Below are 576,716 nucleotides of genomic sequence, written 5' to 3' on the forward strand. Positions count from 1 at the left end.
GCTAAAATTTCCCCCCTAGATCCACAGGTGTTGGCAACATTCTGTTCCCTCTTTTCAGAGGCCTAGATAATGTGTTCAGCAGGCCATTTGACTGTGAGGTTATCCAGTGCCCACAAGCACACTCATTCTAGAAGTGGTGAATGGGTGGCAATCAGTAGTAGGCATCTCTTTTGATCTTTCTCCTCCTGGAGTTCAAAAATCCCCCTCTTACTTCTCCTAGCTGTGACCAACTAAGTCTGTATAGGGCTGAGCCTGGGATCTCTCTGCCCTCTGTGGCTCAGCAACACACTAAGCAACAAATCTACTACTGAGTGAAAGGGGAGCTCTAAATAGGTTACCTTCAACAGATTCCTAAGAGGAAACAAAGGATGCAAGTTGGGCAATGTATTTGTGCGTCTAGGAACTGGACTGTAAACCACTATTGAACATATAATGTGCACTTTGCAGAGATTAGCATGTGATGTTACATTGATCCTTTTACATAACTCGTGCACGGTGCAGCCTCCCATTCTCATCTACACACATTAAAAAGTGACTTCTCACCAATAGAATATTTCTTTTGCCTCTGTGCTAATGAGGACCATTGGATTTTCTTACCAGTTGTTTAGTAGAAACTGGTATTGCCCACAAACGAGATGATATACAGCAGATGTTATATTTGAAATTTAGCAAAAAAAAACTCTTTCATCACTGTGAATTGAAGGTGAAGTTTCAACATAGACCATCGATCTAAGCTCCACAATTCTCCAAAATGACTGTAATTCAGAACTTCTATGTGTCAGAATAGTTACAAAGTACTTCATTGTTTCAGTAAAAGAAATCTACAGGACAAACTAGCATACAATTATTGTAAATATTCAATATATAGTACATTTTGGCATGCTTTAATAAATGAATAACGAGAAAATACTATTTATTCATTCTAACTTAAATGATATACACATTCTCATAGTTACCAAAGTTTACCCCGCTTGAATCATGTACCTCTTGTAATGTGCAATTCCATCACTTTCTGCAATGAAACCATTCGTCCCCTTCCCTTTAGTGTGGTTTGTTTCACCACTTGTCACTACATAGTTCTTTCTGGCAAGAAAACACTTAAAGCAACAACATTTATATTCTAATTTTAAAGTAAAATTTAAATTATTTTTATATTATTTTGGATATGCTGCAGTCTTATGATTGTAAAAGCTATATGTTCTTTACCAATGAATGAAGATGTTCATACTTGTCCATGTTATAACCCACAGCGTTTTTGTTTCCTCTGACCCTCAATGCTGTGATGTACAACACAACAGCAAAGTTCGACAAGGTAGAATTTCTATGGGCGGTTCTCCCGATGTCACTTTGGTGGAAATTCCGGTAGAGTGGGAGATCAGGAGGACCACCCCCCCAAACCCTGCACAGAAATTCGGCCCCCTACATTTTCCTTATTTTCTCACTTCCAGAGTGTTGTAGAATCAGCAGCTGAAACTTGTGCAGAGTAGTTTCTGTAACAAGGTGAAGGTGGCCCTCAAAGGGCCAAACTAGTTCATTAAAAAACGTTTGATGAAAACTGAATCTTGATACGATTTAAGTAACTCAGCATTGTACCAACAGGCATTTCGCTTTCCACTCCTATAGAGTAGGCTCAAATCCCAGCAGTGTCTGACACTCAACCATTTGTGTAATGAGTTTCATCCTATTGCAGTGGGACCACGAGATAACATGACCTGTTGGATCATAATTGACAATTTTAACAAGAACTTAAAAGTTCGGATTTCACTGCTCCAGATCACAGGTATATATTTTGATGAATGGCTGGCTGAAGGGCAGGTCATTGAGTCTCAAGTGCTGTGCCACTTTATGTGCCAGCGCTGGTGGGAAGGTGGGGCCAATGTCTCCACACACCACTTGTGCCAGATATTAAACATTTCAAAACACAATGGAATGTAAGGTGGCCCATTAGGGTGGCCAACCTTCCATGATTGGAGTCAATAGGTCATGTGATGAAACCTCTAAGAATACATCCAATCAGAGATGGCAACCCTACTACCCATATAGAATATCCTCACTAGGTCCACAAGGCAAGAAAGTACAAGCTAATAGCTTGTTAACTTTACTTAAGGAGGCCACCTAGTTGGCAGGTAGAGAAGTAACTGAACACAGTCACACAATAATGATCAAGTTTAAGACAGCCCCTACTGAAGCTGGCACCAAATTACTTACCACAGCAGTGCAGCAGAAACCTCTGAACTATCCTGCTGGGACACAGACTATAATCTTGGGCAAGTTCAAATATTGAGCTGAGTTAATCTAATAGAAGAGCGGATTGCACCATCAAAACTAGGATGTTAATGGTTGTGGTCCTGTGATGAAATCATCAATGAAAATCATGACATGCCAAGTACCTTGAGTAGCTTGAGGCTGATGGAAGCTCGGGAATAATGACAGTAGCATAAGCGGCAGAGACAGGCTTCCATTTGCATCATGGGGGTCATTTTGACTTTGTGCGATAATGTGAAACAGGTGATAACGAATTGGCAGCTTGCTTTACATCTACCTCTATTTTTATTTCCATTGAGGTCAATGGATATTAAAAATTGGGAGAGATGGAACAAAAGGCTGCCAACTGGCTCACATACTATCGCACAAAGTCAAAATCTACCTCCACTGTGTGCCACTTGCTACAAGTTTGTATAGCTCCCATTTATAGCGGAGCTACAAATTGATACAACTGTGAATTTGTGACTGATGACAACCAATAATAAACGATTGAAGTATTTAATCTGTGGACTGATTTAGTCTGATTAACACTGATGGAGTTAAAATTCTTACCATTGATCTCCAGGTTGACCTGGGTTGCATAACAGAGATTGAAACCAGATTGGTGTGATTAGCTGATGTAAAATCAAGTGTGGGCTCTCAGTATACTGTGTTAGTGCCCAGCCTGAATTTGAGTAATGCTCAGCAACAGACCTTGGGAGATAGGATTCAGGTCAGTCCATGCTGATTCTAGCCACATAGGACCTCATTGGTGGCTGCAGTATAAATGGACCATACAAACATGTCTTCAGTCCTGCTTAGTCTGAAATTATTCTCACCCCTTAAAAAATAGAATACTAACAAACATATAATGTATGCATCGGGTTTCACAAGGAAATATAATTTCTCTCCCAGCAGACTGTGCATGTCTCGATATATTACTATGACTTGTTGACTGAATTAATTAAGTCTTGTAGAAAGCAAAATGTCTTTCTGTGTGTAATCATTTTCAGAACATACTGATAGACCTATTTGTTGTTTGGATTGACCTGCTGGGCATGCCAACAATTATACTGTACAAATCTGTAAAACAAAATTGTTTATGCATTTGTTCATTTTTTTCATTTTTAATAATATTTCTCAGGGTTTTGTCAAATTATTTATGTTAATAAAATATTCAGAAGCTCAATTAGTGTTTAAGATCGTTTGAAATTATTAAATCACTTTGCACACACAAGTAAACTATTTTTTTCTTTTGGAGAGTTTTGTAAATGTTATTCCAACTGTGTGTGTGTGGCCAATTTTCCTGTGCGCCTTAATAGTGACTGTCAACAGGTTATCCAGTTATGATTGGCATTACAGATGACCCCAATCTTACCCTCATCTGTTGACAATAGACAAAGATTTTTGTGTGTTTGTTGTGCTGAGGCAACTTGTATCATGCCTACCATCGCTCTGGTCAATATCAGTCAACTCAGCACACACCTGGAAGTGGTACCTGAGATCTTATTGTACTGCATGGCTCCCCAGATCATTGGAGAAACTCACTGAGCCATCGAGGGTATATTTTTGTTTTTATTTATTTATTGATACAGCACTGAAACAGGCCCTTCGAGTTTGTGCCGACCAAGAACCACCCATTTATACTAACCCTACAGTAATCCCATATTCCCTACCACCTACCTACACTAGGGGCAATTTATAATGACCAATTTACCCATCACCTGCAAGTCTTTGGCAGTGGGAGGAAACCGGAGCACCTGGCAAAAACCCACAGTCACAGGGAGAACTTGCAAACTCCACACAGGCAGTAGTACCCAGAATTGAACCCGGGTCCCTGGAGCTGTGAGGCTGCGGTGCTAACCACTGCACCACTTTGCCGCCCACTACTATTTTGTGTTTTCATGGTGACTTAGCCTGTTAGGAATTGGGTAGCGATTGAGTGATCTAAAATGTGCTTCACTGTTGGGAGTAAGGATTTATCTACTTCTATATGTTAGAACAGCCTTTGGTGACATTTCTGTGTGAAAACAAGGCACCCAGACCGTTTATAATACTCTTCTGGAAATGGAGCATAATTCCCTCTGCCTTAAACCTGGGAACCAGGTGAACAAAGCTGAGGGAAAAGGGGTGGAGAACATGATGGCAAGTTTCTACTGCTTTTATATTGCCCAGGCATTTCCTGGTCTTCCCACCAGGATGAAGAGGAGACCTGGTGACCAGAGCAGATGCAAGAAGGAGCAGCTATTTTCTTGCAGGTATGCTGGCCAATAGGAAGGGTGTTTAAGAAGAAGTTGAAGGTACTGGAGGATCTGAGGGAGGTCGGCCAAGAAAGCCACGGAATTTGAAAAAGGTGGTAAGTGGCACTTCTTTGCTTGCACTTTCCCAGAGATCTTTGAGCTTGGGCAGCAGCCAGAAGGCCCCAAAGCCTGTGGGCTGCTGCAGATCTCCCCATCCTGACCCTGAAGCTTATTTAACATTTCCTTCCTCCTCAGCAATGGATCACTTTCTATCTCCATGTTCTATTCCAACAGTTGTTCAAATTGCCATCGTGGTAGTTAGGCTATTGCCAAGTCCCACCTCGGCCTCTGATCTTACTGCAGCACCTGCTCCTCTGAACACTTCAATTTCTTTCACCTCAGCCTCACTTCAACTCCATCAACTTTGAAAATAATCATTTTTTTATCTTGGGTAATTTCAGCTTCTAAACTTCCTATAGCTCCTGTCCTGTGACTTTTCTGTCCTCATTCAATTTCATCCTTCACATAAACTCTCACAACCATGTTTATAACCACTTCGCCATCCCTTGCAGCCTTTCTACCTCCAAGAGCTTGTTAGCCTCTTCTGGTGCAGGCATGGGGACAGAAGAAAGGGAAATGTGTCCATTAAGCAGGCACTCTCCCTCCAACAGCGGCATCAGTAGGCTTTAGGCTGCTGCACCAGCACACACCATCACATTTCGGCTGTTGGTACTTAGGTCAGTGGTACATCAACTAGCAATCAGAGAAATCAGCTAGATTCCTTAATTTCACTTCCCACCATCATTTAAATGGGGCAGGCGGTCTGGATTCGGGTGGCTGAGTTTCCTGCTGGGATACAAGTGGAAAATTTGGAGCAGTGGGTTCAGGGACGAGAATTTGGAAGTAGGCCTCCCCTGCCCTATTTCCCCTACTCCTCTGTTGTAATTTTGGGGGCTATGTGGGGAAAATTCAGGTGCTATACAGTACAGCTAATATACTTTCTATAATACAGAGAGAGATCCCATAGCAATCAGGATTTTTATGAATCATTGAACTTAAATAACACAGACATGAAGTAGTCACAGCATACTGTGTCTGTCAAGTCCACAAGATACTGGAATTACTGGCAGTGAAAGTGGTGAGAATGTGCTTTAGTTATAGACAGGTTTTGGCTTTGTTAGAATATTACTGGTTTGGGAGTTCATTTTAACTTAGCTACCTCTTCCATGTTGATGGAGCCACTGCTGACAAAACTTTGTGATATGACCTGAGAGTCTATGGCAAATTGCTTCAATTTATTTAGTTCTGTAAAACACGGAACCATGAACATTATTACCTACCTAAGCAAAAGAACTTCATAAGGGGGCCTTTTCATGTCATGTGGATAAGTCGCCTGGTCCAGGTGGCTTGCATCCAAGGTTGCTAAAGGAATTGGTTTTAGCGATAGTTAAAGGGCTTACCATAATCTTCCAGTCTTCCCTAGATGGGGTGGCGGGGGTGGGGGGGGGGGGGGGGGGGGGAGATGGGGGAGGGTGGGTGGGGTGAGGTGCCAGACTATTGAAGAGTGGCAAATGTGACACCCTATTTCAAGAAATGGTGTAAGGACAGTCCTAGTAACTACGGGCCAGTCAGTCAGTTTAACATTAGTGGTGGGTAAAGGTTTTAGAAACAATAATCAGGGGTTACGATCACCTGGTTCATGGCTTGTGTTAAGTTTCTAGAGGTAATTTGTAATTTGGGAATTGATATGAAGGGCAAGAGGGGCAACTCTGACCCCCTCTCCACCTTGGTTGTAGCAATGGGTTTTTTTCAGACTGGAGGATGGTAGACAGTGATGTTCCCAAAGGGTCAGTGATAGATACTGGAATAGAGAGTAACATTTCAAAATTTGCCGATGATATCAAACTTGGAGGAGTGGCAAACAGTCAGGATGGGCTGAATTTTATTTGTAGGCCACAGGTCCCAACATGGAGACCGGGTAGAAGTACAGCATCTGTTGGGGCAATCAGCAGTCGGCCAAACGTGATTAAGCAATGGCCAGCCAATTAAGGATCGGGATTCACTGTGCCACGGAAGCTCCAGGCACCATATTTACAGGGTTGCCAGCCCTGCCTAACTGCTGCCTGGCACTCCTGACTGCAGGGGCTGTATTGATGGAAGCAGCAGTTAGGCAGGACTGGCAGCCTTGCATGTAAGGTGCCTGGAGCTTCCTTGTGGTCACCTGACACCTCCTTCACTGCCTCCGCTGTTGCCTCCATCATGTCCCTGTGCGAACACTGATGGAGGAGGCAGCCATGGAACTGGTAGGGTAACCAGGAGGCTATCCCATAGCTGATGGAGAGATGGGGTGCCCACCCAAGAGAGTACTTGTGCGTCTCCTGGGGCACAAGGGAGTAGCTGGTGGCGAAGAGCCATGTAGCGCATGTGATCCCCATTGCATCAATGGAGAGGCACATTTGGCGTGGGAGGGTGGGGGAGAATGTAACGCTGGGCAGACCCTAATACTTCTATGTCTATGATTTCTCGTCCAGGTCAAGGTGACTGAGAAGAGAGAGGTGCTCAAGAGACTGGGAGACAATCAGCCACCTTTGAGGAGGTGGAGGCAGCTTCCGAGGGTGCAGCATTACATCATTACCCCTCACCCTCCACCAGCGCAGATACTTTCACATCGGTGCGTAGTCGCAAACAACCTGATGAGCACAGCACTGATGCGCCAGGGCAACTGATGGAGGCTGTGACAGCCCAAGTCACTGGCAGTCAGGGGACTGTGGGAGGCAAGGCCCATGCTGAGCCCCAGGCTCATGACGTGCTTCTGGTGTTGGCGGCAACATGGAAAATGCTGCGGCTGCAGCAAGAGGTCAGGCAACATCTGGCAGAGGTGCCTGAGGCTCTATGACCACAAGCATGGACGTTGGAGGAGTCTATCCAGGCCTTGGATGCAGCACTGTCTTTGCTGATTGCGCATCTGGCTTCCTCCATTGAGAGACTGGCGACTCTGATGGAGAGCCAGATCCAGAAGACCAATTAGTGGCTGCTGGAGATGCGTGCAGACCTGCTCACCATCGCTTTGTCCGTGAGCTCCATGCAGCAATGGCAAGGCCAGAGAAAGACAAGGTACCTAGAGTCTCTACCAGGGCCACGTCCTTCTCAGGTCAGCAGGGAGGTACAAGTGTGTCTTATAAGCGGGGAGGAGCGGTTGCCGTCTGCATCTGGGGACTCCCCTCAGGGTGCTCCTGGTGTGGACAGTGACTTCAAAGCCCCTCTGCCAGTGACGCTAGTGCCTCCATCATCTCTGCCGACTGCGGTTGTATCTGCACCTTTGCCAAAGGCCCTCAGTGTGCTGTGGCTCTCCAGGGCCTTAGGGAGCCAGAGGACAGCCACCAAGGTCCCAAGACATGGGACAGCAAGGTGCGCAGCCTGCCGCCATCTCAGCTGACAGCTCAGACGGAGCACCACGTAGGAGTACCCAGAAAAGACGTAAGAAGAGCGCTTGGATGCACTTCGAGGATCATGGGTGAAAATGCTGTGGAAAAGGAAATTGTTGCGATGATTGTCATGCGTAATAAAATTATGTTGTTCACTCACCATGTCTCCCTTCTGTTGTTGATTCCCTTTGGGAGTTTCTTTGAAAGCTTCCTCCCAAGGGCTGGAAGCAAGGGAGCAATCCCCGAGTACTCAAAGCTTCAGCCTTGCCACTGTGCCACATGCACCTGGGTGCTGCATTTCAGAAGGAAGGAGGCGACAACAGGGCTGCTTAAGAGTAAAGCTTTATTATTGCGGTTCCAGAAGGTGGTAAGGGTCAAAGGAAACATGAATGTATTAGGACGTCTTGTACCTCCCTTGCATGCAACTCTTGGTGCCTTTTGTGCTATGCCTGTGGCCCTTCCTCTGGCAGTGCTTGGGCAGCATCCTCCTCCGCATCCTCATCATTGGAGGAGACTTTGCGCTCCACAATATCCTCACAAGTCAAAGCCTCACCCCTCTGTAGTGCCGGTTGTGCAGTGCACAGCAGACCACCACAATATGCGAGACCTCACTGGAGCATACTGAAGAGCTCCACCGGATTGATCTAGGCACCTAAATCTCAGCTTCAGGAGACCAATGACCTGCTTGATGGTCACTCGGGTTGACCTGTGGAAGGTGTTGTACCTCTCCTCTGCATCCATGCATGGGTTCCTCACAGGTGTCAGTAGCCATGTTCTCAGTGGGTAGTCGTTGTCTGCAAGGATCCATCCCTGAAGGTGCTCAGGGACACAGAAGAGGTCTGGCACCTGGGACTGCCTTAGTATGCATGCTGATTTCCAAGAACCATGCACATTCCTGTAAGGTCTGTTTGTGTGGTCGCAGACCATTTGTACATTGAGGGAGTAGAAGCTCTTCCAGTTGATGAAGGCAACAGGCTGGTCCGTGGGAGCCTCAATGGCCCCCTGCACATGGGGGAAATCCAGCGATGACCCTGAATCCTATAGCCTTGCCTGTTTGGATTGCTGTGGATGCGCACATAGTCGCCGGTCCTCCTGAACAGGGCATTGGTGACCTCCTTGATGCACTAATGTGCTGCAAACTGGCAGATTCCACACATATCTCCTGTGGATCCCTCAAGTGATCTGGTGGCGTAGCTATTCAGTGCAATGGTGACCTTCAGCACCACTGGTATCAGGTGCCCACCAAGTCCCATGGACCTCAGATCATGGCGCATAGATCATTGACGGCCTCCCTGGAGAGGCACAGTCTTCGGAAACACTGCCACTCGGACATCTGCAGGTAGTTGAAACCTGGCCTGCGCCCAAGGATGGCCCTCCTGTGGGCCCCAAAATTGCTGCTGTTCCCTTGCCTGTGCCTGAAGCTCCCTTTTTCTCTGCTGCTCCTCCTCCTCCACAGGGGCCTTGAAGCCAGGGTGACTGAGGCCTATAAAAGGATGCTGCACCCTGAGTGCAAGGCCTTCAGGGCAAACAAACCTTCTCCAACCCCCTCCTTACTTGTGACCTTCAATGTGGTGGCACTGCCCCAATGCCACCTTGGTGTGGCTGTCCCACAGTGCTGGCACCTTGGCGCCCCCCCCCCCCCCACTCCCTCCAATCCTGACAGCGATTCTTGATGCCCTTCCTCCTCCACACTCGCTGCTAAGTGCTGCTGCCTCACCTGATGGCTTCCCAGCGAAGCCAACACTGAGCTCCAGCCTTCTAGTCACCTCCTTTTACCAGGTGAGGCCCTGAAGCCCCTTGGTTATCATGCTTCATCAGGAAAATTCAAAACCGAGAACAAAATTATTGTCAATTGGGTTCTTAAATATCTGAATTTACTTCCTGCCTCGTGAATGTGCAAAGCCCAACCTCCATGTTGGATGTTGAGTGGAAGAACCAGAAGCGCCGTCCCAAATTTAGGCCCCCCCCCCCACCTCTGTTGCCATCTCAAATGACCCCATTGCATTCAGCACGATGATACCATCGACTGCAACAGGTCATAGATAGACTACCAGAACGGGCAGACAAGTGGCAGATGGAATTCAATACAGTGAAGTGTGAGCTGATGCATTTTGGCAGAAGAGATTGGACACGGCAATATTGACGAAATTTCAAGAATGAAAAAAGAAATCTGGGCAGGGTTAGATCATGCCAAGAAGGATCTGAGCCCATGTGGCTTTCTGGACTTGAGGGGAGACAGATTGGGGTCTTACAATTCATAGAAACATAGAAAATAGGAGCAGGAGTAGGCCATTTGGCCCTTCGAGCCTGCTACGCCATTCATTATGATCATGGCTGATCATCCAACTCAGTAACCTGTTCCAGCATTCGCCCCTTACCCTTTGATCCCTTTAGACCCAAGAGCTATATCTAACTCCTTTTTGAAAACATACTATGTTTTGGCCTCAATTGCTTTCGGTGGTAGCGAATTCCACAGGTTTACCACTCTCTGGGTGAAGAAAGTTCTCCTCATCTCAGTCCTGAAAGGTTTACCCCGTACCCTTAGACTATGACCCCTGGTTCTGGACTCCCCCACCATCGGGAACATCCTTCCTGCATCTGCTCTGTCAAGTCCTGTTAGAATTTAATAGGTTTCTATGAGATTCTCCCCTCACTCTTCTAAACTCTAGCTGAAATCCTAACCGACTCAATCTCTCTTCATACGTCAGTCCCACCAGCCCAGGAATCAGTCTGGTAAACCTTCGCTGCACTCCCTCTATAGCAAGAACATCCTTCCTCAGATAAGGAGACCAAAACTGCACACAATATTCCAGGTGTAGCCTCACCAAGGCCCTGGATAATTGCAGCAAGACATCCCTGCTTCTGTACTTTAATCCTCTCGCTATGAAGGCCAACATACCATTTGCCCTTTTTACCGCCTGTTGCACCTGCATACATACCTTCAGTGACTGGTGTATGAGAACACCCAGGTCTCGCTGCATATTCCCCTCTCTCAGTTTATAGCCATTCAGATAATAATCTGCCTTCCTGTTTTTGCTACCAAGGTGGATAACCTCACATTTATCCACATTATACTGCATCTGCCATGCATTAGCCCACTCACTCAACTTGTCCAAATCACCCTGAAGCCTCTCTGCATCCTCCTCACAACTCACCCTCCCACCAGTTTTGTGTCATCTGCAAATTTGGAGATATTACATTTAGTTCCCTCATCTAAATCATTAATATATATTGTGAATAGCTGGGGTCCTAGCACCGATCCCTGCGGTACCGTTCTCGTCACTGCCTGCCATTCGGAAAAACACCCATTTATCCCCACTCTTTGTTTCCTGTCTGCCAACCAATTTTCTGTCCATCGCAATACACTACCCCCAATCCCATGCTCTTTAATTTTACATGCTAATCTCTTTTGTGGGACTTTGTCGAAAGCCTTCTGAAAGTCCAAATAAACCACATTCACTGGCTCCCCCTCATCAACTCTACTAGTTATATCCTCTAAGAATTCCTGTAGATTTTTCAAGCATGATTTCCTTTTCGTAAATCCATGCTGACTCTGTCCGATTCTACCACTGTTCTCTAAGTGCCCTGCTATAAAATCTTTGATAATGGACTCTAGAATTTTCCCCGCTCCCAACATCAGGCTGACTGGTTCATAATTCCCTGCTTTCTCTCTACCTCCCTTTTTAAATAGTGGGGTCACAGAAGCTACTCTCCAATCTGTAGGAACTGTTCCAGAGTCGATAGAATCTTGGAAGATGACCACCAATACATCCACTATTTCTAAGGCCACTTCCTTAAGTACTCTGGGATGCATACCATCAGACCCTGGGGATTTCATTAACCTTTCACCTGCTTTATTAGTGTTTAGAACAGCTTGAATACTGTTTTCATGCTCAGGATCAAAAGGCGAAATCTCACCCCCAATGATCCTATTCTTTTATTAAACACACAGCCCTTTGTCTAATTCAAAGAAATGTTGGTCTGATTTTCTGATACTCCGATGCCTGGGCTGCCCGTGCATGGGTTGTAGGATCGCCCATGTGATCTGGGTGGTAGATGTCACTGTTACTGGTAGCTGCCAGCTTGTCTCGTGTCTCTAAGTCAAGATTGTGGTTTCAAGACCCACTTTCAGCACATAAACTAAGCTGGCACTTTTCGGACAGTACTGAGGGAGTACAGCACTGTCAAGGTTGCCCTATTTCGAATGAAATGTTAAACAAAAGAATAAAAACAGAAAATGCTGGAAGTACTCAGCAGGCCTGGCAGCATCTGTGAAGAGAGAAACAGAGTTGATGACCTGAAATGCCAGCAGCAACGGGAAGAGGCCCTTAAGTGGCCATTTATGAGCTTTAATTGACCCAAAGGCAGGTGGACCACCTGACACCTCCCCCACCGCTGATAAAATACAGCGGGGATGGGTAAGCGACAGGCACGTCATGCCCCGCCATACCATCCACGTTTCCCAGCCCACTCCTGGAGGCAGCGTAAAATGCTAGCTAAAGTGGGCAGATCGGGCAGGGTTTCACTGAGAACTAATTTGCCTGCTGTGTATATAGTCCACGGTTTCCAATAAACAGGTATACCATCGTATTAACTTTGATTAATGCTGAATGAGAAATATGTGGCCATTAAAATTAAAGGAAAGTGTTTCCACATTCATGATATCACTGCAATTTATATGAAGCAAGGACAAGGACATTGGAGTGTAACACCACAAAATTGCACATTTAGCTAAATGACATTGATATTACAGTTCAATTTATGTTACTGGAGTAACAAGCATTATGTTGTATTTGCGGATTAATAGCCAATTTATTTGATTAGATTTTTAAGAGAATCTCAGTTATGTTTCAGAAAAATGTTCCAGGTTAATAGATTGTCTAATTGTCGTGGCCAGCAATGCATTACATATGAATTGCATAGTGTGTAATAAAACACCAACATTTAATTATTATGTGGAGCAGCTCAGTTATCTGCATCCTGAGTAAATGAACAGGAGTTAGGTGTGTAGTCAAAATCTCTAGGTATAATCGACAATCATTGTATGGAATAATAAACACAATAATCCAATATTTTGCCTAACTGAGCATTTTTCATGTGCAGGGAGTGTTGTCAATCTATCCGACAATGGAGGGCATCATAGTTGAGCCTCACTTTCACTTGAAAAATGCCCACATCTCAACTGAAGGCACACAGGAAAGGAGACTCTGTTTAATTTCCCCCTTTCAATCTCAAGGAGACAGTAAATGCAACTTTAGAGATCTGAGCTGGGATCCACCTGCACACAGACCAGAGATTGAACCCGGAACCTTCTTGATATGTATAGATCAATGCTGCAGATACTCAATGAAACATTGGATTGTCGATTCAATTTTTCAAGACATTTTTTGCTTATAAACTTAGACCCCAAACATTTTGAGGCAAAATTATTAACTTTGACCACCATGAGAATGAAACACATATGGTTGGAACAGAAGAAAGGGAGTAGGTCATTTAGCTCCTTGAGCCTGATCTGCCATTCAATGAGATCATTGCTGATCTCTACTCTAACTCCATACACTATGCAATGCTCTCATTTGAAGAAGAAAATTGAGCATGTACCCTCATTAGAATGGACTCTAACCATACCTTCTATATTTGGGATTTTAGTTTCCTGCATTACCAATGATGCCATTTGAGTCCTAACTTTCCATGGTCCCGCTAGTAGCAGAGTGGGTCTCACTGATGGAAAGATCAGACTGGGAAGTGAGACCTCTGACCGCACATTCTTACTGGGCTCAATTTTTGAGCAGGAAAAGAAGGCCAGATACAGCAAACAAAACTTGTCAAAATTATTTGGATGAGGCCTTAAGCCTAATTCACATCCCAGTTCTCACCTACGCCAAGAGGAAACTTCTCAGGGAGACAGGCCTGTCTTGTTTATACAGGTTCCTAAAGTAGCAAGGTTTCTAAAACGAGATTGTATTTGATTTTTAATTGAAGATTTTGGGTAGTTTATGGGTACTGGGCATTTCTGTGTTACTGTATTATGCATCTTGCATATTTGTGGAAGCCTCTATTTTGGTCCAGTTTGCTGTAGCCTACATTTTACCAACCATCAATTACCTCTAACTTTGACCATCAATGCTGCTGCAGGAGGTGCAGGGAAAACAAAGCAGATGGATGGGAAGCTATTAGAATGTAGCATTGAATTATAGAATTGGGCTATGGGAGAACAAGACAGCTGCAAATTTACTAAAAGAATCACTGTAGCCTGAACTTACTAAATAGCTTCTACTCTCTAATACCTACTACACCATCGATGCCCATCAGATACCTACTGTTGTTCCAGTCCTAATTGTCCATCTTCAAACTATTCCCTTCCCCAAACACCCATTATCCACTAATATATACTATGCATCGTCTAAACTTTTCACTCTCATCTCTACTTCACAGGTTACTCAGTACTCGCTACCCATCCATCTCTTTCAGGTGAGACATTAAACCAAGGCTCTGTCATGTGGACGTAAAAGATCCCATGGCATTATTTTGAAGAGCAGGTGAGTTCTCCCCAGTATCCTGGCCAACACTTAAAACTTCAATCAACATCACAAAAACAGATTATCTGGTCATTATCTCATTGCTGTTTGTGGGAACTTTCTGTGCAAAAATTGGCTACTGTCTTTCCTACATTATAACAGTGACTACACTTCAATTTTTTTTTATTCATTCATGGGATGTGGGCGTCACTGGCCAGGCCAGCATTTATTGCCCATCCCTAATTGCCCTTGAGAAGGTGGTGGTGAGCTGCCTTCTTGAACCGCTGCAGCCCATGTGGGGTAGGTACACCCACAGTGCTGTTCGGAAGGAAGTTCCAGGATTTTGACCCAGCAACAGTGAAGGAACGGCGATATAGTTCCAAGTCAGGATGGTGTGTGACTTGGAGGGGACCTTGCAGATGGTGGTGTTCCCATGTATTTGCTGCCCTTGTCCTTCTAGTTGGTAGAGGTCGCGTGTTTGGAAGGTGTTGTCTGAGGAGCCTTGGTGCATTTCTGCAGTGCATCTTGTAGATGGTACACACTGCTGCCACTGTGCGTCGGTGGTGGAGGGAGTGAATGTTTGTAAACGGGGTGCCAATCAAGCGGGCTGCTTTGTCCTGGATGGTGTCGAGCTTCTTGAGTGTTGTTGGAGCTGCACCCATCCAGGCAAGTGGAGAGTATTCCATCACACTCCTGACTTGTGCCTTGTAGATGGTGGACAGGCTTTGGGGAGTCAGGAGGGGAGTTACTCGCCTCAGGATTCCTAGCCTCTGACCTGCTCTTGTAGCCACGGTATTTATATGGCTACTCCAGTTCAGTTTCTGGTCAATGGTAGCCCCTAGGATGTTGTTAGTGGGGGATTCAGCGATGGTAATGCCATTGAATGTCAGGAGGAGATGGTTAGATTCTCTCTTGTTGGAGATTGTCATTGCCTGGCACTTGTGTGGTGCGAATGTTACTTGCCACTTATCAGCCCAAGCCTGGATATTGTCCAGGTCTTGCTGCATTTCTACACAGACTGCTTCAGTATCTGAGGAGTCACGAATGGTGCTGAACATTGTGCAATCATCAGCGAACATCCCCACTTCTGACCTTATGATTGAAGGAAGGTCATTGATGAAGCAGCTGAAGATGGTTGGGCCTAGGACACTACCCTGAGGAACTCCTGCAGTGATGTCCTGGAGCTCAGATGATTGACCTCCAACAACCACAACCATCTTCCTTTGTGCTAGGTATGACTCCAGCCAGCGGAGGGTTTTCCCAGATTCCCACTGACCTTAGTTTTGCTAGGGCTCCTTGATGCCATACTCGGTCAAATGCTGCTTTGATGTCAAGGGCAGTCACTCTTGCCTCACCTCTTGAGTTCAGCTCTTTTGTCCATGTTTGAACCAAGGCTGTAATGAGGTCAGGAGCTGAGTGGCCCTGGCGGAACCCAAACTGAGCGTCACTGAGCAGGTTGTTGCTAAGCAAGTGCCGTTTGATGGCACTGTTGATGAGTGGCCCTGGCGGAACCCAAACTGAGCGTCACTGAGCAGGTTATTGCTAAGCAAGTGCCGTTTGATGGCACTGTTGATGACACCTTCCATCGCTTTACTGATGATTGAGAGTAGGCTAATGGGGCGGTAGTTGGCCGGGTTGGATTTGTCCTGCTTTTGTGTACAGGACATACCTGGGCAATTTTCCACATTGCAGGGTAGATGCCAGTGTTGCAGCTGTACTGGAACAGCTTGGCTAGGGGCGCGGCAAGTTCTGGAGCACAGGTCTTCAGTAGTACTATTGCCGGAATATTGTCAGGGCCCGTAGCTTTTGCAGTATCCAGTGCCTTCAGTCGTTTCTGGGTATCACGTGGAGTGAATCGAATTGGCTGAAGTCTGGCATCTGTGATGCTGGGGACTTCAGGAGGAGGCCGAGATGGATCATCAACTCGGCACTTCTGGCTGAAGATTGTTGCAAATGCTTCAGCCTTATCTTTCACACTGATGTGCTGGGCTCCCCCATCATTGAGGATGGGGATATTTGTGGAGCCACCTCCTCCAGTTAGTTGTTTAATTGTCCACCACCATTCACGGCTGGATGTGGCAGGACTGCAGAGCTTAGATCTGATCCGTTGGTTATGGGATCGCTTAGCTCTGTCTATCGCATGCTGCTTACGCAGTTTGGCATGCAAGTAGTTCTGGGTTGTAGCTTCACCAGGTTGACACCACATTTTGAGGTATGCCTGATGCTGCTCCTGGCATGCCCTCCTGCACTCTTCATTGAACCAGGGTTCGTCTCCTGGCTTGATGGTAATGGTAATGGTAGAGTGGGGGATATGCCAGGCCATGAAGTTACAGATTGTGGTTGAGTACAATTCTGCTGCTGCTGATGGCCCACAGCGCCTCATGGATGCCCAGTTTTGCATTGCTCGATCTGTTCGAAACCTATCTCATTCAGCACGGTGATAGTGCCACACAACACGATGGACGGTATCCTCAATGTGAAGGCGGGACCGTCTCCACAAGGACTGTGCGGTGGTCACTCCTACCAATACAGTCATGGACAGATGCATCTGCGGCAGGCAGATTGGTGAGGACGAGGTCAAGTATGTTCTTCCCTCCAAGTTGTGTTCAACATGGAGGAGTACTGAGTCATCAGCTGAGGGAGGGGGTTGGTGGTAATCAGTAGGAGGTTACCTTGCCCATGTTTGACCTGATGCCATGAGACTTCATGGGGTCCGGAGTCGATGTTGAGGAGTCCCAGGGCAACTCCCTCCCTACTGTATACCACTGTGCCACCACCTCTGCTGGATCTGTCCTGCCGGTGGGACAGGACGTACCCGGGGATGGTGATGGTGGTGTCTGGGACATTGTTTGTAAGGTATGATTCTGTGAGAATGACTGTCAGGCTGTTGCTTGACTAGTCTGTGGGAAAGCTCTCCCAACTTTGGCACAAGCCCCCAGATGTTAGTAAGGAGGACTTTGCAGGGTTGACAGGGCTGGGTTTGCTGTTGTCGTTTCCGGTGCCTAGGTCGATGCCGGGTGGTCCGTCCAGTTTCATTCCTTTTTATAGACTTTGTCGTGGTTAGTTACAACTTCGTGGCTTGCTAGGCCATTTCAGAGGGCATGTAAGAGTCAACCACATTGCTGTGGGTCTGGAGTCACATGTAGGCCAGACCAGGTAAGGACAGCAGATTTCCTTCCCTAAAGGACATTGGTGAACCAGATGGGTTTTTACAACAATCGACAATGGTTTCATGGCCATCATTAGACTAGTTTTAATTCCAGATTTATTAATTAAATTCAAATTCCACCTTCTGCTGTGGTATTTTGGGATATCCAGTAGTAATTAAAAGGAGCTATATAAATGCAGGTCTTTGCACCTCAACTATTCATTACCCTCATGTCCACTACCATTTCATTTACAATAACTCAATTTCCCAAATTCATTCTTATTAGCCATAACACCCACATTGATTTCTCAATATCCAATCTGCCAAATGCTATCCACAGTAATCCCTATCTTCTGAACTGCTCACTACACCTCTCTACCACTTCACTGTTCACCTCAACTGCCTCAGCCACTTTTCTCTGCCAACTACTCACTATTCTTCACAGACTACTCACTACCCATACTACGCCTCATTTCCGAATCCCTTAGTCTGCTTTTATCCCACTGCCTGAAGTGTCACAAAACAATCACCCTTCGCAAACACATTGGTCCTGATTTGAAACCCTCCCTGCCCTGCTCCCGCGGACAGAGGTCGGGTGATGGGATAAAATTTGAAAATTATAGCTCTCGACTCCAATCTGTCATGTTAATGATGGTGACTCATGGCAATGACAATATTCCCATTACAGACAGGTCCACTTAACACTCAAAATTCATGGCCTGTTGATGTCACTGGCACCACAGCATAATCGTAACTTAAAGCTGGGAAGTCTGCAGCCCAGCAGCAGAACCACAGCCACAGGAACTGATTGGCCAGCAGAGGGCAAGATAAGTAAAAAAAGTTAATTTCCTGCTGTCTCAGGAGAAGCAGGAGTGTTTTCCCCATGTCCCGCAAAGATTCCTTGCGGCTCCCAAACCTCTGTTCCCTCCATTTAAGTGAGCCCCCGTGCGAAATATCACAGGTGCTCAGCGACGGCGGATCAGTGCAGGCAGGCCGCTGAGATTAGAGCGCGCGCCGCAATTTAAATTCAGCCCATTATATCTTGCCAACCAGAAAATGGCCAATTTATGCCTACTCTCTATTTCCTGTTACCTAGCCAATCTTCCATTCATGCCAATATGTTACCTCTTATACCATGAGGTTTTATTTTCCGCAATAACCTTTGATATAGCACCTTATCAAATGCCTTCAGGAAATCCAAGTACCGTACATCCACCAGTTCCCCTTTATGCACAGCACATGTTACTTCTTCAAAGAACTCCAATAAATTGGTTAAACATGATTTCCCTTTCACAAAACATGTTGACTCTGCTTGATTACCGTGAATTTTTCTAAGTGCCCTGCTATAATGTCTTTAATAATAGCTTTGAACATTTTCCCGATGATAGATGTGAATCTAACTGGCCTGTAGTTTCCTGCTTTCTGTCTCCCTCCCTTTGAATAAATGTGCGCACTTCTGGTCCAGAAACCTTACTTCCTCCGCCAGAATTTTGAGTCACACTCTTCGGACAGGATTTTCATTCCGGGGTTGGAACAATGATGTTGCAGTCACTTTCGGGTCCCGATACAATGCGATGCGATTTTAATATGGAAAATAGTTAATTTGCCCAGAGTCAAATTTGTTGTCCAATTAACAGTGGCGGACGCAGGAAGGAGGCGGGGCACAGGTAGCAGTGGGCCTGATTTAAAAGACTAGCGGCAGCCATTGCTGAGGTTGCCGTTTCCAAAGAATGGAAGAAGGAGCAGAGCAGAAGACTGTGGGAAGGGAGGGCCCCTGTGCCAGGGCAGGCGCTTCTCCCTCCTCAACCACCACAATGCACAAGACCCTTAAAGGAGTGTACTGGAGGGTGCCACCTGACCCATGACAGCACATGAACCTCATCTTCAGGAGGCCAATGGACTGCTCAGTGATGACCCTTGTGCTCAGGTGGCATCGGTTGTTGTGTCTCAGCCTGCATGGCAAGGTGCTGCATCGGAGTCATCAGCCATCTGTACAAGGGGTAAGCGTTATCCACCAACAGCTATGCATGGATCTCCAATGGCTTCATGAAGAGCTGCAGCATTTGTGGCTGCTGGATTATAAGGCGTAATGACAGCTTCCATGAAAGCATGCACACCTGCATAATGGACTTCCTGTAATCGAATGGCAGCTTGACGTTTAGGAAGTGGAACTCCTTCCTCTTGAGGAATCTGGCTGGTCAGTTGGTACCTCGATGGCCACATGGGTGTCATCAATGATCTCCCGCACCTGAGGACATCCAGCCAGGGAGGCAAATCCCACTGCCCTTTGAACTTGAGTGCCGCTATCCACCTTAAACCCAATGTAACCCCCTGCTCTCTCGAACAGAGCATCCAACACCTCGGTGATGCAGTAATGTGCTGCTGCATAAGAGAAGCCACCAATGTCTGTTGATGCTCCTTGGAAGGAGCCAGTTGCGGGAAAGTGCAAGGCCACTGTGACTCTTAGAGTCATGAGAAGGCCATGGTGGTGGTTCCTGCTAACCCTTGGATGACCCTCAACAAGGGCATTCAGGTCAGTAACCATCTGCCTGGATAGGCACAGCATTCTGTGGTGCTGAGGCTCCTGGCAGCTTTACCTTTGGCGGTGGAGCCTATGCTGAGGGCGTCACCTCCATTGCCTTCCTGCCCCTTGTTCCTCAACCCTGCGTCCCAGTTGTCCAGAGGCCTGCATCTGCGCCTCCAGATGCTACTCAACACAGCTTAATCTCTTCTCCTCTTAACGTCCTTCCTTTCCATTGGAATGTGGAGTCTTCCTGAAACATGCACCCCCTGTCTTGAACCCTAGAAACCTGTAAGAAGGACTTGTCCGACCACCTCCCCACTTGCCACCAGAGCCAGCCCCTTCAGAAAATGCCCTTTTTAAGAGTGCAGAGAAATGAGAGATAATTCCTCTCATTGAGCAGAACTTGTTACCTGTGAATGAGGGCCTTCTCCGAACCTTCCCTCTTCAATGATGCCTCTTGCTGCTGTCTTGCTCTCCCAGCTCACTCCCCACTGTGTCATCACCATCACCACCATCATCACCACCACCACCACCACCACCACCACCACCTCCTCCTCCTCCTCCTCCTCCTCCTCCTCCCTGTTGTGATTGGTACCCTGCATGGATCCCGCACCTTAAAAAGAAGATTCAATACTAAACCTTAACGAGTGCACAACAACCTTGTTAAGAGGCATAACTGGCCATTTAGTGATGTCGGGTGGGTTGCCTCTAACAGCTTCCGTCGCAGCCTTTTAAACTTGGAGCGTGCCGGTTTCACGTCTAGAAACCTGCATGCCGACCCTCGGGGTGGGTTTAAACGTCCGCCTGCCCCCGACCCCACCCTCGCAATCAAATAAAAATCCCGCCCAATATGTCATGAATGCATTTAGAATGGAAAAATTGCTTGCAAATATTGGCAGGGTGAGAAGATCCTCTTTCACTGATGGCAAGAGTAAGCGGGGAAAATCCAAAGCAATATAGGCGTGTACAGGATCGGAAAAGACCGTTCAAGTCCATCTGGTTGGTCCCAGTGTAGCTTAATGTGCACCACTTATTCCTGTTCAAAAGCATATCGGAGTTTGAGATGGTGCAGCTATGATTCAATCTGGATATCATAATGGTGAATTTCTAATTCCAGAGTTCTTTTCGTGTACAAATGCACTTCAGTTGGTGTTGACAAGACCCTGAAGTGAATATGAGAAACTGGTATGTAAGTGTTACCATAGTGATATGACTTAACCATTTCCCATGCTGTCCCACCACGTTGATCTGAACTTGCGAAGTACCATAGAACCATGGACCCTAGACACTTTACTTGTATAAATGAATCTGATAAGCATTAAAATGATCTTCTGTCTTAAAGTCACCTATCAAGCAAACTGATAGAAATCCCTTTCCTAATCAATCCGCATACATGGGATTCTTAGCTATGTTGTAATCATCTTGCTATCCCCATTTGTTAGAACCTGGGATTAATGATGAGGTGATTCTGATTGCTGTTTCTGCCTGGCTGCTTCAACTGTAAGTTAATTAAATGTTCCATCACCCATGAAAGAAATTTCTGAAATGTCCTGGAGTATCTGCCAAGGAGCAAATCATAAGGTTTGTGACGTTCCAGAGCATAAATTGAGGCTGGGTTAATGACAAGGAACCAACAATTGGATTCACATTATCTTGGAGAATCAATTGGCAGTGGGTTAATCAACAGCATCAATGGTTATTTCCAAAGAGATTTCAACACCTTAATTATCCAGGAGAAGTGGAGTAGGCTTCTGTGAGTTTCTAATTGCAGATGAGCTGAGATATCAGGAGCCAGGTTTCGTAGTGGAGAAGTGGGAAAAAGAAACTTCCGTCTGCCCTTGTGAACCATGCGATGGGGTATTTTTGACACTTGGGCTGGTGGCACACACCTGTAATGTGGAATGTGGCACCCACTCCCAAAGCGGGTGTAAGAATTGGAGCAGCCATTCGAATGGCAGGTCAGAGGTCCTGGAAGGGCCAAAGAACAGGTCTCAAATTTTAGATAAAAACACTGGTAGAAAGGTAAATGGATTGCAGACGAGATCCGAAAGGGATTGGTTACATTTGGGTGTTTAGGAGGCCATGAACAGATCTCTCATCGGCATTAGACTTGCCTGCTCTTATATGAGTGGTCCTTGTGAGACAGGAACTTTTTCTTTCTTTTTCAATTAATTCATCAATAAAATATTAGCAATTTTGATTGCTGACTGCATGCCAGGTGTGGCTAAGAGGTAAGCACTCTTGTTTTTGAGTTATAAGGCTGTGGGTTCAAGTCCTGCTCCAGGAATTTACTATGTTAAAGATGCTATATAAATACAAGTTGTTATTGTATTTTTTTCTGTGATGTAACAATGGTTACCCTTCTATTTCATCCAGCACTTTTCATCTCTTTTCAGGCTTTAAAAAAAAACATCTATTCACAAGTTATTGAATTTATTAGCTGCCTTTATGTAACAATAATTAGCATTTCTACATTCTTCTCCTTTATCTGCTAATACTCCATCCCCCTCTTTATTTCAGTCAGTTCTTGAAAGATCATTTTCTCCTTGTGGGATAGTGACAATCCAAAACATTAACCTGTCTTCTCTTTTGAGATGCTGACACACTTGCTGTGTATTTCCAGTCCTGAAACCTTCTGAGATGTAAAACAAGTTTTCCTTAGACTAAAGATACATGAAGAAGAAGACACATGATATGAAATCCAACAAGGTGTATCACTCGAGTGTTTTAGTTATTGTTGCTGAGCTGAATTGTAGATGTGCCGCTCTTGTGCTATCAGCAGAGCTCCTGAACAGAAATGACATGACCTCTGTAGAGCCAAGGACAATACTTTAGACATCACATTCCCAAAATAAGCTGTAATGGAAAATAGCCTGAATATTTGTCAGGTAACGTTTTCTTTTTCTAGTTCTGAAAGGTTGTCCACCCCTGCTCTATCTGATTAACTATAGAGATTCTTCAGTAATGTTCTCCTTCTCAAATTAATACTGGAAAATTAACATCTGAAGCTGCCAATTTCAATGACAAAGATGACTTACTGTATTTATTCTCCTTGTTGAGGGCACTACAATGTTTTTAATCCTTGTAAAATTAAACATCAATTCACCCAATTATTTTCACTGTTGTAAACCATTGCTTTAAATCAGAGTTATCGACCTTGATATTTACTAAGCTCAGAATAGTAAAGATAGCCATGTACTTGCAGTGTAATAATTGCAGGCTCATCTTCCTTAGCAAAATAGCTTCTATGATCCTTGTAAATGTGAACCTAATCTCTCTAGAAACTGTACTTGCCTTTGTGACTTCCAGACTCAATTACCCCAACACCAACTTTTGCTGGCCTTCCTTTCTCCTTCCTGCATAACTCTAATTATCCAAAACACTGCAACTTGTCCTGCACAAAGACCCATTTGTCCATCATCCCAGTCCTCACACCTTTTTCATCTCTTTTCCTCCATTGTATTGCATTTAAAATTCTCATTCTTCTCTATACATCCCTCCATGACCTTGCCCTACCGTAGTTCTGCAAGTTCTTCCAATCTTATAACCCCTACTGAATGCTCTGTTTCTCTGATTGCAGCATCCTATCCCTCCTTCCTTCCTTTGTCCTACCATTGGTGGTGGACCCTTTGGCTATCTCAGTCAGACATTCTGAACTCTCTGCCTAAACTTTTCCATCACTGCACCTTTCTCTTCATCTTTTAAAAACCTCTCCCTTCTGCCATGTTTCTATCACATCTGCTCACCTCTCTTGTCTCAGCTTGATGTCCATTTCACTTCCAATACTCATATGTAAAGTGTCTTGGGTTTTTTGATGGTCTGTTAGGGTGTTATATAAATTCAAGTTGCTGTTGTATAGAAAATGAGCATAATGTCCAAACTGGTCTTGTCCAGCTTGGAGCCCAAATGCAGTTTCCCCCATATTATCTGGCTGTCTTTTAAACCTTAGTTTTAGTTTTTAGTTTTAGAGATACAGCACTGAAACAGGCACTTCGGCCCACCGAGTCTGTGCCGACCATCAACCACCCATTTATACTAATCCTACACTAATTCCATATTCCTAACACATCTCCACCTGTCCCTATATTTCCCTACCACCTACCTATACTAGGGGCAATTGCTAATGGCCAATTTACCTATCAACCTGCAAGTCTTTGGCATGTGGGAGGAAACCGGAGCACCCGGAGGAAACCCACACAGACACAGGGAGAACTTGCAAACTCCACACAGGCAGTACCCAGAATTGAACCCGGGTCGCTGGAGCTGTGAGGCTGCGGTGCTAACCACTGCGCCACCTGTTGACATTGTCAGCTGTAATGTTCCTTGAGATTTCATAGGGAATGTCATACTAATCCGAAAAGACCTGTAAATTTAAAAATAAATTGTTTCCAGTGTTTATTCATAGAATTGGAAATTCCTGGGTTAGCAAGAGCAGTTTGCTCATAGCTTTACATAAAAAATGTTCCTGTCGTCTTCAAACCCTGCTACAAACTCCATATTCCCTTCACCAATTCAATCCCCTTTATTGGCTGCTGTCTGAGGCTGAGCCAGACTGTTTGCAACCTTTGTACCATATTTGACCCTCAGCTGAGTTTCAAACCCCACATCCTTTGCATTCTCTATCCCAGAGAACTGTGAACGCTCATATTCAAGACTGAGATCAATAGATTTTTGGCCATAAAAGGATGTGGGGATAGGACAGTTATCTCTACACTTGACTATTCAAGATTTTAGTGGCCTGCCTCCCCATCCTTCGCCCTCTGTAAACATCAGCCCATTCAAAACTCTGCTGCTCTACACCAAGACCCAGTTGTCCATCTGCTCTCTCTGACCTACATTGGCCTCTGATGTTCCCCAAAATTTCATATCTTCATCCTCATGTTTAAATTTCTCCATGGTTTCACCCCTTTTTATCATGTTAACATCCGTCAGCCCTACAATCCCACCTTCCAAACTCACCCTTTCCTGACTCTGGCCTCTTGTGAAATCACCTCCTTTTCCCTCACAATTAGTGGGTGTGCCTTCAGTCCCTTACAATCCATGCACTGGAATTCCCCCTCTACACCCTTCAGTCTCTCCACCTCCCACAAGCACCATAGAATAGTTTTCTATTTTAAAGATAATGCATTCATGCAAGTTTTTTGCTGTTGTTTAAACAAATTGAGTTAAAATGAACCGTTGTGTGGAAGGGGCAGGAGAGGAGCAGGGGGATTAAAATTTCAAAAATCAGATATACACCATCAACCTTTCTACCTCTGGTTTTAACGAAGACAACTCCCACACCCCCTCTTAGTGCTTCCATTCCCTCCCCACCTACCTTACATCCACAATCTCACCCCCAACCTTACATCCACAATCTCACCCCCAACCTCACATCCACAATCTCACCCCCAACCTTACATCCACAATCTCAACCCCCACCTCACATCCACAATCTCACCCCCAACCTTACATCCACAATCTCACCCCCAACCTTACATCCACAATCTCATCCCCCACCTCACATCCACAATCTCACCCCCCACCTCACATCCACAATCTCACCCCTGACCTTACATCCACAATCTCACCCCCAACCTTACATCCACAATCTCACCCCCCACCTCACATCCACAATCTCACCCCCCACCTCACATCCACAATCTCACCCCTGACCTTACATCCACAATCTCACCCCCCACCTCACATCCACAATCTCACCCCCCACCTCACATCCACAATCTCACCCCTGACCTTACATCCACAATCTCACCCCCAACCTTACATCCACAATCTCACCCCCCACCTCACATCCACAATCTCACCCCCCACCTCACATCCACAATCTCACCCCTGACCTTACATCCACAATCTCAACCCCCACCTCACATCCACAATCTCACCCCTGACCTTACATCCACAATCTCACCCCCAACCTTGCATTCACAATCTCACCCCTGACCTTACATTCACAATCTCACCCCCCACCTCACATCCACAATCTCACCCCCCAACTCACATCCACAATCTCACCCCTGACCTCACATCCACAATCTCACCCCCCACCTCACATCCACAATCTCACCCCTGACCTTACATCCACAATCTCAACCCCCACCTCACATCCACAATCTCACCCCTGACCTTACATCCACAATCTCACCCCCAACCTTGCATTCACAATCTCACCCCTGACCTTACATTCACAATCTCACCCCCCACCTCACATCCACAATCTCACCCCCCACCTCACATCCACAATCTCACCCCCAACCTCACATCCACAATCTCACCCCTGACCTTACATTCACAATCTCACCCCTGACCTTACATCCACAATCTCACCCCCAACCTTGCATTCACAATCTCACCCCTGACACATTCACAATCTCACCCCTGACCTTACATCCACAATCTCACCCCCAACCTTACATCCACAACCTCACCCCCAACCTTACATCCACAATCTCACCCCCAACCTTACATCCACAATCTCACCCCCAACCTTACATCCACAACCTGACCCCCAACCTTACATCCACAACCTGACCCCCAACCTTACATCCACAACCTCACCCCCAACCTTACATCCACAATCTCACCCCCAACCTTACATTCACAATCTCACCCCCAACCTTACATCCACAATCTCACCCCCAACCTTACATTCACAATCTCACCCATGACCTTACATCCACAACCTCCCCAAGGCCCAGGTCTCCAGAACCTCTCCCTTCTCTCCGCTCCTGGGCTACCAGTGCAGGCCTTCCTGCACGGCAGTGAGCCAGCCTCTTAAGCTGGCTGCTGGCATGGAAACAAGAGAATTTTTTTTTAAATGAGGTCCTGCCAAATAACCCGCATTACATGGTTTCCCAGCTGTTATGATCCTCCAGTGCAGTGCCTCCCTCTCCGCTAACCTGTAAATAATGGGGCCATTCTGTCACAAAAATATTATAACACTATTTGCAGCTAAGCGGGATATGTTTAAGGGTCTATTCTCCTAGTGGGGTGCCTCAGATGCTGGAACTGCATATTGGAATGTGAGTGTGTTCACTCTGCCAGGAGGGCTTCTTTCTTTTTGGGTCTCCTTATCTCGAGAGACAACGGATACGCGCCTGGAGGTGGTCAGTGGTTTGTGAAGCAGCGCCTGGAGTGGCTATAAAGGCCAATTCTAGAGTGACAGGCTCTTCCACAGGTGCTGCAGAGAAATTTGTTTGTTGGGGCTGTTGCACAGTTGGCTCTCCCCTTGCGCCTCTGTCTTTTTTCCTGCCAACTACTAAGTCTCTTCGACTCGCCACATTTTAGCCCTGTCTTTATGGCTGCCCGCCAGCTCTGGTGATCGCTGGCAACTGACTCCCACGACTTGTGATCAATGTCACAGGATTTCATGTCGCATTTGCAGACGTCTTTAAAGCGGAGACATGGACGGCTGGTGGGTCTGATACCAGTGGCGAGCTCGCCGTACAATGTGTCTTTGGGGATCCTGCCATCTTCCATGCGGCTCACATGGCCAAGCCATCTCAAGCGCCGCTGACTCAGTAGTGTGTACAAGCTGGGGATGTTGGCCGCCTCGAGGACTTCTGTGTTGGAGATACGGTCCTGCCACCTGATGCCAAGTATTCTCCGGAGGCAGCGAAGATGGAATGAATTGAGACGTCGCTCTTGGCTGACATATGTTGTCCAGGCCTCGCTGTCATCGAGCAAGGTACTGAGGACACAGGCTTGATACACTCGGACTTTTGTGTTCAGGAGGCTACAGTCTGACATTTCAGATCAAGTGCAGGCTGCTGCTGCCCAGCTTACTCTGCTACTTCAGATTCCAGGATTTGAGATGGTTCTAGAGCTCCATCTGCTGACACCTTGGTCTGAGAGACACTGCTGCCTGGTGTTGTAGTCACAGTTGTCATTTAAACTGCTTGCTGTAACTCTTGTTAATTCTGTTGGTGTAACCTAACCTTCTGAAATGATGGGTAACATTGCCCAAGGTTTGATCTGGCGAGGTTATCCACCATTCTTTATGAGGAGAAAAAAAATTGACTGGAGTCGTTACAGTAGTAAATTTCCTTTCTCATTCTGAAATGAACAGTTTACAATGTTGTCGCATTTTTGATATGAATTTAAAAATCTGTGATTTTTATGAAAATGGATCAATATTAACAGGCCTAACCCTGGCCTGGAAGCCCCCGCCCCCAACCCAAAGAGGAACATTTACACTCTTCTGTGTGTTTGTATACCTTATCGCATTGGGCGCATCAATGTCTTTACTGTGTATCTGCGTCCTGGGTTATTTCCCCGGCCTGCAACTGGAGTACGGCATTTTTCGAGCCCCAATGTCCTAAATAAGGGCTATAATTTTAAAAAATCAAACGATTTGAGAGTAATATGATGAATATTGTTGTGGCTTTTGTATCATTTAATGTCTCCAAGAAGTTTTAATTAAAATTAATTAAATTAGTTAAAAGGCTTCAGCCTCTTCCAAAAGCTGTACTGATGGAACATTTTACTTTATTATCTCCCAATTTGTGTTCAGTTGCTTTTCAAGACTATTTGAATAAAAGCTAGGGGGCAAATTTCAAAAACTGTATTCAGGTAAAGTTTATGTTAAGTGGTTTTTAATACAGAGAAAGATTAATATTGAGTTCAGACAGACTTTGGGTGGGGCCAGAAGAATAGGCCAGAGGACCAAGTCATCTTGATGGTCAGGCTGTATTCATTAATGCCATCAAGCTATGAGTGCTGAATCAGCTCTCACAAGCTGCTTGTGGGATGGGGGGAAGAGAACAGAAAATCCCCTATGATGTTTGTTTAAGATGTGTACACAGTGACATTTGCCTTGAAAGAATGCAATACTTTGCGAAAGAACATGACGCTGAGACTATGGCCGGGATTTTGTGAGGCCCCTTGAGGCAGGATAGGAGGTGGGGCGGGAGGGAGACACGGAGAATCGCACTGGGTGTTTGGGGGGGGGGGGGGGCGGTGTTGCGGTGGGATGTCACCAAGCTATCTTCCCGGGGGCAGGATCGGCCGACAACGGCCTTCCCCAGAGGTCAATTGAGCACTTAATTGGCCTATTAATACCCAATTAAGGGCCTCTTCACACCGCTGCTGCAGTTGGGGTGGGGGGGGGGGGGTGCGGGTCTCCACCACGTGGGTGGATGCCTTGTAAATGAGGGGCCCTCCCTGTGTGCTTGGGTAGGGTCCCTCCTTCGTGGCAATTTGTGGCCCATGGAGGACCCCCACCAGGAACAACTTTACGCCCGGGACACTCCTCCCCCTGGACTGAATGATCACCCCCCCACATCCCCCTCACCGGGGCCTTCTGGACTGGCCCGGCCACCTTGTCTTGGGTCTGGGGTTCCAGCGCTGGGCCTGGGTCCGAGGCCTCTTCAGTACTGACAGTGGTCACCGCTCCCAGTGATTTGGTCAGCAGCTCTTGGAGGCGGGATTCCACCTCCTAAAACTTTGATTCAAAAAGACTGAAGGATTGCTCCAGGGAGCACAAAAAGGCAGAGGCACGGTTTCCCCCCGCCTTTTTGGTCCAGTGCTGGGAGCCCCACCTCTGGTACAAAATCCCGTCCTATGTATAATGATCCTTGCCTAGCATTTACCAACCTTCCGTTGCCACCTCACCTCCAACCTTATCATATCCTACATTTTTTTCTGTCCGTCTGCCTGAGGCCTGAGTCTAAGTCCTCCTCTTCCTGCAGATTCAGCATTTTGAGTGATGGTGCTCCTTCCCCTAGTAGTTTTCAGTGAGTTTTAGCTTTAGAGGAAAAGACGAGATGTTAAATGCATGTGAGTGACATGACTATTAGCTCCATTGATATTTTATGTCAGCTCTTGGGATGTTAGTGTCATTTGCAAAGCCTGAATTTATTGTCATCCCTAGCTGCTCTTTAGAAAGTTATTCTTGAACTGCTCACGACTATGTGGTGAAGGTACCCCACAGTGCTGCTCGGGAGGGAGTTCCAGGAGTTTGACGCAGTGATAATGAAAGAAGGGGGATATATTTCCAAGTCAAGATTGTGTGTCACTTGAAAGGGAACTCGGAGGCGATGATGTTCTGCTGCTGCTTTTGTCTTTTAGGTGGTGGAGGTAGCGGGTTTCGAAAGTGCTCTCTAAGAAGCCTCGGCAATTAACTGAAGTGCATCCTCTGGATAGTACGTACTCCAGTCACAGTACCTGGGAAGCTCCTGCCCACAATGTTACTCTAGTTCAGTAGAAAACTTTATAAATGTTATAAACTCAGTGTCAAAAACAAATTTCTGACTTCCTGTCTACCTAAACCACTCAGCAATTGAAACGCAAGGTTGCTAAGCAGAACATAGAGTTTATTTGCTTGCTCTTAGCACATGCCCTGTGGCCAGTGGAAATGAATGAAATGCAAGCATTAGTGATGTCACTTGAATGTCTTTTAAATGTAATTTGAATTCGAATGGCTGTTTCAGGTGCACTGATTCAGGCCCTGACTGACCCATGACTAGAAGGGTGCATGAGGTGCAAATGAGATGGAAATCACGGGCAAGAGTTTCTGCCTGTTTCACCTCTGTATTATGCCCTGGAAATAGGTGGATATGGGATGTAATGCAGAGAAAAAAAAACCTCCAATAACACTGCTTCGGGGCATAATTTTTTCCGCACTTGGAGGCGAGGGCCGGGTTGGGGTGTGGGGGGGGCAAACAAAATGGCAGGGGGCACCATTCCTGACTGTGCCTTGGCCTCCTGCCATTTTGTCTGGGGTGGGGAAGGCCAAGGACAGCCTTCCCACAAAAGGCCAATTGAGGCCCAATTCATGGGGAGATGCCATCAGGTAAAGCCTGGAGACCTTCTGGAGGGGTTGGGTGTTGGGTCCCACCTTTGGGGGAAATCCAGGGCCACTGGAGAGACCCAGGTGGCGATTGCCGCTCCCCCAAGGAAGACACCCCACCCAATCCTCACCAATCGCCCCCACTAATCCTGTGATGGGGGCCCGCCTCTCTGGCCCCTGTGACCCTGAGCCTACTTACCTGTCCCAGGGTCTTCTTTCTCCTTGATGTTGCAGGGGCTACTGAGGTACCAGCAGTCACCACTGCTCACCGTGGCGTTGCCAGTACTACAAAGCTACTGGCCCTTCGATTGGCCAGCTGCATTGCAGGCTGGAGTTTGTCCCTTACAGCGACAGTATCCCCGACAGTAGGCAGTTAATTGACTACCCGCAGTGAAAAGGCTTCGGGGGTCGGAGGGAGGGCCGAGGTGGGGTTATCCCCCCTGCTCCCAGCCCACTACTGGGACCCCATTGCCATAATAAAATGCAGCCCTTGGTGTCGGTGATACTGTATACCTGTAGTGGTGTTTTGCAAACATCTGCAGGACTTTTCAGTCAATCCTTTCCAACTGTTTTGTATCTTTTAGTGGCTCTGCCACATCTTTATTTCACTTTTACAACAACATTCACGACAGTAAATGGAATATTGATACAAGCAAACTCCTGACAATGCTATTTGGAAATTTGTACCAAGTTCTAGTTTGCTGTTGACAAAGTCAATCTTATTGTGTGCAATGATTCTGTCCCTTTTGATCGATGCCATACTGGATTCCATTTCATTCAATTCTGTTTTATTGTTCCATTCTTACCATTTTCTCTTTTGCAAAGTGATACTGGTATTAAAGCTCTATGGTATCCAAACAGGTTTTCATCATTAGTTCTGTTTTAAATCTGTATGTGTTTATTAAGGTGAGAAACAGTGATACTGTGAGACAGTGAGAACTTTGAGAGCAGATTTAGCACAGCTGGATACAGTGCAGAACTTTCTGCTCCTGCATTGACCCAGCAATGTACTGTAACCCCAATTATAGATCACTCTGTAATGTATCAATGCGATATTTCCATTCAATACTCCTTATGGCATTTCTAGTTGATGTATATCGTACCAGTACTTGATGACTAACTAGTGTCAAATGTTAAGGCAGTTTAGCGCTTATGGATTCATGCAGATCAGGATGAAAATGGCCAAGCTCACATCACACAACCTTCAAGAGGCTGTGTACCAACATAAAACCCAAAATGAAACAGAAAATGACAAATGATTGTCGAGAGGTAATAGCAGTGCTTACTTCATTTAGCTCCACGTATTGATGGTTAGCTTTGACCAAAGCACTTTACAATGTGTACTATTCAATTTTTAAACACAGATTTATAATTTATTGTACAGATATCTCCCACCAGACCTTTTTCATTTGATAATATATAACATTCAATAAAATTGTATTCATTTTTAAAATCACAAAATAAAAATGAAATAAAATTCCTGGCCTGAAGACACAATCCAGTTTGGATTTTCATTAATCACCCGGAAGATTTTAGAGGCTTGAGACGATTCCCATGTCCAAGCCTGTAAGAATAGTGTTTTAAAGTTTCTATTGTATTGCAGTACATAGAAATCCAGCTTCCTTTGGATCATCTTGGCCCACGACTAGGTTGCTTGCTTTAAGACATTTTTAATTGTCCATTTTTGTCCTGAGCATTGCTGTAAAACCAGTTCCATTCCAAAGTCAGTCTTTTTGCCATTTTCCACCTCCAAGCAACGGCCAGTTTCCAGGTTAAAAATTGATCCATTCTGAGGAGACACAAGATGAGCTCAACTATCAATATTGACAGTTACAATAAAGCCCAAGTTATTTTTTATGAATAATGTCTACTCAACTGAATCCAACCTCTGGATTAGATCTCACCCTCACTGAAAAGGTTTGAATTTATTAATTTTTCACCATATCCGGCCTTATGATTTTCTGAGACTATAGAGTTAAATTATAAGTTTGTTTTTATACTGTGGGATTTTGCTCTTTATAACATAGTTTGTAACTGACAAAACTCATTTCACTTGAGACCTCTGTGGCTATCGGGGAGAATGGACTTTCATCCCGTCAACAGCACTGCCAATGTCCGCAGAAATTCTGATGCTGCATGGTGTGAGAATACCAATGAAGTGTCTGGCAAGAGCCAAGGAGTCAGAATGGCTCCTGTACATTGGAGAGCAGATTGGGTGACCACTTTGTGGAGCAACTCCATTCAGTTCGTAAGCATGACCCTGAACTTCCAGTTGCCTATCATTGGAATTCTCTGCTCCACTCCCGCTCTGACCTCTCTGTCCTTGGCCTCCTACATTGTTTCAGTGAAGCTCAACCTAAGCTCGAGGAACAACACCTCATATTTTGATTAGGCACTTTAGAGCCTTCTGGACTCAACGGTGAGTTCAACAATTACAGATCAAAACCTCTGCTCCCTTTTTTTTGTTTTGTTTTTGGATAGCTGCTGTTGGTAATGATTCTGCATTTTCCCATAAATAACTCCTCTAGATGCATCTTTTATTTCTTTACTTGTCCCATTACCATCCCCTCTTGCCTTGCACCATCATCTCTTTTGTCATTTAAACTCTCCTGTCTTCCAACCTATCACAGATCTTCTCTTTAGTTCTTTCCCCACCCTCGCCATTCCCTGCCTCTGTACTTGCTTAAAACCTGTTACATCTCTAACTTTTTCCAGTTCTGATGAAAGGTCATCGACCTGAAATTTTAACTCTGTTTCTCTCTCCACAGATGCTGCCAGACCTGCTGAATATTTCCAGCATTTTCTGTTTTATCTTCCAGACTTCCAGCATCTGCAGTAGTTTGCTTTGTATTAGTGTTTAATTCACTGCCACGTCTCTTCCAGGAATGTCCACCTTGAAGTTCTGCTCCTCTCTCCAATGGAATTTCAATTTGGTTCTTCTACCTTGCTCGCCCTCATTGCTTTCTATTTCCCTTCTTATGCTTGATCAGGTATCTATGAAAACTTGCTTTCACTGCCAGATCTGTGTCTTCACAAACCATTTACTGCTCCAACTTAGATCACATGGGTTCCAGCTGAAATTCCACCCATTGTATTTTGGATCCACCCATGATTACAGATATCTCCAAGGCATTCGACAGTCATCAAACTACTGCTTTTGCCACATTCTGAGATCCACGCTCAACGCCATGTGCCACCACATACACACTCTCGACCTCTCTCTTCAGCACCGCCGACTCACTATCTCAAAGCTGTCCTGCTCCACAGTTTCATTTCATTCTTCACCTCATTCGGTGCTTTAACAAAAAAAATTTTTCTCTTCCTTTCAGGTTGAAGGATCGCAAGCTTCAACAACTCATGGGTACTAATGCCCTTTGAATCCTTCTTCCCCTTCACTTTCCTCTGACCCATCCCTTCTTCCAATTTCACCCTTGCTGTGTTTACATGATCCCCTCTAACTTCCCCTCTCTGACCCTGAATGGTCTGTCCTCAGCTAGGATCTCAGCCTCATCCCCTTACATCCACCCGCCCCACCTCAATGAATTTCGAACTTGGTATGATATTGAGCTCTTCTCCAATGCCTTTGTCTCCGCACCCACTTCTTTGGCCAGGAGTCCTTCCCCTGCACACTGGACCACTTTATTCATCTCCAGTACTCTCCCTCCACCCGGACCCCTCCCCTCTGGCCTCTTAACATCTCTAGACCTTTTCATTGAGAAGTACCAGTGTGACATTGGACATCTCAACGTCTCCGCTCCTCTCACTCACCCTAACCTACCGCCCTCTGAATTTTCAGCACTCTGTTCTCTCAGGTCCAACTCTAACCTGGTCATCAAACCTGCTGACAAGGGTGGTGCTGTTGCTGTTTGGTGAACTGACCTGTGCTTAGCTGAGGCTGAGCGCTGACTCTCTGACACCTCCTCCTACCTCCCCACTTGACCACAAACCCACCACCATCAAGGCATTGTTTCCAGGACTTTCACTGACCTCATCTCCTCTGGAAACTTCCCTCCATGGCCTCCAACTTCATAGTTCCCCAATTCCGTACAACCCGCTTCTACCTCCTTCCCAAGATCCACAAACAGGACTGCCCTCGTAGACCCATCGCTCCTATTTCAACTCTATTTTTTCTCCCCTTGCCAACAGATAAGATTAGAGGTTGTGAACTAACAGAGTGGGGTGAGGGTTCGGGAGAGGTGAGATGTAGAAATCCAGAGAGAAAGGCCAAGACATTGGAACAGTATAGCGTTGTGGGTAAAGACAAGCAGAATGGGACAGGAAGGGACAGAGAGTTTAACAGAAATTGTACATCAGCAAATAAGGTCATTGAAAGGAATAGAAGCAAAAAATTGAAAATAAAGGTTCTATATCTGAATGCCTGAAGCATCTGCAATAAGGTAGATGGATTAGAGGTATGTGATTTAGATCTAATCAGCATCACAGAGACATAGTTACATGGTGATCAAGGTTGGGAAATAACTATTCCAGGGTACACAATGTTTCGGATATAGAGACAGAATGGCAAAGGAGGTGGGGCAGCACTGGCGGTAAAGGATGACATAAGGGCATTAGTGAGGAAGGATCTGACCTCAGAAGATCATGAAGTAGAATCTGTATGGGTGAAAATAAGGAATAGCAAGAATCAGAAAATACTTGTGGGAGTAGTTTATAGGCCCCCTAACAGCAGTTATACCATTGGACAGAGCATTAAACAAGAAATTATTGGACCAAAAACAAGAAATGCTGGATTCACTCAGCAGGTCTGGCAGCATCTGTGGAAAGAGAAGCAGAGTTAACGTTTCGGGTCAGTGACCCTTCTTCGGAACTCCAGGTTCCGAAGAAGGGTCACTGACCCGAAACGTTAACTCTGCTTCTCTTTCCACAGATGCTGCCAGACCTGCTGAGTGAATCCAGCATTTCTTGTTTTTGTTTCAGATTTCCAGCATCCGCAGTATTTTGCTTTTATTTAAGAAATTATTGGAACTTGTAGCAAAGGCAATGTAATAATTGTGGGGAATTTTAACCTTCATATAGACTGGGACAATGACATTTGCAGGAGTGGTCTAGAGGCTGAGTTTGTAGAATGCTTTCGGGACAGTTTCTTGGAGAAATACGTTGTGGAGCCAACTAGGGAGAAAGCTATCTTAGATCTAGTATTGTGTAATGAAGCAGGGTTAATTAGTAATGTCATTGTAAAAGATCCACTGCGATCATAATAGCACTGAATTCCAAGTTAAGTTTGAATGTGACATGTCCAATCACAAACAAGAATCTTAAACTTAAATAAAGCCAATTACATAGGCATGAGGGGAGAACAGGCTAAGGTAAATTGGGTAAACAGACTGAAAAGTATGGCGGTAAATGAACAATTTCAAGAAACAATTCAAAATGTTCAACAAAAATACATACCTTTTAAAAACAAAATCTCAGCCAGAAAGACCCATCCATGGCTCACTCAGGAAATTAAGGATAGTATTAGATTAAAAGAAGAGGCTTACAATGTTGCAAAAAAAGAGTCTGAGGATTGGGAGTGTTTTAGAAACCAGCAAAAGGCCACCAAAAAGTTGATAAAAAAGGAAAAAAATAGAATATGATTGTAAACTAGCCAGTATCATAAAAACAGATTGTAAGAGCTTTTATAGGTATATCAAAAGAAAGAGAATAGCTCAAGTAAATGTTAGTCCCTTGGAAACAGAGACAAGAGAAATTATCATGGGGAATGAGGAAATGGCAGAGGCATTGAACAAATATTTTGTATCTGTCTTCACAGTAGAAGACACAAGTTCCATACCAGAAATAGGCAGTAACCTAGGGGCTAAAAAGAGGAAATTAAGGAAATTTATATCAGCGGAGAAAAAGTTTTGGAGAAACTTAAGGGACTAAAATCTGACATCTCCAGGACCTGACGGCCTACATTCTAGGGTTCTAAAAGAGATAGCTGCAGATATAGTGGATGTACTGGTTATAATTTCCCAAAATTCCCTAGATTCTAAAACAGTCCCAACGGATTGGAAGTTGGCAATTGTAGCACTGCTATTTAAGAAAGGAGGGAGAGAGAAAACAGTGAACTACAGGCCAGTAAGTCTAACATCAGTCGTTAGAAAAATGCTGGAATCTCTTATTAAGGAAGTCTTAACAAAGTACTTAGAAAAGCACGGTATGTTTAGAACAAGTCAACACGGTTTTACTGAAGGAAAATCCTGTTTGACCAATTTATTAGAGTTTTTTGAGGATGTAACTAGTAGGATAGATAAAGAGGAACCAGTAGATGTAGTATACCTGGATTTCCAAAAGGCATTTGATTAGGTGCCACACAAAAGGTTATTTGGCAAGATAAGGGCTCATGGATTTAGGGGTACTATATTAGTATGGATAGACGATTGGTTAACAGACAGGAAGCAACGAGTGGGCATAAACGGCTTTTCAAATTGGCAGGCAGTAAATAGTGGGATGCCGCAAAGATCAGTGCTGGGGCCTCAGCTATTTACAATCTATATCAATGACATAGATGAGGAGACAGAGCTTGCTAATGATACAAAGGTAGGTGGAAAGGTAAGCTGTGGAGAGGACACAGAGAGGCTGCGAAGAGATATAGACAGGTTAAGTGAGTGGGCAGAAGGAGTATAATGTAGCTAAGTGTGAAGTTACGTGCTTTGGTCGTAAGAATAGAAAAGCAGAATATTTTTTAAAAGATGCGAGACTTGTAAGTGTCGATGTTCAAAAGAGACTTGGGTGTGCTTGTACAAGGAACGCAGAAAGTAAACTTGCAGGTATAGCAAGCAATCAGTAGGGAAAATAGCATGTTGGCCTTTATTGCAAGGGAATTGGAGTACAGGAATAAGTAAGTATTGCTGCAATTGTACAGGGTTTTGCTGAGAACACATCTGATATACTGTGTGCAGTTTTGGTCTCCACATTTAAAAAAGGATATAATTGCATTAGACGCAGTGCAGCAAAAGTTCACTAGATTGGTCCCTGGGATGAGGGGGCTGTCCTATGATGAGAGACTAGGTAAATTGGGCCTGTATTCTCTGGAATTTAGAGGAATGGGAGGTAATCTCATTGAAACATACAACATTCTAAAGGGGCTGGATATGGTAGACACTGAGATATTATTTTCGCTGGTCGGCTATTCTAAAACCTGGGCGCACAGTATCAGGATAAGGAGCCGATCATTTAGGACTGAGATGAGGAGAAATTACTTCACTCAAAGGGTTGTGAATCTTTGGAATTCTCGATCACCAGTGGTTGTGGAATACATTTAAGGCTGGGATAGACAGATTTTTGGTCTCTTGGGGAATCAAGGGGGATGGAGAGCAGGCGGGAAAGTGGAGTTGAATCCTAAGATCAGCCATGATCGTTTTGAATGGCAGAGCAGGCTCGATGGGCCATATGGTTTACTCCTGCTTCTATTTCCTGTTCTTGTGTCTTTTCTTCCCACTATATCTGTGACTCTTCAGACATCCTCCACCACTTTAAAAGCTTTCAGTTTCCAGGCCCTAACTATTTTTCACAATGGACGTCCAATCCCTCTAACACCTCTATTCCACACCAGAATAGTCTGAGGGCTCTCCATTTCTTCCTTGAAAGGAGGCCCAACCTGTCCCCATTGACCATCACCCTAATCTGCCTGGCTGAAGTTGTTCTCCCATTGAAATGTGTCTCCTTTAACTCTATTCACTTCCTCCCAAAAAAGATATTACGGTGGGAACCCGTATGGTTCTTAGGTATGCTTGCTTTTCCATGGGATATATGGAACATTGTTAGTTCCAGTCCGACTCAGGCTCCCTCCCTCACTTTTCTTTTCAGTACATTGATTACTGTATCGGTTCCATTTCCTGCTCTCGCCATGAACTTGAAGATTTCATCAACTTTGCTTCCAATTTCCACCCCGTTTTCACATGGTCCATCTCCAACTCTTCCCTTCCCTTCCTTGACTTCTCTGTCTCCTGTTCTGGGGTAACCTAGCAATCAATATCCACTATAAAGTCACAGACTCCTACAGCTACCTCAACTACACTCCCCTTCATCCGCTCCTGCAAGGGCTCTCTTTGATTCTCTAAGTTTTTCCATCTCTGTCACATCTGTTTGGACAATGTAACCTTCCATACTAGCATGTCCGATATGCCTTCCTTTTACCTGAAGCGAGCATTCCCCACCACAGTGGTTGACTGTGTCCTTGACTGTATCCATCCATTTCCTGCACTTCTGCTCTCACCCCTTCTCCCCCTCCCAGAATGACGATAGTGTTCCCCTTGTCTTCACCTTTCACCCCAACACCCTCCACATTATCCTCCACCATTTCTGCCACCTTCAGCATGATGCCACCACCATAAACATCTTCCCCTCTTCTTTCATCATTCCAAAGAAACCAGTCCCTCCGTGACACCCTGATCCACTTCTCCATCTCCCCCAAAACCTGCTTCCCTACCCAGGCACCTTCCCAAGCAAGCACAGTGGATGCTACATCAGAAATAAAAACAGAAAATGCTGGAAATAGTCAGCAAGTGTAACAGTCTCTGTGGAGAGAGAAACCGAGTTAGCAGGCTGAATTTTAAGGCACTGTTTCAAATGGGAAGGGAGGCGGGGAGGGAGCATAAAATAGGGATGGAAGACATTGGACAGGAAGCCCAACATCATGATGTTTCTTCCGGATTTTTCTGTCAACGGTTGACATGGAGAGTGAACTTCACACATTCACAAGGTGGGAAGCCAATTCAGGTATTTAAGATAAAAGCAAAATACTGCAGATGCTGGAAATCTGAAATAAAAACAAGAAATGCTGGAAATACTCAGCAGGTCTGGCAGCATCTATGGAGAGAGAAGCAGAGTTAACGTTTCAGGTCAGAGACCCTTCCGCACAACTGGCAAATATTAGAAATGTAAAAGGTTTTAAGCAAGTAAAGCAGGGGTGGGGTAAGAGATAACAAAGGTGAAGGTGTTGATAGGACAAGGTCACAGAGAATAACTGACCAGAAGGTCATGGAACAAAGGAGAACGGTATGTTAATGGTGTGCTGAAAGACAAAATGTTAGTACACATAGGGTGTCAATGACTGTAAAGCACAGAGCACTCCAAGCACAAACATTAAAAAACACATTAAAAAAAACAAAACAGTGGGTAAGCACAGTGGAAACAAACTAAACAAACTGAAAAACCTAAAATAAAATACCCAAATAAAAAAGGAAAACAAAAAAAAGAAAAAATAACTAAAAAGGGGATCCGTCATGCTCTGAAATTATTGAACTCCATGTTCAATCTGGCAGGCTGTAGTGTGCCTAATCAGTAAATGAGATGCTGTTCCTCGAGCTTGCATTGATGTTCACTGGAACACTGCAGCAATCCCAGGACAGAGATGTGAGCATGAGAGCAGGGGGGAGTGTTGAAATGACCAACAATCGGAAGCTCGGGGTCATGCTTACGGACTGAGCGGAGGTGTTCTGCAAAGCGGTCACCCACTCTGCGTTTGGTCTCCTCAATGTAGAGCAGACCATATTGTGAGCAGCGAATACAGTATACTACATTGAAGGAAGTACAAGTAAATCGCTGCTTCACCTGAAAGGAGTATTTGCGGCCTTGGATAGTGAGGAGAGAGGAGGTAAATGGGCAGGTATTACACCTCATGCGATTGCAGGGGAAGGTGCTGTGGGAAGGGGACGAGGTGGTGGGTGTAATGGAGGGGTGGACGAGGGTGTCACAGAGGGAACGATCCCTTCGGAATGCTGACAGGAAGGGGAAAATGTGTTTGGTAGTGGCATCACGCTGGATGTGGCGGAAGTGGCGGAGGATGATCCTTTGGATCTGGAGGCTGGTAGGGTGGAAAGTGAGGACAAGGGGAACCCTGTCGTGGTTCTGGGAGGGAGGGGAAGGGGTGGGGGTAGAGGTGCGGGAAATGGGCCAGACACGGTTGAGGGCCCTGTCAACCACAGTGGGGGGGAATCCTTGGTTGAGGAAAAAGGAAGACATATCGGAAGCACTGTCATGGAAGGTAGCATCATCAGAGCAGATGCATCGGAGACGGAGAAACTGGGAGAATGGAATGGAGTCCTTACTGGAGGCAGGGTGTGAAGAAATGTAGTCGAGTTAGCTATGGGAGTTGGTGTGCTTATAATGAATATTCGTAGACAGCCTATCCCCAGAGATGGAAACAGAGAAGTCGAGGAAGGGAAGGGAAGTCTCAGAGATGGATCATGTAAAGGTGAGAGAAGGGTGGAAATTTGAAGCAAAGTTAATAAAGTTTTCTAGTTCCGAGCGGGAGCAGGAAATGGCACCGATAAAGTCATCAATGTACCCGAAAAAGAGTTGGGGGAGGGGGCCTGAGTAGGACTGGAACAAGGAATATTCGACATATCCCGCAAAAAGACAGGCATAACTGAGACCCATGCTGTACCCATAGCAACACCTTTTACTTGGAGGAAGTGAGTGGAGTTGAAGGAGAAGAACTGTTACACTGTTCCTCTCTCCACAGATGCTGCCAGACCTGCTGAGTACTTCCAGCATTTTCTGTTTTTATCTACTAGCCCCTATGTACCATAACATCTCGCTTCTGTATTTTTTCAGTCAACACTATTTACATTTTCCCTCATTCTAATTATGCTCTGTTTGCCGATTCCCCTGTCTTATTAGATCAATATTCAGGATAGGTTCAAAAAAAACAACAGGGGCAGATGCTACAGGTGTACCAGAAATCAATTTTTTGTAACTTGCTAATGTTCAAATGGATTCTGATGGGTGAAACCACAGAGCCAGATTTCTAACTGAGCACTTTTAGCAATACGCCTTTCCCACCAAGAACGCGTATCATTAGGAAATGTGCACCCGACATGTGGACAGATGATGGTGGGATTGATTCCATGATTTCCCAATGTACAATCCCAGGTGCGTTTCCACACTTCGAAGTGAGCATTTAGCCCTTGTAGTGTTAAACGCCTCTTCTGAAAAAACATAGATGATGCGATACTAATTGTGAGGTTTTTATTTTTGCAATATGTCAGTAATTAAGGGAGAAAATCCCAATGTAGGGGTGCTTCTACCCAAACACTAACCTGCACAAAGCTCCAGGACTTCTGGTAAACATTCTTCACTTTTTCACAATCAAGAAGCTGAGGAAATCGGCTTTTCTTGTTGTCTACTAGGCAGCGTGTATCTGGCAGTAGAACAGTAGACCCCAGGGATCCGAGGTACAGATATCTCTCTTTCGTATACCTCACCAGCTAAAAAAAGAAGCACATAACAACTGCTCATGTCAGTAGGAAAAGGAGACTGCAATATTACCATTGCTTATTAGCAATGTAGATTTCATTTTGAATGTACCTAAAACACAAAACTCCCCCATTGCTCAGTGAGACGACCCTGTGGTTTGCTGAGCCAAATAAAGCAGGCAGGTCTGTCAAGTAAGCTGATCACAGCAGGGCCAGTATGCAGGAACACTGCAATTGACCTCAATTTAAGCTGCTGGAATAGGGAGAGAAAAATTAACCACGTTCCAACTTTTGATTGCTATCCAACGACCCCTGCTGAATTGCACATGTTGATTAAGGAAAGGATCAAGCTAACCCTATGTTAACCCGGTATTGAATAGTCTGCCAATGCTCACTGTCAAATGTTCTCAGGTGAAGAACGGTCACAGCCAAGGTACTGGAGGTGGTTCAGTGCCTGTGCTGGTCCTTATTTTCTGGTTCATAAGATGACAACAAGATGGCTAACATCATTGACTCAGCTTAGTTCATTCATGATGAAATAAACCTATGGGGTTAACCCACAACCGTTCGTTTGCACCTGAAAAACAGGTGGTCAGGAGTTAAAAACGAGGTTTGCATCTCAGCTGCCATATTGATGCCTGAGGCCCAGCTAATGCCATATTCTTGTGGGCCTGAAAAAGGGCAAGTGGCCTGCTCGCCTGAAACAAGCATGAAGCTTCTTTACAATGGAAATCTGGGTCCTACTCTGGTTGTAGGTTCCCTGATGCAAGATTCTGGTACAAATGGGTAGAGTTTGCTCCATACAAGCTCTGCCTGGTTGTATCAGGTCTTGAATGGCCGAATCAGTAGTTCTTAAACTGATCACTGGAGGCTGCTCAAAATACAAGCCACAAAACATTTTTCAATACTGGGTGTCACTGCCAGCTTCTTCCCTCTTGGCTTGCCTTCCCCCCCACACCACCCTCCACCCCCTCCAAGACCTACTTGTGGGCCGGCTTTATGTTGCAGCCATCCAGAGTTGGCCAGGCCCTGGACATTTCATTTTGAATGCACCTGAAACAACAAAACTCCCCCATTGCTCAGTCAGATTATTTACTAGCTTTATCTGGCCAAGCTGCTTTGGCCTTTTAAAACTCAGATAGCCTATTGCCTGCTGGCTACAAAATTCACACATACTCCGACTACTGCTTTGTTCTTCTGTGTGCTGCTAAAATTAATCTGTAAGATGAAAGTCTCTGCCCTGGAGCTGTCAACCAGAGAGGACCTTGTCCATTTTTCAAAGGTCTCAGAAATGACTGAGAATCAAAGTCTACCCCCAGGTATCCTACAGTGTTTGCTCACGGGGCTCCCAGAGGTCTGGCTGGTCGCATGCCGTGCCGTATGAATTGAACAGTAAAAAACATCTTAAACAGCAAAGGGTACTTCAATGGGAAAACAGGGCCAATGACAATAGCATAACATGTTTGGGATTGTAAATAATATCCCGCCAGGATGATTAATCACTGAAATTAAAGTTAAAATTGAAGTTAAAATCTAGCGCATGAAAAATCCATTGTGCCACAATGCTTAACACTGAAACAACATGAGCTACACTCAGTTAACCTTTCATTACCACACATACAATAATTTTCAGAATTTATCAGTTGATCTCTGCAGTGTACATAATTTGGCATTAGAGGGCAGCAATGGAGCATATTACACAGAGGTAACAAAACTTCTGCCCTCTAAGTTTCATGCTAATACATTCTTTACCTCAAGAATTATATCTTGCTACCTGATAAATAAGTTACATTGAAACCGTAAATGTGCATCATGTGGAGGTAGACATATAACTGTCATTGGCTTTTTAACCCTTGATGATCATTTTCAAATGTCCAAATTGGGTGCAGTAGCATTTTCCTCCATCTGCATTGCAACAAAAAGTTGCTGTAAAGTGAGGCATTTGAGAATGGTAGAGATGTAAGAAATAAGACAACACCTCCAACTTATGTACATATCAGGCATCACTATACAAGAGGCTTACATTGATCTGATGCTATAATGGTACAGGCAGCTCTGCACATGAGGCACTCCGAGGAATATTAAGGGGGTGAAATTCAACTTTGGTCGGAGCGCAGAATGGGCAGCTGTTATACACCCGGCCTGATTTTCCTTCCCATTGACTTAAATAGAAAGGAAGATCGACTGGGGTACATTACTGGCTGCCTATCCACTACCAATCATTTGATCAAATGGCATTTTCCACTACTGACCTCCTCTTGGCATGCCATAACAAGAACTCGCATTTCTATAGCATCCCTCATGCATTAATTTACCCGAAAAAACTACAATTCTGATTTTCCAACACTTCTTTTTGCATATGCCTTTTCAAGAAATTCTCATAAAAGTGAGAGGCAGATTAGCCACTGAATGGACTATCTCCTTTTGCAACAGTTACAGCATGAAGTAGCAGTCCCTCAAATGCAAATCATCTTTATTGCTCCTGAACGATACACCTTCAGTTGCACCTCAGAAGAGCAGCCATTGCCCAACACTGAAGGTAGGTGATGTTTCCATCCTGTATCCCATTCAGCTCTATACACTGGCCTTCTCCCCCTTGTCCTGGAAAATATTTATCCCTCAAATGGAATTATCTATCATTAGGCAAGCTATCCAGCCCTTTAATTATTTAATACACCTCTATCAGGTCAGCTATATTTCTACGCTGCTCCGAAGTAAATAGATCAAGGTCTTTGAGCCTATCTGTGCAACTGCAGCTCTTTATCGAGGAATCATTCTTGTAATTCTCCGCTGGACCTGTTTCAAGGCCACTCTTTCACCCATCATATGGGGGAAAGAAAACTGTGTACAGTACTCCAGGTGCAGTCTGACCAACGATTAGTATAGAATGGTCTCCTTCATTTCCTATGTTACATCAGCAATTACACTTGAACAGCACTTCGTTGGCTATAAAGTGTTTTGGGCATCCTAAGATTGTGAAAGGCGCGATATAAATACAAGTTCGTTCTTTATCTTCTTATAGTTTTTCTGTGTGAGATAAATAAATCAATGCCAATTGGGCCTGCTGTGAATTGAGAAACCTTAATTAATTTACACGAGACTTTTATAATGATAGGATCATCCACAAGTAAAATCAATGTTGAGGAAGGTCAGCCAATGTTTTATGGAATATCTGTGGTATAAATAAACGACAATAAAAATCAAACAGCTCCAATCCTGTGCTTTTATGAAGCTTTTCAGTGATTGCTCTGTTCCAAGTTTACAGCAACAATGATATAAGGCGAGCAATTGTTATTGGCCGAATGTGCTTGTATGTCATTGCCTGGGTCTTAACTCATTTCAAATAAAGTGGCTGTGCTAGAACAGCAAGCAAAGCAATGGCACAGGATTGTGTAAGTGCTTGTCCGCTGATATAATCAACTTCATTTTGAAGTTTGAGGCCCAAAAATTCACAAGGCTATTCAAGTCATTGGTGCATACTTGAGCTGCACCCTGTGTCCAATGATCCTTTCCAGCACAGAATATCTCATTAATCAATTAAAAAGAATAAGTTTTGCATCTTCCAACTGTGTAACTGAGGAATGGATAATACTGTTTAGCTTGACGTGTCTGTAGATATGGTGCTCATTAATTATACCCAGTTAGGGAGTCAGTGCTTTCAAGATAAGAGGGAAGATGAAGGAGGGTGGGAAGAGGGTCGTGTGGAGTATAAACACCAGCATAGACCTCTTAGGCCAAATGGCCTGTTCCTGTGCTGTAAATGCTATGTAACTATACACCTATATATGTAATTTGTGGGGTCAGCATATTTAGCACAATTCCTGTGTAACGTGGCAGCAGTGTGCAGCAATGCCTTGCAAATTGGGAATGCAGCTTTTAAAAAGCTGAGACCGGTGGAAGTTTTCAGTAGCAAGCTGGGGAAACAAGGCAAGGAAAGTCTTTGGCATAGTAACTTGACCCTCTACTTTCTCCAGAAGATACTCACTGCTTCTGGGGTAATGTTCCAACACTGTTAGAAGCCCTCCAGTACCAAACATAAGTGTCCTGTATTCATATGTGAACTTAGAAAACAAATGTTGACTGGCTATTCCACTGAAGGGGCATCAGAGCCAAACATGCCTGTGTCCTCACTAAACATCCACACTTTCGACTCAGCACATAATTATTTAGAGCAGTAGCAATGTGGACATTGCAGCACTTCAGGAGACACGCCTCCCTGCGAGCGGATCTCTAAGAGAGCAAGACTACACCTTCTTCTAGCAGGGTAGGGATCCTGTAGAACCAAGACAGCATGGAGTGGGCTTCGCCATCAGAAACTCTTTGCTCAGCATGGTAGAGCCACCCTCAAATGGCTCGGAACGCATATTGTCCATCCAACTGCTCACCGCCTCTGGTCCAGTACACCTACTCAGCATCTATGTTCCAACACTCTGCTCCCCACCTGAAGCTAAAGACCAGTTCTACGAGGAACTCCATAATATCATTAGTAGCAACCCCAACACCGAACACCTGTTCCTGCTGGGGGACTTTAATGCCAGGGTTGGGGCCGACCATGACTCATTGCCCCCCTGCCTTGGGCGCTATGGCATTGGTAGGATGAATGAGAATGGACAGAGACTGCTTGAGTTGTGTACCTATCATAACCTCTGCATCGCCAACTCATTCTTTCACACAAAATCCTGTCACCAGGTTTCTTGGAGGCACCCAAGATCACATCGTTGCCACCAGCTGGACCTCATCGTCACAAGGCGAGCCTCTTTAAACAGCGTTCAAATCACACGTAGCTTCCACAGTGCGGACAGCGACACCGACCACTCCCTGGTGTGCAGCAAGGTTAGCCTCAAACCAAAGAAGCTGTATCACTCCAAGCAGAAGGGCTGCCCGCGCATCAACACTAGCAGAATTTCTCATCCACAGTTGTTACCTAAGTTTCTAAATTCACTTGAAAAAGCCCTTCAAAACACTCCCACAGGGAATGCAGAGACCAAGTGGGCCCACATCAGAGACGCCATCTATGACTCAGCAATGACCACCTATGGCAATCGTGTGAAGCGGAATGCAGACTGGTTTCAATCTCACTTTGAAGAGCTGGAACCTGTCATAGCCACTAAGCGCATTGCACTGCTGAACTACAAGAAAGCCCCCAGCGGGTTAACATCCGTAGCTCTTAAAGCTGCCAGAAGCACTGCACAAAGAACAGCCAGGCGCTGCGCAAATGACTACTGGCAACACCTATGCAGTCATATTCAGCTGGCCTCTGACACCGGAAATATCAGAGGAAAGCATTAAGAGAGCTTTTGGGCCAACCATCAAGAAGATTGCCCCCCTCAAATCTAAATCAGGGGACACAATCACTGACCAACGCAAGCAAATGGACCTCTGGGTGGAGCACTACCTAGAACTGTACTCCAGGGAAAAAGTTGTCACTGAGACCGCCATCAATGCAGCCCAGTCTCTGCCAGTCATGGATGAGCTGGACGAACAGCCAACAAAATCGGAACTCAGTGATGCCATTGATTCTCTAGCCAGTGGAAAAGACCCTGGGAAGGACGGCATTACCTGATGAAATCATCAAGAGTGCCAAGCCTACTATACTTTCAGCACTGTACAAACTGCTTTGCCTGTGCTGGGACGAGGGAGCGGTACCACAGGACATGCGCGATGCCAATATCATCATCCTCTATAAGAACAAGGGTGACTGCAACAACTACCGTGGAATTTCACTGCTCAGCATAGTGGGGAAAGTCTTCACTCGAGTCACTTTAAACAGGCTCCAGAAGCTGGCTGAGCGTGTCTACCCTGAGGCACAGTGTGGCTTTCGTGCAGAGAGATCCACCATTGACATGCTGTTCTCCCTTCGCCAGCTACAGGAGAAATGCCGTGAACAACAGATGCCCCTCTACATTGCTTTCATTGATCTCACCAAAGCCTTTGACCTCGTCAGCAGACGTGGTCTCTTCAGACTACTAGAAAATATTGGATGCCCACCAAAGCTACTAAGTATCATCACCTCATTCCATGACAATATGAAAGGCACAATTCAGCATAGCAGCGCCTCATCAGACCCCTTTCCTATCCTGAGTGGCGTGAAACAGGGCTGTGTTCTCGCACCCACACTGTTTGGGATCTTCTTCTCACTGCTTCTCTCACATGCGTTCAAGTCTTCAGAAGAAGGAATTTTCCTCCACACAAGATCAGGTGGCAGGTTGTTCAACCTTGTCCGTCTAAGAGCGAAGACCAAAGTTCGGAAAGTCCTCATCAGGGAACTCCTCTTTGCTGACGATACTGCATTAACATCTCACACTGAAGAATGTCTGCAGAGACTCATCCACAGGATTGCGGCTGCCTGCACCAAATTTGGCCTAACCATCAGCCTCAAGAAAACGAACATCATGGGACAGGGACGTCAGAAATGCCCCATCCATAAATATCGGCGACCACACTCGAAGTGGTTCAAGAGTTCACCTGCCTAGGTTCAACTATCACCAGTAACCTGTCTCTCGATGCATAATTCAACAAACGCATGGGGAAGGCTTCCTCTGCTATGTCCAGACTGGCCAAGAGAGTGTGGGAAAATGGCGCTCTGACACAGAACACAAAAGTCCAAGTGTATCAAGCCTGTGTCCTCAATACCTTGCTCTATGGCAGCGAAGCCTGGACAACGTACGTCAGCCAAGAGCGACGTCTCAATTCATTCCATCTTGGCTGCCTCCGGACAATCCTTGGCATCAGGTGGCAGGACGGTATCTCCAACGCAGAAGTCCTTGAGACGGCCAACATCCCCAGCATATACACCCTACTAAGCCAGCGGCGCCTGAGATGGCTTGGCCATGTGAGCCGCATGGAAGATGGCAGGATCCCCAAGGACACATTGTGCAGCGAGCTCGTCACTGGTATAAGGAACAAGTGAGTAGCTTTTTTTTCAGTAAGCTTTATTTTAACTAGTGAACTGTATAGATTTTTAGTAGGATTTATTATTAGCTTCAAAAGTAAAGGTAAGGACTTTAGATTGTAGTGGGTAGTGTTTGGAGTAGAACAAAGCCCCTAGCATAATTAGTATTTTTTAATTAAAGGGAGTAACTAAGTAATCTAAAGGTAAGTCATGGCAGGAGAGCTTGCACCCGTGATATGCTCCTCCTGCGCTATGTGGGAAATTAGGGACGCTTCCAGTGTCCCTGACGACCATGTGTGCAGGAAGTATATCCATCTGCAGCTACCCACACTGTGGAGCATCCGCGATCCTGAAATTGTCATGGATAGCACGTTTAGCGAGGTGGTCACACCGCAGGCAAATGCTGCAAAGGCAGAAAGGGAATGGGTGACCACCAGGCAGACTGGAGGAAGGCAGGTAGTGCAGGAGTCCCCTGTGGCCATCCCCCTCTCTAACAGATATAGAGTTTTGGATACTGTTGGGGGAGATGGCTCAGGGGAAAGCAGTAAGTGCCAAGTTCATGGCACCATGGGTGGCTCTGCTGCACAGAAGGGGAGGAAGAAGAACGGCAGGGCTATAATGATAGGGAATTCAATCATAAGGGGAACAGACAGGCGTTTCTGTGGCCACTAAAGAGACTCCAGGATGGTATGTTGCCTCCCTCGTGCTAGGGTCAAGGATGTCTCTGCGCAGCTGCAGGGCATTCTGAGGCGGGAGGGCGAGCAGCCAGTTGTCGTGGTACATATCGGTACCAACGACATAGGTAAAATAAGGGATGAGATTCTACAAGCTGAATATAGGGAGTTAGGACGTAAATTAAAAAGTAGGACCTCAAAGGTAGTAATCTCAGGATTACTACCAGTGCCAACGCTAGTGAGAGCAGAAATAGCAGGATATACCAGATGAATACGTGGCTGGAGAAATGGTGTAGCGGGGAGGGATTCAGATTCCTGGGACATTGGGACCAGTTCTGGGGAAGGTGGGACCAGTACAGGCTGGACTGGTTGCATCTGGGCAGGACCGGGACCAATTTTCTCGAGGAGGTGTTTGCTAGTGCTGTCAGGGAAGGTTTAAACTAGAATGGCAGAGGGATCGGAATCTGATCAGAGAGACAGAGGAGGGGGAAACAAGGATAGAAATGAAAGACTGAAAGGTAAGGAACAAAAGTGGAAGGCAGAGAAAACAAGGGTGAGAAACAAATGGGGCCATACTGCAAAATAAAGCTAAGGTGACTAACAAAGTTAAAAAGACAAATCTAAAGGCATTGTGTCTTAATGCGTGGAGCATTCGCAATAAGGTAGATGAATTAACAGCACAAATAGATATAAACAGTTATGATATAGTTGCGATTATGGAGACATGGCTGCAGGGTGACCAAGGATGGGAACTGAACATCCAGGGGTATTCAATATTTAGGAAGGACAGGTAAAAAGGGAAAGGAGGTGGGGTAGTGTTAGTAAAGGAGGAAATCAATGCAATAGTGAGGAAGGGTATTGGCTCGGAAAATCATGATGTGGAGTCTTTATGGGTGGAGCTAGGAAACACCAAGGGGCAGTAAACGTTGGTGGGGGGTTGTCTATAGGTCTCCAAACAGTAGTGGAGATGTAAGGGATGGCATTACACAGGAAATTAGAGATCATGTAATAAAGGTACAACTGCAATCATGGGTGAATTTAATCTACATATAGATTGGTCAAACCAAATTAGCAATAATACTGTGGAGGAGGATTTCCTGGAGTGTGTATGTGACGGTTTTTTTGACCAATACATTGATGAACCAACTAGAGAACAGGCTATCCTAGACTGGGTATTGTGCAATGAGAAAGGATTAATTAACAATCTTGTTGTGCGGGGTCCCTTGGGGAGGAGCAAACATGACATGACACAATTCTTCATTAAGATGGGGAGTGAAGTAGTTGAATCTGAAACTAGGGTCCTGAATCTAAATAAAGGAAACTACGAAGGTATGAGGCGCGAGTTGATTATGCTAGATTGGGGAACTTTACTAAAAGGGTTGACGGTGGATTGGCAATGGATAATATTTAAAGAACGTGTGCATGAATTACAACAATTATTCATTCCTGTCTGGCACAAAAATAAAACCGGAAAGGTGGCTCAACTGTGGCTTACAAGAGAAATTAGGGATAGTATTAGATCCAAAGAGGAGGCATTTAAAATTGCCAGAAAAAGCAGCAATTCTCAGGATTGGGAGCAGTTTCGAATTCAGCAAAGGAGGACAAAGAGGTTGATTAAGCGGGGGAAAATAGAGGATGAGAGTAAACTTGTGGGGAACATAAAAACTGACTGTAAAAACTTCTAAAAATGTGAAAAGAAAAAGATTAGTGAAGACAAATGTAGATCCCTTACAGTCAGAAATGGGGGAAATTATAATGGGGAACAAAGAAATGGCAGAACAATTAAACACATACTTTAGTTCTGACTTCACAAAAGGAGGACACAAATAACCTCCCAGAAATGTTAGGGAACCAAGGGTCTAATGAGAGGGAGGAACTGAAGGAAATCAGTACTGGTAAAAAAAAAATAGTGCTAGGGAAATTAATGAAGTTAAAGGCTGACAAATCCCCAGGGCCTGATAATCTATATCTCAGAGTACTAAAGGAAGTAGCCCTGGAAATAGTGGATGCATTGATGGTCATCTTCCAAAATTCTATAGATTCTGGAGCAGTTCCTACAGATTGGAGGGTGACAAATGTAACCCCATTATTTAACAAAGGAGGGAGAGAAAAAACACAGAATTACAGACCAGTTAGCCTTACATTAGTAGTGGGGAAAATGCTAGAGTCTATTATAAAGGATGTGAAACCACAAACGGGATTGGACAAAGTCAGCATGGGTTTACGAAAGGGAAATCATACTTAACAAATCTACTGGAGTTTTTTGAGGATGCAACTAGTAGGATAGATAAGGGAGAACCAGTGGATGGTGTATTTGGATTTTCAGAAGGCTTTTGATAAGGTCCCACATAAGAGGTTAGTGTGCAAAATTAAAGCACATGGGATTGGAGGTAATATACTGGCATGGATTGAGAATTGGTTGACAGACAAGAAACAGAGAGTAGGAATAAGCGGATCTTTTTCCGGGTGGCAGGCAGTGACTAGTGGGGTACCACAGGGATCAGTGCTTGGGCCCCAGCTATTCACAATATATATTAATGACTTGGCTAAGGGAACTAAATGTAATATTTCCAAGTTTGCAGACGACACAAAGCTGGGGTGGGGTGGGGTGGGGGGCGGGGGTGGTGGCGGTTGCGAAATGTAAGTTGTGAGGAGAATGCAAAGAGGCTCCAATGTGATTTGGACAAGTTGGGGGAGTGGGCAAATGCATGGCAGATGCAGTATAATGCAGGATAGATGTGAGGTTATCCACTTTGGTTGTAAAAACAGAAAGGCAGATTATCTGAATGGGGATAGATTGGGAAAGGGGAAGGTCCTTGTACACCAGTCACTGAAAGCAAGCATTCAGGTACAGCAAGCAGTTAGGAAGGCGAATGGTGTGTTGGCCTTCACTGCAAGAGGATTTGAGTACAGGAGCAAGGATGTCTTACTGAAGTTATACAGGGCCTTGGTGAGACCACATCTGGAGTATTGTGTGCAGTTTTTGTCTCCTTATCTGAGGAAGGATGTTTTTGCCAGGGAGGGAGTGCAAAAAAGATTTACTAGGCTGATTCCTGGGATGGCAGGATTGACGTATGAGGGGGGATTGGGTCGAGTGGGCTTATATTCACTAGAGTTTAGAAGAATGAGAGGGAATCTCATGGAAACCTATAAAATTCTAACAGGACTAGACAGGCTAGATGCAGGGAGGATGTTCCTGATGGCTGGGGAGTCCAGAACCAAGGGTCACAGTCCAGGACACGGGGTACGCCATTTAGAACCGAGATGAGGAGAAATTTCTTCACTCAGAGTGTGGTGACCTTGTGGAATTCTCTACCGCAGAAAGCAGTGGAGGCCATGTCATTTAATATATTCAAAGGGATCCAAGGATATGGGGAGAAAGCGGGAACAGGGTACTGAATTAGACGATCAGCCATGATCTTTTTGAATGGTGGAGCAGGCCCGAAGGGCCTAATGGCCTACTCCTGCTCCTATTTTCTATGTTTCTAGTAAGCCCATCCTTTCCAGCAGGACTTGTGGACCCAGCCATGATGCAGCAACTGATGGCCAATGTCTCAGCTTCCACTGCAGCACAAGCTTCTGGGTGCCACATTGGAAACTCAGACTGAAGGCATGCAAGCTCAGGTTGTGAAAGTCGAAGACACATATTACACACCAGAAATAGAGGGTAAGCAAGGGGCCGACAGGAATGAGGAACTTAAGTTAATTAATATCAGCAGGGATAAAGTATTGAAGAAACTTAAGGGACTAAAATCCAACATATTCCCAGGACTGGATGGCCTACATGTAGGGTTCGAAAAGATGTAGATGCAGAGATAGTGGTTATAATTTTCCAAAATTCCCTGGATTCTAGAATGGTCCCAGTGGATTGTAAGTTAACAATTGTAACACTGCTATTCAAGAAAGGAGGGAGAGAGAAAAGAGGGAACAACAGGCCAGTTAGCTTGACATCATTCATTGGGAAATGCTGGAATCTATTATTAAGGAAGTTTTAACAATAGACTTAGAAAATCATAGTATGATCAGACAAAGTCAACATCGTTTTACAAAAGGGAAATCGTGTTTGACAAACTTATTAGAGTTTTTGAGGATGTAACTAGTAGGGTGGATAAAGGGGAACCTGTGGATGTAGTATACTTGGTTTTCCAAAAGGCATTTGATAAGGCGTCATACAAAAGGTTAATACACAAGATAAGGGCTCATGGAGTTAGGGGTAATATATTAATATGGATAGAGGATTGCTGAAAATAGAGACATGTTGTCAAAACTTTTCATCTTGCACTCATCAGGACAATCCACAAGAATAACCAATGTAAGGGAAAACAACAACTTATACTGCATGAGAAGAGTTTGCTGATTGGTTGGCAAGTGAACTCTGATTGGTAGAGGTACTGCCATGGAGAATGCACCAGTTTACGGTGACTGACAGTTAACTGCCAAGCTTTGTTTGAAATTTAAACCAGGTAGCTTGACTCTGATTGGCCAAGGCATTGCCCTGAGGAATGAACCAGCGAATGGCTGTCACTTATTTTGTTCAGTTGAAACAGGCGCAATGTTTGTACATATTCTTTCTGTCTGCAAAGAACAGGGCCCTGTGCATTAATATATGTAGCTTCCAGTACATGCAAATGCGCCACACTGCGAGCCCTACTGACAATCTTAAATTGGTTGTCTGCGTAATCCTTAGCACACTGTGGATTATTTAGCAAATGTTGTCCAATTGCGGAATCACATCTCATGTTGGACACTGTGTTTTGCGTTTTGCAAGCAAGGGCTGGTTGGGTACGGTCTGCACCTTTCCCGTTGCGAACAGCAGAAGGGACATGTTTGATACGATCGCCAGTCTTTGGGAAGTACGGCCTATATACCTAGAATCACACTGGCATTGAAATTCATATATCACATTACTCATTTGTGTGATAGGCAGGACGTCTTTCTGGTTTGATGGCAGCATCCTGTTAGTGGATGACACCACACGTGTTGCTACCCAACCAGCCCGTGCTTGCAAAACTCAAAACACGGTGTCCAACATTAGATTTGATTCTGCAGGGGGAATGTAAGCTGTGAGGAGGACACAAAGAGGCTGCAAAAAGATATATTCAGGCTAAGTGAGTGGCCAACAAGGTGTCAGATGGAGTATAATGTGGAGAAGTGTGAGAAGTGAATACACTTTGGTAGAGAATAATAAAGCAGAATATTTTTTACAAGGCATGAAATATAAATGTTGATGTTCAGAGGGATTTGGGTGTACTCGTACAAGGAACATTGGAAGTTAGCATGCAGGTACAAAAAGCAATTAGGAAGGCAAATGGCATGTTGACCTTTATTGCAAGGGGATTGGAGGACAAGAATAAGGAAATCTTGTTACAATTGTACAGAGCTTTGGTGAGACCATGCCTGCAATACTGTGTGCAATTTTGGTCTCCATATTTAAGGAAGGGTGTACTTGCAATGGAGGCGGTACAGTGAAGGTTCACTAAAGTGGTTCCTACGATGAGAGGGTTGTCCTATATTGAGAGGCTGAGTAAATTGGGTCTATACTGTCTGGAGTTTATAAGAATGAGAGGTGATCTCATTGAAACATTCGAGATTCTGAAGGGGCTTGATAGTGTAGACACTGAGAATTTGTTTCCCCTGCCTGGGGAATCTAGAACAGAAGGACACAGTCTCAGGATAAGGGGCCGATCATTTAGGACTGAAATGAGCAGAAACTTCTTCATTCAAAGGGTTGTGAATCTTTGGAATTCTATACCAAAGGTTTGTGGATTCTCCATTGTTCAATATATTTAAGGCTGAGTTAGAGAGAGGTTTGGTCTCTCAGGGGATCAAGGGATAGGGGGAGCAAACAGGAAAGTGGAGTTGAGGTCAAGGATCAGCCATAATCGTATTGAATGGTGGAATAGGCTCGAGGGGATCCTATTTCTTATGTTCTTATATTCTTAAATTACTGGTGAAAATAAAGTACTGGTACTGATCACCTTCATGTTGTAATTCTCGTGGATGAAGTATTAAGAAAATCATTTTGAAAATAAACTATGCAGGCTGTAAAAGCCATTTCACTTCCTGTCTCACATCCATTTAATTGTTACATAGTTCATTAAATGAGCAGTATCATTGCTATACAGTGCAGTCTCTGAGAGCTTTCAGTGTGTGTGTGGCTACTGATTTATTTTCATTTCTACATCTGGGAACCATCAGTTTTTAAACAGCATGAGCTCCTGCAGCTTCACATGTACTAAAAGCTGCTATATGACTAGCCGATGCCAACTGATCCACCAGATTTTCATAAGATTTTTTTAAATGAATTACTCGACCTATAGCACCTTCCAAACCCGCGACCTCTACGACCTAGAAGGACAAGAGCAGCAGATGCATGGGAACACCACCATCTGCAAGTTCCCTTCCAAGCCACACACCATCCTGACTTGGAACTATATCGCCGTTCCTTCACTGTCGCTGGGTCAAAATCCTGGAACTCCCTTCCTTACAGCACTGTGGGTGTACCTACCCCACATGGACTGCAGCGGTTCAAGAAGGCAGCTCCCCACCACCTTCTCAAGGGCAATTAGGGATGGGCAATAAATGCTGGCCTAGCCAGCGACACCCGCATCCCTTGAACGAATAAAAAAATAACGTGTATAAGGAAGAAAAGGCTGAAGTATAATGAAGAGAAGTTAGATTTCCATTGCAGTGTGCCAATCTTAAAGGCACCTAATGGCCTGAAATGATGCTCCCATGTACTGGATTGGTGGATGCAGAAAGCTGAGGGCAGAGGTCTTGTTTTGGATTTGCTCTTCCACAGGTTTTTCAATGGGTTTGCACTGGGAAACAGGAGGTTTGTCCTACTTCACAGAGCAAGCCTCATTAGGACCACTAGTTTTAGGGCTTCACCAGCTTCTCTGGAGCAGCTGCATGCCCTGTCAATCCACCAACAGTTATTTAGTTTTCTGAAAAACTGGGAGACTCCCAGTACAAGAATTCCTGTTCCAAGCTCCCTATGATTGGCACACCAAGCTCACATAACCTGATCACCTCTTCTTTACCTTACCCACTATGAATGCACCTCTACTCATATACATAACTGAAGGGGGTCAATGACATAAACAAACACTCAAGACTAAGTTAAGGTGTAAATTTAAATGTACAAATTTATTGATGAAAAATAAGTGCTCCTTGTCTAGTCTAATTTTCTTCTCCTGGTACTTTCGCTTGATGATAATGCATGGTGAAAGCCAGTTAATCATTACCCTAGTGCTTCCTACAGGTGCGACTGGAGCAGGAGCAGGCAATGAAATAACTTTTTGCTGTGAGTCCATTATCAAAAGACTTAACGAATTGAGAGTAAAAAGGGATCTGCAAATATCGTTGATGTCGGAGTTTCAAATTTATTCCAGATGTGGTACAAGACCAGAAGAAATCCAGATTCCTTCCTTAAAGTCCAATGCACATAACTGAGCAATTGAAGATGCCACTGCAGCAATGTGATAACATTGCTGTTTATGCTGCGTTGTCATAGTGTCTTTTGTGACGTCAGGATGCTTTACAGCCAATGAAGTACTTTTGAAATGTAGTCACTGTTGTGATATAGGAATCTCAATAGCCAATTTTCACACAGCAAGCTCCCATGCACAGCAATGACCAGATAATCTGTTTTAGTGATATTGGTTGATGAATATATGTTGGACAGGGTGAACTTCCCTACTCTTCTTCCAATAGGGTCATGAGATCTTTTACGTCCATCTGAGAACCTCGGTTTAATGTCTCATTCAATAAACGGCACTTCTAACACTGCTGCACTCACTCAGTACTGCACTGAAGTGTCAGCTTGAGTTATGTGCTCAAGTCTCTGGATTGGGACTTCAACCCACAACATTTTGACTCGAGATGAGAGTGCTACCAACTGAGCCAAAGCTGACATCTTGTAAGTGAATATGTGTAAGTGAAGTGCACTGGAGTCATAGAGCAGCTACACTTTGTCTTTGGAACTGGAATCTTAGAATGTACCCAGGTTATGTACAGCTCTGTAGTCTCACTCAGAAGAAGGTACTACTTCCTTTGCTAATCAAGCTATTAAAAAGCTCATGGGAGTCTCAGCTAAGTTGCAATCATCTTGCTATCCCCATTTGTCAGAGCCTGACATTAATGATGAGGTGATTCTGATTGCAGTTTCTGCCTGGCTGCTTTAACTGTAATTGAGATACAACAAGTTAATTAAGTGTTCCATCACCCATGAAGGAAATTTCTGAAATGTCCCGGTGCATCTGCCAAGGAACAAATCGGTATCATTCACGAGCATAAATTGAGGCTCAGTTAACAAGGAGCTGACAGTTGGATTCACACCATCGTGATTACTTCACAATACGTTTCAACACCTATATTATTCAATAAATTGTATCTTTAGATTTGGCCTTAGCTAGAACTTAAAGAGATAGGTATCAGTATTAAATATACATGTCTTATTCTGGATAGCTATGTGGAAGCCACTTCTAGAAAACTTGATCCAAGAGCTAAATCACTTCCTTGTGGCATTCTAAAAAATACAAACACAATCCAGAATATCAAGGAGTTCATTCTGTGAAAGCTTACATGTATTACAGCGATTAAACTCACAGTAGCCCCAGGCAACCAAAACATGAGTTGATTAACTGTCCACCAGAGACAAGGATGAGAATGGCTATTTTAAAGCTAAAGTCCTGAAACAGTTCTTCAAAACAAAAATGCCTTAATTGGTCTTTAAATTCCACAAATGCTTACAATACACAAACTAATTGCTGATATTTGAAGGAAATGTTAAACCAAACCAAATACATTATTATTTTAAAAGGGCAAATGGGTTCTAGGCTTTACACATAGGGCAATGAATGTAAAAGCAATAAACTGATGTGTAATTTGTACAAGACATTAGTTAGGCCACAGTTGGACGCTTTCCATTATAAGAAGGATATTAAAGCCTTGGGATGGATACAATGAATATTCACTAGAATAATACCATGAGTGAAGGTTTGCAGCTACTCGGAAAGGCTATACAATCCCAATGTGACTTTCTTCTACTGGAACAGTGAAAATTAGAAGGGAATCTATTAGATGTTTTTAAGATGATGAAATGTTTATAATAGTGAATCAGAGCAGGATAGAGGTGAGATTTCTGTAAAAAAGAGTTTGCTCCTAAATTGATGCCAGTAGAGCAAGGACTGGAACTGGGAGCGGAGTCAGGAAGAGGGGATGGGGCAGGAGTAGGAATAGGGGACTTTTCATAAATACCCACCTTGACCTTGGCTGAACCTGTCCATATTTCCAGGTTCAGCTATTTTAAATATGTTGGGTGAAGTCTGTAGCAGTGCAAACATGAGAGCAAATTTATGCTATAGTAAAAACAGAAAGTGCTGGAAATACTCAGCAGGTCAGGCAGCATCTGAGGAGAAAGAAGCAGAGTTAATGTTTCAGGTCAGTGACCCTTCAGCAGAACTGGCAAAGACTAGAAAAGACTTAGGTTTTAAGCAAGTGAAGAGGGGTGGTGGTGGGGGGGGGCGGGGGCGGCGGTTATGTGGGGAAAAGAACAAAAGGGAAGGTGTGTGATAGGGCAGAGGGCAGGAGAAATTAAATAACAAAGCTGTCATGGGACAAAGGCAAAGAGCGTGTTAATGCTTATGGTGAAAGACAATGCATTAGTCCAGAGAGACAGTTAATGGCAGAATAATGAGCAGCTCCGTCCACATGGAAAACAAGGACATGGTTAAAAAATAGAATAAAATAATTTTAAAAAGGTATAAAAAAAAGGCCAGACATGCTCTGAAATTGTTGAACTCAAGGTTGAGTTCGCAAGGCTGTAGAATGCCTAATCAAAAGATCAGGTGCTGCTCGTTGAGCGTGTGTTGATATTCACCAGAACATTGCCATAGGCCAAGGACAGAAATGTGGGCATGAGAGCAGGGTGATGTTTTGAAATGGCAAGCATCTGGAAATTTGAGGTAAACTTTCCGAAAGTATGACCCCGAGCTTCCGGTTGCTTGTCATTTCAACACACCCCCCTTATCTCATGCCCACATTTCTGTCCTTGGCCTACTGCAGTTGAACATCAATGCAATCTTTCGATTAGACACTCTACAGCCTTGTGGACTCAACCTTGATTTCAATAATTTCAGAGCATGACTGTTTTTTTTATATTTTTCTGTTTTTATAATTTTATTTTATTCTTTAATCACGTGCCTGTTTTTTCATGTGGATAGAGCTACTCATTATTCTGTCATTAACACTCTCTCTGGACTAATGCTTTGTCTTTCACCACAAGCATTAACACGTTCTTTATTTTTGTCCCATAACAGCTTTGTTATTTAATTTCTCCTGCACTATCACACACCTTCCCTGTTATTCTTTTCCCCACCAAACCCCGCCCCCCACCAATTGCTTAAAACCTAATTCTTTTCTAACCTTTGCCAGTTCTGATAAAAGGTCACCGATCTGAAGCGTTAACTCTTCTTGTCTCCACAGATGCTGCCTGACCTGCTGAGTACTTCCAGCACTTTCTGTTTTTATTTAATATTTCCAGCATGTGCAGTATTTTGCTTTCATTTTAGCAAATTTATGCTTGTTGGCTACTGCCAGAAACAGCAGCCAATTGGCCCTGTTACATCTAAACATTACAAAGAAACCTATCTGCATTGGGAGGGTGTTGCTGGCTGCACTGCTGCAGATCCTCTGATATAAGGGGGTAGGCCTGCAACCTCAATGTCCATTTTGCTTGTGTGTCCTTTGAAACTGATATCTGCATGGCTGATTCCCAGGAACATTTTGCCGGGGGCATTATGATGCCGCTCCTACATCATTTGCATTCAATTTAAATTCTCCAGCCTGCTTCACGTGAGTGCTCACATTGGTGATACCTCAGGAAATGTGTGGCAAGCCTCAACCACTGAACTCATAGGAGGCATTCAGCTCATGTCGGCTGTGTCTACTCTTTGCTAGAACAATCCAAAAATAATTGCAATACACTGCTCTCTCCTCTCCTCCCCAATTAGTGGCTCCAAGCATCTGCAGGAGGTGGGAGCTGCCTCCAGAGTGCGAGTGGCAAGGCTGAGGCTTGCCGATGAGAGCAGGCAGCTCCATGGAGGGCCAGCAGAATAAATAGGTGAGGCAGCACTTCCAGAATGAAAAAAAATGTCCTGCGCTTGGCCCAGTGCAAAATCCCTGTGGGCCCAAAACATTTCATCCTACAGCAATAAAGTGCACCAGACTGGTCAGGCACACCAGAATCACCATTGAAAATTGCAGTGCTGACCATCATCCTCCCCGCCCCCACTCTGGCCCCTTCACGAGCTCCTTAATGGGCTTAATGTGCCCTTAATTGGAGGCGAGCACCTTCCCTATTCCTGCAGCCCCCACCCCACCCCACCCCACCCCACACCCACCCTCCATCTTCACATTGAAAATTGCAGACTGTCCTGGTGGCGTCGGGGTCTGGAAATGAGATCCGGCACCGCAATTTTCAAATCATGTCTGCACCAGGTCCCGACCCTGCAGCCTTTTGAAAATCTGCTCAATGGTGTCAGCTGTGGCTCAGTGGTAGAATGCTGACCACTGAGTCAGAAGGTTGTGGATTCAGTGCCTTGAGCATATAATTTAGGCTGAAAGTTTAGTGTAGTACTGAGGGAGTGTTGCATTGTTGGAGGTGCCAGCTTTCAAATGTCACCTCAAACCGAGGCCCATCAGTCCCTCAGGCTGACATAAACGATTCCATGGTATTATTTTGAAGATGAGCTGGGGAGTTATTCTTGGTGTCCTGCCCAATATACATCCCTCAACCAACATCACTGAAACCGATGACTTGGTCATTATCACATTGCTGTTTGTGGGACGTTGCTATGCACAAATTGGTTGCTGCATTTCCTACACTATGACGATGACCATGCTATATAAATGTGAGCTCGTTCTTTAGTTCTCATGCAGCAGCATCTCCCTCTCGACAGACTTAGTTTTGCAGATCTCTGATCCTATTTCCAATCCCTAAAGCCCAAGGAACTCAGGCACAGAGGAAATTAGGCAGAGAAAAATAGTTTCTACAATAGGAGTTGATAAGGATGAAGAACAGGAACAAACACTTGGAAAATACAAGAGATAGCAGCAGAAGCTTCACGTCTATAAAATCTAATTATTTTGTCAAGAACATCTTTGACATCAATTCCCAATTATTTTGTGCTTGTTTTATAGTGCTCTTGCAAAATGGCAAATTTCTTATCTTGTTGCTGAATCTGATTAAGACTTGATGTCCCTCCTGGGAAACAGGAACAAGATTACAAAATACAATGACTGCTCCATTGCATTCCCAGCCAATTCCAACAGTCCCTCAGGTGAATGTATTTGATGTGGAGAAGCGTTATTAAATTTCAACAAAAACAGCACCACTCAATGTAATATATTTTCTTTAAATGTAATCAAATAGATGCAAACTTTTTTTCCATTTAATTCGCTCAGGTCAATCAAAAAGTTCACGGTGTTTTACATAGAATTGCATAGATTTTATCACACAGAAGCAGGCCATTTGTCCCAACAGATCTATGCCGGTGTCTCTGCTCCACATGAACCTCCCCCAAACTTACTTCATCTTATCCTAACACCATATCCTTCCATTCCTTTTTCCTTCATATTATTTAGATTCCCCTTAAATGCTTCTGTGCTACTCACTTCAACTACTTCATGTGGTAGCAAGTTCCATGTTCTCACAACTCCTTAACTAAGGAAGCTTCTCCTGAATTTCTTATTGGATTTATTAGTGACTCTCTTATATTTATGATCCCTAGTTTTGGTCTCCCCCTCAAGTGCAAATATCTTCTCTATCTTTACCCTATCAAACCCCTTCATAATTGACTAGAACTCTACTGGGTCACCTCTCAGTCTTCTCTTTTCTAGAGAAAATAGCCCCAGCCTGTTCAGTCTTCCCTGATAGTTGTGCCCTCTCAGTTCTAAATTTACATTTTTAAGATAGTAAAAATAACACATACTATACCATTCTAATGAATGCAATCAAGCTCCTGAAGTTAATCTGATTAAACAGTGTGCATGTGCCACCATAGTGGTAGGATTTTACCGTTTCCCATGCTGTTCCACCACGTGGATCAGAACTTGTACTGCACAACAGAGCCATGCACCCTAGGCACTTGTATGAATGACTCTGATAAGTACTAAAATTAGTTTCTCTTTTAAAGTCTCATAGCAAGAAAAATATATAGAAATCTCTTTCCTAATCAAGGAAACAGCAACAATGAAACATTTAATAAAGCACATAAGTCCCTCTCCAGTAAATCACAAACTGAAACTGCATCAGAAATTCTCTTGCGATTTGATTTTTTTTGTCAACGTGTACCTATAATTGTGTGCATGTCTAATATACATTTAGTTAATTTAAAAGTCCTGATGTATTTGTCTTGCTACCTTACAGTATCATAACTGCAATGTGACCTTTCATCAGAACCTGGAAAAGTTAGAAGTGTGGTAGGTTTTGAAAGGGGGGAGGGTAGGAAGAAGAACAAAAGGGAAGGGGAGAGATTAAATGACAAAGTTCTGATTACCTCTCTGGGGTAAAGAATTTCAAATATTCTCAACTCTATGAGTGAAGAAATTTCTTCTCATCTCAGTTCTAAATAGCTAACTGCTTGTTCTAAGACTGTGACCCTGTCTTCTAGATTCCCCAGACAGGGGAAACAATTTTTCAGCACTTACTCTGTCAAGCCCCTTAAGAATTTTATATATTTCAAATAGATCACCTCTCATTCTTCTAAACTCCAGGAAATATAGGCCTAGTCTGCTCAATTTCCCCTCCTAAGACAATCCCAAAAGACATTTCAGGAACCAATCTCGTGAATCTTTGTTGCACTCCCTTTGGGGCAAGTATGTCCTCTCCTAGATAAGGAGAGTAAAACTGCAAGCGGTACTTCTGGTGTGGCCTCCCCAAAGCCCTGCACAATTGTGGTAAGACTTCTTTATGCTTATACTTTAATCCCTTTGTAATAAAAGCTACCATACCATTTGCCTTCCTAATTGCTTGCTGTACCTGCAAGTTAATTTTCTGCTTAGAACTAAAGTGTTACATACAGTAGTTTAAATGTAATGAATCCTTTTCACCACTTGCTTAGTTTAGCTGACAGTGTACATTCAATGCGATATGAAGTCCTGTGACATCGACTACAAGTCAGTTGCCAGTGATCGCCAGAGCTGGCAGACAGCCATAAAGGCGCCTGAGATGGCTTGGCCATGTGAGCCGCATGGAAGATGGCAGGATCCCCAAGGACACATTGTACAGCGAGCTCGTCACTGGTATCAGACCCACCGGCCGTCCTTGTCTCCGCTTTAAAGACGTCTGCAAACGCGACATGAAGTCCTGTGACATTGATCACAAGTCGTGGGAGTCAGTCGCCAGCGATCGCCAGAGCTGGCGGGCAGTCATAAAGGCGGGGCTAAAGAGTGGCGAGTCGAAGAAACTTAGCAGTTGGCAGGAAAAAAGACAGAAGTGCAAAGAGAGCCAACTGTGTAACAGCCTCGACAGCCAATTTTATCTGCAGCGCCTGTGGAAGAGTCTGTCACTCTAGAATTGGCCTTTATAGCCACTCAAGGCGCTGCTTCACAAACCACTGACCACCTGTAGGTGCTTACCCATTGTCTCTCGAGACAAGGAGGCCAAAGAAGAAGGAGAAGAAGAGTACATTCACAGCCACAAAGTTACTGTACATGATGATTGCAGTGCTTGTGGAAGAGTTGCATTGGTACAGCCAGGCATAAGTGTGCTTACCTGACAGAATCACAGAATCGTTACAGTGCAGAAGGAAGCTATTCAGCCCATTGTGTCCGCACTGGCTCTCTGAAAGAGCAAATCCCTCAGTTCCATTCCCCTGCTTTGTCCCCATAGCCCTACACTAGTAGAAACGCAGGTCAGGGGATTGAGGCAACATGGAAGGTCGTGGTTTCTGGGGATTAATTAGCCCTGTGATGGGATGGGGAAGGTCTAGCATACTCGTGAACATTTCAGTTGGATAGTGCCCTTCATGGCCATTGGGTAGATTGCTACACTAGGCCTGGCAGTTTGTGATGAGTTAGCCTCCAGGAATGGGCTCCAGACTGTTTCTCCAGTTGCAGACAGAGACCGTACCTTAACACAAAAGCAAAATACTGCGGTTGCTGGAAATCTGAAACAAAAACAGAAAATGCTGGAAATACTCAGCAGGTCAGGCAACATCTGTGAAGAGAGAAACAGAGTTAACATCTCAAGTCGATGACCTTTCATCAGATTGTCCATACTTTCAACCATTCTGAATGTGCCCTAGAGGATTCTGATGACACCTTACATCACTTGTTCTAATTGGGATGGGTCCCAAATGTGCTTCAGTCACATGTTTATGATGGGAAGACTTTTATTTCACCAAAGAGGGTCAGTGTTGCCCTGCTTGCAGCTAGTTTGCTCATTGTAAGTTAAGACAGGTCGTAGGCTCCTGGACTGCCATGCAGAATGGTTGAATATGTGGATCTTGCTAGAATATGTGTGGAGGCTGTCCTTCTAGACACAGCCTTTCCAACAATTTCTGCTTCTCTTCCCACAGATGCTGCCAGACCTGCTGAGTGGTTCCAGCATTTCTTGTTTTTATTTCTTTCCAACAATTGTCTGATGTGGAGAAAAAAAATACCTGTTGTTTGTGGTGCAATATGTGTAATGTGTGATCTTGAGTTGGCTTGTGTATTTATGGAAAGTATATCTGAGGGACGTGGTAGATGCTTTTTCTATGGATCTCCAGACAGCAATTGTTAAAATACTGTATAAGATTAATGCTTCAATTGTATAGAACCTTGGTTAGACCACACTTTGGAGTGCTGTGTGCAGTTTTGGTCCCCTTATTTTAGGAAGGATATTATTGTCAGAGAGGGAGTGCAAAGAAGGTTCACCAGACTTGTTCCTGGGATGGCAGGACTGTCCTATGAAGAGAGACAGGGGAAACTGGGCCTGTATTCTCTAGAGTTTCAAAGAATGAGAGCTGATCTCATTGAAACCTACAAAATACTTAAAGGGTAGATGCAGGTAAGATGTTTCCCCTGGTTGGGGAGTGTAGAACCAGGGGACACAATTTCAAAATAAGGGGGAAGCCATTTAGGACAGAGATGAGGAGAAATTTCTTTACTCAGAGGCTTGTGAATCTTTGGAAGTTTGTACCCCCGATGGCTGTGGAAACTCAGTCATTGAGTATGTTTAAAGCAGAGATTGACAGATTTCTAAATACAAGTGACATTAGGGATATGAGGATAGTGTGGGAAAAAGGCATTGAAGTGGATGATCAGTCATGATCATATTGAATGGCAGAGCAGGCGCGATGGGTTGAATGGCCTACTCCTCCTATGTTCCTATGTATAAGAGAGAAAATGGAGGTATAGGTATGGTTGAAATGCAAACGGAAAAAGTTCCAGCAAAAGATGTTCCCCAGACAGCCATTCTATGGGTAGAGGTGCCCTTCACGTCAGTGATTGGAGTACTGGGGGAGATTTTAACCCTATCTGCCCATCAAAATCAGGATAATTTGGGTGGTTAAAATTGCTCAGCTTACTTATCTGTTGCCAAGGTCTCACTGTCCACAATTTTAACCTGCTCCTCTTAGCAGGGGGCAAGGATACCTGCCCAATGTTGGCAGGTACCTTCTTTAGATCCCTAAGTCAGGTCCCAATGATGTTATGAAGGCTCAATTGCAATTTTAACTCAGGCCTGAGGGGGGCTTTTCTGCCAGGTTGAACCAAGTAGGACATTGATCAACCCCAGTAGAGGCTGAAAATGTAAGTGTGTTTCTTTCCTTTGTGAGACCAGGAGGAATAGAATTGTTCCTCTGGGCTCCAAAATGAAAGCTTATGCCTCCCCTATCCCAGACTGACAATTCCACCCTGAATACATGAATGCTTGGCAAGTGGACTGGCAACACATTTCTGCAGCAACACCTCTAAACCTACCAGTGCAAAATCTGCCTGGAGTTAAAATCAAGGCCCCAATGTTTTGCAAATAAATAAATGATCAAGACTTAGACAGAAAGGATGAATACCAAAATTAACTGATGATACCAAACTGGGAGGAGTAACAAGCTGACAGAAACATTGCATAAGACTACAGGAAGGCATAAACATGTCAGCATATTAAGGGGCAGATGCAATTTATTGCAGAAAAATGTAAATTAATATATTTTGGGAATAGAAATTTAAAAATGGAATTATATTTTAAATAGTAAATTCCTCAATGCAGCAGAGAAGCAAAAGGATCTAGTTGCGCAGAAGCATGAATCCTGAGAAGTGGCAGGAGAGAGTTAAAAAAGCCATTAAGAAGGTAAATTCATTTTTGGAATTTAATGACTATATTAATAACGAATTTGTACAAATCTACAGTTAGGCCATATCTGGTTTACTGTGGTTAATTTTTAACTTCCACCAGGAACCCGTATCATGAAGCTGTGCACCTGGTCTGTGATTTGCCAAGAGTGCAGCAGCAGAAATTTTACCTACTTGCGTTCCGATTTGGACTCCTGACTACAGGAGGGATGGGCTAGCCCTGTAGAAAGTGCAATGTAGATATACTAGATGATGGTGGGGTCGAGGGGTCTGAATTATAAGTAAAGGTACCAGAAATTATGGCTGTATTCTCTCAAACTGAGAAGATTAAAAGGGAATATGGTCAAAATGATAAAATGAATATGAAAGGAAAACATGGACCTTTCGTTTGGTAAGAAAATTAAAGGTAAGAGTCATGATCTCAAGCTAGTCACTCAATACATAAAGGGGGAGAATAGAATAAACCTTTTCATGTGAAGAGTTATTGAAAAGTGAAATGCTTTGCCACAAATGGTGATCAATACTAAATCTATTATGACATTCAAAAATATTCTGGGTATTCACTGAAAGAAAATGAAAATTAAAAAGACATAACAGTAAAATGGGAATCTGTCCCCAAGAGAGATCTAAATTCAGCACAGATGACTTGGTTGAATATCCTCTTGTGCTAAACTTTATATCTTAAAAAAGTTGGCATAAGAAGTTATCTTGTGCATAAGAGGAGGAAATAATTAGGGAACGACAAAATAGATTTCAATTGCAAACACTTCTGGTGTACCAATTACACTACATGTTAATTTATCTTCCAAATTAACTCACAGAGCATTTACTTAGCAGTTTTAATTGATATTAGTAGCTTTTTTCAGTCCCATTCCAGCAACGGAACTTCAGGTTATTCTTGATTGCTCACCTCAAAAATATAGCCTGGAGATACAATGTAGGAAGCTGTGAACATCATGCGTGCATTCCAAACACACATATGCACATACTTAAAACAATGCCAGCGCTCAATTTTTTTTTTTTTGGCCTGATAAACCGTTGAGGACATTGATACATACCATTTACTGGCACGATAAAAGTAATACTTATATGGCTAGATTCTTCTGTCTGGAAGTATGTCTGGACTAGACTTTTGACCACTGCTGGCTGGAGGGACAGGAAACATTTGTCCTCAGGTCAGGGGCCCAAGTTGTCTGAATTGAAAAAGTCACTACCCACACCTGTGGCAGCATGTTGGATGTGTGTATAGCCACATGCGGTCAATCGTATAGTTCAACAAACAAGGCTCTCTCGTAGTTGGTAGAAATATCAAAACCATAGATATTACTACACCTCAGCTGGAGACGTTAGTGGAAATGCTCAGTATTCAGTACATTATCCATTCCTCAATTTCCTTTTAACTTGCTTTGTAACTCCTAACAACAAGTTGCTTGTTGGTAATGCCAGTTTGGAAGTTAAACCAGTTAAGATTTCTTCAAAATGAAAGGTAATTCCATGATCCTGTGCTTGCTGTAGGGTACAAGGGTGAGAACATTTGGGCTAATACCATAGCCCTGTCTCTGCCAAACTTCTCTCGAGAGTGTCTTTCCTGTTGGGAGATGGCAGAATTATCTCCATATTGTTTTGTTTTAACCATTACATGACTGCTGTTGATCACTTTTAATTCTTGTCCTTCCTTGACTATCTACATTTCACTGGCAATTTGCTCACTCAGCAATAGAAAGTGTAGCCATCCATTGGCATCATTAACACTGGATCAATAGAATTACTCTGCCTACCTGAGGAGACATCCCATGACATGGATATATAATGGCTGTGTGGTTGTCTGGTGGACCCTGATCGAGACAAAAATCTTTTGCCTTGTTGTTATGAACCTATGAGGAATAGAATATTCCAATGAAACAGAAACTAGGAAAAAGTATTCAGTACTATTGCAAAGTTTAGTTTAAATGCAGCATACACAGCAAGACTTTGCCTGAAGCAGAGGCTATACTCTAAATTTAAAGCTCTGCCATTTTAATAGTTAAAACTTCCTAGAAATGTCTAAACTTCAATGTTATGGTCTTAGCAAAACTCATTCATAACATACCGAGCCAACTACATGCAATTACCATAAACTCCCAGCACGTGTTTTGCTTTGTGTCAGCAGCTAACTGGATTGGGCTTTTGGAAAACCTGGCTAGCAGCTCAAATTTAAAGGCATGTTCCCACTTAAAATTAAGTGCCTACATGTGAGGGCAAATACTGTTTCAGCCTTTATAAAGATTAAAATTGGGTTTTGAATATTTGTCGGCTTTTGCCATTGATGTCAGGGAAAGAGAGAGGAAAAAGAAGAAGTGCCAGGCAAAACTGAAATGAAAGGACACTCACAGAATAGAATCTGTTGAAAGTGATATAATGGTGTTTTAGCCTATGGTTGATGGGTAGTAAAGTTGTTGTGTTGCTGTATGAGGTTGGTATGAGGAAGAGGCATTGTTTGGCAATCCAGGGCCTGCTCTCCAGAAACAGAAGTACATATTGACCATCAGAAAATGGGAAAAATTGGAATGGTTCCTATTGACTAGGCCATTGAATTGCAGGAAACATAGTTGGAGCATGAACTCTACCCTTGTGCATCTGGGAATCGCAATAAGGATCCTAACTTCATCATAACACCCCTATTTGCAAAATGTAGAGGCCTACTACCTGAAACAGGTGGGCGCTCCTGCCACTAAGGTCCCTTTAAATATGGCGGCAGCTGAATCTTTGGCATTATTGGGGATGGCAAGTCTACCAACTCCATTTTGAAGCCATTGGCACCTGGCTAACACTGATTTGGCTGGGTAAAAATTGGCCCCAGTGAGGCTATCCAGCTGTCACTATGTTCAGGAATGTGTAAGATTAGTTTTCCTACACCAAACTGCAGAAAATGTGGAACAATTGTATTGCTAGAGTACTTTTCTTCAGTAAAACTACAATTATACAAGTTGTTACCTATTTAACAACAAGAGAAAGTTTACAAAAGGGGCAGTCAGGAAGCCACAAACAAAATATATTGAAAGCTTCACCCGTTTATAAGTGCATTTACATTTGTTTAAAGGAAGAGGAGTAAGCACTTGTAAAGGAACAACAGGAAAATAAATATTCTATTTAATAGGAAGCAACCATGTAAACCAAGGGAGTTTGGAATGGAGCAGGTGGCAGGATTATAGCTTACAAATTCCACTGAACAGAGAGAGACAGGAAATGGATGAAAATTAGATGAAACCCATTCTTGCCAAGATTTTGTCCCTTGCATGCTCCCACATGGATTTTGAAAGATGGGTGTTAATGTTTTTTTCTGTTTGTTCTCCTCTTTCCTGACACCATTCTTGGTGGATGAGGTGGGGTGTGGTGGGGTGGGGTGGGGAGGGGAGGGGGGCTTGTTATCTGACAGGATTCCACTCTCCTCCAGAAATCTCACCACATATGCCTCCTGTCTGACCATAAGTATGCCTTCAAGAAGCAAGGATACTGGCAATGTGGGGCTGTACGTGTGCCCAACAATACCATATTCACACAATAATCAACCAGCGACCAAGAGTCAGAAAAGTAGCTTGGAGTTCAGCTCTTTGGCCAGATGACCCCTTGGCCCCCATGTGCTGCCCCACACCCCTCACCTTGACAGATGGCCAAAGTTAACCTGAAATCCTGCTGGGCCAGTGTCCCATTAGATTGCTGCTAATATTTAAATAACCCATCCTCAGGATTTGGGGTGGGATCACAGCGAGACCTGATGGAAGCCTACTCTGTTGGAATTTCTCTGTACTATGATCTGTTCTAAATGGATGAATGATGAGGGGATAAACACAGGAGGAGGCACTTGTTCCCTAAGCAAAACCTTTGATTTCAAGAAAAAGTAAACCTTTTTTAAAAGTTATTACCTCACCGTAGGCCACTGTATTATTATATCTTCTCATCTCTGGATACACGTTGTCCAGGTACCACTGGAAGTTCTTACATTTAAGATGTTTTCTCAATGCTATTCTTTCAGAAATATCCCCGATGTCGATCCCTGGATTCTGAAAGAAAAAGAAGCTTTAGAAAACGCATTTATTCTTTGTTTCTTCTAAACAATGGAACTCATATTTGCAAGAAAGTGAATGCATCAGAGGAACAAAGTTCACTATTCATAAACCTGCAGCATCCTGATTAGTGCATCTGCTGTAAATGATGCTCATAAAAAGCTGTTAGTGACATTTTAATAGGACAGTATCGACTGAGAACAACTTTAACATCATAGTGGAACCCAAATTTCACCATTTGATACTAATCCATAGAAGAAATATTAGATAAAGCGTATCTGCCCAGACTGGTTTGGAAGAGTTCAGTCATGAAGTGCCAACTTTTACATGAATATCATGTGGGCATATTTTTAAAATTGTTTTCAGTTGGTATTTTTTGTTTTATTAAAGCATTACTACAGATAAACTGCTATAAATTGGTTTTTTGGTGGGTATAGAAGAATACATGGTATTGGAGTTGTTCAGAGCAGTTACAGTAATAATGTACATCTTAGGCTGAATTTAGTGTGGAGCAGGACTTGAGGCTTGGGTGGATGGAGAATTGTGTTGGAAGCGTCCGCCTGGAAATTCAGTTTCATGACGTTGGTTCCGGATTTAGTTAGTGGGGGGAAAGCACCAAGGCAGCATCGCTGCCCCGACACAACGGGAATGTAATTTAAATTGGAGAGCACTTACTTTGAATATATTTGCACTTAATTTATCACGATTCAATGGGGGGCTTGGGATTAAGTGGACGGTGAGCGACCCTCAAGTGTCTTCAGATTCCTGACCATTAAAAGCTGGTGGCACCGAGGCAAGGCCTCATTGCCGCGATGGCTAGGCAGCCATGACCAGCACTCAATAGGGGAAGAGGGGCTGCAGAGGCCATTATTGGCCTACAGTGCTGTGCTCTCTGCAAGGGTGGTCAGGTCTTGGATGCTCTGTAAGGGGGGTTGGGTTCTTGGGTGCTCTGCAAGGGGGGCTCGGGCTCTTGGGAGGGAATGCCAGCTGAGCAGTGTCTCGGGTGGTCTGCAAGGGGTGGGGGCTTGAGTTTGGGTGGCTGTAGCGTGTGATCAAACTGTTGGGCAAGATGATTGGTTGCTCATATTGCTGGATGAGAGGATCAGCTATCAGCAAAAGTGGGCACTGAAGGCCATCAGGGAGTCTCCTGAGAGAAGTAGCAAAAGTTCAGTTGCCAAGACAGGGTTATCTCTGAACTGACAGCGCTCTGTTGGCCTACTGGTCACGTGGCATGGGTCTTATACACCCTGTCTTTTTGGACCTTCATGGCCTGATACGGCGCCTCCAACGGAAGGAGGCCCAGGAGGCATCTGCACCTGCCTGTGAAGCTCCACAACGAGAGCAGCAGCAGCTGGCCTTGCCAAGAAGGGCCCACCTGCACTAGAGAGCATACCGCACCTACTTACTTTGACAGTTCCAGATGTCACAGCTTTTCAGGCCCCCCACTCACCTTCAAGGATGGATTCTCGAGGGCAAGAGCTACCCATTGAAGACATGGCTACTGATGCCTGTGGGCAATGCAGCGGAGGAGAGGTACATCACTTGCCATGGGTCAATGGGCTGCTAAAGATGATATTCTGGTGCCTGGATCAATCCATGAAGCCCCGTAATATGTCCCAGCGTAGGTTTTGCGTATTGTTGAGGTCTGTTGTGCTCTGCACAATCCAGCACTGCAGAGAGGGGGTGGGTGGGGAGGCCCTGCACTGATGAAGAGAATGCAGAGCAAGCAGCACTGGATGTTGAAGCCCTTGCACTGGAGACCAGGCAGGTTGAGTGATGGGCCAAAGAGGCAAGAGACAGTCTCATACTTTGTTGCTTTCGTTCACCCTTATGGTCACTCAGAGAAAAAGCAATAAAAAGTCACATCAATGCATGCAGTCTGTTACATCCTTTCTATTTGTGTTCCGTGCCTAGCGCCCAGCTGAACCACATGCTATGGCCCATGGGGGATAATTTCCAAATGAGGGCTGTGCCTGCATTGGCATTCCTCTGAGGGGGAAACGTGAATTCGGCAGCTCACTGTAAATGTATGAAAGAATAATCACTTTCACACAATGAAGGTTAATCGCTTAAACAAAAGAACTTGATATGATGCAGAAGATGTCAAATTACAAATACTCGTGAACCCCCAGTGTGTCTATGTGGTTTTCCTTATATGTTTACGAGTGCTTGTAAGAGGTATGACCCCTGCGCTAGCAGCTGGGCTGGAGGCAGGCTGCAGATCAGGCTGTCCCTTGGCCTGTGATGACTTCAGTGATCGTCCTCTGGCTGCCTAAGGCCTGGAGGACCCTGACTGCCTGAGGGTTTCCTGTACTGGTGCAGGTCTCTCCTTAGGCGTCATGGCTGCTGGAGGTGGGCTCACCGGCAGAGGGGTTCAGGAGCTGGTGTCCATTCAGAGCGCCCTGAGGGGAGCCCCCAGTTGTGGAGGTCAGCCTCTCCTCCTCCCTTTCAAGGCTCACTTGAACCTCCTTGCTCACCAGAGAAGGACAAGGAGCTGGAGAAGACTCCAGGTGCCTCGCTTTTCTCTCACCTTGCCACTGAGGCTCATGGCCAAGGTGATGGTGTGCAGGTCTGCACGCATTTGTAGGATCTGGCTCTCCATGAGGGTCACCAACCTCTCGATGGAGGAAGCCATGCGCTCACATGCCTGAGACATGGCAGCATTCATGGCATGGATGGACTCCACCATCATCTGCTCATGGTTGTGCATGGTCTCTGGCATCTCCACCAGATGTTGCCTTACCCCTCCCTGCAACTCCAACATGCCCTGTGTTGTTGACACCAGAGGATCAGCAGCAGCCTGGAGCTTAGCATGGGCCTGGCCACCCAGAGTCCTCCAACTGTCAGAGGGCTCGGCTGTCTCAAGCCTCAGCCAGCTGCTTAGGTACACGTGCGCTGCTTTCACCAGCTTGTGACCCTGATTCTACAGCCGAGCGGAAACCCACCGAAGTGAAAGTATCTGCGCTGGTGGAAGGTGCAGGAGAATCATAGGAAGATGCTTCCTTTGACTGCAGTACTTCCTCAGAAGTTGACAGCTGTCCCTCTTCTGCAGGAGTCCCTGCGGCCAGTGACCTGCTTGAAGGAACACAAAGGTGTGGGTTAGGCTGCGCAGATCTCATCATTCAAAACATACGTGATGTGGGTCACCAGATGTGAACTGTATGTCGATGGAAGCAAATCCTCACTCTCTTGGAGACTCCAGCCTCTCCATCTGATATGGAGTGACTGCCCTAGATCCCTGCCAATTCCAATGCCTCTTCCTCTGGTCTATTGAGAGGCCAAAGATCTTGGATGCCTCCGCCAGTCCAGGCTGTCTCCCTCCTGTTATGGGCCTTCTTGTCCTGCAGGTGGAAAGAGGGAGATAGTCATACTTCACAGAAAGATCAACATAACAGTTCTGCTAGTGTCAGCCCCTTGTCCCCTGCTGAGGAATCACATATAGCTTATCCTCCCGTCCACTCTCGAATTAATGGGGGTGAGCTGCGAAAAAGGTAGCCTGTGGCTGAGGTGCAGCCATGCATCTGTCAGGATGAGGTGATGCCTAACCCCCTGTGCCATTGCCGTTGCAGTGCCTCCCTCCCCATGTCCCGCTTCCTCCTGTGTAGCCAATTCCAATCCCTAAAAAGGAATGAGGTGTGGAGCACTCACCTTGGCAGAACAAAGGAGGTCGTTGACCCTCTCGTGGCACTGTGCCCATATCCAGGGGGTGACCCCACGGTTGCCAACCTCCTCAGCAATCTCTATCCAGGCTTGCTTGGTTAGGCGGGAGGACCTCTTCTTGCCTTTGCTGGGGAAGAGGTCTCTCCGCCTTTCCCTAGTAGCCTGGAGGAGAATCTCGAGGGAGGCATCACTAAACTGCGGGACCACCTTATGTCTTGCCTCTGCCATCCTGCAGGGTCCACCTCAGGTGGGTGGGGGGAAGGGGGTCAAAAGTCACTGCAACTTGGGTCTCAGTTGTGAAGAGGTAGTCGCAATGCAAGCAGGGCTGGCAGGTCTTTAAATACGGCACCAGCACCTGCCCTGGAGTCATCTGACGCTGTATTTGGCATCTCGCATCCCACCCCACTCCGTAATTGGCCAGGCCCCGCACCTCCATTATACAAAGTGGCCGCCCACCGAGTTAGGCCAGCTGTCCACTTGTCTAGCAGGAACGGCGCACACTTTCAGGTCCATGCCGGTGGGCTCACTAAATTCAACCTATGTGTGCAAGCAAATGGTAATTGTCTTCTGTATAAATTCTAATGCTATGTACTTTGTTACGTTTCATAGATCGATAGCTGATGGATTATTGCTAACACGTGTTACCTCACATTTTTATATAAACTGCATCTTGTTATTGTAGCCTGGTCATGTCTTTCTGTAGGTCTCCTGTATTCTTCCTAAAAGTCTGCTACCATATATCTATGCCATTGGCATTCCCCCTCCCCCCCCCCACCCTTCTCTGCCTGGGACCCAAATGCTGGGCGATGCCCGTCAAGGCATTGGAAATGAGAGAGATGCCTCTGGAGGCATGTCAGACATTTACAGCTCACTTAAAGTATTCACACGAGAGCCGAGGTTCAGCTAAGATGCTTCAAAAGCATCTATTCATCAAGCTTGCTGTTCAATTACATTGAGTTGACAAGAAAATGAGCTGACAAAAGTTAGGTCCTCACCAATGGTGAAGTAATCTCGAAACACCTATCAGAGTTAAAGTGTTGACAGATGTGCCAGCAGGTGTGATGTGCACATTATACCTCCTGGCACTGCATTTGACACAACTTCAGCAATGAAATAGGTTCCCACAGATTGTACTGAAATGACAAGGATTGATTGATGTTGTGTTCTGTAAACTCCAGATGTTAGACTGGTGGGAGACACATTAATCCACTGTCAAACCACTATCTTTGTTGGTTTTCAGTAGAGATGGTGCAGTTCGACAGTTGTGTCCGAAGATTTTGTACAACATTTATGCAGCTTCAAGCATACATTTAGTATAAAAATTCAAAGCTCTTTTTATATTGGATACTCATGTTGCTGACACGGGAACTGTGAGCCTTGCTCACTTGTTAACAACCCCAAAATAAACTTGTAGGATTCACAAGGACTGGATAGACTCAATTTTTTAAAACCATGTCTACCTCATATAAGCAAGCCTGCAGAGTTTACTTTGGGATTGACACTGTCTGTGCCAGACCTGCACATCAGGAGCACTCATGTGATGTTGCAACAATGCAAATGCAGCTTTCATTTTGGAAGGCAATCAGAAAGTCTAATCACTCATAATGCCTGCTTGGCATATTAGTGTGGTATGGTGGCACAGTGTACTGCAGCTTCAATGCAGTATTGCATTGAAGAGTAGGGTTTTTGGTAGCAATTCTGCACCTGATTTGATAGTTTTATCCAGGCCATTTTGGGAATGTGCCAATGAGAAGGCAAGCACTTTCTCTCACAGATGATGGTAAATAAATCAGTGGGGAAGCCATCTTGGGCTATGTTTGTACAGTGCTGATGGCATTGTCAGATAACATGCTGTCCTCACAGCTTGACAACAGGAAACCAAAAGAAAAGGGAAAAAATATAATAAACAGAAAAAGAAGAAATTTCATCAAAAAAAGAAATCCTATTTATGAGACACACAATTCACCTCTTGCAGTTTCTAACGGTTCCAGATAATGTATCAATAACATTTTGGATTGTCTAACACTTCCTGTTCTCACACTTACTTCCTGTCACTTACTGTCACATCTATGTGACAGTAACACCTGAGGAAAGTCTGATTGTCCTGGCCAATAATAATCCCTTAACATCAACAAAACAGATTACCTGGTTATTATCTCAATGCTGTCTGTGGGACCTTGCTGTGCACAAATTGACTGCCACATTCCCTCCATTACAACAGTGGCTATACTTCAAAAGTACTTAATTGGCTGTAAAGTGGTTTGGGACATCCTGAGGTCATTAAAGGCGCTATATAAATGCAAGTCTGTTTTTTATATTCCTTTTAATGGGCATTTCAGTGATGGGTATCATCTGTTTGTGCTATTTTTTCTGTGCCACAAGTTCCCCGTTGAAGCTATTTTCTATGCAGGCCCTGATTTAAAATTCATTGAAAATTGAATCAAAGAATCATAATTGCTAGCTGCTCTTCTGCATTACAAAATCAACTATTTGATCACTCTTTGAGTTTTTTTATCTGCTTCTCCCTTTCTTTTTCTCTTATCTTATGCTTCTCTTCTTTTTGTTACTTTCACTGCTTTTTCTTCTTTCCTCTCAGTTTGTGTGTGGCAGAAAGAAACCACTAAGAATAAAGGGTGCATGTTCTGTTGTGGATTGCAGGGAAAATATGGCCTGCAGCCCTCAACAGCTCCTCACCTAGCTTCTTCTTTCATCACGCATGTTTCTCTCACCACCTCCCTGCTTCCAAGTCCTTCATCAGTCCTACCAACCCCTTACTCCCATTGTTCCCCTCATTCATTCACATCATCACTCTCCCAAACTCTTCCCTTTTGAACCACCTGCACTACCCTTATATGCTCCCCTTCTCCTTGCTCTACTGTCACTTCTCACATCTTTAACCCTTCATCCATTCCCCCCTTATTCTTAATCTCTCCCCACCGCCCCCCTCTCTCCCCCCCCCCCCCCCCCCCCCCACCAATCACCATTCCCTCAGAACACATGGCAAGAAGCTGCAGGTCTATTTATCCTCTTCCCCTATTCATACCTCTTGTTTCTATTTGCTTTCAAATTTCAACGTGTTCATTTGCTTAAAAAAAACCTCAAATTAAGTGGAGGAAAGGAATGCTTTCCGTCTGCCTCTCTGTCTCTGTCTGTGCTCTCCAGGAGTAATTTTAACCTTTGATCGAATTCAATGGAAAATAAAATGGTATGAAATATAAAATCGGTAACTCATTCGGTAATATCATAAGAACACAAGATCAGGAGTAGGTCATTTAGCCTCTCAAGCTTGCTCTACCATTCAATGAGATACTGGATGATTGGCAACCTATCTCTAGCCTTTGCCCCATATACCTTAATACTGGTTAAAATAAATACTATCAATTTTAAATTTTAAAATAACAATTGACCAAGCATCAATTGCTGTTTGCAGGAGAGTTTGAAACTTCTACCACCCTTTGCATGTATAAGTGTTTCTTAACATTACTCCTGGTCTAATTTTTAGTCTAGATCTCCTAGTCCTAGACTCCCCAACCAGCGTAAATAGTCTCTCTCTATCAGTTCTGCTTACTATCTTAAAAACTTTGATCAAATCATCTTGCAATCTTTTAAATTCGAAGGAATACGACCTTAGTACGTGTAATCTCTCCTTGTAATTTGACCTTTGAAGTTCAGGCATTCATTCTAGTAAATCTGCACGGCAAACCCTCCAAGGTCAATATGCCCTTCTTAAGGTGTGGTGCCCAAAACTGAACACGCTACTCCAAGTGTGGTCTAATTAGTGCTTCGTATAGCTGTAGCACAACTTCTAATTCCCTGTATTCTAATCCTTTGTTCGATTAGACTTTTAGGTTTTTTTTTGTACCTGACATTTTAATGATCTATGTACATGGGCTCCCTAAGTTTCTTTGGATATTTTCTACTTTTAGATTTTCATCATTTAGAAAGTACTCTGATCTTTCCTTTTTAAGTCCAAAGTGGACAACTTCAGACTTGCCTATATTAAAATCCATTTGCCCATTCACTTAACCTATTAATATCTCATTGTAATTTTATACTTCTATTTACACTGCTTACAACGCTGCATATCTTTGTGTTATCGATTAAAATGAACATGTGGCTCTCTATCCCATCATTTAATCCCCTAACCAGGCCAATATTTTGCCTGCAATGTCATGGGTTTCAACTTTAGCTAACAGTCTGTCTTGAGAAACTTTATCAAATACTTCCTGGAAGTGCATATAAATAAAATCCGTAGACATTCCCCTTTCCACTACTTTAATTACTTCTTCAAAAATCCATTCAGGTTCATCTGGCATGACCTATCCTTTACAAATCCATGCTGGCTGTCTCAGAGCAGCTGAGCATTTTCTAGATGTTTCATCACTCTATCCTTAATTATAGTCTCTAGTAATTTCCCAACAACAGATGTTAGGCCAACTGGTTTACAATTCTCTGGTTTCTGTCTTTCATCTTTCTTCGACAGTGGAGTAACACATGCAATTTTCCAATCTAATGGAACGATTCCTGAATCAAGAGAACTTTGGAAGATGATTAATATGTTACGACTGACTGCTCAAGACAAAGTCCCCAATCAAAATATATGATTCTGATTGCAGCGGGAGAAATGCACTGTCGATTCAGTCCTGTCCCTTCACAGATCACCTAACATATCACTTTAAACTTTCTGAATTAAAGAAAGCCACAGCCAAATTGAACCATCTATTAACCCCCGAATGAGGCGAACCAAATCAGGTGTCTTTAGACCAACAAATTAACCGTTTAATTAGAAAAAACTAAATTCTTAAACACTACTAGGATATAAACAACATTTTTAAAAAAGCAAATATAATAAAGTCCATGCAGATTTACACTCCTGCCAAAGTGGAATCTTCCAATGTGGAATAGTCCAAGTTTGCTTGAAGTCCTCACAGCCATCCGATGGGAATAAAACAATGTCCAACATCCGAAGCTTCAACTCCTCATTCATCCAGTGATGACCAGCAATTACAGTTCAGTTAAGAAATTAATCTGGTTTGAATTTTCAGAAATCTGAGAGTATAATAAATAGGGTTTAAACAGAGAGAGGGACAGCACTCTCTTATTTTCTTCAGTATATGCTGGCAGACAGTCTGTGTGTCTGAACAAACCAGTTAGCCAGTTTTTCAAAAGGCAATCGGCAACATTGTATCAGTGTCCTTGGTCTCTGAATGATTGTTGCCGGGTAATAAAAAATGCACTAGTTGAAATAATGGATGCGCTGAGGATCATCTTCAAATCCTCACTAGATACAGGCAAGGTATCAGATGACTGGAGGTCTGCAAACATTGTATCATTATTTAAAAGGGTGTGAGGGATAAACTAAATAATTATAGGTCAGTCAGTCTGACCTCGGTGGTAGGTAAATTGTTAGAATCAATTCTGAGGGATAGGATTCAGCCTTTTAAAAAAAAAAATAATGTTTGTGCTTGGAGTGCTTTGTGCTTTACAGTCTATACACACCCTCTCTGTACTAAGAGAGAAAGAGAGGGGCTGGGAGAGAGAGAAGGGTGGGAGAGAGAGAGAGAGAGAAAGCGGGGTGGGAGAGAGAGAGAGAGGGTGGGAGAGAGGGTGGCGAGGGAGGTTGAGGAGGGGGGAGGGGGGAGAGAAGGGGGAGAGGGGGGAGAGAAGGGGGAAGAGAGGGGTGGAGAGAGGGGTGGAGAGAGGGGGGGAGTGGGGGTCGAGACAGGGGAGAGGGGGAGGGGGAGGAGAGAGAGGGGGGGAGAGAGAGGGGGGAGGGGGGAGAGAGAGGGGGAGAGAGAGGGGGGAGAGAGAGGGGTGGAGAGAGGGGTGGAGAGAGGGGTGGAGAGGGGTGGAGGGAGGGGTGGAGAGAGGGGGGAGTGGGGGGCGAGACAGGGGGGAGGGGGAGAGAAGAGAGAGGGGCGAGAGACAGGGGGAGAAAGAGGGGGGAGAGAGGGGGGGAGAGAGAGGGGGAGAGAGAGGGGGGTGGGAGGGGGGTGGGAGAGGGTGGAGGGAGAGGGTGGAGGGAGAGAGAGGGGAGGGAGAGAGAGGGGAGGGAGGGGGAGGGAGGAGGGAGGAGACAGGGAGGGGGAGACAGCGAGGGGGAGACAGAGGGGGGGAGACAGAGGGGGGGAGACAGAGGGTGGGGCAGAGGGGGGGGAGACAGAGTGGGGGAGGAGACAGAGAGGAGGGAGGGAGAGAAGGGAAAGAGAGGGGGAGAGGGATGGACACAGAGAGGGGATAGGGACTGACACAGAGAGGGAGAGAGCGAGCAAGAGGGGAGAGAAAGAGATCAAGATCCCTCCGGACAGATGGACATCCATCCGAATTTTCTACAGCGCTACATCAAGTGTGCAGCAGACATTGACTACTTGTGCAAGTAAAAACAATGCCAGATATCTCACTAAATAGGACAAATTGAGTTTTGAATTGGACTGCCTTTTGAGGGCATTAGGATGGCTTTATATTCAGATTAATTGCCCCATGTCTGTGGCAGAGTAAATAATTTTGTCAAATGTCCATGGTGCAGCATGGTGGTGCCTATCCCCGTTGGTGACCAGCATGCAGTCCATTCTCAGCTTCAAAAATAAAATAATGGATTACAATTACATTAATATGTAAAAGATTATGTATACATAAATAGAATCTATCATTCACGCATATAGGATTAATCAAAGTCATTGATTAGTTTTCACAAGATAATAGCAGTTGTGGAATTCAGTCCTCAAAACTCCAATAAAAATTCCACAGCACTGTAATAAAAGCAGAATGTGACTTATTTAGCCAACATACATCATGGTCCTTACAGTGCAGTGTTATAAAATGGTGCATCCCTCAGCTCTCCATGATCAACACCCCTGGAGATCGGCTCGTTGTTAAGAAACATTAGTGTGATCAATTGAATGTGGGTGACGACTGCATGAAGTCTTCAAATTGTTACTGAGAGATCTTCATATAGACAACTTCTCAAATGGATGTTTATCTTTCACCATAGACTTGTCACGATGAGGCGGGCAGGGAAGAATCTGTCTAAGGCCCGGGCAACAAAAAGCTCTCTGAACAACAAGGCAACTTTAGTGCTAACATGTAGTTAGGTAATCGATGAGTTCAATATTAGTAAGACAGGGTCTGATTTCATTGTGTAAAAAGCTGGGGGTAGGATTTGAGAATCACTAGCAGCAGTAATACAGAAAATTAAACAATTTAACAAACGTTGCCATAAAATGTATTTAAGTGGCTAGCTTAGGAAGATAGGAACAGGAGTTAGCCATTCAGCTGCTTGAGCTCAACTAAATCACGGCTGATCTATAGCTCAATTCCATTTGTTCCGTGTCCTTAATAGAAATCTATCTATCTCAGTCTTGAAAATTTCAACTGGCCCAGCATCTACAGTTTTTGGGGGAAGGGAGTTCCAAATTTCCATTACCTTTTGGGTGAACAAGTGTTTCCTGATTTCACTCCTAAATGGTCTAGCTCTAATTTTAAGTTTATGCCCCTTGTTCTGAATACCCCAATAAGAGGATATAACTTCTCCATATCCACCCTATCAAATCCCTCTATCGCTTTGAAGACATTGATTAGATCAGCCCTCAACCTTCTAAACTCATGTGAACAAGCCATTTTTATGCAACCTGTCCTCGTAATATAGCTATTTACACCCTGGTATTGTTGTGGTGAATCTGAGCTGCACCTCTTCCAAGGCAAATATATCTTTTATGAGGGAAATAGGGTGAAAGTGGAAGGGAGGGGAAGGAGAAAATCTGTTTGGTGGTGGCATCACGCTGGAGGTCGTGGAAATGGTGGAGCCTGCTGGGGTGAAAGGTGAGGACAAGGGAAACCCAATCATGTTTCTAGCAGTGGGGGGAAGCAGGTGAGAGCAGAAATGCGAGCAATGGATCAGGCAGGGTCAAGGACCCTGTTAACCATATTGGGAAGGGCTGGGTGGGTGGAGAAGGAGGGATGGTGGTGAATCCTTGCTTAGGGATGTAAGGTCATTGCCCTGAAACATTGGGCTGGATTTTAAGGAGCCCCTGACGTTGGGATCCGTGGCGGGGATGGTCTGAAGATGGCCCCAGATGAGGCCTGCCACGGATTTCGATCCCGGCAGGGCCCTACCCGATCCTCCCGGCGGTGGTGAGGCACCATGACGGCCTCCCCACCACTGGGCGATGGGACCATAATTTGAATATTGAAATCAATTAAAATAATTAATTTAAATAAACTTACGTCACCCCCGGTGTCCCGCTGTGATCTTCGGCCCAGCAGCCAGCAAACCCGCACCTTCAGGTCCCCATCCAGGGAAACGAGGTGTAACACTGGTGGGGAGGGGGGAGGAGGCAAGTTTCTCAGTGCGGGAAGTGGAGGGGGGGGCGGAAACTGGGTCAAATAAACCTCATGAGTATAGGGGATGGTGGGAAGGGTTGTAGCTTAAGGTTTGTGCAGTTTGGGGTGGGGGGAGGTCAGATGGTGAAGGTAAGTGTTTTGAGGGGGGGGAGGGAAAATAATTAATTTAATTGTTATTGGGGAGGTGGGAGAGGGGCAAAAGAAATGTATTTTTTTAATGTAATTAAATCAATCTTTAAATATTTAAATATGCTGATAGGGCTAACAGCCCTTAAAAAATGGCCTCAGCGCCTGCACACAGGGAGCTGGCGCCAATGCCGGGGACGGACAGCCCATCCCCTCCACGTGATTGGGGGCGCGGGCCGCACTGGCCTTTTAAATGAGCTTCCGCGCTTGGAACCGCGGCGGCTATTTGGCGTGCGGCCCACGCGGACGGCCTGCCGTTTTTGAAGCTCGCCACCGAAGTCGGCAGCGAGCTGATAACAGCCAGCCCATTAACTCTGTTTCTCTCTCCACGGATGCTGCCAGACCTAGTGAGCATTTCCAACATTTTCTGTTTTTGTATTCCTCATGACGTTCAGTACCCAAAACTGAATGCAGTACTCCAGATAGGGTCTGACCAAGTTTCTATACAGCTGAAACATCACTTCCACCCCTTTGTATTCCAATCCCCTTGAGTTAAGGTCAATATTCAGTTAGTCTTTTTGATTACTTTTTGTACCTATGCACGAGCTTTTGGTGATTTGCATACATGGACACCTAAATCCCTTTGCTCCTCTACAGCTCCTGGTCTCTCACAATTAAAAAATATTCTTATTTGTCTGCCTTGGATCCAAAGTGGATCACCTCATACTTCCCTACATTGAACTGCATCTGCTAGAGTTACTTATTCTGCATATATAAGATTGCAACTTCTTACCTCCATCTACACAACTTACGATGCCTCCTAACTTATATATAATTCTCTATTTCTTCATCTAAGTCATTGACTTTTATCGTTTAAAGCTGAAGCCCCAGTATAGATCCCTCGGGAACACCACTTGTCACATCCCCTGCTCTCCTTTAAATAGTGCAATGGGATCTTTTATGCCCACCTGAGAGGGAAGATGGAGGCTCGGTTTAACATGCATCACACAACACCTCTGCTTAATCTTTTAGTTTATTAATATATTTGCAGAGACTAAATTCATGGCTGCATGCCAAAATTTAATCAAAAACTGCTGGAAACTTTACAATGTGCACATCCTTGAAAAATCACTAATACAATGAGTTCTGTCTGCAGTGAAACTAAACCCTTGCACTGTACTTCAAAGCAAGGAACAATTCAGCATCAGAGTTTTGATCATTTGCAATGGCTTTCCTCTTGTGATTTGTGGTCAGAATCCTCTAATATGTTGCAGCCTTTCAAAATACACTCAAAGTCAACCATAACCAAAGACCTGACCTGAAGTAACTCACATTTAGCTTTGTAACTATTCCTGCATCCTATTTTGTGGTGTCTACTTACATCCATGGGGATATTCCATGCAATATAAACATGGGATTTGTAATCATCCATCCATACTTCAGCCACCCGGAGTGAATTTCTCTTTGTGTAGAACCCAATGTCATTGTTGTACGGTTTTTTCATGCGTTCTATGTGAGCTACCCTCGAGCAAGGGAGCACTTCCATACTTCCACCACACAGCCAGACCTAAAATATTAAATAAGGAAAAAGGAGGTGAGTCAGAAATTCATAATCATTTCTTGTAGTTATTACAAGAATTTGCTGGATATTGTCAAACATAAAGTGGATCATTTCAAATGATGTAAATAAGCTCAGAAGCCGTCAAAGTAGTTATTCTGATGCTAACGTCCGGACAATGTGGGAATTTTGACTCTTCCCCCTCTCCATCTAAGGGGGAACAGAGCAGGCGAGTAGTTAAAATGGAGGAATCCGATTTTACCACCATTGGTTTCGGCAGAGGATGAGGCATCTACTGGACTCAGGTGGGAGCTTCTTGCATAATTGCAAATCAGGATCCTATGGAGTTTGCACCCAGATGATATTTTGACTGGGGCATGGGTTGGTTTCCTGCCAGGCTCAAGCAGGTCAGCCGTGGAAAGGCTGAAGAATAGTAAAAAGTGAATGAAAAAAAATTCCTTCATGCGGCCAGAGGGAGCAGGAACACTCTTGCAAGCCCTATGAGGCAAGTAGTGGCCTCCCCCTGCTCTGGACTCCCCCTGCCCTGCCTCTCATTTGGAAGCTGGTTGGGGACAAGGACCACCTGATCTTTACCTGTTTGCAGCTGCTCTGCATTCTCTTCATGTCTGGAAAGGGAAGAACGTGGACCCATGGAATTTAAGTGAGGCCTATGAGTTAAAGTTATTGTAAAAGCAAAATACTGCAGATGCTGGAAGATGTTCCGAAGAAGGGTCACTGACCCAAAGCGTTAACTCTGCTTCTCTTTCCACAGATGCTGCCAGACCTGCTGAGTGGTTCCAGCACTTCTTGTTTTTATTTTATATTAGTTAAAGTTATTGACCTGGCTAGAAAATTGCCTCAATTGCAGGAGACTGGGAGTAAAGATAAATGGGCTGGTCCACTCATTGTCAGCATGTGACCAGTGGTGTCCTGCAATGACCTGTGGGCCCCAACTATTTATTGCATTCATTAACAACTTAAATGATGGAATCAAAAGCCACATATCCAAGTTTGCTGATGATACAAAGATAGGTGGCATTGTGTAGATGGAAGCATAAAACCGCAAAGAGATATTAATAGATTGAATGAATGGGCAAAACAGTGGCAAAGGGACTTCAATATGGGCAAGTGTGAGGTCATCCACTTTGGACCTAAAAAGGAGAGATCAGAGTACTTTCTAATTGGGGAAAAGTTAGAGACAGTGGAGTTTCAAAAAGACTTAGGGATCCATATATATAGATCTATATTTTATATATATATATTTTTATGGTGTCAAAAAGGCAATGGAATGCTGGCTTTATATCTAGAGCAACAGAACAGGGGGATAGAAGTTATGTTACAGCTATACAAAGCCCTGGTTGGACCACACCTGGAGTACTGTGTCCGTTCCAGGCACCACAGCTTAGAAAGGGTACATTGGTCCGGGAAGGAATGCTGCATAAATTTACCAGAATGAGCTCCAAGGGTTAAATTTCAAAGAGAGATTAGACAAAGTAGGGCGGTATTCCCTGGAATTTAGAAGGATATGGGGATATTTGATCAAGGTTTTCAAGATAGTAAAAGGAATGGACAGTATAGATAGAGAGAAAATATTCCCGCTGGTTGGGCATTCTTGAACTAGGGGGCATTGTCTAAAAACTAGAACATTCAGCAATGAAATTAGGAAGCATTTCTACACACAAAGGATGGTAGAAGTTTGGTACTCTCTTCATCAAATGGTAATTGATGCTAGATCAATTATTAATTTTAAATCTGAGATTGATAGATTTTTGTTAACCAAAGCTACTAAGGGCAAAGGTGGGAATATGGAGTTAGGCCCCAGATCAGCCGTGATCTCATTGAATGGAGGAAGAGGCTCAAAGGGGTAAATGGCCTATTCCTGTTCCTATGCTCCTGAAACTTAGACCAGTGAGTATGAAACACTCACCCACTCCTGCCAAATCAAAACCTGCTCCTGGTTAAAATCTGCCCAAAGCGTGAGAACTGTTTTCTGATAACATCAGTTCTGTTTTGTGGAATACAAAGGAAAACTGTAACAATTAATGATATCTTGGAGTAAAGTATCATACATTTTCTGAGGAGAATTAATTTTGTCTATTTTCTACTGAGTTCTCCCTTGCACACTTTGGGATAGATTCCAACTGTGCATATCTATAGATTCAATGTGCTACTGAACTTCATTTGTGGCAAGATCAATTGTTATAACTGAGTGGATCAAAACTGACATTGGCACTTAAGTATAAACAGTGGGTTGCGTTTTATAAGTTCGCTGTCATTCAAAATGACGGGCTGCCCGTGTGAACTGCACGTCGCGGAACCGCTGCGATATTAAACGCGGCGGCTCATTTAAATAGCCGGGGTGGACCGCCCTCTCCACCCCTCTCCCCCACCGTGACATGGAGGGAACAGGTGGTCCATCCCGGCAATGGTGTCAGCAGCCTTTGCACAGGTGCTGACGCCAATTTTAAAGACTTCGAGCCTTTCCATTTAATTTAAATTTTTAAAGAGAGACATTGGGAAACAATTTTGAAAACATTTAATTTGCTCCTCTCCTCCCTCTCCCCAATAACCATGTAATTAACTACTTGCCCTCTCCCCACAAAAAACACTTCCCCTGCCCACCTGACCTTCCCTCCACAAAGTTCATAAACTTTAGTCTTTACCACTTCCCACCATCCCCTAAACTAATGATATTAGCTTTACCGTGCTCCCTCCTCCACCTCGCACTGAAAATCTTACCTACTCCCCCTTCCCCACCAGTGTCATGCCCCGGACGGGGACCCGAAGGCACGGGATTGCCAGCCACCTGCACCAATATCGCTCAGGACTGGATGACGGGAGCGGGTAGGTTATTATTCATTAATTTACATTTTTTAAAAATATGCAGATTTGGCTCCTGTCACTGAGCGGCGGGGGCGCTGCCACGAGGCTTTGTCACACTGGCAATATCTGGCTGGGCCTTACCGGCGTTGTGGCCCGTAGCGGGCCTCTGCCGGAGGCATTTTCCAGCACCCTCACCACCTCTGCCATGTTCCCTGACATCAGGGGTGGTGGGGGGGTGGGGGGGGGTGCTGCTGTAAAATCCAGCCCAGTAGTTCCTATTAAAGAGAATTGCTATCACCCAATGAAATTTTCATCATGTTGAGCTTCATTCACAAGTCATATCACTGTTGATCTATATAGTCATTTACTATCACAATAGGTACTGGATCTATAACTTACTTACCATTCTGTTTTTCAACTGGAAAATAACTCTTCTATAACATATCCATTATTTCATTGCTGTTGGGTCAAAATTCTGGAGTCCCCTATCTAACAGCATCATCATCTAAAGGACTAGAGCAGTTCAAAGGGAAGACTCACCATCAGCTTTTCAGAACAACTAGGGATGGGGATTACATGAAGCATTGGTTGCCTTCCCTGCACCCCAAACATAAGTTAGAAACAACCCAAATGGTGTGCATGGTTTTTCATGTAGTTCAGGAAAAAGACTTGTGTTTTCTCCGCAGCTTGCCAAACCAAGCCCACGATGTTCCATCACTGGGCAGAGGTAGGTCTTGAAGAGCATTGATATTGCTGATGGTGACAAGCTTCCTTGGCAACTTCCAATCTTCTATCAACTTTTCCACAACTCCACCATTTGCTTGCCCTAACTCAAGTCAGGTCTGATTAATGGACCGAGGAAGTGAATGATTGCAACTGCAGAGATGTCTATCTCAGATGGCAAATTAGTTACCCAATGGAGTGTGGTATAATCAGTGTCAAGGTCCATAGTTTTTTTTCCCGGGAATATGCGTTTTGCCTTTAAGGCTTGCAAAGGATCAGTATTGCTTTAAAAACCAGCAAGCCTCAGGAATTATAGGAAGGAGCATTTTTGTGGCTTAGAAACAGCCATTTGGAGACTGCGATTCAAAGGGTGCATTCTCATTATCATAGATACAGTCACTGGGAGTGAGTATTAAGCGATACATTTGTTACAATTCAATTTTGAACTGGCTTTTTAGTTGAAGACAGTTTGTTCTAACAGAACACAAACACAGAGGACACACGGATAGACAGCTGTGGTATTTAGCACCTGAAAAAAGAGCTCTCAACCATTTAAACTGAAGGAAAAGGATTTTAGTCTGTTTAATTATTATCTCTCAAAATTCTAAAAAAGTCAAGCCAAAACAGAGATCTCTGGTAATTTAAACTGAAGGAAGGGAAGTTAGACTGTGACAATCTTTTATCCCTCAAAAACTCTAAAGTCAGATTGATTCTATTGAAAGTGTTTGTAAGTCGTTATTTGTTGAAATTCGCTGGAGAAGGAAAGCATCACCTACTGCTGGAATTAGACTACGGACTATTCTACTGTGGAAGAATTTTTTTGGCATTGGACGGCTGTGAGGACTTTGAACAACATCATGTGAGTACTTCAAGCAACATTGGACTGTAAATTTGCAAGGACTCTAATTTTTTCTATTTTAAATGTTGTTTATATCTTCATAGTGTTTAAGAATTTAGTTCTTCTAATTAAAGAGTTAATTTGTTGATTTAAAGACAACTGGTTTGGTTAGCCTCATTCAGGGGTTAATAGATGGTACAATTTGGCTGGGTCTTTCCTTAATTTGCAAAGTTTTAAATGATATGTTAGGCGATGTGTGGAGCGACGGGATTGAATTAACAGTGCGTTTCTCCCACCACAATCAGAATCGTATATTTTGATTGGGGGCTTTGACTGGAGTGGTCGGTCGTAACATCAGCATAAAAAAAACTGAACATCACCATCGTTGGTAGCTCACACTAGTTTGTGAAAATGAGAAACAGAATGAAGCCAAGCATGGCTCCCTGGATTATGGGTAGTAGAAACATTCTATTGCAGGCAGGGGATGCTGTTTTGAGAAAGAAAGGAGGATAGAGTAGATGGAGATTACTACTGCATTGCGCCCTCTATACCCGATCCTGGAGTATCGGATACTGATGTTGTGTGATTGCCTTTAAGAGTGATGTCCCTTTAAGATCTTAGTATGCTAATCAGATAAGCACCAAGATGTATTCATGTGACTACTTGCCAGATGCTCTCTGCTACTGTAATGCCTAGAGGCAAGTCATGTAAATAGTTAGCTCTGCACTGTATATACTTGTTAGTTGTTAATAAACCTCTTTGAGATCTTCAGCAACCTGGACTCCATGCATCTCATTTATGTTGCATCAGACAACATAAAAAGCTTCTCATTACAACTGACTGAATGCTTAAAATGGAAAAGCATTCTATTCTCATTACAGAGAAATATCACCCAAATAAACACAAAAATCACCAATAAATAATAATGTAACATTCTTGCCAAATTAACATGAAAGTCATCAAAGCTTGAAGTGTATTGAAGCATTTATATAGAGTCAATCATCAGGACCTCCTTCCTGCTGATTTTTAGGTAAACACAACAGCCAACTTGTGAACAGCAAGGGCTCTCAAACATCATGAGATGAATAACCACATAATTTGTTAATGGCTGAGGGATGATTGTTGGCCAGGACATTGGGAGAACTCCCTCTTTTTCAATAAAGTGCCGAGGGATCATCTATGGTCACCTGAGTTTTAAGACAGGGCTTCAATGTAGTGTCGCAACCTGAAGGATGGCACCTCCAAAAATGCAGCACTTCACTGAAGTGCCACCCTAGAAAAGTGCTCAAATCTGCAGTGAAGCTGCACTATCTTCTGACTCTTACACAAAACATAAACTTGAGCGAGCATCTAGGACTGTGACCAGGAGTTCCCCAAGTCAGCTCCAATATATTTTACACTTATGGATAGGAGGGGGAAATCGCAGGGCCTGAAGCAATGATAACAACGATGACTTTAAAAGGAATTGACTTTAAGAGCACCAGATATTGCAGAATATGAAACATACCTTCAAAATATTTGGATTGGATAAACAGAGCCTGTGGGACACAGGAATTAATTAAATTTGCTACAGATCAGTGTAAATTATTGAATTAGGTTATAGATTCACTCATCACAGCAGTAGAAACTGATTGTGTTTTATGAAACTAGAGTGCAGGAATCAGGTCAATATTGCCACAGCTTTCTGATGCTATTCATGTAAAACACATATTGTCTGATCCAGAGTATTTAATTCAGATCACACAGCTGACAGTCATATTCATGACTCTAGGGCAAGATTAAAATGAGCTCTTCCTCCCTTTATGCTCCTTGAACTGAACTTCGTTCTTAGGTGGTGACAGCAGGACACCATCTTCCTTGGATTTCTCTGTGGACTCTGTCACTTTAATCAGACAATTGAAACGAACATTTTATGCTAAATATTTCAACGTCACGCAGCAAAACTGATCTTTGCCAGTTCAGGCTCTCTTATTTCTTTTAAAATGAAGCCTGTTGCTTTGTTAATGGAATCCAAATGTTACTTATCAAGACAAAAATCTACTGGAGTCAAGCCAACATCAATTCTTGCCTTTTGTAACTAGTTCCTAATTTGATGTACGTGGGTCAGCCTAAATTGCACTTAACTAAACTAAATATCGAAGAGCTTTCCACTTGAATCATTCCCATCAGATAATGAGCTTTGCAGAGAACTTAATCCACAATCTCACAGCAGCTACTTCAGTAACAAGAGCTTTCATTAAGAACCAGTGAAATGGTCCAAAGAGGGTGTGCCCAAAAGTAAGGCATAAACCAGAGTTCTATACAGTGTCCTTAAAAGACATGACCTGGTTTTTCCATTGTGTCATTTAGGAACTGAAATGAGAAGCAATTACTTCCCACAAAGGGTTGTGAATCTTTTGAATTCTCCACCCTAGAGGGTTGTGGATGCTCCATCATGGAATATATTTAAAGCTGGGATAGACGGATTTTTGGTCTCTCAGGGAATCAAGGGATACGGCGAGCGGGCAGGAAAGTGGAATTGAATCCTAAGATCAGCCATGATCATTTTGAATGGCGGTGCAGACTTGATGGGCCATATGGTCGACTGCTCCTATTTCTTGTGTCGTTCTGTTTGAAGACCTGAAGGGCCTGTGCTAGTGTGAGAATCAGAGCTCAAATGGAAGCTTCCCATTTGGATAGTCATTGTTATAGCTTTCTAACAGAGCTTATCACCACCTAATGTGGCAATGTAATTAATGTAACTGACACTGTAATGACCTAACCTCTGCCAGAAAGTATTTCAGTGCAATGTAAAAAGATACACAGCTCTTTTCGTCTCAAAACTAGAGTGGGGGTCAGGGTGGCGGGGTCTTGTGGGGGGGGGGGCGGTGGTGGTGGTGGGGGAGGTGCAGGTAGCCAGATTATTGTCCTGCTACCAACCTGACTTTTGGTGTCAACAGGGCGATAGTAGGATAATCTTTTCTTTAAATCTAGTGCTGAAAAAGTGCTTGAGGTCAACTTAACTTGATCTTCAAACAAATCACAAAATGGGTGGCCAGTGATCCTGTCCAAAATAGGCAGATTTATTTGAACCGGGATTCTACACTAGTTGTTGTACAGAACCTCACCAAATTCCTTCTGGAAGTTCATATATACAACATCCATAGGCACACCCCTATCTACCACACTTGTGACCTCCTCAAAAAAATTGCAGCGAGATTAGTCAGACATGGCCTATCCTTCACAAATTCATATTGACTCTCTGATCAGCTTGTAACTGTCCAAATGCTCAATCACCCTGGCTTGGATATAAATGGGGGTTGTGTGGGGCTGGGGCGGGGAGGGGGGCCGTGCAGAGTGTTGGACAGGAAACATGGAAATCCAGGTTTCCCTTCATGCTGTGAAGTTTTATCTCCACAGCCTGTGTATTTTCTTCTTGACATGTTCTCTGCCCAGAGGTCAGGTGGGGAAGACTCTAGAAGAGGCTGCAGGAGCAGGTAGGCCCAATCCCAGACCCCAGTGTGGGATTGGGGTCCAATCCTAGGAAGGGAGTGGGAGGGTTGAATTCTGGGTGGGGGGGGGGGGGTGGGGGGGGGTGGTGGTGGGGTGGGGGAGAGAGGGTGGTGTATGGTCTGATCCCTGACTCAGGGGAATTGGTGTAGTGTGTTGACTCTGATAAGATGTGAGCTTGGGGGGCTCAGAGGAAGCACTCCTACTTCTCTTGGCTCACAAGCAGTGCTGTTCCTACTGTCCTTGCCTCCCTTCAGCTGCTGGGTTTCCTGAGGCCTGGGAAACCTGGTCAACTACTGTTAAGCCTGTTAAACTGGTTTAATCTGAGGCTGCCAGCCTTATTAAATTATTTAAGTTCTCAACCCACCCCTTGGGAGTGGGTTGGCTTACTGCCCCTTGCCCTGCCTCTGTTAAACCCAGATGTCAGCAGGTTGGAGGTAAATTGGGGGTCAGGTTTGAGATTTTTAAATTTTAACCTCTGACCTGACACCAATCCACCCATTTTCGGGGTTAAAATTCACCCTTCTCTCTCTCCCTGATGATAGATTTCCAGTAACCTCCCCACAATTGATGTTGAATTATCTGTTTTCTCCCTCCCTCTCTTTTTAAATAATGGACTGACATTTACAATTTTCCAATCCAAAGGCACAATTATTGAATTGGAAGAGTTTTGGAAAATTACGACTAATGGATCTTCAATTTCCTGACCTTTGTTTTAATTCTCTGGGTTGGAAACCATCAGTTGCAGGAGATCTGTCTGTCTTAAGCACCATTATTTTCTCACTGTATTTTAGCCCTTTCTTCCACAGTGAAAATGGATACAAACTACTCATTTAGCATTTCTGCCATTTCCTTATTGCCCATTATAGTTTCACCTGCATCTGTCTTCCATGGGGTCTTAGATTGGATAGAAGGACTCTTCATCGTCCATATTATCACTTCTGCTCAAGACTTGAATATGTTTGGTCAAATAGCAGTTGGTTTACTCTATTTTTTTTAAGATCCAGTAAATAAAGTTAACATTTAACCACTTTTCAGGAAATGAATCATAAAATAACTGGAAAGAACGGTGTCTGCTTTGTACCTTATGGTTCTGTTTGCAAAATGATCGAAAACTAAAAAAAAAAATCTGACTGCATCTGTGCACAATGTCATGCTCGGCCCCCACCAGCCAAGAATGAGGCATATTAAGTTGGTCATGAACGTTGATTTTAAACTGTGACTGCAGTGAAGAAGACATGTTAAACAGATCAGCCATGGCTAGAAAAACATTTGCATATTAACAGACAGTGTTTGGAAGGACAAAGCAGCCACTCCCTGACTTTCAACCCACAATGGACTTTTGATCACCAGACACTGAAGGTGGGGGAGCTCGCATTCCAGATGACTGCTAAGATGCCTAAATACACAAACAGACATGCTCAAACCAGCCAGTCACATGACTAACCTGCTGGGTAACTTGAGTTTTTTGAATTTGTACAAACAGTTGGGACTAAGAAGATCTCTCCTGTCTGCTCACATCTCTTTCTCACAAGCCTCTGAATCCACTGAGGATACATGAACCCCAAGAGAGAAAAGTCTCCTACAGTGAACATGGTTTAACAAGAATACTAGGCCCCAACGAAAAGCAAAACCTACAATCAAGGACTCTACAGTGAGCTCGAAGAACCGTAACAACAACTCTTCAGATATTGCCTCAAACATTTCCACTTTATTTTCCTTGTTCTTTTCTGTCTCTTGCATGTGTGTATCGCATATGCATGCTAGCGTGGGTGCATCGTGTATCTGTAGGCGTCAACCAAATTAGAGTTTAAGTTTAATAAATTTAAACTTTTCTTCTTTAAACCTAGGAAAGGTTGTTTGTGCTGGTTTCTTTGCCTTATAATTGGAAAGTGGTGAACAAGGATTCACCAAAGGGGAGCTAAAAAAGTGTTTTAAAAATTAAACCCTGTTACGGTAAGACTGAGAGGGACCCCTAGACACCTTTCTCACCTGGTCATAACAACAATTATATCAACTGACAATAACTACACAATGTAATAGCTCCCATGACATGCATTTCAATGCTAAAATTCCACATTTGAACAGTATCTAATATTCTGAGAGAAGTATTTGGAACTATAGTTCAACTTTGTTAGAAGCTCCTCAGCACTTTCTTATCTTGATCAGAGTTCCCTCTACATAACTGAGTGTTTTCCTGTATAACTTCCTATTTCAGCATTTTCTTTCACATGGTTGCTTTGAAGAGCATGGGAAATAAAACCTTTAAAAGACACAGGAATATTTTATAATTGTATTTCTCTCCTTTTGCAGTTGCACTTGCTTTTCTTTGCATATTGGTGATAATTCAACTGAACCTGTATTTTAGATGTAAAATAAACGACAGCAGGATGAATTTCTGGTCTTGATTTCCGGCGCATGGCCATTTGGCTACAAGCTCAATTTCTCCTCCATTATTTTTTTGTCAGCTTCTGTTTCCTCTTCGATTTTCCTGCTGCACATCTTTGCTTTCTCTCCACTGTTTACGCTGCCTCTTCTGCTTTATCTATTTCTCATCTGTGATTTCCTGTCAACTCTCTTTGCTTCTCTTCCATTCCAATTTTCTGCCCTTTACTTCCATTTTCCGACTGCAGTCTCTTTCACACCCAACTCACGATGGGATGCAGCAGGACATTGCATAATGATGCTTCCCGATGTTCCAAGAAATACAAGTCAGGAGTGTGATGGAATACTCTCCACTTGCCTGGATGGGTGCAGCTCTAACAACACTCAAGAAGCTCGCCAACATCCAGAACAAAGCAGCCCACTTGATCGGCACCCCATGCACAAACATTCACTCCCTCCAACAACGAAGCACATTGGCAGCAGTGTGTAACATCTACAAGATGCACTGCAGCAATGCACCAAGGCTCCTTAGAGAGCACCTACCACCTAGAAAGTCAAGGGCAGCAGATACATGGGAACACCACCCCCTGCAAGTTCCCCTCCAAGCCACACACCATCCTGACTTGGAACTATATCGCCGTTCCTTCACTGCCGATGGGTCAAAATCCTGGAACTCCCTTCCTAACAGCACTGTGGGTGTACCTACCTCACATGGACTGTAGCGGTTCAAGAAGGCAACTCACCACCACCTTCTCAAGGGCAATTAGGGATGGGCAATAAATGCTGGCCTAGCCAGTGATGCTCACATCCCAGGAACGAATAAAAAAAACATAGGATTGGGAAGCCATTGTGGTAATTTGGAAGTTTACTAGAAGGTTCATAGAAGCAGGCAGCGGTAAGAATTCCTTCTTATATCCATATAATGTTATGGATTCCCATAAAATAACAATTTCAGTTTGCCTTTTTCAGATGGCTACAGCAATTATAGAGATAGTATACTGACTATTTAAGAGCTTGGAGATAACAGAACAGTACAGCTTGAGAACTATATATACTGAGGAGGGTTTAGGGGAGAAAATGTCAGATGGTGAGTTCGCCTGGGCTGGCCTTGTATTCTATTAGCCTGAGAATGGTCTGTGGTGGTGGGGTAGGGAGAAAACCTGAAGAGAAAAATAAATAAAAGAACGGAAATATGTATGAAAACTCTTCACTGAAACAACTCTCCTCCTCAAAACAAAACATCAGTTCCAGCAACTGCAGGGAGCAGAGTATTAGTGTTCAGATGCTTTGTTGTATTTGGTCTTATTTTGTAACTGAAAACCCGACACTGGGGGGCATAAGACATCAAACTATTCCATTCTGTCCTCATTATTCAACTATACATGGGTAGTCACCCATTGTACTCTGTATGAGTGGTTGCCCAACATTCCAATGAGGGCACAGCCACACCACTTGATTCTTCAGAACAGTAATTACTACCCGGCTGTAGTTTAATGATCTGGTGCTGACACTGTCACTGCAGGAGTGAAACATCAACTGGTCTGCAGCAGCTACAAGAGCTATTCTTGTACTTATAAATAAAAGCTGCTCCTGCAATACCACTGGAATTGTGAAGGATCAGTTTTTGGGCATGAAAAGTGTTTAAACCATTTAGAAATTTGCCATTGAAAAAATGTCAGGTGAAGTTTGGTAATAAAACTGCCCTCATCCGAACCAGGAGTAGATATTCAGCTGAACAGTTCAACAACTGAAGTTTGCTGACACATTCTCAAGCAAATGAAAGGACAATGCAGTCTACAAATTATTATTGTTGTGTCATGGGAGTGTTGTTCTTTTCTGTTAAAAACTAAGGGGGTCTGTTTGCCTTTAAGATTGAAAGGAGTTTGTTTTCTCTCTCTCTCTGGGAACAGTGAGTGCGAGCTGCAAGCCTGTTTCTAGGCAGCTGCAAGAGAGATGAGGTCACATGCTGTATGGTAGCACTTTGACTGTGAGTAAACCTGGCTGGAACCGGTTTGTTCTGGTAGTCCAGAAGAGTTTATCTCCCTGAAGGAAGATTTGTCCCTCTCATCAGAAAATCTATATTGGCTGACAGGCTGTGCTTCACCTAACTAAAACTAAAACTAAAACTAAAGAGGAAAAAGACCCGTGGAAAGGAATCTTTGCATTATTGGAGGTAGTAAATTCCTTTTTACTTCCAGTCTCTGAGAAGTCTCTGCCTCAGGAGTGACTTTCTGTTTCCTGTTGTTTTTCTGGGAGTTATGGAATTCTCAGGAAAGTTTCCACTGTTAGACTGCTAATTCAAAATCCAAATAGACCTGTTGCTATACTATTTGTCAAAAAAGTAAGTGACGCCCGCTGTAGCCAAATTGCCTCAAACCATTACAGACTGTTCTTCAAATTTGCCTGGAGACATCGAGTGGCATCTGACTATTTGCCTCTGCAACACCTCACCAATCCAGGGAAAACAACCCACCAGGAGTTACAACCCAATTATTTTATTATTGCTAAGAGACAGCTCTAATTTAAAACATTTTTTTTTAAACGGTTAACCTTTGGTTTTTGAATGTATGTGTGCATGCATGAGGATTAGGAGAAATAAGAAGTTATAAAGTCCTTTCAGACATAGATTTATCTCAATATTGTTTAAGATTTAGTTTTTTAATGAATAGTTAATTTGTTGTTGTTTTTAAAAAACCTGGTTTGGTGTGTTTCATTCTGGTGATTAATAAAGTGTTTAAGTTGGCTAATTTCTGGTAGGTGGGAAACTTTACTAATATGCGATGACCTGTGGAGTGGTGGGACTGAATTAACAGGGCATTACTCACGCCTCGGTCATAACAGTTGATAGTAGCGACAAACGCTTAACACATTTGGATGCTATTTTATTGTCCACTATCTTGATATAACCAAGAACCCATAGCTAAAACAGCAAATAAAGGAGTATCATATGAATCTGTTTAAGCAAATATCCACTAATATTGAGGCTTATGCTTGTAACATTTTTAAATAATTATTGTCTTGATACAACAACACTGTGATAGATTCCAGTTACTCACTCATCAATATACAACCATTCATCTATCTACCTCACCATCTAACTATCTTCAAATACCAGTTACACTGCAGATGTAAAGCAATTTTCGGTTTCACATTTACCAAATTTAGAATCATAATTTACAGCACAGAAAGAAGTCATTCAGCCCATCATTCCTCTTCAACTGCTGTCTCTCTAACTTGCAATTCATCCCATCTTAATTCAACTTTCTTCCACTAAATTGGATCACATACATATATATGCATTAATTATAACTAAAATAGAACTCAAATTTCTTTCACTGGACTGGTTGATACATAAATTTACTAATTGCAATTCAAATTTATTCATTTTAATTTGGTCACATGCAAATTTTGTTAAAAAGGTGAACCAAATGAAGTAATCAAATTGCTCAAACATTTTATGAACTGTTTTTCAAATGGAAAGATTTTTAACTTCCCTTACTGTGGAGCATTGAGGAGCTGTAGTGCACCTCTTAACTCCAAAACACTCGGCCATACTCAGCTCACCTGCATCTCCTCTATTTACTGGAGCTTGTGATGGTCCCAGAGTGCAGCAGAAATCCTCAGTCTCCGTCTCCGTCCCCTTGTTCCCCATTTGCCCATCAGTGGTCAATCTTTCACTGTTTACCCACAGTAAATTAAAAGCTCACGAGATCCAAGGGCAAGTGGCAAGTTGGATCCAAAATTGGCAGGTGGCAAAGGGTTATGGTCAACGGGTGTTTTTGTGACTGGAAGGCTGTTTCCAGTAGTGTTCTGCAGGGCTCAGTATTGGGTCTCTTGTTGTCCGTGGTATATATCAATCATTTAGACTTAAATGTAGTGGGCATGATGAAGAGGTTTTCAGATCGTACAAACATTGGCTGTGTAGTCGATAGCGAGGAAGAAAGCTGTTGGCTTTCTTGTTAGGTGGGCAGAAAAGTGGCAAATGGAATTCAATCCGGAAAAGTGTGAAGTAATACATTTAGGGAGGACAAAAAAAGGCAAGGGAATATACAATAAATGGTAGGATCCTGAGAAGTATAGAAGAGTAGAGGGACCTCGGAGTGCATGTCTACAGATCTCTGAAGGTAACAGGACTAGTAGATAAGGTGGTCAAGAAGATAAACAGGATACTTTCCTTTATTGGCTGAGGCCCAGATTATAAAAGCATGCAGGTTATGCTAGACTGTATAAAACACTAACTCGCCTGCAGCTAAAAGTACTGCGTACAGTTCTGGTCACCACATTACAGGGAAGGATGTGATCACACTAGCTAGGGTAGAGAAGAGATTTACAAGAATGTTGCCAGGAATGCATAATTTTAGCTGTGAGGAAAACTTGGATAGGCTGTGGATGTTTTCTTTAGAACAGAGGATGCCAATGCAGGGATTTAATTGAGGTGTATAAAATTTTGAGGGGCCTAGATAGAGTGGATAGGAAGGATCCATTTCCATTAGCAGAGAAGTCAATAAGTAGGAGCCATAAATTTAAAATAATTGGTGGAAAGATTAGAGAGGAGTTGAGTAGTTTTTCATCCAGAGGGTGGTGGGGGTCTAAAACTCAGATAGTGATGGTAGCAACCCTCGTTTAAAAAGCACTTGGATATGCACATGAGGTGCCAAAACCTGCAAGTCTATGGACCAAGGGCTGGAAGGTGGGTTTAGGCTGGATAGCTCTTTCTTGGCCAGCACAGACACGATGGGCCAAAAGGCCTCCTTATGTGCCGTATATCTTTCGATGTTTCTAAGGTGCCCTTTAGTGACTGCTATTCTCTCAGTGCTGCTCCCAATCACCACACTGCTGCTGTTTTTGACTCTGCAGGAGATGCTGGGCCCCATGCCCGCCCCGCCCCGCGCCACTCTTCTCCCACCTTTGCCCAAGTTCCAATCCCCCCCAAATCCCTGGTCTCCTCCTCTCCCCACCCCCAGCACCCAGGTTTTAATCCATAGTCTCCCTCTTTGCTCTCGCCATCTGAGCACCAATCTCTTGACCCTATGGCATAGTTTGCTTCTCTCCCCTGAGCCCACATTCCTGGTGCCCCTTCCTCCCCCAAGCCATCTCCTGCCCTAAACCTCTGTCTTCTTACCCTCCCTGTCCTCACCCCATCCAGATCCTAATCTAAGCCTCCCAACAACTCCCCACCCTGCCAGACTCCCAAACTCAGTGTCCCCTGACCTTTACCTCCATGTCCCTTCTTTGTCTCTTTCCTCTTCACCTTCTAAGTGAGTGCTGGCTATCTGTGCCTGAGAAGGAGAGGTTGGATGAAGCCAAGGAAGGGGAAGTAGAGGTCATTGAGTGAGAAGAAATGACACCGAGTTGAGAGGAGGGGGCAGGCGATGTAATTGAGTGGGAGCTGATGTCGTGGAATTGTGGGAGTGATGTCACAGAGGGGTTGGGGTGATGTCACAGATCAATGGAGTGGGGGATTGATGTGCCACACATAAGTGTGCAGTTTTGGTTTCCTTAACTGAGGAAGGATGTTCCTGCTGTGGAGGGAGTGCAGCGAAGGTTCACCAGACTGATTCCTGGATTGGCAGGACTGACGTATGAAGAGAGATTGGGTCGATTAGGCTTGTATTCGCTAGTGTTTAGATGAATGAGAGGGGATCTCATAGAAACCTACAAAATTCTAACAGGACTGGACAGACTAGATGCAGGAGGGATGTTGGTGGGAGTGTCCAGGACCAGGGGTCACAGTCTAGGGATAAGGGGTAAGCCACTGAGACGAGGAAAGATTTCTTCACCTAGAGAGTGGTGAACCTGTGGAATTCTCTACCATGGAAAGTAGTTGAGGCCAAATCATTAAATATATTCAAGAAAGAGTTAGATATAGTTCTTCGGGCTAAAGGGATCAAGGGATGTGGGGAGAAAGCAGGAACGGGGTACTGAGTTTGGATGATCAGCCATGATCGTATTGAATGGCGGAGCAGGCTTGAAGGGCCGAATGGCCTGCTCCTGCTCCTATTTTTCTATGTTTTTTCTATGTTTCTATAACCATAGCTGGAATACTGCAGCAGCCGATGCTGCTCAATGGATCATCCAACAGTACAACAGCAGAGGGAGCCCTGTATCAGTTTACAGCAAACGACACACACCATGCATTTGTGCTAAAAATATAACTGAAATAGGAAATGCAGCTCTGCTGCAGGCACCCGCTGGGCTCAGTTCAGGGGTTTTCCTGTCGCGTTGTAATGTTGCCATACTGCTAACATCTGCATATTTATGCTGATGAGATGGATCCAGTCAGAGGCACAATGCAAGTCCAAATGGTCAGTGAATACCGACATCTTGGGTGCTGCACTGGGGTAAAACATTTTGGTAAATCAGAAAAGGATTTCACTGAAACTACTTGGCGACGGAATGTGAAAATAAGCTTTCCCTACCCTTACAGGAGTGCCACCACCATGTTTCCACCAGTGACACCTGTCTGAATCGACCATAAAGAAACTGAGCAGAACAAATATTAAGAAACCAGAGAACTAGAATCAGTCTACAAGGTACTAATATACTGTTTTGGAATGGTGTTTCCTATTCTCTCTGACAAGAAACAAGTGCCGTGAAATTCAATAAGCCCTGAAAACGGGCGAGGGTCTGGCCATGAGCAATTAACACGTGCCTGCTCCTTCCGATGCAGGCAGCACACAAACTTTGTGCTGCCTTCCCATTACCCTGAAGCCAAGCGCACTGCTGGGTGACTGCACGCCTGAGCAAGGGTGCAATGTTGTGAGAGGCTCGCACGAGTTAAAGCGAGATGGCACTACTTAAAGCTACCCTGCACTTATTAAAGGGGAGGTGCATTTTGACTGGAGAAGAGTGTCCCAGTAGGAACAGCACTACAAAATGGCATTATATGGCAGAGAGTGAGCTCCAAGGTTCTCCGATGCAGCACTGGAGGCCTTGGTGCTGGTGGTAGACAGGAGGAGAGAAGTTTTTTTTATCTACAGGGGACCAGGAGGACCTCCAGACAGAGACTGTGAAGGCAGTGGGAGCAGATAGCCATGGTCAATGCCAGCAGTGTAGCCAACAGGACTTGGATGCAGTGCCGCAAGAAGTTCAATGACTTCACAAAAGTGGTCAAGGTCAGTGAATGCATCTTCAAATGACATATCCTTACAAATGAACCACTGGCCTCAGACACAGCCCAATTCACCACACCCCCTTCGCTCATCTACCAACAATCTCTAGCAACCACGACTCATACCTCACATTTATAGTTTAATTTCACCCCCACACACTTAGCAATGCTGCAGGCCTCACCACCAGATCTCACAGCTTGCACACACTGCCAGCTATTCAACCATGACAGGGACATCACCCAAACGTATTCCACCACACTCATTGGCACACTTTCCTCTGTCTTACAGGACAAGATGGTGCACAACCACAGGCAGCAGCCCCTAACTGGCGAGGGACAGGCATGGCTGCATGTCCTCATGGTGATGGAGAAGCCACTCGCAGCCACTAGCTCAGATACTGACACTGTGCATACTTTAGAGAGTAGCTTAGGTGGCAAGATCTGCATGTGGTGAGAGACCTGGCATGCGTCGCCTTCAGCCAAGGCAGGGGGAAAGGGTAGAGATGGTGCCAGTTTGCTGGAGGGTGTGAGGTCACACACAAGTTCTGCTGCAGATGGCTTAGTTGAGGACTTCAATGGGGTGGCATACAGAAGAAGGCTGATGGGTATGCACACAGAAATGCAGGTCTGCCAAAAAGCCTGCGATCACTGCAAAGGACCATAGAGGAGTCCATTTCCAACGTGGCACAGAGCTGAGAGGCCATACTTTCCAGCATGGAAGTGGTGGCCAACTCCATTACCACACTTGTGAACCCAACTACGATGCAGCAACTGATGGCTGATGTCTCAGCTTCCATTGCAGCACAAGCAGAAGCCATCTGACTTCTTAGAGCTGCAGTGGAAGCCCCGACTGAAGTCGTGCAAGTTTAGCCTGTTGTCATGCAAGCGCAGGTTGTTTCCCTGCACGCTCAGACTACTGCCATTATGGCTGCAGATACCAGTGTTCAAGGGGGCTTGCAGGGTCTCACAGCAATCTGTCCTCCAACACGTTGTTAGGATTTCTGAGCCGCCATACTGGGGGAGTGGCAGTGGTACTGTGGAGCACGAACCTGCTCTCCTCTCTCAGGATAACAGTATTCGTCTTCTTACTACCACCGTTCCACTGGCAACCTTGTCTGTCAGCTAGCCAGCCCTGATTCTGCTGCCCATGCCGAGATGGTGCAGTCCAAAGCTGGGCCTTCTTGGGCCTGCAGTCTGTCCCACTGGAAGTCAGCAGCCTTTCACCAGCCATGCTGCAGCCACTGGGTCAGCACTGCATAGGAGCACTCAGGCAGCAAAGGCACATGGAAGACAGAAATGAAGGGAATGCACAAATGTGATTAGTTGACATTTGTATGGAATATTGGAAGGTTTGATTGATAAAGTTAGTTTGGAATGTTTGTTTTGCGGTGGCTTTTATTTCAGCATTATGGCCAAGAGGACACTGTGATGATCAGTAAGTGAGTGAAGGTAAGGTGTGGGATTGTTGGTGACTGGGGATTTAGGGTTACAATCACTGTTACCACAGCTGAATGAGATGATCACGCACAGCCCAGCCGGAAAGGGGATATGTTGGTTGCCTCCTTCCTTCCTTCCCTTCCACTTCCTCCTACTCCTCAGCTGTTCGATGTGTACCTGGTGGCAAGGGCTGTGTCCTCATGATGGTGAGGCTGTACAGGATGCATGTACTCAGTCAACAGCACACTGTACCATGGGGAAGCCTGCTATCCTGGTGAAGCCGCATGCTTGCTCCACCTGCTTTTCTCTGGAAAGGGAAAATGCGGTGTATTCTCTCTTTGCATACCGAGGGCTGAATTAAATGTGGCCATTTGGAGCGGGAATGGTGGGGTGGGGGGGGCGGGAGGAGTGCGTCGGTGCGTCTGATGCGTCCGCCTGGAAATCCGATGTCGTGAAATTGTTTCCAGATTTAGTCAGCAGCGGAAAAGCACCAAGGTGGCCTCGTCATCATGACTCGACAGGAATGCAATTTAAATTGCTGAACACTTAGTTTAAATACATTAGCATCTAATTCATCATGATTCAATGGGGGATTTGGAATTAGGTGGACAATGGGCTGCCCTCATGTGCCTTTGGATTCCCAGCCACTGAGAGCTGGCGGCACTGAGGCGATGTTGGAGTTGGCGCCTGCTCCAGCCTGGAAGGAACCTGATGCAAAGACGTTAATGGCCATGGTCACTTTTACAGCCATTGGCAATACTGTCCTTGCTCTGCTCTGAAGCTGCAGCAGATGGCAGATTTCAGTAAGCATCTTCTTTATGAAACAGAGACGTTGCACACACTGTTCCTCATTGAAGTTGAGATCTGCTCTCTGGACCCAGGGTGGATATGGTCTTCTGCTGAGAGCACTTCTTCCCCTCTTCCTCCTCCCACTTCCAGCAGCTAGACCTCCTCTGTGTTACCTCTAATCATTCTTCCAGTCATGCTGCAGGCCAAGGAAGATAGAAACTACAGCACTCATGACTGGGAGCAAGTGGTCTGAGCAAAACTCCTGAAGTAAGAACCAAGGCCTTCACCAAATGTCACACCACACCCTGTCGACTTCACCAACTTTAAGTGGCAGCACAAATCTCCAAACATTTCTACTAACTCAGCAACAGCCAGTAGAAATCAATCAGCAGCTAACCAGGAAGTGGTTGCTGATCTCTTTAAACAGTGCTGATGGGGTTGGTGGGATGGTAGGGGATTGTTCCTGCTGCTAAACGCATGTTCTGCTGTGCGAGTTTAAGAGAAGGCATTAGCTGAAACATTAAGATTGAAAATGGCAGCACTAGAGTCAAGTCAGCGTTGTACACAGACTGACATCAGGATCTGCCTACTCTGCACTCTTCCAGCACATGCCCCCAGCTCTGCACTAACAACCTTACCCGAAATGTCATCAGCACAGCCCACACGGACACCATTTGGGACCAAAACAGCACCCGCAGTGCCGAAAATACAGGCGCTTTGCAACCAAATTTTGCAGCAAGATATTTTTGAAGTAACAGTTGGGAGTTTGGTTTCTTTTGTAGACTTGCAGGATGAGATGCCGCATGTAACAAAGTGAGTTTCTGTTTGTTCATGGAGTTTGGACATTTTACCGGAACAAAAGATGACAGGAGAGTCCTATAGTTCTTATTCAGCCCAGGAGCTTCTAAAAGCTGAGTTATAAAAAGAGAAAGGCTTGCATTTATATCGTGATTTTCATGACCACCGGACATCTCAAAGCACTTTACAGCCAATGAAATACTTTTGAAGTGTAGTCACTGTTGTTATGTAGGAAACATGACAGCCAATTTGCACACAGCAAGCTCCCACAAACAGCAATGTGATAATGACCAGATAATCTTGTTTTTGTGATGTTGATTGAGGGACAAATATTGGCCAGGACACTGGGGATAACTCCCTTGCTCTTCTTCGAAGTAGTGCCATGGGATTTTTTACATCTACTTGAGAGGGCAGACGGGGCCACGGTTTAATTTTTCATCTGAAAGACGGCACCTCCAATCATTTCAGCGCTCCCTCAGCTTTGTGCTCAGGTCCTGGAGTAGGACTTGAACCCGGAACCTTGTCATGATCAAAGACACACCATGGAGAGACAGTTGTGTAGAATGCGAATGAGCAAGTACTTATGTTTTGTCTAGACTCTGAGCAGCCTGTTAATGCTCTGACAGTTTACATCTTAATTTACAGCTAAGGCCTTTTACCTTTACTAACTTGCAAATCATTTCATGTTGACTTTCCCATAGGCCAAGGGTATCCAACCTGTGGCCTCTGGGCCCAGGAGATCTAGCCCTCAAAGCCCAAGGAATTCATGGGTAGTTGCACTTATACGTCTTATTCTCTGGTTTGTCTTGTTTGAATTTCATGCGTATGAAGATTTGTAAAGGGCTGCTTTTGGCAGTGCTGTCTCACTGGTGGAGAAATCCAAAGCTGATTTGTTAGTATCCGCAACTTCAGATTATTCAACAAATTAGCAGGAATGTTGATTTAAATTTAATATGTGGCCCCTGAGGTTCCGCGGTAGCAACTGTGCAGCCTGTGAAGGTAAAAGCTTGCTGTAGACAACCTGTCTTCTGTTTTTGAACCTTAGTGAGTTCCATTTCAATTCCAGCTATTTCAAAAAATCTTTGAAACAAACAGATGCTGTGAAACTGGTAGTTTGCTGTGATCAGCTCATCCACGACTGCTGCACATATCCCATTCCACACAACTTGCTCGTTGCCCTGTTCTCATTACCCCACATGGGATTATGACCCTTCTTCCCCCAGCACTGTGGCGGCCTCCTCGCCGCTGGGTGACGGGACCACAATTTGAATATTTAAATCAATTAAATTACTTAATTTAAATATAATTACGCCTCCTCTTGATGGCCCGCCGCGATTTTCCGTCTGGCAGCCGGCACTCCCACGCCTTCAGATCCCCGTCCGGGGAAACAAGGCACAACACTGGTCGGGAGGGGGGAGGCGGTAAGTTTCTCAGTGCGGGGCAAGGGTGGGGGGAATGGGGTCAAATTAATGTCATGGGTGTAGGGGATGATGGGAAGGGTAGTACTTTAAAGTTTGTGCAGTTTTGCAGGGGGGGGTGGATGTCAGATGGTAAAGGTAAGTGTTTTGTGGGGGGAGAGGGCAAATAATTAATTTAATTGTTATTGGGAGGTGGGAGAGCGGCAAAAGAGGTGTATTTATTTAATTTGATTCAATCTATCTTTAAATATTTACATAGCCCGGTAGGGCTGACAGCCCTTTAAAAGTGGCGTCAGTGTCTGCACACAGGCAGCTGACGCCATTGCCGGGAACAGACATGATCGGTGGGGGTGGGGGTGGGGGTTGACCCACCCCAGCTATTTAAATGAGATGCTGTGCTTGAGGTCACGGCGACTCTTTGGCTTGTGGCCCGCTCGGGCGAGGTGCCATTTTTGATGCTCTTCTAAACCCAAACCCTTCTGACTTGGAAGCAAGCGAGGTACAACTGAGCCAAACTAATGTGTACAAAAATTAGTAAGAGATGGTGTCAAACTTCGAGAATATTAAATTATCGATTAATATGTTAAAATGTGGGCTGAATTTTATGGGAACGGATTTTACCGATGCTGGCAAAGATGAAGGGCGGAGTCCTGACGGTGATGTGAGCAGGTAATTAAAATAATTAAGAGTCCAATTGAAAGTCATTTTCTGGTTGAAACTGCATTTTATAAATAGTGCGTGGGTTTCACGGGCCTCAGAGGCTCACATCCTTCAAGGAGGCGGGGGAGCATGGCTGGCTGCTAGGGGAGGCCATCGGTAGAGCAAACATCGACTGCCTGGCAGAGTGATGAAGGGAGGGCATTGCGCATTGTGTGAGGGGAAGGGTGTCTGAGCTGCAGGGGGTCCATAGCAAGAGGGGCAACAGGCAAGTGCTAGCTCAGCAAAGCTCAAAAGTGGGGGCAAGAAGGGGGGTGGGCTTTGCTGGCAGTGAAGTACTTGCATTCGGGGAGAGGTGACCTATTGTGGGCCTCATTCATCCAGGCTTGGGGGACCCCATTGAAGAGGAGGCACAACTGGGTGGGAGGGAGGACCAGGCATCTGCAGCAGCATCGCAATGAACTGTGAGCACACAGGTGGGCCAGATGGTGGAGAAAGGCGCAGAGGAGAAAGAGAGGGGTCTCCCCCATGCAGAGGGAGGTACCCTCCAGAGAGGGTCTACAGGTCAAGGCTCAACTACCTGAAGATGTCTGAGAGGCTGTGCCAATGAAGACTCAGCCTCTCCAGGGAGGCCATCAGTGACCTCTGCGCTACGATGCAGGATGAGCTGTGCCCCAGGGGACTTGGTGGAAATCCAGTGCCAATGGCCCTGTAGGTCACTGTGTCACTGAACTTCTACACCTCTGAATCACGGCACGGATCAATCGGGGACATGTGTGGCAGCCCCCATCCTCTGCATGTAGTGGTGGTCCCCAGGGGTCAGTGTTGGGACCCTTGCTTTTTGTGATATATATCCCTTGCTTTTCGTGATATATATTAATGACCTAGACCTTGGTGCACAGGGCACAATTTTAAAGTTTGCAGATGATATGAAACTTGGAAGCATTGTGAACTGTGAGGAGGATAGTGTAGAACTTCAAAAGCACAGAGACAAGTTGGTGGAATGGGCAGACAGGTGGCAGATGCAGTTCAAAGCAGAAAAATATGAAGTGATTAATTTATGTAGGAAGAACATGGAGAGACATTATAGAATAAAGAGTACAATTCTAAAGGGGGTGCAGGAGCAGAGGGACCTGAGTGTATATGTGCATAAGTCATTGAAGGTGGCAGGTCAGGTTGAGAGAGCAGTTAATAAAGCATACCGTATCCTGGGCTTGATTAATAGGGGCATAGAGTACAAGAGCAAGGAGGTTATGCTGAACTTGTATAAAACACTAGTTTGGTCTCAGCTGGAGTATTGTGCCCAGTTCTGAGCACTGCACTTTAGGAAGGATGCAAAAAAGATTCACAAGAATGATTCCAGGGATTAGGAACTTCAGTTATGAAGATAGATTGGCGAAGTTGGGATGGTTCTCCTTGGAGAAGGCTAAGAGGAGGTTTGATAAAGGTATTCAAAATCATGAGGGGTCTGGACAGAGTAGATAGAGAGAAACTGTTCCCACTTATGAAAGGATCGTGAATGAGAGGGCACAGATTTACAGTAATTGGTAAAAGAAGCAAAAGCGACATGAGGAAAAACTTTTTCATGCAGTTAGTGGTTAGGATCTGGAATGCTATGCCTGAGAGTGTGGTAGCGACAGGTTCAATTGAAGCATTCAAAAGGGAATTAGACTGCTCATGAGAAGGAATAATGTGCAGGGTTTCGAGGAGAAGTGGCACTAGGTGAATTGCTCATTCGGAAAGCCGGTGCAGACACAATGGACCAAATGACCTCCTTCTGCAATGTAACAGGCCGCTGACTGTGAGATCCCAGAACTATCGGTGCATCAAGGAGATCACCAATGCTCTTTTCCGGAAGGCCAGTGAATATGTGCAATTCTGCGCGGATCCCAACTCTCAAGTTGAGGGGGCCACTGGGTTCGGGGTGCCATCGGTGGGTGTTTTTTTTTTCATATTCGTTTCATGGGGTGTGGGCATCACTGGCTAAGCCAGCATTTATTGCCCATCCCGAATTGCGCATGAGAAGATGGTGGTGAGCTGTCTTCTTGAACCGCTGCAGTCCGTGGGTTGTATGTACACCAACAGTGCTATTAGGAAGGGAGTTCCAGGATTTGACCCAGCGACAGTGAAGGATTGGCGATATAGTTCCAAGTTAGGATGGCGTGTGACTTGGAGGGGAGCTTGCAGGTGGTGGCATTCCCATGCATCTGCTGCCCTTGTCCTTCTAGATATTAGAGGTCGTGGGTTTGGAAGGTGCTGCCTGAGTAGCCTTAGTGCGTTGCTGCACTTGTAGATGGTACACACTGCTGATACTATGCATTGTGGTGAAGGGAGTGAATATTTGTGGACGGGGTGCCAATCAAACGGGCTGCTTTATCCTGGATTGTGTTGAGCTTCTTGAGTGTTGCAGCTGTACCCAGCCAGGCAAAGACAGAGTATTCCATCACACTTCTGCCTTGTGCCTTGTAGATGGTGGACAGGCTTTGGGAAGTCAGGAGTGAGTTACTTGCTGCAGGATTCCCAGTCTCTGACCTGCTCTTAGCCACGATATTTCTCTGGCTACTCCAGTTCAGGTTTTGGTCAATGGTAGCCCCTAGGATGTTGTTAGTGGGGGATTCAGTGATCATTCAGTGAATGTCAAGGGGAGATGGTTAGATTCTCTCTTGTTGGAGATGGTCATTGCCTGGCACTTGTGTGGCGTGAATGTTACTTGCCACTTATCAGCTGAAGCCTGGATATTGTCCAGGTCTTGCTGCATTTCTACACGGACTGCTTCAGTATCTGAGGAGTCGCGAATGGTGCTGAACGTTGTGTACTCATCAGCGAACGTCCCCACTTCTGACCTTATGATTGAAGGAAGGTCATTGATGAAGCAGCTGAAGATGGTTGGTCCTTGGACACTCCCCTGAGGAACTCCTGCAGTGATGTCCCGGGGCTGAGATGATTGACCTCCAAAAATCACAACCATTTTCCTTTGTGTTAGGTACGATTTCAACCGGTGGAGAGTTTTCCCTCGATTCCCATTGACTCCAGTTTTTCTCGGGCTCCTTGATGCCATACTCGGTCAAATGCTGCCTTGATGTCAAGGGCAGTCACTCTCATCTCACCTGTTGAGTTCAACTCTTTTGTCCATGTTTGAACCAAGGCTGTAATGAGGTCAGGAGCTGAATGGCCCTGGCGGAACCCAAACTGTGCATCACTGAGCAGGTTATTGCTAAGCAAGTGCCGCTTGATGGCACTGATGATTGAGAGCAGGCTGATGGAACGGTAATTAGAAAGGTTGGACTTATTCTGCTTTTTGTGGACAGGACATACCTGGGCAATTCTTCACATTGCTGGGTAGATGCCAGTGTTGTAGCTGTCATTGACTGCATGCATGTGGCCATCAAGGCTCCTGAACACTAGCCAGCAACCTTCATCAACAGGAAGGGCTTCCACTCCCTCAGTATACAACTGGTCTGCAACCATCGTAAATGGATCTTACAGGTCTGTGCACGCTTCCTGGGATGTTGCCACAACGCTTACATTTTGAGGCAGTTCCACGTGCCAGAACATTTCCGCCCTCCCGAATGCCTTCAGGATGGGCCCTTGGAGACATGGCTACTGAAGCCTATGAGGAACCCATACACAGATGCAGAAAAGAGGTACAACACCTGCCACAGAACAACACAAAAGACCATAGAGCAGGTCATTGGTTTGCTCAGGAAGAGATTCAGGTGCCTAGATTGGTTCGGTGGAGCCCTTCAGTAAGTCCCAGTGAGGCTCTCATGTACTGTGGTAATCTGCTGTGCACTGCACAAATTGGCGCTGCAGATGGGGGGAGCCAATGAATAACGAGGAAAGCAAGGAGCAAACTGCCTGCTTGGACAATGAGGATGCAGAGTTGGAAGATGGGCAAGCCTTGCCAGATGAAGGACCCCAGGGACAACAGGAGAGTGGCCACAAGATACATGCAAGGGAGGCTCGCAATGCCCTAATACATTCATGTTTCATTTGATCCTTACTTTCAGTTGTATCTTGATCAATAAAAACTTACCTTTATCCAGCCATGTTGTCACCTTCCTTCAAGATGCCAGGTGCCGCAGTGATTAGCACCACAGCCTCACAGCTCCTGTGACCCGGGTTTGATTCTGGGTACTGCCTGTGCGGAGTTTGCAAGTTCTCCCTGTGACTGTGTGGGTTTCCGCCAGGTGCTCCGGTTTCCTCCCACAGCCAAAGACTTGCAGGTTGATAGGTAAATTGGCCATTGTAAATTGCCCCTAGTGTAGGTAGGTGATAGGAGAATGGTGGGGATGTAGTAGGGATTAATATAGGATTAGTATAAATGAGTGGTTGTTGGTCAGCACAGACTCGGTGGGCCAAAGGGCCTGTTTCAGTGCTGTATCGCTAAATAAAATAAAAGATGCATTCGCACAGCAAAGAGCTGGCCAGGCTCCAGAGTTGACCACTCGCAGCATGTTGTTTCATCTCCAGCCTCTGCTGGGTTGCAGCGAAGGGCCAAAGGCCTGATGGAAGAGAAAGGGAGGTCATCTATGCTTACCAGAAATGATTTATTCATATTTACAACTGACCCTACCCTGTGCATGTAAAAGACACAATCACCCTGATAACCCCATGATTCTATATGCACTTCTTTATCCTCTTTCGTGAACTCCTACAAGGTGCAGAATGCAGAGTTCACTGTAGGGCTGGCAACCCTTTAAAAATGGCATCAGCATCTGCCGAGGGGTCAACTGACACTGCACTCCCCACCTCCGGGCCCGACTCCGACCACACAATAGGTCAGATGTCATGCCTCATTAAGCTTAATTGGCTGGCCATCACTGGATCGCATATCTTGCAGCCATTTCTGGTCCTGAAGCCAGGCCCAATCTCTTACAGGTAAAATTCATCTCAATGTTTCTTGTTCAGCAGAATTCTGTTAGGACTGTCGCTAAGTGTTAAATACTATGTCCCAACATGCCCCACCCCTCCTCTTTTTGAAATATCGCTTATGCAGACAAGGTGAGACTACCACGAGTTCTCTTCATAGCTGCTGACCTCATTCACCTGAGCCTGCCCTGAGATGATGTTTTCCAACCACAGAATAGGTAACCCCTTACCCTGTCCTCGGCCATATACCTGCTACATGCCACCAAAAATAGAAGGGATAGTGTCAAACTGGTGTCATCTTCCTATTTCCCAGCCACCATCCTTCATCCCCACCATTCTTTACCCTGTTCCTTCATCTGCTGGTTGGGAACACCACAATGCTCTCTGTACCAGCTCCCTCCAAGCACATGTCACCAGCCATGGCACAGCAGGATTGGCACCTTTTGCCCCCTCATGAAGATCACTGTCAATTCAGAGTTTCTGGCACACAAAAAATTAAAAATTTATCACAAGTCCTCTGAAGGTGTCCAGATACAAAATCCTCACCTATTTCCTGCAAAAAAGCAAATATTGACTTCCCCCATTGGGTCTTAACTGTACCTATCCCTTTCATGGTGCTGCTGCCTTTAAGGATCTTTCTGTTCCTGTACCCAATTTTGCACCTCCAACAGTGTTCGATGTCCACCATTTCCATGGTAATGAGGGCCAGAGGAAATTAATTGTAAAATAGAAATAACTTTCATGTATAAAGAACATCACATCCTCAGGATGTTCCAAAATGCTTTACCACTAAAGGATTTTTCTTAGTACAATCACCATTGATATGTAGGCAAAGTCGGCAGCCAATTTTCACACAGCAAGGTTTCACAAACAGCAAGTGAATGAACAAGCAGTTAATCTGTTTCTGGTGATGCTGGTTGAGGGCATAATATTTGTCAGGCCCTCAAGAGAACTCCCTGGTTCTTCATCAAATAATGCTATGGGACCTTCTAAACCCAAAACATAACTTGAGATTTAATTTACTGCGGGTTCCTGTTCTACTTCTACACAAAATCTAGGCTGACATTCCACTGCAGTACTGAGGGAGCACTGCATTGTTGGTGGCGCCATCTTTCGGATGAGATATTAAACCGCTTGCTGTCTCAGGTGGACATAAAAGATCCTATGACTACTCAAAGAAGAGTAGAGGAGTTCTCTCCGGTGTCCTGGCCAATATTTATCCCTCAACCAACATCACTAAAAATAGGTCATCTAGTCATTAATCACATTACAGTTTATGGGACCTTGCTGTGTGAAAATTGGTTGCCACGTTTTAATAGATTACAGGCGAATACACTTCATAAAGTACTTAATTGGCTGCAAAGTGCTTTGGGATGGTCGGGGGTTGTGAAAGGTGCTCCATAGATACAAATCTTTCTTTCTTTTCTTCCAAAATTTACATTCCTTAAAGGACAGAAGTCCTGAAAGAATAACCATCACATTTATGACCAGGTGCTCTAGTTATGCTGCACATAATAGCCTGTGCTGCACTGTGAGTTGGGGGTTATGCTCAAGGAGAATGCATCGAGGGAGAGTGTAGGTGCCTGTGACTTTCTCCATTCACTTAAATGATAGCATATATGGACACTGGCACACCTGTCATTTCACCGAGAAAGTGAGCCGAAATCGGTCTCGTAATTGTCTAATTCATTTTCTTGTTATCTTTTTAGAGATTCCCTTCTGTTTCACAGGTTCTGTTATTTCAAAATCACTATAAATTACTGATGAGCAAAACAACTTGAAAGCAACAGACTGTATCTATCACAAGATAACAAGAGCTTAGCAAATGTTAAAATTTGTTTTAGCTTCCAAATTAGCTCAGATAATTGGGGCATAAATAATACAAACTAACAAAATATATTATTTGACATTAACAACATGCCAGTTATAATTTATTTAGATGTATTTAGAACATGTTCAGCAGTTACTGCTGAGAGTTTAATAATTGAAACGACAACTAAATTATTTAATTTCAGCAGACGGGGAATATTTGTGTAGCTGACATGTTGCAATATTTTTCGGTCTGTTTGCTGTTTTATCCATGCAATTTCTTGCCAATAAGTGTACATTGATCAGCAGTTTAGCAGGTGAACATGCAGTACTGTCCCTCCACCACCTCCCCACTTCTCTCTCCACAGATGCTGCCAGACTTACTGAGTTTTTCTAGCACTTTCTGTTTTTATTACCCCAGGAATCTCATGGGTTAAGCTGTCTACCTCCTATTTCTCACACCATTGTTGTATCTACTGAAAATGTACTTTCATAAGTCCAGATTACAATTTTGTACGTGCACACCAGGAATTTCACACATTTGCAGGCCCCTGGAGTATGAATGATACACCACGCTGAAAATAGAGGTTCTATTATATGGGAATCACCAGCTGTAGCCCCTATCTGTAGCCCCTATGTTTACATACAAGAAACATCTTCAATACATTTCTGGAGGTGAAAATCAGAAGGGGCAATGCTTGAATCAGAAGCCCACAAGCATTTAATCTTTAAGAAACCTCCCTGGGGCTTTCCCAAAGAAGCTGTAAGATACACAAACAGCTCAAAAATACTGACTTGGGGCTGAATTTTACACCGTCCCAGCGGGTCGGATGGTGGCATGGGGGTGGCGTAAAATCGAGCGGGAGGCTCCGGGAGGCCTTCCCGCCCCGCTTCCGCCTCCGGCCAACTTTACAGCAGTTGGGCGGGGGTCAGGGGGTGGGAGGAGAACATTCCACCTGCCTGAGGTCAAGCAAGGCCCTTAAATGGAAACTTAAGGTCCCTTGCCTGCCTCCACGGGTATTTTACCCATGGCAAGCGGGCATGCTGGGGACGTGAAAGGCCGCCCACAATAGCTGCCGGCCTTTCCACGTGGTGGGGGGGTTGCCATGGTAGTCGGGCATAGGGTGCCCAATTGAGGGTCGCCCCCGCCTCCCAACCCACCCCAGGACCCAAGATGCCACTCCCCCATCCCCCAAACGACCACCCTTGCCTCGCTGCCACGACCGATTACCCTCTTGGCGAGGCAAGCCCAACTTACCTGCAGTCCCAGCTCCATGCATCCTCCTCGGTCAGCTGGGCTGCAGTCCCAGCAGTGGCCACTGCTCCCGGTGGCGCTGCTGGGACTAAGAGCTGCTGGCCTGATGATTGACTGGCAGCTCACTGAGGCGGGACTTCCTCCCTCAAGCTTTTACGTCCCTCAAGGCGAAATCCCATATGCCTAAGGTAAAATTCACCCCTTGGTATTCTTTTTCGAAATAAAGTCCTAGGATTCAGCAATAACAGTGTACCACAGGGATCTGTGCTGGGTCCCCTATTGTTTGTCATTTATATAAACGACATAGATGACTATGTGGGGGTAGGATTAGTAAGTTCGCGGATGACACAAAGATTGGCCGAGTGGTTAACAGCGAGGTGGAGTGTCTTAGGTTACAGGAAGATATAGACGGAATGGTCAAATGGGCAGAAAAGTGGCAGATGGAATTTAACGCTGAAAAGTGTGAGGTGATGCACTTTGGAAGGAGTAATGTGACACGGAAGTATTCAATGAATGGCCTGACACTGGGAAGTTCCGAGGAACAAAGGGATCTTGGCGTGTTTGTCCATAGATCTCTGAAGGCAGAAGGGCAGGTTAAAAGGGTGGTGAAAAAGGCATATGGGACACTTACCTTTATCAATCGAGGCATAGATTACAAAAGCAGGGAGGTCATGTTGGAGTTGTACAGAATTTTGGTATGGCCACAGCTGGAGTACTGTGTGCAATTCTGGTCGCCACATTATAGGAAGGATGTGATTGCATTGGAGGGGGTGCAGAGGCGATTCACCAGGATGTTGCCTGGGATGGAACATTTAAGCTATGAAGAGAGGTTGGATAGGCTTGGGTTGTTTTCGCTGGAGCAGAGAAGTCTGAGGGGTGACCTGATTGAGCTGTACAAGATTATGAGGGGCATGGACAGGGTGGATAGGGAGCAGCTGTTCCCCTTAGTTGAAGGGTCAGTTACGAGGGGTCACAAGTTTAAGGTGAGGGGCGGGAGGTTTAAGGGGGACTTGAGGAAGAACTTTTTTACCCAGAGGGTGGTGAGGGTCTGGAATGCCCTGCCTGGGAGGGTGGTAGATGCAGGTTGCCTCACATCCTTTAAAAAGTACCTGGATGAGCACTTGGCACGTCATAACATTCAACGCTATGGGCCAAGTGCTGGCAAACGGGATTAGGTAGATAGGTCAGGTGTTTTAATGCATCTGTGCAGACTCGATGGGCCTCTTCTGCACTGTATTATTCTGTGATTCTGTGAATAACAGGCTATGAGCGTGCGCTGTGACACATCCAAATTGTTTTTCATGTTCGGCAGATCAGTGGTGGAACAAGGACTATATGCCATGGAAGGAATGAACTGTTATCCACCCTCCCAAGCAGCTGAGTTGAGAACAACACTGCTGCTTACAGATCTGCCACTGCTGATCTCACCAATTTTCCACATGGCTCCAACTCAACAATGTTAACTGAATTAATGGGCATATTAATAATTCTTTAAAGTCTGAAACAGGTTGTCTTTAGAAAAGGTAGATTGCCTGTATATCATTTTTGGTAGCTGAAACTCACAGACAAATAAGATCCTGGCCTTGATGTTGTGCTCACAACAAAGGCTGTGCTGGGAATAGCTGTTTGCCAGAACAAAGCTAACCCTCAGCACATGCAACTGATAACGGGACATAATTTTTGTTAGGTCAGGTTATTTGAGTAATTTTCAGCATAACTTTGGCTTTGTGCTAGTTGCTAGCCTAATAGGGCAGGCAGAAAATCAGGCTAATTACATCAGTTTAAAGGGACATGCCTCATTTAAAGGTAAGAGGCTGCATATGGGGGGAACAAATACTATTTCAGGCTTTTCAAAGAGTCAAATATTTGCCAGCCTTTTCTGAGTGTAGATGTGGGGATGGGATAAAAGATGTGACTTCTTCACTGACAGGAGCTGTCCCTGAGGTACAATTTGCCTGCAGCTCAGCCACCAAGAAAAAAAAATTGCATTTATATAGTGCCTGTCATGACCTCAAAGCACTTTACAGCCAATGAAGTACAGTCACTGTTGTAATGTAGTAAACATGGCAACCAATCTGCAATGACCAGATAATCTATTTCTTAGCCATGTTGGTTGAGAGCGAAATATTGGCCAGAACACTGGCAGAACTCCCCTGCTCTTCAAAATAGTGCTATAGAATCTTTTACATCCACCAGAGAGGCTAGACAGAGCCTTGGTTTGACATCTCATCTGAAAATCGACTCCTCTGACAATGCAGCACTCTCTCTGTAAGCATTGGAACATCAGCTTAGATTTGGTGCTGAAGTTTCTAGAGTGCGACCTGAACCCACAATCTTTTGAATGCTACCACCGAAGCACAGCTGACACCTGAAATGGCAGAACTGTGCAGCCAGTCGCCTTTGGGAAGCAGAGGAGCCGACGACAGTTCTCTTCAACATGTTTAGGAAGGAGCATTTGGATGGTAATGTACATAGCCATCCTGCCCCACTTTGGTTGCTGCAAAGGAATGCAGATGGTTGTAAGAAACGGTGTTTGAAAGGAATGGTAACATTTCCAATTGCTCACTTCCGGCATGGAGCCCAAACATCAGAGCATCTGCGACCAGTTCGAACTGGCCTCGGGAGCCAAAGTTAACCACGGCAAGAGTGAGGCCATGTTCTTTGGGAACTGGGCTGACCGATCCTTTGTCCCCTTCACCGTCAGGTCAGATTACCTGAAGGTGCTGGGGATATGGTTTGGAAGGGCTGGGGCGTGCACCAAAACCTGGGAGGAGCGAGTAGCCAAGGTACAACAAAAGTTGAGCATGTGGGGGCAGCGATCTCTCTCCATTGTGGGTAAGAACCTGGTCATCAGGTGCGAGGCGCTCACGTTGTTGCTGTACGTGGCGCAGGTCTGGCCCATACCCCACTCCTGCGCTGTGGCGGTCACCCGAGCCATTTTCCGCTTCATCTGGGGATCTAAAATGGACCGGGTCCGGAGGGACACGATGTTCAAATCTCTGGATAAGGGCGGAAAAAATGTACCCAACGTGGCCCTCATCCTGATGACCACCTTCGTGTGCGGCTGCATCAAGCTGTGTGTAGACCTCCAGTACGCAAACTCCAAGTGTCACTACGTGCTGAGGTTCTATCTGTCCCCGGTGTTGCGAAGGATGGGCCTGGTCACATTGCCGCGGAACGCTCCATGCAGTTGGACCGTGCCGTACCACCTATCCTTCGTGGAGCAGTTTCTGCGGGAAAACACCTTTGACCACCGGTCCATCAGGCAGTGGTCTGCACGGAATGTCCTCAAGGCCCTACGGGAAAAGGAGACGGTGGATCCTGTCGGATGGTTCCCCGAGCAGACCGTCAAAGTCATTTGGCGGAATGCCTCATCACCAGAACTTTCAAACAAGCACCAAGATGCAGCTTGGCTGGTAGTGAGAAGGGCCCTCCCCGTCAGATCCTTCATGCACACCCGAAGTCTCGCCCCCTCCGCGCAATGCCCCCGCGGTGGCTGTAGTGGGGAAGAGACGGTTGCCCACCTCCTCCTGGAATGTGTCTTTGCAAAGCAGGTGTGGAAAGAGATGCAGTGGTTTTTGTCGAGGTTCATCCCAAGCAGCTCTAACACAGGAGTCTGTGGTCTACGGGCTGTTCCCAGGGACGCACACCGAGACAAACATCAACTGCTGCTGGAGGACTATCAATTCGGTGAAAGAAGCCCTTTGGTCTGCCTGAAACCTGCTGGTCTTCCAACGCAGAGAGTTGTCCACGACCGAATGTTGCAGACTGGCACATTCCAAGGTCCAGGACTACGTGCTGAGGGACGCACTAAAGCTTGGGGCAGCCGCACTAAAGGCTCAATGGGGAAAGACTTCAGTGTAAGGTCCCCCCACCAAGCTGAACTGAGGGGCTGGATCCATGGGAAACCCCTCGAATTGTATCGGGAAAATTTTGTGTGCTGTAAATGTAAAAATGTATATGGCATGACAATGAAACGGAAGGGTTGTGAGGCAACTCATGACTGTACAGAAGGAAACTGATCACCTTTGCACTGTTTGTATTTTTTGACTTGATGCTGTTTTAAACTGTTTGGGAATGTAAGATTTACAGATTTTTATGAATAAAGTATATTTTGGGAAACAAAACATCAGGAACACATATCAGCAAATTGTACAGATGCAGCCCATGATTTCCTGACCACTAGGACAGTTCCACATGCTGCCACACGTGCGTCCCTTTAAGCTTAACTGAGTAGGACAATTCCATGTATCAATTGTTTTGTTGCTTTATTTCAGAGCAGGTGAACATACAGAGCAATAATTGTGATTGGACTCACTGGGAGCAATTCTAACTTTGTGGAATAGGGTGATGCCAGACCAGCTGACTGGTCTATACCTTTCCCAATTTTATTCTACAGCGAAGTCAGTTTAGCACGAAATTGGGTGGAGCCTAAAATGTATGTCTGGTGCAAATCCACTAGACAGATAGATTCAAATCCAGGATCTGGGATGTAGACATTGCAGATTCTGATTGAATTTGTTGGTTATTTTTGTCCATTTACCTGCAGCACTACCACCAGCTCTAGGTAATCCATTTGAGGCATATCTATATGACTGAATCACTCTCCAGCACCGCACACTGTTAAATACAATGCCATGCATCTCCAGTCCCTAACACTTCAAACTCCAACTTCTCAGCTTTCATGGAAAATCATCAAAAGACCCAAGCTGTTCTTAATCTCAGTTACAACAATAAAAACCTACGAGTGGACTCACAATATGTACAATGTAAAGATACATTTATTGAATCTCCTTCCTGACATCCTGCCCCTTCTCCTTGCAGAGTATACATTTGTTCCTTGGCCCTGCCAGTCTGGGCCACATCAGAACCTTGAAAGAGCTTGGGATGTAAAAGAACACAATTTGTTTGAGGGCAAGTACAAGATTATGTTGCAAACTTTTGCTCCTAATATTGAAAATCCCAGTGATACAATTAAAAAGATCTTTTGTGCCAATGACTATCCATGTTTCTCTCTTCCCCAGTATTACTTGGTTTATCTCACCCTTCAATCTGCAGGAGTTAATAGTTATATATTTTAATTCCCTGGTGAGCCCCACAGTTTGAGAAGCACTGCTGTACAACACAAGAAAAACAGAAGAATGCATATCCACAAACACAGCTGGAAAACATTACAGAATCTTTGCATGGTGAATAACGATTGAAATGTATATTTATGTATACATCTGGTGAAGAATGGACAAACGTATATGTATGCGTGCAGCTAAAGTATACTTGCAATAAAAAATCTTAGCACATCTTCTTTAAATTTAACGTATTGAGAATAATTTAAGAGTTAATATAGAAGTGCTGACCAAAAATAATCAGTTACATGAGTTCAAAGGGCTCACGGAGTATTATGTGGTTTGTTCCCTGCTGGATAAAGAGAATTTAATAAACATGCTGTAAAGTCTCATTTGCAATATATCCTGGGAAGATTAAATAAAAATTATGTTTCATAACTTAACAACTGAGGTTGATGTAAGTCCTTTTCAAAGCAGTGATTAGGCTGATTTTTGCTTCTCTATCCCAGGCACACTGAGGTTAATCAACTAATTCAGCACAGGCTGAGGTTGAAGCTGGGATTTTTCTGCTCTAAATAGCTCAGTTGCACAGACTGCCTGGTAAAGTTACCAACCAAACCATTGTGGGAAATGTGGAAAATATTTTTAAGTATTATTCATGCTTACCTTCTCTTGAACTAATTATCTTTGCATCTTTATGCTACTGTATGCATCAAGAGCCATATTCAGAGACATGCGGGTCGAATTTAACCCTACCCTTCTCAACGCAAACTGGGCAAGGAGGAAATTAGAAACAAGGGTGTAGAGTTTCTACTTTGGGTGCAATCGGCAACCTGGATACAAACTGTGTCTGAAATGACGCCGTTTTTCTGAAGTGAAGTTATGGTTCAGGTTTCTGCTCCACTTCATTTGCATAATGATAAAATCTTCCATGAACCAGCACAATCATGGAGCGTATTAGATGGCAATTGTTTTTTACCCTTGCATCAAACAGTATTCATTAACATATTTAAGAGTGGTAACCTGGTGCAGTTTTATTGATACAGCTGAAAATGGGTATATCACAGACATAAGCATTTTACTAGCCCATCATCTATAAGTAACCGAAGTTCCGAAGAAGGTCACTGACCCGAAACGTTAACTCTGCTTCTTTTTTTTTAAGAGATACAGCACTGAAACAGGCCCTTCGGCCCACCGAGTCTGTGCCGACCATCAACGACCCATTTATACTAATCCTATACTAATTCCATATTCCTACCACGTCCCCACCAGTCCCTATATTTCCCTACCACCTACCTATCCTAGGGGTAATTTATAATGGCCAATTTACCTATCAACCTGCAAGTCTTTTGGCATGTGGGAGGAAACCAGAGCACCTGGAGGGAACCCACGCAGACACAGGGAGAACTTGCAAACTCCACACAGACAGTACCCGGAATTGAACCCGGGTTGCTGGAGCTGTGAGGCTGCAGTGCTAACCACTGCGCCACTGTGCCACCTCTTTCCACAGATGCTGCCAGACCTGCTGAGTGATTCCAGCATTTCTTGTTTTTGTTTCAGATTTCCAGCAGCCGCAGTATTTTGCTTTTATCTATAAGTAACCTGATTTTAAATAATTGAAAATGAGTTTTAAAAAAAACTATACAAACAAAGTAGTAACTTTCTTTGGTGCACACTAGTAAGTTTCTTAGTAAATTAAAAACGTTTTAATATTTATAAACTTTAAAATGTGCCTACTAGAGCCTTTGCACCTTAAAAAAAAGCTTAAGTTGAAGAGCCTCCTCAAACATTTGCAAATGGGCACAATCTGCAGAAATTCGCCAGGCTGTTTATTTCGACTGGGGGCATGAGCAGTTTTGTGGGTGGGGCCTGCTTCCAGCACAACGTTTTTTAAACCAGCGTTAAAGGTCGCAGAAAGTTGACTTATTCAATGAAACTTGCTCTTAAAATTCCTTAATCGTTTATGCTGGTTTGTCAATTTCAGGTGGATTGCACCTAGCGGAAACTGTAAGCCAAGGCTTTGCCCAGTTCTGGGACAGGAAGGGGCTGTACCGATGGGTGCCACCCAAACAGGGATGGGACCCGTGTCCTAGCAGAAAGAGTAAATAAGGAGGTGGCAAAGACTTTGAACTAATAAGATTGAGGAAGCAGCCTGAATGTAAACAAAACAGAGAAGGAGAGCACAGGAATGAATAAAGGAGGGAAGGCATTGAAGGCAAGGGAATAATTAGAGTTATAGAACAGGAGTTTTAAAAAGATGATTAAACATAAAGTGAGAGGAAATCCTACTAAAAATTAGTTAAAATGTCTGTACAGCAATGCGCACAATGTCTGTAATAAAACAGGGGAGCTGAAGGTAATCATGCACTTGGAGGAACCAGGCATAGTAGTGATTATTGAGACACGGCTACAGAAAAATCAGGACTGGGAATTAAGCATTGCAGGGTATAACATATTTAGAAAAGATAAAGAGGGAAAACTTATTAGGGATAACGTAATGGCATAGAAAAAAGGGGGTGCAGCTATAAGCAAGACAAAAATAGAATTCATGTGGATAAAGACAAAAGATAATTAAAGATCAATCACACTATTGGTGTATCTACAGACCACTAATTAGTGGAAGGGAAGTGAAGGAAGAAATATGCAGACAAATTAGGAAGTTGAGTAAAAAACATAGAATGATCATCATGGAGAATGACAACTACCCCAATATTAATTGGACAGAAGAGACAGGTAAAGGCGTGTACAGGTCTCCTTTCTAATCCAACATTCATAAATCTCAACAAGGGAAGATTTGCTATTAGATGTAGCAATGGGGAATGAACCAGAGTATACAAGCGAAGTAAAGGTAGGGGTACATCCAGACAATAGTGACCATAATATAATATGTTTTCAGATGATGATAGGCAAGGGCATAAGAATAAGGAAAACCAGGTTAATAGATTGGAGAAAAGCTGATTTTGAGGGGCTGAGAATAGAACTTGGGAAATAAAGTGACAACAATATTTGAAAGTAATAGCTGGTAATTTACATTTTGACGGAGGCCCCGCCTGCTGGCTCGGCTGAAAAGTAGGGGACGAGCCTGCCCCCACCAGGCCTGGAAGCCACGCAGCAATTTTGCATGGCCCAAGCCTTTAATTGGCCTTGGTCTGGACTTCCACCCCTCTGAGGCAGGAGGTCCCGCCGTCAGGTGCTGCTGGTCAATGGGACCACAATTTGAATAAAATTAATTAATTTGCATACACTTACCTCCAATCTTGAGGGCCTGCCACGATCTGCGGCACGATGGCCAACACTCTCGTGCCTTCAGATCCCCGTCAGGGAAACGAGGTGCGACACTGGTGGGGAGGGGGGAGGGGGTAAGTTTGTCAGTGCCGGAGGAGGGGGAACAGGGTAAAGGCCTGCTACCCGACCTGAACCCGATGGCACCCGACGACATGTGTCGGGTTGGGGTCAGGTCGGGTTGCACTTCTGGGTCCGGCATTCGGGCTTGGGTCGGGTCGGGCCAGATCGGACACGCTATCACCACTTCCGGTATGTGACTCTAATGTTAATTTACTTTTTGGACTTTAAAGGTGGTTTTGTTACAGTTATTGTAAACTTGTGCGGGTAAGGAACAAAGAAAAATGGAAGGTAGGTTTAACTGATGGTCGGGTTGGGCGTGGGAAAAATTGGAAGGACTCGGGCCGGATCGGGCTGGGATGGTGTTCTGTTGGGCTCAGGTCGGGTCTCGTTTGCAGACCCAAGCAGGCCTTTAGAATGGGGTCAAATAAACATAATAGGTGCAGGGGATGGTGGGGGAAGGGTTGAACCTTAAATTTTGTGCAGTTTGAGGGGGGTGGGGGGGGGAAGGTCAGATGTAAAAAATGTGTTTTGGGGGTGAACGCAAATAGTTATCGAATTGTTATGGGGGGATGGGAAAGGGGCAAAAGAAATGTACTTTTTTAATTTTGGTGTATATTTCTTTAAATAGTTAAATAAGCCAGCAGGTTTAAAAATGGCGCAGCGCCTGCACACAGGCAGCTGATGCCATTGCCTGGGGTGCACAGCCTGCTTCCTCCACATGCCTGGGGGCGTGGGCGGGTGGGCCGCCCCGACTATTTAAATGAGCTGAAATACAGAGAAAGTAACTCCACAAGAAGCTATGTTTTTTTGTAAATGCTTTATCAGATAAATTCTGTCTTTAAATCACCAAGCAACAGTTTGTAAGAAGTCAGTAATTTAAGGGACTTGGATTGTTTAATTGTTTTAAAATGTGTGAGAGACCAGGAAAGGAAGCTGTTATTGTGTTTACAGATAAAGATGTCAAAGGCACCTGTGAAATCTACCAGAGGTGATGAAATTACTGGCAGAGATGGAAACACATGCTCATTGTCAAGGCAGTTTCTGATATCATCGTTTGAACAAAGCATTAGATGGCTCGTTGGACAATTGGTGGATTTTGATAGGTGAGCATAATCTTATCAATGAAACATCCTGCCCACCTTGGAAAGAAACATATCAAAATCATTGCAAAGAATGATTCGGTGCTTAAGCAAAGCAACTTGGTCAGCTGCTGAAGAATATAATCAAAGGGAGGTGACCGCTTGCTGGGTGATCGTATGTGTAACTCCTTGTAACGTATTTTTGACAAATGGGTATATTGTATTGTTAACTGGTATTCATCCATCCATCAATATTGGCGACCACGCTCTGGAAGTGGTTCAAGAGTTAACCTACCTAGGCTCAACTATCACCAGTAACCTGTCTCCAGATGCAGAAATCAACAAACGCATGGGAAAGGCTTCTACTGCCATGTCCAGACTGGCCAAGACAGTGTGGGAAAATGGCGCACTGACACGGAACACTAAAGTCCGAGTGTATCAAGCCTGTGTCCTCAGTACCTTGCTCTATGGCAGCGAGGCCTGGACAACATATGCCAGCCAAGAGTGACGTCTCAATTCATTCCATCTTCGCTGCCTCCGGAGAATACTTGGCATCAGGTGGCAGGACCGTATCTCCAACACAGAAGTCCTCGAGGCGGCCAACATCCCCAGCTTATACACACTACTGAGTCAGCGGCGCTTGAGATGGCTTGGCCATGTGAGCCACATGGAAGATGGCAGGATCCCAAAAGACACATTGTACAGCGAGCTTGCCACTGGTATCAGACCCACTGGCCGTCCATGTCTCCGCTTTAAAGATGTCTGCAAACGCGACATGAAGTCCTGTGACATTGATCACAAGTCGTGGGAGTCAGTTGCCAGCGTTCGCCAGAGCTGGCGGGCAGCCATAAAGGTGGGGCTAAAGTGTGGCGAGTCGAAGAGACTTAGCAGTTGGCAGGAAAAAAGACAGAGGCGCAAGGGGAGAGCCAACTGTGTAACAGCCCCGACAAACAAATTTTGCTGCAGCACCTGTGGAAGAGTCTGTCACTCTAGAATTGGCCTTTCTAGCCACTCCAGGCGCTGCTCCACCCACCACTGACCACCTCCAGGCGCTTACCCATTGTCTCTCGAGACAAGGAGGCCAAAGAAGATTCTTACCAAACCTGGTAAATTAGTGTTTAATTTGCATTTTGAGTGTTGTCTCATTATTTCTCATTATTCTCGTATTCAAACAGTAGTGTAACCTATCAAGGGGTAGAAGGTTACGGCTTACAATCTGCAAATTTATTGCAGGCAGTAATCTACTTGAATGAATGGGTTAACATCTCAGTTAAGATAGTAGACGAAGAAATTAAGGAGATGATAAAAATGAAGCATTTATTCAGCTTGTTACTGACTTCTCTAATTCTGCAACTGCGCATAAGGGTTTAAAAACCAGCTTCACTGACAGAAACATTGATGAGTCCCATCATGATACAACTGGGAGCTGAAATATTGTGACTCGAGCTCTCTGTTCATTACCCGGGTGTGATACTAATTTCAATTAGTTAACAAGGCAGATGAATACACACTCTGGTATATTGGGAGCTAGGGATCAGAGTAGTCTGAAACACAGAAGGCAAAAATATCTAGTGTTAAAATATAAGGGAAAGGATGCCCAAAATCAGAACTTAGCATTTGTCTGCTAATATTTATTCACTATTTTTTGCAAAAACAAACCTAGGGAAAGTGATTGGAATCAACATCCCTATATCAACATTTTCTTAGGAAAAGAGTTGATTTTAAAGGGTGGCATTACTGTATGTGCCAGAATAGGAAACAGTGAGGTACCCCATGTCTTGTTTTTCAAAATATGGTTCAGATTAAGAAAACATAAATGTAGAAGATTTTAGGTCCGAATTTTCGCAACAGTCCCACCAATAAACCGGTGTAACCCAAGCAGGCGGGTTAGAAAATTGGCAGGTAGCCTTACCGTTGTTGTTCCACCCTCCTGATAGGGCTCAAGGGTACTGGTAAAGGAGGAGGAGGCAGTGATAGGGTGGGCGAGGCAGTGATCGGGTGGGCGAGGCAGTGATAGGGTGGTGAGGCAGTGATAGGGTGGCGAGGCAGTGATAGGGTGGCAAGGCAGTGATAGGGTGATGGGGGTGGGTGCGGAGAAGGTCGAGGTCCGCCTTTCCTGCTGAAGATCAACCACTTTTGTGGAAAACAGGAAACTTAGCCTCTTAAATTTCTGTTTTCAGAGATTCTGACTTTTTACCAGTCATGACAGTGGAAGATAGACTGCCAGCTAGAAAACAAAACATTCTGTGAGAGTATCAGGGCATGCTAATGAAACTTTTCAGTTACTCTCCTTTGGGCCAGGAGTAGTTATGAAATTAAATATATGGAAATTAGACAATTAGTGGTTTCTGTGGTTCAACCAATTATCAAGGCTAATCTCCACAGTTTAGGAACTGCCCTGTGAGGCCACTCGTTTTGTCCAGATGTATTCTTTGAACTGAAGCAACTTCACACATTTGGGAGAAGTTAATTGATGGGAGCCATAGAAACACACAGCCAATTATGATGGGCACTGAATAAGAACTGCAATAATGTTGATCATGAATTTTGATAAAGTGAGCATGAACAGCATATTAAGTGGAAAGTGATTTTATTAATTTACACAGACCAAATTAACTATTATACTCCAAGGATACCACAAAGTTAATGATTGCAACTCCGATCACTCCTTGTTTTAAATTTTGGGTCAGCTTCAGATATTCTTTTAGGTTCAGTGGTGCTGGTCTCTCCTGTAAGTGATTCTTGCATCTTATATTCAGGAATGCACCTTGTTGCCCAGTATCTAATCATACAATAGTGTAATGCTGAGGCATAACAAGAATAACCCCTTGTGAGCTGAACTGGATATCGCATCTTTCACAAGTGCTCTTTTGTACTTCTCTAAACTTTCAGTGACTGGGCAGACTGAAAATACTTCAGTGAAATGAAGTCAGATTAAATACTTTATTTTACAGTCAGTAAGTGATCATTCAGAATGCTGGTTAAAATCAAAACTCAACTTATCTCACTTCAGAACCCTTCTCAAAAACAAGAACAATAATGCAAATACATCATATCCCTATTAGTGGGCTCACTTAACTTTTCCTGCTTAGCGTTTTGGTTCTGGCTGGCTCTGGGCTCGAGATGAGCTTCACTGGACAAGGATTCTTATCCTAGAACTAGGGGATTGACTTTTCATGTCTTCTGCCATTGTTTCTCTACAAGCATTCCAAGGAAGTGATAGTGTGGTGCATCTGACTCCTTCCCCATTTAGGGATTTGCCAGCTGGTTTGTTAACCAAATCCACTATCTTTTCTCCTAAGAGCATATTCTCAGAAGACACCTCATACTGGGCTCACATGATTAGAACCACCCTTACTATAACAGATGTGGATGTCTATAAGTCCAACTGAGATAATGAATTGCTTAATGTCACATCTGGAAAACCTCAAGCCCTCTCTGTCTTGGTAAATGCAACCTATGGCTTTTTGAACTGCGCAAATTCACTTTGTTTGTAAACATGATACTTAAAATATAAGTCATTCCAAATTCTTTCAATACAAAAATAGTCAAAAAATTCTGAAACGTGACACCCCTCAACATCAGCCGTGTTTACAAATGCCAGTTAATTCTCATCTGCATATATGAAATTAAGTTAATTGCTGCTTCATTTACAAATCATTTGAGAAGCAAATTATTTGATCTGTACAAAATTAGCAAGCAATCCTAAAGTTGTTATGACAAGAAGAATATTATGAATGGTAATTTTTCTTCTTGTCATTTGATATCATTGCTAGGGTTATTTCATTAACAAGCACATCCAATTTACAGATAGAGTTACAGATATGCAATGTGAATCCTAGTAGGAGGATAACGTTAACATCAAAATGTTGCCGCAGGCATACATTCCTATTTTCCCTTGTAAGATTCTTGTTTGATCTTTGCCCTTTAAAAGAAAGCAACAGTACCAGGATATGGTTCCATGGGAATGGTAGTATTACTGTACCATAGTTAAGTGGTCATTCTTTATGTGTCAGCTGAGCCAATGAGTGTTGATCCACCACAAATGCCTTGGTGCTGGTGATGCCCAGGCCGGTCATTCTAAGCAGTGACTTCAACTACATTATCGATGCAGCTGGACGATCCAGCCGGGCTGACAGAAAACTGGATGCCATATCCAGTTTCCTGATGCAAACAGTAAAAGACAGCAAACTGCGTGACATCTTCAGCAACCCTGCAGACCGACCACCGCGTAGATACACCTGGTCGAGGTCGGATGGTTTTGTCCGTTCCAGGATCGACTTCCTGTTTGTGTCCCGAGCGTTCACAGTCAAATCCATCGATGTCAAGCCAGTGTTCTTCTCTGACCACTGCCTCTTACTGGCTGACTGTCACTTATAGGATGACCAGCAGGTTAGCAGGGGGACATGGAAGGTAAAGTTTTGATCCCAGAGGATATCAAGGAACTCAAAGGGGAATACAAAGGTTGGAGAACTATGAAACTCCTCTTTGACACCCCGATGCACTGGTGGGAAGTGATCAAGGTGAACATCAAGAGGTTCTTCATCCTCAAAGGTGTTCAGAAGGTTAGTCAGAGACAGAGGGAAACGTCACGACTCCAGAAAAGCATGCAGAATCTGCTCCCGCTGCAGTCGATGGGGTCAATGTCAAGGAGGATCTCCAAGAAGTGAAGAGCCAGCAGGCCTTGCTCTTTGCTGCGGAGGCCTCCAAGATCATCTTCCAGTCCAGAGTCCATTCCGAGGAGCATTTTGAGATGTGCTCGTGCTTCTTCTTCCAAAGGTACAGAGAGAGAGCTCTGCGATCAGCAGCCTGAAGGAAGAGTACTGCTCGGTAATGTCATCACAGCCTGACATACATAAGGATCAGCAAATCCTTTTATGCTGGGCTGTATGATGTGAAGCCCACAGACAGTACAGCCTCCCAGTCCTTCCTGTCCTCTATCACAGAGGTCTTAGATGACAGTACATGGAAGAATCTGAACAAACTACTAATTCTGGACAAGCTGCCAAATGCTGTCAGGTCCTTCGAGATGAGCAACACTCCTGGAAGCGACGGCTTACCGGCCGAGTTGTATTTGACTCTGTGGGACTGGATCATCTCAGACCTGCTGGAAGTGTACGATAGTATGCTTCTGGCCAGCAGTATGTCGGAATCCATGAGAAAAGGCGTCATCACCCTCATCTACAAGCGGAAGGGGCAGAGGGGGAAACTCAGACATTGGCAGCCCATTTCACTGTTCAATGTGGACTACAAAATTCTGTCCGAGGTCATCGCCAGTCAGGTCAAGTCTGCTCTGGAGTTGGTGATTCACCCAAATCAGACCTGCACTGTACCCAGCAGGAAGATCTCTGATAGCCTCATGCTACTCTGGGATACGAACGCCTATCTGCGGGGCAGGGGTGATACCTGCCTCATCAGCTTGGACCAGGAGAAGGCATTTGACAGAATATTGCACATCTACATGTCGGACGTACTCTCCCAAATGGGGTTTGGGGACGGAATCCGCAATTGGATCCAACAGCTTTATACAAACATCAGTAGCGCAGTTTCAATCAATGAGTGGGAATTGGAATGTTTTCCGATCAAATCTGAAGTTAGACTGGGCTGTCCTCTCTCCGGTCTTGCTCATGTGCTGTATCGAATCTTTTGCTGAGTCCATCAGGTAGGATGCAGGCATAAGAGTGGTGACAATCCCAGGCAGCGGAGGCACTTGGGTCAAAGTCTCCTGGTGTATGGATAATGTCGCTCTCTTCTGCTCGGATCCGCTGTCCGTTCGCAGGCTGATGAGCATCTGCGACTGGTTTGAACTGGCCTTGGGAGCCAAAGTAAGCAAGCGGCAAAAGTGACGCCATGTTCTTTGGGTACTGGACTGGCGGATCCTTTGTCCCCTTCACCATTAGGTTAGACTACTTGAAGGTGCTGGGGATATGGTTCATAGGGGCTGGGGCATGTGCCAAAAACTGGAAAGAGCAAGTAGCCATGGTGGAACAGAAACTGGGCACGTGGGAGCGATGCTCCCTCTCCATTGCTGGCAAGAGCCTGGTCATCAGGTCCGAGGCGCTCAGATTGATGCTATATGTGGCACAGGTCTGGCCCATACCCTGCTCCTGCAGCGTGGCAGTCACCCAAGCCATCTTCCACCTTATCTGGAGATCAAAAATGGACCATGTCCATAGGGACAAAATGCTCAAGCCTCTAGATAAAGGGTGAAAACACATACTCAATGTCGCCCTCATCCTGACAGCCACCTTTATATGCACCTGCATCAAGCTGTGCTTAGACCCCCATTACACAATTACCAAGAGTCACTACATGCTGAGGTTCTATCTAGCCCCGGTGTTGTGAAGGATGGGTCTGGCCACATTGCCACGGAGCGCCCCATTCAGTTGGAATGTGCCATACCAAGGCCCTCATGGAAAAGTTTGTGCAGAAAAACACCTTTGACCACAAGTCCATTCGGCAGTGGTCCACATGTAATGTCCCCGAGGGCCTGCGGAAAGGAGATGGTTTCCTGAGCAGACTGTTAAACTCATTTGGCAGAATACCTCATCAACAGAGCTTTCAAACAAGCATCAAGACATAGTTTAGTTGGTCGTATGATGGGCCCTCCCTGTCAGATCCATCCTACACGTCCGGAGTCTCAGCATCTCCACACCCTGCCCTCAAGGCAGCTGCGGTGGGGAAGAGACCGTTGCTCACCTCCTTCTGGAATGTACCTTCGCAAAGCAGGTCTGGGATGAGATGCTGTGTTTTTTGTCCAAGTTCATCCCGAGCCCCTCCACAACGCAGGACATGGTGCTCTACTAGCTGTTCCCAGGGACACACACCAAGATAAATATCAACTGCTGCTGGAGGACTATCAATTCGGTGAAAGACGCTCTTTGGTCTGCCTGAAACTTGTTGATCTTCCAGTGCAAAATGCTGTCCATGACTGAGTGTTGCAGACTGGCACATTCCAAGGTCCAGGACGATGTTCTGAGGGATGCACTAAAGCTTGGGGTAGCCGCTGCAAAGGCTCAATGGGGAAAGATCATTGTGTAAGACCCTCTCTGAATAGTGTACTGAGGGTCTGGAAATTGTGTAAAACTCCTTGGGCAGTATACACCAGAGAATGGATGACATGAAATGTAAATGTACACTTTAAATATAACCTGTAATGGCAAGTATAGTGAGGCACCTCATGTACTGTATTGAAAGAAACTGATCTGTATTGCACTTTATGTAATGTCAAATTTGAACTGTTACGTAAAGTTTTTTTTACAAATTTTATGAATGAAGTATATTTTTGGAAAAATAATCCAACAACTTGTTTTGATATAATGCTTTTCATGTTCGGAAAGCCTCAAAGTACTTCATAAACAGGAGTGAGCAAAATGGAACAAAAACAAGAAATGCTGGAATCACTCAGCAGGTCTGGCAGCATCTGTGGAAAGAGAAGCAGAGTTAACGTTTCGGGTCAGTGACCCTGGTCACTGCATCCGCAGTATTTTGCTTTTATTTTAGTGAGCAAAATGGATACTGAGTCAGAAAGGAAGTGATCAGAAAGGGTGATTGAAAGCTGGTTTGAAGGAATGGGCTTTGAGGAAGTTTTTTTACAAAAGTAAAATACAGTGGAATTTGGAAATCTGAAATAAAAATAGAAAATGCTGGAAACACTTAGCAGGTCTGGCAGCATCTGTGGAGAGAGAAACAGAGTAAACGTTTCAGGTCTGTGACCATTCATCAGGGGAAGTTTTTTTTATACTTGGAGAGGGAGGTAAAGAGATTTAGGGAGAAAGTTTTGGAAAGTGGACAGAAGCAGCTGAAGACTCTGTCACCAATGGTAGGCAAAAATAGAAAGAATGCATGAAGGACGAACTGAGAGGAATCGAGCATTCGGAGTGAACGTGAGGCTTGAAAAGACTATGGAGATTCAGTGGGAGGAGGCCATGGAGGGACTTACAGATGATAAGGACTTTGAATTTAATGTGTTGAAAGATGGGATGCCAGTATAGGTCAGGTGTTACAAGCTGCAGATCTATTCTAATTATTTACGAGTTATCATCATTGATCTCTTCCAGAAGCAGAGCTGTATCCCAATTAGGAGTTTACTTTCACTACGCAATGTCAACACATACAATAATGTGACCCAAGAGTGTAACAATCATCCTCCCTTGCTATGTGGACTGATTGCCATAATCCTCAAGTTGAGTCTTCACATGCAATTCTCCAATTTTCTGAAAGTCAGAAATGAAGAATATCCGATAAAATAAGGTCAATATGAAATCAAGAAGCCGAGTTATTTTCTCGCATATGCATGTTTGAACAATATGGTAATTGCAGGCTTCTATTTTTTTCTACATCCTTTCCCATAACATACAAAACAACAAAGCATGTTATGCCCTGCCTATCACTGGGTAAATACTAATTTTTCTTTTTCTTACTAAGCAGTTCCCACTGCAATTTGACTGACTTTATCATAAGTTTTGGTCTAGGGCCTTGTTCTGCATTGGATGCCAGATTTCACAACTGACTATGTGAATGTGTTTCTTCTTTTGTTGCCTTCTGCACACAGGAAATTTAGTGTTTGACATCCAATTCATTCCTTGTCCAAGGGTTGGCCATTAGAGCTCCCAATCAAACTGGGCACCGTCCTCTTAGGTTGTCCTGAGAACTCAGTTTCCTTGGGACTGGGTGGGTGGATGCAGAATTTGGTCTGTGACTTCAGTGGGTGCAGCCCACTTTGATGGATGGAGGGGAGGTGGAAATTTCCAGTCTGCTACCACATTTCCCAATTCATCCACTTGACAACTGCTCTGAGGATCATGAACCTTGGGAAAAATTGAACTATGATGTGCTCCAAGAGCCGCGCTGACCCAGGGATTCCTGGATGTCCCAGGGCTTCTAAGTACGTTCATTTTCTATATCACCAGCCCACCAACCCTGCAGGATCATCAGAGGGAAATGGGACCAAAGTTTAAGTCCTGAGATGCAGCTGCACTTCATTTTCCTACGTCTTCTGCCAGGGCTTGGCACTGCCAGAGTGTGGACCTGCATTGGAAGTGTTCCCACACCATGCACATAAGAATATAAAAAACAGGAGCAGGAGTAGGCATTACAGCCCCTTGAGCTTGCTCTGCCATTCAATAAGATCATGGCCGATCTTCTGCCTCAACTCCACTTTCCTGCTCTATCCCCCATATCCCTTGGTGTCCAATAATTAATCAATCTCATCAACTGAGCATCCACAGTCCTCTGAGTTAGAGAATTTCAAAGATGCACAATGCCGGGTGGAGAAATTTCTCCTCATCCCAGTCCCAAATGGCCGACATCTTATCCTGAGACTATGACCCCTAGATCTAGCCCCTCTCAAGACCTCTAAGAATTTTATAAATTTCCAATGAGAGCACTTGTCATTCTTCTAAACTCCAAAGAATACAGGCCCATCCTGTTCAATCTTTCCTCATAGAATAGCCCTCTTATGCCAGGAATCCATCTAGTGAAACCTCGTTGCACCAGCTCTCAGGCAAATTTGTCCTTCCTTAGGTAAGCATACACATTCTAGCTATAGGGGGGCGGAACAGGAACAGGACACCCTAAGTGCGATGTTTCTGTCTCGCACTAGAGCAGGGGATGGGGTGAGTCAGAACATCCATCCTATTGAAGCTTAAATCGAACTTCTCTGTTCGTGTCAATAAACTGCTTTTATAGATGAGGACTGAATTTTTCAGGTTAGCCTAATGCCGTCAGCAGGTGTTATTTATATTTGCCATTGAATCCATGCAGTGGTCAGATATAGCTGGGAAATGCCCTCTCAAAAAGATGTTTGGTGTTTCCAATGGCACTTGCCAATGACATGCCCTGTGAAGTAAACTGCTGTTTCTTTCTAATGTGAGCAAAAATTTGGACTGACACTATTCACTTACCTCCAGGGAAAAAAGGCACATCAATGCGGTGAGCTGTCTGTGGTTTGTGGATCGCCCTTAGATCTGTGTGTTAGTCATGTTGGTCTGAGCTGCAGCTGATGGCAGCCTGGCTGGTATTATTGTAAAGATCATTTTTAACTAAATTAGGACTTAGATAACAATTTAAATTAATAAATAATAGAATGCGGTAGGAGGAATTTGTACAATCACTCTGGAAAATTCTTGACTCTCTGAATTGACCATTTTGTGAAAAAAGAGGGCCAGGGCTTTTTATGCACACATGCTTAATATATTGTCATTGCTGGAATAAAATTTAAATGTATTTTTTCACTGCTTGTAGTACAGGAACAACTCCAATTGTTTTAACTCAAATGGTGTTTGAATTATAAAAGACTGATTGAACCTAGAAAATTTCATGAAGTGAATCACACAAAATATTGCTTGAGGCAATAAAAATAATTGTGAAAATGAAACAGCTTCAATGTCAAAAGATTTTGCATTATGTTTTCTAAGTGCTGAGTGTCTCATGATCTATTGCTTGAGTGGATATACATCCTTTCACCTCAACAGTGTCTGCAAAATGTAATTAAGGCAAATTGGAATTAAGTCATTTCTAAACTTAAATAATATTTTAACATCATGTTCTCATCATTCTCATCATTGTTTTCGGTTCCTGCTCCAAACACTGTTCCCTAGCTACCGACTCCATCCTTCTCCCTGGCAACAGTCTGAGAATAAACCAGTCTGTTTGCAACCTTGGTGTCACATTTGACCCCAAGATGAGCCTCCGACCTGATATTTACACCATCACTAAGACTGCCTATTTCCACCTCTATAACATTGCAGTCTCAGCTCATCTGCTGCAGAAACTCTCATTCATGTCTTTGTTACCTCTAAACTTGATTATTCCAACGCAATCCTGGCTGGTCTCCCACATGCTATCCTCCATAAACTTGAGGTCATCCAAAACTCTGCTGCTGTGCCTTAACTCGCCCCAAGTCCTGTTCACCTATCACCCCTGTGCTTATCAACCTACATTGTCACCCGGTCAAGTAACACCTTGATTTTAAAATTCTCAACTTTGTTTTCAAATCCCTCAATGGTCTCATCCCTCCCTATCTCTGTAATCTCCTCCAGCCCAACAACCCTCTGAGATACCTGCACTCCTCAGATTCTGGCCTTTTAAGTGTCTCTGATTTGATTCGCTCCACCATTGGTGGCCATGCCTTCAGCTGCCTAGGCCCTAAGCTCTGATATTCCCTCCCTACACCACTCCGCCTCACTTTCCTGCTTTAAGACACTCCTTAAAACCTACCTCCTTGACCAAACTTTTGGTCATCTGACCTAATATCTCCTTATGTGGCTCGGTGTCATATTTTGTTTTATAATGCTCCTGTGAAGTGCCTTGGGATGTTTTATTATATAAATACAAGTTGTTTCAAATCCCCGTTGTCAGGTACCATTTCCCAGCTGAGAAGCCTTATGATAATGGAGACTGAGAACTAACTAATGCGAGGAATCATGTCCATGAGCCCATCTCCTACAACCCTGCGAGACTGTGGGCTGAATTTTATTCTTGCAGTGGGGGTTCCGACGACAAACCAGAAAGCTGGGTGCAACCCTGCCTCCGCTGTTTGCAGGACCCATGACTGCATTTTACAGTAGGGAAACTAATTGGTTGCTGTTGGCATTTTAAAGGACAGCCGTCTGCCCCAGGAGCTGCTGGCCAATCGGAGGGCTGGCAGCTCAGCAGTACCACTGGAATGGTGGCCACTGCTGGGACTGCACCTGGAAGAGGAGGACGCCGTGGAAAGAAGCTTCCCTCTTAATCAGATAAGGAGGGTCTGGGGGCACCGCAGCCAGTCAGGCAGACTCCGGTGAGGGTGAGAGGGGGGTGGGGGAGATGGTGGGAGCAGCAATTGCCACCAGGGAGCCTCTCCATGGGCAAAGAGTGCCCGAACAGGAGGGCCTGCCCACCCCAACCCCTGCTGGGAGGCAGCCAGGGTTCACCTGGTGGTCTCCCCACTCAACGGAGGGAGGGCCCTCCCGTTGCTGGTAAAATGCTAACAGTAGAAGGGAGAGGCACTTAACTGGCCACTTAAGTGACTTGTCATCTGGATGGAAGGGCCGTCCACTACCTCCACCGCTGCTGACAAAATGGCACGGCAGTGGGAAGACAACGAAAGGGGCCACTGCAGGCTGCTCAGGAGCATAATATAATAAGCTTTGCCAATGATTTTTGTGTGAACAGAAGCAGCTCCCCCAACTCTGCCTGGGGGGAGATGGAATACTCTCCACTTGCCTGGATGGGTGCAGCTCCAACAACACTTGAAGCTTGACACCGTCCAGGACAAAGCAGCCCACTTAATCTCAGAGGAGTCGCACGATATCCTGTCCTCCCGATCAGTGAGGTGTCTGAGCGGGAAAATGGCTTGAGCCTCACGCTGAAAGCAGGCGGTGAGCATAGCAGGTGCCTTTGGCCGTGGTTTGCCTTCTTTACACACTAAGCAAAAATGACCCCCTGGTTCACAGAATTCTCACTGGTCCACATAGTAAAACACTGGGCCTTCAGACCACTGTGAGCAAGAAAGGCTAAGTGTTAAGCAGTTACTTAAATGAAGAAAAGATTAACTTATGGAGTGCACAACTTTACTTACTTGCAATAATCTCATAACTTACAAAAGGCTAATGGTACACAATCTACATATTTTCTGACACCATTTCTTCCTATGCCATTGCTGCTTCATTAAAAAACTTTAGGTAGTTGCAGCCTCCATTACTGCATTGAACTGCAGTGAGGAAAAAGCAATAATGGAAAAAGATCTGGAAAACTACTATTTCCTGGGCAGTTACCTAGTAAATGCAATCAACACCGATGCAAAGCACTTTCCCAACACATTACCCTGTGGGAAACAAGTCATAAATGTTAATTTTCTTTTATTATCAGAGTTCCGTTTTTCTCACCCAAGTCCTATGCTCACAAAGGTTAAGAGGTGTCAGTGCACTCAAGCATTGTGTTGAATGCTCTCCAGCATTAGGAATGAGTTCTAAAATTGTGCAGAAATACAGCGTATGGATAATTGGGTCAAGGTAGAGTTTTTGTAATAAGCTGAATTTGTCCAATTCAGATTAATTCTGACTTTGGATGCCAACTCCTGTCTGCTCCCCATAAACTCATCTCCTTGTTTATCAATATAATGTGCAGCAAATGCTCAAGGATAATGGCCATATTGAAAAGGAATTCAAATCTGGAGCTTCCGATAGAATTGCCAAAACATCAGAATCGCAGGAGGAGACTTTCGGAGGAACTGGATATCCCAGTAACTGGGAGTTTCTTCCATGATATTATCACTTGCGGTTCAGAAGGAGGAGAGAAAGATTTAAATACACAGACAATCAATAATGTTTAGTTGCTAACACTTTTCTTTACTTCAAACATTAGAACTATGTCATAGTGTGACCACAGTGGCGCAGTGGTTAGCACTGCAGCCTCACAGCTCCAGTGACCCGGGTTCAATTCTGGGTACTGCCTGTGTGGAGTTTGCAAGTTCTCCCTGTGTCTGTGTGGGTTTTCTCCGGGTGCTCCGGTTTCCTCCCACAAGCCAAAAGACTTGCAGGTTGGTAGGTAAATTGGCCATTATAAATTGCCCCTCGTATAGGTAGGTGGTAGGGAAATATAGGGACAGGTGGGGATGTGGTAGGAATATGGGATTAGTGTAGGATTAGTATAAATGGGTGGTTGATGGTCGGCATAGACTCGGTGGGCCGAAGGGCCTGTTTCAGTGCTGTATCACTAAACTAAACAAGTTAGAGGCTGGGAATTCTGCAAAGAGTAACTCACCTCCTGACTCCCCAAAACCTGTCCACCATCTACAAGGCACAAGTCAGGAGTGTGATGGAATACTCTCCACTTGCCTGGATGACTGCAGCTCCAACAATACTCAAGAAGCTTGACACCGTCTGGGACAACGCAGCCTGCTTGATCAGCATCCCATCCATACCTTAAACATTCACTCCCTCCACCACCAGCGCACAGTGGCAGCAGTGTGTACCATCTAAAAGATGCATTGCAGCACCTCACCAAGGGTCCTTTGACAGCGCCCTCCAAACCCACGACAGCTACCAATCAGAAGGAGAAGGGCAGCATGTGTATGGGAGCACCCCCACCGGTAAGTTCCCCTCCACACCACACACCAGCCTGACTAAGAACTATATCGCCGTTCCTTCACTGCCGCTGGGTCAAAATCCTGGAGCTCCCTTCCGAACAGCGCTGTAGGTGTACCTAAACCACATGGACTGCAGCGATTCAAGAAGGCGGCTCATCACCACTTTCTCAAAGGCAATTAGGGATGGGAAATAAATGCTAGCCTAGTCAGGGATGCTCACAGCCCGTGGCCAAATTAAAAAAAACAAATAATTTACATCTTGCATCTACTGTGGTAATTTGCCATTAAGTTGCTGTCGTAATTTACTTGCCATTAATTTGCTGTAGAGATACTTAAAATTTTGCTACATTTACATAAGAAAATTAAAAATATGTCGGCAATAAAATGCATTGAACTAATTAATCTAAATATGTGCGCATCACATTTGAGTAAAATTAGCTTATTTGCATGTGTAAGAAAAGCAAAACCTTTGGACTGAATAATATGTGCTCTTTTGAAACAGCTGCGGCAATATCGAAGAGAACATAAAGAATTGTAATAAAACAGAAAACGCTGGAAATACCTAGCAGTTTCAGGCAGCATCTGCAGAGAAACATAGTTAACAGGCTGAATTTTCTGGCGGGTGTGAGACCCCAATGTCGGGACCAGATGCGGTCTCAACCCCGATGGTGACCGACTCCTGCCCGCTATAGCCATCTTACCGGAGGCAGCCAATTAACAGTCTGGAAGCCTATCCAATTAGGGATGATGGGTGGCCTGTGCAAGCAGGAGGGTCAATCGGAGTGCCCGATGTTGTATGATCGCTTTAGGAGTGATGTCCCATTAAGATCTCAGTATGCTAATGAGCTAAGTACTAGGATGTAGTCATGTGACTCGAAGCCAGAGTCACACTGCAACTGTAACACCCAGACAAAGGTTCAGAAAATAATTTGCTCTATACTGAATAGTTTAGCTGTTAATAAACCTGTACGAGATCAGCAGCAGACTGGACTTCACGCATCTCATTTATGTTGCATCGGACAACATAAAGACTTATTGCACCCGAGGCTGTGGGTGGCCAGCAGTCCCACAGGGAGAGGTGGGCACTGCTAATGTAGGTGGGAGACCGCAAGGGCACGTCAAGATGGAGGCACGTAGCTGCCGGGTCATCAGTGTGGAGGGGGAGCACCTCCACAGATGGCCTGTGGCCATGGCGGTGGCCTGCTGATCCCCACGGCTCTGGAAGGGGGTGAATTAAAAGGAGGTGTCAATGGCCCCCTGGCCTGCTGCCGGGAGGTCACCTCGAGAGAGCTGGCAATCTCCGCATGTGGCGGGGTGCTGCTCTGATTGTGGAAGATCTCTTCTCCAATGGAAAAATGGCTCCTAACTGGGCCCTAAGTGGCCTAATTGGCTGCTCGCCTTGTTGGACTGGGCTGTTGACTTTCTTCCCCGCCCACTCTCGGAAGTTCCCCTGATGGCAGGAATGTGTTGGGCAGCCATCCTGATGCAGCTCCCCACTATTTTCCGGACTCACCACCCCCAACCCAGTCTCCATGGGGCTGGCAAAATTCAGCCCAATGTTTCAAGCCAATGATCTTCCATCAGAGCTGGAAAATGTTAAAGATATAACCAGTTTTAAGCAAGCAAAGAGGCATGGAAAGGGGGGAGGGGAGTAAAGGGAAAGCCTGTGATAGGGTTGAATGCAGGAATGATTAAATGACAAAAAAAGATGACGGTGTAAAGCAAAAAGAGATATTAACAGGACAAATAAAGAAACAAAAGATGGACCTAGAGGCGTAAGTTGGAAAAGCAGAATCATCACCTACAGCTGTCATCCAAAAGAAAGTGGGTCAGACGTTAGGATCTGAAATTGCTGAACTCAATTTTGCGTCTAGAAGGCTGTAAAGTGCCTAATCGAAAGCTGAGGTGCTATTCCTCGAGCTTACGATGAGCTTCATCAGAGCAGTGTAGAAGGCCAAGGATAAAGAGGTCAGAGTGGGAGTGGGGCAGAGAATTAGAATTACAGGCAACAAAATCTCAGGATTACATTTGTGAACTGAATGGAAGTGTTCTGCAGTGTGGTCATCTAATCTGTGTTTAGTTTCCCCATTGTAGAGGAGAACGCATCATGAACAATGAATACAGTATACTAAATGGAAAGAAGTGCAATCGCTGTTTTATCCGGAAAGAGTATTTAGGGCCCTGAACCATGGGAGAAGGTATAAGCTTATAGTAGTTATTGGTAAATAGCCTATCCCCAGAAATCAAGTCAGAGAAGTCGAGGCAAGGAAGGGAACAGTCAGAGATGGACCATGTGAAGGTGAGGGAAGGGTGGAAATTGGAAGCAAAGTTAATGAAATTTTCCAGTTCAGGGTGAGAGCAGGAATCGGCACCAACACAGTCATCAATGTACTGCAAAAAGAGGTGAAGGAGAAAACCTGAGTAGGACTGGAACAAAGAATGTTCCACATACCCCATGGGAGGCAGGCATAGCTGGATCCATAGGGATTCCCACAGCAGCACCTTTTATTTGGACGAAGTGATTGGAGTCAAAGGAGAAGTTGTTCAATGTCAGAATAAGTTCAATCAGGTGAAGGAGGGTGGTGGTGGGTGAGGCAGGTTGGGCCTCTGTTCAAGGCAGAAATGGAGAGCCTCAGCCTGTCCTTATGGAGGATGGAGGTCTAGAGGGATTGGTTGTCCATACTGTAAAGGAGATGGTTAGGATCAGGAAACTGGAAACTGTTAAATTGGTGGAGGGCATCAGAAGAATGGAGATGTAGGTAGGAAGAGACTGGACATTGGGAGAAAGAATTAAGTCAAGATAGGAAGAAATCAGTTCTGTGGGATAAGAACAGGCTGAAACGATGAGCCTACCAGGACAGTCCTGTTTGTGGATTTTGGGAAGAAGGTAGGGTTGTGCAGGGTTGGGGGACATTGTGATTGGAAGCCAGGGAAGGAAAATCTTCAAAGGAGATGAGGTCAGCGAGAGTCCTGGATTCAATGGCTTGACATTCGATGGTGGGGGTCATAGCCCGGGGGAGGCAGGAGGACGTGTCAGAGAGTTGGCATTTGGCCTCTGCTAGGTAGAGGTCAATACGCCAGACAACAACAGCACCACCCTTATCAGCAGGTTTGATGACAATGTTAGGATTGGACCTGAGAGAATGGAGTGAATCAAGTCCAGAGGGAGATAGATGAGTGAGGAGAGCAGAAAAGTTGAGTCAGCTAATGTCAGGCTGACAGTTCCCAATGAAAAGATGTAGGAGAGGGAAGAGGCCAGAGGGAGGGGTCCAGACAGAACGAGAATACTGGAGACAGGAAAAAAGGTCCGTTGTGCAGGGGGGAAAGATTCCTGACCAAGGAAGGGGGCGGGAAACAAGGGATGGAAGGAGAGCTCAGCATCCTGCCGAGCTCAAAATTCACTGAGGTGGGGACATAACACGATGAAGCTGAGGTCTTTGCTGAGGACTGAGCATTCAAGGGCAGAGAGAAGTAGGTCAGAGAGGATCGCAAATACAATGGCAAGGGGTGAGACTGAAAGTAGGGATGTGGTTAGAGGAAAGTGAAGGGGAATTAGTATCTGGAGGGGTGTTGGTATTCATGAGTTGTTGAAGCTTGTGATCCATCACACCTGAAAAGAAGAAAAGAAGTTTTTTGTTGAAGCATCAGATGAGGTGAAGGATGAAATGGAACTGTGGACATGGACAGCTTTGAGATAGCGTGAGTCAGTGCTGCTGAAGAGAGAGGCTGAGAGCATGCATGTGGCAGCACATGATGTTGAGCGTGAATATCATGATGAGGTGAGAGCAGTAGTTTGAGGAACACTGACTATCTTGAAGATATCTATAATCATGATTGGTTCTGAAACACAAAAGGTGGAATTTCAGTTGGAGTATTCCGAACTTAATCAATCCATGGTAGATATGTATTCATAGCATATTAAATACATGCCATTTGTCTTCATATGAATAGGCAATGCATTTCAGAGTAATTAATTTTCTGTGAATACACTGAGAACTTTATGACGGTCCTGATAAGGTTCTATACAAACGGTTCAACAATATTGCCTTGAACGTTCATTAGGGGTTGTCCCAGCCAGCGGAATCTCCAGAGAATCAGTGTAACTGATGGTTTACACTGTTTTGCCAGGTGCTCTGCCAGTGCCCTGCCAAAGTTACAGAGAGAGATTGGGATAACCCCTGGGAAATTCAAGACCACTTTATCTATAATATATTACATTTGCTATGTGAGACAATTGTCTGGGACATAGGAAGCTAGTGGGACTGGGAGAAGGTGGGCCTGAGGGGTGCGCAGGACTGGGTGTGGATAAGGACGTGGCCTTTAAGTACTTTGATCTTGTAATCTGTGGAGGATAGAGGGGTGGGGTGGGGTGGGAGGGGAAGGATGGCTAGGAGTGCATGAGAGAAGTTGAGTTACAAACTGTTGAAGGCACGGACTGAGAATTCACCAATTACAGTGAAGTGAAGGGAGACAAGAAAGTATTCTTGGTGACAAAATGGATGTGAGGAAGCAAACGGACCTTGGGTTCAAACACTGCCACCAAGGGCTGAATTTTGGGGCCCTCCCATGAAGGCAGGAACGGAGGTGGGGTGGGGGTGCTCCAAAAATACTGGCACCGACCAACGTGACAGTTACAGGGTGGGACAGGAATCCCACTCTCCTCCCCATTGAGACCAATTAATCAGTTAAAAAGCTCGTAATGAGCTTGTTGGAGGGGTAGGGTGGAATATTTAAAGGGGAGCACAGGTTTCAGGAGCTATCAGTTGCTGAGCAGCTGAAGAGAGGCGGGTACATTCAAGCCTGCCCCAAGGCATCACCCTGGCCCCAGAAGAGAGTCAGCGGGGCAAAGGGGGACTCGGTCCTGGGTACGGAATTTCTCTTGGCACTGCAGTGGTGATAGGAAGAGTGGGCACTCAGTACTTGGGCATCAAACGGGGTCGTGATTCTCCACGCCCCTGCCCCCTCACCGAGTATCGCAGGGGCAGTCGAACAGGGAAAAGGCTGCCAATCACAATAGAACAGCTGGAAGGGTGCAACTGGCATTGAGGGCACAACTTTCAGATTCTGGGCCCAGTGGCGATGAGGGTCAGCACCCTCCACAGAAAGGGTGGAACCCCAGGCATCAGGAGTGCACAGGAGAGGAAAGAGGGGCAGGAAGGCAACAGAGGCCATACCCGCATCACAGGATCTACTGCCAAAGACAGAGCTACCTTGAGATGACCGAGACCCAGTGCCACAGGAGATTGTGACTCTCCAGGCAAATGGTCATAGACATCTGTCCCCCTTGTTGTTGAAGACCTGGCACCTCGTAGCACTGGTCACCATGCCCAGCCAGCAGCTGTCAAATTCACTACGGCCTTGAACCTCCTCGCTTCTGGCTCCTTCCAGGGATCAGCTGCGGACCTCAGTGGCATCTTGCAAACGGTTTCACACCACTGCGCCCCACAGGTCACTGATGCCCTCTTTGCCAGTCTTATCTTTGACCAATGTTTTCCCCATCGTAATGGCAGTCAATCCTTCCAGGATCTACTGCCGTTTGCCTTTTCAGTTGCAGGCCTCTCTTTTTAGGCCCACAATCCCACCTATGTCTGTTCTCAGCAGGCATTGGCTCTGCTGGGTCCATGAGAGCCTTTCAAGATGAGCATCTGGGAAACTTGAGTATGCCCTGTGTCAAACCCTGGAATCTCCTCAGGGCAGAAAAAATGTCCCTCTTCCCATCCCCGGAGTGCTATTTCTTAGTGTATGTGCACTGGGATGGGATTTGAGCACTTCGCCAGATTTGGCCTCCCTCCCCCACCACTACAATGGTGCCTCTGGATCAGGCAACTATGACCCTACCCTCTTCCAATGAAAAATCTAAATTATATTTTCCAATTTGAAACAAATTCTTTGGCCTAGCAATTTGGCAGCGTCCAATTCTTGGGCATCTGAATCTGCAAAAGGCTTAACAGCTCAGGCTTCAATGGGGACGTTTGAAGAGTCTGGTATTTTGGGCCTTGGACCTCATCATCACGAAGATGGCACAGTGATAGAAGCCTGCACAGGTTTGCTCACCTATGTTCAGGTAGGTGAATGGGTAAGAGCCTGGGGGTCTGGAAGAGGAACGGCTGGGCTTCCAAGTGGGATCAGAGGGCTGTCAGGGGTTGGCAAATAACATTGCAGGAGTCAGCAGTATTGTTGGTTGAGTGTCGGGAGTTTTTTTTGCTGTAAAGTATTTTATTTTAAAAAATATACACAAAAGCACAGAGCACTCAGTAGAGGCACTGAAGATTGCCTATACAGCTCTTGATGTCCAGGGCACGCACATTTTGCCAGTTTTTCTTCAGCAGTGGAATCAGGAAGTTGATGGTGAATGTTGTAGACCAGTTCCCCTTCAGTCATTTTAATGTGGCCCACTGTAACTGCCAAGCACAGTACCTTTCTCAACTAGAATTTGATGGTTGATTTGACTTCATCCACTTTGGTTAGCATGTTCTCATTGTGAGTGAGGAGGGAGGGAAATTTGCCAGCTTTGTTCAGACCAGGACCCAGAATATGAGGAATCTGCTTAATAAGGGACTCCGAGGCAAGGAAAGCAACATACTTTTCTGCAAGCTTCTTGACCATCTTCTTGTTTTTGTTCAGCCTCTTCAGAGCTTCAATGTCCATGTGAGGGAGGTCAGCAGCCTTCGCCTCATCACAGTGCTGCTGGTCGCCAAGCATGCATATGGAAAACTTTGGCCGAGGTGTGCTCTTTAGCTTGACAGTGCCAGAGGGGACAGTGCTTGGAGGTTGGAGTCGGGAGTACGGTCGGAGATCTCAGGGCCGGAAGCAGTGGTGATTTAACTGAGTAATAACTGTTGTTCCATTCCTTGATGCTTAGCAATGGTTTGCTTGGAGGCGCAAGCCAAAGTAGCAAGAAGGACCAGAAGCCGATGTTAAGCCCTTTATTTGCATATGTTCATGGCCTAATGCTTGCTTCAGACATGGGTAAAGGATGCTTCTGTTTTGACCTTTACCAAAATAGTGCCTGGCACGGCCAACATTAGAACTGTGCACACGCAGTGCGGACAGTGCACACATCAGCACTCCTAACGAAAACCCAGGCTCTATAGCACTGACTTTTTAGCCCCTAATGTTCTTAAATGAGTTCCTCCCTTGTTGATGCTCATCGTCTCCCTGACAACACTCAACATTATCCCTGGAGTTTGAAACAGTAGGAAAAACACAAGGTTAATCTAATAAAAAAGTGTTCAGCATTGATCACACTGTTTTACCTTGATATCTCTGCCTCGTATAATTGAAGTGAGTAACTTATGCCTGCCTTCTTACAGACTGTTATCCACATAATAGATTCTGACTAAATACTCTGGTGAATAGGGAGTGAAGTGGTATCTGAATATCTATTTGCTCAGTCTGAAAATATACAATTGATGTCAATATCTTCCGGAAACAGAGATCCACACTTTCATTGATCTCTCAGGTCTATACATCACCCTTGGGTTGGGTATTGTCAGCAGGGTGTAAGTCTGTCTGTTTTTTGCTGTATGCGAATAGTTCACTTCCAGTAGGCAAAATTTCTGTTGGCCAGCTCTGCAACCCTTAGAGTGATTGCCATTTGCCAGCGAGTACCAGGATTGACAGAGTCTCAAATCTTAGGGTCCTGAAGTCTGTAACTATTCCTATTGTCCTCGCTGCCTGCTACAGTTACAAGTATTCTGTCATCTGCAAACATTGAAATAATGCTCTGTATATTCAAATCCAGGTCATTAGCATATGTCAAAAAAATGCAGGAGTCCCAACACTGACCACTGGGGAACATTATTCCATACTTAGAGTCATTTATTTTCATTAAAGTAATTTACAGCACAGAAGGAGGCCATTCAGCCCTTCGAGTCAATATACTGTGTCATGGTCAAGTAAGGAGGGAGTCGAAGGGCTTCCTTCTTTTCCCTCTCCCTGTTTGGCCACAACAGGTTTAATTCTTCCTTAAAATGGATGTACTGGCCAATTCAGTAGGTGTTTGATTACTTACTTGCTGTGATCATAACAAGAACCAATCAGACAGGTTTTCTTGAGTTAACAAAGAAAGAGGTTAACTTTATTGGACCTAAACCAAACTATTAAATAATAAACAACATGCCAACTTACACTCTCACACACAACTAGAGATTTACATGCACACAAATAGGTCACAGAGTAGGGAAAAGTAGATTGGTCGCATTAGAGTGCATAGAAAAAAAGAGGCATACAGTCTGATTTCCTCCCACAGGGTTTCTGATTGTAGCTGGAGTATGCAAAGGTGTTCAGTCAACAGGCAGGATTTGAAAGCTTTCAAGCTGGAATGGGGAGAGCGAGAGAGAAAGCGAGAGAGAGAGAGAGAGAGAGAGAGAGAAAGAAAGACCCCCACTTGGGTCTGTGCATGTCAGAGTCCAGTTGCTTCTCCTCTCTCTGCTGCAGAAAGACACAAGCTTAAAACCACAGATGGGGAGGGTCTGTCACATGTCGGTCACTCAGTCATTCAAACATAGCAGTGAGCAGTATTTCTCTCTTGCTGAAAATAATAGTTAATTGCTTTTAACTTCCTGGGTCTTGGTTCTTGCTGGGGCATGAGCAGACATTTCGTCTCCCTCCTCACAAGCATTGCAGTGTAGGACACAGTGTTGCAAATTAGGTGACCATCCTAAGCTGCCAGCAAAGTCATCCTTTTAGCTGGTCTTTTAAAAATGCCTTTTTAAAAAAATATATAAATTCAGATCTACAGTCAGTGCATTAAAGAAAATTATCATTCACAAAGCACATTGGCGTAACAACTTTCTCCCAGTCTGAAGAATAACTGTTCATCACTATTCTCTGCTCTTTGTCCCTTAGTCAATTTTGTATCTATGTAGCCACTGCTCTTTAATCCAATGGGCTTCAATTTTGCTAACAAGTCTACTACATGGTACTTTATCAAATGTATTTTGAAAGTCAATATACACATCAACTACATGAACCCACGGTGTTACTTCAAAGAATTCTATCAAGTTAGTCAAACACCATTTATCTTTAACAAGTCCATGCTGGTTTTGATTTATTAACTCATATTTTTCCAAGTGCAAATTAATTTTGTCCCAGATTATTGTCTCTAAAAGTTTCCTCACCACCAGTGTTAGGCTGACTGGCCTATAGTTGCCAGTTTTATCCATCTGCTTTTTTGAACAAGGATGTAATTTTGACAATCCTGTAGTCCTCCGGTACTGCTTCTATGTTGAAGGAGGATTGAAGATTGTGGCCAGAGCCTCAGAAAATTCTACTCTTACTTCCCTCAGCAACCAGTGGCGAATGTGAGTGTTACTGCCTCTTCAAATACCATCTAAGGTTTGATAATCATGTTTTTATTTAATTAATAGAAACACATATCAGATATTTACAATGATTGCTAACGCAATCAAGTGTCCAGGACAAAAGACACGATAGGCAGTTAAGAGATTGCACTACATACCTTATGGACTTCCATCATAGAAATGTTTTACATTATAATTGCTTGAGTATTAAGGATGGACCTCTGATCTTCAGAGGAAATCTGCCGTTTGAAGGTCCAGAAGAATTGTATAAAAGGTATGGGGTGCAGGGGCAAAGGGGTGGTGATTTCCTGTGATGATTCTCCCGTTCACTGACATAATTTTGGTGCAAGAGCCAAGGAAATCCCAGAAAACTGGCAAAAATGGTGTTTATGCCATTTTCTCGAGTTTCCTCCACTTTTCCACTGAAGGACGAACAGGAGAACTCTTGCAGAAATTCGCCTCTTTCCAAACTGAAGAAAGGGGAGGGATCAGCAATAATCCATGTAAGAATTAATCAGAGACTTAGTTCAAACGTTATTGGAATGGACCGAACAGCTCTTTATTATCTTGAAACCATTTGTGCTGAAAGCCAAGTATTATATTGCTGTTCTCTCGCTGTGCAGTTCTGATTCTGTGTAATTACTTTCTTTGTAAATAAGTTAAGGTAACAGTTAAATACTGAATTAAAAAGTGTGGTCATGTGGCATTTATCACCTTTTAAAATAGATGGGACCTGTGCTGGGTTTCCCACATGATCACCAGTGCAGAATTCTGCCGTACAAGTGTCATTGTTAGTCCTGTGGTGTACTATTCCATTCACTCCACGCATAAAGTTGCATATTCAATCCAAAGGAGCTGTGAGCCTCACAAAAATTCTCTTTCGTGTCCTCATCCACATCTTCCTATTACTCCCGGAAACCCTGCATAGCGACATTTCTCCATGATAAATATCGCCTCAAATTCCTTCCCTCTGTCCTTTCCACCCTTGTTTCCATCATTATGTTCTGAGAGTTTACAGATTTCTTCATATCTAAATTTGAGATAATCCGTGCTAGTATCTCTGCTGTCACCCTCCCCTCTTCTTCACTATACCTGTCCACCTCTCAGTCCTCCCACTTTTCCAACCTCCTCCTTTTCACTCTGCAGTTTGTCTTCCATCAAACCCTGCCGTATCCAAATACATCGCTTCAATAACTTGCTCTCTTGCTCCCCCCTTCAGATAGCCACATAAACACTTCCTGTCCCCAAACTTATCAATATTATTCTAAAAGCAAAATACTGCAGATGCTGGAAATCTGAAATAAAAACAAGAAATGCTGGAAATACTCAGCAGGTCTGGCAGCATCTGTGGAGAGAGCAGAGTCAACATTTTAGGTCAGTGACCCTTCATCAGAACTGGCAAATATTAGAAATGTAATAGGTTTTAAACAAGGAAAGTGGGGGTGGGGCAAGAGATAACAAAAGAGGTGTTGGTAGGACAAGGTCATAGAGAATAACTGACCAGAAGGTCATGGAACAAAGCCAAATGGTATATTAATGGTGTGGTGAAAGACAAAGCATTAGTGCAGAGAGGGTGTTAATTGACAGAAAAATGAACAGCCTTGGCCTCAAGCACAAACATGAAAAAAAAAGTGGGTAGGCACAGTAGAAACAAACTTAAACAAACTAAAATAAAATAAACAAAGAAAAAGAAAAAATAACTAAAATAAAAATAAAAAAGGGGGGGCCGTCATGCTCTGAAATTATTGAACTCAACGTTCAGTCTGGCAGGCTGTGTCGTGTCTAATCAGTAAATGAGATGCTGTTCCTCAAGCTTGCGTTGATATTCACTCCTGGTGTTTGATAAAGTGTCTACCAAAACTCATTTTCACAGCCACATCTCCTTCCTCAGTGACTGTCTCTGGCTCCGACTTATTCCATGTGGATTCCAACTGAAGTTTCATCATTCATGTTTTAAATCTCCCAGGATTACAGGTATCTCTGAGAAATACATACCATTTGCCTTTGCCCCATGATCTTCTGGTCAGTTATTCTCTGTGACCTTGCCTATCAACACCTTCTCTTTTGTTATCTATTGCCCCACCCCCGCTTTACTTGCTTAAAACCTTTTACATTTCTAATATTTGCCAGTTCTGAAGAAGGGTCACTGACCTGAAACGTTAACTTTGCTTCTCTCTCCACAGATGCTGCCAGACCTGCTGAGTACTTCCAGCATTTCTTGTTTTTATTATCAATATTATTACTGCCTCCTTTTGCTCAGGCACGCACCAGCTTCTCTTCCAAACCCTCCTCAAAAGCCTACAGTCCACCCATCCATTCCCTCCAGCCACATCTCTAACTTCCCTTTCCTCTTTAAGGCCCCAAAACATGTCGTTACCTTTCGGTTCCCTACCCATCTCTCCCAAGCCTCTCCGCTCCAATCTTTTCTGTCCTGCTTAGAGCTCTGGCCAAAATCTTCAATGGCATCCTTTATGTCCATTCCAGGGCTTGAGCACAAAAATCTAGGCTGACACTCCAGTGCAGAACTACACTGTCAGAGGTGCTGTCTTTCTGATGAAGGGCGAAACCAAGGACCCAACCTCCCTCTCAAGTGGGCGTAGATATTCCCATGGCATTATATCAAGAAGCAGGTGAGTTATACTTGGTGTTCTGGTTAATATTTATCCCTCAATCAACATCACAAAACATCACCAGATTATCTGGTCATTATCACATTGCTGTTTGTGGGAGCTTGCTGTGTGCAAATAGGCTATCACATTTCCTACATTACAACAGTGACTACACTTCAAAAGTACTTCATCAACTGTCAAGTGCCTTGAGATGTCTGATGGTCATGAAAGATGCTATATAAATGCAAGTCTTTCTTTTCTTTCTATGAATCCTCCTTGTCCTCCTCAACCCCTCAACATAGTCAGCCACATCACTCCCCTCTATCACTTCTCCTCTGTTGTTCAGCTCCAGAGGACTGCCCTCAAGTGTTTTCACTTCAACCATTCCAATAGTCAGTCTATCTCCAGTAATTAAATGTTCTTCTTGCTTTCACAATGTCATCTCCAGAACCTAATTTTTCCCAATAATCCACTTGCTGCCCTTCCACTTTCCAGCATCAACAAACATCAACTCATCTAAAACTCAGCCACTCATATCCTGCCCCGTACCAAGTATCAGATGTCCATCCCCACATCCTCACTAACCTACACTGGTTCTCTGTCCCTTGATGCACTGAATTTAAAATCTTGGCCCTCACTGTTAAATCGTTTCAAAGTTTTCCTATCCTACTTTTGCAATCCCCTTTAAGATTACAACTCCTTTCATACCATAGACATCACTGCAGGATTTCCTCAGCGCAGTATCGTAGGCCCAGGCATCTTCATGATGCTTCATCAATGACCTCCCCTCCATCACAAGGTCGGAAGTGTGGATGTTCGCTGATGATTGCACACTGTTCAATTCCATTCACAACTCCTCAGATAATGAAATGGTCTGTGCATACATGCAGCAAACATGGGCAACATTCAGACTTCGGCTGAAAAGTAGCAAGTAACATTCGGGCCACACAAGTGCCATGCTATGACCATCTAACCCCCCCTGCTACCCTTCCACCCCCCTGACATTCAATGGCATTATCATCACCATATCACCCACCATCAATATCCTAGGGTTACCATTGACCAGAAACTTAACTGGACCAGCCACATAAATATTGTCGCTGCAAAAGCAGGTCAGAGGCTGGGAATTCTGCAGCAAGTAATTCACCTCCTGACTCCCCAAAGCCTGTACACAATCTACAAGGCACAAGTCAGGAGTGTGATGGCATAATCCCTACCTGCCCAGATAAGTGCAGTTCCACCAACAATTAAAAAACTTGACTACATCCAGGGCAAAGTTTGATTGGCATCCCATCCACCACCTTAAATATTCATTCCCTCTACCACTGGCGCAGAGCGGCAGCAGTGTGTACCATCTACAAGATGCGTTGCAGCAACTTGCCAAGGTTCCTTCAACAGCAGCTTCCAAACCCATGACCTCTACCACCTAGAAGGACGAGAGCAGCAGTCACATGGGAACACTGCAACCTGCAAGTTCCCCTCCACGTCACACACCATCATGACTTGGAACTGTATCGCCATTCCTTCACTGTCACTGGTCAAAATCCTGGAACTCCCTCCCTAACAGCACTCTGGGTGTACCTGTACCACATGGACTGCACTGGTTCAAGGTGGCAACTCACCACCACCTTCTCAAGGGCAATTAGGAATCGACAGTGTATGTTGGCCTTACTAGTGATGCCATGAATGAATTTTAAAAAACCTTTTGTCCTCCATTTTTGCCCACTGGCAACCTCCACTCCATTCAGTTTACCATCCATGTCAGACTCCTCAGCTATTTCAGCCCCATCCTCTTCCTATATTTCTTGACTTCTATATATAGCTCATGATTTCAAAACCTGCTTAGAAGCCAACCATACAGCCAAAATTTCAGTCACCACTCCTGACTCCCCTATCATGGCATTGTTTCATTTTTCCCTCTGTGAAAAGCCTTGGAATTTTTCTATAAATGGATGTTGCTGTTGTGAAAATGAGTTAATAGTGTTGGGAATGTAACAGGGCTAATTGTACATCTTTTACTCGACAAAATACACAATGTTAATCAGAAGCCAATTTCAAGGGTCAAATCAATTTAAAACTCTATCACTGAATAAAGTCATCCAACCAGAATTCAATTTAGATAAAGGATGTAAGTTATGACCTTGTTTTAAAAGCCAAGTAAATCTGAAATAATTATTTGTCCCATAAATGATGTTTTAACAATTAGCATAATGTGATATTTAAATAATTATTGAACGAATGCTTTTTCTTTGCTGTCCAAGGTCATTTGACATAAACTAAGTGGGCTGCCCACAAAGCGGTGGGCAAAAATAATTTGATGGTGAGAGGAAATAAATATCCCAGATCACTGATGTCACAGATGTGGGATTAGTACCTAACGCTCCAACAAATCACTGAAGGAATTTAAAGGCACACCATCACAAAAACATTTCTCCTTTTGTGCCATATACTGTGATTACTCTCTGGTTTGTCAAACCTTTTTCCATTAAGACAGAGCTCTTTGTATTATTTTGTAGATAAAAACAATTGCTCTTCAAAAAGCAACTTGTCTGGATTATTGGAAAGAAAATGGTTATAATAATGTGCTGCTGCCATCTAAAATCCAGCTTTATGTTGAAGGCAGATGAAAAAATAAACAAAGCCTTGTAATCAAATGCAATTTCGATCAACCTTATGAAGGTGGCAGAATAATTAATTCATCATATTGGAGTTACTTATAAAAATAAAATTTATATTGGTCCCATTTGGGTTTGGAATATATTAAGCATTATTAATTTGAAAATGTAGAACAGCGATTAATATAGTTGTATTCAGTTACTGAATGCAAAAGAGAAGAAAGGTCAATTACCAGGGGGCACAGATTTAAGGTGATTGGTAGAAGGATTAGAGGAGACATGAGGAAAAGCTTTTTCACCCAGAGGGTGTTGGGTGTTTGGAATTCACTGCCCGATAGGTGATGGAGGCAGAAACCCTCAACTCATTCAAAAGGTATCTGGATGTGCACCTGAAGTGCTGTAACCTGCAAGGCTATGGACCAGGTGCTGGAAGGTGGGATCAGATTGCGCAGCTCGTTCTTTCAGCCGGTGCAGACATGATGGGCTGAATGGCCTCCTTTTGTGCCGTAACTTTTTTATGGTTCTAAGATAGGACATCAGTGTGTTTACAAGCTTTGAATGTCAAGTATCAGTTTGTGGCGATCTGGGTCCAACCTGTCATTTGGATTCAGCAGTGTGTGGGATGGATACTCTGTGATGTCATGACAGTAACATATATTGACAGTCTCCCTGCATTTCAGAGTTTCCCTGGTGGATAGGCTGACGTTTGTACTAAAATCTTTCATTAATTAGAGTCAGCAGAAATGAGATTTAAAACAAAAGTGACCTAATGCTTACCTCTTCCAGCAGCATCTGAATTAGAGTTCTGTGTGTTTGCAGCCCTGACAGAGGTTTGAAGGCATAATCAAAGGGACTGGGGACCCAACCTGCCACATTCACTTTGTGTGTCATACAGAAGTGAAGGCACTTAGAGCATTACCTTTATGCAATTAGGGATGCAATAGCTTATCAATTTAAAAATAAATGTTTTTCAATCCACTGTACTTCTGCTAAGTAAATAGGGCTAAGTAGTCATCTTGGTGCAATATTTGAAAGGATATTTGAGATTATTTTGTTGTTTCAGTAATTCACAGCTCAGGACTATGCCATGATCATTGTCAATGTCACTCTAGATTTGGTTGTCATGAGATGCACCTGGAGCTGATTGGATCTAACATGCCTATTTTCACATCCTTCCTATGCAAATAACAACAAACTACATTTATTATTGTAAAAGCAAAATACTGCAGATGCTGGAAATTTGAAATTAAAAGCAAAAAATGCTGGAAATATTCAGCAGGTCTGGCAGCATGTGTGGAGAGAGAAGCAGCATTAACATTTCAAGTCAGTGACCCTTCACTGACCTGAAACGTTAACTCTGCTTGTCTCTCCACAGGTGCTGCCAGATCTGCGGAGTATTTCCAGCATTTCTTGTTTTTATATTACATTTATTATAGTGTCTTTAGCATAGTAACATGCCCCAAGATGCTTCACAGGGGTGTAAGCAGATAAAAAATTTACACTGATCTAGAAAAGCACCATTAGGACAGATGAACAAATGCTTGGTCAAAGAGGTAGGTTTTAAGTAGCAACTTAAAGGTGGAGAGAGAGAGACAGACAGGCTTTTGCACTGGAATTCCAGCACCTAGGGCCTAGACAGCTGAAGACACATCCCCCAGTGGTGCAGTGAAGGAAGTGGGGGATTCACATTAGGCCAGAGTTGGAGGAAGGAATGCAGAGTTCCGGGAGAGCTGTTGGGTTGGCGGATGTGACGGAGATAGGGAGGGTCGCCAACATGGAGCAATTTCAACATGAGGATGAAGATTTTAAAATTGAGGATACAGTGGATTTCAATCCAATGTAGGTCAGTAGACACAGGGGTAATGGGTGAACGGGACTTGGTAAAGAGGGGAGAATTTATTTTGGTGGTGGATCAGTGCCCATTATGCAGACTGCTCGATAGTCCTTCCGTTAGCAGCCTCACCAACGTTGATTTTTAACCCGTAATTTGTATCGTCATTCCTCCTCACATTATGAAATAGAGAGCAACCTGCCAACTAGAGAATGTGATAAACATTTTTCTCAAAACTAGAAGGCAATCAGTCATCAGACTGAACCCATGACCATTTGATTGTAGTGTGGATATAGGTGCTCTATTTACCATATATAATATTTGGTTCCACTTAGTTATGCTTCATTTAGATGTAATTAAAATTGTCATTCATCCTCGAAACCAGAAACAAGAGGTCACATTGAATCAATGGATCAAACAAGTTAAAATGAAAAGTGGCAGCACTATGTTAGACATAGACTATAACAAAGGAATGCAGATCTAAACAGAAAGTAGAAGATGGCTGGGATTTTCTATTTTGTGTTTTCCACCCCACAAACTTCAGCCTATTCGTTTTAAAGGGTGGAAATTCCAGGCAGGGCAATGCTGAAGTGGAAAATCTCCTTCATTATGCATCCTAATGGCTCAGACTTGGGTATACAGGGCAGATCACATGAAACTCAGAAACAGTGAGAAGGATAGTAACAGACTTCATGTGGACATAGACTGCTGAAATGGGTAGACACGTGGCAGATAAAATTTAATGCAGAAAGTTTGAAGTGATTCATTTTGGTAAGAATGAGAAAATGCTACATAATTGAAATTGTACAATTTTAAAGGGGCATAGGAATATAAAAACCCGGGGATACATGTACACAAATCATTGAAGGTGACAGGACAAGTTTAAAGAGTTGTTAAAAATTCATACCCGATCCTTGTCTTTATTAATAGAGGCATTGATTGCAAAAGCAAGGAAGTTACGCTAAGCTTTTATAAAATACTGGTGAGACCACAGCTGGAGTATTGTGGCCAATTCTGGGCACCAGACTTTAGGAAAGATATCAAAGGCATAAAGAGGCCACTGAGGAAATTTACTAGAATGATATAACGGATGAAAGACTTCAGTTACATGTAGAAACTTGAGAAAATGGGGTTGTTCTTCTTAAAGCAGCGAATTTTAAGGGGACATTTGACAGAAATGTCATGAAGAGTTTTGACAGAGTAACATAAGAGAAACTGTTTTCACTGGCCGAAGGGTCCATCATCAAAGGAGACAGATTTAAGGTAATTGGTAAAAGAATAAGAGTCAATATGAGGATAAAATTTGCCCAGTGAGTTATGATGATCTGGAATGCATTGCTTGAAAGTGTAGTGTAAAGAAATTCAACAGCAACATTCAAAAGGGAATTGAATGAATACTTGAAGTGGAAACATTTGCAGGGCTATGAGGAAAAAGCAGAGGAGTGGAAATAATTGGACAGCTCTTTGGAAGAACCGGCACATTGCCTCCTTATCTGCTGTATCATTCCATGATTCTATGAAACTACTACCATAACATTTAAAGGAAAAGGGAACCGAAGGACATTGTTGTGTAGGGTTAAAATAAAACAGGATTAGAGTTTTTCTTTAAGTCTCACTGCATTGGCCACTGCGCGACTTTCAAAAAGTAGATAAATAAAAGAACTCATCCTCTAGGTTGCATTAACAATAAACTTTTTTTCTTCCTTTCAGGTGTCAAGGAACGCAAGCTCCAGCAACTGATGGGGACTAATGCCCCTCCAGATCCTTCTTCCCCTTCACTTCCCTCTGACCCCACCCCTTCTGATCTGACCCCTTGCCGTGTGTTCACTATATCCTCTGACCTCCCCCTCTCTCCACCTTTAAGGGGCGGCACAGTGGCGCAGTGGTTAGCACCACAGCCTCACAGCTCCAGCAACCCAGGTTCAATTCTGGGTACTGCCTGTGTGGAGTTTGCAAGTTCTCCCTGTGTCTGCGTGGGTTTTCGCCGGGTACTCCGGTTTCCTCCCACCACCAAAAGACTTGCGGGTTGATAGGTAAATTGGCCATTATAAATTGCCCCTAGTATAGGTAGGTGGTAGGGGGATGTGGTAGGAATATGGGATTAGTGTAGGATTAGTATAAATGGGTGGTTGATGGTTGGCACAGACTCGGTGGGCCGAAGGGCCTGTTTCAGTGCTGTATCTCGAAATAAAAAAATAAATAAGCTGTACTCAGCAAAGGACTCAGTATTATCCCCTTATGCCCCCACCTCAATGAATTTCACACTTGGCATGACATTGAGCTCTTCTTCTGTCGCCTCTGCTTCCGGGCTCACTTCTTTGACCAGGAGTCCTCCCCCCGACCAGCAGATCCATTCACCTGCCCCCAGTACTCTCACTGTACCTGGACCCTTCTCCCTGGCCTCTTACCCGCTCTTGATCTTTTCATTGAAAACTGTCGGCGAGACATTGGTCATCTCAATTTCTCTGCCCCCCTCATTCACTCTAACCTGTCCCCCTCTGAACTTGAGGCACTCCGTTCTCTCAGGTCTAACCCCGACATGGTCATCAAACCTGCAGACAAGGGTGGTGCTGTTGTTGGTTGGCATACCGACCTCTACCTTGTAGAGGCTCAGCGCTAACTCGCAGAAACTTCTTCCTACCTCCCCCTGGACCATGACCCCACCACCAAACATCAAGCGACTGTCCACAGGACTGTCAGTGACCTCATCTCCTCTGGAGATCTTCCCTCTACTGCTTCCCACAACCCCGGACAGCCCACTTCTACCTCCTTCGTAAAATCCACAAACAGGACTGTCCCGGCAGACCCATTGTGTCAGCCTGCTCCTGCCCCACTGAACTTATTTCTTCCTATCTTGACTCTATCTTTTCTCCGCTGGTCCAGTCTCTTCCCACCTACATCCGTGACTCTTCTGACGCCCTACGTCATTTTGACAATTTCCAGTTTCCTGGCCCTAACCGCCTCCTCTTCACTATGGACGTCCAATCTCTCTAGATCTCCGTTCTCCACCAGGACGGTTTGAGGGCTCTCCGCTTCTTCCTTGAACAGAGACCCAATCAGTCCCCATCTACTACCACTCTCCTACGCCTGGCTGAGCTTGTTCTCACAATGAACAACTTCTCCTTCAACTCCACTCACTTCCTTTAAGTAAAAGGTGTTGCTATGGGTACCCACATGGGTCCTAGTTATACCTGTCTTTTTGTGGGATATGTCGAACATTCTTTGTTCCAGTCCTACTCAGGCCCCCTCCCCCAACTCTTTTTCTGGTACATTCATGATTGTATCAGTGCCGTTTCCTGCTCCCGACCCGAACTGGAAAACTTTATCAACTTTGATTCTAATTTCCACCCTTCTCTCACCTTTCCATGGTCCATCTCCGACACTTCCCTTCCCTTCCTCGACTTCTCTGTCTCCATCTCTGGGGATAAGCTGTCTACTAATATCCATTATAAGCCCACTGACTCCCACAGCTAAATCGACTACACTTCTTCACACCCTGCCTCCTGTAAGGACTCCATTCCAATCTTCCAGTTTCTCCATCTCCGACGCATATGCTCTGATGACGGTACCTTCCATGACAGCGCTTCTGGTATGTCTTCCTTTTTCCTCAACCGAGGATTCCCCCCCACTGTGGCTGACAGGGCCCTCAACTGTGTCCGGCCCAGTTCCCACACCTCTACCCTTACCCCTTCCCCTCCCTTGCAGAACCGCGACTGGGTTCCCCTTGCCCTCATTTTCCGCCACGTTCAGCATGATGCCACTACCAAACGCATCTTCCCCTCCCTTTCCCTGTCAACATTCCGAAGGATCATTCCTTCCGTGACACCCTCATCCACTCCTCCATTACCCCCACCACCTCGTCCCCTTACCACGGCACCTTCCCCTGCAATCGCAGGAGGTGTAATACCTTCCCATTTACCTCCTCTCTCCTCACTATCCCAGGCCCCAAACACTCCTGTCAGGTGAAGCAGCGATTTACTTGTACTTCTTTCAATATAGTATACTGTATTCGCTGCTCACAATGTGGTCTGCTCTACATTGGGGAGACCAAACGCAGACTGGGTGACCGCTTTGCGGAACACCTCCGCTCAGTTCGAAAGCATGACTCCGAGCTTCTGGTTGCTTGCCATTTCAACACACCCCCCCCTGCTCTCATGCTCACATCCCTGTCCTGGGATTGCTGCAGTGTTCCAGTGAACATCAATGCAAGCTCGAGGAACAGCATCTCATTTATCAATTAGGAACACTACAGCCTGCCAGACCGAACACTGAGTTCAATAATTTCAGAACATGACGACCCCCCAATTTTACTTTAATTGTTAGTTATTTTTTCTTTTTTCTTTTTTCTTTTTTTTTGTGTTTATTTTATTTTATCTTAGTTTGTTCAGTTTGCCTACCCACTGTTTTTTTTCATGTTTGTACTTGTGGCTGTTCAGTTTTCAGTCCGTTAACACCCTATCTGTACTAATGCTTTGTCTTTCAACACACAATGAACATATTGTTTGCCTTTGCTCCATGACCTTCTGGTCGGTTATTCTCTGTGACCTTGTCCTATCAAAACCCTCTCCTTTCTTATCTCTTGCCCCACCCCCGCTTTAATTGCTTAAAACATTTCACATTTCTAATATCTGCTAGTTCTGAAAAAGGGTCACTGACCTGAAACGTTAACTCTGCTTCTCTCTCCACAGGTGCTGCCGGACCTGCTGAGTATTTCCAGCATTTCTTGTTTCTATTTGTGAAACATATACTGTTCTGGGTGTTTGGAGCATTATTTAGTCAGCTTAAGTACCTTAGAGTCCAGTGCATATCAAGGAGGTTGAGAATTGGAAATCTGTGTCTGATAGTTCAAGATCAGCTCATTTCTGTATTTCTGTGGCACTTTTGGTACTTCATACATGATGTGCTGGGAATGCCGCAGGGCCTGAAATGCCACCAGAGAGACCCGCCTGAAGGATGAGCCACAGGAGGCAAGCAAACAGGCAAGCAGAGAGCCACCCAGGAGAAATATTTAAATATCTACAGCTGGCCTCCAATCACATTATGGCCCATCATATGTTGCATCGGCTCCACGCTCTGAAAATTCCTCCTTAAACACTTCATCGCTCCATCACCCCCTTCTTCGATAAGGCAATTTGTTGCTTTTTGTTTCCTAATACAAATACAACTTGTGATCTAAATAAGATTGACACATAGTTGTATAGACTGTCAGCAAGCTGGCTATTAAATTATGACTTGCTAGAGCTATTGGAAGGCTACTGGAGGCTCTTTGATGCTGATGGACTAAATTAAGAGAATGTTTCTTTACACAAGGCGAGTCCCAGCCAAAGTGTAGTGCACTGAGCTCATTGGGGTGCATAGTCGGCCTTGTGTTATTGAACCACATTTCTATCAGCACAGCAGATAATTATTTACTAGATAAACAGTCTTAGAGCTTCACTTGTCAGGAGAAAAGCAAACTAGTAATGATAATAGGAAGGAAATCACTGAAATAATAGAACAATAGGAGTTTGAATTAACTGGCTGACCTTTTAATCCCTGGAACTAACCAATGAAGACATATATTTATTTACCTGGCTTACTGTTGCAAACAAATAATCAATTCTGCTCTGAAAGGATTGAGTTGGCTTCACAGCCTATATATGCTGTCTGCATACATACGATCCTCAATGTTTCATATGTTTATACAAATTGTGAAGCTAATGCCAGCTACAAGCTCAATGTCTCATCAATTAAAGTGATGTAGATTATTAAATGTAATTATGCAGGCATTAAGTGCAGAATATGCAAGTATCCTTGAACCAACTGACCCCATTATTTCTTAGATGGAGAATACTGAAGACTAATTCCAGTATCTGGCCAATCAGGGACCTATCACAGTAGTTGATGGTGGGTTTTTATTATGGCCATTAGAGTATTATACATTGTCAAGTTTGAATGCTCATGCCATAGGGATGTAATTGGATACTGGTAGTGCTGCACACTCACTGGCTCTTATGACTCTGCGGGCATTATCCTGCTCGAGTCGTAACACAGTAGCCATTTTGTATAAAACAAGGTCTTAAAAACAGCAAATTAGATAACTAGGCAAATTAGATAACTATGTTTTATTGTGGGGTAGATGTTGGTACAGATACCAGGAGAACTCCCTAGCTCTGCTTCAAAATAATGCCATTGGATCTTTTACATCCAAATCAATAGGCAGATATGTCCCTGGCCTAACAACTCATCCAAAAGACACCACCTCAACACTCCCACAGTACTGAACTACTGAACTGAAGTGTCAGTCCAACCCTGGAGTGGGGCTTGAACACACAAACATCTGACAGAGATATTAATGCAACCACTGAACCAAGCTGACTCCTCAGAAGCCAATTGTGAACTAAAAATTTGCTGTTTTGTAATCTACTGATGTCCATCAGCAGTACCCAGTTTCTGATTGCACAACTATCCAAGAACATTCTGGATAATGAAGCTCCACAGTCCAGACTAGCGAGTATTTGCTGTAGCCAGCAGTCAAATTTACTGAGCACTTAGCCCACTTTAACAGAAGATCAATAACAAGACTGACGTCTTGGTCAAACATCATTAAAGTATCTGGGATATATATAGCTGCTGCTTTCTGCCCACCATCAATGTGCTTTGATGTTTTAATCAGCAAATTACAGTACAGATAATGAGCTTTGCTCTTTCAAGGAATACTGCAGGCACCTACTAATGAATTCTGATTGCGCTAAATGATGCCCTAATCTGAGATGGTTTGTGTTGATTTATTTTATCCCAACATCTGAACAGTGAAAACAATATTGTAGCCTCATAATTTACACTTTAACACTGACAGCCAGTCATCATAAAACATTCAAAGTCTTTGGTTTACCACGTGGTTTTGTAATCTTAAATCACCGGCTGCCTAAATTCATCTGCTACAGCACAGAGATGCAGTTGAAGGAGAGAATCTGGAAACCATCCAGGGAGGAACTATGACAGTTTGAAATCCATTCACATTCAAAATGTGCTTGTCTCCTTTCTTTGCTGCACCATCAAACGCACAAATGTTCAAGTACTTATGATTAGAATTGTGTTTTGTTAGCCATCTATCGTAAGGGGAAGATCATCATTAAACCCTCACCAATTGTAGGATCATTCTTCTCGAATTAAACAATAATAAGCAACATTCCACTATCAGTTTTCTTTTGAGATCATTGAAGCTTTCCTCCGAGGAGATTCAATTGTTGATAGATTACAACGAGTTATAATGGAGATGTTGCTTATCTTAAGAATGAAGTTAAAAGAAGACACATTCCACAATAAGTGTATGACTTGGTTCAGCTTCACAACCTGTGTATTATTACAGCATATACTGCAATGGATATATTTTTAAAGACTATTTACTGTAAAAGTAACAGTTGCTAAAACTATTCCACTTATGCTCCAGACTGCTCATTATAAACCAGAAATAAACGTTGGCAGTATTAATGGATGAACATTTAACACCTTTCTATGACTTCTACTGTCTGATATTTTAGTCACGGTGTTCATCAGTTTTTAATACTAGGTTACTACCTAAATTAGTAGAGGACGTTAGTTTGAAGACATTAAGGATTCATCCATTGATATCACCAAAAGCAAATTTCTCAGTGCTGTCATCTGGAATGTGTAAAGGGCTGACTCCCCATTGTTGTAAGAAAATCTTGATTAAGTAATCTGTTAAGCAATGAGGTTGTGCAGGGTTCACCTCATATCAGCTAACGTACTGCACCACTCTGAAGATCAGTGTGAAAATAGGTGCATTCATTCCAATACATAGGGAAATCGCTGATGGATTATAAAGTTAAATATTTTTTTGCAAGTCAGTTTAAACTTTCCCGCAAAAGCAGCTTTACAACTATAGGGCAGAAGCCTATTGCACAGCTGAATGTGTGACAGCTATATAACATAAGGTGATCCATAAAAAGACATCCATATTATAAACATTTTAAGGTCATAAATATTTTGTGATCTTGGGTGGCTACCTGCTCGACCCACGTGACTTTCTTCATTGATATCATTGAAGAGCGCTGTGCAAGTAGTAGTCTGCAGCTCCGCCTGCCACCAGGGAACTGACGCATGGCTGCATAGCACTATCCAAATGAATTTCCCTCCCTTTGATTTTATATTTAGAAGCGTAGAATGTACAAATAAATGCAGGGAAAAATTGTTGAACTTATATATAAGTTAGGCCACATTGGAGTACTATGTACAGTTTTAGGCACTCCATTATAGGAAGGATGTCAAAGCCATGGAAATGGGATAACCTAGATTCACAGGAATGAGGGCTTACATTATGAAGAGAGATCTGAAAAGGGAAGTCTTTGTTACTGGATCAGAAGAGGCAAGGAGTGACCTGATAGATTCTTTAAGATAATGAAGGATTATGATGAAGTAAATAGCAGTAGGTTGTTTTTATTGGTTGGCAAGACAGTAATGAGATGACAAAACTTTTAAATAGTCACAAAATGTATTATGGGATGGTTATAAGAAAAATTATTTAAACACAGAATGGATAGAATGGGGGATTTCTCTTATCAGAGCCGATAAATTATTTTAAAAGGGAATTGGATAGTTGCTGAAAAAGAGGAATATCAAAATGTTTGGGAAGTGAGCAGGAAAGTTGCATTAGACGAGGTGACTCTGACAGAGAAAATCACCAACACCGACTTGATGGGCCATATATTTGTTTCTATGGTGGGGCATTCTGTATTTTTAAGCCTGTAACCAACAGGCCACTGGTGTCTTATGAATTTCAACAACAAAATGCAATTTCACAGAAGGTGGTTCGGTATCGTGCTAATTCATGCTTGTCAACGGACAGCAAACTTTCTCGTTAAATGAACCCAAGTCTACAGACTACAAGAAAAAAAATCAACCTTCTTAACAGTTCCTAATTAACAATTTCTAAAGAGGATAATGACTAACCTTAATCCCCAGTTCTATGTTTTCCCCGCCATAAACATCCATTCCAGGGTCCAGCAGGCCGATCTCACCAAAAAACAATCTATTCACCACAAATGAGCATCCAATCATAGCTGGAGTTCTGAAAAAGAGCAGAAGATACATCATTCTTTGACAAAGGGCAGAAGGACTGCCCTCGAAATTACAAACTGATATTTGTCTTAAGAGGTTAGAGGATTTCCTGAAGAAGGGCATTGTGAGATACCTAGAGGAGCATGAAATCATCAGGGCCAGTCAGCAAGACATTCTGGGTGGAAGCCAATGCTTGACAAATGTTTTTGAGAAAGCATCACAGTTTTTGGATGAAGAGAAGTCCATGGACACTGCTTAAATTCAGCAAGGCTTTTGATACATTACTCAGAGAAGCTCAAAACAGGTGGACAGTTTTTGAAGTGGACTGACAACTGGTTGGAATAAAGGAGACAGAGTAGTTATTCATGGAGCTGCATTGGAGTGACAGAAAGTGGCTAATGGGGACCTAAGTGCTGAGACTTTACTTCCAAGCTGTAAACCAATGATTATAAAGTGGGGATACTGACAAAACTATCAATCAAGAGCAGGTTGATAAGATGCAGAGTGATCTAAACAGATTGGGAAGTTGGACTGGGAAGTGGAAAATTTAATTCATTGTTGACAGCGCAAAGAAGTAAGACCGGGGAAGGAGATTAAACAGTGGAACTATAAACTAAATGATGTTAGTCAACAACACGAGAAGGATTTGCAGGTATTGGGAGACAATAATTAGGAACATAGGAGCAGGAGTAGACCATTCAGCCCATTGAGCTTGCTCTGCCATTCAATTAGATCATGGCTGATCATCTACATCAATGCTACTTTTCCGTGCTATCCCCATATCCCTTGATGTCATCAGTATTCAGTTATCCATCGATTTCTGTCTTGAACCTGCTCATTGAGCTTCCACAGTCCTCGGGGGTAGTGAATTGCAAAGACTCAACATTCTCAGTGAAGAAATTCCTCCTCATCTCAGTCTTAAATGGCCTACCCCTTATTCTGAGACTATGTCCTCTGGTTCTAGACTCATCAGCCAGAGGAAACATCCTATCTACATCCACCTTGTCACGCCCTGTAAGAATTTTGTACGTTTCAATGAGGTCACCTCTCATTCTTCGAAACTCTAGAGAATACAGGCCCAGTTTCCTCAATCTTTTCTCATAAGACAATCCAGCCATCCTAGGGATTAGTCAGGTGAACCTCCATTGCACTCCCTTTATGGCAAGTATACCGTTCCTTAGATGAGGAGACCAAAACTGTACACAATACTCTAGGTGTGGTCTCACCAAGGCTCTATACAATTGCAGCAAGACCTCTTCACTCCTGTACTCAAAACCCCTTGCGATGAAGGCCAACATACCATTTGCCTTCCTAATTGCTTGCTGCACCTGCATGCTAGCTTTTAGTGACTCATGAACAAGGACACCCAGGTCCCTTTGGACATCAACATTTCCCAACCTCTCGCCATTTAAGAAATACTCTGCCATTCTGTTTTTTCTACCAAAATGGATCATTTCACACTTATTCACATTATATTCCATCTTCCATGTTCTTGCCCATTCACTTAGCCTGTCCAAAACCCCTTGAAGCCTCCTTGCATCCTCCTCACAACTCAAATTCCCACCTAGTTTTGTCTCATCAGAAAATCTGGAAATATTACCACATCCAAATCATTTATATACGTGAGCAGCCCAAGCCCAAGCACTGATCCTTGCAGTACCCCACTCGTAACAGCCTGCCATCCTGAGGAAGACTTTTTTTAATTTCACACTGCTCCCGACCAATTGAAATTATCTGCATTGGGTGATAAGTAAGGTGAATAGGATATTGGGTCACACAGTGCATTGAACAGAATACAAATGGTACGATGTGATGCTGAGCTTTTACAATGCATTTGGTCATGCACATCTGGAGTAGCGTGTGCAGCTCTGGTTGCCATATTACAGCAAGAAGTTCATGGAACCTTGAAGGTGCAGCAAAGAGTTACCCATTTAACACCTGGCCTCCAACACATAAGCAGTAAGGAGAGACTACAGAGGCTGCTTTTTTGCATCAGAGAAAAGGAGACTGAGAAGGATTTCAGTAGTTGTATTCAGCATCCTTAAGGTTTTTGACAAGTTTAATCCTGAGATATTGTTTACCCTGGACCCAAGAGAGATAAATTACAATGGTGTCCTACTGAGCAGTCTTTACATTTACTTTCAAGTAAAATGAGTGATGTAGTAATGGGCTTTGATATATGTTTGTCCGACAGTAAGTGAATGACAGAGTATGATGACAGGAAGGGACTTCAGAAGCTTATCATATACTCAGCAGTCCTCCTGTCATCCCATTTCCAGGACTCTCTATGGCCTCCTGTGACAAAAATTATGCATTTTTGTCAATGATAGATTATTTGCTGGATTCTTTCTTGCTGATTACAGCGCACAAATAGTTGAAATTGGTTACTGCTGGCTGTTTCTGCAAGAGTATATATTATGGATTGTCTATTGAAAGCACTGATATACATGAGTCATTTGCTATCATTGTCCTTGCATGAAGATTCATCACTCAAAGTGCTTGGCACAAATCAATATGTTTCTGAGGAGGGAGTCAAGCCATTCCATTCAATTACAAGAAGCATGTGAATGGCTGACTATCTAATGTAGTCAAGAAATACAAGTTCCAATTTTAACCTAATCCAGAGGATGGGTCGGTTTGGGTTAAAGGCCCATTTTACATCCTATCCAATTTTAGTCTCGTGACTTATTTTTGACATTATCAGTACTGTTGAGATTCATTTTTAAAATGACTTTCTGAATGTTCTTTGAACTCACAAAGGAAACAACAGATATTTCCAAACAGCCTTCTTGCAACGCTCGAATTACCACGGAGTACATGGCCTGTGGTACAGAGTGCAAAGTCATTTAATGTAATTAGATATGGTTTCAGACAAAGTCTCACCCTAACTGCGAAATCTTAATCATTAAAACTTAAGCTCCTGGAAGCTAGGAGGCAAAATGTGGCACTTCACTTAAAAAATACATAAATCTCTGAGCCAAAAGCTCATGGGAAATTCAGCCACTTTCCAGCTCCAAGTGAGAAAAAACGGCTTGCTGAAAATCCCAAAGGTCAATTTTTAAAAAGTACAGCTTGGTAGTTTGAAGTAAATTACTTAAACTACTTATGTGCTGGAAATTACTTCTCCTTAGGATGTTATATTAAATACAGACAGAGAGTGGCTAATCTTTTTTTTTCCCCCTCTGTGTATAAATGCTGAAGATTTATTACCTGGTGCCACTAATGTACCACAAAGCACCAGAACATTAGACTGTCTCCTGCTGAGTTCAGAACTACTGGGAAACCTCTAAAAATACTGGCAAAGATGAAATATGAACATGTGCCATTTTGCTTTTGTGCATTATACTATTGTTGTATTACATATCCCATCTTAGTGCTTTCTTGACATTCCTCGTCTTACTGCTAAACACAGTTACTTCAAGAGCCATATCAGTTTATGACAATGTTGCTCCACTTTTTACAAAGGCCACACCAAGAATTGGCCTCAGTAATGCTCGAATTTACTGTGCTGTGGAATGATAGAAGTCATGAGCTACAGCTCTGCAACTGTGATTCCTCACACAGTAACATCGAGATTTCAATAACAATGACAACTAGGAGTTGTCAAGCATGCATTTCAATTGTGCGATAGATAATGGTATAGCTGCTGCCTCTTGGGTGATTGAGTTAACCAAGGGAATAGAACAATCTCAATAGTAAAGGCGGGACCAGGGGTTGTCAATCTTAATAACAAGAAGAGCCATTTTTAAAATGTTGTCAAAAACACAATATCTTAAGATCTGCAATGCTGTTATTCAAATGTCAATAATAATGAAAAACAGGACGGACACATTTCACCAACATTTTGAAGATTTTTTACAAAAAAGCTGTTAATTGAATATTTTTAGCTTTTATTAACATTGTGAAAAATTATGAAATGAAACAAACCATCAAAATGAGTTCCATCGATCAAGGTCAGGAGCGGACGAGTCATTAATGAGCCGTATATGACTCCAGAGCTGCAGGTTGCAGATCCCTGTTCTTAAACTACTACAGAAATCAGTGGTCTGACAAGATCATTCTTGGACCCCACAACTAGGATGTAAGGTGTAGGAGATCTATCAGGTCAGACTCAAAATTCTGATGAGGTATGGTCTTCTTTAGCACCCTGGAGGCAACTCACAACTTATTAAATGTTGGTACGGCAGCCCTCACTCTTCAATGAAGAAGGAAGAAGAAACATATCCAAGACCTCCTTGAGGATTTCACCTTACCTGCACTAGATTCAGCTAACAGAATTGCATGCAAGAAATTCCCACTGGAGATGGATACCACAACTAGCAAAAGATAACCCCAGAACACCCCTCACTACCACCTCTGCCTACTTGGACTGACCACACCAATAGAAGATAGTAACATGTGCTCACTCAAGCCAGGAGAAAGGAAGCTAAGCTTAAACATTAGAAGATAAACTTCATTGAACCTACAATCTCTTATTGCAGGTTTAACTATGATGACTTCACTTGTCTAATGCTGAACATCAAATGTTGCTTAAGCATGATAACTCTTTGAGGGTGAACATCTGTTAGATATTGAATGATAATTTTATCGGCCATAGGCCTTTAAAAATTGCAGGAACTGATTGGTGTGGTCCACAGACTCTACCAGTCGCCCAGCGATTCCATGTGTATTGCAACTAGTGAGCACTGTATGGCCTTTGACAAGAAATTGCTGGAACACCTGAGACTCCTTGCTGCATTATGACTTAAGCATCTTTGTCATTAATATGCGTACCGCTCATTATATCCATGTTTTTTTCATTCTTTCATGGGATGTGAACATCGCTGGTAAGGCCAGCATTTGTTGCCCATCCGTAATTGCCCTTGAGAAGGTGGTGGTGAACTGCAGTCCATCTGGTGTAGGTATACCCACACTGCTGTTAGGAAGGGATGGCATATCTGAACTAGAACTGGCAAAGTTGTTGAAGGCAAATCTGTACAATTCAGAGATGGCACAATTGATTCTTTAGATATTGTTTACCCAGCCACAATTTTTGTTGTTGCTTTGCTGACCGATTGCTGACTCATCGCAAGGTTATAGATGGAGATCCCTGGAGTGCGCAAGCTGCTTGCGGGTTGGCTGTTTATACAAGCTTAAATTGAGTTAGTTAAACCCACATGTTTGCAGAAAGAAGGAATCATTTTCAAGTTAATGGTCTAAATACTACACAACAAAGACAGAATCAGTAGACAAGAAGAAATAGAAGCTATAAGGATAAAGGATAAATCACATTCTAAGTGAGGCGATCATGTAGAACATAGATAATCTACAGTACTTCTGAAAAAGAATTTAGGAAGAATTTCAATCAGGACCCAAAAACATTTTGGTCAGTCATCATATACCTCGAAGATGGAGGATCTGACAATGCACGAGCTACCTCAAACAGTCTAAATGGTATCTCTGTGTTTTTACTTGCTTTTGTGATTTCAAATTGCTTGTCAGTGGAATCACTAGTTGGTGGAATCATTAGGCAGTTGAATCACTAGGCAGTGGTAGTTGGGAAGCAGTCATTTAGGGTCATAGAGTCATTTACAGCACAGAAGGAGGCCATTCGCCCCATTAAGTCCATGCTGGCTCTCTGAGGAGCAATTCAGGCAGTCCCACTTACCCACTTTTCCTGTAGCCTTGCAAGTTTATTTCCTTCAAATGCCCATCTAATTTCCTTGAGAAATCATTGATTGTTTCCGCTTCACTGCCCTCATAGGCAATGAGTTCCAGTCACTGCAAAAGTTCTTCCTCACATCTCCCCTGCATCTTTGCCCAAAACCTTCATTCTGTGTCTCCTAGTCTTTGTACCATCAGTTAATGGGAACAGTTTTCCCTTGTTTACCTTATCTAAACCTGTGATAATTGTATACACCTCTGTCATGTCTCCACTCAATCTCCTTTGCTCCAGAGAAGCATCAGCTTCTCCAACCTAACCTTTTAACTAAAATCCCCCATCCCTGGAACCGTTCTTATGGAATCTCCTCTTCAGTGCTACCATAAATTGGGAGCAAGGTTATTGTTCCATTCATGAAAAAGGAGGTTTGACAAACATTTTGGGCTGGATCATGTCCTCTCGCTGCCGGGAGCAGTGGTGGGGAAAGAAAATGGCAGCTGCCACATATGGGCCCCGCGCCATTGCGATCTTGCATCCGGCGACTGCACCCCACATCCCCAATCATGTGGCGGGGGGCAGCCTTGGAGATACCATTCACGGTGTCACCTGATGAAGGAGCAGATGCTGGCGCCATTTTTAAAAGGCTGTCAGTCCTGCAAACAGCACAACACAGTGCAGAGTTGATCCCTTTGCAACCCCCCCATACACAACACAGTGCAGAGTTGCCTGCTTCCCCCCCCATACACAACACAGTGCAGAGTTGCCCCCTTCCCCCCATACACAACACAGTGCAGAGTTGCCCCCTTCCCCCCCCGATACACAACACAGTGCAGAGTTGCCCCCTTCCCCCCCCAATACACAATACGGTGCAGAGTTGACCCCTTCCTCCCCCCCCGAAACACAACACAGTGCAGAGTTGATCCCTCCCCCCCCCCATACACAACACAGTGCAGAGTTGACCCCTTCCCCCCCGATACACAACACAGTGCAGAGTTGATCCCTTCCTCCCCCGATACACAACACAGTGCAGAGTTGATCCCTTCCCCCCCCATACACAACACAGTGCAGAGTTGAACCCTTCCACCCACATACACAACACAGTGCAGAGTTGCCCCCTTCCCCCCCATACACAACACACTGCAGAGTTGCCCCTTTCCCCCCCATACACAACACAGTGCCGAGTTGCCCCCTTCTCCCCCCATACACAACACAGTGCAGAGTTGCCCCCTTCCCCCCATACACAACACAGTGCAGAGTTGCCCCCTTCTCCCCCCATACACAATACAGTGCAGAGTTGATCCCTTCCCCCCCCATACAGAACGCAGTGCAGAGTTGACCCCTTCCCCCCCCCCGATACACAACACAGTGCAGAGTTGCCCCCTTCCCCCCCCGATACACAACACAGTGCAGAGTTGCCCCCTTCTCCCCCCATACACAACACAGTGCAGAGTTGCCCCCTTCCCCCCGATACACAACACAGTGCAGAGTTGCCCCCTTCTCCCCCCATACACAACACAGTGCAGAGTTGACCCCTTACCCCCCCATACACAACACAGCGCAGTTGCCCCCTTCCCCCTCATACACAACACAGTGCAGAGTTGACCCCTTTCCCCCCCCCCATGCACAACACAGTGCAGAGTTGTCCCCTTCCCCCCCGATACATAACACAGTGCAGAGTTGACTCCTTCCCCCTCCCATACAAAACACAGTGCAGAGTTGCCCCCTTCCCCCCCCATACACAACACAGTGCAGAGTTGCCCCATTCCCCCCCATACACAACAGTGCAGAGTTGACCCCTTTCTCCCCCCGATACACAACACAGTGCAGTGTTGCCCCCTTCCCCACCCCATACACAACACAGTGCAGAGTTGACCCCATCCCCCCCATACACAACACAGTGCAGAGTTGACCCCTTTCTCCCCCCGATACACAACACAGTGCAGTGTTGCCCCCTTCCCCCCCGATACACAACACAGTGCAGAGTTGACCCCTTTCTCCCCCGATACACAACACAGTGCAGTGTTGCCCCCTTCCCCCCCCATACACGACACAGTGCAGAGTTGACCCCTTCCCCCCCATACACAACACAGTGCAGAGTTGACCCCTTCACCCCGCCGATACACAACACAGTGCAGAGTTGACCCCTTTCTCCCCACCATACACAACACAGTGCAGAGTTGCCCCCTTCCCCCCCATACACAACACAGTGCAGGGTTGACCCCTTACCCCCATACACAACACAGTGCAGAGCTGACCCCTTCCCCACCCCATACACAACACAGTGCAGAGTTGACCCCTTTCTCCCCACCATACACAACACAGTGCAGAGTTGCCCCCTTCCCCCCCATACACAACACAGTGCAGGGTTGACCCCTTATCCCCATACACAACACAGTGCAGAGTTGACCCCTTCCCCACCTCATACACAACACAGTGCAGAGTTGACCCCTTCCCCACCCCATACACAACACAGTGCAGAGTTGCCCCCTTCCCCTCCATACACAACACAGTGCAGAGTTGCCCCCTTCCCCCCTCATACACAACACAGTGCAGAGTTGCCCCCTTCCCCCCCCCCCGATACACAACACAGTGCAGAGTTGCCCCCTTCCCCCCCAATACACAATACAGTGCAGAGTTGACCCCTTCCCCACCCCATATACAACACAGTGCAGAGTTGCCCCCTTCCCCCCCAATACACAATACAGTGTAGAGTTGACCCCTTCCCCACCCCATACACAACACAGTGCAGTGTTGCCCCCTGCTGCTCTGATATTCCAGCCTTCCCGCCACAGAACCCAACGAGGAGGAGAACAAGATCCAGCTCTTCCATTCTAAGAGCTTTCCTTGAAATTTTAACGAAGAGGGATAAGGGCAGAAGTGACAGATATTAATATGTTCACTGCCATTTACATCAAAAACAGTCAGGATTATGTGGCATTACAGTACACAACCCCTTACTGCTTTTAAGTCATTGTAAATGTCGTAATATATATTTCTACATAAACTCTTTTGGGCTGCATTATGTGTTACACATATTCTCTTTAAATTTATATTCTGGATCAATGTACATCATTAAAAATAACTGTGAACCACACAAGAAAAGAACTCTGTATATTTATAATGTTCGGGCCATTTGATACACAGAATGATACACTAATGTTTAGGCAACATAGAACAGTGTGGTTGCAAAATTCGTTAACCCCCCCCGTAAATGATGCCCGATTAACCTGCACCCATTGCTTCTGATGCAGGCAGCAAGTAAACTTCATAGTGCCTGCTAATTTAAATAATTGCAGAGTGCAGCCAGCATTAAATGTACTATTGAGTGCCTGTACACCTAAGTAGGGGGACGCAAAAGTGTGAGAGACTGGCATGAATTCAAGCTAGCCTGCACTACTTAAAGCCAGCCCGTACCTCTTAAAGGGGGAGGGCGGTGGTGCATTCTGGCTGCAGCAAGTGCTGGAAGTCATTCTAAAAGTGATTTTGACATGGTAAACATAGAACATAGAACATAGAACATACAGCACAGAACAGGCCCTTCGGCCCACAATGTTGTGCCGATCCTTTGTCCTCTGTCAAGGACAATTTAATCTATACCCCATCATTCTCCTTTATCCATATACCTATCCAAAAGCCTTTTGAAAGTCCCTAAAGTTTCTGACTCAACAACTTCCCCGGGCAAGGCATTCCATGCCTCGACCACTCTCTGGGTAAAGAACCTTCCCCTGACATCCCCCTTATATCTCCCACCCTTCACCTTAAATTTATGACCCCTTGTAACGCTTTGCTCCACCCGGGGAAAAAGTTTCTGACTGTCTACCCTATCTATTCCCCTGATCATCTTATAAACCTCTATCATGTCACCCCTCATCCTTCTCCTTTCTAATGAGAAGAGGCCTAGAATGTTCAGCCTTTCCTCGTAAGACTTATTCTCCATTCCAGGCAACATCCTGGTAAATCTCCTCTGCACCCTCTCCAAGGCTTCCACATCCTTCCTAAAATGAGGCGACCAGAACTGCACACAGTACTCCAAATGAGGCCTTACCAAGGTCCTGTACAGCTGCATCATCACCTCACGGCTCTTAAATTCAATCCCTCTGCTAATGAACGCTAACACCCCATATGCCTTCTTCACAGCCCTATCCACTTGAGTTGCAACTTTCAATGATCTATGCACATAGACCCCAAGGTCTCTCTGCTCCTCCACATGCCCAAGAACCCTACCGTTAACCCAGTATTTTGCATTCATGTTTGTCCTTCCAAAATGGACGACCTCACACTTTTCAGGGTTAAACTCCATCTGCCACTTTTCAGCCCAGCACTGCAACCTATCCAAGTCCCTTTGCAGACGACAATAGCCCTCCTCGGTATCCACAACTCCACCAACCTTTGTATCATCTGCAAATTTACTGACCCACCCTTCGACTTCCTCATCCAAGTCGTTAATAAAAATCACAAACAGGAGAGGACCCAGAACTGATCCCTGCGGCACGCCACTGGTAACTGGGCTCCAGGCTGAGTATTTACCATCTAAGACCACTCTCTGCCTTCTATCAGTTAGCCAATTCTTAATCCAACTGGCCACATTCCCCACTATCCCATGCCTCCTGACTTTCTCCATAAGTCTACCATGGGGGACCTTATCAAATGCCTTACTAAAATCCATGTACACCACATCCACTGGTTTACCCTCATCCACTTGCTTGGTCACCTGCTCAAAGAATTCAATCAGGCTTGTGAGGCAAGACCTACCCCTCACAAAACCGTGCTGACTGTCCCGAATCAAGCAGTGTCTTTCCAGATGCTCAGAAATCCTATCCCTCAGCACCTTTTCCATCAACTTGCCTACCACCGAAGTAAGACTAACTGGCCTGTAATTCCCAGGGTTGTTCCTATTCCCTTTCTTGAACAGGGGCACAACATTTGCCACCCTCCAATCACCTGGTACCACCCCCGTCAGCAGAGAAGATGAAAAGATCATTGCCAGCGGCTCTGCAATTTCATCCCTTGCTTCCCATAACATCCTTAACATCTTTTAACATAAAAGCACAAAAATGGCACAACAGGGCAGAGAGCAGGCTCCAAGATTTTCCAATGCTGCAGTGGGGGCCCTGATACAGGAGGTGGAGATGAGGAGCGATATCATCTAACCAAAGGAGGCCCAGAAGCCCTGCAAACAAACATTGCAAAGGCAGTGGGACTATGTAGCTGTGCAGGTCAATGCCAGGAGTCGAGCCCCAATGATCTGGATGCAGTGCTGCAAGATGTTCAATGACCTCACAAAAGAACAATGCTACTAGTCTCACATACTGCTCAAAGCAAGACACCCCCATCATTCACCTTCCAAAAACATTTATTCATCATGACTCATCCTAACATTCATAGCTTTACCTCACTCTCACACACTTAGCATTGCTGCAAGCCTCACACCCACATCTCACAGCTCGCACACATTGTCAACTATTCAACTATGACAGCCAGATGACCCAAACACATTGCACTACAACTCTGCTGCTGGACAAGGTGGCCCATAATTAGAGGCAGCAGCACCTAACCCATAGGGGACAGGCACAGCTGCCGTTACCTCCATGGAGGAGTCAGTACTTGCCATCATTGGAGAGGCCATGACTGAGGCAGTGGCAAGTCGCAGCACTGAAACTACTGATAATGGTATACTCACACCTAATCCTCCTTCTCACATCCCACTTGCCCCTCATCCCACAGTTTCCTCTGATTTACAAGCTGCTGATTGTGTAAACATGCATTTCTTGCTTTCCCCCTCATCCCCTCTCCCCAATACTACTCTTGGGCCTTTCTCCTTTCAGATATTTCCTCAGATACATTTGTAGCTGTTTCCTCTGGTGGGGCAATCTAGAACAAGAGGTCATAGTTTTAGGATAAGGGGTAGCAGATTTAAAACAGAGATGAGGAGAAATTACTTCTCTCAAAGGGTCGTGAGTCTATGGAATTCACTACCCCAGAGTGCGGTGGATGCCGCGACATTGAGTAAATTTAAGGAGGAGATAGACAGATTTTTAATTAGTAATGGGTTGAAGGGTTATGGAGAACGGGCAGGATAGTGGAGTTGAAGCCGAGATGAGGTCAGCCATGATCGTATTGAATGGCGGAGTAGGCTCGAGGGGCTGAATTGCCTACTTCTGCTCTTAGTTCTTATGTTCTTATTCCCAAGAGCTGTAACCTGGCCAGGCACTGGTGGATGAGCAACAGGTGGAAGAACAGGAAGACAGTGATGAACAAGAAACATTGTCACTCACTCTCACACTTGGAGCCACCGGCTCAGATACTGACGCGCGCGCACTTTTAAGAATAGCTTGGAGGTGGAATCTGCATGTGGGCATGAGTGGCCTGCAGCAGGGGCAGGGGACAAGGGTAGCACAGGTGCCAGCTCCCCAGAAGGGGACATGAGTTCTGCTGCAGGAGTACAGATGCGGGCTGATGGGCATACACAGTGAAATGCTTGGTGCTAGCGAGCCTGCGGTCAATATCATGGAGCATGGAGAAGTCCGGCACCAACTTGGCATAGGGCTTGTGCAGAGCTTGAAGCCCATCTTTTCCAGGTTGGAACTGGTGACCAATTCCATTTGCACACTTGTGTACCCATCCAGGATGGAGCATTTGATGGCTGATGTCTTAGCTTCCATTGCAGCAAAAGCAGAATCCATCCATGGTCTGAGTGCTGCAGTGGAAGCTCAGACTGCTCTCTTGGAAACTCAGCTTGCTGCCACACAAGCTCCAGCTGCTGCCTTCAGAGCTGTGGATACCAACATTCAAAGGGGCTTGCAGGCTATCACAGCAGTCCAGCAATCTGTCCTCCAATACATCACTAGGATTGCTCAGGTGCTACCCAGGGAGAATAGCAGTGGCACCATGAAGTATGAACATGCTGCCCTCTCTCAGGCTGAAAGCATTCATCCTCCCACCATTGCCACTCCACAGTGCGATGTTACTTGTCAGCAAACCAGCCCAGACAGCTGCTGCCCATTCTGAGCTGGCGCAGTATGAAACCCGGTCTTCTAGGCACAGAGCTGCTCAAGGTCACACTGCAAGGCCATCGACAGTTTCCTACACTGAAAGTTAGTAGCCTTCCACTCGCAGGCACTGGTGTGGCACTGTGTAGGAGCAGTAGGACAGGCAAAAGCACATGAAAGACAGGTGTTAAGGGAATGCACAAGGGTGATTCATTGATGTTTGTATGAAATATGGCATGATTTGATTTATAAATTTTGTTTGGAAAGTTTATTTTGTGGTGATTTTAATTTTTGTATTGTGGCCAAGCCGATGCTGTGATGGTCAGTGACAGAGGGAAGGTAAAGTGTGGGCCTATTGGTAAATGGGGAATGGTTGCAATTACTGGTATCGCAATCGGATGAATCGATCATGGACAGCCCAAGCAAAAATGGGATGTATTGGTGCTTCCTCCCTTCCTCCCCCTCCTCCTCTTTTTCCTCCTTCTCAGCCTAATAGCTGATGGCAAGGGCTGTGTCCTCGTGATGGTGAGGCTGTGCAGCACACAGCAGACCGCCACAAATCTTGTCGCATGCTCTGCAGGGCTCCTCCAGAGTGGTCCAGTCAGCAGAAGTGTTGTTTAAGCAGCCAATGGTCTGCACAATCATATTTTGTGTGGCAGCATGCCTTTTGTTATATGCCTGCTGCCCACGTATGTATGGGTTGCAGAGTCATGCATTGTGTCGAAGAATATCCCTTATCACCAATAACCACCCTCTGGTTTGTCGTGGTGGCTCAAATGCTGATGGCACAGTGGACTTGCGCAGAATGAACGAATCATGACTGTTGTCAGGATACTGGGTATTGACCTGCATTATTCATTCCGTATGGTCGCACACCAGCTGCACGTTGAGGGAATGAAATCCCTTTTGGTTGCGTTACATCTCAGAGATGGCTTGCAGTACCCTCAAAGTGCAGTCAATGGCACCCTCCAGCATGGGGAAGACGTCATCCTTGTAAAGCCACGTGTTTGCTCCACCTGCTTCTCTCTGGCAAGCTTGAAGATGTTGCAAATATCGTCCGCTCCAGCCTGGAAGGAGTCAGATGCATAAAAGTCCATGGCCACAGTCACCTTCATAGCCGCTGGCAATGCCATCCTCGTCCTGTTCTGAGGCGGCATTTGTGGCTGCAACGCGTGGCAGAATTCAGTGACAACGTCCTTAGTGAAGTGGAGGCACATGACACACTAGGGCAGAAATGCTCCTGGAAAGCAATGTATGTCTGCGTAAGCAACACGATGAACTTACAAACAACTTTGGGCGGCACAGTGGCGCAGTGGTTAGCACCACAGCCTCACAGCTCCAGGGACCCGGGTTCGATTCTGGGTACTGCCTGTGCGGAGTTTGCAAGTTCTCCCTGTGTCTGCGTGGGTTTTCCCCGGGTGCTCCGGTTTCCTCCCACATCCAAAAGACTTGCAGGTGATAGGTAAATTAGCCGTTGTAAATTGTCCCTAGTGTAGGGAGGTGATAGGGAATATGGGATTACTGTAGGGTTAGTATAAATGGGTGGTTGTTGGTCGGCACAGACTCGGTGGGCCGAAGGGCCTGTTTCAGTGCTGTATCTCTAAATAAATAAAAAATAAATAAAAATCAAAAATTTTCTTACTGAGGTTCAGATAGGAGAATTGTTCCCTGAATACCCTCGGTAGGTATGGCATCCTGCTGAAAGCCCTTCTCACCCTCTTCCTGCACCCACTTCTTGAAACTTGTCCTGCTCTGTGTTGCCTCTGCTCATGCTCCCTGTCACGTTGTAGGCCAAGGGGGATGCATACTGCTCCACCCATGTCTGGAAGCAACTGGTTTGTGCAAAATCCTTGACGTCAGGACAAAGTCCTACAGCACGTGCCACACCACTCGCTGTGGACTTCAATATATAACAGGACAAAGCATCAAACACTTCGACAATCGTAGCAAGAACCTGTAATCAGTAACTATCCTGGAAGTAGTGGCAAGGTTTCGTTCCTGCTGCTGAATGCATGTTCGACTGTGTGAGGCTAACAGAGGGCATCAGAAAGAAACAGGTGCATTTATATAGCATCTTCCACGACCACCGGATGTTTCAAAGCGCTTTACAGTCAATGAAGTGCTTTTGAAGTTTAGTCACTGTTGTAATGTAAGAAATGCAGCAGCCAATTTGCGCACAAACTATCTCCTACAAACAGCAATGTGATAATAACCAGATGAACTCTTTTTGTGATATTGATTGACGGATAAATATTGGCCAAGACACTGAGGTGAACTCTCCTGTTCTTTTTCAAAATAGTGCCATGGGACCTTCTACACCCACCAGATAGGGCAGCCAGGGCCTCGGTTTAACAGCCATCTGAAAGATGGCACCTCTGACAATGCAACATACCCTCAGCACTGCACCGGAGTGTCAGCCTAGACTTCTGTGCTCAAATTCTGGAGTGGGATATGAACCCACAATCTAATGACTCAGAAGTGAAAGTGCTTCCTACTGAGACATAGCTGACACAAGCTAGCTGGCGTGTTGAGCTCCAAAATGGCAGCACTGCTGTCAAATCTGCCTACTTATGGCGGACACCAGCTGCACACAAACTAACACCCTCATCAAAATAGTGTCTCGCACAACTAGTACCAGAAGTATGGTGTGCGCACCATAGACACCGTTTTGGAGGCATAATGGCACTCATAGCGTCGAAAAACTGGGCAGCATGGCGCTGAATTTTGTGGCCCTTGTGTAGAAGCCTTACGGAATCACTACTCCCTGAGTCTGTGATCATCCTTTGCAACAGGCAGTGCTTCTTAACCAACCATCATTAATAACGAACTACTAAATAACTTGTTTCTGTTCTTGATTTAATAAAACTGTACCCATCCTAAAATGTAAATATCAAATGCTATTATTCTTTCATTTTAATTGTTATTCCTTTGCAATCTATCATCTGGGAGAAGGGAAGGAATCTGTCCCCTGATTCTGCCAAAAACTGACTTAAGCGCAGACTCTACAGATTCTTAAATTTGACCTCAACATGATTTTTCTGAAGGCTGCAATGTTAAAATTCTTGCTCCACAGGTTACCTCAGAGTTATTCATGAATCCCAAAATTGCTCAACTGATTAGCCCCAAAGGGGCATTGCATTAACAGAAAGAAACCAAAGCAACTATAATACCATAAAATAACCAATCCCATGACTTCTAGAAGCTAGAATGTCACGTAATGGGACTAAATAAAAACAATTTCCTGCAAAAGGAGCTGTTATTGTAAGAGAGACAATTTTTTTTTACACTTTTTTGTTTCTGAGACAGATACAGAGATTGGAAGGTGAGTTAAATTAAAGTTTATCTTCAGAGAGTCTGAATGTTTCTCTTTCTGAAGCACAGATATGAACCAACAAAAGTCCAATTAAAATTAACTGACATAATAACCAGAAAAGCTAGACCAGCAAGTCATGGATCACTGAACTGGCAGTTTTAATTTCAAGCATATATCTTACTTTAACTTGTTTATTCAAGCTGGGATGTGGCTAAATCTCCACAGCTAAGATTTGTATAGATCTGGTATCCTGAATAAACTCAAGGCTCAGTGGTATGTCTCCTGGTTCCCATAAATGAGAAATAATCACACTTTAGACTTGGAAAGGCTAGAGCTCTTTATTTATTCCATTCAGCTTCCATGGTTCCTGATAAGGACTGCTTTAGACAGATGTCATGTTACATGTCTCATACCTCCGGTGCAGCAGTGAATCTGGCACACTAGAACACACATACACCTAACAAATAGTTCCTAGATAACTAGTTCCTAGCTCTTTACAGATAATATAACAATATATTAAAACTCAGGCTTCCCTCATAGGCATTGGACTCCAATTGTAGGCCTACAATTACTGTGGCTGAATGAATTGAATGACAGCGAGTAGTTGCAGCCTTTACATGCACAACTGCATTGAAATTAAGAAAATCCTTTAGAATAGATTAAAAAACATGTGATAGCGGAGGAGTAGGGAACAAAAATGCATTCGGACTAGATGTAGGGCTGTATTTTATGTTGCCGCCACCATAATCATAGGCAGCCGTAAGAAATGGCAGCCCGCATACGCGGGCTTTACACCAATGACCAAACAATTCATTCCTTGCCCTATTCCACCTTCCCACCCCACAAAATACTTACCTTGTGCACCTGACCTTCCCCCCACCACCCAAAGTTCACAACCTTTAATGTTTAACCCTTCCCACAATCCTCTTGAGCAATGAAATTAGGTTTACCCCACTCCCCCACCCCCCACACTGAGAAACTTACCTGCTACCCCCTCCCCACCAGTGTTCCGCCTTACATTAACGAACGGAGATCCGACGGCGCAGGAATGCCAGCTGCCGGCTCCAATATGGAAATGGAATAGACGGCAGGAGTGAGTAAGTATTTAATTCAGTAATTAGCATTTATCTAAATACATAAATGTGGCACCCGTCGCTGAGTTGTAGGGGGGGGTTGCTGCCATGAGGCCTCAGTGGTGGCGACAATATGGGGCCGGGCCTTCCCGGCATCGAGACCAGTGGCGGGCCTCTCCCGGAGGCATTTGCTGGCCCCCTTTACCCGGCCACGATCCCCAACTTTGGGGGCAGGGGCTGTAAAATCCAGCCCGTAGAGATGAATCAGACTGAGACAGGGTGAAGAAAATGCTAATAAACATACTGTAAGTAAAATAAAATATTGCAAAATGCTTTTTTGTGTGAAGAATTTTACGTTGAGTCATGGACGTTGGTGAATAAAAAAATTGGTGAGTGACAGCTTTTTGAAAAATCATCTCGAGTGATTTGAACTTTTTTTTTATTGTCAGATTTTCCCGAGTCCTGGTAGTTACAGAATTTGTTTCTCTGAACCAAATTTTAAATAATTCCTAACAAATATGCAACATATCTGGAAAATAGATTCTATAGCCTGTTTACAAATCATTTGGATAAACTCAAATAAATTTGCAAATCTTTTTACGCTAAGAGTTCAAATCCTACAAATACTGCCTGAAAACTGTATACAGACTGCACACTCTCAGACTGCAGCATCTCCCCTCAGCTAACAGAATGATATGTTCCTCAGGAGAATTATTTTTAACTGTCTTTTTTTTTTGCCCAGCATTGTGAAAGAGGAAGGCAAAAGAATTGTCAACCTCCAAATCTGTTTTATAGAATCATAGATAGTTTTATAACTGAGCTATAAAAATCTGGGTTAAACAAAATGAAACTGGGTTTTCTTAAATGTTGTCAGCCATTCATACAAATATGGTGTGGTCTGCAGGACATGACTTTCATTGTACCTTCTTGTGACTGACAGTTATAATAAATTCAATGTACTTTCTGTCGCAAGAAATTAAACAGCTTGTGTTAATTGAAAAAAAATATGATCGTATGGAAAACTGAGGCAATTTCAGCGTCATTAAAAATTTATTCGACTTTCAAGTTTTGCAGTATAAGGTCAGAGCATACCATAAAAAGAAAATGAAGATGACAATGAAACAGTAACTTGCATCTATATAAGCACCTTCAATGTAAAAATATGTGCCAAGGCACTTACAGAGGCTTAAGGAGGTCCATCAGGGTGTGGAGTGAGTTTAATCAGGGTTTTGGTAATTGATTAGGACATAGAGATTCTGATAAGGATCACACAAAAATAGACCCTACGCCCTGGATGGTGGAAGAAAGAGAAGTGAGAAGAAGTCCCACAAAATATATTTGTGGTGGGTAGTGGGAGAGGACGGGAGCTTTCCTGCGAGTAAAGATTTTAGTGGGATAATTGGGAGATATGACTAAGCTGCTATGTAAAAATAGATAAATGGGAAGATTTGTATATAAAAATAAGGGGACAGATTTCCCCATCCCTGTTTGTGGGGGTTTGGGGGGGGGGGATCGCTATTGGATTGTGGCCTCCTTTAGTGGCATGCAGTCTTCCCCATCCGATTCTCCCTTATTCACCTTGACCTGTAACCCCAGGTGCAGGAATAGGAAAATCTATTCCATGTTCCGGATTCTGGTGTTGAAGGTGAGTTGAATAATTGCAGGTTGTTTGCTCCAACTGCCTATCAGGATGATAAGACCTGATATTATCGTACGACTATCATATGCCAAGAGAAGGACACTGTCTGGCAAAGGACATATCATTTATGTGAATTTTGCTAGTGAATTTCAAAAGATCCTGTGGGCACATTTAGAGTGTAAATTAAAAAGCAATTATCAGCACTTAGGTTGATGAAATTCTCTGAAATACACACATGCATTTCCAGCCTGCCTCTAAGGTTAAAATTTTATTGGAAAAATTATTTATGCTTTCAGGGTTTAAAAAACTAAAAGCTGCCAGTCTGAATAAATTTGTAGCATAAATCAAGTATATGCTTAAATTGATGCAATAGATACAACCCCATCTCCAAAGGAAAGCAGAATAGCTGAATCAGCACTTCTGTGAAGGAAGCCTCAGTTTGTATAAGGTTTCGACAGTCAGGAAACCAACGGCAGCAATAAAAAAAGCACTTTTATATGGAATCCTAAGTCAGGCAAGAGAACACAAGTGCACCACTGTGCCACTTTTATGTCTCCATTGAGCAGTTGGTCTCCATGTGAATTGACTGCAAACCATAGAAACTAGGAACAGGAGTAGGCCATTTGGCCCTTCGAGCCTGCTCCACCATTCATTATGATCACGGCTGATCATTCAACTCAGCAAACTGTTCCCGCTTTTGCCCCATACCCTTTGATCCATTTTGCCCCAAGAGCTATATCTAACTCATGGAAAAAATACAATGTTTTGGCCTCAACTGCTTTCTGTGGTAGCGAATTCCACAGGCTCACCACTCTCTGGGTGAAGAAATTTCTCCTCATCTCAGTCCTGAAAGGTTTACCCCGTATCCTTAGACTATGACGCCTGGTTCTGGATTCCCCCACCATCGGGAACATCCTTCCTGCATCTAGCCCGTCAAGTCCTGTTAGAATTTTAGAGGTTTCTATGAGATCCCTCTCACTCTTCTGAATTCCAGCGAATATAATCCTAACCGACTCAATCTCTCCTCATATGTCAGTCCCGCCATCCCAGGAATCAGTCTGGTAAACCTTCACTGCACTCCCTCTATAGCAAGAACATCCTTCCTCAGATAAGGAGACCAAAACTGCACACAATATTCCAGGTGTGGCCTCACCATGGCCCTGTATAATTGCAGCAAGACATCCCTGCTTCTGTACTCAAATCCTCTCGCTATGAAGGCCAACATACCATTTGCCTTTTTTACCGCCTGTTGGACCTGCATGCTTACCTTCAGCAACTGGTGTACGAGAACACCCAGGTCTCGCTGCTTATTCCCCTCTCTCAGTTTATAGCCGTTCAGATAATAATCTGCCTTCCTGTTTTTGCTACCAAAGTGGATAACCTTACATTTATCCACATTATACTGCATCTGCCAGGCATTTGCCCACTCACTCAACTTGTCCAAATCACCCTGAAGCCTCTCTGCATCCTCCTCACAACTCACCCTCCCACCCAGTTTAGTGTCATCTGCAAATTTGGAGATATTACATTTAGTTCCCTCATCTAAATCATTAATGTATATTGTGAATAGCTGGGGTCCTAACACCGATCCCTGTGGTACCTCTCTAGTCACTGCCTGCCATTCCTGCCTGTCATGTCCTACCACTCTTTGTTCCCTGTCTGCCAACCAATTTTCTATCCATCACAATACACTACCCCTAATCTCACGTGCTTTAACTTTACATGCGGGACTTTGTTGAAAGCCTTCTGAAAGTCCAAATAAACCACATCCACTGGGTCCCCCTCATCGACTCTACTAGTTACATCCTTGAAAAATTCTAGTAGATTTGTCAAGCATGATTTCCCTTTCGTAAATCCATGCTGACTCTGTCCGATTCTATCACTGTTCTCCAAGTGCTCCGCTATAAAATCTTTGATAATGGACTCTAGAATTTTCCCCACTACCAACGTCCGGCTGACTGGTCTATAATTCCCTGCTTTCTCTCTATCTCCCTTTTTAAATAGTGGGGTTACATTAACTACCCTCCAATCTGTAGGAACTGTTCCAGAGTCTGTAGAATCTTGGAAGATGACCACCAATGCATCCACTATTTCTAAGGCCACTTCCTTAAGTACTCTGGGATGCACACCATCAGGCCCTGGGGATTTATCGGCCTTCAATCCCATCAATTTCCCCAACACCATTTCTCTACTAATACTGATTTCCTTCAATTTCTCTCTCTCACTAAGCCCAGTGTTTCCCAACATTTCTGGTATGATATTTGTGCCCTCCTTTGTGAAGACAGAACCAAAGTATGCATTTCGTTGGTCAGCTATTTCTTTGATCCCCATAATAAATTCCCCTGTTTCTGACTGTAAGGACCTACATTTTTCTTCACCAATCTTTTTCTCTTCACATACCTATAGAAACATTTGCAGTCAGTTTTTAGTTTCCCTGCAAACTTGCTCTCGTACTCTATTTTCCCCTTCTTAATCAATCCCTTGGTTCTCCTTTGCTGAATTCTAAACTGCTCCCAATCCTCAGGTCTGTTGTTTCTTCTGGTGAATTTATATGCCTCTTCCTTGGATCTAATGCTATCTCTAATTTCCCTTGTAAGCCATGGTTTGGCTACCTTTCCCATTTTACTTTTCCGCCAGACAGGGATAAACAATTGTTGCAGTTCATCCATGCGCTCTTTAAAGTTTTGCCATTGCCTTTGCACCGTCATCCCTTTAAGTAATGTTTCCCAATCCGTCATAGCCAACTCGCGCCTCATACCTTCGTAGTTTCCTTTACTAAGATTCAGGACCCTTGTCTCAGAATCAACTACGCCAACTCTCCATCTTGATGAAGAATTCTATCATATTATGGTCGCTCGTCCGCAAGGGATCTTGCACCACTAGATTGTCAATTATTCCTCTCTCATTACACAATACCCAGTCTAGGATGGCCTGTTCTCTAGTTGGTTCCTCAACGTATTAGTCCAGAAAACCATCCCATATACACTCCAAGAATTCCTCCTCTACGGTATTGTGACTAATTTGATTTACCCAATCTATATGCAGATTAATGTCACCCGTAATTACAGATGTTCCTTTATCGCATGCGTCTCTAATTTCCTGTTTAATGCCATTCCCAACATCACCACTACAGTTTGGGGGTCTATATACAACCCCCACTTATGTTTTTTGCCCCTTAGTGTTTCTCAGCTCTACCCATACAGATTCCACATCGTCGGAGCTAATATCTTTCCTCACTACTGCGTTAATTTCCTCTTTAACCAGCAATGCAACTCCACCGCCTTTTGCTTTTTGTCTGTCCTTCCTAAATACTGAATACCCCTGGATGTTCATTTCCCATCCCTGGTCACCTTGCAGCCATGTCTCCGTAATCCTGACTATATCATACCCATTTACATCTATTTGCACGATTAATTCATCCACTTTATTGCGAATGCTCTGTGCATTAAGGCACAAAGCCTTAAGGCTTGTCTTTTTAACATTACTTGTCCCCTTCCCACTATTTTTCACTGTGGCAATGTTTGATTTTGACCCTTGATTTCTCTGCCTATCACTCTTCTTATTCCCCTTACTGTCTTTTGTTCTTGTCTTTGATTCCCCTCCCTCCTCTGACTCTTTGAAAAGGTTCCCATCCCCCTGATATTTTAGTTTAAACCCTCCCCAACCACTCTAGCAAATACTCTCCCTCGGACATCAGTCCCGGTCCTGCCCAGGTGTAACTCGTCCGGTTTGTACTGGTCCCACCTCCCCCAGAACCGGTCCCAATGTCCCACGAATCTAAACCCCCCCCGCTTCACACTATCTCTTCAGCCACGTATTCATCCGATGTATCCTGCTATTTCTACTCTGACTAGCACGTGGCACTGGTAGTAATCCTGAGATCACTACCTTTGAAGTCCTACTTTTCAACTTACTTCCTAGCTCCCTATATTCTGCTTTTAGAACCTCATCCTTTTTTTATTACCTACATCATTTGTACCAATGTGTACCACGTTCACTGGCTGTTCACCCTCCCACTTCAGAATGTCCTGTAACCGCTCTGAGACATCCTTGACCCTAGCACTAGGGAGGCAACATACCATCCTGGAGTCTCTTTTGCGGCCACAGAAAGGCCTATCTATTCCCCTTACAATTAAATCCCCTATAACTATTGCATTCCCACATTTTTTATCCTCCCCTGTGCAGCAAAGCCAACCGTGGTGCAATGAATCGGGATGTTGCTGCTTTCCCCTGAGACGCCATTCCCCCCAACAATATCCAAAGCAGTATATCTGTTTTGCAGGGAAAGAGCCACAGGAGATTCCTGCATTGCCTGCCTAGTCCTCTTGTTCTGCCTGGTGGTCACCCAGTCCCTTCCTGCCTGTGGAGTATGCGCCTGCAGTCTGACACCTCTATATGTGCTATTCACGATACTCTCCGCCTCGTGGATGCTCCATAGTGTCCCCAGCTGCTGCTCCAGCTCCGAAACCCGGGCTTCCAGGAGCTGCAGCTGAAGACACTTCCTGCACACATGCTGGTCCTGGGCACTGGAAATATTCCCGGCTTCCGACATGGAGCATGAGGAGCACACCACAGCTTTGAGCTCTCCTGCCATGACTTAACCCATTAAATTAACCTTTTGGAAGATCTTAATGTCAAATAATATCAGCTACTCTCAGGCCCTTCTTCCCTGGTCCTCATTACTACAGAACTCCCTAAAAAAACACTACTTACTATATATGAAAAAAACTGTAGATCTTTCTTACCTTAGATACTTACCCAGCTATTTAGAGTTATTCCCTAACATCAGTGACTCACCAACCAATCACCTTGCAGCTTTCCTGTGATGTCACTGTTGGCTTTATTTTCCCAAAAAAACCCCACCTTAAACATTCTCTCCCTCTGCCACTGGTGCACAGTGGCAGCAGTTAGTACCATCTACAAGATGCACTGCAGCAACTCACCAAGGCTCCTTCGATAGCACCTTCCAAACCCGTGACCTCTACCACCCAGAAGGACAAATGCAGCAGACGGATGGGAACACCACCAACTGCAAGTTCCAAGTCACATGCCATCATGACTTGGAACTATATCACCATTCCTTCACTGTCAGGAGATCAAAATTCTGGAACTCCCACCCAAACAGCACTGTGAGTGTACCTGCAGCACACAGAATACAACGGTTCAAGAAGGCAGCTCACCACCACCTTCTCAAGGGCAATTAGGGATGGACAATAAATGCTGGCCCTGCCAGCAACACTCACATCCTCTGAATAAATAAAAAAACAATCTGTGCTGCCTGCCCAGATTGGGCAAAACAATTCGGGCATTGCATAAAGTGCCATCCTCATGATGGTAGCAAGAAGCGTCATCACGACGTTGAAAGATCTACGACTGTTTGCATGACACTGCCCTCTGAACAGGATATCAACTGGACCACATAAAGCAGCAGCAACAATCAACATCCAATACAAAATGGATTTTTCTTGTCTTAACTAATCCAGTGGGTTTACCTAAAATTTGCTGCAGGAGATAAATGCATCAATACAAAGGCAGCTAAAAAGCTCCCAGAGCACACTCAAAAAAAGAGCATAAAGACAAAGGTTTTCCAGGATATGAGATTATTTTTCATTTATGGAGAATGCATGTCACTGTTGAAAGCCAGTTGAAAAATCACAATGCTATCTTAGAACCAGGTACATAGGGCTGGATTTTTGTTTTGGAGGTGAGAAACAGGAACCAGGGGCTGAATTTTACCGGCCCCTCGAGGAAGTGGATTGCAGCAGGGTGGGGGGGGGCCTGTAAAATATTGTGGGGAGAGACCCGCCTCAACCCCTGACGCCGAGAAGGGCCTGCTACATATTACTGGTGGCGGGGGGACCTCAGTGTGGTCTTGGCGGCGTGGCCTTCATCTAAGTATTTAAATTAACATAAAGCACATGTAAATGAACTTACCTGCTGGTGGTGGCCGTCCCACACTGATTTTACAGCCGCTGTTCGCACCTCGCGCACCTTCAGAACTCCCTACAGAGTATAAAATATTCAGGGCGGGAGGGGTGGGGGAGCGGGGAAAACAATTTTTATTGGCTGTGGGGATGGTGGGAAGGGGCTGAGGGTCAAAGGTTGCGGGGGGGAGGAAGTTCGGGAAATGAATAAAAGTTTATTTTGGGAGGGGGGGGGAGAGGGTAATTTATATATAAATTTTATTTCAACTCTGAATCCCGTCTCCCACCTCCCCAATGTAAATTACCCATTGGGGGTGGGAGGCGGGATTTAGAGTTGAAATAAAATTTTATTTTTATTTCCCGGAGACCGGGACATTTAAATATTAAAATGTTCCTGAAGGGTTTGATGACCTATAAAAATGGCAGCCGCCTCTTCTATGTCATCAGGGGCAGCCGCTCCGCCCCCTCCATTTAAATGAGCCTCCACATGTAATATTGCGGCGTGCCAATAAAATTCAGACCCTGGTCTGGTTTTGGGTCAGAAACCCGTGCTCTGTGGGAAACTGTTTCAGATTGCAACTTTCAAATGGTAAGCCCTTAATTGGTATGGAGAAAGGTTTCTTGTCCAGGTACAGCCAGTGGGATTGAAAATGGAGGTGGGTCAGATCAAGTGTGATGCTCATGTAGACTTCCACAGCAGACAATACAGAGGCTGCTGGTTGTCCTGAGGGAGAGATCTGCCTTCCACAGCACCCAGAGGGAAACGAGATATTACAGGGGAGCTGGAGGCCTGGCAGATCTCTCCCTCAGGACAACCATCAGTTGGGCAGATCCTCACTTCATGGCGTCCTCCATATTCCCAGCCTTTGAAAATTAAAATCTGCTTCTGACAAGCCTGTTGATGAGCTCCACGATGAGCTCAACAGGCAACTAACTGGATGCGTGCACCCGACCTGTTCCCTCCCTCCCAGTGTCGCGTTAAAAATGACGTTGTGCTCCGCAGGCGGCGGGACCCAGTGCCGACCTCCAAGAATGCAAACTTCAAATTGCGCTCGCACCCACACCCACAATCAGTGGGCTTTAAAAATCTGGCCCTATTATCCAATTCTTCAATTAGAACAAACATACATGACAGTCATTTTCAAAAGTAAAGGCCGATGGAACAGCAGCTGTTTTATATATAAAAGAAATGTTGATCAGAAAGCCATTCAAGATTGCCCCACATCAGTGACATGATGGGGGTCGATACAGGGGAGGGGGGGCCCGATCGGGGGAGGTTGATCAGAGGGGGGAGTCAATTGGACTGCAGGTAAGGGAGTCGATCAGAGTGTAGACGGGGGTCGCCCTGAGGAGCGTTGACTGGGGGGGTGGGGCAATTGGATCGCTGCCAATCCCAGAGGGGGATATTGGAGGCTCGAGTGGGTGGGGGCAAGGAGTTTGGAGGCCTCATGGTGGGGACTACAGGCCTGAGGGGGGAATCAGAGGCTTCTGGGGTGAGGAGGTGGGGGGGCTTAGGAGGCTGGGATATTCGCTTGCTGGGGGGGGGGGGGGCAAAATTGGAGTTCAGAGGCTGGTGGGGGGACGGTCAGATGGTGGGCTGCTTCAGGGAGGGTGGTCGTTTGGCGGCTGGGGGAGTGGTTGGTGGGATGCTTTGGGGTGGGGAGGGGTGCCGGGGCAGGGGGGGTAGGGGGGAGGGAATCGGAGCTCAGAGGCCAGCTGGAGGTTGGGGGGAATTGGAAGCCTGGGCCTGGCGGATCGAGGCCTCGGTGGAGGGGGGCTGCCAGATCATTGCCTGATATGCCCCAGACACCTGGATCCAGGAGATAGGCGTGAAGGAACTTACCTCCTGAATCCACCAGGTCATCGCCTCGATGAAGCTGCCGGGTTCCCCAGTGCTTGCAAACCCGCTGACAGCAGTTAAAGTTGAAAACCTGCATGACAATGAGACTCACAAAGATATTTGATGTTCTAACCTGCCTCCTTGGACTAGGCTAGCCTCCTAGCCAACTTCTGGCTTCTGTTGAAGCTGGAAATGGGTGGGTTGGAGGCAGATCTGGGTTGGAAAACAGATTTTTCAGATGTTAAACCCTCGCCCCCTCAGCCCTACCCGACCCAAACCCTCTCCCTTGTTTTTTAGGTTAAAATTCAGCCGTTAACTATGCTTCTCTCTCTACTTAGATGTTGCCTGGCCTGCTGAGTATTTCCAGCATTTTCTGAAAACAAGTAACATTTACCTTTGGGCTTGTTCAGATGGTTTGACAACTGATCCCGGGCAAAACATACATAGAGCACACTCTGCCCAGTTGGGTCCGAAAATGACATTGGGGTCCTGTTGATGTCTTAGGGCCCCAATATAAATATCTAAATCAGTTTAGTGAACCTGGATTATCACCAGTTTCATAAAGGGCAATGAAATACCAAAAAAATGCTGCAACACCCTCATAACTAGATTTAACAGGCTTCCGCTTCCAAGCAAGCTGATTTAATTTACCACATAGGAGCTTTTAAGTGTCAAATGCTGACTGTAGTACTTGAAACAAAAATTTAAATTGAATGACCTTTAATAGCAGTAGGTCACACAGATCTGGCAAGGATTAATGAGGGTATATTATGCTTGTCTTTTTCATTTTTTAAAAGGAATACTGAAGTGAATGTAGATTACCTGTGATCTACAGCTGTTTTACAAACCAGCTTAAAATTAAATTTTGAAGGTGAAATACATAATTAAATAGACTGGGGCTTATGTAAAAAGTCCTAACAGTGTTTGCTTCATAACCCAAAGTTTTGAATCCCTGGGCTGGCTGAACAGTACCAAATCAAAAACCCAAAGTAAAATGTCCCTGTACACATAAACAACGTCATTTTGGGTCTCCTGCCCATTTTGCCCCCCTCACCTTTATCTGTGAAATCACAGCAACAAGGATACATTACCCACGTTTTTCATTTACTGAGCCCTGTAACAAAAAAGATGCAGTACAACAGATCAATGCAGAGCTTTAAGTTTTACAAAGCTTTGAAGTCTGATCTCAAGAAATGTCCATCTAAATTATAAAAACTCTGCTTTAAATGCCCTTGGAAACAAAGTCAGTTTTAATTGAGGAATTGAAGCTTTGCTGCATGAGCATTTCTAATGGCTGCTGATGTATTTTAAACACTGATTGAATAAAGCACATGTCTTGACTTCAAACCAGTTGCCCTATCTACATCTCACCAAACTGCAGTCTCACATCAACACATGGTCAATTATTCTCAATGTTATGCCCTCTAACCTTTCACAACCTCTTTCAAATGTTGCTCATACTTTGTCTGAATGCTTAAATCTTCGGTAATTTATTGTAGAAAGATTCTGAAAAGTTGAACAAGCTTAAAAAAAGTGTCCTATGTCATTCCAATGCTACTTAGGCACCAGAAACAGCAATGACATTTACCCCAGAAGTCTTTCCCAAGGACAACATGACAACAGTGCAGATTCTCAATCTGCAACCTGGTGCCAGTAAATTGCCACTGACCTCACCATCTCCAACTGCTGAGTAGAGATGGCATGACCATCTCCTTGAAGTGAGGAGCCTCTTCAAGTTGCGGGAGCTCCGTCTGGCCTGCCTGTAACAGATAATATGCAGCAATTTGTCCTGCAGGATAACACCATGACTGAAGGTAAGACTAGCAGTTGAGGAGTATGTGCTCAGTCACATAGGAGAAATTAAGAAAGGTAAGCGGGAGTATGAGGGTGTATAAAGTGGAGGAATGGGTTTACGATTGTGTATATAAATAACTGATGTGAGGGGAGGTGAGTAGCCATAGTGACAAGATGCCGAGTTGGAGCTTCCCTTAACCAAAAAGCATTGTGAAGAGTTAGCTGTGGAAATGTTGCTTTAAGAGGATGAAGAGTGTGCTGGTGCCCAGTAGGGGCATGGAAGAAAAGGGAGAGGTGGGCAGTGTGGTACCTTCCCTGCCTTGCTGAGGACATGGAATTTTTTGCGACACTGTTCTACAGTCCCGGAGGTGAGGGAGATGGCACTAAGTGTCATGGTTATTTCCCCCAAGGTGGCATAATGTGGCTTGGTTGCAGCCATGCCCAGGAGTTTGTTCATCCTTCCTTTAATGCTCTCCAGGAGGGCCTAAAGTCTGAAATAGTTGTGCCTTCTTCTCTTCTCACTTCATGTCATGCCCTGCTATCCTGTGGGGACAGATAGTACTTGTGTCATACAAATTTTGAGAGAGAATTGAAAGTGTCAGGCACTGTTCCTGTATTCCCCACTTGTTCCCCCAGTGTGCCGATGAAGAATGCAGGCAGAACAATATATTTTGAAAGGCTGCATAAGTGTCCTGCTGGTTTAGCTGCTTGCTCAGGTTTTACACCAATATTTTTACCAATGGGTATGCAAATGAACTTCCCTACGGATACCAGCCAATGTTACATTTTTTAATAACAAAATACAACACTGGTGTAAATCATAGTGAGGAATTTCAAGACCTTCATTAAATTTGCCAAGCACAATTTGCATTTAACAAATCCATGCTGACTGTCCTTGATTAACCTATACATTTCAAAAAGCTCATGAACATGACCGCGAATTATGGATTCTCAGAATTTTCTCATAACTGACATCAGAGTAATTTGTCTATCGTTGCCCAATTCATCCTTCTGTCACTTGCTGAACAATGCTGGAAACACCTGCTTAATTGTTGCCACGACCCCTTAAAGCACTAGCAGGTGCCACCCGACCCCACTACCCCTCAGGTGACTCTCCAATGGTAAAGTTGGACGAAAATTCCCTATCCATTTCACAGTTATTCATGGAACCTAGGATTTGGGACAGGATCAGCGTCAGGTCCAGTTGGGGGTTGGTGATGCCTCCGCCATTTTTTCCAGCCACTCACTAAGTTTCCTATCTCGGTCACTGTTCCCATCCCCTCAGACAATGTCTGGTATTGTCCCCATTATCAGGGAAAAAAAACAGGAATGCAATTGGGGTAAATTTCATGATTTACACTGGATTAGATTAGATTAGATATACAGCACTGAAACAGGCCCTTCGGCCCACCGAGTCTGTGCCGACCATCAACCACCCATTTTTATACTAATCCTACACTAATCCCATATTCCTACCAAACCTGTCCCTATATTTCCCTACCACCTACCTATACTAGTGACAATTTATAATGGCCAATTTACCTACCAACGTGCAAGTCTTTTGGCTTGTGGGAGGAAACCAGAGCACCCGGAGAAAACCCACGCAGACACAGGGAGAACTTGCAAACTCCACACAGGCAGTACCCAGAATCGAACCCGGGTCCCTGGAGCTGTGAGGCTGCGGTGCTAACCACTGCGCCACTGTGCCACCACTGTGTGGATGGAAAATTCTGCAGGCTGCAAATTAAGGTGTTGACCTCTACGCCCCAATTTCCGAAAAACATGCCTGTTACACAAAGTCTGATGACAGAGCTAAATTGTTACATTTATCCCGTCATTCACAGGCTGCTCCTGTGCACCTCCGAGGATCTAATTTGACAGCAACACCTTACAAGTCCAAAAAAAATGTTCAAGAGCACCTTGGATATCTCAGTTAGTAAACACAGTATAGAACAAAGCCATGCTGACCAGAAAGGTTTCTGTTTGTATCCTGGGTCTGTGCTGAGCTATTAGATATTTGCTGGGACAGTAGTACGGGTGAAAATTGGTCTCTTTAGATTTTTTTAGATTTAAATTTTTTAGATTTAGAGATACAGCACTGAAACAGGCCCTTCGGCCCACCGAGTCTGTGCCGACCATTAACCACCCTTTTATACTAATCCTACACTAATCCCATATTCCTACCACATCCTCACCTGTCCCTATCTTCCCCTACCACCTACCTATACTCGGGGCAATTTATAATGGCCAATTTACCTATCAACCTGCAAGTCTTTTGGCTGTGGGAGGAAGCCAGAGCACCTGGAGGAAACCCACGCAGACACAGGGAGAACTTGCAAACTCCACACAGCCAGTACCCAGAATTGAACCTGGGTCGCTGGAGCTGTGAGGCTGCGGTGCTAACCACTGCGCCACTGTGTCCTTGGGCCAGAGAGAAAAAGAATCAGCCAGGGTTCCCTCTACTAATCACTACGCAATAATATCAGCTGGAAAGAGCACGGGCATAAACATCAAGATCACATCTTGGCTCACACATGGAAACGTGGACAAGGTTAAGAGCCCAGTTACTTCCTGTTTTGAGAAAGTGAGAAAACCAAAATGGCAGTGTTGGTGGTGGGATGGGGGTGAGGGGACGACATTATGTTAGTACTGTATGAATAATGGTGTCTCCTAGACACACCCTATTGTCCTTTCTCCACCATCAACCGCCTTTTCAGGACCTCCATAGGAATTTTAAGGCATCACTATCAGGGCTCATGTCTTGTCGGTGAAGAACCAGTATGTGTCCAGTGCCCTTGGTGCTTTACCCCAACATCAGTCATTACCCAAGGTAAAGAAGGGATTGGTAAGAAAAGGTGGAAACAAAGATGTGCACATATCTAACACGATTTCAGGGGGTGAATGGTTTTAATGCTCTGGCACAAGAGGTAAATGATTAACAAATCTGAACACCTGACAGGATGTTAGCTGTCAGTATAACAAATTCTAACAACTCACATCCTGTCAGATGCTCTATGCTGACCTTTCTTCCAATAAATCTAATTTATGTATGCTTATGTGCAGAGACCAGTGAAGAGCAACAGCAGCTATATATTATCAGCACTGACAGCACTGGGATTAAGATCCTATTTATAGGTTTTATAACTTACAACTGAAATTACCAGTGTGCTGGTTTTGTAATAAATATCGAACATCAGTGCAGGACAACTCTGCATTTTGAGAACAACTTGTAACTCCTGGTCAGCATAGGCCGAGTGTAAATCAGTGCAGCTTATGCATTGTCAGCAGTGCCTTGAGTTACGACTGCAGTTGCTTTCAGGTCCAAAAGCCTGTGTGTGTTGAGTAATAAGATTTTGATTTATTGTCGTCACAGAACTGCACTGTCTGGTTATTGTTTACACTGGGCAATCAGAGAAATTACAGCACTGCAGGGGCAATTTAGTCCATGACACGCTGCACTGATGTTAGTTCTTCAATTGAAGCTAAATACTCAAACCCTATTTCCCTGCCCTTATTCCATTTAGGGCCACATTTTTTCATTGGCCGATGCTAGTTTTTGATTCATAGTTATCCTGCATTCTTAACGGCACTCAATCTGTTGAAGCTGTTGTTTGATTGTACTGAACTTGGTCCTTTCAAAGTTGTGTACCTAATTATTGGCTTGTAGTATAGGTCAAATCCACACTATGTCAAATTTAATCACTCCATGCAGGATTTCAAATAGTGGGTCAGAACCCAGATGTCATGACGACTTCTGTGCCCTGACTCTGTGCCAACGGGGAAAAGCGCATGCTTCGCAATTTTTAATCAGCAATTAGTGGTGGCAGGCACAGGAAGGAGGCGGGACTGGGGCAGCAGCTGACCCTATTTGAAGGGTGGGCAGCAGCCATTGCTGAGGCTGCTGTTGGTCCAAAAAAATTGAAGCACAACCTGAGCAAAGATGAGTGGGCAGGGAGGGCCCCCATGCCAGGGCACCCCACATCCACCCCCCTCGTTATGCTGATGACTCACTGGAGGTATGGAGGTGCTGCTTTATGCAGTGACTGCGTGCAGGAGCATTCTCTTCTTTACCTGCGGCAACAGAAGGCCTGCAAGACTCACCAAGAGGGTATGGTTGAAGGCGGCACACACGGTCAACAGCAGAGGAGTGGTGAGGAGGAACTGGGTGCAGTGCCGGAAACACTTCAATTACTTTCGTAGGTTTGGCAAGGTGAGTGCCAAGAGTGACCCAGATGGAACGCCTCCCAGTGAGCAGTGACCAGAGTGCTAACGAGAGGGGCATCCTGATGGCAAACATACAAACATTAGGAGCAGGAGTAGGCCACTCGGCCCCTCGAACCTGCTCCGCCATTCAATAAAATCATGGCTAATCTGATTGTAACCTCAACTCTACATTCCCGCCTACCCCAATAACCTTTCACCCCCTTGCTTATCAAGAACCTATTTATCTCTGCCTCAAAAATATTTAAAGACTATGCTTCCATTGCCTTTTGAGTAAGAGAGTTCCAAAGACTCACAACCCTCTGACAGAAAAAATTTCTTCTCATCTCTGTCACATATGGGTGACCCCTTATTTTTAAATAGTGACCCCTGGTTCTAGATTCTCCCACTAGGGGAAACATCCTTTCCACATCCACCCTATCAAGAGCGCTCAGGATCTTATATGTTTCAATCAAGGCGCCTCTTACTCTCTAAACTCCAGTGGATACCAGCCTGTTCAACCATTCCTCATAAGACAACCTGCCCATTCCAGGTATTAGTCTAGTAAACATTCTTCCAACTGCTTCCAACACATTTACATCCTTCCGTAAATAAGAAGACCAGTACTGTACACAGTACTCCAGATGTGGTCTCACCAATGCCCTGTATAACTGAAGCATATCCTCCCTACTTTTGTATTCAATTCTCCTTGCAATAAACAATAATATTCTATTAGCTTTCCTAATTACTTGCTGTACTGCATACTAACCTTTTTGTGATTCATGCACTAGGACACCCAGATCCCTCTGCATCTCAGAACTCTGCAATCTCTCACCATTTAGATAATATGCTTCTTTTTGATTCTTCCTGTCAAAATGGACAATTTCACATTTTCCCACATTATACTCCATTTACCAGGTCTTTGCCCACTCACTTAACCTATCTATATCCCTTTATAGCCCCCTTATGTCCTCTTCACAACTTACTTTCCTACGTATCTTTGTGTCATCAGTAAATTTAGCAACCATACATTCGGTCCCTTCATCCAAGTCATTGATATAAATTGTAAAAAGTTGAGGCCCCAGCACTGATCCCTGTGGCACACCACTTGTTACATCTTGCCAACCAGAAAATGACCCATTTATGCCTACTCTGTTTCCTGTTAGCTATCCAATCTTCTATCCATGCCAATATATTACCCCCTGCACCATAGAGTTCTCCTCATCATGGCAGAGGGGTGTGCTCAGGTGCCTTGCTGATCCATAAGCATAGATCAGAACTCTAATGCCACTGGTCAGGATACTGGAGTGCAGACTGCAAAATCATCTGCAATTGAGGAGTTGCAAGTGGCGAGGGAGGGAGATATTGTTTCAATGGCATCATTCTTCATCTTGCAGCCCAAAAGGGAGTTGAAGGCTGAGGAGAATGAGAAAGTACACCTGGACGGTGGGGTGCCCCAGCTCGTGGTATTGATGCGGTTCGAGGAGCAGGCCCTTGATATGGCCAGAGTGTCCAGCCACAGGGACGCTGTGGCGGAGAAGCAGGAGACCGCTGAAGACAGGGTGAAGACATCTCAGCATCTCCACGCTCGGAGGATGCATGGCAATGCTCCTGCACCACGAGAAGTCAATGCATAAGAGGTATACAAAATTATGAGGGCATAGATAGGGCAGATAGGAAGCAACATTTTCCCTTAGTGGAGATGTCAATAACCAGGGGGCATAAATTTAAGGTCAGGGGCAGGAGGTTTAAAGGGGATTTGAGGAAAAAAATTTTCACCCAGAGGGTGGTTGGAATCTGGCACTGCCTGAAGGGGTGGCAGAGGCAGGAACCCTTACAACATTTAAGAAGTATTTAGATGAGCACTTGAAACACCATAGCATACAAGACTATGGGCCAAGTGCTGGAAAATGGGATTAGAATAGATAGGTGCTTGATGGCCTGTGCGACACGATGGACCGAAGGGCCCGTTTCTGTGCTGTATAACTCTATGACTGTCATCTTATTATTTTAAGCAGCAGAAGCATCTGTTTTCTATCCTGATATCTCATCACATCTTCTCTTATGTCTCTCACAGGCCCAGTTGCAGAGTGGCAGGAGTCCATGCTCAGAGAACAACCTCCCGAAAAGGCAGAGGAGGAACAGACCTCGGACCCTGCACCGTCACATCTTAGCAGCACACCCTGCACATGTACAGACACTCAAACCTCAGTGGGCCCTCACACATTGTTGGAGAAGATGGCACAGGATGAAGCATACGTCACTTCAGAGCAGGAGGATTCGGGGAAGGCCGAGTCGGCTGTGGCCAGTCCTCCTCAGAGGATGGAGGACAGGCTCAGCCTTGCTCAGGAGGGAATCACAAATAGGCGGCTCTACCCAAACCAGCGTCAGATGTGTGCTCACATGTCAAAGTTACCTGAGGCTGTGCAGAGCCATGGGATGAGAATGGAGGAGCCCATCCATTGCATGCGCTCCACAATGACTCAGTGCTTTGAACACCTACCTCTTGGAGAGCCATGCGCGGCATCATTCAGAGTGGATGCATGAACAGCACATGGACGTGCACAGAATGCATGCCAGACTCAGTAGTATTGGCCAGCTCATGGCGCAGAGAAACATGGAGTGGATGCCAGCTGCACTCCAGCTGGTGGTCCGCTCCAGCGATCAAGGGCACCATGAAAGGGCTGAGAAGGCAACAGATGGTGATGCCTGTATACACCATAACAGGTTAAACGAATCCTTCACAACATTTCTTTTCTCATTTGACCTTTTATTTTTCTTTCTTTTTGATCTTATTTTGTTCATTCTTCTAACCCCTCCCCCCACCTTTGACTAGCTTAAATGCTTCCCAGTCATCCTGTTTACCTTCCTTGCAGTAGGAATGGTAGAAACCTGATCAAAATGAAGCTTACATCAGGTGACAGTTTACCCCTTGCCCAAGAACTTATTCCAATGTCCCAGGTATCTAAAACCTTTCTTTCTCTCCAACCACACTTTAATCTATCTAAACAGTTTCTTCCTGACTGCTACTCCTTGTGATTCCAGTAACAATCCTAAAATTACTACCTTTGACCATTTGCACGACAATATATATTGTAACTCCTGTAGCTCCCTCTTTGTCTTCTTTCCTTTGTCATCGGCCCTCTGAACGATGACTTCTGGCTGGTTTCCCTCCCTTTCCGGATCTTTTTCCACTTGTTCCATTAAATCCCTGACAATGGCACTAGGAAGGCTTAATACCACTCTGGGCTCCCAGTTGCAGCTATCGCCCACTGTTAAAATTTGCCTGTACTCATAGATTATGTCTTCCTTTTCTTTTCCCCACCATGACGTTGTTCATGATTACCCTTCACTACCCTCACATCTGTCCTTCTCCTCTTCATAGGTTGAGAACTGCATACCTGTTGAATTCAGCTTTATTCTGTTTGAGCAGCACGAACCCTGATACTTTATGCACATGCGCTCCTTCTGAATACACAGCACGTTTAGGATAATCCCACATCACACTTGCTGCATGCATCAGAGGGCAATTCAAAGTTTGAGCTCCTGGTGCAGAGCCATGCTGATCAGTAGTGCACATCAGACATGTGACCATCAGAATTTCCTGTTGATTCATTTTAATGAGCAGAGAATCAGAGAGGCAAGCGCCAAATCCTGATCTGCACTCCCTGCAGGCAAAGCATGACACCAGCTGTATGAACTTGGAACACACACTTGATGCCCTTATTTCCATATTCCCAGCTGCTGTGCTAGTCACAAGTCTTAATTCGAGAACTAATTTGCTTGCTTACTTACCCTGGTGTTATAAGGGGTAATTTTAACCTTCAAAATGGGTGGGTTTGGTTCAGATGGGAAGTACATATGTTTAAATTTCACGCAGAAACCCACAGCACCTCGGACTTGCTCATTTTTAGTTTTAATGGAGGGTGGACAAGGAGAGGTGTATCAATCCACTCTCAGGAAGGGGATCAATTATTGAAACCTTTTAAAGCGGCTAAGTGCCTCCATTTTAACAATGTTTATATTTCTTGTTGCTGTTGTCAGAGTTTCCTGGGTTTCAGGAAACTTGGCTGGTAAAAGGAGGTGAGAAGGGCTGGATCCATAAGGTAAGTGCTTTTGTAGCACTGCTTGTGGTGCAGGAGGAGCGGGACTGTTTCCTGCAGGTACAACAAACTAATTGTAAACATAACCCTCCTTCCATGATGTCCCCAAAAACCCCACTTCCATCACAGAATTCCCAATCTCCACCCCATTACCAATTTCTCCTGACCCCTTTGCAATCACTGACCCCCCCTTGATCTCCTATGGACCCTCACCCAGTCTGCCCTGTCCCCCTGCCCCAGGATTGATCAGCTTCTCTGAAACCCCAACCATATTCTACCCACACGTGCAACACTAACGATTTCTCCCTACTTCACTGCTAACCTTATCTACTCCTCGGCTGCAGTCATTTCCGGATTCTTCCTCATCTGACAGGCAGCCAAGGCCATCAATCAAACATGAAATTTTGCATTTCCCAATCATAACTCCTTTCCTTCATTCCAAAACCCCGCCCCAGAAAATATCAGCGTCATAGGGAATCCAGCTCAAATGGGGTTAGAAGCCTGCACTGTGTGGGAAACAGTCACTCACCTGTGATTTTTCCTGGATCGGCCAATTAATGGCCAGGAGGAGAGCTTGCCATCCAATTAAGGATGGCGGTTTGGCTCTCGAAGTTGTTGAGCCAATAGGAGCCTTGCAGCTTGAAAACAATAGCAGGACGCCATGGCAGGTAAGTGAGTGAGAGGGCGCTTCAAATTGGAGATGTCCTGTCTCCAACTTTTTAAACTTTAAAATAAAAAGTGGCCTTTGCAGCCAGGCTACTACTGTTGGAGGTGGGGAGACCCGCCCACAGGGCAGCCTGTAGATGCTGCTGTACCCAGACAGGCAGCGAGGGTTTCTAAACCTGCATGGAGCACTGGACCCCGGGTCTGCCATTGGGAGGCTGCCTCCAGGCAGTTAAACTGTCCCCCGCCACTTGTGGAGATCTGAAGGCTGATTGGAAAATACCAGTTGGCCTCCTTCAATAGGCTTTAAGTGGCCATCAACAAGGTCAAATGACTACCTGCTGCTTGCGGATGGGTAGCTCTGCCATTCTCCCCATTCCACCTCCAGGGAAATAGCCTGGAGTGGGATGGAGCCAGAGAACCGGCACACCGGTAACATCGCTATTTTTAACCCTGCCTGCCTGCATTCCTGGCCACGGCGGGGGATGAAAACCTTCCCCATAGACTCAGGCTTGCTCTGTCTCAGAATCAATCTCTTTTCAGCTCCAACTTGCTGTCACCTTTTCAATGTCTTAGTCTTCTGAAGCTGAAGTAGCTTCTAGCCTGCACACCAACTTACTTTACTCTTTCTTTCTAGAGTTACTGCTGACCACTGAGTGTCAGCCATGGCTTCTGAGTCAGCAGGTTGTGGGTTTTCGATCCTCTCCAGGACTTGAGCACAAAAATCAAGGTCGACCTTTCAGGGCAGTACTGAGGAAGTGCCGCACTGTCGGAGGTGCCCTCTTCCGGATGAGATGTTAAACTGTCTGCCCTCTCAGGTGGATGTAAGAGATTCCATGGCACTATTTCAAAGTAGAGCAGGGGAGTTATCCCTGTTGTCCTGGCCAATATGTATCCCTCCATCAACATCACAAAAACAGGTTATCTGGTCACTATCACATTGCTGTTTGTGGGAGCTTGCTGTGTGCAAAATGGCTGCCACATTTCCTACATTACAACAATGACTACATTTCAAAACTACTTTATTAGTTGTAAAGCGCTTTGAGATGTCCAGTGGTCATGAATATAATTGCAAGTCTTTTTACAACATGCTCTTTCTGGCATATTACTGTCACTTCCTAGATAAACAGAGTTTTAAATACCTTGTGAATTAATGCGTTCAACTCGCTGTTTTATGCAACATTCTTATTTCAATATTGTGCTGTCTTTTACATTTCTTAAATATACTGGGGTGGACTTTCATTTCTGGCCTACAGCAAGTGGGTGGTGGGCAGTGGGCTGAGTGTCTGCTCTACCAGCCCAATGACATTGGCCAGATGACTCATCCTTTTTGTGTTGTCGGACCTTATTTAAATACAGAAATTGAGCTGTTTGTGAAAATGACGCAGCTTGCAGGCAGCTCAATGGTTGATGGGGCAGAAACTCAGGGCATAGACTGAAGTGGGCCTGCAGCAGCACCTTAAAAGTGCTCGAGAGATCAAGGGGAAAACAGCAGATTTAAGCGGCTGGGAAATAAACTTAAAGCAGCCTGGAGTTAAATGTAAAGGCGTGAACTCCCTTGTCCTTGATGACCTGCAATGGTTCTGCATCTCTCAATGTTTTTTCGCCAACATCCTCTTCCTTGTCTACAAATGACTTCCATGGTCTCAACCCTCCTCCTCCTCCAACCCTCTGTTCTTCCAATCCTACAAAGCCTCCAGCCACCTTGTCACTGGCCGCTGGAACATTTCCCTAATCTCTTCCATCTTACTACATCTCCTTTGGAACGTCTCCTTAAAACCCATCACTTCAACTGTACCTTGACCACATCCACTAACTTTACTGCCATTCCTGCCCAGGTCTGACTTGCAACTGCATGTGAAGCACTTATGGTGACTTTGCTCCATGAAAGGCACTATAAGAACCTAAATTGTTATTCTGCTCAGATGGACCAGAGACTGGGACCTGGGGAACTCCTCTGTCTTCAGCAGGTTCACCACTCCCTCCAATCTTTGAATCTCTTTTAATAAGAAGTGGATTTGAATCTTCTCCAGGGACTGAGAGGGTAGGTGCTATACCTGGTTTGGTAGTTTGCCATACATCACTGGAAGATCCCAAGTTTGAGCTCTGGACTATGCTGAGTTAGCGGCACTCAGCCAGACCAACAATGACCGTGGCAAAATAGGCTTCGGTGTCCAGAACTAAGGATGTTGGTGGGGGTGGGGATATGGGGGAGGGAGGGAGGGGTGGTGGCAGGAACAGCCAGGGACAAAACAAAATCGAAAAGTAGAATTTATTATGGATACATTGCTCATGAAAGGCCAAATGAATTATACAAATCTGTGTTAGGCTGTAATACAGGAAACAGCTTGTTCTGAAGTAACTGATCTGTGAAATTTTTAAAGTAAGCAATGATCTGACTGTTGCATTCACTCTTCATTGCATCCGCTTTCAAGCGTAGTTGAAGGATGGTGTGATTCGACAGAACAGATGTCTAGATATGCGAATAGGACCTGTGCCAGTGAGAGCCCCTCAGGTACTTACCAAATGTACTGAGTAAATCCTGAAGTCAGGAATGACACTGGGGAAAAACAGGAAGTTGTTTATATCCAGACTCGCACTTAATGTAATGGGAGATGCAAAAACAGAATACATTAGAAACAAATTGCGACTTGGCAGCAAGGTTTTACATTAATAGGTGCACTCAATTTCAGCTATTTGATGCATCTATTAGTGCGAGACATCCTGCAGCACTCAGTATTATTGCATGATATTATCACATCTGTTCAACTAAATCACTTAGAAAAAATAATTGCAAACCAGATTCACTTTCTGAAATGGGTCCCTAAGTTAGATGATTTTCCTTAGCAAATTCCTAATGAAACAGCAAATGCTACTCCTGTCTCAATGCAGCTAGGTAGTCAGATCTGCGATAGTGGATTGAATGCAGCTGTTCCTGTTTACACCTCTGGTTCTTCATGATTCCTTACACTATTGGTTTGTTCATACAAATATATGCCAGATAGCTCTTATGTGTATGATTTCGAATGTGCTATTTCTTTTTGCAAAGTGTTAAAAGTACTTGATGGGATCACGGAGTAGTCATGACCTAAAAAATTACTCGAATTCTTGGAAATGTTGATTAAGTTAGTGGATGAGAGTAATGCAGTAAATGTTGTTAACTTGCCTTAGCTCGCCATATAGCTGATGGCAAGGTCTGTGCTTCATGGCGGTGAGGTTGTACAGCCTGCAGCAGACCACCACAAATCTTCACACCCATTCTGTCTAACATTGCCGGCCTCCTCCAGATTAGTCTCGGCAGAGGAAATGTTGTTTCAGCATGTCAACATTTTGTGTGGCAGCACGGTTTTCATTGTGTGCATGCTGGGCACGTGTATGTGCGTTGCGCACCAGAATCAACAGTCATGTGGTCAGCAGCTAGCCCTAATCATCAAAGGGCTACTCCTTTGGCTTGTCGTGGTGACTCAAATGCATCTGGAACAGAAGACTGCCGCAAAATAAAGGCATCATGAATGCTGCCAGAATACTGAGCATTAACCTGTGTGTGTTGCTGCATATGGTCACACACCAGCTGGACTTTGAGGAAGTGGAATCCCTTCTGGTTCCAGTATAGGGCAGAGTTGACATATGATGCTTGCAAAGTGATGTGCGTGCAGTCAATGGCACCCTGCACCCTGGGAAAGCTTGCAATCCTAGAGAAACCACGTGCTCGCTCCACCTGCTTCTCTCCAGCAAGACAAAATGGAATTTAGTTAGCTCTCATTGAGCAGAGAGCCTTAGTAGCCACCCTTATATAGATGTGAAAGGCAAACCTTGAGATGTTGCAAATATCTCTTGCTTCAGCCTGGAAGGAACCAGACACCCAGAGGTTCATTGTCATGGTGACCTTCGTACCAATTGGCCATATGGCCCTTGCCCTGCACTGTGGCTGCAGTGGGTGGCAGATTTAGGTAGGAGAATTGCTTCCTGAACAACCAGGGTGGATATGGCCTCCTGCTGAGAGCCCTTCTCCCCATCCCACTCCTCCCTCTTCCTGCAGCTTGTCCTGCTCTGCATGACCTCTGTTCATTCTCCAAGTCATGCTGTATTCCAAGGGGAATAGCTACTAGTGTACCCATGTCTCGGAGAAACTGGTTTATGCAAAAGCCTTGAAGTCAGCCAGAAGCTCCTTCAGCACCTGCCACATCACTCCCTGTAGACTTTTGCAACTTGAAATAACTATAAAAAGCACCAGTTATAGAATCATAGCAACAGCCAGAAGAAATAAACCAGCAATTTCCTATAAGTAGTTGGTGGTCCCTTTAAATAGTGCTGCTGGGGTAGGTGGGGGGGTGGGGTGGGGGAGAGGGTGCGCTTCCTGCTGCTGAATGTGTGTCGAGCTGTGCAAGGTTAAGAAAGGATGTTAGTTGGAATGTTGGGCTCCAAAATGGCACCGCCATGCAAAATCATCGTTGCATGTAATGATCTTCTTGCTCTGCACACTTCCAATGGACATTCTTTGTGCATGCACCAACGCTCCCACCAATATGATGTCCAGTGCAACTCACCCTGCAAGTGTGTGCATGCATTGGAGTTGCCATTTTGGAGCTCTAAGGGTACGAGTAGTGCCCCCCCAAAAAACAGGTGCTAATGAGACCAATTTCCCACCCACAGTCTCTCTGCAACTTGCAAGGGATTCACCAGCAACAGCCAACACAAGATCAACAGCAGCTGCTCCCACTCAACAGGATCAGCATCCAACTGGTGACATTATCACAATTGTGAAGCTTTCAGCAGGGTTAGCTGATTAAGAATGTAAAGTGTGCCAAAAAACAAGCATGTGGAGTTGGAGACATATGACTTGTGATGTTAAAGACAGAGTCTCAGCGTAGTCCAGGTGGGCAGGGATGATTACTTCAGTTTTTCCATCTCGGAGAGAGTTCTGTGCATGTCCTCCTTCTACCCTGTCATCACAATTCTAATCTTTAGACGGCAATGCCAGGAGAGTCCACAATGTTTGAGCATTTAAAACAAACACAAGCAAGTTTAGAATGTGTCTCTAAGCATTTTCTAAATCCCTTTACAGGGATTGTACTCCACATGGAATCCAGGCAGCATGAGAGTTACCTCCTCCAGGTTCTCACGTCACTCTCTCACCAGTCAGCCTGGGGACTGACCTAGATTTAAAAGGCAGCTTTAGCGGTGCAGTGAATTGGAAACTGTTCCACAGTCATACTCAGGATATAATATAAAATCACCCAGATTTTGGGTTTTACTTTCAAGTTTGTCCAACAGTTCTATGCTATAGGAATGAAATAGCTTGGTACATATCTTTCTGTGCTTGGATCCTGTGTAATGTAATGGATTGGGCTGAGATTTGTGTACAAAAGTGATTTTACAATGCAGATGAGAGGAGCAATACAAATCGTACAGAGTCCTTTCCATACAAAGAGATCTTCTCATATCCTTTCATTAGCCAAAACAATCAAGTTTTATTAGTTAATTGTTTCAATCCATTTGTAAAATCTGTCCAGTATCCAAATTTGGATTTCAAAAGGTAAAACTTAGCAATCTTTCTTACCATTTTTAATGTAGTAATGTAACTGATGAGTTTTACATTTGTGAACCTCCAAATTAATGTGAATGATAACAGAAAAAAAATGCAAAAAGTGCACATTTCAGCAGAAAATCTCAGAGCATCATTACTTCACAATGTTGATGACAGCTATCTTGGACTGCTAAATATTATAAAATGGAAGTGCAGACAGCTTAAGCATCCCCATTGATACATGTGCACAATAACACCTAGAAATACAGACTGCGTAGTGAGTTTTCCAATGGGCAGTTTGAGCTCAGATATTTCCTTTGTTGCTCATGAAAATTTAATCAAAATATTAGCTACTAGTATTATTACTTTGCAATACATAAAGTAAATGGTAAAGAAAAGCCAGCTTCTGCTTTAAAAAAAAATCAGATCTTGGTGCCCAGTTTAAATTTTTATAAATCTCTAGACAGCCTTATCAAAATCTAGAACTCAACAGGCAGCAACTCCAGTGGTGAAGGTTGCAGGCAGTGAACTAAGGCGTCCTGAATTCATTTACCTGTCAGGATGGCATCAAAAAAGGAAATTTTACTAGCAAATCCTCGATATAGGAAGAAAATAACATCTTGAAATTAGTTTTGTTCAAAGTTTTTCTCTTTTTTTTTCCCCGACGATGCACAAGCTTGGCTCTGCTCACACATCTTCCTAGTAATCTGAGAACTCGCCCTCTGGGAAATCCCACCTGTGAACCCACATTACCGTCTGGTGTGCCACAGTATTGGCAAACTACTCATGGTAGCTTCCTGCCATTTATTTTTAATTGTATAAATTACAACATTCTAACTAATATATCATTTGAGGATATGGAACAATAATGAATTACATTTATGAAGCAAATTAGTCAAATAAAAAAGCACTCCAAGGTGCTTCACAGAGGGAAAGAGGAACCACAAGCCTTTTTGAGGGAATTAAGAGGGGTGACTGAAGGTTTCATTGAAGAGATGGGTTTTCAGGAGGTTTTGACAGGTTGTAGGAGAAGCAGAGGGTTTAGGGAAGGAGCTCCAAAGAGTGGGGACTAACTGACTGCTTCACCATTGCTAGTGGAGCAGAGGGATTGAGAACACATAGAAGGCCAGAGTCAAGGAGTTGGAGTACAAGGTTCTAGAAAGATTGTATAGATAAACATGAAGGTGTAGGCAGGATAACTTTCTGTGTAGTGCTAGATCCTTGTGACTGATTCGCCTGAACTAACCAAGCTAACTATACTGACGCTTAGGTGCTGGTTAGACTGATTTAATCAGCAGCCCTACTCTGCGGGCTGCGGATTCTGCTGTAGTCTATTGTGACAACATTCAGCAGTAATTTCAATCATTAAAGCTACAATGAGAGCTCCAGTGACCCCAAACATAATTATTAGCAACAATGAATCCTTCTGTGCTCTTGCACGTCAATCCTCAGAACAGCACCTGATAAGTAGGTCTATTACAGTGTTCCCTCAAAACAACATACCTTAGTCACAGCATTTACTGGGTCTGAGTGTCTGACTGGTTAGATGAATTCTTTGTCTAACATTTAGTTTTAGGCAGCAGTCTAGATGAACCATGTAAGTCGTGGCTTGCCTGTGGGATTCTACTTCTGAATATTTGTTAAGTGTTTTAGACTTCATGGAAGAATAAATAGAACGAGGCCTTAGGCCAAAGTGAGCATTTCCCTCCAAACTTTGTTCAATCAAATAGCATTTGTTTATGCCAAAAGCATTTTTGATGTCATTTTGCATTTGTCAACATCAGGCATGCATTGTACATATGATTTATTTGTAGGTTTAGTTTTAACCCACTATTCAACACAACTTACACATTATAAATCAAGAAATTTGTGCTATTTTATTCGTACTGTATATAAAAAATACCAGCAGCATTCTTATAAATGAAAAACAAAGGAAAACTTGCATTTATATAGCACCTTTCACAACCTCAGGATATCCCAAAATGCTTCACAGCAAAGAAATGCTTTGAAGTTGTTACGACCAGGTGAGAAAGAGGTCTAGGGGTTCCCTTTCAGGCTTCACCTGGTCTTGCCGTAACAGGGTTTTAATTTTAAACACACCGTGTTTTTAGCTCCCCCTTGATGAACCTTTGTTCACCGCCTTCCAATTATAAGGCAAAGAAACCAGCACAAACAGGCTTTCTTAGATTTAAAGAAGAAAAGTTGAAATTATTGAACTTAAACTCTAATTCGGTTGATGCCTATGGATACACAACGCGTCCACGCTAGCATGTATACGCAATACACACATGCAAATAGAGACAGGAAAGAGCAGAAGAAATAAAGTGGAAACGTTTGAGGCAATATCTGAAGAGTTTTTGTTACAGGTCTTCGAGCTCACTGTAGAGTCCTTGTTTGCAGGTAGATCTTGCTTTTCATGGGGGCCCAGTATTCTTCTTAAACCTTGTTTGCTGTAGGAGACTTTTCTCTCTTGGGGTTCACGTGTCTTCAGTGGATTCAGAGGCTTGTGAAAAAGAGATGGGAGCGGACAGGAGAGATCTTCTCAGTCCAGGAGGAAACAGTCTTTCTGAGTTCAAACTCTCTGTGGCCAGTTCAAAAGAAAACCCTTGAACAGTCTGGTAAGTCATGTGACCAGCTGGTCTAACCAGTCCTGGCCCTTGTGGATTGTATCCTCCTTAGCAGGCCCTGGAATGCGCTTCCTCACCTTCGATGTATGTAAATGTTTTTTTCCCAGCCACGGCTGATCTGTTTAACAAGTCATTTCCTCGCTCCAACAACAGTTAAAAATCAATGTTCATGACAAAATTGGCAGATGGGGGGCCGAGCATGACAAAGTGTAGTCATGATGTAAAATAGGAAACATGGCAGCCAAACTGCACACAGCAAAGTTCCACACAATAATGTGGTAACCACCCAGATAATCTGTTTTAGAGGCTTTAGTTGAAACTAAAGGAGTGGGTAAAAGCAGGTGACTGTGAAGTTAGGTGAGTACCTTGTTACCAGATTTTATATAGGACGCTGCTATTTCTTATATCATTTCCAAAGATGGATAATATCAGCTATACCAAACATTCTTTGTAACAGGCTAAAATGGTTATTCTTGAATCAAAGTACTTTACAGAACAACAATTCTGGAAACAGCTCACAAGCAGTTGAGTCAAACAGGTGCTGCGAGCTCTTTTTTTTTTTACAGAGTTTGAAATGAATCTTGTTCCTCAGTGAATGCAGGAAAAGAAAAAAAGAGTTGCATTTATCTAGTGCCTTTCACGACCCCTGGATGTCTCAAATGCTTTACAGCCAATGAGGTACTTTTTGAAGTGTAGTCACTGTTGTAACGCAGGAAACGCTGCAGCCAGTATGTGCACAGCAAAATTCTCGCAAACAGCAATGTGATAATGACCAGATAATCTGTTTTTGTGATGTTGATTGTGAGATAAATATTGGCCAGGCCACTGGGGATAACTCCCCTGCTCTTCTTCGAAATACTGCCATGGGATTTATTTTTATGTCCACCCAAGCAAACAGATGACGTCTCATCTGAAAGGCGGCACCTCCGATAGTGCAGCACTCCCTCGGTACTGCACTGGAGTGTCAGCCTTGACTTTTGTGCTCAAGCACTGGAGTGGGGCTTGAATACAGCAGGAATTACATGAAGTGAAAACTCATGGCATTCAATTCATCCCCATCTGACTAGCAAAATGAACCAAACTGCAGACACAAAAAATGCATTGCTCATCATCCTCATAATCCCTTTGAAGGGTAGACATTGGCTTTCAAAGGCAGCTGAACAACACCACTGAGTTTACAAGGTATTAGCACAAAGACATGTGGATTGCCACAAGGGGCATTTGATTAGGAATCTAAATATGCATCATCTGGGTTCAGCAATTGTTGCATTCTCATCTGGCATAAAGCACCTTTAATTGAATAGATTTGATCAAGTTAAAGCAATCTTCTTCCCACAACCTATCTTAAATTAGCATGTAAAAAAAAAACCTATGAAAGGAATCCTGTTCCAGATGTCTCTCCTACTATGCGACCTCTATCTTGTGTGTGGTATTTTAAAATTATTTGAAAACGTAGTTAAAACATGAGGTTAGGTTATAAGCTAAAGTATTACATTTAAATACCCAGTCTCTTTTTTTGCAATTATGATCTCCACAGCTGTTTAATTATGAATCAGACATAGAATTTCATCATTTAGTGACCTCAGCATTAAATAAATGGGGAAAAAGCCTAACCATAACACAGTGCACTCGAACTAGACACCCCTTCACAGTAACCAACCAGACGCCCACCCCACCACAGCCCCTTGTGGCCTGGCTGGCAGTATGAAGGGCTCTCCCTGTCAGATCCTTCCTGCATGTCCGGCGTCTCCGCACACTGCCCTCAAACCAGCTGACGTGGGACCATCTTCCACCTCCTTCTGGAATGTGCCTTTGCAAAGCAGGTCTTGAAAGAAATGCAGTGATTTTTGTTGAGGTTCATCCTGAGCACCTCCGTGACGCAGGAGTCTGTGCTCTACGGGCTGTTCCCAGGGTCGCCCAGCGAGATAAACATCAACTGCTGCTTGAGGACCATCAACTCAGTGAAAGACACTCCTTAGTATGCCCAAAATCTGCTGACCTTCCAGAGCAAAGAGTTGTCCATGACTGAGTGTTGCAGACTGGCACATTCCAAGGTTCAAGACTATGTCTGAGGGATGCACTAAAGCCTGGGGCAACTGTGGAAAAGGCTCAATGGGGAAAGGTCACTGTGTAAGGCCCTCTTGCCATAGTATACCAAGGGGCTGGAAACTGTGTAAAACCCTTCAGGCTGTATGCACCAGAGAATGTTTTTGATCTGTAATGCAAACATACATTGTTAATATAACCTGATATGGCAAGGGTAATGAGGCACCTCATGTTTTGTATTGAAAGAAACTGATTTTATTGCTCTTTATGAAATGTCCAATTTGAATTGCTCTGTTTTTTTTTACAAATTTTAGGAATAAAGTATATTTTTGGGAAATAAACCCTTTCTTGGATAAGCTATTCCTAATGCAGCTATGACACTGGTATTTACCCAACAAAGTGGAAAAATGCTCAGGTATGTCATTTAAACTCTAACTTGGCGAAATACTACCCTATCAGTCTCCTCCCAGTCATTAACCAGAACGGAAGCAGTCACCCATCGGGCCATCAAGGGACACCTACTCATCAATAACCTGCTTGCTAATGCTTATTTTGGGTCGTAACAGAAACATTCAGTTCCAGACTTTGGCTGGAATTTTATCAGGCCTCTTGTGATGGGTAGACTAGCAAAATGGTAAGGGAAAGCATGGGTTGGGGGTCGGGGGTGGGGTGCCCTACGTCTTCCCACCAATATGTCATTTTGCCAGCAGCAGGAAAGGTGGCAGATCGGCTGCCCGCCAGGAGCCCAATTGAACCACTTAAGTGACCAATTAAGGCCCACTTTCCACCTCCACATGGGGAGACTGCCCAGTGAAACCTGCCAACCCTCTGATTGGGCCAGCAGTTCTTGAGAGAGGGTCACCAACAGCGACCCGGGGGTGGCCACTTAATTGGTTGCTGCCAGCAATATGCCTCCCTGGGTCATGCCGCCAGCCTAAATGGGGTCATCTTCTGCTTTCCACCCCAGTGGCGAGACTTCAGCAATCGCTATAAAATTCTGGCCCTTATCACAGGAAGAAATAATTGCTTTTATTAGAGTGTCTTTCATGACCACTGAACATCTCAATCTGCTTTACAGCACATGAAATACTGTTGAAGTGCAGTTGTAATGTAGGAAACACAGCAGTCAATTTGCACACAGCAAGCTCCCACAAACAGCAGTGTGATAAGGGCCAGATAATCTATTTTTGTGAGGTTAATTGAGGAATGAATATTGGCCAAGACACCAGGATAACATCCTTGCTCGTCTTCAAAATAGAGCCATGGATCTGTTACATCCACCTGAGAGGGCAGATGGAGCCTTGGTTTAACATCTCATCTGAAAGACAGCACACCTTCAACAGTGCAATTCTCCTTCAGTACTGCATTGGAGTGTCAGCCTTAATTTTGGTGCTTCAAGTCCTGGAATGGGACTTGAACCTACAACCTGCAGACTCAGAGGCAAGAGTGCCACCAATTGTGTCACACACATCCTTGACCCATTCATGGATGCAAGAGGTAAATGCCAGAAGAAGCAATTATAACTGCCATTGACATCAAGGCAGCATTCAACAGAGTGATGAACCAAGAAGTCCTGGCAAAACTGATGTTATTTTGAGTTGGGGGGGGGGGGGGGGTTTGGTGGCTGTGGGGTCAAGAGGAAAACTTTCCAGTAGCTGAAGTCCTACTGGAGACAAAAGTAGATAGCTGTGATTGTTGGAGGCTAATCCTCATCGCTTCAGGACATCACTCCACAACGAGTGTCCTCAGCCAACCATCTTCATCGATGAGCTTCCCAGCATCACAAAGTCAGAAGTAGGGTGCCTGCTGAGGATTTCATGGTGTTCAGCTGACATCACAACTCCACCAATAATGTAGCAGCATATTCAGCCTACAGCAGGACCTGAACAACATCCGAGCTTGGACTAGCATGTAGTAGGTAAAATTCACAGCAGATAAAGGCCAAGCAATGATCATCTCCAACTACAAAAAGTCCAGCTGCTTCCCCCTGATCTTCAACAGCATCAGTATCACTTCGTCCCCCATAACCACCACCCTGGAATTCACCATTGAAGTTGACTAGAACAGTCCTATCAACAGCATAGCTACAAGACAAGACAGAGGCTGACTCACTCTCATGACAAGGCTGAAGAGATGGAAACCTGCAACAACGCTCAGCACCATTAAGGACCTTGCAAATCCCATGCCACTGAACTCAATATCCACCCTCTCCATCCTTGATACACAGTGCGCATTACAGCCACAATCTACAGGATGCTCTGTAGCATCTCACATAAGAGCATAGGAATTGTCAGATAAAGAAAGGTTCATCTAGTTCACCTTCTAATATCAGGTAGTCACACAAAGCAACAATGATGGAGTTGGTGAGTATTTTTGGTAACAACTCTCCATCAGTTAGTCTAAAACCGAGGTGAGGAAAAGCCCCAGTTGCGGAAAGCTTTGGAAAACATAAGGCCAGAGTCACCTGTTCTTCCCAAGCATGCTACACTTATCATATGTCATGCTAACTAACTGTTATTCTGTATCTCAAAAATATAATTTGCTTAAAAAAAATTCTATCAAATTAATATTTGACTAAATCAACATTATCTGCTTCAATTGTCTCCCAAGGGTGCTTGTTCCATAGATACATTGCTCGCTCACAGAATTTTGCTTGCCCCCTGACGGCAGGTTTGGAGGCAGCTGGGACTGGGAAAAATGGGCGGAGCCACATCAGGATGGCTCCCCAACACATTCGCGCCGCCGGAGAACCTTTCCGGGGCAGACTCGAGGCGGGCAGCCAATAAAGATGTTTAAGGCCACAATTAGGGATGATTTTGCAGGCTCGCCAGCATTTTGCCTCCAGTCGAGTTGTTCCCCACTACGTGCGGTGGCTACCAGCTCAATGGAGGTGGCCTCCCTGTGGCAGGCTGGGAGGCCATTGGAGCTAGAGGCTCCATGCCCCAAAGAGAGGATCACAGTCAGAAAATGCCTTGCTTACAGCCCAAACGATTCACCAGAGAGTTTTCCCTTAGCTCCAAGGGGCCTAAGGGCATTGTCCCTCATAATGTTTAATTTAGATCCACAGCTTTGAGGACACCTCCATGTTGAGTCCCATTGCAGTCCTGACCTTCCTTAGCAGTGCCCACCTCTCCCAGTGGGGCTGCTGAGACTCCAGAACTGCTGGCTCTCTGATTGGGCCGGCAGCATCAGGACCCGCCCCCTCCATCCTTAATAGGATGGCGAGTGCATAGGTGGCCAATTAGGAGGCCGCCTCCAATAAGATTGCACCTTCTGGTCTCACTGCCAGCAAGTCCGGGCTCAGGACCCCGCAATTTGGACCCGAAGTCGGGGTTCCAAAGCTCGCAGCAAAATCCAGCCCAGTGTTTCTGCAGATTAGTCTTGAGTTCACCCACCTTCAAGTGTAAGCCATGCCCTCTGGTTCTACTATTCTGGACAAAGTGAAACAACTTGTTCTGGTCGACATTATCTGGTCCTTCCAGAATTCTAAAAACAGCAATCATCTCATCTCTCAACCTTTCCTTTTACAGTGACATAATAGCTCATCACGATCCAATCAAATGCCCAGCAGAGTGGTGGGTAGTTTCCATAGCTCCCACACCAAGATTTCACCTTTAAGATGGTAGCTTTGTTTGGCAGCTTCATAAGCTAATTACTAACACACAGAGCTGAGGGAGAAATCAGAGGTTAGCCAACTCTCCCTAGCAAGTCCGTCTATAGAATTTCAAGTCTGGAATAGCCTAAAATTGAGAGAGATTTTGCATTTTTGTCAGCCAGAGGGAGGCTGTAAAAGTCTCCAGGCTGAAATGTGAATATATATGGCCAATAAAAGGAAATGTTACTTTCAGTCATTTCAGGGACTGCTAATTTATGAAGGGAGTTAAGTGCATTAATGGGGATACAGCAGCATATTTTTATTGAGCTGTAAGAAATACATACTTTTGCAAAAAGACTACTTTTGGTTTATTCATAGCTTCCATGGAAGAGAAAAACAGTTTGTAGGATATGTGGGATCCACTAACAGAGTGACGGATAATGAACTATTAGAATACCTAGTCCAGACATGGGAAATTTGTAAAAGTAAATTTGCACTTCCTCCTGCTTGCACTGTATCGAAATCATAACTTACTTCCATTCTAACCCATTCTTTCTAATAATTTCAAAACTGTGGAGGTTTATATGTCCTAAATCTTCCCTCCCTTCTCCAATCTATAGTGTTAAAAATGGAAAGCTTTGTAACAAATGATGACTGATACTAAATTGATTACAACAATTCAAAAAGGTTTTCAGTAGTTACTTAAAGAAGGGTATTGGAAGAAAGCAGAAAAATTATGCTGTGGAAAATAAGCCCCCTAGAAATGCAGGCAAGATGGGCTGAATTACTTACTCTGTTAAGCCTCTAAAACCCAATCTTCTGTCATCTAACCACTACCTCTTGATTTCTTACTTAATTCATTTCATTGCTGCTTTTGGAATCTTGCTATGTAGAAATCTGCTGCTATAATTACCCATACAACATCAATCACTTCATTTTAAAGTAATTCATCATATGCAAATATTTTGAGATATTTATGAGTGAAATAAGGGCAAGTCTTTCTTTAATGTCATTTTCTTGTACTATGAGTCTTTAGCCCTTCATCTAGATTTCTCAATAATAAACTCAACTCAAACTGCTCTTGCAAATTGATTAGTGTAATGCAGCATTAGCAGTGGCATGTGAACATAGAATGGTATTTGATATGGTACGACAAACTTAAAGATGCTAAGAATCAAATGAAATGTTCACAGAAATTACATATGAAGAGATTCCAAATTAGTTGCAATCAGTATTAAATTTGAGGGCCAAGCACGAATCCATGTTTAAACTGCTTAAACTCATTTTAATTCAGACATTTGGCAGCTCTTGGAATATGAGGAGGTGGGGAAGAAGGAGCAAAAAGGCAGAATTGTTGGAGGATGGAATCTTTACCCTCACTGTCTGGCTGGATATGAAACAAAATTGTATTAAGCCGATATAATTCAAGGTTTCATGACAAATAGAGGTGCACTTTGTTTTTAATGTGAAATTATTAGACGCTAGAGGAAAAATTTAAAAAAAGATTTATATTTCTAAGATTAGCAGCAGTAACTGAAATATTCTCTAGCAGAGGGAAAATGAAAACATCTTCAGCATCTTCAGGGAGTCAGATCTTTATCACAACAAACTGATTTCTGAACTGACCAAATCCTCGCCAATCACACCATGTGCTCTATAAATAATCAGTTTTGTACACTGCATTTTTGACCAATAATAATTGCATTCACCAACTTTCATTATTCAGTCACTGATTTTGACACCTTTGAGGTTTTCTTAAGTTGCTCGTTTTATGTCAACTATTTTCAGTCTTTTCTTAACAGTCACCTTGCATAGAATCATAGAGTAGTACAGCAGGGAGGGAGACTATTCAGTTCATCGAGACTATGCAGGTTCCTGCAAAGAGCAATCCAGTTAGTCCCATTCCCTGGCTCTTCCCCAAATCCCTGCAATTTTTTCTGATTGAATTATTTGAGGAGTATTTAAATAATTAAAACATGTGCAACACCCTCACCCATCTTGATTTATAATAGTCTCTGAATATAAACAAAAGCAATGAAATCCACCTTTATCTCTCATAGGGTTGAACATCATGTTTGATTCATCTGACACTTAAGGTATGCAAATTGTTCCATGCCCACTTAGAAAACTAGCAAAATATGACCAATAGTCTCAGAAAAGGAAATACATATTCAGGAATGTCTGATGACTCAAAAACAGCTTTGAATATAGGCTTCAAGACATGGGAGGGCAATTATCCAAGGGGGCCACAGAAATTGCAACTGGGTAGATGCTGGTGTCCTGGAATTTTCCAAGGTTATCCCTCATGACGTACAGTGAACTCAAAATGGTTCACAAAATAATAGAACCATTCAGGTTTAAAGCACAGAAGGAGTCAATTCACCCGATTATGCCTATGCTGGTTCTAAATTAGAGCAATTCCAGACTGCCCAGTACTTTGCTCCTTCAAATATCCAATTTCCTCTTAAAAGATACAATGGTCTCTGCTTCAACCATTCCCTGTGGCAAAGCAACCCTCTCTGTAAAGAAATTTCCCCAAACTCTTCTTCTCTTAGTGACAATTTTAAATGAATGACCCTCATCGTTCAATATCTCCGCAACCATAGGAAACAGTCTTTCTCTGTACATTCTACTAAAATTCTTTATAATTTTTAAAACCTCAATTTAATGTACACTTAGCCTCTTTTGCTTTTGTGGAAATAGCCCTAGCACCTCATGTCATCCCTCATAATTGTAGTTTCCCATACTTGTAAACCCTGGTGAACCATGGAAAGTTCTTTCTATAATGGGGTACCCAAAACTACACAAATGTACACCAACACTTTGCATCAATTCATCCTTTACCTCTTTATCCTTGTACTCAATGTCCCTGTATTAACAAAGTGCAGCTGGCCTTTTTTTATATAGCTTTATCTATGTACATTTGTACTTTCAATGATTTATATATTAGAACACCAAGGCTTGGCTGCTCATCCACATCCTTCAATGTCTTTCCATTGAGTGTATATTCTCATTCCTTGTTTTTCAGTCCCAAAATGGATTGCCTCACACTTATCAACATTAAATTGCATCTGCATCCATCTGCCCATTCTACTATGTCTATGACTCCTTAAATCCTTGCCATTTCCTAAATCTCCTATTTTTGTGTAATCATCAAATTCTGTCCCCTGTATCCAACTTGCTGCTTCTCATTCCAATTGTTGTTGCCCTTTGAGATCATATCTACACCCCTGCTCCCTCAACAGGCTTGAAGCACTGGACTAAGGCACACCGTTCACCTTCTTAGCCTTGCCACTGTGCGCTGTGCACCTGGGCGCTGACGATGGAGTGCCAAATGAAGGAGGCGACATCAGGGCTGATTATAGCTAAGAGTATATGAGAATCGTTCTGAATGGGTACAATAGTCACAGGAAACAGTTATGTACTAGGATGTCCTGAGCCTCTCTTGCTCATATCTCATTTCACTTTGCCTGTGGTCCAAGAAGTTCTTTATCTTGCATCACCTGGTCAGCTGGCTCCTCCACAACCTCCGTCAGAGGAGGCATCACAATCAGCATTGTCCTCATTGTTCAACGCCTACCACCCCCCCCCCTCACCCCCTGCAGTGCCAGGTTGTGCAGTGCACAGCAGACCACCACAATACGCGAGAACCTCGCTGGGACATACTGAAGGGCTCTACCAGATCGATCAAGGCACCTGACTTGCATCTTCAGAAAGCCAATGACCTGTGTGATGTTTGCTTGAGTTGACTCGTGGCATATGTTGAACCTCTCCTTTGCATCCATGCATAGGTTCCTCACAGTCGTGAGGAGCCATGTCTTAATCTATGTCTCCAAGTATCCATCTCTGAAGGCATGCAGGGATCCAGAAAAGCTGTGACACCTGGGACTGGAAGAGTAGGTATGCGTCGTGGCTGCTTCCTGGGAACTGTGCATACACCTGAAGGATCGCTTTCAATGCTCAAAGATCAGTTGCACATTGAGCGGGTGGAAGCCCTTCCTGTTGATGAAGGCCATTAGCAGGTCCGGGGGAGCCTTGATAGCTACATGCATGCAGTCGATGCCACCTTGCACCTGGGGGAACCCAGCAACGGCCCCAGAGCCAACAGCCCTCTCTGCGTAAAATTCCGAATTGGTGTGATATCGCACAAAGTTGCCAGCCCTCTTGAACAAAGCATTGGTCACTTAGTTGCATCAATGGGTTGCAGACTGGAAGATCCCACACTTCCCCAGTGGATCCCTGGAAAGAGCCAAAAGCATAAAAGTTGACAGCCACAGTGACCTCCAGGGCCACTGGCACTGTGTGTCCATCCACTCCCAGGGGGTCTCAGCTCGTCCTGCAGCATGGCGTAGAGATCAGTGACAGCCTCCCTGGAGAGCCGCAGTCTTCACTGACACTGCCGTTTGGACATTTGGAAGAAGTTCAGTTTCGGGGATAGGCTGTTTGAATTAAAAGCTGTTGGCGTGCCCCTCTGCGCCAATGGCCGTCTTGATGGTTGGTGATTTGCCCCACTGGCGCCTGGTACTCCCTCCCTCAAAGCTGCCCAGTAATAGGGGCCAGGGAACCTGGCTGAATGAGGCCCATGGAAGATGGCCTCTCTCTGAATCATAGGCCTTCCAACCAGATGCCCCCCCCCCCAAACCTACCACTCAGTCCTAGCCTTGGGACAAGTGCCATTGTCACTATGTGACCCTTCCACATGGGCCAACACTCCTGCTTCTTCTCCCCCCCTTCTGCAGACATCTGCCAGTGTCCTTTATACAACACCCTTCATTTCATCGCACACTGGATGTCTCAATGGCCTCACTGGAGAGCCAGCACTTATCTCCCACTTCCTTGCTATCTCCTGCTTCGCTGCCACCTCATTTCACCTGGTGTGGCTCCGAAGCCCCGTGGTGACCGTGCACGACTGATAAAATACAAATCGCCCATAAAATTCCAGTTAATTGGCCTTTTAAGTGCCTCAGTTGGTGTCCTGCTGCCTCGAAGTCAGAAGTCCATCCTCCATGGTTCCCATCATTAGTAAAATCCAGAAGCTATGTCAAGAAGTTGGACGTCTGACCCAATGCAGTCCGCTCCCAATTTACAGGCCCTCCCCTGCCCCCTCCCCCTACCCCCACTCAGCCTCTGATCTTGCACTTAGTGGTCAGTAAAATTCCAGATTTTGTGTGCCATACACGAAACCATAAATACATTTTTAAACTGAACGACTTCATATGTTGGGTGACAGTTAGGATCCTGCAGCACAGATGTGAAATCAGAAATAGCAATTAAGGATAAATATCCCTCATATTGCAAAAAATAGGCATGTAGGACATGTTTTGCAAATTTTACTAGATCTGCTAATTACATCATTGTAACCAGTTGCCAGTGATCACCAGAGCTGGGGGACAGTCATAAAGGCGGGGCTAAAGAGTGGCGAGTTGAAGAGACTTAGCAGTTGGCAGGAAAAAAGACAGAAGCGTAAAGGGAGAGCCAACTGTGTAACAGCCCCGACAACCAATTTTATCTGCAGCGCCTGTGGAAGAGTCTGTCACTCTAGAATTGGCCTTTATAGTTACTCCAGGCACTGCTCCACAAACCACTTATCACCTCTAGGTACTTACCCATTGTCTCTCGAGACAAGGAGGCCAAAGAAGAAGAAGAACAAGAAGAACCAGCAACTATTCAAATTTCACCTTCAATGTAATCTTTTCACATTTCTGAAGCTGCTAAATGAGCCATTTAATTGCTATAAATTTCAAAATAATGAAAATATCTAACAATGAGAAATGAGCCGTTAAGTTCAGCAAGGAGGCTCTACAAGCGCTGATGAGCACATTTAGGAGAGATAGGAGCACATTTTTAATGTGGGAGGGCAACTGCTAGCATGCCAAGATGGTAGGAAGTCTGGCAATAATTGACCAACAACATCAAGTCTGTGTCCTCCAGTCAGAAAACTGGCAGGAGATCCAAAAGAACGTGCACAGTTTGAGGAGAAATGCAACGGAAAGGCAGGAATATTCCCATGAAGTAGTACACAACATATATCATAATTAAATTTGTAGTTGTAAAAGAATGTGTGAAAAATGGTGTACTGATGCAGCTAAATGTGTACGAGGATGTGACTAGGCATTAGAAATGAAAATAGCAGGATTATGGAAATCAGACTACACATACCATGGTGAGAGAAGATATTTTACTATTAGCTGTTGGAATATGGGTGACACTTTCAAGGATGCATTTAATTGCTCATTCAGAGTTGCTCTGAGAAGGTGAGGATGAACCTTCCCTTTGAACTACTGCTACCCTTGTGATGGTGCTCCCACAATGGTGTTAGGTAGAGAATTCCAAGATATTGAACAGTTACCAGTAACAGTGAAAGATGGTGTGTGACTTGGTGATGGTGTTTTAGAAAAATCCTTTGCATCTGGAGAAAGCAGTCTGGAGGAATCGGTCCTATGAGATCTTCAGTCTTAACTCATGATAGAAAGAAACACAAACAGCAACTGAACATACAATGTGGTCTGTACAACCACCAGGAATGTTAGGGAGGGAGTTCCAGGATTTTCACCCCGTGAGCGTGAAGGAACGGCGATATAATTCCAAGTAGGATGGTGTGGTGATTAGGAGCGTATCAGATTATTAAGGGGCATTTTATGACTCAGCTTCGAGAAAGCCTCCAAGATTATTGCAATCTGAACATGTTTCACATCCATCCTTGGTCCACCCACAGACCACTGTAAAGCAAGATCCTGATGATCAGACAGAAGGTGTCACTGCTGAAACACCCTGGTCAGCAGCCAGCATCATTTTCCAGGCTCTTGTAGACGAAATCTTTAGCTAAGTACCACATTCACATTATGCATTAACAATCTTTTCATATATATATATATATATATATATATATACATTCCAGTGGTCTAATGAATCTTCACCAACAGTACCCCCTAGCCTCATATTAACTGTCAATGTCTTTAATCTCTTAACACCTTGTCCTGCATCATTAGAAGCAAACTCTCTGCACACAGTTGAAATGAAATGCAATTAAGTTCCATTCCCTAAACAAAATGATGTATGCATGTAATTAGCACTTCTAGCTTCCTTGATTCATGAAATAATTGAGAGAAACACAAACAGTAACTGAGCATACAATGTGGTCTATGCAGCCAACAGGAATGATTATTTTAGCACTTTCTCTTGGTGATAGCACATGTGTGGTCTTCTGCAATATCTGTCTGCTCCTTCTAGGTGGCAGGAGTGGTGAGGTAGTTGGCTGCAGTGGGAGTCTCTTGGGACTGAAATGGACCTCTGCTTCCTTGGATGGGCCATGAAATGCTCTTGTATGCTTCCACCACATGTCTCCTTGTGGAGGCTACTTGGCCTGTAGGATGCAGCCCTGATTGTAGAACTGTCCAACAGTCTCATATTTGAATATTGGCCTGGAATCTCCTCAGAGCTACTCCCACTCTGCTACTATAACTTCACCATAAGTCTGGTGGAAGGAAAACAGAAAATGCTGGAAATACTCAGCAGGTCTGGCAGCATCTGTGGAGAGAGGAGCTTTGCCAGCTCTGATGAAAGGTCACAGACCGAAAGCATTAACTATTTTTCTCCCCACAGATGCTGCCAGACCTGTTGAGTATTTCCAGCACTTTCTGTTTTTATTTCAGATTTCCAGCATCTGCAGTATTTTGCTTTTATGTAAGTCTGGTGGAAACCTTGTTTATGCATGTAAACCGGGTTTCCCTCACCCATCTTGCAAAGTTACAATCGAAGAGGTAACAGCTGCAGGGAAATTCTAAGCCATTCTCTGACAAACCATCCAAAAGTTTGAACACAAATAAAAAAAATAGGAGATCCATAAAAAAGCACTGTGTATTGTGATACTCCCGCCTCCTGGAAGTCAGGAATGGGCACAGCCAATTTTGTTGGAGCAGCCGAGAATATCTGGACATGTTGTTGTGGGTGGAAGTGAGCATAAAAGGATATAAAATGTATACAAAATAAAACGTTACTATGTTTCAGGACTTGGATCCAACAAAATACCGGTGTGGACTCCTGGTATGACTGCTCTCAACTGTATCCTTGGGAATTTTATTCATTGCTCCAACAAAGACTCCACTCTGGTCTTTTCCAGTCTGTGCACTATTTAACAGAAATATAACAACCCTAATTTGATTTAAAACAGCAATAATTCTTCATGAGTTATAGATTTTACAATTTGATTAGATTTCTTGACAGCTGGCAGATTTTTAATTTATCAAACTACAACTGACAGCAGGTCTCTTTGCACATTAAGCTTTCAAGGTATAACAGGACTGCTGTGACTGAGAGAGGCCCAGCAAGTGGCAGACACTCGCCCACAACACACTTCATAAAACAGTATTACAAGGGGAGGGGTTGTTATATAACAATAAATAACAAAACAGGTACTGTGAAATCATAGAATAGAATCATACAGCAGTGTACGAGGCCATTTGGCCCACCATGTTTGTGCTGGCTCTTTGAAAGAGCCATCTGATTGGCCCCATTCCCCTGCTCTTTCCCCATAGCCCTGCAAATATTTCCTTTTCCAGTATACATTCAATTTCCTCATGAAAGTTACCATTGAACCAGCTTCCATCACCCTTTCAGACAGTACATTCCAAATCATAACACGCTGTATAAAACAAATTCTCCTCATTGTCCCCCTGGATTCTTTTGCCAATTATCTTAAATCATCTGATTACCAACCCTCCTGCCAATGATCCCACATGCTTTTTTAACAATCTTATCAATTTGTCCTGCCACCTTCAACCATTTGTGTACATAAATGCCCAGGATCTCTGTTCCTGCACCCATTTTAAAACTGTACTATTTAGTTTATATTGCCTCTCCTCATTTTTCCTTCCAGAATGCATCACATTCCACTTATCTGCATTAAATTTAATCATTAAATTAAATATCATTACACGTATCCTTCTATTACAATGGCATTCAGTTAGACAAGTTCTGACCATGGGCCCTTATTCTCTCAGTTGTTTCTCGATGCAAATCAGTGATTCATTTTTCTCAGAAAATCTGCATAATGTTTTTTTCATGCCATTACAGATGAAATTCTGCTGATAATAATCATTGAACTAGACACAGCAATGCAATGCCAAATAAAATCTGCAACTCAGTTATATTAAACTGTTACGAAGTGTAAGAAAAGGACTTAAACCAGACGGACCACTCGGCATCGACCTAGGCACTGGAAAGGACAATGGCAAACCCAGCCCTATCGACCCTACAAAGCCCTCCTTACAAACATCTGAAGGCTTGTGCCAAAATTGGGAGAGCTGTCCCACAAACTGTTCAAGTAACAGCCTGACATAGTCATACTCATGGAATCATACCTTACAGACAATGTCCCTGACACCACCATCACTATCCCTGGGCATGACTTCCAACTGCAAGCTAGACTCACCAGAGGTGGCAACACAGTGGTATACAGTCAGGAGGGAGTTGCCCTGGGAGACTCCGGACCCCATGAAGTCTCATGGCATCAAACATGGGCAAGGAAACCTTTTGCTAATTACCACCTACCGCACACACCCCTCCACCTCGGCTGATGAATCAGTGCTTCTCCATGTTGAATACCATCTGGAAGAAGCACTAAGGGTAGCAAGGGCACAGAATGTACTCTGGGTGGGACTTCAATGTTCATCGCCAAGAGTGGTACGGTAGCACCACTACTAACCGAGATGGCCAGGTCCTGAAGGACATAGCTGCCAGACTGGGTCTGCTGCAGGTGTTGAGGGACAAAGCTGTTTGACCTTGCCCTCACCAATCTAACTGTTGCAGATGCTTGTAGGCAGTGTTTTCCTCCCCAGTCCCCCAAACAAACCAGTTTCCCACTCCATTCGATTGGACCCTCTGCCCCCCACCCCACTGTGATCACCGGTACCCCGAACCCTCATCTCTCTCTGACCTCTTGCAATCACTCACCCTCCCCTGACCCTCTAAGCCATGCTGTACCCATCACCTCACAATTTTTACCCCAACGACAGGAAAACTAAGTGCTCCTGAACTGTGACCTCTTCTGGAGCCTTCGCTGCCCGACAGGGAGCCAAGCCTGTAAATCAGGCTAGCTTTCGGCCGGGAACCTCCTTCTGTGTACCATCTACCAGATGCACTGAAGTAACTCACCAAGTCTCCTTTGACAGCACCTTCCAAACCCGCGACCTCTACCACCTAGAAGAAAGGGAGCAAATGCATGGGGAAAGAAACATCTCCTAGTTCCTCCTCCAAGTCACACCATCTTGACTCAGAAATATATTGCCGTTCCTTCATTGTCCCTGGGTCAAAATCCTGCAACTCCCTGTCTGTGGATGTAGTTATACCACATGGACTGCAGCAGTTCAAGAGGCAGCTCTCTACCACCATCTCAAGGGAAATGAGGGATGGGCCAGGCCTTTCCAGAGAATCTCACATCCTAGGAATGAATAAAAGAAAAGAGCTATCCAATTAGAGTAGGAGAGTGATATTTTCTCTACAGCTGCAACAGATTTTCCTTCTGAAAATTACTGCTGAATCTGCTTCTCAGCTGTACTAGGGAAGTGTTATATTGTTAAAGGTGCTGTTCTTGTGACTAAGATGAACATAAAAGATCACATGGTACCATTTGAAGAACAGCAAAGAGCGGTCACATTGTCCTGACCAATATTCCTCCCTCACCAACTTCATCAAAAACAGACTAATTAGCCATACATCTCATTGCTGTTTGTGGGATCTTGCTGTGTTTAAAATAGGCATCACTTAACAAAAATCACTGCATTTCAAAGTAATCCATCATATGTGAGACTTGGAGACATTTCTGAAAGCGATGCTAAGGAACTAAATCAAATTAAGTCCTTTTTTTATTCTTAGAATCAGACAGTAGTTTTGCATATGACATGTTTCAGATGGCAAGAGCACCTTAAGTGACTATGTCGATTCGTTGACACCTATGCTATCCTTGAACCAGTTTGAATCAGTCTGACCAATCAAATGCACCACTGGACTGTGAAACTACCCTTTTTATAATTGTGGGACAACTTCATAAATGACCAGAGTGTCACCATCCTGATTTATCTCGGAATTGATATGTTCACCAACACAATAGTTTTCTCCCTCATTTACCTGGGCTGCTTTTTCTACATCCAACCTGATCTGGACTAGCTCCAGTTCCTGGATATCCTACTACATTACGACATCCAGAATTGAACACATCAGCTGTGGTTCTACCACTACCTCATAGATTCTCACAAGGGGAAGGTTCATCTTCGGTGGGGCATAGAATAGATAGTACCATTACACACCCTGCCCCATTTTCCTTTTTGTTAAAGCCAATGGAATGAAAAAATCGGACAGGGATATAATGATATAATTGCTTCGTCCCCACACCAAAGTAACGTTTTACCCTCGAATGTCACTTCTGGGATTTGTGTTCTCTTCCTCTGGCCGTACATCCCAATATCCAGTTAATATTCACTGCTGCTGCACCATATTGCAATGTTGATTTCAGTGTGATAACCTGTAATATTCCTACATCTGTGTCCTGTCTTTTGCATTGCAATATACCTACTTTGCTTACGTTCCATTATTTATTTCTTTTTGGTGTCATTTCCACACATTTGTCCATGTTAAATGCCACATGTCACTCAACAGCACATCTTCCTAACTCATCCAGATCATTTTTAATTGGCTTATTCATCATTTTCCTATTTCCTATCAATTGATACACCTTCCCCAACCCAATTTCACCTTTTTAAAATAAATAAATTGTGATAATGATTGGAGTGAGTGATGTTACAGTATCTAGATAGCACTGTGAGTTAGAACTATTATCCTTTTGATCTGGAAACTGGATTCTTGCTCCTGGTTTAGTGAAGTTTATTCTGTTTGAACAATTATCAACACATTTCTTGGTGGACTTGCTTCTGCAAAACAGTTCCCAAATTCAGCATCATTTCAAGCAAATTTCCTAGTCTTGAGGCTAAAAAGAATATGAGATTCAATTGTCGTGTTGTGACGGAACAGACTATTTTCTGAATATGGTATTCCATATAGTATTTACACTGAAAATGATGTTGTGATATTAATAGTTATAAATAATGCTTCTTAAAAAAATCCAGACTGTACACTGGATTTTCTAAGTTGTTTCTGCCTTTTTCAGGGTGGTTTCTGAGTGATGGTATGTGGAAGATGTGGGTTGGTGTGGTCAGGGAGATGTGGCGAGGAGATGTGATATGTTGGGAGATGTGATGTTGTGGGGGAGATATGATGGGGAGATGTGGTGGAGGAAATGTCCATCTGCATCCACCATCACCTCCGCTGTGGTGATAATGATACAACGACGTCATGGCAACACCGAGTGTCAGGAACACCATTGCTTTCAGGCGTCCTTGGTTGCAAAAACAATCCTGGGTGGATTATAATTTAAATGGAACCATTGGCAAAATAATTGCTCAATGTAAATGAGGGTAGCAGTTGCCTGAGCTGCAGTCTCAAATTCAATGCCCTTTCACAAACCAGACCCTACTATCAGGGAGACTCAGAAAATCGGTCTTCAGAAGCTCAGTGATCGATTGCACTACAGGAACTAGCAGATTATTGTTAAAAAATATTTCTTTTCAACACATGAACTGGCACAATGGTCAGGTTATACTGCACCTGCACCTGAGGTGGCCAGCTGTTTCTCATCTTTTTAAAATATTGATCGACCTCCTTTTTATAGGGTTTTATTGGAAAAGAAAATTGGGTTAGGTACATAACGGGTGGCAGGTCCATGACCACAATAATATGCTGGAGTAAAAATTATCCCCCGTGTGTTTCACGCTACTCATCAAATAGCTAAGGAACTTGTTCTCTGAATCTGATAATATTGATATAAAAACAAGAAATGCTGGAAATACTCAGCAGGTCTAGCAGCATCTGTGGAGAGAGAAACAGAGTTAATGTTTCAGGTCAGTGACCCTTCTTCAGAACTGGCAGAGGCTAGAAACAAAATAGGTTTTAAGCAAGTAAAGCGGCGGTGGGGCAAGAGAGAACAAAAGAGGTGTTGATAGGACAAGGTCACAGCAAATAACTGACCAGAAGGTCATGGACCAAAGGCAAACGGTATGTTAACGGTGTGGTGAAAGACAAAGCATTAGTACAGAGAGGGTGTTAATTGACAGAAAACTGAACAGCCTGGTCCCAAGCACAAACATGAAAAAAACAGTGGGTAGGCACAGTAGAATGTCCACCAGGCACAGGAGAATGTCAGATGTCCACCAAGCTACTAAGTATCATCACCTCATTCCATGACAATATGAAAGGCACAATTCAGCATAGCGGTGCCTCATCAGACCCCTTTCCTATCCTGAGTGGCGTGAAACAGGGCTGTGTTCTTGCACCTACACTGTTTGGGATCTTCTTCTCCCTGCTGCTCTCACATGCGTTCAAGTCTTCAGAAGAAGGAATTTTTCTCCACACAAGACCCGTCAAAGAGCGAAGACCAAAGTACGGAAAGTCCTCATCAGGGAACTCCTCTTTGCTGACGATGCTGCATTAACATCTCACACTGAAGAGTGTCTGCAGAGTTTCATCCACAGGATTGCGGCTGTGTGCAACGAATTTGGTCTAACCATCAGCCTCAAGAAAATGAACATCATGGGACAGGACGTCAGAAATGCTCCATCCATCAATATCGGCGACCACGCTCTGGAAGTGGTTCAAGAGTTCACCTACCTAGGCTCAACTATCACCAATAACCTGTCTCTTGATGCAGAAATCAACAAGCGCATGGGTAAGGCTTCCACTGCTATGTCCAGACTGGCCAAGAGAGTGGGGGAAAATGGCGCACTGACACGGAACACAAAGGTCCGAGTGTTCCAAGCCTGTGTCCTCAGTACCTTGCTCTACAGCAGCGAGGCTTGGACAACGTATGTCAGCCAAAGCGACGTCTCAATTCATTCCATCTTCGCTGCCTCCAGAGAATCCTTGGCATCAGGTGGCAGGACCGTATCTCCAACACAGAAGTCCTCGAGGCGGCCAACATCCCCAGCATATACACCCTACTAAGCCAGCGGCGCTTGAGATGGCTTGGCCATGTGAGCCACATGGAAGATGGCAGGATCCCCAAGGACACATTGTACAGCGAGCTCGTCACTGGTATCAGACCCACCGGCCGTCCATGGCTCCACTTTAAAGATGTCTGCAAACTCGACATGAAGTCCTGTGACATTGATCACAAGTTGTGGGAGTCAGTTGGCAGCGATCGCCAGAGTTGGCGGGCAGCCATAAAGGTGGGGCTAAAGAGTGGCGAGTCGAAGAGACTTAGCAGTTGGCAGGAAAAAAGACAGAAGCGCAAGGGGAGAGCCAAATGTGTAACAGCCCCAACAACCAATTTTATCTGTAGCACCTGTGGAAGAGTCTGTCACTCTAGAATTGGCCTTTATAGCCACTCCAGGCGCTGCTTCACGAAGCACTGACCACCTCCAGGCGCTTACCCGTTGTCTCTCGAGACAAGGAGGCCAAAGAAAGAAGGCACAGTAGAAACAAACTAAACAAACTAAGATAAAATAAACACATAAAAAAGAAAAAGCAATAACTAAAAATAAAAAGGGAGACCCGTCATGCTCTGAAATTATTGAACTTAATGTGCAGTCCAGCAGGCTGTAATGTGTCTAATCGGTAAATGAGGTGCTGTTCCTCGAGCTTGCATTGATGTTCACTGGAACACTGCAGCAATCCCAGGACTTCTCTGTCTCCATCTCTGGTGATAGGCTCTCTACTAATATTCATTATAAGCCCACCAACTCCCACAGTTATCTCGACTACACTTTTTCACACCCTGCCTCCTGTAAGGACTCCATTCCATTCTCCCAGTTTCTCCATCTCCGACGCATCTGCTCTGATGATGCAACCTTCCATGACAGCGCTTCTAATATGTCTTCCTTTTTCCTCAACTGAGGATCGCACCCCCCCCACGGTGGTTGACAGGGCCCTCAACCGTGTCCGGCCCATTTCCCACACCTCTACCCTCACCACTTCCCCTCCCTCCCAGAACCGCGACAGGGTTCCCCTTGTCCTCACTTTCCACCTCACCAGCCTCCGCATCCACAGGATCATCCTCTGCCATTTCCGCCACCTCCAGAGTGATGCCACTAGCAAATGCATCTTCCCCTCCCTTCCCCTGTCAACATTCCGAAGGGATTGTTTCCTCTGTGACACCCTGGCCCACTCCTCCATTACTCTCACCACCTTGTCCCCTTCCCATGGCACCTTCCCCTGCAATCGCAGGAGGTGTAATACCTACCCATTTATCTCCTCTCTCCTCACTATCCCAGGCCCCAAACACTCCTTTCAGGTGAAGCAGCGATTTACTTGTACTTCTTTCAATGTAGTATACTGTATTCGCTGCTCACAATGTGGTCTCCTCTACATTGGGGAGGAGACCAAACGCAGACTGGGTGACCACTTTGCAGAACACCTCTGCTGAGTCCGTAAGCATGACCCCGAGCTTCCGGTTGCTGGCCATTTCAACACTCCCCCCTGCTCTTATGCCCATATCTCGGTCCTGGGATTGCTGCAGTGTTCCAGTGAACATCAACGCAAGCACGAGGAACAGCACCTCATTTACCAATTAGGCACACTACAGCCTGTTGGACTGAACATTGAGATCAATAATTTCAGCGCATGACGGGGCCCCCGTTTTTATTTTTAGTTCTTCTTTTTTATTTTTTATGTGTTTATTTTATTTTAGTTTGCTTAGTTTGTTTCTACTGTGCCTACCCACTGTGTTTTTCATGTTTGTGCTTGGGGCCAGGCTGTTCAGTTTTCTGTCAATTAACACCCTCTCTGTACTAATGCTTTGTCTTGCGCCACACCGTTAACATACCGTTTGTCTTTGCTCCATGACCTTCTGGTCAGTTATTCTCCATGACCTTGTCCTATCAACACCTTCTCTTTTGTTCTCTCTTGCCTCACCTCCACTTTACTTGCTTAAAACCTATTACATTTCTAGCCTCTGCCAGTTATGATGAAGGATCACTGACCTGAAATGTTAACTCTGCTTCTCTCTCCACAGATACTGCCAGACCTGCTGAGTATTTCCAGCATTTCTTGTTTTTATTTCAGATTTCCAGCATCTGCAGTATTCTGCTTTTATTCTGATAATATTGATGTTGAAATCTATATAATGGTCCCCGTGGAGTAATATCTGTATTAGTAATTTCTGTCTTCTTCATTATTGCAGTTTAAAGCCAGATACATGGTACGGAAAATTGAAAGATAGCACTCAACCACTGAAAATGATGTTGCACAATATGATTGTACCAACAATTAATACATCTGCATTATATTCTTGTGCCTCATATTTCAACAGAAACATTAATGTAATGGGCTACCCTGTTAAAAAAAAGCAAACAGAAAAATTTAATATGAAATCATAGCACATAGGGTAATTTCCAGGCTTGTCATACTCACAGGTGATGACATTTATATTTTTAGTGCTGAGCTGAGGATAATATCAAGAACATTATGCGATTCGATGTGTCCTCAACTGAGAGGGAGGGAAGGTTAAAAACCTTAATAAAAATATACGTGAAATGTCGTTATGTATACTGCATAAAGGGTTTGTCCTGTAAGCTATAGATAATATAACAGTCAAGAATCTCTCTTCATTCCTTTCATTGACCCACGACATTGCACAAACTAAATGAATGATTCTGTTGAGGAAATCTACCATGTTATTATTGTGAGGAAACATCCCTTTAGAATAATAGAATCATAGAATCCAACAGTGAAAGTTGGAGATTAGGCCCATCATGCCTGTGTGGACTCTTTGAAAGAGGTTTTAATTAATCCCACTCCCTGCTCTTCCCCAAAGCCCTGCAATTTATTTTTTTCGAGTATATATTCAATTTTCTTTTGAAAATTACTACTGAACCTGCTGCCACCACGCTTTCAGGCAGTGTTTTTCATATCATAGCTACTCACCGCTTAAAAAGAATGTCTTCTCTCCTCCCCTCCAATTCTTTTCGCTTCTATCATGGTGTCTGTGTTAGCTTTATGTGTGAATTTATCAGTCACACTGTATGATATTACTAATGCATGTACACGGCTGTAGGAAATTCCTCTGTCCACTATTTTAATAAAGTTGTAAACTCAGTGGCAGTATTTGATGCAATCCAATGAGCTTTAGGTTTTTTGTGCAAAGTTTTGGAAAGGAAGTCATTTTTCATATTTTATACAGAATTACCTGGAATCGACAACACGGAAACAGGCCATTTGGCCCGACTAGTCTGTGCTAGTGTTTATACTTCACGCATGCATACTCTACCTCTCCCCACCTTGCCCCACATCCATCTATTCCTTTCTTGCTCATGTATGCATCATCCCTCTTCTTAAATGCATCTATGCTATCTGCTTCAACCACTCTATTTGGCAGAAAATTCCTCATTTGCAAAACTCTGGACTGAATTTTGTAGCGCTGGTGGGACTCGCAATATTGGGTTGAAAAGGCGGGGAGAATCCTGCCTCAGCCATTTGGAACACCTCAGCACGGTTCTACAGCACCAGGCCAAATACCAGCCCCGTCCCCTTAAAGACAGGGATTTTGCCTCCAAAAGCTGCTGGCCAATCACAGGGCTGGCAGTTCAGTCATGTCGGCAGCACCAACGGGAATGATGGTCACTGCTGGTACTGCACCAGGCCTTGGACCTATGCCCAGCACTGGAGTCCGGGACCTGAGGTAAGTGAGGCGGGGTCACCAGGGCCAAGTCTGGCAGGCCCCGGTGATGGGGTTGGTGGGGGTGTGGGTGTTGAGTACAAGGCGGTGGGGGGGGGGGGGGGGGTCCAGAGAGGTGGGTTGTTTGCTGGCAGGGCGCTGTCCACGGGCTACAGTTTGTCTATGGAGGAAGGCCCCCACCCCCCCATCAAGCCAGCGGGGAGGTTGCCTCGTTTTACTGGACCCTCTGCACCCCTCCCTCCCCCCACCCCCCATCCCCACCTCCAGTGGTAATTCTATGGGTCCTCCAACCTGCTAGCCATCTCCGGGAGGCCCATAAAATTTAGCCTTCTCTGTGCAAACAATTCCCTCCTAAATTCGTTTATTTATGCCTCCCTCTGAACTCACCCATAAGTGAACCAAATTCACATCCACTCTATCTCACCCCTTCATAACTTTAAAGACTTCAATCAGTTCTCCTCTTAGTCTTCACTTTTCCTGAGAAAGGAGCCTCAGCTATGTGCAGGAAATCACAATGGACATATCTCCATGGGTGAAAGGAGTAGGAAGGGCGAACGGAGGCAGAGGTCTTATAATTCTTTAAAGAATCATTCCTCATGTTGGCTGAATTTTTTGATCGGCCCAATGGATTCCTGTGGTATGGTCAAAAAGGTGCAACGTATTGGACTTGCATTATATTAAATCTCATACACAATTGGTGAACTTTACATTAAAATGCATTATGTGAATGCTGGGAACAAATCAACAAATAAGTTATGGCACAGATATGAAACTTGTAGACTTATTACTTTGTAAAGCAAGTGGAATCTCCACCAAGCCAAATAAAAATAATTGTATTTGAGTATTGCTGTCGAAGCTTTTCGTCTTGCACTCATCAGGACAATCACAAGAATAACCAAGGTAAGGGAAAATAACAGCTTATACTGCATTGAGAAGGGAGTGCTGATTGGTTGGCAAGTGAACTCTGATTGGTAGAGGCATTACTATGGCATATGCACCAGTTTACAGTGACTGACGGTTAACTGGCAAGTTTTGTTTCAAACATAAACCAGGCAGCTTGACTCTGATTGGTCAAGGCATTGCCGAGGAATGAACTGGCAAATGGCTGTCACTTATTTTGTTCAACTGGAACAGGTGTAATGTTTATACACATTCTTTCTGTCTGCAAAGAACAGGACCCTGTGTATTAATATATGTAGCTTCCAGTATGCACAAATGTGCCACACTGCGAGCCCTACTGACAATCTTAAATTGTAATTCTTGGCACACTGTGGATTATTTAGCAAATGTTGGCCAATCGTGGAATCACATCTAATGTTGAACACTGTGCTTTGCGTTTTGCAAGCACGGGCTGGTTGGGTACGGTCTGTACCTTGCCTGTTGCGAACAGCAGAAGGGACTTGTTGTTTGATACACTCCGGCAGTCTTTGGGACGTATGGCCTATGTACCTAGCTTCACACTGGCATTGAAATTCATATATCACATTACGTGACATTACTTCTCCACCAGTGCAGCTACACTCACGTCGATGGGCTTTGTTGCGCATGTAGAACGGTTGGCACGATCTGGTGAGCACTGCACAGACGCACAGGAGGAGGTAACAGAGGCAGTGACAGTGAGGAGGGGCTCAGCAACGTTCAGCTTCATGCAGATGCTAAGCCTCGGGTATCATTAGCAAAGCGACAGATACTTCAACAATAGTGTGTAAGGTGTGAACATCTATTGGAGTTTCCAGAGGCAGTGCAGCCCATGCACAAATGATGGAAGAGTCCATCCATGCCATGAATGGTGCCATTTCTCTCACATGTGAGTGCATGGCATCCTCCATTGACAAAGTGGTGACTGTCATGGACAGACACATGAAGCATAGCACCAGGTAGATATAGGAGGTGCGCAGAGACCTCCACAGCATGGCCTCATCCATGAAATGTGTGGAGCGATGGTGCATGAGATAGGCCATGGAACTATTGAAAAGTTATTTCACAGAGACCATGCAGCCATTGTGTCGGTGCTGGCTGAAAAAAACTAGCCACCCAATCTAATCCCACCTTCCAGCACCTGGTCCATAGCCTTGCAGGTTACAGCCCTTCAGGTGCAATCATGCACTGCCCATTGCTGGGGACAACCACAGGAGTGCAGGTAGGGCCTGAAAGGGCAGAGGAGGGACAGGAAGAAGGTAATGGGGGCTCCTCTCAAGTTGCTTCGATCACTGAAGGTGGCAGATCCTCAGTTTCTTTAATGATGAGACTGAGCTGCATGCCGGTCTGATGACTGAAGCTGCCCCTGCAAAGATACAGGTGGCCCCAAAGGTGCCGAGCTTCAGCAGAGCTCAGGCATCCAGAGGACACAAGTCCCAGCCATCTAATGCTCCAGAGCAAGAAAGGCAGCAGCCTACCCTCACATCAACTGCAGGCTCAGGGCGAGCACCCCATAGAAATAACCGTAAGCGAGTGCGTAAATGCATGAACTAGCATTTGGAGTTTCACTGGGTGATAATTTGTTAAATGCAGAACCCTTTAATGTGTTACAAGAGTTAAAGGTCTTGGCATACAATGTATAATGACTCGTCTATTTATTTTGGTGCACCAGTTGACAGTGGCCAGATGTAGAATCAAATATATCGATAGTGTGTAAAGTTCAGTGCCTCAGTACCATAAGATCCTGAACAGTCTTGACAAGGTGGATGTGGAAAGGATGTTTCCTCTTGTGGGTGAGTCCAGAACTAGAGGGCACTGTTTTAAAATTAGATGTCACCCTTTTAGGACAGAGATGAGGGAAAAAATTTTCTCTGAGAGTTGTGTGACTTTGGAACTTTGCCTCAGAAGGTGGTGAAGGTGGGGGTCACTGAATATTTTTAAGGCGGAGGTAGATAGATTATTATTATGCAAGGGAATCAAAGGTTATCGGGAGTAAATGGAAGTGTGGAATTCGAAACACAAACAGATCAGACATGATCTTATTGAATGGCGGAGCAGGCTCGAGGAGCCAAATGGCCTACTTCTGCTCCTAATTCGTATGTTCGTATGAGTGCCTGTGTTGATAGAAGGCCTTCGCATATAGTGCTGATGGGTACAGAGAGATGGTAAAGGCCTCTTATGAAAGGTCAGCAAGGTCAGCTCCGGGAGCGAACTTCTTGGTTCGGTGGTCCCTTGCACTTGACCTCATGTGAAGGGTCTGCTCATCAACGAGTTGCAAATCTCCCTGCCATCCATGTCACTGTCCCATGAGCTGGGCCCCATGGCATCATCATGGGCAGGCAGCTGTTGAAGCAACTCATGCTCATCCTTCCCATTGAGGATGCCGCAGGCTCAGTATCTTCCTCTGGCTCGAGCGATACTCCCCGCTGGAGTGCCAGGTTATGCAATGTACAGCAGATGGCAATGATGTGGGATACTCTTGAGGGTGCATATTGCAGAGCTTCCCCAGATCTATCAAGACATTGGAACCTCATCTTCAGAAGGCCAATGCTCGATGGTGGCTCTTGTAATCATATGGCAGAGGTTGTATGTGCCCTCTGCCTGTGTGTTGGGGACGTGTACAGGGGTCAGAAGCCATGTTTTCAGTGGATTTCCCTTGTCCCTCAGTATCCAGCCACAAAGGCATTTAGGTGGCCTGAAGAGCTGAGGCAATGGGACTGTATAAGGATGCAGAAGTTGTGGCAGCTTGCACAAACCTGCATGATCCGCTTCCGTGGTGGTCGCAGATTACTTGAACAATCAAGGAATGGAACCCCTTCCTGTTCACAAAGGCACTTGGTTGCTCAGAGGGAACCTTGATGACCACATGGGTACAGCCAATGACCCCCTACACCTAGAGAAATCCAGCCATGGCCCCAAAGCCGACTGCCCTCTTGGCCTGACTGGCCTAATTGGTTGTGAATTTGATATGCTAGCCAACCCCACAGTACATGGCATCTGTGACCTCCATTATGCAGTGATGGGCTGCTGACTGAGAGATGTCACATGGATCTCCAGATGATCCCTGGAATGAACCATAAGCAAAACAGTTAAGTGCAGACATCACCTTTAAGGTAACCGGCATTGGGTGTCCGCCACTTCCCATTAGCATCAGCTGCAGCACACTGCACAACTCCACCACCACCACCGTCCTAGAGAGTCGCAGTGTTTGTAGACATTGATGCTCGGACATCTCCATGAAGCTGAGCTCTGACCCTTTGAGCTGGTAGCGCCTTCTACGACCATGAGGCTGCCATCTAACCCCCATGCACCCTCCTTGTCCACCCCCAATGGTTTCCTCTGCCCAAGGGAGCTCCCCTGGCCACTGCACAGGAGCTCCAAGTGGCTGCATCCCCACCTCTCTGCTCCTCTCCACCTCAGCTGAAGTCTGAAAGCACTGACTCCACAGCCAAATGCACCCTCAACTGAGATGAGCCTCTCAAAAATCTTGTCCTGCCTCCAGCGGCTGCTGTGAACCTGGAGACATCCTTCCACTAGCAGCACTTCACTTTGGCCCCAACCCCTGCAGTGCCTCCAAACCTGATAGCGTCACTTCTTCAACACATAGCCTGCAGACAGCTTCACAGTATGGCTGCCAGTTCCCTCCACAACTCAGCTGCTGCTCAGATCTCGCTTCCTTTGAATAGATGAGACTCTGAGCCTCCATACATCCTGTGCACCATTCGTCCAATCGGAAAAAAGTAGGAAAATACCTATTGGCTGTTTAATGACCTTAACTCCCTGCCACTGATCTGTCCCGCCACCCGCATCTTGTAAAATTGGTTGGCAGCACGACAATATTGGGGTGCAGGCTTGATATGGGCCCATGCCATTTTATCGCACCCCCGCTGCTATGTTCCCACTGCCAGAAGGCCAGGAAAATTTTGCCCATTAAATTTTGTCAGCATCTTTTTGTTCCATTTTCAGCTCTTTAAAATGCTTCTTATTGTAGTCACATTTTCTTTACAGTATAAATAAATTATTCATGGGCAGTTTTATCTTACTTGCACAGTGTTTACATACTTGAAAAGGTCCATAGATTCATACGCACTGGCCAATTCAGTTTGGTGTCAGAATCCATACAGTTAATTGCCGCAAAATTACGTCTTGATATACAATAGATCTAACTATCGGAAGGAATAAGGGGCCCATGGCCCTTTAAAATATTTTTGCCAAAGGTTAAGTTATCCTCTCTCTGCTCTAAATCTCAGAATTGCATTTTTCTGGACAGTACAGTAACACAGTCTGAATGCTCCAAGCAATGGAAACATTGGGGAGGATTTTTAACTCCCAAAAGGGGTGGGAATGGAAGCAAGCGGCAGGTAGCCAATTCAACAAGCTAAGAACCTATTAAGGCCTATATTGTCAGAGGTCAACAGTTGGCCTCCAGGTCCCTGGAGACTTCAGGGAAAAATGTATCTTCCTGGAAGCGGCCTCCCAGCAGCAGACCGAAGGCCCAGCGCTGGAGGGAGGCTTACAGGTCCTCCCTGCCTGCCTGGTTTCAGCTGCAGCTGCGGGCCTCCCTGTGGAGGGGATCCCTCCCTGCCCGCCAACAATGGCAGCCCAGCTGCTGAGGCCATTATTTATTTATTTATTTAATTTTTATTTAAAATTTTTAAAGATTTGGAGAGAGGGTGCCTCCATCTTGAAGCACCCTCTCCCTCACTTGCCTGTAAAGGCATCTGGTGCTGCTTCAGTGCTGGAGGGCTTCCTATTGGCCCTCCAGTTTCGAAAGCCCTTAATTGGATGGCAAGCCCACCCTCTGGCAACTAAGTGTGGGCTTCTGACCCCTACTTGAGCCTGATGGTGAAATCCTGAAGCCTGTGGTGAAAATCTGGCCCATTTTCTTCATATGACTATACTGTGCTATACTGGGCCTATTTATACTGACACTCTTCTGTTACGTGGGAGTTTCTAATTGGGGTCATGGGAATGCAAAGGGGATTCCTGGTCTTTCAAGAACTTGTTATTCATTTAAATAATGCCCATTATTCCACATAGTGGACCTATAGAACAGACTGCCAGCTTGTGCAGTGAATGTTGATTTACTAAATTCCAAGTGAATTCCTGGCTGGGGTGGACATCACCGAGTACAGAAGGTGTTTACCGTTCAATGTTAATCAGGCCAGAGTAACTGGACTAACTTTGATTGCTAAAATGGGGTTTCTGGACCTTTTCCCCAAGAATGGGCCTGGGTTTTTATCTGTTTTATCACCTTTCCCTAAATATTACATGATTTTGTGTGAAGGTGGGGAGTTTTTATCTTGCGATGCATGAGGCATCACACTGGTTGGACGGACCAATGGGTCTTTTCCTGTCTGTTATTGTATGCATCATAGGTGCCCCCTAGATAATGGGCATTAATGTAAAGGATCAAAGGCAGGATTTTCCACAGAGGAGGATACTTTTCAAGTACGGGCCCAATTTAAACAGGCCAAGGCACCCATTCCAGTAGCTGCCATTTCATTGCTTTACCTTCAGCTTGATAGATATCTCAGGAGAGCCAGAGGCCTGGAACACTTGGCAGGGCAGTCCCTTGATTCATGGATGTAAACATTGAGGTCCTCCTCGAGGCCATGAGGGAGAGGAGGGAGGTCCTTTTCCAGGAGTGTGGCAGGAGGAGGCCACCCACACAGATCAAACAGGCTTGGATGGGGTTAGCTGACCCAGTGGTGTGCAGAAACTAGGTCCAGTATAGGAACTCAAGCTCTGGCAAGGTGAGTGCAAAGGACAGGCCTTTGGGTATTCACCCTCCAGCAGACACACCAGCTGAGGAGCCTGAGGGTGCATGCTGCTCCTGAACAAGGAAGGAGTTTGTGCCCAGGCACTTAATGACCCTTCAGAATGGCTTAGAGCCATAGTGCTACTGAGGATCTGCCAGCACTGTAATATGCAACTTCGAATTAATAGGAGCAGCTGGCTTTGGCCATAGAGGACACAGGCCCTTATCACACTCGCTTTTGTCCTTGCAGGAGAAATGGGCTCATAATGCCTGGGAGAGAGCCCATACAAGAGGAGGGGATCCTTACATACATGTGATCACAACCATGGAGGAGGAATCCAAGGACATCGCTAGGTTTGCTGACCACGAGGAAGTTGGCCCTAGCGAAATGTGGTGGAGATGGTGATTAGAAAGGGCAATGCATTAAGTCAAGGGGTGCCTTGCACTTCACCCCATCCCTGAGCATACCGAACACAGAGTTGCACTGGGAAGCCTCAGTGCACATGCAGAGGCCTCTGCCTTCCAAGGCTGGCTCTCATGATCTCTTCTTGTATCTCCCACAGGTGCACACATCAAGACTAACCCACTCACCATCTGCCCAGCTCTCACAAACAGAGATGCAGTGGTGTGCACCATTTGCGAGATGGCACCAAGGCCCACAGCTGATCCTTGAAAGGAGCCAAAAGTGAAGATGTTCAAGGCCACAGTGACTTGACGACTATAGGCAGGGCATAGCAAGCAATGCTGTGAGGTGTGAGGTCTTCAGTGATGAGGGCACTTTCTTAGCAACCCTGGAAGCCTGAAAGCAATGGTGTTGCTGATGCTCAGAGTTGCTCAGATGCAGTTCTATCATTACCACCACAGTGAAGGTGTTCACAGAATCACAGGATCATTACAGCACAGAAGGGGGCCATTTGGCCCCTTCGTCTCTGCACTGGCTCTCCGAAAGAGCAATTTACCTAGTGCCACTCCCCTGCCTTCATCCTGAAACCCTGCACATTCTTTCTTTTCATATAAAATCCAATTCCCTCTTGAATACCTCAATTGAACCTGCCTCCATCACACTCTCAGGTAGTACATTCCAGATCCTAATCACTCACTGAGTGAAAAAAACTTTTCCTCATGTCGCCATTGCTTCTTTTGCCAAATTATTTATTTATTTATTTAGAGATACAGCACTGAAACAGGCCCTTCGGCCCACCGAGTCTGTGCCGACCAACAACCACCCATTTATACTAATGCTACATTAATCCCATATTCCCTACCACATCCCCACCATTCTCCTACCACCTACTTACACTAGGGGCAATTTACAATGGCCAATTTACCTATCAACCTGCAAGTCTTAAATTTGTGCCTTCTTGTTCTCGATCCTTCCACCAAGGGAACAGTTTCTCCCTATCTACTCTGTCCAGACCCCTCATCATTTTGAACACCTCTATCAAATCTCCCCTCAACCTTTTCTTCTCCAGGGAAAACAGTTCCAACTTTTCCAATCTATCTACATAATTGAAGTTTCTCATCCTGGAACCATTCTTGTGAATCTTTTCTGCACTCTAATGCCTTCACATCTTTCCGAAAGTGTAGTGTCCAGAACTGAATGCAATACTCCAGTTGAGGTTGAACCAGTGTTCTATATAAATTTAACATAACTTCCTTTCTTTTGCACTCCATGCCCTTATTAATAAAGCCTAGGATGCTGTATGCTCCATTAACCACTCTCTCAACCTGTCCTGCCACTTTCAATGATTTGTGCATATATACACCAAGGTCCCTCTGCTCCTGCATCCCCTTTAGAATTGCACACTTTATTTTATATTGTCTCTCCATGTGCTTCCTACCAAAATGAATCACTTCACACTTCTCTGCATTAAATTTCATCTGCCACTTGTCCGCCCATTCTATCAACTGTCCATATCCTGTTGACGTTCTACAATATCTTCCTCATGGTTCACAATGTTACCAAGTTTTGTATCATCTGCAAATTTTGAAATTGTGTCCTGTACACCAAGGTCTAGGTCATTAATATATATCAGGAATAGCAAGGGTTCTAACACTGGCTCTTGGCAAACTCCGCAAACCTTCTTCCAGTCTGAAAAACATCCATTAACCACTATTGTCTGTTTCCTGTCAATCTGTCAGTTTCGTATCCATGTCGCTCCTGTCCCTTGTATTCCACGGAGGTATAACTGTGCTCACAAGTCTGTTGTGCGGCACTTTAGTTGGTGGAGGCAGATGGACATCTCCCCAAGTACATCTCTGCACAGCACATCTTCCACATACCCATCACTCAGAAACCACTCCGAAAAGGCAGAAACGGCTTAGAAAATCCAGTGCACAGTCTGGATTTTTTTTAAGAAGCATTATTTGTAACGATGAATACAATAGTGCCATTTTCATTGTAAATACCATATAGAATACGTTATTTAGAAAATAGCCTGTTCTCCCATATTCTTTGTAGCCTCAGACTGGGCCAGGAATGTAAATTTGGAAAGTTGCCCATAATGCTTACTTTGACGGGTAATTTAGTACTCAGAGGGTTAATACATCCTGCACACTGAAGTTTGGACCAAAATCAATACAAATAGCATGAGTAAATTGGACTGTTAATTCAGCCTGTCATCTGGTTGACATCTGGCAATGTTGCGAACATTGATCATTCTTTCTTCATTTTCACTGGCACTAGATTCAATTGCTTGGCAACAAATGACCTCTGATGATAAATCCCATTGGTTCATGCAAGATGTTTCAGTATTTTAAGGCAGCGACTTGGCATTTTGTCCTTGCAAGGATAATTTTGAGAAAATATGTAACAGCGTAAAATAAATAAATGGCAAAATTCCAACTTGTGCCCAAGAATATCCCTCACTTGTTGAATCTCAAGTTTGTTGAGGATGTGCGGAGGAAGGGAGGCCATGCCTTCCTAAGGATACAGTGAAGCAGCAGCAGCAGTTGTGTTTCCTTGTTGTTTTGCAGGCATGTTGAACCATTTTGATTTGAGAGAATATGATGGGCTGAATTCTCCCCAAAGCAGAATGGGCCGAGTGGCCAGTCTATGAGTAGTCTCTTCAGGAGGCCTAGTCCAGTTTGAGGACCAGGCCTTGCTTACATTGGGCTGGTGGACTGCTGTCTTGAATTGAGAACAGGGAACCCTAATCTGCAGAAGGAGGCGGGGGGATGGTGGGACAGTTGGAGCTGCAGCATTACCGGTTGGGATTGCACACACAAAAATGGAGGATTTCACCTTGGGGATCTTGTTCGGCTCGTCCATCGCCTGACGCTGGTGGGATTGTGCACTGTACTTGCTCCTCCCAGCTCTGTCCAAAAGGGAACCGAGGTTCCCATATACATCACAGGACCCGGATTACCATTTTAATTGGCCTTACCATTGGCTCAAGGAGTTCCTCTGGTCTCCTAGTAGTAGGCCTGGGGAAATATTGCCACAGGCCACAATGATGGCAGGAGCTTTAGGGTGGTCTGTCATTGTCCTGCTTCCACTGGGTGGGAGGCCTGAGCATATACCTCGATATTTTTAAAAGCAGAAATTCATGGGGGACATACACAACTAACAGGATGCAGGACAAATTCCAGAAAATAGTACGGGTGTATATTATCAACAATATGCTTCACCACAGGTGCAATTAGTGTTCTATATTCTGTTGCAATGCATCTTTAAACTGATCTGACATGAAACCTTCCTCAGCTAACATTTCTAACGTGATAACTATAAAGCATGTACAATAACATTATTTACAGCACACCGTCCCCTTGACAGCTAGTGAGATTGGAGTTTAGCAACCTGTCACAGCAATGCTGATCCTGACTGCATTCCTCAGCACTGTTAGCTACTCTGTTTGTTGAAAGTGAGTAGCCAAGTAGCGGCACAGTGGCGCAGTGGTTAGCACCGCAGCCTCACAACTCCAGCGACCCGGGTTCAATTCTGGGTACTGCCTGTGTGGAGTTTGCAAGTTCTCCCTGTGTCTGTGTAGGTTTCCTCCGGGTGCTCTGGTTTCCTCCCACAGCCAAAAGACTTGCAGGTTGATAGGTAAATTGACCATTATAAATTGCCCCTAGTATAGGTAGGTGGTAGGGGAATATAGGGACGGGTGAGGATGTGGTAGGAATATGGGATTAGTGTAGGATTAGTATAAATGGGTGGTTAATGGTCGGCACAGACTCGGTGGGCTGAAGGGCCTGTTTCAGTGCTGTATCTCTAAAGAAAGCCATCACTTTTGCCATCTAAGAAGACAGTCATAGAAAACGACAGACCAAAGGTTAAATTTTCAATATTTGTATGGCTGAAACAGAGTTTTGGGTGATTCTATGAAATATGGGAAATATTTTACAATGACCAAACCAACTACATGACACGCATATACCTTTGTTAGTCATCATATGTATGCCACAGTTGTCCACTTTCCTCTGTAATTACAAAACAATAATAGTAACAGAAAAATCCATGTAATGCCAACCCTTTCAACATTGACGGTAGAACGCTTATATGGTGCATTGACGTTCAACAGCATTACCATGACTAAATCTCCCACCATTAACATTCTGGGGGTTACCATTGACCAGAAACTTAACTTGACCAGCCATAAAAATACTGTAGCTACAAGACCAGGTCAGAGGTTGGGAATTCTGCAGCAAGTAACTCACCTCCTAACTCCCCAAAGCCTGTCCATCATCTACAAGGCACAAGTCAGCAGTGTGATGGAATACTCTCCACTTGCCTGGATGGGTGCAGCTCCAACAACACTCAAGAAGCTCAACAGTAACTAAAACAGATCAGCCCACTTGATCGGTACCTCATCCACCACCTTAAACATTCACTCCTTCTACCTCCAGCACATAGTGGCATCAGTGTGTACCATCTACAAGATGCATTACAGCAACTCGCCAAGCCTCCTTCGACAGCACCTTCCAAACCCACGACCTCTACCACCTAGAAGGACAGGGGCAGCAAGCACATGGGAACACCACCACCTGCAAGTTCCCCTCCAAGCTGCACACCATCCTGACTTGAAACTGTATTCCTTCACTGTTGCTGGGTCAAAATCCTGTAACTCCCTTCCTAACAGCACTGTGGGTGTACTTACACCACATGGACATTAGGGATGGGCAACAAATGCTGGCCTTGCCAGCGACACTCACATTCCATGAACGAATAAAAAGAAAACTTTAACATACTTTTTGAATATATTTTTCAAGAAATATGTGATTAAAAATAAATTGCTTCAAGTAAAATATCTTCTGTACCGATTTTAAAAAAATGTTTGAATTCACTTGTTTTACATTGAGTGCAATCAAAATAAAAACTGGGAAAGCTTAGAATGGCTAACCTGGTATTACCCATTTTACATTATTGCAGAAAGTCAAAATCTACCCACAAACCTAAAAGCAGACCTGAAACTGAAATTCATTCAAATGTATATTAAAAATTCAGGACAGAGGAAATTATAGCACAAACCATCAGACTGCACAAAATAGAGTGACAAAGGATCACCACCCTGAAAAAAGAGGCTATAATCAGCATGACCATGATCCCACTAACATATCAAGACTTCATGAAGCCCTCGGCAAACTACGAATGAATTCATTGTAGCGTAAGTCTCAGTAATTTATTGAATATCACTACATTTGTTTTTTAAGCATTTTGAAAAGCATTACTTGCAGATCTTATTCATCACATACTTAGTCTCATCCATTTTCACCGCAGGACTACAGGATGTAAATCAAACTGCTGAGTTCACCTATACTTAAATTGGTAATATCTTCTCACACATTACAATATGATTATGAGAAACACATGCACAGGAAGATGGTTTGTGTGCCTTCCCTTTGACGACAATTGCACGAGGCCCATTTGCTGACATGAAGAACAGATGATCAATGTAAATATTCTTCCACTGTATAGCATGAGCTTTGATGTGTCCTATCCTCTGTACTTCAAGGCAATTGGGAACTAAAGTGGCACAAGCTTAAATATTGCTGTGTGTAATTTTGGCATAGAATTAATGAATTCATATGACATTACTTGATCCTTTTTTAATAGGGGTGTTAATGTAAAATAAATGAGCTGCTGTTTCCACTAAAATAGCAGATATAGTATAGTCATTCAAACACATTAAGCATCTGCAAATTAACACTGTACACAACAGAAATAATAAGGGCCTGAATTGGATGTGAATGTCACTGCCCTCTTGTACTCTGAATTTAACTGGTTTTCTGTATGTCAAACCACATTGTATTGCACACCCAAACTGCTGGTAATGCTAAATTATCTGTGTGGGTGCAATATATTCATTAAAAAGAAAAATACTGCTGGTGATTTCACCATTTAAAAAGAGGGTGAGCAGCAAATAATAATACACATTGCATCTGATGTGGAAAAACTGTGTGACTATTAATCCAACCATATATCTGCACAGTAATTTGCTGTGGGTTTCATATATCTGAAGTTCTTTTTCTTCCTTTAACAGTCAATAAAATTTTTTCATTACATAAAATGATAGGATTGCATACAAGGACCAAAAACCACTGCAGCGGGGGCGATGTGTTTTCTTCTGCCAACATACAATCCATTGCACTCACAAAGCAAAACTTAGACTGTGACAATTTCACATCACAGCTTAATGCCACAAGGCACGACTTCCTTGTGTGGATAAAATGGTAATTATCTACAAGCAGCATTGCAGAAATTCTTATAGCTGGTCCTTGTTTCTATAGGAAACCTCTCACCTTCACAGATTATACTTCACCATGCTATAACAAGGTTCTCAGGAGACTGGTACTTAGTATTTTCACATTACAAAGTAGCTACATTTCATATAACAAAACGTAATATGAAAACAAAAAAAAATCAGGAGGTAATGTTACAACCAAGAGCCTCATAATGAAGGTTGGCTTTACTTGTCAAGCAAAACCCCCAATTATTGCACTTACAGAATGGCTGTCAGTGCATCTCTGGTACGATGGAATCAACAAATGTGTGTTCAGTAAAGACTTTTTAACACAGGATTATTCTTAGGAAACTGGACCTAATTATAGTGGTAAATTCAGGATATCCATAAAACCACTAGCAATATCTATGCACAAGGCACTATATAAATACAAGTTGTTGTTGTAAAGCTTACAACTGCTATTGTAAAATATCAACCTTAGTTTTCCAGCTAAAGGTGCAGTTGTTGTTTTAAAAGTTCTATACTTTTCCTCCAATTTTATTTTCCCCCACCAATCCCCAACACCCAATTCACCAGCCGGTGCCCTGTTCCCAGTCCCATTTACCCTGTACATTCTTGATGTAGACTCAAGAAAATGCACCAAAGCAAACTGACCAAACTCAACCTCAGATAAGGGAGTCAAAGGATATTGAGGGTAGGTAGGAAAGTGGAGTTGTGTCCACAAACAGATCAGCCATGATCTTATAGAATGGCGGAGCAAGCTCAAGGGACTAAATAGCTTACTACTGCTCCTAGTTTGTACATTCATATATACAGATCCTCCCTTCTGAATATGTTGGATTTTCACTTCCTGTATTTCATTTCTCATCCACATGTTGTCCCTCGGTGACATCATTCTAAACGCCAGTTTCCACATGTATGCTGATGACAACAAACTCTTCCTCACCACCATCTTTCGCAACCCTCCACTGTCTTTAAATTGTCAGACTGCTTGTCCAATATCCAGGACTGGATGAGCAGGAATTTCCTCCAAATAAATATTGGGAAGAACAAAGCCACTGTCTTTGGTTTCCATGACAATCTTTGCTCCCTAACCATCCCTCCATCCAACTCCATCCCTCTCCCTGGCAACTGTCTGAGGCTGAACAACCTTGGTGTCATATTCAACCCAGAGATAAGCTTCCAACCACATAGTCCCACCACCACTAAGACCACGATGTCCATAACATCGCCTGACTCTGCCCTTGCCTCAGCTCATCTGCTGCTGAAACCCTCATCCATGCCTTTGTTACCTCTAGACTTGACTATTCTAAAGCACTCCTTGCTGATCTCCCATGTTCTCACCTTTGTAAGCTTGAGGCCATCCAAAAATCTGCTGCCCATGTCCTAACTCACACCAAATCCCAATCACCTACATAAGCTCCCATATAATCATAGCATCGATTTTAAAATTCTCATTCTTGTTTTCAAATCCTTCCAAAGCTTGGCTGTCCCGGTCTCTAATCTCCTCCAGCCCACGACCCTCTGAGATCTCTGCACTACTCTAATTCTGGGTTCTTGAGCATTCCTGATTTTAATCACTGCCTGATTCGTGGCCGCGCCTTCAGCTGCCTGAGCATTAAGTTTGGATTTCCCTCCCTGAACCTCTCTGCTTCTTTTTGCTATTCTCCCTCACTTTCCAAAAGTTTTAACATCTGTCCTACGACATCCTTCACTCTAGCACTAGGGAGATAATGTCGCATTTGGGACTCCCAGTCGTGGTTACAAACAAAGGCTGTCTATTCTGATTTTTGAATCTCCCACTATCATCACTATTCTATTCTTGCAGTCTTGTGTCTACAATCATCCCACCTTGGGTAAAGTAAGAAAGACTTGCATTTATATATCACCTTTTAAGACCTCAGGACGTCCCAAAGTGCTTTACAACCAATGAAGTATTTTGGAAGTGTAGTCACTGTTTGTGCATAGCAAGCTCCCATGTATAGCAATGTGATAATGACCAGGTAATGTTTTTAGTGATGCTGTTTGAGGGATAATTATTGGCCGAGATACTGGGGAATATCTCACTTGTTCTTCTTTGAAATAGTGTCACTGGATTTTTTATATCCACTTGAGGGGGTAGCAGGGCGTTTAATATCTGATCTGAAAGAAGGCACCTCCGACAATGCAGCCCTCTGTCAGTCCTGTATTGGAGTGAGTGTCAGCCTATATTTTGTGCTCAAATCTCTGGAGTGGCACTTGAACCCACAATCTTATCAGTCAGAGGTGAGACTGCTACCCACTGAGCCATGGCTGACACCATTCCATGGTGCCACAATGTTGCTCAGGACCATCCTTCTCTGAGTAATTGTGACAATCCACTTCATACTTGTCCAACACAAAATATCTGCTGGATAGTTCCAGTATCCTTGCATCTGAGTGCATTGTCTCCCTTTGCTGCCCCTGCATTTAGTTACCCACTTTGCCTTTTCTACACTACCCCAGTGCTTGGAATTGTCTCATTCTGCCTCTTGTTCCAGAGTATACATTACCGAAACTCCCCCACACCCGTGAAGCTGCTACTTGAGCAGAAATCTTCTGTTTTTGAGAATCAATGTTCCGACACTTGTTTTCCTGGATACACTGAGGATCCTTCAATCTTCACATAACACACTTCACACACATCAAAAGTGTTCCCTGAACCACCAAATATGTGTGATTAATTTTGAAAAATAGACAGAGTTAGCTAGCATCAAACTCTCTCAAGAATCAAACTTCTCTTTCTCACTTAACGCAAGTATTAACTTCAGGGGGAAAAAATCCTTTCCAACAGTATCTCAAGCCTGAATTCCCTTTAAGGTTGAACTCTTGCTGAGGCTAAAGCTCCACATTCTTTGCTGGCCTATCACAGCCATCTAGAGCAATAGCAGCTGCCCACTCATTTGTATTGTACGTCAGCATCGAGACCCTGCAGCACTGAGCTAAGATTTGATTAGTTGCAGTAATAATCCATACTGACTTCAAAAGAAAGATCACGTCAAGGAAATTTTTATTGGCCATAGTTATTTGGACTCTTTGTGTATTTGATATTTATTACATCACATACATAAGTTGGCATGACAAAATCACGTGCTAAACTCACTGTGCACACTTGTCTCGCAACACTTTCATGTGAAGCAACACAGCCCCTTTAACACAATTTCTCTAATTAGAGTGCTATGTTACCAAAACAACTGCTGCTCATTGAAACATCCACACATGCACTAAGAAGCATTCCACAATATCAATAACACCATTAATGTAACAAACTAAAGGAAAACCTACTATACCAAGAATTAAGGGTCCCAAAAACACACTGTCAAGCTCCAGAAAGTTTTAATTTCTTCTAATTTTTAAGTGGAAGTGTAAGACATTTGGATATCTCTTGTAAGGCACTTTTAATATCTCTTGCATTTCTGTTCATAAGCAAAATGTAACCAGTTGTGGTGTGGACCAGTGTGTGGAGCTCACCAGATGGTAAGAACAAAGGTGGAGGACATCAGGATGAAGGGAGAAGAATTATGATGCAAGACATCATCGCTGGGGTTCCTATTGGACTTTTAAAAATGAAGACAGTGTAACTGAACAAGGACACACACACACGCACACGTCAGGACATGCCACTAATGTGGTAGCCCTGGGCTATTACAACATCAGACAGTCTGTCTACAACCACTCTCATGGACAACGGCCTCTTGGAATATGTGTGAATGGTTTCCTTCTTGCCTTATCAAGATACAGATATCACATCCATGGGTGGTATGCACCTGAGATCCCCCCTCCCCCCTACCCTACTGAAAGCAGGATATGACCACATGCAGGTGGTACTACATAGCCATAGTGGGACTGATAAGGCACTGAAACCCAATCGAATGACCCAATTCAAGACATTACCTTATATATCAAGGGACCACGGTCAGAAAGGGGTATAAAGCCACAGCTCACAAGGAGATTGTTGCTGCAGCCAGGGAAGCATGACTTGCTCAGTCACAGGAAGTCTTACGGAAGAATTCGTTCAGCGATCTGACCACCGGGGAACGAGCTCCTGTACCTGGGTCTATTAAGCAACTGGTGTTGTAAGTATATACAATTGCTTGGTGGTTTTCCATGTAAAGTGGAAATTGTACCTAAAGTTTGTTTTGCACGATTGATACGGAGTACTGGGTCAGGACCGTAAAGGAAAGTCAGACCCCCTGTTTAAGAGTCGTACAGAAGCAAGGTGCATGCAATCTGGCCAGTTTTTCCACTCACAGTTGCACTGAAGCACATAGAAATTACAGCACAGAAAGAGGCCATTCATTCCAAGTAGTCTATGGCAGTGTTTATGCTCCACACGAGCATCCTCCCACTCTACTTTATCTAACCCTACCTCACGTACATATGTAGTACTGCCTTAAATGCATTTATGCTATTTGTCTTAACTGCTCCATGTGGTAGTAATTTCCACATTCTGGTCACTCACTGTGTAAAGAAGTTTCTCCTGAATTCTTTATTGCTATTATTCGTGACCACCTTATATTTATGACCTCTAATTTTGGACTGTCCAACAAGTGGAAACAACAGGGGCTAAAGTGGGTTGTGTAATGTTCATTTTTCAGGTGCTACGCAGACAAAAATGGGGTCCATGATGCGCGCACACACTTCCAACAGGAAGTGTGCAGGGCACCATATTTGCAAAGGGGTTTGCACGCACACACTAACAATCTCCAGCAGGATGAAGCGCATGCAGATTTTGACGTCAATGTGCAATGTCAGTGCTGCCATTTTCCAATTGCACACATCAGCCAACACCTTGTCCTAACCTGGCAAAGCTAAACATGACATTCAACAGAATGAAGGACCCCCACCAGCACGATTTAAAGGGATCCTGAACTAATTACAGGTTAGTTGCTGGATTATTTCTTCTGACTGCTGGTACAATTGTGCATGTTTTTGGAGCTTTCCTATACTTGCTTAAAGTTTGGCTTGTCTACAGGGAGTGGTCTGGCTGGCGCTCAAGTATTTTTTTGTTTATTTAAAAGCTTGTGCTGAAACAAGTTGCTTTCAGACATAAGTGGAATGGTAGGGTTCTCTGGGAATTGAGCATGACTGGGGGAATGACGAGAGGCCATTCAAAGTAGGACAAGCTGCTCGAAGAGCTGGGGGGAGGGGGGTGGTGGTGGTGGGAGGAGAAAGGCTTTCAGCAGGAAGCTATATCACTGAGGGTCTTTTGGAAGCAATTCTCTTATCTCAACATCATTGAGGATCAATGTATGAGATGCCTTAGTGATTGAAATCTGCCAACTGCTGCAGCTACAACTGCAAACTCAAAGTAAGGGAAGAATAGCATTGACTGTGGCTAACAAGCATTGCCTGTGGCACTGAACATTTATGCATGACTCCTTCCAGGCTACTGCTGGAGATATAAGCAGTTTGCAGTACACAGCTACATAAGGGAGGTCACTGAAGTTCTCGAGACACAAACAAACAGTTTGATTTCATTCCCTCTTGCCAGAGTCAAGCAGGTGTAGTGAGCATGAGGTTTTGCACAGATTGTAAGCTTTCCCATGGCACAGGGTGCCATTGACTTTTTTAAATTCGTTCATAGGATCTGGGCATTACTGGTAAGGCCAGTATTCATTGCCCATCACTAAAAGCCCTTGCAAAGGTAGTGGTGAGCTGCCTTCTTGAACCACTGCAGTCCATTTGTGTTAGGTAGGGACACACCCATCGCCTTGTGTGCACCCCATGTCAACTTGGCCATTTTCATGAACCAGAGGTAGTTCACCACTTCAGTTTGCAGCTGGGGTGTGACTACAGGTGGCATGTCATGCAAGTGAATGCCCATTATTCTGGTAATTGTCACGATACCTTCATTGTGTGGCAGTCCTCTGTGCCACCTGTATTTTACCCACCATGGCAAGTCAAAGGCTGACTACTGGGTGACAAGGGTTATCCATGCGTGACAAGTGTTACGGCCAGATGAGGAGGGGGTCACAGTAGCCCCTCTTGCTCTTCCTCTTGGAGGTGTGGCAAACGGTGAGGATGAAAAGTTGTCACTTAGTACCTCATTTTCTCCATGTCTACCATCCCAAACGTAGTCGTAATTTTAAAGACCTCTATTCATTCTGGTTTAAAAGCTGTGGAACATGCATGCTTATGAAATCTATCTGGAATATTTAATTATCTTTACAACAACTCAGAACTAATTATCCCTTATGAAGCTGTCGTTGTTTGAAGTTAAAATAAAAACAAGAAATGCTGGAAATACTCAGCAGGTCTGGCAGCATCTGCGGAGAGAGAAGCAGAGTTAACATTTCGGGTCAGTGACCCTTCTTCGGTTGTTTGAAGTTTCCTATTTAGTACAATTTTGGAATAAGATCATGTATAGATTTAAAAGATAAATATTAATTGAACGGGCAACTGTGTGAAAAGGAGAATTCTCCATTTCTCCCTGTCTGATGTTTGAAAGTTTTAATAATGTGTAACCTTTAATTTTTTGTTGGTGAATTAATCAGGGAGAACCTGCATTGACTTTTTATTTAAAGTTTTCAGACGTGGTTCTTACATAAAATTAAAGGGATCTTTAGGAGCTGTAAGCCCTTTTACACTCCAACAACTAATGCTTTTTACAGAGCAAAGGATTATTAAGTCATCTGCTTGAAGTCAACTGAGAGAGATAGACCAGAGAGACTCCATTAATAGCCAGCGACAAACCACCTTTTGACATTCAAGGGCCTTGTCTCAATTTTTACAGGGCATGCATGAAAGGCAAAGAAGGTTAAGACCAGATTTAACCAAAGTGTTCAAATTCATGAAGATTTTTGATGGGGTAATTAAAGAAAAGCTGTTTCCAGTGGAAGAGGTGTCAGTATTGGATATGGTAGCAGAGTCGTTGTGTTACTGAATTAGTACTCTAGAGATCTGATCTAATATGAGTTCAAATCCCACCAGAGCAGTTGGAGAATGTAAATTCAGTTAATTAAATATCAGCAAAGGTGACTATGAAACCACTGGATTTTTGGAAAAAGCCATCTGGGTCACTAAATTCCTTTAGAGTAGGAAATCTGCTATTCTTACCTGGACTGGCCTAAATGTGATTCCAGAGCCACAGCAAAGTGGTTAGCACCCAACTGCCCTCTGAAATGGCCGAGCAAGCCACTCAGTCATATAGGGATGGACAATAAATACTGGACTTGTCGGTGACAGCCACAGCTGAACGACTAAAAAAAAAAATTTGGCAGAGGATACAGATTGAAGGTAATTGGCAAAAACAACCAGAGGCAAGACGAGGAGAATATTTTTTCTGCAGTGAGTTTGTTCTGATCTGGAATGCACTGCTTGAAAGGGTGACAGATGCAGATTCAAAAATAACTTTCAAAAGGGAAATGGATAAAGACTTCAAGGGGAAAGATTTTCTGGGCTATGGGAAAAGGGAACAGGCAGGCAACTAATTGGATAGTTCTTTCAAAGAGATGTGTTATGGTAAGGCGTGTGCGGGTGATTGCCACTATTCAACTCCCAACTGACTGCAGCAAGTGTTTTTATTACAGGGGTTTTAACCCCTTTCTGTTTTATTTGTCAAATAAGCAGACAGTGATAGATTTTCTTGTAGATTTAAAACAGAAGTTGAACTATTTATTGAGCAATATTCATTCCTGAAATAGACATAACTGCACCCACACACGCATTCACTCGCATACTCATACAAGAGATAGACAGAGAGGAAAAGAGGTCGTGGTTTGAAGTGAGGAAGATGTTCGGGGTTCATGGTAAACCTGTTGAATCTTCTCAGGACAATTTTGCTTTTAAAGTTGCAGGCCTTGGTTGTTTGTAAATTTCTCTGTTGGTAGAGATTTCAGTCTGAAGACGATGATCACGTTCAGTTCTCTGCTGCACAAGTTGAAGTGTAGAATTCACAGGAGGGCACCTTCTTTGGCATTTGCTGAAGATCTCATCTCTTGGATGGACAGGCTTTTGGTGATGTTCTGATTTTTTCTCTCTCTTGCCAGAGAGCTACTTTTTAATGTCTAAAATTCTCTCACATGTTGCCTCTGTTAGGAGAGGCAGAGCCCCTCCCTTTAGTGACCAACAATGGTCCAGGAAGTGGCAACCTCACAACTTTTTTCAGAAGAAAGCATTCAATTCAAAAATGTTTCTTGATGGGTTCAGGATGGGTATAATTGACACCTCTTAGCTTGGAATGCATCCTTTTGTCCTTACCAGACAGTTTGAATATACAGGACCAGGACATTTGACCATCAACAGCCATTTTGCAGCACATTGTCCACTTATTAAAGGAAAAGTCAATTTTTTTATAACTCTTCAGTCTGGGTTCTGTATTTCAATTGGCGCACTTCACGTAAGCATGACAGAAGCCACAGGCACTATGGGTAAAATGGCCTCCTTCTGTGCTTTATCATTCTATGATTCTATGAAGGGTGCTTAGAGCCTGGTAGCGGGCAAAATAAACTACAGTCAGGACCCAAAACAGTCCCAAACTCTGTTTCCCACTCCCAGAGGGAAAATCCAGCCCCCTATGTGTGCCACTTATGCTCTGCGTACAAGGAAGTTCTCTTGGTGTCTTGGCCAACATTATTTCTTCACCAGCAAGGCACTCAGCTGTCAAGGGCAATTAGGAATGGGCAACAAATGCTGGCCTTGCCAGTGACAGCCATATCCCATAAAAGAATTTTAAAAAAAACCTACATTGCCAAAAGCAGATGAACTTTTTATTTACCTTCCTGCTGTTTGGAGGACCTTGCTATGCACAAACTGTCTGCTGTGTTTTCCTAAACAACAAAAGTGATGATGTTTCAGGATAATCCATAGGCTATGAAATGCTCCGGAAGATAAAAGATGCTATGGGGTGGATTTTCACCTTCAATGTCTGGGCAATAATCTGGTGCAGCAAAAAGCACCAAAAATGGAATAAAAATTGAGTGGACAATTGACACCCCCCTCCCCCCATCCAAGTGAAAGTTCCTTCTTATCTTATTATCTGTCCAAAGTAATAATTGAAATTTCTCAACTGCATGAATGAAATTTTGCAACAGTGACAATTGTGTTGAAATACTACTTCAAGATCTTTAATCAGCTTCCAATCAGCAATGCTGCTAAGTGTAAGAACTTCCACTTCATTTATCTATCTCTGTCCCAGCAGTGCCACTGGGAGCGGTGGCCACTGCTGGGACTGTACCCAGCCAACAGCAGGATTGTGGACGTTGGCCTGGGAAAAGAGGTAAGTTTTGGGGCTTAGCCAGGGACAATTGACTGGGCCCTGGCGAGGCAAGGGTTGGGTGGGGGGGGTGGTGGTTGGTTGGGAGGGACCTTATTTCAGTGGAAGCGGTTGGGGCTTCAGGGGGGGCCCGCCATGTGGCACAGGGTACCCGATCAGGAGGGCCCCTCCCAGTCCGCAAGGAAGCCACCAGGATCTGTCGGGCCTAAGGCATCCTCTGACTGCTGGTAAAATATCAGCAGTGGCGGGAGGAGGCCCTTAAATGGCAGGTAATTGGCCACATAAGGGCCTTGATTGGCCTGGGGCGAGCTGGCTGTTTCTCACTATCATCGCCCCGCGTAAAATTGCAGCAGGGCAGAAAAGCTTTGGGAATAGCACCCCCTGCCTCCCACTCAATTTTATGACACCACCCCCCGCCACCAGTCTGCTCCTGTTGGGGGGCGGGGGGTGCATAAAATTCCGGCTGAAATCTCAGGTGTTTAATTAAGTTTACCAGTTGTGGATTATTATGCCCAGATTCCATTGACTTGCTTGCTTTCCTATTCTCTCACCTTGTGAGTCAAGTCTCTGACTTTCCAATCATTCAAGCAGATCAATTATTGTTAGGATATTCTGCCTGGAGCATTCTTCAGTTCACTTACTTACTGTGTCTTACATGTCTGAAGTCTTTTCTCCAAAGAGTTCATTTAAACACTGCAATTACCTACCATCCCAAGCACATTTGTGAAATCAATAAAAAATAGATGTATTTGACTACATTTGAAACAGAATTCATCTGTTTTGAACATTAACAGAGCAGATATTGTTATGAAGCTATTTAGGAATTCAGAAGTACTCTGGTTGAAGAGTTACATCCAAAAGGTAAACCTAGCTCTCGCCTTCTGTTGATCATCAATCTGTTGAGCTTAGGAAAGGAAGTGGAAAGAAAAATTGGGAGAAGTGTGCCCGATGCATTACCACTTAGTTATAATCTACTCTCATCAGTCCAAAAAACCTCCATTAACCACTCTTCACTTCTTACTGTTCTTTAACCAATATTTTATTCATATGACTACATTTCCTTTAATACTGCTTTATTTTATTTACAAGCCTTCAATGTTTCACCTTATCAAATTCTTTTTGAAAATGCATGTACACTGCATTTCCTTTACAAATACATTCAATACATTTCAGTTATTTCCTCAAAGAACTGCTTTAAATTTGTCAGACTGATTTGCCTTGTACAAATCCGTGTTGATTGTCCTGAAATAACCCAAGTCTTTCGAACTGTTTATTAGTTTTATGCCATATTATGGCTTCCAGAAGCAGATTTACTACCTTTGCTCGTCTGATTGATCCATATTTTGTGTTTTTTCTCTTTCTCCCTTTTTGAAGAGAGGTGCTACTTTGACAACCCTCCAGTCCTCCAACATAGCTTCCATATCCAAAATCATTTGAAAGATTATGGTTAAAGACATCTCTGAATTCCCTCAGCATTCACATGAACAGGATCTGGTGTTTTTTCAACTTTGAGTTCCCACCATTTTTTCAGTACTACTTCCTTATGTACAGTTTGTTTAAAGAGGTAGGGGAAGGAACTTAGAGTTAAAGGAGTAGAAGTTAATGGGCTAAGCTTTTATCTTCACTGCCAAGGCAGTAGTATGGCTGAATGCATCACTTGGCCTTCCAATGGAAAGACAGTAGTGTGAGTGAGTGCATCACTTGGCCTTCCAATGGAAAGACAATCAGACGGATTCCGTTAATGATGCATGATTTGCATCAGAAGATTACCACAGGCAGTGAAGACAAAAGTCTACTCCCAATGTGTTTCTGTGCCAGGCATTTATCCACCATTTTTAATCTGTTAATCATAGGTCTCAAAGCGCAGTTTTCTAAATGTAACTAAAAGGACAACTGACCTGATTGGCAATGTAGGGTCTGCTATATCCCACCATTCTTTGTGAGGGCTAATGTACATGCACCAGAGCTCCCAGCTGTAACCGTGGGCACAGTTCTCATAACGCTGGACTTCAAAAGTTTTGTGCTTAATGTTATCAATAGATGGAAGGATAATTCGCTTTCTGTCATCTTTAATTCTGGCCAGGACTGGTTCAACCCTGAAAAGAAAAGATGGAAATGTATTAAAACACTGTTAGCTTTGTATAAAATGGTATTACTCCAGAACTGCAGCCATGGTCTATATAATATCAGAGTACATCTAAAAGTCATTAGTTGAAATGCCCTAGTGGAAATCCAATTATTCCAATTGTCAGATTATCCCATGGTGCCTGAAAACATATTTATAACAGTAAAACATTATATAAATTGAATTAATACTTAAATTGTTTGAATGCCATTGCAAGAAGGGATTGGGGGGGGGGGGGGAATCACTGCTCATTTTTAGCTTGTCTCAACCTTAGATTTGTCTTTCAGTAGCTGGCCTTGCTCCCAAAATGACAGTAACACAAACTGTGGAAGCAGCTGATAGGTTAGGTATGGAGTAGGGGTGCAGGGTCGAGAGGTGGTCTGGGATTTTATCCCGGGGGGATTCGATGTCTGGAAAGAGCAATGTTGAGAACCCTGCATCGCCTCTTCTGTGGGGGGCCCACTGAATCTATTGCTATTTAGGCATTTAACTGGACAATGGCGGGCCTTCCAATCAGAGGCTGGCAGCTCTTTAACTGAGCAGCGCCACCGCAGAAGCAGTGACTGCTGCTGCTGGAGCACCCACCTGAGACCCAGGAGCGGCGCTGGACCTGGGCCACAGATAGGTCGGGGGGGAGGGGTCTCACGGGGTGGCAATTGGAGGGGAGAGGGATGTAGGGGGCCGGTAACAAGGGTATGGGGGTGGCTCTCAGCGGCCCCCCCCCCTTCCTGATGCCAGGTCTCTTGTTTAGATGAGGGAACTCCACCCTGCACCCACCCCCCCCCCCACCGACTGCCTCTGGAGCCGGCAAGTGGGCCACACGGTTTCTCCTGCCATGTTTCCCCATGTGGCGACAAGCCCATCTGCTGTTTGTTAATGGTAATTGTGGTGACGGGATGAGGCCCTTAACTGGACATTAATTTTCCAGTAAAGGGTCTCAATTGATGGCAGGACAGGAAGGCTGCTCACAGGCCTTCCCGATCCAGACAATTTTGGTGGAGGTGGGAAGGTGGTAGGGCCCCACCTCCAAACCTGCTGGGGGAAGAGCATAAAATTCCCTCTGTGGTAAGGGAGGCGATATTGGAGTGGCCTCAAATGGGCTAAGGTTATTTTTGGGGCCCAGGAGGCGGCACAGTGGCGCAGTGGTTAGCACTGCAGCCTCACAACTCCAGCGACCCGGGTTCGATTCTGGGTACTGCCTGTGCTGAGTTTACAAGTTCTCCCTGTGACCGCGTGGGTGTTTGCCGGGAGCTCCGGTTTCCTCCCACAGCCAAAGACTTGCAGGTTGATAGGTAAATTGGCCGTTATAAATTGCCCCTAGTATAGGTAGGTGGTAGGGGAATTGAGGGAAGGTAGGAATATGGGATTAATGTAGGATTAGTATAAATGGGTGGTTGATGGTCGGCACAGACCCGGTGTGCCGAAGGGCCTGTTTCAGTGCTGTATCTCTAAATAAAAAATAAACATTAAAATTAAAAATCTCTTGGGCTGTTCTCTGAGCAGTGTCCTGCTACCTCTTCAAGGTACAATAGGAAAGAGCATGCAAGGCATACGATTCACCTACTTGCAGGCAAATTGGGCTCCCACAACCAACGTAGGACCATAGCATATTTAAGCTGTTTCAGGTGGACGACTGCTCTCCCATGTATAGGCCTGGAACATACATCAGGCAGTTTTATGTCTCAATGGAATGGCTGAAGTGTCTCCTGATATTCAGTTGGCAGTTACTTATTTTTTTATATATATGTTCATAGGGTTTTGTTTAAAATACATTTTATTGCATTGATATCTGTCCTGTCCATTTTTCTGTTTGCAAAAGGAATCTGTAATCTACTAACAATTTTCAGTGGCTCGTGATAAATGCAATATCACTGTAGGTCTGCCAGGCTCAAGACTTAATATAGATTCACCTAGAATATGCTGCACAGAAACAGGCCATTCGGCCCAACTAGTCTGTGTTTAGACTCCACACGATTCTTCCCATTCCCCTCCTCCCATTCCATCTGCCTCATCTCAACCTTTCAGCATATTCCCTTTTCTTTCTTGTACTCATCCAGTTTCTTTCGAAAAGCATCTAAGCTATTAGCATTAATTATTCCCAGTGGCAGCGAGTTCCACATTCTATCCTCTCTCTGCATAAAGAAATTTCTCTTTATTTCCCTATTGGATTTATTAGTAACTATCTTGCATTTATGGCCCCAGTTTTGGATTCTCCCACAAGTGGAAACATTCTCTCTACATCTACTCTATCTAACCCATTCATAATTTTAAAGACCTCTATCAGGTCTACTCTAAGTCTTCTCCTTTCTGAAGAAAAACCTGTTCAATCTTTCCTGTAATCTCTCAATTCTGCTACCATCCTTGTAAATCTTTTTTGCACTTTCTCTAGTATTTCTTTGTCCTTTTTATAGTATGGAAACCACAACTGAGCACAGAACTGGAAGTGTGGCCTGATGAGGATCCTATACAAGTTTAACATAATTTCACTACTTTTGAATTTTACATCCCTAAAAATAAATCCCAGGGCTTTGTTAGCATTCTTACATGCTTTACTGACCTGTGGTGCTGCTTTTAATGATTTGTTCACCTGTATCCCTAGATTCCCTTGCTCTTCTACCCCTCCATTCAGCTGCTTATTTTCTAAGTATTTTTCCTACTCAAGTGCAGTACCTCACATTTATCTATGCTAAAGTTCATTTGCCACTTAACAAACCAGTCTGTAAGTTTTCTATTGTCTCAAGACAATCTCTTGGTGTTCCACTGCAATTGCCAGAAAAGGTTTCTGAGATCTCCAGATTCAAAGCAATCATTGGTTTGTCTTACAGTCAGCTGACGGGTTTTCTGTGGAAGCTGTGTTCACTTTAACATCTTATCAATTTTGTGCCATACATTACAACTGCAAAATGGCAAATTCCGGAATCTTCTATTAGTTTGCAATGTAAACAAAACCCTTCTTCTAACATTAGTGGCAAGCATTCGAGAAGTTATATTTAAACAGTGCAAGTTGCAGATTTTTGCAGCTTTTGCATTATTCCAAATCTACCTGAAGATGTGCTAGATGGAGCCATCCAAATGAAGCAGCCAGCCTGTTCCTGCCATCTACTTAAAAATACACACATTGTAATATTGAAACAGGAATTTTTGGTTTATTAAAGCTTAAGGTCATACTCAGAAGAACAGTCAATGGTACTAGTGAATAGTATATGATTTCAATGATTTTTTTCTGGGTCAGTGGGACGAGGGTCACGATGTGCCACAAGGACTTGTTCTGGGACTTTCAAAAATATGTGAACAGTTGTCAGAGTGCTATGTATTCTCCCTCTGTGATGCTGCTTCAAAATTACTCTTAATAGACCTCATGCTTACGTGAGAGCATTTCTGCTCACATTCAGCTTGCTTATATTGCAGTGTTACTGGGCCCATAGCATTTCTTCATCAGCAGCCCATTAACAGCACCGGAATTGAAAAGCCCACCCATTGACCCTGGGGAGCTTACAAGCAATACCAGGGACCCCAGGACCACCATCATGTCAGGGTTTAAGCTGACCTTACAATAAAAAGGTAACACCTGACAAGCAGTGGTACTGGCACCATTGCATCTTGACCACGCTATCAGCTTCTCAACCAAAACTCTTGTCCCAGAACCTTAAGGAAATAACTCATATTTATATAACATATTTCACATCCTCAGGCCATCCCAAAGTTCTTCACAGACAATTAATTATTTTGCAGCACAGCCATTAATGTTGTGTAGGCAAATGCAGCTTCTGATCTGTACTCAAAGGTCCAACATATAGCAAAAGAGATAAATAACCAGTTAATCTGTCTTGGTGGTTGGTTGAGAGATCTACTATGACCAGGCCACAACACAGATAAAACCACAAAAATGGACAGGCATGAAGCAAAAGATTACAAAGCTACAATGAAAAGACACCCTACCTCCTGTAAGGACTCCATTCCATTCTCCCAGTTTCTCCATCTCCGACGCATCTGCTCTGATGATGCTACCTTCCATGACAGCGCTTCTAATATGTCTTCCTTTTGCCTCAACCGAGGATTCCCCCCACTGTGGTTGACAGGGCCCTCAACCGTGTCCGGCCCATTTTCCACACCTCAACCCTCACCCCTTCCCCTCCCTCCCAGAACCGCGACAGAATTCCCCTTGTCCTCACTATCCACCCCATCAGCCTCCATATCCAAAGGATCATCCTCCGCCATTTCCACCACCTCCAGCGTGATGCCACTACCAAATGCATCTTCTCCTCACCTCCCCTGTCAGCATACTGAAGGGATCGTTCCTTCCACGACACCCTGGTGCACTCCTCCATTACCCCCGCCACCTGTCCCCTTCCCATGGCACCTTACCCTGCAATTGCAGGAGCTGCAATACCCGCCTATTTATCTCCTCTCTCCTCACTATCCCAGTCCCCAAACACTCCTTTCAGGTGAAGTAGCGATTTACTTGTACTTCTTTCAATGTAGTATACTGTATTCACTGCTCACAATGTGGTCTCCTCTACATTGGGGAGACCAAACGCAGATTGGGTGACTGCTTTGCAGAACACCTCCGCTCAGTCCGCAAGCAGGACCCTGAGCTTCCGGTTGCTTGCCATTTCAACACTCCCCCCTGCTCTCATGCTCACATCTCTATCCTGAGATTGCTGCAGTGTTCCAGTGAACATCAACGCAAGCTTGAGGAACAGCATCTCATTTACCGATTAGGCATGCTGCAGCCTGCCGGACTGAACATTGAGTTCAATAATTTCACAGCATGACGGGCCCCCCATTTTACTTTTATTTTTAGTTCTTTTTTCTTTTTTGTGTATATTTTATTTTAGTTTGTTCAGTTTGTTTCTACTGTGCCTACCCACTGTTTTGTTTTCATGTTTGTGCTTGTGGCTGTTCAGTTTTCAGTCCATTAACACCCTATCTGTACTAATGCTTTGTCTTTCAGCACACCATTAACATATTATTTGCCTTTGCGCCACGACCTTCTGGTCAGCTATTCTGTGACCTTGTCCTATCAACATCTTCTCACATTTCTAATATCTGCTAGTTCTGAAGAAGGGTCACTGACCTGTAACATTAACTCTACTTCTCTCGCCACAGATGCTGCCAGATCTGCTGAGTATTTCCAGCATTTCTTGTTTTTATTTTAAACTCAAACAATTGTTTGTTTTTCTTCAATAACAGTCAACATGCATCATAGCCAATATGAAGCGCGCCATTGGTCCAGAACTTCAAGCAGCTTGAACAAAATTAAATACAAGAGCTCTACAAATGGCTCCAGTTACTGAATTCACTGCCTGGTGGGGACCTGGGCAAAACAACCATGCAGACTTCAGCCTCAAACCTGTGCTGAGTTAACAGATTGCCGCTTGGGGTGTTGTAACTGGCATTTTAAAGGACTGTTTTTTAGCTCTCTACTTGTTCCCTGCAAGAGTCTTTCCAATTGCAAGAGAGGGATCAGCATATCTCCATCCCTGCTGCTAGTCTGAGCCAATAAAACAATTCCATTGCCCTGAGCCCAGAACCTGGTTAACCTGGAAGTCCTATTTTTGTGCAGGACAATGAATTAGAACCCGATTCCAAATGTAAGCAAACATTCACCAGCACTCTCTTTTAATTAGAAGGATTCATTAATAAAATACATGCAGCTTGTTCAAAACTGAACACGATTTTCAGATTATAATACTCTTTGCTGGTCAGGGCTGAGTACACAAATCGATGTCCTGCATCGCTCACAAATGACAATTGCTTTGAGGAAACTGGCTTATATTCTGTAGTTCCAGACATGTTCCAAAGTTCTAACCATCATTCACCCTGACTAATCTATACATCCTGGACCTACATATTGCAGATATCTAGGCCCACGTAAGCTGATTCCTCAAGAGGTCCTCAGATCTTGCACACCAGGGTGGCCAAAGTTGAGTAAGTGCAGTCAAAAGTTGAGATGCAGTACATTCAAATGATAAAAATGAAGTTGCAACCTTAGGCACTGCATAAATATTGTTTTGTAGAATGAACAACTGGCTAGGATACTGGTGAAGTGGATCAGGTATAAAACATTTCGGACTTTATGTTGCAAACTGCTTTGAGCAGGATTAAGTAAGGCCAATGTAGTGGGAATGACCAGGGCAATACTCATCTGGGAACCGGGATACAGATAAAAGATTGGACTTTGTAAAAGAACAGAATGGATTTAGAAGTATGAACAGTAAAGGAAAGATAACTCATGCACAGTCAATACAATTGAGACAGAATTATATGCGGACTAATTTGAGACCACAAGCCTCCCGAGGAATGGATTCATTGCATCAAAACACCACTTCAGCAAAGGACTACATTAATCTTGACCAAAATCAGTGCATGATAGGTAAGCTGGATGTTGAAGAGGAAAGCAACATGGATTTTATTATTGCTTCAAAATACCTTGGGAAGACTGTCTGGTTTGTCTGTGGGCAAGAACAAGGGAAAGATAAGCAATGAAAAACAAATACAGCAGCTTTGCTGAACTGTGAGAAAATTGCTCTAAACACTAGCCTGTTCTGCGCAGCAACAATCTTAGAAAAGGTATAAAACCAAAGGCTTACAATGATTGTTGGAGGTCATCAGAAGGCAGTTTTCAATTAAAGTTAACCCCTCATCTCCCAGAACAGATAAATCAATCATTCAGAGTTTCATTTGCTTTCCCCAGATTGCATGGTATCTTTATCGGGAAGCCATTGAGCTGTTTCATGTTCCTGTGCCACCTCAATGCATCAGGTAGGCCAGAAGTCATCGGTCTGAGTGCCTGGGCATTACAATTGAAAGCTTTAGTAAATGTGCAAAATTATCTGACAGAAAGGAGCTACAAATCCCTGCTGGCTTTGCAACCCAGATAGCACCAATTACTTTGAAAATCCCAGCTCTATGCAATTCTGAAATGGATGCACAACAGTGTTTGCATTTGTGCCTATACCACCAGGACTGCAGGAATATTTAGGTTGCCTCCCAAATAAAGATTCCACACTGAGCAGTTCTGCATTACCAGGTGCCCATGATTATATCCAATGATCCAATTTTGACCTTAACTGCAGGTCTCCTGCTGTTGGATGAATGATATCCTTGCACCTCATTGTTGCTGAATGCAGTTATCGTTTGCTGTGTAAATAAGATCATTTAACCACTTCAGTTTTACTATTGAAAAGCACCAGCTAAAATTTTCAAAAGTGGCCTCAGTAAAGCCCATAGCTAGACTATGAAATGAGCATCATTTCAACAGAGAAATACATTTCCTTTTTCCTGAATTGTTTTCAGCATGCTGAAAGAATTATTTTGCATCATCTCATTTTCTTTGGGCCTCCTTATCTCGAGAGACAATGGATACGCGCCTGGAGGTGGTCAGTGGTTTGTGAAGCAGCGCCTGGAGTGGCTATAAAGGCCAATTCTGGAGTAACAGGCTCTTCCACAGGTGCTGCAGAGAAATTTGTTTGTTGGGGCTGTTGCACAGTTGGCTCTCCCCTTGCGCCTCTGTCTTTTTTCCTGCCAACTACTAAGTCTCTTCGACTCGCCACAATTTAGCCCTGTCTTTATGGCTGCCCGCCAGCTCTGGCGAATGCTGGCAACTGACTCCCACGACTTGTGATCAATGTCACACGATTTCATGTCGCGTTTGCAGACGTCTTTATAACGGAGACATGGACGGCCGGTGGGTCTGATACCAGTGGCGAGCTCGCTGTACAATGTGTCTTTGGGGATCCTGCCATCTTCCATCATCTCATTACACACTGTATAAACCTGAGAGACCAGATTCGGAATGGTCAAATCAACAAATATCATTCGCTCAAATATGCTACAATACATTTTGCACTTTGTATCATTCCGTAAAAAAGGTCAAACAATTTGGAACACACTGTGGATCCTTGTCACATTGCATTATTTGAAAAGCCAGGTACAATGTGCTCCAGGTAGAGGCACTTGGTACGAAGAGAAAAACAGAAGGCAAAAAACCCCAGTAAAAATCCTGGAATCTTCTGCACTAGAAAAAGAATTCAGCCACCATAAAATACTGGCTGAATAATTGGTTAATATTCAGAATAAAGCTTTGAAATATATCTGAGCCATCTTTATGAGTACACAGGAATAACTTTGTCTGTGATAATGCAAAATGTGTGCATCAGATCTTGTGATATATCGTTCCTGATTTTCATTACCTTTTAATGATCCCGTCTGCTGCCTGGGCATTTGGAAATTGTGAATGCATAGTGTTATGATCTCAGTGAGATCATTGACGTTATAAATACGAGATAAGAACTCCCCAGACCAATTTAAAGAAGTACACAAGATTTCACATTTTAAGACTTTTACTTTAACAACTAAATGAAAAATCAACATTAACTAAATGTATTTCGTAAGTAGATAATGCACTAAATTACAGAGAAAGGTATTTTCCTTTAACTTATTAAAACACTTGAAAACCCCACACTACATTGAAATTTTACACAATGTCCTCATTGAAACAATATCTTTGCGGTTGAAAGTCCCAAACTTGTCCCAGTTGCAATGGGTTGGATCTCCCAGTCCTTCTCAAAGTCAATGTCCTTGTCACTCACTTCTTCTGAGAACTTTCGACCTGGACTTCTGTGAATAATGCGATCTCTGGTAACCCCATTGGTCTTTTTCTCCTCCGCAAACCTCAGCTTTCGTATTGGGTTCGAGTCTTAGCAGTCTTTCGCTGTATTAGTCTTCTGAAAGGAGGTATTTTTTCTATCTCTCTCTCTCTCCTCTGAGGCAGTTACTGATAGTCTTTGTCTTCCGGTCTTCCTTACAACCTCCAGACTTCTGAAAGTCTGTTGAATTTATCCAGAATCAAAAGTCAACAGCCGTTTGTCTTTTTCAATTATGCAAAGTCCACAAGTCTGGCCACAGCTGTATAAAACGCTAGTTAGGCCACAGCTGGAGTACTGTGCACAGTTCTGGTTGCCACACTATAGGAAGGATGTGATTTCAATAGAGAGGGTGCAGAGAAGATTCACCAGGATGTTGCCTGGGCTGGAGCATTTCAGCGATTAAGAGAGACTGGATAGGCTAGGGTTGTTTTCCTTAGAGCAGAGAAGGCTGAGGGGAGACCTGATAGAGGTATACAAAATTATGAGGGGCATAGATAGGGTAGATAGGAAGTAACTTTTTCCCTTAGCAGAGGTGTCAATAACCAGGTGGCATAGATTTAAGGTAAGCGGCAGGAGGTTTAGAGGGGATTTGAGGAAATATTTCACCCCCAGAGCATGGTTGGAATCTGGAACACACTGCCTGAAGGGGTAGTAGAGGCAAGCACCCTCACAAAATTTAAGAAGTATCTAGATGAGCACTTGAAACGCCATAGCATACAAGACTACAGGCCAAGTGCTGGAAAATGGGATTAGAATAGATAGGTGCTTGATGGTTGGCACGGACACGATGGCCGAAGGGCCTGTTTCTGTGCTGTGCAATGCTTTGACTCTAATATTTAAGAAGTATTTAGATGAGCACTTGAAACGCCACAGCAAACAAGGCTACGGGTCAAGTGCTGAAAAATGAAATTAGAATAAATAGGCTTGAAGGATGGTGCGGACACAGTGGACCAAAGGAGCTGTTTCTGTGCTGTATAACTCGATGACTCTATGCCAGGAGAACCACCTGGGCCTTCCTTTGTTTCCAAGTGTTAAAAATTTCAACTTGAGTTTGCATATTCAGAGCCCTTGGCTCCCTGTTTACAATCTGAGAGTCTGAGAGAGTTAAACCCATTGTTCTTCAGGTGTTACAACCTTGCCTTCTGCTTTCAAAAAGGTCTTTGATCTGTTCACATGGTAACCAGGATCCCTGTCTTGTCTCTGCGTAGGTAGAGTTGGTGTGAGGTCACATATCTTCTGCAAATCCTTCTTACACTACATAAAAACCACAGTTTTTAAAAAAAATAATCAAACCACAAAGTCCAGTATTCATTACAATAATCAATGATTTTCCATCTCTTCTATTAATTGACACAAAATCATGAGAGTACCACAGCTTTCCGGCTGGGACAACAGTTGGCTGGGAGAACACAGTCAGCTGGAAGTGCTAGGTGAACACAGTCAGCTGGGAGAGCTGGGAGAACACAGTCAGCTGGGAGAGCTGGAGAACACAGTCAGCTGGGAGAGCTGGGCAAACACAGTCAGCTGGGAGAGCTGGGAGAACACAGTCAGCTGGAAGTGCTAGGAGAACACAGTCAGCTGGGAGAGCTGGGAGAACACAGTCAGCTGGAAGTGCGAGGAGAACACAGTTAGCTGGGAGAGCTGGAGAACACAGTCAGCTGGGAGAGCTGGGAAAACACAGTCAGCTGGGAGAGCTGGGCAAACACAGTCAGCTGGGAGAGCTGGGAGAACACAGTCAGCTGGAAGTGCTAGGAGAACACAGTCAGCTGGGAGAGCTGGGAGAACACAGTCAGCTGGGAGAGCTGGGAGAACACAGTCAGCTGGAAGTGCGAGGAGAACACAGTTAGCTGGGAGAGCTGGAGAACACAGTCAGCTGGGAGAGCTGGGAGAACACAGTCAGCTGGAAGTGCTAGGAGAACACAGTCAGCTGGGAGAGCTGGGAGAACACAGTCAGCTGGAAGTGCGAGGAGAACACAGTCAGTTAGGAGAGCTGGGAAAACACAGTCAGCTGGGAGAGCTGGGCAAACACAGTCAGCTGGGAGAGCTGGGAAAACACAGTCAGCTGGAAGAGCTGGGAAAACACAGTCAGCTGGGTGGGCTGGGCAAACACAGTCAGCTGGGAGAGCTGGGAAAACAGTCAGCTGGGAGTGCTGGGTAAACACAGTCAGCTGGGAGAGCTGGGAAAACACAGTCAGCTGGGAGAGCTGGGAAAACAGTCAGCTGGGAGAGCTGGGAAAACACAGTCAGTTAGGAGAGCTGGGAAAACACTGTCAGCTGAGAGAGCTGGGAAAACACAGTCAGCTGGGAGAGCTGGGAAAACACAGCCAGTTAGGAGAGCTGGGAAAACACAGTCAGTTAGGAGAGATGGGAAAACATTGTCAGCTGGGAGAGCTGGGAAAACACAGTCAGCTGGGAGAGCTGGGAAAACACAGACAGCTGGGAGAGCTGGGAAAACATTTTCAGCTGAGAGAGCTGGGAAAACACAGTCAGCTGGGAGAACTGGGATAACACAGTCAGCTGGTAGAGCTGGGAAAACACAGTCAGTTAGGAGAGCTGGGAAAACACAGTCAGCTGGGTGAGCTGGGAAAACACTGTCAGCTGGGAGCTGGGAAAACATAGTCAGCTGGGAGAGCTGAGAAAACACAGTCAGCTGGGTGAGCTGAGAAAACACAGTCAGTTAGGAGAGCTGGGAAAACACAGTCAGCTGGGTGAGCTGGGAAAACACTGTCAGCTGGGAGCTGGGAAAACATAGTCAGCTGGGAGAAGTGGGAAAACACAGTCAGTTAGAAGAACTGGGAAAACACTGTCAGCTGGGAGAGCTGAGAAAACACAGTCAGCTGAGAGAGCTTGGAAAACACAGTCAGCTGGAAGAGCTGGGAAAACATAGCCAGCTGGGAGAGGTGGGAAAACACAGTCAGTTAGAAGAACTGGGAAAACACTGTCAGCTGGGAGCTGGGAAAACATAGTCAGCTGGGAGAAGTGGGAAAACACAGTCAGCTGGGTGAGCTGGGAAAACATAGTCAGCTGGGAGAGCTGAGAAAACACAGTCAGCTGGGTGAGCTGGGAAAACATAGTCAGCTGGGAGAGCTGAGAAAACATAGTCAGCTGGGAGAGCTGGGAAAACACAGTCAGCTGGGAGAGCTGGGAAAACACTGCCAGCTGGGAGAGCTGGGCAAACACAGACAGCTGGGAGAGCTGGGTAAACACAGTCAGCTGGGACAGCTGGGAAAACACAGTCAGCTAGGAGAGCTGGGAAAACACAGTCAGCTGGGAGAGATGGGAAAACATAGTCAGCTGGGAGAGCTGGGAAAACATAGTCAGCTGGGAGAAGTGGGAAAACACAGTCAGCTGGGAGAGCTGGGAAAACATAGTCAGCTGGGAGAGCTGGGAAAACATAGTCAGCTGGGAGAGCTGGGAAAACACAGTCAGCTGGGAGAGCTGGGAAAACACTGTCAGCTGGGAGAGCTGGGCAAACACAGACAGCTGGGAGAGCTGGGTAAACACAGTCAGCTGGGAGAGCTGGGAAAACACAGTCAGTTAGGAGAGCTGGGAAAACACAGTCAACTGGGAGAGCTGAGAAAACACAGTCAGCTGGGAGAGCTGGGAAAACATAGTCAGCTGGGAGAGCTGGGAAAACACAGTCAGCTGGGAGAGCTGGGAAAACAGAGTCAGCTGGGAGAGCTGGGAAAACACTGTCAGCTGGGAGAGCTGAGCAAACACAGTCCGCTGGGAGAGCTGGGTAAACACAGTCAGCTGGGAGTGCTGGGAAAACACAATCAGCTGGGAGAGCTGGGCAAACACAGTCAGCTGGGAGAGCTGGGAAAACACTGTCAGCTGGGAGAGCTGAGCAAACACAGTCAGCTGGGAGAGCTGGGTAAACACAGTCAGCTGGGAGAGCTGGGTAAACACAGTCAGCTGGAAGAGCTGGGTAAACACTGTCAGCTGGGAGAGCTGAGAAAACACAGTCAGCTGGGAGAGCTGGGAAAACACTGTCAGCTGGGAGTGCTGGGAAAATACAGTCAGCTGAGAGAGCTGAGAAAACAGTCAGCTGAGAGAGCTGGGAAAACACTGTCAGCTGGGAGAACTGGGAAAACACTGTCAGCTGGGAGAGCTGGGAAAACATAGTCAGCTGGGAGAGATGGGAAAACACAGTCAGCTGGGAAAACACAGTCAGCTGGGAGTGCTGGGAAAACAGAGTCAGCTGGGAGAGCTGGGAAACATAGTCAGCTGGGAGAGATGGGAAAACACAGTCAGCTGGGAAAACACAGTCAGCTGGGAGTGCTGGGAAAACAGAGTCAGCTGGGAGAGCTGGGAAAACACAGTCAGCTAGGAGAGCTGGGAAAACACAGTCAGTTAGGAGAGCTGGGAAAACACAGTCAGCTGGGAGAGCTGGGAAAACACAGTTAGCTGGGAGAGCTGGGAAAGCACAGTCAGCTGGGAGAGCTGGAAGAGCTGGGTAAGCACAGTCAGCTGGGGGAGCTGGGAAAACACTGTCAGTTAGGAGAGCTGGGAAAACACAGTTAGCTGGGAGAGCTGGGAAAACACTGCCAGCTGGAAGAGCTGGGTAAACACAGTCAGCTGGGGGAGCTGGGAAAACACTGTCAGTTAGGAGAGCTGGGAAAACACAGTCAGCTGGGAGAGCTGGGAAAACACAGTTAGCTGGGAGAGCTGGGAAAACACGGTCAGCTGGAAGAGCAGGGTAAACACAGTCAGCTGGGGGAGCTGGGAAAACACTGTCAGTTAGGAGAGCTGAGAAAACACAGTCAACTGGGAGAGCTGGGAAAACACTGTCAGCTGGGAGAGCTGGGCAAACACAGTCAGCTGGGAGAGCTGGGAAAACACTGTCAGCTGGGAGAGCTGGGAAAACACTGTCAGTTAGGAGAGCTGGGTAAACACAGTCAGCTGGGAGAGCTGGGAAAACACAGTTAGCTGGGAGAGCTGGGAAAACACAGTCAGCTGGGAGAGCTGGAAGAGCTGGGTAAACACAGTCAGCTGGGGGAGCTGGGAAAACACTGTCAGTTAGGAGAGCTGGGAAAACACAGTCAGCTGGGAGAGCTGGGAAAACACAGTCAGTTAGGAGAGCTGAGAAAACACAGTCAGCTGGGAGAGCTGGGAAAACACTGTCAGCTGGGAGAGCTGAGAAAACACAGTCAGCTGGGAGAGCTGGGAAAACACTGTCAGCTGGGAGAGCTGGGCAAACACAGTCAGCTGGGAGAGCTGGGAAAACACTGTCTGTGAGCAGAGCTGGGAAAACACTGTCAGCTGGGAGAGCTGGGACAGGTAAGGTGTATAACTGGCGGCTGATCCAATATCACCCGTTTTACACTATGACCCGTATCAAAATCATCTGGTGTACTCATACATTTGGCTCAGGGATATTTCAGTTCTGTATTCTGAAAGTTGACCAGTTATTCGGGCTGGGAAAGCCTATTCATAAAATCAGTCCTTAACAGTTGTTTGCTTTTCGCTATTTTCGGAATAGTAACCGTGCTTTGCCATTCATTTGGTTTTTTCTGTTACCCAGCAGCCACCCAGCTAACTGTTTCTCGTATTAGAATGAGGTTTTATTCAACTGTGGGGTTAATTTTATTTAGAATTGCAGGCCAATGACATTCGACACAAACATTCTGTGAATAGCAGACAATTTTTAGCAGCTGCAATTCATTTGCAGGATTAAATTCAGGATAAAGTCTAAGCTTGCACGGAGATATGTGATGCCTTTGACCAGATGTCTTTGTATTGAGGACATATTCTGTACATGGAATTTTAACCACAAGTTACAATTTTAATGTCAAAACCCATCAAATCAGGACAAGCAAGATTGGCCCCACTAAATGTAATGTGATACGAGTGAGATAACAGTACACAAAAGAGTATCATAGTGTAATCTAAATCTGCTGTGAATCCATGTTTCAGTCTTTTCCTGAATTAATAGCAGACTCACTGTAGTATTGTTCATATATTGCAGTCTATGAATTGGTGGTTACAATACTGGCTGCTTCCTCAGAAGGACATAAAGGAGGCTATTTTAACCAAGGGTTGAAAACAAGTGTGAAATGTGCGCTGTGCTAATCAGAGACGGCTGGCTGAAAGTCTGGATTCAGCATACGATTTTTGGGCAAATTAATGATTCTTATGATTTGAACATGCCTGCAGCACTGAATCCGACAGCTGCAGGTTTAGCACTAAAGCAGTAATTAGATACAATTTTCCTCGAGTTGAATATGTAGCCTGCACACACCCACTTCTACTGAAGGTGTAGAATACAGTGACTGGGAGTGGAAGGACGCTTCAAGGGGCAAGAGGGAGGGTGGCCAGGTTCTCCGATACAGCACTGGAGGTGCTGGTGGAGCAGGTAGAGAGGAGGAGGGATGTCCTTTAACTCGTAGGGGCAAGAAGGACACAGAGGCAGCTGATGTGCCTCATGTGGGATGAGATAGCTTGGGAGGTCACCCCAGGACATGGCTCCTGTGCTGCAAGAAATTTAATGACTTTGACTCAAGTGGTCAGGGTAAGATCCCATTTCACAAACACACTGTTCAATTACTGCATCATCACCACCAGCATTACAATCTCAACACACTTCGTCCACCATATAACTATACTGACATTCACATATCCCACACTATTGCATCCTTCACAGGCACTACTCACATCTCAGACACATCTCACAGGTCTTCAACCATGCGAGACATCACACACACACAAATACACCTGCCAATACTCTCAATCACAATCACCACTCTTTTCTCTTCCAGGCAAAAAATAGCACATAATAGGCAGCAGCAGGACCTGACCACTGGAGGGGAAGCACAAGTTTATGATATCACATTCCTTGAGGAGACAGTGCTGGTTGGGAGGGGAGTGGGAGATACCATCACCAGAGGCAAAGCAGGGGGCATCTCATCTACAGGTATGCAGTCACTGCAGCTTCCTTGCAGATGCAGGATTATACTTGATCCCTAAACATCCAAGTTATCCTCACTCCCCAAACTGCACTTTGTAGAAGCACTAAGCTACACAAAAATACTTACTGATAGCCACTAAGGGTAAGCACAAGGGTGAGTAGTTTAATCATTGTAAGTGCTGTTGCTTGTGACATGTTCACGCAGTTTGTTATTTACGTATATAAACAGAGATGATAGTAATTGGGTAGAAGTTGGATCGGTGGTCTTTTTTATTGTGATTTTCATGGGGAAGAGGTTGAAAGAATTTAGTACAGGCAATGAACTGCCTGATGGATCCTAATTCATGGAAGGTACATCATACGGCAACAATGCTCTGGAGTCTGATCGTAGAATACGTCCCTCAAAATTTCTGTTTAATTAGATGGCAGTGAACATCCCTCCCAGGTGTGGTCTGTCTACCTGGCAGCCTCGGGCCTTCCCCCTGGTCCCCCGCCTCTTCCTCCTCAAGGCTCCCGAGCTTGACCCTCTGACACAATTGCTAGTGGTAATGGCTGATCCCTCATGATCACCAGATTGTGGAGCATGCAGCAAATCACCACAAATGCACACATCTTCTCAGTCGAGTAATATAGGGCAACTTCTGACTGGTCAAAGCATCTAAGCCTCTGCTTGAGGACCCTAATGGTCTGCTCAGTGATACACCTGGTGGCTGAGTGGCATTGTATGAGTGCTCTTCTGGTGTCTGGGGGTTTCTCAGGGGAATCATCAGCCATGGCATCAGAGGGTGTCCCTTGTCACCTAATAGCAAGCCATGTACATTGCTTTGGGGCTCATTATAAATTCATCATGGCAGTTCCCTGAATAACAGCATTCAGTCAAAGTCATTAAATTTCTTGCAGCGCTGGAGCCATGTCCTGGGGTGACCTCACAAGCTATCTCATCCCACATGCGGCACATCAGCTGCCTTTGTGTCCTTCTTGCTGGTGGAAGTAGACAAGCTGTACATTGAGGGCATGAAATCATTTCCTCTCCTTGCGCACCTTCAAGATTCAATGGGGGCCTTGTGTGCTCAGTTACTGGCTCCCTGAACCATGGGGAATCTTGCAATCCTGTCAAATCCTAGTGTTCTCTGCATCTGGTCTTCTCTAACAATAGGGAATGATCGAGCACATTGAGCTGCAGAAACCTCCCTTATGCAGAGGATTGTGAGATGTGACTTATAACACGCTTATCAGGCTGGAAGGTTCCATTAACTGGTACAGGCAGGCAGTCCCAGTTGTGCTGCAAGGTCTGAGCCTTTGTTCCACAAGGCCATAGATCTCTGCATGGGCTCCTTGGTAAAGCACAGCTTCCTCAAGCATTGGTCTTTTGTTAGGTGTGTAGGAGTACTGCTCTCTGTAGACCCTGGGTGGATAGGGCCTCTGGCTGAGAGCCCTCCTTATCCTCCTGCAGCAGCTGGTGCTGCTCTGTCTGGCCTCATCTGCTCCTCCTATTCCTCATGCAGACCAAGCACTCTATTTCTCCTGGTGACTCCTGTAAGGTGTCCAATAAGATACAGCAGCACAACAGTCACTCTTTTTAGGTGAAGTACTGAACAAATATCTGGGAAAAATGTTGGTAGAATGCCAATGAAGTCTTGACATGTCCCAGAAAGTCTCCCAATGTGTTTCAAAAGTGCTCTTCATACTCGGTGTAGTCCGTTAATCTCAATCAGCAAGTGCACACTGAAAGCTGAGTAAAAGTAGTGCTTGAAATACTCAGCAAGGACTTGTGGATTCCTGTTCATCTGGTCGCTGTTCGGAGAGGTTGTTAAATGAAGCATTATCCACCAAGACGGCTTGCAGCCTCTTTAATGAGAGCTAGCAGGCAATTTAATTGTCAATCAGCCCATGAACGATCCTCTGCACATCCATTCCTAACGCACGCTTCAACTCTTTTACCAAGCTGGTGTCTTGCACCAAACGTGGCTAAACTGGGGTTGCAGCTCTTGGCCACCTCATTACCTCTTTAGCACCTAAAGTATTCAGTCAAACCCACCCCCAAGGTCGCTTGTTATGTAGCTTCCTGATATTCCAATGCCAGTTGGAATGAATTCAGTCAGCTTTCACCGAATTTTACTCCTTTTATGAACTTTGTACTTTGAGAGAAGGCAACATTGACCATGTCCACATCTTCCTCGTCATAGATGTGCACCTCTGCTTGATTATCATACCACAGAATTGGGGACAGCTGTAGAACAGTCTACACTCTAGCTGGGTTTCTAAATAAAGGAAAGGCCTAATGAAGGGAAAGCCTGAAGAAAGGATGTGAGGAAAAGAGAAAATGTACTGTTTAAAATTTGGATTTGGATTTTTCTTATTTTTTAAAAAAGGAAAGGTTCCTTCCACTTTGTGGCACTGACTTCCAGACACCAGCAAGTCCCAACTTTTAAACAAGGGGAACAGTTGTGATACTTTCAATCGACCAAGTCGCTTCAAAGCTATGAAAGGAGGAATAAAGAGCAAGCCAAGGATTTGTTCCTGCTTGTTGTTACTGCTGTCAGGGTGTGGGGCTTTTAAAGAATCTTATGAAACAGCCAACATATGAAATTCATTAAAGCCTGCTGCCTACAGAAAACCTGATGCACACAGCACTCAGTAATGTGACCCAAAAGCGTCTCTGGCTGCTTACCTCTAATGGTCATGCAAATGAGGAGAGATTCCCAAGTGAAAGAACTGAATTATGCCCCATAGACTTTGTGCCCATATCAAGTGGGTGCTTCAAAGGAAGTCTATTTCCTTCAATCGCATCCTTGCTGTTAAGGAACCTATTCTTGAAGTGGGAGCAACTGAATGGTCTCTCGGTGTGAACAAGCTGATGTTTAATTATATCTGCACAGATATTAAAGCAGTTCCCACAGTCGGAGCATTTAAAAGGTCTCTGGTCAGTGTGAACTCGCTGGTGTATCAGTTTTTCATGTCACTGGCATAGAACTTTGATGGTGTGGTTCCTGACTTTTAGGTGCTAAATGGGTTTCCAAGCCTCCAATATGGCAGGCAATAAGCATGCACTCATTACAAGTTGGAGGTGTACTGCTCGGTATATTGGTACAGGCAAAAAGTAGGCATTCAGGGCTCATGCCTGAAACAGGTATTAAGCCTTTGAATGTGCACATACTGGTCAAAGCTGCTCTTTGAGGCCCCCTGTATGAAATTAGGTTGCCCTGAAGCCAGCTGAGTTCAGAAAAAACAGTTCTGCTTGCGGTTTTTAAAGGGACTGCGGCTGGCTGCAACAAAAAAGGAAAGTTTGTAAAAATACTTACTGTAACATGGATCAGTGTGGTCACTGCTTGGCACCGCAGAACCACTTCAACCAAAGCCTCACCTTTTGGCCCCATCAACCCTATACTAGTCACCCTTCCCCCTATCCCCCTATTCTCCCATCTCCCCCTTCCCTCTTCCCCCACATCCCTTCCCCCTTAATGACTTACTTGGGAGTGCTACCAACAATGCAACCTTTTCGTCGATGAGATGCCTGAGGACACCCAGCAGAGTTTCATTTAAATGGGGCCCAAGATGGGGGTGGGGGGGTGTTCTTCAGGCCTCCCCATTCAGGCAGAGGACTGGTTCTTCACAGTAAACCTTGCTCCCAATTTTTATGTTGTATGCAAATTTTGCTATTCCCCTATACCCAAGTATAGATCTTTTATTGTGTTGAGTAATGGTATTAACTCTGATCTCTAGGGCAACCACTGTTTACCTTACTGTAGTCCAAAAATAGCTCTAAACCACTTTTCACTGTTTTCTGTCCATTAAGCAACTTTCCATCCATGCTGCCACATTTCCTTTAATATTATGTGCCTTAATTTTATCAACTAATCTCCTTTGCAGCAGAAAATAAGGTGGAAAAGCAGACAGCCCCGAATTTGTGAAAGGCTATGAACCTCACCCACCCTCCACTGGCTTCATTCCCTGAATATTCACGATCCTCTCATCGGGCTCAAGGTTGAAACATTAGTTACCTCCCCTTCCTATTCACATGCACTCTCTTGTTGTATGCATTCCCTGCAGCAAATTGGAAGGGGACATAGATGGGATGGAGGGGTGTGAGAGAATATATTGTCATGAAGACCCCACCTGCCATGAATGAGGCATATTAATTTTCTCATATAGACAATAATTTTAAACTGTTGCTGGACTGAAGAGATGAATTGCTTAAAGAGATCAGCAGTGGCTGGAAAAATTTGCATTCTAAGAGACAGTTGCCTAGGAAAAGACAATGGAACTGCTCCCTGATCCAATTAACCCAAATGGATTTTGATCACTCGACATTGAAGGTGGAACAAGCCAGCATTCCATTCCACTTCCCCACCCCCGCCACCCGACCCCCACCCCCCAGCAGCCTCTGCCACTGTGGGTGTCTGCTAAGATGAAAGGAATCCACAAAAATGCAGGAGGACTTGTTAAAAAACTAGTCACGTGACTAACCTGCTGGCCCAGGGTTTTTGAATTGTGTTCACAGGACAATTTGAAGACAGAGACTGCTTTGAAGACAAAAGAGAAGGAAGGTCTCTCTCCCTGGCTCTCTCTCTCTTTCATGAAATTCCAGATCCACTGAAGTCACTTAAACCTCAAGAGAGAAGACTCCTACATTGAAACAAGTTTGAAAGCGTGCACTGAGCCCCAACGAAACGGTAAGATTTAACTGCAATCAAAGACTCTACAGTGAACTCAAAGGACAGTAGATGTCCCCAGCTATTGCTTCAAACTTTTCCTCTTTATTCTTGCTCCTTCTCTGCCTCTATCTGCTTGTCTGATTACCGCATAAGCATGCTAGCGTGGTCATGTCACGTATTCGTAGTAGTTTTAACCGAATTAGAGTTTTAAGGTTAATAAACTTACACTCTTGTTTACATCTACGAAAACTGGTCTGGTTTATTTCTTTGCCACTACAATTGGAGAGCCGTGAACAAGGATTCACTGAGTGGGGAGCTCAAAACATGGTGGTTTAAAAATTAAACCCTGTTATGGTCAAACCAGGCAAAGGCTGAGAGGGAACCCCTCGACCCCTTTCTCACCTGGTCGTAACAAAATTTGCCACCCAAGTACCCAGTCCATTAGCCACTTACTCCCATCCAGCATTCAAATTCCTGTGCTGGAAGCATATTTGGTGATTGGTATTTGCCTTGTTTAATGGGCATACAATCCACACCTTGATATGACAAAATTACACAGTGCTCAGGATCAAGCTGTGCATTTAGAGTGATGAATAACTAACAAAACACACTGCATTCACCCTCAGTGAGAATGTAAACTGCATTTAAGGTAGATTTTAAGCCAACATTTTTACTTGAAGCCACACTTAGCTGGGCAACCCTAGCACAGTCTCACTCTTTTGCTACTGTTTCCTGGATTCAGCCACAGGTAAGAAAGCATTCACTTGCTCTGCCTCCTCCATTTATGCAGTTCTCGGACTGTTCTTTATTAAAGGGTGGCCCTCACCTCCAAAAAGAGTCACCGCTTTCAGTCAGTACTCCTGCAGCTGGATCTCCAAAGCTATGTCACTGAAGTTCTCCACACTTATCTACCTTCAGCCATTTCCTTTTCCATTGCAAGACAATTTTAAAGGCAATAAACAGCCCTTTAAGAGCTTCTCACACTTAATAATCTGCAACCCCTGTGATGTTCCCAGCACATCATATGCTGAATAGTAGAAGACACAAATATTCATTATATTGATCTAATCCTGCATTATAATGGAAGGTCATCAGGACTTGTCACAGGTACCTATTGCAGCCGAAGGGCAGCAATCCCAGGCCACTGGAAGAGGGAAATGCAATGCATCAATTATCCACATTGCTCTAAATATAATCCAGAGAACATGGGTTCAAATCTCACCACGGCAGTTTGAGACTTTGAATTCAGTTTAAAAGCAATAGAGGGATTGATGAGGATGCAAGGGTTTTTCAGAAGTTTAAAACCAAAACCCTGATACAGTCAAAATCAGTTCATTCCTGCTTTTGGGAAATGGGAAGAAGTGTGGAAAATAATATTGCTTTCTCTCATAGTAAGTTTTATGTAACTAAATGTTGAAGACAAAGATCACCCTGCCTGACTGAGCATTAGATGTCGCCTACACAGATTTGCGAAACAGCTCTGGGCTATTGTTTATGATATCTCAGGCCCTGACAGCCTGACCTTTATTTTCAGCTCTCATTTTTTTAAGCCACCAAAACAAAAACAATCATAATATAGTGGTTGAAAGAAGCAGGGTCATCTAGGAGATACTTCCCTCCATATGTCTCCCAAGGAGTTGTTTTGTTTTCTTCTGCAAGGTTCTCACGTAATTACTTACCTTCTCCCTCCATTTCTGCTGATTATTTTCTAAATGGTAGACAGAAAAATCTTGCCCTACACTCAGTCTGAAAACTGATCAATGCATTGGCACTAATGCTGGGATCAAAATCTGTTTGAAGTCTTCCCCAACGAATGCCACCAAACACTATCACTCCACTGATAGGGAGAAATATGAAGGCTCCATCAAAATCTTCTGGACAAGTGAATATTATATTTGCACAATAAATCTTTCACATTCTGTGTCAACATTTATCCAAAGGTGACCCTCTTCAATTTGAAATTGCACAACATTTGACGAAAAAACAATGAAAGTTACAAAATGACTGTGACAAAAATGGAGCACATTACCCAAGATCTAGCTTGGTACTGGCTTCTTTCATTCTTTAATTTTTACATAACGGGCTAAAAAAACAGCACCAGCCACAGAAGGAAGTTCTAGATCATTTTGTTACAGTGTTAGAGTTTTGTTGTTGATTTCCCTAAAATGTAAATGTCAGAGATAGAAACCAAGTTACTCAATTTAAATACAAACATTCTTTGTGATTGTTCATATTGATTGGCCGTTTCTTTGAACTTAGCAGACAGTAAGTTCAAATTAATGAAGGTCCAGCCATCATTTTGAAGGTATGTATTAGACAGTCTTTTCAAATCAATAGGTCTATCTGGAGTTTAAGCAGAGAGTCTGTCTAGAGCGTCCAAAGAAGAATAGTTAAGTGCGCTAACTTCAATAGTTGGCGCCAAAAGATAAAAGATAACTTCTGCATAAGGAGACTACTTGTATTCTAGTTTAGAACAAGGGTTAGGTAAAATGTACTACTTTTTACAAAATGAGGAGGTAGTAATGCTTATCAAGTATTGGAAATATATATACTGAGGGACTGCAATTGTTCACCTGTTATACTAATGTAGTGTGAGCTCTGGTTCAGGTGGTAACAGTCTCGCCTGGAGACTTGAGCACAAAAATCTAGGTTGACATTCAATTGCAGTGTTGAGGGATTGCTGCACTGCTGGATGTGTCATCTTTCAGATAAGACATTAAAACAAGGCCCCATCTACTCTAATATAAAAGCAAAATACTGCGGATGCTGGAAATCTGAAATAAAAACAAGAAAAGCTGGAACCACTCAGCAGGTCTGGCAGCATCTGTGAAAAGAGAAGCAGAGTTAATGTTTCGGGTCCGATGAAGGGTCACTGACCCGAAACGTTAACTCTGCTTCTCTTTTCACAGATGCTGCCAGACCTGCTGAGTGGTTCCAGAATTTCTTGTTTTTACTTTAGCCCCATCTACTCTGTCTGGTGGATGTAAAAGATCCATAGCACTATTTCAAAGAAGAGCAGGGGAGTTATTCCCAGTTTTCTGTCCAATATTTACCCTCAAACAACATCATAAAAACTGACTATCTGGCCATTATCACATTTCTGTTTGTGGTACCTTGCTTTGCATAAATTGGCTGCCGCATTTCCTACATTACAACAGTGACTACACTTCAAAGTAGTTCATTGGCGGTAAAGCACTTTGGGGTGTCCTGAGGTCAAGAAAGGCACTTCATAAATGCAAGTCTTTCTTTCTTTCTTAATGTTTGAAAAATTGATTGCAGTTAAAGCTTAAAAGTCTAATATAATCTTATTCTGCCACTTCTGAAAACAGAGCCTCAGTGAAGGCACAAGATAGAACCACTAGCTGAGATGATCTGTGAAAGGGTTCTCTTCAATTTCCAGGCATGATATGAAATTTTACCAAGCTATCTGGGCATGAATGTAGGGAGCCCAGACTCACTACTAAAGTAAAACTAGAATTAAAATGGTTATAAAAGAAAACCAACATATAACAGTGGCATTCTTATACAGTCATGGAGTCATTATGGCACAAAAGGAGGCCATTTGGCCCATCAAGTCCATGTCACCTCTCTGTAGAGCAATCCAGTCAGTCCCATTCCCCCGCTCTATCCCCATAGCTGTGAAAATCTATTTCCCTCAAGTGCCCAACCACTTTCCTTCTGAAGTCATTGATTGTCTCCACTTCACCACCCTCATAAACAATAGGTTTTTCTACTGCAGGTACTTTCTATAATAGTAGGGAATGGACTTTGCTTTAAGGAAATGTAGACTCTGGGCAGGGACAGTAATGGTCATCTCTGACCTGAAACTTGATTACACCTTCATGCAGGCATGCTGCAGATCTGACCTATGCGTTGGTGCTACAGAGTGGCACAGAGGAAAATCCTCCTCACAAGTGCCTCATGCAGCACCACCTCATCTTCAGTAGCCATCAAAGAGAAGACCAAGTGCTGGGCTCCACTGTCCCTTGTCTACAGATGCACACCTGCACTTAGGGATCTCTTTCCCTTCACCCTGACCTTTTGTTTCTTAAGTCTCTGCCCCTTTCCGCCTTTGCAAAGGTTGCTGAAGCCTTTTAATGCATTCCAGAAGGTTTCTAAAGTTTTGTGCCTCCATGACAGTCCTTTTTAAATGTCCCCACCCATTTAAATTTGACTTCCATGCAATTTCCCTCTCCTATCAGTAATGCCGCCCTAGGCCCACCTGAGTTTGGATTTGGAATTGTGTATAATTATGCAAATAAGGTTAGACCTGAAAATTGATTGCTATTAGTATTTGGGATTTACTTGGGTTCTAATACAATATACCTGAAAGTGGAAATCGCCTCGAAAGTGCTCTTGTGTAGCACAAATGCAGTATGCGCTATATAAAAGGGGCTTCCCAATTCAGTGGTGGAATAGATGTTTCGGGAATTGCATCATGGTGCCAAGGAAAATCATTCCAGGTGGTAAAAAGGGAACTGTCTTTCAGATATTCAAATGGTTACTGCACTTTTAGCAAAATAGAGCAATGTAGTAATCAGGTAAACAGCTTAAGGCCAGTGCATGGATCATGGCTGCGAAAGAGACTAATTCCCAAGTTCTGATGAGTATATGGAAAGCACCCTCTGATCAGAAGCAAAGAAGATCTAGTACAAATACACCCAGAGTGTTTTGATGAGTCAGTTGGATACTTTGAAGATTTTGAGTATCACATCACTATTGACCCAGCAATGAAAGCAGTTATTCAGCCCCCACATAAAGTACCAATAGATTTAAAAGGAAAGCTTGAAAGAGAGCTCCAAGAGATGAATGAAAAACTGATCACCCGAGTCACAGTCCATAGATTGGGTAAATTCCATCATGGTGAGACAGAAGCCAAATGGACAACTAAGAATTTGCCTGGATCCCAAAGATCCTAATCAAGCAATATAGAAGAATCACTACCCTATTCCAACACTGGAAGAGATCACACCCACACTGGCAGGGGCAAAAGTTTTCAGCTAGCTTGATGCCAGAATGGCTACTGGAATATGAAGCTAGATGAAGAATCTTGGCTGTTGACAATATTCAACACACCCTTTGGACGGTACAAATTCCTGCCTCTACCCCTTGGCCTTAAAGTGAGCCAGGATGTGTTCCAACAGAAAGTAGACGAGACACACCAAGGAACAGTCGGCATAGCAGATGATATCCAGATATATGGTGTAGACGGGAAAGATCATGACTACCTGAAGCCATGGAGAGAATCAGGAAAGCTGGAATCAAGCTAAATGCTTACAAATGCATTGTGAAGGCAACAGAATGCCAGTTCTCTGGAATGGTGTACACATCTGACGGAGTCAAGCCGAGTGCTGAAAAAATGTCCGCTATCTCTGAGATGGAAGCCCCAAAGGATAAGAGAGAGTTAAGAACTTTCCTTGGCTTGATCCAATACATGAGCTCCTTCAAATCCCACATGTCGGAACACATAGCAAACCTGCAGGAGCTGATGAGAGAAGATGTAGAGTACCAGTGGTTAGAGTCACAAGACAGGAGTTTCAACAAACTCATAAAGGAAGTATGCAAGGAGACAAGTCTGTTATACTACAACAGAAAGAAACCTCCCTTTCAGGGGGAAGTGAGACAACAACTCACTGAAGCACAGGTAGAAGGAGGTTAGCACTTCAACAAGTATGCTAAATCCCTACCTGAGCTGTAGAAAGGACAAACTGTACATGTACAGTATCCAATCATGAAAACCTGGAGCCCAGCATTAGGTGTTGGTGAAGCTGAGATACCAGGTCATATATCATTGAGCCTGAAACTAGTAAAAAGATGAGAAGGAACAGAGTCCATAGTCAACCTAGACTTGAACTGATAAAACAGAAAAGATCATCAACAACACTGGAACCATAACTAACCAGCGAGACAACATCGACAGTGTCAACAGCAAGTGACACATATTAGCAACAAGAAGCACGACTCTGACAACACCAGCAGTAACATGCACAACTGGGCGGCACAGTGGCGCAGTGGTTAGTGGCACAGCCTCACAGCTCCAGCGACCCGGGTTCAGTTCTGGGTACTGCCTGTGTGGAGTTTGCAAGTTCTCCCTGTGACTGTGTGAGTTTCCACCGGGTGTTCTGGTTTCCTCCCACAGCCAAAGACTTGCAGGTTGATAGGTAAATTGGCCATTGTAAATTGCCCCCAGTGTAGGTAGGTGGTAGGAGAATGGTGGGGATGTAGTAGGGAATATGGGATTAATGTAGGATTAGTATAAATGGGTGGTTGTTGGTCGGCACAGCCTTGGTGGGCCGAAGGGCCTGTTTCAGTGCTGTATTGCTAAAAATAAAAAATCTTTTAAAAAAAACTTCGCCTGTGCAGCATACCAACTCACCATGAGAGCAACAAATACCAAGTCTACAAGGTGGAGGCACAACATCTTGCCACCTGGTGATACTGTGAACAATACTTTTAGAAAACACACTATAACAGACACTAAAAGGAGTTCAGTTTATTTCTAAAAGTTAATTTTTAATCTTCTTTAGTTTAGAAAAAAGTTAATGATTGGAACTGTTATACTCATATCGAGGCATAATGTTTTTACCACCTCCAGGCGCATATCCATTGTCTCTCGAGATAAGGAGGCCCAAAAGAAAGAGATGTTTTTAAAGAAAGAGGGATGTTATATATGGTATATTATTCATAAAGAGCGAAAAACTAATTAGCGAGGAACTAATTATTATGTGTGTGTTCCAAGGTGCAACATTCACTGCCGCACTCGAGTCATGTGACACGTAATAGTACACTAATCTAAAACCAGTTCCTATCAAGCAACATGTAGAGCTGAATTAAAACATTAGGAGCTTCAGCCTTTCCAAGCCTAATATGTGAATATTTCTAACTAATGGGAACCAGAAGACATAGCACTCTGTGTTTGAAAAACGGGAACTCTGGCTGTTTACTCCACCTCCTTAGTTTAGATAGATGGAACTGAAGTTTGAAATACCCAAATCATCAGAAGAGGTAAATACTGACAAGTAAAGTGAACCTAGTTATTGAATTATGCCTTATTTCACTGAATTTATATTTAGTAGGGTAGCAACATGATATCCATCCAGGACCCAATCTTTGTTTGAAATCTAGTCCTGATCTGTCAAAAGAGGTAGCTTCTGAGATATTCAGCAAAATTTTCACTTGTCTGTACCTTAACAAACTGTCTCAGATGAAAAAAACATCAAAACAATTCTATAACAGATTTGGTCGGAATCATTTTCATTATGTGTAGTCTCCTCTATTGTGTCTAAAAATTATTGGCCTATAACTGTGACAACAAATCACTTACTGTATTATTAGCTCACCCGGTATGACAGACAAGCTGAAAATGGAAAAATAAATCAGTTAATGGTATTTCTGATCTAAAATGAATGTGGAATAATCCTGCTTTAAAGCATCTTGAAATCATCCATCGATCAGCAGAGCATGCCATGTGAAGACAGCTCAAATGAGAATGGCTGGAGCATAAAAAGAGAACTCTTCTGTGATATAATTCCAACATGAAAATGGAAAAATAATTGATTATAAACATTCCCACTGCAGGTTTGTTTGCTGTATGTTCTGTGTAATTAACTTCTACAAAGCTGCTGGTAGAGCATTCAACTAACTGGCCAATCTCCAGTGACATTGGAAGTCACAGGGAGAAATGTATTCAGGCCAATCAGGATCAGAGGGTGGTGGGGATAACTGGATCTACTCAGGGAGGGGAAAGGGGAAAAGGAAGGAGGTGGAGGAGAGAGTGGGGTGGAGAGAGAAGGTTAGGCCAAGGAAAAGAGAGGACAAGGAGAGATGAGGAAAGGGAGAGAAGGGTAGCGATGCAGCAAGATAGATGGGGGAGGTGGATTGGGGGGGGGGAGGGGGGATGAGGAGGAGATAACTGCAGGAGGAAGTGTTAGGAAAATAGGTGAGATGGAGAAAAAAGATTGGGGAGAGGGAGGGGTTTGGGAGAATGGGAGAGAGGGTTAGGAGGATGGAGAGCGGAGGAGGATGGGGTTGGGGAAGGAGGGAGATGGACTGGGGGACAGGGAGGGCAAAGAGAAGAGACACGATATTTGGATAATTAGAGATGGCGGGGCATACGCTTTCTAGGGTCCCTATTAATACTTGGTGGAGATGGGATTGTATGCTAAGAATTATTATTCTGTTCAATGGGGAGGATGGGAGGATCAGAATAGGCCGCAGTCGATGTAGGTGCCAATGATGTTGGAGCATTGACAGTGGGGGGGGGAGGGGGCGGCGGGGGGAGGGCGCATTGATTGGTCGAGCGGCTGAGCTGCCCAGTCTGGTAAGCAGATCTAATGGGGGCAGGTGTTTTGACAGCAATAGGCTAACAGAGGGCAGTGGGAGAAAGAAACATCAGGATGGATAGACAGGGGCCATTGCATAGACGGGTGACATGAGAAGGAATCAAGAAGGGATGCCAGGGCCAGACAAATGTATAAAGTTAGCCTTTTGCTTCTAAACTTTATAACTTACCTTCTATACCTGTTGACGAAGGCATACTAAGGCTGCTCTAGAGCAACACTTAGTGGCCAGAGCCCGAAACTGCATTAAGACTGGATTTTATTTTCTCACTCTCATCGGGTTCGGTCTACAACTTTCCACCTTGGTGGAAAACTGGTGTTGCCCATTTGCTGCCCATTATAGAAATTGCTTAGCTTTCATTTCCATTGATTTAGATGAAAGTAATAGGTTGTTTATATAATAGGCAGCCAATCTGCAAACCCTGTCAGCAAATTGAAAATCTACCCAAATACACCCTGCTATCGTCGTTTTAGCAGCTAACATTATGTGACACTTAATACTGAAAATCCCTATCATAGTACCAGCCACAGGTGAATGTAGAGGGATCTAGGTGTTCTAATGCATGAGTCACAAAAAGTTAGTATGTAGGTACAGCAAGTAATAAAGAAGACTAATGGAATGCTATCCATTATTATGAGAGGAATTGAAAATAAAAGGATGTTATGCTTCAGTTATACAGGGCATTGGTGAGACCACATCTCGAATACTGTGTGCATTATTGGTCTCCTTATTTAAGGAAGGATGTGAATGCAATGGAGGTGGTTCAGAGGAGGTTTACTGGACTGATACCTGAAATGAGTGGGTTGTCTTATGAGGAAAGGTTAGACAGACTGGGCTTGTTTTCACTGGAGTTAGAAGAGTGAGGGGAGACTCAATTGAAGTTTATAAGATCCTGAATGGTCTTGACAAGGTGGATGTGGAAAGGATGTTTCCTCTTGTGGATGAGTCCAGAACCAGGGGACACTGTTTTAAAATTAGGGGTTGCCCTTTTAGAACAGAGATGAAGAGAAATTTTTTCTCTCAGAGGGCTGTGCGACTTTGGAACTCTCTGCCTCAGAAGGTGCTGGAGGCGAGGTCACTGAATATTTTTAAGGCGGAGGGAGATAGATTCAGGCATGGGCAATAAATGCTGGCCTAGCTAGCAACGCCTACATCCCAGGAATGAATTTTAAAAAAAATCATGTTAGACAAAGGTTAGTGTGGGTAGTTGGGAGTGTGGAATTCAAAACACAAACAAATCAGCCATGATCTTATTGAATGGTGGAGCAGGCTCGAGGGACCGAATGGCCTACTTCTGCTCCTAATTTGTATGTTCGTATGTTACGGAAATGCTTCCATTTTTTAATATTTTATTTCATTGAGGATTTGTGTTAAAACTGAAAAGATTCCATAGATGTGTTTTTTTTTTAACCAAGTTCACTGAAATGACACTTGAGATGTTGTTTGAAAACAACCTGTGCTAGAAATCATGTGCTTTACACTCAATAAACAACAGAAACCTTGGTGACCTGGGGAAGATGTTTACAGAGAAGCCACATGTCAAGGTTTATGGAGGTCAGGAGGTTGACTTTCTGGTTGAGGTGTGAACTCTTCTAAAGCTAGTTGGTGTTTTGCCTGCCAAGGAAAAATAAATCACCCAGCTCACCTCTTTTGATACTTCTTTGAAAAAGCCCTGTAAAGATCAGGGCTGAATTTTACTGCCCCTCGACACCGCGGGTTGCGGCACGAGGGCTGGTAAAATTGTATGGCGAGAAGCCCACCTTGACCTGCAACGTCGAGAAGGGCCTGCCGCATATTACTGGCAGCAAGGGGAACTCAATGTGGCCCCACCCCCCGCCGCCTGGTACGGGCCCATCATCTCCAGATTAAAATGAACCCTAATGATATTTAAATTAACTTACCTGTAGGCGGCAGCTATCCCTCACCGATTTTACGTCTTCTGTTCGGCCTTTGCGCGCCTTCGGAATTCCGTACGGAGTTCCAAGGCGAAGACCTGGTGGGGTGGGGAGAGGAATAAAATTTACAGGGTGGGAGGGATGGAAGAGCAGGGAAAACAATTTTGATTGGATATGGGGATAGTGGGAAGGGGTTGAAGGGCAAAAGATTGAAGGTTGGGGGGGAAAGTTCTGGTATTTGAAAAAGCCAAATGTTGGTCATTTCTGTCAATGAAATGACCATTGGGGGGGGGGTTGGGGAAGGGCCTCCATCACTTAATTTTACATTTAATACAAATTACTACTGATGTCCCTTTAAAAATTTATTGTAAGGGCTTAAAGCCCTTTAAAAATGGCGCTGCAACTGTGTGGTGGTGCCGGATGCAGTTGCCGGGGATGCAGCAGCCGCCCCCTACACATCATCGGGGGTGGCTGCTCCATGCTCTCTATTTAAATGAGCCCCTGCATGTAATATCGTGGGGCCTCCTCGGCGGCACTTCCATGTCAGAAGGCCGCCGAGTTGAAAGCATGCCACCGAGGAGTGCGGCGGTGATTAAAATTCAGGCCTCAGTGTGGGAGAGCTAAAATCCCTGATGCTGCATCTCTCCTGAGAATCTAGAAAAATCTGCCAGATTAATTCTCAATGCAGCTTGAAAAGAACTGCTTTAGAAAAAATCCCAGTGACCTATCCCCATATACCCGGATGCCAGACCAAATGGACAACTGACTTCCTTCCATATCTTCTCTTTTTTCTTCAAGAAGTAGCAAGGATTTGTCCAAAGTATTCTTTTTTGTCTTTTTTTTTGTAACATAACTCTGCAAAGAGAATTTCTATTTTTTTTCAGTGTGTTCGTGATGGTGTGTGTGGGGAATTTAAAAAGGGAACTTTCATATTTCAATCTGTGTGTTAATGCTTTGCTTTTGCTACTGGATAAGTCTTGTTTGATAATAAACTGATAATTTTGTTGTTTATTAAAGAAACCTGGTTAGTGTATTTCGTTCTGGGATAAAGAGTAGATGATTGATCAAATTGGTAACTAGGTAAACATTTTAAAAATATGTTATGTAATGACCTGCAGAGAAGTCAGACTAGAAAAGCCAGTTCACTCCTCCCACCTCAGTCGTAACAATACCTTGATTAAAAAAAAGCTTTGCATTTATATGTCGTGTTTTGCAACCTCAGGATGTCCCAAAGCACTTTACAGTAATAAAATACTTCTGAATTTTACTCCTCCCGGAGCCTCCCGCTGAATTTTATGCTGCCCCAGCGGGTCAGTTGGTGGTGTGCGGATGGTGTAAAATATAGCGGAAGGCTCCGGGAGGCCTACCGCCCCGTTCCCGCCTCCGGTTGACTTTACGGCGATCAGGCGTGGGAGGGAAACGGCCCACGCGCCTGAGGCCAATCAAGACCCTTAACTGGCCACTTAACGGCCACTTAAGGGCTCATGCCCGCCTCCACGGATATTTTACCCATGGCAAGCGGGCGTACTGGGGACGTGAAAGACCGCCCAGCAATAGCTGCCAGCCTTTCTGCGCCCCGGGAGGATGCATGGCAGTCGGGCACAGGGTGCCCAATTGAGGGCCGCCCCGCCTCCCAACCCAACACACCCATGGGACACAAGACGCCCCCCTTCCCCCCAAACTACCACCCTAGCCTCACCAGGGCTTGACCAATCCCCCTGGTGAGGCATGCCCAACTCACTCACTCTCCAGGGTCCATGGCATCGGCTGGGCTGCAGTCCCAGCAGTGGCCACTGCTCCCAGCGGCGCTGCTGGGACTAAGAGCTGCCGGCCCGCCAATTTGCCGGCAGCTAACAGAGGCGGGACCTCCTCCCTCAAGTGGGTGGAAGGCCCGCCTCGGGACAATTAAAGCCCGGGGACCCATAAAATACGGGACAGATCCCCAGGCTAGGCGGATGCGGGTTCGCCACCGACTTTCACGTCAGTGGCAAATTCTCGTCCGCCCAAGATAAAATTCAGCCCATAGTCACTTTTTCTACTCTTTCATGGGATGTGGGTGTCACTAGCAAGGTCAGCATTTGTTGCCCATTCCTAACTGCTCTTGACAGCTGAGTGGCTTGCTAGGTCATTTCAGAGGGCAATTAAGTGTCAACCACATTGCTGTGGGTCTAGAGTCACATGTCGGCCAGACCAGGTAAGACGGCAAATTTCCTTTCCTAAAGGGCATTAGTGAACCAAAGAGGTTTTTAATGACAATTGATGATACTTTCATGGCACCATTACTGAGACTAGCTTCCAATTCCAGATTTTTATTAATTAATTGAATTTAAACTCCACCAGCTGCCGTGCTGTAGTGTGAGGAAACGCAAATGTAGCTCAAGCATCTAATACTCTAACTTTCCCACTACAACAGCCAGCTACATTTTAAATACCCTTTATATATTGGCTGGCCTGCCAGACTGTTCCAAGCATTTCTGAGTCCTTATGTACCAATTCTGCACTTCCAGAGCGAAAAAGTATTTGCAGGGAGCCCATCACATGAAATCATGGGTGCACAGTCTACAATTTCTGATCCATTAAAATAATAGACAATAAATGGCAGGTTGTGCAATCGCAATGCACTTTTGGCAGTGCCATTCCCCACAGGAAGTTAGGAGCGAAGACTTGACCTTATTCTCCATAATATCCATTTTTAAATTATTGCTCATTAATTTAAATTTAGGCCCTCGCACTCTGTTTTTCTCATCGATTCCAAGTCATATTGTGGTATACATTATCTCTGCCAGTTAATATTTTGCATATTGCAATGAGCTTCCTCTTCTTGACCTCACCCTTTGTAGTGTGTAGCATTTAGCTTGTCTAATCTTTCCTCATAGCTCATCCTCTTTCCAGTTGAAATCAGTTTTATTCTTCTTCCCTTGCACCCTTGGGGAAAGAAGTTATGAAGACAAAGAGAGAAATGCTTTTTTTGAATGAATGAGAGAAGAACACTTTGAGGCAGCAATGGAGAGTAAAAATTAAACACAAAATCACAGTCATAACATATATAACAGGGAAGGAGACCTATGACTCATTAATCCTGTGTCAGTGCTAGCTCTTCAACTGGAGTCATCTACGTTAATAACTATTCCTTGCTCTTTCTCTGTATCCTATTATTTTCTTCATTCTCAAATATCAATTCCCCTTTGAATGATGTTTTAGTCTCTGCCTTAATAAGCACTTTGGTAAAGCATTCTGTGTTCTAAGAGCCCTCTTTATGAAAAAGAATTGCTTCTAATTTCTCTCTTTCTTCATCAGTCTAAGTCCCGTTACTACTGATTCTCCAACGAGCAGAAACGACCTTTATCATCTCTAAATGGTTCATGACTTTGAAAATCTCTATTAGATCCCCTTAACTTTGTCTGTTTTTAATCTTAATTTTACTTAATGTTGTTTTAATCGCTCCACCATTGACAACTGTGCCTTCAGCCGCCAAGGCCCTAAGCTCTGCAATTCCTTCTCTAAATCTCTCCACCTTTCTTTCCTCTTTTAAAATGCCCCTTATAACCTACCTCTTTGACCAAGATTTTGATCATCTGGCATAATATCTCTTTATGTGGCTCAGTGTCAAATTTTGTTTCATAACATGCCTGTGAAGCATCTTGGGATGCTTTTATTACATTAAATGTACTTTATGAATGCAAGTTCTTGTTGTTCCAGTGGAGGGGAGATCGGGAGGGAAACAATTTTTCAAGCAATAAAGCTTCAATTATTCAAGGAATGATATAAAACAAAGGGGAGAAAAAAATGATAAATAAACGTTAAAAAAAGGGTATGTTAGGGGTTGCATTGAGTGGTGGTGTATGAAGGAATTTGTCAGAAAATAGTACAGTTTGGTTGAATCAGTTGTTGCATTTAGAATTCCATGCAACCCTAAGAGCTGTGTCACTTCAAATGAGAAGAAAATCCAAATACGTGAAATCATGTCTTTCATTACATGGTTCAGTTTTCTCATTCTTTAGATAATTATTATCCTTTTTCAACTATTTCATATTCTTGTGTGTTGTATGTTTGTTTGGCACACTGCCACCTTAGTTAGTCTAGCTTTGAGAGATTCTTTAGTCAGGAGTAATTGGAACATTAACTCTTTATTACTTTATAACTATGTACAACTTCACACCAGTCTCTGTGACTCCTCTGAAGCCACACTGCATCTCTCGTCAAGTCTCTCTCACATGTGATCTCTTACATCACCATGGTGGGAGGTATTCTTTACACTTTCTCAACATTAATCCTTTCATACCCCGATGCTACTTCTCCTCCCAAGTGTTTATTTATATATATATATATATATATATATATATATATATTTACATACATTCACTTATATTTATTACATACTACCCCATTTCCCCCAAGTCTCTGACATCATAGATTCAATTTGTCAGGAAGTTTCACAACTCTCCTTGATCTTGCTGTTGTCAGGTGCGGAAGATCAGTAGTCTTTCTCTGAACTCTTGTTTCTTGACTTGGATGGTCTTCTTTGAGGTTTGCAGTGTCCGGTGCTTTCCGAATTTCAGGTTCAACATCTGATTTGTCCAAATGTATGACTGATTGATGGCTTTTGATGAATAGGAATAAGATTCCTCCTGTTTCTTCTCATAGTACCTTCTGAAGTATGTACTAAATAAGATTGTTGTTGATTCTCATCTCTCTGGATGATTACTCCTCCTCTGCCATGGTCTCGTACCCATACCTTTTGTCCTCCTGTTAACTTCGGTAGGTTCATGGCATGGTATTTCCGTTTATAATTATAAGACTTTTCTCTATCTGGAACTCTCTGATAATCCTTCTAGCCCTGGAAGTAACTTTTTGGGTAGGATTGGAAGTTGTGTTCTAAGCTTCCTTCCCACCAACAGTTCTGATAGTGTTAATCCACATTGGACTTGCTTCATTAGTGGGTGTGGAATCTTCCTAGACATGAAAAGACATACTGGTTTAGCATCTTTTCGCAAAGTAATACTATATTCGGTCTTCTGTCTCCCTAGACCAGCAAACGATTTCGGGAATTCCTTTTGGAAGTGACTCCTGGATTCTTGTTGCTTAACTTCTACTTTCTTAATAAGATGAAGGTCAATATAAGCTCTTCTATTTAAGACAGAGAATTCCTGATTCCTTAGAACATACAGCATTTCCAATATCTGCTTTGCCTTATACTGGAGTGTTTCCTGTAGCTTCCTCTTAATTTCCAGTTCAACCCCTCCTGGGCCATGTAACTGAGTTTCTGTTGGTTGCAGATAATGCGTTGATAACCATGGCTTTTTGTCTGATAAGACCATTACACTTGCTCCAGTGTCCAGTTTAAAATTAGTGATATGTCCTTTGACATATATATATATATATATATATATATATATATATATATATGTGCAGAGCAAAATACCTGATTAGGATAATTGATCTCACCAAGGAAGTGTTTTGGTTGTTCTCCTGATAGAGGTTGTTTAACTTCATTAACTGCTCTGTGCTTGAATGCTTTATTTTTCCCAAACTTGTTGGAGCAGGGATTTTACTTTGGCACATTTTACTAAAATGCCTTATTTCCCTACAGTGGAAGCATTCTGCTTTGTTTGCAGGACACCGTTCATGCCTGCGGGTGTTTTTGGAGCCATAGTGCTGGCAGGGTTCATGGCACCTTGCGATTCCCCCTCCCCAGTGTACCTTCTTTCCTGGTGCTTCATTTACAGCCCTCTGGTTAAGAAACTGTAAGGTTGCTGGGGGTTTCCTAAACCAAGATCTTTTTTCACCTCTCAGGATTGCCTGTTGTTCTTCTGGACAACTGTTTGTCTCACTAGCTGAATAGCTAGTGAGGTCTTCTTTAGACTGCAATAAGTCTGATATGAATTCATCAGCAATACTTACTACAATGAGGTTTCTTATTAATTCTGATTTAAGATCTCTATATTCACATCCTTCAGCTAGCCTGTAAAGGTCATTGATAAAAGTATCAACTGTTTCACCTGGTTTGTGGACCCTTCTATTGAATCTTGCCCTTTCTAAAATATTATTGCGCTACAGGTTGAAATAAGTATCAAAAGCTTTGAAAACGTCTTCAAATTTGGCAGATGTCTCATGCCTTGTCCTGCAATAACATCATCTGCTACTGCCCCAATGAAATACAGCAATGTGTTAACTCCCTCTGCTTCAGACTGGCTGTCTAATTTGGAAGCAATTCTGTATCTCAGAGATCTTTTTTGCCAGAGTGACCAATTTTGGGTTTGATTTGGTCCTTCCATGTGTCCAAACTTCTCTGGTATTGTGAATTTAAGATCCATAGCTTCTATTTGTTTAACTTTCACATTTTAGTTTTTCCCTGCAGTATCAGAAGTTTCCTACATTTTTCAGCCCCGCACTGACTGCCACTATGGCCACCATTTCTCCCTTCGAAATCTCACTGCCACACTTGGGATTTATTTCCTCCTTGTATTAAATGCAGTTTTATAGCATTACTGCTATACTCTGTTAACTCCCTTCTCTTAGAGAATCAAGTATTTGCAGCCTCGTTGTTTGTTTTCTTTCTCCTCGCTCTGGTCGCCACGTGTATTGGTGCCAACCTCAGATTAGCTCTTGCTAAGGACTTTCCCAGTGCTGCCTGCCTAGTGTCAGCAGGGACAAACTTTTTACCTTCTTTCAAGGTTGCTCACCAGATCCTTAATCGTTGCTTGGTTCTCCGACTCAAAGCCTGCGATCGCTGGACTGGGTTTCTACCGCTGATTCCCGACTCTCTGAGTCTGGAGCTTTTCCACAGCCTCTTCTCGAGTTTTGCAGTTTCGGTGCTTTTTTCAGGTCAGCCCTATGCAAAATATTTGTTCAAATTCTTCTTCTGGGTGTTACATGGTAAGAGCCACCCTTGTTCTCAATCTCACCACTGATCACCATGTTGTATGTTTGTTTGATACACTGCCATTTTAGTTAGTCTATCTTAGAGAGATTCTGCCTGATAAGAACTTAAGGATGAAAATGCTTCTGAAGCTATAAATATACATGCAGCACGAGAAGTGTTTTGGAGATCAGTTTGCTCTACAGAAAGGGTACAAGTAAAATGTAAAAAATGCATGTAACCATCCTGGATGTGAAACCATGGGCTGAATTTTATTGGCCCCTTAGGGACAGGAATGGAGGCCTTCCCCAGGCCAGTTGAGGCCCATAAGGTCCTCTTCCCACCTCCACCTCCATTTAATTGAAGGTGGAGGGGCCTGCCACCACAGGGAGATACCGCCAGGTAAAACCTGGCAGTCTCCTACTGGGGTTGGGTGGGTCCCTCCTTTGGGGGAAATCCAGGGCCCCCAGAGGGGGTCACCGGGGCCTGCCAGTAAAGCCCCAGTGATCCTGACCCCGCTTACCTCTCCTGATGTCTCCGACATCCTCGGTACTGCAGTGCCTCCTGCAGTACCGCCAGTGGCCATTGCTCCGGGTAGCGCTGCTGGTACTGCAGAGCTGCCAGCCTTCCAATTGGCCCGCAGCTCTGGAGGAAAGCGCTTGTCCCTTAAAGGGACGGCGTCCCCGACGGCAGGCAGTTAATTGCCTACCTGCCATGAAATTGCAACGGGGTTCCGATGGAGGGCGAAGTCGGGGTCACCCTCCAACTTCCGGCCTGCCACCAGGACCCCAAAACCAGAAATAAAATTCAGCCCCATATTTCGGTTCCCATCCCCAAACTACTGAATGTTTGAAGGAATAAACCTCACCTCATGTTCATTGTTTTACATTACAAATATAAGTTACCAAAAAATGGAAGTACATCCTCAAAGAACAATCTTTTGAACAGGCGACAAATTGACCACAATCACTCCTGCTGCTGATCATAGATATTTCCCGTGATTTTTATTTTTTTTTTGATTTAGAGATACAGGCCCTTCGGCCCACCGAGTCTGTGCCGACCATTAACCACCCATTTATATTAATCCTACACTAATCCCATATTCCTACCACATCCTCACCTGTCCCTATATTCCCCTACCACCTACCTATACTAGGGGCAATTTATAATGGCCAATTTACCTATCAACCTGCAAGTCTTTTGGCTGTGGGAGGAAACCGGAGCACCCGGAGAAAACCCACGCAGACACAGGGAGAACTTGCAAACTTCACACAGGCAGTACCCAGAATTGAACCCGGGTCGCTGGAGCTGTGAGGCTGCGGTGCTAACCACTGCACCACTGTGTCGCCCTATTCATAACAGAAATGCTTGACTTTCCATAAACAGTGAAATCATTTTGAAGCACTGTTGTAATATAGGAAATGTGACAATCAATTTGCATACACCAAAGTGCCACAAAGAGCAATGTGATAAATGACCAGATAATCTGTCTGAGTGATGTTGGTTGAGGTATAAATATTGACCAGAACACCAGGGAGAACACCCCTGCTATTCTGCAAATATTGCTATGAGATACTTCACCTTCAACTGAGAGGGCAGATGGACCCTCTGTTTAACATCTCATACAAAAAACTGCATCTCATATTGTGCAGTGCTCAAATCTAAACTGAGATTATGTGTCCAAGTTTCTGATGTGGGACTTGAACCTCCAACCTCCTAGCTCAGAATGGTACCTCTGAGCCATACCTGACTCCTACTAATGTATATTTAAATGAAATCCAGCAGTGCAGGTGATCTGAATTTCCAGAGTCGAGTCAGAATGCACTAGGAGTAAAATTCTGAATGGGAATTATAAGAAGCACTTATTGCTAAGATCAGCTGGTAGAAAAAGAGTTTTGAGCCTGACAACATTTTGAGCACTGATTAAATGTAGCTGGGAATTAGTTTTTTTCGTGATTGACGTTTGAGCCTGGACAACATGGGACTTGGTTTTGGCTGCTTGTGGAGCAGTGAGAATACCGAGATTGTTAGAATCTCCCCTGACAGAGAACGCTTCTCAAGAGCATGTATAAGATTTCCAGTGGGTATATTCCTGCAAGATATTATCATGGAGGAGAAACAGGAGAGGTAGAGATAAGAAGTGGGAGATGGCATTTGCGATGATGTGCCCGTCGAGATATTACCTCCCACTCCACAAACAATATACAGGCAAGAAGGACCTGTTACCTCCTTCCTTGGTATGTTGCTGCAATCTTTGGTCCAACGTAGATTGTTAAAGGTTGCGCACTAATTTCCAAGTACTTGAAACACAGTATTCCTGATTTGCACAAGAGAACCACGATACTTAAATGGATACTTAAACGAGTTGGCCCCACTAGTTATGGCAGGTTCAACGTGCTGAGAATTGGCAGCCATTAATCCTGGTTCATCAGTGCAATTAACTGTGTGGAATTTTAGGACTGTAATATTTCAAGAGTGCAAGCAGAAACATCCATTTCCTCAAAACACTGGGAAAGATTCTGCTTGGATTCATGAAGTGCACGGGAGATCCAAAACACGGCGTCAAGCTGAAATGGTGTGAGATGGTCTTCCTGAAGGCAGCTTGCACTGCTATACTCCAGGATCATACTGTTACGGTTGTGTTGCTGCAATGCTGAATCAGCCTCGAGCAAAGTGTATCAACAGCCTGGGAATGTGTCTTCTTGTTTTTGCTTCCCTTGTGGGGAGTTGCCTAGCTTCCAGTCAATACAACAGAGCTGTGTACAGGATCACAGAAGGGTGCCGAGTTGAACCAAAATATCCCACTGTAAGGATTAAGAATTTTAAATAAAGTTTTAATCTGATCCATTCAGGAAACGGAAGGGGTTGCCAGTGTTAACTTCCCGAAGATTCTGTGACCACCGATCCTTGGCAATTTCAGCATAAATAAAGACATCAATGTATGAGTACCTTGAAGATTGTGCAAACAGAAATTGACATTGTCATCCGGTGTGGTTCAACACGGCTACAACCTGAAGGGAAGACATTTTACATGCCATACTGCACCGAATGACTATCACCCCGCTAGAAGTCCACCTGTTTCTCAATCTGCACAAATTAAACAGATACTAGGCTAGATTTTACAGTGGGCCGTGGTGGGGGGAGCAATCCGCCAGCTGAAAAGTCAGTGGCAATCCCAACTCCGCCAGACCTGGGGATCCAGACCGGATTTTACAGTCCCCAAGCCCTTAATTGGTCTTGGGCAGGACTTCCACTCATAAAGGCATAAAGTCCCGCCTCATGGAGCTGCTGGCCAATCAGCGAGCCAGCTGCTGTTAGTCTCAGCGGCACCCCCAGGAGTGGTGGCCACTGCTGGGACTGCAACCCAGCTTCAGGATGAAGATGATGGAGAGAACTGGAAAAGAGGTAAGTTTTTGGGGCCTCGTCCGGGGCAATGGTCGGGCCCTGGTGAGGTAAGGGGGGATGGGTTGGGGGTGCGGGGGCATGTTGGGCTTTGGGGCGGTTGGGGCTTCAGGAGTGGCCCTCTGTGGGACACAGGGTGCCCAAACAAGAAGGTCCCCCTTCAGGTCGCCAGAAGCCCGCCTAGTTTTATTAGGCAGCTATTCTGAGGCCTCAGCTGCCTGCCAGCCAACCGTAAAATCCCTGCGGCGGTGTGTGAAGCCCTTAAGTGGCCACTTAAAGTTTGCTACTTCTCTCCAGAAACGTGATAAATCAGCATAATGAATACAAGGAGAGATAGCAAAGGACTTGGTTTGTATAACATTTCATTCTGCATCAAAATTGACTTTTGCTTAAATAGGAAACTAAATTACCTGTCTAACTATGCCATTTAGATCTGTTCAGAACCCCTACTGTGGCTTCTCCAGCCTCCCTTCATCTAGCTGCAGATGCAGAGAGTAAGAAAATTAACAGGAGGTCTTCTATACAGAGCTCCAGTTCAATATATAATAACCAGAACTGTAGGCATGGATTACCTGTCCGCTAGGCTTAGCACCTGCACCCAAATTTTGAGTCACATTTTTTATGTCCGCCTTTATTGTTAAAAGCACCTATGTAAACATTTATAATAGAAAAACCCGATAGGAACATGGCAACACCTAGAACAGGAAAACATCACATTAACATCTCAGTATTTTGCTGTACATATCTATTGATAAACCAAATCAATCAAAATGCTTCTTGAAAAATGTTTTGTCTACCATTTTATCCCTCAATAATTGAAATTTCTAATATATAAAATAATGCTTATGGATTTTAAAAATATATATTTATTTCTAGGCCTGCCAAATAATTTAATGAGTTGTGATTAATCTCTTAAGAAAGTTAATCTTAAATTAATCTTAGTTTTAGTCACATATGTTATTGGTGCAATTACTGTATCCATCTCATTAAGTTGCTTTATTATTGGTATTATTATTACCCAGCATTATATAGAATAACAAACTGAACTGTTTATTGTGGAAAGTGCTTCTATGATATGAAAGGATATGGGACAAAGGCGGGTATATGGAATTCGGTCACAGATCACCCATTTTCTTAGCGAAGGGTGGAACAGGCTCGAGGGGCCCAATGGCCTCCTCTTGTTCCTATGATACTGGCACTCAGTTTGAGAGTAGATGCAAGAAGCCATCTTTCCATCCAATGAACCCTTTCAGTGCTTAAAAAACAAATTTGCATCAACAAGTCCTTTAACTTTATTGTTTCACTTTGTAATTTAGTTTAGAGATGCAGCACTGAAACAGGCCCTTCGGCCCACCGAGTCTGTGCCGACCATCAACCACCCATTTATACTAATCCTACACTAATCCCATATTCCTACCACATCCCTACCTGTCCCTATATTTCCCTACCACCTACCTATACTAGGGGCAATTTATAATGGCCAATTTACCTACCAACCTGCAAGTCTTTTGGCTTGTGGGAGGAAACCGGAGCACCCGGAGGAAACCCACACAGACACAGGGAGAACTTGCAAACTCCACACAGGCAGTACCCAGAATTGAACCCGGGTCACTAGAGCTGGAGCTGTGAGGCTGCGGTGCTAACCACTGCGCCACTGTGTTTCTTTCTTTTTCAATTGTTTTCTGTTGAATATTGGATTCAGGTTAACCAGGATTTTTTTTATATACTTGGCAGCCTCATTTTCTACTCTAATTTCATGTCTCTTCCCTTTCCTAAGGATGTCTCTCTGCCCGGTTGTGCCTTGTCAAGGCTTGCTGCCCCACTCAGCCCAACCGAGAGTCTTTCAATTTGAGCCCAAAATGACACCAACCCTCCCACCCCAACCACCTAACTCTACTGCTCCCTGACTGACCATCTCTTTTATGTTTTATGCTTATAACCTATTCCTATACTTCCCACCACCAAAAGTTGGATGGCTGGGAAGTGATAGTGACAAAAGCAGACACCAGAAGATTCATTGTCCGTAAATTGAAATAATGTCATAATTTTTTTCCTTGAAAACACTAGAGAGAGGTGAGGTCGTGTTTGAAAACAAAGATCAGAATTCCTTTATTTAGAACCCAGTATTATTTCCATGATTAAGGCATTAAAAATATTAATCTCCAAAAACATGACTGTGTTAATCGCAGCAGTTAACTGCAATTAATTGACGTCCCTATTAATTTAAGAACAATTATAGGCAGCTTTAAACCACATCCATGCCTTCTCAGCAAGTGCAGTTTTCAGCATTTCGGAGCACATAATATGAAGGAGTTAATGGGCTCGATTTACCAGGGGCTGGGAGGCGGAAAGGCTGGCAAAATGGCGCAGGAAGGCGTCGGGTGGTGTGCTTGTTGTCTTCCTGCCGCCGTGCCAACATGTTGGCGGTAGCAAAGGTGGCAGACAGCCCATTTACCTGGAGCCCAACTGGACCAGTTAAATAGTCTATTAAGAGCTTTTTCCCACCTCCATTGGCATTTTACCAGTGCTTGGCGGGGGGGAACTCTGTCAGATGAATGAGACTGTCAGTTAAACCCGGGCAGCCTCCTGGAGAGCTTGTTGGGAGGTGGGGAGGGGTGGCCCTCCTTTTTGGGTGCGCATTGGTCCACACAGTGCCCTCTGGCAGCAATGGCCATCCCTGCAGCAATGGCACTGTCTGCCCTCAGCGAATCCACCCCCCCCTGCCACCCCCCCACCGGCCCACCCTCTTGCTGGGGCCTTTCTGACTGGCCCCAGGGCCCCCAGACCCCACTTACTTCTTTTTGACGATACACGGCCATCCATGAGCCCTCATCTTGCAGGCGCAGCCCCAGCACTGGCCACTTCTAACCGTGGCGCTGCTGAGACTGCTGGCCCTCTGATAGTCCAGCAACTCATGGGGCTGGGCCACCATCCTTAATGAGGACAGCAGACCCGGGGGCAGCTATATAATTGGCTGTCACCAAAAAGATGTGGCCCTGGGTATTGCTGATTGCCAAAGTAGGTTATCACCACCCCCCCCTCCAACCCCCCAACTTTCGGCCCCAGTGGCTGTATCCCTGCCACCTCCATAAAACCCAACCCTGAAGTGTGTGTCCCTCATTCTGTGATGAATTAAGAGCTTCTTTGGTTTTCACAAAAGACCTTGGAAGATAGTGGAGATTTATTTCCCAAGGTTTCATTGCAGGGAAGTGACAACATTTATTAATAAATTGTGTTTATCATGAATTGCTTCGATAGACAGAACCTGAGACGAGCAATGCCTACAGTCTCGGTTCCTTAGTTGATGATTAAAACAGAAAACAAAGCAACTGTTTATCAAGAATGGATTTCCTTCTTAGTCACTCATCTCTTTAATTTTGGTTCATATTCGATTCAAAAATGTCTTCTGAATTTTTTAGCCTTAGTTTTTATATAAAAGCTTGGAAACTGCACAAGTAATGTACTTGAGCATTTTATGAGGTAATTATTCTTTGTTTATGAAAGTTTATTCTTATTAAAGACAGTTTTAAGTTGGTAAACACACTAATAGTACTTACAAAGGTAACGTTTCTGTATCTGCATTCTGGGAACATGCTCGAAGTGCATATTAGGAAACAGTGGGCTGAAATTTGCCAGGTGGGTTGCAATCCGGGCATTGGCCTCAATTCCGGGTCAGCAATCTGGAGGTGGCTGTGGCGGGAAGTCGGTTACAATCTTCCCGGAAGCGGCTCGTTAAGGAGCCACCTCCAGGAGCCCCAGCCAATTAAGTACAGCAGGCGGAGCAGGGAAGCAGGAGTTCCAGTAATGTCCGCTGGCAGCCCAACAGCTGAGCGCTGCTGGAGCAGAGGGTGACCAAAATGGAGATACTCACGAAGGTCTCCTTCTTCAGTTGAAATAAAAGAAGGCACAGCACTCAGAGGGGCCTCAGGGGATAGCCTCTCCAGTAAAATGCCTGTAGCTGCTCCTGGGCCCCGTGAGCCTTTTGGCCCCCTGGTGCAGCCACTTAATGCAGTGACAGGCCGCCTCCAAGGATTTGGCAGGCTCTGCATTCGGCAGGGGGCTGCTCTGAGGTGGGAAACTGATGTCAGAAAATAGCCCCTGAGTGAGGCCTTAATTGGCTGCCCACCTCTGTGGAGCGGGCTGCCAAGTTTGTTCCCAGTCCGCCACTGGGAAATTCCCCCGGAAGGCATTAGGAGCCATCTCGATGCGGCTTCCTCCTATTTTTCTGGCCCCCAGCCCACTCCCTGACCTCCAAACTCATCTCCATGGGGCTGGGAAAATTCACATTCCCCAACCCCCGCCTCATAAATCCCCAATCTGTGAACTTCTGTGAAGAAAAATTACCCTTAAATGCTTTAAAACAGAAATATAAAGACAGTAACTGGAGGAGGAGGCTGATGTAGTGAGCAATTGAGACTAGGTGGTTCAAAAGTAGCCAAGGGTTGTTAGGATCTCCGAAGAAGGGTCACTGACCCGAAACGTTAACTCTGCTTCTCTTTCCACAGATGCTGCCAGACCTGCTGAGTGAATCCAGCATTTCTTGTTTTTGTTGTTGTTAGGATCTCATTCTCCTGTCTCCGAGTCCTGCCAGATCCCAGAAACCCACAATAAGCTCTCTCCCTCCCTCTAACTGCTCAGAAATGTCATCTTCAGTCCTGCTAGAACTCAAAACTTCCCTCCCCACTCACATATACTAGGACCCCTTTGCATTGTTCACAAATCTCTACACCACATTTCCTCATACTCCCAGATCCAGGGACCCCTCTCCCAGTGATTTTAGAACCCAGGTCTTGCCTCAATATTCCTAGAACTTCCTTCTTCATCATTTCTGGGACTCATCCCCGTCCCAGATCCTGGGGGCTGCCTACAATATTTTTGAGACCCTGAGACTCTTATCTCAGTCCTGCCAAACTCAGCACTTCCAATTCCCAAGGCCACATGACTAATGCTGATAAATTAATACCCCTGGTAATACCACTTCTCTTAACATTGCTGGCCTTAAAAATCTGCAACACACTGTAAGACATGCAACTACATATCTGTCAGTACTGTAATAAAACAAACATCAAAAGTTATAGTTTGGAGTAAACATTGCATACACAAACTAGCTAATCTGAATGTTGGTCACACAAACTGCAAATGACTTTCCTTCAGCTAGTTCAACATGATATTATATTGTCAGATTACAGTTAAGTGGTGCACTAAATATAGAACTAAACATAAAGGCAGTAGACACTTGTCAGTTAAATACAAGATTCTACAAACTGACATGTTTGATTTGTGGATATGTGATGAAAGAATCTGTGAGGTAAATGTAATTAAGAATAGCATCACACATATAAGCTGGATTTTGTGGAGCCAGTGGGGTTCCTGGCGCTGGACCGAAAAGGCGAGGGGAACCCCACCTTCGCCTTTTCGAGGCCCCCGGCGCAATCCTTCATTGTTCCAGATCCTAAGTGTCCGGCGCTGCAATTCCCGTCCCTTTAAAAATGGGGATCCCTCCTCCAAGAGCTGCTGGCCAATCACAGGGCTGGCAACTCATCAGTGCTACTGGGAGCGGTGGCCACTGCTGGTAATGCAGAGATCTTGGACCCAGGCCCAGCAATGAAACCCCGGACCTTGGGTAAATGAGGTGGGGTCGGTGGGGCCAATCTGGAAGGCCGTGGCGAGGGGTGTGAGAGGGCGTTAAGTGCAGGGGGAGGGGGTCTAGGGAGATGGAGCATTTTCTGGCAGGGGTCCTCCTTGGGCCACAGATTGCCCATGGAGAAGGGAACCCACCCCACAACCCCGCAGGAAGGGCACCTTGCATTACAAAAAAAGCAGTGGATCGAGTACTGACCCCTGGGGAACTCCACTATGTACCCTGCTTCAGCCCAAAAAACAATGTTTACCACTACTCTGTTTCCTGTCACTCAGCCAACTTCGTATCTCTGCTGCCACTATCCATTTTATTCCATGGGTCTCAACTTTGCTGACAAGCCTCTATGTGGCAGTTTATCAAACGCCTTTTGGAAGTCCATATATACATCAATATAGTGACATTAATACAAGCTATATGTCACAGGCCAATTAGACATATTAGGATCAAAAATCTGCAAGCATTCTGCAGTTCTTTAGCCACAACTCCAGCAGGAGACCAGCAGAACCCAGCAGAAAATGGCAGAGACCCAGTTGTACCAAACTCTGCCAATTCTGGGAGTTTCTGACGTGCCTTGTCAGGGTGGGGCTTTTCCCTGCCATCCATTTGGTAGAGCAAGAGCCAGAAAATCCCTATGCCAGGAATTCTCACTCACCTGGCTTAATCGAGACCTGGCACAACTTTGGAGATAATGCCAAGTGAATTGAGGCAGAGCAGCCTCCTGATGGGTGGAAGAGGGTCTAAAGGCTGAGGCCTAAGCCAGGGAAGTCGCCTGAACTCCTTAAGGGCTGATCCCGCAAATTAAAGAAGGGGGAGCACTGGAGGGCATTGCTAAGTGTGTTCCTGGATTAACCACTGGGAAGGAGTCCCAAGGATTTTTGGAGCTATCACATCACAGGCATTCTGATGAAAGGTCACAGACCTGAACCGTTAACTCTGCTTCTTTCTCCAGAGATGCTGCCAGACCTGCTGAGTATTTCCTGCACCTTTTGTTTTTATTTCAGTTTTCCAGCATCTGCAGTATTTTGCTTTTATTTTTGGAGCTGTCGCTTAATTCAACAAAAATAGTTGGTTTGAGTATGCTTTTGGGTAGATATCATTTGAAATAGGGTCTGAATGCATCTTTTGTTTAAACTGATTTTTGTAAGACAAGATTTAAAGCTTTTTTAATCATTTTTCAGATTGGAAAGTGGGTTATTTTTGTGTTGTGGGAACCACGTACCAAAAAAGGAGAAAAAGCCGCTGTGAAGTTCCGGTCAGGCAAATAACCAGTGGCTTTTGTGGGAAGGAGAAAGTTCTCATTGTAATTTTCCATACTGGAGTGATTCACGGGGACCATCAGTATGTGTCAGTTCACTTTAATTAGCTTTGTGATCAGGTATAGAGTTAAAATAATGTCAGCAAGCGTCACAGGTAACAGATCTCATCGAATAGTTCAATGCACACAGTATCAGCACCAATCCTGTTAAATCATCTTGAGGAAACATATGTAATATATACCTGTGAGGCAGGGAAGAACTGAGATGCTATGAAAAAGAAATCCTAAAACATTCACCAATGTGATACCTTGAAAGGTATCAATTAACATGCCAAGGTTGGCAAATTCAGTTGTCAACTGAAAAGCAAAATTGATCAATTTAGATGAGGGCTCTGAAAACCATTGTCCCTGATGGTTCTTAGTAAAAGCCATTAGCCTACAAGCTGTATCAATCTCTGCAAATGTTCTTTTTAAAATCAAGGTACAAATGCATCTATAGAAATCAAATAATTTGCTGAAGTATGTGGGGCAGTGGCTTATTGTGCTGAAGATGTCTTTGACAAGTAATCTTTGCTCGGAAAAAGAGATAGCAAAGTTTCTTTTTGCCTTGATGTTTGAAGAGTTGCCAGGAACCTTTGTTCTTTTCACACATTAATTACCTTCTACATGACTGAAAATTTAAACAAAGGTTTGTGGTATTTCATTAAGGGTGGCTGGCAAATTGAATTTGTTACTTAATACAGACATTTGGCTATTTCAAATCTAGTTGTGAACAGAGGAATTTAGGGAATAACATTGTCCCTTTAACAAAAATATGGCACACATTTGTGGAGAAATAGAATATCCCTCTGCACGTACACATATGATCTTCCATGCTTCTGTAGACGTTTTTTGCAATTATAACCACTGTACTTTTATGTTTATTTTAGTGATTATCAACATGAGGGATGTTACGAAATGCAATGCTTTCTATTTAACTGTCCAGGCCCTGTTTTTGACTGTGGGTTACCTCTGGAGTCTCCCAAAGATCTATTCTTGATCCCTGCCTATTTCTCACCTACAGGTTGTCCCTCAGTGACATCATCAAAAACACAGTGTCAGATTCCACATAAAGAAAAGGCCTTGCATTTATAGTTTAGGATAAGGATTTCATCAGCAGTTGAGCTGAGGATATATTGGTCTTGGAGGTAATGCAGTGTAGATTTACCAGAATGACACTTGGTCTCCAAGGGTTAAATTACAAGGAGCGATTACACAAACTAGGGTTATATTCCCCAATATTTAGGAGGTTAAGGGTTGATCTGATAGAAGTTTTCAAGATATTGGGCTGGATTTTAAGCAGCCCTTGACGTCAAGATTCGTGGCGGGAGGTGGGGGGGGGGGGGGTGCCATAGGATGACTCAGATGAGGCCCGCCATGGACCTCAACACCGGCAGGGCCCAGCCCAATCCTCCCGGCGCTGGCAAGGTACCATGGTGGCTGGACCACAATCACCATATTCAAATTAATAAAATTAATGCATTGACACATACTTAGCTCAGACCTTGAGGGCCTGCTGCGATCTTTGACATGGTGGCCGGCGCCTTCGGATCCCCGTCCGGAGAAACGAGGCGCCACATTGGTGGAGAGGGGGCAGGAGATAAGTTGATCAGTGAGGGAGGAGGGGGGACAGAGTCAAATAAACCTCATGGGTGTAGGGGATGGAAGGGTAGTACTTTAAACTTTGTGCAGTTTGTGGGAGGGGAGGGGAAGGTCAGATGGTAAAGGTAAATGTTTTGGGGAGTAAGGGCAAATAGTTAATGTAATTGTTATTGGGGGGATGGGAGAGGGGCAAAAGAAATGTATTGAGTTAATTTTATCGAATATGTCTTTAAATATTTAAAGAAGCCGGCAGGGCTGATTGCACAGGCAGCTGATGCCTTTGCCGGGGGGCATACATACAAACATACGAATTAGGAGCAGAAGTAGGCCATTTGGCCCCTCGAGCCTGCTCCACCATTCAATAAGATCATGGCTGATCTGTTTGTGTCTCGAATTCCACACTCCCATCGTACCCCGATAACATTTGATTCCGTTTCCTAATAAGAATCTATCGACTTCCACCTTAAAAGTATTCAATGACCCCGCCTCCACCACCTCCTGAAGCAGAGTTCCAAAGTCGCGCAACCCTCTGAGAGAAAAAATTTCTTATCTCTGTCCTAAAAGGGCGACCCTAATTTTAAAACAGACCCCAAGTTCTTGACTCACCCACAAGAGGAAACATACCTTCCACATTCACCTTGTCAAGACCCGTTCAGGATCTTATGTACTTCAATCAATTCTCCCCTCACTCTTCTAAACTCCAGTGAAAACAAGCCCAGTCTGTCCAAACTTTCTTCATAAGACAACACGCACATACCAGGTATCAACCTAGTAAACCTCCTCTGAACTGCCTCCAACGCATTCACATTCTTCCTTAAATAAGGAGACCAAAACTGCAGAGTATTCGAGATGTATTCTCACCAATGCCCTGTATAACTGAAGCATAACATCCTTATTTTTATTTTCAATTCCTCTCATAATAAAGGATAGAATTCCATTAGCCTTCTTTATTACTTGCTGTACCTGCATACTAACTTTTTGTGACTCATGCACTTGAACACCTAGATCCCTCTGCACCTCGGAATTCTGCAGTCGTTCTCTGTTTAAGAAATACTCTGCTCTTTAATCTTCCTGCCAAAGTGAACAACTTCATATTTTCCCACATTATACTCCACCTGCCAGATTTTTGCCCACTCACTCAACCTATCTATAATTGGTCTGCAACCTCCTTATGTCGTCTTCACAACATACTTTCCTCCCTATCTTTGTGCCATCTGCAAATTTAGCTACCATGCCATTGCTCCCGTCATCTAAGTCATTGATATAAATTGTAAAAAGTTGAGGCCCCGGCACAGACCCATGCGGGTCTCCACTTGTCACATCCTGCCAATCAGAAAAGGACCCATTTATGCATACTCTCTGTTTTCTGCCAGCCAGCCAATCTTCTATCCATGCTAGTATTTTACCCACTACACCATGGGCTCCTACTTTGCGCAATAACCTTTTATGTGGCACCTTGTTAAATGCCTTCTGGAAATCCAAGTACAGTACATCAACGAGCTCCTCTTTATCCACAGCACATGTTACTCCTTCAAAGAAATCCAATAAATTGGTTAAACATGATTTCTCTTTCACAAAGCCATGCTGACTATTGCTGATTACCTTGAGTTTTTCTAAGTGCCCAGCTATAGCCTCCTTAATGATTGATTCTAACACCTTCCCGATGACAGACATCAAGCAAAGTGGCCTGCAGTTACCTGTTTTCTGCCTCCGCCTCCGCCCCCACCCCGCCCTCCACCCCACTTCTTGAATAGAGGGGTTATATTTGCTATTTTCCAGTCTGATGGAACCTTTCCAGAATCTAGCAAATTTTGAAAAATTATCATCAATGCATCTACTACCTCATTAGCCACCTCTTTTAAAACCCTAGGATGAAGCCCATCAGGACCCGGGGACTTGTCAGCTCGCAGCTCCATCAGTTTGCTCAGTACTGCTTCCCTGGTGATTGTAATTTCACCAAGTTCCTCTCTTCCTTCCACCTCCTGATTTACAGCTATTACTGGAATGGTTTTTGTATCCTCTATAGTGAAGACAGAAGCAAAATATTTGTTTATTTCATCCACCATTTCCTTATTATCTACTATTAACTCCCTATTCTCACTCTCTAGAGGTCCAACACTCACGTTACTTACTCTTTTCCTTTTTAAATACCTGTAGAAACTCATGATTGGGGGTGGAGTGGGGGGGTGGGGGGGGGGAACGCCCCGAGTATTTAAATGAGCCGCCGCGCTTAAGATCACAGCAACTCTTTGGTATGCAGCCCGCACAGGTGTGCTGCCATTTTTTGAACTCACTGCCATAGAATCCAGCCCATTAAAGGGAACAAAGAGGGTAGATAGAGAGAAAGTATTTCTGTTGGTTGGAGGTACTAGGACTAGGGGGCATAGTCTAAAAATTAGAGCTAGACCATTCAGGAGTCAAATTTGGAAACACTTTTATTGTAGAGGATTGTAGAGGTTTGGAACTCTCTTGCTAGATCAATTGTAAATTTTAAATCTGAAATTGATAGATTTTTGTTAACAAAAGATATTAAGGGAATATGAAGCAGAGGCAGATATATGGAGTTAGGTCACAGATCAGCCATGATGTCATCAAATGGTGCAACAGGCTCGAGGGGCTAAATGGCCTACTCTTGTGCCTATGTTCGACATTTTAGCCAGGACATGGGGATGACTGTTCTTCTCTGAAATAGTGCTATGGGATCTTTAATGTCCATCTTAGAGAGCAGATGGGACCTCGGTTTAATATCTCATCCGATAGGCATGTAGGCTGACGACATCCATGTGTACCCCAGCAACACCTCTGTCACTGCCTTTGATTTGTCATGCTGTTTGTCCGACATCCAATATTGGATGAGCAGAAATTTCCTCCAATTAAATATTAGGAAGACCAAAGCTACTGTTTTTGGCCCCCAACATGAACACCTTTCCCTTGCAAACCAATTCCACCCACCTCCCTGGCCATTGCCTAAGGCTGAACAAGGCTATGCACAACCTCAGCATCTTGTTTGGCCAGAAGCTGAACTTTCAACCTCATATCCTCTCCACCACCAAGACGGCCTACCTCCTCCTCGGTAACATAGAAACATAGAAAATAGGAGCAGGAGTAGGCCATTCGGCCCTTTGAGCCTGCTCCGCCATTCAATATGATCATGGCTGATCATCCAACTCAGTAGCCTGTTCCCGCTTTTGCCCCATACCCTTTGATCCCTTTAGACCCAAGAGCTATATCTAACCCCTTCTTGTAATATCGCCCATCTCCGTCATGGCCTCAGCTCATCTGTTGCTGGAACCCTCACCCACGCTTTTGTTATCACCAAACTTGACTATTCCAATGCTCTACCGGCCAGCCTCCCATTTTCCACCCTTTGTAAACTTGAGCTCCTCTTTCATCTTCAGTTGCTTTTCATCCTGACAGATCCTTACATCTATTGGACTGGCTGTTAATTTAATCACATAGTTTGAGAGCTGCATGTTGCTGCATGGCCATTCTTCTTTATCCTCCTGGACATATACCAGCCTCCGCTCTCTTATCCACTTTGGGGAAACAACCACTGACCAACCAATGAGGAAGTAGGAAGACTGGCCTCAGCACACTATACTAAACCTTTTATTTCCCTCAAAGTTTAAATTCCTTCACTCATTCATTAGAATGGAACTACGCCAGTCATTCTGTGCAAAGCTACATCTAAAGAATTGTTAACACACATTGCAACTCATGAACTTCTTCCCTTTCTCCAGATGTGCCATATGAAGCTGACTCAAGATGGATTGAATCAGAACAAGCCAACACCTAATGGTTTGCACCACTCCCCACTCTAACTCTCGTAAAGCGCCAGCTCATTGCACTCACCCTGGGGAGTATTGGAAGTGTGAATGAAGAAAGTGAATTGATTGATACAAAGAATATGTGTGTGTAAGAGTTGAAGATGGTACAAAATTGAGCAGAAGCAGAAGATGGTGTCAGAAGAAAAGCAAGAACTTACAGTCCAGAGTAGTCAGTGCACATCCATCCTCAGCTGTTGAGGGCTGGAATACAGATCTTAGGCCACCTGCTTTACAAAGAAGGATGCTTTCCAAGCATCAGAGATTGCAACAGCCATTGCAGACAATATCAAGCAACTTTGTGCAGATAACAAGTAGTGTAGAAGAATCCACAATCTGCATTTGTGCTGTGTTAGTGCACAGATTCCAACCATTGCAGATTAGCATGCAGCGAGTAGTGGCACCAGGGGTATCTGCAGTGGGACCCACATGAAATCATCCCTAAGGCACCTCTTCTGAACATTCAGATGGTTGTCAAAGGTGCTTTGGGCCCCAATGCATACCAGGATTTCTCCTCTACATTTAACAGGCGAGATGGTTGGATGAAGTGAGTTGATGATAAAGGCTTCATTGCTGCCATGGTAACTGCCATAGTAATGCAGTGACATAGTAACAGGGCAGACATGGAATGAGCTTGCACGATGTTGTTACCTTTCAGGAGGACAACACATCCAGAAACAACCCAGTCCATTCTCCAGTGACTGCATACGCACAAGGAAGTGAGCAGAGCCAGTCTGTCCCTGTAAATGCCAATTGGTAAAGGGTGCAGTTGGGCCATCTCAACCCCCCGCTCACATGTGTCAAGTACCACTTCAATCAGAAGAGTTGCAACAAACCAGGCAACTCTTGCTAGTGGGGAAACAAAGAGAAGAAGCACTAGTTTAGGTTTAGAGCACATCAGTCGCATACTGCCACCAAGGGATAGCACGAGGACAGCAAACAGTAGCAATACAGTGATAACATTTAAAACATTTAATAACTCAGCTATTCCCCCTGCCTCCATGCATCAATATCCCTTTTGGTCCCTAATCACCTTACTCTACCTTTTACCACCCTTTTATTATTTATATGCCTATAAAAGAATTTGTTAAGGGAAAATCATGTTTAACTAACTTGCTGGAGTTTTTTGAAGAGGTGACAGAGTTGAATAGGGCAATGCTGTTGATGTGGTGTACCTGGACTCGCAAAAGGCATTTGATAGTGTCGCACAGCAGACTTGTGCGCAAAATTATAGCTCATGGAATAAAAGGGACAGTAGCAACATGGATATGAAATTGGCTGAGTGACAACAAACAGAGAGTAGTGGTTAATGGATGTTCTTTGGGCTGGAGGAAGGTTTGTAGTGGAGTTCCCCAGGGGTCAGTGATGGGACTCTTGCTCTTCCAGATGTATATTAATGACCTAGACCTTGGCATACAGGGCACAACTTCAAAATTTGCTGATGATACAAAACTTGAAACAATTGTGAACAATGAGGAGGATAGTGTAGAACTTCAAAAAGACATAGACAAGTTGGTGGAATGTGTGGACAAGTGGCAGATGAAGTTCAATGTGGAGAAATGTGAAGTGATGCCTTTTGGTAGGAAGAACATGGAGAGACAACATAATGTAAAGGGTATAACTCTATCGGGGATGCAGGAGCAGAGGGACCTGGGGGTATGTGTGCATAAGTCATTGAAGGTGGCAGGACAGATTCAGAGAGTGGTCAATAAAGCATACAGGTCTCAGTTTTATCCCCTTACGTCCCCACCTGAATGAATTTCGCGCTCGGCATGACATTGAGCTCGACTTCCGTCGTTCCGCCTCCAGGCTCACTTCTTTGACCAGGAGTGTTCCCCCCGACCAGCAGACCCATTCACCCGCCTCCAGCATTCTCCCTCTACCTGGATCCTTCCCCCTGGCCTCTTACCCACTCTTGATCTCTTCATTGAAAACTGTCAGCGAGACATTGGTCATCTCAATTTCTCTGCTCCCCTCACTCACTCTAACCTGTCCCCCTCTGAACTTGAGGCACTCCGTTCTCTCAGGTCTAACCCCGACATGGTCATCAAACCTGCAGACAAGGGTGATGCTGTTGTTGTATGGCGTACCGACCTCTACCTTGCAGAAGCTCAACGCCAACTCACAGACACTTCTTCCTACCTCCCACTGGACCATGACCCCACCACCGAACATCAAGCCACTGTTCAAAGGACTGTCACTGACCTCATCTCCTCTGGAGATCTTCCCTCTACAGCTTCCAATCTCATAGTCCCGCAACCCCGGACAGCCCGCTTCTACCTCCTTCCCAAAATCCACAAATGGGACTGTCCCGGCAGACCCATTTTGTCAGCCTGCTCCTGCCCCACTGAATTTATTTCTTCCTATCTTGACTCTATCTTTTCTCCGCTGGTCCAGTCTCTTCGCACCTACATCCGTGACTCTTCTGATGCCCTACGGCATTTTGGCAATTTCCAGTTTCCTGGTCCCAACTGCCTCCTCTTCACTATGGACGTCCAATCGCTTTACACCTCCATCACCCACTAGGATGGTTTAAGGACTCTCTGCTTCTTCCTTGAACAGAGGCCCAACCAGTCCCCATCCACCACCACCCTCCTCCGCCTGGCTGAACTTGTTCTCACATTGAACAACTTCTCCTTCAACTCCACTCTTCCTTCAAGTCCTAGTTATGCCTGTCTTTTTGTGGGATATGTCAAGCATTCTTTGTTCCAGTCCTACTCAGGCCCCCTCCCCCAATTCTTTTTCCGGTACATCGATGACTGTATCGGTGCCGTTTCCTGCTCCCGCCCCGAACTGGAAAACTTTATCAACTTTGCTTCCAATTTCCAGCCTTCTCTCACCTTTACATGGTTCATCTCTGACACTTCCCTTCCCTTCCTCGACTTCTCTGTCTCCATCTCTGGGGATAGGTTGTCAACTAAAATCGATTATAAGCCCACCGACTCCCACAGCTACCTCGACTACACTTCTTCACACCATACCTCCTGTAAGGACTCCATTCCATTCTCCCAGTTTCTCTGTCTCTGATGCATCTGCTCTGATGATGCTACCTTCCATGACGGTGCTTCTGATATGACCTTTTTCCTCAACCGAGGATTCCCCCCCACTGTTGTTGACAGGGCCCTCAACCGTGTCCGGCCCATTTCCCGCAACTCTACCCTCACCCCTTCCCCTCCCTCCCAGAACCGTGACAGGGTTCCCCTTGTCCTCACTTTCCACCCCATCAGCCTCCATATCCAAAGGATCATCCGCCACCTCCAGCGTGATGCCACTACCAAACGCATCTTCCCCTCCCTTCCCCTGTCAGCATTCCGAAGGGATCGTTCACTCCACGACACCCTCATCCACTCCTCCATTACACCCACCACCTCGTCCCCGTCCCATGGCACCTTACCCTGCAATCGCAGGAGGTGTAATACCTGCCCATTCACCTCCCCTCTCCTCACTATCCCAGGCCCCAAACACTCCTTTCAGGTGAAGCAGCGAATTACTTGTACTTCTTTCAATGTAGCATACTGTATTCGCTGCTCACAATATGGTCTCCTCTATAATGGGGAGACCAAACGCAGACTGGGTGACCACTTTGCGGAATACCTCTGTTCAGTCCGCAAGCAGGACCCTGAGCTTCCGGTTGCTTGCCATTTCAACACTCCCCCCTACTCTCATGCTCATATCTCTGTCCTGGGATTGCTGCAGTGTTCCAGTGAACATCAACGCAAGCTCGAGGAACAGCATCTCATTTACCGAATAGGCCCACTACAGCCTGCCGGACTGAACATTGAGTTCAATCATTTCAGAGCATGACGGGCCCCCCATTTTTCTTTTATTTTTAGTTATTTTTTCTCTTTTTTTTTTCTTTTTTACAATTTTTACAATCTTTTTTTTGTGTTTATTTCATTTCATCTTAGTTTGTTCAGTTTGCTTACCCACTGTTTTTTTCATGTTTGTCCTTGCTGCTGTTCAATCTTCAGTCCGTTAACACCCTATCTGTACTAATGCTTTGTCTTTCAACACACCATTAACATATTGTTTGCCTTTGCTCCATGACCTTTTGGTCAGCTATGTGACCTTGTCCAATCTACACCTTCTCCTTTGTTATCTCTTGCCCCACCCCCGCCTCACTTGCTTATAACCTTTGACATTTCTAATATTTGCTAGTTCCGAAGGTCACTGACCCGAAACGTTAACTCTGCTTCTCTTTCCACAGATGCTGCCAGACCTGCTGAGTGGTTCCAGCATTTCTTGTTTTTATTAAAGCATACAGTATTCTGGGCTTTATTAATAGGGGAATGCCAGACAAGAGCAAGGAGGCTATGTTGTACTTGTAATAGACACTAGTTTGGCCTCAGCTGGAGTATTGTGTCCAGTCCTGGGTGCCGCACTTTAAGGAAGACATGAGGGCATTGGAGAGAGTACAGAAAAGATTCACGAGAATGGTTTCAGGAATTAGGAACTTCAGTTATGAAGATAGATTGGAGAAGTTGGGACTGTTTTCGTTGAAGAGAAGGCTGAGAGGAGATTTGATAGAGGTATTCAAACTCTTGACGTGTCTGGGCAGAGTAGAGAGGGAAAAACAGTTCCCACTTGTGAAAGGATCGAGAATGAGAGGGCACAGATTTACAGTGATTGCCAAAAAAAGCAAAAGCTACAAGAGGAAAAATGTTTTCATGCAGTGAATTGGACTGTTATCTGAAAAGGAAGAATATACAGGGTTACGGGGAGAAGGCGGAGGAATGGCATTAGGTGAATTGCTCATTTGCAGAGCCGGTGTGGGCTGAATGGCCTCCTTCTGCGCTGTCACAATTCTGTGATTCTGTGACTCTTAACTGCCTTCTGAAATGGCCTAGCTCAGCGGCAATTAGGAATGGACAGTAAATGCTGGCCTTGCCAGCATTGCTCACATCCCGAGAGTGAATTTAAAAAAAGATGTAGGAAGGACATTTCAAGCATTGGGCAAACAGAATAATTCTGAGAGTCTGGTGAATGGTTCTGGCAGAAACAAAAGTGGCTCACCAGCTACATTTGCAATCTCTTCAGTTTCCTATGAGTTCATTCCCACCTCCTCTGGGTGGCCCATGTTGACTGCTTATTGTACTGCAAATTTGTGGAACATACAGCAAACAATGGTGATGGGGTGAGGCTTTGGCTGGACTATATGCCCTTTGATTTGTCAAGGCATCTAAATCTTTGCTTCACCATGTGCACAGTGATGGCTCCCATAGATACATGCTTGACCAGTATATAGATTGCCACAGAGATGCTGTAAGCTTGGGCTTCTGTCTGAAGTTGCTGTTCTATAGCCAGTCTTGCAGTTCTCTTTATGGCCAAATAAAAATGCACAGTGGATCACCTCAAAATAAAAGTATCATGACTGCTATTGTGGATGATCCTAGGCAGATGGTTACAGATGAACTGCACATTGAAGAATTAGAACCCCTTGTGATTGATGAATACACCACGACTGTGTGCAAAAGCCTAAAGGACAACAGAGGTCTCATTGCCCAACTGTAAAGTGCATTGGAAGATTTTGCAATGTTAAAATATATTATTGCAACTAGTTGCATTTCTAAGAGGCACTAGACTCCAACTTTCAGTGATGCTCTTAAAAGTTATTATTTCTCTCGAGTATTCATTAACCTTTCAGTAATTAGAACCAATGAATAATGGAATAGGGATTAAAAACATATTCAAACCTAAAGGTTTTTGTGGCATGTTTGGCCAAAACTATCACCAATTTTTAATTTTCCATTTTTCTGCTCAGTGCTGTAAATGTGACATCTGGAATTTAAAACAGAAAGAAATGCCAAATGTGGCTTCAAAGCTCGAAGAGCTTGGATTCCAGAAAGTAATTTTCCACAGGCTGTATTGTTAGTGATCTATACTCAAGATGTAATTATGTTGTCTGCTGTCTGCATAGTACTGGAAACAGTCTTCATTTTTTAAAAAATTATTCATTTAAGGGACATGGGCATCACTGGTAAGGCTAGCATTTATTGCCAATCCCTAATTGCCCTGAAGAAGGTGATGGTGAGCCACCTATTTGAACTACTGCAGTCCATGTGGTGAAGGTACTCCCACAGTGCTGTTATGCAGAGTGTTTTGATCCAGCAACTATGAAGGAATAGTGATATAGTTCCAAGTCAGGATGTGTGTGACTTGGAGGGGAACTTGCAGGTGATAGTGTTCCCATACATCTGCTGCCCTTGTCCTTCTAAGTAGTGCTAGAGGTTGCAGGTTTGGGAGGTGCTGCCGAAGAAGATTTGGCAAGTTGCTGCAGTGCATCTTGCAAATAGCGCAGCAGCCATATTACGCCAGTGGTGGGGGGAGTGAAAGTTTAAGTTGGTGGATGGGATGCCAGTCAAGAGGACTGGTTTATCCTGGAAGCTGTTGAGCATCTTGAGCATTGTTGGCACTTGTGTGTCATGAATGTCACTTGCCATTTATCAGCCCAAGCCTGGATGTTGTCCAGGTTGTGGTGTCTGCCGGCACACACTGTTTCATTATCTGACTAATTGCGAATGGAGCAAAACACTGTGCAATCATCAGTGAACATTCCCAATTCTGACCTTATGATGGAGGGAACGTCATTGATGAAGCAACTGAAGATGGTTGGAGCTAGGACACTACCCTGAGGAACTCCAGCAGTGATGGCCTGGGGCTGAGCTGGTTGGCCTCCAACTACCACAATCTTCTTTCTTTGTGCTAAGTATGACTCCAACCAGTGGTGAATTTCCCCCCGATTCCCATTGACTTCAATTTTGCTAGGGCTCCTGGATCCCACACTTGGTCAAATGCTGCCTTGATGTCTGGAACTTCTGGAATTCAGGTCTTTTGTCCATGTATGGGTCAAGGCTGCAACAGGTCTAGAGCCAAATGGTCCTGGTGGAATCCAAACTGAGCACCAGTGAGCAGGTTATTGGTGAGTAAGTCCGTTTAACAACACTGTCAATGACCCCTTACATCACTTTGCTGACGATTGAGAGTAAGCTGATGGGGCAATAATTTGCTCGATTGGATTTGTCCTGCTTTTTGTTGACAGAACATAGCTGGCTAATTTTCCACTTTGTTGGATAGATGTCAGTGTTGTAGCTATGTTAGAACAGTTTGGTTAGAGGTGCAACTAGTTCCAGAGCACAAGCCTTCAGCACAGCAACCAGCATGTTGTCAGGGCCTTTGGCTTTTGCTGTATCCAGTGCACTCAGCTGTTTCTTGATATTACATGCAGTGAATCAAGTTGGCTGAAGACTGGCATCTGTGATGGTGGAAATCTCAGGAGGAGACCAAGACAGATCATCCACTCGGCACTTCTGGCTGAAGGAGGTTGCAAATGCTTCAGCCGTGTCTTCTGCATTCGTGTTGGGCTCCACATTTTTGAGAGGAGAATGATCAGAGAGCCTTCTCCCCCCCATTAATTATTTAATTGTCCACTACCATTCATGACTGGATGTGACAGGATTTAAGCTTTGATCTGATAAATTGGTTGTGTGATTGCTTAACTCTGTCTATAGCTGCCGCTTCTGCTCTTTAGCATGCATGTAGCCCTGTGTTGTAGCTTCACAAGGTTGGCACCTCATTGTCAGGTACACCTGGTGCTGCTCCTGGCATGCTCTACTACACTCTTCATTAGACCAGGGTTGGTTGCCTTCCTTGATGATAATGGCAGAGTAAGAAACAGGGCGAAAGGGATCAAAGGATATGGGGGGAAGTGGGAACAGGTTACTGAGTTGGATGATCAGCCATGATCATAATGAATGGTGGAGCAGGCTCGAAGGGCCGAATGGCCTACTCCTGCTCCTATTTTCTATGTTTCTATGTGCTGGGCCATGTGGTTACAGATTGAGATGCAGTACAATTCTGCTGCTACTGATGATTTACAGTGCTATTTCTGACACTAGATTTTTATTCCAGATTTATTTAATGAGCTGAATTCAAATTCACGAACTGCCATTGTGGGATCTGAACCCACTGGATTACGAGTCAAGTAACTTAACCACTATGCTACCGTACCCCTTATGAATAATAGGCATAGGAGTTTCATCATGAGAGCAAATGCCAATAAATGTTCCCTTTATCCAACCACTAGGTAGGCTTTGCAGAATATATGCTATTGGGGCAGATTTTCTTCTTCAGGTTCCATGCATATTCTTTTGATGGAACGGACATGTTCATCACACACAAATTTGGCACGAGCTCTTCACAAGTTTGTGTGCAGCTATTGCCCAGATGTAGCTATCTGGTAGGCAAGCTCTGTATAGCAGTCAATGGCTGCAAATTTACCTGTGAAATGTCAGCATTTGGATATCAACCCATAATTCCTTTGAAGAGACCCATGAAAGCTCATCCTCCAATATCGTCTTAGCTTCCATCTGAGGAGCAAAAGGGTCTGGGGGTACTCATTCACAAATTACTAAAAGTAGTGGCACAGTTTAATTAGCCCATAAAAAAGCAAACCAAACATTGTGTTTCATTTCTAAACGGATAACATTGAAAAGCAGAGAAATTATGTTAGACGTACATCAAACCTTGGTTCAACCACACTTGGAGTACTGTACACAGTTCTGGTCTCCATGTTACAAAAAGAGTACTGAGGCATTGGAGAAGGTTGAAATGACCCACAAGCATGATACCAGACCTGAGAGCATCTGGAAAGGCTGAGTAGGTTGGGGCTGTTTTGTCTAGAAAGAAGATGATAAGGGGTAACCTGAAAGAGGCCCTTTAAGATAATAAAAGAGTTGATAGATGTAGAAAAAATGTTTCCACTTATGGGAGAGATCCAAAACTAGGTAAACGATATTGCTGGGGAGGGTTTAAATTACTTCAGCAGGAAGAGAGGAATCAGAAAATAGAAAGGAGCAGTAATGAGATCCGAGGACAGAGAGTACGCCACTTGTCCCTCTAAGAAGTTGGACGCGGACCGCTCGGGGGTCGTGTAACTATTTAGCATGGAGGAGTCTCGTTCGTTATCGGAATTAACCAGACAGAGAGATATAAATAGCAGAAAAATTAGAAATATCCCAAAAATTGCAGGGACCAGATTGAGGAAAATAGCAAAAGTGACAAAGGAAGTGTTAAGTTGTATATATGTCAATGTCCGTGTAATTAATAAGATTAATGAGCTGCAAGCACAAGTTGCCAAAAGGGATTATGACATGGTTACATTAAGCGAAAAATAGCTCAAACAAGGACAGGAATGGCTCTTAATATTCCTGGTTACCAGGTATTCGGGAATGATAGAGAAGGAAAAAAGAGGAGGGGGGAATGACAGTATTGATTTATGATGATGTTACAGTTCTAAATAGAAAGTATACGCTAGATTATTCTAGGACTGAATCTATTTGGCTTGAGTAACAAATAGAGGGGGAGCTGGGAGTTTTTTTTAGAGCTCCAAATAGCGAGGACACATTTGAGCAGAATTTTTGGCAAATTTCAAAGTGTGTAACAAAAATAGAGCAGTAATATTAGAAGATTTTAATTACCTTCAAATAGACTGGGAAAAACATATAGGCTGGGATTTTATTGAACTCCCGACGCCGGGCTCCATGGTAGAGGGGGCTGGAAGATAGTTCTGGCAGTGGCCCGCCACGGTAGTGCCAGGCCTGATCTTTCCATCGGCAGTGAGGCTCCATGGCAGCCCCCAGCCGCTGGGTGACGGGACCAGGATTAACATATTTAAATTAATGAAATGAATACATTAAAAATAATCAACAGCAATCTTATCTTCGGGCCGTGATCTTCCAAACAGGGCCGGCACTCACGCGTCTTCACTTTCCCATCCAGGGAAAGCAGGCGCCACCGTGGTGGGGAAGGGGGGAACTTATGATTTTTAGTGCAGTGAAGGGGGGCAGGGAATGGGCTGTAATGCAAATTAATAGTGTGGGAGAGGATGGGAAGAGGAGACCTCTGCACTTTGATCTGTTTGGGGCCAGGGGTAGCGGGGGGGGTGCGGAAGGGCAAGTGTTGAAGGTGTTTTGGTGGGGGGCGGGCAAATTTTGAATTTATTTGTTATTGGGGGAGAAGGGGTGATAGATTTATTGGCAGTACATGGGGGGGGGTTAGCTCTACAAAAATTTGAATGACCCTCAGGGCTGGCTGCCTTTTAAAATGGCGCCAGCGCCTGCACTCAGGCAGCTAACGCTGTAGCTGGTGTCGAAGAGCCCACCCCCTCCACGTGATTTGGGGGGGGGGGGCCCGACTGGCTCATTATCCTGGACCACCATGAGGAAGAGCGCGGCGGCAAGGCAGCATGCAGCACGCACATGCGGGCCACCAATTTTTACACCCACCTCCGCTCCTGTCTACAGAAGAAAATCCAGCCCATAGTGTTAAAGGTAGAAAAGGAGAGAGGAATGTCTGATATATTTACAAGACAACTTTCTCAATCAATATGTTTCCACTCCATCAAAGAATGAAGCAGTGTTGTATCTGGTTCCAGGAAATGAAGTAGAGCATGTTGCAGTAGGAGATCATCGAGCTAACAGTGACCACACAGCATAATCTGGTTTAGAATAATAATGGAAAGAAACCATAAAAAAGATAAAATTGGTCAACTGAAGAAGAGCTAATTTCAGTGATTTAAGAAGTGATCTAGTGCAGATAGATTGGAAATGGTGCTTGCAGGTGAAAGCAGTAATGGAGCATTCCAAGAGGAGATATTGAAGTATAAAGTAGGCATATTCCTTTCAAGGGAAAATATAGAGCATCCAAAGCTAATGCTTCCTGGATAACAAAGGAAATAAAAGCTAAAATAAAACAGGGGAAAATGAAGCTTATGACAAATTTCAGGAGCAACATTCAGCTAATAACCAGGAAGATAATGGAAATTACAGGACGGAACTGAAAAAGTTAATATGGGAGGCAAAAATAGGTTACAAGAAAAGTTTAGCAGGCAACATTAAATGAATCCTAAAACATTTTATAAACATATAAAGTATGTTTAGCTGGAAAAAAGTTGGCCCTATTCATGATCTAAAGGGAAATCTTTGTGTAGAGGCAGAGGACATGGCTAAAGTATTAAATGAATACTTTGCATCTGTCTTCACAAAGGAAGCGGATGATGTGGAGGTTATACGAAAAGAGGATAGGGAAGTTATGGACGGGATAGTAATAGATACAGAAGATATGGTGAAAGGATTAGCATTACTGAAATTTGGTAAGTCACCTGGATTAGATGGAATGTATCCTAGGTTGCTGTAATAAGCAAAGGTAGAAATAGTAGAGACATTGGTCACAATCTGTCAATCCTCATTGGATACAGGAGTAATGCTGGAGAACTGGACAGCTGCAACTGTTACATGAGTATTCAAGAAAGGGGAGAGGGATCAACCAGGAAACTACAGGCCAGTCACTCTAAATGGATGGTAGGGAAATTATTGAAAACTGTTATCAGGGACAAAATTAACTTTCGTTTAGAAAAGCATGGCTTAATCAAGAAAAGCCAGCACGGATTTGATAAAGGCAAATTGTGTCTGACAAACTTGATTGAATTCTTTGATGAGCTAACATTCGCGCCACACATGTGCCAGGCAATGACCATCTCTAACACAATATAATCTAACCATCTCCCCTTAACATTCAACGGCATTACCATCGCTGAATGCCCCACCATCAACATGCAGGAGGTTACCATTGGCCAGAAGCTTAATGGGAACAACCATATAAATACAATGGCTACAAGGGCAGGTCAGGAGCTGGGACTTATGCAACAAGTAATTCAACTCCCCAAAGCCTGTCCACCATCTACAAAGCACAAGTCAGGAGTGTGATGGAATACACTCCACTTGTCTGGATGGGTGCAGCTCCAACAACACTCAAGAAGCTCGACATCATCCAAGACAAAGCAGCCCATTTGATTGGCACCCCATCCACCACCATATCTTAGTTTGTTCAGTTTGCCCACCCACTGTTTTTTTTCATGTTTGTACTTGTGGCTGTTCAGTTTTCAGTCTGTTAATACCCTATCTGTACTAATGCTTTGTCTTTCAACACACCATTAACATATTGTTTGCCTTTGTTCCATGATCTTCTGGTTGGTTATTCTCTGTGACCTTGTCCTATCTACACCTTCTCCTTTGTTATCTCTTGCCCCACCCCCACTTTACTTGCTTAAAACCTTTCACATTTCTAATATCTGCTAGTTCTGAAGAAGGGTCACTGACCTGAAACGTTAACTCTGCTTCTCTCTCCACAGATGCTGCCGGACCTGCTGAGTATTTCCAGCATTTCTTGTTTTTATATGGTTTGTAGAAAGTAGCTATCACTACTTGGGATTGTGCTCCAACATTTGAGCCATATATTTTGAACTGTTCTATATGGTATAACTTCCATTTACCTCAAACTCATGTCCACCTATTCTAAATCAGTCATTTCCAATTCTTTACACCAAATATCATTCACAACAATTTACACGACAGCTCTTGCAACATTTCTCAAACTTGAATGCTCCCTTGCTGGTCCACAAACAGCTCCCTAGTTGTGATGGCAGGTAAAGCTATAGAAAACTCTTACCCTTTTATCCAACTTCCTCATTGACTGGAGAATATGTGGATCAGAGAGTCCTTCTGAAGATAGGGAAGGTATTGAAAATGGAATATATCCATTTTATGTTAACTAATTACGTTGTTTCATTAAAAGTCTGTCGTGTTCGCTGCTACTTACCAGCCTGCACTAAACTCCACATGGGCATCAAAGAACCCTGTGATTAATGCTGTTGCAGCTTTCCATCCCTGGACTCGGGCTCGGATCAGCCCTTCACGCTTTTCATTCCTCACCACCTTCACCAGACCAGGGTAGCGCTTGTGAACATATTCTTCCAGTGGGGCCTTTAGTTCTTCTGTAGCGTGATAAAAACACAGAAAACATTGCTCAAATCAATAGACACCAAATGTTAGATGAGTGTTTTAAATGCCTGAATTTCCTCAACGTCAGGTATACTGTAGTTGCACTGTTATTGCACCAGAAAATTACGCAGTTCACCAGCAGATTTTCCAACCCACAAATCAGTGTCAACTGTTGAACAAGAAACTTGACTGTATTAATTGTGTAACTGCATAGAAACATTCTGCAGACTTCAGTTTTCAACATAACCCTGGGAAACATTTCCTAATCTCCCCACAGCATCTATAACCCACATCTTAATTCTATGTTGACAGTAGAATAGAAAAGCAGGCAGAACCTATACCCAATAGGCAAGCAGGCAGAAAAGGTGGGAGAAGAAAAATAGTTAACTTCTCAGAGGAGGACCTCATTACCCTCTTAGACAAGGTGGGAGGGAAGAGGCACAGTCTCATGGGACAGCGATCCTCCAAGCCTGGTAGAACAGTCAGCCATGCCCCTTAGAGGGAGGTGGCACTGGAACTCTTGACCAATTCTCTCACTCTTAGGACAGCACAGCAGTACAGGAAAAGAATCAATAATCTCACCAAGGTAAGATAAGACACTCACAATGGTTCTTCTTTCTTCCGTGACCACTCTGGGTACCACCAGTCTTCACCCGAATAAAGCAATATGCACTCTACTTTCGCAGAGCAATATGGTTAAAGGAACCTATTAACTCACTAGCCTGCACTATTACTACATACCTATCCAAACACTCAGAAATTTCCTTGTGAAATCCCATAAACACATTCCTCCACTCTTGCATCTTTACACTCAATGAAGAGTGTAGGAGAGCATGCCAGGAGCAGCACCAAGAATACCTAAAAATGAGGTGCTGACCTGGTGAAACTACAACACAGGACTACATGCATGCTATGCAGCAGAAGCAACATGCAATACAGCAAAATCGTCCTGTAAACAACCAATCAGATCAAATCTCTGCAGTCCTGCCATGTCCGGCCGGGAACGCTGGTGGGCAATGAAATAACTAACTGGAGGAGGAGCCTCCACAAACATCCCCATCCTCAATGATGGGGGAACCCAACACATCAGTGTAAAAGACAAGGCTGAAACATTTGCAAACATCTTCAGCCAGAAATGCTGAGTGAATGATCCATCTCAGCCTCCTCCTGAGGTCCCCAGCGTCACAGATAGCAGTCTTCAGTCAATTCAATTCACTTCACGTGATATCAAAAAATGGCTGAAGGCATTGGATACTGGAGAGGCTATGGGGCCTGACAACATCCTGGCTGTAGTAAAGACCTGTGCTCCAGAACTAGCCGCGCCTCTAGCTAAGCTGTTCCAGTACAGCTACATCACTGGCATCTACCCGGCAATGTCGCAAATTGCCCAGGTATGTCCTGTCCACAAATATCAGGACAAATCCAAACCAACCAATTAACATCCCATCAGTCTACTCTCAATCAACAGCAAAATGATGGAAGGTGTCATCGACAGTGCTCTCAAGCAGCACTTACACAACAATAACTTGCTTACCGAAGCTCAGTTTGGTTTCTGCAAGGGCCAATCAGCTCCAGAGCTCATTCCAGCCTTGGTCCAAAACTGAACAAAACAGTGCAGCAGCTTTTTCGGGAGCAGCGTGTGAGCGAGTGAGCAGCTGGGAAAGTCAGTTTGAAAGTAAATTTAATTTCCTTTTGTTTTTCGGCGGAGGCCAGGGGGCTGCTGGGTAAGTAAAACACTATATATTTGGGCGGTTTAAAATAACTTTCCTTTCAGTGCAGCAGCTTTTTCGGGAGCAGCGTGTGAGCGAGTGAGCAGCTGGGAAAGTCAGTTTGAAAGTAAATTTAATTTCCTTTTGTTTTTCGGCGGAGGCCAGGGGGCTGCTGGGTAAGTAAAACACTATATATTTGGGCGGTTTAAAATAACTTTCCTTTCAGTGCAGCAGCTTTTTCGGGAGCAGCGTGTGAGTGAGTGAGCAGCTGGTAAAGTCAGTTTGAAAGTAAATTTAATTTCCTTTTGTTTTTCGGTGGAGGCCAGGGGGCTGCTGGGTAAGTAAAACACTATATATTTGAGACACTTGTAGTGTCTCCCACCCGCCCTCCTCCTCTAAGCAAAAAAAAAAGGACTCGGTGGGGTGTTTATAAGGTAAGGCTTTTTCGATTTCTCTGGTTTTATTGTGATTGGTAAAAACTTTTCGTTCCTTTTTCATTTAACTAAGTTTAAACTTAAGATTAAAAATGGCAGGAGATCTCAGACCCGTATCATGCTCCTCTTGCTCAATGTGGGAGCTCAGGGACATGGCTGATGACCCTGACTCCTTCACGTGCAGGAAGTGTGTCCAGCTGCAGCTCTTGTTAGACCACATGACGGCTCTCGAGCTGCGGATGGACTCACTTTGGAGCATGCGCGATGCTGAGGAGGTCGTGGATAGCACGTTTAGTGAATTGGTCACACCGCAGATTAGGATTGCTGAGGGAGAAAGGGAATGGGTGACCAAAAGGCAGAGAAAGAGCAGGAAGGCAGCGCAGGAGTCCCCTGCGGTCATCTCCCTCCAAAACAAGTATACCGTTTTGGATACTGTTGAGGGAGATGGCTCACCAGGGGAAGGCAGCAGTAGCCAGGTCCATGGCACCGTGGCTGGCTCTGCTGCTCAGAAGGGCGGGAAAAAGAGTGGAAGGGCTATAGTCGTAGGGGATTCGATTGTAAGGGGAGTAGACAGGCGGTTCTGTGGTCGAAAACGAGGCTCCCGAATGGTATGTTGCCTCCCAGGTGCACGGGTCAGGGATGTCTCAGATCGGCTGCAGAACATTCTAAAGGGGGAGGGTGAACAGCCAGTTGTCATTGTGCACATAGGCACTAATGATATAGGTAAAAAACGGGATGAGGTCCTACAAGCAGAGTTTAGGGAGTTAGGAGCCAAGTTAAAAAGTAGGATCTCAGAGGTAGTAATCTCAGGATTACTACCAGTGCCACGTGATAGTCAGAGTAAAAATGAAAGAATAGTCAGGATGAATGCGTGGCTTGAGAGATGGTGCAGGAAGGAGGGGTTCAGATTTTTGGGACATTGGGACCGGTTCTGGGGGAGGTGGGACTATTACAAATTGGACGGTCTACACCTGGGCCGGACTGGAACCAATGTCCTTGGAGGTGCTTTTGCTAACGCAGTTGGGGAGGGTTTAAACTAATGTGGCAGGGGGATGGGAACCAATTGAGGTCAGTTGACAGTGAGGAGGTAGTAACAAAAGCCTGTAAGAAACTAGATAATGAAGTCAGTGTGACTAAGGGGAAGAGCAGGCAGGGAGCAGATGATGAATATAAAGGGACTGGTGGTCTGAGGTGCATTTGTTTTAATGCAAGAAGTGTAGTTAGTAAGGCAGATGAACTTAGGGCTTGGATTAGTACCTGGGAGTATGATGTTATTGCTATTACTGAGACTTGGTTGAGGGAAGGGCATGATTGGCAACTAAATATCCCAGGATATCGATGCTTCAGGCGGGATAGAGAGGGAGGTAAAAGGGGTGGAGGAGTTGCATTACTGGTCAAAGAGGATATCACAGCTGTGCTGAAGGAGGGCACTATGGAGGACTCGAGCAGTGAGGCAATATGGACAGAACTCAGAAATAGGAAGGGTGCGGTAACAATGTTGGGGCTGTACTACAGGCCTCCCAACAGCGAGCGTGAGATAGAGGTACAAATATGTAAACAGATTATGGAAAGATGCAGGAGCAACAGGGTGGTGGTGATAGGAGATTTTAATTTTCCCAACATTGACTGGGATTCGCTTAGTGTTAGAGGTCTAGATGGAGCAGAATTTGTAAGGAGCATCCAGGAGGGTTTTCTAGAGCAGTATGTAAATAGTCCAACTCGGGAAGGGGCCATACTGGACCTGGTGTTGGGGAATGAGCCCGGCCAGGTTGTTGAAGTTTCAGTAGGGGACTACTTTGGGAATAGTGATCACAATTCCGTAAGCTTTAAAATACTCATGGACAAAGACGAGAGTGGTCCTAAAGGAAGAGTGCTAAATTGGGGGAAGGCCAACTATACCAAAATTCGGCAGGAGCTGGGAAATGTAGATTGGGAGCAGCTGTTTGAAGGTAAATCCACATGTGATATGTGGGAGGCTTTTAAAGAGAGGTTGATTAGCGTGCAGGAGAGACATGTTCCTGTGAAAATGAGGGATAGAAATGGCAAGATTAGGGAACCATGGATGACAGGTGAAATTGTGAGACTAGCTAAGAGGAAAAAGGAAGCATACATAAGGTCTAGGCGGCTGATGAAAGACGAAGCTTTGAAAGAATATCGGGAATGTAGGACCAATCTGAAACGAGGAATTAAGAGGGCTAAAAGGGGTCATGAAATATCTTTAGCAAACAGGGTTAAGGAAAATCCCAAAGCCTTTTATTCATATATAAGGAGAAAGAGGGTATCTAGAGAAAGGATTGGCCCACTAAAGGACAAAGGAGGAATGTTATGCTTGGACTCAGAGAAAATGGGTGAGATTCTAAACGAATACTTTGCATCGGTATTCACCGAGGAGAGGGACATGACGGATGTTGAGGTTAGGAACAGATGTTTGATTACTCTAGGTCAAGTCGGCATAAGGAGGGAGGAAGTGTTGGGTATTCTAAAGGGCATTAAGGTGGACAAGTCCCCAGGTCCGGATGGGATCTATCCCAGGTTACTGAGGGAAGCGAGAGAGGAAATAGCTGGGGCCTTAACAGATATCTTTGCAGCATCCTTAAACACGGGTGAGGTCCCGGAGGACTGGAGAATTGCTAAAGTTGTCCCCTTGTTTAAGAAGGGTAGCAGGGATAATCCAGGTAATTATAGACCGGTGAGCCTGACGTCAGTGGTAGGGAAGCTGCTGGAGAAGATACTGAGGGATAGGATCTATTCCCATTTGGAAGAAAATGGGCTCATCAGTGATAGGTAACATGGTTTTGTGCAGGGAAGGTCATGTCTTACCAACTTAATAGAATTCTTTGAGGAAGTGACAAAGTTGATTGATGAGGGAAGGGCTGTCGATGTCATATACATGGACTTCAGTAAGGCGTTTGATAAGGTTCCCCATGGCAGGCTGATGGAGAAAGTGAAGGCGCTTGGGATTCAAGGTGTACTAGCTAGATGGATAAAGAACTGGCTGGGCAACAGGAGACAGAGAGTAGCAGTAGAAGGGAGTTTCTCAAAATGGAGACGTGTGACCAGTGGTGTTCCACAGGGATCCGTGCTGGGACCACTGTTGTTTGTGATATACATTAATGATTTGGAGGAAAGTATAGGTGGACTGATTAGCAAATTTGCAGACGACACTAAGATTGGTGGAGTAGCAGATAGTGAAGGGGACTGTCAGAGAATACAGCAGAATATAGATAGATTGGAGAGTTGGGCAGAGAAATGGCAGATGGAGTTCAATCAGGGCAAATGCGAGGTGATGCATTTTGGAAGATCCAATTCAAGAGTGAACTATACAGTAAATGGAAAAGTCCTGGGGAAAATTGATGTCCAGAGAGATTTGGGTGTTCAGGTCCACTGTTCCCTGAAGGTGGCAACGCAGGTAAATAGAGTGGTCAAGAAGGCATACGGCATGCTTTCCTTCATCGGACGGGGCATTGAGTACAAGAGTTGGCAGGTCATGTTACAGTTGTATAGGACTTTGGTTCGGCCACATTTGGAATACTGCGTACAGTTCTGGTCGCCACATTATCAAAAGGATGTGGATGCTTTGGAAAGGGTGCAGAGGAGGTTCACCAGGATGTTGCCTGGTATGGAGGGCGCTAGCTATGAAGAGAGGTTGAGTAGATTAGGATTATTTTCATTAGAAAGACGGAGGTTGAGGGGGGACCTGATTGAGGTGTACAAAATCATGAGAGGTATAGACAGGGTGGATAGCAAGAAGCTTTTTCCCAGAGTGGGGGTTTCAATTACTAGAGGACACGAGTTCAAAGTGAAAGGGGAAAAGTTTAGGGGGGATATGCGTGGAAAGTTCTTTACGCAGAGGGTGGTGGGTGCCTGGAACGCATTGCCAGCGGAGGTGGTAGATGCGGGCACGATGGAGTCTTTTAAGATGTATCTAGACAGATACATGAATGGGCAGGAAGAAAAGAGATACAGAAGCTTAGAAAATAGGCGACATGTTTAGAGAGAGGATCTGGATCGGCGCAGGCTTGGAGGGCCGAAGGGCCTGTTCCTGTGCTGTAATTATCTTTGTTCTTTGCTCTTTGTTCAAAAGCGCGGAATTCCAGAGGTGAGGTGAGAGCGACTGCCCTTGACATCAAGGCAGCATTTGACCGGGTATGACATCAAAGAGCCCGAGCAAAACTGGAGCCAATGGGAATCGGGGGAAAACTCTCCACTGGTTGGAGTGATACCTAGCGCAAAGGAAGATGGTTGTGATTATTGGAGACTAACCATCTCAGCCCCAGGACATCACTGCAGGGGTTCCTCAAAGCAGTGTCCAAGGCCCAACCATCTTCAGCTGCTTCATCAATGGCCTTTTATCCATCATACGGTCAGAAGTGGGGATGTTCACTGATGATTGCAAAATGTTTAGTACCATTTGTGAGGCCTCAGATTTTGAAGCAGCCCGTGCCCATATGCAGCAAGACCTGGATAATATTCAGACTTTGGCTGTTAAGTGGCAAGTAACAGTCATTGTATACATGTGTCAGCCAATGACTATTACCGTCAAGAGAGAATCTAACCATCTCCCTTTGATGCTCAATGGCATTAGCATTATCTTATATAAGACTGTAGTTCGGCCTCAGCTGGAGTACTGCATCCACTTGAGGAAAAACGTGAGGGCATTGGAGAGAGTATAGAAAAGATTCATGAGAATGATTCCAGGGATGAGGAATATCAGTTATGAAGATAGACTGGAGAAGTTAGGACTGTTTTCCTTGGAGAAAAGAAGGCTGAGAGGTGATTTGATAGAGTTATTCAAAATCATGAGGGGTCTGGACAGAGTAGATAGAGAGAAACTGTTCCCACTTGTGAAAGGATCGAGAACGAAAGGGCATAGATTTAAAGTATTTGGTAAGAGAAGCAAAAGTGACATGAGGAAAAACTTTTTCACGCAACGAGTAGTTAAAGTCTGGCATGTGCTGCCTGAGAACGTGGTGGAGGCAGGTTCAATTGAAGCATTCAAAAGGGAATTAGACTGTTATATGAAAAGGAAGAACGTGCAGGGTTACGGGGAGAAGGCAGGGGCAAGGAACTGAGGGAATTGCTCTTTCAGAGAGCAGGTGCAGACATGATGGGCCAAATGGCCTCCTTCTGCACTGTAACAATTCTGTGATTCTGTGATCATTGCTGAATCTCCCACCATCAACTTCCTGGGGATTACCATTGACCAGAAATTTAACTAGACCAGCCATATAAATACTGTGGCTACAAGAGCAGGCCAGAGGCTGGGAATTCTGCAGCGAGTAACTCAACTCCTGACTCTCCAAAGCCAGTCCACCATCTACAAGGCAAAAGTCAGGAGTATGATGGAATACTCTCCACTTGCCTGGATGAGTGTGGCTCCAACAGCACTCTCGAAGCTCGACACCATCCAGGACAAAGCAGCCTACTTGATTGGCATCCCATCCACCACCTTAAACATTCTCTTCCTTCACCACTGGCGCACAGTGGCAGCAGTGTGTAGCATCTACAAGACGCATCGCAGCAACTCGCCAAGCCTCCTTCAACAGCGCCTTCCAAACCCGCGACCTCTACCAACTAAAAGGACAAGGGCGTCAGATGCATATGAACACCATCACCTGCAAGTTCCTCACCAAGTCACACACCATCCTGACTTGGAACCATATCACGGTTCCTTCACTGTCACTGGGTCAAAATCCTGGAACTCCCTCCCTAACAGCACTGTGGGTGCACCTACGCCTCATGGACCACAGTGGTTCAAGAAGGCAGCTCACCATCACCTTCTCAGGGATGGGTAACAAATGCTGGCCTTGCCAGCCATGCTCACATCCCATGAACGAACATTTCACCTCTGCTATTACATTCACCACGCATTCCTCCACTGCCAGCCTTACCCTTATTAAATCACGTTGTTGCAGAATAAATTGGCCACAACATAAAGCAGAGGCAAGGCACTGGAGAGGGCATCCGAAAACTGTGATCGCATAATTCCTCATGAGGAGATGGCCATGGAACACCCAATGAGTTACTCAAATGTTTTCACAAACCTCCAAAAACATACAGATGTGCACAAGGTCAGGCAGGCCTGTAGTGCATGCAGTTTTTCTATCACATATTTTGAAGCTTACTGTACCATCATCACTGTTGTCATCCACAAGGATAATTTCCTTCAGTAGATGGGCTGGCGTGTGATTCACTGCACTGTGCACAGAGCGGAGGATGACGGACAGAGCTTCATTCACAAAGATGAAAATGATGGAAATCTGTGGCAGGTTCTTGGGGTAGCTCAATTCTTTGCATCTGAGGAACAGAAAATGTAAATTAATCTTCCTGATCCTTTAACTGCATCACCCGCACAGAGGAATTTGCATATCATGAGCTACAACCTTCCTCATGATTTTTAATTTACAGCATTATAATCTACATTGTCATATTCCTATTTTGCAAGCTATGAAGGATATCATTACTCAGTGAGATGATTCACATTCATGGGGATAATCCAATAGCATTATACTGTAGTTTAGCAGAAATTTAATGTGAATAGATTTTGGAAATTCGTTAAGAGTCACCCTAAGAGATGAGTCATATAGATTAGATTATTGGATTAAGATAAAATTGGGAAACAAATGACAGCAATTCACCCTTTCATTTGACTTTGATACATCTTTGGGGTTGGGGTGGGAGGAAAAGCTGAAGAAGGGAGAGGAAGGTTGCCAGACTCAGCAAAATGTCAGCTAGTGAGGTGTTTCAAAGGTTCAAGATGTTTCATGAATGAATGGCTGTATATTCTATGAGAATTTTCAGGCTTTAACGAGGCAGGACTTTTCATTTGATTCCGAATGCGGTTCCAAGTGCCTGACAGCTCCAGTACCAGTTTCGCAGGATTTGCCATTTATGAAGTACTATTATTGTTTGATTGTCAGAAATACTGGGTTCACAGATGAGTGGGAGAAAATGTCGCAACATAAACATATCATGCACATTGAACGTTTCTGTGATAATCTGGGTGACATTTTTTATCAAACATTTCTGAAATACTACAGGATGCAAAATCAGACATACTTTTCACTGGATGAAAGTCAGAGAAAATAGACAACTGAATAAAACGAACCATTTGCTGAGAAGAGTCCACATGAGCTACACATTGGAAAGATATGGAAGTGGGAGGTCAGCGGGCCACCACAGGCTGCATTAAATGGCTGCATCAGGGGGCCACAAGGCTCACAGGGGTCTAGGAAAGACCGCAGGCATACTTCCAGAGGGGTTATCCCTCCACCCTGAGGCATCTCACAGGACTGTGCCTTCTTTTATTTCAGCTGAAGGAGGAGGTGTTCAAGAGCGCCTTCATTTTGAAGTGCCCCATAGGTCTCCCTCTTCTCCAGCAGCACTCACCTCTCCTGGTGGGGCTGCCTACTGGACTTCACTGCACGCCCTCCTATTGGGCCTCCCCCTTCCCTGCTCATCCCACCATCCTTAACTGGACAGGGCACCCAGAAGCAGCATCTTAATTGGCCGCCCCCGTGAAGATCGTGACTGTTGTTCCCTCCCATTCCCCCTCAAAAACACAAATACACATTCATGCACCCTTTTCACCCTTGCAGTGAGCATTCTCCGGTACAGTTTCATTTTAGACTTCAAATGACATGCATCAAAAAGAGACAAACTTCAATTTTACATCAACAATATATTATGCCGATGTTTGCAGCCTTACTATTCTGAAAAAAAAAGCCCTTTTTCATGACTTCCTTTTATCCATTGGACACAACTATGTATACAGATTTCAAAAAGGTGACAAACAGGAAACCTGTTGCCTTGGAAAAATATCTTGCACCATGGTTTTCATTGCTCAGTGACATCATCAATGATGCAACTGACGAGACCAGCAGGTAATACAAATCAGTTCTATTCAAAGTTTTAATTAAAATTAAGACACATTAGAAACCCAGATTCATTGCTATACTGCAGCAGAAACTTTAGTGATGCCCAGTATAATTTCTATTAAGCTGAGTTTTCAGAATGGACCAGTTCTGGTCAATCCAGAATTGAATAGGGATCATTTTAACTTTGAGGGACAATGCAAAATGGGCTATATCAAATTGGTTGCCATTATACTTCTTGCCCAAATTTCCCTTTTATTCACTTCAAACATGGGCACACGGCTGAAGGTATGTTCAGTAAAGGCCAATGTTTCACATCAGTTTGAATGACATGTGTTGCTGCCTGCAATTTGCCTGAAAATATGCAAGCTGTGCTGGGATCATGCCCATTTCAGCAGCAAATGGCATTAAACTTAAACAATGCTGTGTGATTGGTACATTTTGCATATAACTAAATTTGAGAGGTCGGATGTATTCCAGGATGACCTGATTGCTCATTTTTGGGATATGAAATGAGCAATTCTGTTTCAATTGAGTCAGCTTAGGAATAGTTGAGAGAACAAATTGAAACACTTTGAAATTCCTGAGGGAGAGAAAATGGGTTTGACATTTGCAAGGAATCATTTATATTAATATAGGCTCCCATAATGGTAAGAAATTCAAGAAGAGTATTTCAAAGGCTTTTTTGACAAAAGGTTGGCTTAAAAGTGCAATCCATTTATTGCTTTTTTCACTCCAGGAGTTTGGGAGAAGGATTACTAATGCGAATACTTAAATATATTTTATGGCCTTACTGATTTGGTATATTTTCGCTTTCAATACAATTATTTAATGGCTTAAACCTAAAACATGGTCTGAAAGGGTGATGCTCTAAGGCGAGGATTGACAGTCTTGAAGATACAGGAAGATGGGCTCACCCCCAAGAGTGATCTAAGATCTGAAGAATCAGGAGTAAAAAGGATAGAGGCAGCAACACATGTCATTCAAACTGATGTGAAACACTGGCCTTGACTGAACATGCCTTCAGCTGCGTGCCCATATTTGAAATGAATAAAAGGGAAATTTGGGCAAGAAGTATAATGGCAGCCAATTTGATATAGCCCATTTTGCATTGTCCGCCAAAGATAAAATTACCCCTATTAAATTCTGGATTGATCAGAACTGGTCCGTTCTGAAAACTCAGTTTAATAGAAATCATGCTGGGCATCGCTAAAGTTTCTGCTGCAGTAGAGCAATGAATCTGGGTTTCTAATTTGTCTTAATTTTAATTAAAACTTTGAATAAAACTGATTTGTATTACCTGCTGGTCTCTTCAGTTGCATCATTGATGATGTCACTGAGCAATGGAAACCATGGTGCAAGATATTCTTTCATGATGATTATGACAAATTATTCTCATATATGCTGCAACTCTAATCCTTTTGAGCTGATGATGAATCAGTCTGTTTGACACTATTCAAAGTTTAATGTGAAGGAAGATCCAGGAGGTAGTACCAGTAAGCTGTGGTAAGAGCAGCGGACTGTCAATTGCAAGGCATTTATTTAATTCTTCGGACGACTGTACCCCTCCAACCCTGCTTTGGTCCTGAGGTACTTTAACAGACTGGACAGGGAACCATATGGAAAGCTGTAGTTGTGTTTATGAGCCTCTGTATCACATGGGTCCTCATTATTTGAAATTCGTAGAAGGATAAATAAAAAAAGAAATTGAAAAAATTCAGACATCAACTCTATATACATACGTGCAACTAGGCTAAAAATCCAAAGCTGAGTATTTTGCTTTGTGTTGGATGTTTTTATGTCTGTAAACTAGCTTATAATCGTTCATTATTACTTGTGTACAAACAAATTAATATAAGGGCAGAAAATGCATCACAGTACGGCTGTGACGGTATGACTATTCTTTGACTGTTGCATATGCTTGAAGAACTGTTCGATGAACTTGCACTATAATGTAAGGTCAACTCACTTATTGTGCTCCCATGCAATGTACCTGATGGGAGCAGAAGAGTGTCATGAGGTGAGTTATATGGAGCCAGCGGTTCTTAAAGGGCTGCTGGTCATCCTTAAAGATGTCCTATTACTCAGAGGAAGAAATGGTTTAAGCAATGCCACAAGATAGCACCTTTGCAAATTTCCTGAGTGCAGTTTTGGAAATACTTTGGAGAAAGATACTCCTTGTTGGAGTGGAGGAACTTCCTCCATTGATCAGCCTCAATGGAAGTCAATGTAAGATTGAATATGCTGTCTCATTTGTGTATCAGTCTTGGGAACAAGCACAGAACTTTACTGATTTCTGCAAGGTGCTAATACTTCACCTAATTGCACAATCTTAGCTTACAATGCATGCTAACTGCACTTCACTTCAAGTTTGTTGGCACATCACACATGGAGAATGTAGAGCACTCCAACAACCATTCACCTACTTTCTAAATGTCCTGGCATGCCCATGCTTTTCTTGTCATTCTGTATTTGTGTTATTAAATATGACAAGCTGCAAGCATCCTACATGTTGCCAACACAAGGCACTGGTTGGCTAATTGTCCAGGGATTTATACAGGTAGACTGGGCACTTGGCCGATACACATCTTTCCTCACATTTTTCGTTCCAGCATACACTCCATTTCTCAATTCGTGCTGGTGGAGGCTGTATATTATGGGTAACAGCACATGCAAACCAGAGGGGGGTCTACCTAATTTAAGACTTTTCACCCTTTATAAAGGGTCCCAGAGTTTCTGAATTTGAAGGTGATACAGACTGTAGTAAATGAGTTGAGATCAGAGACCTCCACCAAGCTCAGAGTACTGACACCCTTTTTTAAATCTTTATTCACTCAAACACTCCCTCACATCTAGGCAAACAGTGTAGTACAGCAGCATAAATACACTAGAGTGCCTTGCCATGTAAGCTCTGCCTTAGTGGACTAAATTTAGTGAGCCCATTGCAGGTGCTGGCGGCATCCCCGGAAGTAGACACCATTCCAGCAAGTCATGTGGGTGGACAGCCCACTGCAATGACACGGTGGATGACCACCTTGCATAATGTAGGTGTGGAGCCCGGCCAATCATGTGGTGGGTTGGTGGGGGGGGGGGGGGGTGGCGAGATGCGAGATGCTGAGCACAGCATCAGATGACTCAGGAGCAGTTGTTGGTGCCATATTTAAAGCCCTGCCAGCCCTGCTTGCATTGTTGCCTTGGACTCATTTGCTGCTAGCTCTTCACAATTGAGATTGGTTTTGGGTTGACTCCTGGAAGCCCCATCCCTCAGAGACAGACCCTGCAGGATGGCAGAGGCAAGACACAGGGTGGCCCCATGGTTTAACAATGCCTTCCTCCAGATTCTCCTCCAGGCTGCAAGGGAAAAGTGGGAGGTTCTCCCCCAGTGATGGCAAAAAGAGGTCCTCCCACCTGACCAGGCAAGCCTGGATGGAGATCGCTGAGGAGGTGGGCAGCCGTGAGCTCGCCCTCTGGAATTGGGTGCAGAGCCACAAGAAGGACGATGATCTCCTGCATTCTGCCAAGGTGAGTGCTCTCCTTTTAGTGATTGAGTGGCTACAGAGGAGGAAGCGGGACATGGGAAAGGAGGCACTACAACTGCGTTGGCAGAGGGGGTTAGGCATCCCCTCATCCTGACAAATGCATGGCTGCATCTGAGCCACAGGCTACCTTCTTTCACAGCTCACCTCCATTAACTCCACTGAGAGTGGACGGGAGTATGAGCGAAATGTGATACCCCAGTGGGGGACAAGGAGCTGACACTAGCAGAACTGTCATGTTGATCTCTCTGTGAAGTAAGACGATCTCCCTTTTTCCACTTTTAAAAAATTCATTCATGGGATGTGGACGTCGCTGGCCAGGCCAACATTTATTGCCCATCCCTAATTGCCCTTGAGAAGGTGGTTGTGAGCTGCCTTCTTGAACTGCGGCAGTCCATGTGGGGTAGGTACACCCACAGTGCTGTTAGGAAGGGAGTTCCAGGACAAAAGGGTCCCTAACAGGTGGGAGACAGCCTGGACTGGCAGAGGCATCCCAGGTCTTTGGCCTCTCTCCACAGCAGAGAAAGAGGCATTGGAATTGGCAGGGATCTAGGGCAGTCGCTCCATATCAGATGGAGAGACTGGAGTCTCTGCGCAAGAGAGTGAGGATTGGCTTCCATTGACATACAGTTCACATCTGTGGCTGTAGAATCAGGGTCACAAGCTGGTGAGAGCACTGCACATGCACCCGAGCAGCTGGCTGAGGCTGAGACAACCAAGGCCTCTGACTCTGGGTGGCCAGGCCCATGCTGAGCCACAGGCTGATGATGAGACTCTGGTGTAAACAGCACAGCGCATGCTGGAATTGCAGAGGGAGGTAAGGCAACATATGGCGGAGATGTCACAGGTCATGCGCTGCCATGAGCAGACGATGGAGGAGTCCATCCATGCCATGAGTGCTGCCATATCTCAGGCATGTGTGTGTATGGCTTCCTCCATCAAGAGGTTGCCGACCATCATGGAGAGCCAGATCCCACAGATGCATGCAGACCCGCACACCATTGCCTTGGCCATGAGCTCAACACAGCAGTGGCAAGTTGAGAGGAGGAGGTGGTGCCGGAATCTTCTCCAGCTCCTCGTCCTTCTCTGATGAACAGGGAGGTTCAAGTCAGCCTTGAAAAGGAGGAGGGGAGGCTGACCTCCACACCTGATGCTCCCCTCAGGGCACTCTGAGTGTGGATACCAGCTCCTCAGTCCCTCTGCCAGTGAGCCCAGCTCCAGCAGCCACGATGCCTGAACAGAGTCCTACACCAGTGCAGGAAACCCTCAGACAGCCGGGGCCCTCTAGGCCTCAGGCAGCCAGAGGATTTTTTTTTTATTTCCAAAATATACTTTATTCATAAAATTCTGTAAAAAATACATTAGCAAACAGTTTCAAACAGCACCAAGTCAAAAATTACAAACAGTGCAAAGGAGGTCCGTTTGCTTCAATACAATCATGAGTTGCCTCACAACCCTTCCATTTCACATTTGTCGTGCCAGATACATTTTTACATTTTACAGGAGACAAAATTTTCCTGATACAGTTCGAGGGGTTTCCCATGGATCCAGCCCCTCAGTTCAGCTTGGTGGGGGGACCGTACACAGTGGTCTTCCCCCAATGAGCCTTTGCTGCGGCTGCCCCAAGCTTTAGTGCGTCCCTCAGCACGTATTCCTGGACCTTGGAATGTGCTAGTCTGCAATATTCGGTCGTGGACAACTCTTTGCGCTGGAAGACCAGCAAGTTTCGGGCAGACCAAAGGACATCTTTCACCGAATTGATAGTCCTCCAGCAGCAGTTGATGTTTGTCTCGGTGTGCGTCCCTGGGAACAGCCCATAGAGCACAGACTCCTGTGTTACCGGGCTGCTTGGGATGGACCTCGACAAAAACCACAAAAATCTCTTTCCACACCTGCTTTGCAAAGACACATTCCAGGAGGAGGTGGGCGACCGTCTCTTCCCCACCACAGCCACCAAGGGGGCATTGTGCGGAGGAGGTGAGACTTCAGGCATGCAGGAAGGATCTGACGGGGAGGGCTCTTCTCACCACCAGCCAAGCTACATCTTGGTGCTTGTTTAAAAGTTCTGATGATGAGGCATTCCGCCAAATGACTTTGGCGGTCTGCTCGGGGAACCATCCGACAGGATCCACCGTTTCCTTTTCCCGATGGGCCTTGAGGACATTCCGTGCAGACTGCTGCCTGGTGGACCGGTGGTCAAAGGTGTTTTCCCGCAGAAACTGCTCCACGAAGGATAGGTGGTACGGCACGGTCCAACTGCATGGAGCGTTCCGCGGCAATGTGACCAGGCCTATCCTTCGTAACATCGGGGACAGATAGAACCTCAGCACACGTAGTGACACTTGGAGTTTGCGTACTGGAGGTCTACACACAGCTTGATGCAGCCGCACACAAAGGTGGTCATCAGAATGAGGGCGACGTTGGGTACGTTTTTTCCGCCCTTATCCAGAGGTTTGAACATCGTGTCCCTCTGGACCCAGCCCATTTTGGATCCCCAGATGAAGCGGCAAACGGCTCGGGTGACCGCCACAGCGCAGGAGTGGGGTATGGGCCAGACCTGCGCCACGTACAGCAACAACGTGAGCGCCTCGCACCTGATGACCAGGTTCTTACCCACAATGGAGAGAGATCGCTGCCCCCACAAGCTCAACTTGTGTTGTACCTTGGCTACTCGCTCCTCCCAGGTTTTGGTGCATGCCCCGGCCCTTCCGAACCATAACCATATGCTCAACAGTCTGCGCATGGACAGCGGGTCTGAGCAGAAAACGGGGACGTCATCCATGTACAGGGAGGTTTTAACTGGATAGCTGCCAAAGTCATCACAGGCCAAGAGGCAGCCTGCCTCCAGCCCGGCTGTTAGCACAGGGGTCACATCTCACAGTAGCATTCGTAAGCATTTAAAGAAAGCCACATATTGACACTTGAGGGTTCACAGGTGTTTGAAATTTGACATGTGCTGCATCATATAAAGTTCTTTTGTTCAAGCAATTAACCTTCATTGTGTAAAAGTGATTAATTCTATCATGCATTAATTGTGAGCTAATGACTTCACCCTTTCCCCTTAGTGGAATGATAATGTAGGCACAGCCCTCATTTAAATAGGGTCTCCCATGGGCCATAGCGTGTGGTTCAGCTGGACACTAGGCACGGAAAACAAATAGAAAGGAAGCAACAAACTGCATATGCATTGAGACTAGTCTTTATGTTATAACTCTGAGAGGCCTTCAGGGTGGCTGGAAGTGAGTAAATATGAGACTGTCTCTTCTCTCCTTGGCCTGTTGCTCAATCTGCCTGGCCTCCGGTGCAAGGGCTTCAACATCCAGTGCTTCTTGCCCATCTCCCTCCTCTGCGTCCTCCTCGTCAGTGGAGGAGTGTCGCCCAGTCACGTAATTGTCATGCAAGGCTGCTCCCCTCTGCAGTGCTAGATTGCGCACAGCAGACCACAACGATACGCAAAACCGTCGCTGGGTCATACTGCAGAGCTCTACCAGATTGATCTGGGCAGCAGAATCTCATTTTCAGCAGTCCAACAGCCTGCTCAATGGTCATTTAGGTGGAGCCGTGGCAAGTGTTGTACCTCTCCTCCGCTGAATCGTGAGGGTTCCTCACAGGCGTCAGTAATCAAGTCTTCACTGGGTGGCCTTTGTCCCCGAGAATCCATCCCTGAAGGCGAGCAAGGGACCTGAAAAGCTGTGGCACCTGGGTCTGTTGAAGTATGTAGGCACACACGTGCAGGAAACACTTTTAGTGGTTGCAGTTGAATGTTAATTGAGTGGAAGCCCTTCCTGTTGATGAAGGTGGCTGCCTGGTCCGTTGGAGCCTTTATGGCCACATGTGTGCAATCCATTACACCTTGCACCTGGGGAATCCAGTGATGGCCCCGAATCCAATGCCTGTCAGCCTGACAGTCAAAGTCAGTCCAGTAGTGCACATAGTCACTGGCCCTCTTGAACAGGGCACTGGTCACCTCCTTGATGCAGCGGTGGGCTGCTGCCTGGGAGATCCCACACGTGAGAGCCTTTTTCCTCGGATGGTGATGGCAAACACAAGGGGACATAGCTTTAAGTTGAAGGGTGATAGATGTAGGACAGATGTCAGAGGTAGTTTCTTTACTCAGAGAGTAGTAGGGGCGTGGAACGCCCTGCCTGCAACAGTAGTGGACTCGCCAACTTTAAGGGCATTTAAGTGGTCATTGGATAGACATATGGATGAAAATGGAATAGTGTAGGTCAGATGGTTTCACAGGTCGGCGCAACATCGAGGGCTGAAGGACCTGTACTGCGCTGTAATGTTCTATGTTCTATGTCCTCAGTGGATCCTTGGAATGATCCAGACGCATAAAAGCTAAGTGCTACTGTGATCTTCAAGGCCACTAGCATAAGGTGACCCCAAATCCCATAGGTCATAAGCCATCGCAGCAGGACACATAAGTCAGTGATTGTCTCCCTGGAGAGCTGTGGTCTTCGCTGACAATGCCGCTTGGACGTTTGGAGGTAGCTGGAGTCCGGTACACACTCAGGTGCAAGTGGGCTCTTCTTGGCATGGCCAGCTGCTGCTGTTCTCATCTTGAAGCTTCACAGGCAGGCGCAGCTGCCTCTTGGCTGTCCCTCCATTGGAGACACTTCATCACGCCATGGGGGTCCAAAAAGATAGGTGTATGAGACCCATGCCAGGTGACCAATGGGCCTGCAGAGCACTGTCGATGCAGAGATGACCCTACCTTGGCATCTGAGCTTTTGCTACTTCTCCTGGCAGAATCTTTGATGGCTTTCAGTGCTCAGCCTTGCTGATATCTGACCCGTTCATCCAGCAGTATGGGCAACCAAGCATCTGCCCCAACAGTCTGAACACCCAATATAGCCACCCAAACCCAAGCACCTCCCTTACAGACCACCTGAGACCCTGCTCAGCCGGCATTCCCACCCAAGACCCCAACCGCCCCGTCCCCATCTCGCACAGCAGCTAAGACCCCAAGCCCCCCTTGTAGTGCACACAAAACTCTGGCCCCCTTGCAGAGCACCAGAGACCCCGACCCCCCCCCCCCCCACCCCCCACTTGCAGAGCACATGACAGTCCAACACCCCCTGCAGAGCACACAGCACTGCAGGCCGACAATGGCCTCCGCTGACCCTCTCCTCCCATGCAATGCTGGTCACGGCTGCCTCACCGTCATAGCACTGAGGTCTTGCCTCTGTCCCGTCAGCTTTTAATAGCTGGGAATCCGAAGGCACGTTTGGACTGCCATCATCCACTTAATCATAAGGACCTCTCCCCGCACCCCCACCCCCACCAATTGAACTGCGATGAAGTAGATGCTAATGTATTAAAAGTGTTCTACAATTTTAATTACATTCCCATTGCGTCGGGGCGGCAATGCCACCTTGCTGCTTTCCTGCCTCTGACTAAATCCAGAACTGGCAATATGTCACTGGATTTACAAGCGGACGCTTCTGATTCAATTCTCCGCCCCCCCCCCCCACCACCCCCCCAGGCCTGCATTCCCGATCCAAACAGCCACACTAAATTCAGCCCATTATCAGCAGAGTAAAAACATTCCTAGTCAATTCTCTAAGTAAAGAGGAGTTGGTTGAGTCCAATGTTTGCAGCCTGATTCACTCACTGCTGCAGTAGCAAGCACCAGCACCCTCCTTCAAAATTGAGGAATAATGCATTGTGCATTACATGATGTAATTTCCTTACAAAATCAGCATACCCTCTAACTTAACCTGGGCACTGGCAGCCATTCTTCAGACATCTATGTCCTAAGCTCTGGATTTCCTCCGCAACACGCCTCACCTCTCCTCTTTTAAGGTTCTTGTCATGAAAACGTGCGATGCTGAATGATGATTTTAATTCATCGGTTGGAAACCTACATCAAACTTTGGAAAAGGAAAGCTGGAATCCTGCATTTAACTTTTAAAAAACTGGCAGCTCAGATGGCCACCATGATTTTCATTGAAATACCTCACATTCCAAGGTATCAAACTGGAGACACCTGTCTAAATAGCTTGCATCCAGAACAATGGCTTGAACAGTTGAATGAACTATTGCATATCACTTTCATTAGCAAGAGACTCAAAGCCATCTTGGAGCATTCACACTAGTGGAGACAAACCTCAAGGGGGTAAATATGAAATAAGACCTGAGAGAGATTGGGATTCTTAGACTTGGATCTCATTAAAGTTAAAAAAAGAATACACTGAGAGAACCATGTGACAGTTTCCTCAGTCTGTGTGAAAACCTGGAGTTTCTGTTACACATCGCAGCCAAGCTTTGAGACCTAATCAGTGCAGGAGCCCAGTGGGGCTCTCTCTCTCTCCAGGTAACACTGCAAGTTTCGAACCCTATTCAGGTCTATCATTGCTACAGAGATCCCAGGGAAAAAACCATTTACATCACTGTCTCCAAGAAAACCTTGAACCAGGTGAACCAGTTGCAAATGTACTTATGCCAGCCAGAAAATTCAGGATCACGACTTCAGTTGGAAGACAACTGAATTACCAGACCCCATAGACTGTATATTATTTTTATTTGCTCTGGACTCTACTCCCACCGAACTATTCTTCATCACCCTGTAATCTATTTTGTGTGTGTGTGTGTGATTCTCATGTATTGTGTGTACGTGTGTGTGAAAGTTGGAGTGTAGTTTATTATTTTACTTATATTGGGTTTTGATTTTAAGTACAATAAACTAACCTCTTTCATGTTTAAATTCAAGAAAACCTGTCTGATTGGTTCTTTTATGCTCATAGCACATAAAGGGTTAAACACTCACTGAATTGGTAAGCACATCCACTGTTTAAAAGGAATAAGCCCTGTTGCAGTCAAACAAGGAGAGGGACAAGGAGAGGGACAAGAAAAGAGCCTTTCGACAACTCCTCACCTGATCATAACACTGCTTAAAACACACCTCTTTTACCAAGCATAATGTCTTCTTCTTTGGTTCAGTGTCAATTCTTGTCTCACTATGCTGCTGTAAAGTGTCTTAAGACATTTTACTATGTTAAAGTTGCTATATAAATGCAAGTTGTTGTTAATTTACCAGAGGCAATGCCAAAGTGTTACACTAGCATATAAAAAAATCGCAATCTAAGCTAGTCTGTTGAAGGGCAAAATCTGCAAATCTGTGTCATGTTCTGTATTCCTGTGACAATAGGCTAAATATTGGAATACTCCATATTGTCAGCAGGACCTCATAGAGACTGTAACACTGCTATAATCCTATATGCGCTGTATGTAAGGACCTGCTGGTAGTGAGTGGTCTTGCAAAATTTACGCACCAATCTCATTAATTCCATTCTGTCAACGGTTCTAAAAATTGGCTTGGATATAGTGTGAAGTTCCTTCAGCACTGGGACAAATCGATTCTCAAAAAGCTAAAGTAATTCCAAACTAATTGTAGAAAAAGTGTTGGAAACCAAACCAGCGCATTAAAGATGTTAAGAATGTTACCAGTGTGAGTTACAAGGTAGCTCAGCTGTGGAATGGACCCAATGCCAGTCAGAAGCTTTTAAAACCCAAATGTAAATTTATTTTCAGCATACATTTTATATTGTATCTTAATTTATAATAACTGTTTTACCATCAAGATTAACTTTTAAATAGGGACGTATATGATCATTTCTGATGCGCTGATACCTGTATATATATTTTCCTATTTTTATAATGCCAGTGTGTTTATGTGCTCTCCCATCCATTACACGTCAGGCATCACATTTTGTTGATTGGTTTTTAAAAGAGGGGGGAGGGGAAATAATCAGAATTCTGACAAAGGGTATTGATAAAAAAAAGTCTGAATTGTACCAACTGAATCAGCCAAAATATTTTTCCAAAGCTTTTCAGCTGCTATTTTTTCCTTTAGCTGAACAACTACGCACAGTTAAGACATGTTTGTAGTTCTTTTTCTTTTTCTTTCTTTCTTCTTTTGGGCCTCCTTATCTCGAGAGACAATGGATACGCGCCTGGAGGTGGTCAGTGGTTTGTGAAGCAGCGCCTGGAGTGGCTATAAAGGCCAATTCTGGAGTGACAGGCTCTTCCACAGGTGCTGCAGAGAAATTTGTTTGTTGGGGCTGTTGCACAGTTGGCTCTCCCCTTGCGCCTCTGTCTTTTTTCCTGCCAACTACTAAGTCTCTTCGACTCGCCACAATTTAGCCCTGTCTTTATGGCTGCCCGCCAGCTCTGGCGAATGCTGGCAACTGACTCCCACGACTTGTGATCAATGTCACACGATTTCATGTCGCGTTTGCAGACGTCTTTATAACGGAGACATGGACGGCCGGTGGGTCTGATACCAGTGGCGAGCTCGCTGTACAATGTGTCTTTGGGGATCCTGCCATCTTCCATGCGGCTCACATGGCCAAGCCATCTCAAGCGCCGCTGACTCAGTAGTGTGTCTGAATTGTACCAACTGAATCAGCCAAAATATTTTTCCAAAGCTTTTCAGCTGCTATTTTTTCCTTTAGCTGAACAACTACGCACAGTTAAGACATGTTTGTAGTAATCACAGTTTATCACAGTCTGAGTTTGTGCGCCATGGAAAATCTTCCAGCTTGGTATATTCTCTTAGGTAATTTGTACAACTCAAAACTGGTTTTTCCTTAGGCTATAACAGTAATTATTGAACAACTTGTTTTTTTTCCCAGATTTTAGATAAGTATTTTAAAGTGCTTAGTTTTACTTCAGAGACAGGCTAGCTTGAAGAGAGGGAAGCTGAGCAGGAAACAAAGGAACAAGGAGAAAGACACGCACATTCATGCACTCACAATGTCCCAGCAGCCTGGGAGAAGAATAAAACTGGGCAACACGAAGGGTACCAGCAGTGCTCTGATGAGGGTTCCTCACCACAAACACCAACCTGCTCTATTTCCACTCCACCTACTCTGCCCCCCGCCCCCGCTCACCCACATTGCCAATCTTTGCAGCTTCCTGGGGCAGGTGGGTAATGGTGATGTAGCTTTAGTGGTTTGGGTGCCCACTGGCCCCCTGTAAATGAGATGACACCCCAATGACACCACAAACTCTAGCAGCGTGAGCGCTAAGAACATACCAGGCATGCATCTGCCAGGATTGTGGTCCGTCGACTTTTGTCGCCATTGTTTGAAAGTAAATCAATGTTGATAGGAGCCACTGCCTTCACAGCTCTCTGCTATAATGTTAAAACAAAACTCTGCTAAACGCGAAAGAAGAACATTCCAAATAAAGGAAAATTAACAAAATAAGACATTAATAAAGCAAGGGGAAGATATCCCTTCCTTACACTCTGAGAAAAGCTGTGAATAAATATTACGGGAAAAATAGTTTTTGCTTGATAACTAAAATGCACAGGAAACACAAATATTTGTTCAAAATGCTTTGAATAGTGTATAAGACTCAATCTACACAACATTAGCAAAATTCAACATGCACAACCTCTCTTTCCATTAATGTGCACAAGAAAATGACACAAACAGTATTTAATGTTCTTGAAGTCACCTTCAAAGGAAACTGGTGGCAGCAGCACATCATCGACTGCAAACTGCTTAAAATATAGAGCATCACCATCACAGAAAATAATTGCTGGCTCAAAGTCAAAGTGACCTTGATTTAAGCTCTTCCTCTCCTGCCAATTCTTGCAAAACGTTTGCACCTTTTTTAGGGGAAGATATTGTTTGGATATTTCTGGGTCTTTCCTCCACATATATATATACATGCATTAATTGCATCAGATCACTGAGAGCATCAGCCGTCCCTCAAATTCAATGTAAATCGGCATTAAGATTATATAAATTTAAATGTGTCAATTCAAGCGTGTATAATAGTACTTCATAGACTGGACTTCTAAATTTGGTTAAGGATTGATTTTGTATCGTCACTAACTTCATCTAAGGACCAAGACAGTTAATCCTTCTTATGGATGGCATCAATGCTGATTCTCAATAGACTGACAGCAAGCCTTCCCTTCCTTGGCTGTAAAGCATTTTGAGACATCCAGTGGTCATGAAAGACATTATATAAATGCAAGTCTTTCTTTTTTTTCTCCTTCTTAGGAAAATGCATATATCATTGAGCTAGTCATCAAAGTGCTTTCTATAATGAGAATAAACATAATCTGTATCTTTGGCTCACTTTATTAATTGTCAGTCAATAGGCAGCCAATGACGCCAAGCCACCAGGAGGTCAAATCAACAATGGACTCTTATTTTTTTGTGATTGTATTAGAGTCTAACATATGATTGACTGAAGGAGGGTATCCTTCTGCAGGGCAAGAATGATCCCAACAATTCCTTCTTTTCAGCTTTTGCCTTCCTCCCATTCTTTCACTGATCATCCAGGTTCTATTTAACCAGACAGTTCAAAATGAGCACCTTAAAAACTATTGTCAGTGACTGCTGAAATGTAAGCAGTTTTCAAGAAATAATGCCAATACCTTTTGAGTGGAAGGGCAAACAGAACAGTCTGTGGTCATTTAACAACAGCTATATTTATCGAGGCTTTCCATCTAAAAGACAATGAGGGAATTTTATGCTCTCCCCGCGGCCGGTTTGGAGGCAGGGAGAGCATAAAATCAGGTGGGATGGTGGTGGTGGGGCAGGGGGGGACCCTGCCATCTTCCCACGTCTCCCAAAATTAAATCCAGGGCGGGCAAGCCTGTGAACTGCTTTCCCACCCCATCGCTAATTGAGGCCCTTAACTGGGCAATTAATGCCCATTTAAGAGCCTCATCCAGCCACCATCGCAATTAGTCTCATTAAAAGGCACTTAGTGCCTGAACGAGGGATCTGGCATTGGGAAGAGGGGGCCCACTGAGAGCCACTCCCGATCTTGCTAGCGAGCCCCCCTACACTACCCTCCCTCGTGACCCCCAACCTGCAAGACCCCTCCCACCCTGACCTACTTGTGGCCTGGGCCCAAAGCTGATCTTGAGCCTCGGGCAGGTTCTCTTCTGGCAGAATTATCTGCCTCCATGGTGGCACTGCTCAGTGGAAGAACTGCTGGCCTCAGATTGCCCGGCAGCTCTCTCAGGGCGGGACTGCCATTGCCGGGACCCTTGATCCCGTGGAAGGCCTGCCACTATCCACTTAGGTCCCTGATTGGCACTAGATTCAGTGGGCCTCACACAAAAGAGGCGACGTGGGCTTCTCGGCATCGCTTTTTCTGTACCTTGATACCCCGTCGCCAGCATAAAATCCTGGCCAATATCTTGGTGTACTTAACAAGATAAAAAGACAGAACGGAGAAAGGCAAAAAAAATAGTGGAGGAAGACTGAAGAGATGGTCAAAGAGTAAGGTATTTATTTAGGGCTTTGATTGCATGGAGGGAGGAAGCAAGGCAAAGAGGCTTGGGGGCAAAATTTTAGGCCAAGGGGTAGCAATTGATGGTGGAGCAGGGAACAAGCAATAATACCATATCAAAGGAGTAGAAGATGCATGCAGCTATATATATCTGGAAATGGCCCCTAAGGCAGATGGAAGCCATGGATAGATTTGAAGACAAGGATGGTATTTTGAAATCAATTTGCTGTATACATGGAGAAAGTGTGCAATACTCCAAAGTTCCAAAGCTCAATTCAGGTTAGAATGGAATGCTGAATTGCTCATCTCAGTAAGCCTGAGAATGTAACTACAGGTCTGCACTGAGTGCTACTTGAGTGCACAGAGTGTGAACAAGGGAGTTTGGTGAGTGAGGGAGCTTGGTGAAGAGGGGAATTATAAATTAATTAAGGAAAATAAATTTAATTTAATTAACACAATAAAAATAGCAGGACAGGTGATGTGTCATGGCTGCAGTATTTGGGAGCTCCTGGATGCCACGGCAAACCATGGCAACCATGTCTGTAGCAAGTGTATATAGTTTGAGGAGCTTCAGCTCAGAGTAGATGAGCTGGCAGCCGAGTTGCAAACATTGTGATACATCAGGAAGGAGGAAAGTTACCTGGACACTTTGTTCCAGAAGGCAATCGCAACCTTTAGAATAGGGTCATCTGATTTGCTCAGTGGTCAGGGACAGCGAGTTCGGCAGGTAAGGGGATCATGAAGGTGGAAGTGGAGCAACCTCAGCCCTTGCAATTGAGCAACAAGTTTGAGGTTCTTGCAGCTTGTATGGACAAGGGCGAGGGCTGTAGTGTGGATGAGCAGATTGAACATGGCACCATTGCACAGGAAGTCATTCAAGTGGAGGGGGGAGTTAAAAGGAATGTAGTGGTAGTAGGGACAGTATAGTCAGGGGGACAGACACTGTTCTCTGCAACTGAGAGCGAGAGTCCAGAAGGCTGTGTTGCCTGCCTGGTGCCAGGGTTCGGGACATCTGCTCAGGGTTGGAGAGGAACTTGCACTGGAGTGGAAGAATCCAGTGGTCGTGGTCCACGTAGGTACCAATGACATGGATAGGACTAGGAAAGAGGTTCTGCATAGGCAGTATGGGGGGCTAGGCACTAAATTAAAAAACATGACCTCAAAGGTAATAATCTCTGGATTATTACCTGAGCCATGTGCAAATTGGCATAGGGCAAATACGATTATAGAAATGAATGCGTGGCTGAAAAATTGGCGTTGTAAAAGTGGGTTCCGGTTTGTGGGGCACTGGCACCAGTACTGGGGAAAGTGGGGGTTATACCACTGGGATGGTCTACACCAGAACCGTGCTGGGACCAGTGTTCTAGCGAGCCACATAACTAGGGTAGTAGAGAGGCTTTTAAACTAAATAGTGGGGGCAAGGGATCAAATTTTGGAAGATGTAGTAAATCAAAGAGTAGAGACAAGGCAAGAGAGAAAGGTATTAATATAGGAAATGATAAACAGACTGTGACACAAAGGGACAGAGAGTACAAATCTAAGAGTAAATCAGCAGATAAGGCTGCAGATTACAAAATTAATTAAAGGACAAAACTAAAAGTTCTGTATCTGAATGCACGTAGCATTCCAAACAAAACAGATGAACTGATAGCACAAATAGAAATAAATAAGTACGATCTGATAGCCATTACAGAGACATGGCTGCAGGGTGACATAGATTGGGACCTGAATATTGAAAGGTACATGAAATTTAGGAAGAACAGGAAGCCAGGAAAAGGTGGAGGGATGGCTCTCTTAATCAATGATGGTATTGGCACAATAGATAGGGTGACCTAAGTTCAGGAAACCAGGATGGAGAAGCAGTTTGGGTAGAGTTGAGAAATGATAATGGCAAAAGTCACTTGTGGGAGTGTTTTGCAGGTCACCGAACTAACCGCACAGTAGGACCAGGTATAAAGGAAGACATAATGGCAGCTTTCAGAAAGGTACGGCGATAAACATGGGGAATTTTAATCTACATATAGATTGGAAAAATTAAATGGGCAAAGGTGAGGAGTTCAAAGAATGTTTTTGGATAGTTTCTTAGAACAGCATGTTCTGGAACCAACCAGAGTGCAGACCTGGTATTGTGTAACAAGATTGGATTGATTAACGACCTCATAGTGAACGCGCCCCGAGGCAGCAGCGATCATAATATGATTGAATTTTACACTGAGCTTGAGGGAGAGAAGAGTGGGTCTAAGACTGGTATTTTAAATTTAAATAAGGGGGCATGAAAGCAGAGCTAGCTAAAGTGAATTGGCAAATTAGGTTAAGGGATAGGTCAATAGAAATGCAGTGGGCGACATTTAAGGGAATATTTCAGAATACACAGAATAGATATATTCCAAAGAGAATGAAAAATTCCAAGGGGAGGACCCACCATCCGTGGTTAACTAAAAAAGTTAAAGATAGTATCAAACTTAAAGAAAAAGCAGATAATTACGTAAAGATGGGTGGCAGGTCAAAGGATTGGAAAGTATATAAAAAGCAGCAAAGAATGACTAAAAGATTAATAATGAGGCAAAAATTAGATTTTGAGAGAAAGCTCGCTACAAATATAAAAATAGATAGTAAGAGTTTCTTTGGATATTTGAAAAAGAAAAGAGTTAACAAAGTGAGTGTTGTCCTATAGAAAATGAGTCTGGGGAATTAATAATGGATAATAAGGAGATGGCAGATGAATTGAACAGGTATTTTGCATCAGTATTCACTATAGAGGATACAAGTAACATCCCAGAAATAGCTGTTAATCAGGAAATGGAAGGGAGGGACGAACTCACAAAAATTACAATCACCATTGATGTGGTACTGAGCAAATTGTTGGAGCTGCGGGCTGACAAGTTCCCTGGTCCAATGGACTTCATTCTAGGGTCTTAAAAGAAGTGGCTAGTGAGATAGTTGATGTGTTGGTTTTAATGTTCCAAACTTTTCTTAGATTTGGAGAAGGTTTCATTAGATTGGTAAATAGTGAATGTAACTCTTTTATTCAAAAAGGGAGGGAGACAGAAAGCAGGAAACTACAGGCCAGTTAGCTTAACATCTGTCTTAGGGAAAATGTTAGAAGCTATTATTAATGCTATTATTATCATAGCAGGGCACTTAGAAAAGTTCAAGGTAATCAGGCTGAGTCAACATGGTTTTGTGAAAAGGAAATCATGTTTAACCAATGTACTGGAGTTCTTTGAAGAAGTAACATGTGCTGTGGATAAAGAGGAACTGCTGCAGATACTGTACTTAAATTTCCAGAAGGCATTTGATAAGGTGCCACATCGACGGTTATTGTGGAAAAGAAAAGCTCATGGTGTAGAGGGTAACATATTGGCAATGATAGAAGATTGGCTAGCTAATAGGAAACAGACAGTAGGCACAAATGTGTCATTTTCTGGTTGGCAAGATGTAATGAGCGGTGTGCTACAGGGATCAGTGCTGGGGCCTCAACTTTTTACAATTTATATTGTCAAGAAAACCCTATCTGTCAAATGAGAAATATTAATTTCATTGGTTGGAAACTTACCTTAGATTTTTAACGGGAAAAATCCTACAAGTTAACTTAAAAAAAAAAACCAGGAGCCAAGAAGGCCACAGCAATTTACATTTGAAATAACAGGAGATTGAACTGGAGACAAAAAGTCGAACAAGAAGCCCAGACAGGACAATGGCTTGCTCTAAGTGATTGAATTATCTGAAATGACTTCATTAGCATGACAGTCAAGGCCATCCTCACACATTAACTTTGGAAGAGCCAACCCCCTCCCAGTGTGAATTGGCATCCTTAGGCATGTAGAACCTTGAATTTCATTAGAAGGTTCCAGAAAACTTCATTAAAAACAAAGGGGAATTGAGAGAACCATGTGACTGTCCAATTCTGAAGAAACTAGAAGTTTTGTTAGACAGACAGAAGACAAGCAGTAACTGAGTGTGCAGCAGCAGAAAGCTGCATGCTTCCCTTTCTCTGTCTCTTTCTCTCTCTCTCACCAGAAAACATCAAGTTTGAAAACCATCTGTGACTGGAGGGATCCTCCAAGCCTACAGACCGCTACAGCCAGCAACCAGGGGAAGAGAGCCAACTACAGATTCTGCCTTCAGGAAAACCCTGAGCAAAGCCAGCCAGCCAAAATATACTTTGACCAACCAAGAACTTCAAGAATACAGCTTCAGCCGAAGACTACTGGATCATCCACTTGACAGACTGTATTTAAGTTCCTTTTATTCTGGACTTTAATTCAACCACCAAATCTATTTTTCCTCCTATAATTTATTTGTGTGTGTGTGATTCTCGTCAGAATGTGTGCATGAATGTGTAGCGTATTTTTAGTATTTTTAAATCGGGTTAGAGTGTTAAGTATAATAAACTTATCTCTTTCTTGTTTAAACTGAAGAAAACCTTTCTGATTGGTTCTTTCACTGTCACTGTAAAGGAAAAAGGTAAAACACTCACGGAGGTGGTAAGCACAACCACTGTTTAAAAGGAATAAACACTGTTGAGGTCAAATAAGAGGAAGGGGCAAGAGGGGAGCCTGAAACCCCATCCTCACCTGGCCGTAACAACATAAATGACTAGGATGAAGGAACCAAAGGTATGGCTGCTAAATTTGCTGATGACACAAAGATAGGTAGGATAGTAAGAGGACATAAGCAGACTACAAAGGGATATAGATAGGTTAAGTGAGTGGGCAAAGATCTGGCAAATGGAGTATAATGTGGGAAAATGTGAAATTGTCCATTTTGGCAGGAAGAATAAAAAAACATATTATCTAAATTGTGAGAGATCTGAGATGCAGAGGAATCTGGTTGTCCTAGTGAATGAATTGCAAAAGGTGAGTATGCAGATACAGCAAGTAATTAGGAAAGTTAATAGAATGTTATCATTTATTGCGAGACGAATTGAATACAAAAGTCAGGAGGTTATGCTACAGTTATACAGGGCATTGGTGAGACCACATCTGGAGTACTGTGTACAGTATTATTTAAGGAAATATGGAAATGCATTGGAAGCAGTTCAGAGAAGGTTTACTGGACTAATACCTGGAATGGGCGGGTTGTCTTATGAGGAAAGGCTGGACAGGCTAGGCTTGTATCCACTGGAATTTAGAAGAGTAAAAGGCAACTTGATTGAAATATATAAGATCCCGAGGGGTCTTGACAGGATGGATGTGGAAAGAATGTTTCCCCTTGTGGGAGAATCTAGAACTAGAGGAGTCGCCCATTTAAGGCAGAGATGAGGAGAACTTTTTTCTGTCAGAGGGTCGTGAGTCTTTGGAATTCTCTTCCTCAAAAGGCGGTGGAAGCAGAGCCTTTGAATATTTTTAAGGCAGAGGTAGATAGATTCTTGATAAGCAAGGCAGTCAAAGGTTATTGGGGGTCGGCAGGAATGTGGAGTTGAGGTTACAATCAGATCAACCATTCTCCTGTTGAATGGCGGAGCAGGCTCGAGGGGCCAAGTGGTCTACTCCTGCTCCTAATTCTTATGTTCCTATGATAGAGTGGAGGTCAAGGGACTGTTGTTACTGGCAGGAGCAAAAAAGGAAGGCTTGAGTTTTACCAATGTAAAGCCAACATAAGTAATAATTCATCTAGTACTTGATGTCAGAGAGGCAGTCGGTCAGTTGATCAATTGTATACAAGTTTAGAATTAGTAGTGAGAAGCAAACGGCACAACACTGGGCCACTACACCCTATTATTATCCTTTCCAAACTCATATGAGCTCCGACTGTTATTGTGGATTTGCATGTTGTGTTTCCAAGTCCCAGTATACACTAGGGACATAGCAGCAAAACAAGTTCGACAACTAAACCTAAATATGGAAGTGGATGAGCACATACACACTGAAATAACTTATGCAGTGAATATAGGGCTCAAGTCTTAGTAAGCAGGAGACTTTGAGGTGATCTAATTGAAGTAAAATTACAAAGAAAAATGCCAACATTCAGCCAAGCAAATTGCTTACTGGGGAAGTGTTTAAATAACGGGGAACTTGGGTTACAATTAAAAGAGTAAGAAGAGAAGTCGGGAGTACTTTTTCCACCCACAATGTAGTAGAATTGAGGGAAAAAATGAATGGGAAAGGCTATTGAAGCAGAAGAGACAGGTAGATATATTTCCAATAGGATAAGGGATTGAGCAGAGTGAACAATAGCAGGCCATTGGATGGGCTCATTGCCACAAGAAATTGGAGGGAATTTTATGCTGGCGGCAGTCTTGACGCGGGCGAAACCTACACCGAAACCCCGCGTTGCCTCTTCTATGGAAGGCTTGCCAATTTTAGTGCCAATTAGGCACCTAACTGAAAAATGACAGGCCTTCCATAGGATTTAGGACCCCGTCGCCGCAAGTCCCAGCCTTGCAGAGCTGCCGGCCAATCAGAGGCCAGCAGCTGCAGCGCCACCGCAGAGGCAGTGGCTGCTGCTGTAGCTGCAATGACCAGACACCAAGGAGCGGCGCTGGAACAAGGCTTAAGGTAGGTCAGGGCGGGAGGGGCCTTGCAGGGTGGAGTCGCGGGGGAGGGTATCGGCAGCAAGAACAGGGGGTGGCCCTCAGTGGCACCCCCCCCCCCCTTTCCCGATGCTGTGTCCCTTATTCAGGCACTAAGTGCCTTTGAACAAGGGACCACACCCCCACAACTGCCCGGGAGCCAGGAAGCAGCCTGCACATTTTTTCATGTCATGCTTCCCCGTGCAGCGACAGGGCCGCCCGCCATATGGGTAATTATGGCCTGAGCGGGAAGAGGCCCTTAATTGGGGGTTAATTACCCAGTTAAGGGCCTAAATTGGCAGTGGTTAGAAGGCCATTCACAGGCCTTCCCGCCCCGGACTAAATTTTGGTGGAGGCAGGATGGTGGCAGGGTCCCCCTCCTGCCACTATCCCACTGGATTTTATGCTCTCCCACCTCCAAACCCGCAGGGGGGGCGGGGGGGAGAGCATAACATTCCACCCGTTGCTTTGGCAATGTAACTTGAAAAACCAAAGAAGTTAGCTACATTTGTGCTTATTTTTTGATTTCCTGGTTTGTGGTTTACATGTTTCAGCCCTTATAGTTTGGTAAGGGAACTAATGCCTCATTGGTGAATATGTCCTAAACAGATCTAAATTTTATAGATGACCTGCAAGGCTCCATGGTACACAGCTAAATAGTCAAAAACTTGGGCATTCTTAGATTGAGGTGTTTCATGACGAGGTAAGTCAGGTTTACCCCAATAAGAGAATAAGCTTGTTGCACCCATGTCCTTTTCCTGTCCCTAAAAGTTCTTGTGCCAAATCACTTCAATTTCATGTTTTCTCTTTTGCATTTCCCTTCTTCCTAACTGCTCTATATTTAGCCCATTTGTGATGTTAAATGCATGGATTGCCTCCCCCTGGTCCCCAATTTAGTTCTTCTTATAGGAAGCCTGGCTATGGAACCTGATAGAGGAAACGCCTACCTGGTACCTGATCAATAATAGTATATCACCTCATCTACATAAAACCATAAATACTCCTTGTGCACCATTCCAAAACTGGTTTCTAAAATAGAGTTCCACTAAAATTTTATAATCCATTTGCTTGAACTGATAATGGAAACCGTTGGATTTACATTACTTGTGGGGTGTAAAAGTTTCAGAGAAACAGTTAAGTGCAGAAGAATGAAGGGTAAATCCAAACTGAAATTCTGAAGACACTACAAACTTTAATCTAGGAATAACTTCCTGTGTCATGCTGCATACAATTTCTTAACATTTATAATCCTGGTGCAAACAAAAATGGATTTTCCTTGTTTCATTTTCTGCATGTCACATAGAGACCAGAGCATATCACAGGTCTAATCTTTTTACACATTGGCTGAATTTTATGGTTTAAATGCTGTCCCGCTGTAGGGTGCGGAGTCGGGCGCAAGGCACATCGGGAAATGAAGCGGCCAGGCGCACACGATTCAGTGGCGCCCAGCCAACTAAGACCAATGAGCCGTGAACAGTGTCTGCCGGACATTCAGGCAGACCTCATACCCTCACCCTAACCATGGGCGCAAGGCAGCAGTGGCAAGGCAAGTGGAGGACAGGGACCGCAAGTCACCGTCAGGGTCCTCAATCCTCTCAGGCCAGCAGGGAGGCAGCAGTCTGTCTTGATAGGGAGGAGGAGTGTATGCATCCGCAGCTGGGGGCTCCTCTCAGGGTGATCCTGGTGTGGGCAGCAGCTCCTCTGCCCCTCTGCCAGTGTTGTCAGTTCATCCAGCATCCTGGCCAAAAGAGGGCAGCACTGCTTCTGCGCAGGATGCTGGGGCTCTCCAGGCCCAAGGCATCCTGAGGATGGCTGCCAAGGTCATCCGTAACCACCGGGCACCAATGTCAGTAGGCAGCCTCCACCTCAGCTGACAGCGCAGGGGCAGCACTGCGCAGGAGTTCATGTTAGCGAATTAAGAAATGCATGTAGAATCACTGGGTTTTCACGGGTAAGCATTTGTCTCTCATTACACCGTCTGCCTCCATTATGACTGTAAATAAATCTTTACTGCTAGGCATGGACTCCGTCCCTTTTCCTCCATCAAGGACTGGACCCTTCACTGCATCCCAGCCTCTAGTAAGAAGCTGGAGGCAAACGCTGATGCTGCAAGGGCTCAACTCCAGAGTCTCACCAGATCAGCTGTGCGCAAATGTTCAATAAGACAATGGGCTGGATTTTGTGTGGTCCCATGAGGTGGGATCAGAGGCAGTGGGGTACAGAGTATCGCGAAAGGTGGCGAGAGGGCAGCGGGGCAGAGGGCCCATTGCCTCCCCGTTACCAAGTTATCTTCCCGGGGTGGGATGGGCTGACAACGGCCTTCCCGCCCAGGGGCCAATAGAGTTTCTTAAGTGGCCTATTAACAGCCAATTAAGCACCTCTTCCTGCCACTGCTGGGGGGGTGGGGGGGTCTCCACCATGCACGGAAGGCACCTTGCGACACTAGGTGCTCTCCCTGTGGGCTTGGGGGTGGGTCCCCTCTCCATGGACAATTTTTGGCCCACAGAGGACACCCACCGGGAACCAATTCACCCCCAGGATCCCCCTTCCCCTGGACTGTAAGACCACCGCCTCACCGGGGACTTCCAGACTGGCCCCAGCGATCCTGCCTCACCTACCTCTTGTCCGGGGTTCCAGCATTGGGCCTGGGTCTGAGGCCTCTGCAGTACCAGCCGTGGCCAACACTCCTGGTGGCGCGGATGGTACTGCTGAGCTGCCGGGTCTCTGATTGGCCAGCAGCTCGTGGAGGCAAGATCCCCATCTTTAAATGGATGGGTATTCCAGCTCCTGATTCTTTGATTTAAAAAGACCAGAGGATTGCTCCGGGGGGTGGGGGGGGGGGGGGGCGGCAGGGGGAGGTGGGGGGTGGTGCGGGGTGGCCATGAAAAGGCAGAGGCAGGTCCCAGCCACCATTTCGGCCTGATGCCGGCAGCCCCACCTCCAGCACAAAATCCAGTCCCATGACTCATTAAGGAAGGAATGGTGAAAGATGGCTGCATAAAGGAAGGTCTTTATTGGATAAGGTGCAAGGGTCATACAGAATCAAATGAAATACTAATGTATAAGGGCATCGTGAGCCTCCCTTGCGTGTCTCTCATGTCCAATGTCATGTTGTCCCTGGGGTTCTCCATCTGGTCTTGCTTGTCATCTTCCCACTCCACATCCTCATCATCTGAGAAGGAAGCCCACTCCTTACTTTCTTCGTTGCTCATCACCTGCTCCCTCTGCAGGGCAAGTTTTAGCACAGCAAACCACAACTATATAGGAAACCCTCGCTGGGGCATACTGAAGGGCTCTGCAGACCAGTCTAGGCATCCGAATCTCATCTTCAGCACACCAAATGCCTGCTGAATGGTAGCTGGCGTTGTCCTGTGGCAGGTGTTGCACCTCTCCTCTGCATCCACACGTGGGTTCTTCACAGGTGTAAGCAGCCATGTCCTCATTGGGTAGCCCTCATCTCCAAGGATTCATCCTTGAATACTGGAGGGAGAGCAGGAAAGTTCAGGAACCTGGGACTGCCTCAAAATGTAGGAAGCATGCGCAAATCTGCAGGATCCATTTACGGTGGTCGCACACCAGTTGTACATTGACAGAGTGGAAGTCCTTCTTATTGATGAAGGCCACTGACTGGTGTTCCAGAGCCTTGATGGCCACATGCGTGCAGTCAATGACCCCCTGCACCTGGGAAGATCCAGCGATGGCCCCGAAACCAATGACCCTCTCTGCTTGTGAGTTGGGATCCACGCGGAAGTACACATGATCTCCGGCCCTCCTGAACATGGTATTGGTGACCTCCTCGATGCACTGATGTGCTGCCAACTGCGTGATTCCACAAATGTTCCCTATGGATCCCTGGAATGGTCTGGTGGCATAGAAGTTCAGCGCCTCGTTGACTTTCAGGGCCACTGGCATTGGATTGCAACCCAGTCCCCTGGGACACAGCTCATAATGCATCATTGCACACAGGTCAGTGATGGCATCCCTGGAGAGCCATAGTCTTCGCTGGCACTGCTTCGTGGACATTTGCAGATAGTTGAGCCTCAATCTGTACATACTTTCTGGACAGTACTTCATTCTGCGCCGGTCACCTCCCTTTGCTCTCTCCTCTTCACCCTTCTGCCATGTCCGGAGGCCGCTGAGGTCCCTCCTGTCAGCTTATAGTCTGTTGCAGTGCCGCTGAAGGTGCTTGGCCACCTGCTCCCACTCCGATGTACTTCCTCTTCAATGGGATTCCCAAAGCCTGAGTGAATGAGGCCCAGGATAAATGGCCTCTCCCTTAAAGGCAGTCTTCTGTCAGTGTCCCCCTCTTGATGCCCACAGTTGTGACCCTTGTCCAGGTGTCACTTGCCCATTGCCCTCTTGAATTCACCCCCCTGCAGTGCAGCCAAACTTCCCCTCACTCCTGACACACTAAGCTCAGCCCTCCCTTTGTGGCCCTTCCAGGCCCTCGATGCTTGCCTTTTTGATAGCCTTCCCTTCCAAGCAGGCATGATCTGCTGCCTCGATGTCACTTCCTTTAAGGAGGCGAGACTCTGAAACTCCATGAGACACATGCGCCATTAATTAAATTACACCTGACACATAAAATCACTTTCAATTGGCCATTTAATTAACTTAATTACCTGCCCGCTGCGTCGCTGTGCGACCTCTGCCCTCCATGTTCGCCACCACGGACAAAATCCGGATAGGATGTCACTTCCTGTCCGACGTGTCCAGTCCCGATTTTCTGTCCCCTCACGCCTCCATACCCATTCACATTGTTCCCTTAAAATTCAGCCCAATGTTTTCGTTTAATTTTTCTTAGAAAAAAATTATTTTCACCTTCCAGAGAAATTAGGTTGCAGCACGAGTGGGTCAGCATTCTGCAATCAGTGAATCATCTCAAGATGTGGACTGATAAGCAATCATGCTGAGGAAGTAGGATAGCAGTAGCCATCCTGTGCTCCTCTGTGGTTTTGAACAGATCATACACTGGTGGCATCTATTAAAGGAGCATTACCGTCCCAGCTCATGATTGTGGTCCATCTAGGTAGGAACACAAGGGTGCTCAGGGCAGAATTTTTCTTCCGTGTAATTTGCAGCAGCCCAGTGGATCCAAGTATCCAACCTGCACATGTAGATGCAATGACAATATAGTTGGATTCACTAATTTATCAAGAGGGGTTCAGAAGAATCTCAAAGGTTATATCCAAAAGGTAGTGATGGACTTAAATCAGTCTTAAATCACATGATTGTCACCTCGGCTGGAACTTCAGCTCACTAAAAATGCATTTATTTTAAACAAATGTTTTCTTTATCATCAGTAAGAGCAACTTATGAAATTGAATCTGTTTCATGTGCAATTTACCTAACACACAATCTTGGTAAATGAGGCACAATCTTGATACTAAGCAAGAACAAAGTTTATTTTTATGTTAGCAGGTTATTGAGGAGTTATTTACTCAGAGCACTTCAACAAATCATTAATAATTATATGAATATTTATATTCCTGGGTGTATTGGCAAAGGGGAATGCAATCTATGAATCTTGAAATCCCAACGTACCTTCATTTTTCTATTAATCACATTCAATTAGTTAAGTAGTTTGTAAATATTGTCTATTCTACTTAAGTGTAAATGAAAGAGCTATTTTTCTGGTTCCAGTGCTGAAGTGAGTGTAGTGCTCACTGACATAGAACTGGGCCAACCTCGTAGGATTTCCTAAAATTAGGCCATTATGTGTTCACAATGCGCTCAGGCCAAATTGGGCCTGCTGGTGGGAGCTCAATGTTAATGAGCAATGGGAAATACCACTCAGTTGTAAAAGGCTGCAGCTGCTTTTTAAAAGTACTTCTTGCTTGTTGCCAGGTGAAAAACTGGAGATGGCTGGCTAATAAATGCAGAGACCTCCATTTACAGATGATACTTTGGAGGTGTTTCTGTAATGACTGTAAGGCAACTTCTCCACAGGACAACAAAACCCTCTGCTTGGATAGTGGTGATGGACAGTGTAAAAGCTTGCCAAGTGGTAAAAGATTTGTGGGACAGTTGAGCAAAATGGTTAATGCTCTGTATTTCACTGTGCCAAGTAGTTGGACATATTATGCATGTCACAAAAACGTTCTCCCACACCGCTGAACCATGAGTGAGACTGGATGCTAGGCCCTCAGAAAGTAGTTTTGCATACATACGTTGCATACACTACAACAGGGCACACTTCATTACTGCCACTTTAGAATTTAACCTCTGTGGACTGCTACATACGGAGGGCACCATAGTTACTTCCTGGATAACAGTCACTGATATTTCCATGACCAGTACTACTTGAACATGCAACCATGATTCTGCATATAAACCACCAGCTTGACAAGAGAAATCCAAAAGCTCCCTTCCAGCTGATGGCTCCACTCCACAGAGGAAGTGATGAAGCTGTTACTGTTTGGAAATATAAAATCTGTCACTTGCTTGGTGTAGGTGTGTGTTATGCCCTAGGTGGCTTGGAAGAATCTGGCAGCAAGAAAGCTTTATCCTGAGGTAAATCACATTTCTATCAAAAGTTTCGCCCCTGTTCCAGATTGTGTTTGAAACAGATGACAGAGCTGTCGGACAGCCTGTCTTGTGAAGCCAAGGTGGTAACGGCTGGCCCTTTCAGGCACTTCAAGATACATGTGGAAGGGTCTATCAACGTACAAGTTATAAGTAAGGACAGAGTGCCTCGGGTGTCTTTGCACCTGCATTTGTTGCCCCTCACGGACTCCACTTTCTCATATTTGGTAAAAAGCCAGAAATGCCCAAGCTCGGCACCTTGACAGCTTTAAGAGGTGCAGGAAGGCTCACCACCAGCTGCTCAAGGGCAATTAGGGATGGGCAATAAATGTTGGCCTTGCCAGCAATGCCTACATCCCATGAATGAATGAAAATAAAGCATGCTTGGGGCCTGTGCACCAGCAGCCCTGCCCTCTGTTCCAATTCTTCAATAAGAGTATGCTGGAATTTCCGGGGTGCACAGGATACCCCAAGAGCATAAAATAATAAAGCTCAGGCCATCGATTAGTGCAAGTCACTTTTGCCCCAGTGCAGCCTTAACGGACACCCAGAGCTGACGCAAAATCAGCAGGAGGACAAGATTCCTGATTTCTAACCTCACCCTCGCTGACAGTAACTGTAGCAAAAAAAGATCATTCTTTCATGTGCAACTCTGCTACAGAATACAACTTGTGAGCTCAATTCAACATGTTTATAAGGGGGGGGGGGGGGCGAATGCGGGACTTAAGTCATTAATTTCAAAGTTCCTGACTGGGATTCCAAAATTCATGTGGTTGGGGAGGGCAGCAGACTGAGAGGGCAGTGGGGAGAGCTGGAATTTGGAGCGGATCCCACATCTGCCAAGGTTCCATCCTTGTTCTGGTCCCATAATTCCCTGCACTTTTAGGGCAGGCTAACAGTATGCCTGACTGCAAATTAGTGGGCATACTATAAATGTGCTCATTGTAATATGAAATTTCTTTATTTATACCCTTGGCAATATTAAACACCAAGGACATGTAGGGAGCTATGGGCAGAATATTACTGCCTTTGAAAAATGTTCCTCCATCGGGGACTAATGCAGGTCCTGACCGTCTGTGATTCCTTCCTGCCTGTGCAACCTTCCTGGAGGTGGCCAATTAACAGGCCACTTTGCGCCCTTAAGCTGACCTGTGCATTCAGATACCACAGCTCCACACAGAGAAGTATGATGCAGTACTCTGGGCAGTTTTTGTAAAACAACACAGCAGAGAAGATTGAAGGAATACATCGCTGCTTTTTTGTCACTGCTTTTGTTTGAACAGCCAGCATTCCTCTGCTTACATAGATCATACTGGATGCATAGATCATATTTTGCTTTTCATCATTTGTTATATTTAATTAGTGAACCTTAGCACACCTTAGACCGTTTGAATTTTCCGACAGTGACAGTGGATTCTGGGTTTTATGTTTTGTTGTAATGTTGCAAGAGTACACCTTTAATGTATCAATGACCCTGGCCTGAGGGTTTTAGATGTGGCCAGGGATGACAGCAATCGACAGGAACTTCCCACCCACCTGGCCGCCCCACAAAGCTGTTATTCCTCCTCTCTTAACTACAATCAGTTGCTCCCTACTCAAAAGGCATGGTCAGCTCCAGGATCAGCTTCTCCAAAGCAGTTTCACTCCTCATTGGCCTCCTGAGGTCCAGCCAATGCAACTTCCAACTCATTGAAAACGCCATTATTTTCTATCCTATCCCATTCATTTCTGCTTACCTATTATCCAATCCTCACCAAGCTCTACCGCCTTGCCATTACACAGTGCATCTACTTCAAATTTTGTTGACAAATCCTTCCAAAGCTTCACTATATCCTGCATCTGCAACCTCCTCCAGTCCTACATCCAAACTGTCAATTACTGCTTCTTCAAAAACTTATCAAAACCTATTTCTTCAAAATCATATTTCACCATTCCTATTTCCCCCTGCTCAGTGCCCATTCCCCTATGAAGTGCACTGGGATATTTTGTTCTGTTACTATATAAGATTTCTCTACTTTATTGCTACTACAGTGGAATCAAGTTTCAGTGACAGGTTTGGGCAGATTGGTGGAGCAAATGGATAGGGGCTTTCAAGGAACTGCTCATCCTCTGAAATCATTCTTAACACACTGTACACTAGAATGAGAATGTGGCAAAGAAGTTAAGTGCTGTGGTGACTTTCAGAGCACTGACAAAGTCTGACCCCTGGTCCTGCGGACAGCAGGTCCTATTGCAGGCAGTGGGAGAGGTTTGCAATGGCCTGCTTGGAAAGGAGAGCCTCTGCTCTGCTCTTTAAATAACTGCAAGAAAGTGACTCTTGACCCGTTCATCCCGAATGCTGGGCATGGCCTCCTAAAAGAATCCCTCCTCATTCACTGTCTTCTAACCAGACCTAGCTGCTGCTGAGACTGTTGGCTCATGAGACTCTTGCTGCTCCTTTTCCTCCATTTAATCAAACTGGAGATAATTGCACCCATGATAAATAGATAATTCTGACTGAGGGGCAGTAAAGCAAAAATAATTGAGAAAGAAGTGATCTGGAAGCTGGAACCTCTCCTGGAAATCCAAACATCTCAAAAAGAACCTATGATTGCATAACCTGCACTTGAATGTCGCTTGCAATACTGTTTTAAGCAGCTCGGAGAGACCAGTCCCATTCGGTGTTATTAGCAAGTTGGACAGCAGACTTCCACAATTTTGCATTTTAACAGCATTGGGGCCTTAATTGCATCAAATCAGCCCATTCATAAGACTCCGGCTGCCTCTGGTAAGTGCATTGACCGACTCAGAAAAGTACAGGCAGGCAAAAGTACATTGGGAACACAGCGATCAGTGCTCTGCTGTTAACTTAATCAATTAATCATCCCATTCCTGTTAGGAGGGGCAGGCAGGGTTAAAAATCGGGCCTTTACAGATGTTTACATTAGCAATTCAAAGAAGAGACTCATTTTCCCCTTCCTCTTACACTCCACAGTCTTTTACAACCACTTGCTGACCTCATCCAACCATTGCTTCTTCATTCATCTTGTCTTACAGCAAAATATTTTGAATTTTGGTGGTGATCATGCAACATGGTCATTGACCATTTCCTTGAGCTATTGGTGGCGCACCACTTTGACTTCCCCTTCAACCCCACTCTGATCTGTCAGGGGCCTCATACATTGTTCCAACAAAGCTCAATGGAAGTTTCATCCTTCTCTGAGGCACTGTCTAGCCTGAACACTGATTTTAGTAGCCTCAGACTTTAGCTATATGCTCATTTTTGAATCTGTTTTAATTTTGTACCTGGCCCACGAGTTTTTCAATTCTCCCAATTTCTCATATTTGCCACCGATCTGCTTTGTTTCAGCAACGTCTTAAAAATTTCTCTCTGCAGGTGCTGCCTGACCTGCTGTCTGCTTCCAGCATGTTCTGTTTTTGTTGGGAATGTAATAGTGGGGGGGATTTTATGTGAGTGACAGGGACGGTCTCAGCCATTGGTTAAGGTGTTGGCGAGGGCACCAGGTTGCCTCCTCTGGAGAGCCCCGCTGCATTACATGCCAAAGTGTCCACCACGGAGGCGGTGGCTGCTGTCGGTAATGGACTCACTGGAGGTGAGGAACCCAGTCCACAGGTGAGTCAGGACGGGAATAGTTTCGTGAGGTGGGGGTTGCGGGGGTGGGGGGGGGGGGGGGTGGTTGGCAGCAAGGGCAAGAGGGTGGCTCTCAGTGGGATCCCCCCCCCCCCTTTCCCGATGCTGGGTCCCTTGATCAGGCACTAAGTGCCTTTTAACAAGGCCCACTACCCCACTTACCCCCTCGCCCTCCAGAGCCAGCAAGCAACCCACACATGTTTGCTTACCGTGCTCCCCGTGTGGCAACAAGCCCGCCCGCTGCTGGGCTAAGTGCAGCAGGATAAGGCCCTTAATTGGGCATTAATTCCCCACTTAAGGGCCTCAACTGGCAGCAGGGCGGGAAGGCCGTCCACAGGCCTTCTCATCACAGACTTAATTGGGGTGGAAGCAGAAAGATAGCGGGGTCTCCCTCCCGCCACCATCTCGCCCAATTAAATGCTCTCCCGCCTCCAAACTCGCCACGGGGGTGAGCATAAAACTCCCTCCAGTGATTCTCTTTGCCTTACTAAACAGTGTACTCGAACAGCTAGTCTCAATCTTCCCACTTTATTTTGTTCTCCACTCACCGTCATTCAAAAAAAGCCCAATAAGCTTCATACAATTTCTGATAACAGCATTTTTAATCAGACGCAAAGAGGAAAAGAAATATGCTGAAATGGTATCCTAACATGTTCAGTTTCAGTTCGGCTGGAATTCTCTTTTAACTTCTTTCATTTCAAGACTTTCTTTCCACAAGAAGATCTGAATGTAATGACGGCTTTTGTTTGATGTGGGCAGCAGTTATTCACACTGTACAAAGGAATGGCTGTACACACTGGACGAGAAGAAGAAACAGAAAAGGAATGAAGAGAGAAATATCAACTACCATCATTAAAACAGATTATCTGATCATTATCTCACTGCTGTTTGTGGGGCCTTTCTGGGCACAAGTGGGCTACTAAGTTTCCCTACATTTCAACAATGCCGACATTTCGAAAGTACTTCATTGGCTGGAAGGTTTTTCGGTATGGCCTTAGGTCATGGAAGGCACTATATAAATGCAAATCTTTCTTTCTTAAGCAGAAGAAAATCAGTCTCAGAAACTTGCATGATTTTGCCTCTCAATTACAAGCAGTCTCTTCTAAAATATAATTAATAAACCTTAATGTTCCTGGTAAGCAGCTTGCTAATTATTAGCAGCTGTTACTAGCTAATCATATTCATATGAGGAAAGTGACACAAGTGATATCAAAATCCATCCAGTCAGACTTGAATGATCGACCAGGATGGATTCTTTGGGGCAGAACACAAAAAATTGCAAAGTACTCGATAGAATTGGATCTAAACCCCTTTTAATAACACCAATCCTATAGGAATGCTAAATGCCTGAGTCTCAAGCACTCAATTGCGAAGGGGTGCCACTAATTTTGAATTGAGGTAGCTTAAGAGGAATCAAGGGCTCATCCAGATCCAAGGCTAGTTTCAAAGCAAATAAGTGATTAGGCTCTTGGGAGCCAAGCATCAAAAACATTAAAGCACTGTGAATTGCAAAGAAGGCAACTTAAGGCATGGTTTAAATATTACAAAAAGAACGATGCTAATGGGAATTAGTACAGCAAGTTGCAAGCCACAACCAATGTAAATGAATGAACAAGTACTGACTATTTATCAAAGCTATAGATCAAACAAACCTGAAGACAAAACTAGAAAGAACCTGCCTGTAGGAAGCTCCAGCAATACTCAAAGAAAATTGTGATGAGCGGGATTGGGCTCACCTATGGTGCTGGCACAGTTGAATAGCCGAGTGAATTAACCAACTTTGTGCGCACATGAAGGATGGCCACAGAAACAAAGTACTGGAGGTCAGCCTCCAGCCCGGTCTCCTTCAGGAGAGGAATATACCGGGCCTTAGCGGGTTAAATTATGAGAATATGTTGCATAAACTTGGCTTGTATTCTCGAGAGTTTGGAAGATTGAGGGGTGATTGGCTGGAGGTGTTAAAATGTTGGGCCAATTGGAGCTTTCAAGACTGAGATTGATAGCTTTTTGTTAGTTAAGATTATCATGGGATATGGAACTAAGTGGGGGTAAATGGCTAACTGAATGGCGTAAAAGGTACGAGGGACTGAATGGCCCACTCCGTTCTTATGTTCCAAATAGTGTCAGAAATTTGAAAATTTGTGCTGGTTTGTTTATTTAATGTCTTTTTAAAAGAAATCAGCACTGCTTAAGGATTAAGTAAAGAGAAGTTCTTTGGTCCGGGTTCTCATTCAAGCTGCTTTTATACGATGCGAGATGTGAGATGACAGTTCTCATTCCTGATGTGCAGGTCTCAGGCAGGTGGCCGAAATTCAAAGGGAGCCTATCAGATTCACCAGCTATCCCAGCCACTGATCTTCGCAGGCCCTCGAAGGTGTATCTTCTGGCAATAGCTGCCGGCACAGATTCCACGCTTGGGAACTGGCAGCGCTAATCTGTGTCTTCCGTAGCAGAAAAGTAGGTGTACTGTATACTTCAAAACGAGAGTCAAAGACCTCAGGGATAATTTTAAGCTAACTTGCCTGGCTGAAAATCCACAGGATCCAGTGGAATGCCAGTTTTACACCCCACTCAATATTATTCACCATTGGTCTCAATTAAACCAGCATTGCACCCAATTAGTTTCCTGATGGTTGGGTTAGATTAAAATTGCTCCCGAGCTCATCTTAGTTTATATAATTCATTTCCTCTTAAACATAGAAACATAGAATATAGGAGCAGGAGTCGGCCAATTGGCCCTTCGAGCCTGCTCCGCCATTCATTATGAGCATGGCTGATCATCCAACTCAGTAACCTGTTCCAGCTTTCGCCCCATACCCTTTGATCTCTTTAGACCCAAGAGCTATATCTAACTCCTTTTTGAAAACATTCAATGTTTTGGCCTCAACTGCTTTCTGTGGTAGTGAATTCCACAGGCTCACCACTCTCTGGATGAAGAAATTTCTCCTCATCTCAGTCCTGAAAGGTTTACCCTGTATCCTTAGGCTATGACCCCTGGTTCTGGACTCCCCCACCAAAGGGAACATCCTTCCTGCATCTACCCTGCCAAGTCCTGTTAGAATTTTATAGGTTTCTATGAGATCCCCCTCACTCTTCTGAACTGCAGCGAATATAATCCTAACCAACTCAATCTCTCCTCATATGTCAGTCCCACCATCCCAGGAATCAGTCTGGTAAATGTTCGCTGCACTCCCTCGATAGCAAGAACATCCTTCCTCAAATAAGGAGACCAAAACTGCACACAATATTCCAGGTGTGGCCTCACCAAGGCCCTATATAATTGCAGCAAGACATCCCTGCTTCTGTACTCGAACCCTCTCGCTATGAAGGCCAACATACCATTTGCCTTTTTTACCGCCTGTTGCACCTGCATGCTTACTTTCAGCGACTGATGTACGAGAACACCCAGGTCTCACTGCATATTCCCCTCCCTTCGTTTGTAGCCAGATAATAATCTGCCTTCCTGTTTTTGCTGCCAAAGTGGATAACCACACATTTATCCACATTATACTGCATCTGCCAGTATTGTGACTAATTTGATTTGCTCAATCTATATGCAGATTAAACTCACCCATAATTACAGATGTTCCTTTATTGCATGCATCTCTAATTTCCTGTTTAATGCCATTCCCAACACCACCACTACAGTTTGGGGATCTATATACAACCCCCACAAACGTTTTTTGCCCCTCAGTGTTTCTCAACTCTACCCATACAGATTCCACATCGTCAGAGCTAATATCTAATAAACGAATGAATTCTTCTCAGCAGAGTGAAATGATAACCTTTAACAGCTAACAAATATGTGTCTGGAATGTTATATACAAGATTTTTTTTATTAGATTGACGTCACACCGTGATGCAAGAAGGATAAAATTACGACCTACTACACACCTAGTTAAAGCAAAAATGGTTAGATCTAACCAGCATGAGTTTCCAAAAGGATGATAGTGCTTGACAAACCTCATTGAATTCTTTTAGGAGGTAACAGGCATGGTAGATCGAGGAAAAGTAGCAGATGCAGTTTACACGGACTTGAGAATAGCCTTTGACAAGGACACTGAAGATTAATGGAGAAGATTAAGGGGTATGAAATTAGGGGTAGAATAGCAAACTGCATTAACAATCATTTAGAAAGGAGAAAACAAAATAGGATATTAAGGCAGTTATTCAGTGGTTCAAAGTAGATAGCAATGTCCCACAGGGCTCAGTTCTGGCACCATTTCTGTTCAATGATTTGAATATAGACCTGGAGGGAGTGGTATCAAAATGTGTAGATTATACAAAAATAGGAGATATAATTAATTTCTTAGAAGACCACAGGAAACTGCAAAGACGTATTGATAAGATAGAGGAATGGACTAAAAAGTGGCCGAAGGAATTTAATATCATTAGAATGAGGTGATGCATTTTGGCGCAAAAAAACCCCCACCAGTAATTACAGTCTGAATGGAAGTAAGCTTGGAGCTGTGGAAGAGCTGAGGGATTTAAGGTAGAGATTCACTGGACATTAAAGGCAACACTACAAATTGATGAGGCTGTACAAAAAGCTAATCGAATTCTTGGTTCAGTCACCAGAAGTATACAATATTAAAGCCAAGACGTAGCTATTAGCCTATATAAAACTCCAATAATGTCTGAGTTAGAGTGCTTTGTGCAGTATTATTTAGAGATACAGCACTGAAACAGGCCCTTCGGCCCACCGAGTCTGTGCCGACCAACAACCACCCATTTATGCTAACCCTACAGTAATCCCATATTCCCTACCTACACTAGGGGCAATTTATAACAGCCAATTTACCTATCACCTGCAAGTCTTTGGATGTGGGAGGAAACCGGAGCACCCGGAGAAAACCCACGCAGACACAGGGAGAACTTGCAAAGTCCGCACAGGCAGTACCCAGAATCGAACCCGGGTCCCTGGAGCTGTGAGGCTGCGGTGCTAACTACTGCGCCACTGTGCCGCTATATGCTATATAGCACACTATAGGAAGGATATTGGGGCTTTGGAAAAGGTACAGGAGCAATTCACTAGGATGGTGGCTTTTATGAAGAAATACAAATAGAAAGAAACATTTGCAAAATTAAGTCCTTTTTTGTTAAAACAACATAGATTACAGGGTCCAAAAGCAAAATACTGTGGATGCTGGAAATCTGAAATAAAAACAGAAAATATTGGAAATACTCAGTGTCTGTGGAGAGAGAAACAGAGTTAGCATTTCAGGTTGATGGCCTTTCATCACAGCTCCGCTGACAAAAGGCCATCGACCTGAAACATTAACTCTGTTTCTCTCCACAGCTACTGAGTATTTCCAGCATTTTCTGTTTCTGTCACAGTTTGCAGGGTGATATGCTAGAAGTGTTTAACATTATGAATGAATACAAACATAATAATTAGGAGCAGGAGTAGGCCACTCGGCCCCTCGAGCCTGCTCTGCCATTCAATAAGTTCCTGGCTGAACTGATTACTCCACATTTCCACCTACCCCCGATAACCTTCCACCCCCTTGCTTATCGCGAATCTATCTACCTCAGCCTTAAAAATATTCAAAAACTCTGCTTCCACCGCCTTTTGAGGAGGAGAATTCCAAAGACTCATGACCCTCAGAGAAAAAATTTCTCCTCATCTCTGTCTTAAATGGGCGACCCCTTATTTTTAAACAGTCACTCCTAGTTCCAGATTCTCCCACATGGGGAAACATTCTTTCCACAACCATCCTGTCAAGTCCTCTCAGGATTTTATATGTTTCAATCAAGTTGCCTCTTGTTCTTCTAAATTCCAGCAGATACAAGCCTAGCCTGTCCAATCTTTTCTCATAAGATAGCCCGCCCATTCCAGGTATTAGTCGAGTAAACTTTCTATGTACTGCCTTCAACGCATTTACATCCTTCCTTAAATAAGGAGATTAGTACTGTACACAGTACTCCAGATGTGGTCTCACCAATGCCCTGTATAGCTGAAGCATAACCTTCCTACCTTTGTATTCAATTCCCCTCGCGATAAACAAAAACATTCTATTAGCTTTCCTAATTACGTGATGTACCTGCATACTAACCTTTTGCATGTACTAGGGCACCCAGATCCCTCTGCATCTCAGAGCTCTGCAATCTCTCACCATTTAGATAATATGCTTCTTTTTTATTCTTTCTGCCAAAGTGGACAATTTCCCACTTTCCCACATTATACTCCATTTGCCACGTCTTTGCCCACTCACTTAACCTATCAATATCCTTTTGCAGCCTCCTTATGTACTCTTCACAAGTTATTTTCCTACCTATCTTCGTGTCATCAGCAAATTTAGCAACCATACCTTCAGCCCCTTCATCAAAGTCATTTATATAAATTGTAAAAGGTTGAGGCCCCAGCACAGATCCCTGTGGCATACCACTTATTACATCTTGCCAACCTGAAAATGACCCATTTATGCCTACTCTCTGTTTTCTGTTAGCTAACCAATCCATGCCAATACGTTACCCCCTACATCATGAGCTTTTATTTTCTGCAATAACCTTTGATGTGGCACCTTATCAAATGCCTTCTGGAAATCTAAGTACAATACATCCACCAGTTCCCCTTTATCCACAGCACATGTAACTCCCTCAAAGAACTCCAATAAATTGGTTAAACATGATTTCCTTTTCACGAAACTATGTTGACTCTGCCTGATTACCTTGAATTTTTCTAAATGCCCTACTATAACATCTTTAATAATAGCTTCTAACGTTTGCCCTGAAGAGGTCAGGGTAGATAGAGACAGATTGTTTCCCTTGGTTGAGGTGTTAAGAACAAGTGGCCAAGCATGAGAGGCCATGGGTACAAAATTAAATGTAAGAGATTTAGTACAGAATGCAAGAAAAGCTTCTTCAGAGTGTTGTATGTGGACTTTACTTCCAGGACTGGTAACTGAGGCAGAAAATGTGTCAACATTTAGCATTAGATTGGATAGAAGGACAAAGGAAACGGGGTTGAAGAGATATAGGAACAGAGTGGGTAAATGTGATTCGAACGATTTGTTCATGTGGAGGGTAAACATGACTTGGACTGGTTGAGCTGAATGGCATGTTTCCATTTTGTAATTTTGATTTATATATCCAGGAATTTTATCCTGATAGCTTTAGAAATACTTTTAAGATGGTACTAATATGGACATTTCTGTATCTGTTCTCCAGCCACATAATCCTTTTGATCTAGGTATGTGCTGAGTTTCCACTTTAGTTTGTGAATTGGATAGCCAGAAATATTGGCAGGTGTCCAGATCTCATGCCTGCAAACACTGGAGTGCGAAGCTAGCTAGGATCCCAGACAATGTGTGTTTACATTCCTATTAGTATTCCATGGGGTCTTCATGCTATTGTGCTCTGACCTTAACGTAATATAAAGAGAATCTATGCTCTTATCAGATGTCAAAATATCATTGTTGCATTGATCGTGATTGATTGAATACCCACGGCTCAAAAGAATTAACGGTATAGAGCAAATGCATCTTCCTATGTTCTTCAGTTTTTATTGTATTTCTGAAGGCTACTTCAGACTAAAGAACTCAGTGAGCATTTGGCTTACATATTACCTTAAATATCCTAATAATACATATTGATACAGCAATAGCCTATGTCATCAGAAGAGACAGTAATAACAGCTTGAATGAACAAAGGATCCATTAAAGAATTAATTTGGTTTTCTAAATGCATGTTTTTTTTAAATAGTGCCTTTAATACCCTCAAAATAGCCCAAAGCACTTCACATCCAATTAATTACTTTTGATTTGTAATCACTATGATGTTCTAGATGTATATATTGTATATTGTTACATAGATTATATAATGTATGCTTAATATTGTTGCTGCTGTAAATCATTTAAGTGTAAGTACATTTGAATAGGTGTTTTAGATTGCAGGAATCTGAATTTGAAGCATCTGATAGATTGAAGATATAATGGGAATCCTATGCAAATTATAGTAAACAAGCTATTGCAGTCAAGCCAACCATGCCGTTATTGCTGCAAGACAGAAAAGATTCGGATTGCAAGGTATATGCTTCACTTATGGAAACTCACAAGGGCACTTGAATGAAAAAATTGCAATGTAAATTATGCATTCCAAATTATGAAAGATTTTGAGAAGGTAAATAGTAAAATGTAAAAAGATTGTTTCACTTGTACAGGGGTCAGTAACCAGGGGCCAGAAATGAAGGATTATCAGTAGAGAATTAAAGCAAGAATTTAGAAGAATTTTTTCACATGGAGGGTGAACAGTACAGAATACTTTACCACAGGAGCTATAGAAGCAGAGGTTATAACAACAATGAATAGGGAATCAGAGAAGTAGCTGGAAATGAAGAGTAAGAAAGGATCAAGGGAAAGGACAGTAAAATGAGATTCAATTAGATAGCTCCAGTTGGGGAGCTAGCACTGACACAGGCAGAATTGACTGCATGACCTCTTTCTGTAATTTCTATGATTCTACAAAGTGGAGAAAAGGGAGCAATATAATTTTAAATTTCAACTGATGCGAGTGTTAAAATGAAATTAGTATGCTCAGCCCAAGCCCCAGACAGTACTGAATTTCTTAATCAGTATCCAGAATCAAGAAGTATGCCTGTTCAGTATAATGAAAGGCAGCCAAAGGCTTGCCCACAGCATTAAAAAACTGAGTGGCTATGCTACTGGATTACCAACCCCAAGGTTGTAAGTTTAAATCCCAGAAATTGCAAACTGAATTCAATAGAAATAGCCATTTGTAGCTTGCACCAAAAAAATGGCCATGAAAGCTGCCAGATTGCTGTAAACACCCAACTGGTTCACTAATGCCCATCAGTGGAGGGAAACTTCCACCCCCTACTTGGTCTGACCTATAAGTGATTCCATGTCACACTATATAGGAGCATAGAAATTGCTAGATGAAAAATAACCCTGGTCCATCTAATTCGCCTTCTATCATCTATCATAGCAATCAATCTCTTTCAACTATGGATGAGCAATTGGCAGTGTAGCCCGCATTCCAAGGACAAATAAAAATATGGCAAAGCACAACTTTCGAAGTTTGGAAACATAACAGGGCAGATTTCCTGCAAGTTATGATCTTACTGTGAAAGGTTAGTATTTCTCAACCTTGATAAAACTACTTTAAAAGGATGCCTGTTGGGAGTTTTTATTTAATTATTAGTTTTCCCCATTCTAACTATTACTCTGCTTTACGTGAATGACCAGAAAAATATTAGAAACATCCCAGAATTTTGAACCTTTCTATTTCCTTTAAATTCAAAAGGAATATCATGTGTGACCTTGGTCAGACCTATAGCCTTCCAAGACTTATGCGCTCATCCAACTCTGGCCTTTTGCACATCCCTGATTTTCATCTCTCCACCATTAGCGGCCATGCATTCAGTGATCTGGAATTCCCTCCCTAACACTCTCCACCTTGCTACCTCTCGCTCCTCCTATAGATGTTCCTTAAAATCTACCTATTTGACCAAGCTTTTGGTCACCTATCCAGATATCTCTTCAGTCTCAAATTTTGTTTGATAATGCTTATGCAAAATGCCTTGGGACGTTTTGCGACGTTAAAGGTGCATACTAATGGCCACCAAATAATGGGAAGGAACACATTTGCAGGCAAATTGCAGAAAGATTGCAGAAACTGTAGAGCAATGATAATGGAGGACTTCAATTATCCTAATATTGACTGGGCAAAGAGGTGGAGGAATTCCAGAAATGTGTGCAAGAAAACTGTTCTGATCAGTGTGCTTTTAGTTCAACATGGAAGGAAGCTGTATAAGTGGACGATGTTTCATTGGGGGAGTATTCGGGGAAGAGCAATCATAAAACCATCAGGTTTAGAATTGTTATGGAAACAATAACAACTTATATTTGTATAGCACCTTTAATGTACTAAAACATCCCAAGGCTCCTTCCAGAAGCATTATAAAATAAAGTATGGCACTGAGCCACAAAAGGAATTAGTAGGTCAGATGACCAAAAGCTTGGTCAAAGTGGTAGGCTTTAAGGAGGGTCTTAAAGGAGGAAAGCGAGGTGAAAAGTTGGAGAGGTATAGGGAGGGTATTCCAGAGCTTAGGGCCGAGGCAACTGAAGGCGTGGCCATCAATGATGGAGCAATTAAAATCAGGAATGCACAAGAGGCCGGAATTAGAGCAGCGCAGATATCTTGGAGAATTGTGGGGCTACAGGAGTTCACAGATATAGGGAGGGGTGAGGCCATGGACTGATTTGAAAACAAGGTACAAGGAAAAGGGCAAGGAACAAACAAGCATAAAAATACTTAACTGGAGGATGGCTAACTTCAGTGAGTTGAAAAGGAATATACCACACGTGGGGCTGAATTTTATTGAACTCAGCAGCACGCTCGCATTCGCCGGCCGCTGCCGAGCCACCGCAATATTAATCGGGGGGGCTCATTAGAATCACGGCGCCGAGCCACCCTCCCCATATTACATGGGGAGAAGCAGGACATTTGGCGCAGTGAGAGCATTCTTGACAGTTGTGCAGCAGGTGCCAGGGCCCTATTTTAAGCACCCAGCACCTATCAAAGAATACTTACCTGACTACTGAAGAGTGGGGCTGTTGTCAATCTAGCAGCAAAGCAGAAAGTGTTGCAGAAATCCAGCAGGTCAGGCAGCATCTGTGGAGAGAGAAGCAGAGTTAACTTGTCCAAGTTCACAGACCTGAAAGTTAACTCTGCTTCTCTCTCCACAAATGCTGCCTGACCTGCTAAGTTACCCCAGCACTTTCCACTTTACTGCCACATGCTTACTGTGTCCCAGTATCCTGTGAAGTTGCGATCCTCTTCTTCCACTCAAGTGTAACATTTCTTCTTGTAGGTGTGCTGCACCTGGGTGAATAATCTTAATTTTGAACATTCCAGGAAATGAGACTTAAATAGACCATAAAAGGTATTAGATGTTTACAGAGACCACACTGACACAAATGGGAATGCACAGGTGTCACAGCAATGTAAATATGTCTTTCACTAAATGTTCCTCCCCAACGTGTGTCCTTTTCTCTGTGTGAATGATGTGTGCCAGCATGTAACGCCAATTTCACATCCCTTTGCACTGTTGGCCTTTCAGGAGAGCCAACGTATGCAATAACATCATTGCCATGCCACCATTGCTCATGAGCGTCTCCACAGATTCAGTGACATGGACATTGGCCCAGTCGGCTGCTGCCTCTAATGGTTTACACAATGATGCTGCAGATGTGGACTGGTGCACAGCAGGTGAGTGAGGGTGATGTGTGGCTTGCAGAGCTCTTGTTGGTTCCTATGGTGCAGAGAGCCTTTGTCTGATAAGCTACTTCCCTACATCCCTAGCTCACTGCTAGCCCTGCGTGCAGAGCCTGGGTGCCATCTACCCTCCCATGCATCTTTCATGTTGTAGGTCCTCAGTGTCCTCATAGTCCGAGGAGGAATCTTGTTGACGTCTCTCATCATCATGCCAGGCCTGGCTCCGATTGGGTGAATAGTTGTGCAGAGCAGCAAAGAAAGGAGCTGGCCTTTTCGGCCCGTAGTACAGGGCATCACTCTATCCATCCAGGCATTGGAGGTGCTCTTTCAGCATGCTGATCTCCTGCTTAATGGTGGCTCATGTAGCTCAGTGGCTGGCGTTGTCTCTCTCCTCTGCAGCAGTGGTGGGGTCTCTCACTGGTGTCGGGAGCCATGTCTGCAAAGAATAGCCCTTATCTCCAAGGAGCCACCCCTCCATCTGAGCCAGTTCAATGAACAGCCAGGACTGGCCCAGGACCCAGGTGTTATGGCAGCTGCCTGAGAAGCAGTCACAGATTCGCTGCAAGCATCTGCGGTGTTCACATACCAGCTTAACCTAGATTGAGAGGGCTCCTTTAATGTGACTTCTGCAGGTGGTAGCCTGGCAGGAAGCCTGATGGCCACATGAGTGCAGTCTATGAACATTACAACCTATGGTTCTCCGGCAACGGTGCCAGAACCAATAGCCCTCTGGGCCTGGCTGTGAGAGTCCATCCTGAAGTGGACATACTCACTGGCCCTCTGGTGCAGGGCATTGGTGACCTCCCTGATGCAGCGGTGCACTGTTGACTGTGTGACCCCACATTGGTCTCTGGTGGGTCCCTAAAAGGCTGCAGAGGCGTCAGGCTTGAGAACCACTGCCACTATGAGGGACAAAGGCATGAGATGTCCACTTGAGCCCATGGGCTGCAGGTTATCCTTGAGCAGGGCACAGAGAAATGTCACCACCCTCTCTATATGCGCAATCTCCTCTGACACTGGTGCTCTGACATCCGATAGCATGTCATGTGGGACCTGTAGCTGCACAGCAAATGTAATGGCGGGCTCCCCTTGGGGGCTGCTGCTCATGACCGGAGGCCTCTACATGGATCGCACCTGCTTGTTTGTATTGCCTCTGGTGCGTACGGATCCTCACGTGCAGAGGATCACACAGTGTAGGATGAGCCATACCTATTTCCATGTGATAAATAAAGTTGAACCCTGCATGTATCTGAAGGTTCCTAACAGGGCAGGGATTGATGTTGACGGGTACATCAGCTGCTTTCCTGGATCAACAATGTGGCGTGCCATGGCATTGCCCATCTTGGCCAACACTCAGAGTGGCACAGCATGACCACATCAAGATCCTACCAGCTGAATCTTTTTCCCCACCATCCATAAAACCTTAATGCTCCTGCCCTTTTTGGCACCCTCCCCATACACAGGGTGCCTAGTGTGACATTGCCCCCTCACAAACATAGAGCGTACACTGTTAACGGAGGGATGATGCATGATACCTCCCTTCATACCAGCACAGTTTTCCCTCCAGTAATCCCAGACCCCCTCTCTTTCAGAATGTACAGCGCAACCCCTGTGTATCCCCCCTCCCTCCTCCCAGAATGCAGAGTTAGACCCCTGAATATCCCCCTCCCTCCTCCCTTCCACAATGCAGAGTGAGACCCCTGAGTAACACAACTTACATTCACTGGAAACAAATTCTGCCTCTGAGGAGCTGTCCAGCTTTTCAGATCGTGAATGGGACAACACGTGAAGGCCGCCCGTTCAACGAAAAATCTGGCAGTGTCAGTGGAGAGGCGGCAGGCTGCATAATCAGCAAAGGTAAGTAATCATTACCGTATGTTAATTGTGGTGACGCCGCAAAGCGGCGGTGGGGCCGCACCGAGTCCTGCCACTGCCGGTAATATGTGGCGGGCCCTTCTCGACATTGCAGGCTGAGGCGGGCCTCTCCCCACAGCATTTTACTGGCCCCCGCGCCGCGACCCACAGTGTCAAGGGGCCGGTAAAATTCAGCCCGTGGATTGGTAGAGAAAGCAATAATTGAACAATTGGGAGGCCTTCAAAGAGGAGCTAATTTGGGTACAGAATAGGCAAGTTCTCATGAGAGGGAAAGGCTGGTCATCCAAAGCTATAATTCCTTGGATAATTATAGATATAGAGATTAAAATGAGGCAGAAAAAGGAGGCTTTGAACAATTGTAATGTTCATAATACAGTAGAGAATCGATCTTAATATAGAAAGTACAGAGGAGATCTAAAAAAGGAAATAAAATAGGCAAAGAGAGAACTTGAGAATAGATTAGCAGCTACCATAAAAAGAAATCCCCAAATCATTTATAAACAAAAGGGTTGTCAAAGAAAGGGTGGGGCCAATAAGGGAGCAAAAAGGAGATTTTCTTGTGGAGACAGGGGGCAAGGCTGAGGTATTAAATGAATACTTTACATCTGTCTTCACGAGAGAAGCAGATGCTACTAATGTAGCAATAGATGAGGGGGTGGTGGTGATATTAGATCACATAAAAATAGATAAAGAGTGGGTACTGAAAAGGTTGGCTTTCCTCTAAGTAGAAAAATCACCTGGCCCGAATAGGGTCTAACCTAGGTTACTGATGAAAATAAGGATAGAAATTTTGGAGGCTCTGGCTGCAATCCTCCAATCCTCTTTCGATATGGCGGTGATACCAGAGGACTGGAGTATTGAAATTGTTACAGCCCTGTTTAAAAAGGTTAATAAATCTGGCAACTGCAGGCCAGTCAACCTAATGTCAGTGATGGAGAAACAGTTAGAGAAAATAATTGGGGTTAAACTAACTGGCATTTGGAAAAGTATGAGCTAATAAATGCAAGCCAGCACGGATTTGTTAAAGGCAAATCATGTTTGACCAACTTGATTGAGTTCTGTGATGAAGTAACTGAGAGGGTCAATGGGGATAGTGCAGTTGATGTTGTGTATATGGACTTTCACATGGCATTTGATAAAGTGCCACATAACAGACTTGTTAGCAAAATTAACACCCATTGGAAAAAGGAACATCAACTGCATTGGAAATACACCAGCTATATGTAAATGAGGAGATAATAGAAAACCCAAGGACCTCTCTGCTGTGCATTGGCTACATAAATTGCACCAGGCAGAAAGTATTGGTGGTGTGCCCATAGAGGAATTTGACCACCATAATTCCAGTCAGAATCTGTATTATGAGGATATTTCTATTCCAAGTAACTTTATGTCTTGACTTAATTGAATGTAAATGACAATGGTAAATTTCACAAATGTACACTCTGAGCAGACAGCCTCTTCTGCCAGGAGCACATACTGGGAATTTGAGATCAATATTTCTGCAGGACTTTCTGAACATGATGGAGTTCTCCTGAAATTTTGATATGTGTTCCAAGCATGTGAATGTTCACATTGGGACTGCATATATACAAATATATGGATATAAATGATACAAAACGACCTACTGGTCCATCCAGCCTGTCCCACACAACTGCATCACAATACATATGCTCCCCACCCTACCCGAAAGCTATGAAATCTCTTGGGGAAGGCGATAAACCAGATAAGAGCCCAGACCAATTAGGGTGAAGAAATCTGGAAAAATTTGACATCCTTAGGTACATTTGTAAAATTACCCATACTGTTTTAAAGAACAACAGTGGCATATAATGGATATTTAAAAGGGACGTAAATGAAAAATATTGTCTCATGATTTGAAATATATAAATAAACTGATGCACAATGAATTGAAAATCAACTTATTCACTTGCATGAAATCTTTTTTCTGCCAATTTCTTTCCCTACACTTTTATCCTGAAGATAATGGCCCAGATTTTGTGTTAAGAATAAAGGTGAGGCTAATAGCACTCTCCATTATTATAGAGTAAAGCAGACAGCAACTTCTGTCATCCACACATGCGCAGTAAATGCAGAAATATGGAAGTTGCAGTCAGAGATACAGTGCTCCTCCACAGCTTGCACTGCAGCAGTCCTCGCCAACAGACTCAGCAGTGAAATCAATGCAATGGCATGAAGTTGGGGTGCTTGCCCATTAGTTCCCCACTAAAGATGCCAGGAAAAGTTAGAGATGGTGCATTCAGGAATAAATTAATTTTTAACAGTGTGGTAGGTGGTAATTACTGCCGAACAACCTCTCTGGCCCTGAAAATTTAATTTTAAAAGTATGGAGTCTCATTCCTTCAGAAGTTAATTTGTGTAGTAGATTTAAAGAAGAATTAAAAGTTTGTTTTACTTTTTCTCTCTGTCTGTTTTATCTCTCTTGCTTAATCCCATTTTTCTTTTCCAAGCTTTATTTTGCTGTCTTTTACATCATTTAAATCTAATTTATAATTCCTTTTTTACACTTCCTGGATTAGACTCTGCTTGTCTCAGTGAGGATTCTTCATTCTAATTAATGCAGAGCCTTGCAGTTTCTTGACTGGCCTTTTTAAAAATATTTTATTTTTTAACTGTGTGCCCACTTTTCATGTAGTTAGAGCTGCTCATTATTCTGCTATTAACACTCTCACTGGACTAATGCTTTGTCTTTCACCACAAGCATTAACACACTCTTTGCCTTTGTCCTGGGTCAGCTTTGTTATTTAATCTCTCCTGCCCCATCAAACACCTTCCCCTTTGTTCTCTCCCCCACCCACTCCCTTCACCTGATTAAAACCTAATTCTTTTCTAACCTTTGCCAGTTCTGATGAAAGGTCACAGACCTGAAACGTTAACTTTGCTTCTCTCTCCACAGATGCTGCTAGACCTGCTGAGTAATTCCAGCACTTTTTGTTTTTATTGTTTCTTGCCCTGCTGAAGACATCACAGGTACCCTGTAGAGGGTGCCCTACTGGAACAGGCACCAAATTACAGCAAGCCTCTGCTCAAAAGCCCACAAAAACATTGTGGGCAGCTGTTAGCAAGGTGATCACGCTGATCACAAAATCAAGGCTATTGAGTTCTCACTGGAGTGTGGTTCCACATACACAGGACAGCTTGTGGCACCATGCCCAGCTGGTTATTATTAATTTGTGAGTGTTGACAGTGAGTGCCAACACACTATTTATCTGAGTGGGGAATCACAGTTGAGATCAATCCTGTCTTCACCCGAATACTTCTAACAAGGGAAGTTCTTTGGCAATCAGGAGCAAGTTTTTTTTGCCAATTTTCATTTTTTAAAATAGGTTTTGCAATACTTTTCCCCCAAATGAACCTCTCTGTGCATCAAAATGAAGTATTTGCTAAGCACTCCCTGGTATAGCAAGGTTCAGATGAATTAGGAGTTCTCTTTAGCCTACCCCAACAATGTCCATTAACTCCAACTCCAGAATAGCCCTACATTATTAGACCAGTGAGACTTCCAACATAATTCCAGGTTATGGGCAGATTGTTCTTCAACATATGTGGTTCCACAGAACTAAGTAGAAATGTCCCTCATTTATTTTCAATTAGGATTTTTGAAGCCCGTGGAGAGAAGAAATCTTCATTTAATTTTGTTATTTAAGAATCGTCATAAGTTCAGGCAATTCCAATCCAGTTTGAGCTGAATGGGAGTCGACAACATGAAATTCCCTTCCACTGGAAATTAATTGAATCTAATGTGACAATCGTATTTCCAAAGGCCACAAGAAAATATCAGAATGCAAGTAGAACTCTGAATGGAATATTTATCTAAGTCTGCAGTTGAGGTACCTCTTCAGGTCAATAAAGGGAATAGAAACCAGTCAAGACACCCGAGTCAAAAAAAAACTTTACCAGAGAATGCACAATGCCTACAATGAACATTTCCTAGCAATCCAGCCTTCATTTTTATAGACTCCATTCAATAACATCAATAATTAAACAATGAAGATATGTATTCAATACTGTTACAACCCAACCAAAACGAGAAAGGAAACCTAATGATAATATTGTCATTAGAGCATATTGCACATGTTTGCCATGATGTCACTTACCTACTTGGTCGATAGTCTGGGATGGACCGATCCAGTGAAATCTTGTTACTCAGATATGTATTGTATCCATATTTCTCATATGCTCCTGCAGCTTCTCTTTCTTCTTCAGTAGTGAGTATAGCGGGCAATCCTCCCTGTCCTCGTCCACCAAAGCCTTCAATGAGCCCAAGTGATTTTGACAAGCCTAAAGTTGGAGTCAACATAGCATAGACCACTGTGAAAATGGGGCAATATAAGCTAGTAATTTACAAGTTTTATGCCCTATATTTCAGATGTCCTAGCTTTTCCTCAAAAAAAAACCAATATGTATATGGTGCATGAGAGCTTAATGAAGATCTAAGCCAAAAAGAAAAATTAAACCTCTCCAAATTCTGTAGTTCTGGGTGCCCCAACCCTTACATCAGCCTGGTTTGGCAAGAATGAAAAAAACATGCTAAATGAAGCAGAGTTCAGATTTCACCTGTACTACAGACTTCATCGGGGAAAAATTAGAACTTGCTGTGCTTATTTTCCAGGGACAGGATAGGGACAAAGCCCCAAGGGCCCCTGAAATATCTGCCACCATATTGGGCCAGAAGATATTCAGGCACCCTTTACGGCCGCTAAAACTTCCATTAGGTCCCTTGTATATGTTAATGAGGAGCCTAACGCCTGTTTGAAGGCCTCACCCAAAAATTTGTTAGGTCCCTAAAGGGACTGCAGGAGGCCACCACGAAACACAGAAGTAGTTTCTTTTAAACTTACCTTTGTGTAGAGCCCGGAGCAGCAGGTTCTCTCCCTTGCTCCACAGCACTACTACGGGATGCTGCATTAGTTGTCCTCCTGTTCTCTCCCCCAACAGCTGTTTACCTGAGGACCAATGCCAGTGAAGTAGCTGGGCCAAATTGGTCCTCTTCAAACTGGCAAGCTGCCTCTGGATGTCTGATCAGCATCTGCAGCTCACTAGAAACATGCTGATGAGGCCCGAGATTCAAAGCTCAATTTTGGTCATGCCTCCAATTTTTAGTGTGCCCATTCTGCACCCAAAAACAGGCTGATACAAATTTCTAGCCCAGGACTTCAATGTTAATACTTCTAAGCTATGGCTGTTTTAAATAAGAAACAAGTTAGTTATTTTACCTGTAAATCCTTCCCCAATAATTCAACCCTTCGTCTGCCCATGTAACAGCAAATCTGACAAGCACATTTGCTCCATGTACAATTTTATTCGCTCTTTCATTTCTATTACACTGAAAAATTTCTCTTTAAAGCAGGAATTCAGTTCCCACAGTAAATTGAATCTGATCTGGAGTCCCTCATCATCAATTACCCAATATGACCTAAAATCTTTTAAAATGCATTATTAGCCTGTGTATAAAGGCCGAGAATAATATGTCAGATCACTCGAATAATTACTACACCACAATTTTTCTTCAAGTGTTTCAACCATGTTTGGCTTTATAAATACAGTTCAACGTCACAGGATTGTTATATTTAATGTCAAGAATATATTTTGTATCAGATGATTTCCTGTTAGTGGATATCGGTATTGGTTTACAGATTCTCATCTTTTTGAAATGTCTGTAGTTGAGGTTTTCTTTTTAAATTGTGTCCAGTGTTTGCCTTTTCTTCCCCTTCTTTCATTTTTTTCCATGTTGTCCTCAAGAAGCAAGGTCGTCAGTCACATAGATGGTTTACAAATGCCAACACCCTGTCTTGTTCAATTCGCCAGGAGGAATGCTTCATCACTGAAGGATGGGATCCCCAGCTAGCAGTCTTCTATTGCTTGCACATCCTGATATCGTGACCAAGTCTAATGAAACTATGACAAGCATATGAAGCAATGTGATTGAAGACAGTCGATTGAACCAAGGTCATTTAATCAGAAGACCAACACTCAAGTGTTGCAGATATAATGCTGTTTTTGGAGAGGTTTTAAAGTAGACAAGAATCTGTGCAACCAATGTGTAAACTACTCAAATGACATATTCTCACTCCAAGCTTAGCACCAGTTCAACCAACGCTGAATTTATGGAGTGTAAGTCAAAGGTGTCATAGCCAAGGCTACACTTATACACCCTTAACATTTAACAGAAAAGCATTAGCTTACCTCTTCTCAATGTGATAACAAAGAATGACTAAAAGCCAGTAAATTTAACCAGAGTTAAATTGTAACAAAATCTGGAGCAAACAAAGTCAAATTCCTAATAACAACATTTCGACTGGTAAAATCAGATTTTTTTTAAAATTTTGATTCTTTCTTCATGTTAGCACTTCCAAGTCAAGGACATGCTATATGCTGTTCAACAATGCACATGCAAAAGATTAGTCATGTGCTATGGGATATATTTATATGATCAAAAATCTTGCATCTAGTGAGCGTCTGATCCCCAAGACAGGATGCATGTTGACCTTCCAGGCAACAGATTCCTTCTCTTCCTCTGCCGCCACCAGATGTGCCTGCTGACTCCTGCTCTCTCTTTCATTGTAGCATTCCCCTTTAATTTACTATCTAAATTCTTGAGGTGGATGTATCTGAGCTAGTGTTTGTGACAGAATGGTGAAAGTATTGGATGAATGCAAATGTCCCTGTCTTTGATTCTTCTAGAACATCTACAAAGAAAGAACAGGAACAGAGGTAACAATGAATTTCCTCATGACAGATAATTTTGCTCTGCTGCAGCATTACTGGGACCACTGTTCCGCAGGTTCTGCACAGACCTATTGTGCCTCCTACTGACCTTGGGATATAATGCAAGCTCAGCTCATTGAAATAACAAAGTGATTCCTGATAACGCTGGCCAGCGCCGACGTCATCAGGCTGCGCCGCGGTGCGCACATGCGCAGACGGTCTCCTGATCTCTGCGCATGCGCTGCGTTCCTGCTGGCCAGGACCAGTTTGCGCATGCGCTGGTGACGTCATCGCGTTACGTCGTCTTCCTCGGGCAACGCGCCAGGTTGGCCTCTGCGCATGTGCTTCATGCAACGCCACCGGATATTCACGCATGCGTCAATCTTCTGATATTCACGCATGCGCCAAAGCTTCGGCGCGAGTTTTTGAAAGTGGAAGGAGGAGAGGTTTCGTCGGGCATTTTCTCGCATTTTATCTCAATTATTTAGTCGTTTTGGAGATTTGCTTCATTTTTATTAGACAGAGGAGATTGTTCCAAGGTAAGTTGCTCTGAAAATATTTCCATTGTCTGGGGCACTGCATGTGCTGCAGTCCCTGTTGTAAGTTGCTGTGTGCAGGCAGTACATGTGCTCCAGTCCCTGTTGTAAGTTGCTGTGTGCAGGCAGTACATGTGCTCCAGTCCCTGTTGTAAGTTGCTGTGTGCAGGCAGTACATGTGCTCCAGTCCCTGTTGTAAGTTGCTGTGTGCAGGCAGTACATGTGCTCCAGTCCCTGTTGTAAGTTGCTGTGTGCAGGCAGTACATGTGCTCCAGTCCCTGTTGTAAGTTGCTGTGTGCAGGCAGTACATGTGCTGCAGTCCAGCGAACAACCTTCCATCTAAACGGTCACTTTCGTTTTTGTAACGTTTCAATGGAGTGCATTCTGTATTTCTTATCTCATCTCATGTATCCCGTGTGATCCCTTAATAGCCTTCCTGAACTTTCTGAACATATGCCTACCTGTTCAAAGCTCCACTTCCCCCACCTGCGGTACCCTCTCCTTGCTGTTCAGTTACACAGCCACCTGTTCCTGCACCCATCCGAGCAGTGCACATGGACACACAGCCACCTGTTCCTGCACCCATCCAAGCAGTGCACATGGACACACAGCCACCTGTTCCTGCACCCATCCAAGCAGTGCACATGGACACACAGCCACCTCATGCCGTGTCCAGTGGTAGCACAAATGTGAATGCTCTTGCTGCGTGACACACAACTGGTGAGGTGGGAGTGCAGCCACACCAGTCTCCATCCTCAGTGTTGCTTTAAGGCAAAGGTAGGTAAGAGTGAAAGAAATGGAAGGTGATGCTGATAGTAGTAGGCAGGATTAAATGGGAGCGTATGGGAAGGCGCAGGAGTAGCATAACCACTAGCAGGGAACAGCTGGGCTAAATGGCCTGCTTTATGTTCATAGTCCAAAAGAAATGTGCTTCTTTTTCCAGCACCCTCACATCATTCATGTTTTCCCTGAGAGCAGCATTGAACCATCATGAGATAGGGGCAGTTACATCATCCTGACTCCTACAGCTGAGGTGGGTACTAAGTGATTCATTGGTGGTGTTATCAGTACATGCCTATCCTGCAGAGCATATAGCATGCGCAACAGTAATTTCGTTGGAGGGAGGGAAGCTCTGACACTCCTGTTCTTTCCTTATTTCTTTTCATGTAAAACATGCCCTTGAGAAAACAATCCTTGAGACTTAAGGACGGCATTCAAGCAAAGGAGGCAGTGCAGGAGAGGACGCAAGGATGTGCTGATTCCTGCATCTGAGGTGGGTAATAAGTGCTTAATTGGCGACGTTATCAATTGGTGCCTTCACTGCAGAACTTAAAAAGGTGTGCACAACAGTAATTTCAGTGGATGGAGGGAGGCAAGCTCTGACTCTGATTTGCTTTATTTCTTTTCATGTAAAACATGCTGTCGAGAAAACAATCCTCGAGACTTAAGGTCAGCATTCAAGCAACGAAGGCAACCGGATCATGCTGCGGAGCTGGTCACGATGTGGAAAGGAACATTGCATTTATGGATGAATTGGGAGTGCACATTGGGATGCGTTTGGGAAACATTCAACAAGAATAGACTGAGCTCAGACTCTTGTGACTTTGTCTTCTTCACATGGACAATATAGTAGTGGAATAGAGAGCCAAGCATTCATTCACCACAAGGCTCTCCAGGAACAATCTCTTTAGCTGTGCATAGCAGAGACTCGGCCTGTCTGTCTAACAGGAATGCTGGACACAACACTCATGTTTCCATGCACAGCAGTTCCTCAGATACTTAATGAACTTAATAAAACTTCTCAATAATTAAATCCAGAATTGTTGAGGTTTTGTTTTGGATGCTATTTCCCCGACTTTGCAACTGCACTTCAGATATTCAACTGTGGTGGAGGTAGGGGGGTAGAGGGAGGGGTGGGTGAAGAGGGGGATAGAGGGGTGGGTGAAGAGGGGGAGGGAGGGGTGGGTGAAGAGGGAGAGGGGGGAGGGGTGGGGAGAGCGGGGAGGGGTGGGGAGAGGGAGCATGCATACGGCAGTTGCAATGCCTGAAGTACTGTTGAGAAGTAGGGGAGAAAGCAACTGGATTGGGCATCCGCAGCTGGAGGGAAAGGCTGAATGGAGAGGGCCGGAAGCGAGAGGCCGTAGAGAGCCGCGGGGAGCGAGCGGCCGAAGACCTTGGTGTCGCCGGGTGCAGGGACTGGCCGGTAAGTCTTTTGCTGTTGTATTTATGGCGTATGCACAGAAAAAGGCACTCTTCTTCCACTCCGCTGCTCCCCCCCACTCTCCTCCACCGCCGCCCTCCCCCCCCACCACTCTCCCCCACCGCCGCCCTCCCCCCCCACTTTCTTCCTCCCCCCCCACTCTCCCCCACTCCCCACTCCCCACCCCGCTCTCCCCCACCCCCCACCCCCCGCTCTCCCCACCCCCCCCGCTCTCCCCCACCCTCTCCCCTTCCTCCCCTCCTCCCTCTCCCCAACTCCCCCACTCCCCCTCTCCCCACTCCCCCAGTTCTCCCCCCTCCCTCTTTCCCCCCTCCCTCCCTCCCTCTTTCCCCCCTCCTTCTCTCCCCTCCCTCCCTCCCTCTTTCTCCCCCCCCCCCACCCCGCCGCCGTCGCTCTCCCCGCGCTGCTCTCCCCGGCCCGCTCCACTCTCTCACTCCGGCCATTGTATGCTGCCACGTGCTTGTTAGGTTTCATCTCTGTGATTCTTTGACCAGCGCCATCTTTAGTCCTGGCAGCTGCTACAGTCGCAATCTGTGACGTTTTCGTGGCACATGCTGTATTTGCGCATGTGCCAAAACACCGCCACATACCGATAGCGTTGTCAACAAATGCAGTTTTGAAATAAATATTCAGTCCTGCCAGTACACATCATATAAGATGTTCCAGTAATGCCATTAACCAAAGGAGTAGATTGTCCAGCACCAGCATCTCCTAAAAGGCTGCGGCCTCACTCTTAAAGCTGTCCCTCAATGGAGGGGTAAAAACATCCAAAGGAAAACCAGGGGTGAGAAGTGCCTCATTTAGTGACACAGCTTTGGAGGTTCTACTCAAGGAAGTCTGACAGAGAACAGTGATTCTCTTTTGAGGTGAGCGTCATCTTTCAATAAAAACAGCACTAGAGCAGCACGGATAGAAGTGATAAGGTGAGTGAATGATGTTTCATCTGTGGCCTGAACCTGCATGCAAATCCAGAAGAAATTTGCTGAGCTATGCATAGTCGCCAATACAAATGTCCTAATATTTGCTTAATTTTGTAATGTTGTCTTTTAATGCATCTTAACTGCACTTGGTCGCAGAGGGGGAATGCACTATATTTTATGCACTAGGTTATTGATGTATAAACTGTCAATAAACTTTCGATGCTAAATTGTTTTTAAATGAAGGTTAATTTATACATATGTCTTTTCACAGTAGACATGCAGGATACAAATTCTAAAAACAATGGGTACATTTCCGTCTTTACCGCCTGAGCATTAAGATTGTTTGGAAGAAGTGCAGGGAAGACAATCTGTGGAGACTATCACACATCCCTTACGGAACCTGTGGGATTTTCTATTTATTAATTTAAAAGGAAGGAGACTTTGTTACCAGCATTTAAGTAGCTGCAGCAGCTCAAAGGGCCATTTTGTTTAAGCACCAAATTGGAAGACTGCTATAATGTCTGATTCTTTGGAAGACAAAGGACCCCAAATTTTCTGACTCTTGGTTTGATTTGTTACTGTTAGAAATAAGGAAAAGAGAAAGAATTATTGTTGAGGAAAGAGGCCAACAAAAAGGATAGTGCAGTCTGAGTGGAAGAAGCTGGCCTTGGTAATGAGTGCCCTCTGAGGCAAATATTTAGTTGGTAACTCAATGCGACAAGGCATTTAATGGCCTCACCAGGTTAGCCAAGGTAAGAAGAGATGTCACAACTTCAACTCAGAAATATTAAAAGCATATTTTCTATTTCCACCCTCATTGTGCAATCCCATGTTGCAGATCATGTACTAATTCACTGAAATGTTAATGAGGAAACATAAGACTCTTCATAACCTCTTTCTTCCCCTTGAAGTGCTCTTTCACTCACAGCCTAACATGTAGCAAAGATGTGAAAACCTCACCCATGTATTTGCTAATTTCTTGCACCTGTTCTCACCTCCATGTTGGAATACTCATATCTGGGTTGCATCCTGTATGACAGGAGGCAAAGCTCCTTCATACTTTCTATTTACTTTTTAAAAGGAGAAAATAGCCTAAGGTAGTGAAGTGTCACCAGGGAGTGAACCATCCCCTTGGTCTCTTTTTCCCTTATGAAGATGATGGCATGGAACTATTCAGTAGCCACTTGGGGAAAGCAGTGGGAGACCGAGAGGTAGGAGGGGAATTGCCAGCTATAGATTGGTCAGGAAACTCATATCATGAATCTTAAGTTCCTGCTGCCCAAAAACAATCTTGCATCACAATACATGGCCAATGCTCAAGCACAATGCTTATTCTGAAAGTGCACTGGCCATAGTGCAGCTCCGCTGTTCCTTTTTTGCATTCCTTGGAGAACCCCAGCAAAAAGAACCAGAGCCCTCAGCTTCACATCCACCTCTCATTAACCTATAGAATGTTTCTTGGTCAATTTCCAGTGAAAGGAACTGTACCAACCTGAGGAATGGCAGCTGTGCAGCCCACCCTGGAGATCCAGGTTTAGGACATGGCTAATAACTGGCTAGAGACGAATGATTATTTAGCCCCTCATGCTAATGTGTATATGGACTCTCCCACCCACCCCTGCACCCAGTGAAGTGGTCAGCAAGCAACACAATTTCCACTCACCCAATGTCTGGCAGGTTCCCAAAATGCACCACGAGTGGCACAGGCACCTACCAGTGGCTTGCAACTGAAGGGCCCTCCCTCTGATTCCATGACGTTTGGTGTGGTCATTGACAGAGGGTCTCATTGGGTATGATTCTGATGTAATTGTTAGGATCACTAGCCCATGCACTTTCAGACTATTATTACAGCAGGCATACCAGTGGAGGAAGACCCTTTTGCCTGCCATTGACTATTGGATAGTAAGAAAAGTGCCTCAGGCTGTCTGGAATGATTTTGCAACATATAGTAACGCCAACAAAATTATTTAATGGACTTGGCTATAATGCTGCAAGATACTTAATACCATCTCAACTATGACAAGGTTAAAAAACACAGTATTTAATACTGTATTTTAAGTATGCATGGCCTGTACAGTTACCTTCCACAAGGTCTTACAATATTTTGAATGATTTTATGACCTCCTTTCTGCCGTTATGCAGCAGGATGCACTTTTAGAGCAGTTACCTTTTCCTTCTGTTGCACTTCAATTGCCTTTCCCTCTGACATCTACTGTGTCTGCTGCTCATGCAGACATATTGACATTTAAACTTGTCAAACTCTTTCTACTCTGCTTGCAGGAGAAAACTGCACATAACAAAAGGGAGATAGCCCACAATGAAGGAAGACTTTCTGGCCTCCATTCTCTTATCTCCTTTGAAAACGTAAATTAAGAGATCTTCTTACAGCGGAAGCAAGGAATGGGTAAGTAGGAGATTTTGCCCCAACTGAAAATTGTATTGAGACTGTGTACAATGGACAGACAAGTTAGCAGAGAGGTCACTTGGTAAACTTTAATAATGCATCCCAAACATTTCTAAACCAAAACGGGGCATCGTTACGTTGAGCGTTGGTTCAAACAACAGCAGCTAATTTTGCCACAACATATGGGAAGTTGTAACATTAGGATTTTTTTGTTTAAGGTGAAGATTACTCATATATTTCTTAAGTATAAAGAACACATATTCCTCATTTTGCTGAGTAATTAGAATCTTTACCAACAAACCTTTCTCAACAGGATAACAGCAGACTTAGGGGGCTGCATTTTATTATGGAGTCGGGGTCCCAGTGGTGGGCCAGAAGATGGGAGAAAACCCCACCTTGGCCTTCCATCATACTCCTGATGCCATTTGACAGTGGGTAGGCTATTAAATGCCCGCCATTAGGAACACCGTCACTTTAAGGGACAAGCTCCTGCCTCCAGAGCTGCTGACCAATCAGATGGCTGGCAGCTCTGCAGTATTGGCAGCACCACCGGGAGTGGTGGCCATTGCTAGAACTGCAGGAGGTCCTGCAGCATCGAGGGCATCCAGGCTCCTGGGGAAGATAAGTGGGGTCAGTGTCGCCAAGGCCAAATAGGCAGGCCGCTGGTGAGTTGCTAATCGAGACAAAGGGCTGAATATTTCTGGTCCCGTGGTGTCAGGCTTGGAGGGGGGGCATGGCCGGGAAAATAGGGGGCAGCTGCATTGGGGCTGCTCCCTGACGCGTTCCCGCCATCGGGGAACTTTCCCAGAGGCAGGCTGGGAAGCGGATCAGCTGCCCGCTCCATGGAGGCAAGGAGCCAATTTGCACTAATTAGGCCCCAACTGGGGTGATTTTACGGCCTCGCCGGCATTTTGCAGCATCGGAGTGGCCCCCCCCACCATGTGTGGAAGCACTCCCCACCACGTGTGGTGGCCACCATCTCCTCGGAGGCAGCCTCCCTGCAGCAGGAGAGGGCCATCAGAGTCAGAGGCTCCATGCCACAGAGGGTGCTGCCTTTATAAAAGGCTGCAGTCGTAACTCAGACAAATCTAGTGGAGGGGCGTCCCCTCCACCCTGCTTGACATACTGGTCCAGATCCTATTTTTTTCTTTCACTGATGGACAGGCCAGCGAGGGTGCCTCAATGTTGACGTGCCCTCGTGGTCCCCAACCTGCCTCAGCGGTACTCACCTCTCCCGATAAGGTTGCCAAGGCTCTAGAGCTTCCAGCCCTCTGATTGGGCTGGCAGCATTGAAAGCCCACTTGCCGCCCTTTATAGGATGGTGAGCTCAGAGGCAGCCAATCAGGAGACCACCTCCAGAATGATTGCTTTGCCGGTCTTGCTCCCAGCAAGGACTCCCATTTGGTCCTGACATCGGAGTCCCGAAATCTATGGCAAAAGCCAACGCAAAATCTTTGTAAGATGGTATTTTTTCCCCCAACTTAATGATTTACCTTTAAGATATAAAACTATTATAGAAAATTAACTCATCTCTTTTACAAACTCCCAAATTTTTCCTGAGGAACTGAACTGCACATTTTAACAAATAATAGAAGTCAAACAAAGAGGGCAGATTTCACCCTGACAGAACAGTGGGGTTTCTTCAATTTAACAAAACATTATCCGATTACAGGGCCTCCTATGTTCCACAATATTGGAATGTGCTCTATCACTGGAATCTTTCAAAATGTGTCTTGGTTGCTCAGTTGCAAAGGCTCATTTTTATTTAAGCTCTTTTCAATAATTCTAAAAGCAAATTAGTTGCAATAATAATTGTAACTTGTCATACGTTTGATTGTTTTAGTAGCTCACACCCCACTAGGGCGGGCCATGCTGACAAATACCTGTATGAAGACTATGGAGAAAAGGCAGGAATAATTCTTCAGTGCCCGCTGCCTTAAAGGAAGTACAAAAACCTTGAAATTACTTTTGACATGTTAAGAAATTTCCATCACTTCCATTAAATGAAATCGCTGGTTGTAATTAAGTCGTTTCCAGTACAATCATTTCCGCTACTAAAACCAAAACTTTTAACAATTAGTCTGAATGTGGCTATAATGAGGCCTCTGTACTAACTCTTTACATTCATCTGAGAGGGCAGATCAGGCATCCAAATGATTGCACTTCTGACAGTGTAGCAGCCCTTGGGGCGGCACAGTGGCGCAGTGGTTAGCACCGCAGCCTCACAGCTCCGGCGACCCGGGTTCAATTCCAGGTACCGCCTGTGTGGAGTTTGCAAGTTCTCCCTGTGTCTGCGTGGGTTTCCTCCGGGTGCTCCGGTTTCCTCCCACATGCCAAAGACTTGCAGGTTGATAGGTAAATTGGCCATTAGAAATTGCCCCTAGTATAGGTAGGGAAAATATAGGGACAGGTGGGGATGTGGTAGGAATATGGGATTAGTGTAGGATTAGTATAAGCGGGTGGTTGATGGTCGGCACAGACTCGGTGGGCCGAAGGGCCTGTTTCAGTGCTGTATCTCTAAAACTAAAAAACTACTGCCACACTGGAGTGCCAACCGAGATTATGTGTTCGTGTCTCTGAAGTGGGACTTTAACCCACAACCTTCTGATTCAGAGGCAAGAGTGCTACCACTGACCCAAGGCTGATACTGAAGGAAGACATATCAGAACTCAAGATATTGACCATGTTTAAGCTAATTACATTGGATATTTGAGAGTTGAATGGGATAGCTTAGTCCATTTAAACAGTTAACCTATTATTTCCCCAGGAATTCTAATAAATTGTGGGAACGATACTTGTCTAAGATTAGGCTGAAACGGGAAGAAGTGATAAAATGACTGGAATAGTTTACGTGGAAATAACTCAAATGAATACAATAATGAGGCTGGCACCATGTAGTGGCACAAGCATCCCACACTTTCAAGTCAGCGCTGTTGGAAAACCTAGGGCAAGTGCAAATCAGCTAACCTGACAATGATGCTGGATTTCTGGAGTTCTCTCTGCAGTTGGCACATGCCTGTGTCACAGATACCCATCACTAAAATTTCAATCCCTTGGGCCAGGTGTGCCTGGTCCACTGATGTTCACAGATGCAAAGATAAGAGCGTCAATAAAAAACCATTCTCGCCAAAGATGTAGCTTTAATTATAATTCAATTCCTAATTTTAATTGGTTATAATTTCAGTTGACAAGTAGCTTTTTGTCAATAATGACCGTCATTCTGGTTATAGCTAACAAAAAACTCACACAGATTTAGTTGCATAAAGCTTCACTTAATTGTCTTCAACTGCAATTTTAAATTAGTAGTAGTGGTGAAATTAGATAATTTTTAAGTTATTTATTTGCTGGAGGGCATAATTGGCAGGATATCTTTATTTGTAGACAACATAAAATTGTGGAGCGCGCATCCTTCAGTAAGAGAACAAAGAAGCCATTAAATTCCTCATCAGGTCTGCAGCACCATATTTTTGAGCTTCCAAAGGTTACTGCATTGGCCAATAGTAATAAAAGATCAACAAATCAGCAATATGTGTGGTCACAGTTGGTATATACTGTTCCAAATGTTTACCACCTCCTTCAACTTTGGCCAATTCTGGAACAAGCATCAAGGACGCTATAGATGATGAGGGTCTGGTCTTAGGAATGGGCTACAAGAACAGAAGGACATTACTTTGTTGTGATGGTTTCAGGGGAAGCTGGACAAACACATGAGGGAGAAAGGAATAGAAGGTTGTGCTGATATGGATAGATGAAACACGGTGGGAGGAGGCTCACACAGAGCATAAACACTGGCATAAACCAGATGGGCCAAATGACCTGTTTCTGTGCTGTGTATTCTGTTTAATTCTATGTGCTTTAGTGTTTTATTGTGCCTGGTAGTCTGATCGGTTGGGGGAGTGGGGAGAAATTATGTCTGATCCTACTGGTTGAGTAAAGGGATAAAAGATATTCCTGGTCTAAGCTACATGCATGTGGTTTCTTGGCATGAATAATCATTCATTCACACACTTCATTATTGAACTTTGGATTCCAAGGATTTTAATTTTAAACCCACAGAAGATGACCTTCAAATTCTTCTTCAAGTTCAACCTTCATGAAGTTGAAATAGATGTTATTAATTTAGTCCTAACATGGAGAGCAATAGACATATGAAATGTGACATGATGAAAGGATTTGGAATAATAAATAAGTCATTGGAACCATCAGAATGGTATCTTCTGCAAAGGAGATGAGTTTTATTTTGATAGGAGCATGAGTGGAAGCCATAGATGGGGACTGTAAAATGCATTTGTTTAATCACATTTAGGGAACCTGTGACATGATTAACCAGAACTCAAATAGTATTAGGATAAAATGAAGATGGGAAATGCTACAAAATAAATGTATAATAATGATCCAATCTGTTGGATTTGAGAGTAAAAATCTTCTGGCCCTCTGCTGGCCCATTCTTACGTGCCCCCCTGACACAACATGCCCAACCCACCAATCACCTCACAGGAAAAGTCAGCCAAACTTTCACACCGAAAATCTCCTCTCTGGTGTTCATTAACTGGAAGGAATATCAAAAACTTGAGTACAGAATTAGAAATCAAGTCAACTATTTCTTAAAGATGATATCTAACTTACACTAGACTTAGTTAATACCCAGAGAGTGTTCAGCAACCACAAGAAAAAGTGCAATGCAAAATAATAGTTTGGGGTGCGGTACTACTTGTAGTTATACTGTTTAATGAGTGACCTGTTCAAGTATCCAGCTGCAGCAATAATTGAACAGATTAGCTGATGTACCAGGGTTATTTTTCTGATGGGTCTATTTTTATCCTTCCCTATTATTTTCCCACTTCCTCTTCTGAAGATGACAATACATGGTGGGATATGATTCCACGTGCATGGGCTCAATGCAAGTTGATATTCTTCATGTATGAAGCCAGCCAGTGAGTGTTAGAAGGTTATTTGACTGTAGGCATATCTGAACCAAGCTTGTTCCTGTCCTCACCCAATGTCCAGACATGATCACGACCCGGGGAAAACTGGCTGGTTTTCCCCCCTCTCCCAGCCTGGATATGGACTGGTGAGTCCAATTATAGCACTCTATTTGCCAGCTGAAATCAGCTAATTGGAAATGGAGAATTTATTTTTATCAGATACCTTTACACTCATTAGAGACAATGATAATTCTGCTACGAATGATCAAACTATGTCTTATTAAATAGATCAACAAGGACCCTTACCAAAGTACACAATGCGCCTAGACCATGATGAAAACAAAATAATCAAGATTTCAAAGATTGAAGAAAGCACACTTCTGAAGCATTGATGAGGCTAGATTTTACTGGAAAAACTATCTGAACAACAATTTCTGATATTAATATGCAAGCCAGCCAGTAACTTGTAGCGAGGTAGAGATACAAGTTGCTGGACGATTTCCGGCGCTCTGCTGTTAGCTTTGTGAAAACAGGATCTTGCGCTGAACCTCCCTGTAATTTTTATATATAAAGTTGTTGCATTTGCACATTAGTTGTCCATTAAAATTGCCACAAGAAAGTTTCTTGTAACGAACAGTGTAAGTACTCTTATAATATGATAATCATTTAACAACTGCCAATGAACTTCTTTTGCCCAGAAAGTAAAAACTATAAGTGGGCAGTCTCATTCCATCAGGTTGTGAATTAATTTAGGAGATTTTAAGAATGTCAAATAGTTACTTTTGTTTTCTTTTTCTTTGTCTCCTTTCTCCCCCTCTCTTAATCCAATCATTCTTTCCTTCTCTTTATTTCTCTTTCAGTATATGAATTGGCATTGAATTCATCCACTCTAATTCACCCTCCTTCTCAGTCCTTCCTCTGTTTATGTCTCAATCCTTAAATCTCATTAGTTAAGGAGATACACTGTGCTGTTGTTCACCAAAGTCCCTGATGCGTTTCTGCACTCCCCTCATTGCACTATTATGAATTTGCACTTCCAGCAACATTGTGGGCAAAAAATGTTAAAACCTAAAATGCACAAACAAGTCTAACAAATGGGCATGCTGTGCGATGCTGCACTCCATCAAAATCTGACCCATGAGTAATTCCCATTTTTTTGCCAAAGTTTAAAAATAACAAATTTTCTTCCAATCACAGAAAATACCACACCTTATTAGTTACTATGAATGGCGAGTATATTTCTCATATAACACAAAACTCGAATATTCCAATCTGCCCTGCATTATGCAAACAGAGTCTGGCTTTCATATTAATGCAGATTCCCAGTCAAGACGATTACTGTTGGGAAGACATTAAACAACCATGATACTTCCCAGCAACTAAACATTGTTATAATTAAGTTACAACAAATTCTTCTGGTGTCTCCAGATAATTGAACATAACATTAGAAAATAAGAAATAGGAGCAGTAGACCACATGGTCCCTCGAGCCTGCTCCACCATTCAATACGATCGTGGCTGATCTTCTGCCTCAACTCCACTTTACCGCCTGCTCCCCAGATCCCTTGATTCCCTGAGAGAACCGTCTATCTCAGCCTTGAATGTCCTTAACGATGGAGCATCCACTACTCTCTGGGGTAGGGAATTCCTAAGAGTCACAACCCTCTGAATGAATAATAAAGAAGTTTCAATCTGATATCTGCTTAATTTGCTTGCTTCACAATTCCTAATCTGAGGGATTACACTTTGTTGTATTTTGATGATACTTCAATAAAGCGTTAATCCTCTAGTGAACAACCACGGCTGTTATTATACTTCAAGGCTTAACATTCCAAATTCTTCACTCTTGAGTTAGCAGGCATTATCTATTTTATTTTTGTTTTTTTAGTTTGTTTAGTTTGTTTCAACTGTGCCTACCCACTGTTTCTATTTTTTTTTAATGTTTGTGCTTGGAATGCTTTGTGCTTTATAGTCAATTCACACCCTCTCTGCACTAATGTTTTGTCTTTCAGCACACCATTAACATACTGTTTGCCTTTGTTCCATGACCTTCTGGTCAGTTATTCTCTGTGACCTTGTCCTATCAACACCTTCTCTTTTGTTATCTCTTGCCACCGCAGCGCCCCACCCCCCGCTTTACTTGCTTAAAACCTTTTACATTTCGAATATTTGTCAGTTCTGATGAAGGGTCACCGACCTGAAATGTTAACTTTGCTTTTCTCTCCACAGATGCTGCCAGACTTGCTGAGTATTTCCAGCATTTCTTGTTTTTATTTATTATTATTTATTTTGAGTTAGAGACACAAAATCTATTGTAGTTTGTTCTTGGAATAAAAGAAAATGAAATGGAACACATGATGGACTGCTTCCAAATGTCTGCCTCTAACATTAAGAGATTCAATGCGGAAATAGTGCTCTCCTTAGACTGAGCAATGTAATCCACAGGCACAAACAACCACAGCTAGAATAGCTGAGCCAAACTAAATGATATGTAAGTAACTGTTTACAAAAGTCTTCCATTTTAATTGTTTCCAAATCTACAATAATAGTTTAGAAGTAGCACACAAGGGACAATTTCATATATAAAAACAGATGATGCTGGGAATATTCAGCAGGTCTGGCAGCATCTTTAAAGAGCAAGACAGAGTTAACGTTTCAGGGAAATGATCCTTGCCATTGAGTTTTGACAAAATGTGACAGGCCTGAAACATTAACCCTTGATTTTCTCTCCACAGATACTGCCTGACCTGCTGAGTATTTCCAGCATTTTGTGTTCTTACTTCAGATATCCAGCATCTGCAGTATTTTTTGTATTAGGGACAATTTCAACCCTGTCCAGCTGGCAGAAACCAGATGGGTGGGCAGTTAAAGTTGGCTGGGCAACTTGCCCAGCAATGTCTCGCACTGTTACCACCTTTTTGAATTTTAACCAGAGCAGGCAACAAAGATGCCTGCTTGAGGGAAGCCAAGGTCCTTCTTTAAATATTAAGGGTTGAATATATCATTAGGCCCTAATTGCATGTTTTAACTGATGGTTGGAGCAGGGAAGACATTGTGGCTTTCCCATCAGATGAAGATAGTGGGAAAAGAATCCTGGGTGCCAATGAATTGCTTCAGTGTCACCTGGCAGGAGTCAGCACTACAACTGTCTCTTTATGGGTACCACTAACATAATAACCAAACAAATAGTCCAATTAACTTCTAAACACAGGACTATCTGCATGCCAAACTGCATAAGCAGCATGCGATAGACACAGCTAAGCGATCCCATAACCAACGGATCAGATCTAAGCTCTGCAGTCCTGCCACATCCAGCCGTGAATGATGGTGGACAATTAAACAACTAACTGGAGGAGGTGGCTCCACAAATATCCCCATCCTCAATGATGGGGGAGCCCAGCATATCAGTACGAAAGATAAGGCTGAAGCATTTGCAACAATCTTCAGCTAGAAGTGCCGAGTTGAAGATCCATCTCAGCCTCCTCCTGAAATCCCCAACATCACAGATGCCAGACTTCAGCCAATTCGATTCACTCCGCGTGATATCAAGAAACAACAGAAGGCACTGGATACTGCAAAGGCTATGGGCCCTGACAATATTCCGGCAATAGTACTATAGACCTGTGCTCCAGAACTTGCCGCACCCCTAGCCAAGCTGTTCCAGTACAGCTACAACACTGGCATCTACCCTGCAATGTGGAAAATTGCCCAGGTCTGTCCTGTACACAAAAAGCAGGACAAATCCAATCCGGCCAACTACCGCCCCGTCAGTCTACTCTCAATCATCAGTAAAGTGACTGAAGGTGTCATGGACTGTGCTATCAAACAGCATTTGCTTAGCAATAACCTGCTCAGTGATGCTCAGTTTGGGTTCCGCCAGGGCCACTCAGATCCTGACCTCTTACTGCCTTGGTTCAAACATGGACAAAAGAGCTGAACTCAAGAGGTGAAGTGACAGTGGACTGCCCTTGACATCAAGACAGCATTTGATCGAGTATGGCATCAAGGAGCCCTAGCAAAACTGAAGTCAATGGGAATCAAGGGGAAAAATCTCCGCAGGTTGGAGTCATTCCTAGCGCAAAGGAAGATGGTTGTGGTTGTTGGAGGTCAATCATCTGAGCTCCAGGACATCACTGCAGGAGTTCCTCAAGGTAGTGTCCTAGGCCCAACCATCTTCAGCTGCTTCATCAATGACCTTCCTTCAATCATAAGGTCAGAAGTGGGGATGTTCGCTGATGATTGCACAATGTTCAGCACCATTCACGACTCCTCAGATACTGAAGCAGTCCGTGTAGAAATGCAGCAAGACCTGGACAATATCCAGGCTTGGGCTGATAAGTGGCAAGTAACATTCGCGCCACACATGTGCCAGGCAATGACCATCTCCAACCAGAGAGAATATAACCATCTCCCTTTGACATTCAATGGCATTACCATCGCTGAATCCCCCACTATCAACATCCTAGGGGCTACCATTGACCAGAAACCGAACTGGAGTAGCCATATAAATACCGTGGCTACAAGAACAGGTCAGAAGCTAGGAATCCTGCGGTGAGTAACTTACCTCCTGACTCCCCAAAGCCTGTCCACCATCTACAAGGCACAAGTCAGGAGCGTGATGGAATACTCTCCACTTGCCTGGATGGGTGCAGCTCCAACAACACTCACGAAGCTCGACACCATCCAGGACAAAGCAGCCTGCTCAATTTGCACCCCATCCACAAACATTCACTCCCTCTACCACGGACATACAGAGGCAGCAGTGTGTGTCATCAATAAGATGCACTGCAGCAACGCACCAAGGCTCCTTAGACAGCACCTTCCAAACCCGCAACCTCTACCAACTAGAAGGACAAGGACAGCAAATGCATGGGAACACCACCACCTGCAAGTTCCCCTCCAAGTCACACAGCATCCTGACTTGGAACTATATCGCCGTTCCTTCACTGTCGCTGGGTCAAATTCCTGGAACTCCCTTCCTAACAGCACTGTGGGTGTACCTACCCCACGTGGACTGCAGCAGTTCAAGAAGGCAGCTCACCACCACCTTCTCAAGGGCAATTAGGGATGGGCAATAAATGCTGGCCGAGCCAGCGATGCCTACATCCCATGAATAAATTTAAAAAACAAGAAATGAGTTTAATAGTTCAGGTGTAACCTTTTGCTAGAGCTAGCAAAGTCAGGTTAGAGAAGCATCTTTGCAGGAGCAAGGAAAACTGGTAAAGATCAGGAGCTCAGTGTGTGCATTGGTTTCACAAGAAGCAGCTAATAGCTTGTATCGAATCCTGTGAACAGATTTTAAAATGCTAGAAAGAGGTGTGAAGGGATATTTGCAGTAGAAAGATTGCCTCAGTCATGCATTTGACACCCAAACAATGTGTCAAACCCAATTCAGTGTGACTTCCATCATTTTACCATTACCAAATCTCACTTTTATTCCATACAAGACAGCTTTTATGTCACTTTCTGCCATTTTTGACCAATTGCACATTACTGTGTAGAATTAATTTCAATCAGTTGTGGTGAGGAATGACATCAGAGCTCATCTTAATCTTATTCCTAAAGAAAGTTATCCTCTGTGAAACCTAGCCAAAAATATATGATAATTATAACAATGGGTTATTCTAAATTTGCTTACATCATTTTGAACCAGTAGATTATGGATCAGAAATATATTCTCCTCTCATTTAGAAAGGGATATACTAAGCTTTCCTTGAACATCACTGTGAGCGATGTTTGACATTTCCAATACTGCACATCAACAAGAATCACTTCACTGTCTCCGCATCTTCAGCTGTCGCATTTCCTCCAAGGCATTATAAAAAAATCGCTCTGAGCCAACAACATTTTTTTTTACAAAAGCAATGAGCTTTTTCAAGATACATACTTTTAAGCCTGTATCTGGATATTGATTTATTTTTAATTATAAGTTGAAGGAGGGCAGAAAAATTACACTATGTTTAGAAATAAAATGAATGGGTTTAAAAAATAACTCAGATTTCAATTAATGTATTGAATAGAATCATTCAATGTTACTAATGCTTCGTCCTTTTAGGAACCATGAGTTATTCCTTAAGTCTCCAAATAACTTGGATATTTCATTCATCAAAGGAAGGGCAAAACAAGGATGGAAGTCTTATCTTCATTTCTTTTTTCCTTTTGGTGCAGTGTTGGATTATGTCAGATTGATTTTACTAACGGGCAATGTCATCATGCTTACAGCTCTGAACTTTACAGCCCATTTCCTGAAATGATACGCCCCATCCATCATTGCAGCAACCTTTTCAATGCACATTTGTTACAATATTGCTAAAGGAATGGGTGCTGATTTCCTTTGATGCCTGTGTGAAAATTAGGTACATACAAAAGTAGCTTGAATTACTTCTGAAATGACACTTCGGTGTAAAGCTTGATAAATTGAATTGTTTTACAAAGTGATAATACCATTTTAAATAATGTTAATGTATATCCGCTCCGGGTAAACCCAAACAGAAAATCCAGAGCGGAACCCCTAAGACAGTCATGTGTCATCTTTGGCATGTTTCCGGCAGTTCCTGCAGCCATACCAGTGCCAAACGTTGTGCTCTGCACTCCTTTGGACCCTTCATTTTTCAAGTCGGAAGACCTTACACAAATCAATGACTCTCGGAATACCGCCATCATTAACAACGAGCTCAGTAGACTCAATGTGGACATTGCAGCACTTCAGGAGACATGCCTACTGGCGAGCGGATCTCTAAGAGAGCAAGACTACACCTTCTACTGGCAGGGTAGGGATCCTGAAGAACCAAGACATCATGGAGTGAGCTTCGCCATCAGAAACTCTTTGCTCAGCATGTTAGAGCCACCTTCAAATGGCTCGGAACGCATACTGTCCATCCGACTGCTCACCGCCTCTGGCCCAGTACCACCTACTCAGCATCTATGCTCCAACATTCTGCTCCCCACCTGAAGCTAAAGACCGGTTCTATGAGAAACTCCATAATATCGTTCGTAGCATTCCTAATACCGAACATCTGTTCCTGCTGGGGGACTTTAATGCCAGGGTTGGGGCCGACCATGACTCATGGCCCTCCTGCCTTGGGCACTATGGCATTGGAAGGATGAATGAGAATGGACAGAGACTGCTGGAGTTGTGTACCTATCACAACCTCTGCATCACCAACTCGTTCTTTCACACTAAACCCTGTCACCAGGTTTCATGGAGACACCCAAGATCACGTCGTTAGCACCAGCTGGACCTCATCGTCACAAGGCGAGCCTCTATAAACAGTGTCCAAATCACACGCAGCTTCCACAGTGCGGACTGCGACACCGAACACTCCCTGGTGTGCAGCAAAGTTAGACTCAAACCAAAGAAGCTATATCGCTCCAAGCAGAAGGGCCACCCTCGCATCAACACTAACAGAATTTCTTATCCACAGCTGTTACACAAGTTTCTAAATTCACTTGAAAAAGCACATCAAAACATTCCTGCAGGGGATGCAGAGACCAAGTGGGCCCACATCAGAGATGCCATCTATGACTCAACAATGACCACCTTTGGCAAATATGAGAAGCAGAATGCAGACTGGTTTCAATCTCACTTTGAAGAGCTGGAACCTGTCATAACCGCGAAACGCATTGCACTGTGGAACTACAGGAAAGCCCCTAGCGAGTTAACATCCATAGCACTTAAAGTAGCCAGAAGTGCTGCACAAAGAACAGCCAGGCGCTGTGCAGATGACTACTGGCAACAACTATGCAGTTGTATTCAGCTGGCCTCCCACACCAGAAACATCAGAGGAATGTATGATGACATTAAGAGAGCTTTTGGGCCAACCATCAAGAAGATTGTCCCCCTCAAGTCGAAATCAGGGGAAACGATCACTGACCAAAGCAAGCAAATGGACCACTGTGTGGAGCACTACCTAGAACTGTACTCCAGAAAAAATGTTGTCACTGATACCGCCCTCAATGCAGCCCAGTCTCTGCCAGTCATGGATGAGCTGGACGAACAGCCAACAAAATCGAAACTCAGTGATGCCATTGATTCTCTAGCCAGTGGAAAAGCCCCTGGAAAGGACGGCATTACCCCTGAAAGAATCAAGAGTGCCAAGCCTGCTATACTCTCAGCACTCCATGAACTGCTTTGCCTGTGCTGGGGTGAGGGAGCAGTACCAAAGGACATGTGCGATGCCAATATCATCACCCTCTATAAGAACAAGGGTGACCGCGGTGACTACCATGGAATCTCCCTGCTCAGCATAGTGGGGAAAGTCTTTGCTCGAGTTGTTTTAAGCAGACTCCAGAAGCTGGCTGAGCGTGTCTACCCTGAGGCACAGTGCGGCTTTCAAGCAGAGAGATCCACCATTGACATGCTGTTCTCCCATCGCCAGCTACAAGAGAAACGCCACGAACAACAGATTGCTCTCTACGTTGCTTTCATACATCTCACCAAAGCCTTTGACCTCATCAGCAGACGTGATCTCTTCAGACTACTAGCAAAGATCGGATGTCCACCAAAGCTACTAAGTATCATCACCTCATTCCATGATAATATGAAAGGCACAATTCAGCATAGCAGTGCCTCATCAGACCCCTTTCCTATCCTGAGTGGCGTGAAACAGGGCTGTGTTCTCATGCCTACACTCTTTGGGATCTTCTTCTCCCTGCTGCTCTCACGTGCGTTCAAGTCTTCAGAAGAAGGAATTTTCCTCCACACAAGATCAGATGGCAGGTTGTTCAACCTTGCCCATCTTACAGCGAAGACCAAAATATGGAAAGCCCTCATCAGGGAACTCCTCTTTGCTGATGATGCTGCATTAACATCCCACACAGAAGAGTGTCTGCAGAGACTCATCGACAGGATTGCGGCTGCCTGCAACGAATTTGGCCAAACCATCAGCCTCAAGAAAACGAACATCATGGGGTAGGACGTCAGAAATGCTCCATCCATCAATATCGGTGACCACGCTCTGGAAGTGGTTCAAGAGTTCACCTGCCTCGGCTCAACTGACAGCAGTAACTTGTCTCTCGATACAGAAATCAACAAGCGCATGGGAAAGGCGTCCGCTGCTATGTCCAGACTGGCCAAGAGGGTGTGGGAAAATGGCGCACTGACACGGAACACAAAAGTCCGAGTGTATCAAGCCTGTGTCCTCAGTACCTTGCTCTACAGCAGCGTGGCCTGGACAACGTATGCCAGCCAAGAGCAACGTCTCAACTCATTCCATCTTCGCTGCCTCCGGAGAATCCTTGGCTTCAGGTGGCAGGACCCTATCTCCAACGCAGAAGTCCTCGAGGCAGGCAACATCCCCAGCATATACACCCTATTGAGCCAGCGGCGCTTGAGATGGCTTGGCCATGTGAGCCGCATGGAAGATGGCAGGATTCCCAAGGACGCATTGTACAGCGAGTTCGTCACTGGTATCAGACACAACGGCCGTCCATGCCTCCGCTTCAAAGACGTCTGCAAACGCGACATGAAGTCCTGTGGCATTGACCACAAGTCGTGGGACACAGTTGCCAGTAATCGCCAAAGCTGGCGGACAGCCATAAAGGCGGGGCTAAAGAGTGGCGAGTCAAAGAGACTTAGCTGTTGGCAGGAAAAAAGACAGAAGTGCAAGGAGAGAGCCAACTGTGTAACAGCCCCGACAACTAATTTTATCTGCAGCACCTGTGGAAGAGTCTGTCACTCTAGAATTGGCCTTTATAACCACTCCAGGCGCTGCTCCACAAACCACTGACCACCTCCAGGCGCTTATCCATTGTCTCTGGAGACAAGGAGGCCAAAGAAGAATGTATATCAGTCTTCTCTACAAATCTCTCTATTAATAGTTCTCTTAATGTAAAGATTTTTAAATGTCTGTGTAGTAGATTTTCAGCTTCACTGCCTGGGCAGTAATCTGGGGCAGTGGATTGTCCACCCTGTATAGAATTCAGGCAATTTTCATTCCATTAGTTCCAATACTGAGCTCAGTGAAGTCACTGCACAAAGACTACAAATGCTTTTTCAGTTCCCTCATGAGTCTTTCTATTTGAGTCAGTAGGTTGTGGGTTCAAAACCCATTCCAGCTACTCGGTCACATAATCTCAGTTCACAGTTCAGTGTAGCACTAAGCAATACTGTATTGTGAGAGGGGGGAATTTGGTCCAATGATACCACTTTGGGTTTGGTTTGGCTTGTCTTTTTAACCCTTTAGACCACAGTTATCAAACACTAATTAAAATCCTGTAACATTTGAGTATTAAATAATAAACCATCTAATAATGTGTTATTTGAAAAAAATTCAATCATTGTTTCAAATCCCATGGATTCTAAACAGGTATCTAATTCCACAAGAGTGCATAAAAATAGGATTGCAAGTGTTTATGATCTCTCAGGATTCTAAAAGTCAGATGCTCATTAACACTCTGATTGTTAGGATTTAAGACATACTGACTGTGTGCAAAGGCTAATAAGTCAGGAATTTCCTAGTTCATTATTACGAATGTACCAATGAAGCTGTTGTGATTGAATATTTGAATTATTTTAAAAACTTAGCTGAATATCCATTCATTATTCAATGCAGCAGGGATTCCAGGTGTGAGAGAATGACCAGGCATCCTGCTCTCAGATTTTACCCTGCTCCTGAGCTAGACGTCATAAATCAGTGATATATTTGGTTTAACTTTCCCACTGACATCCCCTTCCTCCTGGTGGGAATGAAGCCTGTCTATAGCTCTGGATTGTCCCCTATTGAGATCCATCACTCATCATATGGGAATCAGAGGTAAAAGCTCATAATGCTACCAAACTTTGAAAAGAAAGTTAATATATCAACATGTTGTACAACTGAATATCACACAAAACACATTTAAGCATAGATTAAGAGAGGTCACCAAGATCCTGTGAGCAGATTATACAATTTAAAGTGAAATTATCATATCTCATATGAATTGAACTAAATTGAAATGAACTGAGCCATGTGACTTGAACAACTGTACCAATTGAGTACAACTGCTTGAGGTTATGGCTCTGTTTACACTGCACAGTGCAAAGTGCCTCCATTATAAACAGTGTGGTAAAAAAGAAAACCACTAATAATCAACTACTAGAGGGTACTCCCATACAGTCCATTCCATATTGCACAATGAAAATCCATATATCAAACAGTAGGACAAATAGGATTAATCAATCTTAGAATTGTCTCAAAAAATTTGTATGCTTCATGCCACCCAATTAGCTTCTCACTTCAACCTAATTCATAACACAAAACAAATGTGCTTTATCACTTACCATTACTGCATTATCTCAAGAGCCCTATACATTTCACTTTCAATCTATGAAAAAAATTAGCACTTTTAACTGTTATTAACAAGCCTCTCCATTTATGATGTTGGACAATGGGGAGAATCGTTTGGGCCACTCAATGAAACGTCATTATTCAAAATTTTACATGTCTCTTTTAAACCTTTCTGGACGTGATTTTTTTTATTTCCTAAAAGGATTAATTTGTGTATTGTAATTAATATTTCTTTCATGTTTCATAACAGAATAGTATTGAGAAACACAGTGATATTGTTTATTATGTAAACAGTGTAACATTCATCTTTAAATATTTGTAATATGTGAACAAATGATTTTCTATAGAATAAAAATTCTGAATTTTTTTAAATACTGAAAAAGCAACAGGTCATATATATAATCAAATAACGCACAAGGCATTGGTCTATGAAAGAAAATCCAGTATCTCACAAGAACCAAAATCATTATAAAATATGTTTCTGATGGCAGGACCATGGTGATGGTGCAGATTGAAGCCAAACACACGGCATGGCAAAGCAGTGAGACTCACATTCAATCTAACCACTCTGCTGAATTCCTGGTGACCGCTATAGGGAGGGATTGAACAGAAGCCAAGGGGGCAACTGTAGCGGGTTTGGAGACAGGGAGAGCATAAAATTGGGTGGGATGGTGGCAGGTGTGGGGGAGGGGAGTTCTCGCCACCAGCCTGCCTCTGCCAAAACTTAGTCTGGAGCGGGAAGGCCTGTGAACTGCCTTCCCACCCCACTGCCAATTGAGGTCCTTAACTGGACAACTGACTGCCAGTTAAGGGCCTCTTCCCACCGCAGCTACAATTAACCATGCGGCGGGCGGCCCTGTTGCCCCATGGGAAGCAAGACACAAAAAAACTGTGCGGGCTGCTTCCCAGCACTGGGGTGGGGGGGGTGGTTCCCTCATTAAAAGGCACTTCAAGCCTGAGTCAGGGACCTGGCATTATGAAAGATGGCCCACTGAGGGCCAACCCCTGCCTTTTCTGCCGACACCCCCTCCCCCGTGACCACCACCCCACGAGACCCTTCCCACCCTGACCTACCTGAGACCTGGCTGCAGCAACGCTCCTTAGCCTCCAGTACCGTCACCTCCAGCAGCAGCCACCGACACTGCAGGGCCCTCGATCCTTTGGAAGGCCCGCCGCTGTCCACTTAAGTGCCTGATTGGCACCAAGTTCAGCGGCCCTGCCAGTAAAGAGGTGACACGGGGATCTCGGCGTCAGTTTCTCCAGACATGGAGACGCCCACCGCCAGGATAAAATTCCACCCCCCCACACCCCCACCCACAAATATCTCCCTGCAGAGGAAAGATAAGTTAAGGAAGAGTCTCCAGTGGGTTGGGCTTGCTTATCTACTTGTCACAGAGTCAAAGAGAGATACAGCACTGAAACAGGCCCTTCGGCCCACCAAGTCTATGCCGACCATCAACCACCCATTTATACCAATCCTACATTAATCCCATATTCCCTACCACATCCCCACCTTTCCTCAATTCTCCTAGCACCTACCTACACTAAGGGCAATGTTACAATGGCCAGTTTACCTATCAACCTCCAAGTCTTTAGCTGTGGGAGGAAACCGGAGCACCCGGCGGAAACCCACGCGGTCACAGGGAGAACTTGCAAACTCCGCACAGGCAGTACCCAGAGCCAAACCCGGGTCTCTGGAGCTGTGAGGCTGCGGTGCTAACCACTACGCCACTGTGCCGCCCTTATGATCAACAAGCAGTGACATTAATGATGCTGTAGGAGCTTGTCAGATCTACGGATTTGGAGGACACCCGGAGAAACAAAACAACTGTAATAAAGAATGATTGCTCCTGTAATAAGGTGCTTACCTTCAATAAAGTTTGTTAACCTCCATTAAATGTATAAACTCTGAAATTGTGAGACCTCTCCTGGTATGGGTACTAGTGCTGACTGGAAAAATTGACATGGAGGGCAGCCTAATTTGCAAGACTCCTGATTTTGCCACCGTTAAAATCAATGGAGTTTGCAGTCAGAGGCAAATAAACAGTGCCAGTGATTCACCACAGTTGCAACTTCCCACTGAATTTCTGTGTGATTTTAGACTGGAACTTACAGCAAATTGGAAAGCCATTTCAGCACAGCACATCGCAGTGTGTGAACAGGACAAACAACTGTGTATCTCCTTAACCAATCAGTTTGACGAATTGTAAGTGACCAGTGCAGAGTCTGAACCAGAAAGTGTTAATTAGAATATTGAATTCAATGTCAAATCAGGTACAGAAAGCAAAATAGAGAGTGAGAAAGATGGCATCAACAGAGATAAAAGAGACAGGAAAAGAAAAACTTTAAAAAAAAAATATCTTCAACTATAGTTAAAATCTTAAGAAAGGAGACCGCACATTGTTAATTTTCAGTGCCAGAGAGGTTGTTTGACAATAATTAAGTCTTATCATGTCATTAAAATTTTACTTCCATTGGAATGGACAAGCCTTAATCTTTTCATGCAAACAGCACGCCACTCCATGTATTTCACTGCTGAGTCTCTCAGTGAGATATCAGTATAGTGCAGCTTCTAGAGCAGCAGGGCAACTCGGTCAGCAACTTCCGGATTTCCACATTTAACTGTGCATGTGTGATCACCAGAAGTTGCTGTCCGATTCACATTTTAATAATGGTGAACACTGTTGGCCTCACCATTATTTCTACAGCAAAATCCAGCCCTATGTCTGAAGACTGGGAACGCCATGAATTGTGTTTCAAGTGCAAAACCTGCAATTTTCATACCATGCAGTTGAACCCTGATACATGGAGCATGTAATTCATTTGCTAGGAATTATTTTGCTTGGATCTGTTTCATATAAACTTAAGAGAAGAATGATGAATTTGCAAAACTGTGTACCACTGCTTATTTTCTGGTTCACTAATGAAATCTAAACTAAATCAATGCATCCATTTGGATAAGTGCAGAACAGTTTTTGTTTGTATCAGGGTTTTGGATTTAAATATAATAATTGAATCATTCTAAATATAAAGTATGATTAGGAACCTCACAGGCAGAATATCTGATTGTAAATTTTGTATCACCACACTTCTAAATGATATTGCAATATCTGAAAATTATTCCACCTAATTTTTTATTCATTCTCAAAATGCAGGCATCACGTGAAAGGCCAGCATTTATTTTCAATCCATAGTTGCTCTTCAGAAGACGGTGGTGAGTTTTCTTTTTGAACCGCTGAAGTCTGTTTAGTGAAGGTGCTCTGTTAGTATGGAATGCCAGGATTTTGACTCAGTTATGATGAAGGAATTGCAATACATGTCCAAGTCAGGATGGTGTGCGACTTGGAAGTGAAGGTGTTCCAATGCATCTGATGCCATTGTCCTTTTAGACAGTGGTGGTCACGGGTTTAGGAGGTACTGCCAAAGAAGCTTGAGCAAATTGCTGTGGTGCATCCTGTAGATAGGGCATACTGCAGCCACAGCACATCAGTGTTGAAGGGGATAGGTGTTTAGGTAATAGGAACGTATGAACAGGAGTAGGCCGTTCAGCCCATTGAGCCTGCTCCCCATTTAATATGATCATGGCTGATCATCCACTTCAATGTCTTTTTCCCACACTATCCCCAAATCCCTTTATATCATTGGTAGTTAGAAATCTATCAATCTCTACTTTAAACATACTCCAACAACTGAAATTCCACAGCCCTCTGGGGGTAGAGAATTCCAAAGATTCACAACCCTCTGAGTAAAGAAATTTCTCCTCATCTCTGTCCTAAGTGGCTTCCCCCTTATTTTGAAATTGTGTCCCCTGGTTCTAGACTCCCCAACCAGGTGAAACATCTTACCTGCATCTACCCTGTCTATCCCTTTAAATATTTTGTAGGTTTCAATGAGATCACCTCTCATTCTTCGAAACTCTAGAGAATACAGGCCCAGTTTCCCCAATCTCTCTTCATAGGACAGTCCTACCTTCATTGCACTCTATGGCAATAAAACCTTCCTAAGGTAAGGGGACCAAAACTACACACAGTACTCCAGGTGTGTTCTAACCAAGGTTCTATACAATTGAAGCAAGACTTCATTACTCCTGTACTCAAATCCTCTTGCGACAAAGGCTAACATAGCATTAGCCTTCCGAATTGCTTGCTGCACCTGCATGTTAGCTTTCAGTGACTTATTAATGAGGACACCCAGGTCCCTTTGTACATCTACACTTTCTAATCTTTTACCATTTAAGAAATACGCTGCACATCTATTCCCCCAACCAAAATGGATAACCTCACATTTTTCCACATTATATTCCATCTGCCACGTTCATGCCCACTCACTAAGTCTGTCCAAATCCCCTTGAAGCCACTTTGCATCCTCCTCACAACACACATTCCCACCTAGTTTTGTGTCATCTGTGAACTTGGAAATATTACATTTGGTTCCCACATCCAAATCATTAATAAATATTGTGAACAGCTGGGGCCCAAGTAGTGAACCCTGAGGTACCCCACTAGTCACAGCCTGCTAACATGAGAATGACCCATTTATTCCTACTCTCTGCTTTCTGCCTGTTAACCAATACTTAATCTATGCCAGTATATTATCTCCTATCCCATGTGCTTTAATTTTGCTAACCAACCGCCTGTGGGGGACTTTATCAAAAGCCTTCTGAAAATCCGAGTATAGTATGTCCACCCACTCCCCTTTATCAATTCTCCTCAAAAACATCCTCAAAAAACTCCAACAGGTTCATCAAACATGATCTTCCATTCATAAATCCATGCTGACTACGCCCAATCAGATCATTATTATCCTCATCCATTTATCACATCCTTTAGAATAGATTCTAACATTTTCCCTACTACTGATGTAAGGCTAATAGGTCTGCAGTTCCCTGTTTTCTCTCCCCCTCCCTTCTTAAATAGTGAGATGACATTTTCTACCTTCCAATCTGCAGGAACCATTCCAGAATCTATAGAATTTTGGAAGATGATCACCAATGCATACATTATCTCCATAGCTACCTCTTTCAACATTCTGGGATGTAGAATATCAGGTCCTGGGGACGTATCAACCTTCAGCCCCATTAATTTCTCCAATACAACCTTCTTACTAATACTAATTTCCTTCAATTTCTCATTCCCCCAATCCCTTGGATCGCTAATTCCGGGAGATTTCTTGCATCTTCCTCAGGAAAGACAGACACAAAGTAATCATTTAGCTTCTCTGCCATTTCTCTATTCCACATTATAAATTCTTCTGACTCTGCCTGTAATGGACCCACATTTGTCTTAGCCAAATGTTTCCTTTTTACATAGCTACAGAAGTGTTTACAGTCTGTTTTCAAGTTTTTTGCTAGTTTATATTCATATTCTATTCTCCCTTTCTTTATCAGTTTCTTGGTCCTCCTTTGCTGAATTCTATATTCCTCCCAATCCTCACATTTACCACTATTTCTGGCAACTTTATAGTTTTTTTCTTTTAATCTTATACAATCTTTAACTTCCTTTGTTAGCCACGGTAGACTGCCTTTACTTTTGGGGGTTTTGTGCCTTGAAGGAATGTATAGTTGCTGTAAACTATGTAATCATTCTTTGAAGACTATCCATTGTCTATGCACCGTGTCAGGCAAACCCCACCGGCCAAGACTGAGGTACACATTATTTCGCTACATGAACATTAAAATGTAAAAAAACTGCAATCTCTGACTGGAAGGACATTTGCATAATGCAAGACAATGTGGAAACAAAGGGAGCCAGTCCCTGTTCCTCCAATACACAGAAGTGATCTAGTCACATGTCTAGCTGGCTGGAAATTTTGGATTTGAACTTCCAACAAAGGATGTTGAAGAGACTGTTCCATATAAGGAACTAGTCACATGACTAACCTGCAGGGCAACCTGGGAGTCTTTTTTGAATTTGAACTCCCATCAAAGGAATTTGAACTCAGAGAAAGCGTGTGCTCATGGAGTAAAGACCTGTCCTGGAACTGAAAATATCTCCTGCCTGTCTGCCTGCCTTCATCTCTTCCCACGGAACAGAATCTGTGAAAACGCGTGAAACTCAAAGAGAGAAAGGTTTTCCACGTGAACAAGGTTTTAAGAAGACTAATACTGGGCCCCAACAAAGCTCAAGATTATTTCTTCAATCAAGGAGTACAACGAACTCGAGAAACAGTAACAAGCTATTGCTTCAAACTGTTCGACTTATCTTTTCTTCTCCTTTCTATCTCTATTTGTGCATGCTTATATCATGTGCGCATGCTAGCGTGAGCGTTCATAATCCTGAAAATTATTAGAGTTTAAGTTTAATAATTTTCATCTTTCTGCTTTAAACCAAAAAAAGCCTGTGTGTGCTTAGTTCTTTGCCTTATCATTGGAAACTGTGAACAAGGATTCACACAAAGGGGAGCTCAAAACACAGTGTGTTTAAAATTAAACCCTGTTACAATAAGACCAGGTAAAGACAGCCAAAGACCCCTAGACACATTGCTCACCTGGTCATAACAGAAATTGGGTGCTAGCATCTGGATTGTTACCCACAGACAAATGAGTTAAATTGAAGTGGGAAGCCAAATTGTTCCCAATCAAAAAGAACAAATCAATACAGGTTTTCTTGTGGTGTTGTGTGATTGTAAGCTAACATGTCTGCAACTGAAACTAGCAGGTCTCCAAGCCAGGGTGAAGTAACTTGGGATAAGTTAAAAGCACTGTCTATGGAGGAGTTGAGAAAAATGGCTGAGCAGTGTGGGATCACTGTACGTGGCAAGGCTAGGAAGTCTGAACTCCTAAGGCCAGTAACTAGCCATTTTTCCCTTGAATCTGACGAGGCAGAAGCGGTGTTAGAAGCAGACCCAGACAGGGTACTCCTAGCAAAGATACAATTGGAACAAAGGAAACTTGAATTAGAGAAAAAAGAGAGAGGCAGGACAGGGAGAAAGAAAGAGCCTTCCAAATGGAAGGTGAAGAAAAATAAAGGCGGGGAATGAACGAGAGAGAGGGGAAGAAAGACAGGAGAAGGAATGAGAGAGAGAGGAGTGAGAGAGAAAAAGGATATTCGAGAAAGAATCCGAAGAGCGAGATCTGAAGTGGCTTGAGTTAGCTAGCAGGCTACAGAGTAACCCTAGTGAAAGTATGGCCAATATAGAAGATCAGAATTCTGGCTTAGGTACAAGATTGCTAAAGCTCACCCAATTGATTCCAAAATTCAATGAGGAAGATGTGGAAGCGTTTTTCGTATCTTTTGAGAAACTGGCAAGGCAGCTAAAATGGCCAGCTGAAACCTGGTCTCTTTTACTACAAAGCAAACTAACTGGAAAAGCCCATGAGGTCTATTCCTTGCTGCCAGATTAGAGTTCATCAAACTATGAACTGACCAAAAATGCTATCCTTGGGGCAAATGAATTAGTACCCGAAGCCTACCGCTAAAAGTTTAGAACCCTCAAAAAGCAAGCCAATCAAACCTATCTGGAATTAGAAAGAAGCAAGCAGCTGGCTTTTGACCAGCGGTTGAGGGCTTTAAAAATACAGCTCAGTTATGAAACTCTCAGAGAAGTAATCCTGTTAGAGGAATTTAAAAACTCTCCCATTCTCAATAAAAACTCATGTCGAGGAGCAGCGGGTTCAGGGAGCTCGGCAAGCAGTCGTTCTGGCCGATGAATTTTCTTTAATCTATAAGTCGGTTTCCCAGGGGAGAACCTTTCCTGATCACCCCCACAAATTTGTGAAGAACAAAGGGTGGGAAGGTGATAGAAGTCTAAGCAGTCCTGGGAGAGAAAGGAAAGCAGGAGACACAGGGACCCTCCTCCAGCCAAAAAGGAAGGTGCTGTGAGCAAGAGTGAGACCCGGAGACGTGTGTGCTTCCACTGTAAGAAGGCAGGTCATTTAAAAGCTGACTGCTGGAAATTAAAGGGGAAACTGGTAAGGTTAATCAGGGCACACCCGCTCAGTGAAGACGAGGGCCTGATGGAAAACAGGGAACGGGCTGTGGCTTTGACTGCAGGAAGGGTGCAACTCCGGAAGCTTACTATGGCCAGGGCAGGAAAAGGTAATCGGATTCCTGAAGGTTATCAGTGTTTTGTATCTGAAGGGAAAGTAACCCCACATTTCTCCAGTGGGGCAAGCAAGCCCATAATGATTCTCAGGGACACAGGGGCCACCAGATCCCTTTTACTGGGAAAAGGTCTGACCTTTCCCCCAGAGAATGCAGTGAACACCAAAATGGTGGTGAATGGTATTGGAGGGTAGTGTATGCCTGTACCTGTAGTGTGACCTAGTTTTGGGACCGATGACCACAGGGATTGTCCCTAGTTTGCTTGTGGATGGGGTTGACCTGCTCCTAGGTAATGATCTGGTGGGTGTGAAGGTGGTAGCCCCCTCAGTGGTGAAAGAAAGACCGCAGGAGGTCAGAGAGACCAGGCAGTTTCAGGAGACGGTCTCTTGCAGAGTCCCTGAATGTGTAATGAGTCAGGCCATAATCAAACCAGCTCCCCCAGAGTAGACTGCTTTGACACTGCAGGCAGATGACCATGAGGTCTCCCTGACTGAGACTTTCTTTGGAAAGGTACGAGACCCAGGGAATGAATAAAATGGATTTTCCCTAAGTGAGGCTCAGCAAGCTAACCCAGTATTGCGAGGGTTAGCACAGGCAGCCCAATCTGAAAGTGAAGCAGAGGGTGTCCCTGATTGCTTTTATTTAAAGAATGAGGTACTGATGAGGAAATGGAGTCCTCTTCACAGACCTGAGGGCAAGGCGTGGACAGTAGTTCACCAGTTAGTGGTGCCACAGAGGTACCGGGGAGAAAAAGAAGAGCCTACGAGACTACAATGGCTGTAGTCGAAAGATCAAAACCCGCATAAGGCAGCAGTTTAACTGGCCAAAACTCCACAAAGATGTGGTGGAGTACTGCAGGAGTTGCCATATATGCCAGGTTGAGGGAAAACCCCAACCTACAGTGAAACCTGCAGCCCTAAGTCGTGTATCGATGTTAGGAGGACCCTCCAGCAGAGAGCTGGCAAACTGTAAGGGCCGAGAACAAAAGGGGACAGGCAGGCACAAGGCTGGCAAAAGTTTAGAAAGGGAAGAGGAAAAGGTGACCCAGAGGGCAAGTTAAAGGAAGTCCAGAAAGAATCCTGGATGAAAACCAATACCACCTAACCCAGAATAAATGTGAAAAGTTAGACCCCCACATCCTCCTATGTAAATGCAGAATCTAGAAGCACCCCACCAGAGTTGCTAACAGCATTTACAGGAACCTGCAGAGACAAAGAGAGACCTCTAGGGGATAGAGAAACTGTGAGGGTGATGCCTCACCTAGTCGAAGGGTCACTGGAAAATGCAGTTAAGTCTGCACAAACACCTGCAGGTAGAAGTGTCCCAGAGAACAAAGGGGAGAGTAACAGAGACTCCTCCCCCACAGTCAGAGGAAAAGGGAACCACCCATCCCCTGAAGCCAAATGTCTCTGCAGGAATCAGGGACTTCAGGATAGAGCCACCCCCTACTTACTCTCCTGGAGGAGAAAAAAGGGGAAATTAAAGCAGCCCTGGCACCCAGAACAGACCATCTTAATGAACTTCAAGACTGGTGAATGAATGGAAATGAATGAGAGGAATGCATGGTTTTCTTTCTGTATCTTTTATTTCTCTCAAACTCTGTAATGAAATGCACCATTTTCTTCAAATCACATTTCATTCCCTGGGTTTGGCGATGTCAGGAAAACCCCACCTGCCAAGACTGAAGCACATATTATTTTGCCACATGAACATTAAAGCATAAAATAATTACAATCTCTGACTGAAAGGATATTTGCATAATACAAGACAAAGTGGAAACAAAGGGAGCCAGTCCCTGTTTCTCCAATACACAGAAGTGGTCAAACCAGTTCTAGTCACATGTCTAGCTGGTTGGAGCTTTTGGATTTGAACTTCCAACAAAGGATGTTGAAGAGACTATTCCATAAAGGAACTAGTCACATGACTAACCTGCAGGGCAACCTGGGAGTCTTTTTTGAATTTGAACTCCCATCAAAGGAACTTGAATGCAGAGAAGCGCAAGATTATTTCTTCAATCAAGAACTACAGCGAGCATTTATCTGTGGCATTGCGAATAGAGCTGAACACTATGAGATCATCAGTGAACGGTCCCATTTCTGACCTTATGATGAAGCAGCTGAAAATAATTGGGTCTAAGACACTGTCTTTAGGAACCCATACAGTGATTTCCTGGGGTTGAGATGACTGGCCTCCAACAACCTCAACTATCTTCCTTTGTGCTAAGTTTGACTCCAACTACTGGAGAATTTTCCTCTTGATCCCCAATGATTTCAGTTTTATTGAAGATCCTTGGTTCCACAATTGGTTGAATAATAGTACCACTGAACCAAGGCTAATGTGAAAGTGACAGTAAATCACAGAAGAATCTGAGTGCACTGAAGCTGTGAGTTACAAACCCCTTCTAGGAGACAGTTCCTCACCAACTGCAGTATGACTCCAGCTTCACTCATTTGGGCAGAGAACAACTATTGATGTTTCCTCTACTGAAAACAATACCAATCTCTTCTGGCCATGCTCACAGTTTCTCCCAACAGGAATCTACTGAAAGTGTTTTATGAATGATTCATTATATTGGGGAAGCTGACACAGTCCACTCCTCTTAATTCAAATTATCTCATAATTCATTTTTCAGCCCTCTTTGCTGGGTTCACTCCATTGCGTAATTCAAAATATGGGCTAATGCAATTTTTAAGTGCTAAACAATGATTTTGAATTATTAGGAGTAGACTGCATATGACTTCAGTCGATATTGGCTCTCAAACCTAGACTTGTATTGCACCACTGTGTACTTCTTCAGGGCTCTCTCTTCTGTTCCTCTTTTCTCTTTTCTTACCTCAATTATTTATGTCAGGATTTAATATCTCTGAAAAACTAAGCTCATGTTAAAATTCAACTTCAAAGTGCTATTTTAATGTGACCTGGAGAACGAGCCATTCGCAGAAAAGTGAACAGGGAAACAATTGGAGTCAAGGGTTCAAAGTGCAGAGGAGGAAAGATCTAGGAGCAGGAAATAATTCTTTGTGAGTTATACCCTGTACTGCATGTTACTCTACTCTAGCTTAATACAATTTTAGCTCGCTCCCTATATAGTGAAGATGGGGCACTTGGAAGTTCAGCTCAGATCTTTTAAATATAGGATCTGCATTCATAGGGATAGGTTTCAGTAAACTAAAGATTTCACTACTTCAGGACAGTCAATGACGTACTTTTAAACTGTAGTCAGCGTCAGGAAACTGGGCAGCCAATTTGTGCACAGCAAGCTCCCACATAAGCAAGGTGATCGTAACCAGATGTTTTAGTGATGGTTGAGGGATAAATATTAGCCAGGACGGTTTAAGATATCATCAGAAAGACAGTACTGCACGGGAGTGTCAGCCTAGGTACTGAACCTTCTAAATAAGAGCGCGAGCACTAAGATCGGATACCAGCTGCCTGTTAAAAGAGTAGGATATTGAAGATGGGATTGGGTACTTGCTCTGAAGTGAGTCTGAGCGTTCCCTACCGTTGAGCTGGCGGTAGACGATGTCCTCCAGCAGCGACAGCCTCTTCAGCACTGCCTGTTGGACAGGTGGCGATCCTCGGGATGTCAGGTTGCTGGATTCGGCTCGGCTCTGCGCCGCCTGGACCAACTCCCGTCCCTTGAGAGGGACCCTGCACCGAGCCAGGAACAGCAAAAAGCCGACCACAGCCACAAGATTGAGAATCAGCAGCCCCTTCACCCTGCGAAGAGAAGCCATCAAACCCGTAGTGCGGGGACAGGAAATAAACCCTGCGTTTTACTGGCAGTCTGGTTTTGCTGTTGGTAAAAATTCGGAGTTTCAAGGAAGGGATGAACGCCAATCGAAGGAAAACCGTGCAAATCGCGGGTCTGTTAAATCTTAGCGTTTGTGACACAGTCAGTTCTCAATTTGGAAACCCCTCCATCCTCCTGATATTGGTGTCCATAAACAGGAAAATCGCAGTCAACTAACTCAAATCAGCAATTCCAACCGGCGGACTTTATCTACTGATCACAGGTGGTTAAAATCGCAGCAGAGATTTGTGTCTCGCACAACACACCGCCTGTAAAATGAGATTTTTTTTTCGTTTAAAACAGTCCGAGGACAGTGAAATGGGGAAATCAAGGAATGCACAGGTTGTTGTTAGTTAACGGTCCAGGAATTCCGGCCAGGAAAATATGACACCGCTTCTGTTCAGAACATTTCTCAAGTTGACCGATTGGGATTGAAAGTGACAAGTCCAAGGGGATGAAACTGACCTTCGCCACGCTGGTGAAATTAACGAGATGCTGGCCGGACTGCAGCAGAAACCGGCTGCTGCTGTGCACTTTCGACTTTCAAATACCCTGACATTCAGTTCCCCGCAAATAAATCCACGGCATGTGTGTCTACATCAGCCTCGGCTGGGTGAGCGCCTGGATCCAAGATGCGTGTCAACGCGCTTTTTCCCTCTCACAGCTCAGAGTAAGGAAAGGACAGCAGGAGCTGCATGTCATGGTGCTCCCCTTGCCGGCGAGCTGATCTCTCTCTCACACACACACACAGTGTACACAGTTCTACAGGGAAGGATGAATGCAGCTGGGCTGGAGCTCCGTCCTCAGCCTAGTGGAGTCTGCAGCGATGTGGGAGGGTATGAAGTAATCGACGGAACGGAGTACGAACGGGCTGTCAAATAAAATCCGGAGTGGATGCAGAAAGAAAGAATTGCATTTATATCGTGCCGTTCACCATCATAGGATGCCCCAAAGCGCTTTACAGCCAATTAAATATTTTTGAAGTGTAGTCACTGTTGTAATGTAGAGATGTGACAATTAGTACGCAGTAAGGTCCCACAAACAGCAGTGTGATAATGACCAGGTAATCTGGTAAATGAATTAAAAGCAAAATACTGCCAATGCTGGAAATCTGAACTAAAAACAGAAAGTGCTGGAAATACACAGCAGGTCTGGCAGCATCTTTGGAGGGAGAAACAGAGTTAACGTTTCGAGTCGGATATGGCTTCTTCAGAACTGAAGGAAGGTAGAAATGTGATGGGTTTTATGTTGCTGAAAGGGGAGAGGGGGTGGTAGAACAAAGGGAAGGTCTGTGATAGGGTAAAGGGCCTCTGCCATTTCCACCACCTCCAGTCTGATGCCATCACCAAACACAACTTACCCTCCCCTCCCCTGTCAGCAATCCGAAGGGACCATTCCCTCTGCAACACCTTCCATTCCTCCGTCATCTCCAACACCTCGCCCCCTTCCCATGACACCTTCCCATGCAATCACAGGAGGTGTAATGCCTGCCCTTTATACCCCCTGTCTCCTCACTATCCCAGGCCCCGAACACTCCTTCCAGGTGAAGCAGCAATTTACTTGTACTTCTTTCAATTTAGTGTACTGAATTTGCTGCACACAATGTGGTCGCTTCTACATGGGGGAGACCAAACACAGAGTGGGTGACTGCTTTGCAGAACACCTCCGCTCAGTCCGCAAGCATGACCCTGAGCTTCTGGTTGCTTGCCATTTTAATTCATCGCCCTGCTCTGACAACCATATTTCGGTCCTCAGCTTGCTGCGGTGTTCCAATGAAGCTCAACGCAAGCTCAAGGAACAGCACCTCATCTTCTGATTAGGCACTCGACAGCTTTCTGGACTCAACATTGAGTTCAACAATTTCAGACCATGACCCCCATTTTGATATTTTTTTTTTAACCATATGCTGGTCTTAAACTTGTTTTTCATGTTTTTGCTTTTGGACAGAGCTGTTCATTTTTCTGCCATTAACACTCTGGACAAATACTTTGTCTTTTACTACAACTATTACCACCCCTTTTGCCTTTTATTCCTTGACATTTTGTCATTTAATCTCTCCCGCCCTCTAGCCTATCACAGACCTTCCCTTTGTTCTTCCTCCCCCTCCTCCCTTTCAACAACATCTAATCCATCACATTACTACTTTTCCTTCAGTTCTGAAGAAGACTCCTATCTAACTCGAAACATTAACTCTGTTTCTCTTTCCACAGATTCTGCCAGATTTCCATTTTTATTCTTATAATCTGTTTAGTGATGTTGGTTTAGGGATAAATATTGGTCAGGACTCTGGGTAGAACTCCCCTGCTCAGTCATGGCATCTTTTACCTCCATCTGAGAGGGAAGACAGGGCTTGGATTTAACTAGAGAAAGATATATTGCAAATTAATATGCACACGCTTTGCTTAAATTACATGCAATTAACTCAAATCTGTTTAAAACCAAGCGCATTGCAGTAATCGATTTATTGATCACACAGTTTCTCCTCAGGCTAATTTAAAAAAAACAAGAGGTCAACCTTGGTAGGAACAAAGACGGTGAGTAAATAAAAACACTTTTTTACTCTTTTGGAGTATGAAATGAATTGAAATTTAAGACAATAAATACTCTGGAGAAGAGTATAGAGGCACAGCTGTGGATGCTGGCTCTTAGTGAGGCCATGGAGGGTAGTTTTGGTTGGCATTTGTTACACTGTCCCCAGAGAAGAATCACTGACAGTGTGAATCATCTCTGCAACACCCAGGGGAGCTGGCTGTAAATGTGGTAGAAGATCGCAGACTTGAGAAAAGTCACCGACATAATGCTACCCAACAGTATCTGTCCCATGCATTCCACAGATGTCTCCTGACAATTTTTTACTTTGGTTCTGCTCACCCTCCAAAGATATCAGACAACCTTACAGCTCTTGCAATATTTTTACTAACATCCATACACAACAGGACATATCAATAAGCTACAATTTATATCTGAAACTGCTCACACTAAAATCTTAAAAGGGCTTCACGCAACAGATCCTTCCGAGATACCCGAGCTGCATGATGAACATCTATGTACTGACCTATCTGTTGTTGTATGTGCTCCCTAACTTTACACACCTCAAGACACATAATAAAAGGAAACATATCGGAACTGGAGAAGAGTTCGGAAATTATAAGTCCTTGACAGCCTTTGGGAGACTAACTTGGACCTCCTTGCCTATAGGAGCATGTAGTAGTGGGAGATGAAGCCAGAGGAAGTGGTCCTGCAAAGTCAATACAAAGTGAAACATTCCACCAGCAAGTCAAGGAGAAGTTTACAAATATCCCCAGATCAACCAAAATATCATACCCACCATTATATTAATGAGCTGTCTACAGTGTGTATGGCAGGTAGCTGTTAGGAAAATTGTGGGCAGCATGTGCAAAGATCTCTGATATGTTTAGTTAATGGGCAAGACATCCCACTGACAGTCCGGCCCTGTAAAATTATCCGAGTGATGCTTCCTCCTATTCACACTAACTTCAGTACTTTGACGTCTGTGCATAAGACGAGTGAGTGGACCTCCCACATGGAAGGAGTATGTAATTTGTGGGTCTTGAGGGACCTTGAGGAGCCCTACCCTCCAGATGAGTGGTGGAAAAGAGATAAAGGGAATAATGGATGGTGAATGGGGGAGGACAGTCCCCAGTATGAGTACCATCCTTCACATGCTCTTCCTTCTCAATCACTAGGGCCTTGATATTTACTCAGAATCATGTAAGGAGAGGCATGGAGGGACTCAATATTACGAGGGAAACCCGGAAGTAAGTTCAGTGCATCTTGACTGTGGCTTTTTAATGCAGCCACCTTGTTATCATTTTCCTTCTGGAAGTGCCATTCTATCTTACAGAACGTGATGAGGAATCACATGATGTGATCTCAACTCCAGTATTTAAACGACTACTCCAAAGATGGAATTTGGAGGAGTCAGAATTGAGGATAAGAGAGAAGTAAATTTCACAATGGATTTGAGATGTTCAAAGGCTCTGACCCAGTTCAGTGACACCTCGTTGGCGCTGCTGGGAACAGTGAGCAGTTGGAGAGAAGTGCTACTCGCCAGCAACGGGAGGAAGAAATCTGCTGCTGGCAGCATGGCAGCATGGCTAGACAAGGCCCAGGATGTCAGCAGCAGGAGCATAGTGCCCGTTCCGGGATTCAGTGCAGGAAGCACTTTAATGACATAAGCAGATCAGGAAAGGTAAGTAAAGTTGCACATTCACCTACATCCTGCTCTGCACATAACCCCCAACCCTTCACCCTGCGTTCCCTTACCTACTCCCTTACATCACTCCTCAGACCACTTATGTTGAATGTCCACCCATCCTTCTATTTCTATGCACTTCCTAATTTCCCCTTCAAAGAATCCACCATTGCCACTCACCATCATCCTAATGCACTTTCATGCCTTTCCCTCATTGTCACCCTCACCAAATGCACTCTTGCCATCTGTTACCGCATGCCATTGGACTCACCCATAAGTTCTGTTCTTACTTTTGTTGCAGAAGAGAGCGCAGAACACCAGGGAGAGGGAGAGACCTGAGGATGGTCCTCCATAGATCTCGTAACTTACAAGTACAGAGGAGGAGGCGTAAGCAATCAGTGGAGTTTCGGCGTCCCTGGCCATTTGAGATGGGGAGATAGGAAGTTCCCATCTACCTGGTGACACAATTAAATAGCAGCAAACCACATGTCATATGACAATCAATCATGCTGGCTTGATTTCAAAAGCATGTGAAATAAAATCATCTTCATAATGAAAACTTACAACATATTTTTACTTTGCCTGTACTATTTCATGTCTTATATTTCCAACAGGGCCACCAGGCGTGCAGCAGTAGTTGATGGACATGGTGGGATGGTGGGATACATGTCCTCAGAGGAGCTGACTCCTTCTGATGGTGCACCCTCACAGGACTCATGCAGACCATGCACCAGCTCAGATTCATTTCAGTGGAACCATGTAGGTGGATAGTTGTATTTTCAGTGACTCACACTTCACAATTGAGCAAGAGAAGATGGCAATGACAGGGATAGCAGTGGAGTGCCTGTGTCAGAAAGCAAAGTCCTCTCCAGGTTCGGCTCAGCTGGATACAGTTGCTGTACCTTGGAAGCCATCGATGAAAAGGAGAATCATTGAGCATAGCAGACAAAGTGCAATGCACTAACAGGCCTTCCAAGCACACTGACCACAATTGCAGAGAGAATGGAGGAGTATTCCTTTGGCTGTAGACCCTGATTCATGGATAGTGCCTCCTGCGAGCTGCACCCCTCTCTGCTCTCCAGCTACATGTTTCTCAACAACAGGCTGGTGCTGGTTTTGATGGTAGTCATATTGGTCCTTGTCCAATGTCCAATCTCAGGCAGCCAAAGCACCATCCATCCTGATGTGATTGAGAACACCTCCAAATTGTAGAAAGTAGTCTTTCTTTCATTCGTTCATGGGATGTGAGAATTGCTGGCAAGGCCAATATTCATTGCCCATCCCTACTGCCCTTGAGAAGGTGGTGGGGAGCTGCCTTCTTGAACCCCTGCACTCCATGTGGTGTAGGTACACCCACAATGCTGTTAGGAAGGGAGTTCCAGGATTTTGACCCAGCAACAGTGAAGGAACGGCGATATAGTTCCAAGTCAGGATGATGCGTGGCTTGGAGGGGAACTTGCAGGTGGTGGTGTTCCTGTGTGTCTACTGCCCTTGTCCTACTAGATGGTAGAGGTTGTGGGTTTGAAAGCAACTGGCAAAGGAACCTTGGTGAGTTGCTGCAGTGCATCTTGTGTACAGTACACACAGTTGCCACTGTGTACCAATGCTGGAAGGAGTGAATGTTTAAGATGGTGGATGGGGATGACGATCAAGCGGGCTGCTTTGTCCTGGATGGTATCAAGCTTCTTGAGTGTTGTTGGAGCTGCACTCATCCAGGCAAGTGAAGATTATTCTATCACACTCCTTCTACTTTGTAGATGGTGGACAGGCTTTGGGGAGTCAGGAGGTGAGTTACTCGCCACAGAATTCCCAGCCTCTGACCTGCTCTTGTAGCCACTGCATTTATACGGCTGGTCCAGTTCAATTTCTGGTCAATGGTAACCCCCAGGATGTTGATAGTGGGGAATTCAGTGATGGTAATGTCATTGAATGAAAAATGGGGAGATGGTTAAATTCTATCTTGTCTGAGATGGTCATTGCCTGGCACTTGTGTGGTGCAAATGTTATTTGCCGCTTTCAGCCCAAGCCTGAGGTTTTGAATGCTGGACTTTGTAGCATGATTATGGTTTAAAAATTGTGATTTTTTTTTAAGTTTAAGATGGAGTCCGGAAGGTCAGGAGATCTCACATCCGCTCTGCTAAAGGACAAGACTGATCAAAGACCCTTTTCTGAAAGAAAAGAAGAGACTACACCTGAAGAACAATGGGTTTCATCTTCCCAGACTTTCGGGTCGTAAACAAGGGGGCCAGTGTTTCTGAAGATGCAAATGTACCAAGCAGCTGTTAACACCTGTGAAGGCCCAAGTGGCACTCCGAAGCCAGACTCTGGACTTTGCATATCGGAACAGGTCAATAAGCTATTGACATTTGAATGCAGATAAATTTAACAGATTTCCTGAAGGCAGACAGGCTGTAAGAAGGGAACCCAGCAGTTGCAGCCTGACAGCAGGCTGTAAGGAAGACAACCAATGGTTGCAGCCTCAAGAGAGAGGGCACCTGCTTTTGGAAGCCTGATACAGCAAAAAGCTGCAAAGACTTGAACCTGTTTTGAATGTTGAAGCTTGCGGGAAGTAGAAGACCAGTAGGATCACCAGGAAACACTTTACTCACGGACATCCAGGTAGGAAGTGCTCAGAGAAGTGAGCAAAGAGGACATTGATTTTTGAAAATGTCTGGGAGACCAACCAATTGCTACTGGGAGGAGTTTGAGACTTTTAACTGCAAAGGATTTCACTACCAAATAGGACTGTTTAATGATTTCCAGTTATTTGAATGGGGTGGCATGCATGCTTTAATCCTGAGAGAGCCCACCCCTTTCGTCCAGCCATGCTCCGGTAACCAGGTGCTGCCTCATCATGTGTAATGATTGATGCGTGTCAACAAACCTGAGAGCACCAATGAGATCTACGAACTCCATTCAAATGGGCGACAACTAGTACTTAGTGTGGACAAATGCAAATGTAATAGACTAGGAGTAGTCCAAATTATCTCACAATTCTGCTGGATTCCTGCTACAATTCCAGCAGAAATTCTTGGAAAAAGGGTGGGGCAGACTGGCTATGTGGGAAATCAGGACATTCCCTGAGTGACTCTGCGAATGGTTCCATAATGCTGCATTGTCAGCATCCATTTTTCCTTGCAAACCTTGAAAATTCCCATGCTCGTTCAGGGGAGCCAATCCAATCATAGCTGGGACCCAGATAAGGTGGGTCTCAATCCCAGTTACAAGGCCACATTTTCAGATGACACAGACAGGTTGGGGCCAGGGCAGATTCTCCTTGCACTGCAAGTTCCTAAGCCAAGAAGGGACCATTGGAGGCCAGTATGGCCAATAAAAGAGGCATACCAGCCTCTAGCAGAGCAAAGATAGGCCCGAAAAGGGGGTGGAGAGGGATGAAGGCTTAGAAAGTGGCCTGGGCCCTGGATTGGCTCTTTACACAGGGGGCCCAGGAAAGATGCATTACTGACACAAATCACAGGAAATTGCATGTGTTTTCATCAACATTTATTTACATTGCATTATAATATTGTAATGAAGTTGTCACCTTTTCTTGTTAAGAGCTTCCTACCCCAATTCCAGCCTGGCCAAAAGCTATTAATTGGCACATTTTAGGTAGAGATCCAGTGAGCTAAATTCTACTCCCACCTTCACAGCGACTGTTGCAAACCATTAGAAAATCACTCTGGTTAAGTCTTGCCTCCCTTCTAACTCACAGACTAGCAATAACAAAAACCATCATGCACAATACCTTGCTGTGCAAACTCTGTTTGAATGTGTCTCTTGAAACCAGTGTTCTAACAGTGTTCTAGCTCCTATTAACGTAGGCTTAGAGGAGTAGCTTTCCAGTACTGGATCAGAATAAGAAAGCACCTCACAGTACGATACAACCCTCTCATCAATAATTCAATCATCAACACAACAACATGCATCCTGGAGGATGTAGAATGAGTTTGAGGAGGTGGTATTTGGTGAGTCACAGTGCACTAGTGAGGAGGAGCAAGGGCTGGTGCCAGAAGCAGAAAGCTTCCCTCTCTACTTTGGGAAATTCAATGGCGCAGAAAAATTGGGCAGATGTGTCACACTCCTGGAGCTATTCAATGGGAAGAGAAATGAACGTACTGACCCTGCTTAGCAATGCATTGTTAACAATAAACTATGAGTCAATCACCTTCTTTCTATGGTTCACAACGACAAGCTTCGAGTAAGCATGAGAACAAACTTTATTCATTTACAGCATTGGTGATCGGTCTAACTGTTCACAGAGAGTAGCTTTTCAGTTTCTGTATCTTTCAAGGTCTCCAAGTAACTGTTGAAAAGCATGCTTCTTTATGCACAACCACAATATATACAACATATATGCAACCACAATCTGTAACCTCATGGCCCGGCATACACCTCACTCTATCATTACTATCAAGCCAAGGAATCAACCCTGGTTCAATAAAGAGTGCAGGACAGCATGCCAGGAGCAGCACCAGGTATACCTAAAAATGAGGTGTCAACCTGGCGAAGCAACAACACAGGACTACTTGCATGTCAAACAGTGGAAACAGCATACAATAGACAGAGCTAAGTGATCCCACAACCAACAGATCAGAGCAAAGCTCTGCAGTCCTGCCACATCCAGTTGTGAATGGTGGTGGACAATTAAACAACTAACCAGAGGAGGACTTTCCACAAATATCCACATCCTCAATGATGAAGGAGCCCAGCACATCAAGGGTAACAGAAAAGGCTGAAGCATTTGTGACCATCTTCAGCCAGAAGTGTCAAGTGAATGATCCATCTCGGCCTCCTCCTGAGATCCCCATGATCAGAGATGCCAGTCTTCAGCCAATTCAATTCACTCCACATGATATCAAGAAACAGCTGAAGGCACTGGATACTGCAAAGGCTATAGCCCCTGACAACATTCCAGTGTAATATTGAAGACTTGTGCTACAGAACTAGCCGCACCCCTAGCCAAACTGTTCCTATACAGCTACAACACTGGTATCTACCTAACAATGTGGAAAATTGCCCAGGTATGTCCTGTCCACAAAAAGCAGGACAAATCCAATCCAGCCAATTACCGCCTTATCAGTCTACTCTCGATCATCAGCAAAGTGATGAAAGGTGTTGTCAATAGTGCTATCATTCACTACTTAACAGCAACAACTTGCTCACTGATGCTCAGGTTGGGTTCCGCCAAGGCCAGACGGCTCCTGACCTCATTACAGCCTTGGTCTAAACATGGACAAAAGAGTTGAACTCAAGAGGTGAGAGTGATTGCCCTTGATATCAAGGCAGCATTTCACTGAGTGTGGTATTAAGAAGCCCTAGCCAAATTGAAGTCAATGGGGATCAGGGGAAAAACTCTCCACTGGTTGGAATCATACCGAGCACAAAGGAAGATGGTTGTGGTTGTTGGAGGTCAATCATCTCAGCTGCAGGACATCACTGCAGGAGTTCCTCAGGGTAGTGCCCTAGACCCAACCACCTTCAGTTGCTTCATCAAGGGCCTTTTCTCCATCATAAGATCAGAAGTGGGGATGTTCGCTGATGATTGTACGGGTCCAGTACCATTCGCAACTCCTCAGATACTGAAGCAAGACCTGCACAACATTCAGGCTTGGGCTGATACGTGGCAAGTAACATTCACACCACACAGTGCCAGGCAGTGGCCATCTCCAACAAGAAAGAATCTAACCATCTCCCTTTGACATTCAACGGCATTACCATCGCGGAATCCCCCACTATCAACATCCTGGGGGTTACCATTGACCAGAACAGAACTGGAGCAGCCACATAAATGCTGTGGCTCCAAGAGCAGGTCAGAGGTTGGGAATTCTGCAGCAAGTAACTTACCTCCTGACTCCCGATGGAATATTCTCCACTTGCCTGGATGTGTGCGGCTCCAACACCATTCAGGAAGCTCGACACCATCCAGGACAAAGCAGCCTACTTGATCGGCACTCCATATACCACCTTAAACATTCATTCCCTCCACCACCGATGCACAGTGGCAGCAGTGTGTACCATATACAAGATGCACTGCAGCCACTCACCAAGGCTCCTTTCACAGCACCTTCTAAACCCGTGACCTCTACCACCTAGAAGGACAAGGGCAGCAAATGCATGGGAACACCACCACCTGCAAGTTCCCCTCTAAGCCACACACCATCCTGACTTGGAAATATGTCACCATTTCTTCACTGTCACCGGATCAAAATCCTGGAACTCCCTCCCTCACAGCACTGTGAGTGTACCCATACCAGATAAACTGCAGCAGTTCAAGAAGGCAGCTCACCATCACCTTCTCAGGGCCAGTTAGGGATGGGCAATAAATGCTGGCCTTTACAGTGATGCCCACATCCCATAAAAGAGTATTTTTAAAAATTTGCCTACGTCAAAGGCAAATGTCACATCGACCTCATGATTTATCTGTTCCTGAATCCTTTGAAAACAGTCTATTTACATAAGCAGCCGTAATTGTTTAGTTCAAAGACACTTCATGCAAGGAAATCTTCCTGATTTATCTGTTGTCAAATACTTTGAGAAGTAGGTTTATTAACCGTTTCTTTCTGCACTATAGTTAATTGACTCCTCTGCCTATGTTTATTACACTAGCCACTAAAATTATACTTGAATCATGCATGGTCGATGTCACTTATTTCCTTGCTCAAGCATTTCTCGTAGATAATACTCAGACATTAAAAGCAGAAGATAAGGCCACACTCTCTTCTCATGGCATCCTGCTGCTCTTTTGATTATCTTGGAAAGCCTTTTGCTCTAAGATACAAGGAAGTTTGATTATTCACTCTTAATTCCTCAAAATGTCCAACATACAACTCTGCAAGATGTCCAACATGCAAAAGTCATTTGTTTGATATGATTGTGGACAACTAATTAGCTGATAGTACAGATGATGCCTATGCGAAACTGGAAGTGACCTTGAATGTTAATTAAATACTTTTGCTCCCAGGCCTCCCCTTTGAGGTGTTGCTGCAGACACATGATGAGCATGTGCCCTGTTAGATTTCCCACCCTTCCAATTGAAGTGTTGCCTATAAGCAGGGTAAGTAACGCTGGCAGCTCACCTCACCTTTTCCTGAAATGAGGACTGACCAGGCATCCTGCTAGCATGATCAGGTTGGTGCAGTGGATGCCACCTCCCCTCCTACACTGCTCACTCAATCTATGGTTCACACTAAAACTAGCCCTATCACATCCAGAGGTGACAGGAGTGTGGATAAGGCATTTTAGTGGCAGTGGGGTTGAGGTGAGCCACAGGCAGGTAATATTGCAAAAGTGGAAATAAGTTGTCTTGGTAACAGATACAGTGTAGGGTAGAAAATCATGGTGAGAAACAAGATAAGAAAACCTGTGTAAATTGGACTGGAGCTTTCTATTTTCTGGCCATTAATCACCCAGTTCCTGATGGCAAGATCACTTTTGTTAGCTGCAATACTGGAGTAATTCCACAATCTTGTACTTTCAGAGGGGATCTGCACTCACAAGAAGTTCAAGTTGGAGACAGGTCTATAACACCGTAGTACCAGTTCTCTGATCTGCCCTGCCTGTTCGTGTGGTTCCTCATTGGAAGCATGGTAATTATCTGTACTGTGTCTCTGGTCAGTTACATCTTGGTCTGTTTTAGAAACTGCAAAAAATGTACATCATACTATCACTAGATTCAGGTCCTGTGGTTATATGGCTCAGATAATGAGTTAGTCACCTTAAAATGTATATTTAATCTCAAAACCTTATTTTCTTTTAAATTTCATTTCGTGTTGATACTGTAATTTATGTGTTAAGGCGATCAATTCATTCTGCGCGCTGGCAGTTAGCAGCTGGGTGATTAACTCTGATGTGTTTCTCAAACAGTCGAATGGAAATAAACAGTTTGTGCTGAAACTAATGTTGGCCAGGCATGATTTTTAGCCAGCCCTGTAAAAACAGAAATGGTATTTAAGAGTTTAATTTGTAGTTAGGAGTTTCATTTAAATGTAAACAGGTATTGGAATTTCTTGTGAGAATCACTGATTGGAGATTTCATATTCAATTGAAATGTATTTGCCTACATATCAAGGCAAGAGTGACTGCACTTCAAATGAAATTCATGGTTACAAAGTCCTTTGGGATGCCCTTTAAAAGTGATAAGGTGCTGTATAAATTCAAGTGTTTTCTTCAATTGTTGATGTAGTTTGTAAAACTTCCTGCTATTGCAATAGAATAGGCCTAGTCTCAAGGAACTCAGCTGATTTTTATTTTGCAAATGTTGCAGTTTTACATAAGTTTGCCTTGAAACATCCAGTCTGCAGGTGTCAGGACTATTTTGGTGCTAACTGTGCACTAATCCTGCAAGAATACTGTTTACTGTATTACCATATAATTCTTTATTCTTTATGAGAAAACCTAAAGGAATCATGTCAATTTAATAGTTCAAGGACTTGGAAATGACTCACTTGACTTTCAAGTGTGCCATAGATTGTCTTTTGAAGATATCAATTTGGACACGGGTTGCAAAATCCAAACTCCGATGTAGCAGGAATATCAGAAATTACAGAGGATAATAGTAAATATAACATGTTATGGTGCAGAATGTTCAGAATATATAGAGTAGACCCAAATGGTGGCATTGTCCGATAGATCAGGAGCATGTTGGACATAAAAGAATTTGTTTATGTTGAAAGGTAGAAATTTACACAATGTACTATTCTGATTAGACATTTCTAGGGCAGGATTTTCCCTGTGGACTTCAGGACCTCGCCTTCAGGCTCAAATAGGGGTCAGAGGCCTGCACTGTGTGGGGAACAGTTGCTTATCAGTGATTTTCCCCGTTTGGCCAACTAATGGCCAGAACGCGGACTTGCCGTCATGGGTAGGCTCTCAAAGCTAGAGGTCCAATAGTGGCCCTCCAGCTTGGGAGCAGCAGCAGGATGCCATAGCAGGCAGGTGAGGGAGAAGATGGAGGCTTTCTCTCTCCAACTTTTTAAAATCTCAAATGAAGAAAGGCCTTAACAGTCAGGCTACCTCAGTGGAGGGGAAACACGTCCAGAGGATGGCCTGTGGCTGCAACTGAAGCCAGGCAGGCGGGGAGGACCTCTAAGGCTGCCTAGAGTACTGGCCCCCCAACCTGTATTCTGCCACTGGGAGGCCACCTCCAGGCAGCTGACCTGTTCTCCACCACCTGAAGGGACCTGAGGCCGACTAGAAAATCTCAATCTACCTCCAAGTGGCCATTAACTATTTGAACTGGCTACCCGCGACTTGCGGGCGAGTAGCCTGCCACCACACCCCTCCCCTCCCCCAACTCCCCCCATTCCACCGACAGGAAAATGGCCTGCAGGTGGGATGGAGTCAGGGAACCAACGATGTGAAACTCCGCACCCACCCACCTCTGTTCCGCCCCCCATCAGCCCTACAAATCCAGCCCTTAATGTGAAAAAAATCCAAGCAGCACTCAGGTTATGGTCAGCACAAGAGATAATACATTTTGCATTAGAAGAGACAGGAAGGACCTGTAAGAAGAGGAAAGTTACTAGATGATTTCAATCAACCAAATATAAACTGGAAAATTCAAGTAGGTAAGAGTCAGAATTGGCAACACTAATCCATGACTTCTTCAAGGCCCAATGCATCAGTGAAACCATGCTAGACAGTGCTCATCTTGATCTCGTTTTCATAAATGACCCAGGCAATGTACAGGAAATGGAAATTGTGACAACTTTATGGGACGAGCAAGCAAAAATGATCTGAGATTCAGTAATATCAAAGATCAGGAGCGAGATATGTAGCTTTAAAAGAAATAAGGGAACAACTGAAGCAAGTTGATTGAGGGCAGTTGTTCAACAAAATTTCGGTAGAAGACAAGTAGAACTCCATAAAAGGAATAATGTTAAGCATGCTGAATAAATACACATTTCGAGTTAGGAAGTTCAAACAAAACAAGCGTGACCCTATATGGATTAACAAACAAATCAAAAGTGAAATTAAAAAAGTAAAAACAAACTGTGATGAATATCAGAAAATACAGCAACACATTAAAAGGGTGATCTGGGAGACAAAGGAAGACCTTGAACAGTATAGCTGCAGTGGTAAATCGTGACAGTAAGACATTTTTTCCGTATTTCAATAAGAGCGTGGTCAGAAAAGGGGTGAAAATTAAAATAAGATGCAGATGGGGACAAGATAGTAAATATTCTGAATGCTTACTTCCTCCAAATATTTACAAGGGAAAACTTGAGCACCATGATCTTCCAAACACAAGGAACCCAGGAAGAATGAATGACTTCAATATAAAGTTATATACAAACTTAAAGGGCACATGACAAAATAATTCCCAAAGACAAATAAGTCCACTAGGGCCATTCCATTGATGCAAGTGCATTCCTGTACACTTAGCAATCATTTCTACAATGCACTATTTCAGTGTCTGCTTGGTTCAAACTCTTGCCATCAGAAGGTTGTGAGTTCTAACCCCCATTGCAGTGTTATACCGAAAGAGTGTTCACACATGCACATCGATTGATTTTCTTCAGCTGGTCCCCATGTAGTGGCAAAACTAGGTCGGGTTAAAAAAAGAATCACAGCATGGAGGGAACTGTACACCTGCCACAGAAGGAAGGGAACAAGTGGCAATGTTTCCTCCACCAGTTGACTCTCCAACCCAATAGGCGGTAGACTTTCTGAGCCATCAGATACTAAAATGTCAGATTCAAAAGTGAATTCAATTCCCTTTACGATTGAAAGTACAAATTGCATGCAAAACCAAATGCACGAACTGCATTTAAACTTGACCTCAGAGCCCTTCCACATCACCTCTTAGGAAGTGTCATTTATGAAACAGTCAACAAGGTGCTATTTCCATACCTCCAGTCAATTTAATCATTAACTAAAGAACATCCAGCTCACATCACTGTCTGTTTAATTAATTTTTCAACAACATTTTGGAAAGAAAGAAGCGCGTTAAACAATTCCAGGGAGGGATCAAAGTATGGTTGCAACCCTCCAGGGTTGTCCTGGAGTCACCAGGAATTAGATTAATCTTCAGGATTCAGCTATGAGCATTCCAGGAGAAAAATCAAGGAGACATTAAAAAAAAGTGAGTTTTTTATTTTCTTGGAACATTTTCATTTATTAAAATATTGGAAATGGGATAAAAAGGCTGCTTAACTGACAGCCAAGCATCATCCAATTAGGCAATTAAGAGTCTCTTTGGTTTATTAATAGTGCAGGAAGGCAGTGTGTCACAAAGGTGGAAGCGTCAGGCGACCAATGGCAAGGAAGTGGCTGGGGTCGATTGGAGGCCAGAGATCATACGATGAAAGCTCCAAAAATATGTCCTACCAGAGTTGGTATCCCTAGGTCGAAGTGTCAAGAGTGAACGGAAGCAGCAATTTATAGTGATAGGAAACACCTTTACAGCTCCTACAGGGGTCAGGAGGTCAAATAATTGAAAATGTTAAGGCTCAAAGCACACAAGCAACTGATGGAAGGTCAGATGGAAGTGGATTTATCAGAGCTAGTTACAGATGAGGATAAAGACGCACTTGATGAGCTAAATGGATACTTGAATAAGCTTTCACTTCTGAGGATGATTCAGTGGTCCTGGTAATAAAAGTTTGATATGCATCTAAGATATGCTACTCTAGAAGATGCTGCTGAAGAGACCTTAGAACTATATGTTCTAAAGTGCTTTACCCATCATGTTTGCAGCAGTTCTTAGCTAGAGCAATCCAAACTAATAGCAATGTTCTTGTCTCACCTTCTGCAACTTCCACTGCTTCAAAAATTTACCAAATCTTTCCTTAAAGATTTAATGGTTTCCATATCACCTCCAACCACTAGCAAAGTCGCCCATGCTTCAACAATTCTCCGAACCGCTCCCCTCACTTTCTCAATTACACTTTTAAATTGATAACTTCTTTTCACTGACTCCACAGCAAGAGGAATAGTCTTTCCCTATTCACCGCAAGAATACTTTTTAAATCATTTAAATACCTCTATAATGGATTACTTGAAATTTTTGGTTCAGGAGAAAGTTCCATTTATTAATGTTAGGTGAATGGAACTAACAATTCACAAGGGGCCTGCTGCTGGGGTCTTCTGACCCTTTTCAAGCTCCTCAGGTCTCTCCACTCCTTTCTGTCTTGAATGTTATACTACTGATCCTCCATTTCCTACGTTGCAACATTGACCACAATTCAAAAGTACTTCATTGGCTAAAAAGCACGGTGGGATATCCTGAGGCCATGAAAGGTGCTATATAAATGCACATTTTTTTTTCAGGTCCATACATCAGTCAAGGGCCAGGTTGTGCAGCATACAACACCATAATCCCAGACCCTTGAGCTCCCTCATGTTCTCATTTGTTTTTCTCCTCATAGGCTAAATATGATGGTATGCTCATGTGATTCTGATGTCAGGGATAGAGTTCTTCATCACTCTCCAGCACCTAAAGCAAAAAGCCCATTATCAGTAATAATACATTTGAGCTCAGTAATGTTTCTCTCTTAGAAGGTTTCAAAGTCAGAAACCCACTTGAAAAATAGCTGTTGTTTGCCACTTTCGGAACAGCGGCCACAGCAATTGTCTCTTCCGGGGGTTCTCTTTCATAGGGCGCAGTCTGAACCTGATGTACACATGTGCTGAGACACCATCCCCACCGGATGTTGCGGCAAACTGGCCACAGGTGCTGCTAACATTGTTAAATCGTTGTTTTAATAACATTTAAATAGAAACACCTGGTTCAGGCAAACCGCAATTTGGAGGCCATAAATATCCGGCTGTGCAAAGCACCATGGCTTTGTATTCTTTCTTCAACCCAATTGCACCTTGCAACTGGGCATTAAACAAGCTTTAATTAGAGAGTTATTGGGTGTGTATGGATTTGTTACAGTCATTTAAAAGGTTGCTGAGTGAAGAGGATGTTCCCACTTAAGGAGGGTAAGTTGCTAATTAGTTATGACTGTGAGGAGTTATGAACTTCTAAGCCTTCTGGAGCATGGCTTGATTACTTCTGACAGGCAGACAGGACTTTTACAGAGGTTTCCCTGCACTCACCACAGGATTTCTCTCCTCTGGTCTCCTACCTCTCCCAAGAGACCGCATGGTGAGAGGGTGTGTATGTATGGTTGCATCCTGTCTGAATAGGATAAGCATGATGGGCCTTGCCTAGTCTATCGCTTCCCATTCAATAGTTGATCGTGAATAAATGTAATAGAGTAAGTTTTTAAAGAAGTCAAACTACAGATATTTTGCACTGTAAATCATATAATAGTGCTAGTGTTGCAGTCAAATGAGGAGGGGCTGAAGGGCTTCCCTCCTTTCCCTCTCCTTGTTAGACCACAACAGGTTAAATTCTTTCTTAAAGTGAATGTACTGACAAATTTCCTTTAGGGAAGGAAATCTGCTGTCCTTACCTGGTCTGGCCTACATGTGACTCCAGACCCACAGCAATGTGGTGAACTCTTACATGCCCTCTGAAATGGCCTAGCAAGCCACTCAGTTGTACCTAACCGCTACGAAGTCAATAAAAAGGACTGAAACCGGACGGACCACCCGGCATCGACCAAGGCAACGGAAACGACAACGGCAAACCCAGCCCTGTCAAGCCAGCAAAGTCCTCCTTACTAACATCTGGGGGCTTGTGCCAAAGTTGGGAGAGCTGTCCCACAGACTAGTCAAGCAACAGCCTGACATAGTCATACTCACGGAATCATACCTTACAGACAGTGTCCCAGACGCTGCCATCACCATCCCCGGGTATGTCCTGTCCCACCAGCAGGACAGACCCACCAGAGGTGGTGGCACAGTGGTATACAGTAGAGAGGGAGTTGCCCTGGGAGTCCTCAACATTGACTCTGGACCCCATGAAGTCTCATGGCATCAGGTCAAACATGGGCAAGGTAACCTCCTATTGATTACCACCTACCGTCCTCCCTCAGCTGATGAGTCAGTACTCCTCCATGTTGAACACCACTTGGAGGAAGCATTGAGGGTGGCAAGGGCACAAAATGTACTCTGGGTGGGGGACTTCAATGTCCATCACCAAGAGTGGCTCAGTAGCACCACTACTGACCAAGCTGGCCGAGTCCTAAAGGACATAGCTGCTAGACTGGGTCTGCGGCAGGTGGAGGGGGAACCAACACGAGGGAAAAACATACTTGACCTCGTCCTCACCAATTTGCCTGTCGCAGATGCTTCTGTCCATGACAGTCTTGGTAGGAGTGACCACCACACAGTCCTTGTGCAGATGAAGTCCTGCCTTCACATTGAGGATACCGTCCATCGTGTTGTATGGCACTATCACCGTGCTAAATGAGATAGATTTCGAACAGATCTAGCAATGCAAAACTGGGCATCCATGAGGCGCTGTGGGCCATCAGCACCAGCAGAATTGTACTCAACCACAATCTGTAACCTCATGGCCTGGCATATCCCCCACTCTACCATTACCATCAAGCCAGGAGACCAACCCTGGTTCAATGAAGAGTGCAGGAGGGCATGCCAGGAGCAGCACCAGGCATACCTCAAAATGAGGTGTCAACCTGGTGAAGCTACAACACAGGACTACTTGCATGCCAAACTGCGTAAGCAGCATGCAATAGACAGAGCTAAGCGATCCCATAACCAACGGATCAGATCTAAGCTCTGCAGTCCTGCCACATCTAGCCGTGAATGGTGGTGGACAATTAAACAACTAACTGGAGGAGGTGACTCCACAAATATCACCATCCTCATTGATGGGGGAGCCCAGCATATCAGTACGAAAGATAAGGCTGAAGCATTTGCAACAATCTTCAGCCAGAAGTGCCGTGTTGATGATCCATCTCGGCCTCCTCCTGAAATCCCCAGCATCACAGATGCTAGACTTCAGCCAATTCAATCCACTCCACGTGATATCAAGAAACGACTGAAGGCACTGGATACTGCAAAAGCTATGGGCACCGTCAATATTCCGGCAATAGTACTGAAGACCTGTGCTCCAGAACTTGCCGCGCCCCTAGCCAAGCTGTTCCAGTACAGCTACAACACTGGCATCTACCCTGCAATGTGGAAAATTGCCCAGGTATGTCCTGTACACAAAAAGCAGGACAAGTCCAACCTGGCCAATTACCGCCCCATTAGTCTACTCTCAATCATCAGTAAAGTGATGGAAGGTGTCATCAACAGTGCCATCAAACGGCACTTGCTTAGCAATAACCTGCTCAGTGACGCTCAGTTTGGGTTCTGACAGGGCCACTCAGCTCCTGACCTCATTACAGCCTTGGTTCAAACATGGACACAAGAGCTGAATTCAAGAGGTGAGGTGAGAGTGACTTCCCTTGACATCAAGGCAGCATTTGACTGAGTATGGCATCAAGGAGCCCTAGCAAAACTGAGGTCAATGGGAATCAGGGGGGGAAACCCTCTGCTGGCTGGAGTCATACCTAGCGCAAAGGAAGACGGGTGTGGTTGTTGGAGGTCAATCATCTGAGCTCCAGGACATCACTGCAGGAGTTCCTCAGGGTAGTGTCCTAGGCCCAACCATCTTCAGCTGTTTCATCAATGACCTTCCTTCAATCATAAGGTCAGAAGTGGGGGGATGTTCGCTGATGAGTACACAATGTTCAGCACCATTCGTGACTCCTCAGATACTGAAGCAGTCCGTGTAGAAATGCAACAAGACCTGGACAATATCCAGGCTTGGGCTGATAAGTGGCAAGTAACATTCGCGCCAGGCAAGTGCCAGGCAATGACCATCTCCAACAAGAGAGAATCTAACCATCTCCCCTTGACATTCAACGGCATTACCATCGCTGAATCCCCCACTATCAACATCCTAGGGGCTACCATTGACCAGAAACCGAACTGGAGTAGCCATATAAATACCGTGGCTACAAGAGCAGGTCAGAGGCTAGGAATCCTGAGGCGAGTAACTCACCTCCTGACTCCCCAAAGCCTGTCCACCATTTACAAGGCACAAGTCAGGAGTGTGATGGAATACTCTCCACTTGCCTGGATGGGTGCAGCTTCAACAACACTCAAGAAGCTCGACACCATCCAGGACAAAGCAGCCCGCTTGATTGGCACCCCATCTACAAACATTCACTCCACCACCGACGCACTGTGGCAGCAGTGTGTACCATCTACAAGATGCACTGCAGCAATGCACCAAAGCTCCTTCGACAGCACCTTGCAAACCCGCGACCTCTACCAACCAGAAGGACAAGGGCAGCAAATGCATGGGAACACCACCACCTGCAAGTGCCCCTCCAAGTCACACACCATCCTGACTTGGAACTATATCGCCGTTCCTTCACTGTCGCTGGGTCAAAATCCTGGAACTCCCATCCTTACAGCACTGTGGGTATACCTCCCCCAAATGGACTGCAGCGGTTCAAGAAGGCAGCTCACCACCACCTTCTCAAGGGCAATTAGGGATGGCCAATAAATGTTGGCCTGGCCAGTGACGCCTACATGAATGAATTTGAAAAAAAATTCAGTTGGCGTTTCATTACTTACTTGCTCTAATCATAACAAGAACCAATCGGACAGGCTTTCTTGAGTTAACTAAGAAAGAGGTTAACTTTATTGTACCTAAACCGACCTAATAAACAAAGTGCCAACTTTCACACACACACTCTGGAGGTTTACACACCTACAAGTAGGTTACAGAGTGGGGAAAGGTAGATTGGTTGAGTTAGAGTCTATAAAACAAAAGGGTATATAGTCAGTGGCATTTGGTGATTTGGCTGGTTTCTAGCTGAATTCAGTGGTCCTGAGGCTTTTAGTTTGGAGAGATAGATGACTGCTTTGGCAGGTCTCTTTAGAGACAGCAATGCAAATGATTTCCTCCAATGGGGTTTCTGACTGTAGCCAGAGTATGCAAAGCTGGTCAGTCAACAAGCAGGATTTGAAAGCTTTCAAACTGGAATGGAGAGAGAGAGAGAGAGACTGAGACCCCCATTTAGGTCTGCACATGTCAGAGTCCAGTTGCTTTTCCTCTGCTGCAGCAAAAACACCAGCTTAAAAACAACAGATGGGAAGGGGCTTGTCACATGACAATCACTTAGTGAATCAAACATAGCAGTTAGCAGTATGTCTCTGCTTCCTGAAAGAACAGGTAGTTCCTTTAAACCTCCTGGGTCTTGGTTCTTTCTGGGAAATGCAGCCATTTTGTCTCCCTCCTCACTGTTCTTTGCAATGTAGGATACAGTGTAGCAAACTAGGTGATCATCTGAAGCTGCTATCAAAGTCATTTTTTTTTAATGTGTTTTAAAAAATATCTTTAAAAAAATACAAATTCAGATCTCCAGTCAGTGGACCAAAGAAAATTATCATTCAACAAAAGACATTAGCGTAACACTAGGTATTGCTATATTAAAAAATTACATTTCAAAATTAGTTATCTTTCCTTGTCTCACATACAAATGTATTAAAACATATTAATTTTTGCCAACTGTATGTTTTTTAAAAAGGAAACATAACTTTTGTTGCCCCACTTTTGTTGCTTGCTTCATTTCCCTCTCTTTACATATCCCCATTTCTATTTCTACAAGTACAGGAAATATGCAAGAGTGTTCTGAGATAACTCTAGCTTAATATTAGATCTCCTTCAGGTGATTTTCAGGATGTCAACCAGGCAGGTCCAATGAGGCGAAAAGCAGCTTGTGATGTCGTAAGAAGTGTTATTTAAGTTTGGCTTTAAACAGACTCACAAGTATGAGACACCATTTTCAGGATAAAATGAAACCTATTTTAGATGTGTCACTCTGGAAAAATAAACACAGCTCCACACAACCTGAATGGTTTGTGATCCGTCAACCTTACTCATCATATCACTATTATTGATCGCTTAACAGTAAAAAAAAGGACCAAAGGCAGGCACTGGGCAAACTCATGTTGCACCCTATTACAAATAACATCAGTGATACATTTGCTTTGGATGCAAGAATACCACAAAGCATTTCCAATCCATAACTTCTATCAATTTTCTTGCACACCTCAATCTCAGGAAACTGCTACACGTTCCTTATTGTGACACCAGTTCGAATTACATCTTAACTAATAATGCCATTGTTGATTTTTACTATTTTCATTTTAAAGTTCTTAGCACGAATTTTATGCACCCCCACAGGAGCGGGCTCGTGGCCAGGGGTGGGGATATACCAGCAGTGGTGGGAGGAGGTCCTTAAGTGGAAGTTAACTGGTCAATTAAGGGCCTTGATTGGCCTGGGGCAGGTGGGCCATTTCTCGCTGCTGCCCTCATACAATTTTACCACCAGTGGGTGAGCAGCTAAGGTCTCCCAGGAGGCCGCCAAGTAAAACCTGGCAACCATCTTGTGGGCTGCAATGGGCCCTCCTGATCAGGTACCCTGTGCCCCGTGGCGGGCCTCCCCCCCTCCACGGGCCAACACTCCCCCCACCCTAGCCCCAACCAGCTACCCTTGCCTCGCCAGGGCCCGGCCTATTGTCCCTGTTGAGGCTCCAATGACTTGCCTTGTTTCCAGGCCAGCGTCCCTGCTGCTGCTGAAGCTGGGTGCAGTCCCAGCAGTGGCCACCACTGCCAGTGACGCTGCTGGGACTGAGAGCTGCCGGCCCGCTGATTGGCCGGCAGCTCTTGGAGGCGGGATTTCCTGCCTCAGAGGGGCGGAGGTCTTGCCCAAGGTCAATTGAGGGCCTGGTGGGAGTAGAATTCTGGCGTGTCTCCCAAGGCCCAGCGGAGGCGGTCTCACCACCAACTTTTTGGCTGGTGGGCGGGGCCTCCCACAAACATAAAATTCCTGCCCTCATTTTTGTACCATGTGGCAATTATTCTTTGCCGAATATTTTTCATTGCAATTTGATTTGAATCTGGATTTGAACTGGAAATTGGTGGTCCTGCCTCCTCAATGTCCGGCTTTCTTTTTCTGCCCTGAATTCCAATTCCTGTTGAAAGCAGTCACTTTAGCTGTTCCTGGAGTACCATGGAAAGAAAGAATGAACAAAAATGTCCACACACTTTTCTTCCAATTATGATTTTTTGTCTGACTTCCATTGAACTTTTACCATTTATATATCTTTTAATTTTTTTGACACTTTTGAAAAGTCAAAATGAGCCTCCCCAGCAAAAAAAAAATCCCAATAACATCTTTTCAAAAATAAAAAATTGAAGCACAGGTCTATGTTTATGCTGCAGTTGCAACTTTCTTTGTATGTAATGTAGAGCAGCTTATTCATCTGTCACCCTTGTTACCGTCAATTGCAATGCAGCAACATTAGTTGTCTGGAAACAGCAAAACTCGCAAGAGTTATTGAGCAAATGTATAAATTTTTACATGTAAATGTGGTTGGATAGGCAAAAGAACCCAACTGAAACAAACGCAATTCATATTGAATAATCCATAAACATGAATTCTTGTCCCATAAACTGACATTTTTAAAGCTGCAGGAGCTAGCATATCAGTAACAAGGTCCGGAATTGTTCATTGAGCGGGAGGCCCCCGCCCACTGGCTGAAAAGTCGGGGATTTTTCGTTCCCCAGGTCCTTAATTGATCTTGGACGGGACTTCCACCCACCTAATGGAGCTGCCAGCCAAACAACAGGCCAGCAGCTTTTAGTCCCAGCAGCGCCATGGGGAGTGGTGGCCACTGTTGGGACTACACCTAGCCATCACAAGCAATGTGAAGGATGACCCAGAAGACAGGTTTTTAGGGCCTCACCGCGGACAATCGGCCGGGCCCCTGAAATGCAAGGAGGGATCAGTTAGGGGGGGGGGGGGGGCGGGGGAAGTGTTGTGCATTGGGAGAGGTTGGGGCTTCAGGGACAGCCCTCCATGAGGCATAGGGTGCCCGATCAGGAGGGCCCCTCAGCCCACAAGAAGGCCACCTGGTTTCAGCAGGCGAGGTTCTTGAGGCCTTTGCTGTCTGGCCGCCGAGGGTATAATACCAATGGTGACGGGAGTAGGCCCTTAAGTGCCAGTTAATTGGCCACTTAAGGGCCTTGATTGGCCTGGGGCGGGCGGGCTGTTTCTCGCGCCGCCCCATGGAAAATTGCAGCGGGGGTGGGAGGGGGTGGGGCATGGCAACCCCCAGCTCCCACTCCATTTTGCGCCCCCCACTGCCACCAGCCCCCTCATTTGGGGGCAGTAAAATTCCGGCCAAGATGTATCAATCTGTGTATCATGTGCCAATTTGAAGCTGGGAATAGCTTTTGCCATTTTTGTGGGTGATCACTGCCATGTGGTTTGTTAGCAAGAGACTCACTAAATAGGGATAAGAGACTTCGGGTGTGTGAAGGGACTAGGGAAGCTGAGATTGTTCTCCTTGGAGCAGAGAAGGTTAAAGGGAGATTTAATAGAGATGTTTTGAGGAGGGGGTAAACAGGGAGAAACTCGTTTCACTGGCGGGAGGGCCAGTAACCGAAGGACAGAGCTTTAAAGTAATTGGCAAAAGAATTGGAAGGTTAATGAGGAGAACTTTTACCTTGCAGCGATTTCTAATGATCAGGAATGCACTGTCTGAAAGTGTTGTTGAAACAGGTTCAATAGTAACTTTTGAAAAGGAATTGGTCAAATACTTTAAGGGGGAAAATGCAGGACTATGGGGTAAGAATAGGAGAGCGGGGCTAATTGGCTAGATCTTTTAAAGAGCTGGTACATGCATGATGGGCCGAATGGCCTCATTCTGTGCTGTATGATTTGATGATTCTTCTCATCATGGGCTCTCCAATGTCCACCTGAATGGGCCACTAGAGCTTTCGATTAAGGTTTAATCCAAACAATGACACTACCAACAACGCTCTTAGTGCTTTGCTGAAATGTCGACCTGAATTATGAAGGCATACAGCTTAAACCTAGAGTCTTCTGACTCAAGCTTTCGTGGTGGTCACAAGAGGACTGAAATGATACTAGCTGTTCTTTCTGGCTCTACAGAAAGCAAGCCACAAAATTATTTACTTGTTTTAAAACAGAAAATGCTGGAAATAATCAGCAGATCAGAGAGTATCTGTGGAGTGAGAAATAGAGTTAATGTTTCAGGTCAATGACCTTTTATCAGAACTGGAAAAAGTTAGAGAAGCAACAAGTTGAAGCTCGGAAAGGGGGTGGGCGTAGTGTTGTACTATGTTCTTAAGTTTTCTTTAAATGACAACTGCTGGCTTTATATTTGGATTCAACACAAACTCTATTTACTGTCTTACTTATTTACATTGCATGATTTCAGGTACAGGTCTTTCCTTGCTGGTGTACATCTGTTCTCTGAAAAGCCATGCGCAGAGATAGCCTTTCAAAATGGTGTCTCCTCCTTATATATATCTGATGATGTCATCAGTTGCATCAGTGGCCTGATCTCTTAAAGGTACAGTTTCTTAAAGGTGAAGTTACCACTGCACTACATTACAGTGGGGAGGCAAGGGGAAGAAAACAAAAGTGACGGTCTGTGAGATGGGATTGAAGTCATGAGTGATTAAATGACAAAAAGATAATGTTGCAAGGCAAAATGGGACAAGAAAGGAAATAAAAGATGGGTCTAGAGGAGCTGCAAATGGCCACTGCAGTGTCATTACCAACAGCTACTGTCCAGAAAAACGGGAACAGTGGTTACTATCGGAAATTATTGAACTCAGTGCTGTTTCTCAAGCTTCCACTGTTCTAATGGGCACCAGGAAATCACTGGCTTCCAACTCAGAAGCAAACACAATTCTGGGGGAGATCAGGCTTGTCAATGACATTCAAATGAGGCCAATACCTAAAAATGGTTTTGGTCACCTGATGCCAGCTTGCACGGGTGACTTGCCGTCCCTGCCAACTTCGCACCCATTTTGGGAAGAAGTCAAAAATCACTTCCTACATTTATGCCATTGTTTAAACACTGCTTTGAGCCTGCTGAAACTGAAAATCACTGCCACAGTGAGTGTAGATGATCTTCATTACACCAGCCAGAATTGTTGGCTGGACAGGTTTCAGTGTTCTCCACATCCTGTATAGCTTCCTAGTCTACAATTTCCGAGATGACCTCCGATTAGCTGGTAAAGGCTTTTATTTGCTCTCTTGCATGTCCGGTCCCAGGATGGTAGCACCTGTTGAAGGCTGTCTTTTTTGAAAAGGAAATATGCATTGCTTGAATACTTTTGCCAAAAGAAGCAAAGCCTGTGCAATTGTGTACAATAGAATGTAGTGCAAAATAACTTGCTATCTGATGATAACAAAGTAAAGTACTTTCATACAGTCAATTTTAATTGTGCATAAGGATTAGATTTTTACTTTCCTCACTGCTACTGGTCAGCAGGTCTGCATTTCTGGTCTGTTGTAGTCATTCTAAAATATTTTCATTCCCTTATTCCACTGATTAATTTTAAACATTATCAAATGTGAACATACTTTTGTGCAGGACTATTCAGGCCAACAATTCTAAATCCTGTAGCTTCCTTGCACAGACGATTCTACCAATGTAGGATAATTGGTTTTCATACTCACATACAGTAATATAATAGAATTGACAGCATATACCTATATATTGAAGTGCAACATAATTGACAGTAATCCTCATTGCTCACCCTGGCACACTTCTTCAAATCGGACACTTTATTCCCCAGGCATGATGGGCAGTGAGGATCTCCCATTTGATTGCTTCCCATTCCTATTGGATTGTACGTTTAATGGTGAGTTGCCCAGTCGAATCCACAGAGCGAATTTCTTCATTTTCTTACACCATCCAGAATAAACTGAAGAGCTGTATCAGTGTGGTAGCCTTTCTATACCTCACTCTTTCCATCAACACACTGGTCGTGCACTGTAAAGATGGATCGGCACACTGAGCATTATTTATAGTGATTAGATACCTATAGAGGGGTTAATAGATTAATCAGCACCATTGCTGCCTGTTTTATCTGATTAGTTGCTCAGTTGTGTATTTGTTGTAACATATCTGAGTTCCCACATGTGCAGTAATAAATATGGCAGAAAAAATTTTACTTTTATTTACCACAAAACCAGTGAACTAAGAGCAAATTAATCTCATATGTTAGGCAGGCAACAGTAAACAGTCTGCTAGCTATAGCTGGACAAGAAATACAAATCTAAGAAATGCTTTCAAGAGTAACACTGTCTCTTTTGGGTGACGGATGCTATTAATGGTCTCTTTTGAACGCTGAATGCTATTAATAGTCTCTTTTGAGGGATGTCTGCTATTAATGGTGTCTTTTGACTGATGGATGCTATTACTATTCTCTTTTGAATGATAGCAGCTATAAATGGTACTTAATGTACAAATGGACTGGCTGGAATATGCTATAATCTATCCCAAACAATGAGTTACTATTTTAATGAAAGTACTAATTGATCAGTTGTTTCTGCAAACTTGACTATTAATGCTGTTGACAATTATTTTTTCTGAGTCCTTTTCTTGCATCATTTGTTGTTTTTTTCCATTTCAGCATTTGGAATGTTAAATACCAGACTCTTGGCCCAGTATCTGATAACTTGATACTTTGCCTTGTATTTTGTTTTTTGGATGTCAGCCTCCTAAAACTTAGACTTGGGTATTTTTATCAATATTATTATGTGAATAAATAATCCAAAGTTTCCAGAAGGCCATAACAGGATCCTCAGGGACGATTAATTAGCTTGGTGTTCTGAGCTGAAACATTAACATGTTCTTTGCTGCCTTGGTTAATGAAGACTTCCTGGTAGATCACTCTTCCTTCATGTAATCAGCAGGGATCATGATCACGCATTTGGTTAACTGGTGACCTGGTGGTGAACCCTTTTGAAAAATCTTGGAATTAAACCCAAGTGTTGACCGCAGCTGTGGTGTTCTGGAGGTTGCAAGCAACAGTAGGGGTTCTTTTTCCCTCCTGGAGGATGAAGCCACAAATAGGCAGCAAGTCTCAAATAAGCTTTAATCTCTGTATTTTGAACCGTCTGCTCTACTTCAGCTAAACATCTGCTTTGTAAATAAAAATAAATGTTTTACTGCCATTGTTGTTGGTATATTTGAGACTTATGAGTAGTGAGTTATTTATAAGCAAGTCTGGCGAAGAAAATTTGAATGCAAATCATTTATCTGATGTCCAATTCCTTTTATGAGCAAATGATTCTTCATTGGATAGCTGTGGATATGCATTTGCGTTTTATTGGCTTTCTAATTAACTATTTTTCAAAAGAAGGTACGTCATTTTAATATTTTTTTTCTTTAGTTGAACTGATGCAATCACATTTCCCACATTGCTGTTTGGGGCTCCAAAAACCCTTTCAATCTCAGAAACCTATTAAACATGTTCTCTCCAATTGAATACACTGTCCCTGCTATTCATAACATTATCTCATTATTATGTAACTCAGCACAATTTATCAAACATCTTTATTCTGTCTATAAGCATGATGACCACTTTATCTGCCCCTCCCATTCTCACTTTGATTCTCTGTCTCTGGTCTCCCCTAATGCTTAAACCAACCTTAATACAAACTTATGCAGTAGTATCTCATCTTTCACCTGGGCACTTTTCAGCTTCTTAGTCTGAACATAGACTTTAACAACTTCAGTGGTCTTTCTGGATTCTTGCAGTAGATATCATTTAAATTATGGTGTTGACCTTCCATTTTGAAGCCAACACTCTATTTTGTCTTTTTCACTGTTATGACCAGTTGAGGAAGGGGTCTCAGGCTCCCCTCTCGTCCCTTCTCTGGTTGGCCGTAACAGGGTTTATCTTTTAAAACACAGTGATCTTTAGCTTTCCACCTCAGTGAGCCCTTGCTCACTAAACTCTCCTTCAATTGCAAATGAACCAACCAGACAGGTTTTCTTAGGTTTAAACAAGAAAGATGTAAGTTTATCAGCCTGGTTAAAATTACTAAAATACGCGATGCAACCACACTCGCATGCATACAAGAGACACACACACACACAAATAGATACAGAGGGGAAAGAAGGTTGGTGTGGGGCTTGAAGTAGAGCTAACAATAAATGGAATAGAGCTACTGTCTTTTCTGTCTTTGATGTAATGTCCTTGATTAAAGGTAAGGTCTGGGAGTCCTCGCTGGGGCCACGTGCACAATTCCAAACTTGTTTCTCTGGTCCAGAAGGCTGAAGAGGAATTTGTCTGTAGTTTTGAAGTCTAAGTTGCCACCATGGGTTCCCTGGGACTTTGCTGGAGAGAGCGAGACAGAGAGAGACAGACACTTTTCTTCTGCCTGTCCAGTTGCAGTCTTTCTCCTTTCTGTGTGGCACAATTCAAAAAGCCCCAGTCTGCCAGCAGTTAGGTCATGTGACCATCTCTCTGTTTGAAACAGCAGCTTCTTGGAAGGTTGTTGAATTTCAAAGCTTTCCAGACACACACGATGGGGAGTGGAATTCTGGCTCTTACACAGTCAATGGATGTTGATCACCACTATTGACAAAACCAATCTTGTTAATTGAATCAAGGAGCACCCCCATTGTCTGTCCATTCATGTCTCTCAGAATGCAAATGTACAACCATGTTTTCAGCCACACAACTCTGCTTTTTTTAAGCACGTTTTTTGCAATGTCCAGTAAAAAGTTTCAAGTAGTGTCCCATATGACAAAATTAATATGTTTCCATTTGGCAGGTGCGATTTCCATCATATCACTATTGTCAAACAAACATCAAAGTACCTAACCGATGCTTGAGATGACAGCTCTTTACATTTCCTTCCAGTTTTAAAAAATCTCTTTTGCAGGCAATCTAATCCATTAGGGGTCTGTGAAAGTTAAGTCTTCCCTGCTTTTATTCATTTTCTGCCACCACCACAATTCTCCCTTTACTGGTGTGGTGTGGCCCTTTAACAGCTGCTGCATGTCAGATTTTTCATCCCACAGCCAAGTGTGCTACAGGCAAAACTTGCGGAACAATCTTTGCAAGTGCCAGAAAAAGGCTGGAACACATCTATGACTTCCCTGGATTCACCCTTATAGGAAAGGCCCCATGCTCATGTATAAGATTTACTTTTTAAACTTAATTCAGGAACATTCATCCTGTAAATGATTAAAAATTAATGCTAGACTCTTTTGATGACTGCAGAGTGCTACCATTGCTGAAAACAATCTGTAATGACATGACAGCGCTCAAAGCAGACTTCATGCTCCCTGATTTCAAAGCTGATCTGAGTATTGACTACAAATGCTTTTTTTTTATCATAAAACATCCTTCCAGCAAGTATACTCTTTCAGACTCCACACGATGAAAGGTTGAAGCATTGGTCCAGTCAACAGCATGGTTTAATAATATTTTATTTGCAGACAGAGCTCAGCGGAGGGTGATATTGAAGCTGATGAGTGCCCGGGCTTGGTACCCCGCACTCCTGTGCCACTTGAGTGCCATAGCGTAATGAAACTGAGCTCAAGAAGTGGCTGCAATCATTGGTAGGATCATTATCAATGAACTAAGAGATAAAAGAATAGATTCTTACACTGTAACTGTTATGGAAAGGAAAATTAGTAGGAGCCATTCCACCAACTTCCCTGATTCTACTTTCATAATTTCCCACCAGCAGTGATATTGGGCATATAACATTCATCCAAATATGGCTGAATATCTTGTAATGGGACACAAATGACATACAGTGCTACAGAGTTCAATTGTGCCACAGTAATGCTGGGCATTCGGAACAGCAGTGCATTTCTGGCAGTCAGGGTTTCTAAGGCTACTGCCTGGTAAAACAATTGATTGTGCTAGGAAAAGCAGAATATTTAATAACTACTTCTTTTATTTCATTTTTTTCTACCGGGACTACTGCCCCACACTACACTCTGGCAAGGGTTGCAGCCATTTTCCTGTGCGAGGTGACCTAGTGATGCCAGAAACATAATCAGGAACCTGGCAACAGTATGTTAATGACCCTGACCCTGTGATGGAGGGTGGGGGAAATGTGGAAGTCCTGCCAAGGTTTCACTACCATGGTGACCAAGGGAAAAAGCTGGCCTAAATTTCTTTTTGTCAATTTTTTTAAAATTTAAGGACTGCCAGCACATGGCTGAGGCTCGCAAGTATCAAGTTTACCAGCGGTCACTGAAACATTTGGTACAGAAAGTTTATTTATTTATTTTATTTAGAGATACAGCACTGAAACAGGCCCTTCGGCCCACTGAGTCTGTGCCGACCATCAACCACCCATTTATACTAATCCTACACTAATCCCATATTCCTACCACATCCCCACCTGTCCCTATATTCCCCTACCACCTACCTATACTAGGGGCAATTTATAATGGCCAATTTACCTATCAACCTGCAAGTCTTTTGGTGGTGGGAGGAAACCGGAGTCCCCGGCGAAAACCCACGCAGACACAGGGAGAACTTGCAAACTCCACACAGGCAGTACCCAGAATTGAACCCGGGTCACTGGAGCTGTGAGGCTGCGGTGCTAACCATTGCGCCACTGTGCCGCCCAAGCAGGTCTTTCTCCTGAACCCTCCACCCCCACCCCACCACTCCCCACCCCTCCAAAAATGTCTGAAATTTGGAACAATCGCTGAGAAAATTATCAGTCATTTGCGAATCTGTGAATTATATTCATATGAGCTTCTACTTTCTAATTTCCTAGATAACATTTTAATATTGTTAGAACATGCTTGAACCCATAGTGATAGTACTTAACTAAGGCGGATTCCTGAAGAATGTTGCCATCGCTTTCTAAAGCAGTGGAAACACATTTGATAGATCATTAGCTATGGGAGTTTTTGGATTCTATAACATGGGTTTCTGAGAAAGTCAACTTTTCCTGTGTCATGCTTTTCAAAATGTGAACCATTAGGTTTGACATCCTTCATGAGCTTGTCTCCTCTTCCTGGTAGGTGGAACATGCTCCAGATTAATTGACTTCAATATGAAGTATTTGAAACCGATCAGCACTCTAGAACTGCTGGTAAATCCAATTTGTTGACAGCCAATTTAATTTCTTTAGATAGTTCGCTTAATATATCCCATCCAGTGGCTCATGGTGCTCTCTGTGATCAGGACTTGTCTGCACAAACAGTGAAACTTTATGCTTAACACTAACCTGTCTTTACTAAGATAATGTGGACCCCTGGATCTAACAAATAACCTAATTGTGCTAAAATAAAAGCAAAATACTGGAAATCTGAAATAAAAACAAGAAATGCCGGAAATACTCAGCAGGTCTGGCAGCATCTGTGGAGAGAGAAGCAGAGTTAACGTTTCAGGTCAGCGACCTTCATCAGATGTAGAGATTGTTCACAAAAGGTTAATTTATATTTTTATAAGAGGCTTTCATCAGTTTAAAAAATAAGCACTCCTTCAGTGCTGTGGCCCAGATCTTTGAGATCACCTCTGATGGTATATACAATGGAGTCTGTGTTATTATATTCCAGAGTTATTTCTTCTGGCTGTTCAGGGTTTAAGAATAGAAATTCCACAGACAGCAGATCAGTTCTAAACTTACTTTCTCTTGGAAGTGCTTTGAAATGAAGTATTTATTCAACAGTCAATTTTATTGATATGAAGGTTAAACAAGAACCTGTTTAACCTGGTCCGCACCTTAGCCCCTAATCCAATACCTAGTGCCAAACGAATACTTTTTGGCACTGTAGAACATAAGATAGAAGCATACAACCAGATTCTATAGCACGGAAAAGGGCCATTCAGCTCATTGCATTTGTGTCATCCGTTTGCTAAAAACTAACCCCACTCCTCTGCACCCTCCCCTTAGCTCTGTATCTCCCTTTGATTCTGAGTCCCTTCACCACCTCAAAATATAGGTTGGTCTCCATTGAATGCTTGGAGGTGACATTTTACCATATGCCAAGCCTCACTAAAAATGTCAACTTTTGTCACCATAACGACTTGCATTTGATGACTGTCCTTTTAGGTTCTATGCACTAAAATACCTATCTCCAGGAATTGGAAGGTAAGGTGAAAATAGCGTCTGTTGCTGGGATTGATTAAAGTTCTTGCCCATCCACTCCATTGCTTAAGCACACAAGTAGGAGAAATGTTGAACAATTTTGCTTCTGTGACATTGATTGTAGAAGTTGTGCTTATCTTATAAAACAGTGCAGGTATTTGAGATTGCCAGTATTGAAGCTAACAAATAGCCATGAATCGTTTTCCTCTGATATCTCCTGACATGCCACGATGAATAGGCATTTCTATATTATATTCTGTTCTTTTGTGTGGATGATGAAAGAGATGATGAAAAAGCCGAATCTATTTGGTTAGAGTTCAGGGATAAAGGAAACTGTCAATCCACTAGGAGTTTGTTGCAGGCTGCTGAACAGTGAAAAGAAGATTAAAGAAGCAATATTAGGGACAATTTTCATTTCCCTTGTGCCCAGGAGACTAAACTTTTCCTCGGCCCAAAGGTCTGGCAAAAAGGGTAGAGTCCCAGATCGCCAGGTCTTAGCGCACCTTTGACATTGCCCCAGGATTTCCAGGAGCAGGGGAAAACAGACTCTAGCCTGCACCAGTGATAGGCATAAGCTGGATATAATCATGTAAATAAAGCAGGGGAGGGTGCTAAACTTCCTGCTTCATTTTCTGTTTGTACACTTGCTAGGCCCCCTAGCAAAGAAGCATTCAGAAAAGATGGTGATGTGGTCTGTCCCCAGACCCCTGCTGACTGGATGGGCCCTAGCATCCCAGATGCAGATTGAGGATCTCAAGGTCGGTTTCCTGAGCTGTTTAGTGCCCTGATTCTCTGATTGACATTCTTCATCAGCAGCCAGAAGATAGCCAAGTCAAACTCACATTCTCAGCCTCAGGAGCCTGCAGCTGGCCACTTGCATTCATGGCCCAAACGCTGGTACAAAGGCCCTGTCTTGGTGATGGCCTGCACCAATTAGTGGCCAGGGTGTGCGCTCACCGTCCAATTCAGGATAGTGGGTGGGCTCCAGAGGCTACAGGCAAATAGGAGGACCTCCAGCAATGACAGGCTGGCAGCTCCACCCTCAGAGGTAAGAGCTGCCGGTGTAGGTAGGTGAAAGAGAGGGCACCTCAAGATTCATCGGCCAGCATTCAGCCTCAGTGGGGGCCCGACTGCCGACGGGAAAATTCCAGTCGATATCTGCACATTGACCTTAGTAGGCCCTTTTAAGGGGCTACCTGCTGCTTTTAGGTGTGTAGTTGTCACCCCCAACCCAGCATGTTTAAAAATGGCCCAGAGGCGGGAACATTGCAAACCAGCATGCCAGCCGATGGTGGGAAATTGCAGGTGTGTCTGCCTCCGGTCCCACCCCTGCGGCCATTTGAAAACTCGGACCCCTGGCATCTACCAACTCTGACCCTCCTCTAGTATGAGCAACACCCATTATTAAATCTAACCCATTCTTTCCTAACCATTTAATAACGACCTATCTACCTGCTCTATCTCCGCTTATAAAATATGCACTAGTTTTTGTAACATGTCTCCTGTGAGAAACCTGATTGAATACCTTCTGAAAATCCATAGACTCAACTTTTACTGCATTCTCTTTATCTGTTTGGTCCGCAGTTACTTCTTCAAAAAGTGTTATTAAATTTGTCAAACATGAGTTGCTTTTAACAAATCATTGCTGGTTACATTTTATTGTTCGAAACATCCCTAATACTCAGTAATGTGATGTAAGATAAATTAGAGAAAAAAGCTGAAATAAGGGAAGGGTTTGCACAATGAGGGCTGAAGTTTATTTGGGCCCCACGCTCTTACTGCCCTTTAAACTCGGCGGGGTGCCCGCATTCAGTGGCCGCCGCAGAACCCCCGCAATATTTCACATGGGGGCTCATTTAAATAGTGGGGGCAGGTGCCAGTGCCATTTTTAAACAGATTTAAGCCCTTAGAATTACTTCAAATTTTTAAACAGGCAGCAGTATGAAATTTTTATTAAACAATAAGAAATATGTGGATGGTCCTTCCCCAATGGTCATTTTAATGCCCACAATGACCAACACTTTCCTTTTTCCCTACCCGACCTTTACCCCCTAAACTTATAACATTTGGCCTGTAACCCCTTCCCACCATCCCCACATCCAATAAAAATTGATTTCCCTGCTGCTCCACCCCTTCTGCCCTGACATTTTTATTACTCCCCCCTCCCCACTAGGTTCTCGCCTCGGAACTCTATGCGGAGTTCCGAAGGCGCACAAAGGCTGAAAGGAGGCCATAAAATTGGTATGAGACAGCAGGTAAGGTAATTCGAATATAATTACTGTCGATTCAAATATGCAGATGAAGGGCCTGCTGCCAGGCAGCAGGAGGTGGGAGGGGCCACACCAAGGTCCCCCCGCCACCAGTAATATGCGGCGGGCCCTTCTCGACGTCGCGGGTTGAGGCGGGCCTCTCCCCACAACATTTTACTGGCCCCAGGGCTGCGTTCTGCAGCAGCGAGGGGCCGGTAAAATTCAGCCCAGTGTCTACAAATTCTACTTGCTTTGTAGATCAGTATATCATTACTCCAACAAGGAAGGGAGCCTAAATAAAAACAAAAAATGCAGGAAATACTCAGCAGGTCTGGCAGCATCTGTAGAGAAAGAAATAGAGTTAATATTTCAATGGTCAATGACCCTTCATCAGAACTGGAAAAAGTTAGAGATGTGACAGGTTTTAATTCCAGACGCAGGGAAAGGAAGAAGGGGAGAAAACAAAAGGGAAGGTCTATGATAGGGTGAAGGATAGGAAAGGGGCATCTTTGCCAGTCCTATGTTGATGAAATGAAGCAGCGTAATGTACGGTAGGGAAGTATCCAAGTTTTATATAAAATTGAAAAGGATAGTTTGACAAAACTGATCAGGTAAATTTTCAACTTACTGCTCGGGCACAAAACTGGCAGTATAAGTCAGCTGTCAGTAAGAGAAACCTCTGAATCTCTATCAAAATCAATAGATATGGAAATTGGGTAGTTTCTTTAATGGGCGAGTGATCACAATGCCAATTCTACACTGGGCAGTAAGTTGACAATTTCCTTCCATTTATTTCTATCAAAGTTTTGATTTAGTGCCTGTAAGGATGAATGTCTTAATAGGTCTTCCACTCGAATGCCTTCAACCGAAAGCACAAAGAAACATTGTAAATGACTAGTGAAGCCATTTCTCTGGGGTTTCTAACAATCTTCAGCTGGTTACAGTTCATGATTTGGAGAACCCCACAGAAATTCCCGACAATGGAGTTTGCAGCCAGCTAAAGCCAGAATCCTGCCATAGAAGAGTTCCCTTAAAATAACATCAAGGATAAAAGGCTTTAATTATGAAGAGAGACCAGAGAAATAGGAACTTTTTTCATTGGAACGAGGAAGTTTAAGAGCAGATCTGACAGCGGATTTCAAAATTATAAAGGGTTTTCATAAGGGAAAACTATTTCTACTGGTCAGTGTGTCAGTAACTGGATGACATAAATTTAAGATTAGTAGCAAAAGAATGAAGGAAAAGTTTAGGAAATGTCTTTTTACTCAGAGATTTGTTGAAATTGGTAGGCGCAGAATGCACAATAACTGTTAAAACAGAAATGGATAAGTATTCTGAAAAGAAAAAGTTGAATGGGCATGAGGAAAAGACGGGACTGAGAATAAGTGGAGAGCTCTTTCAGAGAGATAGCATGTGCACAATGGGCCAAATGGCTTTACCTCTGTCGTCATGCCCTTGGAAAACCATGTAGATCCTAATCTTTGGAAATTCCTTTCCAAATCATCTTCCCCTTACTACTTCCTTTCCCATCTTTAAATCTACCTGCAAAACCTACCTTTCCAATCAATTGGTCAACTCACCTAATTCTTTAATTACTTCTCCTTCCATTTCTATCCTCCTATGTGAAACATCTTGGGATGTTTTGTTAAATTTTCTTTGGCGTATTGTTTTGAATCGTAGAAATAAACATGAATTCATAAGAATTTATCTGTTGGGCAACCCATCTTTTGCAGAATCCCTTCACTGGAAAAACATTAATGATAATTCTATATCCATGAGATTTATAGGAGCTCTCTAAACACCCACTTTAAACTATTTGGGGTTGAATTTTCATGGACGCTCTCCTGATTGTCCATCCTAACCTCTGCAGAAGACCAGCAGACATGAAGAAATGGTGTAAATGGCAGATTATGCTATTTCTTTAGGTATCTGCTGATCTTCCACCAAAGTTAGGGCAGACATTCAGAACCGCTATGGAAATTCTATGTTATTTTAAGTTTGGAATAAAACAATCAAACCTGTTCCATCTTCTAATTCAATTCCCCTCATCCCCTTTTTGTTAAACTGGATTATGATTCTTCACAATAATGTACACCCAGCTCATAAGGGTTTGGTTCAACATTCCTGTTTTTGTTAATCTTGGTGAAAGAATCGAGTTGAATAGAGTTTTGGAATGTTAGGAGAAACAGTTGCTATGGATTAGCACAAGAGCGGCCAGTTACCACAGACCCATGTCACCTGTGACCCTGCCCAAGTGACGAGAGACAATGCCTTTGAAAACCTTTTATATTGAACTGACCCATGGATATTCTTCCCATTTCTGTTACAGTCCAGATAGTTTCTGTGACAATTACACACTTCAAAGCAGGATTATCAAATGTTGACATTTACAATTGTTAAATGGTTTGTGAGCTGTTTGCGAAGCAGCTAAAGGTTATGATTGCAGATGCATTATGATTGGCTGTTCTTTGTTTTTATTGCCACTATTGAAGTTACATTTGTACAAATAATGCATTTGAAAGCCACATATTCCTACAATTTTGCTAATGTTTGAAAAAAAAAAGACTTTTCCCATTTAAACAAAAGAAGAAATGTAGCCACCCTAGAATTTTATCTGAAAACCAGCTTCCAGACTCTCAGAAGTATAATGATTGCTAATTCCTAGCTTTGCATAAATTCCAGAAGTTAAAAAGATCCATTTCGATCAAATGTTTAGGCTTCAGTATCTTTAGTCACAATAAGTCTCTACTGAGAGTCATAGAGTCGTACAGCAGAGAAACAGGCCCTTCGGCCCACTGTGTCCATGCCGACCATAATGCCTATCTATACTAATCCCACCTGCCTGCATTAATTCCATATCCCTCTATGCCTTGCTCATTCAAATACCTGTCCAGATGCCTCTTAAATGTCGTTACTGTTCCTGCCTCCACCACCTCTTCAGGCGGCTCATTCCAGATACCCACTATTCTTTGTGTGAAAAATTTACCCCTTTGATCCCCTTTAAACCTCCTCCCTCTCACCTTAAATCTATGCCCTCTAGTTTTAGTCACCCCTACCATGGGAAACAGACTCTGGCTATCTACCCTATCTATGCCTCTCATAATTTTATATACCTCCATCATGTCCCCTCTCAGCCTCCTGCGCTCCAGGGAAAACAGACCCAGCCTATCCAATCTCTCTTTATAACTCAAGCCCTCCAAACCAGGCAACATCCTTGTGAATCTTTTCTGCACCCTCTCTAGCTTAATCACATCCTTCCTGTCGTGCGGCGACCAGAACTGCACACAGTACTCCAAATGCGGCCTAACCAACGTTATGTACAACTGTGACATGACGTCCCAACTCTTGTACTCAATGCCTCGGCCAATGAAGGCAAGCATGCCATGCGCCTTCTTCATCACCCTGTCTATCTGTGTTTCCACTTTCAGGGAACTATGTACTTGCACCCCAAGGTCTCTCTGCTCAACAACACTCCCCAGGGCGCTGCCATTCACTGTATATGTCCTGCCCTGGTTTAACTTCACAAAATACATAATTTCACACTAGTCTGCATTAAATTCCATTTGCCACTCCCTTGTCCACTTTCCCAGTTGATCTATATCCTGTTGTAACCTTAGACAACCTTCTTCACTGTCCACTGTACCACCAATTTTGCTGTCATCTGCAAACTTACTTATCATGCCCCTTACATTCAGATCCAAGTCATTAATATATATGACAAACAACAGAGGGCCCAGCACCAATCCCTGTGGCGCACCACTGTCACTGGCCTCCAATCTGAAAAACAACCCTCCACTACCACCCTCTGCCTCCGATCACCAAGCCAATTTTGTATCCAATTGGCTAGCTCACCCTGGATCCCATGTGTTTGAACCTTCTGGACCAGCCTACCATGCAGGACCTTGTCAAAGGCCTTGCTAAAATCCATGTAGACAACGTCCATCACCCTGCCCTCGTCAATCCTCTTGGTCACCTCCTCGAAAACCTCAATCAAATTCGTGAGACATGATTTCCCACGCACAAAGCCTTGCTGACTATCCCTAATCAGATTATGCCTTTCCAGATGCATATAAATCCTGTCTCTCAGAATCCCTTCCAATAACTTTCCCACCACTGATGTAAGGCTCATGGCCTGTAGTTCCCTGGCTTATCCCTGCGGCCCTTCTTAAATAAAGGCACAACATTAGCTATCCTCCAGTCTTCCGGTACCTCACCCGTGGCTAACGATGATACAAAAATCTCTGCCAGGGCCCAGCAATCTCCTCCCTTGCTTCCCATAGCATCCTAGGATACACCTGGTCAGGCCCTGGGGATTTATCCACCTTAATGTGCTTCAAAACCTCCAACACCTCCTCCTTTGTAATGTTGATATGCTCCAGGATATCTCTGTTCCCTCCCTTGAACTCACTAGCTTCCACGATCTTCTCCATGGTAAATATGGACGAGAAATATTCATTTCAGATATCGCCCATTTCCCGTGGCTCCACTCATAGATTGCCACACTGATCCTTAAGGGGACCTACTCTCTCCCTAGCTATCCTTTTACTCTCAATATACTTATAGAATCTTTTAGGATTCTCCTTTATCTTATCTGCCAGGGAAATCTCATGGCCCCTTTTCGCCCTCCTAATTTCCTTTTTAAGTGTAGTCCTACCTCCCCTATACTCCTCGAGGGACTCGCTCGATCCCAGCTGCCTATACCTGACATATGCTTCCTTCTTTGTCCTGACCAGACCCTCAATATCCCTCGTCAACCAAGGTTCCCTAAACTTGCCAGCCTTGCCCTTCCATCTAACAGGAAGTTGCCGGCCCTGAACTCTTCCTATCTCACTTTTAAAAGCCTCCCACTTGCCAGACGCCCCTTTAACTGTAAACAGCCTCCTATCTGAAGCCATCGAAATTAGCCTTCCCCCAATTCAGGACTTCAACCTGAGGACCAGTCCTATCCTTTTCCATAACTATCTTGAAGCTAATAGAGTTATGGTCACTGGTCCCAAAGTGCTCCCCCACTGACACATCAACCACCTGCCCATCCTCATTTCCTAAGAGGAGGTCGAGTGTAGCCCCTTCTCTAGTAGGGCCATCCACATACTGCTTCAGAAAACTATCCTGGACACACTTAACAAATTCTTCCCCATCTGATCCCTTAGCACTAAGGCAGTCCCAGTCAATATTAGGGAAGTTAAAATCACTGACTATTACAACCCTATAATTCCTACACCTATCTGTGATTTCCCTACATAGATGCTCCTCCACTTCCCTCTGACTATTGGGGGGAACTATAGTCTAATCCCATCAAAGTGATCACCCCTTTCTTATTTCTAAGTTCTACCCATATGGCCTCGCTGGACCTTTCCCCCGGGATATCCTCTCGAAGTACTGCCGTGATGTCCTCCCTAATCAATAGTGCAACTCCCCCTCCTCTCTTACCTCCACCTCTGTCACGCTGGAAAGATCGGTACCCCGGAACATTGAGCTGCCAGTCCTGCCCATCTCTCAACCATGTTTCCGTAATAGCTATAATATCACAATCCCATATACCGATCCATGCTCTGAGTTCATCTGCCTTACCTGTAAGGCTTCTTGCATTAAAGTAAATGCAGTTTAGCCTACCTGACCTTCCACGCTCCCTGTCCTGCCCCTGCCTGACCTGCCTACTGGACTTGCTTGCTTTATCCTCTACATTTGCCTCAACTATCTCATCTGAGAGACTACTACTTTGGGTCCCACCCCCCTGCAAGACAAGTTTAAACCCTGGAAAAGATTCACCTAGTAAAAGTGACACTGATGAACTGTTTATATATGCAGTTAGAATCACTATCTCTCAGGCTTGAACACTGTCAAGTCATAAATTATTTCTGTACTTTTAGCATCTAGTATCAATTGCACCAAGTCTGATAAGTATTCTGTGAAGAGGAGAGCAATAGACATCTTTGCTGTCCCTAAAACAAGTTGATGAATGGATTCAAGAATGCTCTATCAATTCTATTCACAGCCAATAATTCAAAGCCATTTCTCTTTGTAGAGGCTGTAATCAGTTACAAAATGGGGCAATTTTCTAAGCTTTTAAAAATAGTGCTATATAGCTATACATGAGCAACATTGAGTTGCCAAAAACTATGTCACCCCAGAATGTTTAGCAGACACTTGATTCTTTAAGAGGCCAATATCTGCTAGATTCTGTAGTTACAGAGGAAGAAACAGAGTAGATTTGTTGACCACACTGTCGACTCTCACTCTCACTTCTGTGGTCGAAAACGAGACTCCCGAATGGTATGTTGCCTCCCAGGTGCATGGGTCAGGGATGTCTCAGATCGGCTGCAGAACATTCTCAAGGGGGAGGGTGAACAGCCAGTTGTCATTGTGCACATAGGCACCAATGATATAGGTAAAAAACGGGATGAGGTCCTACAAGCAGAATTTAGGGAGTTAGGAGCCAAGTTAAAAAGTAGGACCTCAGAGGTAGTAATCTCAGGATTGCTACCAGTGCCATGTGCTAGTCAGAGTAGAAATGAAAAAATAGTCAGGATGAATGCGTGGCTTGAGAGATGGTGCAGGAGGGAGGGGGTTCAGATTTTTGGGACATTGGGACCAGTTCTGGGGGAGGTGGGACTATTACAAATTGGACGGTCTACACCTGGGCCGGACTGGAACCAATGTCCTTGGGGGTGCTTTTGCTAACGCTGTTGGGGAGGGTTTAAACTAATGTGGCAGGGGGATGGGAACCAAATGAGGAGGTCAGTGGACAGTAAGGAGGTAGTAACTAAAGCCTGTAAGGAACTAGATAATGAAGTCAGCGTGACTAAGGGGAAGAGTAGGCAGTGAGCAGATGATGAACGCAAAGGGACTGGAGGTCTGAGGTGCATTTGTTTTAATGCAAGAAGTGTAGTAGGTAAGGCAGATGAACTTAGGGCTTGTATTAGTACCTGGGAGTATGATGTTATTGCTATTACTGAGACTTGGTTGAAGGAAGGACACGATTGGCAACTAAATATTCCAGGATATCGATGCTTCAGGCGGGATAGAGAGGGAGGTAAAAGGGGTGGAGGAGTTGCATTACTGGTCAAAGAGGATATCACAGCTGTGCTGAAGGAGGACACTATGGAGGACTCGAGCAGTGAGGCAATATGGGCAGAACTCAGAAATAGGAAGGGTGCGGTAACAATGTTGGGGCTGTACTACAGGCCTCCCAACAGCGAGCGTGAGATAGAGGTACAAATATGTAAACAGATTATGGAAAGATGTAGGAGCAACAGGGTGGTGGTGATAGGAGATTTTAATTTTCCCAACATTGACTGGGATTCACTGAGTGTTAGAGGTCTAGATGGAGCAGAATTTGTAAGGAGCATCGAGGAGGGTTTTCTAGAGCAGTATGTAAATAGTCCAGCTCGGGAAGGGGCCATACTGGACCTGGTGTTGGGGAATGAGCCCGGCCAGGTGGTTGAAGTTTCAGTAGGGAACTACTTTGGGAATAGCGATCACAATTCCGTAAGTTTTAGAATACTCATGGACAAAGACGAGAGTGGTCCTAAAGGAAGAGTGCTAAATTGGGGGAAGGCCGACTATACCAAAATTCGGCAGGAGCTGGGGAATGTAGATTGGGAGCAGCTGTTTGAAGATAAATCCACATTTGATATGTGGGAGGCTTTTAAAGAGAGGTTGATTAGCGTGCAGGAGAGACATGTTCCTGTGAAAATGAGGGATAGAAATGGCAAGATTAGGGAACCATGGATGACAGGGGAAATTGTGAAACTAGCTAAGAGGAAAAAGGAAGCATACATAAGGTCTAGGCGGCTGAAGAAAGACGAAGCTTTGGAAGAATATCGGGAATGTAGGACCAATCTGAAACGAGGTATTAAGAGGGCTAAAAGGGGTCATGAAATATCTTTAGCAAACAGGGTTAAGGAAAATCCCAAAGCCTTTTATTCATATATAAGGAGCAAGAGGGTAACTAGAGAAAGGATTGGCCCACTCAAGGACAAAGGAGGAAAATTATGCGTGGAGTCAGAGAAAATGGGTGAGATTCTAAACGAGTACTTTGCATCGGTATTCACCGAGGAGAGGGACATGACGGATGTTGAGGTTAGGGATAGATGTTTGATTACTCTAGGTCAAGTCGGCATAAGGAGGGAGGAAGTGTTGGGTATTCTAAGAGGCATTAAGGTGGACAAGTCCCCAGGTCCGGATGGGATCTATCCCAGGTTACTGTGGGGAGCGAGAGAGGAAATAGCTGGGGCCTTAACAGATATCTTTGCAGCATCCTTAAACACAGGTGAGGTCCCGGAGGACTGGAGAATTGCTAATGTTGTCCCCTTGTTTAAGAAGGGTAGCAGGGATAATCCAGGTAATTATAGACCGGTGAGCCTGACGTCAGTGGTAGGGAAGCTGCTGGAGAAGATACTGAGGGATAGGATCTATTCCCATTTGGAAGAATATGGGCTTATCAGTGATAGGCAACATGGTTTTGTGCAGGGAAGGTCATGTCTTACCAACTTAATAGAATTCTTTGAGGAAGTGACAAAGTTGATTGATGAGGGAAGGGCTGTAGATGTCATATACATGGACTTCAGTAAGGCGTTTGATAAGGTTCCCCATGGTAGGTTGATGGAGAAAGTGAAGTCGCATGGGGTCCAGGGTGTACTAGCTAGATGGATAAAGAACTGGCTGGGCAACAGGAGACAGAGAGTAGCAGTGGAAGGGAGTTTCTCAAAATGGAGACGTGTGACCAGTGGTGTTCCACAGGGATCCGTGCTGGGACCACTGTTGTTTGTGATATACCTTAATGATTTGGAGGAAAGTATAGGTGGTCTGATTAGCAAGTTTGCAGACGACACTAAGATTGGTGGAGTAGCAGATAGTGAAGGGGACTGTCAGAGAATACAGCAGAATATAGATAGATTGGAGAGTTGGGCAGAGAAATGGCAGATGGAGTTCAATGCAGGCAAATGCCAGGTGATGCATTTTGGAAGATCCAATTCAAGAGTGAACTATACAATAAATGGAAAAGTCCTGGGGAAAATTGATGTCCAGAGAGATTTGGGTGTTCAGGTCCATTGTTCCCTGAAGGTGGCAACGCAGGTCAATAGAGTGGTCAAGAAGGCATACGGCATGCTTTCCTTCATTGGACGGGGTATTGAGTACAAGAGTTGGCAGGTCATGTTACAGTTGTATAAGACTTTGGTTCGGCCACATTTGGAATACTGCGTGCAGTTCTGGTTGCCACATTACCAAAAGGATGTAGATGCTTTGGAGAGGGTGCAGAGGAGGTTCACCAGGATGTTGCCTGGTATGGAGGGCGCTAGCTATGAAGAGAGGTTGAGTACATTAGGATTATTTTCATTAGAAAGAAGGAGGTTGAGGGGGGACCTGATTGAGGTGTACAAAATCATGAGAGGTATAGACAGGGTGGATAGCAAGAAGCTTTTTCCCAGAGTGGGGGATTCAATTACTAGGGGTCACGAGTTCAAAGTGAGAGGGGAAAAGTTTAGCGGGGATGTGCGTGGAAAGTTCTTTACGCAGAGGGTGGTGGGTGCCTGGAACGCGTTGCCAGCGGAGATGGTAGACGCGAACACGATAGCGTCTTTTAAGATGTATCTAGACAGATACATGAATGGGCAGGAAGCAAAGAGGTACAGACCCTTAGAAAATAGGCGACAGGTTTAGATAGAGGATCTGGATCGGCACAGGCTTGGAGGGCCGAAGGGCCTGTTCCTGTGCTGTAATTTTCTTTGTTCTTTGTTCCTTATGAGTGTATTTTTTGCAAAGCAGTTGAGAGGAGGAGGGAGAATAAAAAGATGAAGTAATGATTTAGAAAACTATTTTCTGTCAAAGGCAACTGGTCTGATTGCAGTTAATATAAGGACCAGTTGAGGCCAGTGAAATCACAGTTTTAATGATATATTCTGTGAATAAGTTATGTTTCTCACCTCTCAGTTAGATCCTGGCAACTGGCCCTCTTGTTCCTGAGATGGCCTGCAGAGAGGTACTGCCTAAGCACTATTTTTTGTAGCATTTGTAAATTGGTGGGCATTGAGATGGTATTTCAGAGCTCTGTGGTGATGCTGTTCGGATGAGTATGTGTGGGAAGAATTTATGTCCTTTTATCTATCATCTAGATCCATGTTAAGAGGATGAATATCTAAATATATTTCTTCCTAGTGGACCCCCTGTAGTGAGCAATAGTGTTGGCCTCCTGAAACACCCACTTTTCAGGGCATAGTTTTGACTTGCTGCGTATTCGTCAATTGAATCATAGCTCTTACAAAATGGCCGATACAGAGCCAAAGCATCATTCTTCCGAGGCACACTTTTTCAGGATGCAGGTTGGAATAACTGGCCTTGAAGCTGTATCTCTCACAAAATGGCCTGTGCACAGGTGAGTGTTGGAGACATATGATCACAGGATGTGGGTTGGAATCACCAATGATTTTGACGGTTATAATTCCGAACATCTTTATCATCACTTTGCGAAAAGTGGATAAATAGATGTCTTTCTTTTAAATGAACAGCTGTGAAAAGAAATGCACACTGCGACAAACAGTGGGAAACTATGGAAAAAGGAGGCTTTACCGATCTATTGCAATGAAACAAAAGGTTGGAGGAAAAATAAATTGTCCTTGCAAGAAGTCTGTGGAGCTTAATGTGGCCAAGTCTGGTTGGAGGCATTTCTGGAGGTTTGATCACATGATATTCTGACCACGTGACTTTGGATCACATAATGTCTGCACAAGTTATTGCATTTTCCTTGTAAAGCATGGGTCCCCTGTAGTTGAGTATCTTTGCTTGTGGTTTCATGCCAGCAGCTGATTTGCAAGAGGCTCCAAGAAGCAGTAGGCCATCTGCGAAGTGGGGGAAACCAAGGATGAATAAGAGGGGAAACTGAAGATGCAGGAGCAATTTGGAAAGGGGAAAGCAGAGTTGGGAGGAACTTTGATTCCACCAGCAACAAATAGTAACTCACTAAAATTGCACCAGTAACCATGCTGGTAACACTCAGATTCCCCTCCGAAGCAATAGGAACATAACTCAGTGATAGTCTGTATGTAACTGCTGGAATGAGTGCAATGCTTCATTATCCTACCTGTTACTAGTAGTAGTCCTATAACCTGTTATTTTCACCATGGAACTAGAGCCAGAGTTTTCCTGCACTGCACAAGGTGCGCTCAGGCTCCCTGCCAGTGCCACTTTTAATGAACCCGATCTCTGTCTTCCTATCTCTGGTTAGAACAAGGTGATGGACTTGGTCTGTGTTAGAATATGGGCAGCAGAGTTTTTGATGAGCTCAAATTTATGGAGAGTAGAAGATGGGAGAGCGGCTGGGAGAACATTGGAATAGACAGGTCCAGAGGTAACCCAGGGATGGATAAGGGTTTCAGCAGCAGGTGAGCAGAAGCAGGGACGCAGTCAGACGCTGTTATGGAGGTGGAAGAGGGCGGTCTTGGTGATAGCATGAATATGTGGTCGGAAGCTCATCTCAGAGTTAAGTATGAGACCAAGCTTGCAGATGATTTGGTTCAGCCTCAGACAGTTGCCAGGGAGAGGGATGGCTTTGGCGGCGAGGGAATGCAGCTTGTAGTGGGGGACTGCAGACAGTGGCTTCAGTCTTCCCAATACTTAATTGGAGGAAATTTCTATTCATCTAGTTCTGGATGTCAGTTAAGCAGTCTGACAATTTAGAAACAGTGGAGGGGCTATGAGACATGGTGGTGAGTAGAGCTGTGTGTTGTCAAAGCCCATGAGCCACCTGATGTGTTTTTGGATGTTGTCGCCAAGGGAGCAGCATATAGATGAGAATGGGAAGGGACCAAGGATAGATCCTTGATGGACTCCAGAGATAACAATGTAGAAGCAGGAAGAGAAGCCAGGACAGGTGATTCTCTCGACTGGAAAGATTAGAATGGAACCAGGCAAATGCAGTCCCACCCAGCTGGATGATGGAGGAGGATAATCTGGTCACCCATGTCAAAGGCTGCAGACAGGTCAAGATGGATGAGGAGGGATAGTTTACCATGTTTACAGTCACATAGGATGTCATTTGTGGCTTTGATAAGGGGTGTTCCAGTACTGTGGCAGGGCAGAAACCTGATTGGAGGGATTCAAACATGGAGTTCTGGGAACGTTTTACATGAATTTGGGAGATGACAACATGCTCAAGAACATTGGAGAGGAAAGGGAGTTTGGAGAGGAGCAGTAGTTTACAAGTACAGAGGGGTACAAGGGTTGTTTTTTTTGAGGAGAAGGGTGATGGCAGCAGAATTGAAGGAGAGGGACACTATCTGAGGAGAGAGAACCGTTAACAGTAGTAGCTAACTTGGGAACCAGGAAGGGAAGTTGGGTGGTCAGCAGTTTGGTGGGAATAGGGTTCAGAGGGTAGGAGGTGGGTCTCATGTACATGATGAGCTCAGAGAGGGCATGAGAGGAGATTGGAGAGAAAATAGATGAAGATGCAAGTTCAGGGCTCGGCCAGGGGGGAGCCTTAGAGGAATTATGGCCCAGTGGGCTAGGGGAAGGGGAAGGGAGGGAAGTGACAGAGACAGGTGAATGCCAGGAGGTGGAAGACATGCTCCTTGCTGGATCTGGTGGTCATGCATTACAGGTAGCTTTGCAAGTGACCACCGCCCTCAACCTTTTCACCTCTGAATTCTTCCAGGGAGTGACTGCAACCTTAACCAGGATCTCCCAGTCGCTTGCACATAAGGCAGGTCACTGATGACTGGTTTCAAAAGTTGACAATTATACAAATTTCCTTTGGGGTGACAATAGCCAGAATGAGTGGGCACTCAGTTCTGTCTCTCTGGCTGGATTCCCCCAGGTACAGGGAGCCATTGACTGCACACAAATGGCAATCTGAGCACCACCATAGCAACCAAGAGTTTCATCATGTAGAAAGTGAAAGGCAAGTTGGCCCTTGGGATGTAAAAATGGACAAGACATGGAAGCAGTGAAAATTTTACATGATTCTATTTTACAAAGGGAAACTTACAATATAACATTTTGTCAGGCCCTCATATGCATACTCAGTGAATTACTATCTCCTCAACTTATGCTTCCTACCTCTTCTACATGGTATAACTGTGCGGTTTCAGCATAGGTAGCAACAGGCTGTTCAGATCCCTGCTGAGACGCTTTTGGCCAATGACCCCTGGAGCCCTGAGGGCCCTGTCAAAGACCGCTCCACCTGCACCTGTGCAGGGGTAGACTCAGCTATCGGGAGACTAGGCAGCATGTCAGGGACTGGCTGAGAGGCAACCGGTGAGAATTGGCAGTGCTTTGAATGCAGTTCCTACATTTTTGACCCCTTTCGCCATCATTTCTCTCCTGGGTCAGTGTCACATCACTCATGCCTCTTTGCTGGACAGAAGCTAGGTGGAGATCAGTGAAGTGTTGTAAGGCCACAGATAAGGGTCCTGTTTTATGCAGCAGACAAGATGACGCCCAAAGTCTGCAGTGCCATAGTCATGGCCTGCACGGACTCATTTGAGAACCTTGTTTGAACCCATGCAGGTTGACTCTCTCAATGGCAGACATTCTTGCAACTCTCTGTGCCAATAATGCATTAACAATCAAGTTGGACACTTTCATTCTCTCCATTATTGTGTCAAGAGAATGTGTGGCATGTCTGTCAGTACCTTGCTAAGTTGCTGATACACCTCTAGCATTCTCCTTGTGAATCATAGCCCCAGGGTTCAGTATCTATGCCAGGCTGAGTAACACTTGGAGAGAATTGTGACACTTTCACCAACGCCCCCCAACATGGCCTCTCTCCAAGTGTTCCTGCCACCAATGTCTGCTGATGCTCATTTGTGAGGTGAGAATCATCAGGTGAAACCCCAACTTACTTTCAAACTGAATCCACTGATGTGGGAGTATCTGCACTGGTGCATGGCTGGTTAAAAATCGCGTCGCGTTTCAGGTACTGGCGTGATGCCGGGCCGGGACCTGGAAATGCACCCGACATCAGGGTCCCAACCCCAGAACAAAAATTCAGCCCTAGGAGTCAGTGCTCAGCCAACGTCTGTTTTCTTGGGGATAAGGAAATTTTACGACCATACAAAAGTAAGGAGTTTGACAAACAATGAGGAAGCCTGTAAAAGACCTCATGAGGCCATAGACAGGTTAGGTAAAGGATGTACACACTTAATGGAAAGACACTAATTAGTACAGAGGAACAAAAACACCTGAGGCTCAAACACATATTTCCTTGAAATAAAAAAAGGCCAATCAGTGGTTTTCTAAATAGGGACATGAGCACAGGAGCAAAGAATAATGATAAATTTGTGCAAGGCAATAGTTAGACCAAGGTTAGACTACTGTGTGCAGTTTTGGGCACCCCATTACAGAAAGAACCTTAAAGCCATAGAGAGTGTGGAGCATAGTTTCACAAGCATGATACCAGAGCTGAGAAACTACTACGAGCAGAGAGTTGAAATACGGAGACTATTTACACTGGCACAGAGCAAGCAAAGAATAACTTTAGTAGATATTTTTAAAATAGTGAAGAATTTTGATAGAGTGAATGAAGGCTGGGGAGTCAGTGCCAAGGCATTATCAATTTAAAATTGCCACTAGGAGAGGGGTTAGGGGAAGCTTCAATCTATGGAAAATCATTAGAGCATGTAAAGTTTGCCACAGGGAACAGTTTAGACAGAGGAGACAGAAGTCAATTTATCTTTTAAAGAAAATGTGGTTCTATATTTGAAGCAGAGGATGATACAGGGTTATTGGAAGAGAGCAGGACAGTTCTGGGTTACAGTAGTAAACAGCCAGCACGAACATGATGGGTTGAATGGCTTCCAAAAATTTTTTATGGTTTGATAGGAACACTTTTCTGCCCAGGTGTTAAACTAGATCAGCGGACCAGAGGTTTGCTACGCCTGTAAAGCCCAAGTATCAACTGGATGGTCTGTTCCATGCCAGGCAGAGCAGCTCTGGTGCAGGGATAGTGAGGAGAGAGGAGGTAAATGGGCAGGTATTACACCTCCTGCGATTGCAAGGGAAGGTGCCCTGGGACGGGGACGAGGTGGTGGGGGTAATGGAGGAGTGGACCAGGGTGTCGCGGAGGGAACGATCCCTTCGGAATGCTGACAGGGGAAGGGAGGGGAAGATGCGACTGGTAGTGGCATCACGCTGGAGGTGGCGGAAATGGCGGAGGATGATCCTTTGGATATGGAGGCTGGTGGGATGAAAAGTGAGGACAAGGGGAACCCTGTCACGGTTCTGGGAGGGAGGGGAAGGGGTGAGGGTAGAGGTGCGGGGAATGGGTCGGACACGGTTGAGGGCCCTGTCAACCACAGTGGGGGGAAATCCTCGGTTGAGGAAAAAGGAGGTCATATCAGAAGCACCGTCATGGAAGGTGGCATCATCAGAGCAGATGCGTCGGAGACGGAGAAACTGGGAGAATGGAATGGAGTCCTTACAGGAGGTAGGGTGTGAAGAAGTGTAGTCGAGGTAGCTGTGGGAGTCAGTGGGCTTATAATGGATATTGGTAGACAACCTATCCCCAGAGATGGAGACAGAGAAGTCGAGGAAGGGAAGGGAAGTGTCAGAGATGGACCATGTAAAGGTGAGAGAAGGGTGGAAATTGGAAGCAAAGTTGATAAAGTTTTCTAGTTCGGGGCGGGAGCAGGAAACGGCACCGATACAGTCATCAATGTACCGGAAAAAGAGTTGGGGGAGGGGGCCTGAGTAGGACTGGAACAAAGAATGCTCGACATATCCCACAAAAAGACAGGCATAACTAGGACCCATGCGGGTAGCCATAGCGACACCTTTTACTTGAAGGAAGTGCGTGGAGTTGAAGGAGAAGTTGTTCAATGTGAGAACAAGTTCAGCCAGGCGGAGGAGGGTGGTGGTGGATGGGGACTGGTTGGGCCTCTGTTCCAGGAAGAAGCGGAGAGCCCTCAAACCATCCTGGTGGGGGATGGAGGTGTAGAGCGATTGGACGTCCATAGTGAAGAGGAGGCGGTTGGGACCAGGAAACTGGAAATTGTCAAAATGACGTAGGGCGTCAGAAGAGTCACGGATGTAGGTGGGAAGAGACTGGACCAGCGGAGAAAAGATAGAGTCTAGATAGGAAGAAATGAGTTCAGTTGGGCAGGAGCAGGCTGACACAATGGGTTTGCCGGGATAGTCCCGTTTGTGGATTTTGGGAAGGAGGTAGAAGCGGGCTGTCCGGGGTTGCGGGACTATGAGGTTGGAAGCTGTAGAGGGAAGATCTCCAGAGGAGATGAGGTCAATGACAGTCCTTTGGACGGTGGCTTGATGTTCGGTGGTGGGGTCATGGTCCAGAGGGAGGTAGGAAGAGGTGTCTGTGAGTTGGCGTTGAGCTTCTGCAAGGTAGAGGTCGGTACGCCATACAACAACAGCACCACCCTTGTCTGCAGGTTTGATAACCATGTCGGGGTTAGACCTGAGAGAACGGAGTGCCTCAAGTTCAGAGGGGGACAGGTTAGAGTGAGCGAGGGGGGCAGAGAAATTGAGACGACCAATGTCTCGCCGACAGTTTTCAATGAAGAGATCAAGAGCGGGTAAGAGGCCAGGGGGAGGGGTCCAGGTAGAGGGAGAATGCTGGAGGCGGGTGAATGGGTCTGCTGGTCGGGGGGAGGACTCCTGGTCGAAGAAGTGAGCCCGGAGGCGGAGGCGACGGAAGAAGAGCTCAACGTCATGCCGAGCGCGAAATTCATTGAGGTGGGGGCATAAGGGGATAAAACTGAGACCTTTGCTGAGTACAGAACGCTCAGCATCAGAGAGGGGGAGGTCAGAGGGTATAGTGAATACACGGCAAGGGGTCAGATCAGAAGGGGTGGGGTCAGAGGGAAGTGAAGCGGAACTCACATTGTTTTCACTGAAACGACGGAGGTGGAGGGGCGACATGATAGAGGTTTACAAAGTTATGAGTGGCATGGACAGAGTGGATAGTCAGAAGCTTTTTCCCAGGGTGGAAGAGTCAGTTACTAAGGGACATAGGTTTAAGGTGCGAGGGGAAAAGTTTAGAGGGGATGTGCGATGCAAGTTCTTTACACAGAGGGTGGTGAGTGCCTGGAACTTGCTGCCGGGGGAGGTGGTGGAAGCAGGTACGATAGCGACGTTTAAGAGGCATCTTGGCAAATACATGAATAGGATGGGAATAGAGGGATACGGTCCCCGGAAGTGCAGAATGTTTTAGTTTAGACAGGCATCAAGATCGGTGCAGGCTTGGAGGGCCGAATGGCTTGTTCCTGTGCTGTACTGTTCTTTGTTCTTTGTACACCCCCTCTGTGATGTCACCAGCTATCATCACAGAGAAGCCTCCGACTTGGTGACATCACCATTGTCATGGAGAGCCAGGACCATTCAGGAGACATGAATCAGTGATGGGGAGTGGAGAAGAGAGAGGGAGATTGAAGTGTCTGGGGAATAGTGATTGGGAAGAAAGGGAGACTGGGAAATGGCAGTTGGGGGTGGAGCATGAGAGAGGATGACTGCGTTTAATGAAGAGAGACTGGTTAATTGGGGGCCGCAAAAGAGAGAGAGACTGGGGTATCGGCGGCAGACTGGAGGATGGAGCCCAAGAGGAGAAAGAGGATTGGGGGTTGGGATCAGGAGACAGAGGAAGTATGGGGAATGGGGGTCAGCGATGTGGGCGGTCAAAGTGAACAGGGTGATTAGGGCGGGGAAGATTGGGGCTGGAGAGGGAGACATTGGGTATTAGGGGCTCGGGCAGTGGGGAGTGTGGAGCAGCGTGTTTTGGGGATTGGGGTTCCAACTGGTGAGGGGGAGACTGGGAATGTGACGGGCATGTGATCCAGCACATTCCGCAGAGCCGGGAACAGCCACAAATAGTCCAGCTCACAGATGCAGAGGAGAACGCCCTGGAGATAATTAGCACATTTGCAGCCTTCTCAATTGGAGATGGAGAGTCAAGGAGCTCGCAGGTAATTGGTGAGAGAATTAAAATATCTCGGACACACATATGCTGACTTCATTTCATCAATGACTGAACGATGAGAAGACTGAGTATGGTGATTGTCAAGATTGTGACGTTGCCACAACTAAGTTATATCCCTTTTGTCTTCCAGGACCATTACGTATAAAGAAAGTTGCAGGACATCCATGAGGATGATTCCTCAGAGGATGATTCCTCAGAGGACCTCATTCCTTTTAAGGTGCACCATAACAGGATCTGCCGAATGGCTTGTTCCTGTGCTGTACTGTTCTTTGTTCTTTTTGTATCCTCAACTCCACCAACCTTTGTGTCATCCGCAAACTTACTAATCAGACCAGCTACATTTTCCTCCAAATCATTTATATATACTACAAACAGCAAAGGTCCCAGCACTGATCCCTGCAGAACACCACGAGTCACAGCCCTCCATTCAGAAAAGCTACCCTCTGTCTTCTATGACCGAGCCAGTTCTGTATCCATCTTGCCAACTCACCTCTGATCCCGTGTGACTTCACCTTTTGTACCAGTCTGCCATGAGGGACCTTGTCAAAGGCTTTACTGAAGTCCATATAGACAACATCCACTGCCCTTCCTTCATCAATCATCTTCGTCACTTCCTCAAAAAACTCAATCAAGTTAGTGAGACATGACTTCCCCTTCACAAAACCATGCTGCCTCTTGCTAATAAGTTCATTTGTTTCCAAATGGGAGTAAATCCTGTCCCGAAGAATCCTCTCTAATAATTTCCCCACCATTGACATAAGGCTCACCGGCCTATAATTTCCTGGATTATCCTTGCTACCCTTCTTTAACAAAGGAACAACATTGGCTATTCTATTGTAGTGTGTAATGAGAAGTTTTTAATGTTGTCCAATGAAACATAAATGAGATGCATGGAGTTAGAATTTTTAGAATTAGAATTAGAACATTACAGCGCAGTACAGGCCCTTCGGCCCTCGATGTTGCGCCGACCTGTGAAACCATCTGACCTACACTATTCCATTTTCATCCATATGTCTATCCAATGACCACTTAAATGCCCTTAAAGTTGGCGAGTCTACTACTGTTGCAGGCAGGGTGTTCCACGCCCCTACTACTCTCTGCGAAAAGAAACTACCTCAGACATCTGTCCTATATCTTTCACCCCTCAGCTTAAAGCTATGTCCCCTCGTGTTTGCCATCATCATCCGAGGAAAAAGACTCTCACTATCCACCCTATCTAGCCCTCTGATTATCTTGTATGTCTCTATTAAGTCATCTCTCCTCCTCCTCCTCTCTAACGAAAACAACCCCAAGTCCCTCAGCCTTTCCTCATAAGACCTTCCCTCCATACCAGGCAACATCCTAGTAAATCTCCTCTGCACCCTTTCCAAAGCTTCCACATCCTTCCTGTAATGCGGTGACCAGAACTGCACGCAATACTCAAGGTGCGGCCGCACCAGAGTTTTGTACAGCTGCATCATGACCTCGTGGCTCCGAAACTCGATCCCCCTACTAATAAAAGCTAACACACCATATGCCTTCTTAACAGTCCTATTAACCTGGGTAGCAACTTTCAGGGATTTATGTACCTGGACACCAAGATCTCTCTGCTCATCTACACTACCAAGAATCTTCCCATTAGCCCAGTACTCTGCATTGCTGTTACTCCTTCCAAAGTGAATCACCTCACACTTCTCCGCATTAAAGTCCATTTGCCATCTCTCAGCCCAGCTCTGCAGCTATGTCCCCCTGTACCCTACAACACCCTTCGACACTATCCACAACTCCACCGACCTTCGTGTCATCCGCAAATTTACTAACCCACCCTTCTACACCCTCATCCAGGTCATTTATAAAAATGACAAACAGCAGTGGCCCCAAAACAGAACCTTGCGGTACACCACTAGTAACTAAACTCCAGGATGAACATTTGCCATCAACCACCACCATCTGTCTTCTTTCAGCTCGCCAATTTCTGATCCAAAGCTCTAAATCACCTTCAACCCCATACTTCCGTATTTTCTGCAATAGCCTACCGTGGGGAACCTTATCAAACGCCTTACTGAAATCCATATACACCACATCCACGGCTTTACCCTCATCCACCTGTTTGGCCACCTTCTCGAAAAACTCAATAAGGTTTGTGAGGCACGACCTACCTTTCACAAAACCGTGCTGACTATCGCAAATGAACTTATTCTTTTCAAGATGATTATAAATCCTATCTCTTATAACCTTTTCCAACATTTTACCCACAACCGAAGTAAGGCTCACAGGTCTATAATTACCAGGGCTGTCTCTACTCCCCTTCTTGAACAAGGGGACAACATTTGCTATCCTCCAGTCTTCCGGCACTACTCCTGTCGACAATGACGACATAAAGATCAACAACAACGGCTCTGCAATCCCCTCCCTGGCTTCCCAGAGAATCCTAGGATAAATCCCATCTGGCCCAGGGGACTTATCTATTTTCACACTTTCCAAAATTGCTAACACCTCCTCCTTGTGAATCTCAATCCCATCTAGCCTAGTAGGCTGTATCTCAGTAATCTCCTCGACAACATTTTCTTTCTCTACTGTAAATACTGACTAAAAATATTCATTTAACGCTTCCCCTATCTCCTCTGATTCCACACACAACTTCCCACTACTATCCTTGATTGGCCCTATTCTAACTCTAGTCATTCTTTTATTCCTGATATACCTATAGAAAGCCTTAGGGTTTTCTTTGATCCTATCCGCCAATGACTTCTCGTGTCCTCTCCTTGCTCTTCTTAGCCCTCCCTTTAGATCCTTCCTGGCGAGCTTGTAACTCTCAAGCGCCCTAACTGAGCCTTCACGTCTCATCCTAACATAAGCCGCCTTCTTCCTCTTGACAAGCGCTTCAACTTCTTTAGTAAACCACGGCTCCCTCGCTCGACAACTTCCTCCCTGCCTGACAGGTACATACTTATCAAGGACACGCATTAGCTGCTCCTTGAATAAGCTCCACATTTCGTTTGTGCCCATCCCCTGCAGTTTCCTTCCCCATCCTACACATCCTAAATCTTGCCTAATCGCGTCATAATTTCCTTTCCCCCAGCTATAATTCTTGCCCTGCGGTATTTACCTGTCCCTGCCCATCGCTAAGGTAAACCTAACCGAATTGTGATCACTATCGCCAAAGTGCTCACCTACATCTAAATCGAACACCTGGCCGGGTTCATTGCCCAGTACCAAATCCAATGTGGCATCGCCCCTGGTTGGCCTGTCAACATACTGTGTCAGAAAACCCTCCTGCACACACTGGACAAAAACAGACCCATCTAAAGTACTCGAACTATAGTATTTCCAGTCAATATTTGGAAAGTTAAAGTCCCCCATAACCACTACCCTGTTACTCTCGCTCCTGTCGAGAATCATCTTCGCTATCCTTTCCTCTACATCTCTGGAACTATTCGGAGGTCTATAGAAAACTCCCAACAGGGTGACCTCTCCTCTCCTGTTTCTAACCTCGGCCCATACTACCTCAGTAGACGAGTCCTCAAACGTCCTTTCTGCCGCTGTAATACTTTCCTTGATTAACAATGCCACACCCCCCCCCCTCTTTTACCCTCTTCTCTGTTCTTACTGAAACATCTAAATCCCGGAACCTGCAACATCCATTCCTGCCCCTGCTCTACCCAAGTCTCCGAAATGGCCACAACATCAGGATCCCAGGTACCAACCCATGCTGCAAGCTCACCCACCTTATTCCGGATGCTCCTGGCGTTGAAGTAGACACACTTTAAACCAAGTTCTTGCTTGCCAGTGCCCTCTTGCGTCCCTGTAACCTTATCCCCTACCTCACTACTCTCAACAGCCTGTACACTGGAACGACAATTTAGGTTCCCATTCCCCTGCTGATTTAGTTTAAATCCCCCCAAAGAGCAGTAACAAATCTCCCCCCCAGGATATTGGTACCCCTCTGGTTCAGGTGAAGACTATCCTGTTTGTAGAGGTCCCACCTACCCCAGAAAGAGCCCCAATTATCCAGGAAACCAAAACCCTCCCTCCTACACCATCCCTGCAGCCACGTGTTCAACTCCTCTCTCTCCCTATTCCTCTCTTCGCTACCACGTGGCACGGGCAACAACCCAGAGATAACAACTCTGGTTGTTCTCGCTCTAAGCTTCCACCCTAGCTCCCTGAATTTATGCCTTAAATCCCCATCTCTCTTCCTACCTATGTCGTTGGTGCCTATGTGGACCACGACTTGGGGCTGCTCCCCCTCCCCCTTAAGAATCCCAAAAACACGATCCGAGACATCACGAACCCTGGCACCTGGGAGGCAACACACCAACCGTGAGTCTCTCTCGTTCCCACAGAACCTCCTATCTGTTCCCCTAACTATGGAGTCCCCAATGACTAATGCTCTGCTCCTCTTCCCCTTTCCCTTCTGAGCAACAGGGACAGACTCTGTGCCAGAGACCTGCACCCCATTGCTTACCCCTGGTAAGTCGTCCCCCGCAACAGTATCCAAAACGGTATACCTGTTGTTGAGGGAAACGGCCACAGGGGATCCCTGCACTGCCTGCTGGTTCCCTCTCCTTCCCCTGACGGTAACCCATCTACCTACTTCTTTTACCTGAGGTGTGACTGCCTCCCTATAACTCCTGTCAATAATCCCCTCCGCCTCCCGAATGATCCGAAGTTCATCCAGCTCCAGTTCCAGTTCCCTAACGCGGTCTGCGAGGAGCTGGAGTTGGGTGCACTTCCCGCAGATGCAGTCAGCAGGGACACTCTTGGCGACCCTTACCTCCCACATTCTGCAGGAGGAACATACAACTGCCTTAACCTCCATTCCCACTATTCTAGATTCCCAACAAGTCTACTGAAAAACCAAACAAAAAAAAAGTCAAAACTTGTTCACTTAGCAAAAAGAAAATGATTTTAAAACTGCCCAAATAAATAGTTTTCCCTTACCCAGCAGTCCCCTGGTCCTCCGAAACAAAAGGGGATTAACTTGTAACTTACACTGAAATTGACCGCTCAGCTGTAAGTTCGCTCCGCACCTCCTTCTGTCAAAGCTGCTCCTCGCAAAAAGAAAAGGATTTTAAAACTGCCCAAATAAATAGTTTTCCCTTACCCAGCAGTCCCCTGGTCCTCCGAAACAAAAGGGGATTAACTTGTAACTTACACTGAAATTGACCGCTCAGCTGTAAGTTCGCTCCGCACCTCCTTCTGTCAAAGCTGCTCCTCGCAAAAAGAAAATGATTTTAAAACTGCCCAAATAAATAGTGTTCCCTTACCCAGCAGTCCCCTGGTCCTCCGAAACAAAAGGGGATTAACTTGTAACTTACACTGAAATTGACCGCTCAGCTGTAAGTTCACTCCGCACCTCCTTCTGTCAAAGCTGCTCCTCGCAAAAAGAAAAGGATTTTAAAACTGCCCAAGTAAATAGAGTTCAGTTGTTTGAAGATCTCAAACAGCTTTATTAACAGCTTAACAAGTATATACAATGCAGAACTAACTATTTACAGGACGTGCCTCGGTGTTACAGTTACAGAGTGAAACTGGCATGTAGTCACATGACCATGTCCTGGTACTTAGCTCATTAGCAAACTAAGATCTTAAAGTGACATCACTCTTAAAGGCAATCACACAACAGGGTGGGGTGGGAGAGTTGCTGCTACGGCAGGAAATTTAATGTGACAAGAACCCCTGATTGGGTAGCACCAGCACCTGGGAGATCCATGCTGCACTCCGGAAGATTCCCAAGCTCTCCAGGAGAGGGTGGAAAACCCTATCCAGAAAAGGTGCATGAGCAGCATAATGTCAACTTTGGGGTAAGTCAAATTGGGCTTACAATTCATGCATGCCTCCTGGAGCACAGGGGCGGTATCAGAGCAAAATAAGGCTAAGAACAGAGCTGAGGCTTCTCACTGTGCACGAGAACTCTTAACAACCTAAGATGCACAAGTGAATTGTGCAGGTACATTTAATAGCATTATTCAGAAATATATCCATTTTAGTGCATTTTTTTAAACTTAGAAAGATTATTTTCAGCAGTGGGAATTTCTACTTGGAATAGCAAGATGGCAGAGTGATAGGTGAGAAAAAGTTCTTTCTAAGCAATAGAAACATTGAACTGTAGAAAGACAGATTTTGAGGGAACTGAATTGGACAACGCTGTGAAAGGCAATGAGCAGAGAAGTAAAGTGTATCATGTTTAGAAATTACTATATGCAGAGTGCAGAGAAGAAAAGAAGGCTGACAGCTAGAAAGGACCAACATTAGCAAGAATGGGAGTAATGTACGGAAAAAGCAACAAAAAAAAACTGGCCAGAACTTTCAACTTCAGGGGTGTATAGTTCAAGGGATATCACATCAGCCACCTGCTATGTTGCCCACCCTTTATTCCTTTCCACTATAGTCAATTATCTAAACCTATCACTGCAAAAACTGAACTCTTCACCACAATATAACTGATAGAATATTGAATAAAGCTGCAGCAGGAGTCATAGCAAGTTCATGACCCACTGCAATCGCACTGTAACTATGACTTTGTGAATGTCATAGGTAAGGCCTTTGGGTTTCACATTTCACAGATAAATAGACTGAGGTGCAGAATGTAATCCTTAAACGTTAAGAAAAATCTTGAAATACGATGTAATTAAAGGAATTTAACTTCTATAGCTGCCTTGAGCAGTGGTCTTTTCCCTTCACGTTGGGTTGCTAAATTTTTACAACACTGAAGCAAAGTCCTCGATACTGTAATGTTCATATTGATAGACTCACCCACATCCTGCAAAACCTTCATGCCGTTTCTACCAGATGATGGAAACAGGACTTCCCTCCTTGTTTCACCTTCTTGAAACAGCAGTTCCGTGCTACTGTTGCAGGAGTTGACTCAATGTATGGGTCAGATCTGAAAATCGTTCTTGAAAACTGAGAACTTTGGAGACTAAACAGGGCGGCACAGTGGCGCAGTGGTTAGCACTGCAGCCTCACAGCTCCAGGGACCCGGGTTCGATTCCGGGTACTGCCTGTGTGGAGTTTGCAAGTTCTCCCTGTGTCTGCGTGGGTTTTCTCCGGGTGCTCCGGTTTCCTCCCACAAGCCAAAAGACTTGCAGGTTGATAGGTAAATTGGCCATTATAAATTGTCACTAGTATAGGTAGATGGTAGGGAAATATAGGGACAGGTGGGGATGTTTGGTCGGAATATGGGATTAGTGTAGGATTAGTATAAATGGGTGGTTGATGTTCGGCACAGACTCGGTGGGCCGAAGGGCCTGTTTCAGTGCTGTATATCTAATCTAATCTAATCTAAACAGCTTCAGCAGTCGTTATCCCAGCAGGCCTTTAAGGGTGATACTGCTGCTTCATTTCCTACACATCTGGAGCCCGAACCCAATACATTTAAGTTATCCAATATGTTTCTGGTGCACTTCTCCTTTTAGACCTTGCGCCACTGCTCCCCAAGGGAATGCACCCTCAAATCTTTTTGCATCTTGTTCTATGGCAAGTTGGTCACAGTGTTCATCTTTATCATAGTAAATGACTTCAGTTTTTTGTCATGCAGAGACCTGGCAAATGCCCATGTCCATTTAGATTTTGGCACCTCCATTGCTTTGATTAATTATTGTGGACAGTCCTCAGTGGACCACACCAAGGGCTGGGTTTTTAGCCACCACCAGGGCTGGAAGCAGAGATGAGCAGATGCTAAAGATAGTGCCGCGGCCAGCGTGCCAACTCCCCTGCTCCATCGGCCCCCTGGGCATTTCCCTGAGGCGAGATGGGGTCGACAGCTACCCACCCACACATGGTGGGTAACCGATTAAGCTATTTAAGGGCCACTTAACGCTGATTGAAGGAGCTCAACTGGGATTTACCAGTCAGCCTCCAGGTCCTCTGAGATGGCGGGGGACAGTGCAATTGCCTGAAGGGCAGCCTCCCACCAGCAGACCAGTGGGGCCAGTGCTCCAGGCAGGCTTAGAAGCCCTCCCTGTCTGCCTGGGTGCAGCAGCAGCCACAGGCCACCCTGTAGAGAGGCTCTGCCACCACAGCGGTAGCCCAGATGCAAAGGCCATTTTTTATTTAAACTTTGAAAACGTTGAAGAGAGGATTCTGTCATTTTGAAGTGCCCTCTCCCGCACTTAACCTGCCATGGCATCCTGCTGCAGCTTTTAAGCTGGGAGGCCTCTGATTGGCTCTCCAGCTTTGAGTGCCTGCTCATAATCCTTAATTGGACAGCAAGCCAGCCCTCTGGCCATTAAATGCCCGTTCCAGGGAAAATCACATTGAATGACTGACTGTGGCAATTGAGCCTGCCACCAGGGTTCAGAAGCCCGCAGAAAAAATCCTGCCCCCAAGTGTCTATTTCATGCTATTCAGCAATGCTGAAGCAATGCAGTTACCAGAGTCATTATAGTTGAGCATCACTGAAGCTTGTAGGAACAGTAGGACACTTAATTTGCATGGGGCCTGCTGGTATCTGCACCACTACAAGCGCATTTCAGGAGCCAGCCTGCCCCATGACGCTGGAAAGTACCATACATTTCCGCCTTTGGGAGAGGGTTGCCCATGCGCCCTGGAACCCATGTGTGCCTGCTCAATTTCCTGTGTCAATCCAGATGTGGACTTTAAAAAAGAAAGAGCCAGTATTCAGGCATCCAGATCACTAGGCCTTCTGAATGATGCTTTCTGAAGTGAAATGGATGGGGTCTCCATCACTGGTCCTGTAAACTGCTGTTCTCAGGTGGCCCTACAGAAAGACAATGGGGATTAAGCATCAATTGAAAGACTATACATAAATCACATATACTGTAGCACCTGATAAGATATAATGGTTCCGGGTAAGCTGCTTATTGTCAGAAATTGTAACTGAAAGACATTCCCTGAGGGAAGAGAAAAATTCAAACAATGGGTACTAGACTCTAGATTCAGGCTTATCACCTGCATGCTCCTGTACAATGGAAACCACAGAGTGCCAACACACTACGCACAATGTAAGTTCCTCAAAATTAGTAAATGTCTTCAGTCTTGGGGGCCCATCTCCAGGTTTTAGCCTCTTTCTTCTATTGTGAGCTATCTGGCATGAAATCATGGGCCACAGATGAAATGCTAAGGCCTGCCATGGCTTGGTAATTGTTCGCTGTGTTTCCTGAAGCAAGAGTGCAAGGATATTCAGTTTGCAATTGGATAATGAGGATATAATGTATTTATCCTCCATCAGTGAGAGGTTTACAGGGGAGATGTAAAGTGTAACAAGCTTGAATTTGTTTAGTTGTCTTCTACTATTGCAAAGGGAAAAAGGCTATGCACACGCTAAGGCAGCATCCCATGCAAAAATGAAGCTGGTTAAAGGCTAAATCAGTTAATGGTGCAGGAATGCCATGTACAAAGAGATAAGTATAACAAGCACTTAAATTGGCAAACTTCTTCAGAGCTGAAATTATTTTTCTTCATCTGGGAGGATAAGCCTCTTGATTGCAGAGACCACGGGCTGGATTTCACCAAGCTCACGACATCGGGCTCTGTGGCGGGCTGGGGGCCGGAATATGGGTCCAGCAGTGGCCCGCCATGGAGGCTGACGCCAGGAGGACCTGGCCCGATCCTCCCAGTGACGGCAACGCTTCGTAGCAGCCCCACCCCCACACCCCCCCCCCACCGCCCATCGCTGGGCAACAGGACCTGAATTTCAATATTTAAATCGATAAAATTAATACATTTAAATAAACTTACCTTCCATCTTCCGGGCCCGCCATGATTTTCAGTGCGGCGGCCGTCACTCCCGCACCTTCAATTCCCCATCTGGGAAAATCAGCGTGACACTGGTGGGGGGGGTGGGGTGGGGAGGAGGTAAGATTCTCAGTGCAGGGTGGGGGGGAAACGGGGTCAAATAAACAGAATGCTGTAGGCGATGGTGGGAGGGAGTGAACTTTAAACTTTGTGCAGCCTGGCGGGGGAAGGTCAGATTTAAACGGTAAGTGTTTTTGGGGAAAGGGCAAATATTTAATGCAATTGTTATTTGGAAGTGGGAAATGGGCATTAGAAATTAATTTGAGAACTTTTGTGGGGAGGGTTGTAGCTTTAAAAATTGAAATCTGCCAGCAGGGCTGGCTGCCCCTGAAAAATTGCCAGGGATGGACAATCTGCCCCCTCCACCTAATTGGGGGGAGGGCCCTGCCACTCGGGAGATTGCAGCGACTCTTTGGCATGCACAGGCCACCATTTTGTGAGCTCACCGGCGATACAGCCACATGGTAACTCAGCTGCCTTTCCCTAAGCAGCTCTGACAGCAGCTTGTCAAGGAGATTGCCCCATATATAAAAAATTTGCATGCCTCCTTCTAATTACCTCACTCAAAACAAACTCTAGGATGCTCTCAAAAAAGGAAACTGTCCTTTCTTTCCCCATGCAAATTTGCAGACTCTCAGCTTCTAAAAAATTCAGACAAATTTGATCTTTTTTTACGTAAATTGCAAGTACAGCTTTAAGGAGCTGCATCAACACTTTTTAAGGTTCTGGACAGGAAATCCCACCCCTGCTGAGTTCTGCACTCTGAGGTGCAACACAAAAAGTGCCAATGGGCTTTGGCAGTGTAACTTCAGCCTCTCAGAAGCAGGTTGCCCTGTTGTCTTCCACACTGGACATGCACCCAAACAGTAAAAGCAAGAAACTACTATTAATGATGCTAGCAGAAGAAGCTTAACACTTAAGGTAAAAGTTATGTTACAAGGAATAAAAGTTACATTACAGCTATACAAAGCTCTGGTTAGACTCCATTTGGAACATTGCATTCAGTCCGGGCACCACACCTCAGAAAGGATGTATTGGCCTTGGAGGGGGTGCAGTGCAGATTCACTAGAATGATACCAGGGCTGAAAGGATTAAATTGCGGGGAGAGGTTGCATAGAGTTGGCTTATATTCCCTTGAGTATAGAAGATTAAGTGGTGATCTAACAGAGATGTTTAAGATAATAAAAACAATTGATCGGTTAGATAGAGAGAAACAACTTCCTCTGATGGGCAGCTCAAAAAGGCAGGATAACCCATTGATGGAGGGAAGCATTTCTTCGCACAAAGAGTAGTGGAAATCTGAAAACCTGTCCTCCAAAAAACTGTGGTGGGTAAGTCAATTGAAAATTTCAAAACTGAGATTAATAGATTTTTGTTAGTGTAACAGAGTGAGAGAGGGACGAAGTAGGTCATAGGCTTCTGTGAGCTTTCTATCCGTGATAGGTATATGACTTTCAAGAAATTATATAAAATAACAGTATAATTAGGCCAAGGAGCTGAAAGTAATAATTAAATGTAATTGCCTTTGATCAGAAATGACTCCCAGCCTTCAGGATAAAAGTTAGGGAAATAGTTCAGTTGAAGAGGCAGGGATCAGTGACGTACCCATCCATAAAATGCCAAAGAATGTGAACTTTGTCAATCAGAATTTGTACCCTATACCCCTTCAGGAGTAAAACATTTGCGTTTAAAATATATTTGTCCCATCATTGTAATGGAATCACTTGCCCTGCAGCACTGGTAACTTTTTGATGCCAACATATCTGTAACTCAAACACTGGCCCTAAGTCACCCAGTTATACAAGATCAAGAGATGGAATATTTTTGGGAGGTTAACAACTTTTTCTATGAGGTGCCAGCATTCATGAAACATACTTTCAATAAATACTTTTACAGACTTCTCCTGACTTAGTGAAAGAAGAGCCACAGCTCCACTGCAATAAGCCCAGCAGCAATTGCAAAGACAACATGTAAAGCTTCATCGCAGCCAGTCCATGTGGTACTGAGATCATAAAAGCATACAGCACAGAAAGAGACCATTTGGCCCATTGTGCCTGTGCCAGATTTCTTGTTTATTTTTAAAAGCACACACCAAATTGAGAGAAATTTTTGTAAAAAGAAACAAAAATAGTTCACAGTGAATTGTGCGTAGATACTGGCGAGTGATGTGTATCTGTGGAGGGACTCGTATCCTTGATTTGGGAATGGATGTAATGAGAGGGGAATTCTGCCTCTCTCAGTTTACTCTATTTCCTTCTGTATAAAACAACTCCCAAAGTTCCAAGCACAAAATCTATGACCCTTGGGAAAAAGATGAGCAGTTGATATTCAAAAGCACTGTGATATTTAAATGAAAATTGTACTTCCTAACTTCAGTTCGCGCTCCCCTGTTTAATTTAAATATTCTCTCCCTTTATTGATCTTAAATCAGTAACCAAAACTTGCACTGAATTTGGCAGCAAGGTGGGAAAGTTGCTATTCAAATATCACTGCTTTCGGAGCTCAGTGTGTCAACAGCTCATAATGAGAGGAATGCATTGGTCCAGTGCTTCTGCTGGCTCTCCCATCCATGGAGAAAACACTCAGGGGAAAACGCGAAGGAGGATATTACTCATGTAAAATTTATGCGCTCTCTCTACTTTTAACCCCAAAGTAGATGGATAAATTTCGGGCCTTACAAGCGAGAATGTACAATACTCCTTCCATATCAGCTTCCTGATATTTAGACCTACAGGAATCTGGGAGAAGCTTTTTAACTGAAGATAATTTTTATAAAAGCTGAAACTAAAAGATTTGACTGCCATAGGTGAACCTTATTTGTAAGTATCTATCAGTGCAGGTATTTATCCATAAATTCATCTTTCATTAGACAATTGTGTCATCTGTTTTTCTCTTTTAAATGTGTTCATTTTCTCACCATTTAGCACAAATAAGCCATTGCCATGAGAGAAAGCAACTTTTGAATCAATCTGGAAAGCTTCAGGAATGAAACCCAGAACTGTCTGTCATCCGGCATTGCCAATTCTGGTTGGCTGTATTCTTGGAAATTTCATCACATGACCTCCCATCTCACCCCACCCTATGCCCAAACTCTTCCCTTTGGTCCATCTTCCAGGCACCTTGTCTTCCCATGGCTAATTGGAAAGCAAACAGGCTCCTTGTTACCCAATTGGATTAATCTCCAATATTTTTAGAACAGAAAATGAAAAGAACCCAATTTTTATTGTCATGATAATTTTTTTCCTGAGTTGTTTGCAGCACTGTTCTGGAATCTTCAATTCTTTTGAATGGATGGTTGGCAACTGTACTATCACCATGGAATATGCAGCAAATCTAGTCTATTAAAAGCATATGGTTACATAGCAAGACTCTGTTTTCACTGAACTATTGGTGATCTCTACATTATGAAAAGAAGTTGGCACGGTGACCATTATTCTGGCACAGTGACCAGAATACGAGTGACCAGATTTATAAAGGATTTCTATCTGTGAATGTTTGTGGCAGAGACGAATGGTTCTGGTTCAGAGCTCTTCTTACTCCTATGCCTGGGGCCATTCATACAGAGTACCTTCTCTGGTTTTATTCTTAACTGAGTCTTTCCCATCATTTTCCCCAAATTTTACAGCTGGCAATAACAACACTGGAGCCATTATAAAAAGTGCACTTCCAGTTCTTGTACTAATTAATTTTCATGACGTCTTTATACATTCCTTCATTCACTTTTGGCACTATTCGTGCATCCAAGTAAGTAGATAGCCTTATGTTGACCTATACATGGTAAAAGGGAGGTATTCCTGCTGAAGTGCTATGAGGGGCTGATATTGTGATACTTGCCACCTGTTTAGCATCAGGCATTTGGAGAATTCCTGTTACTTTAAATGGTGACACCCCTCTCATACTGATAGAATACCTCCACAAGGAATGGTCAGCAAATGGGCTGCTCAAGCAAACAAAGCATCTGTGACTCTATTGGCAACTGATGTAAGAGCAAAATACTGCAGATGCTGGAAATCTGAAATAAAAACAAGAAATGCTGGAAATACTCAGCAGGTCTGGCAGCATCCGTGGAGAGAGAAGCAGAGTTAACGTTTTAGGTCAGGCTCTGATGAAAGGTCACTGACCTGAAACGTTAACTCTGCTTCTCTCTCCACAGATGCTGCCAGACCTGCAGAATATTTCCAGCATTTCCTGTTTTTATGCCAACTGATGTCCCTGATTCAGCCTGAAATTAGCCGCCAGCCTTGGAGCGTAGAGCCATTGGCCTAGATTTTGCAGTTGTAAACTGTCAGCGTTCGCCATCATTACACTGTGAAACTGCCAGCATCTTCTGGCATCTGCACCTGCGCAGTTAAATGCAGAAATCTAGAAGCTGCTAAGTGATTCCCTGCTCCTTGATAGGATGCACTGTTGAAGAGCTCGCAGCTGAAAATCAATTAGAGATCATTGAATTGATGGAAAATTCCACTTTTAATGCTGTTAGTCTCATTGTAAAAACACTTGAAAAAGTTACATCTTATTGAATGAGGTGTAGCTGGGTTTTTAACCGCATACTAAGTTCATAATTACTGCTGAACACCCACTCCAGTCCTGAAAAACTAATTCTGTATTTGTGGAATGTCAATATTCTCTATTCCATGATTAAAAATGTCATAGATTATTAAAACAGTAAACATTAATTTATAAAAAAATTCATATTTCAGCTTTGACCTTAATCCCATGTGTATGTCCCAATCTTTATTTTGCTTTCTGGATCATTATGAAGAGTGAATCGAAAAAACATACTTGTTACTTCCTGGTCTTCTGTCTGGGAATTCTTCTATGCGATTGACTGTTTAGCTTACTTGATGACATCATCTTTGTTGGATGCCAGAGATCCTCTATAGCTGGCGTCAGAATGATATTAACATTGGGAAAGGTGAAATCACACCACAGAGCTTGTAGACTTTCAAGGGCAGCTTTTTTCAAGATCAGTGGCAAGTGCCATCACTTCACCGCTGATTGCAAAAAAAAAACTTGCATTTATATAGCGCTTTTCACAACCACCAGACATCTCAAAGTGCTTTACTGCCATTGAAGTACTTTTGAAGTGTAGTCACTGTTGTAATGTAGGAAACACAGGAGGCAATTTGTGCACACCAAACTCCCGCAACCATCAATGCGATAATGACCAGGGGATCTGTTTTTGTGATGTTGATTAAACAAAACCGGACTATGTGCTTTTCACTGACAGTGGCAATGCAGTGCCTATAGCAGAAGTAGCCAACAAGTCTAGTGCAAGTGAGTGGCACCATTCCTCTACAGCGTCACAAAGGGAATACTGTCTTCTTATGTATTACTTGCTGCTGAGCATTTATATACAAGTGCCTTGATCTATAAATAAAGTGGCATGGGTACCGGTGAGCAGATGCAAGATACTTCATAGGGTTTTAGATGAGCTTGACCTCCCTCTGTTGCTCCTCCTCATACTTCTTTCTTCTTTCTAGCACACCTAAAGGGAAATTGTTAAACTATCACCTGTGGTGAGCGCCAAGTGGTGGAAAAAATTTAATAAAGATCATTTCTTCACAGCATTCCCTTTAAATCCACATCCACCTGTTAACAGTCATCTAGCAACACCGAACAACGAAAAAATAGGGCATTTGGCTCAAAGTTCAGGGTCACTTCATCTATGCTGTCAAACCTCCCCATGTCCACCTTGACCTGTTCATACTGACTGAGGGAGATCACCCCTTGTTTGGATCTGCCTCCTCCTCTTAGATGCCACTTTGGCCTACAAGCAAAGAAGTAGAGTTGAGTTATTGGAGGTTAGAAGGGAACATAGACGAGTGACAGCCAAGTGGTCATTCTACAGCTGAACTGGTGTGTAAGTAAATGAACGTGCATCATGCAGGTTAGCTGTTTGGTAAATCTGTTTTGTGGAGTCATGTGAAAACTTTGCTGGTTTCCATTGGCAGTAATAAATTGTAGAGGTTTTTTCATGCAGCCCCATTCATGGTGTGAGGAAACTGTTACTTAACTGCATAATTTACCTGTCTACTTGGTATGCTGTAGTGCTGGTATCCTTAACTTGACAGAGGCTGCTAAATTTGTTCCTCATCTACTCCCACATCTTCTGGCTGTTTGGGACTACAGTTACTATAGTAGCCCCGTCTTCACAAACAGCATGGATACATCTATGAAAATAATGCTGCACTTTAGTGCAACACTTTCTCCACAAGCACTTCTGTGCAACGCTCAGAAAATGGAGGAGATACATTTATTTCTCCAGTTATCTCGCCTTTTGCACCAGATACAGAAGCAGTCCCTTTAAAACGTACCTGTAGTTTTTAAGAGTAGATCTTATTTCCTGCATTTACTCCAGCAGGCCGACTTGGGCTAGGAGTTCACAATGACTAGCCAATAAGGTCGATTTTGGGAAATCCTCTGAGATCAGCTTGCTGCAATTGGAGCAAGTTTTATACTCACTGATCCAACACTACTTTAACAGGAGGACCAGAACATTTTCCCAACTCTCTTTATTCCTGTGGTTGAAATAAAACCTAGTCCAAACAGCCAGATCGGGCAGTGAATGGCTAAATCTGATGTGTACCATAAATGTTCAAGTCTATGCCCCTCGGACTTCAGAGAGTGAAGATGGGGGCCGTACCAGTGAGAATGGCAACGGGGAGGGGATAGAGTTTTACTGGAGACCCAAGAGGGGTGAAAGAAGAGAAAGAAAAAGGAAATAGATAAACAATTGGCTTGTGTTGTCACATAGGAGGGTGTGCCAAACATCTGCAAGTTTTAAAAAAGATACATTTTTGTTGAGAGAATTAATGTTCTTGGATTGCTGCAATGATCTGATCTAACCAGAATGTCTGCTTACATTTCCTTCCTGCCAGCGGTAGTCATTATATTAAAGTAGCTTTTTAATACAGAAACATCAAGGCCCTGTCTAACCCCAACCCCTGAAAACCTAAAGGAAATGTTTCCCCACCACTACCATTGTTAATTACCTCACTGCCAGTGTCGGAAAATCTAAGGAGAGTGAGGGTCTCAGTTAAATGGCAGCGTCACATTCCGGTGACCCCATCAGGACATGCACACAATTTTAGCTGCGGCCTAAGGTTCATGCGATCTCCAGTCCACCAGCAAAAACAAACGCAGTAAGGATTCAGGCATATGTAAGTCCTTAAAATTTTGTTTTTAAAGGTTCCTTATGAGCTAGTTGAAGCAAGAGTGCTCCCCTATCCTGTCAAGGCTACTTGACCCTCCCCTGCACCAGGCATCATCCCCTCATCTGCACTTATGTTGCCAAGAACAGTTTCCATGGCTCCCTGGGCGGCCTGATCCTCCTGCCCCCATTTGTACTTATGTTGCAATGAACCATTTCCATGGCTCTCTGGCAATGGCCCGACCATCCACCCACCAAGTTTGACTGCGGCCCTCCAACTCTGACATCATTCCCACCAGATTTGGCCAGGAGTCATACAAATGGGCACTTGTGAGTTAAAATCCCCTGGGACCTCATGCTCCAGGGCACTGAATAGATTGGCACACACCTTGGCCCTGAACCCCTGATGCCCACCCGTCTTAAAATCGGTCATTTTATTTCTGTTTCTGTAAAAGATTTTTTTAAAACATTATTTTTAACTGCGTTTTTTAACCGCAGCATGAAATATGGTTAGAAATAGGGCTGCAAGTCCTGATTCATTTTATGAATGTTGCTAATTAGAGCAGATAATTAGCATATGTTAAATTATAATGCATCCCTGCACACCCTCCCACTGATAAACAATGGCAATGTAAGTGGACAGTACAGGAGTGTGTTGCCCTGGGAGTAAAGATTCTCAAACATGAAATTATGCTCCACTGATTTTTAATTAAGCTCCAATTCAAACTACCTCCCAAATGCATCTCTCTACAGACAAAATATTTTTTCCACTGTATGCAATATTTCTATTCAAAAATATATCATATTGTCATGCAGACCCCCCCCCCCCACCTGCCAAAAATGACACATATTAATTTTGTCATATGAATATTGATTTTAAACCATTATGGGAGTGAAGAAAGGACTTGTTAAAAAAAAATCACCAGACACTTGGCTGGAAAAAATTTTTTGCATACTAACAGACAGTGCTTGGAGGGACAAAGGCGCTATTCCCTGCTCCAATTTAACCCACAATGGACTTTGAGCACCAGGTATTGTGTGTAAGAAAAGACATTCCAGGGTCGGCTCAGACACGAGAATCCACAAACAGACGTGGCTGGACCAGCTAGTCACATGGTTAACCTACATGGCAACCTGGGGTTTTCTGAATTGTACAAAGACTGTTTGCTCCTGGAGTGAGAAGACCGCTCCTGTCTGCTCCCATCTATTTCTCACAAGCCTCTGGACCCATTGAGGATACACGAACTTCAAGAGAGAAAAATCTCCTACATTGAACAAGGGGTTTAAGAAGAATACTGGGCCCCAACGAAAAGCAAGACCTACCTACAAACAAGGACTTTTCAGCGAGTTCAAAGAACAGTAACCAAAACCATCTTCAGATAGTGCCTCAAACTTTTCCACTTTATTTCTTCTGTCTTTTCTGTCGCTATCTGCATGTGTGTATTGCATATGCATTCTAGCATGGGCTCGTTGCTCATCCGTAGGCAATAACCGAATTAGAGTTTAAGTTTAATAAAGTTCAATCTTTTTCCTTTAAACCTAAGAAAACCTGGCTAGTTTCTTTGCCTTATAATTGGAGGTTAGTGAACAAGGATTCAGCAAGGGGGAGCAAAAAAAAAAATGGTGTATTTAAAATTAAACCCTGTTACCGTAAGACCAGGTGAAGGCTGAGAGGGAATCCTAGACCCCTTTCTCACCTGGTTGTAACAATATTAAAAAATAAACACACCTTAAAATATTGCAGCGCCTGCAGCCTTGGAGACCCTTGTTTCCATGTAGAATAATTTCAGGAATCCGGAGGGGAAGGCAAACATCTCAATTTCCTCCAGAGTCTTCTTTGTCACTAGGCCACATATCTCCTCTAGTCAAGATGACAGTAGCGTGTAGCCCAGAGATACCACTATCTGCTACCATATCGCTAATGGTGTCCTGGCCAAGTTTATCACTCAACCAACACCTAAAGAAGCAAATTATCTGATCATTATCATATTGCTATTTGTGGGAGCATGCTGTGCACAAATTGGTTGTCGTGCTTCCGACATTACAACAGTGACAACTGTCATGCAGGCCCCCACCTGCCAAGAATGAGGCACATTAATTTCGCCACATGGACATTAAATTTTAAAATTGTTGCTGGGAAGAAAAGAAGGCCTATTACGAGGGGTTGCCAAGCCCCTGACTGGAAAGACATTTTTTGCATACTAGCAGACAGTGTTGGAACAAAGGAAGCAGTCCCTGCTCCCCAATACACAAAAGCAATCTGGCCAAACCAATCGGTCACGTGACCACCTGCTGGCCAACTAGGGGAGTTGTAAATTGGAGAAACAGTGTTTGATGTCAGAAAGCTGTTTGCTCCTGGACTGGAAAAGACCTCTCTCCTGTCTGCTCTCATCTCTGTCACCAGCTTTGGAATCAATTGAAGACATATGGACTCCAAGAGAGAAAAGTCTCCGACGGTGAACAAGGTTTAAGAAGAATACCAGGCCCCAACGAAAAGCAAGAACTACCTACAATTAAGGACTCTACAGTGAGGTTGAAGCATAGTAACAAACCCCCTTCAGAGATTGCCGCAAACTTTTTCACTTTATTTTTCTTCTGCTCTTTTCTGTCTCTATTTGCACGTGCATATCGCATATGCATACAAGTGTGGGGCTCGGCGTGTATCCATAGGTGTCAACCGAATTAGAGGTTATGTTTTAAGCTTCTTTAAAACCTAAGAAAGCCTGTTTGTGCTCATTTCTTTGCCTTATAATTGAAAAGTGGTGAACAAGGATTCACCCAGGGGGAGCTCAAAACATGGTGTGTTTAAAATTAAGATCAGGTGAAATCTAAAAGGGATATGGTCACCTGGTCTTAACACTACACTTCAAAAGTATTTCATTGGCTGTAAGGCACTTTGGGACATCAGAGGTTGTGAAAGGAACGATATAAATGCAAATTATTCTTCCTTTTTACAGTTGCCAGTTTTTATTCACTGCTAAGAGTCACATGACAGCAGCATGTGAATGGCTCATCCTCTGTTATTTTCTTTTCTCGACACCAACCACCACCCCCCCCCCCCCCACCCCCACCACCCCACCCCATAAAGAAGGGCATTTGGCTTCTGCTCAGCATTTGCCCACAGCAGTATGATGTAGGTAGGGAACTCACTGAAGTCTAAGAACAAACATGTATCCCTCCATTCTGTGCCACATGTTGCACTAACTGCACATTTGTAAATTAATGTAGTCATTGCACGTGATGAGGTTCAGTGCGATGACATACAGTATTGACCTGTAATGTGTTAAGGCAGTCACAGTAATGAAGGTAGAGGAAAAAGGCAGCAGTCGCCAAGAACCTTGAATCTTCCGTATTTTATTTAACAATTAGATGGACACTACCTATGAGAAAATCTACAACTTTAGTGAATCAAAAATCGACTCACAGTCATCAAAATGCACCATGGGTTAGAGTGAAGAAACAAAGTTTACTTAAGGCAACCCTCCAGCCTTTAAACTTATGTAGTAAAAAAAGTTTATTTTTCAAGGAATAGTGAAATCTTAATACTCCCTTCTACTTAATGAACAACATTATTGGATGGCCTTTCTGTCTGGCAGGATCAGACCTGTCAGTATGGAATAAACACTTCGGCCTGAGATCTCTCCTATTTAGTATAGCCTGTGGTCTGGTCCTTTAGGCTGTCTTAAAGTGGCTTCTTACAAAATGTGTATAAAGACTTAAATGTAAATGAAGAGCAATTACCCTAAGGTGAGATGTCCCAATTTTCCTACCAGGAATGCACTACATTCTCAATTTGTTGGCCATTTAGTGAGTACATAAAGTTGTCGATGACATCGAAGCTGAAACTCAGCATTGCCTCCAGTGTGCCAGCACAGCCTTCAGTCGTCTGAGAAAAGAGTGTTTGACGACAAAGACCTCAAACCTGGCACCGAGCTCATGGTTTACAGGGCCGCAGTGTTACCTGCTGTCCTGTATGTGTCAGAAACATGGACACTCTACAGGAGACATCTCAAAGCCCTGGAGAAATATCACCAGTGGTGCCTTCGCAAGATTCTGCAAATTCATTGGCAAGACAGGCACTCCAATATCTGTGTCCTCTCTCAGGCCAACATCCCCATAATCGTGACACTGGTCATGGTTAGTTAGTGCCATATCGTCCGCATGCCTGACACAAGACTTACAAAACAAGCTTTCTACTCTGAGCGCCATCACGGCAAGTGGCTTCCAGGAGAGCAGAGGAAACACTACAAGGATGTCCTTAAAGCCTCCCTGAAAAGATGTGACATCTCCACTGATTTGTGGGAATCTCTTGCCCGAGACCATCCAAAATGGAGAAGCATCCACAAAGGTGCCAGCCAGTTTGAACAATGTCGACATGCCCAGGCAGCAACCAAGTGCAAAGAGCGGAAGGAGTGCTTGGAAATTTGAGCATCCAATTCACTCACCTCACTAAACACCACTCGTCCCACCTATGCGCGGATCCAAAATTGGACTATTCAGCCATCTGAGGACCCACAACCCTGGAGTGAAGAAAGTCATCCTCGTTCCCGAGGGACTGCGTAAGAAGAAAACATAAGGTTGTGGGAACTTCTGGCATAGCAGATAGTGTGCCTACCTCTTAAGCAAGAGGACATGTTTCATGAACAAGGTAATACCTTAGGCAAGTTTCCTCACTCCAAATGCCTTGGCCACTTAGCAGCAAGTAGGAACTCCATCGTTAGCCAATTGGCAGATCTCTTTTCAAGATAATCGTTCTGCCTTGGCGGAAAGCAAGTGCCTGGGTCTTTTTGGATTCCTTGACAACATATAACACTGATGTTTCTGTCAGAGTGTGGTCGTTGTGCAGGCAACAGCTTCTACTCCATAAGAAAGAAATGGATAGTTATCTTTCACAATGAATCTGTACTGGATTTAATGCTCCCTTTTTTGAGTTTTTTGGTGGTGGAACCAAAGGATGAAATAATGGATGCAAGGTAGATCTGCTTGTACAAACGGTGGACTGTCGTACCCATGTAAGTACACTTACCCATGCAACTATGAGCAGAGACTTAAGCACATCTTTCTCAGAATATCCATGCTTTTACAGGATCCACTTTATTAGGAAAGCTGTAACAATTTATGCAATCTTTTGGAATCTGATCTGCAGTCTTGCCAATGGCTACGAAGGTGATAACCACAGCACTTATTTTTTGTAGCTATTGCTCCTTTCAAACTGCATGAGGGGACACATGTAATATCAGTCAATCTGCAGTGCATAAATGTATCAAGCAGATCATTGATATATTATTCACCTGGGCAGACTGCTTCAACATTTTATGATCTAATGTTCCGAGTGGGGAGGGTTGTGTAGACAAATAGGATCAAAAGGACATATCCATACTTTTGTAAAAATCCGTAAGAACTGGTCTGTCCTCCTTAATTTCTATTTATTGAAAATGCCAGTCTAGCTGAATAAACAATAGTATCAAGAGACTTAGAGGTGAATTGTCTGTTATGTGAGTCAGGAAGGCATCAGTATGCTAAAGTTTAAATTGCAACTTTGTTAACCTGCTTGCTTTGTTTCCTGGAAGGATTGAAGAGTCTGAAAAAGTTGTATAACCAGGTGACACATGGATTTGCACCCAGCAGCTATGTATTAAGACTGTTTTGGACTTTAATATTTGGCAAATATGTCCTGTTTGCTGCACACATGATTATGGACAAGTTGTCACTTTGGTCCTGTTGTCCTTGAGACATTCAATAAGCAACAGTTGTGTCAGTTATAACACTTTCTTTATGTCCTATATCATCTGCATCATGACTAGGTGTTATCCCAGCAAATAGTTACTGGACTTTCCCCAGTTGCAGTGTATCCTTCCCAAGGTGGAATGTGCTAAACTGAATTCAATAATCCAAAAGAGTTCTTCCAGCTCTCCATAGAAATATAGTAATAATTCCTTGTTTTTACATTCTGTACCATTATGATGAAGCCCAGCACATCAGTCTGGTTGATCACAATTTGCACCTTTGAGATAGCTTTTATGGACATTTTAATTTGTCTTCCATGTTGTTGCATGTGAGGAATCAATATAGACTTCAAGTTAACCAGGTTAGCGGGTGGGGGGGATAACTGGACCGGGATATGCAAATGCAATTCAATCCTTACTTGAAAGACGTACATTTTGTCCTTATTTTTATATATTCACGTTATAAATTCATATACACACATTTGTAAAGGAAACTGCCTGTAATCTTAACATATTGCAATTTGTTTCCTGGCAGTGGAGACACTGTAATGCCACCTCTAGTGGGATGCTGTAATTACAGCGTGAGGAGTTTAGTTTCCATTATAAATATGGAAAAAGTCAACAGGAAATGCTTTGTACCATCTGTAAACTTGGTATACTCCTCTGAATTCCCAAATTCAAGTTATATCAAGATATTAAAAGAATGGCATATCCTGTCCAAGAAGCTTGCTTCCAGTGTCATGATTTTGAGTAACATTTTTATTCAATTCATCATTGGAACTATTGATGTAAACATTTGGAATGGAATTTGCAATGTAAACAAATGCTTGTCATGATGCAGTTGGAGAATTCTGGCCACTAGGTGGCCATGTAGCACTTTGTTCTTCCTGGCAGCCAGCTGCTGTGCCTGAATGAATCACAACTTGCTGCTTAGTTTACCTGCTACAACTTTTCCTTCCCAAATTGCCTGTTGGGCTCTATAATAACCTGACTATTTCTGATTCTTATTTTTGTGCTTAGCTTTCTTGCCTTCCATCAGGCTTTGAGCACCAACCTTCAATGTCTGCCTATGGATCTGGGCATGCTTTTTGGAGGACTGCTTGACCCATAGAAAATGCTCTAGCTCTAAACCTTGAGCACCATCAAACTTTGGGTGTACTTTTCCATTGCTTGCCTGCCTCACTGAATGTGTTGCAGCCCGGTTCTTCAGCTCCAGCCCAAATGGTATTCCAATTCTTTGCCCCCCACCTCCAGTATGGCTTTGATGGGCTTCTGGTGCTTGCATTTCTGCCTCAGCTGCACTGGAGTTTTTATGCTTCCTTGGCCTGTTTTTCTTCAGCCTTGGATCTCAATTTCAATGAATCCCTTGGGCTGTACTTCTTATAAACCTGCTAATTAGAATATCACCCCACTCCTAAACATTCTAGTGCCCTCTGGCCCTGGCCCCGCCATGCTTTCTTCGCCCTGCCAAAGCAATTTCAATGCCTCCCGCCAGCTACAATCTGCTTCCAAATGGTCTCTTAAAATGTCTGCTTCTCTCTCAACATTTGACAAGCTCTGTCCCGATTCCAGCTCACTGTGTTTCCCAGGTCTGGGGCTCTGCTGCCAGGTGTGCCTCTGCCGCACTCATGGCCCTACACTCTGCCCTAAGTTAAACCTTTTCGCTGAATGAGATGGCATGGCTTTAACTCCTCGTGTTCAACACCCAAGGAAGATCAACTCATATGTATAAATCTCCCATGGTGTTTCTCATGCTGCGTTGGAGAACATGATGTTTTGCCATCCTTTTGAGTACATAAACTGATCCCTATGGCAGATTTCATTATCTTTCCTGTGGTAAGGTTAAAGTTAAGTTTAAAAAAGCAACTCAAAGCCTATCTATTTGTATATACTCAACGCCAGATTATACAGGATGGGTGGGGAGCAGGAAAGAAAATCAGGGTTCCCACATTGATCTCTGGCTGCACTCAGAGGACAACGCTTTTATCCCAACTTCTATCTCCTTCCACCTAATTAATATCTTATTCGTGGCTCCAATTCCAATACTTTATTCATTACAATTTTTTTCTATTTAACTTAATTTCTAAGTTTCTCTCCATCACTTTGTTTTTCTACGTTTTTTTCTTCTCTATACTATTCATTTAGTAGTTTGGGCATGTCTTTATCTTCCGGTATTGCCATACCTTAATCCCTTATTATGGGCTACCACCTCCTTGATCCCTCTCTTTTTTGACCTATTTACAGAGAACATTCTGCTATTATCCTAAATATATTAAGTTTCTGTCACCTTTTGCCATATTTTTTTGGTCTCCTTGTGTTTTTGATAATCCTTCAGTCTTCATGTTTGTATAAGCCTTCTCATTTCATTAATAATGGTTTTAACTTCATAAACCACAGTTCTATCATCCCAGAAATTCACTTGTTGCCTTTTAGGGTACACTTGATTTACAACCTATTAACTTCCTTCTCAAAGAGAATTCACTGTTGGTCTGTAGAATTGCCAAATAATGTCTCCCTAGTTGAGTCAATTGTTTCCTCATCCCTTGGTTTGTGACCCTCCTTTCTGCAACACAAGCCTGATATTGAATCCAATCAGGCTATGGCTCCTACCAGATGCTCTTACTACCATTAAGTCTGGTCTGTTACTCATAACTAAGTCAAGTATCAACTACTCCCTTGTTGGGTCAGGTATGTGCTTTATGAAGTGATCTCAATAGCATTCAATAAATCTTTTTAATTCTATGCAACCCTTTCTATTTGTACTGCCATATTCTCCCAAATTCATGAGCAGTAAAAAATATCCCATTATACCATATTTTTCCTACAACCCACCCTAATCGACATATACACATATGCTGCCATTAAATCAAAGTCAGATGGTTTGTAAAATATTTCCACCAGCACTTTGCATCCATGCTTGTTCCTCAGTGATTTCTCCCACTGATTAGTTCATTTAGACTCCCTCCCTTCCACTGACACTACGCTGTATTTTATTAATACTTCATCCTTCCTTCTCCATTCTTTCTATAGATGCTAGTATATTTTTAGCTCTGAGCCTCATCCAGGCTGCAGCCAAATCTCTGTAATTGCTATCATGTCATACCCCGCAGCTGGATTTGTGCATCTGGTTCCTCAATTTTATTTGCAATACCCCTTTCATCTGATGAAGTGTATAGTGAAAGACGATTTCCAATTATTGGGTAGTTAGTAATGAAAAGGTTATCAATTTAAAATAGTCTGTATGAGTGTGAGAAGAGAGATTAGAATATATATATTATATACATACATACACATTATACGTATACACACATTACACACATATGTTACACACAGTTGTCGACAGCATGGAATGCTTTGCCACAGGGAATAATTCAGGCAGAAGCCATTGACTCTTTTAAGGGAAAAATAGATAGTTATTTGAAGCAGAGGAAGATACTGGGCTGTGGGGGAGAAAGCAGGGATTAGTTTCCGATTGCTTGAGCAAAAAGGCATCATGTACACAATGGGCTGAATAGCTTTCTTCCGCGCTTGGACCATCTGTGGTCTCAGCACTGGTATAAAGGTCATGTGCTTGGTTAACTGCTTCCCACCTATTGAACTTCTTGCCCATGCTTATTTACTACCAGCTAAGCCCTGCCAAAATACACCCAATTAATCCCCGCCCCCAAACTAACTGTTTGAAATTTTGATTTGTCTGCCTCCCAAGTTATGCAGGCAAAACTGAAGTCTAAATGTGGAATCTCAGTTATAGGGTTTATGAGGGTGGGTTGAACCCTCTGGGGCATGCATATGTTCTCTCTGCTGCAGCAGCAATTAGGCTGTAACAATTGGCATGTGGGCTAGACAGTCAGCATGGCTCCCCCTCCTGGTTATTATCCAATGACCCCTGCTAAGATGTACACATCTTTGGATGTTGGATAAGAACATTACTGGGCTTGTCTGTGAAGCCAATTATGGTACAATAACCCACTAGCACTCATTGTCACAATCCAGCCATCAAGAATGACCACTTTGGCAAAGTACTGGAGAGATGCCTGGTCTATCAAACGTATCTAAACAGGAGTTAAGACCTTCCAGAGGGTTGAGGGAGCAATTGGAAATTATGGGAGGAAAAAGATTAAAATAATTAAAACTGTTCATACAGACACCTCGTCCTTGGTCCAAGTAATAAAGCGGACGATAAATAACCATTTTCTATGTCAGCACTTTTTGTGTCTTTTTTTTAGCCAGTCTGTGAAGTGCCAATGGGGAGCAAAGAATATTAACACAAGCTAAAAGCACAGTTAGACTGAGAACACTTCAGTTCGATTTTTTAATAACATGGCACAATTTACATAACACAAGTTTTGTTTATGAAGCACATGCCGAAGATTCAGAGTCGCTTCACTTTACAATAGGATCTGTAAAGGACTTAATTACGTACATGATAAACAGCATATCTGCAAATGAAAATCTATAGGCAATATTGAGTTCTAGCACTACTGATCCAGTGTACATTATTTTTTGTTCCTCAAAAACACTGCACAACATCAGGAGTTCACAAATTTGAAGCGCACAACTAAACCTTCAGGTGACTACTAAAATAGATCTCTGCTCATAAGAAACAACTGTCATAGATAGAATTTTTTCAAAACAGAATAAACAACTTCAGATAGCACTTTAATACACTATTAGACCAACAGAACTAATTTTACTTCATCAACATAGTTTACAATCCTCAGACACAATGTAATGTGCTAGTCTTGCGGTTAAGTGAATTGTGTGTTGAAAAGGCTCCGTTGAGGAATGCAGACTTTTGGATGAAAAGCCAGGGCATTCACCTGCTTGCATAGTTGGGAATATCTGTACAGCCACAAAAAGTTATCTAACACAGCACAAGCAGACTGTGTTAACAGATAATTAATCTCCCAATAGCACGCTTTGTCCAACGCTTCTGAATCGACTGTCACACAGCCGCCCTTAAATTTATTTACATTTGTACATGGTAAAGCTTTTTGTCTCCTCCTTTTTGCATATATGTACCAAGTCCCATTCAACCAAGGAACTACATTTATACACAATTGTCTATACAGCCTGATCCCTTCACTCCAAATCTTAACCATAATACTTCAAAGACAATATAGCTCCCTCCTAAGGTTGCCTCATTTACCACATACCAATTTCTTGATAAATATACCAATTACTCTTTTTAGCTTGCTCTTTCTTCACGACACATTTTTATATATATACTACAAATAAAATTAACAGGAAAGAGAACAAATTGACATTAAACATTTGCAAAATTTAAACTTAAAATGTACAAAACTGTATTTTCTGCAAAGTATTTTTACATTTTTATGATGGTGAAGGCCACACCCACTGATTACTGTCCAGCAAAGTCCAATGCTTTAGTCGGTGGGTTATCACACTACAAAAGTGGCCTTTACTGACAGGGTGTCCTTAATAAGTTACCTTGATTTATTTTTCCATGTTTGTATTATCGTGCTTCAATGTCTTTGTGTGTGTGAGAAGGTGGCCTGTCCCGTGCCTCTGTGTTTGTCAAGGGGGTAGTCCTTCTAGGAGAACCAGCACGTGCTCCACCTGTCGGTATGAGAGGGGGAGGGGCACTCAGAGCTGCTGTGGGAGGAGTCTTATTAAGAATGCCATTCTGGTGTGCTGCTGAGGGGCTCACTCTGGGGTAGTGCATGCTGGGAAGTCCAGGTGCCAAAAGGCTTGGATGAGGCATGTGAGCATCCAGGGCAGCTGCATGAATGGGATGCAGGCGTGCATGTTCATAGTCGTCTCTGAGCATGTTCAATCTTTCACGTTCATCCAAGTGGCTCATTCTTTCATGTTCACGTCTCGGATCCATAGCTAATGGATGATCACGGTTGTAGTCGTGGGGTTCCCTATCCCTGTACGAGCGTTCTGCTTCATAAAACCTTGGTGTTGACAGTCGTTGCAAGGGATCACTTCTCAACAAGAAGTCTCTAGCTAGTGGATCCCTCCGATGAATGTCCAACCCCCTGTACGGATCTCTCAAAGGATCCCTCATTGGATCCCAGTGGAAAGGAGGATAGGGAAAGCGCTCACTTCCTGGTATTGGACTAATCCCCATAAAAGGAGCTACCATCCGTGTCCTGTCCAGTGTATTAATGCTATTCATGGGATGCACCCCACTCATGGCCATAGCCATAGGCATGGAAGTCATTGAGGGGCTAGGATGGACATTGGGCAACGAGGTGGGTTGAGTGTGTTCGGAGGACCTTTGTGTCTGAATAACTTCAGAAATAATATCGTTGTCTTCCTTCCGTTCCTCCTTCACTTTAATCTCATTGGTCTTTTTCTGGTGGTCATATGAAGACTCACTTTTCCTATCTACTTCTCGGTTGGAAATGCTGCTGGATCTTGAGTTATCTGTGCTTGGTAGCCTGATATAAGGTGAATTAACTCTATTCATATGCTTGTTGGAGTCTTCCACGCTCCTGCTTTCCAGTCCCAGGCCTTCCTTATCAGGAGCATGATTTTCCTTAACTTTGTGCTCGTCAATAGACGAGTCCTTCCAAATATCTGTGTGATCCCGTTCTCGTGGCTTTTCTTTATCTCGCAGTTCACTATTTACATGATTCCTGTTGTGCTCAGTGGAACTACGATTGTGTCCCAAAGAATTAACTTGATTTATAGAAGGTGATGAAGCATGGGTGGAGTGCCGCTTCTCAATGCTATCCCTGTAGATATATATAAAAAGTTTTAAAAAGGAACATGACTTTACCCAAATAACATTATTTTTATCAAGTGCTTGAACTAACATCTCATTTGCAACAGCCCAAAGCAGATTTCAATTTCCCAAAACTCCTATTAGTAAGTCTCAGTTAATCATAAATTTAATTTATTGTTTTAATATCAGATCTTGGCAGTCATGTCAACTTTTATCAAGTAAAATACAAAAGGGGACATATTTTGAGCACCCTTTGGAGGTCTGCACAGTGCTATCTGGGTCACTTGAGAACCAGTGAGGTTCCATTTGTATGTTCTACATTAGTGCTATATTTCTGAGCTGCTATTGTATAACAGCTGCTATGAAAAACTGCCAACTGTCAGTCCAATTCAGAAATGAAAAATTAAGAATTATGTTGATATAACAATGTACCTTACGTGCAAATAAAAATTTTCAGAATCAGCAAGTTCCTTGAAAAAAATTATAGGCTGTTTGTACAGGCTGATTTTTATTGATTGCCGCATGTGGAACTGTCAAAACAGCAGGTTGATGATTTCTATAGTAGCTGTGTTGGGCCATAACTGTATTCTTTTTCTTCTGTTGCATTTTACCTTTTTAATTTGGTTGTGGCAGAGTTGATCTGACAGCAATGTATGCTGCAGTGAATGAATGGGAAGGTACATTGTTCCCTCTCTGCCTAAACATCTTGGGTAGTTCAGGTCAGCCTTTGTAGAATAAAAGCTAGTTAAATGGGAAATATATCTGGTCTCCGTAGTCAAAATAACAAGGACCCCTAAGTGATTCTTGTTGATTAATGCGGCTATTGAGGTTACAAAACTTAGTTGAGAACATCTCCATATGCTTATCATGGGCTTTTGTTAGGAGGCAGTAAAATGTACATCATTGAACTTAATTGTGTGCAGAAACCCCTTTTGCAGGAAGGCTTGAATTTAGAGTTGCTACCAGTTAAAGTAAGGATAGTTTGAATTAATTTCCTCTGATGGCGATAGCCTGCATGAACTCTCACCTCCTATTGTTGGTTTCCAGCCACCTTTGAACCCAACAGATTAGAGTGTGTTTTGACTAAACAGCTGGATTGGAATCAAGCAGGTTTTCTAGTTTTCTTTGCCATGGCTGGGTTAATGTCAGCCTGGTAATTGGACAACATTCCTCAGTGCTTGTCTTTGCTCAAGAACAGAGCATAAACACTACAGAGAGCAAATCTGATCTTCCGTTTGAGCTTCGCTTGTAGCGACGAATATTGTTATAGTGATCTTATCAAAGGGTTAGATCTGTTGCTGGCAATGTTCAAAGTAAGGGTAAGCACAGTAGAGTAAATTAAATTTGGTGCAGTCCATCCGTGTGCTAACTTTGATTGTCTGTTGAAATACAACCTAGTCTAAATGACCAAAACTGCTTCTCAAGCCCAAACATTGGTATAAATATACTTAGTGCAGCATCAGATTTCCAATTTTACAAAACTAAACCCAATGAGACAAAACTTTGGCTTAGTATTAGCCATTTTCCCACTTGTTAGATAACACAAAACTTCAGGATTGAATCTTTTCCCTGTCGGGTTCCCCGTGGAGGTCAGAAAACATGATTCAGATTTAGTCCACCTTTTAGGTCTGTTTACAGTGTTCCTATCCCTGCTAATAATCAGATTAAAAATTCACCACAGTAATCAAGCAGCCTTGATCTCAGTGAATGCTTTGCTCTTTTCTATAAAAAGTGAAGTATTTTATGAGTTTTCATTTAAGGTAAGTACACAATAGTTTCAAAAGGCCAATAGTTTAACGGAATGCTGTAGCTTTAAGTGAACTTGACCCCAAGAATTAACCTATCAAAATTTTCATATGTCCCACATGGAGAGGTCATCAGACACTGACGGTGCATTTTCATAAAATGATCCTCTACTGGTGTCAAGTATTCCCACTTCTATTGGATAGCATAGTGCTCTGACAGACAGCTCCAAAGAACTGTAGGGCATGGAATATGTACCCATAATTACCCCCTTACCCATTACTGAATTCAATCACAGACACTATGAGAAGGGCTAGGAGGAGATAGGGAGAAAAGTTAGAGGGGCAGCTACTCCGAGGCTTTCATGCAACTCCAGTGGCAGCTGTCGAGCAGGATTGGTAGAAGCTAGAGCACTGTTCCCAGCCCAACCTGCAAGCCAGTGATAATTTGGTGCAGGGAGGGGGACTCTAGAAAATAAAAATGGAGTAAGTTAAAGAAACAAAATGTCATGCCCACTCAGTTATCACAAACAACCTCGTGCTATTCAAAAGTACTTCAGCCACCATTTTGAAATACGTAGCAAATTAATTCCAATATTCATTTAAAGAATAACAAACACACATGACAATACACTGAACATATTTACGCGAGATCCACAAGGTGCAACAGGCAAATGATAAACCATGACAAGCAGGAATATGCCCAAGCATGCTGCAATTCTTCAGATAGCTCACAATACTAAGAAAGGCAGCGTATAGATTACACCTCACCAACTGCATATTGCTTTGTTAAGCAACCAGGTAAAAATGGCAAGAAAGCCACAACTTCAATTTGCCCAAGTTGTTGACTTTTGACCCGATTTGGAAATTATTTTTGAAGGTTAGTTAATCCTTTCCAGCCAAAAATAAAATGTTCTCCTTAAATATCTCTCTTCCCATCACTATCTTCCTCATCCTCCTCTATTTGATTGATATCACCATGGCCAATTATTATTGAGTTGTTTCATTATGAGGGCAATTTTAATCTAAGCCACCCAGCAGGAAGCTGGAATGATCAGTTTGGCTGGCCATTTTAGCTTTCCACTGGAGTTAATGGAAAGTAAAATCGGTCAGCTGATTTGATCCCAGCAGATTCCTGCTGAATAGGTTGGGTTAAAATTACAGGTCTTGGGCTGGATTTTACCAAGTCAACGACATCGGGCTCCGTGGCGGTGGTGGGGGGGGGGGGGGGGAAGGCCAGAAGATGGTTGCCGCAGAGGTCTGCCATGGAGCTCGATGCTGGGTGGGCCCAGCCCGATCCTTCAGGTAGCGGCGACGGCATTCCATGGCGACCCACCCCGCCGCTGGGTAACGGGACCTGTATCTACATATTTAAATCAATGAAATGAATAAATTTTAATGAACTTACCCACAATATTCCGGGCCTACCACGATCCTCAGTGCGGTGGCCCGCACTCCCGCGCCTTCAATTCCCCGTCTGAGGAAAGCCGGCGTGACACTGGTGGGGAGGGGGCTGGAATGAAGATTTACAGCACGGGGGGTGGGGGAGAGAGGACTGGACGGGGTCAAATAAACGTAATCAGTGTAGGGGATGGTGGGAAGGCGTGAACTTTAAACTTTGTGCAGTCATGGGGGGGGGGAGTGGGGGAAGGTCAGATTTAAAAGCTAATTGTTATTGGGAGTAGGAAAGGGGCGTTAGAGTTTTAGTTGATAAATTTTGGGGTGCGGGGGTGTGTCTTTAAAAATTTAAATATGCCGACAGGGCTGGCTGTCCTTGAAAAATGGCAGCTGACACCATTGCTGGCGATGGACAGCCCGTCCCCTCCATGTGATTGGGGGGGGGGGGGGTGCAGGCCGCCCTGGCTATTTAAATGAGCCACTGCACAGGAGATCGCAGCAGCTCTTCGGCGTGCAGTCCGCAGGTTATGGGCTGCCATTTTTTGAGCTTGCTGCCAGGCTCTTAAAATCCAGCCCCTTGTTCCCTGCATCCTGACTGAAATGAAGATTTACCATCTCCTCCCCTTACCAAATCTTTCCTTTACCAGTAAACTTTTGCATCCTTTTAAAACTTAAGCTCATCATCTAATTATTCATTCCTGATTTATCAAATTTTTCCTGATTCCCTCTCACTTTCAACCCAGGTGGTTCCATGCACCACTAGCCTTGGCCCTTCACCTAGGTTACTTGATAAAAATCAAGCAATCAAGAGAACAGTGCCACTGATAGTGGACTGTGAATTACTGTACAGTACGAGGCATGGACCATAAACAACATAGGTGGCTTATGACCTTCTTCGGCGTCACTAAAATGATCCCCATAATGCACCTGCAATACAGCAATGCTCTGTTTGTTATGTAGGTGCCTGTTGAAACATGTCAGTAAGAACTGCAGTTGAACACTTCAATTTTCACTGCAGATGGTGGGCTGTGCATGATCACACTGGACTCATTTAAGAGACATCTACATGTTGGAATGGAAAGAAAATTAAGGTTTGGATTCTGGAAGGATGAGATCAAATGGGTAAAACAGCGTTCTTACAGGGACCTTCCAGGTAATATAGACTCAAATGATTGGCATATAGCAAGATGATATGGGAGAGGTAAAACAGATCGGTACACCTTTACTATGAGGGAATGAGAGGATGAATATTTCTGCAGTCAGCTCCAGAAGGTAGCTGCTTTCACTTGCAGTGCCCTCTGGTGACTACAGTCATCAATAAGAATAAGACATGATTAGCTGGATGAAATCTGTATCTGGATTTAGCAGCTACTCCTGCAGCTGTGATCAGGCATTCTTAATAAGTTGTTTTCCTCAGTGGATTTAGGGAATTAATATTTGGCATTGATCATCTGAAACAAACCAATGGCTGCTGGAAGGAACCAGGTTGACTTCATCCCCATGGTGGTAACATTTTACTAATATTATTAGGCTCTGCAAAAAAGGCCACAATGTATTCACACCCACCTTTTATTTGCCAAAACTGTGAATAGGAATTTTATTTCTCAGTGTTTTATCACCTTTTTGCTAACACTCTGAATGCATCACTGATCTACATAGGTCTTCTACCCACCATACTAATAGAATAAGAGATCCCAGGAATTGCTGCCCTGAGGGTCTGAGAGATTTCGCTTTTGTGAAGTCGTCTAGGCTGGAAAGGAAGAAAAATCCAAAGTGCTCTGAAGAGTTTAATGTCAACAACATAGGCCAATCCAGATTCATATAACTCCACATTGAACTAACTGAAGTGAACCTTTCCCATATTATTACCTACAAAGAGCAACAAGTGGGAGGACACTTTTTTCTCCAACAGGATTCTTGTACGAGACATAAAATCCTTCTCGATAAAATCTTAATCTACAAAATGTTCCTCCCATTGCATCAGGATTACATAATTAGTTTGCTAAAAATTATATAAAGGTAAAAAAATCAATGTAATAATATTTAGCAACACAATAATGGAATTCATATTTGTCACCAAATTCCTAACAGAATAATATCTTGAGACATTGATCAAAACCATTCAGAATATAATCTCAAACCAATTTTTATTTGCCAATACCGTCAGTTAGCAGTGTTGTCAGAGGTGTACTCTAAATGCATAGTGAACTTGAAGGTGTGCCTTTCAGGATTCACATCATGTCAAAATGAATTCCAGTGTGCAACAGTAAAGCAATAGCACAACTTTATGGGCATTGCATGGAAGTTTCTCAGTGATTATGAACACCTAGGATCAATAATGGGTTCTATTTAGTTGCTTCAATTCTTGTTTCAAAGGAAAAAAATTAGCACCGGTTTAAAATAGAAACAACATTTGTTCATTATCAGAAAAGCATTTTGTTTCTGATTCACATCTCTGGAGTTGTGAGTACTCTAGGCTAACTAAAATTTCACGAGTAAAGAGGAAAGTAGCACCATTTTAATTCCCTTTTCACCATCTCTTCAAAGAACCCATTAGTGAATGAGCAATAATGCACCACTCTATACAGAACATGGCTAATTTGTGATGTTACAATTACATTTATGTCTGTAGTTAGTTCTATGCAAAATAAAATAAAAATGGAATGATGTGACATTTTTAGCTCATATACATCCTGGATTTTCTAAAAATAGATTCAAGGGCTATCAGTTTCAAAATATCATGCAAATATTTTTGATGTACGTAGCTACCAGGACTAGGTGGTTGATCATTGAGAATATTTAATATTAAAATTATCATAACAGCCTTAGCTGTCTTCGGTTTCAGAAGAGGCTCCACTGTTAAAAATGAAAAAAAATTCTAAGTAACTGAAGTTTAGGATAAATTGCTAAAAAAATGATTTTGAAACAAAACTTATTTGAACATTGCTGAATTTCTATTTAAACCTAATTGTGCTTCATAATAACAACTTATCATTTTGGAGCACAGACTCTCTACCTGTGATCAGCAAAGAATGGAATAATGGTGCTTATTTTGTGATTGCTAATAATATCAGGCACTCCTCAAAAAGAAATGGGACAGAACTGCAGGACTCCCTTTATGCTGATCCTGCAATGTACCCTAGCACTAAAGTCAACTACACACTTCTAGCTTTATTTTCCACAGCTATTTATTTTCCACAGCTATTTATTTTTCCAGCTATTTATTTATGATGGCTCTTCAAAGGAAGATTATGCATCTTTTATATCAATAGTGTGAAGCCAATGGGCAGTCTGCTAGCACAGCACATCAATGGACTGTGTCACACCTTGTTTGGGTGCAACATATCTCTTCTTCCCCCACCAGTGAGTTCCAGATCACGAGTGAGCTGTGATAAGAAGTCCACTGAATGAAGCAGGAAGGAGGAGAAAGGGGCGGTGGGGGGGTAGGAAGCAGGAATAGCAAACATACTATTTTTGTACCTCACAGGGTAGCCAACTGGCTGAGGGCTGGGAACAGGCTGTCTTGCCCGTGCTGTCTAACAGAGACTGGCACACATGGAAAAAAGGCAAAAGGAGGCTGAACAATACTCTAAAAATTGGAAATGGATAAAACTGAGTGAAGTGCAGATTATGAAGTTAACATTCCTCCGAATTTAACAACTGAAGGTATAACTACAATTAGTGGAATGTTAAATTTGGAAATAACATTCTTATCTGAAGTACAGGTGTCCAATATTGCACATGAATCAGCCAATTGGATTTGAAGGAAGTTTGCCGTGACATTATATGACAATGAATAACCCACACCTTCGAGTTCGATGCTTTTATTTTAAATATAGAATCGGACTGGATGAATTTATTGCTTAACCCTTCGTACCTTTCTTTTTCATCTTTACTAACAGAAGAGTCTCGTTTTTCTACATCTCTATCTCTGTCATGAGCTGCAGCAGAGGAACTGCGCTCTGGCTCCCCTGGCTTCAGCCAAGGGGGTGGGGTTGGAAACGAAGGTGGCGTTCGGTGGAGTCGATTCCAAGGTTCGTGAGGGTTGCTAAAGCTCTGCATACTGGGGCCATCTTTGTGGCTGAACATTGTGTTGGATGCTGAAATGGTTGAGAAAACAAAAAAAACAAAAAAACAATGTTTTAAAAGTCTGGCAATTAGCGTGTTAGTACTCACCAAGCAACGCACTCTGAGTTTAAAATGTATACATACTATTGGCAGCTGGAAACAAGAAGGGGAAAATTACAACGATTTACAAGAAAGAACCAGGCACTAACATTGCCATTCAACTCTTTAAATAATTGATTAAGTACCACAAATACAGCAGGAAATTACAAAATGCAAAACTGGCTTGCAAGGATTGTATCTAATTTGGTAACTAAGAGAAAAAGATAAATTTAAAGAAAGTTTTTCCTTCTACCCTTCACATGCTGGGCATCTTAATGGGGTTTCATGCAACACTCCAGTAGCTCATCCAAGGCACTGCATAAATTTTGTTAGTGAACCCCATGTCTACATCCAAGCCATTTCCTGCAGGGGCCACTGGAGAGTGATAACCAGGGGGAAGTCTGGCTGCTTTTCCCTTCCCTTGGCCAGGTGCAATGAGACCACTTGTGGCCACCCCCAATTCTGCTTGGGGGAGTTCAGCTAACACCATGCTGCTTAGTGAGTCTGTTCTAGTCTATCCAATTCATTATCATTTCCAACAGTGCATTTAGCTTCTACAGCAGGGTTGTCCAACATACGACCAAAGGTTTCCATCCGGCCTGCGGATGTAAACTGTACCCGGCCAATCCCCATCCTCGCCAGGGGTCAGCAATGTGTCCATAATGGTAAAAGATTGAGGTCTGTGACTGGTAATTTCATGGATGGGAAATTTCCCATTGGCTTCTTCTTTCTGACCAGATTTACTTAAAAAAAAAAACTGCACCTTCCGTTTCACAGCTGAATACAAGCTCAGATCTTTATCTAAAGCTCATCAACACTTCCTTCTATATTCACAACTGACAGGTGCTGAGAGCGGGAACAGTGGTTTCCAAACTTCGGACAGATTTGTGGTTTTCCGGCAAGCTTTTAAAAAATAAATCGGAGCCCGACAGAAAATCATGAATCTGTCCGAAACTGTTGTTCCCGCTCTCACAATGGTCAGAGAGAGTGGGAATTGGGAGTGGGGGGTGGGGGGGGGGGTGCAGTTTGCAGAGTAAGGAAAGGAGGCAGAGACAGGGGGAGAGAAAGACAGGCAGAGAGAGACATTTGGTGGAGAGGGAGGAGAGGGGAGAGAGAGGTATGGGGGGGGGGAAAGAGTGGTATGGGGGAGGAGAGAGAGACGAGGGGAAGGAGGGGGAGAGAGAGAGGGAAGAGAAAGAGATCTAGATCATTCCTGACAGATGGACATCTGTCTGGAATACTCCGCATCGCTACGTTAAGTGTGCAGGCACAGCTTGAGTATTTATGCAAGCAAAAACAATGCCAGGTATGTCACTAAATCTGTTTTCAACATAGTGATGAGAAAGCAAATCAATAAATGGGGACATGATGGTGTAGTGGTAATGCCACTGGGCTAGTAAATGATAGCCCCAAGCTAATGCCCAGGGGACACGAGTTCAAATCCCACCATGGCAGCTGATGGAATTTAAATTCAATTAATTCATTTTTAAAAATCTGGAATTGAAAACTAGTCTCAATAATGATGTCATGAAAATGATGTCATAAAAACCCATCTAGTTCACTAATGTCCTTGAGAGAAGAAAATCTGCTGTCCTTACCTGGTCTGGCCTACATGCGAATCCAGATCCACAGCAATGTGGTTGGCTCTTAACTGTCCTTTAAATTAGGCTCGCAAGACACTCAGTTTAAGGGTAATTAGGGATGGGCATCAAATGCTGGCCTAGCCAGTGACAGCCCACATCCCATGAAAGAGTAGTTGAAAAAAAAGTTCTCTCATTCTTCACAAAATGCACGTTTGTTGTTGCGATAGTAAAATAATTTTTTTAATGCTTTTATCTTTCTGAAATTTTCTCAGCAGCCCCCCTATGTAGGAGAAAAATTCTAATGTGGTTCCCCCCCACCATGCAAAAAGGTTGGGCACCCCTGTTCTAAAGCATCCGGGTATGCTACGACAGTTCTTTAAATAAAAAAAAGTAAGGTAAAAGGTTAACCTCATTTGGGTTTGACATATTAAACAAACAACAGGGTAAGCCAAGGAACATTGAACTGGATTAATCCCAACCCATCAAACTCCAACCAAAAGCTGAACTACTGGAATTGTTGAGCCATAATCTATAACAGCCGAAGTTTAGTACAGGCTTTTCAGGCATGGACATACATTCTATGTAACAGAGATATCTGAATACAGTCAGTAATGTCTGTTTATGGCTTAGCCCCATCAAATAAACCAAGTCTGCATGAGTATCATCGTTACAATCAACTCCTCTTAAGTGTACAATGCATAAGATCTGCTCAGTGACAGAATGAATTATCAAGGAACATCAACTGGGAACTTTCAATTCAGTTCTTTGAGGGATCATTCCAGTTTGCCAACAGTTCAATGCAACATAATGCTCAGACACAACACAGGCATTCTATATCACAGAAATCAGGACTAAGTAAGCATTTGTCCACTTGCAGCAAATTCGATCAAAAAGCAGTAAAATTATACATCAATGCAGAGTAATTTTCTCTACTTAAATTCCAACTTTCTCCTATCCCATAAAGATTTTGCTTCTTTATAGCCTCTTCCAACTGGGTGCATAGACTCAAATGTTAAACTCGATACATTACTGTGTGAACACGATGCAGGCCAAGAAACGTATAACACTGAACTGTAACATATTGATATTAGCAGCCACAACCTACAAGTATGCAAGGAACTTTTTATTACTGAACTTTGCAGTGACTGTTTACAACTGGTGGATTGCTAGGCCACTTCAGTGGCCATTGAGGGTCAACCATGTAATGTGGGACTGCATCCACATGTAGGCCAGATAGGGTAGGAGTGGGAGGTTGCTTGCACTGAAGAACATTATTGAATCAGCTGGATCTATACAATTAACCGGAAGCATTCACGGTTAGTTTCCTGTTGCCAGCTGAAAATTACCAATTATTGAATTTAATTTCACAGCATGTTATGGTGGAATTTGAACTCGTAACTTTTAGTTGCTGTCCAGTACCATAAGCACCAGGCTAGTGGACCATCATCTCCCCTTGTACATCAACACCATCACCATCCTTGATTCCCTTCATCAACATCTTAGGAGTCACCGTTGACCAGAAGCTTGACTGCATCAACATTGTGCTACAAAGGCAGTACAGGAGCTTGGGCACCCTGTGGTTCACCTCCTGGCCCCTCAAAGCCTATCCACCATGCATAACGCTTAAGTCAGGAGTGCGATGGAATACTTGCTAAGATGGGTGTAGCCGTAACAACACTCAAAAAGCTCAGCTCCACTGTGATGGAGCAGTCTGCTTGATCAGTGCCCCTGCCACTGGACTAAAGATCTACCCACTTCACTAACAACACACTGGCTACAGTATGTGTGATCTACAAGTAACACTGCAGTGACACAATTACTTTGACAGTGCTTTCCTCCTTGAGAGTTCTACCACTGAAAAGGACAAGAGCAACAATGAAATGGGTATGCCATCATTGCTGACTCACACACCATCCTGGCTTGAACATATTTCATTATTCCTTCATCGTCACGAGGTGAATATCCTGGAATTCCCTAACAGCACTGTGGGAGGACCATTGCCACAAGAACTGTAGCTGGTCAAGAAGACCCACAATTACCTTCACAGGGCAACTAGGAATGGACAATGAAACATGGTATTTCCAGTGTTGCACACAATACGAGTCGAAGAGACTTAGTAGTTGGCAGGAAAAAAGACAGAGGCGCAAGGGGAGAGCCAACTGTGCAACAGCCCCAACAAACAAATTTCTCTGCAGCACCTGTGGAAGAGCCTGTCACTCCAGAATTGGCCTTTATAGCCACTCCAGGCGCTGCCTCACAAACCACTGACCACCTCCAGGCGCGTATCCATTGTCTCTCGAGATAAGGAGGCCCAAAAGAAGAAAAAGAAAAGAACACAATACAGGGATAAATAATAGGTAAAAGGAACCACTATATTCTCAGCAGTCACCTTGATTGCTGCTTCAATAAAATAGCTCACATATAAATGGGTTCCAAAGCAACTAATTATGTTGAGCTCCTGGATTTTCTCTGGCTTTGAAAGTTAAAGAAGAACAGGAGTAAACTACACCACTGTCACTTCACCTCCAAATGTTCCAATGCCCTGATGTATTGTCTTTCTCAGCTCATTGCCTTAAACTACAAGTGCACTCCTGTGAGCAGGTTGGACAGTAGTGTTAGTTCACATTCTGCAGAAGTATACAACCATGTTTGTCATACCCTTAGTGACCTACAAAGTTCTTTGCAAATTCTGATGCTGTGGAAAAGTTAACATTGATTGTGCTGGATAAAGGACACTGAAATCATGAAGAGTTAGGTTAAGCAATGTAATTTGATGGACAAGACAATAATTAGAGGACACAAATTTCAGAAAATCACAAAAACAATTAAGGGGGAGATTAGAAAAATAATCTTTTACAGAGGGTGGTTAGAATATGAGAGTGTCTTTGAAAAAAAATTAGATAGTTGCTTGAAAAAAAAGAGAATATTACAGGGCATGAAGAGTGAGCAGGAGAGCAGGATTAGATTAGGGGTGGCAAAAAGCACCAACACAGACTTAACAGATCAGATTATCTGTTTCTGTGCTGTAACATCCAAGATTCTTGAAAGAAAAAACAGGGGGGAAAAATCTCTAAAAGGACAGAAGGGCCTGAACTTCAAGTGCCAGGTTTGCAGCACATAGAGGTAGGGGTTGGGGGGGGGGGGGAAGATGTGACATTTACTGACCATGGGCCACAGTTTGGACACCCTTCCAGCAGTAGTAGAAATATTGCTCCAGAGTGAAAGGTGTATGATTATTTAGTAGTTACAGCATTTCCTCTTTCTCAAAAAAGAGCAACTGACCTAACTTACTGATGAGTGAGCTATGGAAGCATAGCCGGTCCTTCAGACATAAAAAAATGAAACGCAGAATACAATGCTGCTACAGTACTTCCGTAACAGCACTGAATGTCAGTGGAGAACAGGAATCCTGTCAAGGGATTTTCTGTCCAAACAAACTGGATTATTAACTAGTCATATTGACCTTGACTCCACAGATCTCATTTACTCAATAATATGAACATTTTCTTTCATCTCTTGCCTTTATTGTAATCCACTGTCTCTCTTTTTCTGCATCTTTCAGGATCTTTTACTTTTAACATTTCGCTGTTTTTCTTTATCCACCACTCATGTTCTTTTGCTATCCTTCTATCCTGGTTTCCAGGACTGTTATTTCCTTTTATTATCGCTTCTCCACATTTTCCTCCATATAACAATTTCTCTTCACCTATCTTCCTGCTTCCCTACGTTTTCCAACTTACTCTCCCGATGATTTTCTGAACTGTTTTTCCTCTATTCTGTACTCTAGCCACACAATAATCTCACTGATACCACCAAACACACATTACTACTGTTATATCGATGCAACAACTGCAGTGGACTAAGTCTCTGCCACGAGCATGGCGATTATTTAAACTCCAGCCTTTTTATTTTGATTTTCATTTCTTCCTCTTTGATGCATCATGTTCCTCCAAGAATCTATGGTGCAGAGGACAGGCCGGAGATCAGGGGCTTTATTTTCAGCCCCCATTGGGGCTGGAAACTGAGCCAATTGGGCACTAAAAATAGCACTGCCGGCCTTCCTGCTGGTTCCCTAGCTCCATCCCTCCCTGCGCCATTTTCCCGGAGGTGCGTCAGTGGGGGTGAGAGTGCTACCTGCGGGCACGCAGCAGGTAGCCAATTAAACCAATTATAGGCCTATTAAGGCCTGTCAACGGAGGCTGACTGGGATTTTCCAGTCAGTCTCCAGGTCCCCAGAGGTGGCAGGACCCAGTTTAGCTGCTCCAGGCAGGCGTAGAGGTTCTCCCTGCAGGCCTGGATGCAGCAGCAGCCACAGGCCACCCTGTAGAGGGGTTCCACCCCCTCACCCCAATGCCCCAAAGTGATGGCTCGGCTGCAAAAGCCATTTTTATTTTAAATTATAAAAAGTTGGAGAGAGGCCGCCTCCATTTTGAAGTGCCTTCTCCCTCACTGACCTGCCATGACATCCTGTTGCTGCTTTCAAGCTGGAAAGCTTTTGATTTGCCCTCCAGCTTTGAGAGCCCACCCACTGTCCCCCTTAATTGGACAGCAAGCCTACTCTCTCGACATTAATTGGGTGCTCTGGGGCAAATCACATTGAGTGACTGTTTCCCACACAGTGTGGGCTTCTGACCCACATTTCAGCCTGACAGCGAAGTTCAGAAGCCTGCAGGCAAAATCCTGCCCCAGATGTCAGGTCCCTATCATTGTGGCTCTAAATCCAGCTCCAAGTTACTGATTCACTGATTTTCTATCTGTCCCTACAAGACATCTTCAGCATAATCAACACAACAATTCATTCCTAACCTTATGTTTTGCAGAAGTTCTTTTAAAATTCACAACTCAGGAAATCTAACCATATGTTTATATTTTCCATGTGAATTACAAGAAAAAGAAATCTGCAAATCACAGGATTCAAGTGTTGGGAGTTTTGTAACATGGGATTCTTTAGATCAGGACATCAGTGTGCGAGGAGACACTGAGATGAATTTGAATTTCATCTCTACCACTCCAAGAACTGCACAGTGTGTCACAATGCAATCTTTATTTGATTGAGAACCACCTATAGTCAGTTTGAAGCTTCTACAGACTCAAGACCACATGAATGTAGACAACTTATCACAGGTCCTCTCAGACATTACCAAAATGATAATATGTAATGACAATTTACCAAAAATGATAAAAGTAAATGAAAGCAACAAAGGGAAGCAAGGGTTGATAGCTGCAAGAAATCCATAACAATTTACATCTCAAATACAACGAACAGTAGAATTCTTTTTTTAAAATGTCACAGAAACAAGATCCAGCAAAAGAACTGCCAATGTACACTGTATCTTTAACTGGCTATTATGCTACTGTGGAGCAAGTGACATCATACACACTTCAGGCACAAGGGCAGGGAAGAAGAACAGGTGTTGACAGAACACCCGATGACAACTAGGAATCTCAGGGGCATTCATCTTCTTGATTCAGGGTTTCCATTGTGAAGTTAATCAGAGATGTCAGAAACGTGATAAAACTTAATCAAATGTTCGAGCTCCTCTTTTGGTTGCTTTGAAAAATGCACACCCTATTGCGGAACTGAACCACAGACCAATGGGCCCAATAGTCTGCTGCCATTCAATGTCTTGGCTTGCACAGGATGAATGACAACTTGGGCAAGGTCCTACAGTGTAGCCTGCACTCATGGAGACAGGTGCAGTACAGCTAAGTGTAAAACTATGATACAGATTGGTGAAAAACAGTTCTAGTACATGTAGGTGTGATACAATGAATCTATAGATGGGATACTGTAGTACAGATAGGTTTGATACCCTAATGCAGTATACCAGTTGATAGGTGTAATATACACAGATATGATGCACACAGGTTTGACACCAATATACACAAGTATTTTACATACAAGCATAATACAGAGAAGAGTAATGTACACCGGTGTGATGAAACACAGGTGTGGCACAGATGTGATGCAAACAAGTGGAATACAAATACACACAGGTATGACAGAGAGGTGTAATATACACAGGTATAACACACAGGAGTAATAAACACAAATGCAACAGATATGTGTAAAATGCACTGATGTAAAACAGGTACGTTATAGTATACACAGTTATGGTCCACAGAGGAAAGATATATCCAGGTATGGCACAGATGGGGGTTATATATATAGATGTGGCACATAGACAGACAGGTGTAGTGTACCCAGTTGTGATACACAAGTAGATAGAATGGTACAATGCACAGAGATGTAACGCAGTTAGGTTACAATATACACTGGAGTGATCCACACAGATGCAATCTAATCTAATGACAAACTCAACAGCACGTTTATCTCAGTTTTAGTTCTCCAGCATGGATTTGGCTTTGTTTCAAGGCTAAACAGTCCTGGCTGTGCTATAACTCACAGTACTGGCTCAGTACTGCCTGAGTATCAGCCAAAGTATCACTTCTCAACGTAAAACATGAGAGAGTCATACAAAGAACTGAAAGGACAGAAATACTCACTGATTGAAGGGTTCCCCAGTCCACCAAAGGCGCTGTTACTTAAGGATCTCAGACCACTCAAACCACTTGGTCTATTAAATGGCTCTAAAAAATACAAACCAATATGTGTCCACCAGTTATACCTTCAATCAAAATCATTTAATTAAAAAAAAATCTTTCAGTGGTTCTACTTAACTAAATTCATATAACAGGAAGCTAGAATGGCCACTCAGTCAGTAGTAAATTAATGTGAATGAAGTCAGGTTGCAATAGAGACCGGACTTTGTTCAAGCTGTCTTTAACGGGGAAGTTTCACCATTTGTATACCCCAAAAACATGAAATACTTCATACAAATTGAACTAATATATCTTTTTCCTTTCTCCTCTACATTAAGCAAGAACATTTTAAAGGGTGGATACTATTCATGACATTGGATGAACATTTGGGAGAATTGGGGAAAGCTGTCCTCTGTGCACTGTGATTCTAATTTCCATAGATCAGAGAGGAACCCTCCCCCACCTCAGTTAGGTTCAAGAGATGTGATCAATATTTACAGTTTCAAAAAAATACTCAACAATTTTGCAGGAACTGTTTGGAACAAATGTGTGTTAAAGTAGATCAACTCTTGTAACTGGTTTATGAAGTAGACAAATTCTTTAATGTCCTTCACCTCCAGAAGCTGCTCGAACTTCCTAGTATATGATACAATGGTCATAAGATCTTATGCAAAAAGCAAATGGCATATGAACCACCCTGAATTGAACTAGCACAGAATGTGTTATGGATTGTTGCAGGGTACAGATTAGTAGACTTCTAGTTCTAGGCTCCTAGACACTGTGCGTAGGGTGATGTGAGCTAGGTGCCTAGATACTGTGTGTAGGATGCAGTAAGTTAGGTGCCTAGACACTGTGTGTAGGGTGCAGTAAGCTAGGTGCCTAAGCACTGTGTGTAGGTGCAGTAAGCTAGACATCTAGACACTGGGCTGAATTTAGCTGTACTGGCGGGACATCCGGCGCTGGGTTGAAAAGGTGAGGGGAGCCTCTCTCCCCGATGCGATTTAAGGGTGCTCAGGGATTAAGTGCCCTGTGCTGGGATCCCCGGCCCTTTAAGGACTTGAGGCAGGGTCGCCGCAGCCAATCTGACAGGCCCCAGTGATGGGGAGGGAGGGTTGATGAGGGGCGGGGCGATGTGGTGTTTCCAGAGGGGTGGCTTTGCGACAGGTGGCCCTCCGTGGGCCACTGAATGCCCATGGAGGAGAACCCTCCCCTGAAACAAGTTCACAGCAGGTCACCTCGTTTTACTGCATAACCTCGTCGCATGGCGGAGACCCCACCGCACCCCCCCGTCACTGGTTTACTTCCAGCGGCGGGAGGAAGAGGCCCTTAAGTGGCTACCGATTGGCCAATTAAGAACCTCAATTTGCTATCTTCAGCCTTTGCCACCCCTGACTTAATCGTGGTGCAACAGGCCGTTTGCTCCCCCCAGCCCCACTGCCTTCCATCGCAATTCTATGGGTCCCCACATCTCCGAGCCCACCTCCGGGGGTCCATTACATCAAGCTCACTGTGTGTCAGGTGCAGTAGGCTAGGCTCCTGGACATTATGTAGGGTGCAGTAAGCTAGACATTGTGCATTGGGTACAGTAAGCTAGACTCCTGGACACTGTGGCTGAGACTTTACGTTGGGTGGGAGGCCCCACCCACCAGCTGAAAAGTCTGTGGTGAGACGGCCTCCGCCGGGCCTGGGGAGCCAGGCCAGGATTTTTCACTCCCAGGTCCTTAATCGGTCTTGAGCGGGACTTCCACCATCTTGAGGCAGGAAGACCCCCTAATGGTGCTGCCCTCAAATCAGTGGGCTGGCAGCTCTTAATCCCAGCAGCACCACCGTGAGCGCTGGCTACTGCTGGGACTACACCGAGCCAATAGAAGCAAGAGGAAGGACGGCCCTGGAACTAAGGTAAGTTTTTGGGGCCTCAGCGAGGCAAAGGGGTGGGGGAGTGTTGCGCGTTGGGCACAGTTGGAACTTCTGGGGCGGCCCTCCGTGGGGCACAGGGTGCCCAATCAGGAGGGCATACCCCAGCCCACAAGGCACCGCCTGGTTTTAAAAGGCGAGGTTCTTGGGGCCTTTGCCCATGGCCGTGGGAGGTGGCCCTCAAGTGACAGTTGATTGACCACTTAAGGACCTTGATTGACCTGGGGCAGGCCATTTCTCGCCACCACCCCATGTAAAATTGCAGTGGGGGTTGGGAATGGCCTTCCCTGCCTCCCACTCAATTTTACGCACACCCACCACCACACCCCCCCCCACCCCACAATCCGCCACCAGCCCACTCGTTTGGGGGGGGGGGATTGTAGAATTCTGGCCTATGTGTCGGGTGCAGTCAGCTAGGCGCCTAGATATGGTGTAGGCTGATGTGAGCTAGGCTCCTAGACACTGTATGTAGGGTGAAGAAAGATTGTGTGAATTGCAATTTTATGGCAAATTTTGCTGTAAGAGTGATGTTGCAGTGCTTTCTCCAAGGAAATTTGTGCATAACTGAAACATTGCTACATGCAAATTTCCTCAATTATTTGCCACTTCCAACATACATTTGCCAAACTCTCTGCCATCATTTATATAGCCCTGTCCCCCTCCCCCACCAACCTCCCCCACCCCACTCCCCATCCTCCTTGCAAAAGGCTGCCTCATGCATGGGTGTGAATTTATGCGAATAATGCTCCGGTGTAGTTTTACCCTCCAGATATTAGGTGCAACACAGCCCAAGGTCACCTGACATTGGTGTAACTGAAATGTCCAGAGATTGCTAGCAATGTTCTTTACATTTTTGATAGTGTTGGTTTTAAGAGTGTCCTTGGCATGATATTGATTAATGTTCAACAGATAGATGTGATGGAATCCATGAACGTTCATTTGCAGGAACTGGTAATGTAGGCGCTGGTATACTGGACATAGCCTGAAGATGTAGAGATGACTTCTGATGCATTGGATGACTGGGATACAAGACAACTTCCTCTATAAAGGGCCATGTATATGGCTCTAGCAGTCCACAAAGGTATTGTACAGACATTATTATCTGGCTGTTTCTGTACATGGTGCTCATCGACTGGCTGGTTGTCCTCCTTCTTCAGATACTTCATGCTGGTGTCTTCTTAAATGGCAAAGCTATGGAACAATGGTAATATGGAAGACTTTTGCTTGACAGTATCAAAGGACAAACCCTGACCTTTATCAGGATGCCTCCTGTGATTTTTGTTTTAATCCTCATAACCTCGACTCAACTGGTGTTCATGGTTGTCTGATGGCAGCCATGAACCATGGCTTCAAAGCATAGTGGCCAATCTTTCATTCTTCTGCTTGAATCGAACAATGCAGGCTAAATAATGGAAGCTGATGCCGAGGAAGCGTGCACTGACCTGAATTATTCTATTCATGGTGATCACAGACAAGCTGTATGTTCAGGCACCCGCTTGCGGTTCATGAAGATGGTGGAATTGTGGGCAGGATTCTGTAGAGTCAAATGGGTGTCATCAATTATCCCCTGGGCTCTGGAGTATCCTGCCATCTGGAATAATTGCAGAGAGCCACTGCTTCCATGGAATTGCACAGTATTTATTGAACAGAAACAGGCCATCACACCCAACTGATCTATGCTGGTGGTTATGCTTCACTCGAGCCTTTTCCCACCCTACTTCATCTTCATTATCGTACCTTTCTATTCCTTTCTCCCTCATGTACTTATCTAGCTGCCCCTTCAAGGCATCTATGCTATTCGTCTCAACCTCTCCATGTGCTAGCAAGTTTCACATCCTTACCATCTCTAAAGTAGTTTCCCCTGCTTACCTTATTGGATCTATTAGTGACTCTCTTATATTTATAGCTCCTAGTTTTTGACTCCTCCACAAGTGGAAACAGTCTCTGTGTCTAATCCATCGACCACTTTCATAATTTTAGAGACCAATATCAGGTCACCTCTCAGTCTTCTCTTTTCTTGAGCAAAGAGCCTCAACTTGTATATTCTTTGCTCATAGTTGAACGCTGCTGTGGTTGGTTACCATGGAGAACGAGTTGAAATAGTTTACTCTTGCAAATGTCACTTAAGTCACCTGCTTCACACCCCCTGTGTATCGCTGGCTGAATTTTGTGATTGATGTCCCCAAGTGGCAGCCTGGAAGACATCTGAGGTGTAACAATTGAGGGCTGTCATGTCCTCGACAGCTGCTGGCAGCATAATGCTTATAGTGGAGTTTGGCTGGAGAACAGTTGGGAGCAGCCGGCACATCATCATCACAGCCTCTCTTGTGAAATACATGCTCTGGTGACATGGTCTTTCAGACAAGTCCCAGTGAATAAGGAAAATTGCAGGTTCTGTCAATATGGCACATTTAAATTCAATTATATTTAAATAGAGCTCTCAGCTATTTCATGTGGGACTTTCCTTCTCTAGGTCCCACTCAACTGGAGATTACCACAAGGTCTGTTATGGATGAGCACAATTACTGCTCTGACTTCTTTCCCACCCCCATTAATTGTCAGTAGCATAAATTATCAGGAAATTCATCCTGCTGAGTCATCAAAGAGCAGCACTGGTGTGAGCATGTATAGCATGAGATGGTCCATGAGAACCCAACTCATGAATCTACATCTGACAAATTGCTACTGTATAGGGGATGTGAGCAGTAGTGAGTTGAGGCCTATTATCTCCCCACAGAAACAGAGGTAATACTGAAGGTTTACCGTTGAGCCACCACCTCTCTGGATCCCTCCAAACTGTTTGTCCGACATCCAATATTGAATGAACCAAATATTTGCTCCAACTAAATACTGGGAAGACTAAAGCTATTGAGTGAGAAATTGGGTTTGTTTGAGTCCTTTTCTATGGTGCTACGAGTGCCCTTACAGCTCCAAAATGGCATCCGCAGCGTGCGCACACATTTGGGGCAAAATGCGTTAGACGACATGCTGGTGAGGACATTCCTGCAGACCGTGAATGGCTGCCGGAAGTATGCAGAGCAGCAGATCATGATGTCATTCAGCTGATTTGATGGCTATGGTGCCATTTTAGAGCTCAACACTCCAGCTAATGCCTTTTCTTAATCTCACACAGCTAAACACAGTTTCAGTAGCAGGAAGGACACTCCCCCGCAAATAGTGCTATTTAAAGGGATCAACTTTAGGGGCGGCACAGTGGCGCAGTGGTTAGCACCGCAGCCTCACAGCTCCAGCGATCCGGGTTCAGTTCTGGGTACTGCCTGTGTGGAGTTTGCAAGTTCTCCCTGTGTCTGCGTGGGTTTCCTCCGGGTGCTCCGGTTTCCTCCCACATGCCAAAGACTTGCAGGTTGATAGGTAAATTGGCCATTATAAATTGCCCCTAGTATAGGTAGGTGGTAGGGTAATATAGGGACAGGTGGGGATGTGGTAGGAATATGGGAGTAGTGTAGGATTAGTATAAATGGGTGGTTAATGGTCGGCACAGACTCGGTGGGCCGAAGGGCCTGTTTCAGTGCTGTATCTCTAAATCTAAATCTAAAAACTTCTTACAGATTAGTTGCTGGTTGATTTCTTCTGGTTGTTGCTTCAATTCTACAAGTGTTTGGAGCTTTGTATAGTTGTTTCAAGTTGCAAAGGTCTCCTGAGAGTGGCAGGTGCTGAAAGAGTTTTTGTTGACTTCAAGATTTCTGCAAACCATTTGTTCCCAGACTTGGGTGCACTCGTAGGCATTACCCTTGGAATACAAGAAGACTTGGAAAATGAACAGTGGGCACGCAGAGCAGGTCAAGCTGCTGGAAGAGGGAGGAGGGGGATGGAGAGAAGGGCTCTCAGCAGGAGGCCGCATCTCCCCAGGCTGTCCAAGGAGCAATTCTCCTACCTGAACCTCAGTCAGAACAATGTGTGAGATGTCTGCTCTTCAGTAAGGATGTCCTCACTGAAATATGCCACCTGATGCTGCCACAACTGCAAACTCAGAAGACGGCAAGGACCACATTACCAGTGGTTGAAAAGATGACCACAGCCAAGAATTTTTATGCATCAGGCTCGTTCCAGGCTGGAGTTGAAGATATTTGTAACATCTCGCAGTTTGTCATCCACTGTTACATAAGGGAGGTCACTGAGATTCTCTATTCGATGAGAGCTGACTACATTTTATTCTCTCTTGCCAGAGAGAATCAGGTGGAGCAAGCACATGACTTTGCAAGGATTGTAGGCTTCCCCAAGCTGCAGAGTGCGATTGACTGCACGCACATGACTTTGCATCTTCCACGTTAACTCTGCCCTATAACTGGAACCGAATGCCCAGCTGTTGGATAAGCACAGGCAGCGGATCATGCAAGTCAATGCCTGATATCCTGGCAGCAGTCATACTGCCTTCATTCAGTGGTAGTCTAAAAGGTAGCTATTGTGCGACAAGGGCTGTTTGCAGACACATGGCTGATGACTCCAGTGTGCAACTCACACACACATGCATAACATTCATACAATGAAATCCATGCTGCCACACAAAATGTGATAGGACTGACCACTGGCCTGCGAAACAATGTTTCTCCAACCTGGACTGCTCTGGAGAGAGCCCTGCAGTATTCAGCAGAGTGGGTATCAAGATTTGTAGTGATCTGCAGCATGCTACATAATCTCATGGTCATGAGGGGACAGTGACAGTCCTTGCCACCAGTTATACAAAAAGCAGCTGAGCAGCACGAGGAAGGGGAGGAGGATGAGGAGGAAGAGGAAGGGAGGAGGTAATCTAGACAGCCCCTTTCTGCCTTGGCTGTCCCTGAGGAGTACATCTGCGCAATACCAGTAACGGCAACTCCAATTCACCAACAGTTCCACATCTCAGTCTCTGACCATCACAGCATCCAGTTGGCCACAATGCAAAAATAAAAACCACCACAAAACATTCTAAACCAAATTTATAAATGAAACCATGCCATACTGCATACAAAGCCAATAATCAACCTTGTGAATTCCCTTAGTGACTATCTTCCCTGTGCCTCCACATGGCCTAGAATTCCTGTGCAGTGTTACCCAAGTGGCTGCAGCATGCCTGGTGGAAGCTTGCTGACTTTCAGAGGAGAAATTTGCAGATGGCCTTGCAGGATGACCCTGAGCAGCTCTGGGCCAGATGCACCATCTTGGCAAGGGCAACAGCAGTCTGAGCTGGCTAGCTGAATTGCATCAGCAATGGTACTCGCAGAGTGGCAAGGGTGGAAGGATAAATGCTGCCTTCCTGAGAGAAGACAGCAGGTTTGTGCTCCATGGAACCATTGCCCCAATGTGGTGCCTCAACAATCTTAGTAATCTGTTGGAGGACAGATTGCTGGACTTCTGTGACACCCTGCAAATCCCTTTGCACACTGTAATCCACAGCCATGATGGCACAGTCAGAGCATGCATGGTTGGGTCCACAAGTGTATGAATAAAGTTGGCACCATTTCCATGCTGGAAAGGATGAGCTCCAGGCTCCATGCAAAGCTCTGTGCCAAGATGGTGCCAGACTCCTTAATGTTGCTTGATAATGACCGTAGGTTTTTTTGGCAGGCTTCCCAATGCACCAAGCATTTTGTCATGCAAACCCATCAGCACTCTGTTGGTTGCCCAATTGCTGTGCTGATCTGAATCCTCTGCAGCAGAACTCATATGCAACCTCGCCCTCTGGTGAGCTGGCGTCTGCACTATCCTTGCCCCCTGCTCTGGCTGCAGACCACTCATACCCATTGCTTCACTACTTGCAAATCTTGCCTCTATCCTAACCTCTAAATTATGTGCAATATTAGCATCAGAGCTGCTGCCTGGGAGTGTGAAATGGAGTGATGCTGCATTTTCATAATCACTGACTTCATGCTGTTCCTCCACTGCCTGGGCAGGTTGCAACTCTTGGGTATCTGAAAGGAGAAAGGCACAGGGGTAAGGTTGTGGTGTGGAAAGGAAAGCAAGAGGTGCATCTACAGCTTGTAAATCAGAAGAGAGTGTGGGATGAAGGAGAAGTGGGATGTGAGGAGAAGGATTAGGTATGAGGATACTATCATCATCAATGGTTTCAGCTTAGCATCTCAGCCTCAGCAATGGGAGTCCCAATAATGGCTAACACCATCTCTCCCATGGGGGTTAGGACATGCAGGTGTGCCTGTCCTCCTCCGGTTAGCTCCTGTTGCCTCCGGTTGAGGACCACCTTGTCCTGCAACAGAGCAGAAAGTGTGCCATTAAGCTTTGTGTGATTTATTGGCTGAATCAAAATGCTGGCAATGAGTGCTATGAGGCTTACAGCAATGCTAAATATGAGGGTGAGGTGAAGGATATGAATATTAGGTATGAGTCCTGACGGATAGACAATGTTGGTAGGTGAGTGATGGAAGTGTGCAGAATTGAGCAGTACCTGATGTTTGTAGTGCAATTGGTAGGTTGGGGCATTTGAAGATGCATTCACTGACCTTGATCACTCATGAGGTCATTGAACTTTTCGTGGCACTGTCTCTAGGTCCTCGGGGTTGAACTCCCAATATTGATCTCCGTGGCTATCTGGTCCCACTGCCTTCTAAGCCTGTGTCTGGAGGACCTCTTGTCCTCCTCCCCCACTACCAAATCTCCGCCCACCACCCCCCTCCCCCAAGAATGCAATTGGATACACCCAAATCACATCGACAAAGGTGCCTCATTTGGGACATGAGCTGGGCTGGATCATACAGCCATGATTTAAATTTGACTCATTTTGATTAAATATTTTTTGACATGTGACTCAGCTGTGATTTCCACATCAAACACATTAACATGTGACCCTAAAACTATATGTAAAAAAGACTTGAATTAGACAGCAATTTTTGGGAGTGATTGTCAGCTTCTCACTTGAAAAATGTTCCACCGATAATTAAAAATCCGGAGGGCCCAGACAAGCCCCTCATTTGCCCTATTTTTCAGGTGAGCCTGTAAATGGGAGGTCAGAACATCCACCTCAAACAAACTGTTTAAATATGTATATCACAAAACAGTCCAGGAAACTTGTAGTCGCTTCTGCTGAACCAAGGAGAAGCACACTTGCTCTACTTGCACACACTCACCAAAAAAAAAAGTCTTCTGCCCTATTACAGACCTTCCCTTTTTTCCTTTTTCCACCGTTCCCAATTTGGCCTACTTAAAACCTATCACATTTCTAACCTTTCCCAGCTCTGATGAAAGTTCATCGACCTGAAACGTTAACTCTGTTTCTCTCTCCACAGATGCTGCCTGACCTGCTGTGTATTTCCAGCATTTTCTGTTTTTATTTCAGCATGGGAGCTGTCTGATTTCCCACCCACCCAGAAGTGGCAAGCAGCAGCTCACTATATGCTAACGAGGTCCGACGTCAATATGGCTTGGGCCTCAAATTGGCACGACCGGACCTAAGACACGTTTTGAGCACAACTTTAAAATCATGCACCCTCCTCCCCAACTAATATCCTGAGGACATCCCAAACCACTTCACAACTAATAGATTACTTTGAGAGTGTAGTCATTGTTGTTAGGTAGTAAAAGACAACAACAGATTTGCACATGGCATGGCCCCACATACAATAAGTAAGTTCAATGACCAGTGGTGGTGATGGTTGAGGAAGTAGTATTAGCCAGGACAGTGGAAGAACTCATCGCTTTTATTTGAAAAGAACCATGAGATCTTTTATGTCTATCTATAAAATCACTTACATCCCCCTAGAGGTCAACTTAATTTTTGTGATGACTAATTTCTGATACCCACTAAGAACACTAGTGGTCTCCTAATCCAGCATTAAGAAGGAATCATTCACTTCAGTCTGTTGAGGAAGTGGGCAGTTCCCATACACACCTTATTAGGCTGTTATTTTCTCCATTTGCACAGCCTTCACATCTCTCACTATCTCAGACCAACAGAAAACTCTGAAGACCTCTGTTGTGCTGCTTTATATTAAGTCAGTTGAAGAGCAGGCTAGGATGGGCTTCCTCTGATTTTCCTGCTCTTCCAGTGTGAGGAACTGTCTGACCTCTCCTTGGAACTTCCTGGAAAGGACATTTGAGATTGGCAAATCATCATGTGGGAACTCAAAGCCTACATCCTGCCACTGGGTGGCATAGAATGTTTTAGACTCAATATTTTTCCCTCGGCTAGTACTAGACACACACTTTTCACAACCCACCCCAGACATCCATTTCAAGCTATATAATGACCTCGTTCAGGTCTGCTCTCTGGATTGAGCCAATGTTCTTAGACTTACTCAGAACTTTAAGTTCTCTTTGTATGTGTAAGTGCAAGACATATTTCCTAATGAGATACCATTAATTCATGGTGACATACGTTGAAGATGCTATTTGTCAATTCACCAAACACCATCTAGTACTATTATGCTTTGCCAATGTTTCATTTCTGGTTCCCATTTTAGTCCAGCTGCTTCAATTCCTTTGTGCATGTTCCCTCCCTCCTCATTAAAGCTGTCTGTTTGCTCCCTCTCTTTAGGCTTCAGCCATGTCACACACCTTACCCAACTAAGTGGATGTAGCAGATATCTGCCTCAAGCCGGAGAATTCCACACCCGATCCAACCTCTGGAAGAATCACACGAGCTGCCATGGGTGACTTTCCCATTCATCTTCCCTCTGTGCAGAAAATACTAAGCTTCTTCTCAGGGTCTCACTTGTCCAGTTGGCCAAAATCAAAAGCTCATCTTACAAGAAAATGTTGGCACAAATCCACGCCCTACCACTGCAAACTGCAGTGTGTTGGGACCTCACTGTACTGGGCTGTTTGCACTAACCTTTCCTACATGTTTCCAGTCTTATGAAACAATTAGATTTCCAACAGATCAGATTATCCAGCAATTTCACTCAATTATTCTCAGTAATACTCAACTCATTCACTCTTTTCCTGCTAACACAGATCTGATACCAGTTCACCAATCAGACAGGGCATTGGTACATCTCTTGGAATAAATTGGACACTCTACTGTTCCACACCCTGTAACCTCTAAACAACTACATAAGAACTCAAAATAATCGTTAATAAGGAAACAGCGTGGCCCATTCTAATTTGTCCATCTAGCCGCTTCTTGAAGTCCCACCTTCAACACAGTTCAATTCATTTTCAAATAAAAATTTGATTTTCAGATAAGTATTATTTGTGACGTTAGCTAACAGCTCACCAATGTTCCTGTGCGCTTCTTACCAAAACCTTATTTAAATAATGCTAATTACATACACTTGAAAAGAAAAATGTCTAGCTTAGATTTGCCAAATTCCCTGCTTCTGCTTCAACAAGCAAGTGGTCTGCAGTTAGAGTGTACTTGCAGTGAGGGGAGATAAGCTTCATTATTGATGAATTGCATCAAATATGAGGGCCTAGAAGATGAGCTTTAAGCACCACTGGCTAGGCCACATGTGGACCTGTTTTTTTGTATGACATTCAGGGCAAACCAATTTGGTGAAGGAGGCTTAAAACAGGCATTAGGTCCCTTATTTGCACCTGCACTGGGACTAACACCTGTTTCAGGTCCAGCCCCAAGATGCCTCTTCTGATGCCTATATTAATATGAACTTCAGGCTCGGAATGTGCTCGATGTTGTCCACCATATTGGATGCTCTGGTGCCAGTTTTGTGTCTCCAATTTCTAGGCCAATAAATCAGTTTACAGGATTTAGTAAGCCCTTGTTTTATTATAGTTTGGTCTAATCATGCATGTGAAATTCCACAAATGCATTTTGAAAGGCAGTTTTTAAAAAAAAGATACAGAACCACAAAGTGGTCCTGCTACTTTGCAACAAATTCTACATGCTCAGCAGTGCCACCAGCAGACCTAACAGTGGTATTGCCAGTCAATTAAAAGGAATGACTTATTCTCACTTACTTCTTTCAGAGGAAAATGATTAACTCACCATAAATTTTTGAAAATATTACTTTTCTTGTTGCCATGGAACTGCTCAAGTATGGTGTCCCCTCCTCTTAGGATGAACAGCTCCGCTGCAAACTGTGGTAGATGTTCACTTTAAACTGGCCTGAGAGTCTCCCAGAAACTTTCAACCCTGCACATTTCTCAGCTCTGATATAGGGTTGCCAACCCTCCAGGAATGTCCTGGAGTCTCCAGGAATTGAAGATTAATCTCCGAACATTGCTGGAAGCAACCCAGGAGAAAAAAATCATAGGGGCATTAAAAAAAATCATTTTATTTCAAAACATCTTGTTTGTTAGTTGTAAAAATGTTGACGTTGGAAAAGAAAAGGCTGTGTAACTGACAGTCAGGAACCATCCAATCGGGTGATAAAGAGTCAGTTTGCTTTCCAATTGGCGTGGAAAGCTGTGATTGGAGTGAGGTGGTCATATGATGAAACCTCCAGGATTATACCCAGCCCGAGTTGGCAACCCTATCTCTCCTGTGTTTTGTGAATACTTCTCAGGCTTGCTTGAAATCTCATCCAATGCTGATTGTAATGGCCCCATGCTTAGATGTAGGTTGAGCCTTTCCATCATTAATATCAATGATGCAGTCCAGCAGGGAGTGAGAACCTACTCAATCGGCTTACCATTCCGGCAACAATTTTTCTAAAAACGTCAGGATATGAAAAGAGGGAATACTTTGAGCCACAAAGCATTCAACACTTCCCTGGACTTTTCCTTCCTTTATAAATATTTTTTGAAATGTTTGTCTTAACAGTTAAAGCACTAATGAACGCCAGATGGTGACACTGCTGGGTTTGGTACAGTACAATAGTCTCAACAACGCCACCATCTGATCCTTCATGGCACTGTAGCCCATGATCACAAACAGAATTCTTAATCCCATTTATATCAAATTGTATGCTACTATTTTTCTAACACACTTTTCAATGAAAATATGGGCACACCAAATTGATGGAATCACTGGCATCGTGCATTCTGTGACTGCATAACCAATTTTATACAATTATTTATACATCTTATCAGGTTTGTGAACTTGGGGAAGAGGTCTGAGGTAAACTGCCATTTTTAAAATGCCATCTTACATTTCTAATGACATCAGAGTGTAAGGCAGCTTAAATAGCTCAGCAGTTGATGTGTCCACTGATGAGCAATTCAATGATTAACGTATTTAAATGAGAGCAGAGATTTACACTGAACTGTGCCATTAAATGCTGAATTATTATTATACAGATAACAAGGTCCCACATAACCAACTGCACCAAATTTGGACCTTTTTTCAATGTGTACACTTAGGTGGAGTAGACTGTACTTCGTTCGCTAACTTGCTGGCAATTGCTTCAGTCAGTGAATTGGTTCCCCGACTGTTCCCCACAGACCAGCCTGACCATGATTACCTAAATGAGCAGCTGGACCCAGGAAGCTGTTGTGATGAGGCGGCGGTCCAAAGGGATTTCCAGTTGGATGTGTGGTGCCTAAAAACAGACAGAGAAGTTAATTTTCCTTGAAGTTACGAGGGAAGCATTTGCATTAAATCTTTCAAAGTGATCTACATAATTATGTTTTTGGTTTGCCAAACTACTTTGGGAGGTAAAGCACTTTCTAATTAGTTGTCTCTTGGTGGTATCATGGGTACTTAGCACAACATATCACTGTTAACTCCAGGCTGGCTGAGGTGAGTTTCATTTTCAAAGTCTTTTGATTCCAAAGATCGATGCACATTTGTAGAGAATGCTAGCTTTCACAAGGAAATATTTCCAGAAATCATCTGGCTACATATGCAATCTATTAAAAATAATTTAACTTAAAAAAGCCTTTGGTCATTAAAAGAGAGCAACAAACCATCTCCAAGAGGCAGAGAGAAACAGAGTGACTGAAACACAAATAAATGGGGGGAAACCAAAATAGACAGATAAATAGAAATAAAAAGATACAGAAGTAGAGGGCAAAACAGAGACACCAATAAAGAAAGACAGCGAGGAGACAGCTAGAGAAAAAGAAATAAAGTAAGAAATATGGGAGAGATCAACAGAGAAAGAAAAACAGAGAGAGACAGAGAACTAGGTGAAGGAGAGACAGACAGAGAATAGGAGAAAGATAAACTAACAGAAATGGAGGGAACGAGTTGGGAAAATAGGAAGAAAAAGAGAGAGGATAAGAAATCGGACAGATAAAGGGGAAGAGAAAGACAGAGAGGACAAATAAAGGGGCACTGAGGTGCAGAGGAAGGAAGAGTGAAGAAAGTCACAGAGAAATAGGAAAGACCTATAATGTCATATTGTTACTACCTTGCTGACCAGTGGGAAAAAGTTCTATTCATTATTTACTTTATTGTAACTGTACATAATTTTCAACACCTCTATTAGGTCACTCTCTGGAGTAAACAAAATCCCCAACTTCTCAAGTCTCTTTTCATAACTCTAGCTCATATTTCTGGTAACATCCGAGCTCCATCTTTTCCATAATTTTTTTCGCAAACAGAAGTAATAGAAGCAGGAGTAGGTCATTCGGCCCCTTGAGCCAGCTCTGTCATTTAATAAGATCATGGCTGATCTGATTGTGGCCTCAACTCCACTTTCCTGCCTGCCCCCGAAAACCCTTGACTCCCTAATAGATCAAAAATCTGTCTAACTCAGCCCTGAATATATTCAATGACCCTGCATCCACTGCTCTCTGGGAAGAGAATTCTAAAGATGAATGATCCTGAGAGAAGAAATTCCTCCTCATCTACATCATAAAAGGGTGACCCCTTATTCATATTTTTCATATAATTGAGTCCCAAAACTGTAAACAGTATTCCAACTGTGGCCTCATTAAGTTCAAGAATGCTTCCTGGGGGACTCCTGAGGTGACATGCTGGGGTAGGAAGAAAAGCCACTGCTAAAGATGTTCTTGCAGCACTCGGAGATTTATACAATACACGAGTCAATCTCCTGTGGCAATGCACAGCAGAAATCAGTGCCAAGTACAGTATTCAGGTCAAACATGGTTAGAGGGCAAGAGGACAATTGGACATGGCAGAGGAGGGGTGTGAGGATACAAGGGGAGGGCTGTGAGGATTCGAGGGAAGGGCATGTAAGGATATGAGGAGAGGGGAGAGACCAAGCAGAGGAGTGCAGATTTGGAAGGTAGGGGAGGGAGAGAGGAGGGAGGGAAGACAAGACCTGGGCCCAAATGTTACCAGGGTGGGAAATTAAGTATCTTGGAATGTTTTATGAGTTAAAGGCACTATATAAATACAAATTACTGTTGTTGCGAAATTGGAAATGTTGCTGTGTAGGGAACCATTGATAAATGAAGCTTAATGGGGTGGGGGTTTGAATGTGAAATGCTGCTCAGAGTGGGTGTGTTTGGGAATTGCTGTTCAGTGGGGTAAAGGGGAAATTACACTCGGACAGTATGGAACTGGTGGGGATGGCACTACTATGATTAGTTTAGGTAAGCTGCTCCATTGGCAAGGTCAATGTTGTTTCCGCTTCGGGTGCTGTTTCTGCAGAGATTAATCATGGGATGTACAGGATCGTACTCTGTGGAGGAGCCAACACAGTGGGGGTGTATCATTTCAGTGGGCTAGATTCAACAGTGGGAGTCTTGAGAACAATTATTTGTTCAGTTTGTCATCAGGAATGTTTCTGTATTTAGTATACATTTGAATCCAGAGTTATTCTGAAGGGTCATTGTGGTGCAATCCAAACCCTCCTCATTGCCTGTGGGAGTTCACACTGCATTAAAGAGCTCAAGAAAGGTGTCCTCCCTTTCTGGTTCTTCAATTTATTGCAGAACTGCAGACATTGACATTTTCATCACAGTGGTGACCACATCTACTTATCTTCCCAAGTTCAAAGAGGGGAGCATACAGGGTCCATCACAGTAATGTTAACTGAGCTCTGTGTACTTCAATGAATCACTGAATGTGACCCTCACAATACCACTCACAGGTACAGTACCATAAGAATGGTGTGGCCTCTCACTTTAATATATATAATACACTCATAAATACAGAATAGAACTATATAATATATACCTCCTGTGGTCTTGTGCAAAGGGACTGCAAAGTATAGTAGTAGAGACTAAGGTATAATTCATACAGGGCATGCAGATTTGATAAAGTCTCCAATAAGTAATCCATACTGTCCTATTAAAAATTCCTATCCCGACATTTATAATGGACACTGCCTGCATAAGCCTATCTTAACTGTAGTTATATCCTTCCAATAACAGTGGGGTCCGATGTGGGAGGGTGCAATTAAAGTGTGACAAGTTTACCCAGGCAGTTTCCATTATGAACATAGACGTAGAAACTGATATCATGGAAAACTTTGACAGCGTGCATAGACACAAAATATTTGATAAATTTGGTGTATTGGACAGGAGGGGGGGTGGGGTTTGGTTAGCTTAGTTGGAAAGACAGCTAGTTTATGATGCTGAAAGAAGTCAACAGTGTGGGTTCAATCCCTGTACCAGCTGTCATAGTTCATGGAGGCCTGCCTCCTCGCCTTGCCCCACACTCAAGGAGTGGTGACTCTCAAGCTATACATCACCAGCTGTCTCTCTAATGGGGAGAGATGCCTATGGTCCTTTGGGACTATGGCTAGAGCAAAAAAAATTGGAAAGGAAGCATAGCCACACACAAGGCCTGGGATTGGTTTTGATTATTTATGGTGATGGATATACTTGTCATGGGAGTGACGCTCTCCATGAGAATATGATTACAAAGCAGGACAGTAAAATTGTTTTGCTTGAGCTTCATGATTTTGCTCCAACTAAACCCGTGGACTACTGGTATCGGAAAGGAATCCAAAAAAATCAACCATTTCTTTCTTCCCATTCAGTGGTGCGTCTTGACTTTCATGTGTGCACAGAGAAGCCATGAAAGTATCAGAAAATTTCAGGGAAGAAGAGTGGCGATTAAAAGTGCTGCCTGGATTCTAATCCTTTTTAATCAAAAATGAAAGAAAGAACTTGTATTTTTATAGCACCTTTCACAACCCCAGGATGTCGCAAAGCACTTTACAGCCCATGAAGTACTTTTGAAGTGTAATCACTGTTATAACATATGAGAAAGATTTCTCCTGAGGAACCTACTGTTATACTGAACTCCATTCCTAGACAGATTTATAATTCGAGTCTATATTCTGTCCATTCAAGGCTATTAACACAGACTTTACTGTAAGTGAATGGTTTTAAACACAATTTATTTTAAAACAATATATGGAATGCTCGTAAGCATGGTCTCCTTCTTACCTGCAAGAACTGACTCAATCTGGTTTTTTGCTTTCCTCTGTACAGCAGATTGTGTACTGGGTAAATGTTGGGAACGCAAGCCAATGCATTCAATACTAAATGTGAATAGCACCATCTAGTGGAATGAGTATTGTATGGAAACAGCAAAAATATTGGCATCGCGGGAAACTGTTCATAACTTTGTCTTGCTGGGAGTACCGACAAGAGCAGATGCTGGCATTCTGTGACTCCTGAGGGGATAACCACACTATTAACTGCTATTCCTTACCAGCAGTGGAGAAGAGGGTTGCTGGACGAGCCAGCTCATGGGGGTGGTGGATAGTTCCAAACATGTTGGGGCCCGGTGGTCTGCTCAGGAACTCTGGTTTCAGGCCAAAGTCTAGCTTGTGTGGATCCGACTGCATCTGTTGCTGCAAGAGGCAAAAACAAAACAGCCTGTTAAATTTATGTTTCACTGCACCTCATGCATTTTTCCCCTTTTTAAAGCCTGCCTCAGTGGGATGACAGGCAGCTACAGTTTGAATGAATACTGGCACACATCCTGTCACACACAATTGAAAGAATGCTGATACAAAAGCAAAATACAGCGGATGCTGAAAATCTGGAATAAAAACAGAAAATGCTGGAAATACTCAGCGGGTCAGGCAGCAACTGTGGAGACAAAAAGAGTTCAGGGCCTAGCCCGGGAATCCGTCCCGCATTTTATGAGTCCCGGGGCTTTAATTGTCCCGAGGCAGGACTTCAACCCGCTTGAGGGAGGAAGTCCCGCCTCAGTTAGCTGCCTGCCCATCAGCGGGCCAGCAGCTCTTAGTCCCCACAGCGCCACCAGGAGCGTTGGCCACTGCTGGGACTGCAGCACAGCCGCACCATGAAGCCAAGAGGGAAGGTAAGTTGGGCATACCTCACCAGTGAGATCGATCGTGCCCTGGTGAGGCTAGAGTAGTCGTTTGGGGGGAGGGGGTGCATCTTGGGTCCTGGGGCTGGGTTAGGAGGCAGGGGCGGCCCTCAATCGGGCACTCTGTGCCCGACTGCCATGGCCCCCCCCCGCCCCCGGCACTTGGAAAGGCCGACAGCTATTGCTGGGCAGTCTTTCACGTCCCCAGCACGTCCACTTGCCATGGGTAAAATACCCCTGGAGGTGGGCGAGGGCCCTTAAGTGACCACTTAAGGGCCTTGATTGGCCTCGGGCAGACGGGCCGTTTTCAACCCCCACCCAACTGCCGTAAAGTTGACCGTAGGCAGGAGCGGGGCGTGTAGCCCTCCCTGACCCTCCCGCTCAATTTTACGCCGCCCCCCATCCTTCTCCACGCCACCATCCACTGGGGCGGCATAAAATTCAGCCCAGTGTTTCAGGTTGATAACCTTTCATCAGAACTTCCAATTAACTGCCTGAGACATTGGATTGGATTTTACCAGCCCTCTGGGGACAGGCTGCCAGGCAGGAGGCCCCCTTAAAATGGCATAGGAAGGCAGGGCATGGCCATCGTTTTTCTGCCGACATTCCAACTTGCCAGTAGTGGGCAGCCCTCCTGTCCAGAGTCCAACTGAGCCAGTTAAGTGGCTAATGATGGGCCTCTTGGCACCACCTCTGGCATTTTCGCAGTGGTGGGGGGGCGGGGGGGCAGGCCTTAGACATGTGGGGGGACTGCCAGGTAAATCCTGGTAGCCTCCCAGCGGGCTTGGAGAGGGGGTTCTTCCTATTTAGGCACCCTTTGGACCACAGGGGGCCCCCTAGTGTCAACAACAGCTCCTGCAGACATAACATCACCTGCCCTCAACAACCCCACCAACAGCCAGGGCCTGGCCGACTGGCCCCAGCACCCAAGACTCCACTTACCTGGTTGTGAGGACGCCCACTCATCTTTTGCATCCTCTTCTTCCAGGTGCAGTACCAGCAGTGAACACCACTCCTGGTGGAACTGCTGAGGCTGCTGAGCAGCCGGCCCTCCGGCTGGCTGACAGCTCCTGGGGGCTCTCTTTGCAGCTGGGTGGGAAGGGGTCTAATCCTGCATAGAGGTAGGAGAGAGGTGGGAGTCTCACTGTGGGTGGAAGGGGAGGGCAGTCTGTTTTTGTGGGGAGTGGGAGATACAGGATTTGTTCCTGCGGGAGTCACTCTGCGGGTAGTGGATGGGGTCTGTTCCCACCGGGGTCTCACTGCAGATGCTATGTTCCTGTGGGGAGTGAGGGACAGACTTTTCCTGTGGGCAGTTGCGGGGAATGGGGTTTGTTCCTGCAGGGGTCTCACTGTGAGTGGGGGGGTGGGGTCTGTTCCTGTGGGGGACGAATGGGGTTTCTCTTTTGGGGGTCTCCCTTTCCTCTACTGTAAAACTGGCCTCAATGATACACAAACACGAGAAAAATGGTGCAAACTGCACTCCTACTGTTTATCCGTGATTTCCACGGTTCTGCTGCCATAGGTACGACAGACTGGCTGGAGAACCCGTGTGGATATTCGTCCCCTTGTACATCAAACCTCTGCAATTCTCGGACAGTCTGAATCATTTTCCAACCTTTGCCACCTTCACTGCTGGTAATACTGTTTCTAACAAAATCTTTCCTGGCAGATCAGCATCTAGCAAACCAGGCCCTTCAGCCCAAGGACAATGACTGCCTGCTGTGCGTTCTAATGATAGACAAGGTTCCCCAGTTGACTAACATCCAAAGGTACAACCCCAGGCAGTACTTGGACCGCTTAAATTGCTGCATCCCAATCGTACTGAAGACAGATAAATGCTGAGTAGAACTAGCCCTGGGTGTTGGCCCTGTTACAGCTACAAAGCTCCAGTTCGAGCAGACAAGTTTCCTGGTCCCAGCTGAAACTCAATTGCAACTGTTGAGGCCTCTGGAAATTCATTATTAGTTTCTTATTGCAGTAAAGTCCTGACAAACAAGTTATAGATAAAAATTCCACATGAAGATTGAAGTCCAGGTGGATTAAGATTTTTAGAAAATGTCAATAGAGGTTGTTAACTGACCAATCATTATACCCTGACCCAATTAAATGGTCCTTTGGCAACTTAGTGCGGAGAAGAATCAGACAGCACGTTTACATTATTTTGCAGTAATGTTTAACTAAATCGCTACATAGCATTTTCCAGAAGGGCTGACGGAATTTAACATTTAAAGCTTCAAAATGGGGCTTCCGTTAGGAGCTGTAATTATTCATCGTTGAAATGTGTGCTATTATGCAAGTTACACATGACTCATTGATCTTAGATAAGTCGCAATCCCCAGGGGTGGACATTTCAAAATCAAATGTCAAGGTGGAAATCAGGCACCAGGGCTTTGGAGTAACAGCAGTGACTGGGATGCAGACTAAACAGGAGTGAGTTGGATGTGGGACTAACAGGAGTGATTAGGGGGTAGATTGACAGGAGTGATTGGGATGTGGACTAACGGGAATAATTGGGATATGGGATTGAGCACTGCAGTCCTATATTGGGATGAAGCATTAACAGCTATGCAAAAAAAGTAAATTGAACAAGCTTTATCATTTACTTTTACCTTCTGGTGATTTTTCTTTGTTTACCAATTTTTTTTGTTTGCAGCTATGGATCCCAAAGCTTTCCACCACTGGGGTTTGTCTCATATCCTGTCTGGGTCTGTTATAGACTAATCGATAAAGATTGATTGCTATGATTAGTCAGCAATTTCATTATCATTGTATGATGCAACTACCATAATGGCAGTTTTTGGTCTTTTTGCATCTAGCAATTCCTATATTCCTATGTATTAGTATCAGTTCTGGGGAATAGAACTTTTCCCATTTTATACCCTGGAATACTACCCCCACTGCTTGCCATTCACCACTGGAATGAGGTACTGAAACACTCTGGAAAAATGGCAATAAACCCTGGAAACAACTGATGAACACTATAATAGGGAAATTTAACAGAGGAGGAATTCTATACAAGGTACCAGGCAGTGAAACAACTGTAGGAAACTCATTTAGACTTCAGTTGATTTTATAGGTTGCTTAACTTGCATGTTTCATATCATCTAAACCTCTTGATTAGTTGGTCTCTGTAACACATCACTTGCACGGCTAATGCCGGCATCTCTTGATTCGGTTGGCGCTTGGAGCTCTCTCCCCAACAGCAATTATGGTGAACACATGAACATTTAAAGCAACACTCATCAGGGAGTGCGAATACAACATTCATGAAATCTTGGGCCGAAGACTGACCTTGACTTTCTGCTGATGGTGGTATATCTGCCATGCTATGTGGACATGCATGGCACACCACTTGCCAGGCTTCTGTGGAACACAAAATTTAAAGATTATACATTCAATAGTCATTACAGTAGATGCTAGCTATTCATAACCAATGCAAACTTTGGCTTGGGCCTCCAAATTGAGGGCTGTACTCTTCGGCCTTGTATCAAATCCTGCTCCCTTGATCCTACTCCCACTAAACTGCTGGCCACCCAACTTTCCCTCCTGGTCCTCATGTTAGCTGATATATTACCTATTCTCTCTCTTCAGGTACTGTCTCTCTCTCCTTTAAATCTGTCGTCATCACCCCTCTCCTTAAAAAACACCCTTGACCTCCCCACTGTCCTTGCAAAGTACCACCCCAGCTCGAACCTCCCTTTCCCCTCCAAAATCCTTGAACACGTCACTGCCTCCCAAATCCATGCCCATATTTCCCATAACATTTGTATCACTCTGGTCAGGTTTCCGCCCCTGCCACAGTACCCAAACAGCTCGTATTAAAGTCACAGATGACATTCTATGTGACTGTAACAAAAGAAAACCTTCCCTCCCCAACCTTTTCAACCTGTCCGCAGCCCTTGACATGGTTGACCACACCATCCTCCCCCAACGCCTCTCCACTGTCATCCAGCTAGGTGAAACCGCATTTACCTGGTTCCATTCTTATCTCTCTAATCGTAGCCAGAGTATCACTTGCAATGGCATCTCTTCCTGTTTCCGCACCATTAACTTTGGCATCCCCCAAGGATCTATCTTTGGCCTCCTCCTGTTTCTCATCTACATGCTGTCCCTCGGCGACATCATCCAAAAGCACCATGTAAGTTTTCACATATATGACACTCAACTCTAACCTTATGATCACCTCTCTCAACTCCTCCAACTTTGCTAAATTACCAGACTGCTTATCTGATATCCAGTACTGGATGAGCAGGAATCTACTCCAATTAAATATTGAGAAGAGTGAAGCCATTGTCTTTGGACCCCACTCCAGACTCCACCCCTGTTCCTGTCAATTGTCTTAGACCAAACCCAAGGTGAGCTTCCAATCACATATCTGTGCCATCACCAAGACCATCTATTTCCACCACTATAACATTGTTCGACTTCAACTGTTTCAGCTCATCTGCTGCTGAAACCCTCATCCATGCCTTTGCTGCCTCTAGACTTGACTATTCCAATGCACTCCTGGCCAGCCTCCCAGATTCTATCCTCTGTAAACTTGAGGTCATCCAAAATTCTGCTGCCCGTGTCCTTACTTGCACCAAGTCCCATTCGCCCTTCACCCCTGTGCTTGCTGAACTATACTGGCTTCCAGTCAAGCTACGCCTCAGTTTTAAAATTCTCATGCTTGTTTTCAAATCCCTTCATGGCCTCACCCCTCCCTATCTCTGTAATCCACTCCAGCCCCGCAATCCTCCGAGCTGTCTGCGCTCATTTAATTCTGGCCTCTTGAGCATCCCCAAATTTAACTGCTCCACCATTGGTGGCCATGCCTTCAGTTGCCAAGGCCCTATGCTCTGGAATTTGCTCCATAAATCTCTCTGACTTTCTCTTCCTTTAAGATGCTTATTAAAACCTATCACTTTGACCAAGCTTTTGGCCAACTGCCTCAATATTGCTTTATGTGGCTCGGTGTCCAACTTTGCTTTATAACGCTCCTCTGAAGTGCCTTGTGTTGTTTTATTATCCAATGATGCTATACAAATAAGTTGTTGTTATAGTAGACAACTGAAATATTCCTTTCCAAGTCATCCATTCTTCAAAATCCCATTTTAAGGCACATTGGCAGAGGCCTCTTTTCGTCTGTTGCTGTTCCCTAAAATGCTCCACCCAGTGTACATTTGTGAGCATACATGCAATATTTTCCAGAAAGGGTAGCAATACTTTGCAGCCCCAAGACCCATGAACTTCTTAATTAAAGAGTGGACAACTGATCTGACTTCATTGAAAACTGGGCAGCCCACATTCTATCACTCCACCTCCACTTTACCTCCCACTTGTATCTTGCTGAACGTCCTGAACCTTAGGCTCCCCAAGTTGCTCACAGTGTGGCTTGTGGTGAGCCACTTATCAATTCCTTTCCCTGCATCTCCAACAGCATTTTAAGATGTGCCATCTTCCTTTGAAAGTATTTAACAAATCTTTTTCAGATTTGTTTACAACCACACAACTTTTTAACATAAATCACAATAAAATGTATTATTACTCTGCTCTGTCACCCTGATACTGGACTTGTCCCTCCCAAACAAAGTAGGCCAATTATTTTTTTTTTAGGAAGATGGTGTCCCTTTAATTAAACACTCTTGCACTGTCACCAACATTTACATAAAATATGCAAATACAAAATATTAATGCAAACATTCAAATCTCTCCAGATTGTTAACTCTAATAGTTTAATGGTTCAGTTTTTAAAACCAGATCATATTAGTGAAACTTGATTGGATATAAAAATACTGCACCCTGTTGGAATATAATTTTGGAAACTAATGCTTTTGCCCTCTCCAATTTCCACCCATTTCTTCTGAGGCTGCTTACATGCCAATTACTCGCTGACATTTTATCCAAGTACCATTATCCATGTGTGAGCCTTGACATGGAGTGCCACAGACTATTTTACAGGCTCTGTGGGGTTTTCTAGCACGTGCTGGGGAGAATCACAACCAAACTGAACTCTGTATTTGGATATCCACACGTGTGCCCTCCAGCACGAGCAGAGCAGCAGGGTCACTGGCTGATATTACCCCTCCTTAGAGATCAAATGTAATGTCACGCTGGCTGAGACCAGCTAACCCAGTGCTCATGTTGCTCAGTTTCATGCTGGATGGCATGTTTCATCAGTTGAGCCATTAGTGAAGTCGGCTAGTTCTTCCCAAACCTACTGCCACTTTACAAAGGCAGAACAAAGTTACGCAGCCCATCTAAATGTTTGAAAATTATCTTGCTTGAGAACACTTTGATACTTTAATAAGATATAATTTCTTAATCATTCATTTATCTTCCCATCCCAGAGGGAGCACACAGACAGATTATAATTCCAGAGTAATAATTCTTACCCTCAGCATCGGCCTGAATGGATCTGTCAACTGCAAATCAAGAGTGACAGCTTGGTTACACGCTTGTCAGTCAAACTACAACAATAATTGCAATTTTTATTGCCTCGTTAGTCAGTAATTTAAAATGTTAACATTTTACTTTCAGATGCAACATTAGTAGAAAAAATAATCAGCAAGATTTTATACATTTGTCTGACCTTCTGTTCTTTGTTAATAATCTTAGGAACAGAGAATGCTTCAGGCACATTACCATAGAATCAGCTCTCTTCTGAATGCAGAAAATAATTCTAAAAATGTGATCCCTTTCCTTTGCACATTAGGATCTGATTGAACAGGACGACTGAGCTCTTCTAACCTTTACTCTTTTAACCCTTAACCTCTTTTACTTTGGTACAGTTAGGAGTAATTCCAACCTCTGGTAAACACACCATCAACAAACGACACCGTGTTTTAACATGATAACTGCATACTCACAGATCCAGTATTTTATTGTCCTTCTAGTTGATCAACATACATTTAAATTTCCATTTTGATAAATGTCAAATTTGACAGATGAACAGAAAAACGGGTGCATGATCGAGCCCAATATTAGGAACTAAGTTATGAGGAAAGGTTGGAGAAATTTGGGCTACTCATCACTAAAAGGAGGCCTCACCGAGCAGTGAACAAAATGAAGCAGGAAAATCCATAACAATACTGCACAGTAAGTAGTGACTGTAGGAATAGAGGTACAAAAGTTCACTTCAGAACTGAGATGAGGAAATTCTTACACACACACACAACGCAAGAGGCATCTGAATTGGGTATTAGAAACAAAAGGCTGGAATAATTTTTCTTAAAGGTTTTAAGACAACTTTTTTTAATTAAAAAAGTCTGATGTTTTCACTATTTTGCACCAGCAAGCACATGCAAAATCTATTCCTTTCCCAGTTTCATCTCCTCATCCCTCCCCTCCTGAAGGCACTGATACTGAGGATATGAATCCTGTTCAAAATAAAAACTCATTTTTACTAGACAAATTTTTAAATTAGCAGTAAAAACTGACGTTAGTGGTTGTAATTTATGCCCTCCTGTTTCCATTCAGGCTTGCTGATGCCATATTGCTAGATCAGAAGATGAAGGAGGCCATTCGACCGATCATGGCTCATGCAACAAGTCAGACTCTATAATCGCCCTATTGCAGCACAGTTTTTTTTTTAAACATATGGTTCCTGCAATCCTCTCCACCACTCCCCATTCAGGAAGTCCATTCCAAGTACCGATCAAATTTTTGAAGGACAGCTTCCTGGCATCAGTCCTAAATCTGCCTTTCTCCAGACTGAACATGTGTTCTCCAAACATGAATAAAATCAAAAATTCGCGCCAGCATTATTTCTTCACAAAGCTAATGGGAGGCATTTGAATCCCCCAGAACAAGTGGGACAGGGGAGGGCAAGGGGTTAAAATTTCAAATCTTGGAAACCTGATCCCAACCCTCCTCCAGCATGACATATTCTGCTTTTACAGAGGCGGGTTGAGGGTGGGCAACTAACCTTATTTCCAGAGGAGGGTCCGTAATTTAAAATCTTTTAGCAAGGTTTCGTGTCTCAAATTTTACCAGTTTAAATTTAAGTGCTGTCAGCCAGGTTCCCCAGGGCTGGGAAACTCAGCAGCTGAAGGGAGGTGAGAACAGCCATATCCAGCAGGTAAATGCCTTTCCAGTGCTGCTTGTGGGTTAGAATCTCTCCCCAGGGCCTTTCCAATCTCTCCTTCCTCTCCACTCCTTGGCTGTGGCCTACCAATGCAGGCCTTTCTACATGGCAGCCAGCCAACCTCTCAATCTGGCTGGCTGCAGGCCGAAAAACGTAGAGAAACATTTTAAATGTGCTCTTGCGGCCACTACAACACTACGTCCCCAACCCCGTCTTCCCGGAAATAATGGGGGCCAATGTTTCTGAGCCAATGGGAAATTGTTCATTCTTGCACTGGCTGCTGTCTAATGTATCCATTTTTTCTGTGTTTCTATTCAAAACATTGCATTAAAATCAAATTCTCTGAAAGTTTTCATGTTTTATGCAGAACTATATAATGAACTATCCTTAAACTGAATTAACTTCATAAAGGAGAACTGAACAATCTGGATATTTGTTTATAATTAACCCCTTTATCATTCTCCTTTCTCTAGAGATCATGGACTGGAGAAACGCTTAGCAAATTGAGACACTGGTTTGAACCATTAAGTGGTTTTATTTATTATATGAGATGAATGAACAGCACACAATTTGACACCATGAGTGATATTCTTTCAGACATGCCTCATCATGTAAAATAACAGGCACAAGGTGCTTTCAGCCTAAGTATGGCCCCTTAAAACAGAACAGCCACTTATTGTAATCTAGTGTCAAGAAAACCCCAAATGCCAAATGAGATTATAAATATTAGTTTGGAAACTTAGACTTTTAATAGAAAAAATCCTACACTAACCTTCAAAAAACTAGCCGCCAAGATGGCCACTGCAATTTGCATCTGAAATACCAGGAGATTGAACTGCAGACAGAAGTCTGAAATGCCCTGGACCCAGAACAATGGCTTGCTCCAGTAACTGAATTATCTAGGATTGCTTCATTTGCACGACAGTCAAGGCCATCCTGACACATTGGCCAGAATTTTACTGCTCTTGGCGGCTCAGAGTCCGATGAAGTGGAAGCGGGTGAAGAACTCAGTCCCATTCTGCACCTCGTTGCTGCCGGGATCACGTGCAGGCAGCCAATTAGTACCCCTGTGGCTTATTTCTGAGAGAAAAGGGTGCGCGCGAGTGGGAGGCTGAGTGCCGGCGGGGGCAGGGCGAGAGCCAGAAGAGTTTCCTGAAAGCCATTTAAAAGAGCTTTCAGCAATCTCTGTGGCTCTGAGAGGCTTAATTGAAGCAAGGAGGACATTGAGAGGAGACACTGCACATCTGCGGGGGAAAAACAAGGGACTGAGGGTGAAAGGACTGTAGGAGGACTGAAAGTGCCCAAGACAACACTTTGAGGAAAAACAGAACCTCACCAGAACCTAATTGCAGCAATGGAAGGGAGAAATAGCCGCATGACCACCCCCCCCCCACCACCGCTTCTCAGAGGAATCCTTACATGTCCTCCTCCAGGCGGCTCCTCCATCTGACAGAAGGAGGCCTTCCCAAGTCACAAAGATGATGTGGCTGAAGGTAGCAGAGGAGGCCAGCAGCTGCGGAGTTGTTAGGAGGACATGGCTCCAGTGCCACAAGCAGGTCAATGACCTTCTGCGCTCTGCCCGGGTAAGGGGCATTCCGCATTCATCTCATCTTTTATGTGACACGCGGGGGTCTATGAGTGCTGATGCTGCAAGGTCGAAACCATCCATGTCCAGTGCTTGGCTGCAGCCATGCCTTGGGCTGCATAATGGGTACATCGGCGATGCACAGTGGTCCAGATGTGTTCCATCCGTGCACTTCGCTGGCATTGGTTTGAGATGCAGCACTCAGCCCAAGGGGTGAGTAAGTGATCTTTCAAGTGATATGTCTTAACTAATTCCTTTGTGTATACACAGGAGAAGAGGGCACATAATGCCCAAGAGAGGTCCCACACCGGTGGTGGCGTGTCCAATCTGGCATATTTGAGCAGACTGGAGGAGGATGCATTAATGTTAACAGGGGAGGATGGAGGACGTGCTATAGCTGATGGCGAGGACGGCTCACCTGGCCAGGAGAGTGAGTTCCCTAGAGTGTGGTCGAGGCCAGGGGGTGGGGTGGGGGGGGCGTCTGGTGCAGCGATTGTCTCAGGCACTGAAGGGTGCTCTCAAATGTGAAATCACAGATGTGCCCACAATGTCCTCCAGTCAGCAGTGCTGATCACAACTGATCATTCTGCTTTTCCCTGCATTGAAACACAGCAGCAGCCAGGAAGTGTCTCCGGGGCTCATCCGTCCACCTCTGAGAATGAAGAGTGGACCTCAGCAGGTGCAGGGTCACATCCTCACCCTGCACCGAGCGCCAGCTCAGAGACATTCACCTCGGTTGGGATGTCTCTCTCCTCGGAATCGTGGTCACAACTGGTGTCAGCACCACATAATTGCCAGGCCAGCTGCCAGAGGCAGTACCGGCCGATGCCTCTGACAATTGGAGGACTGTGGGAGGCCAGGCAGTGCAGAGCCACAAGCTAATGACGAGCCTCTGATGACATCCATTTGGCGGGAGATGCCGTAAGTGCAGCATACGGTATGTGGAGATCTGGCGGAGTTAGCAAAGACTTTGCGTGCTATGACTCAGACTTTGGAGATGTCCATCCAGGGCTTGAGTACCGCACATTCTCTGTCATCTGTCCATCTGGCCTCCTCCATTGACAGATTGGCGGCTGCAGTGGAGGGGCCGATCCTGGATGCAATGCATAACCACACAGCGAGAGTGGCCTCCTTGGACCAGAGCATTAGAGATCGGACTCTGATGCTCAGGCGACAGTTTGAAGCTGCTCATCCCTCTGAGGTTATCACTGAGGACCAATTGAGCCTCAGGAGGGCACAGGGGCAGCAGCCGATTGCATATGGCAGCTCTTCTCAGGGTGCTCCTGATGCATCCTGCAGCTCCTTGTCTCCTCTGCCAGTGACATCAGCACCACATACTCCCAGGGTGTCAGAGGGTGTTCCTGAGACTCCTCAGGGTCACCTTGAGATGCCGCAGCCTGCACGGCCTTGAGTAGGCAGAGGATGCCCCCCAAAGCCATCCAGAGTAATGCGGCAGCCTGATCAGCCACCTGCTTCTGGTGTGGCTGGCGACAAGGGGTTGTCCACACACCTGAGCACTCGCAAACTAACAGCACTCTGGGGTCACTGGTGCAATTTGTAAATATTTATTTGATGTACAAACGCACTAAAAGTTATTAAATTTTCACTTGGCACTTTTACATGTCACAGGTCATTGCTAATGTTGTATGTGATATTGTTGCTCTGGATAAGAAGGATTATTTGAGAAGTGACACATTTGGGCTGTGTGGTGTTTGATGGAAAGGCGGCCCGGTTCAGATCTGAGATTCCCCCTGAAGGTGAGTGCCTCAGCCCTTCCAGCTCCTGTCAATGCCTGCTCTCAGACTGCCATGTCAGTTTATGGTTGAAGAAACGCCTGAGTATTACAGCCTCCCGGGTCTCCCTTGCACTCAACTCCACCTGACCTTCAGCTCCCTCTCCCTGCCGTTGAGGTGGCTGCGGCCCCTCTTCCTCATCCATATCACCACCCTCATCTGAGGAAGCCTCGCGCTGACCTTGATCATCCTCCAGGGCCTCTCCCCTCTCCATCACCAGGTTATGTAAGGCGCAGCAGACGACAATAATTCTAGAGACCCTTGCTGGTGAGTACTGGTGGGCTCCACCTGAGCAATCAAGACACCTAAATCTCATTTTGAGAAGACCTATACTCTGTCCTATGGTCACTCTGATGGCCGCATGGCTCTCATTATAATGTTCCTCTGCATCATTCCTTGAGTTCCTCACCGGTGTCATCAGCCATGTCTTCAGCAGATAACCCGTCACCAAGTATCCATCCTTGCAGACGTTCAGGAGGGCTGAATAGTGATGGCACCTCGGAGTTCCGCAGAATGAAAGCATCATGACTGCTCCAGGGTAATGTGCACACACCTGCATGATTCCCTTAAGATGGTCACAGACGAGCTGAGCATTCATTGACTGGAACCCCTTGTGATTAATGAAGGCCCCGACTGACCTGCAGGTGCTCTAATGGCCACATGAGTACAGTCTATTACACCCAGGACCATTGGGAACCCAGCAATGGTGCTGAAGCCTCTGGTTCTCTCGGCCTGACTGGCAGTGTCCGTCTTGAAGTTGATGAAATGGTTGGCACGCCTGAAAATGTCATCAGTCACAATCTCAATGCAGTGATATGCTGATGCTTGGGAGACTCTGCTCATGTCTGCCAATAAAGCCTGGAACGAGCCTGATGCACTGTTAACTTCAGTGCGACTGGCATTGGATGGCCACCCATGCAGTTTGAAGCAACCTCCGCTGCCAGCATCTCTCACAGAGATGTGACAGTCTCCCATGACAGCCGCTGTCTTCTTCGGCACCAACGTTCTGACAGTTGCAGGAAGCTCAAATGTGGTCAGTAGACCCCACCTGCTGGGTAGGCTCATCTCCTGACAGGTGGTTGCACCCGGGCCACTCTGCCACCTTCTCCCCCTTCCCCATTACGTGGCTGCACTGTGCCAGCAGGTTGCGTGTTCCCCTGGCCAGTTGTCCTCCTGTCCCTCCTTGGAGCATAGTCCTCCTCATTAAATGAGCCGCCTCCAGAGTGCACAAGTTCCATTGATTTTGTGTCTCACAGATGCAATTAGTTCAGGTATTACCAGCCTGCTGTAAGGACAGACACACACAGCCCCCTCCCAATAAATCAATCCTGCTGGGGGCCGATCAGGCGTGAGTAACACTCAAGATGAACCCTGCTGAATAAGCTGAAACTACCACAAACTGTAAAGTCACACAAATAAATAACAATGAATAAAGAACCAACAAAACAGTATCGTCAACTCCCTCACAGATACACTGCCTGCCACTCTTTTAAACCTGCCGGGTTCTCGACACGCCCCTTGACTCCTTTTACAGCTGTAAAATCTGACAGCCAATATAAAATTGCTGTCAATTGGTGTTTTAACGAGCTAAATTACACTTTAATTGATTGAAAGTGGACGGCGAGCGGCGCCTTGATCTCGCCTGCCGTCCGACCCGCGTAACATGCCATTTGTGCAGAATGACATCGGGGACCTAGCCCAACGTCATCGACCGCCATTTTACATCTCTGACGCCTCGGTGGAGTCCCATTTTCCACAGGTAAAATTCTGGCCATTGACTTTGAAAAAGCAAACACCTCTGTCTGTAAATATTGACATCCTGGAACCTGTGGAGCCAATTCTGAACCTTGTATCTCATTAAAAAGAACAAAATGATTCCTGAATATGCAACGGTCCGCTGATGTCATCAGAGTGTGCCAAGCTGCGCACATGCGCAGCTACATCTTGCCAGGACTAAGTGGCGCGTGCGCGGGATGACGTCATCGCACAGCTCCAATGTCATCATGTATCCACGCTTGGTCCATCTGTGTGATAAAGCGACATCGGGTTTCCAAACTGCCACTCGGCTGGAGGAAGGGGCTGAATGGGAGACTGAGGCTGGAGCTCGATCCCCGTCCCGACGTTTCCTCCTCTCAGTCGCTCGCTCCAGACCTCGCTGCTCCCCTTCACTGCCACTCCCCTGATCAGTTGTTCCTCGCTTTGCGCCACCCCGTTCTCTGGCCGCTCGCTCCCCGCTTCCCCCCACCTCCAGCCGCTAGCTCCAGGCCACGCTTCTTCCCTCCTCTTGGCCACTCACTCCTCCGTAACTCCTTGCGGCCCGCGGGGAAGTGGTGCAGCCTAGAGCTAGAGGCTGGACCGGGCCGGGGGGGGGGGGGGGGCGGGGGGAGATGGGTGTGGGGACCAACCGGCCAGAGAATGGGGTAGCGATAGTGGGAAACAATTGGCCAGTGGAGTGGGGGGGAGGGAGAGGAGCAGCGAGGTCTGGAGCGAGCGGCTGAGGGGGGAAGCGGCTGGTGGGGAGGAGGGGGAGAAAGCGAGTTGCCAACGGGGGAGAGCGGCCAGTGGGGCGGCAGCAAGTGATGTGGATCGATTCATTATCTTCCAATGGAAATTCAATCATAAAATTTCTTTTGTATTTAATAGAATTACTGGAATATTAAATGGATCTGAGGATTATAGTTAGTATCCTATAGCTACATAATATATTACTGGGCTTCCATCCAAATTAATGTAAGGTTAGTTTGCGAGAACTTCTAGCCATAAGCATTTCCTGTGATAAATTGAGCAGCGCTATCTTTAATCCCGGCAGCTGCCTGAATGTTGCAGATACTGACGTTCCGGTTGAAGAGCCTGTATTTGCGCATGTGCAAGTACCGCACCACCTAGTGGTTGTGTTGTCAGCAAACGCAGCCTAAAAACAAAGGGGATTCAGAGAACCATGTGACCATCTGTCCATCTCTGCAAAAACAGGAGTTTTGTTACACTCACAGAAGACCAGCAGTAACTGAGACTGCAGCAGCTGAGAAAGCTGCGTGCTTCCCTTTCTCTTTCCCCCTAAAACATCAAGTTTGAAAACCGTCTGTGACTGTGGACCCTTCAAGACTACTGACTGCTACAGCCAGCAGCCAGGGGAAGAGATCCAACTACAATTCTACGTTCAAGAAAACCCTGAGAAAAGTAGGCCAACCACAAAGTGCACTTTGACCAGCAAGGACTTCAAGAATACAGCTTCAGCCGAGGATTACCGAATCACCCACTTCACAGACTGTGTATTTAAGTTCCATTTATTGTGGACTTTAATCCAACCACCAAATCTATTTTTCCCTCTGTAATCTATTTGTGTGTGTGTGATTCTCATGTGAATGTGTGTGTGAATGTGTAGTGTAATTTTTTTTAGTATTTTTAAATCGGGGTTAGAGCGTTAAATATAATAAACATACCTCTTGTTTAAACGCAAGAAAACCTGCACGATTGGTTCTTTCACAATCACAGTAAAAGCAAAAGGTAAAACACTCACAGAGGTGGTAAGCACAACCATTGTTTTAAAAGGAATAAACCCTGTTGCGGTCAAACAAGAGGAAGGGCAAAAGGGGAGTCCGAGACCCCCTCCTCACCTGGCCGTAACACTAGGGTAACTCTTCCTGGATTTGTGGGCTCAGGCTTTAAAACACAGCTTGCTGCCTGAAAAATTTACACACACCCTTACTGCTCTCACTGCAGAATTAGAAACTATGAAGAGAAATCTGCAAGATAATCTCTGCCTACTGATCCATCAATCTTAGCAGGCTTCAACCAATCAATGCTCTTTCCAAAGAACTCAAAGTCATTATCAGTTTAGCAGTCTATCATGTGACCAGGGAACTTGCAAACAACAACAACTTGGGCTGGCATAGTAGTAAAACATCCCATGGTGTTTCAGTGGAGGGTTATCAAACAAAATTGACACCCAGGCACATAAGGAGATATTGGGACAGATGGCCAAAGAGTTAAATTTTTAGGGGTGTCTTAAAGGAGACAGAAGTACAGAAGCAGAGAGGTTTAGAGAGGGAATTCCAGAGCTTAGGGCCAAGATGGCTGAAGGCAAGATGGATTGATTAAAATTGGGAACGTGCACATGACCAGAATTGGAGGAGTGCAGGAGTCTCGGAGCGTTAAAGGGCTGGAGAAGCTTAAAGAGATCGAGAGGTGAAGCCATGGAAGGATTTGAAAACAAGGATGAGAATTTTAAAACTGAGGCATTGTTGGACTGGGAGCCAAAATAGATCAGTGAGCAAAGGGCTGATGGGAACGGTGTGAGTTATGAGCAGCAGGGTTTTTTGATGAGCTCAAGAACATGTAGGTTTAAAGATGGGAGGCTGACCAGAATAGTGTTGGAATAAAGGTAGCATATGATGCACCAATCATGATCTACTTAACTGAAATAGTCACTCATCAATACTGAATGTAGGCAAACTAATAATAGCCTATTAATGATGCATTGAATGTAACTCTTCTACTTAACTAACGTCTGGAGCCTGCTCCTGTTCTCATTTTGATCAGATTGTGTATATGAAGAATGCTGTTGCCAGTATGTTTGGAGCTGAGTTGATACAAATGAACAATTGAATAGGCAAAAATTCCTTTTGTCACAATGCCAACACTGAAAAGCAACTTCTAAAAACACAGCATTGGCACCAGTGGGCAGGTACTACAGCAACTGAACTGTGCAGATTGTGAATATATTCACAAACCTACCTTAATTTACAAAATATGAAATGTAACAACTGCAAAAGTCTTTTATCCTTTGCCAGAATCAAGTGCTGCTTTGTCAGGTCGAACATATCTCAGTTAATTATGAGTGGCCCGTAATACACCAATTGTGTTACTCAAGTCTCAAATAACCAGCTTCTCCTCTAACAGTGTGGCCACTGTGAAATCACATGCCATATGTCCTCCTGTACTTTTTGCGCAAGATTCTATAATCTGTCCCAATGAGTGCAGAATATTAAACAGTACAGTGAACTGCAGACAATTAGGAAAAGAACCAGTAACTTATTTAGTTGCTGAAAAGGACATCAGATTCATATGGGTAGGATCATATAAAGCTAATGTTTGTTTTATAAATCAACCCCCAAACTTCCCTCATTCCCTTTCCACTCTGTACCTAGCAGGGGTATGGTAGCATAGTGGTTATATTACTGTACTCATAATCCAGAGGCCTGGACTGATGATCCAGAGACATGAGTTCAATGGCAACTGGGGAATTTAAATTCAGTTAATTGAATAAATGTGGAATAAATCAGTAATGTGAAACCACGGAATTGTTGTAAAAACCCACCTGATTCATTAATAACCTTCAGGGAAGAAGATCTGCCGTCCTTACCTGGTCTGGCCTACATGTGACTCCAGACCCACAGCAATATGGTTGACTCTTACATGCCCTCTGAAATGGCCTAGCAAGCCACTCAGTTGTATCTAACCACTACAAAGTCAATAAAAAGGAATGAAAATGGACAGACCACCTGGCATCGACCTAGGCAGCGGAAACGACAACAGCAAACCCAGCCCTGTCGACCCTGCAAAGTCCTCCTGACTAACATCTGGGGGCTTGTGCCAAAGTTGGGAGAGCTGTCCCACAGACTAGTCAAGCAACAGCCTGACATAGTCATACTCACGGAATCATACCTTACAGACAATATCCCAGACGCTGCCATCACGATCTCCGGGTATGTCCTGTCCCAGCAGACCCAGCAGAGGTGGTGGCACAGTGGTATACAGTAGGGAGGGAGTTGCCCTGGGAGTCCTCAACATCGACTCCGGACCCCATGAAGTCTCATGGCATCAGGTCAAACATGGGAAAGGAAACCTCCTGCTGATTACCACCTACTGCCCTCCTTCAGCTGATGAGTCAGTACTCCTCCATGTTGAACACCACTTGGAGGAAGCACTGAGGGTAGCAAGGGCACAGAATGTACTCTGGGTGGGGGAGTTCAATGTCCATCACCAAGAGTGGCTCGGTAGCACCACTACTGACCGAGCTGGCAGAGTCCTAAAGGACATAGCTGCTAGACTGGGTCTGTGGCAGGTGGTGAGGGAACGAACAAGAGGGAAAAACATACTTGACCTCGTCCTCACCAATCTGCCTGCCGCAGATGCAGCTGTTCATGACAGCATTGATAGGAGTGACCACCGTACAGTCCTTGTGGAGACGAAGTCCCACCTTCACATTGAGGATACCGTCCATCGTGTTGTGTGGCACTGTCACCGTGCTAAATGGAATAGATTTCGAACAGATCTGGCAATGCAAAATTGGGCATCCATGAGGTGCTGTGGGCCATCAGCAGCAGCAAAAGTGTACTCAACCACAATCTGTAACCTCATGGCCTAGCATATCCCCCACTCTACCATTATCATCAAGCCAGAAGACCAACCCTGGTTCAATCAAGAGTGCAGGAGGGCATGCCAGGAGCAACACCAGGCATATCTTAAAATGAGGTGTCAACCTGGTGAAGCTACAACCCAGGACTACTTGTGTGCCAAACTGCGTTAGCAGCATGCGATAGACAGAGCTAAGTGATCCCATAACCAATGGATCAGATGTAAGCTCTGCAGTTGTGCCATATCCAGCCGTGAATGGTGGTGGACAGTTAAACAACTAACAGGCAGAGGAGGCTCCACAAATATCCCCATCCTCAATGATGGAGGAGCCCAGCACATCAGTGCGAAAGATAAGGCTGAAGCATTTGCAACAATCTTCAGCCAGAAATGCAGAGTTGAAGATCCATCTCGGCCTCCTCCTGAAGTCCCCAGCATCACAGATGCCAGTCTTCAGCCAATTCCATTCACTCCGTGTGATATCAAGAAACGCCTGAAGGCACTGGATACTGCAAAGGCTATGGGCCCTGATAATATTCCGGCAATAGTGCTGAGGTCCTGTGCTCCAGAACTTGCCGCGCCCCTAGCCAAGCTGTTCCAGTACAGCTGCAACACTGGCATCTACCCAGTAATGTGGAAAATTGCCCAAGTATGTCCTGTACACAAAAAGCAGGACAAGTCCAACCCAACCAATTACTGCCCTATCAGTCTACTCTCAATCATCAGTAAAGTGATGGAAGGTGTCATCAACAGTGCCATCAAGCAGCACTTGCTTAGCAATAACCTGCTCAGTGACGCTCAGTTTGGGTTCCGCCAGGGCCATTCAGCTCCTGACCTCATTACAGCCTTGGTTCAAACACGGACAAAAGAGCTGAACTCAAGAGGTGAGGTGAGAGTGACTGCCCTTGACATCAAGGCAGCATTTGACTGAGTATGGCATCAGGAGCCCTAGCAAAACAGAAGTCAATGGGAATCGGGGGAAAACTCTCTGCTGGTTGGAGTCGTACCAAGCACAAAGGAAGATGGTTGTGGTTGTTGGAGGTCAATCATTTGAGCTCCAGGACATCACTGCAGGAGTTCCTCAAGGTAGTGTCCTAGGCCCAACCATCTTCAGTTGCTTCATCAATGACCTTCCTTCAATCATAAGGTCAAAAGTGGGGATGTTCGCTGATGATTGCACAATGTTCAGCACCATTCGCGACTCCTCAGATACTGAAGCAGTCCGTGTAGAAATGCAGCAAGACCTGGACAATATTCAGGCTTTGGCTGATAAGTGGCAAGTAACATTCGCGCCACACATGTGCCAGGCAATGACCATCTCCAGCAAAAGAGAATCTAACCATCGCCCCTTGACATTCAATGGCATTATCATCGCTGAATCCCCCACTATCAACATCCTAGGGGCTACCATTGACCAGAAACTGAACTGGAGTAGCCATATAAATACCGTGGCTACAAGAGCAGGTCAGAGACTAGGAATCTTGTGGCGAGTAACTCATCTGCTGATTCCCCAAAGCCTGTCCACCATCTACAAGGCACAAGTCAGGAGTGTGATGGAATACTCTCCACTTGCCTGGATGGGTGCAGCTCCAACAATACTCAAGAAACTTGACACCATCCAGGACAAAGCAGCCCGCTTGACCGGCACCTCATCTACAAACATTCACTCCCTCCACCACCGACACACAGTGGCAGCAGTGTGTACCATCTACAAGATGCACTGCAGCCATGCACCAAGGCTCCTTAGACAGCACCTTCCAAACCTGCGACCTCCACCAAATAGAAGGACAAGGGCAGCAAATGCATGGGAACACAACCACCTGCAAGTTCCCCTCCAAGTCACACACCATCCTGACTTGGAACTATATTGCCGTTCCTTCACTGTCGCTGGGTCAAAATCCTGGAACTCCCTCCCTCCCTACCCCACATGGACTGTAGCAGTTCAAGAAGGCAGCTCACCACCACCTTCTCAAGGGTAATTAGGGATGGGCAATAAATGCTGGCCTTGCCAGCATCGCCTACATCCCATGAACAAATTTTTTTTTAAATCAGCGAAATTGTGAAGGGGGTGGGGGGGGGGGGGGTTCAATAACAGTGCTATCAAGCAGTACTTATTCACCAAAAACCTGCTCAGTTTGGGTTCCACCAGCACCCACTCGGCTCTGGACATCATTACAGCCTTAGTCCAAGCACGGTCATCCATTCAGGACTTCTGACGAAGAAGTTTGCAAACCCTTCAGTCTTGTTTTTGGCACTAATGTGCTGGGCTCCACCATCATTGATGACAGGGATGTTCATGGAGCATCATTCTCATGTTAGCTGTTTCAATTCTCACCACCTATCACAACTGCATGTGGCAGGGCTATAGAGCTTTGATTTGATCCGTACGTCAGACTGCTGCTTGACTAGTCTGTGGGACAGCTCTCTCAATTTCAGCACAAGCTGAATTCCAGAGGTGAGGTGACAGTGACTGTCCTTGACATCAAGGCAGCATTTGACCATGTGTGGCATCAAGGAGCCTTAATAAAATTGAAGTCAATGGAATGAGGAGGAAAACTCTCCAGTAGTTGCAGTCATAACCCAACACAAAGGCAAATGGTTGTGGTTGTTGGAGGCCAATTGTCTTAGCCCCAGGACATCGCTGAAGGCATTCCTTAGGGTAGTGTCCTTGGCCCAACCATCTTCAGCTGCTTCATCAATGACCTTTCCTCCGTCATAAGGTTAGAAGTGGGGATGTTTGCTGATGATTGCACAATGTTCAGTACCAATCGCAACTCCTCAGATACGGAAGCAGTCCATGTTCCTGTACCGCAAGACCTGGATGACATTCAGGCTTGGGCTGATAAGTGGAAAGTTACATTCATGCCACACAAGTGCAATGACCATCTCCAACAAGAGTGAGTCTACCACTTCCCCTTGACATTCAATGGCATTACCATCACTGAAGCCCCCACCATCAACATCCTAGGGTGTTACTGTTGACCAGAAACTTAACTGGGCCTGCCACATAAATACTGTAGTTACAAGAACTGGTCAGAGGCTGGGTATTCAGTGATGTATGGTTCACCTCCTGACTCCCCCCATCTGTAAGGCACAAGTCAGGAGTGCGATGGAGTACTCCCCACTTGCCTGGATATGTACAGCTCCAACAACACTCAAGAAGCTCAACAGCATATAGGACAAAGCAACACACTTGATTTGCTCTCCATCCACCACCTTAAACATTCACTCCCTCCACCACCGGCGCACAGTGGCTGCACTGTAACAACTCGCCAAGGCTCCTTCAACAGCACCTCCCAGACCAGGCAGCTCAGTTGGCTTGGTGGCTAGCGTGGGTTCAGAACATGTCAACAGCGTGGGTTCAATTCCCATTCCGGTCTGAGGAAGGCAATGGGAACCACCTCATATACCCTCTTCCCTAGTCATGCTCATCTCTCCTGGATGGAGGAAAAAGAGCAGAGGGCCTGCTCTCAGGCAGACCACCCCCACAGCATGGCAATCTATTATGATGTGTGCACACCCATTCTTGATCAGCAATATGGGACACTTGACACATAAGGGTAGTGATGTTATTAGTAACCCCCCACTTATGTCATGCATATTTCTACTGTTCCTTTGACTCTATAAAAAAAGAAATTACAGCACAAAAGAAAGCCAATCAACCCACTGTGCATCTGTGAGTGCTAGCTCTTCAACACCATTTCTATGTCTTTTGCTCATACCCATTTATATTCTTGCTTTTCCAATACTTATAGAACCATACACCTTACAGCACAGAAGGAGGCTATTCAGCCCACTGTACCTGTGCTGGCTCTTCGACAGAACTGTCGAACTCCCCTGCTCTGTTCCCATCACCCGGCAATTCTCTCTGATTCAAGCATTTATCCAATTCTCTTTTCAAAGTTATTACTGAATCTGCTCCCACTACCCTTTCAGGCAGTGTTTTCCAAATCATAATAAATAAATAATTATTTAATTGTCCAACATCCTTTAGAAGAACATCGGCATCTTTGCCAGGAATCTTAAATTCCCTAATATTTACCCCAGTTCTGAAATCAGTACCTCTCTCACGAAGGCAGGCGTTGAGTGGTAACTACTTATGCCTCTCCACCAGTTTGGGAAACAACTGGGTACAATGAACTCTTAGTATAAATATTTCCATCCCCAGCACTAACAGTTTCCTGGTTTAATTTTGCATTCAAAACCTATTTCAACGTGCAGCATGTCAATATGGCAGACATTAAAAAGTAGCAGGTTACCCAAGGTTACTGCACTAATAAAAAATGGATTAGACAGTCAGTTTTTTTTTAATAGAAATCAGACATCATTTACCCTGGGGTCTTTCTGCAGCAGGGTATGGGGGACAGCTCCAGGCCTTCCTGCCACATCAATGGGATTGGAAGTCTGCAGAGGAAGATAGAAAAGCCTGTTAAATATGGAAAGATAAACCATTTCTGGCAGTTCTGTTGAGGTGAAATATTTAATTTAAGCCAGTAACTGTAGGAGAACAAAAGGGGCCATTTTCTGAGTCAGAAACAGCAGCTGGTGATTTTTCTTACACACTTCTGAACTCTTCTTTTGGTAGCTATTTACAGTTCGCAATTGTAATGAGAAACAACAGCATTCTGCCCTATTTTGGTTGATGTGAATCATATTACACCAACCATACATCTTTGTGTCAATCACAGAGAGGGCCATAATAAAAGCTAGATACTGCAGATGCTGGAAACCTGGAATAAAAACAGAAAGTGTTGGAAATACTCAGCAGATCTGGCAGCATCTGTGGAGAGAAACAGAATTAATGTGCTGAGTATTTCCAGCACTTTCTGTTTTTTTATTACAGACAGGGCAATCTTTGGTCACTTCCTTGTATCGCTCTCCACCTACATTTCCCTCCCAAATCTACTTCTTTCTGTGTATGCCCCTGAAAAACCTGTTCAAAATCCCAACTCTCGAGACTTTGGCCCTCCATTCACCATGACACTTCTGCAGCTATTGATCTGCTCAATCACATCCTGACATCCAACTTTGATGCCCTAGTTCCCAATCAAACTATGACTCTCTCTCACCCTGGCTGTTCCCCCTGGCCATTCCCCCGGTACGGCCCTCATCTCCACTCCCTTATGTCCAAGGGACACAGGCTTGAATGGATACGGCGGCCAACTCATTTAGCTATTCATCGCCAGATCTTGCTGAACCACATAAAGCACCATCAGGTCCTGCTCTTGTCAGCCAGAACTGCTCACTACTACACTATAGGATTATCCTGGAACGAAAAGATAACCTCCGGCTTCTTTTCTCTACTGCAAGAAGTCTTCTTAAACTCCTCTCCACTCTCTCTTCGACCCTCACCTCCATCAAAAAGCGCGAAGAGCTCATGGACTTGTCAGTAAGATTGAGACAATCCGATCTGCGGCCTCTATCACTTCCCTCCTTTCTCCTAGTCCACCAAGCCAAACATCCTCTAAAGCTCTCCCCATCCTAGCCCTGAACTGATATCTTTTTCTAGTTTCTCTCTCATCTTCCCTCATGCCCTCACTGAGCTCATCTTGTCCATGAAATCCACCTCCCATTCCCTTGACCGTCCCTATTCTCAATAAATTGCTGACCACCCAAATTGGTTGGTTGATATTGTTAGCGGTTCTCTCTTCTCAGGTATTGTCCCTCTCTCCTTCAAATCTGTCGTTAACACCCCTCTTCTCAAAAAAACCCCTTGATGCCTCCGTCCTTTCAAAATACAGCCCCATCTGCATCCTCCCTTTCCTCTCCAAAGTCCTCCCTAATCTGTGCCCCTCTTTCCCGAAACCCCATGTTTGAATCCCTCCAATCAGGTATCCTCCCTGCCACAATACCAAAAGGGCTTTTATCCAAGTCACAAATGTCATCCTATGCGACTGTGACCATAGTAAGTTATCCCTCCTCACCCTTCTTAACCTGTATAGCCTTTGACATGGTTGATCACACCATTCTCCAACACTCCTGCACTGTTTTCCAGCTGGGTGGAACTGAACTTGCCGGACTCTAATCTTATTTATCCAATCTTAGCCAGAGTATCATATGCAATGACGTCTCTTCCTGCTTCCACACCTTTACATCTGGTGCCCCACCACAAGGATCCATCCTTGGCCCCTTCTTATTTTTTACTTGCCTTTTGGCAACATCATCCGAAAACACTACGCCTGTTTCCACATGTACGCTGACAACAACCAGCCCTTCCTCACCAGCATCTCTCTTAAACACTCTATTGTTTCTAAATTACCAGATTGCTTGTCCGACAACCAGTGCTGGATGGACAGAAATTTCCGAGAACTTAATATTGGGAAGACCAAAGCCTTGTCTTGCACCCTGTCACAAATTCCTTTCCCTAGCCGCCGACTCCATCTCTCTCCCTGTCAACTGTCTGAGGCTGAACCCAACTGTTCGCAACCTTGATGTCATGTTTGACTCCAAAGTGAGCTGCCAACCACATATCCGTGCCATCACTAAGACCATCTATTTCCATCTCCATAACATTGCTCAACTCCACCCTTGCATCAGTTCATCTGCTGTTGAAATCCTCATCCATCCCGTTGTTACCTCCAGACCTGACTATTCCAATGCACTCCTGGCCAGCCCCCGACATTCTACCCTGTGTAAATTTGAGGTAATTCAAAACTCTGCTGTTTTGTCCTAACTCACACAAAGTCCCATTCACCTATCACTGTGCTTGCTGACCAATATTGGCTCCCAGTTAAACAACATTTGGATGCTAAAATTCTCATCATGAATTTCAAAAATCTTTCCACGGCCTCCAAGTCTGGCCTCTTGAGCAAGCCCAATTTTAACTGCCCCATCATTGGTGCGAAGGCCCTAAGCTCTGGGATTCCCTTCCTAAACCTCTCCACCTCACTACCTCTCCTTTATGACACTCTTCACAACCTACCTCTTTGAGCAAGTTTTTGGTCATCTGCCCTAATGTATTGTTATGTGACGCGGTGTGAAGGGCCTTGGGACGTTTCACCACGCTAAAGGCCTATATAAATACAAGTTATTGCTGTTCAAACTGTTGGTATATTAGCAAGTAGATTATTGCTTCTGCAAGCTTTGGTGGAAAAAATATGAAGACAAGAGATATTAAAATATAGAGAAAAGTGACATTTCCTATTTCACACACCAAGCAGTAAATTCATCTCAGCACAGAATAAAGCTCTGTCTACAGTGCCACAACAATATGTCTTGATCCCAATCTCAGAAGATCTCTTCCAAGTGCTTGCATTTCTGTAACATTTTCCAGTTCATACACCAGCTACCCTGCAGTCTCCTTGGCTGAGATTGTGTCCATATAATTTGGCACTAATTAGATAATCAACCTTCTGATTTCACATTATCCCAACATGGATAAATTTCAGAATCTGAGCAGTTCTTTAAAATATCATATTGATTTCACTTTCTTCCATGCTTGGGCAAATTATGAACAAACTCTTTTTGTGGCTTGAAGTCCTTCTGCACCATCACACTACTGCTCTCTAAGCTTACAGCCAATAGGAACTGGATTGGAACTGCCCAACTCATTTCAGATAGAATTTTAACAATCTGTGTTGTATTTAAACCCAGATCCCTTCATCAGAAAGCCTGTGGCCCACTGATAAAACTAGTCCATTCCACACTCCATTCAGTTGCACATATGACACTTCCCACAGCCTATTATAATGAGACCACAAGATGATCCAAGTCACATGATATGTGGGGAATTAAATAGCGTAGCTTTAGAAGGGAAGACAAGGGAATCTTTCTCTGTGGCATTCAGCATTATTCCTATAACATAGCTGACCGCACTGAGTTTAAAGTTAGAACCTAATTGGCTGTCATAAATCACTAGAATCGTAGAGCAGATGTTACTTGAAGGAAGGTGATAAGACTGTGTCTAGTTTGCTGGTCTGTGCCTGTAATATTAGTCTGCAGAACATCTTAAAATCCACCATATAAAAGCAACCTTGGAAAAGATAACAGATATGAAGGAAAACCCAGTGGGTTATTTTAACTGGACAGCTCTAGATGAGAATTGCTGTTAATAGTGTTTACCAATTTCATTTTTGAGGGCTTGGTGTTGTTTTCACAGAAATGGGCGGTAATGGATAAGATCAAATAAGGACTCCTCGACTGACCAGCCCATTCTCAGTTTCACAAAAACATAGCTAAGTAGCCGACCACTGCTCGGGGCTGGTCAATTTTTCTCGGCTTGCTTTAACCTGGTTTGCAGTAGCTCTTGGAAAAGTTGAAGTCAGGGCCAGGTGTTAATTGTATGTTCGAATCAAGTAATCAGGGATAAGTTGTAGAAAAGAATGGGTAGGTCAGAATAAATTTGGGGATAATTATAACATATCTGACGATGATCAAAAATTACTCAGAATGGTGACTGAAAACAGCCACAGAAGTTCTACACCTAAAGGAACTGTGCAGGGTTAGACTTTAATATATTATACCATGGATAGATAGATATTTTTGTATTAGTGTCCCTGCTATTCTTATTCAGCATCATCTTTCCTCATTTAGCTAGGATAGTTTGGGTTGCCCGCCTCTCCATGATTATTGGTAGCTGCTATCAACTGATTGTGGGGCAAAATTGGCCTAATTTTTCTCATTCTGAACTGAGGCATTTTGTCAACAAAGGTTACTTCAATATGCCTTGGTAAAACTTGTGGAACTACCAGATGTGGGTGGTAACACCTTTCTGTGATATAATAAAGCAGTTTCATCGCATATTCTTTGTAAAATGAGGTCTATAAGATGTGCAGCAAAAAAATTGAATTCTGTTTCTCTGTAGATAGGTCACTTTGAAACAAAATCATCTTAACTGGATGTGACTGTTACAATTTGGGCCTTTCCACAACACAATTTACTCAGTAAAAAGGTCATTTCCATAAGCAGACCCATGTCTCCTATGAAGTGAGATCTGTAGTCTGTTTCATGATGTGAATGGAACATGACACAGGGCTAACAACTACTCTTTTACCATGACATAATGCATTGGAAATTATGAGAGAAATCCACCACATCCCCCTGTCTGTTTCAACACATACCAGAGTCTGATTAAAACTAATAATCACACTTATTTTCAAGCAGTTTAATTACATAAAAGCAGATACAGAGAGCAAGAAACCAGCGGTATAATAATTCATTACTTATGCTGTTTCTAAACAATAAAGGGTTTAAAATCTTTGAAGGTCCATTCTAAAATCTTTTGACTTTAATCTCTAATGTAACAGCCTTTCCCTGCTTCACTGTGGAAACAGGCAGTCAGAACTAGGAAAGAGCTCAATGGGCCAAATGGATTTCCTCTGTGTTGTACTAATCTATAATTCTATGAAGTATTCAGGGATGCTCCCTCCAACTGATTTTTATTTAGGATTTCAAGGCAGATTTCTTCTGATGATCAAGTAGGTTTCTCACAATGGTCATACAGTTACAATTGCTAAAAGTGTTAAATTTAAGATAGCAAAAATTTTCATTTTCATGTCTTTGAGGCAAACACATATCAATATTTCAAATTTTTCATACAATTAACGTAAGAATAAGAGCAGCAATTCTATTAAGAGGATCTGACTGGGAATTATCTGCATCTCCTGATAGGTTTGCATCGGTTTTCCTTCCCAATGCCAAGACAAAAGAACTCTATCTCAACCACAGCTAATTGAAGTTAATTTTAAACTCACATTATTTCATCAAAGCTCATAACAAAAATAGTACACATTATAAACCTTCCTATTTGAGGCATGAAGAGCTATATGTCCATCAGAGTGATATCAGCATGACAAAAAAAAAAGCACAGTTTTCTCTTTTCTAACAAAAAGAGCATTCACCAAATATCTTTTTCTGCTTGATGATTTGAAGAATTACTTTAGACCAGGGATCTGATTCATAGTCACCTCAAACAGGTGATGAAATCCCCTTCCCTCAGATTCTGTTTCGGGTGTCAATATGACCTTAATTCAGAATCTAACTGACAAAAGTTCCCAACACAAACCTACAACCATTAGCGACACTTTAAAAAAAAATGAGTGAAAAATTGGGCAGTGGGATTTCAGGGTTACCTTAGGCTGAAATGCTCCTTGCAGAGAGCCAAAAGGACCGGTAGGTGGGATCATGGGAGGAATTCCAGACATGGACGGAGGATATGAGTGAAATAACTGCAGAAAAGAAAAGGAGGAATGTTTCAGGTTTGCTGATTACAATGATAAAGTGAACAAAAACAAGCAAAGCATTTCGCACCTCTTCTGTTATAATTTAAAATTAGGTTAGAACGGTAGCTTTGGAACAGGATTTGATTTCACCAGCATTTTAAATCCAATCAATATAACAGATTTATTTCTTGGCTCACAAGAATGTTGAAACAAGAAATAGGCGCACATCCTGAAGGCTCAAGTTCCAATTCAGCACCTCCAAGAATCACTATATCAAACAAGTCTGCTCTAAACTGGTCTATTTATTTTCATGCTACTATAACATGGACGAAAACTTGATGGTCTTTCACCACATTTCCCTCCTGTTGCTAAAGGCAGTTAAAATGGCAGTGTGTGCTGACATGAGCAAACACAAGAAAATATTGCAATCTTGAAAAAGGCTCTGTGTTTGTCTAAGCTGTCACACACCCTCCCTGCCAATGAAGCTATTCACATCGAAACCTTGGCATGCGTTCTTCGAGGGAATTAATATATTTTTATGGGAATACAGTTCCATTTGAATGGTGTTCCATACCTACACACTTGAGCCAATTAAATCAAATCCAAATGGAATCTGCAAAATCTCAACTAGCTTTGTCCAACTGGATCCTCCCTCTAATTTGAATGAGCTTCAATTTTGTTCATCTGTATTTATTGCCCTATATCATCTTCCAGTTGGACCAGCACCATCACATTGGCCATAAACTTCTCCAGGATCATCAAAACTAAACTATGGCAATGTCAGCTTTTATTCTCAAACCCTTGCTTACATTGGTCTATAATCTGCTGCCATTTTGTGGAGTCACACCACTATGAAACAATTCTAATCCTTTTACAGGACGATGCATTGCACAATTGAATGAATATTAATCACTTGCTTATCTTTTGTGCTTTCAAACTTGCTTATAACATCCTTAAGAGGAAATTATCCACTTAGCACAGTGCAAGTATTTTACCAACAATCAATTAGAAGCTATATAAAAAAAAATTATCATTGTAGATCAGGCACCTCACTTGTATTACCTGCTCCCCACACCAACTAAAGATGGGTCAAATAACACAGCCATTGAGACTCCTTTACAGCTTCTAATAGATCATAATTCCCAAAGATTATCAAAACTTCCAATCAAATTTACTCTTCAGATTTGGTTTTGGGTTCCCATGGTAAAGATATGATAAAACAGCCTTGAGGGATCTGTAGCCTGGGGTGTTTAGTTTACAGAATACTGGTGCAATCACTTCCTGCCAGAAGCAAAGACACAATATGCAAGCGTTATCAGCAATCAATAGCTTTAATGAGGAGTGTGACAACCTGCGCTTTTTGGTGCCTTGATTTTACCATGTGCACCACACCTAACAAAGCACTTATACACAATGTATGGACATCATGTCTGAGAGTTGGGACTATGGAATGGTAATCGACTTCAGACTTAATAAACTACACATGGATTGTATAAGAGATGGCACTGGGATGACCTGCTCCAGGGTCCTGCAAATATAACTTTTCCTCTGGACACCAATAGGTATACAAATGGATGACAGCTTTTCCCAGAGATGTACTTTCTTCCTCTTTGGGGAAACACCAGTCTCCACACGGTGTTTTCTCACAGAAGACAATGGAGATCAGCCACTTAGAATATATATCTTGGGCATAAAAAAGTAGAATCACAGGTAAGATACATGGAATTCAACCAGAAACATCATGCCACTTACTATTCAAAACGGATCACTTTCTCATATATACACTATTCAAAAACTTCCTTAACCTCTTGGATTTTTAGGACAGCAATTCAGTTTTGTTTCTTTCATTGTCAGTGAGGCCACCTACCAATCAGATCTGATAGTTGGGCAATGAATCTGAGCCATGTAAATAGAAGCAAGTTCAGTCAGATATTTGTCCAGTGGTGTGGCTCACATGGCAAATTAATAATGTATTGTACATTTTGACAATTTGGAAACTGAGGCAAATAACTTCTCTCAGATAATCTCTGCACTTCACCAACTGGATTTTACATCTAATTTGAGGACACAACAAATATTATTGCAGTACAAGACTACTAGGAATTTTGAACCCTGATCACATCAGAGTATGCTTTCAGCTTGGAGGTGTTTACTCTGATTCAATGAACAGCACTGGTTTTAAATCATTAATCCAAGGCCCAAGTACCTTTGAGAACAAATCCCAGTTTGTGGAGGTTATGTATGCTGCAGATAGATCCAGCGTAATGGAAAGCAGCAATAGCAGCAAAGAAAATGCATGGCTGTTACTGATTATTGTCATGGAGCATTAAGCTTAGAAGTAGTAACTGAATTAAATAAAATATTATGACTGCTCTCAAATAAAGCAATTCTTGACTACAGACAGTGAGGACATCTTACACTAACTTACTTGGAGTTTGCTGAGGCTTACAGTCACATGAAGTATGGGATACATAGTTTCTGTTGAATAGCATCTAAAGTTATGCTAAACAAAACTAACTGAGTACTATATATTGCATAAGCAACTTCTAAATTGACTTTAGTGAAAATAATCCTCCATCAATAACACTGAAACTGGATATTCCCTTAATTTCTAACAGATGTCATCTCAGGAACCCAGGGTCCAGTCAATATTGTTGACCTTTTTAATAGCTTTGTTCTGACCAGATACAGTATTCCCTTTTGCTCCTATTTCTGAATGTAAGCTGCAAGCCTTCAGCTGATTAAAGCACCATGCTACGACCTCATAAATCACCTATGGCATTTTGTGATGGCCACAGTTTGTTTTTATTCCTTCATGAATTTCACTACTTTTCACAAAGTAACATTCAGGAAACTACGGATGAAATAAGGTGACTACCTTTTTTTTTTATATAGAAGCCTCAATCCATACTAATCTGCTGCTGCAAAGTACTGATCAGTGCTTGCAGTTGAATGTCATGTTCTACACTGTGTGAATCTTCCCACCTTAAGTAGGAATACTTCCAGTAATCTCCTCAAGGATTCATTTAATTACAGGCAAAAGGTAAATTTCTGTCATGATTGATTTGATGGGCAGAATTTTTTCCCACAGGCTTTGGGACCCTGCCACCTGGGTCAAAGTGGAGTCAGAATTTATGGACTGTGTGGGGAACAGTCACCCAGCTGCAATTTTCCCCGAATTGGCCAATTAGTGGCCAGAGGGTGGGCTTACATCCAATTAAGGAGGGTGAGCGGGCTCTCAAATCTGGAGGGCGAATAGGAGGCCCTGCAGCACTGAAGAAGCAGCAGACTGCCTTTTCAGGCAGAAGAGAGCAAGGGCACTCCAAGATGGAGGCACCCTCTACAACTTTTTAACTTCAAAATTTAAAAAAGCCCTTAGCAGTCAGGACAACGTTGTGGATGGGGAACCCCTTCATAGGGTGACTTGCAGCTACAGCTGAAGCCAAGCAGGCAGAGAAGGCCTTGAAACCTGCCCGGAGCACTGGCACTCCTGTCTGCCACCTCCAGGTAGCTACGCTGTTCCCTGATGTCTCTAGGGACCTGGAGGTTGACTGGAAAATTCCAGCTGGCCTCCAACAATAGGCTTTAATAGGCCTTTAACAAGCTGAATTGGCTAGCTGCTGCTTGTGAGCGGGTAGCCCTGTCACTGCTCCCCCTCCTTCCAATCTGCTGGGAAACCAGCCCACCCACCCCCAGTCTTGCCCCCATCCCAGTAGACATAGGTGTTTAGTACTTGAAAAATATTAGAATTTCATAAAAGAAAAACACTATATATAAAAAAAAAATTGTGAATTTTCATGTATTTGGAGATTTTCCAAGGCATAATAGGCTTGAACAGAAAGTTTCAGCAAGGCAATCTCTGCTTATCTGGAGACTGGAAAATGTGCAAGCCTGTGGGGGAAGGACATCTCACCTCTCCTGAGTTCCATTCTAAAAATGCATTCATTCTCCGGAGTTCAGATACATAAGGTCGGCCCGGGGGGTGGGTGGAGGGGGTCACCTGTACAGTGAAAAATGTTTTAAATGGTTTAATCTGCGCAAAGGCAGGAAGGTTCTGGATTCTGTAAAATGTTCCTTTCTATCTTATTCTATGAGTCACCTACAGACGTGGAAGGTGAGTCTCTGTTTGAAAGCACTGGCTCGTAAACGTTCTACACAGTTATCCATCCTCACCTCACGGCTAACGTGCATTTTGTTACTACTTTTAAGCTCTGCAGCTGAACAGCAACTTATCAGACTGTGTGCATTGCATGGAAGCAGACCAATGACCAAGCAAAGCTTTAGATGCAAGAGATTTGAAAATGAAGTGGAAAAGCAGCTCTACTGTGCGAATACCAATGCTCGCAGCACAGTCAAAGAGCAGCTCGCAACGATGATCCAAAACCCTTGAAGCACTGTCTGTTAAGTGTGAGCTCAGGCATACAACAACCCTATTTACAGAAATGGGGTTCCAATCAGGTCTATACTGAATGAAAGAGACCATACCCCTTTTGATAGCTGAGGTAGACCCTAATTCAACTGTCATTTTCTTTTCTGTCTAACACCTGTCATAGCCTGGACAGTTCCAGGCTGTTGTTGTCATTATTAGCAACTTATGGGCATAATCCTCCCTGTGTGCTCATCGAGCCTCACCATACTATCCTCCTCCCCTGGCCCACTCATTCCCCAGAGCTTCTAAACCTGGAAGTCCTTAACTGCCTCAGTCTTTCTTTTAAAACCCAAGCTTGGTGTCCCCTAACCACTGATTGCATCTTTTAAAAAGAGTTCTGATGACCCATACAGGCAGAAAACATTAACCTGTTTTTCCTCTTTACAGGTGACCACTGACCAACTGTGTCTTTACAGCAATTTCTGTTCTTATTTCACTATTTGTATCTTTGCCCCTATTCCTTAAACTGTGCTTTACCTTTCTCAATCCAAAAAGAAAACGTCCAGTCTTGCTACAAGCAGCAGAATGGATATGAAGAGTGCTCGTTTTGTCAAAACGTTATCGTTGGGTTTCCAAAATCCTGCACTTCAGCATCCAAACTAAATAATCACCAAATCCACGTGTGTTAATAAAGGATACCTATTGCTTTCCAGAGGTTCCTTAAGCCTCAGTTCAAAGCTATCAGTTTTACTCAACAAATCATTTCAAATACTTCAGTGATCACGAAGTTTAATTTTGTTGCCAGAAGCTGTGTAGGAATGCAAGTAAAAATGTTAGCTTGATTGGATTCAGTCCCTCCAAGTATATTTAATAGATTGTAGCCTTTACATTTCTGACTGTTGAGATTAGTTCAAGAGAATTTTCATGTGCCTTTGATATCCAGGCTGTTTAAATCATTGGAAAGGATGCAGTTTCTTAAGGAAAAGCTCTGGTGTGAATTAAAATCCATAATGCACTCAGTGATGAGCAGCAGGTGGTGCATTGAAGTTGTACTCGAAATCCTCCTCTGCCTGCTCTCAATTTCAATTGGCTCTGGTGCAAATAGACAATCCAAAGTTAAGCTGATGTTATTATACAATTTTCCATCCTTTAGCTTCAGTATGAATTCATCATTTCTTTTTTTGTACAGGACAGTAATTATCTTGATCCATTAATTATCCTGATGTCCCATCATGATCTTCCTGAAAGTATGCATTTCTTGGGATTAAATCCTTGCTGTTATCTTATAATCACAAGCTTCTTGCTGCATAAGGGATAAGGAGGCAAGACATCAACCTCACTTACTTGAGAACTTACTCCAAAAATACTTTATTTGCAATGATTTAAGCTAACTTTGCGACTTCACTCAGGACAAAACAATGCTTGAAAATGTTTTGTAATAGTGGTCTTTACAAATGAGGATGGCCTTGGAAAAAATAAATTTTAAAAGTAACTAATGACCTTTAACGCGCCAGGCCTCTATTTTGGATCACACCTCCGAGTTCCTTGATGCTTTTTGCCAATTCACCATTTGTTAACTTTCAAAAATGATGGCCAGTATCCTTTGAGGGCTTATAACAGGCCACATACATTAATAGGCTTTAGCAGATTTACTTGATGACATAGGTGCATACATGTCAGATCACGTGCATTGAAAAGTGTGTTCTCCAGTGTTCTCTCCGCCTTGCCTGAAGCCATTGCCATATGCCAAGGCCCAGTTCCACAGGCGTCAGCATTCCTCCAGTCCTTCATTCAACCGGCTAAGCATCATGTATGAGCCTTGAGTAAGTGTCGGCAGGTAATTCAATTATGGAAGTCAATGCAGTGGAACCTAATCTTTCTCTCACCTAACAGCCCACACATTATTACCAGCAGAATCACTAAACAACAATCTGCAGAAAGAACCACACCCTATTTTCCTCTTCTTAGCCCACTGGCTAAATCATAGAGATCCAACGGCCAACTCAGCAGGAACTGGGGATGAAATCTGCGATTTTCCTGGTCTGTATAGCTCAGGTGGTCCACTTATCCACTCAGCCAGGTCGCTTCAGCCTTTTGGTTGTATAAAAGTTTGCTTTCTTCCAAATCAAGCATACACTTAATGAGATCAATTTCCATATAAGTGTTGGCCTTATTTGCCAGTCCAATTACTGCAATGCTAAGACCACAGATTCAAATTTGGCAATTTTTTATCGGGCTATCAAGTGGTTCCCAATTTTTTTGTTTTGTTTTTCTCTCCATTTTAATTTTTGGTCACTTACTGATCTTCAAAAAATGAGTTGTATCCATTTTGGACAAGTCATATATTTTTTCATTCCAGTCTGTATTCAATGTTCCATTAAAAAGATATTTTCTGTTGGCCCTGACCTAAAACAGCTCTACCTTGACTCTGCTTTTAGTCACTATTAATTAAGTTCAAGTAGCGTCTGGGGCTGATGATATGGTCCTGGTATTCTAGAAGTAGGGGTATCGCTGTTTGGATGCTGCAGGCACCGGTAGCTCTATATGAGATCAGCTCCTTTGCATAACATGCAAAGCAAAGGTCCACATCTTCAGGCACCAGCAGCTTTTAAAGAGCTACTGGTGCCTTCAAGTTGTCATAATACCCAAAGGCAGAACGGCAGAACAAGATGACAAAATGCAACCATCGAAAGTACAGCATTGCAGCACTGCAGGAGCTGCTCGAGAGAATGGTGCTCCTTTCTGAGGAAATCCTACCCTTCTGTAGTGCAGCCAAGCCTGATGCTGTAGTCAACCGACATCAAGACCTATGAATTTCCAGCAGAGGCTGTTGGCTGGACACTGGAGCAGGAATGCTCCGTAATCCAGGACGACTGAGTTATTGCATCTACATTCACCCTGCTGAGATTAACAAACTCTGCACAGACCAGAGATCAAACCTGGGACCTTCCTGGTCTGCACAGCTGAGAGTTTTGAAGAGTTTTTATTTAAGTGTTTATATTAATAATGGAGATCAATATCGGTGATCTCTAAAAGAATTGCTGGAATATTAGCGTTTATTCCACTGTGCATATAGTGAAATCTTCAATTGGTTGATCTGAGGAGCACAGAATTCCCTGAATTAGCTGGTAATCAAAGGGTTAAACATAAATAGTATATTAAGAATATATCATCCCAGAATCTACCTCAAGTGTTTATTTGACTTCTGGCAAGTTAAATTTGTCTGGCTCACTTGAGACACGAGAAAGACATAAGAGGAAACTTCAATGACAGAGGAAATAAAAGCCAGACGGCAGAGTCTGTGGCTTCACACAATATACTGATTCACCATTCAGTGACAACACTCGAATTAGAGGGCAGAGTATCACTAGCATCTGCAAGGAGTTGCATCTCTGAAAGCCTCAATTGACACATGTCTGATGGCTTTACTGATGAAACAAGCCAGAAAAGTAGCTATTAATAGAAATGGATGCCAGACTGCGCACAATGTGTTCTGGGTCTGAGCTCTGTCAGACCTGAGTAAGATACTTTTCTATAAAAAGGGAGCGGAGAAAGCAAAACTAAATAAAATCAGACAACATTATCCTCTCCTCCAACTACCCCGCCACAGCAGAAGCAGTCTCTCATGTCCCGTTATGGTCTGGTATAGAGAGACACTGTCAGATACCAGGCTCATGTCTGTTCTCCATGGTCTCAGATAGGCTATGCCATGTGATATTAGGCGGCCTGAGAGGGCGAAGAAAGGATAATCTACAAAAAATAGCATTAAGCAGTAACTTCCACACAGAATTCACCAAGCACACTGAAACTGAATGTTTTGTACAAAGTGTTTCCCTCAATATCCTCTCATTCAACTCCAAACTGCAATAAGTGCTGAAAGGCCAAAAATACATTATGGACAAGAACAGTATAACAAGTATTTTGCCTCACCAGAAAGTTGTGGTTTGTTAACCTAGCTAGTCTCAGTGCTTGTAACTGGCATGACTTCATGCTGCAGCTTAAATGGAAACAGTGCATTTATGCCAACTTGCAATCTACTTTTGGCACATTTAGACTGCACTGGAAGTATTAAAAACAGAGTACATGCACGCAGGCCATTGCTACAAAACAGCTGCCCGCTAATAGCTTGATTTTCTTTTACATTTTGGGGTGCTCATGCATTAAATATAAAGCTCAAGTTATCACACTAATGCTTGAATTAACACAGTGCTTCAAGGTTTGTCCACGGCTGGAGCAAGCTTGGTGTAATGGTGAGTTCACTCACACTGTGTCGGTAGAAGGGATCAACTTTTGTTGGGTATTTGTCAAACTGCAAAGGAATCAAAGCACGTAAAACAAGTTATGGTGTGTTAACACAGATTCGTTCCCGTTGCCATGGCTACTCAAGTGTGCTGTTTAAAAACAATGTGACACACTGAACTGGAGCTACAAGTGTCAGATATTATAACCCACATGAAATAAAATAAATCAAGCTCATGGTTAACATGCTGTCTTGGTTTATATATTTTAACAGATCCATAGTCGGCACTGTGCAAATTCTGTATTTCACAAGATTTTACATCAAACTTCTGTTAAAAAATATTAAAGACATAGTACGTTCAAGGGTACTATTGATATGTAACCTGGGGTATTCTTGCTTCTGTGCTCGCCAGTGTACAACTTTTTGTCTATTCACTATAATGGGCAGAAAATCTCAGGCTGGCGAATGCAAAGTAAGAAACCAAGGCCATAGCATTTATTTTTTTGGAGGGAATGGGAGGTTTTTTATTTCTCCTCTTCCCATGTTCACTTCATGATCTCCTCACTACAATTTGGCCAAGTAAGTAAACTTCTTTCATGCCTCCAACAGTCCCATTCTTGGTCTGGCTTCTAGAAGTTTCTTCTTTTAGATGACATGCCCTCGTCATTTCCTCTCCCTCAAAGACAGTGTCTAGTTTTCTGTCACTCCCTCTATCCTCCTCAACAGCAAGGCAGAGATACAGAAATAGCTCACTGCATGGGAAATCGCAGGGTGTGAATCCAGGTCCCACCATTCCCTGGGCAGTATGATGCTCCACCATTCCATGCAGTTTGTTTTTAACAGAATATCGCTCTTATATGTGACAAAATTACAGTCAGGAGTTGGATGATGCTAAGAAAAAAAAGACCCAGGAATTTTCAGATTATATAATCACGGTGTAAAAATTCATTAACATTCAGATCAACATATTTTCAGCTTCAAAGCATCATGAGGAAGATCAGGCTGACTCCGTCAAAGCTAAGGAGAATATCCTGCAATCCAAGGGGTTAACATGGTAACGCTACATAAAGATGTCAAACTGGGTAGGAATTTAACTTCCACATAAATGTGTAGGATTTCAGGTTCAAAACTGAAACTGCTTTCTCAAAGAGACTGCATTCGTTTTTCTTCATCTGTCCCAAATTAACCATCCACATGTTACTGACCTTCTCAATGGGTTCTGTGTAGGTTGTTTAAAAAAAATTACAGTGCTCCAAATAACTAGTGACCAATATAACCTATACATTTTAGTGGATTCAATCTGCTTACATTTCTGCAGCCTCACAAAAAACATGTCAAATTTCAGGCTCTGAAATTTTTCCTTTTTAACAATTCACCCTTTTAGTCAAACAGAAAGGGACAGTGTCTTCAAAACTGTAATAAATACAAATGCTCTTCACCATGAAGGAAAAGCTGAATAAAGTATATAATGACAATTATTTGGACTAAGTCTCTGCAAGAGGCATGCTTATTGCTATTCTTGTATCTGTAAAACCAACGATGAGCTGCCATAAACACAACATTATTAAAAACAGGCTAAATAAAGGTTTAAAAATGAATTGAATGGGACCCTATTTACAATGAAGGCTCCAAACCAAATATATTACTGAAACGCTGCATGGATCTCACTTTTATTTTAGAAATGAACAAATTTGCATTTATATATATCTTATCACATCTCCAGGATGTCCCAAAGTGTTTCATGCTTAATTAATTACTACTGAAGTACAGTTACTTCCATTTTTAAGCCATTGTGGCAGCCAATTTGCACTAAGCAAGATCTGGCAAGCAGCATTGAGTAAAGTGACCAGTTAAACTGGTATAGATGGTGTTGGCTGTCAGCAGAATGCTGGCCAGGGCACCGGGAGAACTCTCCATCATAGACAGATGAAGCTTCAGGTTAATGTACTATTCAAAAGATAGCACGCCCCAAAAATGCAGCATTTCTCCATATTATAGCCTAGATTACATGCTCAATCCTGGAGTGTGGCTTGAACCTACAACCTTCTGACTCAGAAGTGAAAGTGTTATCAACTGAGCCAAGCTGACCAACAACATGCAATGAACGAATAACAGGCTGAACTTTCCTCCACTGTATAGCCTGAGCTCCTTGAGCATAGCGGCAAATAATGAAGAGAAATGGGGCAGGGAGATTTACCATTGCCCTACAATTATCGCAACCCCCATTTTATCCCTCTTCCCTGCCTTCCACTTCAAAAGTAATCTGGAAGCCAATGATTTCCATCAATACATCCCTATAGCGGCCCAGAGATGAGCTTTCTGGTATTCCTCATGCTTTTCTTCACCTCCTGAGCTCAGTCACTTCACCAGACAGTCTGGCTTGGCTGAGAAATGGCCTTATTCAGCCACAGAAAAGGGCAGAATGCAAACAGAAATTAAAGCTGAGATTCAAAGCACAGCTTCTCTGAAAGACACTTTGGAGCTCTACTAATAATTATACTCTCATTTATGTGGTGAAATATAACCCATGTATAAGGTTGTCTCAGTAAGAGTAACCAAATAAGGCTCTTCATTTTGAGCACAAACCTCTTTATGATCACTGTCAACATTGTCTTTGTGAGACAGCTATGCCAGCTTTATGCATTTCCTGTCCATTAGCCCAAGCAGGTATGAACTCACCGAATTCACAAGCACCACAGAAGGCAAATGTGAGTGTCATGTTATGTGAAATCAAACTCATAACTGGGTCCTTGTGAAGTTCGAGCTGCAGCCATCCCACTCAGCTGCCACTCTCATCTCTTCAAGTCCAGAACCAAGATACATTGCAATTCTTCAAATGCAGAGAATTCATGGCATTTTACATACAAAAGCTCTGTGTTGTCTTGCAAAGGAACTCAAGATGCAAACAGGGGTAACAATGTATGGCAGCATACAACTGCTGCTATGGCAACGATGCTAGGCCAATGCACAAAAAGATCTTTTACGATATTGAGGATGCATTATTGAAACTTTGCACAAAATGTGTTTCTATTTCTATCGTCCAATCGGGTGCCTTGTTTGAGTGCATTAATGGTTTCTTGATCGCAATCCAGAAGTTTGCGATGACATCTGTTTCTGCTAGGGAATCCCATCTCCCAGAAGCACATACTGGAAATTTGCGTACCTGATTTTTCTACCATTTAAAACCAATGCTCAGAAAACTTTGAGCAATTCATGTCCAAATTTCCAATATGCACTAAAAGTAGCTGAGGTTCCCTGCCAGATGCACAGGCAGACAATTACCCCGTGGTCTTAAATTCACAATTACACAAGTATTTGAAGAAAGCTGGAAATGAGCCTCTCGTTATAAATTGCTCTAATTAGCATAAAGGAAACAAAGTACTTATGGCTCAATTATCAAGATTGGCTACTAATTGCATACAAAATCGTTGGTACAAATAGTTTTGACTCTGCTGACAAATAGTTACGGTGGTTCACAAGGATCAGAATAGCACAAGCGATATAAGGGGAATAGAGTTGTTGTGTTCTACTTATCCTCACATTTCTGCCTTGGGTACGCACCATGGGTGGTGCAGGAGTTGGCATAATAGCTGTTGGTGGGATGGTGTGCGGAAACGGCGCAAACGTGTGCTGATGAGTGTGCTGATGGGTATGCTGGTGTTGATGCTGGTGGAACTCCGCTCGCATGTAGGGTGGTGGTCCCAGAGAGGCCCCTCGGTCGGCGCTTTGAGAGGCCAAAAATCGAGTGTTCAGCTCTTGCCGTAGAAGTTCTTGTTCTGCAGGAGACAGATAAACATTGTGAAGAGTCATGCACTGCTCAAATGCCACAATTTATAATACACAGAATGGATGGAAATATCCTGCAGACTATTATCAAATGGGCAGCACAGTGGCGCAGTGGTTAGCACCGCAGCCTCACAGCTCCAGCGACACGGGTTCAATTCTAGGTACTGCCTGTGCGGAGTTTGCAAGTTCTCCCTGTGACTGCGTGGGTTTTCGCCGGGTGCTCCGGTTTCCTCCCACAGCCAAAGACTTGCAGGTTGATGGGTAAATTGGCCATTATAAATTGCCCCCAGTATAGGTAGGTGGTAGGGGAATATAGGGAAGGTGGAGATGTGGTAGGAATATGGGATTAGTGTAGGATTAGTATAAATGGGTGGTTGATGGTCGGCATAGACTCGGTGGGCCGAAGGGCTGTATCTCTAAATAAAAAAATAAAATGCTCCATAAACTGCAATTCAGTTAAGATCATATAATGATGAGACTCAGCAACACATTCGTAGAGAAAACCTCAGAGCTGTCACAAAGTTGCAACTCAATATTGTATACACATATTGCATATATCAGCAGATATCAGAAAGTGAAAATGTCTGCACATATTTACAAATCCTGCATATGGCTCGCACATCCTGTCCACAAATATTACTTTCTGGGACAGTTTTTGTGACATTTCTAATGGCAATTTCCAATGTAAGCATTCTTAACAGGATGCAGCAGGTAAATGTTTTACAATGGGAAAATCCTGTATATACATTTTGCCATCACAGTTGTAATGGAAAAGCAGACAGCCTGTATAGTGCTGGGCTGTACAATGTGCATCTGATTGATCCAGCCCCGTTTCTGCTGGCTGGGTTAGGTTAAAATTGGGACTAAAAATATACTTCCAGGAACCAGATCACAAAACATCAAAATTGGTGGTATCAGAGGAAATTGAAGACTAATGTTGGCATATGTGGGAAACCACCTGTCCCCCCCACCCTCCAACCTCCCCTGCCCAAAGTGCAATCAGGTCCATTTCCCCCCCCTCCCCTCAATGCTGGCATACACCAGGAAAATAATTTCCCCCTGGGCTTCGGAACCCCAACAACAGGGTCAAATGGGGGTCAGAAGGACGCACTGTGTGGGAATTACGCAATGGTCTTCCCCGAATTGTCCAATTAGTCATCACAGGGCAGGCTTGTCGTCCAAAAACAATGGGCGGGCTCTTGAAGGTGGAGGGCCAATCTGAAGCCCTCCAGCTCAGAAGACATAGCAGGCTGCCTTTTCAGGTGAAAGATAGGGGCCTCAAGATGGACTCCCCCTCTCTCTTAAATTTTAAAATGTTAAATATAAAAATCTTCTCAGCAGCTGGACCACCAGTGTGGAGGGGGAACTGCTGAATCCAGGCAGGGAGAACTTAAAGCCTACCGAGAGTATTGGCCCCCCATTCTGCCACCAGGAGGCAGCTTGCAGGGGGCCTGGAGACCAGCTGGAAAATTCTGGTTCCCAGGCATTGACAATAAATAAAGAAGCTGTGAAAGGGATGACTTAGCTGTAAGGTAACAACTGTTGAACACAAAGGGCAGGATTC

At 44.2% G+C, this 576,716-nt stretch overlaps 2 protein-coding genes across 7 annotated transcripts in view; both read right to left on the reverse strand.

The window, feature by feature from the left end:
* Positions 1-31,497: 31,497 nt before the first annotated feature.
* galnt17 (polypeptide N-acetylgalactosaminyltransferase 17) lies at positions 31,498-419,660 on the reverse strand. Its single transcript, XM_068010281.1, has 11 exons — positions 418,572-419,660; positions 382,145-382,328; positions 331,696-331,862; positions 323,241-323,415; positions 257,290-257,487; positions 163,994-164,111; positions 84,543-84,728; positions 70,895-71,032; positions 68,771-68,866; positions 41,931-42,098; positions 31,498-32,674 (listed from the first exon to the last, which is right to left on the reverse strand). The coding sequence occupies exons 1-11, from the start codon at positions 418,804-418,806 to the stop codon at positions 32,531-32,533; spliced, it is 1,809 nt and encodes a 602-aa protein (XP_067866382.1). The 5' UTR covers positions 418,807-419,660; the 3' UTR covers positions 31,498-32,530.
* A 79,355-nt stretch (positions 419,661-499,015) lies between these two features.
* Positions 499,016-576,716, reverse strand: part of auts2a (activator of transcription and developmental regulator AUTS2 a) — a 1,290,268-nt gene continuing 1,212,567 nt past the window's right edge. For 3 of the 6 annotated variants that reach the window (XM_068010284.1, XM_068010283.1, XM_068010282.1), the window contains exons 9-18: positions 574,907-575,142; positions 571,391-571,435; positions 562,668-562,763; positions 556,930-557,001; positions 541,175-541,204; positions 538,092-538,163; positions 534,174-534,315; positions 530,059-530,136; positions 508,417-508,639; positions 499,016-501,409 (exon numbers count right to left, since the gene is read on the reverse strand). In XM_068010284.1, the coding sequence (XP_067866385.1) occupies positions 500,179-501,409; positions 508,417-508,639; positions 530,059-530,136; positions 534,174-534,315; positions 538,092-538,163; positions 541,175-541,204; positions 556,930-557,001; positions 562,668-562,763; positions 571,391-571,435; positions 574,907-575,142 (2,225 nt within the window). In that variant the 3' untranslated portion in view covers positions 499,016-500,178. Of the gene's footprint in view, positions 501,410-508,416; positions 508,640-516,796; positions 516,881-530,058; positions 530,137-534,173; positions 534,316-538,091; positions 538,164-541,174; positions 541,205-556,929; positions 557,002-562,667; positions 562,764-571,390; positions 571,436-574,906; positions 575,143-576,716 lie in introns of all 6 variants that reach the window. The other 3 variants (XM_068010287.1, XM_068010285.1, XM_068010286.1) reach the window with 3 other exon arrangements.

This window comes from Heterodontus francisci, chromosome 30 (assembly GCF_036365525.1).
Source record: "Heterodontus francisci isolate sHetFra1 chromosome 30, sHetFra1.hap1, whole genome shotgun sequence".
NCBI classification, from domain to species: Eukaryota; Metazoa; Chordata; class Chondrichthyes; order Heterodontiformes; family Heterodontidae; genus Heterodontus; species Heterodontus francisci.

Excerpts from the sequence above, each read along its gene's own strand:
- galnt17 (XM_068010281.1), bottom strand. The coding sequence starts at position 418,806 with ATGGCTTCTCTTCGCAGGGTGAAGGGGCTGCTGATTCTCAATCTTGTG. Across the intron at positions 84,729-163,993 it reads ACATAGAACTGGGGATTAAG|GTCTGGCTGTGTGGTGGAAG; the intron begins GTTAGTCATTAT and ends TTAATATTTTAG. Across the intron at positions 68,867-70,894 it reads ATACAGTGGCCTACGGTGAG|GTTCATAACAACAAGGCAAA; the intron begins GTAATAACTTTT and ends TATTCCTCATAG.